Raw genomic sequence first — 568,701 nt, 5'->3', positions numbered from 1 at the left:
ATACGCCCCCTGGACATGAAAGTACTTGCCTTTTCTCTTGACACAGGACAAAAAAACAGCCCAGGCCCCTTGATCCCAGAAGCAGATGAGTGAGTGAGGACTTAGGAGAGTGACAAGTTATGGCTGGAATAGAGCACAGGCATTGGAATACCAGGCCAGAATGGGTGCACTTCTCTTGCTCCCCTCCAAATCCATCCCCACAATGGACCTGCTGCCAGAAGCAGGAACTGCAGGAAGCTTCAATACTGTCCAGGCAGGAGCCCTGGGAGGGAGGGGGAGGAGGATGCAAGAAAGAGGCTGCGTCTCTTCTCTATCTCTCCTTTTTACCAAGAATTTGCTCTGGAGTCCACTCTCAGCTTCAGAAACTCTCCCTGGGCATCCAGAGAGACCACAGAGAACCACCTAAACTCCCAGTAGTTATTATCTCTTCTGTGTCCTCCATTCGCTCCCCCATGTGAGAGTAAATGCCATCCTGTGTGAAACCCAGTTCTCATTGCCAGCTTCTGCCTCCCCATGGGGCATTTGGGCAGCTGGGAAAGGGGCCAGACTGTCCCTTATGCTGCCACCCTGTGCTGGACAGAAGCCCAGCATTCAGGTGGGGGCCTGCTCCCTTCAACCCTCCCAGTGACCAGCATCTCCACAGGGTCTCTTCCTTGGTCTTTCCCTTCCCTAGGGAGCAGGTCCTTCTCCTCAATTAGGGGGGGGGGCAACTGGACTGCAACTGGGGGCCTCTATAGCATCCCTATGGGCCAGGCCATGGTTATTTATGCTTAGGAGAGTCCTGCCCATGACCCGGCAGGGTTCTCACTTTCTCCATCCCTCAATGAAATGAACAACGTTCCTCATCTCTGTTCCCCAGGTGCCTCGCACCCCGACCAAACACACTAGCAGTCCCTCAGCACCTACCCTCTGCTCTGGGGTCTATGGACCCAGGGTCCCCGCCCCGCTTGGGAGGCCCAAGGTTCAACCCAGCTCCAACCCCTTTGGGAAATGCCCCCGCCCCACCAGGGGCTCTCACCTCCCCGGTGACTGCCACGCTCTGCCGGGCGCTGGGGCCGGGCCTTCTGGCCCCGCTTCTCTGGGCTGCCTCCGGGCCGCCTCCTCGGCTCGGCTAGGTTCGGCAGGGCAGCTCCGCGGCCCCCGCGGCCCCGCGCCCTCCGTCTCCCCGCGGGCGCCGCCGCCGATTGCTGAAATGCTGGACAGCGCACCACCATGGAGGTGGCCTCCCTTCCCACTTGCCGGCCAGAGCGGCCTGGCGCCCATAGCGCCCTCCACAGACCTGGAGGCCGTCTGCAGCTGAGGCAGGAGACTGGGTGTTGGGCGGTGGGGAGGGGGGCATGATCCTCCACAGCACCGACCAGCTCCACGCCTTGCGGGTAGGGGTAGGGGCACGTCAGCCCCGGGAGGCGCTTGGGGCAAGGGAGAGTATTAGTTTGGGAGTGAACTTGATAACGTGAGTCCTCACCAGGACACTGATACCGCAGTGTCAAAGAGGGCCCTGGGATCCCTCTGGGATGCTCCCTTTCATCGTGCATCCTGGTGGCCTGACCAAGGCCAGTCGGGGTGACAGGAGACATCCCGAAGGGGAGAGGAATTCGAGAATGGAATCGCTGGACCTTCGGCGGTGCTGGGTTGGCTGCCTGGAGTCCTGAGTTCAAGTCACCCTTTGGTTACTCTCTTCCTGACCTTGGGTAGCCTGCCTCCCTCAGCTTCCATCTTGGTTTCCTCATTTCCTCAGTGAGCCAGCTGAGTGGAGGGAACTCAGGGGTGGGGCAGGCTCTGCCAGGAGCACTGGGAGCCCAGAGACCTTTCCCTAGTGGAAAGGAGGCCAGGGTCGTGGAGGCCTTTGCTTGGAGCCACCAGTGGTGTCCCCGTGGCTTTCTCAGGAAGCAGGGCTGAAGGGCCAGAGCAGGCCTGGGCAGGGCAAGTGAAGCACCTGGGACACAGATTACAAGAACGCCTTTGCATGACACTCAGAGTCATCCTGAGTGTATGTTTGTTGTTAATCTGTGCAGGTTTGTTGTGTGTGCGCCCATCTGTATATTGTGTGTCTGTTTCTATATTCCAGTTTAAGAGTGTGTCTGTGTGTGCCCTTCTCCCCTCCCCTCTTCTTTTTCCCAAGTTTCTTCACCTACATGTATCTTTGGAGTGTATGTTGGAGTGTGTGTGTTTACGCATTGGGATCCTCGCACTGCAGGCCCAGGGGGTCTGCTGAACAAAGCTTGGGGTGGGGGAGAGGGGTGGTTACAGCTGCTGCTGCTGTTACTGCAGCCCCAAAGCCCCAGGGGTGCATCCTCTGCTGGTCTCCTGCCTTCTGGCTGCATGAATATTTCATATGCTGGGGCCTTGAGCTGGACTAGCACCAGTGTGTTTGCTCCCCCTGCCTGGGAGGGGCTGCTCCCTTTATCTGGCTAGGCCTCCCAAGGCAGAGTGGGGAGTAGGCAGATCAAGGGCTGGAGGAGGGCCCCCTCAAGGGCCTGCAGGCCTTGCCTTGCCTGGGGAGCCATGGCTGGGTGTGTGGAAGGGAGGTAATGGAGGAGGCCGGAAGAGGTGCTGGGACGCCGCATACTCCCAGAATGAAGCCCATTCCTTAAATGAAGTCAAGCTAGTTTTTTGAAATATCACCGCACTGATTTGGTTCCAGACCAGCACCAGGCTCAACTCTGTTTGGGACTGGTGCCTGGGAATGCTTTGCCCTAGCTGGGTGTACCTCCTCCTGCCCTCCCTTCATCTGCCTCTGCAAACCCCCGCCCCCACCACCGCTGCTTCACAGTGGGAGCTGCTTTAGAGGAGAAAGGGATAGGGGCCTGCAAGCTGGCTGCAGGCAGACCTCTCTAGCTGCCTTGGGCCCTCTATTTTACCAGTCATGGGAGGGGGAGCCCTGGAACATAGGCAGCCTCTCAGCCCCAGTACAAGTGGTGAGAGTGGCCCCCTCACCCTTCGTACTCCCATGCCCTGGCTCAGAGAAATAGACCTCTATCTTGGTTTCCCTACCAGGCTGCTAAGTTTCCAAAAAGACCTCCTTCCCTTGTGCTACTCATGTCAACAAACGGCATCCGCATCTGCACTGGTTTTTCTCTGCTTGCCCCTTTGGTCCATTCTCATCCTTCTCTGTGCTGCTCTGGGCCTTGGGAGGCTGACCTCGGCAGGCTGATTACCCAGGTTCCCTTGTTCTTGGCTTTTGTTCGGGTTCATCCAAAGGGAAACATCACCAGGAGAAGGAAGGGCGGGAGGAGGGAGAAGTTAGGTATTTATTCCCCTACTGAGTTCCTCTCCAGCTCTGGTCCAGCGGCCCCTTGTCCGTGGCTCCATTCTTCCGGTCAAGCCCCGGCACTAAGTTTCCTCTCTGTGACACTTCAGGCCTAGAGGTGGTAACGCCTCCCTCTGTTCTGAGTCTCTGGGTGCTTCTTATCCCTCATTGGTCCGTCTTCATATCCTCACCCCCATCTCTGTGCGTAGTTCCTTCATTAGGCACACTTCAGTTAAACCTCTGAAGGTGCCTCTACTCCATTCTGGGTCCCTGACCCATGCACCCCTGCTCTCTCAAGTCCAGTCTCTAAGTTAGAGCCCTGTGAGTCCTTGAGTTCTCCCACCCCCGTTCTCCCTGCAGACCTTCCACCTCCTGGAACTGTGTCTCTTCTTCACCCCCAGGGTGTCTGCCTGGCCTAGGCCTTTGTCCTGGACCCCTGCCTAGTGCCTGCTCCCTCCCCATTCACCCTGCCCTGGAACATCCATCTCTGTTTGAGTAGCTCTCGATCAATGAACCCTTCCAATGAACCTCATAAAATTGTGTCTCCCAGCCCAGCACTATTATTCTTTCTTATTCTCCTTTAAAAAAAATTCATTGTGGTAAAATATTAATGATACAAAATTGGCAGTTTTAACTATTTTAAGTATTTACAGTTCAATGGCATTAGGTACATTCCCATTCGTTTGGGTACAACCATCACCCAAACCCAAACTGGAATTCTGTACCCAGGAAAAGATCATTCCCCACCTGCCCCTCCCCCAGCCCCTGGCAATCACAGTTCTACTCTCTGTCTCTACGAATCTGACCAGTCTGGGGACCTCATGTAAGTGGAATCACATAGTATTTGTCTTTTTGTGCCTGGTTTATTTCACTGAGCACAATGTCCTCAAGGTTCTTCCATGTCACAGTGGATGTCAGAATTTCCTTCCTTTTTAAGGCTGAATAATATTCCATTATACGGATGGACCGTATTTTGTTTATTCATTTATCTATCACTGGGCGTTTAGGTTGTTTCTGCTTTTTGGCTATTGTAAATAATGCTGCAATGAATATGGGTGTACAAACGACTGTCTGACTCCTTGTTTTCAATTATTTTGGGTAATACCCAGATGAAGAACTCTTTTGGTTAATACCTAGATGGGGAATTACTGGGTTTTATAGTAATTCTATGTTTAATTTTTTGAGGAACTGCCGTACTATTTTCCACAGAAGCTACACCATTGTAATTCCCACCAGCAATGCACAAGAGTTCCAATTTCCTCACATCCTTGTCAATACTTGTTATTTTCTGTTGTTGTTGTTGTTGTTTATAATCCTAATAGGTGTGAAGTGGTGTCTCATTTGGTTTTGATTTGCATTTCCCTGATGACTAGTGCTGCCCAGCATCTGTTTGTGTACTTATTGGCTGTTTGTCTATCTTCTGTGGGGTACCCTCCCTTATTTTTTATCTTATCACCACATGTCATGTTACGCAAACACTTGTATTTTTTTTCTGTCTTCACACTCTAGACCTTGAGTTCCATGAGCAAGGCCTTTGCTCACTGCTGTATTCCTAGTTCCAGCACATAGTAGGTGCTCAATAAATATTTGTTGATTGAATGTCTAAATTTTTCCTGTGATGCTTTCTCCATCCATCTCTGCCCAGCCTCACCAGCCAAAATTATGTCCATCTTACATTCTGCCATTGGTGTTATGAGAACAATAGTGCCATGAATAAGCTATTCCAAAGTAGACATAGGATCCAGTGTCTGATTCAGAGCCCTGCACCTGGAGCAGATTCATGATTTCCCATTCCCTGTGTAGCCAGATTCACCTGCCTTCAATCTGTCGCTGAATTTGGCTTTGCGCGTCTCCTGGCTCCTCCCCATCAACCCCCTACATCCCCCACTTGCCTTTATATTTGCTATTCTCCCAACTGTAACACCTTTCCTGCTTCCCCTGACATCACCACTCAGCTCCAGGGGGAACTTCTCTTCCAGGCGTCCACCCTCCTAGATGCCTGATCTCCCCTCCCAGGGGCCTCATGCCCAGAGACAAGAGCAGGAAAGACCCAGTGATGAGAGGCCAGGCCAGGCCAGGCTGGGGTCCTTCCTCACCAGAGTTCCCAGGCCCAGAGTGTGGCTTATAGTGGTTTGATTTCAGAATTGGCTCTGCTCTCTCTCTCTTATTCTGCCGTCTCTGCCACCTTCTCTCTGTGCCAACCTGTGTCTAGAATGTAAATTTCATGAAGGTGGGGCTGCCTTGTGCCTATCTCCTTATCTCCCACACTAGCATCAGGAGGCGAGCATCATTGCTTGTTGAATTGAGTTGTCTTGTTTTCTGTCTCCAAGCTGTTCTCTGTCCCCCTACCCCCACCTCCCACGTTTCTTTTTTCCCCCTCCACTCCTCAAACAATTGACTCTCTTCCCTTTTCCTCTGGATCTGCCTTGTCTCTTTCCATTCATCTTTCTGCATGATGTGATGTAGACATGCACCCTGGGGACACTTGGCCTTAGGGTCAGTCTGTCTCTTCTGGCACTTCTCAAAGTGTTTCCCCCACTTTCTGCATCAGAGCCAGTTTAAGTGCTTGTTAAATGTGTTATATCTGAATCTCTCTCCAGACCTATTCTAGTGGTTATCTACTGCTGCGTAACAAACACCCCAAAACTTAATGACTCAAAACAACAACCATTTTATTATATTTCACAAGTTTGTGGCTCAGAAATTTGGGCAGGGCTGGACTATGTGATTCTTCTGTTCCACAAAGCATTAAATGGAATCACTTGGTGGTTCTCAGCTGATGGATGAGCTGTGGACTGGAAGGCCTAGGATATCTTTGTTCACTGGCTGGAGGACTGGGCTCAGTCGACTTCTCTCCTTCTCCAGGTAGTCTCGGGTGTTTCCAGCAGAGTTGTCAGACTTCTTACATGGTGGGTCAGGGCTCTGACAGCAAATGTTCCAAAAGAGAGGAAATAGAAGCTGCCAGTCTCTTAAGGCCTGGGCTCAGAAGGCATGACATCACTTCCCCCATTTTCTATTGGTCAAAGCAGTTACAGAGCCCTCTCTGTTTAAAGTAGTGCTTCCTCACTCATATCCAAAGATAGGGGACATAGATCCCACCTCTTGATGGGAGGAGGGGCAAGGAGTTGATGGCCATCGGCCATACCCACTGCCGACACTGGGGTAGAGACGTGATCATGCTCCTGAACTTGAAGAACCAAAGCTATGGCCCTCCTCTACCCTAGAGCGCATACTCCTCATCCCCTGGGCTGTTCCTTTGCCCAGCATGCCTCATGGCTACTGGAACAGTCTTGGAGGGAGAGTCTTGAGCTGGGTCCAAAGGGTAGGGGAGGGTGTGACTGACCCAGTGGGAGGAGTGGGGTCTAGACCCAGGCCCAAAGCCGAGATTGATTTCTGACTACTTATGTGGATTTGGGAAAGCGATTTAAGTCTCATTGAGCCTCAGTTTCCTCATCTGTAAAATGGGGCTAATAATACTTGTCTCTGAGGGTCGTGCTCCTTTTCTGATTATTAGATATCACCTCCTGGTCATAGCCTGCAGCAACTTGGTGATGCAGGTGACAGGCCAATGACTATCTGGTATCTTTTATCTGGAAAATGACAAAACCTGGGTGTCGGGGTTCTGATACCTTAACCGATCACTCTTTAACTCTGGCCCAACTCATCAGGGTTTCCCTGCTGTCACCCCTTCTCTCTCCTGGCTTTCTTCCCTGTCTCCCAGGTGCCCTCTCTGAGCCCAGTACTCTTCTAGATCCATGCTGCGTTCAGGGACCACTATGCCCTTTTCTCTTGGTGCCTCTCTGCCTGGCCCACCCCAGGCTGCTTCCTCTCCATTTCCCTCCCCTCCTCCCAGCACATCACTCTCTCATTCTCTTTGCAGAGCCTGGGAAATTGAGGAGTCCCTTGTGGCAGGACTGACCTTGAAGCAGATCTTTAATAAAAAATGAGCAGAGGCGGCAGCCCCGCCTTCCCCCTTCGCCTCCCCTGCGCTACTCCCCTCCTCTCTCCAGCCTGGGCGCTCCTCTCCTTCGCCTGTAAATCTATCATAAAGGGCCATTGCTCTGGGTTAAGCATTGCCCTCATTAGGGTCCTTTTGGAGGGTGCAAATCCCTGGGATGTGGGAGTGAGAAGGAAGGAAATTTTTGTTGGGAGGGGGCTATACTCTGAGGCTGTGGGTCCCGCCTGCCTCTGCCTTTGTGCTTTACAGGAGGATCCACCTCCCCCACTGAGGCCTTACAACTGTCTCTGTGGTCCAGCCCCACCCTTGGCCCAAGGCCATCTTGGGCTGGAGGTGTGGGGCTGTCATCAGCAGCCTAGGCCTCACCCACTTGGTGCCCCACAGACCAGGTCCTACTCAGCCTGGGTGTGGGAGTGAGAGGGGCCCACGCTTTGGACACTGCAGGACCCCAGCGATTGTGTTCATCCTCATTATCTCTGCTCCTCACAATGGGCCCCTGAGCTGGGGATCATTGTCCCATCTCACAGATGATGACACTGATGGTCAGAGAGGTTCAGAGCTGCCCACAGCCACCCAACCCATAGGTGACTTGAGTGATAACTTGAGCCAGCATCTGTCTGAGCCAAAGCCAAGCTTGTCCCCTGAACCACTGGCCTCAGAGTTGAGCACAGTCTTATTTCTCCTTCTTGCTCCTGACCAGGGCACACAGCTCCTCTGCTTTCCTGAGGCTGGAACTCAGCCAGACCCTCCAGTGTGGGCCCTGTGGGAGGGACAGACCTCCCAGAACCAGGTTGCCCATCCCCTGGCTCCTCAGTGTATTCCCCTTTCCCCCTGGACCTTTTGTGACTACAGAACCTAAACCCACCCTGAGCTGTCCACATGGTGGGTGTGACTCTGGCTGGCCCAGCTATTTGCCCCTTGGGGTCTTACAGGTGTATAGGAGGTGTAGAAGTGTGGGTGGATGTGTGTGCACAGATAATGGATACAGTGAGTAAAGGCCGTGGGGAATAACTGTGAGTGAATTTCACTTAATGAATGAATTTGCAAATGAATGAATGAGAAGTCATTTAAATGGATACCAAATGAGGCACTGAGTCTGTGAACTCTGCTCATCAGGCAAGGTAGAGGCAGGAGCAAAGAGACTGTGTGGGTCCTCTCTGGGCTCTCCCTCCCCATGAGGCCCACTGTGACAGAGATGCCCACCAAATGTTCACGCTCCCCTTTCAGAGTGGAGAGTTGTAAATGGGCCATGAATGCCCATCCAGGGACTACATCTTCCAGCATTCCTTGGTCCTTGGATGTAGACAGCTTATGTGTCCAATTCTCACCAATGGTGTGTAGGCAGAAATGACATTTTCTTGGAAGAGGCTCTTAAGAAGCAGGTATGCCCTGTCTTCCCTCTCTCCGCTCTCTTCCCCCACTTGTTGGCTGGATGTACAAGACTTCAAGGCCCTGCGAAGGGGAGAGGGAGCCACAAGATGGAAGGAGCCTGGGTCTCTGTATCATCACGTGGAGGAGAGCTGCCTGCTGACCAGGAACATCAGCCTAGGACTGTTACAGGATGACAAATAATAAGTAGGGATAAGCTACTGCAATTTTAGAGTTTATTTGTCATAGCAGCTAGCGTTGCCCTAACTGACACACTCACAGAAGCCAATTATTCATTGCCAAGCTGTGGAACTCAGCCCCGAAACCCTCAGGCAGGGGCTGTCGAGACCCTCAACAGGCGTCTGTGATGAGGGCCAGTCTGGTCCTTCAACCTTTGCCTGCTGGTGGTGGGGACAGACAGCATGGCCTCCCAGCTTTCTCCTCATTTCTCCTGATCAGGGAGGAGTTAATGTTGCTCCAAGGTTGGGGGAGGGACTCAGGTATTGGGGTTAAAAATGACTAATTAGACAAAACCCATCTGCAGTGTTAGAAGTCAGGATAGCAGTTTTCTTGGTGGGTGGTGACTAGAAGAGGGTACAAGGAGGGCTGGTAATGTTTCTTGATCTGGATGCTGGTACCTGGCTGGGTTTAATTTGTGAAAATTCCCTGAGCTGTATATGTATGATTTCTATACTTTATTTATGTTGTATTTTAATAAAATTTTAAGTGCCAAGGAGAAGGGAGGGTTAGGATGAGGAGACAAAAAGGAGAACGTCAGCAGAGGGACAAAGGAGGGGTGCAGGTGGGCAGAGGGCAGGGCGCAGCTCTGCCCCGTCACCCGTCACTGTGGCCTAGGATGGCCACCTCCCCTCCTTCCTCGGCAGGTCACCACAGGCCCTCACCCACCACCCATCGTCTTTCCATCCCACACTGGGCACCTATGGTATCCAGGTCCAGGAAGAACCCAGGTTGTCCCAGTGGGCAGGTGCCCTGGCCTGGGGACCCTCATCCCCAAGGAGTGTGCAGTGAGCTCTTCTGAAAGGCCCGGAGCATCATACCTGAGTCCATGTGTTCCAACGCCAGGATCGGGCAGGCGGGGAGTGAATGCAGCTGCAGAGATGGCAGCTGAGGCTGTCTTGGAGGCGGTGACCCAGTTTCATCTCCAGCATCCATCTGACAGCAGAATCGGTCCCAGTCACCTGAACCCACCACTCATGGCCACAGGGAACACACGCCTCACACTTACGTATGTGCTACATGCACTAAGCCCCGTACACACACCCTATCTGCTCACACATGCCCGCGCACGCGCCCACACACACACACACACACACTCATGAACATAGTTACACCTCCTCTCCACCTGTTTGACTCAACCTCAGACACACACATCACACACACAGTCCTGCATCAGCATGGCCCCCATATATGAACATCCATGCGTAGATACACACACCAACACATCAGACCCTGGGACAGAGATGGCCTGCCTGGAGGAGGGGCACACCCACACTGAACCAGACCCCCAGGTACCCAGAGGCAGGAGGGGATCGACTGAGGGTCCGTAACCCGGACCCCCATCTCTTTCACAGGGCCTTTCCTGACCGTTCAGGGGCCCAAGAAAAGCCCCCAGGTCCTGCCCCAGCTGGAGTGCCAGAGTGAGGGTTGGGGTGGGGGCAGTGGTGGGGGCAGGGCTGGGAGACAGAGCCCGGTGGGAGCCCCTGTGGAGCTCCAGGGTCCTGGACAGGACCAACCTCAGCCTGCCCACTCCGACCACTCTGGGGAGAGGGCAGCTGGCTTGGGACAGGCTGTCAGTGTGAGACAGGGAGAGAGCCAGCTCCTTGGGAAGGGTCTGCACGTCTGTGCGTGCACACATGCAGGGACTGGTATAAATATGATGCATTTAATTGCACACTATCAAAAAGCCCCCCTCCTTCTCCCCCAGCCCTGCTTTAATTACCCCTCCAGGGACCGAGCAGGCTGGATTTGCTTCCTGAGCTGAGGCTGGCTCAGACAAAGCCCAGGCTGGCCCAGCCCTGCAGAGGGTGCAGTGAGGCCCCAGGAAGTTGTTCTGCCTGGGGCTGCCCTGTGGACCCCAGCTTCCTTCTCTCTGGCTCCCGCTTGGCCTGGCCAGAGCCCTTCTCCGGGCTACCCTGCTCCCTCAGACCCGGAGACTCCCCATGAGTCCTTGAAGGGTCCTGGCCTCCAAGTGAGAACCATCACAAGGACAGTCACCATTTATTGAGCGTCTTTTGTACTGGGGACTTTGTATGCTCAGTCCCCTCAGCCAGCCTGGGACGTGCGTGATCATCTCCATGTTACTAGCCAGGAAACTGAGGCCCAGAGAAGTTAAGTAGGCTCCCCAACCTTGGGAAGTTGGGGGTGGGGAGGAGGTCTGGGGTCTGGAATGAGGTGACCCCTTGTTGGCCCTCAGCAGCCTCACCTCCCAGGCTGTCCCTCTGGACTACTCCAGCCCTGCTGGACTCTTTCTTCTCGAATGTTCTGTTGCACTGGGAAGCATACATTTCTAATGTAGCGCGATGCCACTGAGACTTCAGCAATTCCTGTTCTGTCTCCACGTCTCTGCTCCTCTGGGTGACTTCTGTGCTGTTAATGCTTTCTTTAAATCAGTTCCTGTTTGTACTCAGCCTCTGCTTTCTCGTTTGTAATGGAGGCCTCCTCACAGCTCTGAGATGGCAGATGTGGAAGGTTCTGGGTAGGGACAAGATGCTCTGTGATGCAAACAGGCACTTCCTGGTCTGTTCCAAGTGAGCAATGGTAGGGTCTTGAGGGTCCCTCTGCTCCCCCCTTTCCTAATCAGACCTTTCCCCTGAGCCCAGGCCAGGTACATCCAGCATCAGTCACTGCTCTCAAAGCTCACAGTGCCTGCCCCCAACATGCACACCGCCCCCCTCATACCCCACACACATATACACCACACACACACATGCTACCCCCCACCCCCCCCGCCAAAGAACCACCCCAGTCCATGAAAGAAGCATTTCCAATCTCCCCTCTACTCCAGCCCCAACCAGCCAACTTCCGTTCCCAGCAGGAGTGGAGTTAACCTAATTACTGGCCTGCAGTCTGCCTGGCACGAGCAAGGCTCCCAGCCTGGCTGGGAGAATATTAGCACCAGCAGGAGCCTGGGAGGGAGAGAGCAGGGTGGAGAGGAGTTATTTTCAGTTTATTTTTAGGCAACAGAGGTGGGGTTTGTAGTTGAGCTGGGCCGGTGGCTTTGGGAGGAGGGGGCTTCACAGAGTGGTGGAGGGCTCAGGGCAGGGGGAGAAGGCAGCCTGGCTGTGGCTTCTGCTAAGAGGGTCCAGTTCCACCCGGGGCTCCCAGGAAGGAGGGGAGAGGACTGAGAGAAGGAAAGAGGGGACTTGCCAAGACTTCCTACCGCAACTGTCCCGCTGGGCTGGGTTGCCAGCTGGGAGAATGTGAAATGGATTTAAAATGGGGAGAAGGCTCTGTGTGATCTGACAGCCCCTCCCCCCACCCACGGACAGACAGACACACAGGGTGGGAGCAGGGCCATGCTTCTGTTAGGCCTTCAGACTAGCTGGGCAGTGGCAGGGTCTGTGACTTCCCCAGGGCACACCAGCCCCTCTGTGAATGGCATGTCCCCTCCATTCAGGTCCCTGATCTGGGGTTACTGTCCCCCCATCCACCATGGAGTACCCCTGTCTCCCAGTGAAGGGCAGAGTGGGAAACTGCCTCCCTACCTCCCCAACTTTCAAAGCACATAAGGTATCAGAACATAGTGAGCCAGGAACCCAAGATATCCAAGGATCTGGTTTCAAGACACAGAACCACCCCCACATGCAGGGAGGGTCTGCCCAGTGGTGGCAGGAGCTATTGGGAGACAAAGAGAGGTCTTAAACACAGCCCTGCCCTCCTGAGGCTGCAGGCACCTTGCTGAAAGGGGAAAGCTCTACAGCTAGAAAGCCTGGGTTCAAATCTCAGTGCTCTTCACCTACTGTGTGACCTTGGACAAGTTACTCAACCTCTCTGTGTATGAATTCTCTTGCTAATTACCCACCTCAGTGGGTTGTGATGAGGATAAAACGGAGTATGGTGAAAATGCCTAGGAGGGTGTACTAGTTTTTGTGGCTACTGTAACAAATGACTTTGAGCTTAGAACATACACATGTATTATCTAATTGGAGGTCAGAAGTCCTAAAATCAAGGTATCAACAAGGCTGCATTCCTTCTGGAGGTGCTAGGGGAGAATCTGTTTCCTTGCCTGTCTTTCTAGAGGCTGCCTCCATCCCTTGACTTGTGGGCCCTCTCTCCCTCTTCAAGTGTTGAAATGGAGCATCTTCAGATCTCTCTCTCTCTGACCACCTTCTGGCATCAAATCTGCACTGCTAATTCTGACCTTCCTGCCTCCCTCTTATGAGGACCACTGTGATCATATCCAACCCACCCAGATAGTTCAGGACAATCTCCCCATTTCAAAATGTTGAACTTCATCACATCTACAAAGTCCTTTTTGCCTTGTAAGGTAAGGTATTTGCAGGTTTCAGGGATAAGGACATGGACATCTTTGGGGACCATTATCTGCCTCCACTAGGAGGCTCTGGAAGTAGTGAGTCAGTAAATGTGAGGGAGGGAAAAATGCTCACGGCCTGGACAGGATGGGGAATGATTTAGTCAATAGGGGCTTCCAGGAACTGCCAGGAAAAGGTGGCCCTGCTTTAGGCAAAAAGTGACATCAGGATAAGGTAGCAGAGACATTACAACTTCCTGGTGCACCGCTCTTTACAGTTTGTAAAGGGCTTTTTATGATCTCATAGAGGAAGAAACTGACAAGTGGACAATGCTTCACCCAAGGTCAGGTATAAATGGCAGAGCCAGGACTTGAATCCAGGAGTGTTTGGCTTCAAGCCTAGGGGTGGGTCTTCCCATCACACCCCAGGTGCCTCTGTGCCCAGCACAGCTGATACATGCACAGTGGGTTGGAGGCCAGAAAACTGGGAGTGGGCACGGCACCCTAGGAAGGACAGAGGCCACTGGGCTTGTGGTCCAACAGCCGGGGCTCCCATCCTGCACTGTCACTCAAGCTGTGTGACCTTGGGCAAGTCACCTACATCCATGAAAGGGCCAGTAAGGATGGCTGTTGCATTAAAGGACAAGACCCACACATAAACACAGGGAGTGGGGCTGGAGTGTGGGGTCAGCTCCCTAACATTCTTTGGAAAGATGGATATTTGATTTTTAGTTTCACAAGCAGTACTTCTGGCGTGTTCTGACCTCCACCAGTGGGGACTTCTCCTCGTGCAATATTTAACTACCCCAAGTGCCCCAGTTTCCTGGGACCATCCTAAGAAAGCACCAAAACTGAGTAGCTTAAACAACACACATTATTGTGTCACAGCTGTGAGGCCAGAAGTCTGAGATCAAGGCCTCGGCAGGGATGGTTCCTTCTGAGGGCTCTGAGGGAGAGTCTGTTTCACGCCCGGGGAGCCTGGCTGCTGGTGGTTGCTGGTAATCCTGGTGTTTCCTGCCTTGTAGACGCCTCACCCCATCTCTGCCTACATCTTCCCCTGGCGTTCTCTTTGTCTGCGCGTCTGTGTCCAAACTTCCCCCTTTGACAAGGACACTGGTCCTTTTGGATTAGGGGCCTACCCTCCTCTAGTGTGACTTCATCTTAACTAATTACGTCTGCCACAACCCGATTTCCAAAGATCCCACTCTGAGGCACTGGGAGTCAGGATGGCAACATACGAAATTTTAGGGACACAATTCAACCCATTACACAAAGTACATGAAGTTAAAAAGTTAAGCCACTCTACACAGCTCCAAAGATACCTCCTTTCCCGTTCTAGACGTTGACACCAGCTGATCAGTGTTATGCATGCCTTCAAGACCTTTTTCTTTGCATTTACAATCAAATACAAATATCTTTTGGGGAGATTTGTTGTTGGTGGGTTTTTTTTTTTACAGCATGTGGAATCTTATAATACCCATTTGTTTTCATTTAATAGGTTGTAGAGAGGCTTGTCAGATCAGTGCCTTGTTTATTAGCTATGGCCTTGGGGAGGGAGACGGGGTGGGTGAAACCACGGGGAAACCACCACCCCAAAGCCCAGCTTTTGGACCCTCCTTTCTGGCTGAAGTGCGGTGGGGGGCTTGGTGCTGGGGGCAGGAAGCTGTCCTCCAGGCCTGCTCTCCAGTCCTCTGCGGAAGGGGCCCCACGCCACGGTAGTATTGAATTATTTAACCATTGGCTAGTGGGTTTGGGAGCTGCTATACCACTTTATTATGGGGAGGTTGGAGGGGGGCCCCATGGGAGGGGCCTGCAGGCTGGGGCAGCACCTGTTGACTAGTTAGTCCTGGTACTTCACAACCAGGTCAGCTGCTGGTGCAGCAAGCCAAGGATCAACCCACCTGGCCCTGTTTTTCGGCACCTGGCTCTGGGTGACCCTATTCGGCTTTATGAGGGAAGTTAATTACTTGTCTAGAAGACAATGAACAGGAGGAAAATAAGACACTTTCTGGCTGGTCAGCTCACTGCCTTTGGGAGTTTGCCCCAAGCAGTAAGCCCACAGCCCACGGAGGGGGAGAATGTGGGTGGCTTCTTAAAGTGGGTTAATTGAGTAGCTCCATCTCTAGCCTCGGGGGTTACAAACTGGCGATGTCAGGAAAGCACTCTCCAGGACCTCAGAAGCAAGCGGGCACCAGGCCCAGTCCCCTTGCAGGGCCTGTTGCAGGAGCTGCTGCAGGTGGCCACAGGTCTGGGGCTTTCCCTCTCCCCCCCCCCAGGGTGTTGGACGGAGTGGCTTGTCCTTGCTGTCCACTCAGGGCCCTGGAGACAGAAGGAGCCGAAGGATACCTGGTTAATGGAAGAGGGAAGTTATCCTCTGCGCTGTTCCGCTGACTTCTCTTGTGAGGCCACGGCTTTGAGTCTCTTGGGCAATGGGGAGGGGAGTGCTTTCTTACGGGAACCCCCTACCCCACCCCTGCTTTGGTGTCTCCAGGCCGGTTTCCACAGACCTCCTTGCATTCAATTCCACCTCCATTACCACTGTCAGAAGGCGGCTGGGTGAGCAGAGACCAGACAGGGCAGGAAGGAGCTCTGGCCCTAGGAAGCTGATCCTGGGTCACCTGACCTACACCGTCCCAGGGACAGGGTCTGCAGCACCAGCCTGCAGCTCCCTCTGCAGGCAGCTTGAGAGAACTGCACAGGAGGTTTTCCCTGCAGCACACGTCCGTCCAAGAGAGGTCAGGGTCATTGTGGGTGTTGTCACTCCCTCTGTCCTACCAGGGGGGATGCAATACTCTGCTTTCCTTATAATTACCCAACTTGGCTGCGTCTTCTTGGGACTTAAATGGCAGCTTCTTTGCAGGGTTGACTTTTTTGCCATCTAATTACCGTCGTTTGGGTGCCTCACTGCTGCTGCACCAGTCTCCTCTCTGAGGTCCAAAGACCGGTTCTTGGCTTCCCTCGGTAAAGGCTCAGCCAGCTCATTATGGTCATTAACACCATCCACTCAATCCCTGGGCTTTTGTTCCTTGCTGTGGGGGACAGGAGTTGCATGTCAAGAGGTGACCAGAAGGCAGGGATGGCAGCCAGTTCATGGACTGGGAGGTATATAATTGGAGCTTGAAAGTGGGGATGTGGTTGGTTGAACCCACGCTGCTAATGGGCTGATGGACTTCTGGGGTGGTTGAGATGGGGCTGGGAGACGCTTTTTCCTCCATGTCCCCATCATCCTTCCCCTTCCACTCACTGCCATCCCATTTCGGGTCCTCAGTCCTGCTGCTGCTAAGTGTCCTGAGTGGTCCCTGCCACCATGTTTTTCCTACTTAAGTGTGGCCCGCAGCCAGGACATCCCCTGGGCTCCACCCCAGGCTCCCGAATGTGCGTGTTAACAAGTCCCCTCCTAGGATTGTGTCTCCATCCTGCTCAGCGCCTTTGACATCCTCCCTGTTCCCACCACCCAGAGGACGAGGTTTGAGCTCTGCAGCCTGGCGTTCAAACCCTGCCCCCCGCCCCGAATGGCCTCCCTCCTCGCATCCTGTGAACACTCGCCATTCCTCAAACACACCTTGAGCTCATTCTCTAAGCCCAGCCTACTCCTGGAACTACTGCCACGCCCACCCTGCCCTCCTTGCCAGCTGGAATCCTAACCCGCCTGCAGGACTGGTCAAATGCCGTCTCCTCCTCCTCCCTCCTGGATATCTCGATGGGGCAATCTTCTCTGATCCCGGCCTCTGCCGAGACATCCAGGAGTAACCTCATCCTCTTTTCAAGTCCTGCTGTACTTGACCTGCATTTTTCTCTCATTCTCACATCCCTGACTTGTTCATAAACCCTGACAGGCAAGAGGCTTACACAGTCTGAAGTGTGGTGGACCACTCCATCCCCCTCAGCATAATCTGGAAGATTCTGGAATTTTACAGGTTCTTGGCTCTCTCGCTTGGATTCTTAGGTCAGGACTTGTGAGGGATGGGCACAGGAACTTGCATTTTAAGCGAACTCCTTGGGCAGGCCTTAGTGGGTAACCACCGGTATGTGGAGACCCGCTTTGACTGTCCTAAACCAAGACAACTTGCCGAGCCACCTGCACTAGGTCCTGCCCATCAGGGTCACAGCAAGGATGCTAGGAAATAGCAAATGCACCCCAGAGCTAGCAAAGTGCTTCACATAGAGAGCCACCAGGAGGAATTAGCCCCAAAGTACCACGGTGTTCAGAGCCATGCTCTTCATAGTAGTGAAAACTGAAACCACCTAATTATCCAGTAACAGTGGAACACATCTTATAGTATGTTCACCCTAAGATCATCCAGCTATTAAACAAGTAATACGGGGAAAACACACATACACTTAGAGTAAAGAATTGTGTGTGATGGCTAATCTTCAAAGCTGGTTCCCAAAGAAACAGGCCTCCTGGTACTCCAGCCCCTGTGTGGTCAGTCCCCTCCCACTGCAGACCTGGGCTTGCCAGGGACCTTGTGACTTGCTTTAACCACGAGGATGTGGCCAGAGAGATGTTGTGCCTGTTCTGCACATTAACGCCCGGCAGCTTCTGCTTCTGCACTTTGGGGATCCCCGTGCCATCAAGTGAGAAACCTGCCCACCCTGCAGTAGCGGCCCTTGAGGAATGAGTGAGGCCCAAGATCTCCTGGAGAAGCCCAGCTGTCCCACCACCTCCCGAACAGCTGCACGTGCCTGAACCATCATCTTGAATGTGCCAGGATGGCCAGTCCCCACACCTGGACAATCTTCTGGCGGAAACTTGTCAACAGCAGAATCATGAGACATAATAAAGAAAAGACTGGCTTAATAGCAACTCAGTTGTGTCACACAGTAATAACCAGGACAGGTTACAAAATAGCAGAGATGTTACCTCAACTTTTGAAATACGCAAAATTAAAAGGGCACATACTACCATCAGTGATTATTGCCTGCTTTATTATTTGGCTACATTTTGGGTTTTAAACAATGAACATTACTATCTGTGTACGAAAACAATGTCACACTTGATAAAATCCACTTCACTTTTAGTTTAAAAAAAAAAGCTGCAGGTAAATGAGTGTTGGTCCCCAGGGTGTAGCTCCACCCCCTCCCCCCACCTGCCCTTTCACCGGAAGGTCATCTCTTGTTGCCAGAACGTTCTTTCTCAGGTATGGAGCTCTGTTTCTACTTTAGAGGTCACAGCTTCTGGGGAGCAGACTACCCAACATTAAGGGAATCAGGTCCCTTTAATTCCTCACATTTATGCTAAGCCCAGCTAATGCAACACAATCCCCTTAGGCCACCAATGAGGACTCGAATCCCCGTGTTGGTGCTGCTGGGGCTTTGCTCTGGTTGTTCCTGCCCCTGCCCAGCCTCCCTCACTTCCTGGCTTTGGGTCGTTATCACCACTGAGTATCAGGGGAGGACGAAGTCCGGAGGGGGCAGAGGTCAGCCAAGGCAGAGTTTGCTTGGCCAGGAAATACCTCACCGAGAGAACCGGGGACAGAAGGCAGTGGCCTAGTGTCGGCCACTGAGCTGCCACCCTAGCAAGTGAGGGGACCTGAGGAATCAGGCCCTGCCAGCCCTTCCTTCAGCTCACCTGCCCGAGGGATGCAACGGTGCAGAGAGCAGGACTGGGAGAAGCAGCAAGTGACACAGACTTCAGACGTGAAGCTACTGACGAGACCATCATGCTTCCGTCTAATTTTTAAATAATATCTAGTTCTGATTTTTGATGGAAGAGATGCCAGACACTCTGCAGTCAGCTCTAATGGAGAAGAAAGCACGGTACTCAAATGGAGGAGACCTTGAAAAAGAAAATCAAAGCCTGCTTTTATTGATGTTCCGACAGACTGACCGGAGATTTGGAAGGGATGGTTCGTTAATACAATACTCATCATCAAAGCAAACTGAAAAGACAAAGGCATCTGAAATGGCTTTACAGTGACATGATGCCTTAATAAGTTAAGAAAAAGGACAGCTCGCTAACTGCCTTCTCATTTCATGCTCTTTACAAACTCCTCTCCCTTCTTGATGGAGGCTTTCAGCTCAGGAATGGCCTCGGCGATCATCTTCTCTTCAAAAGGGGAGATTTTGCCGATGCCTAGATTCTTCTCGATGCCCTTTTTCTGGAGAGAGGGGAGGTGGGAATAATGAATGAGTTTATTGCAGAAAACCCAGCTTGTAGCTTCATCGCTCTGCCTGGACTGTCTACACGAGTGGCCTCTGGGAGCCCACTGAGGGGTGGCACATCCCATACGGGATGGGAATGAGCCGGGCCAGCTCTGGCCTTGGTCAGGCAGCCCTGGGCTGGGACCTGGGCTGTCAGTTACACGCCAGGTTGGCTTCCTTTTCTATAAAGGGGCCCCCAGTCTACCTCACAGGAGGCTATGAGGACACACGTGGGTGACCTGGCACGTGGCACACTCAACACTTAGCAGCACCCGAGTTACTCGCCCTGCCACAGAGTGTACCTTTGGGATCTAGTTTCTTTTCCAAATTGGTAAAGGACTGAAGAAACACTTTAATATCCACCTGAATCTAACGTAATTAAGCAGGTGAACGTCAGACATGAGGAAAACAGTAGGTGCCTGTCACAATTTCATCCTCCGTAGCTGGGCTGTTTGTTGGAGCCCCTACCCTGGCGAGGACAGTCAGCCGCGGGGTCCTGACCCACGGGCCCCACCACACTGCACACACCTGTGCTGACCTGGTTCCTGAATTCATCTCTTCAGAGTCAGTCTTAGGAATTTTGGACACAAGGGTGTCCGTGGAAGGGCTTCTGGTGGCCTAACAAGTCATGAAATGGCTTCCTTCTGGGCAGGAGATGAAGGCGGGCACATATCTGCCTGGTTCCAGCAGGTGCCCACACTTAAGAAATGGAACCCTGGTTCCACGGTTTGTGGGAATGAGACTAGGAGTCCTGCCCACTGAGGACTCAGAGTCAACCTGACCTGGCAGCTACCCTAAAATGGCCTGGCTGAAGCCAGCAAGGTAATGAGATGGACTCCATCCGAGCGCCACATTCCAAGGGGAACGCCTGCAGCAGAGACGGAAAACCAGTGTGACAAGGAGCCAGGACGCAGGGAAGCCTCAACTGGAAAGTCTAACAGCTATGCAAAGCCACACCTGGGGCTCCTTGGAAGAGGAACGAGGCTCATCAGGGCCTGAGGAACCTCTTCTGTGAGGGCTGTCCGTGGGCTGCCTTGAGATGGACCGAGGGTCTCACCAGGAACACACCCAGGCAGCCGCTGCCGACCAGTTGCTGGGGCCGTGAGATTCCCATCAGCCCTGGGGCTGAGGACTTCCCTGCTCTTAGTTCTGTGGTGCACTTCTCCCTCAAAAAGCCAAGCTCACTCTAGGCGGTGAGACGCAGTCACCACACAGGGAAATCCGAACCATGGCGCAAACGCTCGGGGCAAAGCTGTCAAGTTTTACCATGGAGACCCAGCCTCCAGGATACATACCCCCAGCAGCAATGGTGTGGAGAAATACGGACAGTCTGTTTCCTGGGACTTAACAAAGGAACATTCGACAACTCCTTCCTTTCCGTTCATAGCATCCAAGAGGGAGAAGACAAACCGGGCTCCGGCATATGCCATGGACAGGGTGGCAGAGCCTAGGAGGACACAGGCAGGTCAGCCAAGCTGGCAATGTGACCGTAAAATGCAGGTGAGCCCATCCCGCCAGCTAAACAAAGCACCCGCACAACCTCCAGCTCTCGTAGTTGAGACCTCAGGTCAGCATCCCTTGACCCGCAGACTCATGAATGGCGTGAAATTGGGGTTGCTGACCTCAAACACTACTCCACGCCACCAGGCAAGCTGAGCTGCCCTGACCTGGGGCTTGCTCGTCAAGCGGCCAGACGCAAAACCTAGAAAAGGACCAGCTCCTTGCCAGGCCCCCGTGAGTCTTCAACTCTGACTCTAACTGCCCAGGGCTGCCTCCGAGAGCCTACCTGCTCCAGCTTTAGCCTTGACCACCTCCGTGCCGGCCTCCTGGATGCGCCCCGTGAGGGTGGTCAGCTGGTCCTGGGGAAAGTCCACCTTGGGGGTGCACTGCAAGCGGAAGCCACAGGGACCACGTGAGCAGGGCCAGGCCCATCACCTCCCAGGTCCCGCATCCTCCTCCCCCACCACCAGGCAGGCCCCCAGCATCACCGCCCCATGGGAAACCAAGACCTTTTCTTTAAAGAAAAAAGCTGATTTTATTGGGAGGTGTGGTGAGTTCCCTACTCATTTTTAAAGAACTTTTTCTATTTTGGACTAATTTTAGACTTAGAGGAAAGTTGTAAAAATAGCACAAAGATTTTCCTCACCTGGCTTCCCCTGATGTTACATCTTACATAACCACAGTGCAAGTACGAAGAATAGGACATTAATAGCGCACGTTATTAACTAAGCCACAGACCTTATTCAGTGTCAAACTGTCCCACTGCTGTCCCTTCTCCGTTCAGGGTCTTGCCTAGGACCCCCGAACTCAGGGATCTTGCCTTGGCCAGTTCCCATCTTCCCTGGCCTTTCACAACATCTGTCGAGAGTGCCCACTGCTCATTTTGTAGGATGTCTACCAACTTACATCTATAAGGTGTTTCCTCAGGATTTCCCTGTGAGGTTATGAGATGGTGTCATGTATTTTATTCTCGGTGGTTTTACCTCATTGCCTACTCATTTTCAAACAAAGCAGCTATGCCTGCTCTAACCTGACCAGGAAGTCAGCAATGGTTCCTTGTATGGAGGAGCTGGCCATCTTGAACACCTTCTGACCACACTCACTCCCCCAGCTGTGGACTCTGAAAGGCTCCAGCCTGATCACAGCCCCACAGGCCCTTCGAGAGACCCAGACTGGGATGGGGCTGTACCCATAGCAGGAATCCTTTCAAAATATAATGGATAGTGAGATTTTTGTCAGCCTGTCCCAAGGGCCCCTAAGTGGAACCTCTGGACGGTGCTCATGACCTTCAGGCTTCCGGGCAAGGTGACGCACACACCTGAGAGATCACGGGGATGATGGTCTTCCCAGCATGGCCGCCAATGACAGGAACGTTGACTCGAGCTGGATCCAAACCCTGGTCACCAAAGTGTGAAGCTTAATTAATTTTTAACACACACTTTTGAGTGTAAAACATGTCATATCTACCTAAGGCACCAATACTGGAAAAATCTACAGAACTCAGAACAAAACAAAGAAGTCAGGAAAGAGGCTGTCTGACCCCAGCTATGCTTACAGCTCTTATCGGGCCCCACTAGATGGTCTAACATCTGTTTGCACATGTGCAGTGAGGAGTAACTAGGTGTCTGGTGAGGTCACTATGAGGTTTCCCTTCATGACGGACCGAAAACTGCCTCCTTGAAGGGTCTCCCCAGTTGGTCCCCATCAGTCTGATAGATTCCTGGAACCAGAGGATGACAGTCCTCTTTCCCACACCTGATGTCATACCCCAGGCAAAAGCCCAGACGCGTGTGCCCACACTCTGTCACCGAGAACAAGTCAAATTCTCTTTCCCTCATATCAGAGCAAGATTCCAGAAAACCCAGGGGTGAGAAGTCTGTCAACTCAAACTGATTGGGACAGAAAGAATGAAACCAAATTGAAAGGGGTCACAATGCCATGGCTACGCAGGGCTTGCTGGGGCGGCTGACTCATTTGTTAAACCAGAGACATGACGCCCCCAAGAATCTAGGAACCAGGTATCTCTTAAGACAGTCAAAAAAAGAAGCTGGTAGGAGTTATGGGAGGGGGTGAGCAGTCCCCAGATGCTTCCACCTTCCCTAAATGCTGCAGCTGCTAAAGAGAGATACCCTAAGTTAGGAACCAGACTCACTCAGGGAGGCCCAATCTCAAGAACAGGCAGACCCAGCAGCACCGAGTTAACGGAGCAGGGAGCTTGCACAGCAGTGCCTGTGGGCCAAGGCACCGTGCTGGTCACCAGGGACACGGGCACCAACAGACAGAGCCCCTGCTTTTGAGAAACGCATTGTCTTAAGAAAGACATTGAAACAGACACAAATGGATGCTCCAGTGTGATGGGCTAAGCCAACCACAGGATGGCTGTGGAAGACAGGGGTGCCCTTACTCAGCCTGGCAGAAGGCTTTTGGGGGCAGACCTAACTTCATCTGGCAGGGAGCAGGACTCTGCCAAGGGAAGCACATTCCAGGCAGAGGGGGCAGAAGGAGCAAAGACATGAGGTATAAAGAGCATGTTAGCACCTCAGCAGAGCATGAAATGCAAACAGCGAGCCCAGTGGAAAGGGAAGGTCGTGGTGCAGGGGGCTGGAGACAGCCAAGGTGGAGGGAGGAGCCAGAGGCTGCAAGGTTAAGGGCTGCCTTTCAGTCCTGATAGAACTCAAGAATTTTTCTGAATACAAGGCAGCCTGAGGTAAAGGGCACATCACTTAACTGACTCGTCCAGCACTAGATTCTCTGGCAAGGGCCGAGACACCCTTCCTCCACCCCACACAGCAGTGCTTCCAGGCTAAGGCTGCATGTCTGAGAACTACGCAGGCACACAGCGGCCACGGGTGGCTGTGAAGCATCTGAAGTGCGGCAAGTGCAACAGAGTACGTGAATTTCTAATTTATTTAATTGTAATGAAACAGCTGCATATATCTACTGCTGCAGCAGGACTAGGGGCCCAGGTAAATATGTGCTTTGTCCCCGAAGAGCCAGGAGCACCACGGCAGACCTAAGGGAATGAACACCACTGCTTCCAGGAACCCAGGGTGTGAGCCTCAGAAAGCTGGGACCCCCACCCTCCTGACCTGTCCGTGTTCAGACTCGGTTCCAATGAGATCTCCTCCGCAAAGCCTTTCTGACTCAAAGAGGGTCATGCTCTATACACATGTGCGCTGAACTGATGATTCAGTTCAACTGTCTCTGGAATTAGTGTCTCCTTCCACTTTGCTCCACAGCGCTCCCAAGGCCTGGGGCCAAGTCTCATGGATCTTGGACCCCACAGCTAGAACAGAGCCTGGGGAACATGCCACAGTGGGAATTACAGGGGGCACTGGACTGTCCACGTTCTAGAGAGAACTGCTGGGTGCACCAGGAGGAAAATGAAGGTCGGTGGTCCTGTGTGCACGACAATTATTCCCTACTTGGGAGACCCCCACTCCCTGACTTGCAAAGTCACAAAAAATGGCCTAAAGCTCAAGACGGCTTCTTGGGGCCAGAGGAAGTGGTTCTGCCGGGTCCACAGCCAAAAACATTGGAGAGCGGGTTGTGAAAGGCACTGAGGACACCAGACCTGGTGCTGGTGCCAAAGCCCCAAAGCTCCCTCAGGACGAGTCTAGAGCTCAGGAAGCAGCAGAGCTCTGGGGTAAGCTGCTACCAGTACCAAGAAGGGGAGTCAGAACAGCCCAGGGACAATTCTCGTATCTGAGGATTTGGGGAACCCTCCCAAGTTCCTCATGTCTGCTGATTTTATCATTTGTCTAATGATTAGCAGGTAAATGTTAGTTACTAAGTTTTCAGAGGCAGTGAACTTGGAAAGCACAACCCAGTCTAGCCAGTGAGAAACCCAGGGAAAGCCGGAACCCTTGGTGCAGGAGGGAGAAGAGCAGAGTCAAGGCAGAAGCTGGTCACGGTTTCAGCCTGCAGAGGCCCATGGCGTGTGTTCCCTGAGCAACGCGAGAGCTGCTTCCCACCAAGGGGGCAGGCCATAAAGACATTTAAAGTCCCCAGTCACATGGGACCTGTAAGGCCCCCGATCTTTCATGCCCACTAATGAGCCAACAATGGCCAGAAAAGTTCAGAAAGGTAATTTGAAAGACGCCGGATGCAGCTCTTACCTTCAGTTCTGCAACAAAAGTGTTGGCTCGGACAATGTCCAGGGTGGTCACCCCGAAGATTTTATCAGGGTTATATACTCCGTGCTTCTTGAAAACTTCTGCTGTGATTGGGATGGTGGAGTTAACCTAGTAAATCCAGGAGAGAGGCACAGTTTGCCTGCATTCTGAGAGCACAGCCAGGCAACAGAAGGAAAAGTCTTTTCGCCAGACCATTAACAAGCCCTAAGGTGCCACATTAAACCGGATGTTTGATAACCGACCCCCACAATGGCCGGAAGTCCCCCTACTCTACAAGAGTGCGTCTTTCTGTGCCACGGGAAAGAAGAAACCCTTCTCTGTGGCAGACGCTCTCCCCCTCGGTGGCCTCTGAGCCCAAAGTTCACAGACACACATGACCCTTCAACTAACAACTTAAAATGTGATGAAGGTTCCGAAACGGCACCTTCTGCTCCAACTGGGGCTTATGCCTGAAAGGCCATTCTTAAAAAAAGAAAAAGAAACAAACAAAAAAACAGTCAGCCTAGCACAGAGCTAAAAGCTCTAAGGGACCAGGGTCAAGTCCCAGCTCTGTCACTCTGCGTTGTAACCATGGGCAAGTTACTAACTCCTGAGGACTCAGTTTCTTTATCTGTAAAATGGAGGTAACTATCTCATAAGGTTGTTGTGAAGAGTAAGACACTTAATATATGGCAAGCGCTTAACATATTACCTGGTGCATAGAAAGACTAAAACCAGACCAGAACAGCAAGCTTTACACGAGGTGCTGGTTAATCAGCTCCCCAGCAACTCCTGATCGTTGCCCCTGAGGAAGGGCAGGCTGGTTGGAAAAGGCAGGATCCTCTTCCCAGAGGCCACGGGCCCCACCTCTGGGTTCATCAGCAGCCACGTCCCTCAGTCAACATCATGTCACTGCACTTTCACCCACACCAATCTTGAATTCGGAGACCAGAGTCCCAATTCAAGCGGCGGGGAGGAACGCAGAGGGCTGCTGTCAGGTGCAACCCGAGGCCCTGCTGGGGCGGCTGTGGGAGCCACCGCCATCTTCTCAGGGGACACAGCACTCGGAGTTTCTGAACTGAAGAATGAGCTTCCTGCAGAAGCCAGCGAGCGAGGCCCGGGGCAGCCGTGTACAGGATTATGTGCATCAATGTGAGGAGAAAGGGGATGTCGGGCAGGCAGGAATCACAAACCCTGAGAGACGTATGGTAAAAGGAGTTAACAGGCACCAGACTCACGGCTGCAAGCAGCCTTAGGAATGGACTTATTTTCCAGGTGGAGAAACTAAGATATCAAGAGGGGAAATGATCTGCCCAAAGGCACATGGCTGATAGAAAAATCAGGTTAAAACTCACCTGGTCATGCCAGGGGGAATCCTTAGGAAATAAATTCAAGGGCCTCTTATTAGTTCACCCAATTTACCCATTTCAGCACATTAATCTGATTATTCTCCCTATAAGCACAGTAACATAGTCGGGCTAACTGTGAACTTCCATACGGTATCAGCAGCCACCTACCTGCCCGCGGCTGACACTCACCGGGTTTGAAATGATGCAGATCATGGCCTCGGGGCAGTGCTGGGCACAGGCAGCAGTCAGGGTGGCCACGATGGTGGCATTGGTGTTGAACAGGTCATCCCGGGTCATGCCTGAGAATGATCCAATTTAAGATGTTCACAAAGTACAGCCTGAAGTTTCTAAATACGTGCCAACTGCTGTGTGTGTTGTTCCAGGAAATTCAGACTTGAGTGAAACAGGGTCCCTGTTTCAAGTAAATCTGCCTTGTAGGGAAAATAGCCCAGTGTGCCAAGTGCCAAGACTGAGGTTTGTGGGGGTGGGGTGGGGGAAGGGGATGGGGGTGTAGCTCTGAGGAGGATCATCAGGACCAGCAAGACTTCCAAGGAGGAATGGGCACCCCATGCAGGAAAAGCACACACACAACACAGACTGGGCGAGGGAACACCATGACACATGGGGGGCTTTATCTGTACCCCACAGGCACTGGGGAGCCTGTGGAATTTTTTCTGCAGCAGAGAAATCTGACCAGATCAATTTTTCATGGAAAATCATGCCCTCGTCTGACTTGCAGGGAGATGCTAGGCAAGGCTTTCAACACACACCTGGTTTTCTTGGGACTCCTGCCGGAATAACCACCACATCACAGCCCTTCAGGCAGTCTGGAAGCTGCTCAGGTCCGAGGTAGCCTGGAAAACATACCCACAAGAACAATTTCACTGCCTCTGACCCGGAGAGGCCAGTATGTCTGTGGGGACAGAGTTCGGATAGGACAGCCCGACCTGGGCCCAAGGTTGACCATAGGCCTCAAGACAGGCTGGAAGGCCCAGCCATGAAGGGGTTCCTCTCCTGGGGAACTGTCACTGTGGGTCTGATGACCCTGGCAGGCAGGAAGGGGCCCCTTTCATTATCCTTTCCTCCAGCCTCCACTGGCCCAGGCCCCAATTCAGAATGGAGCAACCCTGCAGGTTCCCACAAAACTACACCAAACTGGCTGCTTGTCTTTATCCTAATCACTAGCACCTAAGTCCTTCTTGGCTCCTGGTAAGAGCTGCTTATTCATTGCCACAATCATCCTAACAAATGTTGCATCTCGGGATCAGATCAGAAGGCACACTGGAGGCCAGGAAAGAACATCCCTGTGCTCTAAATATTAGCATTTATTTTGTTTACTTCTATCATCTGAGGGAAAAAAGGTCCAAAGATTTCAGGGAAATTGGCTCCAATGACCAAAGTCTGCTCTGATTTGCCTTTTCCCTTACTGCAGGAGCTTTTGGAAACTCAAACATAGTGTCCAGAAGAAAATGAGCAAACTAATTCAAAGGGACCATGGAAGGCACACAAACATGTGACCAGCTCAGTCTCACACACTATCAGTAGAGACAGAAAGCAGTACAAACTTTCTGCACAGCCATTTGATACTTTATAGGAAAAGCTTTAAAAGTGTCATACCCACTAATTCTACTTTCAGGACTCTTAAGAAACAAGAGGTAAAGATAAAGATGTTTTTCACAGCTTATATATTTATAGTAGAGCGAAACAGGAAACAGCCCAATGGTCAATAAACACACGATAAGTTACAGTACGTCTTTAAAAATGATTTTTACCAAGAATTTGGTGACAAGGAGAAATGTTGCTGTAATATGAAGGTAAAATAAGCAGGGTATATATAATTATATATAATTATGCATGACTTCTTGGATAACATACCTATATTACCTACTTGGAAGGGCAGACTTCCCTAAGGTGGCCGTGCTTTGGAAAAGCTGTCAAAGGTAACTCTGGGGTGGAGGGATGGCCCATGGCAGGAAGGAACTGGCGGTGCACCAGGGACAGCATTTCTTACTGTTCCACGTCCCTGTAGGAGATTCCCCCTCCCCCATCCTCATATTATCTTTTTTTTAGGGGGTGGTAGTGGTGATAATTAGGTTTGTTTACTTTTAATGGAGGTACTGGGGATTGAAACTAGGACCTTATGCATGCTAAGCGTGTGCTCTACCACTGAGCTATAACCGCCCTCCACATTACTTTTTAAACTAGAAAAAAGTTTTACACGGGAAGATTGGACCATTGTTGTTTTCCTGAAACTGCTATTTAAATTTTTCTGACACTGCTATTTAAATTTTTGGACTCAAGTCCAAAAAGGTGCAATAATTTACAAAATTTAATTCTAAAATGAACATGAAAACCCCAAGTCTCTTAACACCCAGTTTCATCTAAGACTCTCACTCTAAACCTGGACCTTGGTCTCCTGGGGAGACGAGATGTAAGTTCTCTAGGGTCGGCGTGCTCAGTACCTTTCACAGTTGCCCTGGTCTCGATGTGGCTCAGATCCGCGGCCACTCCGGGGGTATGAGCAATATCGTAGAGGGTCAGGCGGCTCACCAACGGGCTGTTCTTCAGGAGAAGTGAAAGGGGCTGCCCGATTCCTCCGGAAGCCCCTAGCACGGCTACTTTAGCATTATTCTAGAAAGAGGCACACAGAAAGGACTCTGGAGACAGAATCAGCATTGAAAAGACTCATGTGGTAACCTGCAGAATAGTGCACTGAGCCTCTTACTGCAGTGGTGCCAAATGAAGGTGCAATAGTATTTCAACCAACCCTAAGGCCCTTGTTTCCTTCTGAAGTTCAGAAGCTTGCATTAAGAAAATGGGGGAGAACTCATGTCTCTAGATGCTGTGATAGTCAGGGTCCAAACTCACAAATAAGAAGGGGAGCCTATCCTGGCAAGCATGTGGGCAGCTGCCAGGGAAGGAGAAAACAAAAGGAGAAAAGAGCAGTCTGTTACAGTTTGTTTTTAAATTTCTATTTGTGTTTTATATATTTTAATTCATACCGACAGGAATAAATACATTGAGATTGCATGGTCAACACATTCTTCCTGTTAAAGACAAAGGATCCAAAGTCTCTCTGGGCCCATGTACTATTTGGCTCAGGCTCATCTTTCTGACTTACACAACTGCATTCTCAACATCTCCACCCTTATGTCCAATAGGCATTTTAAACAACAGATTCAAATCTGAGCCCCTGACATCCCCGCCCCTGCCTGTAGCAGTCTCAAGACTGTTCAGCAAATCTCAACTCCAAAGCCCAAAGCCTTGGTGTCCTCCAAGCTCCTCTTTCTCTCACAACACCCTCTTCAAAGTAACGGTCAGCAAATCCCACTGCCTTACCTTCAGTTAGTTCCCTTCCCCTACTTCTCAGCGTCAACTTTCATCACCTCCACCTGTCCTAAGTTTATTCACTGTTGGCTTAAGTGCCATTTCTCACTCTTCTTTGTATTACCTGCAGCACCCAGCACAATCCTTGGCAAGCACGGATACTTAATGTACTTGTGTGTATATTTCATTTTTTTAATGAACTGAATGCACAGGAATCTTATCTGAAGGACAGAAGCTAAATGAGAAATGTGGAATCTCATTCAGTAACCACCTCCCCTTTGGATGTGGTACTTAAGAGGCCATGTGGGCATCTCCTGGGCTCTCAAATTTTGGTTGCAGTAGTCACTTGGAACACTTGGTAAAAAATATAGAGGCCCAGGTCCTATCCGCCTCTGATCTTTAGCAGCTTTCAGGTGATTCTGACACACACCAGAGTTTGAGAATAGCTGCCCCAGAAGAAGATGGCTAAAAATAGCTTAAGCTTAAGCAGTCCCAGGCCAAGCCACCCACTATTATAACACCTGGGGGCAGGCCCAGCCGGCCCAGAGCAGAATGGATCCTTCAAAAAAGTCCTTAAGAGGAAACAGTGTCTTCAGTTTCTTAGAAGGAAGGCTTGATGATCCAAAAAAGTCACTAACAATGGTCAGGAAAGCTGAATTTTAAACCTCTGGCAAAATGACTGTGTAACCTTGGACCACTTCTCTACCCTCGGAATCTTAGTCTACACTATGGAGTTAAAAATTACACACTGTTTGTACAGATGCTGCAAGAAGAACGAGGTTAGTGTCAAAGTACTATGGAAAAGCCTCAGGCTTTTCGACCCTGAAGGAGCACAGGTCAAGAGCAGGCCCTCTGGGAGACGAGCTGGGGGCTTGGAGAAGCGCACCGGTCCTGGAGCTGAACTACCTTCCCCTCTCTCTCCTGAGCTTTCTCCCCCGCACTTCCTGCCCAGTATCAGAGCCGGCCCGGGGGTCCGGGCTGCTCGCGAGCCAGGAACACACGTGGCTTAAGCCGGGGGACCTCGGCCTGCAGTCAGCCCCTTGCAGGGCCTACCTGGGCTGAGGTGCTGAAGCTGCGGCGGAGAGCGGCGCCGGCAGGCCGGGCGAGGGCGGAGAACATGGCTGGGGCGGGCGGGGAGCGGACCAGGCGGCGAAGGACCTGGCGGCGAGCAAGTGACTCCAACGACCTCCACACTGCGCAGGACCTCCCGGCTCTTCTCCGCCTGGTCTCGCGAGAGTGGCCCGGTTTCCGGCGCCGCTCTGCTCACATCTCGCGGTATCACGGCCACATCCGGGCTGTTGCGGAGACAGGCGAAGGGTCGCTTTCCCAAGCGTAGGCTTTGGCTGGGTCGTGTTTCCTGCGGCCTGTAGGGGAGACGCGGTCGGAGTGGGAGGGAGAGTCAGCACCGGAGAGGTGGAAGAAGACAGGCTTTAGGCCTGAAGAGCCTTAGAGGAGCCATTTTGCAGGTGGGGCCCCATACAGAGGTTCTGACAGGAAGACCAGCCGAGGTCACGCCGCGGGCCTGACGGAGTGGGTGCGGTCCGAGCCCCTGAGCCAAACCCACCCCTCCTGCCCGTGGAGGCGGGAGGGGGCTCCGAGGTCTGGAAAGAAAAGGGGGAGGGAAGGTGGAGAGTCCCGGGGTGGGAAGATGGGGGCCCCTCTAATCAGTGACTCCCGTGCACCCCTGTGCTCTCGAGCGCACACATACACACACTGTCCGCCAGCCAGTGTCGTCCTCCAGGTGCCCAGGACCTTCCATTACAGCTTACAAAGCTTTAGAGACGCCCCTACCGAGAATGGCTGACCCTAAGCATTGACTTGGGCGCGAGACACTGTTCTTAAGAGTTTACAGGAAAGCAATCAAGCGTTACAGATGAGGAAACAGGTGATAACTTGTGAAGCTACCCAGTCCCTACTCTTCAGGCCTGCCCAGCAATTCTGTGAACATGGCCACATTGTTTCTGCTTTAGGGATGAAGAAACTGGCTCAGCTCAGTTAAGTGGACTTGTTCAGGGTCTACCCAGACAGAAAGTAATGGTTCCTACTCACAGGAAGCTTATTTAAATTTCTAAGTTAACTTTATCAGCTTATCGCTTCATTTCCACTCCCCTTCTCCCTATTTTCTGGCATACAGATAATTCCTTACCCTCAAAAAGTTCAGGGTCAAGTGGGGCAGATAGGGGTACTGCAGGTTGTTGCCTTGATGGAGGAGTGTACAAACCCAGTGGAGGGGGGTGACAAATAACAGCCTGCTTGAGAACCTGGTTGGGGAAGCAGGAGTGAAAAGACCAGTTAGCAAAAGTGCTGTAGGAGGGAGTGCATGATGACTGGCTTACTCTTTCCTTTCTCCTTCCCACTTGTTTATTGAACTACTAGGATGTGCTAGTCCAGTCTTGGAGCTGGGTACCCAACTGTGAACAAGACCCACACATTTTTCTGCCTTCATGGAGCTCAGAGTCTAGTGGGAGAGACAGGTAAATTGCAAGCAGCATGATATGATCAACACTAGGAGAACTATGAGGTGCTGTGGGAACACAGAGGAGGTCCATCTAACTTAGATTTGGGGTGGGGACTATGTGAGAAAGGACTTTGGAGGGTGAAATGCCTAAGGGGAGATGTAAAGGAAGAGTAGGAGTTACTCAGTGGGACCGTTCAGCTCCACAGCCGGGAGAGGTCCTTGTCTGGGCATTGGAGCTCTCAAAGGAGGGGCACTAGGAGCTGGGCGTTTAACAGTGGGAGGTGTTCAGATGAGAAAGGAAGGGGAAAGAGCCCAGAGAAAAACCTGGAGGTGGAAAAATCCAGATCTGTATTCAGGGGACAGTGAACAGATAATTTCTGTTGGTGTGGAGACTTGAGGACAAACAGTGACCTTTATCTTATCATGGACTGTATTTTCTGGTTAATTATTTACCTCTCTATCTTAGCACTACAACTGAAAGCATTTTGCAGTCAGGTATGTCTTTCATCTCTATTGTCCAGCTGTTACGGAAATGATAGGCCAGCCAAGAAACAAGCACCACTCGGAGGGTTGGAGTACTCAGATGTATTACGCCGGCGGGCTCAGAGGGGCTTCTGCTCCGAAGCTCTGAGCACCTCCAAGACGTGTGCATGAGGTTTTATAGGGTTAATTACAAGCTTGGGGTACTCGGCCAATAGGCATGGAACAGCTTTAGCAGCATCATTATCACAAAAGTAGCGGCAGGGAGGCAGCAAACCAACATTTCAAGGCCAGATATGTCTCTTTGAAAATCCAGCTGGCTAGCAAAAAAAACATGAACAGGGAACCAGCAAACCAATACTAATTAACTTAGATTTATGAGTTAGCCCAGCAGGACTCAAATCAGTAATCTGACACTTGTTACACTTGGATTTGTGAGTTAGCTTGTTAGCCCAGCCCGGCTTTTCCTTCACACAGCATCTGACCAGGCTGAGAGTGGGCCTCTGAATTTTGAGAGAGTTGGGTGGTTCTAGATATGTCTGGAAAAACCAGGTTGTGCATGACCTATGAATGTTAGCTGAGAAGTTCGTGTTCTATTCCTTGGGAAGCAGATGTTTATCAAAGTTTTTATGATGCCACCGAAACTCTGAGGAAGATTAGACTGACCTTGACATGCTAAAGATCCCAAGGGAAAAATGCGCAGGGCAAGGAGATTGTTTAGGGGGCTGTCTTACGAGATGATAAAGATCTAAGTTATGGTGGTGGTTTTAGAAATGGAGAAAGTGGGGCCAGTGAGGGAGAGGGACGAATGGTAAGAGTTTGTGCGCATCTGGTTTTAAGAAATGAAAAGTGATGTGGGGAATCAGCCTGAGAGAAGTATCTTTGTACAGAAACAGGGAATTCAGGGGTTGTGTGGAAGGAGAGCTGGCTGGAGAAAAAGTAAAGCACTCTGTTTTAGATGGGCTAAATTGGAAGTGATGGTGAGTTGTCCACATAGAAATATCAGTGGGCACTTGGGAAATTACTCCAAGAGGAAATATGGGATTGAAACCGATGAGAGAGGCCAGGACTGAAGTCATCCCTGTAGAGGGGAGAGTTGAAGCCATAGGAGAGGAACTAGAATCAGATTCTCATGCTCACTCCCACGTGGGGCTGGAATTCCTCCCTATCCCTGCCAAGTCAGTCAGCCCCTGTCTGCATCTCCACTACAGGGAATCACTATCTCCTCTGCTCGGGCCATCCCAGCAACTTGACTGTTAGAAAAGTTTCCTCACATTCAACTGCTAGTTGCTTCCTTTTAAATCCCAGAATGTTCTATAACAGTCTTAACAGCTACTGTACTAAGCATTGACTTTGTACCAGGCACTGTGCCCTGCTTTGCAAGTGTAATTGTTACACTGAACATGCCCAGCCTCATTCAGGAAGCCTAGTGCAGTCAGAAAATAGCTTTATGTCTTCATCCCCACTCTTCCTTTAAACCTTTGCTTGTCCTTGGATTACATCTAGTCACCAGGACAGACTTGTAATAGCCTGAATGTCCAATTCACATTAGTAGTCAAAACTCTGAACTTGATTCAATGTTAAAACTTGTCTCCTTCTACCCTTGAGCTTGCTTCAGGCTCCCACCTTTGGAGAGGAGAGTGATTGACTGCTCCATTCCTCCATCTTACTTCCTCACCACCTTTCATCCCTGCAGACTGAGGCTTCAGACCCATTAGTGTTGGTGGAGGGGGGTTGTAAGAATATAGGGGCAGGAAAGGTCCCTTTGTCATTTGGCATCAGTATTATCTGAGCTTGACAGGAGTTTGTAGCTGACACTTCCATGTGGTGCTTTTGTGGGTCTCTCTTACCTGTAGTTCCCTTGACCTAGGTGTTTACACCTCAGTCTTGCTGTTTCCAGGTGCTCTTTCAGCCCTCATTTTCTGGTATCCCCCACTACCTGCATTTGGTCCAGGGTCCGTCCAAGTGGCCCTCTTGGGCAGAGTGCCTTTAAGATGGCTTCTAGCTGGCCCTCTTTACTGTGTGGCCCACATCTGGTCTACAGGAAACACATACATATCTTTTTCCCCAACAAATTCTAGGGGTGTAGGCCATTTCAAATGCAGCTGCCTCTCCTTGCTAACTGCTAGTTAGCCTCAGACTTTTCCTTAGACTTTCATTGGGGCCCACCACCAGCCTGTATGCCTGCACAAGCTTCAGAGGACACAGGCCAAGCTATTCTAGGGGTTTTCTTTCTTGTTTCATGAACTGTTCAAGAAAGCTGAGGCTTGTGAAATGTTTGAAATCATAGAGAAAGATGCTAATGGAGGTAAAGAGTTTTGAGATGCTAAAAGTAGAGAGAAGGATTAGGTGGGAGAAGATGAGGTCAGAGGATGCCTATCCCTCTGGTACGGGGAAGAAACTTGAAGGGCACCTAGGGAGTAGTTGGTAGGGCAGGGCTCTTTGCATCCAGTGGCCTTAACCTTTCTCGGCAAGAACTAGTAAATGAGAGAAGTTGCTTCAAGGTGAGGAGGTTTGGATAACAGCTGTAGCCATTGGGGAAATGCTGCGCAAATAAGGGACGATGAGAAAGGATTAGCTGGCGGCTGTCGGGGCCAAGCTAAAGTTCTGCGGAGTGTACTTTCTATGTGCCCAGGTTCATGTGTCTCAAAGCCCAAACCCCACGCCAAGTTCATGGACGTACAGGTGGGGCCATACACACAGCCTTGCATCCCCCTGCACATCTGCATGTTCACATCCTTGACCACATAAGCACATGGTTCTACACAGGGGACTTGAAAAATATTATTGCCATATAGTTTACGTACAGTAGAGTATACAGCTCTCAAACGTGCAGTTGGATGTTTTTGAGTTTATACCCTTGTAACCACCACCCAAAACAAGCTATAGAAACATTTTCATTATTCCAGAAAGTTCCCTTATGCCCCAGTCCCCCAAACAGCTACTTCTTGATTTCTATCACCATACATGAATTTTGCTATTTCTTCACTGTATGTATTTTATACGCAATATACTAATTCATTGATACCCTCTTTGCCACACTGCCACACAAGCCGCACACATGCATGTATACGGACCATTTTGTTCCTTACAATAGGCTTAAACCGCAGTCAGGGGCTATCAGATTTTTGCTCTTAGGTGCACATATTATATACTAACCTACCTTCTCTTCAACCCTAAAATCGTACCCTTTCAGATCCTTGGAGCTAAAGTGAAGAATTAGAAAGGTGGTTGTCCTCCCACCTGCATGGGAGTTTTCTGTATTTTCCTCTAGGTACATTAGAATATTGGAAAATGTACAGTGTATTTTAAAACACACCTCTGTTTACATATATAGTTTAACTTTTTGCTGCGGCCCATACCTGCTGGAAGTTGAAGGATTTGGCTTTCCAAGATACATACCAGCAGAGCAACTAGGAGGCGGTGGACAGTGACAGCAGAGGCAGCAAGAAGCTGCTGGCAAGGTGCTCTCAAGAGCTGAGAGTTCCCGACGGTGACAGATCTGTCAGGAGCAGAGCCTTCAGTCCTCCAGACCAGCCAGGGGTCAGGGAAGTGAGTGCAAAGCTGGTCAGGTGCAAGAACCCGTGTCAGGAGCAGAAGGTGGGGCATAAGCCCAGTCGAGAAGAGGAGGAGCCAGTGCCAGAGACGGAGTCAGAGGAGGTGAGACCAGACGTGGTGGCTACACAGCCTTTGTGTAGCAGTTTGCCAGCCCCTACCTCTGACAGTGAATTGCTGCCTGGGTAGGCCTGTCACCCTCCCGGGGCCACTAGGGTACTTCTCCAGGGTGTAGTGGGTGTAGGTTTGGGGACATGGGAATGAAGGCAAAATAGAAGATGAGGGACAGGGATGTGGTGGCTGGGTCTGTGCCTCTGGCCCATACCTGTTCCTTCCAAAATACAGAAATACCGGCAATCACTGGCAATAGGACCTGGTGCTCCTCTGAACTGAGAGATTTCAGGACCACTTCTGAAGCCTCTGCAACTGTGGGGTGCTGCCACCCAGGACTGTGTCCCTTAGTTTTGTCAAGATTTGGGCCACAAGGAAGGTGTCTGGCTGGGATCAAAGAAAGATTGTATCGGATCCCATAGGAGCCTGACCGTCAGGCAGCATCATAGGCTCCCCACCTCTTATAAACTTGGCCAGCTCCCACTCTGGTCTTGGCCTGAGATTCTCTGAATCTCTTGTCTACTGGACTTGTAGCTATCAGAGGTTCCTGGTTGAGGATGAAAAGAGAGAGAAGTTAGGAGTAAAGGATCTTGTGTTTCTAAGCTCTTGCTCTATACCAGGCTCAGGTCTGAGCAATTTATGTTGATTATCTCAACATTACCTTCCTATAGCCTTTCCAAAGTGTAGTATTGCCTCAGTTTACAGGTGAGGGCATTGCTGCCTATCGCTGTATTTAAGCCTTGGTCATCCTAGCACAACCTCAGTTTCCCACAGGGAACCTGGGCATAGTGGGGTTGGCTGTGGACCCCATCTCATATCTGTGTAGTCTTCTGGTCCCTGCTTAGCCTGAGCCAGGAGCACAAAGTGAAGGTTGCAGTCTGGCTTCTCCAGGAGCATTGAGTGATGCTTCCTTTCCACCAGAGGCAAATGTCCATCAGTTGTGTCCACCTGTCTGGGGCTGAACCAGACCAAACTCTCAGTATCCTAGAATGCCTGTGAGAAGGATGGGGTCGGGCCCAGTCTCTGACAGTGATGCTATCAGTCAAAATGGAAAGTCCCAGGCATTGGGCAAGCACAGGGAGGCAAGAAGGCCTGGATCTGGCCAGTTTCCCCTTAGTCTCAGGCTATGACAGCTCCTAATGAAACATCCCTTCTCAGTCAGCTGTTTTCCCAAAATGGTGGTGGGCATTTTCGCTGGAGCTGAGCTTGCCAGCACAGCTGTGTCTGGACTGAGAGGGAGAGAGAGCCCCACACAAGTCCCCTGGTTTGAAGTTCAGGCCAGGTCATCACAGGGAGGGTGAAGAAACTTCCTGCTGGTGGGCATCTAGTGTGCCGAGACAAGGCCTGGGCTGGCATCCTGCTGCTGACAGTAGGTGCCTCCTTGCCATCCAGAAAGCTGTGTGGATATCCCAGCTGCATCAGCTTATAGGAGAATTGGTCTCTTTCTCACTCCATGAAGCCAGAGCCCCAGAAGGTGCTCCCTCTGACCTCTCTTTCTACAACCTGCCTCATCACCCTTGCAAAAACGATCACACTAAATGCCCTGAAAGTCTCTTAAAAGCTGTGCTGTGCTAAAAGAGCCTAGAGGGTGATGGCTGAAACTTGGCATTTTGACTCCACTGTTTTGAATAGTTCACCAGGAAAATGAGACTTGGTAGCAATAATCAATATAATGAAACTCACAGCGGCAGAAACTATATTTGGTAAAGTCTGATGCAACAAAAATCTGATGAATGAGTCAAATCTTTATTGTACAAATTCACAGGGAAAAAAGATGATCTTGGGGAAAAATAATTTTGAAACAAAACTGAAGATGAAATTGGAATTGGTTAACTGAAATACAGAAAATCGATTAAGGAGTTAAATTGGCTTAATGGAATTCCTCTAAGGAAAATACTTTTGGCAAAACCTCATCAATATTCACTTAATGGTTCCATGTAAAAGCTCAGTATCAAAATATTTGGGGGGGCCCAAACTGTTGAGCCAAGAATATCTTACACCCTTCAGAATTTGGAGCAGCCCTGAGAGATGTTATCTGTGTCCAGCCCTCCACCCATCCGGGCTAGTGATGCCTCTTGTCTCAGCTCACAGGGATCTTCTCAGAAATGTGCTGTTAGATTCGGGACTGCCTTCACCCCCCTGCACTTTACCAGCAGGCAAGGGGCAGTTCTTGCTTGACAAGACAGAGTGCCTCCTTTGGGAAGGAGAGAAGTCTGAAGGAGTTCATCACTGGGGCTGGGCTGGGCTTTTCCTGAAGGCCCAGAGACAACCCCTCTGCTAGTGAGTGAATAGATGGAAGTTGTAATGGGGAGAAGTAGTTGGGAGTGTGAGGATGGGCTCTAAGCGATAGACCAGACAGGTTACGAGCCAGTTTTTAGGTTGGTTTAACAAAGTTATAGGGTGAGACACAGAGCCCATCCTGCCTGCCCTATGCTCACCACCTTCAAAATGGCCTGAGATCAGGACTTTCAGAGGCAGAAGACCTGGGGGTGCAAGAGGGGAGATCCTGAGGCGGAATCTACATGTGGCATCTCTATATGTAGCATCAGGTCAGGATGACCCCATTGGTGAAGGCAGGAATGGTGACTAGTCATAATTTATTCCTTCAACACGTGCTTATTGAGCACTGTTCTGCACCCTGGGCACTGGGTGAGGACACAGTGAACAAGAAGGGCAAGGTCTCCACCTTTATGAGTCATACATTCCACTGTGATGAGACTGATGATGAACCAAGCAAACAAATTAGTGTGATAATGCAGATGAAGACAAACTCATATTTTGCAAAGATCACCTTGACTGCCATGTGAAAATTAAGACTGTTAGGGAGAAAGCAAGAAGCAGGAAGCCCAGTTGGGAAGTATTGCATCCTCAGGAGAGAGATGCTAGTACCTTTGGTCTAGGATGTTAACCCTGGAGATGGAGAGAAGTGGATGGATTTGGAATGTATTTAGGTAGTAGAGCTGATAGATTGGCTGTGAGGGGCTGAGGGCAAGAGGGGTTAGGGATGTGACCCAAGTAACTAGGTGGATAACGGTGATGTTCATTGAGACTGGGAAGACTAAAAGACAAGCAGATCTTGGAGATGTGGGCATATGTAATTTAAACATTCGTTTTTGGCCATATTATATTTGGGATGCCCATCAGGCATCCAAGTGGAGGCTGGAGCTCAGTGGAGGGGTTAAGTAGGGGCTACAGTTTAGGAGTCATTAGTATACAAGGGGTATTCAAGGGACTAGATGAGTCCTCTATAAGGTAGGGCTTACAGTGGTGGTTCTCAGCTAATGGTAACTTTGCCCCTCTTCCTGGGCGACATTTGGCAAAGTCTGGGAAATTTTTGGTTATTATAATTGGAGGCGGGGCTTTGCTCCTGGCGTCTACTGGGTGGAGGCCAGGGATCCTGCTAAACATCCTATAATGCACAGGTCAGCCCCCACAACAAAGAATTATCTGGCCCCAAATGTCAGTGGTGCTGAGGTTGAGAAGCTTTGTCCTAGGGTGCGAACAGACAGTAAAATTAGATGATGGTGCCTAAGGGCATTCTCATGGGGAGAGAGAGAGCAGGAATTATCTGAATGGTAGGAGGGAACCCTGGAGAGTGGGGTGTCCTGGGAGTGGAGAGTTGTTTGGGAGGGAGGAGTGCTCCACTGGGTTAAGTGCTGCTGAGGTGCCATGTTTGAGCACAGAGAGAAATGACTACTGGGTTAGGCAAGATGGGTATTGCTGATGACCTTGATAAGAGCAGTTTCTGTGGTTTGCTGGGGTTAGAAGTTCCAGGGGAGAAGGTTGTGCCAATAGCCAACACTTAGCGAACACTTCTTCCCTGCTCAGAATGTCTTACGTGTGTAATTGCTTTAGTCCACACACAACAGGTACTATTATCCTTGTTTTACAGAGATGGCAATACTTTTTTACCCCCATTTTACAGAAGTGGAAACTGAGGCAAGGAGAGATAATTATTCCCCAAGGTAAGGCAGCCAACAGAGAGTGACACAGTAGGAATTTGGACCTAGAGAGTCTGGAGGTGAGAAAGTGGAGGCAGTGAGTCAACACTACCCTTTTGAGACATCCTGGCTGTTAAGGAGAACAGACAAGTACAGAGAATGTGTGCTGTTAGGAATGGTTTATGTGGAGACCGAAACAGATGATGCTGGAGGAAGGATCCAGGGCTCAGGTTGAGGGGTAGCCTTTCTGGGGAGTACTGGTAATTCTGAAGTGGACTCTGTTTTGAGCAAGATTATGTCTGGACCTGACTGGCCTTCAGAGGTCTGCTAGCTGCGCCTTGTGGCCCCCACCTTATCTCAAAGGTAGCCCCCTTGCAGGAAGCTGCTGCACAGACCCAGCTTTCCTCCTTCCGTGTCCACGAGGCACCAGAGACAGTTGTCCCCAGAAACCTGTGTCCCAAAGGCAGCCCTGCAATCAGGAGCCAGAGCCCAGGCTGGGCAGTTCTGTCAATACAAGTGAATGATTCTCTGCCTTCCATGAACCGTCATGATCTTTACCATAAGCTTACAAGGCCCTTCACAAGGGGTCCTGCATTGGCCTCCCTGGGGTCTTCACTCATCACTCTCTCCCCTCTGTCACCACACCAGGCTCCTTTTGAAATCTCTCAGGTACTGAGTTCCCTCCTCCTCTCAGGAATGTTCTTACTTCCTTCATCCTCGCTCTCTCCTCCACCTGCCTAAGTCTTGCCTAACCTCCTGTCTCAGCTTAGCAATCGCATCTTGTCAGCCCTTCTCTGATCCCCGCAGCTAGGTGGGACCCTCCTGTTAGCCCCTCCTATGACACGGGATGCTGACTCTTGGAATACATTTTCTACGTATTTTTATGTATGATGTATTTTTTGGTCCAACATCTGCATTCCATGCTAAACTGTAATCTTCACAAGGTTAGGTCTAGCTTACCACAGTTATTTCCAGTGCCTGGCATACAGTAGGTGGTCAGTAATTTTCTGCTGAAGGAAGAAATGAATTGGTGACTATTTTACAGCCTGCTTTGTATTTGTATGGTTCATATATGTTGTATGCAATGTTTATCTCCCCTGCACACATATCACTATACAGTTTTGAATTTCCCTGATTACTTTCATCCTTATTTGAAGGCATGTTAGGGAAGAGTTTAATTATCTTACTTTGTGGTCATTCATCTAAGATAAAAAGATGTACAAAGCTTTCACGTTATTACTGATTCTTCCCCATAGGATGACTGGTTTGGTTTTGTGTGAACCAACAGAGCTTTACAACATCCTGAATCAGGTCACAAAACTATCCAGATTAACCGAACCCAACTATCTCTGTTTATTGGGTAAGTACATAAAAAAATATTGTGAACAGTGTCCTTCAAAGATTATTTTTGATGAATCAACAAACTTTGGTGGGGGGCAATAAATTAGTTTAGAAAACTGTTAAACTCATCAGGCATAGCTTAGATGCTGCTATTAATTGTAACATGACTTGGAATATTACCAGATTAAATAAATCTAGAGGAGAAGTTCCTGGAAGACTAATGTTTGAGTCCTCTTGTTAATTGCTTTTAGTGAAATATTTTAAACATCCAACAAACATATAGTAATAGACAAAACACTGAAGTACCCACCATTTAGATTTAACATAATAAATAAAAAGTTAAATGCACAGATGTACCTCCCTTTTGTACCCCATCCTGATCCTATTCCTTTCCCTCCCCAAAGATGACTGCTTCTGTATATTTGCACTTTTACTACATCTGTAGGCGTCCCAAAATAATACATGGTTCAAACATTTACACAAATAGTACCATAATGTACAGTGATTCTGCAGCTTGCTTTTTTTGTTTGCTTAAAATTGCATTTTTGTTGTTTCCCTTATGTCTAAATATGAAGATCTAAAAAAAATATGAAGATCTAGTTTATTTTAGCTGTTCATTGCAATACATATCCATTTCTAATTGTGTTGCATTGTGTCGCTGTTATGAACAGTGCTGCAGTGAACAGTATTGTATATCTCTCCCTATTCATGTGCAAGAGTTTCTTCAGGATATACATCCAGAAATGAAATTGCCGAGCTGCAAATTCAGCCTCACTACATTATTGTCAAATTGCCCCCCAAAGACAGTGTATCAATTTATCCTCCGATCAGCAGTTTGGAAAACATACCTATGAATACCTGGTTTTGTCAGTGTTTAATTTTTTGCTGTCTGACTGATGTGAACTTGTATTACGATGTTTTTCTCCACAATTTAAAAAATTATGATAAAATACATATGAAATTTACCATCTTAACTACTTTTAAATGTGCAGTTCGGTGGTACATTGCCACCATCATCTCTACAGCTCTTTTCATCTTGTGAATCTGAAACTCTATACTCATTAAATAAATCCCCATTCCCTCCTTCTTGCAACCCTGGCACCACCATTCTACTTTCTGTCTCTATGATTTTGTCTACTCCAGGCGCCTCATATAAGTGGAATCATAGAGTATTTGTGTTTTTTGTGACTGGCATATTTCATGTAGCATGATGTCCTCCAGGTTCATCAGTGTTATAGTTTGTGTCCAGATTTCTTTCTTTTTTTTTTTAAGACTGGATAATATTCCATTGTATGTTTATACCACATTTTGCTTATCCATTCATCTGTTGATTGACACTTGGGTTTCTTCCACCTTTTAGCTGTTGTGAATAATGCTGCTATGAACAGGGATGTACAGAATATCTCTGAGGCCCCGCTTTCAATTCTTTTATGTAGGTACCCAGAAGTGAAATTGCTGGATCATGTGGCAATTTTATTTTTAATCTTTCAAGGAACCACCATTGTGTTTTCCATAGCAGCTGTACCATTTAACATTCCTACCAGTAGTGCACAAGGGTTCTAATTTCTCCACATCCTTGTCAACATCATTATTTTCTGGGTTTTTATTATTTTTTTTATAGTAACCATCCTAATGGGTTTGAGGTGGTATCTCATTATAGTTTTGACTTGCATTTCCCTAATGATTAGTGGTATTGACATCTTTTCATGTGCTTATTGGCTATTTGTGTATCTTCTTTGGAGAAATGTCTATTCAAGTTCTTTGCTCGTTTTTGAATGGCGTTGTTGTTTTATTGTTGCTGTTGAGTTTTAGGAGTTCTCTGTGTATTCTGGGTATTAATCCCTTATCAGATGTATGACTTGTAAATAATTTCTCCCCTTATTTGGTTTCCTCTTTACTCTGTTGGTATTGTCTTTTGATGTGCAACATTTACAATTTTTTCACAAAGTTCAATTTGTCCCTTCTTTTGTTGCTTATGTCTTTGGTGTTACAACCAGGAAATCTTTGCCAAATCCAGTGTCATGAAGCTTTTGCCTTATGTTATCTTCCATGATTTTTATACTTTTAGGCCTTATATTTAGGTCCTTGATCCATTCTGAGTGGATTTTTGTATGTGGTATTTAGATAAGGGCCCAACTGCATTATTTTACATGTGGATATTCAGTTTTCCCAGCACCATTGGAAAGACTGTCTTGTTCATGGTTATTTGAGAGTCCATATGAATTTTGTATAGATTTTTATATTTCTACAAAAAACGTTATTGGGATATTGATGGGATTTCATTGAATCTGTAGATTGCTTTGTGTAGTATTGACATCTTAACAATATTAAGTTTTCCAACTTGTGAACAGAATGTTTTTTTGTATATTTGCTTCTAATTCTTTCAGCAACATTTTGCAGTTTTCAGAGTACAAGTCTTTTACTTCCTTGGTTAAATTTTATTCTCACGTATTTTTATTCTTTTTGATGCTATTGAAAATGGAATTGTTAATTTCCTTTTCAGATTGTTCATCGCTAGTGTATAGAAATAACAAATGACCCTTGAGCAATGGGGGGTTCACCCATTTATGACTTAGTGTGAGCTCTGTGTATCTGTAGTTCCCCCACGTTCATGGATTCAGCCAACCATAGACCATGTAGCACTGTAGTGTTTACTATTGAAAAATGTCTGCATGTAAGTGGACCCCCACAGTTCAAATTCATGTTCAAGGGTCAATTGTACAACTGATTTTTGTGTATTGACTTTGTATCCTGCAGGTTTGCTGAATTCATTTATCAGTTCTAACAGTTTTTTTAACTGAATCTTTAGGATTTTTTATGTATAAGATCATGTTTTCTGCAAGCTTAGATGATTTTACTTCTTCCTCTCCAGTTTAGATGCCCTTTGTTTCTTTTTCTTATTTAATTGTAATGTGGGACTTCCACCACTCCACTGAATAGAGGTGGTGAAACTGGGTATCCTTGTCTTGTTTCGTAAGGAAAAGCTTTCAGTCTTTCACCATTGAGTATAATGTTTGCTGTGGGTATTTCATGCTTGGTTTTTTGTTTTGTTTTGTTTTATTTTAATTGAAGTATAGTCAAGTTTACAATGTTGTGTCAATTTCTGGTGTACAGCATAATGTTTCACATACGTGGTTTTTTTTATGTTCAGGTAATTTCTTTCTATTCCTAGTTTGTCAAGTATTTTTATCCTGAAAGGGTGTTGAATTTTTTCATACTTTTTCTGCATTGATTGAGATAATCATGTATTTTTCCCCCCTTCATTCTTGAACCATTCTTGCCTTCCAGGAATAAATCCCACTTGATCATGGTGTGTAATCCTTTTAATATGTTGCTGAATTTGGTTTGCTAGCATTTTGCTGAGAGTTTTTGCATCACTGTTTTATAAGGGATATTGATCTGTAGTTTTCTTGTATCTTTGTCTGACTTTTGGCATCATGGTTGTGCAGATCTCATAGAATGAGTAAAAAAGTGTTCCCTTCTCTTCAGATTTTTTTGGGAAATGTTTGAAAAGGATTGATACTAATTCTTCTTTAAATGTTAGGTAGAATTCACCAGTGAATCCAGGTCATGAATTTCAAGAGGTTTGTCATCATTTTTTAAGACAATAAATGATACACTGAATTCTAAAGTGTTATATTCTCAAGGAGTGATGGATGAGATCCTTTCCTGAGAGCAGCTGTTTGTTAGATAGATATGGGAAAGGCCCTTTCAGGGTAATGGGTCACAGAGGCTATAGACAAGGGAAAAGCCTCAGTGCATATATTGTATTTGGCTTCTTTTTTTAAATTGAAGTATAGCTGATTTACAATGTTGTGTTAATTTCTGGTGAACTGCACAGTGATTCATATATATATTCCTTTTCATACTCTTTCATTATAGGCCATTACAAGGTATTGAATATAGTTCCCTGGGCTATACAGTAGGACCTTGTTGTTTATGTATTGTATTTGGCTTATAATTCTGCTTTGCGTTCACTCTGCCAGTAGCAGAGTACATATGTGAATTATAGTAATATGGAATATAGTTTAAACCCTTTTCTATGAATATACACGCTGTAAAGATCCAGTTTTATAATTAGAGTGTTAGTATGGTCTGTGCAGAGATTTTCTTCATCAGGAGCTTTTTGATTACTGATTCAGTCTTCTAACTAGTTATAGGTCTACTCAGGTTTTCTATTTTTTCATGATTTAGTGTTGGTAGGTTTTGTGTTTCTAGAAATTTGTCCATATTATCTGGGTTATCCAATTTGTTGGCATATAATTGTTCATAGTACTTTCTTAAAATCCTTTTTGTTTCTGTAGTATTGGTAGTGATGTCCTCATTTTCATTTCTGATTTTAGTAATTTGAGCCTTTTTTTCCTTAGTACATCTAGCTAAAGTTGGTCATATTTATCTTTTCAAATAACCAACTTCTGGTTTGGCTTCATTGATTTTTTTTTCTCTATTGTTTTTCAGTTATCTATTACATTTATTTCTGCTCTAATACTTTATTATTTCCTTCCTTCTGCTAGCTTTTGGCTTAGCTTGTTAGCTTTTTAAAATTTTTTTTAAGTTCCTTAAGTTGTAAAGTTAGCTTGTTGATTGGAGATCTTATTTTTTAATATAAACATTTATAACTTATAATTTCCTCCTTAGCATTGTTTTCCTTGGGTTTCATAAGTTTTAGTATCTTGTTTTCATTTCCATTTGTCTCTTAAGTATTTCCTAAGCTCCTTCATGATTTCTTATTTGATCTGTTGGTTCTTTAAGAGTGTGTTGTTTAACTTCCACAAATTTCTGAATTTTCCAGTTTTACTTATGTAATTGACTTCTAAATTCATCTTGTTGTGGTCAGAGAAAGTACTTTGTATGATATCTGTCTTTTAAAATCTAGTGAGACTTAATTTCTGTCCTAGCATGTGGCCTATCCTGGAAAATGTCCCATATGCACTTGAGAAGATGTGTATTTTGTTGTTGTTGGATAGAATGTTCTGTATACATGTTGTATCTACTTTGTCTATTGTGTTGTTTAAGCCCTCTAGTTCCTTGCTTCTGTCTGGTTCTTCTAGACATTACTGTGAATGAGATATTGAAGTGGGATATTTAGCTGTGTGTTTTCTATATGCCTTATAGCTTTTTTTGTGCTTCATTTCCTGCATTACTGTCATTTTTTATGTTTAGTTGATTTTTTGATAGTGAAATGTTTAAATTCCCATTTCCTTTTGTGTATATTCTATAGCTATGTTCTTTGTGGTTACCATGGGGATTACATTTAACATCCTAAAGTTATAAAACTCTTATTTTAATTTATACCAGCTTAACTTCAATAGCAAACAAAAGCTCTTCTCCTTTATAGCTCCTTCCCCATTCCTTTCAGTTGTTCATGTCACAAAATTACTTCTTATATATTCTATGCTCAAAAACATAAACTAAAAATTCTTTTAAATGCATTGATCTCTTAAGTTATGTAGAAAACAAAATGTATGGCTACAAACCGAAGTTACAATATACTAGCTTTTAGATTTATAATTAATTAAAAATGTATCAGTCTCTTAAATCATGTAAAAAAACAAAAAGTGGAGTTACAAACTGTTGTCACAATAATGCCAGCTTTTATAGTTCCCCACGGATTTACCTTTGAGATCTTTCTTTCTTTACACAGTTTCATATTACTCTGGAGTGCTTTCACTTCACCCTGCAGGATTACCTTGAGCATTTCCTGCAGAGCAGGTCTACTTCTGACAGACTCCCTCAGCTTTTGTTGATATGGTAGTGTCTTAATTTCACCCTCACTTTTGAAGGACTGTTTTGCCAGATAAAGGATTCCTGTTGATAATGTTTTTTCTTTTAATACTTTAATATATCAGGCCTCTGCCTTCTGACCTTCAAAGTGGCTGGTGAGAAATCTGCTGATCATCTTTTTGAGGAGTGCTTGTGTGTGCGTGTGTGTCGTTGCTTCTCTTTTGCTTTCAGGATTCTCTCTTTGTCTTTGTTTTTGAAAGTTTAATTATAATGTGTCTTGGTGTGGGTCTCTTTGAATTCTCACAGGTTGCTTATGTATCGTTCATATTTCTTCAGTCTTTTTATCTTTTTATTCTTTGAGCGAAATGATTTCCATTGTCCTATCTTCAAGTTTGCTGATTCTTCTACCTCCTCAAATCTGCCTTTGAATTCCTCTAGTCAGTTATTCATCTCAGTTATTATACTTTTCAGGTCCAGAATTTCTTTTTGGTTTCTTTTTAGGTGTTATATCTTTACTGATATTTCCATTTTGTTCGTACATAATTTTCTAGACTTTCTCTATATGTTCTTTTAGTTCTTTGAGATCTTAAAGACGGTTGTTTTAAAGTCTTTGTGTAGATCTGCCATCAGATCTTTTTCAGGGAGTTTCTGTCCATTAATTTTTTGAATGGGGCATACTTTCTTGTTTCTTCATGTGCCTTGTGACTTTGTTGTGGTTGTTGTTGAGTACTGGACATTTGAATTTAACAGCGCGGTGACTCTGAAAATCAGATTACCCTCCTTCCCCTGGATTTGCTGGTTATTGTTATTGTTTACTGTTTTTTGTCTTTTTGATTGTTGTAGGCTGTCTCTGTGCCCAGATCTCTGTGCCCAGGGATGTAAACTTAAGGTCTTCTCAGGTCTTTTACAAATTTGTGCCTTTAGCACACTAGCTTTAAGTTTTTCTGAGAAGGAAATTTTCTTCCCCAGCTTTTCAGTCCAGAACTGATATTCATACTATAGGCAAGGTATTCCCTCCATAGTCAGACTTTGTGGAGGCATGTGATGAGGTTGACTTGGGTTGAAATTTGTGTCTGCACTCAAATGCAAAATAGTCCCCAAAGTTAAAGACCACATGACTTTAGAAACAACTCTGAAAAATAAGATGTCCTTCTTAGAAGACTAGAGCCAAGCATCCAGTCTTCTTTTTATTAAAAACCTTATGGAAAAATAATGTAATGCCTTGTGAATTACAACTCAATTAAAAAAAAAAAGTAGCCCTGAAAGGAAGAAGCAGCTCTGAAAAAGAAGAAAAAAATGTCCCATTCGTGCACTACTCAGAACACACACCATTATTATATAACTTGCTCCTCGTGTCTGGAGAGAATCTTTTGCTTCTTTAAATCCAAGCTCATACTGGTCGCTGTACAACAGGCCAGTAAATCAAGGAGACATGGTGTTGAGTCAAAGAATAGTGGCTTTATTTGGAAAGCCAACAGATGGCGAAGATAGTGGACTAGTGTCACAAAGAACTGTCTGAATCGAGTTAGAATTCAGGCCCCTTTTATTAATAAAAGGGGAGGGGGTTGTAGCTGGTTGTTGCAAACTTCTTGGTACAGGCCAGACCCCAGAGGGAATGTGATAATCCTTTATTCTGGCAGCTGTCCAAGTAGGTCTGGTCACAGTGTTCCTGTAAACCTCCAACAGGACAAATGTTATACCTTTAAAGTTCAAGCCTGGGAGTCAGAGCCTTGACAAAGGGCTAGTATGTATATTTCAGTCTACAGGCAACATTCCTTTACAAAGGTGCAGAGCTAGCAAGACTAAGCACAGGCAACAGAGCACAAAGGTTAGAGATAAAAGAATAGATCCAATATGGAGTCAGCTTTGTTCTCCTCTGTTATAGTGATAGTGAACATTTTGTCTTGTTTCACACTTTATCAATCAGTATGATGTTTGCTGTAGATATTTAGTAATTTACCCATCAGGTTAAGGAAGTTATCATATATACCTATCTTACTAAGGTAAGTTACTTACTTACTCTTAAAATACAGTTACCTTCAGATGTCTGGAGTTTTTGCCCCTCATTGATTTATGAGTTCTTAGTAAATTCTGGAGCCTAACTTTGTTTCAACTTGCATTTCCTTGATGATATATAATATGGAGCATCTTTTCGTACGCTTATTTGCCATCTGTTTATCTTCTTTGATATGATGTGTCTGTTCAAATCTTTTGCCCATTTTTAAATTGGGTTGGTTGTTTTCTTGTAGAATTTTAAGAATTCTTTGTATATTTTGGATAACAGTTCTTTTTAAGATTTATGCAGAACAGTCCTTTTTAGGATTTAGCTTCTGTGTTCTTCCCAGCGTTGAGGACATCAATACCACTTCCTCTGTCCTGGCAAGGGCATTAGAACCTCAACTCCTAAGTTCTAAAATTTGGGTCTAAAATTCCATGGGGCATGTAATATGAGGCCACTCTGGCTTTGATTTCTCCCCTCCCTGCTTTTTTGGACATCTGAGAGAACTCCCCCTAAATCACAGATACGAAGTCTCACTCTTCCTCAAAGGAATGTGTGGGTGTGGGTGTGATGGGGCAGAGGAGTTGTGCGGACAGCCTAGAATAGTAAAACAACATGCCTGGAATTTTAAACTGACAGCAGCTGTTGGCCAACTGCCAAACAAATGCACGTTAATGCTGGTGTAAGCACTCTGAGTAGTTCAGTCATGTGTTCTTTTGCAAATGCAGTTATTAGTTCAATACCTTTCTTTTCAGATGTGCGTTCCAAACGGGAGTATGACGAAAGCCACGTGATTACAGCCCTTCTCGTGAAGAAGGTACATCAGTAGTCAGAATCTGGGGCAGACTGGCTACCATACAGGATTGTGGGAAGAACGGGAGATGTTATCCTAGCTCCAGGAGGCAGCACCTCCTACTGGACAGTGTGGGAAGCAGAGGCAGGACCGGCCCTGTGCGTCCACCACGAGGGTCTTCTCCGTTGTCACACACTCCCTCAGGTGTCCCCCTGTCCCCCATGGTCAGCAGCTTCATTAAGCAGATATTGATTTAATTTCTTGACATGCCAGGCAGTGTTCCAGACCCTGGGACATTCTGTTGTAACAGAATACAGGATGCCCTTAATTCATTGTCCCTACTCAGGGAACAGATAAGCCATAGAGATAGCATAACCTGGAGTGGGAAGCCCCTTCTCTCCTATCCCTTTTCTTTTCCATCTTGTTTTCCTTTCCCAGTTTCAGCTTTTTAAAAAGACCGCGCCTGGCATGCAGTGACCATTCCCCTCCTCCTGCAGCTGAGGCCCTTCCGTCCAGCCCCACAGGGTGTCTTCTCTCTCAGGTCACTGTGGAGCCTGGCAGCCATCACTCAGGCTCCACCTGACCCCTGCAGTGCTGACCACCACATTCTTTGCCCTTGAATTCCAGGTTCTCTCTTGCTTCTCTGGTTTCTTTATCTCTTTGGTTCAGCTTCATTTTCTCCTACTGCCACGCCTAAAGGAAACCACTGATCTGTGTCCCTGGTCTTCTTTATCTCTGTTGGTCAGTCCGCTTTCTTGCTCCGAGATTTCACCCAAGCTTACAGCTTCAGTTATCTATACACAGTTAACTGTCCTGCCAACGTCACTTCAAAAGTTTTGTCTTGCAAAACTCCCTCTTCTCCCTCCTCCTGCCGCCACGCTCCACCTCTGGCCCTTTTCCACACAGATCACACAGGAAGCATGAGCCCTGCCTCAAGCATTTTTCTGAGATAAACTTGCTGCCTAACTCCTCCTCCCCCCCCCCCCCCCGCCCTCGTGCATCATTATCTGCTTTTTTCCTCCCTGGGTTTTCAGTTTTCTGGCTCCATATTCCAGCTCTTCTTCATCTCCCTTTCAGGCCTTTCTCATCCTTTTACAGCCTATTCAGAGCCCCTTCATCATGTATGGCCCTCAGTTTCCAACTCAGCTCTCAACTCTGTGTGTTCCTTTGATCCTGGCAGCACCCCCAGCTCTGGAAAAGAGACATTCTCTCAGCCTCAGCCCCGCAGAACCCTTCAGCCAGGTTGACACCTCATGCTTCCCCTCTTCCACTTTCTGGCCAGCAGATGACAGGCCTTTGGGGAACCCCAGCACCAGCAGAACACACAGCCCCCAAGTTGGTGTTCATGGCCTTCTCGGATCTGGTTCCATCTCTCTCTTCAGCCTCACCTCTGGGACGCTTCCACTCTCCCCTGGTGCCTCACCAGCATTGCCTTGCCGTGTTTCCTTGATTCTGAGATGCACATACATCATATTTTAACATTCCTGAAGTTGGGAATATATCCTACAGTTGCACCTTAAAGTAGCGGTGTCTTTCCCTCAAAACTGAATGTGGTCCACACTTGTTATTGTTCTGCCCCGCACCTCCACTTTTTTGAGGGGCATTCCTCCTCTCTCTGCTCAAATCACAGGGGTCTAGTTGTGCTCCCTAGAATAGGATCCAGACCCTGGCCACAGTGATTGGCCTGGGACGAAAATGGCCAATCAGAGTTGGAATTAGAGAAGGCGGCTCCTTTTACTCTGGTGGTGGAGTATGGAGGGTGGGAATCTGAGCATTGCTGATGGCCATAATTCAGGCCTCAGGACAGAGTGGTCCAGAAGGTGAAGCCAGTGTGCAGGTGACAGAGCGAGGCACAGTGCCTGGGAGCAAGGTCTGGGCTTTGGAGCACTGGTTCAGATCTTCCCAGGACCAGTTGGTCCCCACCCTGCCTGAAGTATTTATATGCCAACACATCCCTCCTTTTATGTACATTCCTGATTGCAACTGTTAAAATTGGTGGTGCATCTTACAACCCGTGATCTCTTACAATCTAGGAAATGACAGTACGTGTGATCTCCTGGACATGCTACTGTCTGTGACACAGGGATGTGTATGCTTTGCTCGTCATTGTATCGCACATGCTCAGTCTGGTCCCTGGCATCTGGGAGGTGCTCAGTACCTATTTGTTAACTAAAACATGAATGACTGGAATCTGGTCCTCCTGTGTGGAACACTCCCCCAGCCCTTGTCCATCTGGCAAGTTTCTGCTCGCCCTCACAGTCTCGTTTCAAGTGCCTCCTGCCCCATGCGGCCCTTCTGAGTCCTCCAGGCTGACGCAGGCATTTCTCTTTTCTTTCTTTCTCTCTCTCTCTCTCTCTTTTTTTTTTTAAATCTCTGTATTCCAGAACCTGGCACAGTGTGAGTACAAAATGGGTCCTCAATGAATGTTTATTGAATAAAGGATGGAGGTCCAGCCACATCTCTCCTGCTCTCCTGTCTGCTCTAGCCTCTGGGGGCTGTTCCCACCTTTGCCCTTTTTCTCATACTTTTCTCCACACACAGACCACCCCCCCCTCGTTATCACCTGTTGAAATCCTGCTCACCCCCTGAGCACCAGCTGTGTCCTGATTCCTTTAGATGAATATGATTTCTCCCCTCAGAGTCCTGGAGACAGTCCTGGTCTGTACTCCCTGGGCCTTACCTCCCTGCACTGCTGTCCAGTAAATGTGCACTCATCCCATCCCCCCCGCAGGTCCTGTCAGGGCCTCTACGACAGCCAGGCCAGATCGCAAGGGGCAGACTCAGGCTTGGGTTCCCCTGAGTAGTGCGGGCTTTCAGGAAGCATTGTGAACAAGTGGACACTAACCAGCTGGGTCTTCCTGAGCTCCGGGACACCCTTCGGTATCATGGACAGTTCTGTACTGAGAGAGGTCCTCACCTCCTTGGCAGAAGTCTCCTGTGCTTGCCCTTGTGGCCGTGATGTTGACTCAGCCACTCCTAACTGCTCCTCATGACCTCCTGGCTCCTGTTTGTCCATTCCTTCCTTTAACCATTTTTATGCCCTGCTGTGTGCCAGGCATCATTCTGGAAGCTCAGGATACATCAGTGGCTCTACATGGACACAAGTTCCTACTCTCCCAGAGCTTCCATTTCAGCTGAGTCTGCCTCGTCATACCTGCTTGCTTATGACTTCTGTCTAGTCAAGTCTCCTGCTTACTGCCCTCTTCATGGCAGATTTTGGAATTGGCCCTCACAACCAACACTCTTCCTCAGAGAGAGGATGTCATTAGTTCAGGTGGCTATGGTTGCTCTGACAGCACTCGTGCCAGGGCACCTCATAGGCTGTGGGCCAGTCACTAGCCCACTGTTCCTTGCCCAGTCACTTATCTCTGGTCCAGTCAGCTGTGGTCACTTTCCCCAGGAGGGGATATAGGTGTGGAAGATCCTTAGCATTTGGCAGACTCTCCGGTTCACTCAGGGCTTCCATGCCTGTGTGCAGTCAGGGAAATGGGCACAGTCCTTCCTCGGCTCCTCCCAGTGCTGGTGTGCAGGGAATGTCTGCTTGGCTGAACCCACCGCCAACAGGCTTCTCTTATGGTCTCTTTAGAGGGCAGATGAATATCTCATCCCAGAGTCTGTAGATCTGGAGTGTGTGAAATACTGTGTGGTGTATGATAACAACACCAGCAACCTGGAGATAATCTTAAAAGACGAAAACGATGATGACGACACCGACGATGACAAACAAGGTGGGTTTTTACCGCAGCAGCAAGAATCACACTGAACAGTTATTGGGCACTTCTTCCACCTGCCAGGAGCCCTACCTGCATCACCTCGTGCCATCTGCAGAACAACCCTGTGAGGCTGGCAGTGTCAAGAACTGGGGGGAGTCTGGGATTTTTTCCTTCCTTACAAGATGGTAAGTGAGCCTGCCATGGTTTCATGGATGCTGGCAGAAGACATGAGGCTCCTGGGTCAGAGACAAAGGGCTTTATTTCTCTGAGCAATAAAAGTGGCCAGAATGCAATGGGTAACATTGTAGGAGAATTCTTAGCTTAGAGGGCCTAAAGTCTTGTATACTAAATGGGCAGAAAGCCTGCCCACCCTTGGATCTGGAGGGAGAAACTGTCTCTATCAACCAAGGGTGTTTCTTATACAAATACCCTTGAAAAGCCAGTGCTTTGTTCACAGGACATGTAGAAACATGAGAGACCATGGAGAATTGTCTCCTAATAGGTAACATCCTCATCTTGCAGATGAGGAAGCTGGGGCCTGGGAAGGTGAAGTAACTCACCCAAAGTCCCACACCTGGGAATTTGCCGTGTAACAAATTACCCCAAAACTCAGTAGGTTAATACTGTAAATATCAGTTATCTCATAGTTTCTGTGGAATTCAGGAGCAGCTTAGCTGGAAGGTTCTGGCACAGTGTCTGTCCTGAGGTTGTAGTCACAACGTTGGCCAGAACTGCTGTCAGCTGAAGGCTTCACCGGGCTAGGATGATCTGCATCTGAGATGAGTCAGTTACACGGGAATAGCCAGGAAGCCTCAGTTCCTCACCACGTGGACCTCTGCATAAGACTGCTTCCGTGGCCTCACAACAGTGCAACTGGTTTCCCCCAGAACGAGTGATTGGAGAGGGAGAGAAAGGGAAAGACACTTGCCTTTTATGACAGTCTTGGGGCTCAAACTGTCATTCTCGCTACATTCAGTTCGTTAGAAGCCAGTCACTAAGCACAGCCTACCCTCAAGGAGAGGGGAATTAAACTTAACCTTTTAAAGGGAGGTGTTTGAAAGAATTTATGGGCATATTTTTAAACCACCATGCCTAGTAAATGGTGGGACCAGGATCCAAACCTGGGCGGTTTGGCTCTGTCGGGTCTCCTAAGGGCTGGAAAGTGATGTTGGAGGAGAGTGCAGGCGAGCAGTCCGAGCCGGGGTTGTGATCCGGTCGGTCCTGAACTGCTTCACTGAGGTTCCACTGCGTCCTCCATTCAGCCCCTGGTTGGGCCGACCACCCCTGGCTGCTGCTTGTGGCTCCGTGGCTGATAAGTGCAGGTGGAGTTCCACAGCCTGGGCATTCACATCAGCAGTCACTGGGTGGCGCTAGGCTTCCACCTTCAGTAAAACCAGTCTTTCCAGGAGGTCATTAGGCAATTGTCCCCTCTTCCCTAAGCTCATCCTGTTGGACTCCGGTCTGCAATCCTAGGCTTGCAGGCTGGACCCTGAAAGCCTAGGAAATGGTGGTTGATAAAGACACTCCCCTCTACACTCCATCCCTGACCTCACTGTAATGCTAGAGAGCCCCTCTTCTCACCCTGTAAGACATCACAACCACAGAACGACAAAAACCAAAACCCACTCACATAAAATTTGCTTACTCAAGGGAACTTTTCTCCTTTAAAATGGCATCTTTCAGGTAAATGCAGAGTCTTTTGGATAAAAGACCATTTCAACGTTTCTCTTCCCACCTTCTTTCCACGGTGAAGCACCCACTTTCCTGTTTCCCAAGGAAATCTGGGTGTGGGCAAAGCCTTCATCACAGCCTAGAAGCATGTGTTGGCCTCTGTGTAGTCTTTTCCTGCTGGTCTCTGGGTGGGATGCAGCTCAATTTGTGTGCTGCCTTTGGCATGGTCCTCTGTCTTTGCTGTCAGCGGCTGAAATGTCCAGGTCTCTTGTAAGTTGTAAGAGTGCCCTCCATCCTGGCAGTGCATGGTGATGGCCCCTGGGGATCTCAGCCCTGTGCCCTCCTACCCAAGCTCCGCTTGGCCTTCCGCAGGTGCTGCTGATCCCTGGGCTGCTGTGTCTTTCCTTCTTTTCAGTGGTAGGTTAACCCCTCCCACCTCTGCTGCAAGGGCCTCAGGATTCCTGGTGGGAAATAAGGCACAAGCTGTTTTCAGCTCCCCTCGTTCCACCCCCCACCTCCCCAGCCAGTGTGTTTCTGCCTCCTCAGCTTAGTATCTTCTTAGGAACCCAGAAAGTATCTTCCCTTGTCTTGGTCTCTGGGACTCTCTCCAAGCTCTTTTAGCATATAGAGGGCAGCCCCTTCCTGAATGAAAGACATTTCCTTATGTTAAATCACCCTTCCTTGCAACAAATGGATTACAGACCCGCAAGCTAGGCTCTTGATATGTGTGGATGGAGTTCCCTAGCCCGGACATTCACACCAACTGTGAAAGGGAAGCTTTGGGAATTTGGAGATTCCTTTTTTTCTTCTTAACAAAGCCTGACTTTCAAAACAGTTGTCTGGCTAAGGACCCAAACCCCTTGTTCCAGGTGGTGTCCCCTTCCCCCTGAAGCAGTGGGCACCCAAGTGGGAAACTTTGTGTCAGTAGAGAACTCAGAATTAATGGGAGTAAAATGTATTTAATCAGAAGTATTAACCCCATTACATCCGTGGCTGGATAGCTTGGGTCCTGGGAGGTTCTCATGGGTTTTCACTGGAGTCTTAAATTGTCCCAGTTGAAAGACAGCAGCGGTGTGTCTTGGGACTCCCTCCGCAAATCCCTGGGGCGCTCTGACTCACCCATCATTATTCAAGCTCTTGCTCAAGAGGGAGACTCAGAACTCTCTGGCTTCCAAGCCAGGTGCTCTGGGTTGGACTTTGGCTCCTGTCTTGCCAGCTACATGTTCTTTCCTCGCCTGGCTAGTGAATCCAGGCTCTGCCTCTAAATACAGTCTCTCCAAGTGGGTCTCAGGCCACTTATATTCTCAGCAGCCCCTAATGGAATTGGCCTTCTCTCCCTGGACAAAGGTTCAGTATTGAGGTCAGTGTCTATGCTCTTCCCTCTCTCCTCTTAGCTGGCTCTCCACAGTCTGCTGCATAGTATCTCTCTTCAGGGCTCACATCTTGGCCTCAGGATATTTTAGCTTAGCCTTAATTTTGCAAGCTTCCTGTCACATAGATCTAGCTTGTATATGGTCTAATGATGATTGTGCAGATTGATGAAGGCATTTAAGATTAAATTGATGTCAAAGGTAGAGTGGAGGTCCCGTCACACCCACTAGAATGGCCATGATCTAAAAGGCAGATAATAACAAATGTTGATGAGGATGTGGACACAGTGGAATCCTCATACACTTCTGGTCAAAATGTAAAATGGTGCAGTTGCTATGCGAAATGGTTTGGTGCATCCTCAAAAATTAAACACAGAGTTACCATATGGTCCAGCAATAACCCAAGAGAAATGAAAACATGTGTTCACAAAACCTTGCACATGGATGTTCACAGCACCATTATTCAAAATAGTCCCCAAATGGAAACAACCCAAATGTTCACCAACAGACAAATGGGTAAACAAAAGGTGGAGAGCCACACGGTGGAATATTATTCAGTTATGAAAAAGGATGGAGTGCTGACACCTGTTGCAACATAGATGAACTTTGAAGACATGAGGCTCAGTGAAAGAAGCCAAACACAAATGCCACATTTTGTGTGATTCCATTTCTGTGAAGTGTCCAGAATAGTTCAGTCCGTAGAGAGAAGCTAGATTAGTGGCTGCCTAGGGCTGGGTATTTGGGGGGAAATGAGGAGTGAAACCCTCTAACTGGTACATGGTTTCTTTGGCGGGGGTAATGAAAATGTTCTGAAATTGATTGTAGTGATGGTTACACAACTCTGAATGTATCAAAAACCATTAATTTATATACTCTAATTAGGTGAATTGTGTGGTATATGATTTATGGTATTGTGTATATATATACACACGCATTTCCCTTACATTGAATCAAATTTCTTTACAACAATATGAAAAAAAATGAAATCTCAGTTTACAGGAAAAAATCAGCTTACTTGGTAGTAAGTTGCTTTTGAAATTTTAATGGTAGCATTTGTCTCTATTTATAGTCGCTTCAGCTTCCCAGATAATTGCTTTTCAGAATGAAGTGCCCATCTGCTGGAGCTTTAGGCAAACAGTGAGCACACAGGGAGCATTCTTCTCTTTGGTCTACCCTCTTAGGAGTGGTGCTCGGAGCTGCCCTTGAGTGTGGTAGAGCCCTGACCCGCCTCACCCGCCAGCCCATCCATATCCTGAGAGGGGGCTACGAGCGCTTCTCAGCCATGTACCACTTCTTCCGGACGCAGAAGATCATTTGGATGCCACAGGTAAGGCAAGGTGCTGAGCGCAGGCAGGCTCGGATGGGAACATGGCCCTCCCCTGGGACCCAAGGGGTTGGGAACAGGGTTGGAGACAGAGGAGGAGACAGATGACATAGAAAAGGTGGAACAGATGTTGAAGATGGCTTGGGAAATGAACTTGGGGCAGCCAGGAGGTCGAGTCCAGTATGATGAGTTTATAGTTGCCAGATTCAGGCAGAGGCCATGGTGGTGTTTAAGAGACAAGGCAGGTTCAGAGGGCACGGGTCAGGGGCAAGGTAAGGGGGTATTCTGGATGATGTGTCGTGGTCAAAGTCAGACAGGCAGGGGCATTGTGAATTTTTAAAAGATAATTAATTTGTTAATTTTGTTTGTGGCTTTTTTGTGTTTTTCTAGGGGAGTAATTAGGTTTGTTTATTTGCTTGCTTGTTTGTTTGTTTGTTTAAATGGAGGTACTGGGGATCGAACCCAGGACTTCATGCATGCTAAGCATACACTCTACCACTGAGCTGTACCCTCCCCCTGGGGCATCATGATTTGAGGCTGCCTCGCCATCCTTAGCCATTGAGTCCCACAAACCCTGGCTGGGTCCAGAGAATACAAAAAAAAGTGAGATGGCAGTCCCTGCCTGTGAGGAGTCCTTTGTCTAGTAGGGGAGACAAGGTGGCCAAGGGGTGTCCCAGATGTCTGGAGCCCAGAAGGGCACTTATTTCCTGGAGCCAAACCAGAAGGGAACTGGGTGAGGTTGAGTAGGGCAAGTACTGAGTAACAATGATTGGCAGGCAGGGACTGGTCCCTTGGGGCCATTTTGTAGTATCTGATTTCTTGAAGAGTCTGAATGTAATGGGATGTGAACATGCAAGGGTTTTATTCTTTCCAACAATTGCTTTCAGCTACGCTCTCATTCTTGCCCTTAACATTGTCAAGGGCAGATTCTGTACTTTGTGGCGACTTTTGGTTATGAAAAATTTCAATCTAGTCATATTATAAAACAATTGGGGAAATGGGCCTATGAACTGCAATTTGATGATAGAAATTATTATTTATTTTTAGGTTGTGATGACATTACTATGGGTATGTTTTAAAAAATATGAGTCAGTATCTTTTAGAGACATAATGAAATATTTATAATTAAAGTGATATGACGCCTGGAATTTCCTTCAAAATAATCGGAGGGGTTGGTAAGTCAGGGATATAGATAAAACAAAATAGGCCATTAGTTGGTAATGTTTGCAGAGGGGTGATAGAACCAGAAGTTTGTTATACTATTCTCTCTACTTTTGTGTATTTTTGGAATAATTTTTAAAAAGAGAATGAAAACAGTCAGTCCCAGTACAAGCTAGACTAGTTTAACATTACAATCTCAAATCAGATCTCCTCTCTTCCCATCCCCCGGAGCTGGGCAGCCTTCCATTTCCTAGGGGCTGGGAGTGGGGAGGGATGTGGGATAGCTTCAGGGACATCTCCTCACTTCCTTCTTCTGGGACTGGCCCCTTTGGTGCTGGGGGTCCAGAGTGGGCCCTGTTTTCTGTGACTGGCTGTTCGTTAGTGGTGGGGGAGTGCCTTCTCACTCTGGCCCAGCCTGCTCCTGTGTGCTGCTGATGGCCTTGGTTGCTGACTTTCTTGAGGCCTTGGTCAGAGGGCCCCATTTGTTACTAAGGATCCTTCAGAGAGAGCCAGCTGAGAATTCCTACCAGGTGTACCCCCAACCCCCTTCCCTCCCCTTGGCAGCTCATGACCTCTCACCACATCCATACTCTTTCGCCTGAATCCCAGAATGAGCCACGAGGGAGTGTGATGGTGAGGAAGGGGGCCCAGGCAGACCTGGCTCCAGCGCCTCCTTGTCTTGCTGACTCAGCAAGAGAAGGAGGAGGCAGTTTCAGAGGGAAGCCAGCCTGTATGAAAAGGCAGGGACAAGGGTATTGTGGAGTCATGCCTGTTCACAAACCCAAGCTCTCCAAAGGATTTCCTCCCCTTCTTCCACTGAGCTATGGTTTTCAGCTCAACAGGTGTACCACCAGTCTCCCTGCCCTGCCAGACACTCCTCTGCACTGTCAGAGGAGCACCCTTACTGGATTTGCAGTGATGGGAGGGAGTCTTTCTCATCTGAATATCACACACTGATAACTCACCTCCTTTTTTTTCTTTTAAATTTTTAGGAAGGACATAGGATGAACTGCACATATTTACAGTGTACAATTTGGTCAGTTGTGACATGCGTGTACACCCGCGACTTGCCCTTGCCCCCAGTCTTAGGTATATTGGGAGGAGGGAGAGGGTGGTGGTGGCTGGTGGTATCTAGCAGGGCCTGGGTGGGTGAATTCTACTCTGGTTGTTTGTGGCCCTCTTCAGAATGTAGGTTCCTAGTATTTGCCTCTCCCTGCTTTGGGACCTTTGTTATTAATGCAGGGGCAAGAATGGAAGCCCCATTCCCTTCCTGTTCTGTGTTCTGTCACACTGTAAAGCAGGAGTGTTCCTAACACTCCCAAAGGAAGTCCTTCCGTGGGGAGGGTGGAGGTACAGAATTTGGGCTCTGAGACTGCCCTTCTACTTTAGACAGAGCAACTTCTGATTTCCTGTCTTATATATGGCGTCCCTTCAAAGAGCAGAGGGGTTCTCTGACTAAAGCTTGTGTGAAGACCACACTGGAAAGAGATAATGGTGAGCTACTGAATAGTTTTAAGTCAGGTGGGGGGTGGGGCGCCTGGTCAGATTGCACTTTAGGAAGATCAGCTCTGATGGCAGTATGGAGCAGAGATCAATGGGGGTGGGCAGAGTGGATCTGGGGAGGCCTGCTAGGAGGTGGGGATGGAGAGGAGGACAGGACGGATTCGAGAAATACTTAGGAAGTGGCGTTGATTAGACAAGGAGTAGGGCATGGGAGAGGGAGGAGTCTAGAATAATACCCTGGTTTAGGTGTGGGTGGTGAGTGACTTGTGGTGTGGCTTATTGAGATGGGGACACAGAAGGAGGAGGCAGTGTCAGAGGGAAGGCCGTGGGCTCAGTCTGGACATGTTAATTCGAGATACCTATTTCTTTTACATTTGCTGATGTGGTTGTCAAAATTGTGGCCGCTAGAATTAACAGGCACTCTCTCTTTTAGTACTGCATGTTTTCATCCATGCTACACCCTCTTCCCTTGCAGCCCTTACAACCACAGGAAAGGAAGCTGGTTAGAAAGCATCCGGATGAGAGTTGACAGATTTGCGATGGGTGTTGAGTGAGATTTTTTCCCAAATGAAACCAGGAAGATTTTATTTGGCTCCAGCAAGCTGAGCATCCTGTATGGGGTCAGCCCGAACTCTGGAGGGTGCTTTGGGTCACATCTGCAAGTAGCCTGCATGCTTGCATGTGGAAGGGCCCTGCCTCCCTTTCACAAACTTGAGGATTGGCTCAGTGTGATGTCTGCTCATTGATAAGGGATTTTGAGGCTGATAGTTTGGGAAGAATGTGGGCTTGCAGTAGGTTCCCTGGGAGGGGAGATGTGTGGAGGCCAGAAGGCTCTGAAAGGCTGGAGTGGATAGCAGAATAGCTTGAGGTACTTAAGATTTTATTTCTGAGTCAAACTTGGAGCCAGAGGCATTTTAGAACTGGTTTGACCTTTGAAATTACATAGGTCAGTATTTCCTATGGAAAACTGATGGAAAAAAGGGGTCTCTAAACAGATCATAATAGAAGCATGAGTTTATACAATGTTGGTGGATTTCTTTTGAGATTATGCCTAAAAACAAGTAAGTTTTTAACCCATACCAACAATAAATACGTAGCCATTGTTTTATTACAAACATCTCAGCTACAGAAGTCACTCAGCCATTAAGGAAATGTTCACTAGTTCTCAGTTCCCTGGAGGCATACCTTGAGAACAGTCTTAGACTGGCATGTTTTTCTGGCTTTGTCCAACTTTTTAAATAATAAGATTAGTTCAATTATTTGATCATAATTGTTTCTAACCACCTGATTGGTGCTCTAAAAATCTTTCCTTGGAAACAGTCAAGTTTTGTAATTCTCCCTCTAGTTTATTGATATATAATTCACATATAACATTGTGTAAATTTAAGGTGTACAATAGGATGATTTGATATACTTATGTGTTGCAAAATGATCACCATTACAAGGTTACCACATCCCTTACCTTACGTAATTACCATTTTTTGGGTGTGTGTGATAACATTTAAGATCTACTCTTTTAGCAACTTTCAAGTATATTATACTGTATTGTTAACTGTAGTCATCCTGCTGTATGTTAGATCCCCAGAATTTATGTGCCTTATATCTGGCAGTTTATAAGCTTTGACCAGCATCTCCTCATTTCACCCACTCACAGAGCCCCTGGCAACTACTACTCTACTCTCTGTTTCTGTGAGTTTGGCTTTTTTATATTCCACATATGTGTGAGATTATGTAGTATTTGTTTTTCTCTGTCTGACCTACTCACTTAACACAATGCCATTCACGTGTGTTAAGGTCCATTCACGTTACAAATGACAGGATTTCCTTCTTTTTTATGGCTGAACAACATTCCATTGTATGTATATAACTTATTTTCTTTAACCATTCATCATTGATGGACATTTAATTCATTTCTGTATCTTCTGTGAATAATACTCTGATGATCATGCGGTGCAGATACCTCTTCAAGATGACGATTTCATTTCCTTCAGATTCATACCCAGAAGTGGGATTGCTGGCTCATATGGTAGTTCTGTTTTTAATTTTTTAGGCACCCTCCGTACTCTTACCCATCGAGGCTGTGGTTAGTGGACTTCCTCAGTGCCGGCCTTCTTCAAGCCTTTCATTGCTAATGTGCGTTGTTAGTTTCTGAGAGAGGGATAGCACAGGTACCGCTTCTCATCTCTGCTTGGTTCTCTGAACTCTTTTCTCAGTGCCTTGTGAGCAACCTGTGATTCTTAGAACACGCTTTGGGAAGTGTAGAAATAATCCTTCTCTTTGTTTCTTTGTTTTTCAAAGAAACCAAAATTTTTTCTTATTATAACTTTGGACCTGGAATTCACTAAGCTTCCATTTATTTAAGTGGTGTCCTGCTCTCCCTACGTCTCTACATCAGAACTTCATTAGAATTAATTTCCTAATGGCAAATAGGCTCTTGTGATTAGTTTTATTGTTTTTCTTTTAAAGTTTTTAAATTTTGGTGGTCTTCAAGTATAATAAAAAGGCTGTCCCCTGCCATCCCCTGACCGAAAACACCCTGGGGTTACCATGTTGAATACCATGTGGTATTCAACTACAGTCTTTGTGCATCTGACCAAATGCAAACGGGGAGGTTGGGGGAGGTGAGATGTCAGTGTTCCGATTCAGCACACTCTACCATGGTGCTGTGGCTTGGTCCTTCTGTCACTACCAGCCCTCTAACTCCTGTGCAAATTATAAGCCAATCTCTTTGAATGCCCAGATCTCAGTCTTATTCACTGTCCCAGTTTGTCTTTTTGAGCTTGTTTTCTGAGCCACATTTCAAGAGACAAAAACAAAAGCAGCTTCTCTGAGAATTATTATTATAGTGGCCTTTCTCCTCCCTCCATCTCAGGAACTGGATGCATTTCAGCCATACCCTGTTGAGATAATGCCAGGAAGAATCTACCTGGGCAATTTCAAGCAAGCCTGCGACCCTAAAGTGCAGAAGGATTTGAAAATCAAAGCACATGTCAACGTCTCCATGGAGACAGGGCCATTGTAAGTAAAAATACCATTTTTTTAGATTAGTATAATTTATTTATACAAGATTCCTAGTGCCATCCAATGATAGCATTGAAAGGGCTCTTAGACATCAGCACACACTGGAGTAGGGTCTACATTTATTTTTGTCTATTCCTGGCCTGCAGTTCATTTCCTAGCTTGGCCATGGTGTCCTCTGTCCCTAATTGACACGTCATACTTGCTCCATACTTAAATCTCACCAAAAGTAATGCTTTCGTGGTGTTTAACATTCTGGGTTCAAAGAGCAGAAAAGTTCTGTACAGCCTTGCTTGTCAGCCTCTGTCTTCCCAGCTGTGTCCAGTCATGGTCACCAAGGCCCAGCACTGTACACCCCACCTCTTCCAGCTCCTGGTCAAAGCTAATAAAAATTCAGCTCAGGGAGAATTTATATAAATAACACAATAATTCAGTAAGGCATCTGGTAATGAAAATACTATATAAAATCAATAAATTCAATTTATTGATATAAAAACAATAATCAGTAAGAGAAAAGATACATTTTAAAACAGTAAGAAAAAGATAAGATTCTTGGGACTAAACTTAAAAAATACACAGTACTTATATAAAGAAAACTTCAAGATTTTAAGGTGGGAGATAAAAGATGATACAGATAATGGAAAAGACTATAAATTCAAAAGGATTTCAATAAAATTATGAATTACATGTATGTATAACTAGACAATTTGATGTTCATAGAGAAAACAAAATTTAGTGATGAGTCAGGACTAGGGGATTCAGTTCAGCCTTCCAGCAAGAGCAACTAGAAAATTGGATCAAATATAAAATTTTCTTGTACTTTATGGATAAGAGAGAAGACAAAGCAGTGACAAGTTAGTGGCCAATATCTGGGAGAAGGAAATCTAGAGAGGTGAAGGTAGCACTTGGTGCTGTTTTTCCACTGGGAGTGTCTGCTGATTCTGAAAGTGGCAGCTAAAGGCTGAGAAATTGAGCAGAACTTTTGAAAGCCTCATAGAGCTATAGGTTTAAGAATCAGGGGCCCTGGAAACTTTTTCATATTTTAGATTGGAACACTAAAGGACTACTCCCTAGAAGTAAGGCTAAATCAGAGAAAGGCCAACCCTCATGGGGACTGAAGCCCAGCCAAAAGTCATCTTAACATCAATTCAGGTGATTCTAGATTGTTAATGCCCCAAATTATTTGCCAGACACAACTGTAAATCTTCTCCCCAAAAATAACATCATCCTGGGCCTCAAATTATTTCTGTAATTTTACATGTACAATACCTATATACATTAAAAAAAAAGAAAATCTGTCATATGAGGCAATAAGGCGACATGACCAATAATCAAAAGAAACAACAAAGAATAGAAACAGACTCATAGAGGGTCATATAATAGAGATAATAGAGTTATCAGACATAGGCTTTAACTTAACTATAATGGATAGGTTTAAAAAAATGAAAGTGAAAATTGAGCATTTAAGTGGAGAACTGGAAACTAACAAAAAGGCAAATGGATATGCTAGAACTGGAAAGAAAATAACCATAATTAAGAAAACAATGATTAGGTTTAATAATAAATAATACAGTTGGAGAAAGAATTAGTAAACTGGAAGTTAGGCCAGAAGAAACTACTAAAATGAAGCACAGGGGATAAAAATTATACAGAATGATAGAGAATGCAAGAAACATAGGAGCTACAGAGAAAGGTCTATCATAAATGTAATTGGAGTTCTTGAAGACTGACAGCTCATTCATCAACAGAAATCACTGAAACTAGAAGAAAATGGAATATATCATTGTAGTTGGTAGACTTTTAGGTGATCCCCACCTCCTATCATTCAGACCATTGAGTGTGGGCTAGATTTACTCATGTGCACTAATGAATAGAAAAGCAAAAGTGATGGGCTGTCACTACAGAGATTAGGTTACAGAAAGACTAGATGTGAGCTGCCCTCTGGAAGAGGTCCACATGGCAAGGGCCTGAAGGTCTCCAGCAAACAGTTAGCAATGAACTGAGGCCTTCAGTCAAAAAGCCTATGAGAAACTGAATCCTGCTGACAGTCATGTGAATTAGTTGGAAGCAGCTACTCTTCCAATTGAGCCTTCAGATGAGATCATATGAGACCCAGACAGTAGCTTAACTGTAACTTTTATGAAAGATTTTGAGCCAGTGGTGCCCAGATAACTGCTCCCAGATTCTTGATCCATAGAAACTGATAGATGATAACTTTTGTTGTTTAAGCCACTAAGTGTTAGAACATTTTGCTTTCCAGCAGTAAATAACTAATGCAGTCTTAAAGCACTGAAAGAAAATAACTGCCAACCTACCATTTTGTACACAGAGAATATATCCTTCAAGAATGTAAGTGAGAAGAATTTCTGTTTCTGGCCTTGATAGAGTAACTAGGACCAGATTTACAACCCTACCTTAAACAACTTTTAAAAACTCAGACAAAACATCTAAAACAAGGATTTTTGGACAATGGCAAACAGACAGCATAGGACAATGATTCTTGAGAGAAAGGGTGAAAAATCAAGATGAGCCCCACAATCAATCCAGCTTGTTGCTTGGAGACTGTTTGCAGGTCACAGTACAGGGCTGAGGCCAAAAGAGATTTTATTATTCTTTCTGAGTTGAGAATTTAGAGATGTCAAGTTGGCTAGAATTTTTAGGAGAGACTTGCATGGAGAATAGAGAGCGAAGTACAAAGAAGGTCTGCAGAGAGTCCCCCTGTGTCTTCAGCTGAGTACTTATAAGTACCTGCATGTGAGGAAACTACTCAAGGCTGGAGAAAAACCAATAGAAATGAACAAGCAGTACAGTCCCCAGAGATTACAGGGAGCCAGAAGTAGTTTATGTTTCGAGCCAGAGTAAACAAAACTCATAATATGCAGGGCATCAAATAGAATACTCAGAACAGTAGTGCCTCAGTAGTGAGGAAAAACTAGCTTGATATTAGGGATGAAAAATACAATGTCTGAAATAAAAAATACACTGGATGGAATTAACAGCAGATTAGACAGTATGGATGGATGAATCTGAAGATAAAACAATAGAAAATACACAAAATGAAACATAGGGAAGAAAAAGACTCAAAAAAAGAACAGAACTTCAGTGAGACTGAGACAGCTTCAAGTGGCCTAACGTGTAATTGGAGTCTCCAAAAGAGAGGAGTGGGGAGATAGAAAACATTTGAAGAAATAATGGCCAAAATTTTTCCAATTTTGATAAAAACTATAAATGATCATTATAATGATCTCAATAAAATCAATAAAATTTTTAATTAAAAATAAGAGAAAAATTAGGAAATATTATGAGCAACTTTATGCCAATACACTTGATTATTGTATTGAAGTTAAATTAAGTGAACAGTTTCCTTGAAAGACCCAAGCTACCAATGCTTAGTAAGAAAGAGACAACCAGAATATCCCCATACTTTTTAAAGAAATTGAATTCAGAGTTTAAAATTTTTTTCACAAAGATAGCTCTAGGCCCATTTGGCTTCACTAGTGAATTCTGCCAAACATTTAAGGAAGAAATAATACCCACTCTACACAAACTCTTCCAGAAAATGAAAGAGGAGGGAACACTTTCCAGTTCACTTATGAGGCCATCATATTCTGATACCTAAACCTGACAAAGATGTTACAAGAAAGGAAAACTACAGACCAATATCCTCAGGAACATAGGCAGAACAATTCTTAAAATTTTAGCAAATGGGATCCAAAAATATATAAAAAGGATAATATCTCATGACCAAATATATTCGCTCCAGAAATGCAAGGTTGGTTTGACATTAGAAAATCAGTCAGTGTAATTCACCATTCAGTAGTCCCCACTTATCTATGGTTCTTCTTTCTGCAGTTTCAGTTATCTACGGTCAACTGCAGTCTGAAAATATTAAATGGAAAATTCCAGAAATAATTCATAATTTTTAAGTTGTGCACCATTCTGAGTAGTGCAGTGAAATCTCATGTTGTCCCACTCTATCTCACCTGGATGTGAATCATGCCTTTGTCTAGTGTATCCACACTATATAGTACCTGCCCATTAGTCACTTAATGGTCATCTTGGTTATCAGATTGACTATCACAGTATCCTCAGCGCTTGTGTTGAAGTAATACTTATTTTACTTAAAAATGGACCCAAAGAACAAGAGTAGTGATCCTGGAAAAGACATAGTATGTACAGGTTTTTGGTACTAGCTGTGGTTTCAGGCATCCAGTGGTGAGGTGGAGGTCTTAGAATGTGGATCCCCACCATGAATAAGGGGGGACTACTGTATTAAACAGACTAGAAAAGAAAAGTTATCTTCAGAGCAGATACAGAAACATGGCATCCTGCAAGTGCTGAGTCTAAATTTTTAAAAAAGTTTACAGGGGGCATTTATAAAAATTGAGACTATGATGGTCTATAAAGTGTGATTAAACCAATTTCAGGAGATTAAAATCATATACAGTTGGGTTTTCAGCCACTGTGGAGTTAATGTAAAAAGCAATAATTAAAAAATGTAACTAGAAAATTCATAGAAATTTAGAAATAATAAATTTTATTAATTATCAAATTATTAATACATAATTATTGAATTAATTAATAAATAAAATAAATTTCTAAATGGCCCCATGAATCAAAGAAAAACTCACAATGGAAATTATGACATATCTTCAACTACATGATAATAAAAATATAGCATATCAAAACTTGTGCAAGGTAGCTAAAACTGTTCTTAGATGGAAATTTATAGCCTTAAATGCATCTATTAAAAAGAAGAAGGGCCAAAAATAAAGTAGTTAAGCATTCGCTCAATAAATTATCAAAAAAGAAATTATCACACTAAACCAAATAAAAGAGAAGAAAGGAATGATAAAAGAAAATTATTGAACTAGAAACAATAGAAATGATTAAGAAAGTAAAAATAGTTTTAAAAAATCTAATAAATTTGATAAACCCTTGGCAAAAAAGAGAGAAGGCACAAATAACCATTTGTAAAGGGGACTCCACATACCCTACAGATATTAAAAAGATCTTAAGAGGATATTGTGAAACTTTATTGTAATAAATATGAAAATTTAGATGAAATGAACAAGTTAAAAAATACTATTAAAGCTGACATCAGACAAAATAGAAAATTTGATTAGTATCAATATCCAGTAAATTTCTCATAGAGAACACTAGATCTAGGTAGCTTCACTGACGAATATTACTTACTATTTAAGGACGGAATAAAGCCACTATTAAATTTTTTTAGAGAATAAAGAAGAGGAATAATTTCAACTTGTTTTCTGAGACCAGCATAACTGTGATATCACAACCTCATAAGGTATTATAATACAAGAAAATTATAGACTAATTTTCTTAATGAACATAGATGTAAAAATCCTAATAAAATATAAACACATTGAATATAGAGATATATGAAAAATGTAATACATGATGATTAAATTGGTTTTATTCCAAGGATACAATGTTGCATCTGAAAAAATCAATCTATGTAATTTATCATATTAATAACATAAAGTAAAAATCAGGATTATCTCAATAGATGCAGTGAGAGCATTTGACAATATTCACTATATATTTATGGTTAAAAAAAAACCTCTTGGCAAACTGGGAATAAAAAGGAACTTCTTTGCTCATTTAAAACCTACAAAAATCTCTATAGCAAATGTCATGATGGTGAAAATGGAAAGTTTTCCCTCTGAGTCTGGGAACAAGATAAAGATGCAGCTATCACCACTCCTATTTAACATTGTACTGGAGGTCCTAGTTGGTGAAATATGGCAAGAAGAAGAAATAAAAAAGGAGTCAAAAGGGAAATTTCACTATTCACAGACAATGTAATTGTATACAAAGAAAAGCCAAAACAACCTGCAGATAAATTATTAGACTTAAATAAGGTTGCTGGGTACAGGAGCAATATATAAATAACTTTTTGCATACAAATTAAAAAACTGAAATTTCAAAACATATAATTTACAATAGCACAAATTATTAAGTACCTAGGATTATACCTAATGAAGGATGTGCAAGATCCTTACCCAGAAAATTATAGTGTTACCGTGAGTAGTAATGTTTTGTAGTTCTCATTGCACAGATCTTGCACATCCTGTGTCAGATTTCTTCCTAAGTATTTGATATTCTTTGTGCAATTATAAATGCTGTTTTAAAAACTTCAATTTGTGATTGTTGCTACTATGTAGAAATCCAGTTGATTTTTTATATATTAATAACCTTATATCCTTCAGCCTTCTTTGTCCAGATGTCTCCTCCTTTGTGAGGCTTTCCCCAGCTCCCCTGACTTCTCCCTGCCCCTCCTCTTCAGTGTCATGTGTAGATCTTTATCCATAAACCTAACCAATTTGATTGGGGCCATTTGTTTGTGTGTCTGGCTTCCCCATCAGACTGGGAGCTCCTTGAAGCTGGGAAAGGCCCTGTCTGATCCATCTTAGGTCCACTAGGGTCCAGCCCAAGGCTCAGACTTGAGTGAGTGTCTGAGGAAAGAATGAATGGATGGGGATAGATGGATGGGTGAGTGGACAGGTGAGTAGATGGGAGGCAAGGAGGGAGAGAGGGATGAAGGGGGGAGGAAAGGATAGATGGATGAATGAATGCATGGTGAACTGTGCTTGTATTGTCACAGCAAGTGCTCATGCAGAAACTAAACCAGCCTATTTTTGTTTCTGTATCTACTGTAACTTTCTGCATGCCACAGTGAATGAATGTCACCAGTAGGCCATGGTCTTCATCAATAATATTTATCAAGTGCTTACTGCATGCTAGGCATTCTGCCAGGTTCCTTGCAGGCATCTTCTCATTAAACATGCTACATGCCTCATCTCCCCTGCCCACCCCATCCATGAAGCTCTAGCCACTTTGATCTCCTTATTGTTTCTCAAATACACTAAAGACCCTACCCTCAGGACTGTTGCACATGCGTTCTCTTCTACCTGGAACATTCTTTCCTCAGATAACTGCCTGGCTTGTTTTGTAACCTCCTTTAAGCCTCTGCTCAAATGTCATCTCTTTAGTCAAGCCTTCCCTGACCACCCTATCTAAAAAACAGCAGCCCCACCACTCTCCATCCTTCTTATCTTAACTTTCTTCATTTAACATAGCAGTCTTACTACATACTCCTTTCCATCCTCATTCTATTATCTGCATTGTATTCTAGGAAAGCACCAGGTTTGGTTAACAATAGTAATGTCATATTTATTGAGCACTACTATGTGCCAAGCAGATTGCTAACTGCTACTAGATTAATTGACTCAATCTACACAATACCCCTACAAGATAGGTGCTGTTTTTCTGAGAGGGTTTCAGTTATTTGCCCACATCTCCAAGATGCCAGCTCAGCATCCTTCCACTGCGGTCCTTCTGCTGTGGTTGAGGGACACCACAGTAGGTCTCTGTGTGAGTCTGCCCACTTGCCTGTGCTTTTCTTCTGTTTAGTTTTGTAGGCGACGCTGACAAGCTTCTGCACATCCAGATAGAAGATTCCCTAGAAGCCAACATTTCCCCCTTTTTACGCCACCTCTGCCACTTCATTGGTAAGGAGCATTCTCTAACTAGCTAGCAACTGGCCTGTGCCCAGGAAGCAGAGGGGCTGTGACACCTTGTCCACACGCCTATTGCTGATTGTGACTCTCAGGACTCAGGAGAAAAAGGTCAGGGCCCAGCCGTGCTCAGCCAGGTGCGGCCAAGCCCCAGGCCAGGCCCTTCTCCTTGGGATCCTTGGCAATATGGGCAGCCACGTATTTACCTTGGGGGCAATGGGGCCAAATAAGAGCCCCAGGCTGTGGATTGAGCGCCCTGTGTTCTGGCCCTGGCTGGATCACTGTGCCCTTTTGGGCTTGGCCAGGCCCCAGTCCTGGCATCACTGCACCTGTTGGCCTGTTGTGAAATGAGAGTGTTGCCCATCCTGGGTGCATGTGTTCATGGACGCCTGCTTTGGGCTGGGCTCTGGTGACCTGCAGGTGAATCTCACTCCGTCCTGGCCCTCTTGTCTGGTCAGTGGGGTGGGGTGGAAGGAAGACTCCAGAGCCCTTCCATTTCTGACTTCCATGATCCCCAACATGTGTGCCCAGTGCCCCTTCTGTTGTCCCACCACACAACAGTGCCCACCAGTCATTTATCTCACCAAGGGTGGAGTTTTCAATCATTCCCAGGGCTCAGGATTCCCCAAAGAGAGCAAAATCCCTGGAGAGAGTAGGTTGTGTCAGGTTAGAGGCCCACCCCAGGATGGCCTGCTTGTCACCAACACAACCCTGAGCCTGAGAAAGGCATTTTGGCCCAGAATTCCCTTATTTTCCCAGGAGATTGCCATTGTCACTTGCCTAGGAGCTGAGACTGAGACTTGCCCTGCATCCCACCATGGGATAGCAAAGCCCTGTGGCCCAAAGAGGACCCCTGTCCAGCCCCACCTCACTGGTGTGGCTCTGGGCCAATCCTTAACTGCTCTGTGCCTAAGTTTCCTTATCCATATGATGAAGCAGTTGGCCTTAATAATCTCAGTCCTCCTCCACTGATGGTCTCTGATTCTGCACTTGGTATGTTTATTTTCAGTTCTTGGGTATTACCAGCCAGCTTAGGATGCCAATTTAAATTTTCTCCCGAGCCCTCACTGGGTGAGCTTGACAGCCCCAGGGCCATCATTGAATGTGATTATAACTGATACTTGTGTGCCAGGCACTGGCCTAAACACAGTTCAAGACTGCCTTATGAGGTAGGTAGTACACTATTATCACATTTTCCAGATAAGGAAACTGTAGCTTAGAGTAACATGCCCAAGCCCCACAACCAGTACTTACTCACACCCAGGCTACACTGCCTCTGTCAGCATCCAAGTGTCGTTGGGGTACAGTCCTCTTCATCTCCGCTTGGGGAGGTCAACTGGTAGCAGGCCTTCCTGGGCTGGAAGCCTGGAGGGCCCAGAAAAGACCTTTGCATGATAATACTGAGTGCCCAGGTGTGATTCTCTCAAACTGCCAGCTAGCTCTGAGGATCTCCGCTTGTCAGGGGATGAAACAGTAAGTAGCCTAGAGATGTCATGTGACTTACCTAGGTCATGGTGTGCTGGTTATGAATTTACTGTTGGACCTACTGAGGTCAGTCATCTTATAGATCCACAGGGAAGGGGGCCACGCACAAACCCCTGTCTTTCCTTCCTTGTGTAGAAATTCACCTTGAGCTTGGCTCTGTCATCCTGGTGTTTTCCACCATGGGCATCAGTCGCAGCTGCGCAGCCATCTTGGCCTACCTTATGCACCGGAACGAGCAGACCCTGAAAGTATGTATTCCTTGGGGTCAGAGCTGCACCTGGGAGGAATGGGGCCCCAGCACTGCCTCAGGGGCCTAATTGGGGGCTGGGGGACAGGGAGGAAGAAGGGTTGGGGAAGGCTTTACCTAGCACACCATACCCAAAGGCAAGGTCTGAAGATATGGGCTAGAGACCAGAGGCTGGGAACACAGGGCAAGTCCAGGGACTCAGACTGGGCAAGGCTTCAGCCAGCCGCACCGTCTGCGTGTCCCCCATCCATCAGTCTGTCTATCAGTGTTTGTTCAGGTTCCCCAAGGGAGGTGCATTTTGGCTGCTGCCATGTACCTGTTGGCCATCTATATGTTTTCTTTGGAGAAATGTCTATTCAGATTCTTGTCCCTTTTAAAATTCAAATTGTTTCTTTGCTGTCGAGTTGTATGAGCTCTTTATATATTTTGGGATTAACCCATTATCAGTTATATTTGCAAATATTTTCTCCCATTTCTTAGGTTCCCTTTTCATTTTGTTGATGGTTTTCTTTGCTACACAGAAAGCTTTTAGTTTGATATAGTACCATTTGTTTATTTTTGCTTTTGTTGCTTTTGCTAGTTTCATACTATTGTGGTCAGAAAGATGCTTGATCTGATTTTAATCTTAAATTTGTTAACACTTGTTTTGTGGTCAAATATATGTTCTATCCTGGAGAATGTCCCATCTGCACTTGAGAAGAATGTGTATTCTGCTGTTTTTGGATGGAATGTTCTATAAATATCTATTAAGTCCACCTGTGGTCCACTGTTTCTGATTGATGTTCTGTCTGGATGATCTATTTATTTATGAAAGTGGGGTATTAAAGCCCCCTACTATTATTCTGTTGCTGTCTAATTCTCCCTTTAGGTCTATTAATATTTTGTTTATATATTTAGGTGCTCCTATATTGGGTGCATAAATACTTATAAATGTTATATTCTCTTGTTGGATTGACCCCCTTATAGTGACCTTCTTTTGTCTCTATTATAGTCTTTGTCTTAAAGTCTATTTTTGTCTGAATAAATATAGCTACCCCAGCTTTCTTTTGGTTTTCACTTGCATGAAATATCTTCTTCCATCCCTTCACTTTCAGTCTGTATGTGTCCTTACATCTGAAGTTATTAAACCACCACTTTTACATTAGATTATTTTGAATTTTCCTATGTATTTACCTCTCTTAGTGAGATTTATACTTTCATATATTTTCCAGTTACTAATTAGTACCCTTTCATTTCAGCTTAAAGAATCCCCTTTAACATTTCTTGCAAGGCCTAGTGGTGAAGAACTCCTTCAGCTTTTGATTGTCTGGAAAACTCTTTATCTCTCCTTTAATTTTGTAGGACAACTTTGCCAGGTGTAGAGTACTTTTTTGGTTGGCAATTTTTTTCTTTAAGCCCTTTGAATATATGATGCCCTCCTGGCCTGCAAAGTTTCTGCTGAGAAATCTACTGATAGTCTTATGGGAGTTCCCTTGTACATAATAAGTTGTTTTTCTCTTGCTGATTTTAGGATTCTTTTCTTGTCTTTAACTTTTAACAGTTTAATTATAATGTTTTAGTGTGGGTTTCTCTGGGTTCATCTTATTTAGATTCACTGGGTTTTCTGGATCTGGAAGTCTGTTTCCTTCCCCAGGATAAGGACGTTTTCAGTTATTATTTCTTCAAATAATTTTCCTGTCCCTTTCTCTTTTTCTTCTCTGGGACCTCTATAATGTGACTGTTGGTCCTCTTGATGTCCCATAAGTCCCTTAAGCTATCTTTCACTGTTTGTAATTATTTTTTCTTTTTTCTACTTTGAATGAATGAGTTCTACTGTCCTGTCTTTGTTTGCTGATCCTTTCTTCTGCTTCATCTAGTCTGCCATTGACTTCTTCTATTGTATTTTTCAGTTCTGTTATTGTGTTCTTCAGCTCTGTGATTTATATTTTATACTTACATTTTCTCTCTCTTAGTTGAGTTTCTCACTTTATTCAGGCATTTTTCTGACCTTGGTGAGTATCTTTATGATTGTTATTTTGAACTTTTTATCAGGTATATCACTTATTTCCATTTTATTAAGGTGTTTTTGTGAGGTTTTATCTTTTTATTTCATTTGGAGCGTATTCCTATGTTTCTTCATTTTCCTTGACTCTCTATGTTGGTTTCTGTGTATTAGATAAAACAGTCACCTCTCCCAGTCTTGAAGGAATGGCCTCATGTGAGAGATGAACCTTATGGTTCAACCCTTTCCTAGCTCTTGGCTATCTCTCAAACCTTTGTGTTTGTAACTGTCCAAGCAACTTACTTTGTTCTTAGTGGTTCTCAGTAGTTGAGGATATATTAAGACTTGTCAGCCTCCCAAAGGGAAGAATCTCAGTCTGCACCTAGATTCAGGCTGATTGGAAGCTGGAACCTCAGGCAGCAGCTTTTGAAGTACATTTTCCGTCAACAAGGCACAAAGGCTCCAGTTTCTCTACACCTTTGCTAACACTTGTTTTCTTCCTTCCTTCCTTTTCACAGTAGCTATCCTAATGGATTTGAGGAGGTATCTCACTGTAGTTTTGATTTACATTTCCCTAATGATTAGTGATGTTGAGCATCTTTTCAGGTGCTTATTGGCCATTCATATATCTTCTTTGGAGAAATGTCTATTGAAGTCCTTTGCCCATTTATTAATTGGGTTGTTTTTGTTGTTGAGTTTTAGAAGTTTCTTACATAGTTTTTATATTAACACTTGAATATATATCCAGATATAAATCAGATATATGATTTGCAAATGTTTCCTTCCATTCTGTGACTTGCCTTTTCACTCTTTGATTGTGTCTCTCTCTTTTTTTTTTTTAAATTGAAGTATAGTTGATTTACAATGTTGGGTTAATTTCAGGCATATGTCAAAGTGATTTAGTTATATATATTATATATTATAATATTATTATATATATATTTCAGATTCTTTTCCATTATAGGTTGTTACAAGATGATTGTGTCTTTTGATGCACATTTTAAATTTTGATATAATCCAGTCTATTTATTTTTTCTTTTATTGCCTGTGCTTTTGGTGTCACATCCAAGAAATAACTTCCAAATCCAATATCATGAAACTTTTCCCCTATGTTTTCTTCTGAGGGCTTTATAGTTTTAGCTCTTACGTTAGGTCTTTAATCATTTTGAATTAATTTTTGTACATAGTGTAAGGTAAGGGTCAACTTCACTCTTTTACATATGAATATCCAGTATTCCCCATACCATTTGTTGAAATGGCTGTTCTTTCTCCATTGAATGGTTTTGGCACTCTGGTTGAAATCATTTGACTATATCTGTGAGCATTTATTTCTGGGATGTCTATTTCTATTCAGTTGGTCTGAATGTCTGTCTTTATGCCAGTATCACATTTTTTTGATTATTAAAATTTTGTAATAACTTCAAAGGCTTGAAATTAGAAAATGTGAGACCTCCAACTTTCTTTTTCTTTTTTCATGATTGTTTTGGCTATTCAGGGATTCCTTGAGATTCAAAATAAATTTTAGGATGGATTTTTCTGTTTTCTGTAAAAAATGCTTTTGGGATTTTGATAGAGGTTGCATTAAATCTTTAGATCACTTTGGGTAGTATTGACATCTAAACAATATTAAATCTTCTAGTCCTTCCATGGTATGTCTTTACATTTATTTATGTCTTCTTTAATTCCTTTCAGCAACATTTTGTATTTTTCAGGGTGTAAGTCTTTCACCTCCTTGGTAAAGTTTATTACTAAGTATTTTATTCTTTCAATGAAAGTATTTTATTCTTTTTGTTTTTTCTTTTTAATTTTTAATGGTACTGGGGATTGAACCCAGGACCTTGTGCATGCTAGGCATACACTACCACTGAGCTGTTTCCCTCTCGCCTTTTGATGCTATTGTAAATGGACTTTAATTCTTAATTTCCTTTTTAGGTTGTTCATTGTTCGATACACAACTGATTTTGAATGTTGATTTTGTATCCTGCAACTTTGCTGTATTCATTTATTAGTTCTAAAGGTTTCTGTCTTTAATCTTTTAAGGTTTTCTATATATAAGATCATAAAGTTTATGTCATCTGCAAAATTTTACTTCTTCCTTTCCAGTTTGGATGCCTTGCTTTTCCTTTTCCTTTCCCTTTTTCCCTTCCCTTCCCTTCTCTCTCTCTTTCTTTTTTCCCCCCTCCTTTTCTTTCCTTTCCTTTCTCTTTCTTTCTTTCTTTCTCCCTCCCTTCCTCCCTTCCTTCCCCTTCCTTCCTTCCTTCCTTCTTCCCTCCCTTTCTTTCTTTCTTTCTTTCTTTCTTTCTTTCTTTCTTTCTTTCTTTCTTTCTTTCTTTCTTTCTTTCTTTCTCTTTCTTTCTCTCTTTCTTTCTCTCTTTCTCTTTCTCTCTTTCCTTCCTTCCTTCCTTCCTTCCTTCCTTCCTTCCTTCCCCCTTAATTTCTCTGTAGGACTTCCAGTACAATGTTGAAAAGAAGTGGTGAAAGCGGGCATCCTTGCTTTGTTTCTGATCTCAGAGGAAAAGCTTTCACTTTTTCACCATTGACTATGATGTTTCTTTTCACACATGTGGACTTTTCACATATGACCTTTATTATGTTGAGGTAGTTTCCTCCTATTCTGTGGTTTATTGAGGCATTGCTTTTTGCCTTTTCCTTTTTCCTTTGTCTTCAATCCAGATAGACCAGCTGATCACCTTCCTTCACGTAATAACCCTTTCTGCATTTTAGGGTGGATGCCTGATGGAAGGCAGCTTCAGTTTTCCTTATTCAGAGAATTTGCCCAAGTTCCCTTCCTTTTTATTAATTTCTCCACTCACAAGGCAAACGTTTGTTGAGGTAGCACTGAGTGTCAGGCATGGGCATGGTGCTTTCCTGTCCACGGGAGGTTTCACATATGTTGTCTCAGCCTTCATAGGAGCCATCTGACATAGGAATAATTTCTGTCTCTATGTTCAGAAGCAGAGATGCAGAGAGGGCAGAGCCAGCTCCTACAACTCCTTACCCTAATCTATTAACCCCAGGCGGCTGCTATTTTTATGTCCTGCCCTTAAGCCATGGTCCTGACTCCTGTGCAAGTACCTCCTGTCCCTCTTGAGCTCTAATCAAGGTAGAAAGGGCCCAGGTCCAATCCTGAAGTTTGCTTTCTCTCCATGGGTTCACAGAGGTCCTGGGCCTACGTCAAGAAGTGTAAAAACAACATGCGTCCAAATCGGGCCTTGGTGGCTCAGCTGTCAGAGTGGGAGAAGGTCATCCTTGGAGACGTCATCACAGACATCTTGGATCCACTCTACTGATCTTCTCTGTGGCCCAGCTGTGGGTCTAGAAGAACCTGGCTTGGAGGCTTCTTGTGGGTAGTGGGCCAGGGTGTGTAACCAGGTTGTGGAATGAGAAGGCCTTTGCTGCCTGGAGCCTTGTGTCAGCCTCCCTGATTCTTCCCAGGTTCCTCATTCACACCACCAGCAGGTGTGCTCTGCTGAGACTCAGTGAGAATCCCCATCCTTGGGGCATCCTGGACCACCCCACTGCACTCCTGAGGGTGCCTCTGGAGGAGCATCTGGCTGCCAGAGCAGCTGTCCCTCATGTCCCCTATGATCTGGATCCTTTGGAGGCTGCCTGGTGGGAGCTCCAAGGGTTCCCCCAGCCTTGTGTTGGGCCACAGTGGGTGTCACGATGCCTGCCCATGGGCAGAGATCCCCCAGCCCCAGAGATGCCAGGCCCAGCCTTGGCCCAGGCCCCAGGCTTCATAGCTATGAGAGGCTCCTGGCACAAGGGCACACTCTTGCCTCATCCCCAGTCTCAGTGCTCTTCTCTCTTCCCAGTGGTCCACCGCCTGTACAGATTTCCTTTCCTTGCTCCCAACTCATGTCTGCCTGGCTATATTCACCAAGAAGAGATTCCTACCCTCCCATCCATCACACCCAGGTTTTTAGAACTTCCACAGGTCTTGAAGGGTGTTTTCCGCAGAAAGCATTTCTGAATGCTGGCAGCGCACACAGAACAAGCCTGGAGTCAGGAGAGGGTACAAAAGGACTGATGGAGAATTTAGGATGTCAGTCCATGTTCATTCAGCAAATATTCCCTGCCACCTGGGTGGGGCTGAGGACCAAGAGATGAACACTATGTCGCCTCCTAGGATTCTCTGCAGAGGGTTGAAGGAGTACATCCCCGCCCCTGGTGCCCCAACAGACGCCCAAACGCTCAAGAAGTGGGGTTTTGCCAGAGGGATAAGGGCTTTTCAGGTAGTGCAGGCTTTAGTCAGGACCTGAGCTGGAGCAGAGCCTGGGAGGCTGCAGAGTGATGGCTTAGGGATCCCCTGGTAGGCAGGGCAGAGCCATTGGAAAGTTTTCAGTAGGGACAAAGTGGGGATTAGCCTTGTGTTTTACTTAGGGCAGTGTGGTGTGAAGGGACAGTAATAGTGAACTTGGAGATAGGGAGACAGTAAAGAGGCCCCTGTAAAAATCCAAGTGAGAGAAGAGGCTCAGAATCATCCTCCTCGCAGAAGTGTAGCTTCTCAAGGACGAAAGTGAGGCAGGTTGTCCCCTCCCTGGGCCTTGGTTTACTCCCAGCACGACAGGCAAGGACACTGCTGGCTGCACCACGCGGTTGGCACGACCCCTGGAGCCCAGGGTAGGGGCCACCTCCTCCCTCCGGGCCCCGTACCGCCCACGGCGAGCGGTCCTCAGCGCACGTGGCCCCGCCCAGGCCCCGCCCCTGGTCCGGACTGGCTCGGGCAGGGGGCGGGGCCAGAGCACTCACTGCTCCAGGCCTTTTCCCATTGGTAGTCGTGGCGGCGCGAGCCCGGAAGCGGACAGGGGCTGAGGCGGCGGAGGCGGAGGCGCCTCGGGCCCGCCGGGGTTGCGGCGCTGTCCTCGGCTCTGGTCGTCCGGCCCGCGGCCCGGCAGCAATGCATCCCCCTCCTCCAGGCCCGCTGGGCGACTGCCTACGGGACTGGGAGGAGCTGCAGCAGGACTTCCACGGCATCCAGGTGAGCCCTGATGCGGACTCCTATTGGTCCCGAGCCATGTCTGTCTGGCTTGGGGTCAGAGGTCGGATGGCCCCGGGTCAAGCGGCGGGGACCTCGGGGTCAGCGGTCGAGGACCTTGGCGTCGCTCCCGAGGGCAGCGAGGCCCAGGGTCCTGGTGTTCCCGGCTGGACCCTCCTCTTGGCCTCAAATGAATGTCCGGCGGCTGTACGTTTCACTAGCGCGGCCGCCGCGACCCCAGAGTGACCACACTGACTCGGGTGAACCTCGGGCCTCCCTCGGGAGCCTCGTAAAGAGGCGCGACTCCAACCCGGTCTCCTCCCAGGAGAGTCCGAGCAAACCCGGGCCAGTATTGAGTCAGTCACTGACCAGATATACCGAGGGCGCCGGCCGGGCCAGTGCTGTTAGCAGCGTCTTCCTCACCCCCGGGCTGAGCTGTCTGGGCTGAGTGCGGCTGGGGAGCCCGGCCTAGGCCAGGGGAAGTGGTGTTTAGGTGAAGCCCCTTGCCTGGTTGGGTGAGGCTCATCCAGGGTGAAGGACAACACCTACCCAGACAGGACCACGTGGCTGCTGCAGAGAATGAGGGGAGAAGTGGGTGGGCAAGACCCTGCCAAGAGACCTCATGGGCCTGGCTGGGACTGGAGTCTCTCTAAGACCAGTGGAAAGCCAGGGGAGGAACTGTCTAGATCTGACTTGAATGGGCCACTGTGCTGTTCTATGGAGATGCTGAAAGTAGAGGTTAGTGGCTGGGGGTAGGCTGAGGTGGCATATGCTGGGTTCTGAGGGGTGTGGTGGCCCCTCCTAGGCATGAGAAACAAGGCTCAGACAAGGTAGAGCCCATGCCAGCTGGACACTTGATCAGCCCTTTGCCTCCCTTGGACTGGTTCCAGTCCTTCCCTGTTCACATTGAAGCCTGGTTGCCCCCTGGCTTGGCCAAGCTGCCACCATTAGTGCCTCTCCCTAGAGTCCTGAGCAGAGGAGACCTAGTCTCTTAACCTGGGTGCCACTGTTCCGGCCTCAGTCTCTGCCTGACCTTCCTCCCACTGCCCCTTGCCCAGTCTTCAGGCTGTTCCTTCTCAATACTTACCACCGGGGCAAAGTGCTCTGGAAAGCCTTGGGCCAAAGGTGCAAGGGGAAGGGTAGAGGAATGGTCTTGTAGCAGGAGGTCCAAGGGCTGATGACCTTTTACCTGGGGGTAAGTTGCTGGGAGTGCCAGAGCAGCAGGCATCTTGGAAAACCCAGCTCCCCCTGCATTTGCAGACTGGATGGGCAGGAGGATCTGAGAGGACCAGGGATGGCTTTAAGCTGCCTGCTTGGTCCAGAAGGTGGACCTGTGGGCCTAGAATCCAGACTCAGGATAGAACAGAGAGGGGTGGGAACAACTAAGGACTGAGACTAAAAATCTTCAGAGAACTAGTCTGTTTCTGGGACAGGGGTGCTGTGGGGGCTTCTGGACTTGCAGGAAGAACCCTGTCTCCTTGCCTGCCTTGGAGAGAGTAACCTCAGGGAGTTCCCTGGGCTGGCACAGCTGGCTGCTTCCTTTCCTGCTGAGACCCTCCCAAGGAACTCTGGGGGAGTCTGCCCTGCCCCCTGCCCAGCAGGCTCTGGCTCAGGGGCCCCCTAACCAGCCTGAGCCTTCCCCCTACATGGTCCCCAGGAGACCCACCGGCTGTACCGCCTGAAGCTGGAGGAGCTGACCAAGCTGCAGAACAACTGTACCAGCTCCATCACTCGGCAGAAGAAGCAGCTCCAGGAGCTGGCCCTTGTCCTGAAGAAGTTAGGACCTAAACCCCCATACTCCCATCCCCCCATCCCTCCTCATCCCCCTATACTCCCTGGCCTCGGACTGTGGGTAGGTGTCTGACCTGGTGAGGTAGGGAGTAGCTGACTCTCGGGTGTCCCTGGGCATGGCTTCTCCCCTCTCTGGGCTGCATTTGCTCTCCTGCCCCACAGGTGTCAGGTGTGATACATGGCTCTGATTCTGGCTTCTATGGTCCCAACTGCAGATGCAAACCCTCCCTCCCGTCAGAGGCCGAGGAGGCCGCACAGGAGCTGGAGAACCAAATCAAGGAGCGACAAGGCCTCTTCTTTGATATGGAGGCCTACTTGCCCAAGAAGAATGGGTGAGACTCCTTCCCCAAGCTCTCAGTTCACAGCCACTCCTAGGAGAGAGGCCTGAAGCATGGTCTTCCTCTGCTTGGTCATTCAGTCAGAAAATGTTGCCTGGACCCTCTTTGGGCTGAGCAGTCAGGCACAGTCTTATCTTAGAGACAGCCTGAGTGACAGTAACAGCTCACTGCAATGGGTGTTTTTTGGGGCATGTACAGAGAACGGGGGGAGCACAGAGAGGGGCACCTAACCTGCTTGGGAGGTCACAAAAAGCCTGTTGGAGTAGGTGATGCCTCAGCTGAGTCATGAAGGATAAAGAGGAGTAAGCCAGGCAGACGTGGGAAGCTGGAAAGAGCAGGTGTCCCGGCCAGACCTTGGGGTGGGAGGCGAGAGGTTTCAATGATACCAGAGGGGGAGCCGACCTGCAGAGCTTCCTGGCTCAGTGGGCAGGGGAGAGTGACAGGTCAAATAACGCACTGAGGTCAGCTGCAGTCACCGAGGGGGACGGCAGGAGAGAGGGCAGAATCCTAGGCTTAGGGAAGAAAATCCAGCAGAGATGGCAGGCAGCAAGACAACTGGGAGAGAGCATGTCCCAAGAAGGAAGCAGTGGCCAGTAGCCCCAGATTAGATTGGCCTGGGGCAGGGGGTGGGTGGGCAGGCAGTCAAATGCAATATGGATGGGGAAATGTCTCCTGGAAGTCAGGGTGACCTTGGAGAGAACCACTTGACAGGAGGGTTGGGGTGGAAGTTGATATTGGGGATAATAACCAAAATGCTGAGGAGACAGCCAAGTTTAGGCCATGCCTCGAAGGCCTGGCTGTGAGTGGAAGGAGAAACTAGTAACTAGAACTCGGCATGAGGGTTGAGGGCTGGCTCTTGCTCGGATGTATGTGTAACTTTGTACATAGGGAAGATGTGAGCGTATCAAGCTGCCGAGGAGTGGGGCCAGCCGAGGGAGACCCAGAAGAGGTGCACGAAGCTGTGGAGGGAAGTCCCTGGAGATGGGAAGGAAGTCCCTGTCATTTGGGATGGGAGGATGAGGAGGCAGGCAGGGAGATGTCACCTGCCCAGAGAGGGACGGGATGGAGGATATGGGAGTCGGTTGGACAAGGCCACCGCTGGGAGTGGGAGAGGGAGCTCATGGCGATGCTGAGAGGCAGCCTGGCAGCCTGGCAGCCTGGTCTGAGTCCCCGCTGTGCCCCGTCATCTCTCTGCAGCCTCAGGCAGGCCCCGGAACCACTCTGAGCCTGTCCATGTGACTTGAATGTGAACTGGAGCCCATATGGGTGCAGCTGCTTAGTTCATGACTATGATCTTCTGTCACCTCTTGGAGTTTCTCTGGCCAAGAAAGATGCGCTTAGCTGGTGGGGGTGATGGCCATGCAAGGAGCTGGTTGGTGGTTACGGGGTTGGCCAGAAAGTGGTTGACGTGCCATTAAGTAGGGCTTCGGGACTCAGCTGGCTCAGGGAGGGAGGGAGACCAGAGTCAGGAGGGCCTTGGAGCCTAGTGAGAGAGAAGGTTCTTCTGGATGGGAGGCTGGGCACTCAGGGGTCAGAATATGACCAGGTTTCCGAGGAGGCCCTTCTGGGTTGGCAGGAGGTTGTGCTGTGGTCGTTGGGTGTGGGTTGTTGCAGTGGACTTGGGGGCCGCGGGTCATTGGAGGTGGCAGGAACTGGAGGGCAGGTGCTGGACGGTGATCGCGCACGTAGGTGTTGAGTCACTGCCCAGGCCTACAGGGGCCATCTGAGGTGTGGGCCCTGCTGCCATGTGGTGGGAGAGCCGGGCTGCCCTTGAGCCCCTGAGGTGGCGAGATCGGTTGTGGACAAGGCAGGGCTGGTCTGTTGATTTACTCGGGAGCAGGCAGGCAGGAAGTCCGGGCATCACTGTTTCCATGGAGTCAGTCTGCAGGTTCCGCGGGGTCAGACCTCTAAGCCGAGGCCTTGGGGAGGCCGGGTCGGGGTGGGGCTCTGTGCCCTCTGGCTGCCCTCTCATTCAGAGCCTCTCCTCACCTGGTGCCCCCTCCCCTAGGTTGTACCTGAGCCTGGTTCTGGGCAACGTCAACGTGACACTCCTGAGCAAGCAGGCTAAGTAATTTGTCATCAGGGGCTGGGCCTCAACCCTACTCTCCGGCCCCCCAGGTCCCTTCCCTGTGCCCCAGCTTCCCTGGCTCAGCTTGGGGTTCAGGGCTGCTCCCCCATGCGGGCCCCATGCCACCCACAGTGATGTGTCTGGGGGTGTGGGTGGCCCCCTCCAGCATCCCAGCCTGCCCCACAGTGTTTGTCCCACACCCCCAGGTTTGCCTACAAAGACGAGTACGAGAAGTTCAAGCTCTACCTCACCATCATCCTCATCCTCATCTCTTTCACCTGCCGCTTCCTCCTCAATTCCAGGTGGGTGTCTGCTGCACAGCGCTGCACGCTGTGCCCTTGCCAGGCTCAGACACCAGCCCTCTGTACCCCTCCCCAGGGTGACAGACGCTGCCTTCAACTTCCTGCTGGTCTGGTATTACTGCACCCTGACCATCCGTGAGAGCATCCTCATCAACAACGGCTCCCGGTGGGCGAGGGCCGGGCCCGGGCTCCTGGGACGGTGTGGGGACCCAGGCCCAGGCTCCTAGGGTGGTGGGGGGACCCACACTGCAGCTGCCCTAGAGTGGGGCGTTTGCCATGGCCCCTGAGAAGCGGGAATTGGCTGGGGTACCGGTTTCTTCCCACTTCAGCCTCACTTCCTGTCCCTGAGCACTGATTCTGGGGGCTGAGGGGACAGGAGTGATGGCGGCTTCCTGATGCAGGATCAAAGGCTGGTGGGTTTTCCATCATTACGTGTCCACGTTCCTGTCAGGAGTCATGCTGACATGGTGAGTAGGCTGGCTTGGTCCCAGGGCCTTCAGCGGAGCCGGAGCAGGGAGAGATGGCGTCCCCGAGCCCTCACACCTCTCTCTGCTCTCTGCCTTAGGCCAGACGGCCTCATGTACCAGAAGTTCCGGAACCAGTTCCTGTCCTTCTCCATGTACCAGAGTGAGTGTCTCAGAGGTCCCCGCCCAGCTCCGGACTGGCCCCTGGGGAGGGTGGGGAAGGGACCGGGGGCTCCAGCCCAGTCCTGATGCTCCCTCGGCCCCAGGCTTTGTGCAGTTCCTCCAGTATTACTACCAGAGCGGCTGTCTGTACCGCCTGCGGGCCTTGGGCGAGCGGCACACCATGGACCTCACTGTGGGTGAGTTGGGCGTGGCCATGCTTCTCTGGACTCTTGATGGGGGAGCTGGAAGGGGACGTCCTTTCCTCTTGACCTGGGTCTGAGTGACAGGTCCGTCTCTGTCCCTGCTGTGCCCCTGCAGAGGGCTTCCAGTCCTGGATGTGGCGGGGCCTCACCTTCCTGCTGCCCTTCCTCTTCTTCGGACACGTAAGTTGTACCTGTGTCCCTGTCCCCCTGGCTGTCCATCCCCAGCCCTGGTTACAGCTGGGACTGTTCTACTGTGTAAAAAGCCCCTCCCTCACAGTTCTGGCAGCTTTTTAACGCGCTGACACTGTTCAACCTGGCCCGGGACCCCGAGTGCAAGGAGTGGCAGGTGAGCCAGGGCGCCTGGAGAGGACGCGGGGAGGGCTGGCCCAGCTTCCGTCCTAACTCTGCTTCCTCCCCCAGGTGCTCATGTGCGGCTTCCCCTTCCTCCTCCTGTTCCTCGGTAATTTCTTTACCACCCTGCGGGTTGTACACCAGAAGCTCCACAACCAGCAGCATGGGAGCAAGAAAGAATGAGGCGGGACCTCGCCCTGCCTGCCAGCACAGCTCCCTACCACACCCCTGGCCCGGAAGGGGCTTTGGTGCCCCATGTGTTGAGTGGGTCAGGGCTCCCCTCGTCTGAGAGGGTCTCATCTGCTCTCCCCTGGGTTTTGTGGGCTCTGTGGGCCCTGAAGGTGATGCAGACCTGGGCCTGTCCCTGCCCTGCGGGGAGCTGGGGGCCAGCGGCCTCAATAAAGGACGAGAGGCTCGGAGTGGCTCAGTGTATGTTCTCCTGCAGGTACGGCAGGGGCACGGGCTCTGTGCTGCCACAGTACTGGGTCTTGGGGCTCCTGTGCTGCTGGTCTCTCCGGGGTCTGAGTTAAGGACGCTCACGTGGAGGCCCCTAGATCTGTGTAAGCAATGCCAGGCAAATACAGAAAGCAGAACTTTATTCTAAGGGCCAGAAGTTATTTAAAATTATTTACACTCATTGAAAATCATGTGGAGGGGCGAGACCCCACTCAGCTGAGAGGAGGAGCCCCTTCTTTTTGGCCCCCAGAGGTCTGAAGTGTTCCCAAAGCACCAGCCCAGGCACCCTTGGCCACGCAGCCTGGGGCTGGCGGGTCCGGAGGGCACATCTCAGGCCTGGAGCAGGGCCTGCCTCCTGGGACAGAGACTGGCAGAAGGGAATAAGGAAAGTGATTACATGGGGAAGCAAGTCTGTAGGGTGTGAGGGGCAGGGCGGAGCCAGGCAACCCCTAACTCCAAACGTCCAGGGAGTAGCGGCCCTTGGTCATCAGCTTCTTGACATAGTCCACGGCCTGGGTGTGCTCCATGGCCCCCTGCTCGGCCACAATGTCATAGAAGGTGTTTTGCACGTCCCTCGCCATGTTCCGAGCATCCCTGGGGGCAGGAAGGAGGTGGCACTGGGGGCCAAACAAGGCCCCCCCCTCCACACACACACACGCACACGCAGGCAGGCCGAACCCCAGCCTCTGCCCTCACTCACCCGCAGACGTAGATGTGGGCACCCCCGTCATGGATCAGCTTCCACAGATGCTCCTTGTCCCTCTTCAGTAAGTGCTGCACATAGACCTGGGGGACCAGGGGCGCCTGTGAGGAGGGCCAATCACACCACCCCCTGCACCCCAGGCGGCCTGCTCGCAGCCTCACCTTCTGGGGCTGCTCCCGGGAGAAGGCCACGTTGAGCTGGGTGAGGGCGCCATCCTTGTGGAACTTGGCCAGCTCCTCACGGTACAGGTAGTCCTCGTCAGAGCGGCGGCAGCCATAGTACAGCAGCGTCTCCCCCACCTCCTTGCCTGGGACATCACAGCTAGAGTGAGCCTGGAGCCCCCTGCCCCCGTCCCAGCCCGGCCCTGGCCCCACCACTCACCCTGCTGCTGCAGCCAGGCCCGCTCTTGGATGAAGCCCATGAAGGGGGCGATCCCAGTGCCGGGGCCCACCATGATGACAGGCGTGGTGGACTTGAAGGGCAGGCGGAACTGAGACTTGCGCACGAACATGGGCACCAGGGCCCGGCGGCCGTTCTCCCCGGCTGGCTCCTTGGCCCGCAACCAGCTGGTGGCCACGCCCTTGTTGATGCGGCCAGACTTGGTTTCATACTCCACGGCCACGGCACAGATGTGCACGGAGTTGGGGTGGACCTGGCGGGGACAGGAGTGAGTGCGGCCGTGTGCCCGAGGCTCCTGCCCTCCTTCCACCCACCCTGTCATGGGGTCCCTGCTCAGGGCCTCTTCAAACCCTTCAAAGCACCCAAACCTCCTCAAAGACCCCTTTCAGGCAGCTTTCCTGACCAGCTCTTGGCACTGGGGCCGGAGAGCAGTTTACAGTCTTACATTCCAGCCAACAGGATACATAGCCCAGGAGTCTTGAGCGCACTGCCCCAGACACTTGGGCAGAGCAGGGGCAGTGGTCCAGGGTCTCTTGACACCTCTGAGGAGCCAACACTCTGTCTTCTATAAGCAGGCGGGCCGAAGCCCCCACCTTGGAGGACGAGGCGATGGAGTAGTAGCGGGCCTGGAGACGAGGCAGCAGCTCACACAGGTGGTCGATGGGGGGCCGCAGGGACGGGGAGTCCTGCAGGATGGCCAGGATATGCCTCCGGGCCTCCACCACCCAGCTCAGGTACAGCTCCTGGAGAAGACAGAGATGGAGGTGGGGCACGGGTGAGGGGGCCCCGGGTCCAGGGGACAGGGCTGAGGCGGGGCCCAGGCAGCAGGGGGACGGGTGGGAACTGCAGTGTAGGGCTGAGGCGGTGGCACTCTGGGTGCCAGGTCTACCTTGCCCTCGCCCGAGGAGGAGGCCATCTTGCGCAGCTGCTCCTGCTCCGAGGGCTCCGAGGCGTACTGGGCCAGCTCATAGAGCACATTGGTGCGTGGCGGGTTGGTGATATCCAGGTAGTAGGTGAGGGCCGTGCGGTAGGAGGTGGGGCATGGGAACGGGTGCTTCTTGTTAGATTCCTCTGCAAGGAGAGGGCAGGCAGGCTTGGGGTCAGCGGCCACAGCTGAGATGGGCCGTGTATCACGGGATGGGGGTGGGTGAAACCTCAGGAAGCAGGCAGCCCAGCTGGCACTGGAAGCAAGGCCAGGCTTTTCTCGTCTTTTCTTGGGCTTGGGGCAAAGCCTAAGGCCTTCGGCCAGCCTCGAACTGTAGGCCTGACAGTCTTCCTCACAGGTGGGATGGTGGGGGGGGGGGGGAGGCCTGGCAGTCACTCTTTATCCAGGAGAATCTGAGCCCCTGCGGGGGCCCTTGCCCTGCCAAGAGCTGCTGTGAGAGGGTTTCACGGGCAGAACTTCCCAAGTGGGTCCTGCCTGCCTGTGGGCTGGGCCTGGTCCACAGTAGGGGCTCCTATAAGGTGCCAATACTGAGCCTTCAGCTGTCACAGCAGGGCCACCTCCAGGTCAGTTTTTATGCTTGGACACAAGTGGAGGTCGGTGCATGGGACACCCAAAGGCCAAAGTTTTGGGGTAGCATCCTGTACACTCAGGTCCAGCTGCCGGCACAGGAATCCCCCCACCCCTTGCGGGAGCCTTCCGCTGCCACAGTCAACAGGCCGGCTTTCCTGACCCCTCCCCACAACCAGGCTCAAGCAGGACTGGGCCCAGGAGTAAGTCCACCTCTTAGAGGCATGACTACAGGGGCATTTATTCCTGTGCACAAATGAGCCCCGCAGAACCTCAAGAGGGTGCCGAACACACGCAGAGGAGAGGGCCTGGCCCAGGACTTCAGGGGTTTGCATCTATTTTGGGGAGGAGTTTGAGCTTCTTACTGAAGTATGACCTACATACAGTGTACAAGTCACATGTGCAAACTGAACTTCCTCACATACCCAGCACCCACATCAAGGAACAGGTGTTCCTAGCACCCCAGCACCCTCTTCTGCGGGTCCAGGAACCAGGGCTCAGGCCTCGCACTACAGGGGCAGGTGTGGGTGCCTTTTCTAAAGCCCCACTTCTGCCTTGACTTCTGAGCCTCCACAGTCTTCTCTCAGAGCAGCTCTTGGCAGTGAAGGGCTCCCCATGAGGGCTCAGATTCTCATGTGGGGAGGGTGAGCACCAACTACCCCCGCTGGCCCCAGCAACATCCCACCTCTGATGGCACAAAAGGCACGCCCCCTAGAGTGAGAAAGACAGGCCCACGAGTGCACTGCTGCACATCCACTGCTTGGCACCGTGAATTCTGGTATCGATCAGCCCCCTTTTGTGTTGCTCCTCTTACGAGCTGACTCTAAAGCTGGTGAGAAGCAGCAGCCGGGCCGGGGCACCAAGGACAAGAGTGAGTGGGACAGGACCTGGCGGAGCTGGGCTGCAGCTGGACCCCAGGTTGGTGGACAGGGAGGGTGCCGAGGGGTTCAGAGCGAGAGGCTCAGGCAGCCCCTGGGAGGCCTGGGCAACCCTGCGTCATGTCAGTGCCTCTTGCACTCTAGGCACCCTGAACGGACCCAAAGGACTATTAGGATCACTGACTGATCCCCAAGTTCACAGGTGAAGAGATGGAGGCCCTGGAGCTGGGAGGCAGCCTTCAGTGGCCAGCTGTGGCCCTCTTCCCCACAGGACGTGACGCTGGGTGGGCAGCCAGTGCTGGCTCTGTCTCCAGGCACCCCCACCTCTAGGGAGTATCCCTCTCAAGGGACAGTGCCAGACCCTACAGGTGCTTTTGCCCCCTGCCCCCCGAGTTTGTTTCAGAACCTGTAACTCTGGGGTCTCGGCTGTAAGGGCCTGTAGGGCACCAGGCTTTAAGCCCAAGCAGAAGCTCTGCGAGCCTGGCCAAGGGGCCCACTCCCACCAGCCGCCTCACGCCCGGCAGGCAGGGAGGCCTTGGTCCCAAGACTCACCGTCGAGATTGTTCAGGGACATAACGACGTCCAGGTCGGCACCTAGGATCTCACCAAGCTGGCTGACCAAGGCAGAGTCGTTGGCCGGGTAAACGGCCACATGGTCCCCAGATTCATACCTGGGGGAGATGCGAGGCTTAGGAGGAGGGGAAGATGGCTCTGAACCTGAACAAGAGGCCTGAGTGCTGGGTTTGGGGAGTGGGTGGTGGAGCTGGTACCTGATTTTGGAATCTGAGATGTCTAATTCCAGGTGCATGAGGTGTCGCTCAGTTCCCTGGTTCAGCTTCCGATTGGTGGTGACGACAGCCAAGAATGGGTTCTTGGCATCAAAGGGGCTGGGTAGAGAGGGCAGCTCAGTGACTGGCCAGGTCTTCAGTCTGATCTCCCTGTCCCCAGGGACCCTTCTGGCCACATAGAACATGGGGAACCTCAAAGGCCCCAAGGAAACCTCTCCAATTAGGTAAAGGGTTCTCCAGCCCAATCCCAGGAAATGCTCCCAGCACCCATCAAGGTGGCAGAGCTACGTTATCAGTGTCCCTATTTACAGACATGGAAACTGAGGCTGGTTCCTAAACACCTGGGGGACCCTCCACACTCTGTACCCACTGTGGGGGCTGAGCACCAGGAGGACCAGGCCCTCGAAGGTGGCTCCCCAAGACGGAATGTGCCTGGGTCCTGAGTGACTGTGGGGCAAAGCTCCCTCCCACCACACGCCCTGGCCTGTACATGAACAGGAGAGAAACTTCCACCCTGTGAAGTCACTGAAATGTCCAGCTTTCCTACAACGGTTACAGCAGGGCTGCCAACAGGGGGGCCGCTGGTCTCAAATGCCGGTGTTTCAAGGCACCTGCAGGCATCTGGGTGACGCTCAGGGGCACATCAGGGGCCCAAAAGATGAACACAATGTTTTTGGACAAAAAGTTCATATATTGAGGCAGATTTTAAGGAAGTGAGCCCTTTTGCCAAAGTTCAGCCTAGACCCAGAGCTGAACTCTCTATGTTCTGGTCCGGGGACTGGTGGGCATCCCCCACCCAGGGTATTTACAGGGAAAGATGTCAGAGCAAATTAAGTACAAACTGAGCAAGTGCCAGTCTCCCCAAGGCTGCACCCTGGACTGAGAGACCACCAGGAGCAGACGGGTCCCCAGGGCCCTGGGCTTGGAGCAGCCTCCTGTCTCTCCCTGCTCTGGGCCTCATGCCCTCCTGTGAGGTGCAGATGGAGATGTGGGTGCGCCCACCCACGATCACTCCTGGATGAGGGTAGGGATAAGGAAGCCCCATGGGATGAGGTCTGAAAGGAAAGGCCCTGCGGGGACACACAGGATGGCCAGCTGTCTGCCATCCTGGGCATCTGAGACAGCCTGGCCCCCAGCCACATTCTACTCACGGTTTCTGGTTCTCGTAGCTCTTCAGACGGCCCATCTCACCCACATACACCTTGGCTGCTTCTATGTCTGGGTGGACTACAAGCTCATACTGGCGAATGCTGTAAAGGGGAGACCCAGGATAAGGCCAGGGGCTGGGAAGGGGGCCAGGAGGCTCCGGGGGTGAGGTGAGGGGGGTCCCAAGACAGGAGGGAGTGAGACTGTGAGGAGACAGGATGTGTCATGAGGGGAGGTGTGCATGGCCAGATATGACCTATAAGGAAGGACATGCGTGAGCATGGGAGGTAGGGGAGGGGCCGACACAGTGCAGAGAGGGCTGAGGAGCCTGGGGTCGCCAGGCCTGAGGCGCTGCTGTGAGAAGGTGAGGAAGACGTGGGCCTGGGCCTCTCCCATACCCTGATGGAGCCTCCTCTGGCCCCGGCCCCACTGCACCCACCAGGCCAGCCTCCACTGCGGAAAGCATCAGCTACAGCCCCGCCCACCTGTAGCACACCCTCACCTGGACTCCTCTCCAGTAGCTTCCACCCCAAAGTGCTCGCACACGGCCGGCCAGAACTGCTCTCGCCATGTGATGAAATCCTCTTCCAAGCTGGGGAAGAGAGGGGATGAGCCAGGCCCCAGGAAGCCCAATCGTGGAAGTAAGACCCCAAGTGGGGCTGGCTCCCCAACAGCCTGGGCGTCCGATGGGGCTGCGAGGCAGCTCAGACTCTGGCCCCTGTTCCCCAAGCTTGAGGGTTCATTTCACATCAGCCCACCCAGTGTTGTAACCCAGGGCATCAGGAAGCATCCAGAGGGTCTGCAGGAACCACAGGCGGCTCCTATCTGAGCTGGGGAAGCCGTGGGTGGGGGGTGTGTGACTAAGCAAAGGGGTCAACCTCCCTTGTGCTGAGGCAGGCCTTGGAGTTGCGCTGACCCTGTGTCTCTGCCCTCCTCTCCTGTACCCCAGCCAGTCTGAATCTGGCTCCTGACACATGACAGCTGGAGTGGGGGTGCCGGGGTGGGGCTCGTGGGGGGGCACTCACTTCCCATCGTCGTCACCCAGCCCCAGCTCATAGATCCGCTGCGCTCCAAGCTGCTCCAGCCGCTTGTCCACATACTTGCCCATGGCATTGAAGTGCTCGTAGGTCTTGTTCCCAAGGCCAAACACCTGTGTGGATGAGAGGTCTGTGGTCAGCGGAACCTGCTAGACACCTCGCACCCGCTGGTGGCTCTGTTTCAGTGACCAGCAGCCCAGGCCCCTCCACAGCCACCTCGGCCTCGACCCTGGAGGTAGCAGGGCGCTCACCCCACCACTCTCCTCGCCTGGCTGATCTTTGTCAGCCCACCCCTCCTTTCTTGCCTTCAGCCTCCAGCAGCAAATGCCCCCGGAGCAGACTGAGGCGGGGACACAGGAGGAGAAGTCCTTAGTGCCAGGCCCGGGCGGAAGAGAGGGCTGTCCTGTGAGCAGCCTTCCCGGGTTCCCTGCCACGAGCTGCCTGCCAAGGCCCTTAGATCGAAGGCCCCATCCCAGCACCGCGACCCACGCCGGCTGATCACAATGAAGTGGGGACTGGAGGACTCCCTCTCAGACGTGGGGTTCCAGAGGCCACCACAGGCCACCGGGCGACTCACCGCATACTTGACTCCAGAGAGGTCCACGTCCGTCTCCTGGAGCCAGTCGTAGAAGTCCTGGGCATTGTCAGTGGGGTCCCCCTCACCGTAGGTGGCCATGCAGAACACTGCCAGGGCATTCTCGATCTCCGGAAGGCTGCTGAGGTCGGCCTGGAGGGACAAGGTCAGGGCCCAGCCCAGCGATCATGACTGGGTCTGCTTTGGGTCTGTGCTCCCAATACGGGTGCAGACCGGCAAGTCCAGGGTTCGAGTGGATGGAGTGCGTTTCAAGAGCAAAGGCAACAGCAGGTCCAGAAGAGCACAGGTGAGTGTGTGGGGTACTGACAGGCAGAAGCAGGCTGGGTTCCGGGCCATGAGCTGGCCTTTGGAACACAGTTCCCTGGGCATCAGCCCTGGGCCACGGCGGGAGAACCTGACGGTCCCACAAGGAACCTGGGGCACAGGAGGACCTAGGCTCGCACGAACTCCTAAGCAACTGTCTGCCAACTCGAGACCCAGGGCCAAAGATGGATGGGTAGTGGTGCCCATCCCCAAGGCCAAAGGCAGGGGAGTAGGTGGGGGTGGTTTGGTTTGAGAGATGGAGTGGCACACGCGGGAAGAAGCTGGCACTCAGGAGAGAGTGGTTCTAAGGGAAAGTTCATTTGTCATGTTGTTGGAGTAGCAACAGCCTGTGTGATGACTGACAATGACCTCAGCAAGGGACAAGCAGGAGGGCAATTTCCTGGGGGCATCTTCCCAGAACCACATGCTCTCCACCAGCCTCGCCCCTCCTGCTTGCGTAAGGATCACTCCCCCTTCCTGTCCACTGCCTGCACTTGGGGCCGCTGGCCTGGCTGCCCCAGAAACCGGCAAGCAGACTGCTGGAAGGTTCTTGCACTTTGGAGAGCCATAACCGGCAAAGGTTAGGACGAAGGAGCCAATGCCAGGAGGAGAGTGAGCAAGGTGAGCCTACCTCCCACCCCCACGGCCCTCAGAGCCAGGCTGGGTCAGGTGGGTGGGGAACTGGGGACTGACACTGCAGACAGTCCTGTGTGGCTCAAAGGAGCCACGTGTGGAGGATGGCTGACAGGAGGAGGGAGGGCTCCTGCAGCTCCAAATGGGGGCCTTTCCCCCAATTCTCAGGCTCTCCTGGCCCCTTTCCAGGCCCGGACACATGAGTTTACAGCCTCATTTCAAAGCCCAGCTGAAGGGTTCCCAGGGATGGCCTGTTCAACTCCCTCGTCCCTCATCTGTGGACGAGGCAAGGAAGGCTCTCAGTGGGAGGCTCGCCCAGGGTCACGGGCAGTAAGGGCAGAGCGGGCTTAGAGCCCAGATTCCCCCGACTCCTCAATCCAGCTCCTGTGTCACTGCAGTTTGGGGAATGGGAACAGTTTCTCTCCTGACCTGCTGAGACCGTTTCATTTTTTAAGCCGCACCTAATCCACCAGGTGCCCCAGTCCCTTCTGCTTGCACCTGCCCAGCACTTGTAATGCCCACAGTGCGAGCAGTGCTGGGAGCACACGTGCACACCTGGGCCAGGTGTTCTTAATGTCCTTAAAACCGGGGCCACCTGGCTACTGGAACAAATGACAAGAGACACCCACTCCTGTCTGTCCCTTGGGAAAACTCAGCCCTTTAAGTGTCTCCATGATCCAGACATGACTTCCTTAATGCTCTGGAACAGCACTGTTGGGGAGGAAGGGGCTCACCAAGTCATACTCCTCAGGGTCCGCAGCCATGCCCCGCATCCCGTAGCGGTGGGCGTCCTTGGACAAGCGGTTGGCAAACTCCTCGGCGGTCCCCGTCTGGGAGCCGTAGAACACGATGATGTTCCTGCCCTAGGGACGGCCAGACACACGGGGTCAGGAAGGGGCCAAGAGCCACAGGTGTCACTGGAGACTCCAGGGGACCACAGGGGTAGGTGGGCCCCTCAAGGGCACCTTCTTTCCTTCCTGCTTTACGTCCTTTCTAAGTCACTCTGGGACTAGCATCTCACTGCCACAGCCACTGCAGCGGACGGGGTCAGAGGCCACCCAGTTGACTCCAGTCGGAGCCGTCAAGATAAATCCTACGCACACAAGCTGCTCAAAATCACGCTTTGGACAGATTTTTAAGTGACATGTGAAAAAAGCAGAAATAATGTTCAGTGAAAAAAGAAGGTGACCAAAGACTATGTATAGCATAGTTCAGTTTTGTCATATACCTCCACACATATGTATACGCGTGTATTTTGTTTGTGCATGTATTTGTATAAAGGAAAAGATGGGCAAGAAATATACCAAGAATCTCCAAATGGGGGATTATGGGTGAGTTTCTCTGGGTGTTTAGACAACGAATACATATGCTTTATACAAACCCAGAGAACAGGGAGAGGTACCGCATGGACTGGCTGGGAGGCTCTTCACCCTCCCCTCCTCCTACAGAGCCCTCTGCTGCAGCTCTGGAAAAGCCCGAGCTCTATTCCCTGGGCTCCTTGCAGCCAGGGATGCAGCAAATTAGGTCCAGGCAACTGAACGTGCTTTTGTAGATCTGAGAGGTGCAAGCGAGGCACAGGCTGCCTTCCAGTCCCTTTATAGATAGGAGGTTTCTCTGCAGCAGCCTTTCCAGTGTCCAAAATGCATAGGGGGGTCTCTGGTTTTACACCGAGCCCTAACTGATAGGTACAAATGACACATAAAATGTAGGACTTACAATTGCTGTTAAGCGTTCTCACAGCTTTTACATTTTCTGGATTTTCTACAAATCATTTTAAAATCATTTAAAAAGAATTTTATAATAATCACTATAGAAACTACTTAATAAAGAAGAAAATGCTTATGAAATCAGGTTAAGGGAGCAAAACAGGATATAAAACAGTAGCTAACTATTGATGGTCCAGAAATCATAGGAATAGTAAAATGGACTAGGGAAGTTTTACACGACAAAACCAAACACACACACACACACAAAGTAAGCTGAATTATACACAAACTAGTAACTGAGAAAAATAATTTTAACTCACATCACAGACAAGGGGTTAATCTTTGAGTAATTTTAAGGGGTCCCTAAGAGAGATCAATCCCAACAGAAAAAAACAGCAAAAGATTTGAACAACGAATTGATTTAAAAAAATGCCATTGTTACATGAAAATTTGCTTAAACTCATTCATAAGAAAAATGCAGATTAGAACTACACAGAGAGAGCATTTTTTCTAATCTAGAAAACTGGCAAAATCCCAGCCTTTGCTAAAAACTGTTGGCAAGGCTGTGGGGAACAGGTTTCCTCACACACTGCTAGTGACAGTGCCCTGGGGTGACCCCTATTGGGGTGCAATTTGGCAACTTCTATCACAAATGCATACTCCTTTTGATCCAACAATTCCACTTCTGGGATTTTACTGTATTTGCAAATGTGCAAACTGATCTGGATAGTCACAGCAGCCTCGTTCATGAGAGCTAAAGATTAGAAATACTCTAAGTGCCTGTCAACAAGACAGTGTTAAAGTCAGTACTTGTGGCCACACATGGAATCATGCAACTATAACAAAGAATGGGGAGGAATAAATGGAGAGTTCAAGATTTGCAGATACTAATTAATATACTATATAAAATAAACAACAAGTTTATACTATATTGCACAGGGAACTATATTCAATATTTCATAACTTATGGTGGAAAAAAATTTGAAAACGAATATATATGTATGTTCACATATGACTGAAGCATTATGCTGTACACCAGAAATTGACACAACATTGTAAACTGACTATACTTCAATAAAAAAAAAATATATATATATATATACAAAGAATGGGGGAGGTGTCTTTGAACTGCTGTGAAAGGGTATCCAAGACATAGTAAGTGAAAAAAAAAACTAAGGTCTATAACAGTGTATATAATAAGCCACCTTTCGTGTTTAAAAAAGTGTAAAATAAAAATCTATGTTTGTTTTTTATTACATGTGTATAAAGGAGCTCTGGAAGGATCTATAAAATACTAAGAACAGTGATGAGGAGCAGGGGAAGGAGAAGCTTTCCACTGAATAGTTTATGTTTTAAATTTTAACCACATGAATGAAGTACCTTGTCATGAAATTCAATACTTAAATAAACAAAACCAAACAGATAAAATTGTAGCTGTGCTGTGAGCGCAGATATGTGAGGTTTACACCTGCCAGGGGACAGAGCCTGAGCTGGGGTCGGGGAGGAGACGGGGCGGCGTCTGAGTTAGAGGGGAAGTCTGTTCTTACGCTTGTTCAAGAAGTAAATATTTAAAAAGCAGAGTAAACTGTCCCACTCACAGCAGAGCAGCATCGAGGCTTTGGTGGGAGGAGAATGCACCCATGAGGGGAGCGGGGCCAGGTTCCCACTGCCCCCTCCTGTCCACGGGGCTGGCCTCCTGCCAGATGCCCCCGCATGCCCACCAGGGCCAAGACTCCCTGGGAAGAGCACAGAGACAGAAAGAAACCTCACCGTCTTCTTCATCTTTTCCACGAAGCTGCTGTCTTTGACAGAGGAGGTCCTGCAAAACAAAAGTGTCTGATGGGCACGGGAGGCACGTGGGGCACCAGGGGTGTTCCTGGCCCCATTCCCCGGGGACCACGCCAGCAGCTGCCTCTGGCCCAGTGCCGGGGCTGGAAGACGCAGGACCCAGGCTCTGAGGCCTCCTGTGTCCTCAGCGGTAACTCCAAATCCAGCACCTCGCAGGGCCAGGGCCTACCCCCCCCCCCCGGATACGGAGAGCGCGAGAACAAAGAAGGGTCACGTTCACGCCCCCGTCCCCTACCGTCCACAGCCATGGTCCCCACAGCCTGTCTCTCCTCCAGTCACCACCTCACAGGAACCGAGTCTCCCAGGTAAGATCCGGACCATGCCACTGCCCTGCTCCACTCTCAACCCTTCGATAGCTTCCATGACCCACAGAACAGGGAACACAAGTCCCTTCAGAACCTGTTTCCAGCCTCCCCAGCTACGCCCATCCACACACCATCCCTCCATGACGGTTCTCAGAATTCTGTCAACCCATCACCTCTGCCCAGAGCATTCTCACCCCACAGACCCCCGCTCCCCTGCTAGGCTCCTGGGATTCCTAACACCCCCGCCCCCCGCCCCGTTCCGTCAGGCCACATTTACTCCTGCTCTCCAGAGAGCAGCACCACCGCCCGGCACGCCCGCCCCCTTTCCACCTCTCGTAGGCTGGCCAAGGTGGCCGGAGAAGGCTTTTGGAGCCTCCCTACCCACCTGAGAGGGTCTGACATCTGTGGAAAGCTCATCTTTCTCAAAGGACAGAGGTTTCCATAGACGCTACATCTGAGGAAGGTGGATTGGAGGCCTCGCGAAGGGACCAGCGGCACCCCCACCGCGAAGCGAGTGGCCAGCTGCCTTCCCTGCATCTCCAGGTGATGTGTACCAGCCTGGGTGGGGTAGGCGCCGCCAATGCCAAGGGCATGAGACTAAATGAGGCGGCCTGGACCTCCCAGGGGCCAATCACAAGTCCGGGGAAACACAGAGTCCAGGAGGAAGGGGAGGGGCCACACATCAGGGGCAGAGACTCGGATTCTGCCACCAAACAGGCTTGTGACCGGATAAGCTGGGCCTCTCAAGCCTTGGGTTCCTTCGCTGGAAACTGCATCTTGGCTCCTGCAGTCGCCCTGGTGCCATGCACAGTGCCTGGAGCCTGGATAACTCTTGGGGATAAAAGGGGTGTTCTCTGGATGAAGAAAGCTGTTTGGGTCGCTCTGTGATTTCAAAGCCACCCAGGGGCACAAGGTGGGCCGTGTGAAGACCAAACACTGGAGCAGATACTATGTCTTGGGCCTTCCGAGGGTGCAGGGACTGTGGCCAAAGAAACCAGAGAAAGCCTCTTGGAAGAGCTAGGGTCTATTTTCAGAGATGGAAAATGGCTCCCAGGAGGGAAAGCCAGAGGCAGGGGTGCTGAGGGGCTCCCGGATGAGGCCCATGCAGCTTGTGGGGGCTGAGCTCTGGGAAGGAGGGCATGGGTGCCCCCCATGCAACTGCATGGGGCAGATGCTCCAGCTGGCAGTGAGGGAGCAGAGAGGGGAGCCCTCCACACAGGTCTGGCTGGGGGAGTCAGAGGGCAGGCGAGATGTGCTAGGGCCCCTGCCGCCCAGGGAAGGATGCTCCCAAGAAGGATGAGCACTTCTGAAGGCTGGCACTGGTCTCATCACTAGCTCCAGCCGCTGGGGAAGGGGGTCACTCCTGCAGACCCACAAGGGGAAAAGGGAAACCCAAGGAGACTGGGAAGCCCTCGTCCGTGCCTCTAGCCACTGCCCGGCTCAGGGCAGGCTCTGCACATTCCCACTGGCTACACCTGGCCTGCTAGGCAGCGGCAGGATGGTCCTGCCCACCTGGGTGCCCTTGGCTGGCTTTACACGCCCCCGTCCCCCACAACTGATGCTGCATGCTCGGATTGCACTCAGAACCTGAACTTCCACAGGCGGAGGAGTGGGTGGCTGGGGCCTTCCTGGTTTCCAGTCTAAACCCTTCCTGCAAACGCAGCCTGCAAGCCAGGACTGAAGGGGCCAGGGTGCCCGTGCCCCAAAGAGTGCCCCTTCCACCCAGGGACCCGAGTCTGCCAGTCAACTCTATACAGCGCCCTCTTCGTGCCTCCTGGCGGCCCTGCCCAGGAACAAGTTCCATCCATACCCCAGCAGGGGTGCCTGCAGGCATCCACACTGTCTGCCTGGACACTGTCTAGAACTGACCTCGTCAGGGTGGGCTCGTCCTGTGGAGATGAGTACTTGCACCCCATGCTTTCTGACTCCCAACTCTGGGACGTGAGGGAAAAGGCAGGTTGCTGCTCTCCCCTGGAAGCAGGCTGGGAGCCAGCATCTCAGAGGTCGGGCCCTGTCCATCTTCTACCAGTGCTGGCGGGGCGGGCAGACTGGCCCAAGGACTCTGAACATCCTCCTGGACCACCCCCCCCCCCGTCCTCTCCGAAGCCCTGCCGAGCCCCTGCCCGCCTGTCCCCGCGAGACTGGGAACGCTGCCGCATCTGGCGGCTCCGGCAGGGAGGAACCGGGACTCAAGGCTGAAACCTCCCGTGAGCCCCTGTGTCTCGGCACACACCCCTCCTCCTTCTATATGGACCGAGGGAGGGAGAAAACCTTCCCAACCCTGCTCGGGTCTCCTTGGTAACTGTTTATATCAGAGCCCTTTCTCCCCACATCCTCCCCCTTCCCATGAAGGAAAAAGAAAAAAAGAGGAAGTCGTGTGGGCTGAACAAAGCTCTTCCAGACACTGCAAGGCAGTGGTGCAGGTTCCTAGGGCAGGGCCCCTTCTCCATAAAGGAAGCACATCCATCTCGCTGCCCGGGCACCTCAGAATCACATTAAATTAGATCTGGTCCCCATCTTCCTCCCTACAAAAGAACTGTGGGCAACAGAGCCTAAGACACTGGGCCCAGGCACCTAGGAGCAGAGTGTGCTGTGAAACCGGCACATCTCAGCCTCCCACCACGCAGTGCAGGGAACGCCCGGCAAGGTGGACACCACGCTGGCCTCTGAGACGTTTCCAGGTAGGGAGCCCCCCTTCAAAGGCACCCAACTACAAACAGCCCATCAGAAGAGGCCGTAGCCGGCCCAGGCTGAGCCCAGAGACCATGTGGCTCCGGAATACAGTACAAAATGTTCCAATTAGGGCTCTCCAGCCCCAGACTGGGAGCAGGAGTGTCTCTGGTTCTGGCTGCAAAAGTTAACTGCAGCCCGCCGGGTGGCGGAGCCAAGACGTAGGATGGACAAAAGCACTGAGTCACTTGGACAGAGATGAACCACGATATCCCAGTGTGATTCATTTTGTGTCTAGTCCCAGGCAACACTCAGAAGGGTTTCTGAAAAGTGCAACTCAAATTTAATTTTCTGCACAGCGGAACTGATTTCTTTTGGGACCTTCCCCTGCCTGTGGTGACGCACGGGGCAGCTGCTTTTGAATGGCTCCCTCCCAGAGCCTAGTGTATGGCGACAAGTTGTCCAGTCCCAGGAACAGCAGGCACCCATGACAGGAGAGGGGAGAAGAGCTGAGGCCCGGTACTCAATGGTGGCAGAGCAGGGGCAGGCTGGCTGAACCAGGGCAGACTTCACCATGGGCAGGGCTGTCCCTGAGCCGTGGCGCAAAGAGCTAATGGTCTGTAAAAAACTGTCTCTGGTGAAAGCGAAGTGGTTTGCTGGAGCTTAAACCAAAACCAGCAGCTCTCTCCACGGACAGAAGGCAGGGAGGACACGGCTTCCTGAGACAGCTGGCCTGCCAGTCCTCCCCCGGGCTTCTGCACATACAACCCTTTCCCAGCTTCCTACTCAGCTTCTCAGACTCAGCTCAGGGACCCCAATCCTGACATGCCCCCCAGTGGAGGGGTGCCCTTCCTCTGCACTCTCACTGCCCTGGGCTGTTCCAGCATCACCCACTGCACCATGCTCACATCCCCCAACTGCACATGAGCCCCCACAGATGCCGTGTGTCCCCGCGCCCTGGTGCCTGACCCAAAGAGACGCAGCCACCAGCACCAAGAGCCCCGGTGACGCCAGCAAGGTCAGGAGGCCCAATGACATTAGACTTTCATGGCCTTCCCAGACAGGTCACATCTGAGGTTTTGAGCACTGGCTGGAATGGCAAAACTACCCCAAGTCATAGACAGGAGAGGCGCCTCGGTGGCCAAGTGGCAGTGGAAAACCCAGACTTGGGCTTGGGGGAGCAACGTGGATGCCCTGAGCCCACCTCCTCGCCCTTTCTACCCATGGGGGAGGCTTTGGGTGCTGTCCACCCTCCATGTCCACAGGGGCCTTTCCTCATGCTGTTCTTTTTGTAAAAACTCATCTGTATTTCTATTTTCATGCTTGGCAGAGGCAAGGACCCTCTCTCTATAAAGAGTGGCCCTGAACTGGGTGTGGAAAGAACAGCTCACTCTCCATCTGCTGGTGCTCGGGAGATAAAGGCAGACAGAGCCGGTGTCGGCAGCCTTGACGCCTGGCTTTCCTGGCCTTTCTGTTGAGAACTAGCCGCCAGTCAAAGGTCACTTAGGAAAATAAGCTCTTTTGTGGCTTTTCAGAAGCAACCCCCAGTGGGATGCAGTCAGCAGACTCCAGACTGTGGGAAACTCCAGGAAACAAGTGATCTGGGTTCTTCAATACAAATGCCGCGAGGGAGTCGCCAGGATGGAGGGAGACCTGACGATATATTAGGGGGAAGCAGCCCGACAGTAGAGGCCGCAAAGAAACAATTCCATCTGCACGACATTCTGGAAAAGGCAAAACTACAGGGACAGAAATAAAATCAGTGGTTGCCAGAGGTGGGGGCTAGGGGTGCCAGCTGTAAGGGGACCTGGGCGGCAAGGGAGCTTGCTGGGGTGTGGAGTGCTCTGTATCTTGGCCGTAACATGGGTTACACAATTGCACATACCTGTCAGCTCTCATCAAACTGTACACACACTTTAAAAAGGTGAATTTTACCTCATGTAAATTATACCTTAATATACCTGACCCCCCCTAAAAAAGACATAAAATTTAGTAATCAACTGCAATGTAATGGGTTTTGATCTTGAATTTTTTAAAAAAACAGTTACAAAAATTCATTAGGCACTCTGGGAACTATGAACAAGGCTGCTGTACCTGAGGATGCTGAGACTTACTGCGGACTTCCGGGGGAGGGAGGATGGCGCTGGGTCGGGTTTAAACGGGGAGTCCTTGGACTGGAGAGGATGGAAATATTCTCATAGTCCCTATTTCCATATGATTTCATACGCAAATTTCCAATTTGCGTATGAAATCATATGCTTTAGGATAAGCCAGGAACAGCAGAGAGGGGGAAGGAAACAAGACTGGCCGGGAGGGGACGGCTGTTCAAACCGGGTGACAGGTGCACGAGTTCACTCTCCTGTGCTCTGCGCTTCGCTGTTTGTTTGAAATGTTCCATTATAAAAAGCTTTGTTTTTCTCTCAAGCAGCCTCAGGCGCCACAAGTGAAGCCTAGCTGCAGGGGGTGTGGGGAGAGTGAGGGGTTCCTCAGGGCCATGAGCAGGGCAGCCCAGGCTGGCTGGTGGGCAGGGGCTGTGGTGCAGGCCCCACGGAGAAGGGCGGCCGCACTTGGCCCCAGCCACTGATGGCAGGTGTCACTGTAGGCCCGAGGTAGCCAGGTCTGGTTTGTTTTTTTTTTCCCAAAAGAAGCCGTAAGTCTGAGTTTAATGTGATGCTGCCAGATTTCTCAATGTTCTAATTTAAAAAATTTTTAAATTTTAATGTAAGCCACACCCAGCCTGCGAGCCAGTTTGCCTCAGAGGCAGACACACGTGCAGCTTCAGGGTTTACTAATTTAACAGTCTTTCTCCGAGCGTCTTTGCTCTGACGGGCCCTGTGCCGAGCGAGGGACCTGATGGGACTGGGCCGCTACCTCTGCACTCTGGGAGGCAGAAGGAGAAGCAAATTCCCATCCAACACGAGGGGCGCTGTATTACATGAGGGAGTGAAGCACGAGGGGCACAGGGAGCCACCCGAGTTCAGACTCCATCCCCCGGGTCCCCTTCCATCAGGAGCTGCCCTGGTGTGGACGCTCTGCCCAGAGGTACCAGCAGAGTGAAGGCTGAGGAGTGAGTGGGAGTGGAGATGAAAGAGCAACTTTTTAAATTATTACGATTACTACTAAGAGAATGCGCTGCTTGTAACCGCTCCTCTTTAACAAGTCTTTAGCTGCTATTATAAACTCCTCAAAAGACCTCCCCAGGGGGATAAAACCATGTTCACGGATTAGAAGGCTCAATATTGTAAGATGCCAACTAATTTACAGAGTCAATCCAATCGCAGCAGGTTTTTTGGCTTGTTTGTTTTGGTGGACGTTGACAAGCTGATTCTAAAAGCTATATGGAAATGCCAAGGGCCCCAAAAGCCAAGAGAATCTCCAAAGAGAAGAACAAAGCCGGAAGACTTAGACTGCCAGATACCAAATCACAAGCTACTATAAAATCATAGAAAAGGGAACAAGGTGGTATTCGTGAAAGGACAGAAAACAGATTGACAGAACAGTACAAGGAGTCTAGAAATCGGCCCCCAACTATATGTTCCCTGATTTATACCTATAGTGAAGCTTTAGTGTAACAAGAAAAGAATGACCTTTTCCAATAAATGGTCCTGGGTCACGTGGGTGGCTATCGAGGAAAAAATGAATTTCAAAGAAACTTGATAATTTGCCAACATCAAAGTCAGTGTCAGCAGGACGGCAGATCTAAGTATCAAAGCTAGAAGAGTGAAGCTTTCAGAAGAAAACATAAAAGAACAGCTTCACAAGCTCAAGATAAGTTATGATTTCTTAAACTGGACACAAAATCATTAACGATAAAGTTGAAGGCCAACCAAAAGGTTGACAAAGTGACTAGCTTAAGGCAAGAATTTCTCATCACCAAAAGATACTATTAAGAGTAAAAAAGGCAAGTTACAGAAAAATATTGACAATACATAGACATCTAACAAAGGACTCATATCTAGAATATATAAAGAACTGTGACAAATCAGCAGGAAGGCCAATAACCCGACAGAAAAAAATATGGGCAAACTTTTGAACAGGCTTTCACAAAAGATATCTCAGCAGCCAATAATGGAAAGGTCATTGGACATTGGAGAAATGCAGTTAAAACAAGTCCCACCACATGACCATTAGAATGGCTAAAATACAAAAGCTGACAGAAATAAGTATTGATGAGAACGGGAAGCAACTGAAACCCCACCTGCCGGGGGTGGGACTGTACGCCAGGACAGGCACGCTGGAAATCTGTCTGGCCCCCAGTTCCACGTCTAACACCTGACAATACTGTGTCCACGGGGAACCACGTCCACATGTACTAGAACGTTCCCTGCAGGACTGTTGGTAACAGTGCCCCAGGCTGGAAGTCGTCTAAAGGGCCATCACTGTTAGCATGAATTAATGATGGTTCATTCCCACAACGGAACATGAGGTCACTCCTGAGCTAGAATCTGTCTGGGGGAGAATTAGGGCAAAGGCTACTCTGCCTGGTGTATTAAGCCCCACCCCTCCCGGCCCGTGAGGGCAAAGGCTGCTTCAAGTGTCCTCTGGACGGACGCTGATCCATCCTGAGAGCAGTCCAGGCTCAGCGGGTCTACAGGTGGCATCTTCGTCAGCCACGTGTGGACAGCGGCAGCAGAGACAGCTTCCAGGCTCCTGAGGTCCTGGGGCCAAACCCAGAGGGTGGTAAGGGCCCCAGAGGCCAGCACACCTGGGAGGTTCACCTGCGGACACAGGGGCTCCTCCTGGGGCCCCTGCACCTAGAAGCCCAGGGTCGGGGCAGCGTATGTGTGTCCTGTGCCTCTGTGCTATTCCAAGTGCCTGCTTGTCAGGTACAGTTGCTCCCATTGGCTTCGTTTTTAAATACCATCCATGCCCAAAGGTTTGGACTCACCATCCAGGTGGCTAAGGCCTTAAAACACCAACTAGAAGCCACCAGAGATCATGGTGAGAATTCTGGATGTAAGCCCAGGCCTATGTAGCCCCACACGAATCGCTCCAGTGACCTGGGGGTAAGGGAGGCTCTGGGCCATGGCCGAATCCACCTGCTCACTGAACACGCAAGTGGGGTTCACAGCAGGAGGCCCAGGCTTGGGGCTCAGGTGACCTCGCTGAATCTCAGTTTTCTTACCTCTGAAATAGGGATATTAACTACATCTTAAGAGACTGAAGGCGGCCTGACAGAGTGGGGAGATCATGGGGTGTGGGGTCTGCAGATCTCGTTTCAAAAGGCAGCTCTACTACCTGTACTTCAGGCGGCCTTGGGCAAACTCCTCAGTCTCTAGCACCGCAGCTTTCTCCTCTGCAAAACGAGGTTAACAATGGTGTCCCTCAAGGGCTCTTGTAAGACTGGAAATGATATTAATAATAAGGGTAAATGCATACCATTTGAGGGCTCATCCTGCACCAGGCCCTGGGCAAACAGCCCTACAATGGAACATACCATTTAATTTTTACCCATGAGGTAAGTTCTATTATTACCTCCAATTTGCAACTGAGGACATGGACTCCAAAGATTAAGTAAGGGCAAATGTCACAAGGTTAAGACGTAACACAGTCAGGATTCAAACCTTTGTTACCCAGTGTCAGGGCCTAGAACCTAACCTCTGTGCTATGAAAGTTTCCTCCGTGTAGCGAACACATAAAACCCCTGGCCCAGGGTATTCAACATGATATAATGAGGGACGAGAAAGAGATTTAAAATAGGGTTAAAATTTTAGGATCATGAAGAGGGAAACAGAGTTCCAGGATGCTGGCAAAGATGGACAATTGGAATCTACAAAATACAGGGGCTTCCAACAGAGGAATTTCCAGTCTACCCTGCAAAGCCAGAGAGCTCGGGACGGGCAGAATGGCAGCCCCACACACCCCCAGGCACAGCCGGGCCTCACCCCGGGGTTGGGGGCCACCTCCATCTTACACACAGGGCAACGTGGGGCCACTGTAACCTGGGGCCTGAGAACTGGTCACCTTATCTTGAGTGCCATCATTTCCACCAAAACTACTTTCCCACCCCAGGAAGGTACCTGCTGCACCCCAGCTGCAACAGGCTGGATTCCAGCTCACCGGCCCAGCCTCCCAGCCTCCCTCTGGCCCTCTGCTGGCAGAGCCCTCGAAGTCTCGGCGTGTGGCCCCACCTCCCGTCGCACACCTTCCTGATCTTCCCAAGGGGGATTCCTTCTTAAGAGTTCCCAGAGCCTGCCTGGCCTCCCCCTCCACAATGAACAGGGAGGCCGCTCACCCTGCTGGGCTGGCACTGCTGTTGCAGAGAGGCCCAGATTAGATAAATGCACGTGGAAATATTTCACAAATCATTTTTAAAAATTACCTTTCAACATCCTGACTTCTTAGCTTCTTTAATGTAAAGGCCAACTTTGCACACCTGCGTATTGCTGGGTACCAAATACTTTCTGACGCAAACACTGAACAGCTACCATGTGGCAAGCCTGGTGCCAGGTGACATCAGAAACATCACCCCATTTAATACCCACAAGCCCCATGAGGGCAGGGTTACTGCCTCCATTTAGGGTTAATGATCTCCGGGGAGGGGAGAGGGGCTGGAGGTCGATTTAATCCCCAACGGCCAATGATTTAATCAATCACACCCATGTTAACGACACCTCCATAAAAACCCCAAAGGATGGGGTTTGGAGAGTTTCACGGTTGCTGGACACATGGAGATGCAGGGAGGACGGCACCCCCAGTGGGCATGGAAGCTCCACATCCCTTCTCTACACCTTGTCCGATGCATCTCTTCCACTGGGCTATTCCTGAGCTGTGCCCCTTATAATAAACTGGTCATCTAGTAAGTAGCATGCTTTCCTGAGTTCTGTGAGCCACTCTGGCAAGTTAATCAAACCTGAGGAGGGGTGATGGGAACCTCTGATTTAGCTGGTCAGTGACACCTGGACTTGTGATTGTTGTCTGAAGAGGGTGGTGGGTGGTCTCGTGGGACTGAGCCCTTAACCTGGGGGATCTGATGCTAACTCCAGGGAGACAGTGTCAGACCCACTGGTGTCCGGAGATTTGGAGAACTGCTTGTGGAGTCTTCCTCACACACCTGGTCACAGAAGTGCTCGGGGTGAGGACTGAGTTTTCCTCATATGCTGTCACTCCCCAAAGCTCTAAGCTCCAGGTTGCTCTCCTCATTTAAAAAGAGAAATGAGCAAGCGTTAGGTGACAGGGACATATTAGCACCAAATGCGACTCTCTCCTTGTCAGTGATGAAAAGGACTGAAAGGACTGTGCCAAGGAGCGACCTGGCCCGGTGGACAGAGCCTCTGTGAGCCCATCTGCTCACAAAACGGAAAGATCTGGGGTCTGGAGTGAGGTATCACGTGGGTGCCGGCTCCAGCTCTGCCTGGTGCTGACGACCTTTACAGGGCCGACCCTTCCCTGCCCTGAGCCTCGGGTTACCTATCTGTACCTGGTGCCTTCTACTCCGAACGGGTGCTGTGAAGCCTCAATGAGAACCAGGTACCAAAGGACCTTGAACACAGAGAGGTGCGGTGTAAACATAAGGGACTGCCGAGGCAGATCCGCAGCAGAGTCCACCACAGGCAAACCCCCAGGCTCAGCCCAGCTGCAAGGGACCCCGCGTCGCCCAGCCGGCTCGCTCCTGCCCGAGGCCCAGGCACGGCACTGTTGGGACGGCAGAGACGGACAGGCTCAAGAGGGGCCTGGGTGGTGTCACTTACATGGGCTGAATTTTGGTGAACTCAGGGATTTCTTCCTTTTTCTTCCTGAAGAAGAACCAGTAGGTCAGGAGACCCACAATGAGAGAAAACAGGATCATGTCCATTGTGCTGAAGAGGGACACCTCTTCCGTCACCGTCTCAGCCGCGGTGGCACCGGCATCCACGCTGGAGTCCCCCATGTTGACTGCGAAACTGTTGGGGGAGAGAAATGACAGACGTCAGCAGGGAAGAGCAGGGTCCGCCTCAGGACTCTTGGGGAGTCTCCCGAAGGCTTTGGTCCTGGCCTCATGCCCCAGGGGCCGCAGCAACCGGCAGAGGACCGGGGACCAGGGCTGCTGGTTCAGCAAGGCCCCCATCAGGATGCAGCTGCAGCCTTGGCCTGGAACTAAATTAGCACGTGGCCCTCTGGCATCTGCGCAGCCCTGCTGTACCTGGGCTGGAGCTAGGACTGGGCCCCCCAAGAACACAGAGAATGGAAGCCACAGACTCCCAGTACTAGCATCCCCCAGCCCCTCTAGGGCCCAGTAGAGGGGGGGCTTCCACACGAGAGGGGCCACTTCACAGCAAATCCTTTCCCCTGCTGTGCGGCCAGCCTGTGATGCCCCAACCTCTGCACATTTCAAAGGTCTTCAGGACTGGTCCTTGGACAGGTCCCGGGAAGTAACCTGTGAGCTCTTGGAATGTGCCACCTGAAAAGAGTGTCTCCATATATCTGACACCTTGGGTCATACAGATCTATGCTAATGGTCTGATTTAGGGGAACACCCAGGGCTCTGAATCCCATCATACTGGTCTGACCTCTGGGGTGCTGGAGACTGCATCAGTGAGCTGAGACCCATGGGCGCCCCATGCCTACAATGTTGACTCCCAATAAACACCCTGGACACCAAGGCTTGAGTGGGCTTCCCTGGTGGGGAACACTTCATACACGTTGCCACAAGTGGTTACCAGGAGAATTGAGCTCTGCTGTCTCACTCTCCTGGCGGAGGACAACTGGAAGCTTGTGCCTCCTTCCTCCTGGACTCTGTCCTATGGAGTCTTTTCCTTTGCTGATTTCAGCCTGTTTCCTTCTGCCATAATAAACCGTAACTGGGAGTAAAGTAGCTTATCTGAGTCCTATGAGTCCTGCTGACTTGCTGACCCAGAGGGTGGTCCTGGGGAGCCCCCACCACACCAGCCTAGTTAGTCCCCTTGAAAGAACTGCTCACTGGTCCTCCCACCATGGGAACCTGGCAGGTATCAGATTTGGTATGAGTCAATGAAGGCTGAGCTGAGAGTCCCTGAAACCCCAGTGGTGCGCTCCTGCCTCTCATCACTGGCTCGGCCCTGGAACCTGCATCATGCCCTTTTGCAATCACTGTTCTCGCCATGTGGGCTGCTCTCATTGCAACCATGGCCCCAGACTTGGTCAGAAACATCTTAGTCAGAGCTCAGCCACTCGGGCAATGGGAGATTACCAAATATCTGACTTCCGTTAGCTGTCACTGCCTCCGGGAAACCACAGGGCGGGCCCCTGCAGCTAGGACTTTATCCCAGCATCTGAGGGCTCGGGGTATTGGCCCTGCCATCCTGTGCAACCTGCCAGGAATGGGCAGTTCAGGATGGGTCCTCAAGCCTGGCTCTCTGCTTCGTGATCAATAGGAGGTGCTCTCTGAATGGCTGAGTTCCTGACTGAGATCATCCTAACGTATCCTTTTAGACACCTGAACATTAAAGGACAAACTTAACTCTAGTGCCCAGAGAATACTGTTTATATTTAACTATTAACCTAAAGACACATTTAATATTTATTGAACTTAGTCACGTCCTTATGTCTAACTCTGACTGTGTCATCTGTCACAAGACTTCTTCCATGGAAACAGAGACAAGGGACCTTGTCCCACAGAATTAGGGGCCCAGATGGAAGCAGCTGGGGGTGCTGGTCAGGGTCGATGTTCTGACACGGGAGGGCCCGGCTGGTGCCCCTCACAACAAGGCAGTCAGTGAACACCGCTCCTGTCTGACTCGGGCCGCCCGGCACCCTTACTGTACTGACTGGGCACCAATGCCCACCAGGCTAAGTGACTGTTTCTTGACCACACAGCTCAGAAGAGAAAGCTCAGCCCTGGAGGAGGAGTCTAAGGTGCTGGTGCTGCACAGGGAAGGGCTGCACGTCGGACTTCACACGACCCCATTCTTCCCCCATTCTTTCTAACAACGTGAGGCTCAAGCCACCAGGCCCTGCAACGGACACCTAACAGGCTGTTCTCTGCACAGTAGCAGAGGGAGCCTTTCAAAAAGTAACTCAGACCACGTTACCTCCCTAATCAAAACCCTCAAAGGCTTCATGTCACACTCAGCACAGAATCTAAAGTCCTTACCTGGTTGATATGCCCCAGTCGGTCTGGCCCCTGGATACCACTCCTACCACGTTTCTCACTATCTCTCCTTTCCTCACACTCACCGGTCACACTGGCCTCCTTTACTCAAGCCTCTAGGCCTGCTTGTGCCTCACGGCCTTTGCACATGTTAACACAGCTATCTGGATGCTCTTCTAGTTATCTACAGGGTTCTCTCCCTCACTTCATTCAGGTCTCCACACAGAACTCGCCATCTCAGGGCGACTTGGCCTCAAGGCAGTTATCTGGTCACTCTCCCTGCCCTTCCCCCATCACAGCCCTGATCACTAGCTGACGTTATGTTATACGTTCCCCGCTGACTATCTCTCTGACTACATGGTTAGCCCACAAGGGCAGAGAATGAGCATCCAACAGCAACTTGTTGAATAAGTGAGCACAGGATTCTAGAGCAGTTGGGCTGGCAAAGCGCGGCACACAAATCACAGCGGTTTTCTAATCTGAAAAGCACAACATGGGCACGTGATGATGACAGTCTGAGGCTACGTCCACTAGTCCCCACTCCCCCTCTGTCTCGAACACCTGCACTTGCTGCTTCCTGCCACCTCTCAGGCCTCTCTCTTCGAGCCCAGAGTCGGAGCCCACGACTTCCTGCCCCGCCGCGGAGACAACCAGGCGCTGGCTACTGGGAGCGTGCCTGACTCCCCGCAGCAGGTCCTGAGGCCCCCAGCATTCAGACCTGGGTCTCAACAGATCCAAGAATGTCCCCAGCAGCTCTGACTCTGAGGCATGAAATGTCAGACAGAAAGAGCTGCAGAGGGGCTCTGGGGGGGACCCTGGCCATCATCTGCTCAACAATGGAGAGTGAGAAGCTCCAAGGGATAAGCAGCTCACCTGTGGTAAGACTAGAAAGGGGCGCCAGCTTCCTGGGGGGGCTGCACTCAGTACCCAGCTAAGTGGGGGGACCAAGCGGACATGTGTTTCCCCCCTGCTCTGTGTGAGCTCCTGAAGGAAGGACAGTCCCAGAGGCACCTCTGTATCTGCCACGTGGTGGGAAGGCAGGACTGGCAGGCTGGCAAGGAGGGCGTCAACCTGGGAGGGAACACCTTAACCTTACACTACCCACTGGGATTCCCAGTAGGATCCGGAGCAGCACGCCTCCGGGCTGAAGCCCTGAAAAGCTGTTAAACCATTATTTCGACATCACTTAAACCACCATCATCACACACAAACACGCCCACCAGTCTCTCCAGGCTGTGTCTCCATCCCTGCCCAGGGCACTCACATGTGCTGGGGCTGCTCTTCCCCTACTTGCTTCCTGCTCAGTCTTCAGACCTCAGCTCGACTGTCACTTCCGGGGGTCACACTTTCCTGGCACATAATCTAGTGCTTGATAACGCCCCGTGGAATGAATGAAGGGAGCCAGTGAATTCAACACGGAGCACAGGATGTGAAATATGCATGAACCAAACATGAAGCATGCACAATGAAAAGAACTTTGAGGCTGGGAGTGTGCGCACATGGTAATCCTCCAGGACACACGTTTCCAAACTTTCTCAACTCACGGAGCCCTGGCACCTCAGTAAAATTTTCATGGTATCCCTAGGCCAGGAGAAACACCTAACAGATGCAGTTAGGAAGTGACCAGATCCAACCACTGAAAATCCAGCTTTGCAAAGACACAAAGTATCAGAAGGAATGTCAAAGATCTCACGTTGATACTGAGAAGCACCCCAAGTGGCAGTAAGGTGGACAGATGTGGACTCTCCCTCAGCACCTCTGAGCGTCGGCTATGGTGCCCTGAGGGACGACTCTGCCACTAACTGGGCAAACTGCTTACTGGCAGCAGGCTTTTATGTCTTTCTCCGTAAAGTTAGGGTATGGAAAAAGGGGGTGCATTGAAAGACCAGCCAAAAAGGTCTCCCACTCTCCAAAGAGAGCAGATATGATCTGATCTTTTACTATAAATTAGGTCTGTGTGTAACTTTTCATTTTTATCATAAATGACAACGTGCATCCGGAAAAGGGCTCAGATAGACAGACAGGCGCTATTCCTCTTGAATTTCATCACTGGCCAGTTCCCATTGATGTCGAAGGCCAAGGGCATCACCTCCAGGGCCCGCACTGGATTCAGCAGGCAGCCCGATTTGTGCAGCTGAGCAGGCTGTACAAATCACTGGCCACCCAGGGCCGAGGGCATGGAGGGGATTTGGTCAGCTCTGAAAGGGCAACCAAGGCAAGGACAAAAGGGCCCTTTCTCCATCTGACTGTTTACAACACTGGAGTGTAAAGTCCTCCTCCAGGAAATGTCTGCAGCTTTGCCTTTGCTGTACGTAACTTCTGGTCAGTAAATGACTGATCATCAGAGCCGGCACTGACGTCACAGGGAGCTGGTTACAGATGCAGCAACAGAAAGGAAGGAAGCTAGCAAGAGATTCAGTTGGCCCCTTCAGCATGCACAAGGCCCAGGCAAACAGTCGCTGTCACCTCCAGGAAGCTCAGACCACCCCCCGCCCCCAGCAGCAGTGCGAGCAGAGTCTGCTCAGGGTCACAAAACTCTGCCAAGTTTCAGTGGCTTCAGGACGAGGGAAAAGCCACAGGGAAACCAAGCCTGCTCTTGTCTCGCAGTTCATCCTCCAGAGCCTAAGATGCCCAGGGAAAAAGGCCTCCCCTGGTGGCCTACTCGACAGTGCTGCTCAAAAGGGCAGCTGGAACAGATTCCCCAGTGGTGAGCGTGTCCACAGAGCTGATCATTCAAAGTGAGACAAGGCTGGTGTGGCTTTCTGTGGGTTTATTCTACTTGGGGCTCACTCAGCTTCTTGACTCTGTAGGTTTGGGAATTTTTTAGCCATTATTTCTTCAAATAGTTTCTCAGCCCAACCCTCTTTCTCCTCTCCTTTTGGGACCATGACAACATAAATGTGTTTTGTTATTAGTTCCACAAATCCCTGGGCTCTGTTCAGTTTTAGTGGTCCAGTTTCTCTCTGTGGTTTAGACTGGGTAAGTTCTACTCTTCTATCTTCAAGTTTACTGGAGATTCCCTCTGTTGTCTCCATTCTGCTGTGGTGCCTCCCATCCACTGGGTTTTGTTTTTATTTCATCTTTTTGTTACAGTATTTTTCAGTTCTAAGATGTCTGGCTCTTCTTTATATCTTGTATGACTGTCTTCTCACTCAAGTTGAGACGTTCCCAGTTCTTAGTATGGTGAGTGATTTTTTATTGTATCCTGAACATTTTGGGTATTATAACACTCTAAATCTTATTTAAATTCTCTCTTCTGTCAGACCTCCTCTGCCCATCACACTGGCGGGGGATGGAGTGTGCCAACCCATTGCTGTCATTTGCAGGCGTATCCCAACAGGCACAGCACAGTGGGGAGGCCAGGCGGAGGGGGAAATGGAGCTTTAAGGAAGAAGATAAGATGGTCCAGTCAGTCAAAGAAGGGTCACCAGGGGTCAACCTCTGAACTGAGTTGAGAAAAATGGCCAGAGTCCAACAGTCAGGTAAGGAAGGTAAGAGAAGTTCCAGATAGAGGAAGCATGTGTCAAGACATAAACCACAAAAGAGCAGTAGTTACAGGATCAGGTGTGACTCAGGAGCGCTATGACAGGATACTTTTGTGTGTGGGGGTCTAAGGGTGGCAGGGAAGAGATGAGCCTTTTCAAAGAGACCAAGATCCATGTGCGAAGGGCCCAGGAGCCCTCTATGTGTCTAAGGTCTTCGGGCCCTGGGCAGCAGTGATGACAAGGCTAGGGTGTGGCATGATTAGAACTACATCATAGGGCGGTAACCCTGAACAGTGCCTGCACCCACATTATCAGTACAGTCACGGAGCCGTGACCAAGACATCCGAGACTAGAACATACTCTGGCCAATGTGCCATAGCAGATGCCCAAATGCCCCAGCTGACAACCTTTCCCCCACTTAACAGGGCATATTATAGGTGGGATCTGGAAACACATGACTGGCACTGTGTCTGATGCAATGATGTGAAAGAGGAAGGCATCCAGCGGAGCTGGATCTGTGATAGTGTGACTTGGCGAGAAGAGCTAGCATTACTCAGCACAAATGTTGCTGACAAAGCCCCAGAGGGGCTGATCGCCCAAACTGCTGCCTGTCATGGACGGCCATGCAGGCTTGTTTCTGTCAGCCTCCCCAGGGCTTTGGCCACCTGGACTGAACAATACATACTCTGGGACATTCTGAGGGTATAACTTAGTAGCGTGACTAAAAGTTAGCACCAGGCAAGTTCCTGGCACAGAGCTCCTAAAACTCTTGTAATTTTCTATGTGATAAGAGCATCAGGAGCATCTTCTGTTCGAATGCAACTCTGGGTGGGATGGGCTGGTTACCATGATGACCAAGCCATGATGAGAAGCTTGGAGTTTTCAGTACCTGCCCCAACTCTGTTCTCGAAAGAGGGGAGAGGGGCTGGAAGTGGAGTTAATAACGGAGTTGATCATGCCTATGTGAGGAAGCCTCCATAAAATCCCGGAAGTACGGAGCTCAGAGAGCTTCCAGGTTGGGACCACATCTGTGTCCTAAGATGTGACCCTAACGCTACGGGGACAGAAGCTCCTGGGCTCAGGATCCTCCCAGACCTCACCCATGAATCTTTTCATTATATCTTTTGATGAACTGATAAACATAAGTAAATGTTTTCCCAAGTTCTGTGAGCTGCTCTAACAGATTAATCAAACCCAAGGAGGGGGTTCCCACAACCCCCCATTTACAGCCAATCGGTCAGAAGCACGGGTTGACAACCTGGTCTAGTGACTGGCATCTGCAGTGGGGGCAGGGGGAGCAGTCTTGAGGGACTGAGCCCTTAACCTGTGGGATCTGACCATATCTCCATGTAGATAGTGTCAGGACTGAGTTAAATTGTAGGATACTAGCTGGTGTCACAGAGAATTGCTTGGTGGGGAAACCCCACACACCCAGGGTCAGAAGTGTTGTCAGGGTGGTAGCAGCGTGAGAGTAAAGGAGAGACCCAGGAGGAAGGACCAGGCTTTCCTAACACGAGTTCATAGGGCTCACCCTCTGACCACATCTTTGCCTTCATTAGCCTTGGATACGAGTGTGGGAAAGAGAAGCTCCAAGATGGAGGACCCGCCTTGGTTTACTCAAGTTCTGGGCAGAGCTGTTCTGAAGTCTGCTCCTGCCTCCAGTGCATCAGTGGGAATAAGGGGTGATGGTCTGATGAGAGAGAATTCGAACCCCCCAGCTCCGGCAGGGCCTGTTACCGTTCACCTGGCTCATCCACACAGCAAGCCTGCGGCGCAGATGCTGCAGCCGCCTCCCTTTTACAGAGAAGGGGATGGGATGGGCCGGAGCCAACAGGGCCTCCCCAAAGCGAATCTGTACGAAGGACCCATTAACAGAGCTACAAATGGGCTCCGCGGTCAGCATCAAAGACGAACTGGAAGACAATCAGAAAGGGTCCCCAGGATGGTGTGGTCCCCAAAACATGTCACACGAGAAGCTTACTGTAAAGGAACAAGAGAGGTTTACTCTAAAGAGAAGGAGATTCAGAGGCAGCTGATTCCTTTATAAGGTTGTCAAAAAACAGGAGTGGGGAGGCCCCAAAGTATAAAAGTGGGGCCTGGTGACAGAGGATAGAGACTCACACGTTTCCCCAGAAGAACTTTCCGACAAAGGTGCTTAGAAGTGAAATGACCTGTTATGAGCCACAGCCCCGCATCACTGGAGATGGGTCAACAAAAGGCTAGGTACACTGGGTTTCCTGACCCTAGGGGCCTGGGGCCTAGACCTGCCAAATTAATGCTCAGTGAGCTGAACCGGCTGATTGGTGACAACACCAGGAGGAAAATCCCTGGTTTCTGACCTGAGTCAATACTTCACCACTAATTCCTGGACCTTCTTTCACCGAGCCCTTTGAAATACACACAGACACACAGACACACAGACACAGACACACACACACACACACACACACACTCCTACTTCACATTGGACAAGAGCTATGGAAAACAAAGGCAGACAGTGACACAGTGATACGAGGTCCAGGGCACATCCTAAGGACTCAGGAAAAGAGGAAGAGAAACGGGGAGGCTCAGGGCAGACTCTGAAAAAGGCAGGAAAGGGGGAAGCTCTAACTCTTTCGGTTAAGAAACTGGTTCCAAGAACAGTCCATGCTTCCAGCAGAGCTGGGCTTTCAGCCTTAACGAGGAGCATGTTCAGGGGTAAATGAGTCTACAGGCCCCCAAGCACACCATCCCCACGTCTGCGTTATGTCTTTGAGAACCCAACTCAGTCTGCGCGGATGCAAGGTACTGCTCCGACGGCACCTCACTGCTCCTTCTGGCCCCGAGAGGGAGGGCTCGGTACCTGTAAACTGAGGCCGAGGGGAGAAGGAATGCCTGCCTCAGGCCTCCCAATCGGGAACCACGACAGCACTTTGTGCCGAGCGATCCCAGCCTCTGCCGGTACAGCCTCCAGTGACAGGGGCTCACCCCCTCGCATCCCAAGCTGACTCTGCTCCAGTGTTTCTCTTAAAGGACAAAAAAGGTCAGGCCAGAGGCCATCTACCCACATTGCTATTTTCTCTCTAGAGCCTCCCATCATTTTTTCCATATCTGAATACCTTACACACACCTACATATACTCATACAAAAAGCAGAGATAATGTACTCTATTTTGTAAAACAGTTTTTCACGTTGCTAGAGGATCCTTTATAGTGATATTTTCTTTGGCTGTGGGACAGTCCACTGATCTTATTTGATTACTTTTCTGTTCTGCAGTTACTAAATTATAATTGATCATTTAAATATATATGGGCACCAGGAAGAAAAGATGAGAACACCATGGCCTGGCTGTGCACACGTGCACGATCTGGTCAAGGAAACACAGAAGACACTGAGGTCAAATGTGAGAAATGCTATGAAATCAACATTGACAAAGTGCTGTAGGAACTGAGGGGAGGAGGAGCGAGCGGGTGCCCCAGAGAAGCTCGGGAACACTCCACGCGCAGGCAATTTTGGCAGAGTTGGTTCAGATTTCTCACTGTGAGTAACAGATGCATGGGTGACCACTATAAGCAGGCACCAGGGCTGGGCCCTTCTGTGGTGCACGTCAGTGTCTCAGCCGTTCACCCTGGAGTTACTACTATCTCCTTCTAAAGATGACATCAGTGCTCAGGGGGGTTTAGGTGGTTTGCCTGAGGTCACACCGCTGGTGAGTGGTGGAGCTTAAATTAAAACATGTGTCTGTTTCTGAGGTCCATCTGATCTCCTCCTTAAATAATATTAAGAAAAGCATCTTTAAACAAAAAGCTTTCTCTTAAAAAAAATCCTCAAATTCTTGACTCCATTTGAATTTTTGTAACTCTTAATACATACATTGCCTTCAAATAGATCAGCCTCAAGCAGACTGATCAGGAAGAAAAGAAAAGACATAAATTACTGATACAGGGAAATGAAAAGGGGGCCATCATTAGAGTCTACAGACATTAAAAGGGTAACATGGGAAATTAGGAACAACGTTACATCAACATTTGATAACTTAGAGGGAAGACAAATTTCTTAACACAAATCATCAGAGCTCACCCAAGAAAAACAGATAAGCTGAAGAGTTCCCTGAAATAATTCAAATTAGTAGTTAAAACCTTCACCAAAAGTGGATTCCAGGAGCAGACAGCTTTAGTGTTAAATTCTATTAAATGCTTAAAGAAGAAATTATACCAATTCGGCACAAATTTTTTCAGAAAATAGAAGACTTCTCAACTCTTTTATCAGGCCTGTATTATCCTGATACCAAAACCAGGCAGAGACAATACAAAAAAGACCACAGACTAACACACCTCATGAACACAGATGCAAAAATCTTCTAAAATATTAGGAAATCAAATTGAACAATACGTAAAAAGGAAACTATGTCATGATCAAATGGTGTTTTCTCCAGAATTCAAGGTTAGTTCAATATTCAAACATCAATGTAATCCTCTATCTAACAGGCTTTAAAAAACTCATGTGACCATCAGTAGATGGAGAAACAGCACCTGACAAAATTCAATATCCATTCATGATGAAAAAACTCAGTAAACTAGGAATAACAGGGAACTTCTTCAACCTGACAGAGAGTCATGGACTGTCATTATAATAATAGGACCCACTTCACTGTGTTATTGTGAGGATTAAGCAAGCTGAGCTTGTAAAGGGTTTAGAACTGTGCCTAGCACAGAGTATGTACTGTAATAAATGTAGCTGTTACTACCGGGAAAAATTCTGAATGACAAGAAGTAAACAACAGCAAAAAGTATTAAGTACCCATGGCCATGCAAAAGAATGAATTACTGCACACAGTAACACGAATAGATCGCACAGACATAATGCCGAACCAGGGAGGCTGAACACAGGAGTAACTTATTGTACAATTCCACTGAAAGCTGAAGCTCAAGAACCAGCAAAAGCAATCTATGGTGACAGAGGTCAGAACAGTGGCTACCTTTGGGTCAAGGATCGTGAATGGAGGAGGAGACATAACGGAAGCTTTGACATGCTGACAAGGTACAGTATTTTATCTGGGGCGGTAGTTACAGGGAAGTTTATGTAAAAAGTCATCAAGCTGTTCATTAAAGATTGCACACTTTACTATATGTAAGTTACACTGCAAAATACGTATCCTCAATACAACAGCATGTGTCCTCTGGTCCCCGTGATGTGAAAATAACTTACATGTGTATATGTGTAAGTTGATATGTGAAAGGATCACCAAAATACTGTCTCAGAGGTGAGATTCTAATTTTTTCCACTTTACTTTTAACATATTATTTGCTTCTTTTAAAATAATTACTGTGTTAGATAAACAAGTTTAATCTGTATAGCACAGGGAATTACATTCAATATCTTATAGCAACTTATGGTGAAAAAGAACATGAAAATGAATATATGTATGTTCCTATATGACTGAAGCATTGTGCTGTACACCAGAAATAGACACAACATTGTAAACTGACTATACTTCAATAAAAATATTAAAAATAAATAAATAATAGGTGTTATTTACATAATGAGAAAATTTTTTAAAAATTGGGGGGAGGTAATTAGGTTTTTATTTATTTATTTATTTAGTGGAGGTGCTGGGGATTGAACCCAGGAGCTTGTGCATGTCAGGCACACACTCTACCCCTAGGCTTTACCCTCCCCCTAGAAAAATATTTTTAAAGCTGTTTTCTTAAGGGGAGAAAAATGCCCAGACCCTTGGGTCTGGTAACTCTCTTCTTGGACTGTGCTTCTCACTGAGCCCAGCACTGCTTGTCCCAGCCCCAAATTGTATGCTTATGTTTTCAGTTCCAATGGAATGCTATGCAACAGTTGAAAAATAATTACATGGAACTAATGGTACTCTCATAGAAAGACTGCCAAGATATATTAGAAAAGAAAGTTACATTCTCTTTATGAAATCATTAATGAAATAAAAGAAAAATTACATATTTCTCCAGAAAAATGATCCAGGAGGATGTATACACAATAGAGATTTCCTCTAGGAAATGCCTAGAATATGAAAGGGGTGGTAGGGGTCTAAAGGCACCTTGGCTTTGCCTGTCCTTTACAACAAGACAGTTGGTATTCGTGTGTTAATTCTGAAATTAAATACATGGGGGCTGGATTTCCTGCTGCTGAAGAAGGGAGGTACAAATATGGAAGAGCAATTGGGGAATGAACACTGTGGGCTGGACTGAAACTGGAGGTATCAGTATACACTACAGTTTCTTACTATATAAAGACAGACCTAGAAACGTGTATGCGCTTGTGTGTATTTCCTAATTTTGTCTGTTGAGAGGGCTTAGAAGTAATGATCCTCCAGAAGCAAGGAGTCATCCAGCACCACGTCTTGATTTCTAAACACTATTCTCCATCAAAAGGAATCAGGACTCCTTGGAGAAATGGCTGACTCAAGAAGAAGGGCAGGGAAAGTAGTGGTGAACCTGGGTCTCTTTGCTGTGCCCAAGAGTAAGGGCTTGAAGAATGACAGGGACATGTTTAAAGGACACAGGAGTCTACCACCGGGGAAATCTGGGACCATTTGAACATCAAAATAAACACCATTAGCAACAGATTATAACCCACAGGATAAAAGAATAGTGCCAGAGTCAACACTGATACAAATAAACAAAAAGGTGAGAAGGGAAAGTTCTTCCTTAGAGCAGAATGCCAGCTAATAAATGTAGAAGGAATGGAGGACTTAGAAAATCACCAATTGGCAACCCCCACAGTCATAACTGTTTCAGACAAGAATCATGAATGCTAAAACGTCGGGGGTGAAAGTGTGATGAGAAACTCATCGATTACATACGAAGAAACAGAAGTTCATGGTGGAGAACCTGGCTGATGCCACTGTAACCCAGGGATCTAAGTCCAAGACTGGAACAAAGAGACATCACCTGCCAACTAACATGGCGCTCTAAGGACAAAATACCGTTTCTGTGATATCCTGCCAAAAAACATATAATCTGAATCTCATCATGAGGAAACATCAGACAAATCCACACCGAGGGACGTTCTATAAAGAGATGGTCTGACTTTTTGAGAAATGTCAAGGTAATGAAAGATAAAGAGAGACTGGAGGATTAATCCAGATCAAAGGGAATTCAAGAGTGGTTACAGCTAAATGCAATCTTGGACCGGAGGTGGTGGGGGAGGGTTTTTCTTTTGCTATAAAATACACTAGTGGCAAATCTGAACAAATGCTGTGATTAGACAATGTAGCATATCAATGTTAATTTCCCGACTGATTATTATACTACGGCAAAGTAAGAAAACGTCCTTGAATTCCTGAAAAGAAGTACTGAAGTACTTTGGAGTAAATAAGCACCGTATGTGCAACTTATTTTCAAAGAGGTCAGGAAAAAACATGGTTAAAAAAATACAGACAAATGTTGGCGAGGATGTGGAGAAAAGAGAACTCTGGTGCACTGCTGGTGGGAATGAAAATTGGTGCAACCACTAGGGAAAACAGTAATGGAGGTTCCTTAAAAAATTAAAAACAGAAATACCGTATGACCCAACAATACCACTTTTGGGTATTTTTCCAAAGAAAATAAAAACACTAAAAAAGATATGTCCACCCCTATGTTCACTGTAGCATTATTTACAACAGCCAAGATATGAAAGCAAAATAAAACGCCCATTGATAGGTAAATGGATACAGAAGATGTGGTACATATACAATGGAATATTACTCAGCCTTGAGAAAGGATGAAGTCTTGCCATTTGTGACAACATAGATGGGCCAAGCGGGTACTATACCGAGTGAAGTTAAGTCAGATAGAGAAAAACAAACATCATATGATTTCACTTATATGTGGTATCTAAAGAACAAAACAGAAATACTCACAACCAGGTAGTTGCCAGAGGGGAGGGGCATGGGGAGATAATGAAATAATGGAGGGAAATTAAGAGGATCCAATTTCCAGTAACAAAATAAATGAGTCGTGGAGATGAAATGTACAACATGGGGAATAGAGCCAACATTACAATTGTATATGGTGACAGATGGTAACTAGGCTTACCATGGTGATCATTTTGTAATGTAATTTGAAACATCAAATCATTATGTTGTGTACCCAGAATTAATATAGAGTTGTAGGTCGGTTACACTTCAATTTTTAAAAAGAGCGAGAGGGACAGAGAAAGTGATAAAGTAAACATGGTAACATGTTAACAATTGAGGAATCTGCTTAAAGAGTATTCAAAAATTCTTTGCATTATTTTTGTAACTTTTCTGTAAATCTGAAACTATTTCAAAATAAACAGTTGAAAAATAAATACATGCTTATTAAAGAAAATATGCTAAATTTAAAAACAAAGTTGGGGGTGGGCATAGCTCCGTGGTACAGCGCATGCTTAACATGCATGAAGTCCTGAGTTCAATCCCCAGTACTTCTACCAAAACCAAACCAAACCAAACCAAAAAACCCCAAAGTTAAAGAAAATATAACCCAAACACCTATTTGTTTTTGTCCTAGCTGTTTTATGTGTATTTCATAAAACATATTTATTTTTAATATTACTTGTTTTATACTACATATAATTTTGTCCCACTTTTTTCATTTATTAAATAGTGCACATTATAAAATCTCAAATGTTCTTCCAGTCTATGACTGCAGAGTGGTTTATTCAGTATCTTCACTATTACAAACAATGCCATGATAAACATGATTGATATTGTTTCAAGATTAGCTTTTGTGCACCTCCGATTATTTTCTGAAAATAGAGTTTCTGAATATATCTCAAAAATATTTCCAAATCAAAGGGAATAAATATTTTAAGGCTTTTGACTCACTGTCAAATCATTTTCCAAAAAGCAATTTATTTTCAACATTTCTCTACAGCTTTTCCTCCACAAGACATAACTGCTAACCTGGGGTGGAAGGAGCAACTCCACAAAGCACTGTGTCCAGAGCAGCCTGGGAGGGAAACAAGGCAGGAAAAGGCCCTACATACAAGAATCAGTAAGGAGTCCAGGGACGCCACGAAGCCTGTGCCCCAGAGAGGAGGACAGTGGGAAAACTGGAGAGATGGGTGAGGTGCTCACTACCATGGAAACCACTCCTGGTAGACGAGACCCTCTGCAGCATTCGGGGGAAAGGTGTGCAGCGGGGGTGTTGGCCCAGGGTGACAACCACATACCAACCTGGGGACCACAGCCTGGGGACACACCAGTGCCATCTCTCAGCTCTCCACCTGCTGCGAGTCACTCACTATATACCCTTCTGTCCCTGGAGCCCTTGTCGGTGTGAAAGCTGCTGAGGCAGGGAGAGGGTAACTCAGACAGCAGGACCAGAGTCCTGAGAAAGTACGAATAATCATTTATACACAATCTGTCTGAAAACAGTTCATGTGTTTAAATGCCGTATGCCGTGATATTTACGCACTCACACGTGCACAAATCTTAAAATCTCTGAGCCTCAGTGTCTTCATGTGTAAAACCAGGATAATATTACTACCTCCTAGGGGCTGATGCTGAAATTCTATGAGACAATAGATGTGGCCGGAGTAACACCTGCATAAAGAGAAAAGTTGTTAACTGGTGCTCTGTCTTGCACTTTGTGTTCTGGGTCTGCTGAAACTAGGAGGGTGCAAGGAAGCCGGTCTAGGTGACTCCCCAGAGCCCCTGGATTTCCTTAAGGGTTTAGAGAAACATGATCTGGAGACACCCAAAAGCTCTGGACAAATCTAACCCTCTCGGAAGGGAAAGGGTCTGTACGAGGACTAGAACTCCCTGCGTCTGTCCCATCCCGCCTCCTTTCTGCAGGCACGTACAGTGACCAAGGGTGTTACTCTCAGCTTTTGTTACAAGACGAGGTCTGAGTATGCTCATTCCCCATCCATGTCATCACTCAGGAGAATGGTGCTCTTGTTGAAATCTGAAATTTCTTGGGCAAAAAATCCATACGCAGGGTTCAGAAGAGGTCTGTTTGTGATCTCAAGCCCAGAAGATGAGTTCACTCTTGAAAGAAATGGCAGTGAACGTGTATCAAATTCAGCTGCTTGGATTCAGCAAGCCACAGCAGCTAAATAAAAGATATCAGAAAAATTTTGGATGGTATCTATGTTTTTGAAAAAGGACAAGTTCAGCAGGCTGACGAATAAGATCTACGTTATCCAGCTACAGAAACAGCGAGATGCCAGATCATTCCTCAGACTTCTTTGTGATATTTTCACAACACAACAACAAAAGCTGTGTGTCAGTTTGGAGGGGTGGGGGCGGGGGGAGGGGAAGCCAGGGATGGGGCATGAAAAGCAATAGATGAGCCTGGAACGTCCTGTGGTGCTATAAATGAAGGAAATGCTCCGGGAAAGATGGGGCTATCAAAAGAACCAGGAGACAACGTGAAGGAGTTCCTAGTGGCTAAAGCTAGAACAATTTCAACAACCAAATAATGATATTATTGGGCTGGAGGGAGGTAGTCATTTTTTAGTTTTTTTTTTAAAAAAAAAATTGTGGTAAAGTACACATAATGTAAAATTTGCCATTTTACCATTTAAAGGTGCAGTAAGTGCATTCAAAATATTGCACAACCATCATCACAATCTAGTCCAGACGTTTTCCATCATCTGCCCCAAAAAACACTGTAGCCATTAAGCAGTCATTCCTCATGGCTCAGCCCCTGCAACCACTAATCTACTTTTGTCTCTGTGAATTTGTCTATTATGGACAATTCATATCAATGGAATCATACAGTAAGTGGTCCTTTGTGACTGGCTTCTTTCACACAGCATGAGGTGTTTAACGTTCATCCATGCTGTGGCCTGCATCAGCTTTTTTGGTGGAATAACATTCCTTTTTATGGCAGAACTAACATTCCACTGTGTGGATATAACACATTTTATTTACCCATTCATTAGATGATAGATATTTAGGTTGTTTCTACTTTTTGGCTATTATAAATAATGCATTCACATACAGGTATTTGTTTGAGTACCTGCTTTCAATTCTTCTGGGTACAGACCTAGAAATGGAATTGCTGGGTCATATGGGAATTCTATGCTTGATGTAGTGAGGAAATGCCAACCCGGCTTCCACAGTAAAAGTACCCCTTTACGTTCCCACCAGCAACATACCAGGGTTCCAATTTCTCCACATTCTCACCAATATTAATGTGCTTGTTGCCTATTTGTATCTCTTTGGAAAAATATCTATTCAGGTCCTTTATTCATTTTTTAATTGGGTTGTTTCTTGTTGAGTTATGAGTTTTGACCTTTGAGTTACGAGTTATGATATTTGACCTTTATCAAATATATAATTTGCAAATACTTTCTCCCATCACGCGAGCTGTCTTTTCACTCTCTTGGTTGTGTCCTTCGATGCATAAAAAGTTTTTAATTTTTGACAAAGTCTATGTTTTAGCTTGGGCTGTTATAACAGAGACTAGGTAGCTTAAAACAACAAGTATTTCTCCTAGTTTGGAGGCTGGGAAGTCCGAGTTCAAGGCCCCAGTAGTAGATTCAGTGTCTGGTGAGAGCCCACAACTCTGCTTCCTCGAACACGCACATGGCAGAGAGCAGAGAGGAAGCAAGCTCTTAGAGGTCTCTTCTGACAAGGGCACGAATCCCATTCACAAGGGTTCCACCCTCATGACCCAATTACCAACCAAAGTTCCCACCTAATACTATCACACTGGGGATTGGGATTTCAACACGTGAATTTTAGGGGGACACAAACATTCAGTCCATAATAGCCCAATTTATGTTTCTTTTCTTTCATTGCTTGTGATTTTTGTGTCATATCTAAGAAACCACTGCCAAATCCAAGGTCATGAAGATTAACCCCTAAGTTTTTTTTTTTTAACTTTTTATTTTTGGGAGGGAAGGTAACTAGGTTATTTTTCGAGGAGGTACTGGAGATTGAACCCAGGACCTTGTATATGCTAAGCATGCACTCTACCACTTGAGCTATACTCTCCTCCTTAACCTCCACGTTTTATTTGAAGAGTTTTATAGTTTTAGCTCTTACATTTACATCTTTGATCCATCCTGAGTTGATATTTGTATATAGCATGAGATAAGGGTCCAGCTTCACTCTTTTGCACATGGATGGATATCCAGTTGTCCCAGCATTATTTTTTCCCTATCGAATGGCCTTGGCACCCTTGTCAAGAATCAATTAGCCATATATGTATGAATTAAGTTCTGGATTCTCAATCCTATTCCATTGACCCAGTCATTGTCTATCCTTACAATGGTACCACACTGTCTTAATTACTATAGCTTAAAAGTAAGCTTTGAAATCAGTAAATATGAGTCTTCCAATTTTGTTCTTTTTCAAGACTGTTTTGGTTATTTGGGTTCCCTGCAATTCCGTAAGAATTTTAGAATAAGCTTTTCCATTTGTGCATAAAAAGTTCTTGGGATTTCTATAAAGATTGCATTATATCTGTGCATTGTTGCTTTGGGGTGGGGGGTTGTTAAGTCTCCTTTAGTTCCTTTCAGAGATGTTTTGAAGTTTTCAGTGTAAAAGTCTTACTCCTCCTTGTTTAAATGTATTCCTAAGTATTTAATTCCTTTTGATGCTACTGTCAATGAAATTGTTTTTTAATTTCCTCTTTGGATTGCTCACTGCTAGTGGAGCTATGGATTTTTAACCATAGAACAAATAACTATCCCTGAGTCCAGATATAAATAATGAAATACTAAACGGGAGAGAAAGAACAACTCCTCCTCACAGTAGAAGTCCAACTAATAAATGCAGAAGGAAAGAGGAAAATAGAGAGTTATCGTCTGACAAATATCACAGTAAGAACTGCTGCAGGTAAGATCCACCAATGAACATGCTGAAATTAGTGAGCACAAAGTCCCCTGGGGTGGGGGCTGGCGGGGGAGACTGGAGTTACACAGTCTCAAAGGATCTCCCCCAAGATACTTACTACAAAGGGAAAAGTCGAAACTTCGCAGCAGAGAAACCCTGCAGACACCACCCTCACCAAGAGGTCCAGTTAGACATCACCAGCAGTCAACCTCCGAAGACAAGGCACTGAGAAGGACACACCACCATTTATGAGGTGTTCTTGCCACAAATGCGTAACCTCGCTCCAATCACAAGGCAGCATCAGTCAAACCCAAACTGAAGGGCATTCAACAGGATGACTGACCAGCTCTCCAAAGGCATCAAGGTAACCAGAGGGGAGTGAACTGGCACGGACTGGAGGGGACTGAAGAGACAGGACAACTCAGTGCAAGGCGGGTCCTGGATGGGGCTGTGGTGCAGAGAGAAGACATGGGCGGAAAGACCTAGTAAAGCTCTAATAAGGGATGGAGTTTAGTTCAGGGGTTGGCCAACTATGGTCAGCAGGCCAAGCCCAGCCTGCTAACTATTTCTGAAAATAAATTTTTACTGGGACACAGTCACGCTTATTCATCCACAGATGACCTATGCTGCTTTCTTCCTAAAACCAGAGTCAGGTAGTTGTGACAGAGATCTTAGGGCCCACAAAGCCTAAAGTATTGACTGTCTGGCCCTTTACAGGAAAAGTCTGCCGACCCACGGTTTTTAATTAATGATATTGTGCCAGTCTTATTTGCCTGTTCTTGATCATTTTATTATAATTTTGTAAGATGTGAAGATCAGGGGAAGCTGAGTGAGCAACTTAAGGAAATTCTTCGTATCATTTTTGCAACTTTTCTGTAAGTCAAAACTTGGTTAAAAATTCAAAGTTTTTTTTTCAAAAAGCCCATAGCATCCTTATGTGAGGCCTTCCCATCAAGCTCCCCTGACACACCTTACACGCTGCTGCCTGTTCTGCGTCACTGTTTTCCCTCCTAAGGATGGTCCTTCCTTTTTGTAGCCACTGAAGCTCCATCTTCACAAATTAACTCAAGTGCCGCTTTCTCCATAAAATCTCCCCTCCCTGCCTCATATTCACGCTCGGTGGCAGCATCTGCCTTGGGTTCCAGTCTGTTACGTCCACATCTGCTTCTCTCACCTGGTTATGAACGTGTGAGGATTAAGAATCATGTCTTATTCAACTTTGCGCTTCTCTGGCCAGTGCTGAATAGAGGTCCAATGACCTCGATTCCTCAAAACCTCAAAGAAACAAGGGTGAGTGCCCTCGGGTCTCCAAAAACAGGCACAGAGAATTGCAGGAGAAACGCCTGCGAGGTCCTAATCAGTACTGTGTGTGCAGCCTGCTCACGAAGCAGGAGGCGGGTGAGGGGAACCAGCATCAACCCCACACCTGCCACGTGCAAGCATCATTTGATACAAGCTCTTCCTTTTGATTCTCACAGTAAGCCTGTTTAGATAAACATTAAGTCACCCATTTTACAGACACAGACTCAAAGACTGAAGGAACCAGAAAATTACAGAAGGTCCCACAGCCAGCAACTCAAAGAAGGAGATTTAAGGGCCATCATGCAAGACCCTCTCCGTTACATCCTGTTGCAACCCTAGCCGTCACTGGCTACCTGCCGAAGAGGACAGGGGGTCGCCCAACTCTTGGTTCACAGTGTCACAATGGTCCCAGCTGGTCCTCATGCTGCTGGTCACCCCGGATTCAGCCCACAGTAGGCTGTGCCACTCAGCAAAGATGCAGTCGCTTTGCCAGAAAGTAAGGACCAGGAAGCCACACGAGGCTCCTCTGGGCAGTAGCTCTGCACCCAGAGATGTGGGCATCCACTTCCCGAGGGGTCAGATTTTATCATGAGGTCAGGCCAGGATGTCGTCATGCTTGGGCCTCGGATGACATGGTTTTGATTCCCAGCTCTGCAGTCGCCTTGACATTAGGCCACAGCCACATATTAAAGGCCAGTGACAATCAAACATGTATCGAGCACCCGCTGAAGGTCATCTCTGTGATCTCAGCCCACAGGGTCACACCATGCTTTAAACCGTAGGATTCGGGAGTGGGGTTATTAAAAGTTCACAACAGCATGAATGAGCAGGTACGAATCAGACCCCATGGTGACACATGACTATCTTACGGTGTCTGTAAAAGCATCCACAATTATTACACTATTTACAAGACTGCATAGCGCAATAAATCATTAGCGGATGAGAGCCTTTTATTGCCCGACTACTTTCTCTCTGGGATAGGAAGACAAAACGCTGCCCTGACATCAGACCATGCCGTTACTCGAGACAGGGACCCCTGGTCCCTCGAGATGCTCTTCGAGGCTGAGTTTAATGTTCCCTCTGATGGACAGGGCTGCGCACTCGGCTGCGGCAAGCAGTGGGGACACGCTCGGGGTCCAGTGCAAAGGCTGTGGCTCCCCATTAGAAATGACGCCCACATCACCCAGCACACCAGCAGGAGGGGCCACAAGGACATTTCTCCAGGCCACAGTGCTGGGAAAAGGTGTCCTCCTCTGAGCACGGACTTCCACCCCAAGTGGCAGGGTACATAAGTGACACAACGTCCAGGGGAGGCCAGGTGCCTCTTCTAGGTTCTTGGCCTCCATAACGGGACTCAGTGGTTCACGCAGCTTTTTTCTTGGGACGCCACCGTCTCCACGCATCACCTGCAGGGTTGCTGTGATGGGGAGGAGACTGGGGAGGATCAGCCCCAGCCCCTAAATGTGTGTCAGGCCAAAAGTGACACACATCACTCCCACTCACAGGCCATTAGCTGAGGTTAACTTCAAGAGGGCGAAGGAATGGGGGGGGCGGCGGGGGGGGGGGGACACAGAAACACGCCATGAGCAGTAAAGACGCCTGCCGCAGGTATGCAGAACTCACTCGAGGTGATGGGACTCGGTAGCAGAACTAGTGGGAGTCAAGCTGCTCAGGGACTTGTGACTGATAAGTCGGAGTTTTACAAACTGAGATATAATTCACAGCCCCAGAATTTGCCATTTTAAAGTGTACGATTCAGGGGCAGGGTAATAGCTCAGTAGTAGAGCGCATGCTTAGCATGCCCTGGGTTCAAGCCCCAGTACCTCCATTAAAAAATGTTTAAAAAGTATACAACCCAGCGGTTTTCGGTAGATTCACCCATTGTGAGAGCAGCACCACCAGCTGATTCCAGAACATTTTCATCACCCCGCCCCCCACAGGAAATCTTCGTACCCACCAGCAGCCATGCGCCATTCCTGATGTGCTTTCCCGTCTTTGCTCTGGATGTCAGGAAACTCTAGAGAAGCCTTAGCAGCCACACACTACCCTTATCCTGGGGTCCCCACCTCCCCCCATCATTTTCTATTTGCCTTATTTTTTTCTTAATAAATACTAAGTGTACCAACAATTACCATGAATTAAGTATCTGCACTCTGACTTTCTACGATTCCATTTCCTCCTCACAGCAATGCCCCGAGGTGCAGGAGCCATCACTAGCAGAGGTTAGAGAGTCTTGTCCAAAGTCGGGGAACTGACAAGTGTTAGAACCCGGATTCAAACACAGACCAGCTGGTGTCAGAGACCCTCTGTCGCCCCCTTGCATGCCCACACAACATTTTTAGACCAAGGCAAAGCTGTAGATAGAAGTTGCTTCACTGCACGACCTGGGGTTCAGCTGGCAGGTAACACCCTGACTATACCATCAGGTGACAGCATTGCTCAAAATTAAAGAAGCCCTGGTGTCACAGAAGGGGCTGGTGTCTGGCTGGAGGTCCCTGGTGTTTCTGTAGCCCTGGTACTCAAGAGGCCTGGCAAGACACAGTGCTCAATATACACTTGCTGGGTGACTGAACCCACAAATGCTCCCGGCTCTCTCCCACTCCACACTTGATGGTGCAGCATGCTGGCCCTTCAGCCAGAAGCATTTAAACAGAACCAAGGCTGCCTTCTGAGAACTCTTGGCTCTGCCTATGGTCACCCACTAGGGGGCAAGAAGTCAAGCCAGGCTTTTCAACTTTCACGGCCAAATAGCAGACATTTCAGTGGAGAGGAGGTTGAGAAGCTCAGGATCTCCACTGTGGACTGCCCGCCTCCCACCTCTGGCAAAGGGTCTCCCCCACTCACTCTCCCAGAATCTCCTGCTTGACCCCTGCCTGGTAAAATACATCGCTCTGAGTCTATTCTCTTGTCCCATCCTTCAAAGATCTGCCCTTACAGCATGAGAAGGGAGCCTGCAGGTCTCTGCCTTTACCCCAGGGGGTCCCCAAAAGCACAACCTGTGGTCATATTCCTGTTCTTCAGAACATTCCCTCCACCCTGGCCTAAGCCACCCTCATCTCGCCCACACACAAGGGCAGTCCCGGTGCCTCAAAGAGGGCCTAGCACATGCAAACACCTGGTGGAAAAAGAAGCTGCTGCCATTACCTCATTCAACGACCCTCACATGAAGCCCCAGGGGAAAGCGCTTGTGATAAACCGATCTACTCCCTTTTTCCAGTCACGTTTGCTGTGCAAGCCCATTCTTTTTTCCTTACCTTCCAGGAAGCTCTGAGCTGATTCTGTCCTCCATCACGATGGCTTCCCTTGACTGTCTTTTGGTACAAATACCTGCCTCCCTGAGTTCTTCTCTCAACTGCTAGTTCTTTCGTGGTTTTTTATTTTGCTGAGGAGAGTGTGGGCCTTGAAATTCAACAAACCTAAAATAAAACCCAGTTGAGCCATGAACAAGAACACGGGCCTTGTAGGCAAAAAGACCTTGGTTCAAACCCCAGATATGCTCCTGACACCACGGGACCCAGGGCACATACATTCCTTATCACTCAGCCTCGGTCCCCTTGCCGACCAGCCTCCCAGTGTTATGCTCATCACACGAGATGCAAAACACCCGACACAACAGACACTCAAAGGTTAGACGAGATCCCTTTAATTCATTTCATTAGAATTTTTTAAATAAACAAATTTATTCATGTGTTTCTCATCCAGGTAACTGATCTAGAAATATCCAGAAAGACTTAGAATACTATGGTGGGGGTGAGGGGGAACGAGTACATAGGTTCTTCCTCTTCAATTAAAAAATAATTAATCATTGAATAAACTATTCATTTCAGGAGGAACTTGAAACATTTAAAATTTCATACCCAGATGGACAACTAAAACCCTACTAAAAGTTCATACTGCATCTTAGAATAATCTTTAAAAATACAGATCAGACCCAACACTGGCATCTCCATCAATAGGCAGGAGAAAGCTCGGCAGTCCACCTGGGAGAGAGGAGCCACGGCCATTCATCCATCCGTTTATCCCTCCGCTCACCCAGTTAGTATTTTTTGAGGGCCTACCTCATCCCTGGCCCTGTTCTGGGCACTGGCTTACACTCAGAAATGATGGGGAGGTCCCCTGTCCTCACCCAATTCACTGTCTATTCCAGCTACATTGCCATGAGGGAGGGAGGAGGAGAATCCTTTTATTATAAATCACTTCCACATACTTGATGGAAGCAGATGAAGAGGAAATATAAACAGAAAACAAGACAGTGAGAGCAACTGTAAATTCTTGACCAAAGGCAGGGCTTCGAGATCAGTCTAGCCATGGTACCATGGACAGATCACGAGCAGAGCTGGGGAAGAGCGTGGAGGAACTACAGACTCGGGGAGGCCAATTCGAGGGCTGGCATTGCGGGAAATAAAGCGGGCAAGAGACCACGGCAGTAGAAAGAGATTCAAAGACTAAAAACTGTCAGGACTGTATGGGGGTGGAAACCCAGGAAGAAGAAGGGAAAATGTCTTTCATCCTTACAGCTGCAGGGACCAGGGAATGGTGAGGTCACTATTGGGAGACAGACTGCCAGCGGGGGTTTCAGGTAGGCAGGAAGGGCTGGCTCATCTCTGCACTTGTGCTAAACGACCTTTTAGAGTTTGCGAATCATATTACATAAGGGACTGCGTCCAACATGTCCAGGTAACGCCGTGTGGTTTCTTAATCACAAAGGTTCTGTAACTCTTTGCTGAAATTGACAAATGTCCTTCTGTACAAGACCTCAAATTCCTGGCGGGCAACACTCCAGTGCCTGGAATGTGTCTCACCCTAAACCTCACTCTGGAAAGAAGCCGGGCACAATTGGCCCATCCATTCTCCTGTGTTTTCAAGAAGCGCCACCCCTGTTTACAGGGTTGGAAGCTGACCCAAGTGACCCATAGATACAGTCAACACATCTGGGCTCACAGAAGGTGAGCGCAAGTTCATGTGTTCCTACCCAGTCCTCGAACCTTTGTACAGACCCAGCCTACCCAACGCAATGACGGTGCCTGCCGTGAGGATCAAAGTATCACAGGGTCACAGTGCTCTTACCTAAGCATCACAGGAAGAGGTGACATGAAAGGCTGAACTGAGGGAAAAGGAATGGGGTGGGCAGGGCCACAGGAAAAGGCATTAAAGATAAAACTAGGGGAGTTTTTTTTTTTAAACGACTAAACATAATTCATAACTTTCACTGAGACGTAAACTCTGTAACCCCACATCAAAGGACACATCCCAGAGTCCGTCTTCCTCTGTGATTACAACCAGGGAGACAAAAGCCAGCTTTCCCCTTCTATTTTGCTACCACAGGACATCTCCCAAAGAATCCAGTCCACGGTGGAGGGCACCACAGTTTGGCCCATGGTTATATTCTAGGTTACCCATGAAACAGATTAATTTCTGGGGGTACAGTTCTCTCAGCTGTACAGATGCTGTGCAATGGAGATCAGACTGCCTCACCCCCCCCCCCAGTGCTCCAATTAAAGGATAATTCTTAGATTTCCCTCCAACACAGCCATCTCTTTATAAGTGAAATAAGTAAGCTCCCCATGTCAGCAGCTTTTTCCACTGGCCAACGAGAAGAACCAGGTCCCCCAGATGCTCTGTTCACAACATCCCTAAGCATTAACTGAGTTGCCATGACAGCCAGCATCAGGCATAACAGAGGCTGATGAATTTGGCTCTAGTGGACCCAACCAACAGGAGCCACCAGCCTGCAAAGAGCCATGGTTTGCACCATGGGACTCCTCTGCCACCTTCATTCACACGCACACACACCCCAGCAGGCACACAATCAGAGAGAAGGACATTGCACAGTAAAAAAGAGTCCAAAAACCCAAGACAAGAACACATTGTTCTGTGCTAGTCACATCACTGACCTATTTAAAAGCCTTCCCATCACTTAGCATGGTTCACAAGATGCCTTCAGATCAGCCCCAATCACTTCCAAGCCTCAGGCAACCTCCACCCTTACATGCCCCAGAGAGGGTGTGCCTTGGTGGGCTCAGTGAGCTCCTACCAACCCTGCAAGACCCAACTCAAATGGCCCCTCTTCTGTGGGGCCTCGCATGACCCCCCCCACATAAAGGCAGCTTGTCCTGAGTGCTCCTCAGCACACACAAGCAGGCTCAGCACCAAGAGTAAATGCCTCACATGCATTATCTCAAGAAGGAACTGAATACACTTGGTCATCACTATTTACTCTTACGTTTGCTCCCCTTAAGGCCAGGGTTCCTCAAGTGCTGAACCAGGCCCTAAACATGGAATTCAAGAGCCTCAAGGCCAAATATGTGTTTTCTAAGTGTCATTCCTCAGGGATGACAGGATGGAAACACTGTCAAGAATAAGGGGAATTCACTATTGAAAAGATACACCTCTTGAGCTGTTCCAGGAGGCAGGTTGAGCACGAATTCTTTCCCTCACATTGTGGATGAAGAAAGTAAGGCCTGGTGTGGGCCAATATAAGCTGGCGCCTGTATAAGCTGGGAAGCTACCTCTGACCCAGGAGCTTCTCCCCATTGGCCCAGTGAGTCTAAAGTCCTATCCAATGCCAGATAACTGCACAGGAGTTTTGCTCTGCAAAACAGTTTTGCTCTGTTTGCTCTGTTTGCCTAGATAATAATAAGAAGAACTGGCAAAGTTTATGTTGTTATAAGATACTCATTTCATGTATGTTTTTTACATTATAATGAAATGTACAGTGAAACAGAAGATAGATATAATCACTTGTGCACTGCGGTGTTGGAAGTGAGGAGGAACAATCATATTATTAAGCAATTATATGTTTTAGGAGATTTCCTTTCCACCAAAAAAAAAAGCAAAAAAACCCTGCAGTCAGAAAATGAGATAACACTGCACAGAAAGAGGAGGGAGGGCCCTGGAAGCAGATGGCCCTACGTGAGGCCTTAGCTTCACGCTCATAGCCTTGAGCAAGTGATGTCATCTCGGAGGTGGCCTCCCCAGCTGTGAAGAGGGCACACAAACACCAGCATCAGAAGAACCAAAAAATATATATGTATTTATATATATATATATAGTGTGTGTGTACTTGTACACATGTGCATACATAGTGTAAACTTAGCACAGAGTCTGGCACAAATTTCCCTGAAATAAAAGCAGCTCTGCCATTAGCAGTTAGTCTTCACAAATCATGAATTAAAAAATGATGAGTCTCTGTTGATGGGACTGTAACAAGGTATCACTTCTGGAGGGAAGTCTGGCAATACCTACTGACATTTAAAATCACACCATTTCTACAAACACACATGCTCCTCTGTACTCTTCCCTCCACAGAGAAAAAGTCTCAGTATAAGGCTATGAAGGACATTCGCCGTATGTAGCATGTTCTGCAATAGTCTTTTTATGTGAGCATTTAATATTTTTGTAAACAGAAAAAATACACTTTTATAAAAAAAGAAAGTCATTTCTCCATTTCACTTTTTTCTGATTTTGATTTTCAAATGAATCTGAAACCTGAAAGCATATCATCTGACAAACCATGTGTCAGATCCACAGAGGATCTGTCTGTTTTGTTCACTGCTATACCCCCGACACCTCACATAGTAGCTGGTACACAGGAGGTAGTCAATACCTGTTAAATGAACACATTTAACACGTTGATTGCCCACTGGGGATCGAGTGCCTCTGAGGAAACACAACTGTCACTCAGATTTGGGTGATGTGGTGATCGATGTGTTAAAAGTTCATAACTGTTCTAGTTCTGTCCCTTCTAAGAATTCATTATGCAAAAATGTTTGTCCAACTGTCCAAAGATAAAGAACAAAACTAATCATTGTAGCAGAATCCAAAATAGCAAAAGACTGTACACAGCATAAATTTTTTTCATTAATACTGGCTACTGGAATATTCTGTCATTTTTACAAAGAATGACATTTTAAAAAAAGAATGAGGTAGATCTTTACAGAGTGATAAAGAAAGACATCATGTTAAGGAATAAAAAGCAAGCCTCAGAACAGAATTAAGTTTCATCTTAATTCTGTGTTTAAAATTTAAATAGTCAAAAACTTCCTGCTGTTTTAAGTAAAAACAAACAAAAATCTAGGTAACAGATATTCTTATATGTAAAGAAAAATAACTGGAGACTATATACTACACCACCAGCAGTGATCTTTTATCTCTACGTAAGACTGTGAAGGAATGTTCATTATATTGCATATTTCTATAATAGCACTTTTTAAAATAATGAGCCCTTAATATTTTTGTAAACGGCATAAAATTATTTTTCATAAGTCATTTCTCCATTTCACTTTTTTCTGACTTTATTTATTCATTTTTAAATTTACTTTTATTTTCTAGGGGGAGGTAATTAGGCTTATTTATGTATTTATTTCTTAATGGAGGTACTGGAGATTGAACCCAGGACCTTGTGCATGCTAATGAAACCAACACTGAGCTAAACCCTTCCCCCAGACTTTAATTTTTAAATGAATCTGACATACAAGTTAAATTCCGTAGCACTGAACTGAGGCCCACGGGCCTGGGGTGGTTTGCCGAGAGGCATGCAATGCTAGTGTCAGAGCTGGAACTCAGGTTCCCTGACCCCCAATCCAGTGCCCTGCTCCTTTCTAAAGCACAAGGAGGCAGAGATGTTGCAAGGGCAGCTGGGCTCTCTGGCACTGTGAGAAGTCTTACAATTAGAGAAGCCTCCATTGCTGGTGGGGAGGTGTGCTTAAGAGCCAAATTCTCATTAACTTGAATTATTCTATGTTAAGATTCTAGATTTGCCAAGCAGTTCTGATTTCAAACAGCCTATCTCCTAAGTACACAGAACTTACCTGACCCAGATCTTGATTCTCAAGGGGTTAAGAAGGATCAATTCGAAGTCACTGGCAGCTCCTGAAATTTAAGGCTTGTCAGGCAACAAACAACTCCTGTGGCTGTTTACAAACTCAAATCACCCAGGAGGCTCATTTGCCTTATGGTGACTGCAGTCAAGGCTGCTTTTACCAGGCGCTGAAGTACATCCCTGGAGTTCCTTTCACCTCAAACCTAACCCACCTGTAATTTTCTTCAAGTACCAGACACAAAAGAATTGGGGAGAGCTAAGATCACTTTGTAGTTTTCAACACTACACCACTGGAAGCTAAAACTCTATTCTCTGAAATGCAGACCCATTTTTTCAATAATGATTAAGCTACCTGCCCAATGAAACAATTCTCTGCCTCAGGTGATATGAAAATCACGAGAAGCTCAAGGACTGACCACACTCTCAAGAGAAAAATTAGGATGTCTTGGACACAAAGAGAAGTCTTCTGGGTTGACTGCTTTACTAACTGGGACTTCTGGACTGTTTTCCTAATCAGGTTAATCCCATAACCACTCAAATGGGATCTATATAGACAGAACCTGTGAGAGATTAATGAATCAATGCCTTCTCTCACACAGGAGGGCCTGAGGAATTACAGCATTACATAGTGAGGACACTGGATCCCAGAGGGTTAGCTGACTGCTCAGCTTACACAGAACGTTACAGCTCTCAAATGTCACCCGCCAGGACCCTCCCTTTTAATCCTCAGAACCTCAGTCCTGTGGGGGCCTGCAAAGTGGGCTGTATCACTATCTGTGCTGCTGAGGAGAAAAGGAGAGGCTCCAAGAAGTGTCCTGCCAAGATGCCAAGGTTCAAATCCAGGACTACCCACTCCAGCCCGGTCTCCCGGGGCCACAGCACTATTCCCTACTTCGGTCAAGCCCAGAAGAAAGGCTACATTTTCTGGGTCTGAGAGAGGAGGCAGCCACATTCTTTGAAAAAAACCCCAAATTCCCCTGTATTGGTCACCAGCTTACACAATAGTGACTCTCCTAGAGAAATGAAAAGCAAAAACTCGAGGTCAAGCTCCCTCGCCGCCCAGGAGACCTCGACCTCTTACCCAGTTGCTCCCACAAACTTAAGAGTGTCACGCTGCCCAGTTGAGCCCGTCAAAGACTTGTGGTAGCGGCTGCCAAGACACCTGCCCGCAAGGAGCACTGCTCCCCGCCATGGATGCCAGGACTTTGCCCGCACTCAGACACTCACGGAGTTTCCCAGGAGAGGCCGGGCTGGCGGGCTTGCCTGAGCCCCAGACTGAGCCCACCTGATGCTCCGGGGTCAGATTCGGGTCCCGCCCTCACTCACCCAGAGCGTCCCACAGGAGTTAACCCGCTGACTGGCCGCCTCCTGAGGCCCACTGTGCAGACAGGGAAAGTGAGGCTCGGAGAGAAAAAGTGACCTAGTCCGAGGGTGGCAGTGTGGGCCGAGACCGAATCCTCGGTGAAGGGCCCGTCGGGACCCTCTGCCGTGGAAATGACGACCCTCAAGCCGCCTTGAGAGGTGAGCTCGAAGGGAAGGGCCGAGATGGGAGCCTCACTTTCAAAGCTAGCATCGGGCGAAACGGGTAGCACCCCGGCCAAAGTGCCCTCCCCGGCGCCGAGGGCCCAGGCTGCCGACGCGACCGGTATGCGTCGGGCCCCGCAGCGCCCGCACCCCGAGCCCTGGCACCCCGACTCGTCAACCCCACGTCGGCGGACGCACGCACTCACCACGGACAGCCGGCAGCACTCCGAGCTCCGGAGCAGGACGCAGGCCCGCACCACTGAGGCGCCACCACCTCCTGGGCCGGCCGCGGGGGTGGGGGCGTGGCTGGCGGCGGCGCCCGCTCCGCCCAACCCGGCCGCGCGCTTGCTTCCGGGACAGGCCTCCCCCTGCGAATCTGCGCTCTTGGTACGGTCCCGACGGCCACGCCCCCTCAGCGTCCCAGCTCCACACCGAGGCCCGGGAGCCCGTCACGTTGTTCCGGAGCGGGAGTACCCTGGGGCGGGCGACTGTGGCTCCTCCCGCCTTTGACCCTGCCGTTCTGAGGGGCTGTGGCTGTGTGTTGCGCTGCCTGGCCTCCTGCTGCCGGCTGCCTCTCACGTGTTTTCGCGGCTTTTTATCCTCCACGGCCCTCAGATCCCTCACCTAAAAGTGGCGAGGCTGCAGGGACTGAGTGTCCGGGGTCCCTCCAACCTGGGACTAGATTACTGGCCTGCTTGGGTCTGGGGGCCGGAAGTGAGCAGACAAGGGGCTAGGACTGAACCATAGAGACAGAGGGGGGTAGATGGCGCCAAGGATTTGGAAAGCCTGGCTGTCTTGATCCGGGGGTGAGAAGCCCACCTCTGCCTCTTAACTGTGGTTCCTGTTGGAGGGTTATGAGGATTAGATGATGTAACTCACGTTCGTAAGTAATTTAGGTCAGTACAATAGTAAGTGCTCTAGAAATGTAAGTCATTGCAATCATCCTCTTCATCTTCATTATCATCACAGGCTCTGCTGCGAATTCCTTTTGGAACATTGGGCAACTACGTTCAGAGCCTGTTTTACATCTTTGAAAATAAGACCCACCAATGACAACAAAATACTTTAAAAATAGTTAAGTCCTATATAAAGAGAGGATTATTAATGTGGCCCGAGTTTTAGGCTTCCCGTGCTCCATCTAGTCTGTCAGAAACCAGTACCTCCAACAGGTCTGATGAATGCAGTAGCTCTCAGGGTGGGGCGTGTGATGTCTTACTAAGGGACTGAATACATTAACTCCTGCCCTAGGCCCTCAAGAAAGCAGTGGGGAAATTCATCACCCAGATCTCTGATACTCTGTCTCATCTTTTCAACACCTTGTTGAACATCTCCCTGGCGTATTCCAAAGAGCCTTCAAACTTTACCTTTTAACCCTTGCATCCTGCTTCTGTGAAGCCAGAACACATAAAACTGAGTCTCTCTCTTTCTCTGCTAATAGCATCACTGAGGCAGGAAACAGGCATCTTTTGCTTTTCCCCATTGAACCAGTAACTGAGTCCTATGGGTTCTGTCTCCAGGACCACCCTTCCTGCCGCTCCCACTTCTCATCTTTCCTACTGTCCCTGCCCTAGTTCAGGCCTACCTGGCTTCACCTTTCATCTGGATGATCTCAGCAGTTCCTGACTTGCATGCCACCTCCAGTTTCTTCTACACCCACTACCAGGGAAACTTCCTCTTATCCTGCTCTGCTCACTGCCCTACTATAATAAAGAAAAACAATTTTGACTCCATATTGGATCTGTTTCTTTTACTTCAACCTTTGTATTCTATTGCTTTTGCAACAAGTTAACTACTAAAGGGATTTGCCTATAAGCTTAAATTATACATAAGGACCCATCTCTGGGAATCCTGCCTCCCAGATAATGAGCATTAAGCCAGAATACCTTTGTTTAGCTCACAGGAAACATTCTGACCCAGCCCACCTGTGAATGGTTGCAGGAAGGAAGAAATAAACATACCCCTTCCCAAGGCTGACCAGAAACAGGAAATGTTTAACTTTACTCCCTCCCCTTCTAGTATAAAAGAAGCCTGAATTCTAACTCAGGCAAGATAATTCTTTGGGACACTAGTCCCCCATCTTCTCAGTCTGCTGGCTTTCTGAATAAAGTTGCTATTCCTTGCCTCAACAACTCATCTCTCGATTTATTGGCCTGTCCTGTGGTGAGCAGTGTGAGCTTGGACTCAGTAACAGTGCCTTCCTGTCCCTTCACCCTTAAAGCACACTCTCATAAGCCAGCTGGAAGAAAAAAAAAAAGGTTGGATACACAACTCACACTAATATTAATTCCTGATAGGTAAAAGATTTAAATGATTTTTAAAAAGAGAAGAAAAAGGAAATGTCCTACAAGAAACCATGGGAGAATTAGTGTTAATCTCTAAGAGGCCTTTCTGAGTTACGACACAAACCCCAGAAGAGATAAGTGGAAAGATAAGAAATCTACCTACATAAAAATTAAAACTTGATATGTAACAAAGACCTACAGGCAGGGTTGGGGGTGGGGTGGGGAGCAATAGCTTAGTGGTAGAGCACGTGCTTAAGGTGCATGAGGTCCTGGGTTCAATCCCCAGTACCTCTATTTAAAAAGATAATAATAAAATGAATTTAAAAACAAACAAAAACAAAGTCAAAGAATACAGGCAAACTCAAAAGACAAAGGACAAACCAGGAGGAAATATTTGCAATTATTAATAGTCAAAGGACTGGTTTCCCTAAATAAACAGCCCCTACTAACAAGAAAAAGACTTATTAATATAAATGGGCAAAAGATAGGAATCACCAGCTCACTAAAAAAAGAAATACTCATGGCTCTTAACCATATGAAAAGTTTCTCAATTCCACACATCAAAGAAATGTAAATTAAAACTTGACCAAGATACCAGTTTTCACCTATAATAATAACAAAATCCAAGTTTGATGACACATCGTTGGTGGAGCTGTGTAGAAATAGACACTGTCATTTATTGTTGCTCCATCCAAACATGAATATCATCCAGCTCTAAAAAAAGACAACAAGAAAGCTCATTGCTGATTCAGAACCATGTTGCAGATAAACTGATAAAAGAAAAATGCAAGGGGCTGGACAGTAGTAGACAATGCTACCGTCTGTGTTTTTAAAAACATTCCGGTGGGGGAAGATGAAGGAAAAATGTACATACTGTGTGTATATACATAGTTATATAAGCTCGACCTCTCTGGAAAGAGAAAAAAAAAAAGTGATAGCATTGGTTGTCTCTAGAGAACTGGGAGAATTGGGACCAAGGAAGAAGGGAGCATCACTGTACATCCTTTGTATTTTTCACGTGTCCTATGAATGTTTTACTTATTCTAAGTCGAATACAGAAACACTTTTAAAAAAATACCTGAACAATCTTGTCACTGGCCAAAGAACCAACTCTTTTACTGGCTTCCAAATCTAAAGAATAATGACTGTAAAAAGGGGAAACAACTCATATGTCCATCCGCTTATGTATGGATGAGTAAAAGGGTATGTGTCCATACAATAGAATATTCCTCATCTACAAAAAAAGGAATGACTGCTAATGGGTGTGAGATTGCTTTCAGAGGTGATGAAAATGTACTAAGAGTGAGGGTGGTGATGATGATTGCACAACTCTGCGAAGATATTTTTAAAATACTGAACTGTGTGTATAGTGGAGCCAGCTGGCTCTGTCTAGAGTCATAACCCCCCCCCCCAACTCCTGGGCTCTCTGTGCACCTGGAGCCATTGACACATTAACCCCCACTTCCCACTACAGGACCCTTGTCATACCTGCATTTATGACACTTATTTCTGCAGGATAAAAACATCTCTTGTTGTGTTTTTACCCTGGCAAGACTCATCATCCCAGGAGAGAGTCCATCTCACAATATCCTAGGCGGACAGGTCTCACATCCTGCCCTTATTAAAGTTGTAAATCCTGCAGTTCAGAGAAGTCCCTGACATCTTACAACCACGCAGCCCCCTACTCCTTGTGTGCAGAGCCCCTTCCCCCCAGTAAAAGAGCCTGCATGCCCACCCTCGGGGCTCACACAGGCTGTAGCCTGCTGTTGCCTATAGCACGGTACCTGTTAAACTTCCCTAAACTTTTCTCGGTCTCTGGTAATTCTTTTACCAGCCCTCATCATTGGCCCGCCGAGTTGTACCCACAACATGTACTTTAAATGGGTGATTTGTATGGTATATAAATTCTATTTTAGTAAACAACAACAACAACAACAAAGCAAAACAAAACGATGACTATACACTTCATTTTTCATCAGTCAAAGTTATATACACATGTAGGCTTACAGTTTCCTGCCATTTCCCCTCCGTTTCTCCTCATCTTCTTCGCTGTCCAAAAAGAATCACTTCTCACCTTGTTGAGCACTTTCTTTTGGTCCTTATTTCCATGCTGTTAAATACGTGTGTTTTGTGGCTAGCTGTTGTCCTATATTTTAGGTGTTATCTCTTGAGTCCTGCTAATGATGGTTATTAAAACCACAGCCCACCTCCCCTGCCCACATGCCAATGGAATTATTTATATACCTCTTTGACTTCCTGTTAGTCATCTTTACAATTGAAGTAACAGCCTTGGACCTTTATTTATTTACTTATTTGGAGGGGAGAGGTAATTAGGTTTATTTATTTTTTATTAAATGGAGGTGCTGGGGATTGAACCCAGGACCTCGTGCATGCTAGGCACACACTCTACCATTGAGCTATAACCTCCCTGCTGGGCCTTTATTTCTTGACCCATCCACTGCAGGCAGTATCTTTTCACACTATGCGATGAAGCTGTTGGCATCCTTGCCCTTCCCTTTGCTCTGCATGCCCACCTCTGCCTCCCCACTTCGGCCATCTGAACCTCAATATTTCCATTACTGAGGTTGACGACATTTGCATTCTACATGTGCATGCTTTGCTTGGTCTGTCCCTTGAGCCTAAAAGTCATCAGGCAGCACTGACACTGTTGTAACGTCATACAGGGGATACACAGCCAAACCACCCTGATGATTACAGGGCTCTTCTGAGCAGCTATCCTCTTTCTGAAAGTTCTTTCTTTTTCTGCCTGGCACAATTTAAAAGAAACAGACCTCCACCTCTTCATGGATCTGGTGTATCAGGTTTTTTCCTGAAACTTCCTCCAAGGTTCTCAGACACTGCCTTCCCCTCCAGCCCCCATCCAAATGAGTTATTGTGAAGCATGAAGCTGTATTAGGATTCCTATCTGTGTTAGCAGGTGCACAATAGTGTATGGAATGGATGGATCGCCTTGTCTGGAATGCAAGAACATCATTCAAAATCTGACCCAACCTATCTTTTCAATTTGATCTTTATAACTTTTCTCCGCAAACTCTCCACTGTAGCAGAACTGGACGGATCCAGTTTTTACATGCTGTGCATTTTCATTCCTCTGAGCCACTAGGAATGTTGTTCTCTCCCATGTTTGTAAGTCCATATCCTACCAATGCTCCTGTCTCTGGAAAGATGCCCTGATCCCTCCAGGAGTGATGGCTCCCCTACTGCTGTCCAGCTCTCCAAGGCCCAGAGTATTTACTACTTTTTTACCCCTACATTTACGGGTCTGTGGCTTGCGGTGACTGGTCTGCATGGACCTACTTGCATTTACTTACCTGCTGGGCCCTGCGGGCCCTCTGTAAGCACCATCCCAGAAGGCTTATTATTTGTGGAGACTGCTGGCACTCTCTGGAGTCATAAAACCCCCATTCCTAGGCTATCTGTGTACCTGGAGCCATTGACACCTTAACCCCCACTCCCCAGTGCAGGACCCTTCTCATACCTGCATTCCTGCAGGATAAAAACATCTCGTGTGTTTACCCCAGCAGGACTCATCGCCCCAGAAGAGAGCCTGTCTCGCAATACCCTAGGTGGACAGGCCTCACGTCCTGCTCTTACCAGAGTCGTACATCCTATTATTCAGAAAGTCCCTGAGAGATCTTACAACCAATCAGGTACCTGTGCACGAATGGATCATGCAGCCCCTACTCCTTTTATGCACAGCCTCCTCTCCCCAATAAAAGACCCTGCATGCCCACCCTCGGTGCTCACGCAGGCACCTCTTGCCTGTGTGGCCCGCTGTTGTCTATGGAAGACTTGGTCTCCGGCAAATTCTTTTACCAGATTACAAGACTGATGTGCTGCCCACTGAGCTAAGAAGGCCACTGATTACTTTCTACTTTTAGTCATGTTTCTGGAGTATAGGTCTCTCTCATCAGTTTGGAGTCCCTCCAGGGCAGGTCTGTCTCAGAAGCCTCCTCTCTCTGCCTCCCCGCCCCCAGTTTCTGCCAAATGCAGGCAGGATGGAGACATTTGCCAGATGACCACAGGGGCTTCAGGAAAGGTGGCCTGGAGTTAAGAAGCTGGGGCTTGGGTGAAAGAGAGTTAGGGTCCAAGGGGCAGGGACCCCAGAGCCAAGGCTAGGGTGCGAGGGAGCCAGGGCACAGGACTGTGGTCATAGCAGGACAAGGACTTTGCGGCCTGTCCAGGTTGCTGCTTTGTTGATTTGGGGAGGGCTATCTCCACTGAATCGCAAGGACATTTTTTCCAGGTGAAGCTGCGGGCACCGCTGCATTAGGAAGGTGTGATCTAAGTGGGGCGGGTGTCTGAATCGTGGATCTTTCTCTGCCGAAGGCAGTGAAGTCCCACACCCAAGGTTCTCCTATATGGGAACAACCCGAAAAACCCAGGCCCCAACAACACAGAGAAAGCTCAGGGACTGAGGGGGCCAGAAGCAGGCCCCGAAAGCAAAGCTTCTTTCCCCAGAAGAAGCTTTTACACAGGGAGCATTCCACGAAGCCAAGGGATGTACTTCCCTGTACTGGTGCTTTTGATCGCCATGATCCCTTGGAGCCTTTCCTTGTTGCATAGGACCCAGCGTTTACCGAGCACTTGCAGCGGGCTCCCACGTGCTATAGGATGGAGGGCAGGAGCTAATTACCATATACCAAGCACCAACTAGATCCCGAGAGCTGTGCTAAACTTTCTACCCATGTTGCTGCAAATCTCCCAAAAGTATACACTATAACCCCCATTTGACAGATGAGTAAACAGAGGCTCAGAGAGGTGAAGGGATCTGTCCCAAGTGCCCCGAAATCCCACAACTAGTAAGTGTTTAAACTGTGACAGAGCCTGGTGCCCCCACAGTGAGCGTGCCAAGCACGTCTGAACCCTTCCCACTTCACTCCATCCCTGGGAGCCATTCTTCCCCAGTGATGGGCCTGGGTCACCCATCCAGCCCCGGGGGGCTCTGTTCTGCTCTCACTTTGGAGTGGTACCATTTCTCATGCTGGTGCACATGTGGTCCCCGCATCTACACCCAGGGCAGTTCCTTCCTTGGAGGGTTCGGCTTCTCAGGACCCTTGTTCCAGTTGGCCTGACTCTTCTCTGCTTCCTCTGACTCCAGCTTCCTCCTTCATGGGCACACAGAGTCTTATACCATCTCCAAGGTCGTGCTTTGCAACCCCCTGCCTTGAGCAGGAACTCATGCTAAGTGTGCCTGACAGGGCCAGGGATGAGGCAGTCACCAAAGTGCAGAGGCCCAGAGCTCCGTATGGATCAGGAGCCAAATTCTGCTTCGACTGCTAATCAGATGCACAGCCTCCCTAGATAAGCAGTTTCCTTATCCACAAAATGGGGAGAAAAATCCTGTCCTGTCCTCTTCTCCCAGATGTTCTGAGGTTTGTGATGATGATCAAAAAATGGCTGTGACAGCAGGGTGGCTGGCTGGTACCCAAGTGAGCCTTATTGTGAAAGAGGCGAGGAGGGAGGAGCCTGAAAACACACTTTCCTGACCTCTAAGCCCCAGGCCAAACCTTGGGCCTGACCTCACACCTAGGGTGACTCTGAACTTTCTGAAGTTCTTGGATGAGCCCTTGGCTCTGTCCCCATCTGAGGCAGGGAATGAAGGAGCCCCATCTGGCCAGTGCACACCAAAGTCTATTCTTTCTCCATAGATGGGGGGCTTCTCTGCCCAAACCTCTTTTACAAAGAGCAGACATCCTAGTTCTCTTCTAATGTTGGGGACAGCTGGCCCAGTGCCCCAAGGCTCCTAGCTCAGGCCTCCTGGTAGGTCAGGGGCCAAGTCCTTATAAAATAGGGCAGAGGTCCTGGCTGTGGGACTCACTAAGCCAGTTAAATGTGTGTGGCCCTGCTGGCTGCGGGGTGAGCTGGCGAGCTGTGGGTAGCTGTGGATATGCTGTCTGGAGACAGTGATGTGGGGACTACAGGAACCGTTCCCAGGCAACAGCCGAGAGGACGAGAAGTCACTGAAACCTGCGAGCTTCTGGAAGGGGCTGTGAGAGTACAGGAGAGAATGGAGGACCTAGCTGGATGTCTCAGAGGGCAGCACATCTGAATTGTCATGGAGCCTTTTGTTAAAACTGCCAAATCCTAGGCATCCATGCCCCCGGCCGTTGGATCAGAATCTCTGGAGGCCAGCCAGAAATTGAAATTTTAAATAAGCTTCATTCTTAGCCACACTGGAATATGAGAACCACTGCCTTACTCGGTTAACTTGGCCAGAAGTGGGATGGGGCGGGGGGTGCATGTCCACAGCATGGCTCATACAAAGGGGAGGAGGGGGCGGTTGCTTTGAAGGGTGAAACTGGGAAGATGACTGGCCTGGCTCCCTGAGATGTCATAATTTCCCCAGAGCTCCCTCACAGATCCCCTGCCATCCCCATGCCCCTAGGTCCTCTAATTGTGTCCAAAGTTCCACAATTTCAAAAAGGCAGCCCTGAAATGAAAGAACAAACATGGCCTTTGGCAACAGCAGATCGGGTTTCCAGTCTGGATGCTGCCAAGGCCCAGACAGCTGCAAGACCTTGGACGGGTTTTGTGGGTCCTTGTAACACGGCTTCTTGGGGTTCAGGTGAGGATTAAACAGGTTAATGGGCGTAAAGTAGCCAAGTGCGCACTGGTTCTCAGGGACCAGGACTCCTTCCTCTTTCCTGCTTCCTACACGTGCCCACCCCTTTGTTCCTTTCTCTGTTACATAACCAAAGTTTAAATCACTCCTGGGTTTGCAGGTGGAGCTGGGGCTGTGGCAGAGCAAATGGGAGGGTGGCAGGTTTTGAAAGCCACAGCTTCCCTCCCTCCCTTCACATTCTTGTCCACGTGCTGCTAGGCGAGAACCTTTGCCTTCTCCCCTCAGTGTAGCAAAGAGCGTGTGTTGCCTGGCTGCTGCTCTTGCTGTTGCCATGGCAACCAGAACCCAAAGCCGACCATTGAGAAAGGGCCCCTGAGGCGAAGACTGCGTGGCTTCCATTAACATTCAGTTCAAACAGCACTTACTGAGAGCATCTACCATGTGTCGGCACTGAGCAGTCACCTGGCAGAAATGGAAGTGGGTTAGAGCTGGTCCCTGGCTTTGAGGGCCCGGCAGTCTCCTGGCCAACTCAAGATGGAGAACCAACTGTTCTAGCTCAGTGATTCTCAAAGTGTGATCTCAAACCAGGACAATCAGCATCACCTTGGAATTTGTTTGAAATGCCACATTTCAGGTTTCTTCCAAAGTCTACTGAATTATGGGGGAGGGTACGAGCTTAGTGGTAGAGTGTGTGTTTAGCATGCGTGAGGTCTTGGGTTCAATCCCCAGTACCTTCATTAAAAAAAAGAAGGAAAAAGAAAAAGAAAATAACAAAGTCTACTGAATCAGAAACTCGGGGGGAGAGGGGATCCTGAAATCTGAGTTTTAACAAAAGCCCCACAGGTGATGCTGTAGTTTGAGAACCACAGATCTAATTACAACCTTACAGCATCCCAAGGCTCTGTCCTGCCCTGGTGGTGTAGCTGACAGCTTCTGAAGGGGCTGGATTCTCAGGTCCGTCCCGATATCAAATTCTACCTCGGCAGCACCTGTGAGAGGGTCACGAGCAGGTACTCCTCCTGGGTCCTGGTTGGAGACACTAGGCTCACAGAAGTATCACACACTGTGTCCAGCAGGGTCAGGGGCCGAGTTGGGACTGAGTAGAGTGACAGAGGCAAGAAGAAATGAAAACCTCACAGTGCAGCAGAGCAGAGCTAGGAGTAGGGTCAGAAAGAGCAGCAGCCCTGGTGACAACCACCTCCCCGAATGTGGGGGTGCTGAGCTGACATGATGCCCCCCAGCTGAGGCCATCCAAGCTGCTAAGCGCCCTCCTGCCCACATCCCAATTCTGAGATCTTCTCTCCTGTGTTCACTCACCTGCACACTAGGTTGGTCTCTTTCCACCCTTCTGCCCCCACGAATTCTCAGGGACCCATCTTACATAGCAATCTGCCTGAACACCCCTCTCCCCAATTTTGAAGTCACCTCTTTTGCAGCTAACGGCTTCCAGACTTTCTATGCACACATCCCGGGACTGGGTGCTCACTGCCTTTTCAGGCTGTCCATCCATCTGTGAAATCTCTGACAGGGTTAAGTTCCCCTTCAAATGAGCTGACATCCATCCCAGTGTAATTTCCACCTTTTACAATATGAGGCAGGCTAATCCCTTGTAACAGAGATTACAGGCTTATTTTTAAAGTGTGATATGAACTAAGAATATCTATGCCAATGATTTCCCAAGCATCTACCTTTGCAGATAAACAAAGCAGGTAGAACATACCAACTCATTACCTTGGAAACAGTAGGAACAACAAGACGAGGTGGGGGTGGAAAAGGAAAGGAGGAAGTGGAAGGAAAGACCACTGACTTGGAGCCTCCATCTTGCCACTTCCTTCCCACGAGACCCCAGAAGGACTGGAGCAGTTTTCACAGGAGCCCCCTTCAAGAAAAACAACACAATATGACAAATACTATCAGCCAGAACTTGTTTCATTTTGTTGAATAAAGTCATAGATGGCTGGTTTATAATGACAGAAAAGTAAAACTCACTTCTAGCGTTTTCAGTGAAAGTTTTGCACATATATTATTGTTTTCAGCCAATGGGGATCTTGGAGCTTAAAGTGACTTCAGCTTTGTGGAAATCTGCCTCTGACCTTGGGCAAGTCGTCCCTATCTCTGGGCCTCAGTTTCTCATCTGTAAAATGGGGGTGAGCCTACCACATTCTAAAGTTGGTTTGAGAATTAAACAAGCTAAAGGAAGGGGAAATTATCTGTTGAGCTGTTATGTTCTCTAATTTCTAAAGATGAACGCTTGGAGTCTGGATGTGAGGGAAACTGGTTGGTTGTTCCTAAGAAGAGGGGGAGGGGGCAGAAGGGCACCCATCCTGCTTGGGGGAGACCTCACCTGGAGTCCTGGCACAGAACCAGTAGAACCAGTGAGTTTGGAGGACTAGCTCTCTAGAGAAAGACAATGAAATGTCCCCTTGTCACCAATCACTATATTTGGTTTTCATGCTTCAGGATTATTTTTCACAGGATTCTTTGCAAAGTGGCCCTCAGTGCATTTCTGGGGGAGGGGCTTTGCCTACATTTGGGCTCAGAGAGACTTTTCAGCCCGGAGGCAGCTCTCCAGGGGTCTGTGAGCCTTTTCTTCCAGGAGAAGGGTCATGTCCCACAAGGAAGGAAACTCTCCTGCAGACCTACAGGGATGGTAACAGGATTATTTTACTCATCTTGACAACACTGGCTCTGCCAAGTCTGCCAAGAGACAAAGATGTTGTGGTAGCTCGGGAAATTCAAACCACTCTGGCCTCATTCCGCAGAACGTGTTTTTCAGGAGGGATGAGTGTTTAGCAGAAGTAAGGAGCCCTAGAAACTCATTCCTTGCTTTGGGCTGCCCAGCCTGCACGTGGCCACTCCACCCTGCCTTGAAGAGGGTGTCTGCCCTGTCAAGGTCATCCTCCTCCACTTTTTAAAAGGTCTCCGGAGAACACCCCAACTCCTGGCCTAAGCAGGTGCATGGGGTCCCCAGTGCCAAATCCTGCTGGTGCCCACCCCACGGGGAGTCCAAGGGCCTCCCAGGCTACAGGCAGCATCCTCATCCGTCTCTGTAGTGCTGCTCACAAAGGAGACAGTCTCACCACCTCCCCACGCCTTCCCAGGTCATCCAGAGCAGTGGCTTCCAAACTTTCTTAGGCGGAAGAATCCCCAGGTACCATGCCAAAGAGCCCCATTCAAGAGGCCCAGGTATCTGCACACATTTTCATCCTGCAGGTGTTCCAGGAAGCACAGAGCTAGAGAAATTAGGGGTGGTTCTCCAGGGACTCAGCTCCGTACCCTGTGCCTGGGCCAGCACCCCTGGAGGCCCACTGCCCACCTAGACACCATGGAATTGTGCAGCAGGCCCTGAGCTTCACAGGCCAGTCCTGCACCTCCCAAGCAGTGCGGCCTTGGGCGCCCCACTCACCTTCTCTCCACTGAAATGCCTGCCCAGCCTGCCTCCAGGAAGAGAGATGACCACGAAGATCTGGGCCCCCCCTAAGGCTCTGAAAAGTTACCCCAACACTCCAGTCCCAGTCCTTGTCTTGGGGGCTCAAGGCTGGAAATCAGAAATGACTGCAGGATGGGAAGCGGGTGAGAGCAAGGGGAGGTGGAAGAGAGCGGGGTGCCCACACCCAGTCCCACCACAAACTCAGAGCAGAAATAGTCAGCACAGAGGCGTCTTCAGGTTCATCACAGGCATTACCCCCACCTTTTACAGATGAGAAAACTCAGCCCAGAGAGGCCGAAGCACTGGTCTCCCACTCTGCCGCTGGGTATGGGCATGGGTGGGGGGTGGACTCCACACCAGCTCCCTCCTTTCCCGCTCTCTTCCCCCCTCCCCCGACTGGGGCAGGACAGAGGGCAGGGCAGAGCCCAGCCAGCTACTTGGCCTTCTCATCGAGGCTTGGCCTCAGCCAGCTTGCCTTCAGCTACCCTCAGTGTCAGTTCCAGTTGACCTGTGCCCTCCTTGCCCTGAACCAGGCTTCCCTCTAAGGGCCAGAGGTGGGGGTGGGGCAGCAGGACTGAAACCTCTGGGTGCTTAGCCTCTGGCTCCCTCCCCCTCTAGCCTGCCCTGCCCCATGCTGAGAAGGCACCCACCTGGGCATCTAGGGGGGTGGGCACCCCAGGCAGGGTTGACCAGCCAGGGGAGGTCCTGGGCTGAGGATCGTCCTGCCTTCCCAGGGCTTGAACCCCATGGTGGCTTTTTATGGGGCAGAGAGGTGTGGTGTGAGGGATTAGGGGTGGAGCCCAGGGTATCTGTATCTGAGAAATGTCCCCACCCTGAGTGCTCCTGCCAGGCTTGAAGGCAGCAGCTGAGGCTGGGGCTGGTTCCAGAACAGTTCTTGCCCTGGCTAAGGCCTCTCCCTTTATAAAACATCACAGAAGCCCCATCAGGCCGAGCCCAGGCTTCCTTTGGGTCTGGTCAGGGCCCAAAGGAGTGAAGCTCATTTGGGACACCTGACTTCCCCAGCTCCCTGGGGTCTCTCCTGGGGAGACTCAGACCCTTGCATCAGGAGCCCAACAGATGTGAAATTCCTACCTTCTCTGGGACCTTGAAGAGGTATGCCACTTCTATGCCTCAGGTTTTTTACTCTAAAATAGAAATAATAATACTCACTTCATAGGATGGACACGGGACTTAGCACATAGCTACTCAATCACTGAATGCATGAATGGATAGAAATTGATTAGGTTGATGAGGGGTCTGGAAACTCATCCTTAGCAACCTTATTTCCTCAACGTCTCACCTTGCTTGATTCAGACATGCCAAAATCTCTCCCTATTTCCCAGCTCCATCCATAGATGACCCCACTTCCTCTCACAGTCCGGCTGTGACTCCCTCTCAGTCCCACTAGCTGGTTGCCTCTCAATAGCCCCTGTGCCCAGATAGTCTCCCGGATGGTGACTGGCTTAGGAGTGACACATGACCCAGTTATGGCCAATGAAATAGGAGGGGAAGTCTTCCGGGAGATTACAGGGAGGGGGTTCCTGGCTCCCAAGAGAAAGATACTAAAGGAAACAGCTGCTGTCTGCCTCTAGATATTATGTCCAATGACATGGGAACTTGAGCCTTCTTGTGGCCATGAGGGGAACTGGCTCAAGGACAAAGCCAATAATGAAGACCACAGAGCAGAGGGTTCCAGAACTGCTGGTCACACCATACCAACTGCCCATCCACTTCTGGGCTTCTTTTCATGTGAGATGTAGGTCCTCATTCGTTAAGCCCATTTGAGTTGGCGTTTTGGTACTCGCACATATCCTGCCTGATCTCCTCCCCAGCCCCTACCTGCATTATTCCTCAACACTAGTCAGCAGAACCCCCACCCATGTTACCAGTCCTGGGCTTTGTTCTAAGGACCCCAAGATGAGCCAGGCTCTGTGCTGCCCTGGGGAAGCTTATAGTTGTGAAGAGAGGGCCTGGTTACAAGCTTGTGAGCAGAGGCTGAGGATGTCTGGGGAGGGACAAAGTGTCCTGGGCATCAGAGAAGGATTCTGGGAGATGGGTTTTGAAGGATGTCTAGGAGTTTTACAGACAAAAAGAATATGTTCCAGGCAGAGCTAACATAGTCAATGAAGGGGTAAAACTTGCTTAGAGAACATCTGGTGAGGCTCAAGTTAGGTCCATTGGGTAGTGGTAAGCAGGATCTGGAAAGATAGGAGGAGGCCAGGTATGGGACCGAATGTCTCACCCAGGAGTCTGTGAATGCTGGGGAGCCAACGAAAGTTTTACACAACATGTACATTTTGGATTAGATGAGCCTGGATGTTCAGGAAGTGACAAGGATCTCACCTGGGTAAGGACGGTGGGGAGGAATGAGGGAACTGGTGAAAGAGGCATTGTAGAGGCCCAGTCCTGGGCCTTGGTGACTGAGGGAGAGAGTAAGGGTGAAGGGGGAAGAGAAATGTAATGGCCAGGTTCCTGGTATGTGAGTGAGGAGTGGTGGGTGTATAAATCTTGAGCAGGAGACCATGACAGCCAGTCTCCAGCTTGGCCCCCAACAATCCTGCCTCCTGATAGTCATATCATTATATAGTTCCCTCCTACAGTGCATCAGGACTGGCCTATGTGACCAGTAGGGTATGCAGAAAGGATAACATGTAACTTCCAAAGCTGGGACATAAAAGACATCGTAACTTTTCCCTTACTGTCTCTTCCATCACCAGCTCTGGGGCAAAGTCAGCTGGTACACTGTGGGTACACTCAAGGAGCTTCGTGGAGACACTTATGTGCTACAGGATGGGGCCTTCTTCCGACAGCTAGCAAGGCACTGGGCTCTCCCACCAACAGCCGTGTGAGTGGGCAACCACGGAAACAGAACCTCTGCCCCGAGTCAAGCCTTCAGATGACACCTTGGCTCTAACCTCAAGAGAACCCTTGAGCAGAACCACCCAACTAAGCTGCTCCCAAATTTCTGACCCACAGAAACTATGAGATAATAAATATTTTAAGCTGTTACGCCTTGGAGTAACTTTTTATGCAGCAATATAATACAAGGACCTAGACCATCAGGATTGTATTTTCCTCATCCTTCCTAGAGAGAAGAAAGATTAGCATTATCACTGGGCGAGGTGCTCCCCAGCCAGCTGACCCATGCCTTCATCCACCTTTCCTTACAGCTTACAGAACATTTTCACATGAGCAAACTCTCCACTGTTGCAACCAACACCGAGAGGTGGTTATAATCCCTTTTTACTGAGGGGAAAACTGAGGCTCAGAGAGTTGGAGTGACTTGCTGAAGATTATACAACTTGTCAGTGGCAGGGCCTGGGCCAGAACCAGGTCTGCTCCCAGGCTCTGAGTGGATCCACAGTCTACTTGATGTAAAGTAAGGAATGTTGCCCACCATTCATTTCTACAAGGATTATGTCATTAGCCACTGTAGTTGCTGATCAACAGTACACCCTGAAAGGACTTCAGGACAGGAAAAAAAAACCAGATAAGGCACTCTGTGCTTTGAAAAAAAATAGGCCCATAGAATAGTTAGATGTATCTCAGGAAGAATTTTAACAGACCTAGATTCTTTCATCTTCCCATATATAGAAAAAGCACTAAAATCATTAACAGACATCTGTTCCTTGTGACTAGCATTAACCTTTAATCGAGAGGTACACTTGATTGCGTGTATTCCATAGCCAAAATCATATATACATACATACTGGCTTCTCCCCTTACCTCTTTGGAGAAGCCCCCTCAGAGATACTGGGAGGCTGTTTCCTAGGCTATAGTTCTCATTAAGGTCCCTGAATAAAAACTGAAACTTACAACTCTTAGGTTGTGCGTTTTTCTGTCAGTCATCACTCAGCACACAGTAGGCCCTCAGCACAGCCTGGAGCCCGACTGGCCAGGTGCAAAGGCTAGAAAGCTCAGCCACCGGAGCCTGCTCCAGCCTCCCAGGACCTCTCTGGGAGGGTGGCTCTGGACTGTGGTCCTCTGCAGATGGTTCCCCAGCTGGGCGGATTCAGGATTCATGGTGGCCCTGGCATTTACAATGATCTTGGAAGGCCAGCCTGGGTCAGATGTCACCCCCTGTATTATTAGGTGGCTCTTCGAAGAACCCAGCTCCTCTCCTTTCTGGGACTCATGTCCAGGCTTAGGAGCCCTTGAGACCAGGGATGGAGGGGCTGTTCCCATCCTTTGAGAAGTGCGTGCACTTCTCAAAGAGGGAGTCAGAGAGGGGGAGCCCAGGAGCATCCTTATTTGATGCTGAAAGAAGCTGGCACAGCATCCCTTGCCTTGGCCTCATGTTCCACATTCCATTATAGCCCTTTATGCTGTGCTGGGTGGGGGGCCATGAGGAAAGACCCTCAAGGGACATGTGGGTCCACAGGCAGACAAGCAGACTCCCGGCAGCCTGCTGAGTAGGACAGAAGGTGATGTGGGTTGTATAAGAGGCCCTGAGGTGGGAGAAGACACCAACTTGTTGGTTCTTCCAACCTGCAGGCCAGGCTGGGCAGGGCTCCATGCTTGCCTCTGCTGGTGGACATAAAGCGCCTGGGCTCCCCACAGGCCTTCTGATTCATCCTTTCCAACATCTCCATACACCCCACTGGCCCTCCTGGCTCTGGCTGTTATTCAGTGGGGCTTCTCACCAGCCTGACTCTTACACATTCTGCAGCCAGAAAGCAAGGCCCCCAGAGTCCTCCCATCCTGTTTTGTCCAAGCTTTAACCCCAAGAATAGTCTCTCCCTTCAGGGAGAAGGCCCCACCACCCATGCCCACTGCAGAGCCCCTAAACCACAGGTGAGGGCACTTTGTGGAAAATAACCCAAGGAGGATTTAGCAAATAAAAATACAGGAAGCTCAGTTAAAATCTGAGTTTCAGATAAGCTACAAATTTATTTTAGTATATCCCCCAAATTACATAGGACTTCCTTGTGCTAAAAAATTGTTCATTATTTATATGGAATTCAATTTAACTAGGCATCCTGTATTTTATCTGGCAACCTAGTACTAACCGTCTGAAGTCATTGCTGTTTTCACTTCCACCTGGGAGTGGTCTTGGTCCTCAGAAACTTTCTCTTCAGTTAATGTACACCACTGGACTCTAACTCACTGCCAAACACTCTGATAAATTCAAAGGCCCTGAAGATGAATAGGGCATGATCCTGGCTCTCAGGTAGGGAACCAAATAAATTATAAAGTGCTGGGAGTTAGGGAGGCACTTAGCTGCCAGCAACAGAAAACCCAGCAAACAATGGCTTAAATGAAGAAGGCATCATCACTCACATAAAACAAGAAGTCCAAAAGTATGTCAGCTGCTGCCTTTGGCTCAGCAGTTCAATAGTGTCAGAGCCCACATTTCTGTAATTTCCTTGCCTTTTCCCTCATGGTCTCAAGGTGGCTGCCACAGCTCCAGCCATCATATCTGTCTTCAAGATGGACTAAAGAGTGGAAGGCAAAGGTTTCCCAATCCTGCATTTTGAAATAGATATATGTTCATACCTTATTGGGCAGAATTGGGTCATGTGGCCACCTCTAACTGCAAGAGACCCTGGAAAAGTGGACCACAGGATTATCATGACTGGATTAGATCAATCCCAGTGTGTTGCCAGGGCTGGGAACACTGCTACTCCAAAGAAAACCAAAAAGTTCTTTCAGTAATGAAGAAGAGAAGAGTGGGCATTGGGCAGACCCAACTGGTCTGCCATGTGCTCCAACAGAGGTTTGTATGTAGTGCTGTGGGAACCCCCAAGGACACAGTGACATGTTTTACCTGTGGAGTGTTGGGCAAGGGAGGCTTCACGGAAGAGGTGGCTTTTGAGCTGAGGCTTGTGGGATGATTGGGTATTTGCCAGGAGGAGAAGGGGCAAGGGAATTCCAGGCAGGGAGGACCATGCAAACAACTGCATGGTCAGCATGGTGTTTGCTGTGGCCAGAAGGTGGATGGAGATATCAATGAGGCCATCCTGAAGGGCCTTGGAGGCCATGCTGAGAAGTTTGCGCTTTACCCCAAGAACATTTGTCTCTCATCTTACTCGATGCCTCAGCGGCATCTGCCTCCTTCGACTGCTCCTCCTCTTTCCCCTTCTGCAGCAAACGACCCTCTGGCATGCTCTTCCTCAGCTCCTGCTAAGGGTCCTTTGCAAACTCCTGCTCCTCTAAGTGGCCAGCCGGAGTCCTCTGTTTAAGTCCCCACTGAACCATGTTCCTTTCCTCCAGAGCACGTGCTACAGTTGGTAATTGGATACTCACTTGTGTGGCTATTTCATTACTGGCTTTCTCCCGGCCAGCCTGTAAGCTGATCTTTGCACCCATGCCTGGCACATAGCAGACCCTTCATAAACATCCATTGATATTTATAAGCTGGTGAACAAAGGGCAATGTGTGTGTTTTGGGGGCAGGGGAAAGGGAGAGGAGTGGCATTGAAGGGGTGTGAGCTGGGAAGAGCTGTGGCTTGTTTCCTTGTGCTCTGATTACTCCACCGGCCATTGATCAGAGGGGACAGGAATAGGGGTTGAGGTACAGGCAGGCTGGAGAGGGGAGACCAGAGAGGATACTGTTTAGGTCTTTGGTTCTGCATCTGAGGACCCTAGACAAGTACAGGTGGGCCCCCAGTGAGGCAAAAAGATGTCTGATTCCCACCTGCTATATCTCATCACTGGGCATCTGGCTTCCTCCTTGCAGGAAGAGGATAACACCCAGCCACCCCCTCCCTGGCCGTCTGTGGGCAAAGGTAGCAGAGAGGGACCGCTTAGTTTTCAAGGGGGCCGTCTTCCTGTGTACACAGCTCTCCCACTGCACTGGCTGGTCCAGGGTGGGGCCTACTCTCTAGCCATTGGCAGGAACATCCTCCGCGACCCAGTAATTCCCAGGAAAGCCTTGACAAGGGACCAGGGATGGAAGAACAATACCCCTGTAGCCGTGCTTGTTTCTGAGCAGGGGTCCAGACCCCTGAAGGGATGAGTCTGCTGACACCACTGTCCCTCGTGCCCTCAGGGAGGTGCAGCCCGCAAAGGAGACTCAGGTGCAGGGTAGGAGGGAGAAGAGGACAGACTGGCTGGCTCCGGGTGTGGTTCACACAGTAGGGAATAGATAGAAGCCAGCATTTGGGATAAATGCCTGTTATAAGGATGAGGCCCACGTAGACTGTGATCAGTCCAACTTCGCAGAGAGTGAATGGTCTTCTGGGCCCTGTAGGGTGGAGCACATCAAATTCTGCCCCCTACCTTACTCCTTATCTGCTCACCTTGGTGACGGGACCCCATGCTCTCCCAAGGCAGCTGGTTAACCCCAGATAGGCCCCACTCTGCTGCTGGACAAGCCTACGCAGTTGCTAGAAAAGGCCCTGCAGTGGGCGACATGACCTTCATTTTGCAGCTGAGGGACCTGAACAGGGAGGCCAAGGTCACACAGTAAAGCAGGCCTTCTGACACCCATGCGGGTGCCCCTCCAGCAGCATACGGGCAGCATCCCTGGGGTCCTCCCCTCTCCAATGCCCAGCCCTCTCTTCCTCCACACACACGCACACTTTCAGCATCAGCACTAAGGTTTGTCCGCGTAGGGAGCTTCAACCACCCAACACCTTGGCTCACCTTTTTCCTTCTCCCTGTCCTGTGGTGGAAGCTGATCCTTCACCTTCCACAGCCTCTTGAGGAACCTTCTGGACTTTTCCCCAGGACTTTTCCTTTTCTCTGTCTGTGTCCCCAGCTGGGTGCAATCCTGTCCACTTTAAGGGAGAGCACGGCTGGGCTCTCACTGCAGAGGGGTGAGGCCAGGAGAGGCCAGTGGACCACAAAGAAAAGCTCAGTAGGCTGGGTACCAGCCAGGCCAGGCCTGCCTGTGGGCCCAGGAATTGTGTTCCCAGCTGATGATGCTTGTGTCCCAGTTGCACCCCACGCTGCAGCCAAGCGGACCCTGACAGTACCCAGCGGGCTGGCATGGTGGTTAGAATCCAGAGTTTTGGCACCTGCCTCCTAGTTTCAATCTTTTAATTGCATGACTTTTGATGATATACTTTGTTTTTCTGCACCTCAGTTTTGCAATACGACCATGAGGATGAGAGTCATTCCTACTTCATAGGATTGTTGCAATGATCCCATGAGTTATTACATTTATCCAGCACATACTTGTTGAGTGCCTGCCTTGCACCAGGGCAGGAAGAACCAGAACGGTTCTGGGCACTGGGGATAACCTTGTGAATGAAACAAAGGGTCTGATCTCAAGGAACTCTAGCGTGGGAAGAGTTCTTGTATAAGAAGTCAGGTGCTATAAGAAATGAAGAATCTCAGGGTGATTATGGATGCGGGGGCCCAGGAAGGCATCTCTGATTAAGCTGAGACCTGAAGGTCACACGTCACGTGAGCCACAGGGACATCTAGGGGAGTAGCCACCAGGCAGAGGGAGCAACAGGGGAAAAGGCCCTGAGGAGAGAGTGTGTCCACACTTGGATGTTCATCTGGGGCCTGGACTCAAGGGTTTCTGCAGCCATCACTTGGGCCCTGCCACTGACCGGCCCCAGCAGATGAGCACTGATGGGAGGGGGCCTCAGCTGAGGCATGGAGGAAAGAGTTAGGGGTCACCTTGGCCCCACCAGGTTCGGCCCAGCAACCTTTGGGTAGCACTCTTCCTTGCCTGGGCCTTTGTAAATGGCTTGGCTGCAGGGGCCTAGTGGCAGCAGAGCAGCCAGAAGTCATAACATAATCTGGCTTCCGGCACTCAGTAGGCTGTCAGTTTACCTTGACTGATGTTCCCTGAAGATCAAGCTGGAAACCAAAGAAGCTGGAGGGGTGCTGGGGAGGGGCAAGCTCCCATGAGTGGCCAGGAGGGTTGCAGGTGCCCCCCAACCCCCCGGGGGGCAGCTACTTGCCGGCCTCATGCATCCCCTCAGATAACTACAGGGTCTTCCGCCTCCCAGGCCAGAGGCCAGCGCCCTGGACACTGTTCCCTAGCCGGGTAACTGCTGCTCCCCCATCCCGCACCCAGCATCCGGGATGGCTGTGGGTGAGCAGGTGAGGAGTTAGGAGCCAGGGGTAAGGATTTCAAAGTGACCCTCAGGAGTTAAATGGCAGCTTTATATTTGTTGGGGAGGGGGCTCGGTGAGAGAAAGGGGCTCCTGAGCGGGCAGAGGGGAGAGGAGCTCTCTGAGGAGGAGAGAGAGGAAGGTTCTGTGGGGGTAAGGGGTAGGAGGAAGAGTGAGCAGGCCTCGTGCAGGGGGAGGGGCTCGTGGAGGAGTCCAGTCCCCAACCCCATTCACACGCACACGCATACGCACATGCATGCGCGCATACGCACACACGCACGCACGTGTACGCACGCACATAGAAACACACGTGCGTACCTGCACAAACCCACACCCAGAGATCTGAGAGGACCCTGGTGGGTTCTGCCACATCCAGGGGGCATTTTGGGCATCCTTTCTGCAAGCCCCTTCCCTGGCCCTGAGCAGCCCAGGCAGCAGGAGAAGCAGGGCAGGGTCAGTGGGCTGTAGACCTGGGCACTCCTCGAGACTTTGCCTTTACTGGCCAAGTTGTTTTTTTCCTGGAGCCTCAGTGTGCACATCCACAAAATGGGAGTGAGAGTCCCTGCCTCCGAGGGTGGGGTGCCAGGCTCAGGGACCCTGCAGGGCAGCAGGAGAGAATGAAGTCAGGTCTTACCCTCCTCCACCCTCACTCAGACGCAGCTCAGCATTTCAGGACAGGTGAAGGGGGATGCGCCAGGCTCCCAAAGCCTGGAGTGGGCAGGAACTGTTACCTAATGCCACCCAGAGCCTCCCAGAGCCAGCTGCAACCGGACCCAACCAGACCTTGGTTCTCAGGAAAACTGAACCTTTCCCAGGTGCATAAGCTATAGGAGGGGCTGGCACCCTCGGGAAGGGAGAGGTCCACGGCCTGCAGAGCATCTACTATCAGGACTTGGCACTATAGCGTGAAGGCCTAAGGCTAGACTCCAGGCAGACACTTCCACTGCAAACATCCCAGAGGGATAGCTGGACACCAAGAGGGACTGAGCCGCACTGGCTGGAGAGGCCTGGATGGAGGCTGCCGCAGGTTAGAGCAGGGCCTGGGCAGTTCTTGCTCATGGGAGAAAGTCTCTGGGGGAGAATGGGATGCTGGTGTGTGGGACTGGCCTCCACTCCCTGCGCAGCCTTGGGAAAGACTTCTTTCCTCTCAGGACCAGGGGGGCCCCGAGGGCCTTTGCAGCACAGCCATTGGTGCCCCTGGGCCGCACCAGCCTGGGAAAGACCTTTTCCACTGGGGAAATTTTCAATAGGCCACGACGTCCACACCTTCAAATTTATCCACCTGCCCCAACATTGAACACACATACATAGTGATGTATTCACCATCAACCTCTCCAAGCTGCTGTCCTCACAAACACTCAGTTTCTCCCTCCTCCTTTCCTGGGTTCTTCCAGGCAAGAAAGAGTGAGGGGTGGGGTCTGCTGTTACTGGGACCTGCCATTCTCCTCACCAGGCCCCAGGGGAGGTTCGTGGTCTCTCTTTTCCCTCCTCACAGATCAGATAAGGAGAAGGGATACCAGATTAGCGGAATTTGACACCTGCATTCAGGCTAGTTGACTTCTCTTCTAGCTGGGGATGGGAGGGATGGGGCTCACGGCTGTCCCAACACCCACGGCTGAGATCGCAGAGAGCTTGCCTTCCACATCAGAGCCCTCAGGAAGGGAGCCCCGAGAAAGCCTCCTTTTCTCCCTCTGCCCACTTCCTCAGACGCCAGAGAGGGGATGAACTCGGGGCAGATGGGAGCTGGGGAGTGGAGCACCTGGGCTCCATCCTTCTTTGCTGGGAGTTTGGCCCTGCCCTACCTCACCTGTAACCTTGCTGTGCCCCTGGGTCCCTGAGAGTTAACAGAAGAGGAACCACACCTTGGAATGGAGAACAACAAAGAACAAGGAGGCCCAAGAGTCTTAGATTCCTTCTCCGCCACCCACAGGAATGCCTCCACAGGAGCCCAGAGAGCCAGCTCACCCTTCAGCAGAGCTCAGGCACGTGGAAGGGCCAGCTCTGCCTGTCCTTAAATGTCCTCCCCAGCCCCATGAGACCTGGGTTCACGAGTTGGGAGGGGGCAGCCCTTGGGGAGAAGCCCTGCATCAGTCGGGTAAATTTGCACGGGCCTCCTCCAGACCCCTGCACAGTAAAACAGGGAAACCGAACTGTGGTCTCCACCATGCACAGGATCCAGTCCAAACTCCTTAGGCCTGCCCTCAGGGCCCCTCTCACCCTGGCCCCCGTCCCTCTCCACGTCCATTTCTTGGTGCTGGCCCCTTGGGCCCTTCTACATCATGCTTTCTAGGCTGTCACACATCTTGGCACAGGCTGCTCTCTCCTCCGGGAACGCCCTTCTCCATGTTCTATTCTGGAGAGGCCCACTCAGCCCTCCAGACCGGGTTTGGGGATCACCTCGTCTGGGACACCTTCCCTGGGTCCTGCCGGGTGGGCTGCTCCCTTGTCTGTGCCCTGCAGTGGGTGAGCAGATGTCCCTCCCAGAGCCTGCGCCTCCTGAGATTACTGTTGGTTTCTGCCTCCCTCGCCAGACCGCACTGGGAGCCGGTCTAGGTCATCCCTGTGCCCCTCCACCCCAGGGTTGAGGCCCAGGATGTAGCAAGTGCTCAGTAACTATTTGATACAGGAGAATGAATGAGTGAGTGAGTGAGTGAGTGAGTGAGTGAGGGTGGGCACTGCCAGGGCTCAGCCTCCCAGTATCTAAGGCCCTTGACTGTGAGCTCCCTGTGGACCAGGTGGACAAGACATCTGGGCTCAGAGCACCAGTGCCACCTCCCAAGCCCAGACTGCCTACCTGTGGATTCCCAGAGCAACACACACTGATTGAGCATCTACTGTGTACATCACCCCAGGCCATCCTCCCCCTTCCCATCTGGCCCTCTGCTCTTGTCCCTCTGTCAGCCTGGAACGCTCTTCACCCTGGTCCTCTCATGGCTGCTACTTGGATTCCATCAGGTCTCAGCAGGAAAGCCACCTCCTCAGGGAGGCTGTCCTGATTTAAAGCAGCCCTTTACGCCTCATTGTCCCATTTTAATGCCCTGTACCACAGTTATCACCAGCTCCTATTTTTCGTTTATTTGTCTGCTGATTGTCTTTCTCTCCCTTCCTGCCCCGGACACACAGAGTAGTAAGCTCTTTGAAGGCACGCATTTGGCCGCCTTGCTCTCTGCTGCATCCTCACCCCTGGAATAGTGCCTGTTACACAGTCGGTGCTCAGCAGATGCTCAGTGAACGAGGGAACGCAGACTTTGAGGATGAGGGCCCAAGCCAAGACAGTCCCTGTCCTCAGAGTTCTCGGTGCAGTAGACAGACACCTACTTGGAGAAGGCCACCGGAACTGGTGCAATTTGCCATAGTTGACAAATGCCTTTCACCACACCTGGGAGCTGTGTTCACATCACATCAGGTGACTGTCCTTTAGTGCTGACAACCTCCCTGAAGGTGGGGATGACACAGGTGAGAGAAGGAAGTTCGGGAAGGCTATGTGCTTGCCCCTGGGTCAAACACTAGAAAGAAGAATGGTTTCAGCCCTCCCTCTTTGTTGTATATTTGATCTCCCTCTGTGGGGCAGGCACAGTTCTCCCTGAGCTCAGAGAAGTCAGGTGACTTGCCCAAGGCCTCACAGTCAGGGAGAGGCTGCTGGAGCCTGGAGGGCGCCCTCTCCACACCCCCTTGCCTTCTGATCAGAGCTCCTTCCTTGGGCCTCAATTTACTAATTCCAGCCCCACCCCCACCTGGGAGGTGGGGGTGGGGACTGAAGTCTATAGTGTCCAGAGTCTGGGTTCTGGCACCATCTCTTTGCAATGCCTCATGCCATCTCTGCCTTTGACCTCGTGAGGTGACAATGATGGCAAAATCACACCACCCTAAATAGCATATCCCCTACCTGCAGACCACCTCCCTCTTCTGGCCTTCCTATTTCCAGCAGGGACTCGGTGACCTGAGCTCAAAAGGTCACTTCTCTTCCACTCCTTCTCCCCCTTTTCCTCCCACTGAATGAGAACAGGATGCCTTGGGAGGAACCAAGTTGCCAGTGGAGAGATGGCGAGGGTGGGGGTGGGGGAGCCAGCTGTGGGGAGCTCCCAGGATTCTGAGTGGGATGGTGATGTCTGGATGTAGCCATATGGGGAGAGGCCCTTGCATTAGCTTCCTAATGCTGCTGTAACAAAGTGTCCCAAACTGGGTGGCTTCAAACAACATTTTCCCTCTCACAGTTCTGGAGGCCAGGAGTCCGAAAGCAACGTGTCAAGAGGGCCCTGCTTCCCTTGAATGCCCTTCCTTCCCTCCTTCCAGCTTCTGGTGGCTTCCAGCAATCTTTGGTGCCCCTCAGTGGATAGACTCATTGACCCTGTCTTTGCGTCTGTCTTCACACTGCCATCTTCTCCCTGTGGGTCTCACGTGGCCTTCTTATAAGGACACCAGTCGTTGGGTTTAGGGCCCATCCAAATCCAGTCTGGCCTCATCTTAACTCATTACATCCACAAAGACCCTATTTCCAAATGACATCACATTCACGGATACTGGGGTTAGAACTTCGGCGTATCTTTTGGGAGGCGGCACAATTCAACCCATGACAGTGACCAAAGGATGCTGGATGGCATGGATGGAAGACCTTGGAGATGCTACCCTGATGCATCTCCCCGGGCAGGGGCGGTCACTGTCTGAGCTGTGCTACAGGGCGCAGCGAGGGCAGTGGGGCGCCTGCTCTGTCCGCCCTGCTGCAGGCTTTCCTCCTCCCTCTGACCTGCTTCCTCCTGGGTGATGCCTGGGCTCTGCCAAGGGTACGGGGCGGGGGGTGTCCCTGCCTCGGGCAATGGGCTGGGCTGGTATTTGTTGGGGACCAGCGCACCCCTCCCCCAGTCCTTTCATTCCATGCTTGGGGGAACCTCATCCTACAGGATTATCCTGCCTCCAACCCTACTCTGGGCCCTTCTCCATCCCACCTGAATGAGTAGGCACCTTCAGGCAGCGCAGGAGCGCTGGACTTAAGGTGGGAGAGCTGTACGCACACTCTCAGCTTGGCCACAGGCTTGGTGTGACTCCAGAAAGTCACTCTGTGTTCTCGACTCCGTTTCTGCCTGTCCCACCCCACTGCCAGGGCCTAAGGCCAGCCCCCCATCACTTCCAGCCTGGGCTACTGCAACCAGCTCTTTCCTAGCTGCCCTCCCAGTCTCCGTGCTCACATCCTCTGTCCTGCCTACTGGATCCCCGCCTTCCTGTCTTTGCTCACATTGTCGCCCTTCCTCTTCCTGGCCCTGCTGTTGCCCAGTTACTCTCCTCCTCCTGGAAGTCTCTTCTCTGATGCCACCTCCCCTCCAGGTGGGCTCCCCTCACTTCCGTACCTGGCTCCCCTCTCTCACTCCATAGAGCGTGCCCCCTATAATGAACTACGGGTGCACTGAAGACAGAGCTCATACTGTTCCATCTTTGCATCCCCAGAGCCTAGCGCAGGCCTGGAACTCAGTAGTTGCTCACAAAGTGTTAGTTAAATGAAAAAAGGAGGAGCAGGTGTGTGAAGGAGGGAAGCCTCGTGGGGTGGGGTGTCTGACTCTCACCATCCTCTTGTGTTGTAAATATCTGCAAAGCTGACTCCCTCTGAGGAAGGGGGAGGGCGTTCCCCCATGGACAGGAGGGAGCCCTCTGCCTCCTGTACCCCCAGCGCTAGCCCAGGCAAGGGTTTCAGAGGTCGCCAAGGGGGTGGCTTCTTTGCTGCCCTCAGCTGATGAAGAGGGGAAACTGGACAATGTCTGGAAACTTCTTTGGCTAGTGTGTCCCACCTGGCCTGAGGACCAGAAAGAGGTTTCTGGCATGCAGGGAATAATGATCTTCTCTCCTGCCAATGATGCTAGATTCTTTGTTCTCCTAACAATAGCCAGCCTGGAGCTCTGGGAACACGCCTTCTCCCCAGGGGCCTAGTGGTTTCCTGCTGCTGCCAAAGCTTTCTGTTTACCCTTTCAGCTCTCCCAGGACCTCTGCAAATGATGCCCTGGCAGATCCCCCACAGGGAGTCGGCCTGGTTACCTGAACACGCTTTTTTCCGCCATCTCACTGAGCCTCGCCACTGCCCTCCGCGCTCCTTGGCCAGACCACAAAGAGACCACACACCAAGGGCAGGTTGGAGGCTGCTTCTTTATACAAAGGTAATCAACACCGTGGACCCAGCAGCATGCTGCTGCGGCTCACTGGCCCATCTCACCACACGAGAGAAGGCAGAAGTCTGGGAGGGTGGGGGGGGGCTGCTGCAGGGGAGAAACACTATGCAGGCCCGGGGACTGGCAAGCAGGCCAGCTGGGAGCTCCCGAAGGGCACACACAGACACACGGACACTGTATAACCAAGAGCACTACATACAAGGACAGCAAGGAAACGGAGAGCTGAATTAGCCACTGACAACCAATGCCCTCATCTCCCAGCTGTTCTCTGGGAGGCAGGTCAGTGAGTGGAAGGAGCCTGGGCCTGGAGCCAAGGACCCTAGCTGTGCCACCACTGGGCCACGCGACTTCACGTCCTCACAGAGCATCTCGCTTCCCACCTGTAAACTGGGGACGATAAACTGTACTTCACAAAGGTCTCAGCAGGATGAGTGAGACTGAAATAGGGACATATATCAAAATACTCAACACAGAGCCTGGCACAGAGAGGTGTTCAATAAATAACTTCTTGTCAAGAAAATCAGCTCTGAGAGGACCTTCAGAAGGCCGAGATGGGAGATTACTTCCCTAGAAATTCTCTCTCAGGGGATCAGGACTCTTGAGCACTCCTTGGAGCCTGCAGCCGCTGGAGTAGCCAGGGCCCCAGAATACACTGTGCCCGGGCAGTTGAGGGGGGCGGGGGGCTGGACCCCCAGGGAGGCACCTGCAGAAGCTGGGTAGACACCAGAGGAGTTAGGGGTTGTGCCAAAATGGTTCTGCACATAACACAGGCCGGAGGCAGGCTGGTATGGGGGCAGGCTGGGCATGTGCCCAGGAGCGCTGGCTGGCCAGGACGGGGCTTTCTGGCCACTGGCGTGCTGCATCTGGGCGACAGGGTGGTTTGGGGACAGGTGAGGGTGACCGCTCTGTGTGGGGTAGGAGCCGGGCACAGGGTTCAGCCTGGAAAGGAACAAGAGAGAAAATGGTCACTGAGCTCATAATGCCAGGGCAGGGTGCCTCCAGCTGTCACGCCACAGGAGAAAAGCATAGGGTCACCATACTACTTTTTATTACAACATGCTTTCACATTTCCTGTAACTAGCTGTAAAAGCACCATGTGAGGAGAAAGGTTCATCTCAACTGCACAGAAAACAGATGCCCAGAGAGGGCAGGGCCCGCTCATAGTCCTGCAGGAAGCCAGCAGGATGAAGGGGAATCAGGCCCACGCCTGAGACCCCCTGAGGGGTAACTGACTCACAGTAGCGTGCCAACCTGATGGAGACAGGGACCAGATCACAGCAGTCAGCATGTCTGTGGCCGGCTCAGCCATTCTACCCAGAGGAAGTAGACCCACATCTGTTGTTGTGGGGAGGAGAGGGGAGGGCTCTAATGGGGTAACACAGGGCTTGGGCCCAGGCCTTGTCTGCTGGGTGATTTTCCACCTCTGACTTCAGGAATAAAGACTCACAGCTCAAAGTCCTGGACAGGACAGGTGTGGGGAGCTGTCTGTGTTGAGGTTAAAGACCCCACCACAGACACGTGTGCCTGGGACCACGAAGGCAGAAGCACCCTAAGTGTTTCATCCTGTGAACTTTTGTGCAGAGTTCCAAATCTAAAGAAACAAATGTCAACACCGCTGATACTGGTGTTAGGTAAAGCACTAAAGCTGTATACATTTCAACCTAAACCTGACCTTACAAATCAGCTGCTTAAGTACAGATACAGGACACCTAGTAGTACTTCTGAGGTTTTTAAAAATATGGAGGTTTCGGCCTATAAGAAGCTTGCCAAGAGCCTCTAGGGAGGCAAAGCCAAGTCCACTGCCAAGATAAACAAGCGTGTTTTAACACTGCCTGTGTCCCGTTGCCAGGCCATCGAAAACATCATGTTCTGTTCTGGGTGCCTACTGAGGCCAAGATAACGAGGGATCGAACACCACGCCATGCAAGGGACATGGAAGGGATTGAGAGGATTACCATGTTCCCCAACCAGATCTGCAGGCCATGGAGCAGAATCAGTGTCAGAGAGGTGACTGCACTTCGGCATGGTGCGCCCCCAGCCCACAGGGGCCGTGAGTTAAGGCTGGGTAAAGTATGTTGCCAGCTGTCTTAGCAGGGATCCCTCCACAGGTGGGAGGTTTGCAAACAAGGACCCTTAAGTCCTCCCTAGATTCTGTGAGGACAGCAATTAAGAGCCAAACAGCTCCTACACCTAATTCTGTTTTGTCTGTTTGTTTTTGTTTTGTTTTGCTTTTTGGCCAGGGAGGTAATTAGGTTTTATTTATTTATTTTTAGTGGAAGTACTAGGGATTGAACCCCAGACCTTGTGCATGCTAGGCACACACTCTACCATTGAGCCATACCCTCCCTCCCCCACCACCCAATTCTAAACAGTCTCCCACCTATTTAGACTCCAGCAATTACTTGCCTGAAGCCAAACGGGTGAGTGTGCATTTCTGTTTTTTCCAGTACCTGTCCCTGCCTTTCAAAGATGTTCAGGGGGCTCTGAACCACTGAAGCCTGGGAGTGTCCCCCTCCTGAGAGAAAGTACAAGGTAAAGGACAAGGAGCAGCTTCCAACTCAACCAAGACCCTGCGTCCAGGTCATCATGGAGGCCAAATTCCCTCCACGGCTGGCTGAAGGCAGAAAAGGGCCACTGAAAAGCACCCTGACTTCGCAGTGAGTCCTTTCTTCGGGAGGGGCTGTTGAAGGAAAGAAGCCCTCCTCCGTCATGAAATCTCAGCATCTCCAAAAACCAGGGAAGGCTGGCTGCATGCAGCAGTGCAAAGGGAATAAACAGGACCCAGAGCAGGAGACCCTGGTTCCAGACTAGGCTCTTCTGACCCTGCGATACCTGGAGAAAGACTCCTGTCCTCTTCGGGCCACCTCTCTGAAAGGAGGGAGGAGGGCCCTGGCGGTGCCCAGCACTCTCCACTAAGAATCAATGTGCCTGGACTGGAACACGGTAAACCTCGCCTTCTCTTGCTGGGCGGCCAGGAAAACCCTGCCTCTCAGGTTCTGGGCTGTGCCGTGTGGACTGTGCTTCTTACAGCCTTCACGCCGGAGCCCGATCCCACTGCACAGAGCGCTTGTCGGCACTGAGGGCTGGTGACAGCCCTAGATGGGGCCACCCGGGATTATGCGCCAGAACTTCAAATGCCTCCCCTCGCCCATTCCTGCTCCGCCCCGACCTCGATGCAGCTGGGCAGATTCCAGAGCGTGCAGAAGAAATGCGTGCATAGATTTTTCTGGGCCCAGGCTGCCCACACCCTCTTCCCTTCTCCCCATGACACTGAACCAGGCGCACGTCTACAGGCCCTGGAGTTGCTTTAGGAATAAAGAACAGGGTTCTGGAACTTACTTCCGGCTGTGGGCCGCCCTTCTTTCAGCTGAAGAGCCAGAGATGTACTTGAACATCGAAATCCTCCTCATCAGGCTGAAGGGGAACTTCTGGTCGAGCTTCAGTGCGACCTGCTCGGGGAGGTCGATGGAATAGCAGTAGGTGAGGCCGTCTGAGGGTGGCGAATTAAGGAAAACCGGAAGCTGCTAAAGGGAGGGCTGAACCCTCCCCACAGCATACAGGGGAGTCAGCACTTAGTCCGCCTGGAGCTTCAAGCTCAGGGGAAACCAAGAGTTGAGCTTCCATGCCCCCAGGTACCTCTGCAGGAACGTGGTCCAGCAACAGGAGAGGGCGGAGAGGGGCTAGTGTTTCACCTCTCCCTACTCCCAGCCATCCCATCTCTCGAGCCCCTCCAGCCCCTGCGATCACAGCCGTCAGCCAGCACACACCCGTCTGTGTAGTGGGATGAGGCAGGGGGCTGTCCTGGTACCTTCTGGGGGAACGGACGTCTTCTTGTACTTCTGTCCCAAACAGAAGGACCCCTGCCTCAATGTGGCCCAGGGAGCTTCCTGTGGGCCTCCCTGGCAGCACTTCCTCCACACTGTCACCTCTCCCACGGATGTGATGGTACTCTGGTCATCCGACCCGTGTCAGCCCATCACTGCCTAGACAGCCACAAAGAGTCAGCCTTCAACCATCCATCCATCAACAAGTATTTATTGAACATCTAGTATATACCAGGTACTAAGACATAAGGAATGAGTGCCAGACAAGGAGTAAGTAATTGGGGTAGAATAGTGGTGATGAGCAAAACTTATCCACAGATGACCATGCCGGGGACCCTGACCTAGTCTAGATAGATCTGATGTGTTTTTCTCTAAGAAGTGATGTGCAGGCTGAGCCCTAAATCGTGTAGCAAGAGCGAGAAGTCAGGTGGTGGCAGAGAGAAGGCTGTAAGGAAGCAACAAAAGAATGTTTTTCCTTGAGGCAGTGTTTTCACTGGAATGCCCCGGCAAGGTAATTCTGTGCTGGGCCAGACTGTTCCACTCATTAGGACACTGAGCATCCCTCGCCACTGGCCACTAAATGGTAGTAGCACTTAGTCATTGTGATAACCAAATATGCCCTTGCATATTTCTAAATTCTTTCAGGGAGGTCAGCATATTTCTAAATACCGATTCCAGGTGGAAACCAATGCTGAAAGGATGTCAAAAGTTGTGGCTGATGACTTCAGAATGATCTGAAGAATGTGTGCTGCTTCTGACTTTGAAGAAGTAATAATACTAGACTGGTCTTCCCAAATAAATAACTATAACCAGCATACGGTATTTTCCACAACTGTTTTCAGACTTTGGACCACAAACACTACCAAACTGTGATACCCAAGATAAGGGAAACAAATTAAGTGACCCTCAAGATCAAGCTGGCTTTCCCCACACTAACAGTTTACAGAATCACAAGTTGGGAGATATTTTAGGAATGCACCTTGCCCAACTCCCAACACTACTAGTTCTGAGGTTCCACTTTGTACTTTGGAATTTTCCCCCCAGTTGCCAGAATATGCACACAAGGAGTATGAGGTTTCTCCTACGTTTTTAACCACCCATATGGTAAAAGCCTATCTTTAAAAAAAAATTTTTTTTTTTCTGAGAGAATGTCTAAGCCAATCAAAAACCAACCAACCTGTTTCCTAGTCCTTTCAACTCATGGGTATTTCAGATTCCTCCAATAGAGTCTTACCATAATTAGTCAAATGTAGGTTTACAGGTCAGTTTATAAGGAAAAATATCAAATCAGAGTATTTCACTAACTGGCAGTGCTGGGCTGTTGTGAGGACAGAGCTACGGGGATCTTTTCCTGATGAGGCAATTCTGGCCTAGAGAAGGGAAGTGACCTGCCCAAAGCCACATGGTTTTCAAAACTGAAGCCAGAATGCAGATTACCTACATCTGGGCCCCCAGCTCCACCTACTTGACCCCCTAGGCCTTCCAACTTGGTCCACGCTTTCACATGTCACTGTTCTACAGTCCCCTCCTAGGAAGGATACATGTTAGCCCAATTCCAAGCCCACAGACGTTACTGAGGAAGGAGGTCTGGGGAATGAGCCAGGAGGCACACAGCAGGAGCCATGGCACCAGCATTGAGGGCACGACCATGCCAAACACCAGGGCCCTCCTCATCCGAGAGCGGACGGAGTTGACACCCAGCATGGCAAAAGCCACTGGCGTGAACCCTCTGGCATCCTCCACCTCCCCCAGCTTTGACAGCGAGGACACAGCTTCAAATGACAGGAAGATGATGGCGGAGAAGAGGGCGAAGATCACAGTGAAGAAGCAGTGGCGGACGGTGCCCACGGTTCTCTCAAAATTGCCAGCAAAGCGCCAGATGATGATAGCACCGCAGAGCAGGGAGACGGGATTCTCATAGACAAAGATGTAGGTCACCAGCCTGTAAACTGCAGAGGGGGCTGAGTTAGAGGCGGGATGGGGGCGTAGCTCCAAGAAGGGAAAGCCAGGTTACAACCCACCTAGGAAATGGGGAGCAGCTGGCTCTTGTTGCCAGTGAAAATCAGCCAGGAGCCAGTGGGGTAAACAGTGGGAGGCAACAATGAAGGACCCAGGACTCAAAGTAGAGGCGTGGAAATCTAATCTCTGTTCTTTCCCAGACCTGGAGCAAGTCTTACCAGTGACTGGCTTCCACGTGGGGAAAAAGAAAATAACACTTTTTAGCATCTTGAATTTGTAATGTGCTTTATAATCCTTTTTTTTTTTTTTGGTTTTAATACTGACCTATCTCACCGGGCAGTTTGAGGGTTAATTAATTGTAACAGCTTCAGGTGGATTGGGTGGGTGTCACTTAACACTCTTTGTGCCCGTCTCCTCGGCTGTAATCCTGACCTCTCCTTCCATAGTGGCTGTTTAGAGGAAGAAAAAAGGGACCATGAATTATTTTGCACCTATAAAGATTAGAAAACTATCACTAATAATGTTGATACAGAACTCAGAAGTCTCCTGAAAGTGCTTATCCAAGCTTACAGGTAGAGCGATACTTTATATGCAATAAGACAGCAAAGAATCTCATTTTTATTGTTCTAAAAGCAGTCCTCTCTTATGTACTTTTACACCCCTGCAGGCCAAAACACTGAACTGAAGGAGGGGGACCAATAAAGTGGCACTGATATTGGACTTGGAAGTGGAATCAGGCTGGCTGAGCTCAGTCAAGTCACAGGCCCTGTCAGCTTCGGTTTTCTCAATGTGAAGTAACAGGATTACACTTGAGGCCTTCAAAGATCTTACGTATCTAATACTCACATGCCCATGAACCCCACACTCAGAGAAGCTGTGAAGTAAAGAAAAAAAGAAGGGAGCTCAGTTAAGCTGGCATTTTGCATCTGTCTCTGAGGACAGATGTGCTGCGTATCTAGGGTGGGGGTGGGGGAGTTTCAGATTTGAGCAGGGAGGCAGGCTATGAACCACACACCTCAATCAGGCCATCTCTATAAGGCTCCATTATCTGAAAAGTACGTCATAACTTGTTGAGTAGTTCTGACAGTGAAATTCCAAGTACAAGTATGAAGATTCTACAAGCAATTCTATATAATTTGGGGCTTATAAACCCCAAGGCTCCAGTTCCAAAACATCACACAGTAAAAATAAAAATCTGGGTTCCTGTCTCAGTTGTATGACTCAATGGTCCTGCAAGTCTCACATTAAGCCTCAGTTGCATCTAAATAATCGGCAACAATAAAACCTACATTACGTCATGGGATCATCGTGAGGATTAGATGAGATTAATGTGTGAATGTGTTTTGCAAAACAGCAAGAGTTATACAAATTCCCCATTTTCCTCCCCAGAAAAGAATGGGCAAGTTAACAGAGACTAGGAACGTCTTATATGAGCAGACGTTTATCCTTAATTGGTCTGCAAAATTTCTCACTCCCCAGAGAAAATAAACACCTCTCCCAAAGGTACAAGATGCCCCCTTCCGCTAAGAGCTGGGAATAGGCATCAGGATTAAGATAAAAACGAAGAAGCAGAGGAAATTCTAAACCCCAGGAGGCCACAGATGAAGCTCAAGTGTCTTAACGAAGGTGAAAGAAAATTTTTTTCCAACGGGGGGGGGGGTTAGGCTCTAAAGCAGACGTAGGTGTGAATGTGACAAGGGAGGGGGAGAGGAAAATGCTTCTTCTCAGTAAGCGAGCAGGGGTAAGTGAAACCAATTTGCTACGAATGGATATGGGGGCCTTGACCAGTTCGACGGCGACAGGGAAGGGAACAAATCCGAGTAGGGAAGGATTACAGTGATGACGAAGATGGGGCTCTGCACAAAGACGTGGGATATGGGGCTGATCCTCTAGGTGGGGAGAATAATGAGGCGTATGGAGACGGGTAGCACGACTGCTGAGAGGCCAGAGCCTAGGGCCTGGCGAGGCAGGAGAAAACGGCTGACATCGGTGCCCGGCCCCGCCCTGCTCACCTTGCCAGTTGCGCAGGGCCTCGGACCGCAGCGAGAGGCCCGAGGGCGCCAGGGGCGGCTGCAGCAGGAACAGGCGGGGCCCGGACACCAGCAGCGAGAGCAGCGCGGTGAAGAAGGTGGCGGATGGCACCTCGGGCCACAAGGACCAGCTCCGGGACCCGGGCTCCGAGACCGCCATGGCCGCCAAGGTTTCCGTTCTCTTCCGCGGCTCTGGCTGGTTCTCAGCTCCTTCCGCCTCCCTGCGGCTGTCTCCCCTGGCAACAGCGGAGGCGGTGGCCAGAGGCCCCGCCTCCCCGAGGCCCCGCCCCCTGCAGAGCTTCCCAATCAGGTCGCGCCAGCCAGCTGCCCCCGCGCGCAGGCAGCTAGGAGTCCAGCCAGCGCCCTCTGGCGGCAGCGTCCCCGGGGCCGACCGGAGCCTGGTGTGGGAGCCGCTTCAGGGGCTAGAGTGGTTTTGATCATCCCTGTTCTAGCTACCTAATGATTATTGTGCCTTACCGTTTAGTTTACAGACTCCTTTCTCTCCCTCCCTCTTTCTCTCTCGCCTACCCTCTCTCACACACACCCCCTCCCTTATCTGTGTTTAACCCCATTATACCAATGAGGTAAATTAAAGTCTGGAGAGGTCCCTGGGAAATGCAGCTAAACGGCAAAGACAATTAGAACTCAGGTTCCGGAATTGGCTACTGGCAAGGGCAGGTTTCAGTGCTTGGGTTAGAGAAACAGGGGTGGGAGAGAAAAGAGGGATTGTACCAAAGGCCCTGAAGGATTAGGGATATAATATAACAATAACAATAAAGGTCAGCACTTAAATTTCAGCACTTAAAGTCCGAAAAGCACCTTCACCAGAGAACAGCTGTGTAAAGTAGACAAGTGGAATTATTGTCTCCAGAAGGTGAGGTAACTTGCCCAAGGTCACAAGGGGGAAGTGGTTGGACTGGGACTGGAATCCCTATTTTCTGGGCCCTCATTTTCTTCTCTCGTCACTATTTCCCTCTAATATCCTGCCTACTGTTACATGTATGTAAATTTGACTCCTGAAAAATAAACAAATGTTTCACTCTCTGTGCTGGACATTCAGATCCATTCCCAGCCCTAGTCTGCCTCCTCTCAGTAATTCTGGCAGTGTCTGTGTTCCCAGGAACCTCAGGAAGAGAAACTGAGATTCTCTTCATCTTTTTTGTTTAGTACTAAAATATAACCGTACAATTTTCTGGATATAAATATAAAGCAATGGGACACATTTAAATGAGTGATGCGTATTTAAACTAATGCTCATGATGCAGCAGTGGGCATGGAAATTAAGGTTTTACTCAGCAGGAAGCAACATGTGACTCAGGAGTGTGCTGGAGCTGCTAAGAATAGCAAGTGGGAACCTGGGCTGCTGGAACTGAAGTCTGAGCCTCGCAAAGAGGAAGGGGATGGTGGTCCCACGTCCTCTGAGCCCATCAGGCCACTCTAGGAGTTCAAGGTCTATTTCTAGACACATGGTCTGAAAAAGGATGTAGAAAATTAGAGCTTGTCCAACAAAAAGTGACCAGGATTGGCAGGGAAAGGGGGGCTTCAAGTAATATCTGATGAGGGACAATTAAAGGGACCAGAGAAACCTTACTGGAGAGGCTTCGGGGTCCTGACCACTGGCTATAACTATGTGAAAAGCTTTCCTGGAGGAGAGGCAGTAGACTTACTGTGTGTTATTCCAGAGGGGAGAACTGAGGTCAAAAGGCAGAAATAATAGGACAGCATATTTGACTTAAGAATGAGTTTTTTGACAATTTGGCTCATCCATCCATGGCATGAGCTGCCTTCATCGGTAGTGAGCTCCCTGTGATCAGAAGTATACAAGCAGAGGCTATCTGGGGACTTGCTGAGAGTATTAAAGAGATTCAAGCATCAGGTTGGAGGTGGAGCTAGATGCTTTCAAAAATCTTTTTGGATCCTCAGATCTAAGACTCCATAAACAAACACAAATGCATATGGAGGGTTGATTTATTTACTACTTACCAGGGGCTTGGGCATTTGGTCTCCTGGCAGAATAAGAGTTGTGGTAACATCATGTATCCTACAGCCAAGGTCTGTGTAGTCTAACGCAGGGAGCAGCCAGCGGTCTCCTGTCTCTCTGGTTCTGCCTTCTTCTAATATTTTTCTGATTATGCCTCCAGAAAACCCCCAAGACCTTCTCTTAAGCTCAGGGGATGGAGGACTTGAGTAAGCAAAGCAGAGCCGTCTTCAGCAGGTGGCGTGGGGATGGGGACAACCCAGGACTGTGAATCTTTTTTGTCCTGCCTGCCTCCCCTTTGGTTTGCAGAGAGACTTCCTGGCCTCAAACGTGCTACCTGGAGGTGCCTTTGTTTACAGTTCCACCGAGCATCCTCCTACTTGGAGACTGTCTGGTGCTCCACATGCCAGACATGGAGGCTGGGGGACAGGTGACTTCTCAGGGAGCACATGTACCAGTGTGGACATTTCTAGATCAAACCCATGAACAAATTCTGTTGGCTCCACCCCCAACCCATTCTCCACCCAGCAGCCAAGTTTTTGGGGGGTCAGGGGTGAGGTTTGTTTGATTGTTTTTAAGTAAATGAGAAGGTGCTACGCTTATTACAATTTGTAAGAGCCTAGGTCCAAGATGGAATAATGGTCCATCGTGTATGTTACTTTATGTAGCAAAAGGGACCTTGCAGGTGTGGTTAAGTTAAAGATCTTGGGACAATTATCCTGGATTATCTAAGTGGGCCCAACGGAATCATGAGAGTCTTTTTAAGGAGACAGGAGGGTCAGAGAGAGAGAAGGTGACGTGATAACAGAAGCAGAAGGTGGAGCTCTGTGGTTTGAAAATGGAGGCGGGGCCAAGAACCAAGGAGTGAGGCAACTTCTAGAAGCTGGAAAAGGCAAGGAAACAGATTCTCCCCTTGAGCCTCCAAAAAGAACATAGCTCTGTGGACACCTTGATTTTAGCCCTGTAAAACCCATTTCAGACTTCCAACCTCCAGAACTGTGAGATTATTAATGTGTGGGGATATTTTTCCAAAAATTTTTTCATTATGGGAAAATACACACGTTTACCATCTTAACCATTTTAAAGTGTATAGTTTAGTGGTATTAAGTACATTCATAATGTTGGGTAACCATCACCACCATCCATCTCCATAACTCTTTTCATCTTGTAAAACTATACCTATTAAGTGGTAATTCTCCAGTTCCTGGCAGCCACTATGTGACTTTCTGTCGCTATGAATTTGACAATGCTAGGTACCCTGTATAAATGGAATCATACAGTATTTGTCCTTTTGTGACTGGCTTATATCACTGAGCATCATGTCCCCAAGTCTCATCCATGTTGTAGCCTGTGTCAGAATGTCCTTCCTTTTTAAAGGTTGTATAATATTCTATTGTATGGATGGACCACACTTTGTTTATCCATTCATCTCTTGATAGCCACTTGGGTTGCTTCTACCTTTTAGCTATTGTGAATAATGATGCCCTGTGAGACCTAACTTTCAATTCTCTTGGGCATATACCCAGAAGTAGAATTGCTGGATCATATGGTAATTCTATTTTTAATTTTTTTAAACATTTTTTATTGAGTTATAGTCAGTTTACAATGTTGTGTCAATTTCCAGTGAAGAGCACAATTTTTCAGTTATACATGAGCATATGTATATTCATTGTCACAGTCTTTTTCTCTGTGAGCTACCACAAGATCTTGTATATATTTCCCTGTGCTATACAGTATAATCTTCTTTATCTATTCTACATATGCCTGTCAGTATCTACAAATTTTGAACTCCCAGTCTGTCCCTTCCCAATCCCCTCCCCCTTGGCAACTATTTTTAATTTTTTTAGGAGCCTCCACAGTGTTTTCCACAGTGGCTGCACCATTTTACATTCCTGCCAGCAATGTACAAGGGCTTCAATTTCTCTGCATCCTTGTCAACATTTGTTATTTTCTGGATTTTGGATAGTGACCATCCTACAAGGTGTGAAGTGGAGATTTGTATTGTTTTAAGCCACTAAGTTTGTATTAATTTGTTATGGCAATGATAAGAAATGGATTAATTCCCTCAGTCACTCACTGCACTGGTCTCCTTTCTGTTTTTCAAACAAGCCAAGGTCTTTCTGACCTCTGGGCCTTTGTACATGTGTTTCCCTTGGCTTAAATGCTCTTCTCCTGGCTCTTAGTAGCCTGGCCTCCTCCTTAGCCGTCAGGTCTCCAGCTCAGATGCTGCTCCTCTGAAGAGCTTTCCAGGACCATCCCTCTCTCCTACTTCTTTCAGGGCACTTACTGCAGTCTCAGATTATCTCACCTATTCATGCCTTTACTTGTCTGATTGTCACATTACTGGACTATAAGCTCCCTCAGGGCAGGGACCTGCTGTATCCCCCAGCACCTAGAATAGAACCTGGCACACAGTCGGCGCTCAGAAATACTTGTTAGTGCCTCCTCTCCACAGTGTCTCTGGGGAAGGAAAGGCATGGAGGGTTTCAGGAGATGCTGATGGGAGATGCACAAGCACAGGATAGGGGGCAGGGTACAGCTCAGTGGTACAGTGTGTGCTTAGCATGCACAAGGTCCTGGGTTCAATCCCCAGTAACTCCATTAAATAAACAAGCAAACCTAATTACCTCTCCCACACACAAAAAGAAAATATTAAAAAACAAACAAACAAACAAACAAAAAACCAAGCACCAGGTGTCTCACTTTGCACAGCTGAGACAGCGCTGGGACCAATGCCAACCACTCATCTTGGTCGGGTCTGGGTGTTCCTGGATTACCCCCACCACCTGCATCCCCAGTGCACGTCTGCAGAAGGCACAGAATGACCGCCGGGCTCTGGAGGGCTAGGGGTAGAGTAGGGACTGACCCTCGTCCATCCCCAAGGGCGTTCCAGGGGCACAGGGGCGCAGGATATCAGGTCCTTCGGGTCCCTCTCGGGCCGGAGCCCACTGAGCAGCGTGCCTCCTTACTGGCCTGTATGTCTCTCTCTTTGCTCCTCACTCCCTGCGGGACGGCAGCGGTGCACAAGGACGTTGCTCACCAGTTCCCATCTCAAGCTTCCATAAGCCACTCTGGAGCCTCCAAGCCACGTCCTTACTGCCCCCTGGTGGACAGCCCTCTGCCGGGTTCCTCCAGTCTGTTGGAGAGGCCATGTCCCAAATCAGAATACTTCCCCCTGCTGGCTGTCCTGGGAAACGGCTCACATCTAGGCTTTAATTGGGGGATTGCTGAATAAGTAGCCCATGTAGGTCCGAAGCCCTGGATGGCAACCCTTCAAAATAATGTTACTTCCTCCTTCCGTGGCAGTCGTGTGCTGTGCCACCTCGCCCCAGCTCTCTTCCCACACTCATAGGATAGGACGCACAGCAGCAAGCTCACTGCCTAAACGTACACACCCCAGGGAAAGGAATGTCGATTCCCCTCACCCCTTCTGGCTGCCACCCCGGTGTCTACAGTGATCCTCTTGGCTTCAGTGTGGCCTGGGAAGTGAAGTTGACAGCAGCCAAACAGTGGAAGCCCTTGCAGGCTATGGTGAGAATGTGGATGTTTTCCAAGACAGTGGGAAATTTAGAGGGGTTAAGCCAGGAGTCGCATGACTCATTTATGGTTTAGCAAGTGGGGAAATAATGAGCACTCTCAAGTACTGCTGAGAGAATTGAACATTGGTTCAATTTCTGTAGAAGGAAATGTGGCCATGTCTTTCAAAATGGCGAATGCGTGTATCTTTGATCTAGCAATCCCACTTGCAGGATTTTAACCAACTGATATACTTGCATCAGTGGAAAATGTCTTATGTAAAAAGCTATTTATTGCAGTGTTGATTTCAATAGGAAATATTGAAACCCAGATGTCCATCATTGCAGGAATGATTAATTAATTATGGTACATCCCTCCAAAGGAATACTAAAACCCTTGATAGGATCGTATGCCAAAAGGAATGAACTTTCCTGTGTGTAAATTTAAAAATAAAATTTTAATATGAAGAGATTTCAAGTGTCTTGAGGGTAGATCCTATGTCTACATCAAATTTATAACTCCTGGAGAGTCTAGTACATTGCTTTAGCTTTGTGGTTGTGTATTAAAGTAAATGATAATTAAGTCAAAGTTACTGTCTCTGGGCAAGCATCAGCACTTTAGGGCAATTACTCTTTCATTTCCGTGGCTCAGTGCTGACAAGCGGTTCCTATTTCTCAGTGATTGACAAACCCTGAATCTGCACGTTGACCTGGAAAGTCACTTTCCAAGGTGCTGCCAACTGCCAACCCCGGGTCAACGTGGCCTATGCCTTCCAGATAAACAAACCCTTCACACTTATCTACTGTCTGACACAACTTCCTCCATCCCCTCCCCAGAGTTTCTACACGTGTCCTCACACAGACCCACGATGGATTGTGACATGGGCAAGGAAGGCCTGATGTTTCACTGGGTCAAGCTGCTGAGGCTTGTAGGTCTATCTTTCTTACCAAGGCCCTGGAGTAACAGCATGGCAGACACACTCAAAATGGGAAACTTGAGGGGAACTGGATAAGGTGACGATTTGTAACAGGGCAGGCGAGGCAGGCTGGTGCAGTACCCCAGGGCTGGGAGTGACCAAGAGCCACTGCACCTCCGGGGCCTGAGGGGCCAGAGCAGGGCATCATTCCTGGGCCTGATGAGGGCAGCTGTACCTGTAGAGGGATGAGCCGACTTCCTGGTGCCCCATCGGCCAACCCCTGAAACCAGAGGGCCAGGAAGTCTCCTACTGTGGTTCCTAAAGGTCAGCCTACTCCATGGAGAAGGATGGAGAAGGGTGGAGTGTGTTTCTTGGGGGTGGAAAATACCCTGCCCACCCTGCTGTAGCCTCCACTGCTAAAGTTACACACGAGTTCAGAGTCACATCTCCTTCACCAGAGCTTATTCCCTGGAGTTTGTGCTGGGGGTCGGGAGGTGGGGGGTGGGGACAGGGTGGAAAAACATGCATCAGCTTTTGAATCAGAATACCTCAACTTAAGGGGATGGTGAGATTTACTTCCCAAATCTGTGAAGAGGAACAAACAAGTCAGTATTTGTGGAAGTGTTTTATAAAGTGCTGTATGAAAATAATTTACTGTAATCACTCCCCACCCCCGTCCCTCCCTAGGGTCACCGGCCAACCCAGAATGCATTCCTGAGGACTTATATCTTGCCCTGGATACGCACAGTAAATTCCCACTGTGCTATCCTCATTTTGGCCTCTGTCACCTCCAGGAGCTTGGGACACAGGGAGGACACAGACATTGGAGCCAAATAGATGTGGGGTTGAATCCTGGTTTTGCCACTCATTAGCTGAGGGCCTGGCTTAATCCTCTTAACTTTAATGTTCTCAGCTGTAAAATAGACCCCCCAAAAAAGCTTTCCTCCAAACATTACACGTAATATATGTGAGACACCTGACAAAGCACGCGGCCAGTAAATTGTTGCTATTATTCCTGAGTTTCCACTGGTGCCAGATCAATCTCCCCCGGCAACACGGCTCAAAACGCACCTGCGACTCCTCCCCACCGCAGGTGAAGTATCAGCTCCTCACTGTTGAGAATTATGGTCCCAAAGGAGAAATACTAGCGAGAGCCTGTGGTTCAGGAGATGGCAAAGGCACCCACTGGCTGGAGGAATAAAAAGACACAAACGAGTAGGCTGGGAGAGATGACAGAGGTCCACCTGCTCTTTCCGGGAGATTCAGACCTTGGAGAAAGAAGCGAAATAATGAGAAAAGGAAGCAGAAGGATGGATGGCCTGGTTTGCATTCTTTTGGCAACAAGGGTGAGGAAGGCCAAGAACGCAGAAGGAAGTGGCGGGTGGGTGGGTGGGTGTAAGAACCCAAGGGAAAGCCCTTCCTGTCGCCCTGGCAACAGACTCCGTCCCCACTCCTAGGAATGCTTGAGGAGCGAAAATTCCTGTAGACATGGCAAGAGGAATCGGCAGGGACCAGATTCACACGTCTTGGGGCATATTTGTGATGATTTTGAGAAGGCTTTGTGCCTCTCTGACCGGCCCCTGGGCTGCCGCTGCCGCTGCCAGCGGTACGTCCTTGAATTGCACGTCGGTGATGTGTTGCCTCCGCTGTCTGTCCGCTTTGCTGCCTGGAAAGGAATCACAGCCTGGTGAAAGGCGAAGACCCCTCTTCAGGGGCCCCACGTGGGTCAGCCTGGGACTGGCTGGGATCCTATCATCAGCCAGGCAGCCATCCCCTGGGGACTGCGGAGTGAGACACGTGCTCTGAGACATTCAAGCTCCCTCATGGGTAGACAGGCAGCTGGAGGCAGGGGGAGGAAACTTGCCTGGGAATCAGAAGACCAGAGCTTCCATCCTCAGTGCTGCCTTTTATGGTCTGGCTTTCAGACACCATTTCAGCCCCTCTGGGACTGTGAAATAGGCCTAATCAGTCCCGATAAGGCTGTTTTTATTCAGAGTCAACCAATTTTTACTGATTCTATGGTTTCTTAAATGGCCGTTTCGGGGAGTGGACTGAGGGAAATGGCCACAACTATACGTGCTCATTAAACACAAAGAAAAGGTTTATATGAAATCAACAGATACCACTTTGGATACATGAAGACACACAGAAAATATTCCTCAAATCTTAACCTTTCTACCCAAATGGCAATTCCCTCTCTATGAAGCACAGCCCAGCCTCTCTTAGGTACAAATCGACCCCTCCCTCCCCTGGAGCTGGGTGACATTGAACTACCCACCTGGGACTTGAGCAAGTTACTGGTCTTCACCGACCTGTTTCCTCATCTGAAAGATGTCTATGTCTTAAGTGTTTCTTCTTGACTCCTGAGGTTTTCGTCCATGTGAAGGGAGTTTATTAGCATTATACTCTTGGCCTTCCTCTGTCCGCTTACTCTGTTCCAGGGAAGTTGGAATAACCTACCTGCCTGGAAGGTTTGGAAGGAGAAACCAGGGGTCTCCCCCTCCCCCCCTTCCCCTTTGCTTAAGAGCAGGTTCCTGCCTTTGGTGTATGCTTTCAGCTCTTCCAGAAGCAGGTTATCCCCACAGGCCTGCCTCATCCAGCAAAGCAGTGACTGGGCAGTAAGGTTTTTAATTCTGGGCTTTTATATCAGTGAACCCATTTCGGCTGTTATACCAAGCTGCCATCCTCCCATCTGGGCTATATGAGCAATAACAGAGTCATTTTGATTGTCTTATGTTGTAGTTCGGAATTCAGGTGAGAAAGAAGGTTCTGTTCATTGGCGCTGGCATGGACTGTATTACTGTTCCAGATTTTCACTGTTCTTCCCTGTGAGATTATTACCCCCACACCCCTAAAGTCAGACACGACCATTTATTGAATATGGCTGATGAACCATGTGAGTAGAAGTGTTCCACCGTTGCTCTTTGTCCCCTTCCTCTGTCATGAGCCTGGTTTGTTTAGGTATGAGCTGCTCTTCCAGCCTGGGACATGTGAGCATAGCTGGGGCTCACCACAGAATAACATGTAAAGTGAGCAAGAAATAGCTTTTTTTTTTTTGTAAGCTGAGATTTGTGAATGGTTATTGTAACATTATAGTGAATACTGACCTATAGAAAAATTGATACCTGGAAGTACGGAAGTCTAAAATAAGTGACCTTGGCTTTGGGCTCATTGGAGATTGGGAGAAAAATTGCTGCCCATGTTGCACAAGGGCAAAACTGTTGTCCAAACTATCACTTGAACTAATGGGGAAGAAAGATAATTTAGCTAATGAATTTTTGGTTTTGGGTAAAGAAATGAGAAAACAGAATTTTGGTAGCATGAGTTGGTTTCTCTTGGTTGCATTTGACAAATATTCACGAAGCCAACTAAAAATTTTTTTTGATGGAGGTACTGGGGATTGAACCCAGGACCTCATGCATGCTAAGCATGCGCTCTACTACTGAGCTGTACCCAGCCCCTGCCAACTAAATTTTTGAGAAAGTTGTAGCATCAAAAGAACCGTTAATCTGAACTGAAAGAAAGAGTGACTATTTCAATCCTTGAAATAATCCTTGGACCCTCCAACGTTCTACAGGCAGCAAGCAAGCTAAGACCACTGCTCAGTCTCCATGGAGAACTTATGGCCCAGTGTCTACTTTGGACATGGTCACTGAGTGCAATGATGTAGATAGAGACTCTCAAAGAGTGAATCCAAGAGTCACAGGGAATGACGGGCTAGGGAGATCCTTCCAGAGACGGAACCAAGACCCAATCTTGGAATTTTCTCCAATCCCAAGTAGGCAGGCTCCCATCTTTCCCCTGTCTGAGTGGGAGTGTTTATTCTGGTTAACCATTCCTGTTCCATCATTGTATGTTGGTAAATACTGAGGTGGGGGGAAGTCTGGAAGTCAGGGAATTTCTCCCCAATCCCAGGTAAGGAACTTTTGCCAGGGGGACTTTAGAACTGCTCAGTAAAATATTATTTAATTATAAAATTAAGAATCATTTCCTTTAGAGCAAATAGTCTCCCATTCGTATGGCCTGGTGGTGACAAGAAGCTCATATTCCTTAGTGATACCTTCACTGACGTGAACACATGTTGACTTGGATCCCTTGCTGAGATGCTGCCAACTGCCAGCTGAGGTCAACATGTGCTACACCTTCCAGAGAAATAATCTCTAAGTCTGAATGTATCCCAACCAAAACTTCTTCTACACATTCTGACCCATCTGCCATCTTCCCAGCTGCAGCTGAATTTCTCAACACACACACACACACACACACACACGCACGCGCCTATCTCAGTCCCTTGACAACTCCCCAGACCAAAGTGTTCCCTTCTTGCTGGAGGTCAGTTCTGCAGTAAACCTCAAATCTGCTGACAGCCTAAATTTAGATTGATCTCATTCTTGCTAAAGAGTTAGGAATTTTTCTTCACAGATAGAACCCATCTTGATTTCATAAGAAGTCCCTGCGTCCTACTCTGAGTCACAGGCAGAAGCACCAGCCTATTCAAAGGCTGCCTTCTGTGTGAAAGGATCAGGGGAAAGTATCCAATCCCTTGGCCAATGGTGAGCAGATCCTGTTCTTTGGAATCATGTGAAATTAGACTCTTCCATTCCAAATGGTGGCCATTTTGGGGCTTTACAGTTGGCAGTTCTGACCCCCTGATTTTCCTCTTCTTCAGGTTAAATATCCTCATGTTTTTCATGTATCTTCTTAAGAAAGAAAGGGACAAATGTTTTATAAAGTGTGTAGTGCCATGGGCATTTAAGTTATTATGTTGCACAGATTCAAATTAAAACTTCAATCTCCATCTTGGTCACTCTCCTCTAAACACAAACCACTTTGTTGATAACTTTCACACAGAAAATTACCCAAAATCTCAGCAAGGCTTCACATGCAAAATTATTCACCACAATGTTATTTATAATGGCAAAGAAAATCCAAAAATTAACTCCAGTGTTAGTAAGATGGTTGTGTGTCTACACAGCAGTGTTATATAACTGCATGCAATATTATGCTGCAGTTTAAGACTGTGTTTATTAACCCAAGAAAAGTGAAAATATGTCCACATAAAAACTTGTTCCAGGGTGTCGATAGCAGCATTATTCATAAGAGCCAAAAGGTGGAGACACATAAATGTCAACTGATGAACGGATAAACAAACGTAGGATATCCATGTGTAGAGCATTATTCAGCCATAAAAAGGAACAAAGTACTGATACATGCTACAACATTAATGAACCTTGAAAAGTTATGCTAAGGGAAAGAAACCAGTCACTAAAGGCCACCTATTCACCTATTATATGATTCCATTTTTATGAAATGTCCAGAATAGGTAAATTCCATGTTTGATATTTTCACCATAAGCTCTTTGCCACAAGCATTTTTTGCCACAAAACTAATTGGCCATAAGGCAATTTTGCTGTAAAAGACAAAATTACAAAAAATAAAGAGAGATTATTAAAAAGGACACACTGAAACATGAAAACTGAATAACAAAATTAAAAAGATTTTATTGCAAAATAAAAAATATGCAAATAGATTGAACATGTGTATAGATTTGTGGCGATACTGCAGAAAGAACTGATTTGATTTTGTAGGCTGTACTAAAGCACTTGTCTTCGACATCTTTCGTTCATAGGATCATACATTTTTCTGCTTGTTGATTCGTCTCCTCATCATCCTTTTTTCTTTTTTGCTAAAATTTCTTCTTTCAAGAGAGGTGTCAGTTTCCAAAAGCTAGGATGCATATTTGTAACTGAGCTCTGTATTGTGCTGGGAAAGCTTTTACACTTGATGGATTGTATCGTTGATAGATGTTCCAAACTTCTATGGGAAATGGGAGTTCAACTCTGTGGACCCTCAGCCTCTTTCTCCTTCAATGTAGTGTGTTTTGAAATAAGAAACCAGCTCTTGGGGCAAATCATCACCATCTGTCAGCTCGATAAAACCATCAGTTATGTCACTAACTGGAAGAAATACTAACGCATTTCAACCAGTTGAAACCAAACTATCTAACCAAAGTGTCCACCAGTTATTTTATCTTTCACAGCAAAAATGCCTTATGGCCAATTAGTTCTGTGGTGAAATTGTGGCAAAAACTTTTGTGGCAAAGATAGCTACGGCAAAGACACTTGGAGATGAAAGTACCCATGACTGTTTTGAAGGTTAGATAGAATTCTTACTGTCTTGCTTGTGGTGATCCTTGTCAGTGGTAGCTTCTTATTACTTGGCAGGGAGATTATCTTTCTGCTTTGAGCCCAAGCTGCAAACACCTGAATACGACTCTTTGGGCCAAAATGTGGGCACTGTGACACAAAACTGGGGGGCAAAAGGGGCAGGGAGGGCTAGCCTGGGAAAATAAAACTACTTTCTGATCAGATAAGGCTTCCCAAAGCTAAGACAACACAACTAGTGTCTGTTGAATGCCTACTTTGTTCTACAGGGTTCTTCTGTGTATTGGGTCCAGTGGTCAGCAAGAGGCCTGGAGCTGGTGAAAAACCAGACTCCACAGAGGGTTAACAGCAGAGCTGAAACTAGAATTCAATTCTCATCATCCTGATTCAGTATTAAGGAAGTGCCTTTTATCGCCGTGGATGGGAGTTGTATTTCCCCTGCAAGGAGTAGAAATTTCACTTTAAGTCATCCTGGAAAGAGGCCAGTCCTTGGACAATAAATGAGGTCTGAGGAGGCATAGCTCTAGACTGAAGGAAAGCGAAAAGAAAGTCTTATCTCTTTCCTGATTTCAGGCCCACTGAACCTGGGCTCCAAGGCACAGGCAGTGGGGTGGTTCATTTTATTGACAACTTGGCTAGGCTAAGATGCCCAGATGTTGGCTGAACACCAGTCTAGATGATGCTGTGAAGTTATTTTAGTCATGATTAACATTTAAGTCAGTAGACATTGAATAAAGCAGATCACTCATTATAATTGGTTGAGCCTTGTTCTAGCAGTTGAAGGCCTTAAGAGCAAAGCCTGATGGTTCCTATAAAAGGAATTCACCTGCAGACTGTCACAGAGAAACCCTGAGCTTCCAGTCTGCTGCCCTGTGGAATCTGGACTCAATGCTGTGACCTCAGTCAGAATTTCCAGCCTACCACCTTGCCCTATAGATTTTGGACTTGCCAGCAACCACAGTCACATGAGTTAATTCCTTAAAATAAAAAAAAAAAAAGCCTAGCTCTACTTCTGCGTCTATAACTCTAGCTAAATACCCCATTAGCTCTGTTTCTCTGAGAACCCCGACCCAAGCAGTTTCTCCAGAAACCGACTCCTACTGTGAGGGCTGAGGCTGGGTGTTGGGCAAGGACAGCGCTGGAAGGGACCCTGGGGGCAGACCGGCACCCGTGGCCGCTGGCTGCAGCTCAGCTGGGAGGTCTGGATCGGGGTCAGCAGCTGATGCCTTGTGAGCCAATTCTGCTTCAGCCCGTGGTGTGCAGCCTGTGGAGTTAAGACTGGGTTTTGTATGTTTAAAGGGCGGTCAAAACAAACAAACAAACGAAAAGAAAACACGACAAAGACTGTATGTGGCCCACAGTGCCTAAAATATTTATTATTTGGCCCTTTACAAAACCAATTTTGCTGAACCTGCTACGGATTGTTGCCCATTCACATCCAGTATACTCTCGTCTGATGTTATAGCCTGATCTCGGCTGCTCTGCAGGGAATCAAAGGATGTCTGGTGTTGAAGGAAAATTAGTGTCTTCTCTCGGAGTCAGAAAGGTTGGGGCAGAGGAGATCACCATCAGAAAAGGTGTGTGCCCAGGGCATGAGCATCTCACAAGAGACAGATGTGGTCAGAGAGCCAGAGGGGAGGAAACTGGGAAATCCACGTTGAGTCCATGAGAAGCAGCCCCTTAGGGAACACACAGAAATTACAGATGGGTAATATGAGGGAACCCAGGTCCCAGTGTCGGTAAAGCGGGCTCTAAGTACATCTCATTTTGGGGGTTTAATGAAAATGATGAGACTCTATTTAGGAAGATCTGAACTTACCATTTTTGTGGATGGACAATCAGAATTATTCAACATGGAAACCAAGTTGGTAAAGTGAGGTGGTGAAGGGCATAGTGTCTTGGCCAGTCTCTTGTCACACAGATTCTGCTGAAGCGATGGGACAATAACTCTGCTCCAGGAGTGAGGACACCTTTTTAATGGTGGGATCCTCTTGTTCATTACAGAAATATGCCTCAAAAGCCAGAATATAAAAAGACCATGAAGAAAAGCTTCTTCTGAAAAAGTCTAAAATAAAAGTTATTTTCCCCCAACTTGAATATATAAACATAGAGGGAGGCAAAAGTCTATTTATAATACTATGTTTATAATATTTATAAAATGTTATTTATTAATTTAGGTATATGCTCATTTTAAAATATATCATACAGCAATTTATTAATCTACAAATACTGGATTTTCCACTCTGATTTCATGAAACCATTTTTTTTCAAATCTTCCCCTGAATGTTTGACACCAGTGTCTTTATCATTACTGGAACCTTCCTCTTAAAAACACAGACATGCACACACACACACACACACACCCCTTTTTACTACAGAACATTTTAAGCATAGAGAATAGGATAGTGAAACCCCAAGTACCCATCACTAGTTTCAATAATTGTCAATGCCTGGCCAATCTTACTTCTTTTATGTCCACCTGGTTAATCTCTATCCCCCCAGATTGATAAAATTGCTCAATACAGAAATACAGAAAGTCATTCCCAAGGATAATGCAATGTGTATTTCATCACATGTTTTTTTTCCCTCTTTTAAAAATTGAGGTAAAAAAACACATAAGATTAACCATTTCAAAGTGTATACAATTCAGTGGCATTAAGTATATTCACAATGCCATGCAAACCACCATCTCTGTCTAGTTTCAAAACATTTTCATCAGCCCCAAAGGAAACCATACACCCATTAAACAGTCACTCCCTCCCCTCAGCTCCTGGCAACCACTAATCTGCTGTCTGTCTCTTTGGATTTACTATCCTGGATATTTCATACAACGTGTGACCTTTTGTGTCTGGCTTCTTTCACTTCGGTTTATGTCTCTAATAAAGAAGACTTTGGGGGAGGATAATGTAATTATAAGGACATCCTTCATTATAATATAATCATAATGACCATTATGACATCCTTCAAAATCAGTAATTTTTTAGTGTCACCAAATACCTAGTCTGTGTTCAGTTTCTCCAATTATCTCAAAAATATCTCTTTACCGTTGGTTTGTCCCTGGTTTCTTAAGTGAAATAGTATTTAGAGATCACAATCTGTGTCTCTTCTCGTCCTGTGAGGACCGCAGCCGTATTGGCCTAAGGGCTTGTGCTACTCCACGATGACCTCATCTTAGTTATTACATCTACACTGAGCTCTGAAAATCTCACATTCTGAGGTACTGGGGTTAGAACTCATTGCTACCAGAGTGGCTATGCTTCCAGGCCTTTTCCGTGGACAGAGCTAGGAAATATGAATTTCTTTTTCTTTTTTCTTTAACAAAGAATAACATCTTTACTGGTAGAGCAGTTTGTTCCGTGGTATCCCTTGGGCCCGATACATGTTTCAGAAAATAATACAAACAGCTATGATTATTACTGTTATCAGCTTCATAAATTACATGTTACATATTTTCTTTTGAATGCATCCAAAACTTGGGGGTTTCCTCCCTATCTCAGTAAATGGTACAACACTCTTCCATTGGCTCCAGTCAAAACTTCTTAGACTCTGTTTTTAAACATTAAAGATTTTTAAAAGGTAAAACAATTTTTAAACCATCACAAAGATTTTTTTAAATTTACATTTTGGTGCAAGGGAGAGTGTGAGGAATCAAAATTCCACAATTACAAGTTTGTGAGTCTTATCCAGATGGCCAACATACAGAAAATTGGAAAGGTGCCCAGTGAGCACCCAAAGCACCTAGATTACATATTTTTAAACATTTTACTATATTTGTCTCATCACACAATTCTCCATCTATCCATACTTCTATTTATCTGTCCATCCATCTTATTTTTTGATGGATTTCGAGTAAGTCTCAGACATCTATGCTCTTTACCACTAAACACTGCAGCATGTATTCCATGAATTTTTTAATGGTTTTTGCAGATCTTTGGTCAAATTTATCCTGACAATTTTATTTGGACACTACTGGAGCAATTGAATTGTTAATTTCAAATTAGTCTTTGCTAGTATTTCGAAAATACATTGATTTTGGTATATTGACCTCATATCCTCTGATTCTCCTAAAATCATTTATTAGTTCCAGTAGTTATTTTATAGATGCTTGGGATTCTCTATGTAATCATATCATATATGAATAGAGAAGATCTTAGTTATTTATTTCTGATCTGTTTGCTTTTTAATTTACTTCTCTTGCCCTATTGCACGGGCTCTGGCCTCTAGGACAATGTTGAGTAGAAGTGAAGAGAACGAAATCTTTGTCTCATTCCTAATTTTAGGCAGAAAAGCACTGAGTCTTTCACCATAAGATGATGTTGGCTGTAGGCTTTTTGTAAATGTCTTTTATTGGATTGAGGACGTTCTGTTCCTAATTAGCTAAGAGTTTTTATTATGTTTATTCAGTAGAATTTTGTCAACTGTGTTTTTCTATCTATGGAGCTGATCATTTTTCTTCTTGTTTTCTGTTTATGTGGTGAATTGCACTGGTTAATTTTCAAGTATTAAACCTTGAATTCCATTTGATGCATTTATATACAACCGGATTCAATTCACTAATCTTTTATTAAGCATTTTTACATCCACATTCACGAAGAATGTCAATCTAAAACTTTGTTTCTTTGTTGAATTTTATCAGAGTACCAAGGGTTATGCTGGCCTCATGAAATGAATTGGGAACTATTCTTTCCTCTTTTATTTTCTTAAAGAGTTCATGTAATTCTGGTGTTTTTTCTTCCTTATATTAGATTTTCTGGCACATGCTTGTGTCTATTTTGGCAAGTTTTGTTTCTCAAGAAATTTGTTCACTTCATCGAAGCTGTTGAATTTTTTGTCAGAATTGCTCATAATATTCCCTTATTTTTTAATAACAGCTTTATTGAGATATAGTTCCATACCATGAATTCACCTATTAAAATGTGTAATTCAATCGTTTTTAGTATATACACAAAGTTGTGTGACCATCACCACAATTTTAGAACATTTTCATCACCCCCCTAAAAAGCCTGTGCTCATTAGCAGTCACTCCCCTTTCCCCCTCACAGCCTTTCCACCTGCCCCCAAACCTTAGGCAACTACTAATATACTTTGTGTCTACAGATTTGTCTGGTTAGGACTTTTCATTTGAACAGAATCATACAATATGTGATCCGTTGTGATTGGTTCCTTTTACTTAGCATACGTAACACTGGCAAGATTCATCCATGTAGCATGTATCAGCAGTTTGTTTCTTTTTATTGCCGAATAATATTCCATTATATGGGCATATGACATTTTATTGATCCATTCATCAGTTGATAGATATTTGAGTTGTTTCCACTTTGGGGCTATTATAAATAATGCTGCTATGAACATTTCTGTACAAACTTCTGTGTGGACGTATGTCTTCATTTTTCTTGGTTATATACCTTGGAGCAGAATGCTGGGTTGTATGTTTAACCTTTTGAGGAACTGCCAGATTGTTTTCCAAAACAGCTGTACCATTTTACATTCTCACCAGCATTGCATGAGGATTCCACATTTTCCACCTCCTCACAATACATATTACTGTCTTTTTGATTATAGCCATTACAGTGGGTATAAAGTGCTATCTCACTGTGGTTTTGAATTGCATTTCCGTCATGACTAATGATGTTGAGCATCTTTTCACATGCTTATTTATCATTTGAACATCTTCTTTGGAGAAATGTATATTGAGATCCTTTGTCTATTTTTTAAATTGGGTTATTTGTCTTTTATTATTGAGTTATAAAAGCTCTTTATGTATTTAAGATACAATTCCCTTATCAGATATATGATTTACAAATATTTAATCCTTTTCTGTGAGCTGTCTCTTCACTTTCTTGATAGCATTCTTCACAGCATAAAATTTTAAATGTTAATGATATCCAATCTATCTATTTTCTCTTTGGTTGCTTGTGCTTTTGGTGTCATATTTAAGAATCCATTGCCAAATCCAAGGTCATGGAGATTTATCCTTATTTTCCTCCTTATGTTTTATAGTTGTAGCTCTTACATTTAGACCTCTGATCCATTTTGTGTTCATTTTTGTATATGGTATGAGGTAGGAGATCAATTTCTTTCTTTTGCATGTGGATATCCAGTTGTACCATCTGTTGAAAAGACAGTTCTTTCCCTTTGAATGGCCTTTGCACAAAAATCAATTGACTGTAAGCGTAAGGATTTATTTCTGGAGTATCAATTCTATTCTGTTGATCTATATGTCTGTCTTCATACCAGTACCAAACTGTCCTGATTGCTTTAGTTTGTAGTAATTCTGAAATCAGGAAGTATTAGTCCTCCAACTTTTTTCCTTCCTTTTTGGCTATTCTGGGTCCTTTGAATTTCCATATGAATTTTAGAGTCAGCTTGTCAATTTCTGCAAAAAAGCCACCTGGTATTCTGCTAGGGATTACATTGAATCTGTGGATCAGCTTGGGGGAATACTGCCATCTTAACAATATTAAATCTTCCAACCTATGTACATGGAATTTTTTCCGTTTATTTAGGTCTTCTTTAATTTCTTTCAACAATGTTTTGTAGCTTTTAGTATATAATTCTTTCACCTTCTTGGTCAAATGTATTCCTGGTTATTTTATTCTTTTTGGTGCTACTGCAAATGGAATTGTTTTCTTAATTTCATTTTCAGATTGCTCATTCCTAGTGTGTAGAAATACAATTTTTTAATATTGTTCTTGTATTCTAAACTCATTTACTAGCTCTAATTGTGTGTATGTGTGTGTTATTTAGGGTTTCCTATACATAATATCATGTAATCCACAAATAGAGATAGTTTCATTTCTTCCTTTTTAATCTGGATGCCTTTTCTTTCCTTTTCTTTTCTAATTGCACTGGCTAGAATGGCCAGTAAAATGATAAATAGAAGTGATGAGAGGAGGCACCCTTGGTTTTTCCTGATCTTAGAGGGAAAGCATTCAGTCTTTCATGATTAAATATGTTGTTAGCTGTGGGTTATTTGTGGATGCTCTTTATCAGGTTGAGGAGCTATCTGCCTAGGTTTTGAGTGTCTTTATCATGAAGGGGTATTAAGTTTTGTCAAATGCTTTTCCTGCATTTATGAGATGATCATGTATGGTTTTTCCTTTTATTCTATTGATAAATACTGTATTGTATTGATTGATTTTTTTGTTAAAACAATCTTGCATTCTTGGGATAAATCTTGCTTGGTCATAGAATTTAATAACTTTTATATGCTGCTAGATTCAGCTTGCTAGTATTTTGTTGAAAATTTTTGTGTCTATACTTATAAGAGATATTGGTATATAGTTGTTTTTTCTTGTGATATTTTTGTCTGGTTTTGGTATCAGGGTAATACTGGCTTAATAGAATGAGCTGAGAAATGTTTCCTCTTTTATTTTTTGGAAGAATTTGCAAAGGATTGGTGTGAATTCTTCTTTAAATGTTTGGCAGAATTCACTAGTGAAGCCATCTGGGTGGTTTTTGAATACTAATTCAATCTCTTTATTTCTGTAAGTCTATTCAGAGTTTCAAGTTATTCTAGGACACAAACTACCCAAATTGACCCAAACTGAGTCAGTTTGGGTAGTTTGTGTCCTAGAAATTTGTCCATTGCATCTCAGTTATCTGTTTTGTTGATGTATTATTCCTTTATGATCTTTTCCATTTCAGCAAAGTGGTTAGTAATGTCCTCTTTTTTATTCCAAATTTTGCTGATTCTTTTTTTTTTCAGTCTAGCTAAAAGTTTGTCAATTTGTTTATCTTTTTAAAGAAGCAATTTTCGGTTTCATTGTTTTTTCCTGTTGCTTTTCTATACTATTTTTCACTAACTTCTGCTCTATTCATTATTTTCTTTATCTATTTGCTCTAGGTTAAATTTGCTCTGCTTTTTCTAGTTTCTTAAGGTTGGTTTAGGTTATTGATTTGAGATCAATATCTTGTTTTAAGTGTAAGCATGTACATATATAAATTTCCCTATATGCACTGCTTTAGCTGCAACCCATGAGTTTTAGTATGTTGTATCTTCATTTTCATTCATTTCAGACTCTTTTCTAATTTCCCTTATGATTTCTTCTCTGGTTATTTCCCTTACCTTCTTAATGTGTATAGAATCTGTAGTGAGAAGCCCTCTTTTTTTCTTTATCCATCTAGTTAGGGTTTTATCAATTTTGTTACTCTTTGAAACAGCCAACTTTGGGCTTTGTTAATTTACTGGGTTTTTTTTTTTTCTATTTGACTGATTTTTGCTCTTATCGCTTATTTCCTTTCTTTTGCTTACTTTGGGTTAATTTTGGTGTTCTTTTTCTAGCTTCTAAAGATGAAAATTAGACCTTTCTTTCTCTCTGTCTCTGGTAAGCATTAAAAACTACAAATTTCCCTCTAATCATTGCTTTAACTACATCCCACAACTTTTGAAATATATTTTCATTATTATTCAGTTTGAAGTCTTTTCTAATTTCCCCTGTGATTCCTTCTTTGATCCATGGATTATTTAGAAATGTGATGTTTAATTTCCAAATATGTTTTTCTAGATAAGTTGTTACTGGTTTTAATTTAATTCCATTTTGATCAGAAGACTTTTTTTTTTAATAGTTCAGTTTTGGGAGGAGGCTATAGCTCAAGTGCCAGAGTGCACGCTCAGCATGCATGAGGTCCTAGGTTCAATCCCCAGTCCCTCCTCTAAGAATACATACATACATACATACGTAAACCTAATTACCCCTCAACACCAAAAAAAACCAAAAACAAAAATGAAAAGAACTTGTGTTCTTTAAGAAAAAATTTTTTTTTAAGTTTTACAGTTTTTTAAAATGTATTGAGGAATTGGCCAAGTATATGGGGTGTCTCAGTGGCCATATTATGCATTTTTGGGGAAAAAACGTATTCTGCACTTGTTGGATGTAGTGTTCTATAAATATCAGTAGGTCAAAGTGATTCGGATCTTCTATGTCTTTACTGATTTTTTTATCTGCTTGTTCTAGCCATTACTGAGAGAACTTTGTTATAATCTCCAGCCATGATTGTAGATTTGTCTTTTTCTCCCTTTAATTCAGGCAATTTTTGCTTCATGTATCTTTGAGCTCTATACAGGCACATACAGATTTATATTGTCATGTCTTGCTGATGGATTATTACGAAAATGTCCCTCCTTATGTTTGTATAATGTCTTTTCCCATCTACTTACTATCAGTCTACTTGTACTTTTATATTTAAAATGCATCTTTTGTAGACAGGGAGTCTTGCTCTTTTATGTGGTCTAAAAATCTCTGCCTTTTAATTGGAGTGTTCAGTCCTGTGCAGAAAAAAGTAAACACAGTAGATCTATTCTTAGACCTACCTAACCTTAGAAAGACCTGCTTGCAAGTTTGGCCTTCAGTTGGCATCTGGGAACTTGGTCCTTGGAATGTTCCCAGTCAGCAGTTAACTGATAAAGTTTATTCACTGTGTCCAGACTGTGTCCAAACAATATAGTTTATGCTGAACACCTGGTTTCCTTCTGGGATTCTGGAATTTTGGTATGTATTAGGCAGAGTGTGCCTACCTGGACAGCCCCCACTAAAAATTTGGGCACTGAGTTTCTAAAAATGGGCTCCTCTGGGCAGGAACACACATATGTTGCTGCATTTCCACAGCTGGAGGAAGAGTGTGCTCTGTGTGATCCCTCATGGGAGGGAGAGAGCCGAAGTAGCCTGTGTATGGATTCCTCTAGATCCGCCTGAATCTTTTTTCCTTATAATCCAGCTGTGTGTTCTTAATACATCAGTGCAATACATCTTAGGCATGAGTACACTATATCCAGGGTCCTGACTCCTTCTAGTAAATCTCTGAATGAAGAGATAGCCTTGGGGGCTCTAACATGAGTCCACTTACATTTAATATAATCGTAATCATCAATATAATTGGGTTTAGGGCTACTATTTTACTTGGCTTCTGTTTGTCCTATCCTTTGTTTTGTTTTTGTTTTATGTTCCTCTCTTCCTACTTTCCTGCCTTCTTTTGGGTTAACTGCATATTTATTTTATAATTTCTTTTTAAGCCATCTATTGGTTCTTTTGCTATATCTCTTTACATTAACTTTTTAGTGGTTACTGTAAGGAATACAATATATGTCATTAACTTTTCAGTCTACTTAGAGCTAATATTCTATCATATGACATACACTTTAAGAAGCTTGCAACCACATAGATTCATTTCTTCTCATTCTTCATGCTGTAGCTATCATATGTATTATGTCTACATATGTAATAAACCCCTCAATAAGATGTTTTAGCTTTTGCTATAAACAGCCATATATAAACATATACACTTTAAATAAATTAAAAGAAAAAATATTGCCTTTCATATTTACCCATATATTTACCATTTCTGATGTTCTTCATTCCTTCCTAAAGATCCAGGTCTGTGTTCCAACAAACAGCCCTCATCAGCCTTCATCTCTGAATAGGAGCTGCCATCTCACACTCACGAACTCAGCTAAGTTCTTGACAATGCTTTTGGGCTGGTGTACAGGGTGGGAATCACTATGCTCATGTGACAGGTGGGAAAACTGAGGCTCACAGAGAGTTAGTGACTTGCCTGCTCGGCTGGTAAGCAGCAGAGCTGGAATCAGAATCTAGGTCTATCAACTCTCAGTCCAGTGTCTTCCCAAGTTTCTCAGAGATTGCAAAATAGTCAGAACTCCTCATGCTGTATACACAGCTTCTCCTGTTGGAGACATCATATTCCCAGAGACCGCATCCATCAAGGGATCATTCCTTATAAGGAGCCATTCTTTAGGATTCTTGTCCTTGGTGGTAGAAACCAGGGAGCAGATGAGCAGAGAGGGCTTTCTAGTGTGCCCTGTCTTTCCTCTGAGGACAGAGAGGGTTCACATGCACAGTGGTTGGTGTTAAGACTCTTCCCACCTCCCCTCAGTGCCATTGTCCATCTTGGTGCCTCCCACCTCTCCCAGGGGCTCCTTTAGAACCCCATCTCCCCCAGACGCTCAAAACTCACTGGGTAGCTCACTACCCAGCTCACCAAGGACTTTCTTGTGGACTGAGCCATTGAGCGAATGAGTAGGAGCTCTTTCCCAGAGGTCTTGGGTGAATGGGGCATTGCTATCGCTCCAGCATTCACTTCTGCTCAATGCTTTGATGTTTGCAAAGTGCTCTCTCATTCAAGCCTCCCAATGGCTCCACGAGGTGGGGCAGGCAAGTATATCCCAGAGGCTTCAGATTCCCAATTATTCCAATCGACCCCATGAGATTTGGGGTCAAGTATACAGGAAGAGTGTGTCTGACTCCAGACCCAGACCCAGACCTTCAACATCTCTGCGCAGCCCAGTGAAGAAGCTGGGTCTCTGCAGCTCCAGCCTCAGGTTTTTCTTCTTAGGGAAGAAATCCAGCTGCACCAATCCTTCAGGGAGAACGCCCTTTCACTTCTTTTATTGAGGGCCTCAGCCACCAGATTGTGTGGATCAGCAGAATCTGATCCTTCCTTGGCTTCCAAGTAAGAGCTGTTCTCCAAGGGGAAGGATGGGACCTGGCCTCAGGCAAGACAGGAAAACTGGGTGGTTAGGGATTCCTGTTCACTTCTGCCCTGGGACTCCTTGCCTTCTTGAGGCACAGCCTCCTCAGCTGTGGCCCAGCAGAAGGACCCTTGTGCACATGCGCAAAGGCCTTCCCTCCTCCTGCACCTACCTGCTCTCAGTGAGCCTCCGGAGAGGAAATACCTTCCAACCGCCCTGTCAGCACCGCTGTTTCCCCTCCTTGCATCTCTCAGAACTTAAGGACCATGAGCCCCTTAAGTCCTCACCCCGAGTCCCACCCAGTGGTTCGCCGAAGTCAGCTCACCCCGACCTGGGGCAGCATGTCTTCCCAACTCCACTTTCAGGGACACCAGGACGAAAGCTTGGAATCAGCCATGTTAGGAATGTATTTTACATCATAGGAATCAGCAAACGCTGAAATCAGAGCTTTCCCCTCAGAGCCAGTTAAACATTTACCAGCACATCACTGGCCCCACCATACCTGTCTGTCAGCCAAAGACCTGCCAAGGTATTGCTGATAATCACTGGTGTTGGTATTAGCCACTTCTGTGTGGAGTTCCTGAGTCCCCCTCCCCAGCAGGTCAGCCTGGCCCCAGCGGCAGAACCAGCCACGTGGTGGCAGACAGAAACCGGACCGGCATGCCCTGTGACAAGGACAAAGGTATACAGGCAGAGCATGGATAGTTTTTACTACAGACTGATCACACACACACACACACACACACACACACACACACACACACACAGACACACACTCTCTCTCTCTCTCTCTCTCACTCCTGGTCTACTTTTTGTTGTTTGTTTGCTTATTGGGGGGGAGTAATTAGGTTTATTTATTCATTTTTTTTTAAGGGAAGTACTGGGGATTGAACCCAGAACTTCATGCATGCTAAGCACGCACTCTACCACCAAGCTATCCCTCCCCACTCTGTTCTACTTCAATACTTGTGGATTTGTTTCAATGTGTATTGGGAAAAAAAAAAAGCTGGTACATTAAACCTGTGACTTCATGGATATTTTTTGGATGAAGTCAAAGTTTTAAAATCCATTCAATGTATAATACATTGGGTGGAGGGCAGAAATGGTAAAAATTATGGAGATGATGGAGTGGATGAAGTTTAGTTGTTGGTGATGGGGTCTTAGTGAAGAATTTTAGGCAGGGGAGTGACCAGGGCTGGTCTGCATTCTAGGAGAAGCATTCTTGCATCTGTGTGCAGAACAGATTGGAGGGAAGCAAGTTGGGAGGCACCAGGAAGGGGCCGAGAAGGAACAGACGGGTCCAGGAGTTGTTAAACAGGCACAATCAACAAAATTAGGGACATTATTAGATATGGGGAGGAATACCATGGCGACTTCCCTGGACAGTAAGAATTATACATTAGTTGCCTTGGGGACAGGATGCATGAGGTGTGTGTGTAACCTCTGTCCCCAGCATCCCAGCCTCACCTCTTCCCATCATCTGCTGGAATTCAGCCAATTCAGTTACTCAGCAGACTTCCAGTTGGCCTGGAATGCCGTTGACCCCTTGTCTCACTAAAGCTCCTGCTGCTTCCTTGTCTGAAACTTCCCCATCTGGCATGCAGAGCTGTGTCTCCCTTTGCGTTCCCAGAACGCTTTGTACCTTTGTGCCCAGCAGGTGTTTGGCACTAGCAACGACTCCCCTTTGTTAACCTTTATTGCAGACCAGGCACCATGCCAGGGACATTATGTATGGTGAGCGGTTCACTCTCTCTCCATAACACCCCTGGGAAGCAAATTCATTCCCACTTCATAGACGATAAAACTGAGCCTGAGAGAGGCAGGATCTGAACCCAGACCTAACTGCTTCTAAAGCTCAGGCTCTTAATCTCTCTGCTCCCTATGCCTTATCGAGCTATAGTGTAATTGTTTGTTTATGTATTTGTCTTTCCATGTGGACCCTGAGTTCAAAGAGCATTGAGTCAGAAATGAGTCCTTCCACAGACCTCAGAACCCTGGAGCTGAATGGCACTTCGAAGCCTGAATTTCCTACTTGGAGCTCTGCCAAGAGGCACTTGCGTGGCCCCCTAGCTGGGGATCTCATTCTCACCCATGGTGGGCAGATCTGTTTCTGGATGGCTTTGTCCACCACCACCGTCTGTCTTCTTTGAGCTCTACATCTTGACCCCTGCTTCTGTTCCCCTTGGGCCTCCAACAACTAGAAGGTAGCAATGACACTGAGACATATGAGGGATCCCTAGATCCCTTTTCTTTACAGCTGTCTCAGTTCACCAGGCAGGCTGGGCCAGCTGGTTAGCAATGCCACAATCCCTGCTCCTGTTTCCGTTAAGTTGAGCTCTTAGAAGCCCTCCTATCAAGAGACAAAGAGCAAGGCACTTCCTAGCTGCCATCTGTCCCCTGCTTGCCCTGCCTGGGGCCACATCCTTTCCAGGACCAGGCTGAGGGTGTGCAGGTAGAAGTCCATCCTGTCAATGGCCCCCCCCACCCTGCACATTTGCACCTGTCAAGGTCTGCCTGATGTCAGGAAGCCAACATCTCAAAGGTCCTTATGAACTTTGGGCTCCTGAATTTCCAAGCCAAGCAATCGTGAAATAATGCAGGAGGCTCCCCCCACTGCCCAGGAGGCCCCTCCCCTCCTCCCTCTCTCCCAGACCTGGTAAGTGAGGGGAAACATTTCTACACTTGGTGCTGCAGCTGTCACTTTGTCACCTTCAAGTAAGTGGCTCCCCAAACCACCCTTTGGGACCGCGCGTGTGTTTGGTGGGGGTGGAGGGAGGGTACCATGAGTAGCATTGACGCCCCCCCCCAGTCTGCTCTCAGGAATCTCCTGTGCTCTCCACCCCGGTGCCCATCCATCCTCCTGGCTCCTGCCGCCATCTCTCTTGTCCCTGGACCCCAGACTCTCTATCTTCACCCACCTTTACTTTGGAAGCTGAGGCAGGAATCCAGGAGGGAGCTGATGGAAACTGAGAGAGGTGGTGTCAGTGAGGGTCAACAGGGAAGGGGTGGATTGAGAGGTACTGAAGACTCAGAGTGTCAGCATTGGCACCACGCACCAGAGTGGACCCCCTGGTGCCACAGTTCTTTACAAGGAAGATGTGGGACTGGCCCTGCTGCATCATGCCTTTGGGGCTTAAGCAAGTCATTTAACCTCCCTGAGCCACAGTTTCCTCACCTGTGAGATGGGAATAATAAGAGGATCAGGTAAAAGTTCAGAAGAGCCAAGTGGGGCTTTAAGGAAATAGCCGAAGGGATGCTGGTCTGGTCTGGTCTGGTGGTGATTTGTCAAGTCACAGTAGGCAGGTCCTGAATGGAGTCCATCACTGAGGCTCAAGAACCCCCTCCCCAATCCTGGGAAGTAAACTTTCACACCCTCTTTTTCAGCAAATTCTCTGAGCTTCAGAAAAGTTAGACACTTGGCCTGGAGCCACCAAGGGAGCCACCAGGGTCAGAGCTTGAACCTGGGATGGTCTGCCTCCAGGGCTGTGCTCTTCCCATGGCTGCACTGTGAGGGGCTGGGGTGGGGGCTGGGGGTGGGGGGCTTTTGGATCTGCACAGACTCTGTGGGCCTCCCGTTCCCATCTGCAAAATGTCAGGGTAGGTGAGACCCCTTAAGGGCCTTCTTGCTCGCGTAGTCTATTGGATGTCCAGATCTATCCCTCATGCCCTGCCTGACACATAATAGAAGGCTCTTCTCAACCCCCCAGGACTCTGAACCCAACAGCCTCACAGAGCTTTCACCCAGACCTGCTTCTGCTGGTGAGTCCTCTTCCATGAATGTCCCACTCCCCAGCACACACCCAAGTCTGAAACCTGCATGTTACCCTGGTCGCCACCTTCTCCTTCCTCAACCCACAGGACACCAAATCCTGAGGAGTCTACTTTCTGAGTAGTTCTCAAATCCTTCCCCTTCTTTCTACCCTCACTGCCACCACCTCTCCCTCCTGAGTCCCCAACCCGGCCTCACAACTGTCTTTCCACTCTGTTACTTGCAACCAGAGTGATTTCTGTAAAATTCCAGACCTGACCAGGTCACCCCCCTCCTCCTTGACCTCACACCCGTGGCCTCCAGGGCCTGGAACGCTCCTCTCTTTACCAGGTCTGCACTCCTCCCCACCCTCCTGCCCCTCAGCCCCCTGGTCAGCCTTACTCAGCTCTGGAGGCATCTCTCCTAGGACATTTTCTCTGATGTCTTCTGCTCTCCACTGTGGCCCAGGGATACCTCCTCCATCTGGGCCCCTTCCGCTTGTGTCTGAACTGCCATTGTCTCTCACGGGGCAGTGTGCATTCCCAGAGGGCAGCACCTGTGCTCAGCTCCCCGCTGGTGTGCCCGGGACGAGCAGGGCCCCTGGCAGACAGCAGTGTTCGGTGGGTGTGTGGGTGGTGGATGGATGGATGATTATTAAGATTTATGAGTGGGTTTACACAAGGAACTTGTTATTCCTATCAAGAAACACCTTTGCATTTTAACAAGGGGGGAGTATTTAAGAGGATAATTGTCAATGATCTGTATCAGGCTTGTAGGGCCAAGAGAGAATTTTTTCAACCCCTTAAAACACATCCACTTCTTCTACCCGAGGAAGGATCTTGAAACAGCCATCTGTCACCCAAACCCGAGGTCCCAAGAAAAGGACAACTCCAGTATTGTTGCTCCTATCTTCCAAGTCATTTTCCTTCTCCCTTAAAGTCCACTCAAGAGCCAGCAGGGCCAGACTGCCTTGAAGTCCAATTTTAGGAGCCCAAGAAAGACCCCAGTGACTGCATATATTTGCTCCTCTGCTGTCTAATGCCTGAAATGAGCTTCATTCCTCTAGTTTAAGGTTCTTATTGCTGTTAGATGGTGGACTTGCAGGGGCACCATGCTTTGAAGTTGACTGAAAGCTCTCATATCCATAACTTCCTTGGAGTCTCATGACCATGTCACCCCCACTTCCCACTCATTTCATAGATGAGGAAATTGAAGCTTGGGAGAAGTAAGTGACTTATTCATGTTCATACGTAGTTTTTAGCAGGTCTAGGAGTAGAACATTCCAGTGTACACAAAAGGCTTTTAAGAAATTTGTCCTCCACTCTTTTTTTTTAACATTTTTTATTGATTTCTAATCATTTTACAATGTTGTGTGTCCTCCATTCTTTATTTCTTCACTATCGAGTTACTAATTTTCTCTTTGTAATTAACCAGTGATTTGTGGGGAGATACTCTGAGACTATGTAAATATCCCACTTCTCATCACATTTTCACGCACTAATTTTAGCATCCATGTAGGATTTTCTAACTCCATCACTTCTTCTCTATTTCGTGGTTGGCATCCTACTGCAGGGAAAAGCTTTCTCTTCTCTCCCTAGTTGGCTAGGGCTGCCTCAGCAAAGTACCATGAACTGAGGAGTTTAAGCAACAGAAATTTACTTGCTTACAGTCAGTTCTGGACACTAGAAGTCTGGGATTAAAGTGTCAGCAGGGTTGGTTCCTCCTGAGGGCTCTGAGGGAAGGATCTGCTCCAGGCCTCTCCCTTTGGTTTGTAAATGACCATCTTCTCTCTGTGTCTTCACATCATCTTCCCTCTGTATGTCTGTCTCTGTGTCCAAATCTCCCCTTTTTATGAGGACCTTAGGGCCTGCCCTAATGAATTCATTTTAATCTGATTATCTCTGCAAAGACACTATCTCCAAATAAGGTCACATTCTAAGGTACTGGGGGTCAGAACTCCAATATTCATTCTGTGGGGAAGACAAAATTCAACCCAAAACTTACTTTGTTTGTTGATTGATTGATTCTTATTTCATTCAATACATCACTACCAACTGTTCCTGGTCCAACTGCCCCAGATTTGGCAAGTATGAGCTCCTGAGAGCTGGCTCCTAGGTTCTTTGACACATCCCCATGATTCCCTGAGCACCTTCCCACTCTGTGGCACCAAATGGATGTTCCTGGTTCTACTTTCTTTGCCCCAGCATTGGAATCCTTGATTTCTCCAAGGAGAAATGTCTTTGCTAGGAATGCTCACTGCTACTGGTGCATCACTGCCTCTAAAATGACAGATACACAGACACCTCTGCTTTCAATTCAGCATCCTTGGGTTGCATATTTTCAATGTCCTCCTCCAAGAGGGAGAAGCCTGGCTCCAACTGTCCTCGTGTACAGAGGCCTAGAATACAAGAAACCTCTTATTTTAAGCTGTTATCAGTCACTTATGTGTAGAGGGAAGGAGGGCCTTTTATTGTCTTTCTACTGAATAGGTTTCAATATAAGAAGGGACAGAGGGTGTAAGGAGGCACTGGGGACTGAGGAGGGTCCCGAGGAAGAAAAAGAGAGAGAGAAGGGGGCCCTCAAGCTTCTACCTTCTAAGGACGCCACCACGGGGCCCACTGAAGGAAGCTTTCTTTCCTGCCAGGAAGTGTGCCCAGGGTAGGGGAGGACGGGTGAAAGCCCTGCCCCCTGCCGGCCTGCGCCCTCTCAGTTCCCAATCTCATAAGTCAGACCGCTGGTTGAAGGCGGGCTGCGTAAGGGAGGCAGACGAGGTCTTTGAACCTGGCGAGGCCTTCATAAAGCCAACAAGGCCCCACCATTTGAGGGAACATTTTGAATGTTTCCTCAGCTTCTTCTCTTTTTTTCTTTACTTTTTCATTGAGATAAAAATCCACATACATAAAATTCATCATTTTAACCCCTTTCAAGCATACATGTGAGTGGTACACTCACAATTTGTTCAGCCCGTAGTACTATCGAATTCTAGAACATTTTCATCACCCCCAAGAGAAACCCTGCCTCTCCCCACCTTCTCCTCTGAGGTCCCTGGCAACCATTTATCTACATTAAGTCTCTATGGGTTTGTCTATTCTGAACATTTCTTATAAATGGAATCATACAATGTCTGGCCTTTTGTGTCTGACTTCTGTCATTTAGTATAATGCATATATCAGTACTTCATTGCTTTTTTGTGGCTGAATAAAATTCCATTGTATAGATATACTACCTTTGTTTATCCACTCATCAATTGATGGACATTAAGTTGTTTTCACTTTCTGGCTACTATGAATAATGCTGTCATGAACATTCATGAGCAAATTTTTGAGGGAACATATGTTTTCAGTATTCTGGGGTATATACTTTGGAGTGAAATTATTGGGTCATATAATAACTCTATGTTGAAGTTTTTGAGGAACTGCCGAACTTCTCCGTAGTGGTTACACCATCTTACATTCCCATCAAAAATAAATGAGGGTTCCCATCTCCTTGCCAACACTTCTTATTTTCTGTTGTTTTTCCTTCACAGCCTTCCTGGTGGGTGTGAAGGGATGGCTCATTGTGGCTTTGATTTGCGTTTCCCTGTTAACTAGTGATGTTGAGCATCTCTTCATGTGCTTATGGGCCATTTGTGTGTCTTCTTTGGAGAAATGTCTAGCTACATTTTTTGCTTATTTTTAAATTGGGTTATTTGTCTTTGTATTGCAGGCTTTTTCGTACATTCTGGACACTAGAATGATCAGATGATTTCTAAATATTTTCTCCTATTATGTGGGTTCGCTTTTCACTTTCTTGGTAGCGTCCTTTGATTCACAAAAGTTTTTAATTGTATTTATAAATTTATTTTAAAAACTTATTTATTTTTAATTGAAGTACAGTTACAATTTTTATTTACTTTTTTATTAAAAGTTTTTAATTTTAAAGAAGTCCAATTTATCTATTTTTCCTTTGCTCACTTGTGTTTTTGGTTTCACAGCAAAGACACTGTTACTTAATCCAAGGTCATGAAGATTTACACCTATGTTTTCTTCTAAGAGTTTTACTGTTTTAACTCTTACATTTAGATTTTTGATCAAAAATCAATTGACGGTAAGTGTAAGGGTTTCTTTCTGGACTCTCAACTCTGTTCCATTGATTTACATGCCTGTCCTCAAGCCAGCACCATACTGTCTTGATTAAGGCAGTGAGCAGTAAGTTTTGAAATCAGAAGTCTTAAATCAAGTCCTCCAACTTCGTCTTTCTTTTTCAAGACGGTTTTGGCAATTCTGCATTTCCATATGAATTTTAGGATCAGCTTGTCCATTTTCCCTCTCTTTCTTAGCCTTTCTCTCCCTCACTTCCCCCATAGTTCTAACACCTGTATGGTGGCTCAGATTTCAGCTGCAAATTGGAGATGTAGTCAGGGACCATGTGACCACGAACAAGTCACTTCACCTCTCTGTATGATGAAATGAATACTATCTACTCTACAGGTCATTATTGTAAAGATTAGAGTAAATGCCATGCTGTGTTAAAAGGCACAGAAGAGCCTATGGATTCCTTAGTCAGCTTGTAAACAAATTCTAATAAAAACAACAAAGCAAAAATGACCACCTTTTGTTTGCTGAAAACTAACAGATATACACTTTACTGAACTATCTCTTTAGTAAATAAGCCAATATTTTTGTAAAATTTTTAATGCCTCTAGGTCAGTGAAGAGTTTATAAAAGGCTACTCACAAAAGGCATCTTACGTGCCATCATCTGACACCCCCTGCCTGCTCACCGCCAGGCACAGTTCTGCCCCTCCCCCTCCTCTCCAGGGCCGGCTTCATTGGTGTACAGAACATGGAGGGAAAAGGCCCTCAGAGGGGACCTCATCCAGGCTTCCCAGACTTTAGATAATCTTGGACCAGTGTCACAGTTTGTCATGTGTGTGCACCATGTGTTTCATGATTTGCTTAATTTACTTGTTTTTTCAACTCATTTTTTTTATCACTGTCATAATTCTAAAACCCCTTATTATAGAGGGAAACCACAACAAGACAGACTTACATGACAATGACAAACACCCACTCTTGTGTCACGGGTGGTGGTGTGATTGCCACACTTGGGGAAACACAGATCTGGTCAACACCCCACTTCTCAGATGGAGAAAGCACGACCAGCTGGGCAAGGGACCGGGTCTGAGCTAGAGCCGGGGGTCGGGGGGTTCCAGATGCTTCACAGCGCCCCCCTTCTCTCCTCTCCTCTCCCCTCCCTTCCCCAAGTCTTTGCCTGTGCCTGCGGTCTTGCCCTCCTGCCCCTCGTTCTCTTTTTCTAGTTACTCCTTTCTAGCCTGCTTTCCTGGAACCCCTACTTCTCCCACTCTTACTCTGGATAATCGCTCTGGCTGTTGGATTCCCCCCTTCAAGAGGGAAGGGGCAGGTTCCCATTTGGGGAGCCAGGATAAATGTTCCATGATGGTATCTAGTCACTTACCTTCTGTAGATTTCAATTTTTCCTTTTGTAAAATGGGTTGACCATCCCTGCCTCACCTACTTTCCTGGAGAGAGCATCAAGACCCGGCCTGTTTTTAAAAAGCATCTTGGGAAAGCCCTTAAACAGTGTTACTAATCGGGGTGCGGTACCCGCCCCAAATCTCCCATCCGATGACCTTCTGCCATCCCACTCTGCTTGCATCATGTGGAAAGCGTGGGAGGTCTTCCCACCCTGCTCAGCCCTGCCCTCACCCTTCTGTGTGCTGCCTCTGCCTCTTCATCTCCACTTCCTTCTCCTGCCACTCCTCCTAGCGCCCGCTGAGTCATAAAACCCAGACAAACAACAGGCTATCCCCCTCCAAACTGTTGAGGAGCAAAGTTTAGAAGGGGATGTCATAAAATGGAATTATGGGAAGCCCTTGCATAAGTCAAGGGCTCTCATTTAATACTCCCCAAACTCTGCCAGGTGAGGGTTGTTACTGCTGGCCTCCCTAACTTCAGTCTTGTCCCCATCAGAGGACCTGCCTCCTGGTTCCCCTGTGTACATGCTGACCCCCGTCGTGCTGGACAGAGATCACATAGGAGTCTCTGATCCAGAGGAGAGTGACTCAGAGTTTGTCCATTATATATATATTCCAGAAATACTGGCCATAGGACAGGTGATCTGCTTGGGGCTTGGTGGGCGCAGAAATGAGACTAAGGTGCTCATGGTCCAGTGGGAGACACAGACACACAGCTGGTCATCATCACCCAGGTGATGTGGGCCACTGTGCTGCTACATGGGTGTGTTCCCGGAGGCCAGAGCAGAAAGGCTAGAGAGGTAGAATGGAGGGGACTGGGAGAGGGTGTGGGAATGGAAGGAGAAGGGACAAGAGTCTCTAAACAGGGGGTCTCAGGCTGGGACCCTGGAATGGGGGGCAGAGTGAGGTGGGTGTCATGTCCCACTCCGTACCAAGCCCAGCGTGGTCCCCACTGCCTTTCATCCACCAAACCTCAGCACAGCCAACCTCACACTCTCCACAAGTGCATCCCCTACTCTCCTCCCAGCAGAACTGGCCAGTCCTTCCTATGTCCCCCACCCCCAACGCACACCTCTTGTATCAGGTTGGGGTCCTCAAAGGAGACCCAGAGATGAGGATTCGTGGGCCAGTGCTCTACTGGACACTGCTTGCAGAGGAAACCAGCTTGCAGAGGAAACCAGCAGGACCCCAATTGGGAGGGGTCAGCCAAGTCTCGCCTTATGGAGGGAAAGTGGTGGGACTCTGCTGGGAAGTCAGAAGCAGTGTAAGTCACGCTGGACCCGGAGTCTGTGCCCCTCCTGTAGACACTGGTTGGCTTCCTGGAGGATGTCAGTTTCTGGGCATTTCCCACGTTCCTCAAACCTGCAGGCTAGGTGACTTCGGCAGCTTGGGGGCTGGAGTGCAAGGTCACCCAAAGCTGGTGTGCGTGATCATGGGAAAGGGATCTCGGGGGATAGGGATGGACAGTGACAGCATCTGCTGACTTTACCCATTTTCAACTGAAGAAACTGAGGCTCAGAGAGGTGAGTGACTTACCCAGGGTCTCAAAGGGAATATGCAGCCCCACCAGGATCCCCATCAGCCTTCTGATTTCACTTCACATCCAGTGCTTTTGCACTTGGCCCTGGTGGGGCAAGGCCCTCTTCCCAATTTCTTAGAGTGCCTGAGATAACCCCTGACTCAGCTGGGCAACAATTTCCTCTTTACAGAACGCAGAGGCTTCTAGGACTTTCGAGGAGGGGAGGGGAAGGCTTTCCAAAGAGGAGAGTCTATATAAGCGCACATTTCCTTCTAGCTGCCCTGATCAAGGACAGAGGGTAGTCGGAGTGCTCTGCAGGCAACCAGGCCCCTTGTCCCAGGCCCTCTCCTCCTGCATCCCAGCCTTGAGCCCTGAGCTGCCTCCTCCACCCTCCAGGACATGGCAGGCCCAGTGACCATCGCAGCCAGCCTCCTGCTCCTGGTACTGTGTGCCTACTGCATGTCCCCTGCAGGTACGACCCCCACCCCCCACCCTGGGTCTCTCGGGCAGGACAGCCGTCCCAAGGGCATGGCAGGGATGGCACAGCAGAGGGTGGAAGACCCACCAGCCTGGGTCTGGAGGGGAATGCTGAGAAGGGGGCAGCCCAGTGGCTGGACTGGAGGTGTTTGGTGGGGGAGGCAGGCTCTATGTTACAGTCCAGAGTCCAAGGCAGACTGGGAAAGGAGGCAGCTCTTCTCTCTCTGGTCTTTTAGGTTCCGTGACCATCCCTTCTTCCTGCTGCATAACCTTCATTTCTAAAAAAATTCCCGAGAGCCGAGTACAAAGCTACCAGCTGTCCAACGGGAGCGTCTGCCCCAAGGCAGGAGTGATGTGAGTAACTGCTTCTCCTTGGCCACCCGATGGGGGCGGGGCAGGAAGAGAGGAGCCTCCGGGGTCACCAAGGACCCAGCTCTGTGATCCTGGGGAAGTCACTTCACCTCTTTGAGCCTCAGCTTCTTTACCCACAAGACTAGGAACAGGATTCAAAGTCGATGATCATGTATTTATTGAGCACCAAATATATACAAGGTGCTATTGAGGGCATATAACATTCCCTGAACTAACCTTCTCAGCCATTCTCTGAGCTTGGATGGATTATCCCCACTTTATAGGGGGAAACTGAGGCTCAGAAAGGGGACCTACTCAAGGTCACTCAGGACTCCAAATAACTTCAGAGTTACCAGGCAGCAAGGGTGAGCTCACTCTGTAAACAGTGGCATACCATTAAAGTGTGATCTTAGTATTGTTAGTAATTTTCTCCACTGGCACCAGACTCAGCTCCGCAGCCTGGCACCCGTCACTTAGAGCTGGCTTGGAAAAGGGCATCCCACTGCCCCCGGCCAGCTCTGGCATCCTTATTGGTCACACTTTCTTGCAAAGTGTGTGAACTGGTGACATCTGCCTTTGTTCTTGGGGGATTTCAATGCATCTTCTTCTTTGTGGCGAGAGATAGTGTCTCTCCCCTTGGACCCAGTGTTACTGAAAGGCAGCGCTGGGCCTCCCCCATCTGATAGGCAGGTTATTGAACAGGAGCATGAGGGATGGAGATGAACAGAGAGAAGATATTGCGTCAGGACCTTGACGGGAGGCTGAGATAGCAGCTTATCCTCTGGGCTTCCATGCGACCTCCTCATAAAGTGAAGTGACCCGAATTCCCCTGCCAGGCCTCATGTGTCACTCCTCCACAGCTTCACCACCAAGAAGGGCCTGAAGTTCTGTGGTGACCCCAGGCAGTCGTGGGTCCAGAGGTACATGAAGAACTTGGACGCCAAGCGGAAGAAAGACTCCACGAGGACCAGGGTGATGGGGACCAAAGTCCCTGTCCAGAGGCGTCCTGCCAATGGCACCTCCATCTGACCACCGCCCGGCCCCCTGCCCTGCGCCTAGGCCTGGGCCTGGGCCTGGCCTCCTCCACAGGCTACCTAGGGCCCGCTGAGCCAGCAGCAGTAGGCAGCAGTTCCTGTTTCTTAGAATCATTCTCAGGGGTGTGTCTAGTCTATTAAAAACCCAAGACGGGGGAGGCCTGCTCCTGGGGGCCGAGCCGTGGCTCCAAGCACCCCATGCCTCTTGCCTTCCCTGAGCCGGGGGAGAAGGTCCCAACAGGAGGGCCATGGTGACCCTTCATCCTCCCCAAGCTGGAGCTGGCCCTTCTCCAGGTTCCATCAGAGCCCACGTGCATGAGGCCCGGCCTGCAGACACACTCTGCTTGTACCCTGGCCTGCAGCTGGTTCCTGTGGGCCCTCTGGTCTTGCAGTGGGGCCAGTGAGCCGTCTATCTGTCTGTCTGTCTGGGGGACGGGTGGCCTTAGCTCTCCATCACGGTAGGTATGCTCCTGGTCTGGCCCACGTGCAGCCTCCCATGTGAATAAAAACCCAGCAAAAGCCCTTCGCTGCTAGGTCCTGCCCTCCCCGCACACCTCTCATGGGATATGATGAATAAAGTTTTCAGGAACTCATTGGCTTTGTCATGCAATGGACCTGGAGTGCCAGGATGAGGGATCAGCCTGAGGAGCTGAGCTCCTCTGTGAAGATACCGGTTTCAGGAGATGTCCTGTTTCTTGGCATGGCTTGCACCACGCTGCTTTGGAGACAAAGACCCACTCTGCCTTTAGGGCTGGTCTCTCACCACATTTTGGTGAGGGGAAGATGGGGTCGGGGCTGAGGGAGAGGGGATCCCAGCATTTTTTTTTTTCTAGGCAGGAGATACGATATGATTTGCATGTCAAAAGTGTAGGCAAATACACCTGCTGTTATCAAATCACAATCCAAATAAAATGTGATTTCTCCTTTGAAGGTGGTCTTGCCTGTTCTCATCTCTCTTGGGCAGCAGAGTCAGGGTGTGAACAGTGGAGTGTGCGCCAGGGACATCACTCCGAGTTGCCGGTCCGAGGGTGGGAGGGGATGAGGGTCCTGGCCTGCTCCTGGGAGTCCTGTTGTGAACTTTGAAAGACATACAGGCATAGCTGGAGTCAATTAAATTTCTAAAAAATTTTGACAGAACCCATGAATCCACAAGGAGCTGTTTTGGCATCAAGAGTTTAGTAAATGATAAAAGATGGTCTCTGGCTTCAAAGAATTAGGGAGAAAAATAATACACTCATAAATTAAGAGCAGCATGGGTTTAACACCACTCCTCATGGATAAGCTGCATGGCCTTAAAATATGTCACTTAACCTCTCCAAGCCTCAGTTTCCCTTATCTATAAAATGGAGAGAATGAGACTTTTCAACTTTGGGTTTTCCCTAGAAGCTGTCCTCGAAACAAAGATTTTGGGGTCAAATATTTTATTTGAGAGGTATAGGGCATAACAGTAGGAGGATGGGGGGAAATACAAGGGAAGGAAGGCAGCCAGTAAGAGCGTGTGGTCAAGCCGAGGAGAATTAGCGCTCCATCCTCTGGGAGGTAGTGTGAGACCCACCCTCTCCAGCCTCCTGGGCGGTCTTTCTGTAGGTGGGCGCAGGGCAACCTTCCTTGGTTCAAAACAAGCCTGCAGGTACAGAGTCTGCATAGACTATTAACATTACCTGGGATCCAAAGCAGAATCTACGGCACTGCTAACAAGGCAGAGGATGGGGGGAGGAGCCTGCAGAAATTCTCAACACAGAGCTGGCGTCTGAACTGGGAGTGAGGTTTCACTCTGGAAAGAAGAGCGTTTTTCTAAGGAGGGAAGAGGTGGCGCATTTGGGACAAGAGTCTGAACTACAAACGGACATTGGTCAGACCACAGATGACAACAGAATTGGGACCCACAGCCTTTGTAGCAACCAGCCCAGCATCATCATGAGACTGGTCAGTGACTGCCAGCTTCCTAATTTCCCCCCCTTTCCAACTCGGAACCAACCAGAGAAAGTCTAATGTACTCCCGAATCAACTACACAAGATGTTTGCTTCTATTTACCCCACCTCCAGCATCCCTGGCCAACAGGCTCCAATCAAGACATACCTGGGACTTCCCTCTGGTCCTCTATGAAGCCTTCCCACTCCCCAGCCAGCCTAGGTCTCTGCCAAATGCAAGTGATGTGTCTGTCTCCTTTGTGAGAGCAGGCTCAGAATAAACTAGCTTTGCTTGTTCTCATCAGGGAAGGTGCATAATCTGGTACAGCTGCAGCCGGGGCCACGGAAGGATTGAAGCAGGTAGTGGTGAGGAGGCGAGAGCTGACCCTCTGTCCTACCACTGGCAGGTGTGTCTCCTGGGCCAACCTCTTTGGAGGACCGTCTGGGAGCATATGTTGAAATGCGAAACACAACTACCATTGACCCAGCAATTCTGCGTGCAGGAATGTGTCCGACACTCTTGCACAGAGGTGCGTGTATGAGGATGCATGCAGCTCCATCCTTAGTCATAGAAAACTGGCAACAACTGAATAGTCCAAATAGGGGATTCGGCCAAGATATACATTTAAGTGAAAAAAAGCAAGGTGCATAAGGGCATATACTGTGTGACCCTATTTGTGCACAAAGATACACATATGGTTAGCAACTTGATGGACACAAACTATCAAGGGTGGTTGGTTGCCTTTGGCAAGTCAGTCTGGCAGTCAGGGAGAGAGGAACTGCATTTTTATTCTTACCTTTCTGGGGTGTTTAAACTTTTTGCTCTGTTCATTTCTCCCTTTTGTAATAAATCTTGTGTACAGAAGCTGGCATGTGGAAACTCTAATTCGAAAAGATACATGCACCCCAATATTCACAGCAGCACTATTTACAATAGCCAAGACATGGAGACATGGAAGCAACCTAAGTGTCCATTGACAGGTGATTAGATAAAGAACTTGCACTATATATATATATATATACATACGCATATATATATACACACACACACACACGCACACACACACACAATGGAATACTACTCAGCCACGAAAAAGAATGAAATAATGCCATTTGCAGCAACGTGGATGGACCTGGGATCGTCATAGTAAGTGAAGTAAGCCAGCAAAAGAAAGAAAAATACCATATGATATCACTTATATGTGGAATCTTTAAAAAAATGGTACAAATGAACTTATTTACAAAACAGAAAGAGACTCACAGACATAGAAAACAAACTTATGGTTATGGGGATGGGGAAAGACGAGGTGGAGGGATAAATTGGGAGTTAGGGATTTGCAGATACTAACTACTATATATAAAATAGGTAGACAAGATCCTACTGTATAGCACAGGGAATTATATTCAATGTCTTGTAGTAACCTATAATGAAAAAGAATATGAAAAGGAATATATGTATGTATATGTATGACTGAGACATTATGCTGTACACCAGAAATTAACATAACATTGTAAACAGACTATAATTTAAAAAATTTTTTTAAAAAGAAGATTTTATGTATTGCCCTCGCCCTTTTCCCTTGGGCTATACTCTTCAGTGTGCTTCTAACTTCTTCCAAAAGCAAGGAGTATCTGCATCTCTTTTCTTGGGGGCTTCATCCCAAAGGTGGCTCTGCTGGGTTAGGCTAGAAGTGCCGGGGAATGAACAGTCCCCCAGGTAGCCCTCAGCCAATGGCAAATTTAAATGGATGTCTAACCACTGCCCCAGATCCCTAACCCCTTGGTCAAAATAGCTCTGGGGAGTGTGTTCTCTGCTATCTGTCAATACTTTTCCTGCTACCCAATCAGTAACTGGCTTAATAACACATCCTTCCTGGTGGCCTGCCCTCCTGACCCGTGTCTCTGCCTCTTCCAGGTAAACTACATACCCCTGAGCTCTTGTCTCAGGGTTTGTTTCTGGGAGACTATGCAAACCAAGTAATTTGTTTAAATGACCAAAAAGGAAAAATAAAGGAGAGATGACTTGGACTTGGAAGACAGCTGGATCTGGATTTGATCCTAGCCTCTTCAGTTTCTGGCTGTGTGACATTGGAGGAAGCAAAGTGAACTCTCTGACCTCAGTTTCCACATCTGTAAAATGAGCATAATAGAAGCATCTATCTCCTGCGTCCGCTGGGAGGACTACATACAGCATTTACTACATGGGAAGCACTTAGCTTAATGCTGGGTATGCAGGAAAGACTCAATAAATGTTAGCTGTGGGCAGGCCCAAGCTTAGCCGGAAGGCAGAGAAGCCAAAGCTGGTCTCACTGTGGCCAGGGCACCCAGCTGACGCTTCTGTGGCCATTCCAGGAGCTCTGTGCCCTCTGCTTCCTCCTGTCTCATTTCTCAGGTGGCCATTAATGCCTCTGGAGAAAGGAGGCTCTGATTGGAGTGCTGGCCACTGGGGCACCTGAACTAGCCCCCGGAAGTCCTGGCCCACTTTTGCCCGGCCTTTCTCTAGAAGGTGAGTACACACACACACACACTGAGTCACACAGAGACTTTCTCCAGCTGCCTTGGGAGAGAGACATCCTGGAGATGGAGAGCGTGCTGGGAGTCGCTGGGGTCAGGGAAGGACCGGGCTTCGTTTGTGCCCATGTTAAGCCAAAGTTGGCCTGTGTTTGGGAGAGCTCCCCACCTCGGACAAAACCTGTCATATGACTCGTTAAAACTGAGTTAAAACGCTCTATCACGGCCCATGGCCAGTGTATCACAAAGTACAATCCTAACCCAAGGGCAGGAAAGGAAAAGGGCACAGGCGAGCCCCTGAGCCCAAGAGGCGGGAGAAGGAATGAAGGAGCCCCACGGAACAGCAGTTCTCAATCCCGGCTGGGCTTCCGAATCAGACTCTGGCTTCACATCGCAGATTCCTGGGCCCTGCCCCATATGTCATGACTCCGGCTCTGCTGGGATGGGGCCCAGAAATCTGCATTCTTGAAGAAGTTGCCCAAATTGGTGCAGCCACTGTGGAAAATGGTATGGAGATGGCGCAAAAAATTTAAAACAGTACAACCATACGATCCAGCAATTCCATTTCTGGGTGTTTATCAGAAGGAAATGAAAACACTAACTAACTCAAAAAGATATGTGCACCCCCGTGCTCACTGCAACATTATTTACAATAGTCAAGACATGGAAGCAACCTAAGGGTCCAGTTAAGAACGAATGGATGAAGAAAGTCCGGTGTGTATGTACACAAGGGCATGTTGTTCAGCTATCAGAGGAATGAAATCTTGCCATTTATGACAACGTGGATGGAACTTGAGGGCTTTATGCTAAGTGAAGTCAGTCAGAGAAAAACAAATGCCGTCTGATCTCACTTTTATGTGGAATCTAAAACACAATAAAACAAAAACAAAAACCCAGACTCCTAGATACAGATAACTGACTGGTGGTTGCCAGAGGCAGGGGGTGGGGGTGGGCAATATGGGTGAAGGTGGTCAAAAATGACAAATATCCAATTATAAGGTGATTAAGTCCTGGGGGTCTAATGCACTGCGTGGTGGCTATAGTTAACAATACTGTATTGTGTATTTGAAAGTCGCTAAGAGAATAGATCTTAAAAGTTCTCATCACAAGAAAAATAATTATAGCTATCTGTGATGATGGGTGTTAACTTATTGTGGTGACCATTTTTGCAATGTACATATGTATCAGATCATGATGTTGTGCACCTAAAATGAATACCATTTTACATATCAATTATATCACAATGAAAAAAAAAAGTGGTCCAGGTGACTGTGATGCCCAGCCAGGTTGACAGACTTCATCTTCCACTCTGGTAAACAAGAGATTGGAGAGTAGAGAGGGGCCTTGGGTCTCATCCTGCTGGAGGGGGCCAGCTGGGAAGTGCTGAGCTAGGTTAAGTGACTTGGGACCCCTTGGCTGGGGGCAAGGGGAGCTGATGGGCAGAGTTCTGATCTTAGTCGCCTCTCCTCCCAGGTGGCAGCTGGAGCAGCAAAATAAAGGTGGAGGCATCATGAAATCTTTTTTTTTATTGACATATAGTTGATGTACAATACTATATAAGTTTCAGGTGTCCAACGTAGTGACTTACAAATTTTAAAGGTTATATTCCATTTATAGGCATTATAAAATGTTAGCTATATTCCCTGTGTTGTACAACATATATTTGTAGCTTATTTATTTTACACATAGTAGTTTGTACCTCTTAACTCCTTACTCCTGTCTAGCCCCTTCCCCTTTCCTTCTCCCCACCAGTAACCAGTTTGTTCTCTGTATCTGTGAGTCTGTTTCTTTTTTGTTATATTCACTAGTCTGTTTTATTTTTTAGAGTCTACATACAAGTGATAGCATACAGTATTTGTCTTTCTGTTTGACTTATTTGGCTGAGTATTATACCCTCCAACTCTATCCATATTGTTGCAAATGGCAAAATTTTCATTCTTTTTATGGCTGAGTAGTATTCCATTGTACATATATATATATATATATATATATATATATACATCTTCCTTATCCAGTCATCTATTGATGGGCACTTAGGTTGCTTCCATGTCTTGGTAATCGTAGATAATGCTGCTATGAATATTGGGGTGCATGTATCTTTTCAAATTAGTGTCTTAGTTTTTTTTTCAGATATATACTCAGAAGTGGAATTGCTGGGTCATGTGGTAATTCTATTTTCAGTTATTTGAGAGACCTCCATGCTGTGTTCCACGGTGGCTGCACCAATTTACACTTCCACCAACAGAGTACAAGGGTTCCATTTTCCCCACATCCTTGCCGACATTTGTTATTTGTGGTCTTTCTGATGATAGGCATTCTGACAGGTGTGAGGTGATATCTCATTGTGGTTTTAATTCTCATTTCTCTGATGATTAATAATGTTGAGCATCTCTTCATGTCCTGTTTGCCATGTGTGTGTCTTCTTTGGAAAAATGTCTGTTCAAGTCTTCTGCCCATTTTTAAAATTGGGTTGTTTTTTGATGTTGAGTTGTATGGACTGTTTATATATTTTGGATATTAACCCTTTGTCAGTCACATCGTTTGCAAATATTTTCTCTCATTCTGTGTGTTGACTTTTCATTTTGTCAGTGTCTTGCTGTGCAAAAGCTTTTAAAGTTTTTATTTTGTTCTGCTTTTTGTTTGTTTGTTTTATTTGTTGCTGTTAAGTTTAATTAGTTTGTTTTTGTTTTAATTTTCTTTTGTTTTAATTTTCTTTAATTTTAGACAGGTCCAAAAAGATATTGTTAAGATTTGTGTCAGAGGTTTCCACCTATGTTTTCTTCTGGGAGTTTTATTGTTTCTGGTCTTATATGTAGGTCCTTAATTCATTTTGAGTTTATTTTCATATGTGGTGTTAGAGAGCGTTCCAATTTCATTCTTTTACATGTAGCTGTCCAGTTTTCCCAGCATCACTTATTGAATAGACTTTCTTTTCTCCATTGTACATTCCTGCCTCCTTTGTCATAGGTTAATTGACCATCATGTGTGGGTTTATTTCTGGGCTGTCAATTCTATTCCATTGATCTATGTATCTGTTTTGTGCCAGCACCACCGTATTTTGATGACTGTAGCTTTGCAGTATAGTCTGAAGCTGGCGAGCATGATTCTTCCAGCTCAGTTCTTTCTTCTCAAGATTGTTTTGGCTATTCAAGGTCTTTGGTGTTTCCAAACAAATTTTAAAATTATTTGTTCTAGTTCTGTGGAAAATGTCCTTGGTATTTTGGTAGGGATTGCACTGAACCTGTAGACTGCCTTGGGTAGTATGGTCATTTTAACAATATTACTTTTTCCAATCCACATCATAAAGTCTTACATTGCTCAAAATTTTTGAACTTCTCAGAGCTTCAGCTTCTCCCTTCTCCTCCCTTCTTACTTCTTCTCTTTCCTTGCCTCCTTTCTGGGTTTTTCTCCTCTGTCCCACCAGCCAGCCTTCCTACTGAGTTCAACAAGGCTCCATCCCTCTGTTGAGAGAACAGCCACATGACAAAGGGAGTCCCTGCACAGCTGTCCTCCAGCAATCCATATCTTCCTAGACAAAGCCTCTTTCTTCTTCCCCATTCCTGTTTCCTTCTTGGGAACAGACATGCTGGGAGAGTTTATTGGAAAGAGGCTTGTTTGGCAAAGGGAAATGCTTTGCTGTCAGGAATTCTGCTTCAGATCTAGGTCTCCACCCCTGCAAAGCTATTTGTTCTGAAGAATTCTATGTCCTTCTCTTTGGTAGAATCTCTTTGTTAAAAGGCAGTTATCTAATTTCCCAGAATTACAGGCCTGTCCATTTCCAGGAAACCCCTTCAGGACACACAAAGCTTTCGCCCTCCTAATGCTACATGCCTGGGTCTTTCCACCCAACATTCCTCCTGAGACATGGGCAAGCCTCAGGGGAAATTATTCTGTTGCTGACCATGCGGGGGTTGGGCAGACTCACACCCTTCCAAAGCTCAGCCGGAACAAGGCAGTGAGAGGACTCCAGGCACCCTCCCTGCCTCGACTCCTACCCAGTCCCATCTCTGGCTTTGCCTCTTCTTCTTGGCCATGAATAATAACCACTTTCATATAAGTCTCTTTTGGCGTCTACATCTCTTGATTCCAGGGGAAAAAAATATCTGTGACTGGCTTTTCCTGGAAATCTCTGCATTCTTCTCCTGGCTTCCTAACTGTGAATAAGGACCAGCCCTACGGAACTTGCATGTCTTGTCAGGATGCTGCGGTCTGGCCCCATCGCGATGTTGCTGGATGACCATTTTCTGAGAGTCATCTGGGAAACTTCTCTCAGGACTCAGAATTGGGAAGAGCTGCATGAATCCCAGGAAACCAGCGGGTTGTTTTATGTCGTGGATGTTGTGAATGGTGAGACTGAGACTTTCTAAATTGGCTCCTTGAAAGCCGGCCAGCTCTCACCGCCTGACAGGTGCACCCTCTTAACTACCCAGGCCCTATTCGCTCTTTGCTTTTATTTCCTTGCTTAATTGCAGAGTAGTTTGGCTCCAGGACAGAGCCTGAAGCAAGTTAACCTTGAGGCTCTTTCTCAGGGTAGGGTCCAGGGGACAGGACCCTAAGATACTCCAAGGTAGGACAAAGCACAGGCATGAGATAGATTTGGCTTTGAACTTTGGACCTGCTGTGTGACTTTGAGCCAATAACCTCCCCTCTCTGAGCCTCAGTCAGTTTCCTTGGATGAAAAGGGAGGGAAAGAAAACCTCCCTCATAGAACTGCCATGAGGATAGACAGAATAACTAGTAACAAGCAAACAAACAAACAAAAAGTTTGTCTTTTTCTGATTGCTGGAAATATGTTTTCTTTTCTTGATTCCACACTGCTTCTATTAGACCCAAACTAGGACACTGCCTGCCTTCAGTGTGGAGCTGCTCAGCCCTGGGAAAACCCTCCTAACACCCTGTGCCTCCTTCTGACCTCTCCTTTCTCCCTGATTGAGGTCCCACTGAGACAGCAGACAGGGCGTTTTCATCCATTTACTCAGCTTTGGTAAGGATGGGGCTAGGTCTTGTCCACCTTGCACCTCCAGAGCCTTGGACAGGGCCGGGCACCTGGTAAGAACTCAACAAACATTCATGAAATAAACGGGTTCCAGACTCTGTGCTGAAGCCTTATTAAGACAAACAAGGAAGCTTCTTACTTCTTTCAGGTCGTCCCTTGTCCCCATCTAGTTCATCCTTCTTACAACAGCCAGGGAGTCTTTATAAGCCTCTCCTCTAATCTTATCCCCTGCTTAAAATTCCTTAATGTCTCCCCATCGTGTTTAGGACAAAGAAGAAAACGCCTGATACGCACTCTCTATAGGAGGCTGTAGAGCGGGGTCAGAGGGGATTTGCCACGAAGCGCTGGAGCTTTGATCTCGGGGACTCTCATTTGCAGGGTCCCTTCCAAAGCCCTGAACCTCATTTGGTAGCTGTGCCTTTTTTTTAAAGAGGGGCCACAAACTGTGTAAGCATTAGCCTCCACCAAACCCAGATCTGTGCCTTGAGCCTGGAGATGAGAGGGTGAGATTTAGAGCCAGTTTCCCTGCATTTGCCATTTACAGATGTGCCTCAGTTTCCTCATCTGCAGAGAGGGAATATGTAGTAATAGATCTGCCGTGTAGGGCTGTGTTGGGAGTGCACACAAGTGAGGCACTGCAGGACGGTGCCTGGCAGTCAGGCAGCCCCGAGGGTTGGTTGCTGATGTACAGGGTCCTGCATGATTTATCAGTCCATAGAGAGACACAGGTCACTGCCAGAGCTATGTGATTCAATGCTGGACAGTGTTCTCTGGGAACTGGGGGAGGGCTGCCTGGTCCCGCTTGGAAGGGAGGATGGAGGAGGGCTTCCATGTGCTGGTGACATGGTCACAGGCACAGAGGGAGATGTCTTTGCAGACACTGAATGGGACTTTCTGCCCCCAGCGGAAGGATATTTGGTGGCAGACACTCAGAGTGCAGAGCCCACATTCTTCAGCACCCACCCTCCCATTCTCACCATTTCTTCCATCCACCACCCACATGCACTTGAGACCTCCACCCCAGGGCTCCATCTTGGCCCAAGTGCAAGGCCTGCCTAAGCACACACAGCCACAGCCATGGGAGGTGGAGGCTGAACGATGCAGCTTCCTTGCTGTCAGTTGCAGTGACTCTGGTTCTTGTCCAGAGCTTTCCATGGGACCCCGGGTGCCCACCGTGGGAACATGCTTGATAAAGCATCCTTCCCTTATCAGCTGCCCTCCCGGCCCTGTCTCATCCCCCGACACCCCTGCTGGTATTTCCTGCAATCTCCACCCAAATATGCTGTGTTTACACTCAGCTCCTTATCTCAGGATCTGCTTCTGGGAGAACCCAACACTAGATCCAAGGTGGAAGGGAGAAGCCCACTCACTGGCACTTGAGGCTGTTACTCAGCTTGGGCTGCTGGAACAAAATACTGCAGACTGGGTGTCTTAAACAGACATTCCTTTTCTCATGGTTCTGGAGGCTGGAAACCCAAGATGTTGGTAGGGCTGGTTTCTCCCAAGGCCTCTCTCCTTGGCTTGCGAATGGCTGTCTTCTGCCCTCATGTGGTCTCATTCCTGTGCACACAACTTCCCTGGTGTCGCTTCCTCTTCTTATAGAGACACTAGTCCTGCTGGGTCAGGGCCTCACCTGTATGGCCTTGTTTGACCATAATTACCTCTTTAAAGACCCTATCTCCAAATATAGTCACGTTGAGGGCTAGGGCTTCACCATATGAATTTGGGAGGAACCAAATTTTGTCCCTAAAGCGGGGAGCAAGGGAGAAGCAACTCAGCTACGGAAGGTGGGCCTAGAAAGGCAAGGTAGGCTGTCAAAGCCCGGTGCCCGTGACAACAGAAGAACAGTAGGCCTGATCCTAAAAGTGTCCACAGCAGCGGAAATGCAATGACAGTCCAGACCTTAGAAACCACACAGGTTGGGGGCTTTGAGAAATCTCTACGTATATGTGGGGAGTCCAGCCACCAAGTGGGAGGGTAGGGGGTGGGGGCTTTAGCCATAGGGAAGGGCTGGGAGGAAAAGAGCGGGATCCAGGGCCACCAGTCATGGGCTGGCATCAAGGACACACTCAAGGCCCTGGCCAGAGGGGCTGGTGTACAAATACCAAAGAGAAGGGGTTTCAGGAGAGGTCTATCTATAGCCATGCTTCTTAACTGAAGGGACCCCCAATGTCTCATGAATAAAACAATTACTAACCATAAAGGGGGAAAATTGATAAATCGGACTACAGTAAAATTTGAACCTGGTATTCATTAGAGGACACCAGTAAGAGAGTGGAAGAGCAATCTGCAGACCCAGAGAAGATTTTTGCAATATATCTGTACTAGGTTGAGTCATACATCTGCCCCCAAATGCACAGTCTCAGAATGTGACCTGATCGGGAAATTGGGTCTTTGCAGATATAATTATTTAAGCTAAGAAGAGGTCTGAACTTGGAATTTCCGGGGCGCCGCAGATTGCAGAGACCATGACAGCAAAGACAAATTCTGGAGTGCAAGCAGGCAACCTGAGACCCTTGGGATGGACTCTGCTAGGTCGGGGAGAGGCAGGGTTTGGAAGGAAGAAGCAGAAACAGTGCAAACAAGACATGGGCCAACCCAAACAACTCTTTACTTCAGAATGAGAAACATTCTGAATACAAAAGAGGGAGTCACAGAAAGGAGAGAAATGAGAAGGTGATGACTCAAATAAAATATTTTCTTAATTGCAGAGTGATTTGTTTTATTCACCAATTCATTTCTTTCCCCTTCACTAATTTATTGAAATATGATACACATATCCTTAGGGGACAGCTTAATGTATTTCCCTGAGGATAAAAATTTCCATTAGCCCCTAAGTCAAGAAACCAGCTATACCAGCCCCCAGAGCTCCCTTCCTTCTAGTCACTATGCCCAAGGGGCAGCCCTATTTTGACTTTCATCATTATAGGTTAATTTTGCTTGTTTGGTATTTTATACCCGTGGAATCCTACAATATTTCTCTTTCACACATGGCTTCTTTTCCATAGTGTTAAGTCATAAGACATACGCACATGGTTACATGGAATTATGATTCATTTTCATTGTTGTATGGTATTGTATTATGTTAATAAACCACAGTTTATTTTCCATTGTATGTTGATGGCTATTTGCATAGTTTCCAGCTTGAAGCTATTACAAAAAATGTCTTTTGGTGCATGTAGGTATGCATTTCTGACAGGTATATATCTAGGAGTGAAATTTCTGGATTGTAGAGTCTGCATGTGTTCAGTTTTAGTAAAACCTGCCAAGAGTTTTCCACTCCTGTCAGCAGTATGTGAGTTTCCAGTGCACCATATTCTCATTAACGTTTAGTATTTGCCAGCTCTTTCATGTTAGTCATTCTGGTGGGTGTCAGTAATATCACATAATCATATAAGTTTGCAATTCTCTGATGACTAATACAATCAAATCCCATTTCATTCATCATTGGGGTTTCCTCTTTTGTGAAGTGTTTAAGTCTCGGCCACTTTTTTTCTATTGGGTTGTCCGTCTTTTTTTGTTGACGTATCGTGTTCTTTATATATTCTGATAACAGATCATATATCCTTATATGCCTTTGACAGATACATGTTGCGTTCATCTCTTAGGGCTTCTGTGACAAATAACGACAAACCAGATGGCTTAAAACAACAGAAATTTATTCTCTCATGGTTCTGGAGGCTTAGAGGTCTGAAATCAATGTGTCAGGAGGGCCGCACTCCCTCTGCCGGTTCTAGGGAGAATCCTTCCTCGGCCCCTCTTATTTTTAGGGGGATCCTGGCAACCGTAGGTATTCCTGGGCTGTAGCTGCATCATTCCAACCTCTGCCTCCATCTTCATGTGGCTTCTTCCCTGTGTGTCTCTCTGTCACTTCACATGGACTGCTTTTTAAAAAAATATTTTTATTTGGGAGGGGTAGGTAATTAGGTTTATTTCTTTATTTTTAAAGGGAGGCCTGGGGATTGAACCCAGGACCTCATGCATGTTAAGCATGTGCTCTGCCACTGGAATTATACCCTCCCCCCTCACATAGCCTTCTTATAAGGACACTAGTCATTGGATTTAGAGGTGAAAGGAAAAAACAAAACAAAACAAACCCTCTGTTTCCTGTCTACTCACTACAACACTCGACTCTCAGTGCTTCACTTCTTACTCCAGGTGTGGCAGGGTTTTCCTCATAGCCAGCAGTTCTCAGACACCAGCCGAGTGTCCTACGGTTTAACTCAATTCTGACACTACCTACCTGGAGATACTGTCAGATCCCACTGGCAAAGGGTTCAGTCCCCCAAGACTGCCCCCACTTCAGAGGCCAATCGCGGGTCCAGGCTGTCACCTTACAACTGAGCAAGACCCTATGGGACCTTCCCAGGAGAGATAGCCCACCCCACCCCACCCCACCCCCACCTGCCTCCACCTGCCCCTGTTTGTAGAAGAACTTTAGCCTCCAAGGCCTCCCCTGAGTTCTGAAGAATAAATTTAATCAGAGAAATGAGAAAATGCAGAAAGAAAGGAAAACAGTCAAGCAAAACAAATATTAGTTTAGCCATTAAACAAAGTCAAGGACCTTTAGTTCCTCTTCAAAGGCTACAGCTAATATTCTGAGCCATCTCCTTCAAGCTGTTTCTGGTGGCTTGAAGATACTGAAACCCCCACTGGGTGGAAGGTGTTAACTGTATGCTGAATGCAAGCACATAGACCCTAGACCTGCTAGAACCAGCAGGACCAGCTGACCAGAGATTTATGGCTCAGATAATGTTCCCATCACAAGTGAGATATGACAGCTACTTGGAACATGTGATGGAGACAACCATCTCTGAAGACACATTACTCCCTCCCCAACACCCAGCGCTATCCTCTTTTTCCTTTATAATCACCAAGCAAAACCTGGGGAGTGGGGAGTTGGTTCTTTGGGACACGAGTCCACATTCTCCCCAGGATTGCAGCTTTCCTCAATAAAACTATTTTTCCTTTTACCCAACACTTGTCTCTCAGTATTGGATTCTTGAGCCACGAGAAGCCGAACCTGAGTTCAATAACACCTGTGCTTCTGACTGACCAGCTAGAGATCAGTGAGGGTCCCATGACCCCCACCTTGATAATTTACTAGAGCGGTTCATAGAACTCAGGAAAACTACATTTACTTACTAGATTACCTATGTGTTATCAAGGATACAGCTCAGGAACAGCCCAATGGAAGAGGCATAGGGTAAGACACGGGAAGGGGCCAGAGCTTCCATGCCCTCTCCAGGCATGCCATCTTGGGGAGTGGGGCTGAAAGTTCCAGCCCTCTAATCAATCCCATGGTTGGCTCCCTTGGCAACCAGCCCCATTCTGTGGTCATCCAGGAGTTTTTCAAAAAATCACATCGTTAATATAAACTCAGGTGTGGTTGAAAGGGGCTTGTTATGAATAACAACACTCCTTTCACCTTTTTGCTCCGGAGCTATTTCAAGAACTGAGGACAAAAGACCAAATATCAAATCAAAAGATGCTCTCATTGCTCTTATTGCTTAGAGAATGACACAGAGTTTTAGAAGCTGTGTGCCAGGGGATGTAGACCCCATATATATTTATTAATATAAATCACAATATCACAAGAGCCCACTCTAATCCAACATGATCTCCTCTGAACTAATTACAACTGCAAAGATCCTATTTTCCAAATAAGGTCACATTCTGAAGCTCTGCATTTTGAATTTGGGGTGGGGGGTGGAACACTATTCAACTTCGTACAAATCCAGCAAAAATCTTCCCCTTTGCAGATCGCTTTCATTCTCTTATTGGTATCTTTGAATGAATAAAAGTTCCAAGTTTTAATATAATCCAATTTACCAACTATTCATCAGCCCCTTACGGTTAGTGCTTACTGTGTCCCATTTATGAAACATTTGGGTTCCCAGCACCCAGTAGCTGTTCATTACAGTAGAAACTGATGTGTAAAGGTGGCCTTCACATAGGATGGTGTGGGGGCAAATTGAAGGCACAGGGGAGTTTAGCCTAGAGAAGAGGAAACGTAGTTGATAATGGTTGTAACAGGTGCTGTTGGGGCCCCGTGCATATGCCCTCATCACTCACTTCTTTGAGCCAAAGGCTGCTTACAGGCGACACCCGTGACTCTACCCTAGGGCCTTTTCTCTGAACACAGAGCACACTCATCCTGCTCATTGGACAAGCCAGGCATGTGGGGTGCAGCCTCAACAAATGACACGTAGAGAGCTGGGGAGTTGACATCCCTGCTCCCTCACCCTGTAGCTGGGCGAACTCAGGCTTATTCCGCTCCAACTCCCAGAATCCCCCAGTGGAACTGAGCTGCAGCTGCCCGTGGTTGTAATCTGCCCATCACCTGCCCCACAGCGGCGCCCTCCTCTCCCCATCTCAACTCCCACCTCCTGGTGTCTTCTGGAATCAGCTCCTCATGATTTCTTGCACTGGAATCCTCCTTTATCTGTTTTAGGGGAACCTGAACAAAATCATGGTCTTCAAATCTGCTGAAACCTCAACTTGTTCATCTTCCAAAAGAAGAGAAGAGAAATTGGGCATTTTTGTAAAGGTAGAAAAAAATGGGAATATAGATTTCAGGGAAACTGTAAAAAGAGCTTAAAAGAACTTTGTCACAGAGCTGTGTTAGGTTGAGATGAGTTCAGTAGTGAGTTCCCCATCACTCGGAGAAGTCAAAACATTCTGGACGACTCTGAGAGGGTGTTTCAAAGGGCTGGACTAGATGAGATTTAAGGTCCCAGCTAGCCCTGAAATATTCTATAATGGCCTTTTTTTAAAGCTTAAATTCAAAATTTTAAAGCTCTGGTGGGGCATATCAAGGGGGTGGGAATGACCAAGCAAGGGGTCATGAAACACGGGTCTGAAAGTTCCAGCCTACTCTCCCCTGAGACTCTCCTGGCAGAAGTCACTACCCCTTTCTAAAATTTGCTTTCCCCATTTTAGCCAAATCTGGCTAAAATACAGATTCCTGGGTCCCCCTGTCAAAGAGCCTGATCCAGGAGGAGCAAAACAGGGACAGCCAATATATTTTTTTTCCCAGGCTCCAGGTGACTGTGATGTTCTATCAGGTTTGACTCTCTAAACTGGATAAGATACATCTAAGTATCTCCAGGCAGCCCTGGCACCCTGTGTCAGTTGATGTGAGACCATAGGAAGGGCATATACCTGGAGCATCACTTGCGAGCATCCATTGTGTGGTCAGGCTGCCATATGCTCCTGTCCTGAGACTGTCCAGACCTCAGCAAGAAATACACAATATTTAGAAAACCAAGAAAGCTTTGGCCGAGAGCCAGAAATCTTACCTAGGACGACCGATTGTGTCACAAAGTAATTGAAGTCAATTCACGAGAATTCTTATTTCATTTCCTCTGCCTTACTTTTCAAACAGCTGTTGACTCAGGTCATGGCACTGGCTGGGAATCTCCCGTGGGTACATTGGCCTCTCCCCTTTCCCCAGATAACATTTCCTCACTTCCCAGCCTTCTTTTCATGGATATCAGGTTGCTCCCCCACTGTAGGGTCAAAAGGTTTGCTTTTGTGTTTAATTACAAAATTCTCCAGAATTGTCTTCAGAGATTGCTCATACCCATAAAAGATGATCAGGTTGAAACAGGAGTTAGGGAGAAGGCTGTGAAGGACCCAGCTTGCAGCATCATGAAGAGCTTCCTTGCAGCTGCTCCTCTTTTCCTGATTTTTATCCTGAGCGTCCATCTCGGAGCTGCCATACGTACGGAGATGCCCCGCTTCCTTCCCGGGCTGACTAGGGATGGAAGCAAAGGGACATCTCTAAGTTCCTTCCTCTCCCTGGTTTTTCAGGTGCTGGTGATGTGGCCAAGTTCTGCTGCTTCCAGTACGGCCAAAAGATCCTTCCCTGGAGGTGGGTGAGTACCTACGAATTCACCCAGAATAGCTGCTCCCAGCAGGCTGTGATGTGAGTATTTCTTCTTTGGGTTTTTAGGGTCCCTACCAGTCACATGATTGGGTGGGTGCGAGGCAGACCCCCATAGTGCCAGGATGAGCCTCAGGATGGTAACCTGGTGACTTAGGTGGTCACCCTGCCCCGGCCACTAACAAGTGTGACCCTGAACTTGGTTTCCTCACTTCCACACCATGTGCCAGACACTGTGTTAAATGCTGCGTATAAAAGAGAGAATAAACAGCCCTTCTAGACCTTACATCTAGCATAAGAAAGGGGGCATTAAAAAACATTTGCACAAAACAGATGATCACAATTGCCATGAGTGCTTAAAAAGACAGCAGGAGAGAACAGGAGGGCATTGTAAGGAAGGCAAAACTTTCTACGCTCTTAGGGGCTCTGGCAGGGCCTGAGAATTAAATGGACATAAGACAAATGAACAGGAGAAAAGCATTCAGATTTTTATACGAACACAGAAGCCCCTGTAGCAAGACGAAGACCCACACAGTGGCAAAGCCTACGTGCTTTTTATACAAAACCATGCTTTTGAACAAAGAGGGAACTGTGGGAAAGTAATTAAAACACACAGGGGTGGGGAAAGCCAAAGGATGGTAAGAGTTATCGTAACAGGGTCTGTTTGTACTGAATTCTCCTGGTCTCGATTCTCTGTCTCAGACGTGAAGACTATTTCTTTCCCTGGGTGCAAGGACATTTTTCACATAGGAGTTCTAGCTCCCGCTTTCAGGAAGACAAGGGGAGGTCAGAACGCCCTTCTTGCTCCTGCTGGGGATTTGTTTGTTTTTAGTGTCTTTAGCGCAAAAGAATCTTTATGCCAAAGTAGTATATTTGGGGGCAGCATATTCTGCCACCCTAATCAGGTCACAGGAGGGCCTAACTTAGTGTCAGGAGGGCCTCCTGGAGGTGGTGACATTTACACTGAGCCCGGCCCCAGGATAAATGGGTGTGGCCCAGTGAAGGAGGCAGGCAGGAGAAGGGATGTGCCAGGCAGAGGGAGCAGCAGGTAGATGAGAAGAGGATGAACATGTTACTGGCAAGGCAGGCAGGTGGAAGGAAGCCAGGTCATGGCAGCCTCGTCAGGAGCAGGAGAGAGGATACACAGCCGGAAGTGTCCCTGCAGGACTAAATGAGGTCAGGATACGCAAAGCGTTTCATGCTATGCCCGCACCCAGTAAACGTTCATCAAATGGATGTATTTTTAAGTGCAAATACACAGTCAGGGGCTGTCCCTGCTCCCGAGGACACGGGGCTCCTGAGCGTGAGAGAATGGTGCAGAAAGAGAGAGAAGGGGCTTCAGGGACAGCCCTGAATGTTGCATTTTGAGACAGTTGAGGCGGGAAAGAGGCACTCAAGTGCCTAGATACAGAGGGGGTGCTCCGGGGCTCAGGAGGCCCTGGGTCTTCTCCTTTGCGTCTTGATTGGCTTTCTGGAGTTTTCAAGACATCAACCCTTAGCCAACAGCCTGCAAAGGGCCCCGAGCTGGGCTCAAAGCAGTGGCTTCATCACTTATAAGATGTGTGACCTTAGGCAAGTCAAGTTTCCTCATTTATAAGAGGAAGGTGAAAGGCTTGTATCAATTATCTGTCGCTGCATAACGAACCACCCAAAGCTTAGCCGCTTAATCCAACAAAAATCACTTTGTTACCTCTCCTGGTTTGTAGGGGTCTGGGATTCCAGCAGGGCTTGGCTGGAAGGTTCTGGCTTGGCGTCTTTTGTGTGGTTGTAGACAGATGGTGCTGGAGCCAGAACGGCTGGGGCCTGGAGGCCTCTCTCTCCCCCGCCCAGGGCCTCTCTGTGTGGCGTCTCTGTCGGGCTAGTTTGGGCTTCCTCACAGCAAGATGGCCTGGGGGGTGGTAGGACTCCTTACAAGGAGGTCCAGAGCTCCTGGCTAGGTACTCAGTGAGCCAGGCAGAAGTTCTTCAATCTTCCATGACTCAGCTACAAAGTCACATGACATCCCTTCTGCCACACTCTATTGGTCGACTGGTCCCTAAGACTAGCCCAAGTCTGTGGGGAGGGGACACAAACCCCACCTCTCAATGAGAGCAACATCAAGTGAATGTTTGAACATCCTCGAAGCCCTTCCTCCCTCTTGTTCTCCCATTCTTTCGGCGCTTCTCTCCTGTGTGTCCCGGACCTGCCTGAGGGCCCCAGGAGGTACTGCTGGCCACTGTCAGCACCCCCGACCTAGGCTCTCGCCACTTCCAAGTGCCGTCAGCAGGCACAAGGCTAGAAAGGATTCAGAGGTGTCAACAATAACCCCCAGTCTCACTGAGCTCACGGCGTGGTAGGCAATGCAGGAACCGTAACCACAGGAGCAGCCGTAGCAAAGCACCCATGATAATGTGATGAACATGAAGTGGTGCAGTGCCTCTGAGGTTCCTTTGTCTAAAACTGATAGTGGTGCTGATGGCATCAACTACGGGAGACACTGAAACCACTGAATTATAATTACACACTCTGAGTGGGCGAATTACACGGTGTGTGGATGATATCTCAGTAAAGCTGTTGTATTCAAACGAATGGTACAGGTTACCCGCTTCAGGCTAGAGCTGGGGGAACATGTTTCCAGGGAAGGTGGGCCTGGCCGTGCGGTTTCCAGTGGAAAGCAGTGGGGGGGGGGGCGGGGCCAGGGTCCGAGGAGGGAACAGGGGTGCAGCAAAGCGAGAAGATGAACTCAGGGGCTGCCCCTCCCTTTCCATCCCTTCCCGGAGGCACAAGTTCTCATTGTTGACCACCAGCATCTCTTTTCCACAGATTCACCACCAAAAGAGGCCAGAAAGTCTGTGCAAAACCGAACAAAACATGGGTGCAAAGATATGTTTCCTTACTGAGGGCCCAGCAACAGGAGCGGCTGCTGAATTTTCAGCCCCAAATGCCCGGATCCTGATCTGCTCTTGGCTCTGCCTCCCTTGGTGGAGTCTGAACAATTTATCCAACAGAATGCTCCATGGGTCTGCTGGGGAGGAGAGGCTGTTTCCCACCAGAGCCTTTTTTTTTTCAATTAAGTTTTGATTTGCTCATAAACCTTTGATAACACCCGAGTTTTCTTCCAAGAAAATAAGAGTCAATATTTGCAGCTGACTGATTCTGCTATTGATTTCTGCCTTTTGTTTTTCTTTTTGTGGAAAAACACAAGGACAATGTTAATATATTTAGGCAAAATGCCCATGAAATGTTTTAACGTTATTTAGAGAGAGAAGTTTTATGTTATATAGAAAATTAAATTCTGTACAGCCACTCATAGCCTGTTGGTGCTGGGTAAGTGAAATGCATCTCTATTTGGCAATGTCTTCTCATAAGGTATTAATTAATAAACATGAATATCTACCTACTGACGCTAGGATGCCTACGTATATAACCTAAAGAACTTTTAAAAATAATTAGACATTCACAGGAAAATAATATAGAGAGGCCAGGTGTACCTTTTACCCAGTTTCCCCAATAGTCCCATCTTACATACTTACAATACAACATCAAAACCAGGAAACTGACATCGGTATAAAGTGTCTGTATCGTTCTGTCATTTTCCCACATGTGTAGATTTGTGGACTCACCATTACAACCAAGATACAGAACTACTCTGTCACCACAAAGATGTGATCAGTGTTATCTCTACAATCTTGTCTTCCCTCCCTAGCAACCTTCCATCCTCAACCCCTAGCAACCAGTAATCTGCTCTCCTTCTCTATAATTTTGTCTTTTAGAGAATGTTCTATCAAAGGAATCACATAGTATGTGACCTTTTGAGACTGGCTTTTTTTTTACCTTCACATAATGCCCTTGAGATACCCCCACGTTGTTGCATGTTTCAATAGTTCATTCTTTTTCACTGATGAATAATATTCCATGGTTCTGATGTTAATAAAACTGTAGTTTATTTAACCATTACCCTCTTGTAGGTTTTCAGCTTGGGGCTATTACAAATAAAACTGCTAAGAACGATCATGTACATATAGGTTTTTGTGTGGATATAGGTTTTCATTTCTCTGAAATAAACATCCAGGAATGCAACTGCATAGAATAAATGTATGTTTAGTTTTTGAAAGAAACTGCTAAGCTTTTTTCTAGAGGGACTGTGTCATTTTACATTCCCACCAATAAACGTATGAAGGATCCAGTTTTCTGTGCATCTTTGCTCACATTTGGTATCACCACTAGTTTTTATTTTAGCTGTTCTCATGGGTGTGTAGTGACATTTCATTATGATCTTAATTTTCATTTCCTTAATGGCTATTAATCGGCAATGTCTTTTCTTGTGTTTATCTGTCACTCATACATCCCCTTTGGTGAAATGTCTCTTACATTTTTGGTCCATTTCCTAGTTAGATCATTTGTTTCCACTGCCGAGTTTTGATATGAGTCCTTTATCAGATAAATTCTGGATATGAGGCCTTTGTCAGATATGTGGTTTGCAAATATTTTTTCTGTCTGTAGTTTGCCTTTTCATCTCCTTAACAGGGTTTTTCACAGAGAAAAAGATTTAACCTTGATGAAGTCTAAGTTATTGATTTTCTTCTTTCATGGTGCATGATTTTGGTGTTATCCCTAAGAACTCAGCACCAAGCCCTAAGTCGCAAACATTTTTTTCTATGTTTTCTCCTTAAAGTTTTCTAGTTTTCCATTTCCATTTAAATTTAGGCTGAATTTTGGGTTAATTTTTTTTTTTACATTTTTTATTGATTCATAATCATTTTACAGTGTTGTGTCAAATTCCAGTGTTCAGCACAATTTTTCAGTCATTCATGGACATATACACACTCATTGTCACATTTTTTTCTCTGTGATTTATCATAACATTTTGTGTATATTTCCCTGTGCTATACAGTGTAATCTTGTTTATCTATTCTACAATTTTGAAATCCCAGTCTATCCCTTCCCACCCTCTACCCCCCCCCCCCCGGGTAACCACAAGTCTGTATTCTCTGTCCATGAGTCTATTTCTGTCCTGTATTTATGCTTTGTTTTTGTTTGTTTTTGTTTTTTAGATTCCACATGTGAGCGATCTCATATGGTATTTTTCTTTCTCTTTCTGGCTTACTTCACTTAGAATGACATTCTCCAGGAGCATCCATGTTGCTGCAAATGGCATTATGTTGTCGGTTTTTATGGCTGAGTAGTATTCCATTGTATAAATATACCACATCTTCTTTATCCAGTCTGGGTTAATTTTTGTATAAGGTGTGAGCTTTAGGTCAAGGTTTGTTGGTTGATCGATTTACCTACCTACCTACCTGCACTCATTGTGGTTTTGATTTATGTGTCCCTTATGACTAATGATGTTGAGCATCTTTTTCATGCACTTTTTGGCCATTTGTATGTCTTCTTTGGTGAAATGTCTATTCAAATCCTTCAACTTGGCCTTTTCATGGTTGAATTGTAAGGGCTCTTTATATATTCTACATACTAGACCCTTATTAGTTGTATGATCTGCAAATATTTTTCTCCTACTCCGTGGGTTGTCTTTTGACTTTCTTGTGAGTGCCCATTGGATGCACAAAAGTTTTTATTTTTATAAAGTCCAATTTATCTCTTTTTTCTTTGATTGCTTGTGCTTTTAGTATCAAGAAACTATTGCCTAGTACAAGGACATACTCTGTATGATGTCAGCTCTTTTCAATTTGAGGTTTGTTTTATGGCTCAGAATAAGTAGTCTACCTTGGTATGTGTTTCTCAGGCACTTGAGAGAAATGTGTATTCCACTGTCGATGGGTGGGTGGAGCCTTTTATAAATGTCAGTCAGATCCTACTGGTTGATGCTGCTGCTGGATTCTTCTGTATCTTTGCCACGTTTCTGTAGAGTTGTTCTATCAGTTGTTGATAGAGGGATGTTGAGATCCCCAAGTATAATTCTGGATTTGACTGTTTCTCTTTTCATTTCTATCTATCAGTTTTTACTTCACATATTTTGCAGCTCTGCTGTTTGGTGCATACATTCTGCAGTTCTGCTGTTTAAGAGGCTATGCCTTCTTGATGGATTGACCTCTTTTGTTTATTAAGTAACGTCTCTCTTTGTCCCTGGTAAATTTTTTGCTCTGAAGTCTACTTTATCTGATATTAATATAGCCTGGCCTGCTTCCTTTTGATTAATAGTTGTTTTCTGTATCTTTTTTCCATCCTTTTGCTTTTAACCTACCTATATCATATTTCAAGTGAGTTTCTTATAGACAGACAGCATATAGTTTGATCATTAAAAAAATCTATTCTGTCAACCTTTGCCTTTTAACTGGTACATGTAATCCATTTATACGAGGAAGAGATACCTTATTACTGCTGGTGGGGGTGAAAGTCCTGGCTCCCTGCCTCCAAAGGATGGCCAAAGGAAGTTCTTTAGACAGAAAGGAGATGATAAAAGAAGAAATCTTGGAAATTTGTGACCAATACTAGGTGCAGAAATTTGGCATTACACTAGGCTGGGTTAGATCTTCAAAGTGAGGGCAGAGATTGGGATGTGTGCATTCTTGGACTACTGTGTAGCAATATGTACCCAGCTAGGTGCAGGCTGGCTGGGAGATCCCCCACAGTCACAGGAGAGAATGCGGAGAGGATGGCAGTTTATAAGACACTATCTGCGAATAATGTTCAAGGTCTAATGGGAGAACCAGCATGCCAACAAGTAATCACAGTGCAATTCGTACAGTGCAATGAGATAAGGATTGTCAAAATAACTAACATTCATATTATGATTTGGCATTCAAGAAGCATTTATTGCTCCAGGTCCAATCTTCTTAATTCAGGATCCCAGGTCTTCCATGATGTTTTAGATTGAGTTTCCCCAGAAACAGCTCTTGAGATAAAAAAATTTGAGTGTCTATAATATATTTTGGAAGTGATACCAGGAGACATCAGTAGGAAGCGGGGAAGTGAGACAGGAAAGGGAAGACAGTGAATAAGGATGTGTTATTAGACAAGTTACAATTGTGGGCAACTGAACTTAATCCTGTTGGGGACTTCTGGGAAATGATGGTGAAACATATGTCTCAGAGTTAACCTGACCCGAGGGGCAAGGGAGCAGGGATATTTATATACCAATTCTAGTTAGTCATGGGCTAACAGATCCTGGGGAAAGGGAGGAATGCACTTCCTACCTGCATGAGGGCAGACTGGGCCACCTGCATCAAAGAGATGCAGATACTGGCAGGCTGGCATACAATGGTAAGGCCAGAGGGCTTATGAGAGGGGCACTGACAACATCAGCTTCGCTGGACCAGGCTCCAGCCTGCTTTTCCAGCCCACTCACCCGACTGAACACACTAGGCCATTCTGTGCTTTCCTAAATATAATAATGTGAGGCAATTATTTTACTGAAAGCTCACTTCAGGCCTTCAAGTGGTCATTTCCTTCCGTCTCCTGCATGAGGTTTCCTCTACCAGAACAGCCCCTCTCCATTCACAGTCTCTCCCTGCCAAAATTCTTTTTGCCAAACTAGATCCCAAATGACAAAATGCTTCTTCCATTTGATGAGAATGTCGAGGTCATGTTTTCCATGACGTCTATCATTTCCTCCACACTCCCAAACAGCAGCGTCCATCTACTGCCTCTGAAGGACTCTGGCAGACTTCATTCCCCATCTAAGGTACACATTTACAATTGTAATATATTTCTTGATGCTCTTAGCTCTCTACCAGACTGCAGGCTCCTTGAGGTCAGAGATTAAGTCTAAATATCTTTGCATAAATGAAGGACTCAGCAAATATTTACGGACTATGCTGCGGATGTTGCCAGACACCCTTTGCCCAGGCTCAGGTCAGAGTGATATGTGTATAGGAAGAGGGCAAAGCACAAAAGCCTGCAAGATGAAACGCATGTTGATGGATCTACCAGCAAGACGAATTTTTGTCTGTAGTTCCACAGTCATACCAGCAGGTGGCAACTGTTTCCTACCATCTTTTGAGAATTCTTGTTCCCTCTCCACTTACAAGAAACTGATTTGCAGAGAAATTCCTTCTCTGAGTCTTTACTGAGGATCTATCTGAGGTCCAGGGTCACACACAGGCACTGTGGGAGAAGGGCAGAGGAGAGATATGAGAAAAGGAAGACTGAACTCAATTTTCAGAGGGTACAGTTCAGGGGTTGGGGATCCGGGGCAGGGAAGGGAGCAATGAAATGCACACAAAGCAATTAAGACCCCACACAAGATCATGGACCTGTGTGAGTTTGGAGACACAATCTCCTTGGGCTTCAGTTTCTTCATTTATAAAAATAGGAAGGTTGGAATAGATGCTAAAAGAGAAATCAACATGTGCAGACCTAGCTGTGCAAGGCTTCATGAAGGAGGCTGGGGCTGGGTCCAGAAAGATGGGCAGGGTTTGGTAAAGGTGAGGCAACTGCAGTAACAAACATCCTTGTCCATGCTGCACCTGGTTCTTCCCATTCATTAAAAAAGACACACACTGATACACACAGCGACCTGGTTGAACCTTAAGAACATACACCAAGTGAAAGAAGACAGGCGCAAAAGGACACTTAGATAAGGTCCCTGAAAGAGACAAACTCATAGAGACAGAAAGTAGAAGAGAGGTCACTGTGGGCCAGGAGGGAGGGAGGAGGGGAGAGCTATTATTTAATGGGTACAGTGTTTCTGTTTTGCTTGATGGAGGAGTTCTGGAAATGGATGGTGGTGGTGTTTGCCTGACACTGAATGTACTTAGTACCACTGAAGTGTACACTTAAAAATGGTTAAAGTGATAAATTTCATGTTAATATTCTACCACAATGAAAAATAGTTTTTTTTTTTAAGGTAGAGAGAATGCTGTAGAGGAGAAATGCTGAGGACCCCAAGCAGGCAGGCAAGAGGGATGGGGACAGAGGAACTCCAGAGTCACCCACGGCTCAAACCCAGAGACTGCTATTCCCATTTGGGTCCTCTCCAGGGCTCACCGGCTTTGATTCTATTCTAAAATTCTAATATGCTGCTCCTATGAATTATTTAATACATCTCTGATGTAGTGCCTGGGCTAACGTCTGACACATAGTAAATTCTGAATACCAACCTACTGGATAAAGGAAGGGGGAAAAATAAAAGGCCAGAACTCCACCGCAGTGGCTCTCACTGGAAACTGGAAAGCTTTTTCTAAATAAACTTGCTCCTGCCCTTCAGGGACTCCTTGCTGAGCCCCACGCCCAAATTCCAGTGTGCTCTCAGGTGGGATGAAAGCTGGGGGATATGGAACCCAGGTGAAGTGGATTCTTGGCAGATGAGAAACCCAGACATATTGATCGATTAAGGGCTGGGTAGACACTGGGGCCCTGAATCAGAATAAAAAAGAAGCTGCAGATGGAGAGACAGGAGCCAAGGATTGGCTGGAACGGGATTGAATCCTTAGGAGCCAATCACAATTTTTCTTTCCTCTATTTCCCTGCTCTGGTTGTTAATGACCTTGCCTCCTCCATTATTAATCCAGTGTTTTCAGCTGAAGCTGTGGCTCTGCGGGTCCATTAAGGCTCTCCTGGGGCCGTTGGGCTTCCATCGAGTGCATTAGAGTGGAGAGGGCGCAGGCTGGGAGGCACCACTCACCCGCCTGCCCGTCCACTCCCTCCTCCTCACCGTATCCAGCGACCCCAGCAAATTCAAGGTGCTTGATTAAGGGATTCTCTGCACCAAGCAGGTTGCTGGGCCCCAGCGTCCCACGCAATAATCTCTCCCATGTGTGAAACCGGTTTCTCAGTCCTGGACGTTCCACACGTGATCTGCACGTTGTAGGTTGCAGAGCAGGTGGCTTGACTCGGGTTGCCTGGGCTCAGGTCCCAGCGCCACCACTTATCAATTGGGGGATCTGAGATAAGTTCGGGAACCTGAACCCTCCATTAACCCCGGTTTCCTTACCAGTAAAGTGGAGATTGTGGTGATACTAAGCTCACAGCGTTGCCCTGAGGTCTAAATGAGGTTAACGTATTAAAAGCTGCAAGCATAGGGCCTAATCTAGGGTAAGTGGTTAACTGCGGCAGCTGCTGCTCTGGCGTCTGCTGGCTTTATTATTGCTACAATGAGAAAGTTGGAGAAGATGATCTCACAGTCCCCTCAGGGGCTAAGTCATTAAATAAATATTCATTAAATAAATATTTATTGAGCATGTATGATTTTCAAAGCGCTCTTCTGGAAGCCAAGGATACAGCCGTGAATGAGAAAAATCTCTGGCCACACATATGGATGAGGAGAGCAGCTAGGCAATCAGCAATACACATAATAAATCAGTAAACGAGACAGTGTGTTAGAAGGCAAAGAGTTTTGAAAGAAATAGAAGGAGTGGGAGATGGTCAGGGAAAGCCTCATTGCGAAGGTGACCTCTGAGCAAAGACTTATAGGAGGTGGGGACATGAGCCCTGCAGGTATCTGAAGGAAGAATGTTCCAGGGAATGGTAGTAGCCAGTGCAAAGGGCCTGAGGTAGAAGTGTGCTTGGCTTTGTTAGAGGAGACAGTGTAATGAATGAGAAGTGAATGAAGTGAAGAAGACTAGCAGGTGACATAAGAGAGATAATGGCGACAAAGCATGTAGGATCTTGTGGCTTATTGTCAAGACCTTGGCTCTTACTAAGAAATGGGGGGTTGGGTGTGGGGGGATGGGGGTAGAGATAAAAAGGTGGTAGACTCTAAGGACTGCCGGCCCCAGTGAACTGGAGTTGCATTCTAGACGAGGAAGGTGGAAAGATAAGTGATGGCCAGTGAGAGGACAGCACAGAATTGAGTGGCTGACAGCTATAAGGTCAAGGCTATGAACTTGAGAATGGGGGGCTGGGATTGGGTGAACACAGAATTGAAAGTGGCTGCCTCTGAGAAGTGAGAGAGAGGACAGAGGAGGAGGGAAGGTAGGAGAGGGATGGGAGGAGGGGAGGTAGAGGAGAGGAGGAAAAGCGTGATAGTGGAGGAGGCTGGGTGTTTCGGTTTATTAACCTTACAGAAACTACAATTAGATATTTTAAAGCTCTATACAACTTTCATAACGATTAAAATTTTTGAAGGAAAAATAAGGAAGGTAATTAAGATAAGTACAGCATTATTTCCTTGGATCTAACAGTTCACTGAGGTAGGAATTAGTTAAATTCTGATTTTACAGATGGGGAAGTGGAGAGTCAAAGAGGTTAAGTGATTAGCACATTAGTACATAAGTGAATCTGGCTCTTGTCCCCAGGTCGGCTGATCCCAAAGTCTGTGCTTTCCCCAGCTGCACGAGCTCACTATTGAGGAAGAAATGACCAGCTCCCTGATGCACTGATGCTGGGAAGGTTCCCAGACCCAACATCTCCTTCCTTGTCTGCTACGGAGGCTTGAAATTCCTTTAAAGAAGACAGAACCTCCCACCCCACAGCCATCATGAAAGGAAGGAGCTCTCCCTTGCTGCTCACTGGCCACTTTTATTGTGAGTTCCTCTTTCAGGTGTCATGAATCTGGGTTCCCTAAGTAGAAGTAGCAGACACCTGTTGCACCTCGGCCCTTTTCTCTTCCCAACAGCACTCCTCTCCCAATGCAGACAGCCTCGGAGGGAAAGTAAACCCAAGTCCCTGCCCATTAAGGCAGGAAGTTGCCGAAGAGATACCGTCCTTCCTCTCACTGTCCTGCTCAGCCAGACCTAAGCTCAGATACTCTCACCCAAGATTTTGAATCTTGAGCAAGTGCTTGAAGGAGGAATGGATGGATCCATTGGACAATTTCTGCTATAAGACTTCTCATGTGGCTCCAGCTTCTGCACTGTATTGCTTATCTACTACTGTGTAACAAACTGCCCCAAAATGTAGGGACTGAAACAGTAAACATTTGCTATCTCACAGTCAGGGGTTCAAGCATAGCTTAGCTCGGTGTTTCCTGCTTAGGGTTTCTCATGGTTTCATTTAACATGCCCCCAGGGGCTGCAATCATCTGAAAGTTTGAACGTGGCTGCAGGATGGGCTCCCAAGATGACTGTTGGCAGGATTCCTTAGTTTCTTGCTTTGTGGGCCTCTCTCTGGGCTGCCAGAGCATCCCCATGACATGGAAGCTAGCATCCCCTGCAGTGAGCTGCGGTGCCTTTCCCACCTACTCTGCAAAGTCACACACTGTCACTTCTGCTTTATTTTATTCGTTAGAAGCTAGTCACTATGTCCAGCCCACATTCAAATGAAAGAGATTTAGACTCCACCCCAAAGAGGGTGGATTAAAGATTTTGTGAACATATTTTGAAACTCACTGTTGAGCCCTCTGGAGCTGCCACGGCTCTTCCATTTACAAGCCTCATTCTCCTGCCTGCCCCGCCCCCACAGCTGGGTTTGCTCCGTGGGCGAATGACCTGTGTGTGCAGTTACACAAGGTCTTGCACTTGGAAGGGTCCCATGCTTGGTTTAATGCTCTGCTGTTGTTGTCTTGAAATTCTTGACACTGTTTTAACAAGGGACCCTACGTTTCCATTTTGCACTGGCCTCTCCAAATTATGTAACTAGTCCTGCCAGATAGCCTTCCTGTAAATTCCCTTGTGTTTGAATCCCAGAATTATTAACTCTTTCCTTCTTTCTTCTTCTTTCCACTGTCCCTCTCTCTTTCTGTCTTTCTCTATTTCTTCCTCTTCCTTCCTTCCTTCCATTTGTTCATTCGTTCTTTCCACCAAAGCTCTAAGGTAGAGTAGCCTTTTCCCATGTGTAAATGTATGCACTGTAGACTAGCATATAGCAGGCACTCAGCCAACATTTCTTGACTTATGGAAACTGACGCAATTGTAAATTATACATCAGATCCTGAAAATAGCTTCTGATTATGTGCTTCATAAGGACAAGGATGGTATCTTCTGTGGTCATTGCTACATCTCCGGACATAGATAGTAATTACTCATTAAATGCTTAACTGGGAAAAAAAACAGGCAAGGAAGGAAGATTAAAACCCAGACGTGTCTAATCTCAAAGCTCATGCTCTTTTCCCTATATCTGTTTCACGTGATCCATATTGTTTTTGAATCCGTGCCATTTGAACCTCAGTGTGCACACAAGTGGACTCATTATCTTTCCCTGAAAGTATTCCTTCTCTTGGTCAATGGCATTATTTTCCTGGTGCAGGAGGAGATCAACTTGCCCTGCAGATACCTGACCACGGTCCATCACTGGGGTCAATTCAGTGCTGTCTCCCCGCTCCTGGCTTACAGACTGCTTGTCTGGCTTTGGCTTGGGTTCCCGGTTTGGCTTAGTTCCTCCTTCCCTGTTTCCTGACTTGATACAGCTCCCAGCTCCAGTTTCAGGTTCTGCCTTAGCTCCTGATTCAACCAGGATAGGTGCCCCATTCCAGCTTACCTGGTTTGGTCACATGTGGGGCACCCCAGGCCATTCCTGGCTGGCTGGCAGGTCTCTGCCACCCTCTTACTGGTCACCACCATTCTCTCCATGTCCCCTGACTGCCTACCCCCACTCCACACATACACACACACACACACACACACACACCACTCTGAGTACTGGCATGAGCATTTCAAGATCTGGCAAAGCCTTTAGCTAACAAAGTGTAAGTCATTCCCATGTAACTAAGGGAGGATTTCAGTCTCGGAGCTCCCACGGTGCACCAGCTAGTAATAAGTTGAGAGTCTGGTTTTGTTTTGTTTTGTTTTGTTTTGTTTTAATATAAAAAGCACTTCTTGGAATGTGTTTCGCTATTTCTGTGTTTATCAACTATTACTTTCAAATTTTCTTAATTTTATTTTTTTAATTAAAAGATCCATATAAAGCAATAATCTCTATTTCTATAAAACCCTATCTCCATCTTGTGACAAGTATTAGCAGCCTGGAGTATATCTTTTTACACCCTTTTCTGTGTTCATTCACATTCAAAAACATATACAGCTCTATGCAAATTTTGTTTGCTTATTTCTACCAAAGTAAAATCATTCTCTATACACTGCTTTGCAGCTTGTTCCTCTTCCATGTGACAATTTAATCACAGACATTCTTTTTTTTTTTTTCCATTTAAGACAGGGAATACTTTATTCAAATCCATCAGAGAAATGGATAGCTTGGGCCTGTAACAAAGCGTTGTGTTTTAAAGCATCTGTCAGTAATTGTATATGAGAGTATACACTGCTACATACAAATTAACTGATCAGACCACAACTTTTCAATGTTCAGAACAGAATAAGCTTCCCTGTGAAAGCAGCACTTTTGTGACATTTTAACTTGAGTGTTCCTCTCCTCCTTCCTCTTCTTCTCCTTCAATAGAATCTACACCAACCTCCTCATAATTCTTCTCAAGGGCAGCCATGTCCTCATGGGCCTCAGAAAACTCTCCTTCCTCCATGCCCTCACCCACGTACCCGTGAACCAAGGCACGCTTGGCACACATCAGGTCAGACTTGTGGTTCAGGCGAGCCCAGGCCTCAGCACTGGCGGTGGTGTTGCTCAGCATGCACACAGCTCGCTGTACTTTGGCCAGGTCTCCACCAGGTACCACGGTGGGAGGCTGGTAATTAACACTAACTTTGAAGCCAGTGGGGCACCAGTCCACAAACTGGATAGTACGCTTGTCTTGATGGTGGCAATGGCAGCACTGACATCTTTGGGGACCACGTCACCATGGTACAACAGGCAGCAAGCCATGTAGTTATCATGGCGAGGGTCGCATTTCACCATCTGGTTGGCTGGCTCAAAGCAAGCGTTGGTGACCTCTGCTACAGAAAGCTGTTCATGGTAGGCTTTCTCAGCAGAGATGACAGGGGCATATGTGGCCAGAGGGAAGTGGATGCGAGGATAGGGTACCAGATTGGTTTGGAATTCTGTCAAGTTGACATTCAGGGCTCCATCAAACCTCAGGGAAGTGGTGACGGAGGACACAATTTGACCTATCAGCCTATTCAGGTTTGTGCAGGTTGGGTGCTCAATATCGAGGTTTCTGCGACATATGTCATAGATGGCCTCATTGTCTACCATGAAAGCACAGTCAGAGTGCTCCAGGGTGGTGTGGGTGGTGAGGATGGAGTTGTAGGGTTCAACTATAGCTGTGGAAACCTGAGGGGCTGGGTAAATGGAGAACTCCAGCTTGGACTTCCTGCCATAATGGACAGAGAGACATTCCACCAGCAGGGAGGTAAACCCAGAACCAGTTCCCCCACCGAAGCTGTGGAAAACCAAGAAGCCCTGAAGACCTGTGCACTGGTCAGCCAGTTTCCAAATTCGGTCCAAGACGAGGTCAATGATCTCCTTGCCAGTGGTGTAGTGACTGCGGGCGTAGTTACTGGCAGCATCTTCTTTGCCTGTGACGAGCTGCTCAGGGTGGAAGAGCTGGTGGTAGGTGCCAGTGCGAACTTCATCAATGACTGTGGGTTCCAGGTCTACGAACACTGCCCTGGGCACATGCTTGCCAGCGCCTGTCTCACTGAAGAAAGTGTTGAAGGAGTTGTCTCCTCCCCCAGTGGTCTTGTCACTTGGCATCTGGCCATCGGGCTGGTTGCCGTGTTCCAGGCAGTAGAGCTCCCAGCAGGCATTGCCGACCTGAACACCAGCCTGGCCAGCATGGATGGAGATGCACTCACACATAGTTGCTGTTTTGCGGTTGCCGAGGAGATGGCGGAGAGGAGGAGAGAGGTTGTTGCTTCTTACAGTGTGACTCTTAAGCAGTCGATATAAGAGAACCTGCCTAGCACAGACATTTTTAAAATTCATTAAATACAAATCTATCTATATGCTTTTTTCTTATGTATACATACATACACATTAAGACATAAATTTATATAAATGTTTTGTTTAATCCCCCAAATGTCTGGAGAAACATGGCACCCTACCTCTATTCTAGAACTTGCCTCCCTGTGTTAGATGTGATTTTTTTTTAACATGTGTACCCATGACCAAAGAGTAAATTTATAAACTTATTAGTCCTGTGCCTCACCTAGACTAGAAACTCAACCAATGTCCACTGAATGAACGAAAGCCATATTATTACACCTCCTGGTTTACAGCTGGTTAAAAAATACAGAGCATTAAGTAACTTGTCTAAAATGCCGTGGAGCATCAGCTCAGACTCAGATCCCTGTCTTTGTAAATTCTGTATGTGGGCCCCTACACTGTCCTCTTGTGCCTGAGTCATCCTGATCTGTGTGAACAATTTAAAATCCAAGCCAGGTAAACTTTGAAAATGTATACGTGGCATATTCTAGATTCAAATTCCTTGTTGGATGGATGTTTTACAAATATCTTTACCCAGTATGTGCCTTCCTTTTCATTTTCATAGCAGTCTATCAAAGAGCAAATGGTTTTAATATTGATGAAGTCCTTTTTATTGATTTTTTTCCCTTTTATTCTTCATGCTTTTCGTGTTGTAGTTAAGAAACATTTGCCAAACCTAAGGTCACTAAGATTTTCTCCTATTTTCTTTTTACACTTAGGTCTATGATCCATCTTGAGTTAATTTTTGTATATGGTGTGAGGAAAGGATTAAGGTATTTGGGGGTTTTTTCCATATGATTATCTAATTGTTCTAGCAACATTTGTTGAAAAGATTGTCTTTCTTCCATTGAATTGCCTTGTACCTTTTTGGAAAATTGATTGACCATGTATGTGTGGACCTATTTCTGGACTCTAATCTGTTCTGTTGACTAATATATCTACCAGATGGATAAAATCACATCGTTTTGACTGCTATTCATACAAAGACTTGGATACAACTGTTCATAGCATTTTTTTTTTGGTAATAGTCAAAAACTGGAAAGAATGCAAATGTCCATCAGCAGGTTAAAGGGTAAGCAGGTTGTGGACTATTCATATACTGGAATAGTACTCAGCAATTAAGAAGAGCAAACTATTGATACATGTAACAATATATATAAATTTCAAAAATAACTATTCTTAGTGAAAAAAAGCCAGACCAAAAAGAATACATCCTGTATGGTTCCGTTTATATAAAATTCTAGAAAATGCAATTAATCTATAGTGGCAGAAAGCAGATTAGTAATTGAGCACAGGGGTTTGGGAGGAAGTAAGAATGAATTAGGAAGGGGCACGAAGAAAACTTTGGAGGTGAGGAATATGTTCATTATCTTGATTGTGGTGATATTTTCATGAGTGTACATACATGTATGTCAAAACTCATCAAATTGTATACTTTAAATATGTACAATTTAATGTAAATTAATTATATCTCATTAAACTACTAAAACATGCGGACCGAGAGCTTATAGGAAAAGTGTGGTCAGTTTACCTATCCTTACACCAGATATTAAATCAGATGCAGACTAGGTGTGGGGTGGGACAGATTTCAGCAGACATGGAGAGGCAGGTAACACACAGTTTTGATCTTCCTATAGGTTTCCCAGAGATGGGATTCCATGTCTAGAAACCTGGCATCTCCAGAAGGTAAAGAAACAAGTGGTTCCAACATTGCTGGGAGAGACAGTAAGAGCTGAAGGAAGCTAGCGGAGTCCTGTAGTTTATATCCCGGGGGGAGGGTTTCCCTCAATTCTTGGCAAAGGGTTTTGCTGCTGCGGCAAGTGAGAAATCTTATTTTTAACTCACTCTGAGTTTCACAGAGGAAGGTAACTCGCTTGAGTCTTTCTCCACAGGGTGCCTCCAAACCACAAATTCCTGATTCCTACTCTGGTTTATTCTAATAAGAAGTAGGCTGATCCTTTAATCCCTGTTTAAAGGGCCCATGTTTATTGAAGCCATAAACTCTGGGCAAAGGATCATAAATCACTCTTTGGCTGGGTCCAGAGCGAGGCGGGTGCAGGACTAAGAATGGGCACGCAGAGGTAATATTGTTATGAAGCTGGTCTGTTTTCCTCGCAGGTAGACTCCTCTGAGCCTGCTGTGCTGGACACCTCCAGATCCAGCCTCCACTCTTCTCCACTCTGCTCTGTGCCTGGAAGGAGGGGCAGGGCAGTGCTGATGCATCATCCTAGACCTCCAGCTTCCAGCTGAGTTTGGCAGTGGGAGGCACTAGTAGGAAATCAGAGGATGAGAGAGATAGAGATTGGGGTCTCCTGTTGACTGGTTTTCTACTTAAGGCCACAGTGCTTGGCAGGTGCCTGCTCCCTCTCCCATGACTAGAACAAAGCCTCCAAAACTAGGTGACAGCTAACCTCGTTCCAGAGAAACACAAGGGGAGCCAGTCCCCAGGCCTCCATACAAACACAGCCTAAGGGAAGGTGAAACCTGTGTGCTTGCTATGCAAATATAGCCTCAAGGCAATTCCCCCTCCACCACAAGGCCATCCTTCAATCCTTCTTCCACAGAAATTCAGGCCTCATCACTGTCCCCCCCAACCCCCGGCATTCCCTTTGTCCAAATCTATTCACAGAACCTCCCACAGGACCGAACTTTCTCCTCTCCTTGCTAGTGTAGGCCCTCATTGTCTCTCACCTGCTACTGGAGTCTCTCCATTTGTTCCCTCCCTTCCCTCTCGCCCCCATAATCCCGTCCACACAGTGCCAGCTCGGCAAAGCGCAGGTCTGAGCAAATGCCTTCAGTGGCTCCCTAGTGCCTCCAAAGGCTCACCCCCTCTTCCACTTCTCTATTGAATGTGTGAATTTTTTTTTAATCAAAAGCTCTTACTTTAAAAAAATGTAATGCTTTCCTTTGAGTTTCAAAGCATTTATTTTTAAAACACCAAAATTGGCATTTAACGGAAAACTTTTAAGTTTCTTCATCTCCGCTAAGGATCATACTTCCCTCCGCCTGTCGGTACCTTGGCTGACGTCTGAGCAGGACAGGAGGGGTGGCGCAGAGCCGGAGATAAACATCAAGCGTCCACAGGGGTTTCTACCAACGAATACGTTCCGGGTAGATTCAGATGATAAGCTTGGAAAGAAGGTGTCGAGAGGTTTCCACTGACCCAGCCCAGCGCTCCCGGGTCTGCGATCATTAGAAAAGGGATGGGCAGGAATTCAGGGTAGGGGCAGGATGAGGGAAGAAGCAGAGGGAACTTGCTGGGGGCCGCCACCCACGGCGACCACGTCTACCAGACGCTGACCCATCCTGCGGGAGCCGGGCCTCCAGGACCGCGCTTCCCGGGACTCCAGCAGCCGAGCCGGTCCATCCCGCACTCTGTCGTCCCCGGCCCGAAAGGAGTAAACAGGCTATTCCCAGGCGGGCCCGGATTCCCTGCGGGAGGCCCGATTCCCCTCCAGCTTGACCCCCGCCCACCACTCCGGGACCTCGCAGAGCCCCCAGCAGAGGGAGAGCGCGGCTCGCGGGGTAGGGGTGGGTGCTGGCAGGGCCGGGAGAGCTGAGCGCCGGGCAACGGGGGAGGGGCTGGAGAGGGCAAGTCAGGGCCGCCCCAGGCCCCGCCTCCTGCCCGCCCCCCAGGTGACGGACAGGCCTCCGGGCCGGTTAGGACGCGCCTCGCGGTCCCTGCGGCCCGGCCAGGCAGGGCGCTCCGAGGGGCTCCGGCGGGGGCGGGGGCGGGCGGGGAAGCCTCTGAGTAGGGGCGGGGCCTCGGGAGAGTAGCAGTGCTTTCAGCCAATGGGAGCGGAGAGCCGTCCCGTTAGCGCCGGATCCCAGCGGGTAGGGCGGGGCGGGCGGCGCCGTGGGGATCCCGGGGCGGCTGAGGGCCCCTGAGTCGGCTCGGCGCGGCAACATGGACCGAATGGCCAGCTCCATGAAGCAGGTGCCCAACCCCTTGCCAAAGGTGCTGAGCCGGCGTGGGGTCGGCGGGGGGATGGAGGCGGCAGAGCGGGAAAGCTTCGAGCGGACTCAGGTGAGGATCGGGGACCCCGGGGCATGCATGGCTGTGGCATCCCGAGAGACGCAGTGTCCAGGAGGGGACTTGAAGGGAGTAGGGGTCTTGCAGGCCCAGGGAGGTACTGGGCAAGGGGGCCGCGAGAGAGGGCATCTGGTGCGCAGGTTGAGGCTATCCGGGAAGGTCGGGGACCCCGGGGGCATCCTGGCTGGCCTGGGGAAGAGAGCAGGGCAGCTTCGAGGAGCTGGCATGATTCGTGCGGTGCGGCCGAGGGGAGCCGGACCTGGCGGGGCAGGGCAGGGGTCACAGGGGCGGTGAGTGGGAAAGGAACCGGGCCAAATGGAAGGGGTACCCCTAGGCTGTGGAAGCGCGTTGTGGGGACATAAGTGTGGCGGCGGAGAGTGGGGCTCTGGGTCGGGGATGTGAAGGGTGCGGAGCCCTTTCCGCCCCTCTCGATCGCTTCAGGGTTGCACTGACATTCCCCCCACCCCTAGCACCCCCTTCCTCGAGCCTCTTGCTTGGCTCACGCCACCCCCAGCTGTCGGCCTCCGAGGGCCGGGCTGAAGGGGTCTGAGCGGTGAGAAGGAATGTAGGAAATGCAATGTGTGGCCGAGTTTGGAAGATGACTAGGGGCTGGAGGAGGGGGCCGGCCAGGGAGCAGGATCTGAGGGTCTTGGACCGACGTCCCGGTACTGGTCAAGATGTGCTGTCCTAGGTTGCCCAGAACCCTGAATTGGAATTTTGGTTTCACCCCTCAAGATGTGCCTGACAGCTAATAGGCAGACTGCCCTATTTGTCCAGCCTGACCAGGGCTGGGGGCCAAAATTCCTCCCTGTCATCAACAAAAAGCCACAATCCATTTTTACCTCAGAGTTTTAATGCCTGGTGTATTGATTTGAGTGCATAAAGCTGACATGTTGATGGTGTTCATCCGCTTGTTTGTATGCAAAATCCATTTCAAAGGGCACTGCACTTCTTTTCATCCCAGTGCCAAAGTTCTATGGGCACATTTGTTCTTCAGTCTTTCTTGCAGTGTGAAACCTTTGAATATCCACCTGGGCCTGCGCTGCCAGAGGCTGGTTCTCCTGCTGTGTTCTGCCTACCCCCCACACCAACCACAGCACAGTACTGTGTGAGGGGAGGGCTTTGGGATTTTAGATAGGGAAGATTGATGAGGTCCTGAGTGAGTGTTCTATATATGGAATCTTGCAAAGAAGAAAGCTTTTCATCCCAGGGGACTTTATCCTCTTCTTTTTTCCCAGGAGCCTCTGGCCCTTGGTAGGTATGTCTGGGTGATTTAAAGTAGTGAGTGTCCCCTGTCTAGATCATCATCCTACCCCAGGTGGGATAGGGGAGATGGCTCTTCACTTCTGCCTCCCAGGGTCCCGCTGGGTTTGAAGTTTGTTCTCTGATTTTATGGACAGAACCACCAAAAAGAGGGGAGCTACCTGTCTACTGTGGGTGTTACTGCCTTGACTAGCTGCCTGACCACCTGAGGCTTCTTGCTCCAGGAAACAGTGTGAATCTTTTCTTTTTTTTTTTTTAATGGAAAAGGAAAAGAAATGGTAATTCATTCCTTCTAGAGTCTCAACTGTGTAAAAACTGGAGCAACAGAGAAATACATGTAAGACTTTGACCCATTAGTGGTGGAAATTAGGTTTGTGAAAGTTTCTCTAGCTATCCAGGGACAACCCAACAAGGAGAGTCTAGGTCAGTGTCTTCCAGTATTTTACATTCTGTGGAACACCTATAATTGGCCAAATTTGACCTAGTGGCGTGTGTGTGTGTGGGGGTGTGTGGGTGTGTGTGTGTTAAGAAGGGAGGTAGAATGGATCAGGAAAAGAGAGTTAGGGGACAATTAGGGGAGGAGGAGGGTGAAGAAAAGAAGAGGACAATCCTAAAACTTAACCTTAGTCAATCTGCAAAAAAGTATTTTGTTTAATAACTACCTACCAAATATGACAGTAAACATGAGTTAGAAAAAAAAAAGTTTAATGAGTTAAGAGACCATGAGAATTAGTGAAGGGAGAATGATAATTATAATTCATTATTGTGTTTGGCACTGTTCTAACTGCTTTTTTGTGTTACCTTATTTAATCTCGATAAGGACCTATGAGGTGGTATCGATAAGGACCTATGAGATCCTTATGGGATCAGCCACATTTTACCTGGAGAAAATCAGGGCACAGAGAGGTTAAGTAACTTGCCCAAGTCACACAGCTGGAAGTCTCAACCTTTAACACCTGCCTTGTGTGGCCTCCAAGTACTGGGCAGAGCCCTGGCACCGGAGCTAGAAGAGGTTGAAGTTTTGTGGCTGGGCACACGGATGAGCTATGTGGCCTCAGGCAAATTGTCTGAGCTTTCTAATCCTCAGTTTCCTTATTGTAAATAAGGATACCACTTAACTCACAGGTTGACTGTGGGGATTAAATTAAATAATATGCAGGAACGCAGTTTGTAAACTGGGGAGCACTGTTGCAATGACTCTTGCTGTAATCTGAGTGGGGAGAGGGGACGTGAGAAAGCACAAGTGTAAGCGACGGGGCTGTGATGAGTCTTTAGCAGAAGGAAGGACAGCAGTGTTCCTAGTTAACACAGTGACTGTAAGGTACATGTTGTGGGGATGGGAAGCACGACCTGCTGGGTCGAGAGCAGGGAATGGCATGAGGAACCATCTGGAGGTGAGTGTGCAGAAGAGACTCACTGGCTGAGGTGGAGACAGGAACAGTGACCTCCTAGCACCTGCTACCTGTCCGGTCACCATTTCTCTGTGGCCGTCAGAAACTGATGAGCTTCCTGAGGGCAGGAACGTGTCTGGCTCCTGCCTCTGTCCTCAGATGCTTGAGGCTCCAGTTAGTGGTGCAGTGGCTGTACTTGGAGGTGGACAGTGACAGGGTGGCTCCAGCAGAGAAACGAGTGACTCAGCTCTGGGCGACAGGGAACATCTGTAGTTACTTGACGTTCTTTCCTAATGGCCCCGAGTTCCCCCTGGTCCAGCCTGGTCTCCTACACTCTCAGCCGGGAGCCCTGCCCCAGGCCTGTCGGAGGACTCTGGTTTCTCTGCCTGCCTTCCGGCCAGGCTGGTGCCTTCAGACCAGCCTTGCTTTCTCAACTGCTGCCAGCCTCTTCCAGGAAGCCTTCCCTCCTCAACTTTCCTGGCCTCATCCTCACACTTCCTGTGGCCACTGTCCCTGCCAGAGTGGGGACACGTGACCTGTCTGCCTCAGCCCCCATCTCCAACCAGACCCCTGGTGTGTCCCCCACCCCGCCCATCACAAGCAATCTTCAGGCTCTAGGGAGATAAAAAGTAGTTCTGGCCCTTAAAAAAGCTGCTGTCTTAATGATACTTTATCTGGAGCACTTTACAGTTTATAAAGCATGTTTTAGCCATCTCTGGGGCTGCACTGTGGTTGGGTGTGATCACCCTCACTTTATGGAAGAGAGCTTCGTAATTTGCCCAGGGCTGCCAGTTAGTGAGTGAGAGGGTCAGGATTCAAACCCAGGACTCCAGGTTCTGGATCTCAGGCCCCTCCCTCCTCACGGCCCTTACGTCAGCCAAGAGGGTGATGCTGGAGTGAATCAGGAGGGTTGCTGCTCACACAAAACACCCTGTCTGTATTTACTTAGCTGGAAAATAGTTTTCTCTATGGTTTGCTTATTTTTTCAACATCCATTTAGTGAGTACATACCGTAGAGGGGACACAGATGAGTAAGATAAAGAGACTGGCCCCAGAGGAGCTCATGAGTCAGCAGGGAGGTGGACCGGCCACCGCAGGCCTCCTCTACAAGGAGGATAGAGGACCCACAGTGCCAGCATCCCTGGGGCCATAAGTAATGCAGGACCCACTGAATCAGAATCAGAACTTCACTTGGAGCACCAGGTAGTCCTGTGCACACTCTGGCTCTGCTCTGTGGCAGGTGAATGCTGGGGTCAGAGGAGAGGATGGGGCTCTGAAAACACAGAAGAAGGAACAAACCCTTAGTCATAGTCTCTTGGATGGAGCCCACGACAAAGTAAAGGATCCTAACAAATCATATGCTGGGAAGAGCTGGAAGACCTGGGTTCTAGAGAGAAAGAGACAGAAACAAATATTTATGGAGGGCCTGCTGGGTCCTGGGAACATGATAGGTGATTTGTAGCTATTATCCTATTTAATAACTCAGGCTCAGAGAGGCCAAGTGACTTTTCCAAGGTCACACAGCAAGTAAACAGAGAAGCCAGACTTCAAAGTCAGATGACCAAGTCCTCTTCTCCATGTTTAAGTCGGCGGGGTAAGTGTTTCTACCACCTTGCTCATGATCTTCAGCAGATGTGCAGCCTTCAATTCACCAGCAGAATAATTTTAGGGTTGGACTAGAGGGATCAGTAGTTCTCAGCCTTGGTGGCACAGGGCTGGCTACCAACATAAAAGTTGCTGTGCCTCTCCTATCCCGGGCTTGCTGCCTTAGTTGGCACTGAAAACTAGAAAGGATGCTGAGCTTTCTTTGGGTCCATGGTTTTGTCCTCTTCTGATTCCCTCCCACTGATACTAGTGATAAAAGCCAACATTTACTGCATTTAGTATGTGCAAGTGTAAAGACTTTGCACAAACTCCCCCTTTCAGTTCTTACCACAAACTTGCGGATTATAATCCCCACTTTACAGATGAGGAAATTGAGGCTGAGTGGGGTTAATAACCATCTCAAGGTTCTGCAGTGAGTAAGTGACAGAGCTGGAACTCAAGCCCAGGAGAACTGGCCCCAGAGCCTGGCTTTACCCGATTACCATCCCCGGGTCACTCCCTGGCCCCCTCTAGCTCGCTTCCTCCTTCCTCCCCCAACTCGTGGAGTCCCCAAGGCTCTGTCCTCCCCACACTTCTCTTTTACCTCCTGTCCACTTCCTCTGTCTTCACTTCCATCTGGTGGTTTCTGTTCTCACCTCCATGACGCCAACTCCCTGACTGCATGGCCTGTGTGACCACTTCCCATTGGACATCACCCCCTGATAAACCACACATGTCCCACACTCTCCTTGGGCCTCCCCAGCCTCTGATCCCTCGGTCCCATCATCTCCCTGTGACCAGGGCTGAGTCCTCCCCGTCTTTTGCCCTCACAGCCACACTCTGTTCTGTGATGTTTCTCTTGTCCTTCCCTCCTTTGCTTCTCGCTGCCCCTGCCCTTTTCCCCTCATGCTCGCCTCATTGTAATCCCGTCGTCCCTGCCCCCTCAAATAGCCTGATGCCAGATGGATTGTCTCTAAAGCCCAGCACCGCCTGTATCACTCTCTTTTTTCAAGAACCTTTGCTGGCTGCCCAGGGAGCCTGCGTGCTGTGGCACCATCAGGGTTCCTGCTCCCTGCCCTTGGCAGGCCTTAACTTCCGTGGCATCCCTCCCCCTGACAGCCCCTGCAGTCTGGTTCAGATGAGCAGGAGCCCTTAGCTACCACAGGTCTCTCCGATTCATCCTAGCCCACATCGTGGCTTCCCTTCCAGACTGGCCGCTCGTAGGGGCAGGGTCTGGGCCTCAGTGCCCACTGGGTCCTTGCACGAGGCAGGCGCTGGGGCCTGTTTGCCAAACATGTAAACGTACAATGGTCGGAGGATCTCCAGGAGTCTGGGTGCTGCAGGCAGGCCCCCGCTTGCAGTGTGTTTTGAGATTCTCCCTCTGTCTCCTTTGATTTCTCTGATGATTAATTCTCACTAAGAGCCTGCCCTGTGTGCCAGGCTTGGGCACCCAGGGTACCGTGGAAGTACATCACCCAGCTCCAGAGAGCGGGGTTGGAGAATTCACATAGGAAGGAGTCTGCAGGGGCTGGAACCAGAATTAAGGCTCAAGGCCGATAATGTGAATTTCTGTAAAGTTCAGAACACTCTGAACACTTTATAAACATTCCCAAACCGTGGTCTTGGACTTCCCAGGGCTTCATACTGCTTCAGGTCACACCTTTCTGAGCTAGAAGAGATTACCAGGAAGGGAGAGAAATTGGCCTAGTGTCGCAGGCACCTGGAGGGGGCTGCTGGCCGTGGCCTGGGTGCAGGTGATGGAGTTTGCAGCAGGGCATAAGGGATGTTAGGATGAGAGCTGAGGCAGAAAATCTGGCTCTGCCACTGCCCCTCTTATTTCAAAGTGAGGAGCCTGGAAAAGATTTCTGAGGGTCCTTCCAGCTCTCAAATATTTCAGCTTATAAAACTCCTCTAAGCAACCTTGCACATTAGAATAAGGTCACGAATTTCTTCTGAGCTCTCAATTGCTCTCTTAAAAGGAGTTTCCAGATGCCTCCTGTATGTGGAATGGGGCCCGGGTACCAGTGATGTGGGGCTCACGAAAGGATGGTGCTGTACCTTGGGAAGGGATGGGGCATGTCCACGTGGCCCAGGAAGGCAGAGTCCCAGCCCCACTTGGGCACTGAAAGAGTTCTTTGCTCACAAGGCACTGATGAGGCCCGTTTTATGCTCCCCATCCATTCATCCACTTACTCCACTACCTCAGGACAAAGTATGAGGGAGACCTGGGCGCGGCACAGGGCGTAGCCTGGTGCAGCGGTGCCCTGGGCCAGCGGCATGTGCGTCTGCATCCAGAAGGGTTGATGGCCTGATGCCCACCTAGGAAAGGGAACTTGTCAGCCCCACCTCCTGGCAGGGTGGGGACGGCTTCCTGTTTTCCTGCCTGGGCAGGCAGGGAGGAGCCCTGTTCCCAGCCATGGGCAGCACAGTCTCACACTGGGTGGGGAGAGGGCTGAGGAGGGAAGGTGTCCTCTGGCTCAGCCAGCGGGAGAGAGAACAGGGATTTTCTTGGCCCCAAAACCTGCCACCTCTTCTCTTAGTGCTGGGAGACAGTGCAGGAAGCTGGTCGGGCTGCTCAGGAAGCCAACGTGGCTGATTCCTTCTGCTTTAACAACAGCTAACACCGTGTGCAGTTTTTAAAGTATGTTTACACATCACCTCTTCTCAACCACAGAACAACTGTGCAGCAGGTAATTTTGGTCAGTTCTCAAGTGCAGATAGACACTGAGGCCCAGAGAGCTTCTGTGACTTGCCCAAGAGCATTCAGGAAGCGGCCAAGGAGCTGAGGCTTGAACCTGGTGGGTCCGATCTCAGGCTTTTCTTTCCATCCATACCCCCTTTATTTTTTAAAATTTTGGGGGGGAGCAGGAGAGGTAATTAGGTTTATTTATTTAGTTAGTTATTTTAATGTAGGTACTGGGGATTGAACCCAAGACCTGGTGCATGCTAGGCATGTATTCTAAGCACAGCTATACCCTCCCGCCTCCCCATATCCCCTTTTAAAACTGAAGCCTGGTCTGGGGCTGGTAACTTAGAAGAGGTAGAGAGATATTTTTCCCCCTAAGTCTTTTCCAGTTGATTTATTTGGACATTTGAAATTCCTCCCAGAAGATTTTTTGCAACATACATTAACTATCAAAGGGCCCATATTCAGAATATGTGAAAAAAAGAAACCCTTAAAAGAAAAAAGGACAATGTAATAGAAAAATAGGCTGGAGGAGCTTCACCAAAGAGGATAAGCAAATGGCCAATAACTATACAAAAAGCTGTGCAACTTCGTTAGTAATCAGGGAAGTGCAAATTAAAATTCCAGTGAGACACTGCTGTATGCCCATCAAGATGTCTGAAATAAAAATGAAAAAAAAATGGACATTGCCAAGGGTTGGCAAGCATATGAAGCAATGAATGCACTCATGCATGGCTGGTGGGGCTATAAACTGGTGCAGCTGCATTGGAAAACAGCTGATGTCCAAAAATTGAAGATAAGCACACTTACTTACCCAGCAATCCCAGGATGAGCTCTGTACCCAGCAGAAATGCGTAGACACGCACCAAAAGATATTTAGAAGAATATTCACAATCATGTTTTGTAACAACCCCAAGCTGGACACAATCCAAAATCCCATCAACAGTAGATGGATTCAAATGATAAATGCTGGAGAGGGTGTGGAGAAAAAGGAGCCCTCCTACACTGTTGGTGGGAATGTAGTTTGGTATAGCACTATGGAAAACAGTATGGAGGTTCCTTAAAGAACTAAAAATAGACTTATGATCCAGCAGTCCCACTCCTGGGCATATATCTGGAGGGAACGCTAATTTGAAAAGATACATGCACCCCCATGTTTATAGCAACATTATTTACAATAGCTAAGACACAGAACCAACCTAAATGTCCATTGACAGATGACTGGATAAAGAAGTTGTGGTATATTTATACAATGGAATACTACTCAGCCATAAAATAAATAAACAGTGCCATTTGCAGCAACATGGATGCACCTGGAGATTGTCATTCTAAGTGAAGTAAGCCAGAAAGAGAAAGAGAAAATACCATATGATATTGCTTATACATGGAATCTAAAAAAAAACAAAAAACAAAAAGACACAAATGAACTTATTTACAAAACAGAAACAGACTCACAGACATAGAAAACAAAATTATGGTTACCAGGAGGGAAAGAGGGTGGGAAGGGAAAAATTGGGGGTTAGGGATTTGCAGATACTAACTACTATGTATAAAATAGATAAACAGCAAGTTTCTACTATATAGCACAGGGAACTATATTCAATATCTTATAGTAACCTATAATGAAGAAGAGTATGAAAAGGAATGTATGTATGTATATGTATGATTGAGATGTGCTGTACACGAGAAATTGACACAACAGTATAAACTGACTATACATCAATTTAAAAAATGGAAAAAAAATGATATAGAAACTTTATCAGTAAATATTATACCTTGATTTGTAACTAAAATTACCATGTCTGTCATGACATGCTTTCTCCTTCCTGAAAAATAAAGTATGAAAAGAGACACACAAAAAAATTAGATGGATAAACAAACTGTGCTCGTTGGAATATTATACAACAGCAAAGATGAACAAACTATAGTTACCCTGAACCACACGGGTGAATCTTACAAACAACATTGAGGGAAAAGAAGTTAGACACCAAAGGGCACCTTCTGTAGGCTTCCATTTATATGAAGCTCAAAAAACAGGCAAAGCAAAACTGGGATTTAGGGGTACTTGCTTAGATGGTAAAACTAAAGAAAAAAGGGAGTGGTTATTATTAAAGTCCAGATAAAGGTCATCCTTGGGTGCAGGAGAGGTTAGTGATAACAGGGGAGCTTCTGTGTGGTCCTACCACCTGTCCGTTTACTGGCCTGGGTGGTGGTTTATGATAACTCATTAAGCAGTACCTTTTTGCTTTGCATGGTTTTCTCTATCTGTATGATATTTCAAAATACAAAAGGTTAAAAAGCCTCCTCCCACAGAGTAGGAGACAGCGTCTTGTGGAGGCTAAGTAAGAACCTGCCAGTTAGATATCCACCCACCCTTTGAGGGCTCCCTCAAACACAGCCTCCCCCGTGAACGCATTTCTGATGCTGCCCGAGACCTGGGAAGCGTTTGATTTATGAATCACGCGTATCCCAGCAGCAGACTCTGAGTGCTGCTGTGACACGTAGCCGTGAAGTTGACACCTATCATTAGCCCACACTTAGCACAGTGCCCTTGGCTTCTGTTCCTGTATGTCCTGTGTCCACCTTCCTTGGCGGCAGAGGGGACCTCCGTTCCTCACTCATCTTTTGGGGAGTTGCCCCAGTGTCATAGAGGGTTTTACACCAGCTCAAGCTCAGGATGTCTGTTACACACAAGATAAATTAGCTGGTGAGGGTTCTCAAAGGAGAGAATGAGAGAAGAAAGCATATCTCTAGGCTCAAAAGAAGCACATTTGAATAAACCAAAGACCTAGGTGGTAGGTTTCTGGAACACATAACCTCAGGCTTGGCTGCTGTTCCAAAGATTTAGCTCAAGCCAGGCATGATGAACCTGAGAATCTGGGAGCTTGGAGAAGATTACCTGGGAACAGAAATACTGACCTCCTTTTTTTAATTGACGTATAGTCAGTTTACGGTGCTGTGTTAGTTTCCAGTATACAGCCTGGTGATTCAGTTATACATATATACATATATTCCTGTTCATATTCTTTTTCATTATAGGCCATTACAAAGTATTGAATATAGTTCCCTGTGCTAAACAGTAGGACCTTGTTGTTTATCTATTTTATAAATAGTAGTTAGTATCTGCAAGTCCTGAACTCCTCATTTATCCCTCCCCACTCCTTTCTCCCCTGATAACCATAAGTTTGTTTTCTATGTCTGCGCATCTGTCTCTGTTTTGTAAATAAGTTCATTTGTGTCCTTTTTAAGATTCTATATGTAAGTGAAATATGGTATTTTTCAGAAAGACTGGCTTACTTCACTTAGTGTGATGATCTCCAAGTCTATCTGTTGACCTTCTAACAGTGGTTATTTGAGATCTCTGGCTGCGTGGTCCCTGGGGCCAGCCCACGATGACAGTTCTTAGACTGGCAGTTGCCGTGTGTGTTACCATATCTTACTAGGCTGTCAGGTGTCCCGTCTCCCAGACTGGCCTGGAAACAAATACCTTCTCTGTTTGATCTTCCTTGGACGTGTCTTGACTGATGCTACATCTTCCCTCCCATTTTCCACAATCCTTCAGAAAGAGATACACAGGCATGAGCTCTGTGGTTTCCTCTCTGAGCAAGATCCAGGTCAACTTCCCTTGGAGTCACAGGTCAGCCAGGGCTCCACACCTCCGGACTTGACACACGGTAGGCATTCAAAAAAATACATCCACGTTGAGTGCCTTGTCTCTATAAGCTCCAGTTCCTGGCACAGTGTCCGGCCCAGAGCAACTCTTGATGAGGGTACGGGGAATGAAGGATAAAATATTTTGGAGGAAGGACTGAGTGAGCATCAGCCACTTTTGGTCCGAGTTCTGAACTCTGAACCCTGAGTTGCGAACCCTGAATGTAGGTTCATGTGAACACAATTGGAGACGCTAAGAAGGTCCCTCTGATGTAACCGTGGGTGGTTCTCGGGGAGTTCCTATTGAATGCCAGCTCCCTGACTCATGCTCAGAAGTGACTTGAGATCTCCTGCTTTTCTTGAGACCCTTACTGCAGGATGGGACCTCCCAGTACAGCCAAGGCCGTGTTCTGCTAATGAGGAAAATCCGACCCACCTAAACCTGAATTCCATCTCCTGCCACAGACTGGCTCATTCTCCTTTGTTCTCAGTTTTAGAGAATGGCAGTTTCTAAACCGTCCCGGGCCGTCCCACTGGAAATTCTCCCGAGCATCTCTGCTACCCCTCTGTTCTGCACCCCTGCAGCTGTTCACGGAGTCCTGTTGTTCCTGTGTCCTTGACTGCACCCCACATCACTCCCACTTCTCCACCACTGCCTCCGCTTTAGTTCAGGCCTTCGTCTCAAGCCTGAGTGGTTTATTGTCTGGCCTACTCAGCCTTTCTGCCCTCCAGTCTCTATCATTGTGAGATCTACCCTCTCCTTGGCTGTCAGAGTTGGGTTTTTAAAGGTCCAACAGTTTGTGTCACCCCACGTTTTAAAAACCTCCGTTGGTTCCGCGTTACTCCTAGCTGAAACCCAAGCTCCTCGGCTCGGCCCAGAGCCAAGCTTCGCCAGCAGTGAGGTCCTGCCGCCCCCTCCCTGCGCCCCGCAGCCCAGCCCCCCAAGCCCCTTAGCGCTCTGCCAGCTCAGCCCATTGCTCCTCTGCTCCTGTGTTTTTCCAGGTGCAGCATTCTTTTCTGCCGAGAACATCTCTTCCACTTTATCCACCTGCCAAACTCTTCATTCTTTACATCCCACCTGGGATGGGCCCTCCTCTGGGATGTTCCCCACCAACTCCTCCAGGCAGATTTACTTAACGGTGTTTCTGTGTGTTCTGTGTTAATGTGTTTACCTGGGTATCTGCCCCACCCTGGACCATGGACTTCCCTACAGCTTAGCTTGCTCTGTAGGCCTCCCCATCCCAAGCACAGGGCTCAGTACCTAGTAGGACCTCTGGAAATGTTTGTCGAGTGAACCAATGATGCCTCTTAGATGAAATTTGACTATTGGTGTAACAGAAAAGGGAATAGGACCTGTTCCTGCCCCAAAGCAGGTGCCCAGCACCGAGGTGAACACATCTGATCTGTGTCACGTTGGACTGAATAGAAGTTTTGGTAGCATGAGTAGGATAAAGGTGAGTGTGTTTTAGAAGTAGAGAATTTGATGGGTGGGACATATTTACAGAGGTGGGCTTCCGTGTCCGGTCATGGTACACCTAGAGCCAGTGGACTAGGAGTCAGCATTCCTGATTTATGTTCCACAGGTAGGCTGATAGGAGTTCCTTCCACAGCTAAGGAGCGCAAAATGAGTTGTTAGGTAGAATTATTCCCCCACCATGAACATGTCCACCTGTGAATATATTTTGTTACGTGGCGAAAGGGACTTTACAGATCTAATTAAGGACCTCAAGATGGGAGAGTAGCCTGGACTGTCCAGGTGGGCCCAAACTAATCATACAAGCCCGTAAAAGCAGAGAACCTCCTCTGACTGCAAAGCAGAAGAGACGTGGCAGAAGGGGAAGTCGGAGTGATTCCAAGTGGGAGGAGGATTCGGCATGTCGTTGCTCTGGCAGGAGGGACCCATGGGCAAGGACCCACGGGAGGCCTCTAGAGCTAAGAGTGGCCCCTGGCCGACAGCCAGCAAGGACGTGGGGACCTTGGGTCTTGAACTGCAAGGAATTGGATTCTACCAACAACAGGAGTGAGCTTGGAAGCAAATTTTCCCCAGAGCTTCCAGCCAGGAATGCAGCCCTTTAGCCCAGGGAGACCTTGTTGGCCTTCTGACCTACAGAACTGTGAGATGATAAAGGGGTTGTTTTAAGCTGCTAAGTTTGCGATAATTTGTCACATCAGTGATAAAGGCTAATCCAGGATAACAGGTAGCTCACGCTGCAGGGCAAGAGGCCCAGTGGAGGGAGCCCAGGCCTTGCTGCACACGCAGGCCACCCTTTCAAACCTAGGGGGACACTTGTTACTTCATCCGTGCTTGTTGTGGCCAGAGGTAAAACACTGGATTTCCATCCTTGGCACTTATTCACAGACCTTTCATGCTGGGAAAACAATTCAGCAGCCCATTCAAAACACCCTTTCCTGCTGGGCCACAAAGTCCTCTGGTGCAGTTCCAAGTTTGGGGATCACAGATGTAATTTACTTAACCTTAAAATAATTTTTTTCTTTTTTTTTCTGATCAAGTGCTGTGCTGTCTGTTTAAAAAGGTGGGTGGGAAATCCCAGTGTTCCTATAAGATTGTGGCGGCATCTCTGCTACAGAGAACTAGCGTCAAGGCAGGAAGCAGAGGAAGGAGTAAATGAAGGGTTTTCCTCGGGGTGGGCCTGCCATGTCCTGACGCTTCCTCAGCCTCACTAGTGGTCTGGAGGGTCCCAGTATTCCTGGGATTAGATGCAAAGCAGCCAGGAGCTCCCAGAGCACTGGATTAAGAATTGGGAAGCCTAGCCTCTCCTGGCTGTTGTTCTGTCTGTTCCGCCATGTTCCCTACTGTCTGTGAGTCAATGAAATGAGGGGAGTTGGGTGAGATTGTCCCAAAGGCTCAGAGGGTTGGTGATTCCTTACATGTGTGGCTCCTGGAGTAGGAGCCCCGTCAGAGTTGACTGCCTTTTAACAGCACCAGCCCTGGTTACCCCAGCTTTGCTGTCCTGGTCCTTAGCTTTGGACACTGAATTCTGTTCGGCTTTCCTCTCTGTGAGATCTTTCCTCCTGGATGACTCTGACTGCACTTAGCTTCTATGAGTAACTTCTTCTGCGCTGGTCAGATGGACCCATGTGCCCCAAAAGAACTGGCCTCCCAAAGTCACTCACTCAGAAAACACCCAGTGAGAAGCCCTTTGCAATCAATTGGTCACTTCTGCCCAGGCACCATCTTCTGTCTTCTGCTTAGCACTGCCAGGTACAGCTGCACAGGCCAAGCACTGCACAATTTTGGGAGTGTCTTTGGATCCTGGCCTTCTCAGTGGTAGTCCATCAGGCCTAATTTTACAGCAGAAAAAATTTTTTTTTTCTCCAGAAAGACTCTTTGATACTAAATCAGAGTCAACACGGAGTGTCCGTCATGATGCCATTGCGGTGAACTTGTGGTGCAACCTACCAAATCTGTTCGACTTAGAGAATGGTAAAGCTGGTAGGGACATGACAGATTCAAGCTGGCGGCCACAGATGTGTTTCTTTAATTTTTAAAAATAAACCTGAAACCCGTAGTCAGGGCATAAACAGTTTGGTTTTCCACAGTCTCCACCACTCCCTGTTGTCTTCCACCAGCCTGCTTCATACTTTGACCTTACCTCCCTGGTGCCTGTTATTATCCAGGTGTGGCCTCTGAGTCAATTCAGTTTCCTAAAGGAAAAGGAGGATTAAAAAAGAAAAATAGCCCAGGGTCCTCACTGCAAATCAGTGCCCAAATTTGAGGCAGACCCAGCCTTGTGTCTGGGTCCAGGTCACGCCCCCAAGACTCTGTGGAGGTGATGAGCACGGGCGTTAGAGCCAGACCGTTCCACCTGCCGCAGGGCCCGGGCAGACTGCTCTACAGAGATGCTGGTGGGTATAGTTTAATCCAGATCAACGAGGTAGAGATTTGTTGAAAGAGCTTCTACAGTAATAAAAATACCTACCTTGTAGGGTTGTTGAAAAGGTCAAACACCATAATGCATGAAAAATGCTCAGCACATTGCCTTCCCCGGCAAGAGCACCGAGAAATATCAGCTCTCAGTTTTCCTCTTACTCAGACTCAGTAACATCTAAGTTTGCGGGCAGGCCGTGCACGGCTGTCGGATAAGTAAATGAATGGGTCTTGGTCTCCTGGTTTGTCTGCTCCGTGATGAAGCCTGGGTTGAGGATCATGTAAAGGAGGACTCGCCTAGGGAGGTCCCTGGGTTTCCAGGGGTGCTGTCTCTGAGGGTGATGTGCAGAGCCACAGGAGGAATTACCCGCATAGCTCAGGTAGTGCTCTCTTGGACCGTGACCCGAACACCCTGGCCTGCCTTGGCACAGGGCCTCGGGTGAACTGCACTCGGAGGAGTCTGCATTTCTGGTTCTGAGGCCTCAAGAAAGACATCGAGGCACAGGGCTGGCTCAGAGATGACAGCTAGGATGACACAGGGCACGCAGTGAGAACTGTCCGGGCTGGAAGGAAAAAAGCTGAAGCAAGGATGCAGACGGGAGAGAAGAACGCGCCCCGGGTCAGAGCGCTGGGGTTTGGGATGTGGCTCTGCCATGGCTAGTCAGGTGGTTTTATTTGCATTAAAGTTATACGTGGACGTGAGTTAACAGTCAGATAGTTACAGGCTTGTTACCAAAACCCAGCATCTCCCTGCCCAGCTGTTTCCTGCCTCCCAGAAGAAACCAGTTTCAGTTCTTCAAACTGCTTTCATTATAGCCATTACTATGGACCTGCCATTCCGGAAGAGAAAGATCTAGCTTTCATTTACACGGATGCCTCCCATCCGCATGACAAACACTTTCCCTTCTCTGTCCCCCAAGATTTTCAACTCTGTGTTCAGTGTCAACTTTATCATGACCCTGTACACTCAAGGGGCACCTGAGCCCCTCCTGGACTTTGGTATCTTTCCCTTTCCTGCATACAGTTTTGTTATTCCTGGAGTAATGGATTGTCTTTGTTTGCCTGGGTTTCTGTCTACCTCTCACCGATTTATCTTGGACTCTCCCTCCAGTGCACAAATCACCACCTACTTAATACAGTAGGTATTATCAGCTCCGTCATCCTAGGGTCAAGTGAGCATCCAGTGGTAAGGAGCCAGGAGTTGTGAAGATGCCGTGAACTGACGATGATGGCTGCTGTCCGGAACTTTCTTCCCAGACCTCCAAACTGGAAAGTAATTAGAGAACAAATGAAAGGACGTCTCCCTGGGCACATCCCACCTGAAAGTGAGGCGTGCCCAACCCAAGAGGTGAAATTAGCTAACCGTGTTTCTAGAGCCGTGAGGCGTTTGGATCAGCTCATAGATGATTTGGCTGTGACTGTGAAGGGAAGTCTGAGCAGTTAAGGGTGTCCGCATGTCGTAGGGAACAACCTGACCCCTGCTCCAGGAACAGCTGAGCTCAAGAATTTTGAAATTTTATTTTCATTTATTCTGAGTGCCAATTGAATATACTTAGAATGCCTTTTGTCATGGAAAATGGGCAATAAAAACCAAGTGACAGGAGAGAACTTGAAATGTTGGGGGATGAGGCTCAGAGTGAGGGGCGGGCCTGGGTAATGACCGGCTGTGAGACCCTCGAAGCCTCTTTTTCCTCACTTGCAAATTGCTTCACATAACAGTATAGGCCCACAGTCCCTGATCCGCAACTCTGAAATCCCAGAAGCTCTGGAAGCCTAAAGTTCTTTTCAGAATTTGGTACCCGACCTGCACTTGTCTGGGCTTATTTATAGTCTGTGTGGTATGTGCATCTTAGAACAGACGGTCATACGATATGCTGCAGCGATATTACTGTGTTTGATTAGAGGGCGTTACCCAGACCCCCGCATTCTAACTTCCCAAACACCTGACCCCGAGAGTCTGGGATAAGGGACTGTGCTCCGGAGTACCCACTCCATTGTGTTATTGGAAGGATGTGAATGAGATACCTTAGGTTTAAAAGCTGAAGCGCTATGCCAGGCGGATAGTAGGTGCTCAATAAATACATGTTAGCTGTTATCCTTATTACTCACTGATTTGAGAATCACACTTGTAGAATTAGGAATAATTAGATTAACCATCCAAGTCCAAATTCCTATGTTCAGTCAAGGAAGGCCATGACGAATTATCTTAAACTGGAAAGAATTGAAGTCGCAGCTTGGTGGGTAATGGAAAGTTCCAAAGACAGAACTGGGTTCACATCCTCTCTCTGCTGCTTACCACCTCTGTGTCCTTGGGCAACTGCCTTAACTTCTTTGCCTCAGTTTTCCCATCTGTACAGGGGGGATGACCATACCTGTCTCACATGTTTGCCCTGAGGATCCAGAGACGCTCAAGAAGGCAGAGTATTGAAATGAATGACGTATTAGACTGAACTGGGTGCATCACCTATGTGGTTTTCTTGCCAGTAAGTGCCTCACCTCAATCTAATCACGAGAAAACCTCCCACAAACCCAAACTGAGGGATGTTCTACAAAATAACTGACCAGTAACTCTTCAAAAATGTCAAGGTCAGGAAAGACCAGGAAAGACTCAGGAGATGCGAAAATTAAGTCAAGGTGGGATCCTGGATTGGATCTTGGAACAGAAAGAGGACAGTAATGGAAAAACTAGAGAAATCCAAATTAATTGTGTCATAGAGTTAATAGTATTGTACCAAAGTTAATTTCTTCGTTTTGATGAGTTTTCCTAAGGTTAGCTAAGATATTAGTTAATACAAGAGGAGCCCAGCAAAAAAGTGTACGGGAACTCTGTTCTATTTTTGCAATTCTTCTGAAAGTCTAACATTATCTCAAACTAAAATATTAAAGAACAGGAATGGCATGTTGCTTGGCAGACGTGAGTCAGTAAATGTGCGTTCCATTGCTCCCTCGGGTCATCGTGGGGTCACCGGAGACCCCCACAGGCACTGGCTTCTGAGGAGGGAAAGTGTGGCTCATCCAGGCTGCATCAGAGGAGGGAGCAGGTCTGGTGCCTTCTCCGAAGGGGAGCTGCTCTGAGTGCCCCGGGTCTCAGAGGGAGAGATGGGGTGGGACCTTTGCAGTCTGGCAGACGCACTTCCGCTGGCCTCTGTTGCGATGGGCCTGGCACTAGTAGTTAAGCACTTAGTGGTCAGACAAGCTTAGTTCCAGCTCCACTTTGGTTACTTATCTTGTGGGGGACTTGGGAAAGCTACTCATCTGTAATAGAGGCTGAGGTACTGCTGGCGAGGCTCAGGGAGTGGGTTGAATGAGAGGGTCCAGAGCAGTAGCCAGTGCTGGGGGCCATCTTTTCTCCCCATGAAGCCTTCCCCAGATGGCCCCACGGAAATGCCCACCGCTCTCAGGTCCCCCCAGCACTCACTTTGTGTCCCTCCAAGGTCCCTTTCTAGGGGCAACCTTTTAAGCCCCATGATTTGTGTGTCTTGTTTGCCCCATGACTTAGAGCTTTTGTAGACCACAGGACTTTGCATGTAGGAAAATGTGCAAGTATGGTGAGTGAGTGAGTGAGTGAAGGAAGGAAGGAAGGAAGGAGTAAATAAGTGAGTGAGTGAGTGAATGAATAAGTTAACAGATCTCCCTCCTGCTTCCCTGAAAGAGAACTATGTACCACATACAGTTATCGGCCCAAACAGTTGCCCGGTGTCAGGCTGTTCTCTGGGATGACTTTGGAAGTGTTCAGACCAAACACACCCTTTTATGACAATTTGTTTCTCCCTCTACCTTGGGTGCCATTCTTCTCTCCAAAAAAAAAAAAAAAAAAGCAATCAGCTCCTCTTCGTCCACTATTTAAACGTCGCAAGCTTTAAAGCTGTTAGGGCTTCGGGATTCTCCGAGCCTCTCTCCTTGTTGCTGAGAACTTTTTGCCACAGGAAATTGGACTCATTTTAAGGGCCAAACAGTCACTAAATATAGCCTCCTGGCACAGATATTTAAAGAGCTGTGTTGATGATGTTATGTCTGAACAGTGAAGAAGAGGGGAAGAAAATAACTTTTTTTTTCTGGAAAGAAGAGTGAAATTATACCAGATTTTCTGTGGGTCCGCAGGGAGCAGAGCGATGGTGTGATGTCAATGTCTTAATTATGGAATCACCAGATGGTCTTCACCAGCTTAGGGCTGGGGGTTTAGATTTCTGCCGCCAGGCAGTCATTTCTTGATAATTCCTTCTCTCTATTTAAAAACACCTCCTGCCCTGGGAGTTACTTCGGTGAGTGTGCCCTCCCTGCTAAGCCTGGGGGAGGGGGGGATGCTCAGGGAGGTGTCAGTCAGCTGCTCTGCTCACCCCCAGGACCGTCAGGGGACCCCTTGTCATTCTCTCCCACGTGCTGATTGATGAGCAGCAGATGACAGAGGTGGAAGAAATGGGATGGGGCTCTGGGACCTAAACTGGTGAAAAGCAGAGTCCAGGAAACAGTTCATGCCTCAGAATCTGGACTGAAATACCACTCACGCTGGTCTGGTCCCAGTGGCATGGGGTGGGGTGGGGCTTCCGTAGGGGCTGACAGCATCCTACCTACTCTCTTCTGGCTTCCACCTTGGGCTCATTGGGTGCTCAGGAGAATGTTGAGAGAGTATAAAAGATTAGGAATGATGCTGGATTTTTCTGTGTCTCACATGTTCCTTCTAGAATATAAACAGGTCTATTCTGGGAAGTTTTTCTGAACTTTCTTTGGGGCTGAACTTACATCTCTTTGGAGGGGAAACTTAGTAGCTCTTTCTGTAAGCAGCTCTGTGCAGTAAACTCCCATAGTCTTTATTTTGTGTGTGGGGTTGGGGGTGGTCCTTGATTTTTTTAAAATTATTTTTATTTTTATTTTTTTTAATGAAAGTACTGGAAATTGAACCCAGCACCTTGTGCATGCTAAACCTGCACTCTACCACTGAACTATACCCTCCCCCCACCATGAACTTCTATAGTCTTTAGATGTGTGAAGATGTCTGCATTTCACCATCTTTTCCCCCTCGTTATAACCAAGATTTTATAGGTAAGTACCTGTTTGGGGATCAGTACACAAACACGAATTAGTGCTAGTATTAAAAAGCCTACGCGATGTAGAGACAAAACTTTGCCAAAGAATTACTCAGCTGCTGTTCCAGCTTAAAATTTAGAAACAATTTATCCACAAGTAGAGGACATCAGAGCTCAGAGTATTCAAATATTGCTAACTCTTAAGCCTTTTGTGAGGAATGTCCGGATAACGCAGAATGTGATGTCTTACACATGATATCCACGACGCATGAACAGGTTTGAGGAAATTCCTGACCTTCCCTTGCAGGATATTGCCACAGAGGATGTGCAATTCTGATAAGGAGACAAAAGACCATGTAGAAGACACAGAGGTGATAATAGTAGGAAAAAAACACAAGTATAAAAGATGTACCATTTAAATGACTCTGCTATGTGTATTTCAGAGGGTTTTTTAAATAATGCCCTTCACAGTCAATGGAATGTTAAGTTTACATCTAAGAAAACCTCCCAACATTCCACTAGTTTCTGGTCTTGCTGAAATTAACCAGCACATGATTTTACCTCTTTTTAAAAAGGCTTTTGTACTTTTGCATTTTATTTATTTATATACTTAGTAAGGCTTTTCTATCAAAGGCTTTTCTCAAACATGTTTTCATTTTTCAGTTTTATTTTATTTACTTTTTTTTCTGATGGAGGGACTGGGGATTGAACCCAGGACTTTGTGCATGCTGAGTATGCAGCTAGCTGTACCACTGAGCTATACCCCGACCCCCTGTACTTTTATATTTAAAGATGTATTAAAACATGGGATAAGGTGGGATTCCACGCTTCTTGAAAGCATGTCTCTGGAACTCCAGAAAATTCGCATCTCACAAACGATGAAATTGCTTCCTGGAGTTGTAGAAGAAATGCTTGTGAGAACCACTGCTAAGACTGGGCTCAGATTTGCTTTGTTTCCCACTGCGGTGGGGCCTGAAATAGCCTCATTTTTAGACTCTGGTTCTGCTGTTAAGTATTCTGTAGTCTCTGCTTGATGATCCTCCTCTGCCCATTTTCTTCTGCTTCCTTTCCTCCTTTTGTTAAAACTTTTTCGGTCCGAAGATTTACCCTTTCCTATTACCTTTTTTGACTGAAATTCCTTTTTTTTTTTTTTTTTTCCTCAAGGCCAGTAGACGACTATTTGCTGATCTTTTAGGGGGTTCTCCTTAGTGCCCATTCAGCAGAACTGATTTTCCCTCTTGTCATCTTGACTGCAGCAGTACCTGTGGACACAGTGGAGCAGGGGTGTAGTGCCAGGTGTGTGGGTACCATGGTGAGAACCCTCCAAAGCCAGCAGCCCGGACACTACCCCTGCTGCTACCTGAGCTGCAGGGATACAAGGTAGAGGTGGAAGAGCAGCTGGAACAGGATTAGGATCTCACTGCCTTCTCACTGGGTTATTTTTCTTCAGCACTTTGAAGCTGCTATTCTGTTGTCTTCAGGCAGAATTAGTCTAATTGTCAATCCCTCATGGAAAATCTACCTTTTCTCTTTGACAGTTTTCAAGATTCTTTCTTTTCCTTGAATGCGGTACACTGTGTGCACTGGTGTTTTATACTATGTGCACTTGGGACTCGTTTTAGCTTTTACTCTAATTACGGAGAAGTCTTAGCCATTATCTCTTTGACTTTTGTCTCTGATTTGTTTCTTTATTCTCTCTTTTGCATCTCCTACTAGGTGCACTAAGTGCATCATGGAACTTCTCGTTCTGCTCTCCATTGTATTTCACTTCTCCTTTATATTTCCTGTTTATTTTTCTTTCTGTATTTTCATTCCAGGTGATTTCCTCAGATTTGTCCTCCCATTCACTAATTATCTCTTTAGTTGTGTCTAAACATACTCTGATTTCTACAATTTTTATTTGATTCTTTCTGAAACTCACTTGCTCCCTTTCTACAGTGTCTTATTTTTGCTTTGTGGCTTCTGTTCCTTTCTTTATCTTGTTGAAGATTTTAAACATTCTTATTTAAACATTCCCCTTTCTCAGGGGACTATTATTTCTAGTTCCTAGAGTATTTCACATTGTTGAATCTGCTCTTTGCATAGCATTTGATTTTGTCTGTGTCTTCTGTTATTTTCATCTGTGAGGTCATCTTTGCTGGTGATTATATTCTGTGGTTCCAGCACATGCCTTGTATTATGGAGGTTATCCTTTGGGACAGCGTTATGGTTGTCTCTGCTGGGCCCTCATTGGTTCTAGGTCAAGCTTTACTTGGTTTTCCAGGACAGGGCTTCCACGTTGCACAAGTAGTAGGGGACCTTGGCACGCCCATGCAGCTCAGGCCAGACACTCTGGCTTCTCTTTAGTCTCTCCACCAATGGTTTGGAGTTGTGGCTTTGGCTCAGAGTTCAGTTCCAGATCCCTGATGCACACACAGTCAGTGGCCTCAGCTTTGGTCCCTTATAATGCACATCTGGTTAGTTCGTCCCATAGCATGTGGCTTCAGACCTCATTTGCTGTAGTAGCTTCCTGGTACCTGGAGATGCTTTCAAGTTCAGCTGATGTGAATGATATTTTTTCATTGTGTTTTTTTCTAGCATGTCCACATATCATGTGGGAGAGGTCTTATGTATGACAGCTCAGTCTGCTCTCTTTACCTGGGTCTTTGTCCCCTACTATTCATCTTCTGCAGCATAGTCAGGGAGTTTAAACAAAACAAAACAAAACAAAACAAAACAGAAATCACCTTATTTCACTGTCCTGCTTAAAACCTGCCAGCAGCTTCCTAATTGCTTAGAATAAAACCCACCTTCATCAAGTGAAACACTAGGTCCTCTTTAGCTGCCCCTGACACCCTCACTGGTGGCAGCTTGCTTACCCTGTGTCAGCCTCTTGCTCCCATCTTAGAAATTTTGCATCTGCTCTCTGCTTCCCATCCAAATAGCTACCTCTTTAAAGGGCCTTCTGACTCCCCAGAAAATCTGTACCCAATTCTCTGTCTCATCAGCTCATTGTATTTCCTTCACGACACCTTTCCCTGGCTGGGCTCATCTGGTATATTTGTTTTCGGGTTTCATCACTTGTCTCCCTCCCCAACCCAGTGCCAGAACAGGGGCTCCATGAGTGACCGAGGGACCTGTGTTACTCACGGTTCCGTCCTTGGCCTCCGCCACAGTCCAGTGGGACAGCAGTTAACCCTTGGCTTCTCCTTTGTAGGTCAGATCATTCAAACCCCTGCCACCTCTCTTTAGAATTCCTACCTGCAATCTCCCAGGAAGGAACGCTGGAGGTGAAGTCAGAGACCAGCGCCCCAGTTCTGGCTGTTAGGCACACTCCCTGCGTCATCCTGGGCAAGTTACTTCCTTCTCCCAGCCTCCATTTCCTCATCTTTACAGTGAGGACGACCATAGGAGGCAGAGTTTCTGTGAAAATGAAATGTGAACCTTCTCACAGCCTTGGGAGGATAGATGGCAGTCATTCTCACTTAGGGGCAAAAGCATTCTGTCTCAGGAGCTCCATGGGTGCTCCAGAGTCACGAAGCCCCATGAGACTCTTCTTACCCCCTTCTTGTTGCTGTCCCTCATATGTCGTTTTTTTGTCTCTGCTATAGCTGTATTTTTGGTGGATGGTGGGGGGTGGATGGTAAGCATCATGTTGGTCAACCAATAAATACATTTTTGAGGGCTTGACTTGACAGGTGTAAAAACCAGGTCCTGCCCTGTGGGAGGCTCTTCCTGGTCCCTGGAGGGCAGGGGTCCCGCTGTCCTCCGAAGTTCCCTCAGGGTTTGGATTCGTGGGTTAGTTGGAATGCCTGCCCAGAGGAAGAAGACCTGCCCGACAGCCTTCTTCATTCAGCAGATAAGGTTTCCCAAGCAGCGGCAGAGCCAGGCGCCGGGAATCGGGGATGAATCAGACTTGATTACTGAGTTCAAGTTGCTCCTAGACCCGAGGAGGAACGGGTGGGCTGAACGGTCACTGCGATCCGCTAACCACGGAAGCAGAGGATGCCAGGAAGGGTGGGAGGAGCCCAGCAAGGCAGGATTAACTGTCTCAAGTTGCTTATTGAAGAACTCGGAGCCACTCTGACCCTGGCCGTGGTTCTCAACGTGGCTCTAAATCCCACCACCTTGGAGAAGAGCAGCGCAGCTCTGGAGGACTGGAGGAGGCAGGGAGGCCTGGGGTGGCGGGGAGCACGTGGGCCTGGAGGAAGGCTTTGGAGGGCCGCGGGGCGTGGCTGAGGGGAGAGGGGCGGGGAAAGCCCGAGTGAAAGAGAACTGCAAGCAGAGGCCGCAGTTTGGCGTCCCAAGGGCTGGGTTCTCTTGTGGGCTTGTTTTGTTTGGCCCACAGGGTGTGTTGTTTTTTTTTTAAATTAGAACTCAGTGTCTTTATATGAAGAACGCTCTCCTTTTCCACCATCCTTACTGTTCCTCATTTTTATCCCTGACCTGTCTGAACGCATTAATGGAACCAGCCTAGACCCCTGCCGTGTTCACTGAAAACTCAGAAGAATCAGAGGAAGAGAGTCTTAGAATTATAAGCAAGTTCAGTATAAGGAATAAAAGTATTGGCCGTGAGATTATAAAAATCAATAATATATTTTCCTATACATCAGCAACCAGCTTCAAGATATAATATAAAACAGATCCTATTCAGCAAAGCAGCAAGGCCATAAAATACCTTTGTAAGAATCTGCGAAATCGTCAGTCCTTCACTCAGCATGTATTTACTGAATGTCCACTGTGTATTTTATTTTCAATTAAAAAATTTTAAATGTATTTAGTTTTTGAAAAGTTAATACACTTACTTGGTTAAAAAAAAAAAAAGACCAGCAAAAAGTCTCCCTCCCACTCCTGTCCCCCTACTGCCCAGTTCGGTTTCTTTTTGTGTCCATCCAAATATTTCACTTTCATATATAAGCAAATATACATACACCAGAATACTGTTACCCTCTTCCCCACTTTTTATACAAATGACAGTTCAGAATCTTGCTTTTTCACTTAACCAACCTTCTTGGCAATCTTTAATAATCAGCATATAAAAAGTTTCCTCATTCTTTTTTACAGCCGAATAGCAAGAATACTGATTTTAGATAAAACCACGGGCTCCAGAGCAAAATTGCATGGACTTGAACCTGGTTCTCTCTCTATGACTTTGAACGAATGATCTCTCTATTCCTCAGTTTCTTCACGCATGGGTGGAAATAGCAGGTACCAGCTCACATTGGTGCAAGAATTTAGTGAGAGGTTGCTTATAAAAGGGCTTAGAACAATGCCTGGTGTCTAGTGAGCCTCCTAAATATTAGCTGCTTTTCTTATTCTTCTTATAATGCTGAATACTATGCATGCAGAGGAGGGTAAAGGAAGAGGGAGTGACTCGGGTGGAGGGTATTTGAGATACAGGGGTCTTGAGGAAAATTATAACACTTTACTGAGAGGGCGGAGGGTATAGTTCAGTGGTAGAGTGCATGCTTAGTATGCACAAGGTCCTGGGTTCAATCCCCAGTACCTGCATTAAAAAGTATGTAAATAAACCTAATTACCTCCCCACCGCAAAATGTAATAAAGTTAAAAAAAAAGTGAAAGTTATTAAAAAAAAAAAAGACTTTACTGAGAAATATAAAGCCGATGGATTATTGGAGAGATGTAGTTTGTTTCTGAATAGAAACAGTGGAATTTGTAGAGATGCCAGCTCTTTCTGGTGTAATTTATACTTGTCCTTTTGGTAACCAAAACCCTAGTAAAATTCATTTTGGAGCTTAAGTTTTCTAAAGTTTATCAGGAAGAATAAATGAGAAAAATGTGAAAACTTTGAAAAAGATTTCAGTGAGGAGAAACTTTCCCTACTAAATATCAAAACACATTGTAATGATTAAAATGATGTTTTAATTAATGGTTTAAGAATAAACAGATGGGTAGTATGGAATAAATAGCCCAGAAACATACCTTATACACATGGAAATTAATTTTATGTCAAAGGTGACCTCACAAGTCAATAGGAATGGAAAGATTATTTGAAGTTAGGTGGGGCTCATTTGGTTAACATTTTGCAAGAAGAAGAGAAAGTTTTAGGGTCTCCCCTCAAGCTGCATGCCTGTGTAAATTCCAAACAGACAACAAAGTTAAATTTGAGGGGAAAAAAAATCAAACCATTAGGAAAAACCCTGGGGAGCAGTCACTCAGAGTGATCCGGGAGACTGTCATCCTGGGCTCAAAGAGGTTTGAGTCCTCAGAAATATCCACCAAATAAAACATAACTCAAAAAAAAAAAAAAAACCAGAAAAACCAAAAACCAAAAACCCCTGGAAGAAGGCAGGAGGAAGTTTGGGGTAGAGGAGGACCTTTGGGTTTTAAAGAAGTTAGAAATATCACAGTGAAAACAATGTTGATTTATGTGATCACAAAATGTTAAGGGTTCTGTATGCGTTTTCTAGGGTTGTTGTCATAAACTGCCCTACACTAGTGGCTTAAAACAACAGGAATTTATTGTCTCACTGTTCTGGAGGCTGGAAGTCCAAAATCAAATTGTCAGCAGGGCCATGCTCCGTCTGACACCCACAGGAAAGAGCCCTTCCTTGCCTCCTAGTTTCTGGTGGTTCTGGGAGTCCTTGGGATTCTGTGGCTTATGGGTGCATCACTCCCACCTCTGTCTCTATTGTCATGCGGGGTCTCCCCATGGGTCTGTGTGTCCCTCTCTTCTTATAAGGATGCCAGTCCTATTGGGTTAAGGGCCCACCCTACCCCAGTGCGACCTCAACTTAACTAATTACATTTGCAACAACCCTATTTACAAACCAGGTCACATTCTGAGGCACTAGGGTTTAGGACTTCAACATATCTTTTTGGGGGGATGTAATTTAACTCAACACTGGATTTCTATGTCAAAGCACCACAAAGGACTTCAGCTAAAGTAGCAGATTGGTGGTGCACCTTCACCTCCCAAGATTTGCTATAATAATCATGGAAATAAAAATGATAAAGACCCACCAAGACGAAGAATGAGAGAAGAATCATTATCAAATGAGGTATTTCAGCACATGTTGGAAAGAATTGAAGAGATGATACCAGGAAGGGTGCAGATGTGTTCTGCTGCGTTCAGGCTCAAGTGAGCTTGGATGCTCCTGGTGGGCATTGGGGTGAGGGTGAGGGTCAGAGGTGGGCGAGGAGGCAGGACTGAAGTCAGGTGGAGAGGATGTCAGTCTGTAACCCATCCCCCCCCTCCCCTGGTGCATCCCAGCAGGCAGGCATTTATCCTGCTGCTGTGGACCAGGCTGGAGAAACTGACCTGGAGGAGAGCCTCACTTAGAAACTCCATGTGGCAGAGGGTGGGGTACCAAAGATGCTGACAACAAGGGATTGGCCCAGAACTTCCAATCCATCCAGATGAGTCAAATACACCCAGCTCCCAGAAGATGCTTCTCTGGAGAAATCCAAGTCTTCAGAGCAAAACCCCCCACAACCTGATCTCTGGGAAGCCCCAGTGAGAGGGCTGGCTCCCTGGCCACCCTCCCTAAAACGAAATTTGCCAGTTGATGCGTTTCACCACTGGCACTTCCACACGGAACTTTCAGTTAACTTTTTAGAGCCTCACCGCTAATATAAACAGCCAATCAAGGATTAGCCTATGCATAAAAAAAGGCAAGCCCTGCAGAAGCAAAAGAACTTAAATAAACCACCAGAGAAAGCAGTCTATAAGAAACAAAGAGAATGCAAATTCAGAAGAAAACTTTAGAAACTTCCAAGTAGTATCTTCATAGAGTTCAAGAGGGCAGTGAGCTCAGAATGTCATTGGAAGGTAGAGGAGATAAAGCCAAGGAAACCTCGCACAAAGTAGCAAAAACAGACAAGGAGTTGAAAAGTGTAGAGAACAGATAAAAAGCATAGAGAATCAACCCAGAAAGTTTCATATAAACCTATTTAAAGTTCCAGAAAGAGAAACAGAGGCAACAGAGGTGAGGAAATCAAAGAAGTTGTACTAGGAACACTTCTGCAGACCATAACAAATGACAAAAGACACAGCAAGGCACACTGTTGTGCAACGTTAGACCACCAGGATTAACACAGGGCTTCTAAGAACTTCCAGAAGAGAAAAAGAGGCATCTGGCAAAGGAATGAGAATTGGATGGTACTAAACGTTTCAAGAGCAATGCTGAATGCTAGGTGTCACGTGCCTCCAGCGTTCTGGGGGGAAAGGATTTTCAATCTATTATTTTGTATCCAGCCAAGTGCTAATAGTAAAGTGTGAAAGCAGAACAGAGATATTCCCAGATAATCTAGGATGCAAAAAAAAAAAAATGTATCTCTGAGAATCCTTCTGTTGGAGGATGCACTTCAGCAAGACAAGAGGTAGAGGGGAGCCCTGGATTCAGGAAGAATGGATCCAGGACAGGCAAGTGGCAAAGGATGCTGAGGGGTGCCTCCTGGACACACTTCACAGAATATCTGACACAATAGAGTAGTGGGGAAAGGTTCAGAACATGTGTCTAGAAAATGATGCAACTAAAATAAATCCAAGAAAAATTAAAAACTGAGCAAGGATAGAAATGCAGTTGTCTTTTTCCACTTGGATCTGTGCTGAATGACATTTATATAGTTATAATGCAAACACCAATTATTTAACTAAAATATGTGTATAACTATGTTGAGAAGATGAGGAGGGGGAGGTGGTGGGAGAGCAAAGGGGATTATATCTTCTCTGTCATGATAGGAAGTCATTAGGTAGCATTTAACATTAGTAAATGAAGAAATAACAGGATTCATTATATGAGTTGGAAATACTGAATTCATCATCAGAAGGGATAAGAGACCCAAAGCAAGACTGCCTTTGGGAAGTGGAATTGGGAGGGTGGAAAAAAAGGACTGCCAGTTCATTTTTAGAAGCTGTCCTTACCACTTCATTTTGTTGTTGTTGTAAAATTCATGTAACATACAATTAACCATTAGCCATTTCAAAGCGTGCAGTTCAGTGGCATTTAGTACATTCACAGTGTTGTGCAACCACGACCTCTATCTTGTTCCAAGACATTTTCATGCCTCCTGCAAAGGAAACCACATGCCCATCAAGCAGCCACTCCCCATTCCTCTGTCTCCTTCCCTCCACTCCCCACCCCCAGGTCCTGGCAACCACTAATCTGCCATCTGTCTCTACTGATTTACCTTTTCTGAAAGTTTTATTCCAGTGGAATCACACAATATGTAACCTTTTGTGTCGGTTTCTTTCACTTAGCATGATGTTTTTGAGGTTCATCCCTGTTGTAACGTGTCCCAGTATCTCATTCCTTTTTATGGCTGAATAATATTCTGTTGTGTGAATAATACCAGCTTTGTTTAATCGATTGTTCAATAACTGAAGGACATTTGGGTTATTTCCACTTTGGACCTCTTGTGAAAAGTGGTGCTATGAACATTCATTGTCCAAGTATGTGTTTGAATACCTGTTTTCAGCTCTTTGGGATAAATACCCAGGAGTGGAATTGCTGGGTCATGTGGTAATTTCTATATTTAACTTGTTGAGGAATTCATAGACTGTTTTCCACCGTTTTGCATTCCCACCAGCAATGTCTGAGGGTTCCAATTTCTCTACATCCCTGCCAACACCTGTTATTTTCTGGGGGTTTTTTCTTTTTAATTATAGCCATCCTAGTGGGTGTGAAGTGGTATCTCATTGGGATTCGGATTTGCATTTCCCTAACGACTAATGATGTTGAGTATCTTCTCAGGTGCTTTTTAGCCACTTGTATGCTTTCTTTAGATAAATGTTTATTCAGGTTCTTTGCCTATTTTTTTAACTGGATTGTTTTTCTTCTTATGGCTGAGTTTTAAGTGTTCTTTATATATTCTGGATACTAGATTCTGATCAGATACATGATTTGCAGATATTTTCTCCCATCCTTTCTCCCATTCTTTTTACTTTCTTGGTAGTGTTACTACTTGATTTTAAAAACTATATTCATGTTGATTTTGATGATCTTTATTAAAAGATTGAAATTAGTAAAAGAATAAAACCATAGATATTATTTTTTAAAAGGTAATATATTTTTAAAAGTGATAGAATAAATATCTTGGTATGTAAAAAACTTATACGAACCTATAAGAAAGACACAGACTCCAGTAGATAACTGGACGTGAATAGATGACTCACAAAGGAAGAAAAAATTCAAAAGCACAAGGAAAATTAGTAAAAGATACAAATTAATCTAATAAGATATTTACACATTTTTTTCTAGTGACAAAATTGAACAATGTCTGGATAGACAAAATAGATACTCTTCTGATAAAGAAAGTACAAACTGGTATGCCTTTTTGGAAAGCAATTTGGCACAATGTGTCAAGAATCTTAAAAATATTGTTATTTTTGACCCAGTAATTCAACTTCTAAGAGTCTACCCTAAGCAAATATCTTAAAATGTAAAAATTCTCTTACATACAAAGATGTTTCTCACAGTGTTAGTTTAATAGTAAAAAAGTGTAAAAAGCTAAGCATTCAGCAGATGATAGATGAGTAATTTCTGATACACCCAGTGCTTAAAAAATGCCTAGCACATAGCAGGCATAAAAATGAGTAGTTGTTGAATGAACCAGTGCACCCATAGGATGAAGTATTATGCAATCTTGTGAAATTATATTATTTTAATAATCTGAAGTTCTTAAACTTCAAGGGAAAAAATGACATTAAAAAGCTTATCTGGAATATGGTCTAGCCATCTTCTTTAAAAAGATTTTATTTATTGGTAACAAAGAAAGATAAGAAAGCATAGGAAAAAGAAGGAAATAAATAAAAATTTTATCTTTGGGTGGTGGAATATTAAATAATCAAAAATATACATCTCCTTTAACAGACACACATTACTATATTTAAAATAGATAAAGCACAAGGTTTCTTGTAATAACATATAATGGAAAAGAATCTGAAAAGAGAAAATATATATGTATGTATATGTATAATTGACTCACTGCTGTGCGCTTGAAACCAACATTGTAAATCAACTATACTTCAATAAAAAAAAATTAAAAAAAAATACATCTCCTTAGCTGCTGCGCAGTCATACCTGTCTCAGCTAGGACAGTTTTCCCAGGATTTCATCACCTGGGTCGGAAGAATGATCAGAAAGTGGACGCTACAGCTTGGGCTGGGCCCTCGCTTTCCCTATGTGATTATTTAATTAAAGGTTTCTGTCTTCATTAGGGCTGGGACATCTGACTCTGAGGATGCTAGGAAATGCAAAATGTATGAAATTTATTCTCACGCGTTTTGCACCAGGGACCAAGGCCACAAAATTCAAGAAGCCTCTCGTGCCAGGGAGTTCACATTCATGATCAAGTCAAATCCATCAGGGCTCCAGACCATCTTTTGTGCACACACCTGTCACGACCCGCTCAGGTGACATCTCTCTACCTGTAGCCATTTCTAGGATACCTGAGTGTTCATTTTGTTGACAGTCCTCACCCTCCATTTATTCTCATGGTTTGTGGTGTGAACACAGTCCACGTTCTACCCTCGTGGAAACGCAGACGCAGTCACTGACTGTACCCCAGTCCCCCTGGCTCTGCCAGGGCACAGCCAACATTTGTATTTATATATATGCACACATAAATTTATACATGCATGCGTATATAAATTTGTATTATATATAAATTTATATATACATGTCTAAATAATTTTCTATAGGAAGTTGGGTGTTGCCTTTATAAAAAATTAGAAAAGAGTCTTCTTTGCATTTCTCTTTAGGATTTCATTCTGTTTGTTTGCTTTGTTGTCTTGCTGTCTGGGTCTGCTGCAGCTGTCCAGAAGGCTCTGCGGAGGGAGGGCAAGGGTCCTGGGCAGAGCCGCAGTGTGGAGCTGAGCCAGAGGACCTCAGAGAGGATGAAAGGGGCCTTGAAGAGAGCTTCTGGTCCGCTGGTGAGCTGGAAGCACTGGTCCTTTGCTTGTCACTCAAGTCGAGGACACTCAGGTGCCATGGGGCACTTTGCCTCTGGCTACTGGTGAAGCTCCAGCGATTTGAAGGTTGCGGTTAGGAGCCCCTCCTACCGCTGGCGTGGTGCAGCTGTCCCTGGGAAGAGGACCAAAGGCCTCGGGAGGGGGTTGGGGGTGCGGCAGCTGCTGGTGGAGGCACAGGGCCAGGCCTGGGAGGACGGGGGGTGGGGGTGGGTTGGGGGGGCAGAGGGTTTGCGTGGAGCCTGACAGGTGGAGCTTTGTGCCTGGGGTGCCCTCATCTGGAGGGGCGGCCAAGCAGATCTCCCCTTAACCCTGCTCCCTCTTACTCGGGCTGCATTTGGCCACCTTCCAGTCATTCACTCCTTGGGGGTCTCTGCCAGGAGCCCCACCCACCCAGTCCTGCAGACACAAGCAAGGTGGGCTCCCCTCTGGAGCCTGGGCTCCACATTGCCCGGGGCCACTCAGCCTTGGCCACTTACTTTGGGGCTGAGGGCCTTCTGTTTATGTGGTGGCAGAGGGTCTCACTTTCCACTCGCAGACAGCACCTCCAGGACTGTGGCACATGGTGCGGGGGTCAGGGGAGGGACCAGCAGCCTGGGCTGGCTCTCTGTTGGGTCCAGGATGCAAGAAAGACCCCAGCTTTGCCCCTAGCTTCACGGAGGAAAGAGACCCCTCGACTAGACGAGCGCACCTGCGGATGGGCTGGGGGCTGCTCTGGGGAGCTAGGGAGGCAGGAAGGACTCTTGATAGGTGGGGAGGTAAGCTTACAGGGCAGGTCAGTGTGACCCGTTCCTTGAAGAAGCCTTACAGCCGAGGGCACCAAAGAAAAAATTCAAGGAAAAACAAACACGTTGTATGGAAAGGCCTGGAGGTAGGAAAGAGATCAAGGTTCTGGGAACAGAAAGAGTTTGGGGATACGGTTGGAAAGGGAGTCAGGCCCAGAGAAAATGAAGCTGGGAGGGAAGGTTGGGCCCAGATTGTGTGTGTTGGTCACCCTAGATCTGCAGGGCGCAGTGTGAGGGGGAGCAGGTGTGAGGCACCAGCTGGGCTCCTGGGGGGGAGGTCGTGGGCTAGAGACTTTGAATTACCACCTCATCGCAGACCAGACAACCTGAACACCCTGTTGCCACAGACACAGAAACGCGAGATAAAGAGAACAAATATCCTCGCAGATGCACAGAAAGGCTCATCAGATAGTAAGAGAAATTCCTCCTCTCCCCTTCCTGACCCCTTCCCCAGGGTGGCCTGGGGCTCCTCCCCAGTCAGCTATTTGCTCTAGAATCCTTGGCTCTTTGGAGTCTGCTTCTGTGGGAACTGACACTAAGACAGATTTGTCAATAAACGATGCTGGAGTAGCTGGTTTTCTATAGAGAAAAATAAAATTAGACTCTTACTTTATACCTTCACTAAAAATAAATTCCAAGTGTATTAAAGACCTAACTGTGAAAACCAAGACTTGGAAACTTTTAGAGGAAAATAGGAGAGAGCATCGTTATGATCTTAGAGCAGGGAAAAAATTCTTAAATATGACACCCAAAGTGCCAACATAAAGGAAAATATTTTAAACATTTGTCAACTTTGTCCACAAAAGATGGCATTATAAATAAAAAGACAGCCCTTTTTCTCTGCTTTTCTGTATTGAAATCAAAGGAAAAGAGAGAGAAAAGTAAGCTTGGAGGAGAGAGGGGAGGTGACGGTAGGAATGAGGAATAGGGGGGTGACAGGCAGGCAGGACCGAGGGTGGGTGTCCAGGGAGTGCCCACAGAGCCGAGGAGGGGCCCGTGAGGAGGCTGGGGGCACAGAAGGAAGTTGAGACAGACGGTGTGGAAGGACAGCGCTTCGGGGAGGAGTGTCTAACCCTGAGGGGAGGTCTTTGAACTTGACAGTGAGTTATGAGGACCAAGAAAGCAACTTGAGCAGGCGGAGAAGGCTACAAGCAGATGCAGAGGGTTCAGAGCCAATGGTGATGGCAACTTCTCACAGAAACCAGGCTTGAAGAAAGGGGAGCACAGCTGCAGCCCGGGGAGGGGCGGGGCCCAGGGAGGCTGGAGGCTGCAACTCCCGTGATGTAGACCAGAAAGCGCAGGTTGCCTTCCAAGCCCAGTTCAGAGCCCTTGTCTGGGCATTCTGTTCTGTCCACGCTGGGGGGCGGTGCTGGAGGGTCAGTTCTGCCATCTCCCTGTGTGGGGAGAGATCAGGGGACCCCTAAGCAGCAGCCCTGTTGGGAGGGAGAGCACAGCCAGGATTAGGAAGCCACCTTGGGGCTTTGTCTTCGGGCTCCAGCCTGGTGGCCCCTGGAGACGTGTAGCCCATGGTCTTCCACTCTTAATTCTGCCCTGCACTCATGTACTAGTGTTTGTCGCTTGGAGTTCATTGAAATCCTCCAGCCTCATTCCCAAAGTCCTTGAATAGCATGCCCCATCCCATATACCTTGGCCTCGCCTGACCAGCAGAGCAGGGTTGGATTAGCAGCAGATCCCTCCAGGGCAGCAGTCTGGGGACACATTAGCAAAGAGGATGTGGATGCATGGTCAGAATAATTTGCTTCTGTTTATGAGTTTTGTAGCAGGTGTATTTGGAATGTTCGCATGTGTGTATGTATCTATCTGTCAATGCCTCTTTTTTTTTATCTGAATTGTCAAATTTATTGGTATAAAGTTGTATCCTCATGTTTTTTTTAATATATTTTTATTGAAATATAGTCAGTTTGCAATGTTGTGTCAATTTCTGGTGCACAGCACAATACTTCAGTCATATAGGAACATACATATATTCGTTTTAATATTCTTTTTAACCATAAGTTACTACAAGATATTGAATATAGTTCCCTGTCTATGTCAATGCCTCTTCAAGCATTCCAAGGTCAAGGGCCTGCAGAAACAACTAACACCCTTGTTTCCTGGAAAATAAGAATATTAATTCCCTCTGGGCTACAGGATTTTTCTGTTTGTTTGTATTGGATTTTTTTGTGTGTAAAATGGGGATATTGACCTAGATAAGTAGCTTTCAAACCTTCTAAATTTATTGATCTAACAGGCAGTTATTGATTGCTTGCCATGAGTAGGCATTGGGCCAGCCCTGCTGGCATATACGGTGGGTGGACAAGCCAGGACCAAGTGCCACCTTCACGGGTCTGGTGGGTAGACAGATGCCCAACATGCAATGACAAACGTGGTTCAGACATGATTCGGCCATAACATAGAATAGGTGCTGGGGGTGGGTTGGGGGCAGGTGGTGGAATAATAGGAAAACTGGCCTGGTCTGGGGATGGCAGGAAGGGAGGTTCAGGCCGAGAGCTGAAGGAAGAGCAGGAATTAGCTGGAAGAGAAGGTCAAGAACACTCCTGGGTGCAAAGGAGGGTGGAGAAGATGCTGCCATTCCAGGAATGGTGTGGCGTGCCTACAGGGTGGACAAGGGGGTTCAGGGGCTCAGGGTGGGGATGAAGAGACAGGACAGATGTACCTTGAAGCCGTGTTGAGAGTGTTATATTTTATCCTAAGGACTGTGGAAAACCTTCAAAGGCAGAAGAATGCCATGACTGCCCCTGCACTTTTTAAAGGTCCTTTTGGCATATGGTTGTGACCCCATAAATTTTTGAATGAGGTGGTAGGACAGGCTGTAAGGGAGGCCTCATTATGAAGAATGGGATGTGGGGGCAAGGGTCAGAGGATGAGGGTGGTGACCATGGAGACAGAAATGGATGGGGTGGGGGGACATTACAAGACTGAGTTACGGGGACTTAGTCATTGGTGAGATATGACAAGGACCATTGTCAAGGATGAGCCTCAGGATTCTGGTTTTGGCCACAGCCAAAAGCAAAATGGTATCATCAGGTTGCAGGGACATCGGGGAGGATTTGTGACATGTTCAGTCTGAGGTCACTGTGGGTATTGCTAAGAAGATCTGGAGATCAGCGAGATGAAAGTTATGTTGGCATATGGCTGGTAATTGGAAGCATGGGGGTGGAGGAGGTCCCTAAAGTAGAGAGTGCAGGAGGCTAAGGGGGTCTGTGTATGCCCTGAGGTTACAGATCAAGAAAAAGCCAGCCAAGGAAACAAAAATGAAGAGAGAAAGGAGGGAAACCAGGAAGCTTGGTGCTGTTGGGGCCAAGGGAAGAGAGTTTCATGGAGGTCAGAGTGGCAAGCTCTAGTCAGATGGAACGTAAAAAAAAAAAAGTGTTCTTTGGATTTTACAAACGGAGATTATTGTTGACCCAGCAAAAGCAAGAGGAGTTGGTGAAATGAACACAGTAAATGAATATAGGTCTTTCAAGAAATTTGACTGGGAAATGGAGGAGGGGGCTGTAGTTGAAAGAGTGTGAGGCTGAGGAGGGGATTTATTGTTTAAATTGGGGAACTTTTTCAAAAAGCAGATAGGGATAAACTAACAGAGAATGCTTGGAGTTATAGGACAGAGGGGCTGTATTAGTTAGGTTCAATGAGAGAAGCAGAACCACTGGAGAAACATGAAACGAGATGGTGATAAAGATTTGACCTTGTGTATTTGTGGGAGCCCATTAGCCTGTCTATGTGAAGTTGTTGTCTCTGTGTCTGGTGTGGGACCTTGAAGGCCATAGGCCCATTGGGAAAGGAAGGGGGATGTGAAGTGTGGGAAGCCAGAAAAAGCTGGAACCTTGTAGGCTGAGCTGGAACCCACGAGGATAGACTTGAATCCATGTCAATTTATCACTGACTCCATTCCTCCAACTTGGATACTGAGGGTGTCATGTTGGGGACTGGTGTTCTTTGTCACAGAGCTAAATATGCATCTGGCCTGGGAGTTAGAGAAGCTAGAACTGGAGGAGCTGCAGGCCCGGCTGCTGCTCCAGGGCAGCCAGGTGACCCAGCAGACAAGTGACCGCAACCAGGCATGGTTGCCCTGCAACAACTTCTGAGCATAAAAGAACCTGGCTGCTCCTTCATGACTGCCTCCCAAATCTTGGGAAAGTATCTCATGCTAATTTGGAACTACAGAAGGAAGGGAATTCTGGGAAGTACAGTCCAGTTTTATTAATCTGATAGAATACAAATCCATCATAGGAAGCGACTTTATTTTTAGGCAAGTATTTGTTAGTGGATCTGGGCAGTGATCCAGGATCTGGGGATACAGTGTAGTTAGACAGAGTTCATCCCCATAGAATTTAGGTTCCAACGGGGAAATCAGACAATAGCAAGTGCATATATGATATGATGCCTGGGTGTGAAAAGTACTATTGGAAAAAAAGGAGAAAGAGATTAGTGAGTATTAGAAATGCGAACTAGGTGAGAAGGAGGTTATATTAGAGAGGGTAGTTAGAAAACCTCCTTGATGAAATACCATTTAACCATAGACCATAATGAAATGATGGAACCAGCCAAGCAGAGATCACTGGGAGGAGTTTTACAAGCAGCGTGAACAGTATGTGCAAAGGCCCTGAGACAGGAACAAGCTTGTTCAAGAAACTACAAGAATGCCTGAGTATTTGCCACAGAGTGAGTGAGGCAGAGAAGGATAGGAGATGAAGTTGAAAGTTTTCTGGCAGCAGCCAGATCGTGCAGAATAGTCATTATTTGACCAGTCCAGTGCATCCCGTAAAGGCCTCACTTGGAAGGCTTGTCCTTTTTTGACCTTACTTGAACTGTCCCAATGCTAAAAGCCTTCTCTGGGAACATTTGTCGAATACTTTGACATCACAGCTGCCTGAAGCAAGGGATAACAGTTGGAGTAAACAACAGGCCAACCTAAAACTAAAAAGGAGAGGTTGAGGAATGAGGTGTCCATAGAGGGCTTTAAAAAGCTCTGACAGGAGGGTTGGGGTATAGCTTAGTGGTAGAGTACATGCTTAGCATGCACAAGGTCCTGGGTTCAATCCCCAGTATCTCCATTAACAAAAACAAAACAAAACAAAAATTTCTGACATGTGCATGGAATCCATGTCCATGTGATGGCTGTGTGCTTGAGAAGGCAATAATCTCTCACCTCTGATTGACGCTAAAGCTCTGTGCAAGCATGAAAGTGGAGGCATAGTTATAAACTGCCTGGCTGAGTGTTAAAGATGTGCCCTAACATGCATACAGAGCCCCTCAGCAAAGAGTAGGAGATTTATTGTTTCCAGGGGGTTAAGGAAATATCTGTCTAGTCATTAGCTGACCACTAAAGTTCACTGAACAAAGACTTCAATGGGCACACATAACACAGAATGGAGACTGCAGAATTACTTAAGAAAAGTCACTTAACGAACAACTACAATAAGCAGCAACAACAAACCCTACGAAAGGGGCAGAATCTGACTTCCAGAGTTGCCACATTATCTTATTTGAAATGTCCCGTTTTCAACAAAAATGATGAAGCATGCAAAGAGACAATAAGGAAATATAATCCATACACGGGGAAAAAAGCAATTAATAGAAACAAATCCTGAGGAAGCCTAGGAGCTGGAATTGCTGGACAAATACTTTAAATTTGTCCAAAGAACTAAAGAAAACCATATCTAAAGAATGAAAGGAAAGTCTGAAAATGGAGTTTCACATAGAAACAATCAATAGACAGAAATTACTTAAAGGAACCCAAAAGAAAATTATGGAATTGAGAAGTGTAATAGTTCAAACAAATGTATTCATTGGAGGGGCTCAACAGCAGATCTGAGGAGGCAGAAGAAAGAATCTGCGAACATGAAGATAGGTCAGTTGAGATTATCCAGTCTGAGGAGCAGAAAGAAAAAGAATGAAGATAAACGAACTTTTGGGACAGAAGCCTGTGGTTCACCATCAAGTAACCTGACATACGCATAATGGAAGTCCCATAAGGAGAAGGAGGAGGCTGCAGAAAGAATATTTGAAAATACATAATAGCTGAAAACATGCCAGATTTGATGATAAAACATTCATCTACACATCCAAAACACTCAGCGAACTCCAAGTAGGATAAAGTTAAAGAGACCCCACCTACACACATCACAGTCACACCATCAGAAGCCCAAGACAAAGAGAAAACAGCAAAAGAAGAGTGACTCATTAGGTACAGGGACCCTCAGTAAGATTCACAGCTGATTCCTCATAGAAACAAAACAAAACAAAAACACGGAGGCCAGAAGGCAGTGGGATGCCACAGTGAAAGTGACGAAAGGAGAAAAAGGACTGCCGATCAAAAATTCTGTATTTGGTAAAACTGTCCTTCAAAAATGAAGGGAAAATTAAGATATTCTTCAGCCTGGTAAAGAGCATCTACAAAAAACCCACAACTCACATCATCCTTAATTGTGAAAGACTGAAGGTTTCCCCCCTAAGACCAGGAATAAAACAAAGATGTCTATTCTTACCATTTCTATTCAGGATTGTACTGGAGGTTAGAATGAAAGCAGTTAGGCAAGAAAAAGAAATAAAAGGCATCCAAGTTGGCAAAGAAGAAGTGAAACTATCTTTTGGTTGATAATGTAATCTTATATATATAGAAAACTCTAAAGAGTCCAACAATGACAACCAAAAAGAAAAAATAAAAAAAAAAACTATTAGACTAATAAATAAGCAGGGTTTCAGGATAACAAGATCAGTATTTTAAAAATCAGTTATATTTCTATACACAAGTTATGAAAAATCCAAAAATGAAATAAAGGATATGATTCCATTTATAATAGCATCAAAAAGAATAAAATAGTTAGGAATACATTTAACCAAGTATGTGCAAGACTTGTACACTGGAAACTATAAAACATTATTGAAAGAAATGAAAGAAGATCTAAAGAAAGGAAAGACATCCTGTATTCATGGGTCAGAAGACTTAATGTTGTTAACCTGGCAATACTCTCTTAATTGATCTACAGTTTCAGTGCAATCCTTATCAAAATTTCAGCTGCCTTTTTGCAGAAATAGATAAGGTGATACTAAAATTCATATGGAAATTCAAAGGACCCCAAATAGCCAAAACAATCTTGAAGCAGAAAAACAAAGTTGATGGACTTATACTTGCCAATTTCAGAACTTACTACAAAGCTACAGTCATCAAGATAGTGTGGTACTGGCATAAGAACAGAAACATAGATCAGTGGAGTAGAATTGAGTGTCCAGAAAGAAACCCGTATGGCTATGGTCGGTTCATTTTTGACAAGGGTACCAAGACCATTCAATGGGGGACAGAATAGTCTTTTCAATATATGGTGCTGGGACAACTGAGGATCAATTTGCAAAAGATGAAGTTGGACCCTTACCTCACGCTTTATACAAAAATGAACTCTAAATGGATCAAAGACCTACATGTCAAATCTAAACCGATAAGACTCTTAGAAGGAAACGTAGATGTTTCAAAGCCATCATCCTCTTGGGCCTAACGTTTCCATCAAGGAAATTGGAACCCTCGTACTTTGCTGATGGGAGTGTAAAATGGTGAATTCCGTCGTATCTGAATTATATCTCAACTTAAAAAAAAAAAAGATTTTTCTGGCTGAATATAGGGATAGACTATAGGTGACTGAGAGTGGGAACTGGGAGTTTGTTTTAGTCTGGTCTAGTGGGGATCTGATGGTGCTCTATGTCCCAGGTAGATGATGGCTTTAAAAGACAGGAAAGCTCAGGACAGGAATCCTTTGGAGAGTCTGGCCTCAACGGGAAGAGGGACGCTTCCCAACCCTGCAGTAAGAGGGAAGGAGGGATGTAGACACAGGGGTAGGCATTCTGAAAAACGGAATGTCTTTGGGTTTGGTACAGAAAAGGTTACACGCCATTGTGGGTGGAGGATGCCTGGAAGCTTCAAATAACTGTGGGCAAGCAGAGAGCATGGCCTTGGCTTCCAGAAAGATCGTGGAACCCTGAGGCTGGGTGTCCGGGACTGCTTGTCAGGGAAGCAGTCCTCTTGGCCCTACCAATGCTTTTTGGGTTAGAATATGGGGAAACTGGAGACGGTCATCCTGTTATGATACAGGCTCAATAATAAAGCCAAAGCCTGACTTTAATACCTGTTTTATGAAATCAAAGTGGCTGATTAGTCAAGAATTGGCCTTGGGTTTTTACAATCGTAGTTTCACTTTGAATTGGGTATAGACGTCGATGCATTAGTAGAAGAGTAAAAGGTAGCATGACTAGTAGCATTAAAGGAGCAGGGTTTAATTGATTGACAGAACTTTTTTCTCATTTGTGATGTCTCACTTGGTCTCTACAACAACCACATGAAGCAAGGTTTATTATTTTCACATTTATTTTATATAAGGAAACTGAGGGAGTTAACACTTTTCTAAGTAGCCTGAATCCGGGTCCTGTAAATTTCATGTTCTTTCCACAATTACCCCATGAATCAAGCAGAGTATTTTTTTTTAATTCAAATTCTCAGGGTATGTTGCCAAGGTATCTTTTTCCAGAAAGTCTATTTTTGTAAAATGCCTTTGATGCGTGCTCATTCCAGTGATTATTTTCAGTGACATTTTTTCTGTCAGTAATATTAATGCCAATTGTAGAAAATCTAGAAAAACAGATTTAAAATCCCACTCAGATAACTACTAAAAATACCTTTTAGTGTATTTCTTTCCAGTATATGCCTATGAATAAATACTTTGCCTACAAATATATATACACATATATAGACACATACATATATATTAATAATTTTTTAAAATTATGCTCACAGTATAACAATTTTATGTCTCGCTTTTCCACTTAGTATGATGTTGTGAGATGCTGCGTAGCCTTATGGTGAGGGTTAATTAGACCCTGAAAGCAGAAAGCCAGGGTCCTGTTAGCAGAGTACCCTTGTCAGTGCCTTGTACCTTAGAATGATGTAAGTTTGTTACAAACCTTAGTACAAAATATAGTGTATCCGTGTACCCTCCTCTGATCCCAGGTGATCTCTGTTCCTGGGGTCAGGACCTGCTCTGTATCTCTCTTCCCGTGGCCAGTGGGGTCCTTGCCATCAGCTCATCCTGCTCATACCCTCCTATCCATTGCCCCGGGAACTTCCTAACGTCCACTCCAACCAATCAGCTTCCCAGTGTCCTAAGACCGTACATCTGCAGGCATATCGCCAACGTGGAGGTGCTGTGCTATTTCACTTAACAATATGCATCTTGGGTGTTGTTTATATCAGCCCATATGGCCCTGCCTTGTTTTTGTTTTGTTTATTTTGTTTTGTTTGTTTTAAACTGTCATATAGAGGAGAAGCTTTTTAAAGCATGCTATGCAACGTAGAAGCTATAAAGGAAAAGTCGATTGATTTGGCTACGTAAAAATTAAAAGTTTTAGTACGAGAAAAGATAGCCTAAACAAAATCAAAAGACAAAACAGCCTCCACTGGGCCTCCAGCCCTGCTCAGTGACTCTCTTGCTTGCTGGGCTTGTACTTTAAACAGAAAACCAAAGTCGGCAGGTGCAAATGTTCTGTTTCCGCCCCTGGACTTCCAAATGTATTGGAACTCAAACCCATTCATTCTACCTCCTGCCTGTTAAAATGGAGGGTGTCTCCCCTCCTGTCTGAAGCTAACACTGCCTCTGCTGGGATTCCATCCCATCTTGCCCTAGTAGGACTCTGTCAATTGCCCAAGTCAACCTGCTCTTGCTGCTCCCACCCTGTCCTGTTACCACGACTTGCTGGGTTTTACCTCCTAGGTGCATCCTGTCCCTGCTCTCCCCCTCTTTACTTCTTTCATTGCTTGCGGGCAGGCCTCATCATTTCACACCTGTACCACTGCAGCAGCCTCCTCACTGATCTTATTCAACCTGGCCATCCTCGATGCTGTCCTCCACACATGTGCCAGTGGAGCATCTAAAACTCGGGCCTGGGCCTGCGCCTGCCCCCTATCGTCAGTCGGTTTCATCTACTGTAGCTTGGGGGTAAGAGTGGTGTGTAAGGAACCCCCTCATTGGTGAGGGAGCGCCTATAGTTTGGAACAGCTTCCCATCCCATTCGAGTCCCAGATCTTGAGAGTCTGGTCATTGCAAAGCCCTCTTCTCCATGACCTCTGATTGGCCAGTTCCCCTGCCAGCGTTCCTTGTCTTGGACTTTATGTCTTATTGACACCAACCCTCCACACACCTACCCCCCTCCTTCCAAGAACACGTTTACTACCCTACTTCACTGGGGTGGTTATTGCTCATCTTCCAAAAGTCAGCTCAGCCATCATCACCCCTGAGCCCCAGGCTGGCTAAGTGCCGCCCCCTCCTCTGGGCGTCCTGCACATTGCTGAGTGGTTTGTTGAGCAGTCTGGTGGTCCGGCTGCCTCTTTGGAGGCTGGTTGGGAGCTGACTCTAGAATATGGAGTCATGTCACCAGTTGAGCCTCAGCTTGGGGTCCCAGCTGCTAATTCTGGGGCAATGGGAAATGTCCACTTCCTTTAGAGCATCTGCCACGATAGTGAAACTGTATTAAAATGGTCTGTGTCGGTGTTTGCCCCCGCACTACCCTATAAGCATCTTGAGTGCAAAGATAGTGTCTTGTTTTTCACATGCCCTGGCACGTACCTGGCACATACCCAGCACACAACTGAACCGAAAAGGGACCTGGCAAACTCTAGATGGGGTTTAGTGTTTTCTTGGTCCTTGTACCGGAACAGATGGTCATAAAGACAATTTATGAAATGTCATTAGGATAAGTGGAAATTCCTGTAGTTATATCCCAAAGTAACAGGCATGCAAATTTCAGGTGGGTTACCATGTGATAGGAGGTAGGGGTTTCGTGGGGACAGCAGCCTCAACATGGGTTGCCCGTGTGGTGAGGCCACAGGACACTGCTGGGATGCTGGCCCGCCCAATGGTGTCCCTGAGATGTTGCTCTGTTTTTGTCCCCATGCTGTCTTGTGTCTTCAGTAATTTTCCCTCCCCTCTGTCTTCTTAGCCTATCAACATGCCCGTGTGTCCCCCAACCTTTAAAACCCTCTTTCCCACCCTGCCTCTTCCTCGGGATGTCTGGCTCTGCCCTTTCCATTCACACTGTTGAAAGAAGAGTCCATACTCACAGCCTCCCCCTCCTCATGGCCGCGCCCCCCACTGCTTCCACTATCTGGAAACCCTTTTCCCAGCTTCACTTCCAGGACACGACTTTCTCTAGGTTCTTCCTTCCTTCCTCCCAGGAGATAACTTAACCTTTTGGGAAAGATGGAGACCCTCCAATGCAAGCCTGTTTCCCATTTCTGATTTTATCCACCGTGATGTCGTTGGATACACCCCGCCCTCCCCCACTCTCCCCTGACCATTGTTCGCCAACTCCCTTATTCCCCTGAGCCCGTCTGCTCCTCAGAGACCTCGCTCAATCATCCATCTCTCTCTTCTGCAGTTCCTACCCATTCCTTCCCTTCTACCTGTGCGAATGTGGAACTCTTCCCCATCCTTAAACACCCTCCTGCCTTCTCCAGAACCTTCCATCCCCTTAGGAACTTCCCATGAGTCTCTGCGCATCACCACTAGCTTTTCCCAAAGAGGAGGTCATTTTCCTGCCTCCCTGTCTCCCCCACTCACCAGTTGTTCACTGTCTCACAGTCGACTTAAGCCTGAGTAACTCCACTGTGGCTGCTGCTTGAATGGCATCAGAGACCTCGTGAGCACCTTTAGTGCCTTACCTCCCCCTCCCCGCTGGTTCCTATCCTCAGGGATCTCCCTGCAGGAGATCCTCCTTCTAGGGCAACCCCCGGTCCTCATCTTCTCCAACCACATTGTCTACACTTTCTTGGGCTCCTGGAGTGGCCGCTCGTCCCATCCTAGATGGAGATGTTCCCCAATGCTCTGTCCTTGGTCTTTTCTTGACACTTTCCCCATTAGCTATAATAATAAACAAGGAGGTGGAGAGAGGTGCTGAGAAAGCTTTGACAATACGGGGAGTTCTTTGTAGTGGTTTGGTGGTATGGTTGGGTTTTTGGGTTTTTTTTTTCTTTTTGGTCATGGCATGAAGGAGAGCAGAAACGGTTGGAAGGAGACCAGCAAACCACATGTTGGTTTTGCTATTTTCTGGACGCACCCAAACATTCTTTGCCTTCACGGTCTTTCTTGACCTGTTGTGTTCTCTCCCTGTCCTTGACCTCTGTAACATTCTGGTGATGCTTTGCTTACTGGTCAAACATGGCATTGTTGTTGTTTTACCACGTCTTGTGGCTTATACTCTTCACCAGTGTTCTTAGGCTGCCTTGAGATGAGGACTTGACTTATTCTGCATCCCCTGGAGCATGTAACAGAGATGCTTGCATGTAAGGGTTACTCAAGTGTTCCTCGGCAGCATCAGCTGATGGGAAGAGCATGAGTTTCAGATGGAAACAGACCCAGATTCTGATGCGCATCCTCGCCTTGATCCTCATCAGTTGCGTGACCTTGGGTGCGTTGCTCTCCTTGCTAATCACAGTCATTGTGCAGATGAAATCACAGTCATTGTTCTGAGTAAAGGATGCTCAGAAAATTCCTGAGATGGAAGGAGCTTGAAAAAGTGGAGTGGGGTGGGCACCAGCACTGGGAACACCAGGATACCCAGGGAGACCAAAGCCAAGCCTTTTTATAGGCTTCAGAATTTGGGGTGAAAACCATTTTCAAGACTGCCCTCGTTTGCCAGAACACAGGATGCTCTGTAAATGATCTATGGTTTCAACCCTGGGACTGGCCAGAGTAGGAGGAGACAAGATGACCTCAAGCAGCCTCTAAGGACACACTGATATCACTTGATGTGTCTCCACCCGTAAATGACAGGCTAGTGGTTGGAATTTTACCGCACTTGGTATGGCCCCTTTGGCCTTCACACCGGCCTGCCTTAGTTTGCTTCCTGCTGTTTTTATAGTTTTTTCCCTGCCTTCCTCCCTCCCTCGGCCCCCATTGCACGCATGAATACCAGTACCCAACCCAGCTGCCCCCTTTCTGACTTTCCTACCCTTGGAGTTCAGCTGCTGGAGTAGGACCTTCCAAGGTCTAATCACAAGTCTGGTGTCTCTTTAAAGAGCATCACATAGTGTCATTGTGGAGCTGTAGTCCACCTGCAAAATCCTTTGAAAATGAGGAAGAAGCTGGTAAGCTAGGAAGCAGATTCCATTTGTAGTGATCAGAGTATCTTTTTTTTTCTCCCTGAGATTTTTTTTCCTGTTAGCATTTTTAGATCAACCTCATTCTTTTTAGCTACTGCGTAGTATTCCTTAGAATCAAAGTGCCCTAGTTTTTTTCTACTTTCTGCTATCGTGGGAACATTTCCATTTTCCCTTTTTCCTTAGGAACGATACTTCAGGGAATGCCCTGGAACATGGCTCCTGGGAGCGTTTCTCTAGGACAGATGCCAAGGAGTTAGAAGCTATGTGTATTTGAAATTTTATTAGATCCCACCAGATTTCCCAGTTCCTCAGAAAAAATATTTTCTTGTATGAGGCCATCATTTCAGGTCTTACATAAGAAGGTCTTCTCTTTCCGAAAGGTATACACACATTTTTCTGTATTTTATTCTAAGTTTGTAGTTTTGCTCTTTACATTTGCCTCCCTCCTCCGTGGTGGGGAACTTTTCCCCTTGTATTGGTACCACCTGAAAAGTCTGCTTAGTTTTAACACTTGCTGTTCTATTTCACTGACCCATATGTTTACTCCTATAGTCCTGCAATCATGTTTTTTTGTGTGTTTTCCCCTTTTTTAAAAAAAAATTGTAGTGCTATATATAACATAAAATTTTCCATTTGAACCATTTTAAGCATTCAGTTCAGTGGCATTAGTCATATTCATCACAGTGTGCAGTGATCATCACAACATCCAAAATTTTTCATCAGTCCAAATAGAAAGTCTACCCATTACTCAGTAGCTCCCTTTTCCCCACTGACTCTATAACAGCTACTCTATTTTCTGTCTCTGTGAATTTGCATAATCCAGATATTTCATATAAGTGGAATCCTAAAATATTGGTCCTTTTTTGTCTGGCTTATTTTACGTAGCCTAAGTTTGTAAGATTCATCCACGTTGTAACATAAATCAGAACTTCACTTCCTCTTATAGCTGAAGAATATTCCATTGTATGGATATACTATATTTTATTTATCCATTCATCTGCTGATGGGCACTTGTGTTGTTTCCATCTTTTGGCTATTGTGCATGATTTTGTTGTGAGTATTGGTGTACACCTATCTGAGTCTCTGTTTTTAATCCTGTTGGGTATATACCCAGGAGTGGAACTGCTGGATCCTATGGCGAGTCTGTGTTTAACTCTTTGAGGAGCCACCAAACTTTTCGATGGTGGCCGTGGAGATGTCTTATTTCCTTCATTGTTAAAAAGAACAGTCCTTAAGTCCCGATCTTGCTCCATTTTTACATTGACCTGCCCCTGGAGCCAAGCACAGACCTAGTACCTGACGGTACCAAGTGAAGGTTGGCACAGTTGGGTGGGTGAATGGACAGATGAACTCCAGACCATTGGAAGATCAAGATTTTCCTTGACTCTATAACAGGATGGCAAGAAGCAATGGAAAGAATCTGCAGCCATGATGTTGGTGCATGAATCCAACAAGACACATGAGCTCTGTTTCTCAGACGAGCCCTTAGTTTCTCTGTGTCTTGTTTAGCTCATCTGTAAAAGGCAGCTACACTGCTGCTTCCCAGGGTGTTGAGACATGAGATCTGGGTATGAAGTCCTTTGCTAAAGTCAAAGGCACTGATCGGTGGGAGGGACTGCAGAGTCCCGTGTGTGCCCGGCACACAGAACAGAGCCTGGCACATCGGTTAACTGATTTCTTGCGTGCCTTCATGCCTCCATCCAACTAGTATTTACTGAGAGTCCGCTCTGGGTCAAGTACCATTCTGGAGGCTGGGATTCAACTGTGAACGAGAGAGAGAGAAAGGGCCTGGCCTCATCAATCTGCTCAGTGTTCCAAGAACAAGTCCCAAGAGTCCTACCTCCCTTCCCACGCTTTTGGTACCAACTCTAGGCTTTTTAAAAACACCGCAAGAAATACCAGTGGAGAGCTTGTCTTTTAAGGAGGTGTCTCCAGCTTTAAGGATAAAAATGGATTTGAAAACGTAGAACAAAGAATTGACCTGGTACATAGTAAGTCAAGCAGCTTGAAGCACCATGAGGGGAAACTTCTGGGGTTTCATGTGTGAAGGGAGAAGAGAGAAAAGATTCTAGATACTCCCCTCCACTGCCTCTCCTGGGGAAAATGAGAGAGTGGTGGCCTGCACACCTCTTCCTGCAGGAGTTTGGGGGTGGGGTACGGAGACTGTCTGTAACACCAGATCTGACTGGGAATGGTGTTGGTGTCACCTTGGTCCCATTTTGGCCCCACTGGGAGACAGAGGTCTGCTCGTCTGGTTTGGTCCCTGAGCCCTGGCCGTCAGGAACCCTCAGAAGTGGCCCAAGGGCTCATGAACACTGAGCACACATCCCATGCACTGGATATCAATCATCTCATCGAATGACGTCTACCACCCCATCTCATCTCCGGAAAACAGGCTCAGAGGAAGTAAGGGCCCTGGTCAAGGTCATGCAATTCTGCATGATAGAGTCAGAATCCTCGCTCTTACCAGCACACTAGTTGAGTCAGATCCTAGGAGTCAGGCAAAGGGAGGAGCAGCGAGGTTGATGGGGCGAGAACTGGCAAGAGACTCTAGGTAATAAAATCTGTTATCCCCACAAGGACAGATTTTATGATTTATTCATAAACTTAGCAAGAAAGGGATTTTTTTTGGAGCTCGGAAAATTTTATGGGCATGCATAGTTTCCCAAGTACTTTCACATGTGTTATTTTTCACTTGGTCCTCATAGCAACCTCTTTTAAGAGCAATGATTTTTATACCCATTTTGTAGACAGAGAAACTGTGGCTCACAGAGAGTATGCGCCTTAGATTGCACTGCTAGCGTTTGGAAGGCTTGATGTGTGTGTGTGTGTAGGGGGTCTGACAGTTGTGGGCAACAGCCTTACCGAGTATTTGGTTGCCCGTGGGATTCTCAGAGCAGAGGTGACCCCAACCCATAGGAGGAGCAGGAGGTCCTCAGCCTAATGAGGTCACATTTTGTTTCTTCCCAGATCTTTATTACTCATGTATTCCAGTGAATGCAATTGACATATATATATATACACACACATATATACATATACGTATATATATATATATATATATATACACACACACACATATGTTATTTACCAGTCTTTTCTCTAGAACACGAATCAAGCTTTGTCTTCATATTATCATCATTTATAAAAGAGAGTCACCCCCAGTGATGTCAGTATATTTAGTAATGGCAGAATCTTTCCTGCACATATGCTTCAAGGTCTCGCCTGAAGTTTGGAAGAGCCACTTGCCCTGAGCTAGACTTGGAATGAGGCTGGGTTCCTGTCCTCAAAAGGCCAGCCAGCCCAAGTAATCCCACAGAGCTAGAGATGGACAAAAAGTGCTGTGTGGTGACTATCTCTGCCTGGGAAGACTTCACAGAATAGGCGAAACAAAGACAGGAACGGAGGTGACCTTGTAGGGAGGGGGCTGGCTCATGCAAAGGCCCTGTGGCAGGAGTGAGTAGAATGAGGTTGGTGGAGATGGTGAGCCAGAGGAAGGCCTTTGGGATTCCCCCTTGAAAGCCAAGGGTGGGGAGCTCTTGGGATTTTTAAGGAGGGGGTGACCTGCCTGTTTCTGAATGATCCCTGAGGTGGTAGCTGGGGAATCCAGAGGTGAGGAGACCACTCCCCCATCGGCTTAGGAGGACTCCAGGGAGGAAAGAGCAGCCCTGAGGGAGGTGAACAGGCATGGAAAGAGAGAGCTACAGGACACTGTGACCAGGGGCCAAAGTGAGGGTGGCAGGAATTCGGCTCCTCTCCTGGCGCCTCCCCTGCAGCGTCCCTGCTGAATCTCCCACCCCTGCGCATGCACACTCCTGCTTGGAACACCTTTGTCTGTCACTTCCTGCAGGGAGATGTCCCTGGCCTCCTGCTCCTTCCCCCACCTGCCTCCAGCCCCTGCTTGGTGCTCCCTGGGCACCTGCCCTTCTTCTTATGCAGGTAACCCCCACATTGGCTTGAAACCATCTGCAGGCTGAGACCCTGGCTTTGTCTCAGTAGTCAAGGCATTAAAGCCCAGTGCTTTGTAGACAGTAGACACTCAATAAAGGTTTACTGGACAGAACTAGAAGGGAGTCATCAGTAAGGGCAGGGTTAATGTGTAGGGGGTGTCGAGGGCAGAAGGAACAGCCAGGGAGGCAAGCGGGTGTGGGGGATGGGGTGGGTGAATGGTGGCTGGTGTAAATAAGAGTGACGGCTGTCAGAGAGAGGCCAGATGGGGGTCTGATTGAGTGGGCAGCCAGAGAAACAGAACAGACACACATACATACACACATACACTGATTGATTGATTGATTGATTGATTAGGGTATTGGCTCACACTGCCACCTGCAAGCTAAAGACCCCAGGAAAGCCACAGGTGTAATTCAGTTCAAGTCCAAAGGTCTGAGAACCAGGGGAGCCAGTGGTATAAGTACCAGGCCGATGGCCCAGCTAATCAGGCAGAAAAGGAACAGAAATCTCCCTTCCTCTGCCTTTTTGTTCCATGCAAGCCCTCAGCCTTGGATGGTGCCCACCCACATGGGGGAGGGCCACCTGCTGTACTCAGTCCACTGATTCAATTGTTAATCTCTTCCAGAAGCACCTTCACCAGCACACCCAGAAGCAGTAGTTAGCCAGATACCTGGGCAGCCTGTGACACACAGGGTCAAGTTGACACACAGAATTAGCTATCACAGCAGGATAGGTGATATTGGAGTCAACTAGCATTACCGAGCATCCCCTGGGAGCTGTGCTGTGGGTGTCCATTTGCATGAACCCCTCCAGCCCCTCAAGAGTGGGTATCACCCTACCTACAGGAGGAGAAACTCAGTATTGCCAATGATGCCTTAAAGGAGGCGAAGCCTCTTCCACACCCATCCTTGGCAGGCGTTGGGTCGTGACTACAACTTTCTGTAACTTTACCTCTTTTTCACTTTAGTCCTTCTGTGGCTACATACTCCATCCCACTCCCCACTCCAATGTACTATTTTAATGATTATTATTACTGACAGCGATAATGAACAGATGTATGGTGCTATGATAGAAATGATGGCTAACTCCTACATAACACTAGGCATACCAGGCAGTTTTCTGTGTTTTACCTACATTAACTAGCCTTGTTTCATAGTTGGGGAAATTGAGGCACAGAGATGTTGAGTGACTTGCCTAAGACCACGTGACAAGAGAAAGCTGGAGGTCAGACTTGAACCTGGGAATTCGGATTTAAAAGCTTCTCTTCATCCAGCCTCCCTACTCTGCCTTAAGAATCCTGGGGCATTTTAACTGTGTAGGGGGTCCTTGAAGACCCTCTTACCGTCCCTTCTTGTCACACAGGCCCTGATCTCACAGGTGTCCCCACCCCCTCGCCTGTGCCAGCCGCCTTCTGCTAAATGGCTTTTGTACAGAGCCCATGTCCTGGCTTTTAAAAAGGAATGTGTGGGATGAATAAGTACCTAAAAATAGCTCCGGATCAATTTTTTTTAGGGGGAGAGGGCTGTGTTTTCCTTTCTCTCCTCTCCTCTCCCTCCCCATGCCCCCAAGGCCCATAAACTGCTGCTGGCTGACAGCTGGGCCAGGCTGGCTTCCTGTAAGGCTGTAATAACATGGAATTAGCCCGGCGGCCGCCTTCTCCAGCGTGGAAATGCCAGCACTTGGTCACTACGTACGTCTCTGAGCTGATACCTCCTGCCTTGGTCCATGCTTCCAGGACAGGTCTTTGCTTATTAGATAACTGGGCAGAGACAGATTCCTGGACTGGTCCTCCCAGGGTGGGGCAGTGGAAAAACCCCTCTGGGTGAGAGGCTGCCAGCTTCTTGGCTGGGCCATTTGAGGGAGCCCCAAATTCCTGCCTCCAGGGAGGAGCCAGGCAGGCAGGAGCAGAGCAACGAGGTTTCCAGGCCGTCTGCTGACTCAGGGACTTGGCTGAGGGGCTCCCATCTGTCTCTGTGCCTCTCACAGGCCCCTTACCCCTGCCAGCCACCCACAGCCATCAGAGAGGATTTAGAAATCCAGCAGATCTTTGCTGCCCAGAACCCGCCAGCTAAAAGCAGCATCCTGAGAGCAGGCCACTCTTCTTCCTCGGCGGGGTCTTTCTTGCAGAATAGATACAGGTTCTGGGGGTGTGCTGGGCATTTTCATATCGCTCAGCCATGCTTGGGGTGCCTTTCCCCTGTGATTTCAAATATGTGGAAAGGGACGCCCATGTTGAATATGGCAGGGGTTGGGGGACGGAATGGCAATGTAAAGAGGGAAAAGAAATCTACCAAGGGCAAAGGATTCAGAGGTCCTGGCTTACACTGAGCCTTGGTAAAGGGGTGGAAAATTCCAGGTGGAAGCTGGGAAATTCCCAGTGTAGAGGAAGTGCTAAGGGAAGTGCCCCACCTCCTAGTCTCCCACACCCCTTGGCTTCAGCCAGGACAGGGTTGGGGCTTCCTGAGCCCCAGCTATGGTGGTTGGTTGGTTCAGTTGTGCCCAGTCGTGGCAGCACATCAGCACATCCTGTGGGAGCTTTAAAACGCTGCTGCCCAGGCTCTGTCCCCAGGCCAGTTATATCAGCATCCCTGGGGGGAGCCCCAGCTTCCCAGGTGATTTAATTGTGCATTGTGCAGCTGGGGTGCAGAGCCACGCTGGCAATAACAGCCTCTGTTTTCCTCCACCCTCTGCCTTGCTTCTCAACTTCTGATTTCTCAGATTCAGAGGTGGGCATTGCCACACCAGGTGTCATGTCTTACATAACAGGGGCTTGGTCAGTAACGTTGGCTACTGTGCTGCTGTTGGTGGTGATGATGATGATGATGATGATGATGATGTAGGCCATACTCCAAGGGCTAGAAGCATTTGAAAAGTGCTTTTCTGTGACCTTATTAAAAAGAATGCATTATAGTCTCTACATTCATCCACATTGTTGAAAATGGCAGTATTTCATTCTTCTTTATGGCTGAGTAGTATTCCATTGTATATATACACCATATCTTCTTTATCCAACCATCTGTTGATGGACATTTAGGTTGCTTCTATGTCTTGGCTATTGTAAATAGAGCTGCCATGCACATCAGGGTGCATATATCTTTTCGAATTAGAGTTTTCTTCAGATATATATACCCAGGAGTGGGATTGCTGGATCATAGAGTTTATCATGCTCAGTGAAGTAAGTTAGACAGAGAAAGACAAATATCATATGATATTTGTGTGTGTGTGGAATCTTAAAAAATGATACAAATGAACTTATTTACAAAACAGAGACTCACAGACATAGAAAACCAACTATGGTTACCAAAGGGGAAAGGGGAGGCAGACAAATTAGGAATTTGGGATTAGCAGATACGAACTACTATAAATAAAATAGATAAACAACAAGGCCCTACTGTTTTGCACAAGGGACTGCATTCAACATCTTGTAATAACCTATAATGAAAAAGAATATATAACTGAATTACTATGCTGTACACCAGAAACTAACACAGCACTGTAAATCAACTGTACTTCAATTAAAAAAAAAAGAGTCCCTTATAAATGTTGAAGGGAAAGAATCAGTTTGAAAGTTGTACTTACCGTCCCACAGGGGTTAAAAACAGAAAGTTCCCCTTAGCCCATAGCCAGCAGATGGCCCAACCTCTGAGAGCTTTACCGCCTTCACCTGGCCTGAGTTGGGTTCTCATCCCGAGGACCAAGCAAGCCTCCCAGATGGCCCTCCTGGCTCCCTTGACTCCCAGGGGACTCCTGAATCTGTATCTCGGTGCCCCACCTGCCCAAGCTGCAGTGGCCCACCCTCAGAACATGGCCAACCAGCAGGGCGGACTTAACGGCGTGAGGTCCACGCTCCTCCCCGCGAAGCCCAGAAAAGCAGGGCGCTTGTCCTAATTCCTCCTGATTCCTCTTAACAGCACCACGTGCTCCCAGTCCCCTGGGTCAGCTCTTCCTCTGCCCCGCCTTCATCCCTGCAGCCTGTCTCTCATTGCTTCCTTCTTGAACCCAGGCCCCAGTTCAGGCTCCTGGCTCCCCACTGCAGCCCCTGACCGCCCACTGCTTCCAACCTGGCTCCTCCCTGGAGACTCCCGAGCTGCTGGCCTCAAACTCACAGTAGGGGCATGAGAGAATCTACCGGCTGGAGGGGCGATGGGAGCCATCACTCGGCCCGCCCTCCCTGGCTTGACTCCCCACGACCCTTACCAGGTGCTCCAGCCGGCCTTGGCCCAAGGTCTGAAAGCCAGGAGGCACTCAGCACCACCTTACCTCGTGAGTCTGTGTTTGGCTGTTCCCCCACAGCGGGCTGTCTGGCTTTCTGTTGCCTACACGTGAGCCTGTAGACAACAGAACCCCCTCTGTCTCCCCATGTACCTGCTTGGTGAGGTGACTTCGCTTCTGGCGCAGATGCACTTGGCCTGTTCCACTCGCCACACTTGATACAAGTGTGAATTGCCTGAGAACTTCTGGTTTTGTCGATTTGAAACAGTTGTCTGCCCACTCATCCCCTTTATGTGTCTCCCTTCCTGTGAAGGGAAGCACATTTCCAGGATGCTTTAGCAACTGAAGCCCCAAAGGGAGCCACTGGTAGGCAGGGCTGGAAAGAGAATTCTAGATCTGGAGGTCTGCAGATGATAAAACCAGGGCTCAGGTACACAGGCTCGTGCACACTTAGTGCCAGAGTGAGGGGTCACCCCAGACTGCTAGCCCTTCCTTCTCCGAAGTCCTTTCCCCAACTGGGAGGGTGCGTTGCCAGGGGCTGCACTCCTGGGCTCCTATGACCCTGGAATGCCCTTGGTCCCAGAGGGGCCTGATGATAGCAGAGCCCTTGACCTTTCCTGACTCTAAGTGGCACTTCAGGCTTCTCCTCATTACTCATTTATGCTGCAGCTCCTGAGGGCCCCCAGAGGGCGGCTCTGACATCTCCAGCCGTCCCAGCAGGGGCAGACACATCCCAGCTGATGGAGGGGCTCCCATGGCCTCGCTCCTGGAAGGCTGACAGACTGGCAATGGACAGTGATCTGAGCCCTGGCTGTGCCCTAGTTACCCTGGGAAGGTGGGGTGTGGAAAGCAGGGAATTTGCAGGCGGACAGCCAGTCGTAGTCACATCTGTGGGACCTTGGGAAGGCAAGAACCTCTCCATAGCTCAGCATCCATGTCTGTAGAGCTGTGAGCTGGGGGGATTAGACAGGACAACGTAAGCAGAGCATCTGGTCTGGTGCCTGGCACTTTGCAGGTGAGTTCCTTGCTCCTATGGACCCTGTAACAGGCAGACCACTCACAGATGTCTGTTAGGTTTAATGCAGGCTCGACAATGTGGCCCTTCAGTAGCTAAGTCTTTATCAAGCGGGTGTTCAGAGGCCAGACCAAAGCCTTTGTGCAGATTTGGTGGCATTGCCTGCTTGGTGCCCAAAAGGGAGATTTATGGAGATTACCACCCAGGCTCCTGTTTGGGCCTCTTGTGAGTATCAAGACACCCGCGGCTGGTCTAGGTGATGAGAGCTGGGAATTTTGATCCCTACTTAGCAGTTCAGTCTCTTTTCTAGCACTTTCTTAACTCTGGGGTCTCCCTTCTGCAGTCTCTGCTTATCTTTTACTTCCTGTCATTCCCCAGTGGCTGAGGGATTTTCTCGGTTATGCTCGCACATCTCATTCATTGATTACAGCTTCCCACCTAAGCTACAATCATTTTCTCTCTATCTGGTGTGTTATAGTCAATATTTATTTTAACATCCGTTTCAGAATTTGGGACAATGCCAGGTACCTCAAAGATAAAGGCCTGTTGAGTGTGTTAATGATGAAAACTGTATTCAGGAGAAATGTTTCAACTGTTTAAGGGGTCATTTCTTAGGGCCCATCCTTGCACAGCAGATAAGCCTATCATACAGCAGTACACAGGGAGAGGGAATGAGGATTGAAGTCCAAGAGCAGCTAACAGGCCCTGCATTTGAATCACAGGTGCTTGGTACCCAGCACTGGGGATTTATACAAATCACTCAGCGGAAGGAGAGGAAGGCAGCCGAATGCAGGGGGGCCCTGGAAGGCACTTAGCCTCTCTGGGCCTCCTTCCTTATCTGTAAAATAAGGATAATAATAGTAACACTTAGTATACAGGGTTGTTGGGGGAACTAAAAGAAATAACACTTGTACTCATACAACAAATTACAAAAAAAAAAAACCCAACCTAATCCAAAAGTGGGCAGAAGACCTAAACTAGCAATTCTCCAGCGAAGACATACAGATGGCCAATAGGCACAAAAGAAAATGCTCGTGGCCAATTATCAGAGAAATACAAATTAGAACTACAACGAGGTATCACTTCATACCAGTCAGAATGGCCATCATTCAAAAATCCACAAATGATAAATGCTGGAGAGGGTGTGGAGAAAAGGGAACTCTCCTACACTGCTGGTGGGAATGCAGCCGTTATGGGAAACAGTATGGAGATTCCTCCAAAAACTAAAAATAGACTTACCGTATGATCCAGCAATCCCACTCCTGGGCACATATCCAGAAGGAATGCTAATTTGAAAAGATACATGCACCCCAGTGTTCACAGCAGCACTATTTACAATAGCCAAGACATGGAAACAACCTAAATGTCCCTCAACAGATCACTGGATAAAAAAGTTGTAGTATATTTATACAATGGAATACTACTCAGCCATAAAAAAGAATAAAATAATGCCATTTGCAGCAACATGGATGGACCTGGAGATCATTCTAAGTGAAGTAAGCCAGAAAGAGAAAGAAAAATACCATATGACATCACTCATATGTGGAATCTAAAAATAAAAAGACACAAATGAACTTATTTACAAAACAGAAACTGACTCACAGACATAGAAAACAAACTTATGGTTACCAGAGGGGAAAGAGGGTGGGAGGGGATAAATTGGGAGTTCAAGAATGGCAGATACTAACTATTATATATAAAATAAACAAGTTTCTACTGTATGGCACAGGGAACTATATTCAATATCTTGTAGTAACTTATGGTAAAAAAGAATATGAAAAGGAATTTATGTATGTATATGTATGACTGGAACATGCCGTACACCAGAAATTGACACAACAGTGTAAACTGACTATACATCAATTTTTAAAAAAAGAAAAGAAATAATGCTTGTAAGGTGCTTGTCATAGTGCCTGGCACATGGAAAGACCTCAAAAAAACATTATCAGTGGCTATTATTATTCACAGCATGACACAGTGTCCCCTCCCCCGCCAGCAGCACCCACCTTCCCACTTGCCTCATGATGCTGTGCCCTCTGGGTATCCTGAGGTCCACTCTACGTCTTGGAACTCTTGTGTTCCTCGAGGGTTTTTTCCTTTTTCAACTTTTAAGTGTCATCATGCCCCCTGCAGAGAGCGGCAGTGGAAGGCTTTTCCCACTGAAGTCAAAGTGAGTTCTTAAAAAACGCCACTTTCTGTCCAAAGAAAGCTGGGTAGAAATACTCCAGGATGGAGCCACCAGGAGCACAGGCCATGCCAGGATCTCGGTCACCTTGGCTAAGACTCTGTTTGCAGATGCATCCCCACAGGAAGATTAGGAACTACTCAGCTGGTGGCTGTTGGTTTGTGTCTTCTGCTGCTCAGCTGATTATGGTCAGTGGCTGTAGTTCGGTATTTTTCCTCCCTAAAAACCTATTTATTGTCATTTAAATCAGAATGACTGTCATTTTCCTTGGCTGTTTATCCTTTTTTCTTGTGAATTAAGCTTTTTAAGAAAAAATTACCTAGAACTTTTCAGGAACTAGCCATCAAGTTAGATGGCTAGATAGAAAGATGGGGGTGTTAAGCCAAGCCTGGGGCCAGTCTCCCTCTGCGCTGTGACTTATATGCGTTGGTTTGTTTAACTCTCACCTCAACCCTGGGAGGTATATATTTATTAGCCCTCCTTTTCAGATAAGAAAACAAATTCAGAGAGGTTAAGGAATTTCCCCAGATCTAGAAAGTAATGGAGCGAGGTTTCAACGTGAGCTCTGTCTCACTCCAGAGCCTACACTTTCTTCTTTCATAGCCACCATTATTATGCAAGTAAAAACATGTCATGATGTTCTTCTTAGGAAATATTAAAACACTTTAGGCAAAGCTAAAGAACTTTAGACCTCCCCTCCCCATCTCAGTGCCTTTTCCAGGTTTCTTTCTTCTATGACATCTTACCAGCAAAATAAGCGTTGTAATAATACCCATTCTATCTGCCTTACCAGAGTTGAACGAGATATGGACAAAAAGGCATTTTATAAACAGAGTCCGGGAGGGTATAGCTCAGTGGTGATGTTGGTTAGTATGCACGAGATCCTGGGTTCAATCCTCAGTACCTCCATTAAAAATAAAAATAAATAAAACTAATTACTCCCCCCCCATTAAATGTTTAAAAATAACTTTACAGCCTTCTGCATATGCCTATTGTTAGTGGCACCAGGTATCATAGTAACACATACATAAGGCCCTTTCGTGGGAAGTGTTGTTTACTTTAAACCTCATTACTGGTTAATTAATGGAACCTGCTGCCTGTCAGCCTGGATATTCAGTGTGGTATTTGTAGGGCTAGGCTGCAGAACCATGGTTCTCCAGTAGGTGTCACCCTCCACCAGGACACATCCTCTTCACCTTCTGTACAGGCCTTCTGGGTCCCTTCCTTAGTTTCTTAGTTGAAGTTAAATGTGGAGCAGTGATGTAGGTGTGCGATTTGGGTTGAAGAGAACTCTGGGGCAGGTAAGAAAGTATGGGGCAGGGCACACAGAATGCAAAGCCAGTAAGGCCCAGCCTCTGCCTGAGGGAACTCACCTGTGAGAAGGGAGAGCCCAGGGCAAGGACCATCCCATCCTAGGTTGATGCCGGCTATACCCAGAGGCTGTCTCCTGCAGGAAGGGACTTTGAGTGGCTCTCTCTGTCTGGATGGGTCAAGGATGACTTCACAGAGAAAGTGACAATTGAGATGGATCCTGAAAGGTGGGAAAGAATCTTCCAAGTTGAGGAGGTAGGAAGGGCATTCCAGGAGCATCCTGAGATGAGCCAGGACCTCGTTGATGGGGTGGACAGGAGAGGATGGGACAAGGTGGCTAGAATGGTGGGAGATGAGGCCAGATTTGTGAGGACCTTAAATGCCAGGTGAACTGTGGAAGGGTTTTTTGTTTTGCTTTGTTTTTGTTTTTGTTTTTGCTTTTTTTTTTTTTCCATTTGGGATCAGCCAATAGTGAATCACAATTAGAAGTGTGGAAGATGAACTGGACAGGTAGAGACTGGAGGCAGGGAGGCCAGTTAGGAGGCTGTGGTTGAATGTCTTCACCCAGTACAGGAGCAATTGGTAGTGGGAGGGAAGACACAGGTTGGAATCTGTTTGCAAAAAAGAATTTCATAGGCACAGGAACTGATTGATTAGATAAGGTGAGATTGGGGATTGTCAATGGAAGAATGAAGGCTGACTTTGACATTTCCAGCCTGATGAACTAAGTGGATGTAGAACCATGAGTTGAGACAGAAAACAGGAGGAGCCGATTGTGAAAGCAGAGGGAAAAGAAAATTTCATCTTTGGACTCCTTAAGTATGAGATGCTTGTGACACTGAAGCCCTCCAGGTGGTGACATCCAGTAGACAGCTGAATGTAATGGCCTGGAGCTGGTGAAGAAAGGACAGAGTAGCAGCCTGGGGGCAAGAGCATCTTATTTCTGGACCCACTTTTTCTCTTTTTGTCCAATTTATTCAAAAGAGACTCCCCCAGCCCAAGCTGGTGGCTCCCAGCCACACAGCAATCATGTGTGTTTCCAATTGCTTCTCTCTGCAGCAGGCGGCTAGAAATGTCTTTCATTAAAGACCTGGGACCATGAGATGCCTCATGGCACAACTACTGTAGAAGAGGGAATGTGAAGGCCTCTTCTTCTTGAAGTCTGATCCTGTCTCCCCAAGAGGAATGGCAGGAAAGGCAGGGACCCAAAGATACTGATGTGCTGGGTAGGCCTAGCAGGTGATGGCTTAGCCAAAGCAGAAATGCCCAAGCAATTTCAAGAAGCTGTTTACTCCTTCCCTGTGTTTTTGTGTTGTGTGCACATGTGTGTCCATGCGTACACATGCTTACCCGTAGGTACTTGCTCACTTCCCAGGGCGTCCCCCTTAAATGGAGCAGGAAAGGGACAAACCTACTCCTGGCTCCTGTTGGCCTCTCCTTCCCCCATCACTCAAGCAGCTCCCTGGCAAGGAAGTCCAAACGGAGAGGGCAGCCCTGATGCAGGCACCTGTCTGGAGCTGTGACACCGGCCCTCACTGACTTTTGTGCACTATGTTAGTTTCCCGGTGTCTGCTGTAACAAATTATCATAACCTCGGTAGTGCAAACAAGAGAAATTTATTCTCTCAACAATTCTGGAGGCAGGAAGTCTGAAATCAGTATCACTGGGCTGAAAACACGGTGTTGACAGGGCCACACTCCTTCCACAGGCTCTGGGAGAAAATCGGCTCCTTGCCCGCATGTTGGAGCTTCTAGTGGCTGACAGCATTTCTGAGCTTGTGGCTGCATCCCTCTAATCCCTGCCTCTTCTGTGTGTTGAATCTCCTTATAAGGATGCGCGGGACTGCAGCAAAGTTTCATCCAGATAGTCCAGGATTCTCTTCCCATCTCAGAATCCTTGGCTTAATCAGATTTGCAAAGTCTTTGGCATGTGGTAATATTTACAGGTTGCAGAGACTAGGACCTGATATCTGGGCAGGGGTAGGGGGTGCTCATTCAGCCTACTACAGATAAGGTTTGGGAAAGTTCTTTAATTTGACCCTTATCCACTGACCCTTTAGCAATGAGAAAACAGGCTTGGTCAGCTAAGATGTCAAGATCTTCTGGGAGAACCTAATCAACCCCAGATCTAAGGGTTCATCATATTTTTTAAACATAAAATCTTCTTTTTTTCTTAAAGATGGTTATCCATTTAATCAAGCAGCAGATATTCCAAAACTCATTTCTGCATTGGGTGACTCCGACTGGTGCACCTGGCCCTGATTTCCCTTCGGTTTCCGTGCTGGAGAATGAGGAAGCCGTGGCGTGCTTCCCTCCTGCTTTGCCTCAAATTTGGGTTCACTCTCGTGGACATGAGTCAGTAGAAGGATCTGTGGGAGCCCAGAATGCCAGAACCCACCAGAGCAGCCCTCCTGACTTCCTGGCTGGGGCACAGCGCCGGAAGAGGTGGGCAGCCCTGGGATGGGGCGGGAGAGTCAGTGTGCAGTCCAGACTCAGGGTTAGACAGAGACATGGGCCTAGAGAGCCCTTTCCTGAAGCTGAGGGACCTTGGACTGGGCTCCAGAACAGGGAAATAAAAATAACCACCATGACCCCTTCCCCTCCTGTACTTCTGCTTTTACACCTTATTGATACCATTTTTTATGTCATGGTGTTTTCACATCTCCCTAGAAAGCAGGCATTGAAACAGCCCCTGTTTCCAGTCAGCCCAGCAGGCCCCGGGGCCAGGATGGGGAGCTTACCAGTGTTGCCTCCTCCGGCTGCTCGGTGTGGGTCGGGGGGCCAGGGTTGTGGAGGGGTCCCCTCACCTGTTCATTAGAAAGGATTTCTGGATACTCCGGGTGGTATGGGAAGCTCTTTTGAGCTTGGGCTGCACTGTCCTTAGTGAGGTTTCTTCTGCCTCCATTCCCTGCCTGGTGTGTGCCCTGGGGCAAATCACCCCCCTTCAGGGTTGGTGTAAATGGGCTTAAGTCCCTGCTGACTCCGCCCTGCCGGAGATCTCTCTGCTCATCGGAGAATGTGAGGCAGCCTGCGTAGAAACCACAGGCTTGGGCCTCTAGCCTTTTTCTGAAGACTGTGCCCTAAAAGAGCATTTGCCAGGAGCCCTTCGCCGTGGCCAGCCGCATCTCCTGCAGCGAGGAGGCAGTTTCCCGTTTCTCTTAGGCAGACGAGAAAGGGATTCTGGCTTGAGAGAAAGGAGCTCTGAGCTCAGGGCAGACATCATTTAGAGGCCAGTTTCTCTCCCTGCAGGCGGGGCTGGCTCTGGGTCACTTGCGGGGGGCCTCGGAGCCTTACAGGGATACCTGTACCACTTCCTCCTATTCGCCTGTTTGCAGACCCCAGACTCATCTAGGCGTCCCCTCCGGATTAGCCGCAGGAGGCTAACAACCGGGTCTGAATTCCGCCTTTGTCCAGTGGAGCCAAGTGGGGAGGGGCGAGCGGACCCCCTGCCCCCACTGGAATGTCGGCTCGGTGCGCCCCCAGCTCTCCCCTCCTTTTCAGCCGCCTCCCCCGCTCACTTCCTGAGCCCCACGGATCCCACCACCAAAACGCGCACACGCGCGCACACACTGGCACACATTCACTCACACTCACACTTCCTGGCGGCCCGGCGGCCTCGCTGCGGGCTCAGCGATCCCGGCCGCCGGGCCTCGGGGAGAAGCGACCTTTTGTTATTCAAATCACACCCTCGCCGCGCGCCCGGGCCGCAGGCTCCGGCCCCGGGAATCCGTCCATTGATCCCACCCCGCCCGGCGCCCCCGCACCGCCACCACCGCCACCGCCACCGCCACCGCCGCGGCAGCCCCGGCGCCTCCAGCTGATTTCGGGATTCCCCGGCCCTGGGGGGCTCCGCCGCGCCGGCCGGTCCGCGGGGCCGCGCCTCCCCCGCCCGCGGTGCGCGCTGCGGCTCGGCGCTCGGCCCCCTCCCCCTCCCCGCTTCCCCTCCCCCTCCCTTTCCTTTCTCCGGACCAGCCTCGGTCCTGCCGCCGCCGCCGCCGCCTTCCCCGGCCCGCGGGGGCCCTGCCGGCCGCCCTCCCCGCAGCATGGCACCATCGGGGCTGAATTAGCCGGGAGCAGCATTTGGGGGACGCGGGATCTCCAGGGGTGGGGGGTGCCCTGCAGCCTCGGTCATGGATGTGAGCAAGATGGTAAGTGAAGAGCAAGGGCTCAGCCCTGGAGCCTCCCCGGTCCGCGTCCCCGTCCCCGTCCCTCCCCCTTACCCCCGTCCCTCTCTCCCTCCCAGTCGGCTTGATCCATTGAAAGTTTCTGGATTGTTGATCCTGCCTGTTGGCCCCAACTCCAGGCGTGCTGGAGGAGGGAACGGGGCCAGAATTCTGGAGGCGGCTGGCGGACAAGGATGGGGCTCCCGGTTTCCCGCCGCGCTGCCGCCAGGGCTGCCCCGGAGAGCTCGTTAGACTCCAGGGAGAGAGGGCTGTTGAGGTCGCCTCCCACGCTGGGAAACCCGCCGGGTGGAGGGAGGGCAGGGCTGCGGGAGGGGGGCTCGTCCTATCTCCTCCAGAGCCCCCTGCTCATACACATATTTGAGATTTATGGCAAGGTTTTTGGACTGAGCCAACGGGCAGGGGGCACAGGTGGGTGGCCTGGAAGGGCAGTGAGGAGAAGCCAGGGCTTTAACTATCCTAGAAAGGCGGTGGGGAAAGGGTAGGCATGGAATCCTTGGCATAGAATCCTTGGAGGGGTGTTCTAGATTTACCACTTGTAGACCTCAACTGACTTGGCCTGGGGAACACTTCTCCGGGGGCACAGTAGGAAAGGAATACATTGTTGTTCATTAATTGATTTAGGAGCAGCCTTGGGGGTAGGATGGGGGTAGTGGGATGTGATTTGGGGGTGCTCTGAAGGGGGGAGGGGTTCTCTGGGAGCAGTGAGAAACCTGGGGCAGGTCTGCCTAAGGGTCCCGATTGGCTCCCACTCTGAATGAAGATTTAAGGGTGCCCCTAAGATTACTACCACCCTAACCCTGGCTTTAGACCCACACCCCAGCCTTACCACCTTTGAGGACCAGTGTGTGAGGCTGGAGAGGTACCCCATGATGGCCTGTGCTTCGTGCCCCCCCCCCCCCCCCCCCGGCTTCAGAGGAAAAGAGCTGGGTTGGGGTGTGTCTGTGTGTCAGGGGAAAGGGGAGTCTAGGTCTGCCTGTATGTTAGAGCAGAGAAGGTACTAGAATTTCAGTTCATCTGGTACAGAATTGGGTGAATTTTCCCCAGAGTTCTGTTCTGAAGTAACCATCTCTTTGGAGAAGGCAGGTAGGCCCCTGGCCCTGCCAGGCCTTTGGTATTCTGTGGGGACAGTGGGATGGGAGCAGACGGTAGGTGAGAGTCATTCCTTCCCATGGCAGGAGACTGTTCTCAAACTGAGTGCTGTTCCTGTGTCTGGGGCCTGGGGAGAGGGGCCTCACTGGCTCCCACCTTCATCTGAGGACACACACCTGCCCCTGGGTGTGCAGTGCTGAGGCTGAACCACCATTTCCTATGTGGATCCTAGGAGTGCTTATTTTCTCTGGGCAGCTATTCAAAATAGCCCTTCCAAATAGTCCCCCGTGCATCTGTGGGGGTGGGGAGGGGGAAAACTGAGCAGCAGCCAGGCCCTTTCCTCGAGGTGTCTTAGCAAGACTAGAGTCACCTGTCCAGGCTGTGGGGGTGGGGGGTGGGGTGGGAGGGACAGGGAACCTGAGGTTCTAGTCCAATGGCTGCCCAACCAGATCACCTCTGGGCTTCCTTCTGTCCCTGATCTGAGATTCTTTCCAAAGCCTGGTCTATGAGGACCAGCTTCTGGGATCTAGGGACCTCTGTCTCTAGAGACCTGGTCCACTTCTGACACTGCCACCTCCTTCCATCCATCCCCTCTTTAATTCAACAGCATTTATTTAATTCCTGTCATTTCTGTAGCAAGTATGTGTAAAGGACACAGAAACATAACATGTGGTCTCCCTGCTCTTTGGGCCCTTAGCATGTAGGTGAGGGGTCCAGAGACATACAGGCCACCTAACAGCTATCAATGCGGGCTCCATTCAGAAGGCCACAGCTCCAGGGCTGCAGGGGTCTGCGAAGAAATGGGCTGCAGGGCCCAGAAGAAGAATGAGGCCCCAGGCCAGGTCCTCAAGGCTGGGTGGAGTTAGCTCTGCTGAGAGCAATGAGGGGCATTGCCTGTTGGGAGAGTTGCTGGAAGAGAAATACGCACTGCCCATTGGGTGAGGCTGAGAATGCCTGGCTAGGACAGAGGTTTGATATCAGAAAATGTTGAAATCATTGCTTGGGACCTGACCAGAAATGTCTTGAACACCAGCCAAGGCATTCCGACCTTGGCCTGTAGGCAGTAGGTAACCTCTGGAGAATTTGGGGCACAGGAGAGGCACAGGTATTGCCTCTTTCCTCTTTTAGCTTGGGGTCCAAACAAAAGTGATATTAGATTCTCATTAATCATTGAGCAGCCAAGCTCCCAGCCCAGAAACAATTGTTCTCAGCTCTTTGTAAAGAGTACAGACCCTGGACTGTGTAGCAAGAAGAACCTTCGCCACCCCCAGGGAATTGGCCTCTGCTTCCCATTCCCACAAAAAGCCCAAGTTACTTTCGGTTCTGACCATGAAAGCCCCACCTCTGGTATAAAGTCCCCATTCTGGGGGCCCTTGGCTCCAGGGTCGACCTCAAACGCAGCATTTCAGCCACATCCTTGGCAGAGTGCAACACTGGCCTTGAGGTTTCACTTGCTTATCGCTGAAGGAGAAAAAGCAGATTATCAGTTCCCCATGCATATTTTTGAGCATGTTTCTTAACCTTTCAGCCTTATCTGTAAAATGAGAACAATAATACCTGCCTTGAGCATTCTCATTAAGGTTGGAAATAATTCTTTAAGGCACAGGACCTAGCTTAGTAAATTCTCTGTCCGTGGTGGCTATTATAATGATGGTCTCTAAAGTCTCATCTAAGATGACTCTGATCCCCCCTCTCCCTCCCCCGTCCTTTATTTTCTTGATTGGTTCAAACAGCTGGACGTCGTCGGTTGTATTTCACTTGACCGCCCTTGGGACCAGTTCTCCCAGGTTTAGTTATCTTTCTGAATGAAGGTACAAATGACAGGGGACCGTGGATTCACCAGCTGCTGTGACCAATGAATTTTTGATGACGTCAAATACCTGCCCAAGGGAGAGCTGTTTTAACCTGGCTCTTGGTGGTAAAGTGCAGATGCCTTTTAGGGGTTCATGATGGTGTCTGTGCCTTTACTGAATACAGAGAATGAAGGAGCAATGCTGTAAATTGAGGGGCAGAGTCAACGCTGTCAACTCTTAGCAAAATGATGTGTAGTTTCTTTAACAATTTATAGTTGCATAGTGCTTCACAGTTTGCAAAGCATTTTCACGCCTGTTCCTGTTCACCACAACCTGGTGAGGAAGGCAGAGCTGAAAGGATCAGCCACATTTTACAGATAAGAAAACCGGAGTTCAGAAAAGTGAAGTCCTAGGTCCAGTACAGGTGGTGGAACCAGATCTGGTACCCCCAGTTCTTCTCATCACCATCGTGACAAAGTCAGTAAAGGATAAGGAAAAAGATCTAGTGACCAGATTCTAGAATGGACAGAAGCTCATCTAAAGTGATGAGCTAGAGGTGGCCTTTGGCCTCTGGTCCCCAGGGGAGAAGGTCCAGGGAGAGGGAATTAGCCCCTGTCTATGTGGACTACACACCTTGTCAGTCATCTACAGCTGTTTTTAAACTCGAGGTTTCTCCATGAATCTCAGCTGCCTGCCTCAAATGTGAGACCCCTGACCCCTGGGATCCTCCAGCTTTCTCAGCAGGAAGATGGGAGGAGATCAGGAGAAAAGCATTTTGGGTGTTCTGAGCAAATGATATTGATGGTGGGGCAGGAAGCAGCTTCTGGTCAACCTGTTGTCTCTGCTGATGTGCGTGTGTATTTGCTGTGTGGGGAGAGGTGTGGTGGAGGGAAATGCCGAGCCAGGGAGATCCCGGTGTAGAATGATGCCCAGGATTCTACTCACTGCCTGCATCAGCTAATAACTGCAATGGAAAGGAAAGCTTAGTGTCTGAGCTAAATAGTCAGGCAAAGCTGGACATGGATGACCGGCTCGGTGAAACTAGAGCAGTGTTTTCATTTCTGGGTCACAAAATATTGGTTTAGTGGATTGCAGCCAGCATTCGAAAGAGTGAAACAGACTAGAAAACATCCAAGTGTATTCCACTTAGGAAGGTTCATGAATCTGGTTAGGTTGTATACACACACACGCAAGTACAGACTGGCCTTGAAAGATGTGCTGTGGTCAGAGTCAGAAAAGATTTGAAACCTCTGACCTAGAGACTGTCCAGAGGGAGTGAGGATGATGTCAGCCTCGTGAAATAAGTAGTTCAGCCCGTAGAAGTGAAGACTGCAGAGGGGCTGACTTGCTGAGGACTGTCAGGAGGAAGAGGTGGTTTATATGGACCCATCGAGGCTCTGGGAGATGGGGTTTTGGCTGGCCCAGACCACCCCATAGCAGAGCCACCCCACAGCAGAATCAGCTCCCTGAAGAGGGAGAGCGCCTCCCTGGCCGTTGGAGCTGCCCAGGGGCCGTGGAGGAGCATGGCCTCCGAGGCCTGGCCAGCTGGGAGACTGGCTCAGCGCTCAGGTTTTGGGAACATTCCTGGGAGACCTGTGATTCCACAGCTAAGGTCTGGTGTGGCTGGCGCCATGTCAAAGGCAGATCCTTTCCAATGGGGAGCAGTTCCAGAGAAGTGAACTTTCTGCATCACCAAGCACGGTTTCTAAAACTGAGCAGAGCATCAGAGATCAGCCACCTTCTCCAAACAGCCTGTGGAATAAGGTCAGGGATCATAGATGACATTGGCCTCAGCCAAGTGCCAGCGGGGAAGGAAATCTGTTATTTGCCTCTTTTTAAAAATGCTTAGGAAAAAAAAGAGTTTTTGATTTACCATCTGACTGCTCGCTCTTATTGTCCCTGAACACTAGGACTTTATCCTACCAGGATGAGGTTCCGTTCAATTCAGACACATGTTGAATCCTCACTTTGTGTGCCGGCCCCTGGGGGTGGATGTCAAGATGTTGGATCCAGAGCTGAGGATGGCCAAGCTGTCTGTTGAAAGGCTCCGAGTCAAGAGAGGGAGACAGATTTCTTGAAATGCTTTGAGTGGGAGGATACAGAGACATGTGTAGTTGACAGAACACTCTCACCTGGATTATTTTCTCCCTCAAAATAGCCTCGAGAAAGAAGCAGGATTTAGTGTCCTCAGTGGCCCCTCTGTGTCACCCTGCCAGTCATGGGCTAAATTCAGATGCAAACGGAGGGTTTAAGACAACCCAGCCCCCAGATGACCCACCCTCCCTGCCGTCTCCCCCGCCCCCCCAGACTCCACTCCCCTGACTCCCCCCCCAGCACGCACACACAGCTGGGTGATTTTCTTGAAGAGCACATCCGGGGGCTGTTTCCGCTCCACCTTTGTCTCCTTTCTCGCCCGAGAGGTCCCAGTCCAAAACTGGACAGGCACGTGGTCTGACAGCTGCCCCTGAACTGGAGGATTTTTGCAGCCAGACAGAATTTGTGTTCCCCAGGCCCCCAAAGAAATTAAGCCATTTTAAGGAAAAAAATCTCCATGTCTCCTCTAGATTCCCTGAATCCTAGTGAGTCTTTGATCTGGAGGGGACTGCTGTGGGCGAACAGGACGGGGATTACAGGGTGGGAACCAGCTGGAGTCCCTAGCACCATCCCCTGCACACGGAGCATCAGGGAGTGACTTCTGTGCCCTGAGAATGCCCTAGGCAGGAGGGTATAGCTCACTGGTAGAGTGCGTCTTTAGCATGCGCAAGGTCCAGGGTTCAAAAGACTGCCTTAAACACTGACCGAGGGCTTTGGAGTCACCTTGGCCAGAGGCTACATCCCGATGCCACCACTTGCCACTCTAGGACCATGGACACATTAGTTGACCTCACTGTACATCAGCTGACTGTCTCAGATGGATTGGTGCCTGCAGACTTGTGAGGGTTTGAGATGGCCTGTTTATAGTTCTTTGCACATGGGAAGGGCTTCATAAGCCATGACTATAATTATTAGTGGTTTTGATCCTTCCTTGAGGCAACAAATAAAATCTTGAAACCTTAGGTGAAGGAGTAGAACAATCCTTCTTTCCAGGATGACCCTTCTGCCAGGTGAGCTCAGTCTAGGAGGGTGATCAGACATGTTATAAGTAATGAGTACATGTGATAAAACACACAGTGTACATTTGAGGGATGTGCTAGTGTGGGAGAGGGTGGGATTAACTGCCTGGCGTTGGAGGGAGGGGCTCACTGAGCAAACTGGAGAAGGAGAAGAAGGCATTTTCCCAGAGGGTAAGGAAAATAAGGCATTCCAGGCAAAGAAATCCACCCATGCAAAAGCACGAGGTCACAAGACCGCAGAATGCGTGATGTGTTTGGGAGCTACCTGTGCTCTATACCAGAAGATTAGGTGCAGTCCCTATGTCCGTGGGACTAGCAGAGTTCCCAGGACATGGGGTCCAAATCTTCATACCTCAGTGCTTTCTGGAAAAGGTGGTGTTTAAGCTGTGTGTTGAGTTCGGGGAGCGGGAATTTCATTGGTGGAAACATAGGACGCCCAGGTGGTGCTGATGGAACAGGTGATGGAGTGATAAGAAGAGAGGACATTTCAGTTGGGGAAATGGCTCTGTGTGTAGGCGAAAGGATGTCAAGTGGTTTTGTCAGGACCAAGGTCAGAGGCTGGAGAGGTGAGGTGAGTGAGTGCAGGGTGTGAGGGCCCAAGTTAGAAATAATCAAGAAGCGCCCAGTAAGTGAGGAGCTCTCCACTTGACAGCCAGACTTGAATGTGCTTTTCTGGCCAACAGCCTTACACCTTCTGGTCCCAGTGCCGGGAGATGGTCCTCACTGGTGCTGGGATAAGCACAGCGTCGGGGAGCTGCAAACCATGGGTAGGGGGAGTTCTTTTGAAATGAGCATTTCGTTCGGTTTCTATCATGACCTCTCTTTGGAGCACGAGTTCAGTCTCATTTTCAGGGACCTAAAATCGCTTTCTTTTGCTGGATTTCTCCCAGGTTGGATTCTTTGGAAAGCAGCCTTACCAAACCACTGCCTCCTTAGCCCTGCTAGCTCAAAGACCCGCGTCAGCAGTTTTGGTGCCGGACAGCTATTTTCCCCAGGGGAGTGTCAACCAGGGCCCTGGCTGTCGTCCTTTTTGTCCTGTGCATATGTCAGCATTGTCCCCTGAGTCAGCAAACGCTGGGTTCTTCCTGTGACAGCTCTTTTCCCATGCTTTGACTTCACAGCTCCTGAGGGGAGACGCCAAGAGTGCACTGGCCTTGGACGATGTAGTTTAGGAGAGTGGGGGCTCCTGCCCTTTCGGTTTATTTTATTTTATTTGAGGTATAGTCAGTTTACAATGTTGTGTCAATTTCTGGTGTATAGCATAACGTCTCAATCATACATGTACATACATATATCTGTTTTCATATTCTTTTTCAATATAGGTTACTACAAGACATTGAATATAATTCCCTGTGCTATACAGATCAGTATATTTTAATATCTCATAGCTTTAGCCATCGGCACCTGTGCTGGGGAAACAGGTAATCCACAGGAATACATTTAACTTATGCTGTTTTTTGGAAAATATGAAGAAGTGTGAAAAGAAAACAAAGATCAGGCATAATTCCATCATCCACAACTGCTGCTGACAATCTGGTGTAGATCCTTACAGATGTTTTTATTCACACGTGCCTGTACATATGCATGCACACGCACACACACGCGTGTGCTAGGTCGAACCACATGAGAGTGCCATTTCTGTAAGTCAAAAATGGCCAAATTTTCATTTGATGCAACTAAAGGCAGGCATAGGCACATAGACAAATATACACATATTTGAACAAAGTGGAGCCATAATTCAGTTTTCTAAACTGGTATTTTAGCTTTCACTACACCTTGGATCTAGAAGCAATATATTGGAGTAGTCACGGGCACGGGGTCCTGGGGTTCAAGTTCTGTATCCAGCACTGACTCACCTGGACAGGTTACCGAGGCTCCCTGAGCCAGGGATTCCCCCCTTGTGTAGTGGGGATCATCACAGGGCCCTCCATGTGAGGGTGTGGTGAGGGCTGAGGTGTTAGCATGTATGTAAAAGGCTCAGTCCAATGTCTGGCACATGACAAGCATTCAGCAGCTGTTAGCAATTCATATTTCCAGGTGAGTAGAGCCGATGTATCGACGTATGGTTTCATCATGATCATTCCCCGGCTAAGAGACATTTGGCGGGGTCCGTTTTCACCGCTGAGGTGAGATCCTTGCACACACGTCTAAGAAAGAGTGTCTATCTAGTGACCGCTTTACACTTGAATAACTTGGGCTTTAAGATTTGGGCTTTTAAGAACTTTTCTTTGTTGTGTTTTGAGCTGAGTGGTGCCTGTGGGGAAGGCTTCTTAGATGGTCCTCTTTTCCGTTGCCCTGTAACTATGAACCGGGCTCTCTGGTCCTGGCCTCCTTTTTGCTTTTTCACGCTCCAGTCACACTGCCATTGGGCTCTGGGCCCCAGTTCTGTGCCTGGTGCTGGCCTCTCAGCTGAATGACCCTGCAGACCCCTTCTCCAGGCCGGCTCATCGGGTCCAGGGAAGGGCCGCCATACCTGATCATTCAGCCTGGTTGGGTTCTCACCCCCAGGCCGCCCTGCACTCACCAGCCTCTCTTCTCACTGGCTGTGTACACAATGCCGCCATCTTTCTCCCCACTGAGGTCACTCTCTTTGAAGCCAGGACTTATGTCTTTACTCATCTGAGTTAACTTAGTATACAGCACTTGACACATAGGTGTTCAATATTTGGTGGGTGAATTTACTGAATGAGTAAACTCATGACTGACTAATGGCAGGACTTAAATAAACAGAGATGGTTTGGGGAGGTTAGGTTAACCTCGGTTATAGGGGTGGCTTGAAGCCAAGGTTTGGGGTGCAGCAGTGAGCCTCTGGACCTGACATGGTTGGAGCTCTGCTTCAGAAAGAGAGATTTGGTGTTGTTATGACCACCTGGTGCTGGCAGCCCAGAAATCAGCAGGATTTCAGGCCTGGGTGCCTGGTGGGGATTCACCCTGCCTGGGGCCCTTTGGGTCTTCCTCCACACCCTTCCCCTTCTCCTGAACTTTGTGGCTCTCCCCCCAAGGAAGGGCTCTCCTTCACCCCTCGAGAAACAGAAGTGAGAGTTCCTGGCTGCTCTGCTCTCTGAGGAAGTCGCATCACAGCTCTGCAGGCGATGATGAAATCCACCTCCAAAATTAGCAACCACCCCTTTCTCCACTTTAGAAAGCTGCTTAGCAAATCCACCCCAGCTTGTTATGACTCCCTGGGCCTGGGGCTAGAAATATCCATCAGGGCTCCTGCCTGCCAGCTGGGACAAGGGTAACTCAGTCCTGCCCTGCCCACTCCACTCTACTCTGTTTGGCTCTGACCTGAGGTCAGTGAGGCCCATGCTTCAGTTGTACGCTAATAAAGACGTCATTTCCTAGAACCTTGGGCTTGACATTGACCTGCGTGTTCTCTCGGTGGAAATGAGTGTGAATGATCCTTCCCAGGCCTGGGACTATGGAGCTGGGATGCATGGGCCTGAACTTGGAGTGAGATCTTGGTTCAGATCCTGGTTCTGCTACTTAGCAGCCAGGTCGTCTAGCTAGTCAAGCATCCCAACTTGCTGGACAAGTCACTTAACCATTCTTAAGTCTCTGTTCCCCCATCTAGTCCGTGGAGTTAGCAGAACAAGTGTTACTTTGAGGAGTCCACGCAGTAAGGCGTGCAGATGAATCTGGGCTCTGTTACAGGCCAGGGGAGGTTAATTGAAAGAGAGAGTGAGCGCCTGGGCGACAGCGAGGTAAGTGACTCCTTGGTCTGTGCTTTAGCTCCTCAGGGAGGGAGGGGTGGCGAGAGAGAAGGAAGGAAGGGGAGAGAAGAGAGGAGGGAGCCGGGATGTTTTGCCCTTGTATTTCCTCTGCTTCCCTCGGACTCTTGTCCCCACCCCATCCCCCCAGCACAAAAGTGCTGACTGCCAAGTCCCTGGTGCCCGTCTTCCCAAAGCAGGCACTCTTTCCTGAAAGGCCTCACTGCAAAAGAAGAAGGACTCCAAAGTGACCACGTATGTCCGAGCATTGATTCCACCCAGATCCGAACTTTTCTAAAGCTGGAATGGTGGTGAGAAGGAGGAACAGGGAAGCAATAGGGGAGAATTGGCCGGGAGAAGGGGAGGCAGAGGGCCGGCTGAATTTCTCTCCTCCACAGGTGGCCCACAGGCCTGTGCGTCCCCCTCCACTTTCCTCGATGGTCCTTCCTGCCTTCTCCTCCCCCACCTTCACGCAGATTCCGTGACCCTGCTTCCTCATTCACCATGGAAGGAGACACAGTCCTGAGGAAGCACACACAAGCTCTCCAGCACATCTGCCTGCGCCCCTGCCCTGGCCTGGCCTGTTACTCTAGGAGGGTGGCCACCTCCTGTTGTGCTCTGGACCCCTTCCCCAGCCCATGAGTCTGTCCCTTCTCTCTCCCGATGTGTACATGAACACGTTGTAACAAACAAGGTGGCCTAGACCCCACCTTCTTCTCTGCCCCCTTGTCAGCACCTGTCCACCCTTTCCTCCTAAATCCCCCATCGGGCTCTCCCATCTTCATGCTATCAAAAAGCCCTCATAAAGGTCACCATGGTGTTCAATCCAGTGGTCAGTTTTCAGCTCTCATCCTGTTTGATCTCTCAGGAGTGGCCAACACCACTGAAGTTCAAGTGCATTTCTTCGTGAGGATGCCACATCCTCTCTTGGTTTCCCTCCTACCTCACGGGCTGTTTCTGTTCTGTTTCCGTTGCCCATTCCCTCTTGTGTCTCTGTTTTGAACGTGGGGTATACTCAGGCTGCCCTCAGACTTCTCATCCACACTCACTCCTTGGTGGCCTTCTCCATTTTTAAATCCCATCAATGTATGTGCTGATGACTATCAGACTGGTACGTCTAGCTTGAGCCTTTTCTGAATTCCAGGCTTGGGCTCATTTACAGCTCCACCTGGATATCTGATGGGCATCTCTTATTTAATGTGTCCAAAAACAAGGTCCGATTTGCCCACCCCACACCTGTCCTCCTGTGAGTCTCTCCCTCTTGTTACTCTGGCAAATCATCATGGTGCCCTCCTTGACTCCTTCCTTCCTCAGACCCCACGTCCAAACATCAGCAAATCCTGTCGGCTCTACCTTCGAAATGTATCTGAATCCCACTGCATCTCAGCGCCTCCGCAGCTACCAGCCGGGTCTCGGCCACTGTCATCTCCGGCCTGAATTAATGTAGCAGCGCCTTAATGGTCCTCGCTGCCTCCACACCTGTCCCTGCAGCCTCTTCTCAGCACAGCAGCCAGTGGGATCCTCTAAAAAAGGAAGTCAGAGCGTGTCATTCTTTTGCTCAAAACCTCCTAGTGCCTCCTGTCTCTCAGAACAAAGGCGGGTCCTTGCAGTGGCCCCTTGTGTGGCCTCTCCCACCTCTGACCTCTCAGCACCAGCTACTCTTAACCGCTAGCTGTTCCTTGACCTACCAGGTGGGCTCTGCCGGAAACTGTCCCCCCAGGTGTCTGCCAGGTTTGCTTCCTCATCACTTTCCAACGTGCCCCTCTGTCACCTTCTAGTACAACCTTCCCTGGTGACCCTGCGTAAGGTTACAACACCAGCCCTGTTGTCACCCTTGTTTTCCATATATCACCATCTCACATGCCCTATATTTTACTTACTTACTCTCTCTCTCCTACTCTAATATAAGATCCACAGGACCAGAGACATTGATTTTGGTTCACGGCTGTATCCCTAGTGTACTGCCCAGAAAATATGTGTTGAATAAATGAGAGACTATGAAGAGAATTCAGAGCAGTTGTTCCCTGAGTTTAGGAAAGACCAGAAGATATTCCAGTGAACCTTAAGAGTCAATTCAGGTGAGATAGAGCAATAGGTGACAGAGAGCAGGGCTGGGTATCTTTTAAAAAATTTTTTTAACATCTTTATTGTGGTATGGTTCCTGACAATAAACTACACATATTTCAGATGTACAGGTTGATGAGTTTTGATAGATGTATACACCCATGAAACCACCACCACAATCAAGGTAGCAAACATTCCCATCCCTCCCCAAGAGATGCAATTTTTGAATTCCCAATTTATCCCTTCCCACTCCCTTTACCCACTGGTAACCATAAGTTTGTTCTCTATGTCTGTGAGTCTGTTTCTGTTTTGTAGATAAGTTCATTTATGGCCCTTTTTTTAGATTCCACATATAAGTGATATCATACAGCATTTTTCTTTCTGTTTCTGGCTTACTTCACTTAGAATGACAATCTCCAGGTCCATCCATGTTGCTGCAAATGGCATTATTTTATTCTTTTTTATAGCTGAGTAGTAGTCCAGTGTGTGTGTGTGTGTGTGTGTGTGTGTGTGTATACCACATCTTTATCCAGTCATCTGTCGATGGACGCTTGGGTTGTTTACATGTCTTGGCTATTGTAAATAGTGCTGCTGTGAACATTAGGGTGCATGTGTCTTTTCGAGTTATATTTTTCTCTGGATATATGCCCAGGAGTGGGATTGCTGGATCATATGGTAAGTCTATTTTTAGTTTTCTAAGGAACCTCTCTACTGTCCTCCATCCTGGCTGCATGAATTTACTTTCCCACCAGCAGTGTAGGAGGGTTCCTTTTTCTCCACACCCTCTCTAGCATTTATCGTTTGTAGACTTTTTAATTATGGCCATTCTGACTGGTGTGAGGTGATATCTCATTGTGGTTTTTTGATTTATGTTTCTCTAACAATTAGTGATGTTGGGGGCTGGGTACCATTTGGAGGAAAGTAGGTGACCATCTATCCTGGGCCAGTTCTATAGTTAACCAGACTTTGTGGGAGGAGAGCTATTTTTCTGAGCTTTATGTAACAGATGTAGTTTTGTATAAATCACACTTCTGTAAAAGGAATCCTATTTTAAATGCACTAGCAGAGATTGCTATTTAAAGGAATCTGATGTCAAATTCTTCTGTAAAATGATTACTCTCCTAATTTGTCCTCCCCGTCAATTCATATTTTCTCCCCCTCCAGATTATATTTACTTAAATAAAGTATGCCTGTTTGAGCTGAGGAGATCTCATTTTCCATTTTTCCTCTGTCTTTATTATTCCCTTTTTCTTTGTCCCCCTTTTTCCCTTTCCTCATTCCTGCTTTTCCGTTAGCTGGATTTTTTTTCCCTCTCTTAGACCCTGACATGGAATGTTCTGTAACATGACCGGATGTAGAGTGCAATGAACAGCAGCTCCGTCTCAGACCAGATGAATCCAGTCTGGGTGGAGGAAAGGAATCTGTTAAGGACGCGTGAATGCGTCCTGGGGGTCCAGGGGTCAGTTCTTAGGTGATGTCCAGGTACAGCCAGGTTGGTGAAGCACTGACCAAAAAACACCATCTGCGGTTTGCCCCTCGCACATCTAAGCTTATACTCTGCAGAGCTGATGAGGCTGGAGGGGCATCTTCTGGGGCTTTGCACAAGGTGCCTGATGTGAATTTGGCCGTAGACTGTTACAGGACTGGCTGATTTGTCTGGGGGCTGGAGGTCAGGGCTCGGGAATAACCCCTCTCAGTCTGTCACCCACCTGCCAGTATCTCAGATGAGAGTGCACACCTGTGACAGCTGCCTGATGGAGTTCAGTCCAGGTGCTCTGAACGGTGTCTGCCTGCAGTTACCTTGGACTTCACTGGCCCAGCACCCAATCTGTTTACCTTCAAGACTAGAGTGGGTTCCTCCCAAGAGAAGATACAACTGTGTGTTATGGGGGTTTGGTGGCAGGTGTGCAAGCAACTAAGTCCAGAACCCACTTCCGTGACAGTAGTACAAGTTGACTTGTTTAGACCTTACGGAAAGTCTTCCTTCAGGTACCTACTCTAAGTTTTTTGAAAACTCTCTCTGATTCTCAATAGACCAAAGACCTTAACAATTGTGTTGAACTCAGAGCAGGGGTTTAGTAAAGAAGTTGGCTTTGGCTAAGAGTTCAGGTGTAACCATCTACGTTGTAGAATGTAGACCATGTGTCCAACTGGTGTGCCTGACTGGTGTGACTTGACCTCTCCGAGCCCACTTGTTTATCTACAAAGTGTGCCCAGCCTCCCTTGCCAGGGTTTCTTGGCATCAGTAAGACAGCAGATGAAAGCTTTGTGAAGGGCTGGACAATAATGGAGAAATGCTATTGTCACTAGTATCCAAGCGCACCTGGTCTTCACACATTTGAAGGAGCCAAACAGGTGAATTGGGACGGTTGAATGTGACCGAATTCATTACAGGAGTCAAGTAAGATTTTTTCACGCGGTTGTCCCCTTGTGTAAAATGGGATTCGATTTCTTTATCAACTGCCTTTTGGGAAAATCAGATCACAGCTGTGTGGCGACCCCCCACTATCTGAAGAAGAAGAAGAAGCTGAAGAAGGAGGCGTGAGGGGGTGTCGCTGAAATCACATGGGAGGGTTCGGATTTCATGAGATCAGGGACCCCTCTGGCTTTCTCAGCTGGGAGAACCCACGAAGAAAGTTACTCTTGCTGCTTTACTTGGGTGCGTTGTGGTGGAGGGTAGAGGTCAAGGTCCACTTAGATAGTAATATGGGGGTGAGATAGGGGTGTGCTGTAGAAATAGAACAAAAACCAGAGATTTGGGGAGTGGAGGAAGCGGCAGGCCCTGGCATTGTCTCCGTGTGGCAAGTTCCTCCTGGCTCATTCATTCGGCAGATGGAGACACTGTTAGGAGCAGGGATCTGGGAGAGGCACGGAGCCGGGGAGGGGGCATCCTGTGCTCAGGCACCTCCTTCCCCTTGTGTCTTAAGAGAATCAGGGCAAAGTTGCTTTATGTTGCTGAAAGAGAAGAGACAAAACTAACCTCCCTGTTAGAAATCTGTGAGGTGGAGAGTGATGGGGGCAGAGGAAGTTGAGCAATGCTGGTGGTTTGGGGAGAGACACAGCTCAGGGTTTCGACTCTTGCAGACCAGCTGTCCATCTGGAAGGCAAGTGTTGCGAAAGGCTGCTGAAGCCTGGCTCGGAGCTTCCTGAGTGACAGGGATGTGTCGGACAAGCCTGCCCAGGGCATCATTCTTTAGGCAGAGTCCTTGCCCAAAGGGGGACTCTCCTGAGTTCTCGGGGCAGCCCCTGTGAATGTGGCGTTGCAATTCAGGGCACTTGGAAAACAGAACCAAGGCTTCCTCTGTGACAAGAGAAACAGAACTGGGTGGGGGTAGGGAGGCAGGGGATGCCTTTCTGAAGCCACAGCTGCTGGCAGGCGGGGGAGAGGGAAAATGGGCCAGCATCTCCTTTTCCCTGAGACCTGGTGTGTCAGTATCTAACCCTTGTGCCCTACATTTTGGGGCCTTCTGAAAGCCATGGTGATCTTCGCCTGAGGATGTGCAGGATGACCTGGCTGAAGAGGACTCTTCAGTCATCACGATAAATGAGGGCGGGAAGACGGAGCTCACTGGCTGCTTCTCCGGGTCAGGAGGACACGATGGGGGTCCCTCTTTCTGCCATCGGTCGCCCTTGTGCTGGATGGTCTGATTCAGAGCCTGTAAGAAATTTCTGGGGACCTTGGGGGATACAGAGATGGGGGTCTCTCCTGGCAGAGTGGCGGAGAAAACGAGTAGAAGGGCTGTGCGACCCTCCTCCAGTGTAAACACTTCTCTGGTGACTGAACGTATTAGTGCCCGCTTTCCCAAGTCCCCTTGTCCACTTCTCATGAAACCTGACTTCTTTATATTTAAAGCCAGGTATACTGAGCTATAATTTCTATACGGTAAAGTTCACCATTGTTAGGGCACCGTTCCCTGAGTTTTGACAGTCACATGCAGTCGGGCAACCTCTTCACAGTCAAGATTTGGAACAGTTCTATCACCCCCCAGAATTCCTTCGTGCCCCTTTGTAGTCATCCCTTCTACACCCCTAGCCCTTGGCAATGACTGATCTTGTTTTTAATTCCTGTAGTTCTAACTTCTCCAGGATGTCCTATAAATGGATTCACGGAGTGTGCGGCCCTTTGAGTCTGGCTTCTTTCACTTGACGTAATACTTTCAAGATTCACCTACTGTTGTCATGAACCAGTAGTTTATTCCTTTGATTGAGTCGCTTTCTGTGGTGTGACTGTACTGCCGTTTGTGGACCTGTCCCCAGGTGGAAGGACATTGGGATTGTGTCCAGTTTGGGGAGGTGATGAAGACAGAACCTGACTGCTTTTCATCCTCACTCAGGGTCCCCGTTGGACCCAGTGACCATCTATTTCACAGGCGTTGGGAACTAACACATTTGAAGACATCTGTGCCCTCTCTTCCCCATCGTGCCTCCCCACTGCCACTTTCCCTGATTTCTGTTCTCTCATCTCACCTCCTGTGGTTCACTGTCCTAGCTGGTTTCCTTTGCACACGCCCGCTTGATCCACATTCGTTGTAGAATGGGGTGCCTAGAGCCGAACGCGTTATTTGGTGCCCAGCAGACTCTCCGGCACGTGGTAGGATGAATCGGTACTCCAAGTGTGGTTGACAGCTGTAAAACCAAGGATTGGCTGTTGTTCTAGATCTTATCATTCTGTTGATGTGGCTTAAAATGAAATTAGCTTCTTAAATTTTATTTTATTATGGTGGCCACATCATACTGTCCATGAACTTATGGGGAACCACTGGGCGTAAGCTCAGCCCTCTTCACTTAGTCTGCTGTTCGGCCACAGGCACTTGGATTCTGGGCCAGGAATCTTCCATCCTGTTGGTTTTTCCCCACGTTCATACTCTACCAATATCATCCAGATGCACTGGCTGTTACTCTCAACATGAATCAGATCAGTCACTGCGCCTCTTTATCCCCTCACTGGTAGAAACAGGGAGCAGAACCAGGCCTGGGGCACTAGCGCACCTCACCCCGAGATGATAATAGCCAATATCCAGACCTGTAAGAGTGGACCTCTACCCTCAGGGACCTCCCTGTCTAGCCCAGGGGACACCAAATTTTTTCTGCAGAAGTCCAGATGGTGAATATTTTTGGCTTGTGGCCAGCTGCTGCTGCTGCTGTTGCTTCTCCCTCCTCCTTCTCCCCTTCTTCCCCTCCTGCTCATCCCAGTCCTCTTCCCTTTAAAAATATAAAAACCAGTGGGGAAGGTTTAGCTCAAGTGGTAGAGTGCATGCTTAGCATGCACAAGGTCCTGGGTTCAATCCCTAGTACCTCCTCTAAAAATAAACCTAATGACCTCCCCACTCCCCTCCCCCCAGAAAAAGCAAAAAACAAATTTTTTTATAAACATTTTTTATTGATTTATAATCATTTTACAATGTTGTGTCAAATTCCAGTGTTCAGCACAATTTTTCAGTCATTCATGGACATATACACACTCATTGTCACATTTTTTTCTCTGTGATTTATCATAACATTTTGTGTATATTTCCCTGTGCTATACAGTGTAATCTTGTTTATCTATTCTACAATTTTGAAATCCCAGTCTATCCCTTCCCACCCTCTACCCCCCCCATAACCACAAGTCTGTATTCTCTGTCCATGAGTCTTTAGATTCCACATATGAGCGATCTCATATGGTATTTTTCTTTCTCTTTCTGGCTTACTTCACTTAGAATGACATTCTCTAGGAGCATCCATGTTGCTGCAAATGGCGTTATGTTGTTGGTTAAAAAACAAATTTTAAAAGAAGTAATGATATAAAAACCAATCTCAGCTCATAGGCCATGCACAGATAGGCTGTGGGCCAGGTTTGGCTGCAGTCAGTAGTTTCCACTCCTGTTAGCCCCCTTATCACACATCCTTGTCTACGAGATGTTTTAAGAGACTATATTAAGTGCCTAGAAGATGGAAATTCAGACACACACTATGTCTACTTGGTTTTCCTGAAACGCTGGCCTAGAGTCTAAGGAGGGAAACGCGGTCAGTCTCATGTGACTTGCTTCCATGAATGCGTGTTGGCGCCTGGTGAGCAATGCCGCCTTTTCTCTCAGGAACCTCTTGTGAGTCACACGTGGCATTTTACCTTCTTCTCTGCCAGTAAATCATGGTTATCCTCACCCATGTCTGGCCTTTGGGCCCCACTCTGTTTCCCCAGCAGCCTGCCGCGATGCCCAGAGTGTGTATGCACCACCTGGACTTGCTGTCTTCATCCCATTCATGTCCTCATCCGAGTCAGACACCTGCACTCACTCAGGGAGTCTTCCTAACTCCCCTAACTCCTAAATTGTTGAAGGAGGGTTTTCTCTTTCAACGCGCTTTCTGACTTTTTCAGTTCAAAAATCACTCTGGACAGAAAAAAAAACAAGCCACATAGGAGTTTAGCGTCAACCTCCCACCACGGCTGAAAGCAACATACCTCCCCCTTCTTGATCTTTTTGCTTTTCGTGAAATAAGGTGTCCAGCCCTTTTGGGGGGGGCCCACACGTACTCTGGAAGCCTCATCTCATTCTGGCTTCGGCTTTCTGATCCTGCTCGTGCAGCCGGCATAGGTAACGTGTGCACCTGTGCTGCTTGCTTTTTTCGCAAAGTACTGAAATCTCGCAGAGGAGAAGGAAGGAAATGGGAGGAGGACGGTCTTTCTCTCCCTGTAAAGGGTTGACTCTTGGGCTTCACCCGTGCTCTCCAGCAGCACCGGGTAGCGGGTCCCGCACCCCCGGTAGCAGGTCCAGTTACACGGATTGTCCTTTATAACCTGTGGGAAAGGCTCACCTGGAGTGTGTGTAGCCCAGTCTTACAGCCCAGATGGCGGCCCTGCCCTGCATATAGTAGACATTCAGTCAAAATCATAATTCCTCAGTGTTTTCCACTTTTAAAAAAGTTGTTTTACACATAATATGAAGAAAGAAACAGAGGGATTTGGGAAGTGGACAGGAAAGCTTTACTGATGGGTGGGATGGGCGCACTGAGGCAAAGGCGACAGTGCAGGATGACTTCTAGGGAGGCTGGGAGAGGAATAGTTGGGCGGTTGGCCATGCTGGCAGAAACTGAGTTCAGAGCCTTGGGCCTGGTTGAGATCACCCAGGAGCTAATAGGAGTCAATAGAGATCTGGGGCGCAGCTGTCATGGGCTGGAAAGTGAGGCAGGCAGGTGGGCGACGCTGAGGCTGCTGAGTGTTGCTGAAGGCAGCGCAGTGTGGGCAGAGGGACCTGGGTTTGAATTCGGGCTCTACCTGCTGCTGCCTGTGTTACTTCAGACAACTTGACTCGGGAAATCGGGGGTCGGATTCCCTGCCCTCCAGGGGAGGGAGGATCAGAAGCAAATCCCCAAGTGCAGCACCTGGTAGAGGCCCTGCTGCTACCACTAATTGGGGGACAATGACAGTGACTATCCTATTATAATTTCTGATCAAGAGAAGAATTAAAAAGACTTGATGGCTGACATCAACTTCCAAGTATCACAGGCAGGACCAGAGCGGTCTCACTCAGTGCTGAGGGCTGCCTTTGGTCTTCTGTGCCCTGCTTGTCTCTTCCCCGAGGCTCATGTGACCTCAACTTGGTTCTGAATCTGTCGTCCTCACTCTGGCTGTCCCCACCTTTACCGTGGTACACCTCAGCAGTCTTCTGAGTCTGCCTCTTGCCAGCGTCACTGCCCACCCTACCCCCTCACCAGCCTCGTTCGTGCCTGGGTGGAGCTGGTGACCCAGAGGATCCCTTTCTGTCCTGTGTCTCAGGATCAGGCCCTTGGAAGGAAGATCCTTTCAGTCTTGTGTGGGCTGAGCTTGGCTCCTGGATTCTGCAGGCCTTTGCAGGAGTCCAGGCTGGGATGGGGGAAGGATGAGAGACTACACCAAGTTGCAGGCGTTAGCAGGACCACCTGCCTCATCTGTTTTCTCCAAGCTTCCACACCTGACTCCATGAGGGACGCAGGCCTCAGCCCCCAAGGCGGGCAGCATCGCCGAGGCTGTTGGTGGTGGCCACCTCTGGCTGTGCTCAACAAATGCCTCCCATCCGACTGCCTGCCCTTTCCATTCTGTTTCTCTGTCTCCCTTCTATCCTGTTTCCTCCTTTCTCCTCCCACCCATCCTGGTCTCAGGTTTTCCTGCACTTGGCCCGGATGGTGGGCCTTCCAGTCCTTGGCCACCCGCACCAGGCACATCCTCCATGCCTATGCCTGCCATGGAACCTTAGCAAGCCAGCCCAGCCTTGGCAGCCCAAATGCCAGGCCTCTGCCAGGAGCTGTGTGTGTGATGGACAGAGGCCGGCTAGCCCCCACAGCCCAGGCCTAGCCCCTGCTCCCCGCAGAAGCAAGGCCTGAAGGTTTCCCGTTGGCTGCAGCCTGGCTGAGGCTGTCCTGTGGGAGCCGAGGGTGGGGCGGAGGGGACAGAGGCTGGGGGAAAGCCGCCCTTCCTGCGGTGCCTGCTGATAATTGGCTCTCCGGAACCAGCTTGTGACACAAGAGCCAGCTGGGTCAGGAAGTGGCACAATGCTGCTCTTTCAGGGGGACACTGCCTGGTCTTAGGTCCTGTGTGACTCGGGGGAATCTGGAGAACAGCCTGTTCTCAGAGGACATTCTCCAAGCCAGGCCAGAGGTGAGACACTGAACCCCAAACTTCCCACCATCTGCCCTGGGAGGGTCCCCCCAGGCATGGCCCAGCTCCTTCAGAGAGAGTCTGGGGCGAGGAGGAAAGAGAGCAGGTTTTCTCAAGAGAGCAGGACTCACATACCCAGTACTTTGCAGATGGGGATGCGCTAGGAAGCAGTCCTTATGTCCTTAATGATTTACTGATTTATGAAGACTCTGCCCTGCCTTGGCAGCTGTGGGGCCACCGGGGAAGAAGGCAGGATTTTCATCCTGGCGGGGACGGAAGACGATAGACTAGCTGTCAAACACGTGATGAGACATAGGAGCTGAAAAAGAAAGAAGGAACACATTTCTAATTCTAGGTTCTAATCCCCATCTAAGAGGGGCCTGGCAAGTCTAAAGGAAGGTAAAATTTGGTCTGTGCTCTGAAGACGGGGCAGGATGTGGGATGCAGAAGGCGGAAGGGCAAGTGTGGGGCACAGAATGGCATCCCAGGCCCAAAGCATCACAGAAGTACAGGACACTCGTAGCGAGGAACGTCTGCCCTGGAAGCGTCCTGGTGTCTGAGATTGGAGGACCCACAGCCTCCATTTACTGGCCCACAGGCTCAGCCCCGCCTCTGAGCGCCAAAAGTCTTGCCATAGGACCCTGCCCCTCAGGCACTTATAGGTGGGGAAGTGTTGCTTGGAGAGCTTTGGGCGTATTGGCCGCAGTAGGTGGGCACTCTGAGAGCCTGCCAGAGCTGCAGAAGAAGGGCCTGGGGCCATCCAGACCTGGGCAGGTGGGGCTTGCGGGTGTCTTGGAGCTGTTGGTTTGGGAAGAAACTTCGTTCCATAGCCCATTGCTAGGCTGGGTCCTGTGTCAGGGTCCTGGGCTCGTCCTGGGGCTGGGACTCTGAACATCCACACAGAAGTTGGTCCACACTTTCCTTCATCAGAAAGCTGAAGAAGTAACTCATCAAACTCAGGAGGATGGAAGGGCATTTGTATCAGTTCCCTCCCCTGCTCAAGAGCCTTCTGTGGCTCTCAGTGTCTGTCTTTCAGGTCACAATTTCTTGCCCTGATATCCAAAGCTTCCCTCCCCATCCCCAATCACCTGAAGGGCCTTAACAGAGTCTAACAGTGAGAAGGAACTTAAAAATCATCTAATCCAGCCTAAGCCTGTAAGTCTTTTTCACAATAACCCCGAGGAGAGGTTGCCACACCTCGGCCTGTGTACTTCTAATAATAGGGAATTCTCTCCTTCATGAGACAGCTTTAAGTTTATCCAGAAATGGACTTGCTGTACTTCTACCCATTGGTCTAGTTTTGATCCCTGGAGTTATTCCTCCTTCCTCATGACCACCTTTCAGAATATTGATATTCCTCTGAGTTTTCTTCAGGTCTCCAGTGCATCCAAGTCCAGGTGACTCCTTTTTAGAAGTAGTCTAGTTTGTTGGTCTCCTTCATAATGTACAAAGTCTAAAACTGAATAGCATTTTACCTGTGGATTTATCTTCATAGAGAATTAGAGCCATCCCCTCCCTCATTCTGAACACTATGCTCCTTTTAATACATCCAGAGCTGAGACCTACATTTTGATCACCCACATCACGATGTTGCTTATATTAAGTTCACAGCCAAATAAAACACCGAAATCGTTTTCTCAAGTGTTGCTTTGAGTCATATCCTCTGCTATGCCAGCAAGTTGAGACTTCAGTACAATAAACTTCCTTTATGCCTGCTGGATTGCATCTTGTGACGTTTAACCCAGTTTTGCAGTCTGCGGAAATGGTTTGGGTTCTGATTCTGAGTCTCTGTGATGTGGAGGACCGTGTCTGGTGTGGGGGTTGTGATGGAGCCTGAGCTGTGGACGCACACAGCTGAGTCTGAGTTCCAGCTCTGCGCTGGCTGGTGGAGCGACCTTGGGCAATTTACTTAGCCTTGCTAAGCCTTGGTTTCCTTATCTGTAAAATGAAGATGAGTAATACTAATGCCCACCTACTCATCAGATGTAGTTATAAGACTTGAATGAGATAATTCATTTAAAATGTTTATTAGCACCAGACCTGGTAATCACTCATTAGCTGCCATTATCTTGATGATTATAACCACTGCTACTGCTAGTTCACCTCCCCATTCTTTTAAAAATGGCTGTTTCTCACCCCAAGGGCCTCCCCTCATCAGCCTCACTGTCCTTTGCTTAGTGTCCCCTCAGCCTGAGATGCCGGCCTCTGTCCTGCCCTCTGTCCGGCTTCATAACCGCTGTGGCATCTCTGATACTTCCCTCTGCTTTGTCCCCGGGGACTGAGAGATCCTGCTGGCCTGTCCTACTGAAATTGTTTATAGCCCACCTTATATCAGGTTCGTTCCATTTTCACTTCCATCGTTTGGGTTGAGGCCTTTATTCCTTTACCTCTCTGCTACTAATAGCTGCCTCTTCAACCCTCTTCCTCAAGCTGCTTCCATCCCCTCCTGCCCGCGCCAAAGCCCGCTGGCCACCTGCACCTGGCGCCCCCTCCCTTTCTGGCCTCATCCCTCACCACTACTCCCACCACCACCCCTGCCCTTGCCTACAAGCGACCCTGCAGCCCACCCAGCCGGCGTGCTCCAGGCCTTTCCAGAGCTGGACTCGAGGATCTAGCCACCAGAATAGTATTATGACCTTGGCCAAGGGGCTTAGCCTTTCTGTGCAGCCACTGCAGCTGCCTCTCAAGTTGGTGGGCGGCGTAAATGAGAGAAGTAGGTAAATGGTGGGAGAGGCACCTGGACAGATAGATAACCCCTTTCTTCCTTTGACAGATCTTCCTGGAGCAGTTTCAAGGGATTTCTCCCGCCTTTCAACATGTAGAGCACAGAACGTTTTCAGTTCACAGACACACACATGCAGTCTGTGGTTATATACTCATGGTGTATTATTTTGTGTGGCTTAAGGGAATTTTAAGGATTTTTTTTTTCGAGCAAGGCTCACAGTGACCACAAGCTTGGGAATTGGTCAGTCAGTATGAACAGATATTTGTGGAATAAACCCAAGCCCCACCCATCATGGTCCTCCCTTGAGGCCCTGATGCAGTTTCTAGCATTTCCGGCCAGTGTGGATTTTCCTTCATCCATCATGGCTCATGCTACTGACTGTGTCCACCAACCCCCTGGAGCTTGACCACCTGCAGTTCACACCTTATTGGACTTGGGTCTCTGGCTGTCCTCTTACATTTTTTAGGTCTCTTATAATTTCTTACGAATGCAGGCAACCTTGAAGGGCTTGGCAAATGTGGTCACTTTGCCCAGAGGTCTCTCTGCAGCCAGGATCCCATCTGGAGCTGGGAGAAACATAGGCGGAACTACTGTCAGTCATCAGAGGAAATCTGAAGGAAAGAGGATGGCCTGGGATGAGTCTGGAAGAGATGCTGAGAAATGAGGTCCCAGGAGGGACTTGTTAAGAGGAAGGTGGAAGCACTGGGCCTCCATGGGACATGAGTACTGCCTCACTGGGAGATGTGGGGGAATAAACTTTTTACTTCTTTCTCGCAGCGTCTCTTATATGAGATTCCTTCTTGACTGGTCTTACTCTTGCGCTGACAGCCAATAATGGTGCTCAGGGGAGCGCGCTGCCTGTGCTAGAGGGAACAGGGAAGGCAGTATCTGCCCTCGCCTTGTCCTCCGGGAGGGCTGATTCTGATGGGGTTAACTGCACACTGGGTGGCTTAAAACAACAGAAATTCATTCTCCCACAGTTCTGGTGGCTGGAAGGTGTTGGCAGGGCCATGTCCCTTTTGAGAGTCTAGGGAAGAATCCATCCTTGCCTCTTCCTAGCTTCTAGTGGTTGCTGGCCACCCCGGGCATCCCTTGACTTGTAGACACATTACTCTAATGTCTGCCTCCATCTTCACATGGCTGTCTTCCTCCTGCGTGTCTGGGCCTCTGTGTTTTTCCAAGACCTTCTCATAAGAACCCCAGTCATACTGGATTTAGGACCCACCCTAATCCAGTATGACCTCATCTTAAGTAATTGCATCTGCCAAGAGCCTGTTTCCAAATGAGATCACATTCACATGTGCTCGGGGATTTGGACTTGCGCATATCTTTTTGTGGGGAGACACAATTCAACTCACAACAAAGCTTATGGTGTTAAAGAGTTGAGTCTGGTAGGGAAGAAAAAAAATATGTGCAAAAGTGAACTTAAAGGACACACCCAAAAGTTATGTAAACCAGATGTAAAAGGACACATCTTGGTAAAGCCTAGAAATAACCTATTCTATCCCATCTGTACATGCACACACACATATATGACATACATACATGTAAGTGTGTAGTTTTTCCAGGTAAAGACTCAAGTGTAAAATACAAACAGTAAAACACTTAGAAGAAAATGTAAGCATCTACCAGTATAAACAACAGGAGCAGGAGAAAAATGTAGAAGCTATAAAAGATAAGATGAACGTATATAAAACAGATAAACAAGTTCCTACTGTATAGCGCACAGAACTATATTCGATATCTTGTAGTAATTATAATGAAAAAGAATATATATGTATATAACTGAATCACTATGCTGTACACCAGAAAAAAATTAACACAACATTGTAAATCAACTAATTTTTTTTAAAAGGTAAGATGAACATACATAACTATGTAAGGCAATCAACGATCATGAGAACATGTAAGAAAATACTCAAAACTCACTAGCAGTCATGGACATACGAATTAGAGTAATGATGAGATGTCACTACACCTGTAAGATCAGCAAAAATGAAAAGAAGCGGTAAGCCCTGTTGTCGGTGGGGATGCTTTTGTACGTTGTCAGTGGAAGTGTGAATTGTTAGAGCCTGTTGAGGGAACCTGGCAACCTTCTTTAGATCCTGATGAGAATAGCCACGAGGAAGGTTTTTGTTGTGACACAAGAGAGGAATGTGAGCCCAAACCCTTTGATGGTATTAAGAAATTATCCTTAAAATTTTAGATGTGATCATAGTATTATGGTTAATTTTTAAAAAGTCTTTTTTTTCCCCTTAGATGTTTGTACTAAAATATTTACTGGTAAAATGGCATAACACCTAGAATTTACTTCAGAGCAAGGGAATCCGTGACTGATGGTACAAAGCAAGGGTGAGCATGCTAGAGGCACAGGCCAAGTTCAGACCACCTCCCGGTTTTGTTAATAAAGTTTTATTGGAATTCAGCTACAGTCACTGGGTTACGTATTCATTTCATTTAGTATCGCTGAGGCCGCTTTTTCGCTCCAGCGGCAGAATTGAATACAGTGGAGACCATGTGGCTTGCAAAGCCTAAAATATTTACTAACTGGCTCTTTACAGAAAATGTTGGTGAGCCTTCATCCATAAGGAAGCATGTTTGGCTGCAGATTCATAGTGGTTGGTGCTGGGGAACTGACGACCTGGGGTTTATTGGACTAATCATCCTGTTTGTGTCTGCTTGGACTTTTCCCACAATGGAAAGTTTAAAAGAGAAACAACAACTTTGACCCAGTAATCTCACTCCTAGTACTCTATCCGTTGGAAATGAAAGCATCAATTAATAAGGATATATGGAATATAGTAACCATTTACTGGAAATAAATTGTGTCGCAATACCGGATGTTATAAATCCCATTCACCCACGCCATGGAGTATTATGTTGCCTTTTTAAAGGATGAACTAGTGTGTTACCAGTTCACTTGGAGAATTTTTCACCGGATATTTTCAAGCAAGAAAAGCAAGATGTAAAAAAGTCTGTGCATGACGGTCTCAGTTTTATAAAACCGTGACAAAATTAACCACTTTGGAATGTAGAGGGGTGTGTGTGTGTGTATGATGCATAACAGGTTGTTAACATGTTGGGGTAGAATGACGTCTGTGGAAAGAAAACAAAGCAAAACAGAAAAGAAAAACCTGTCCTTCAAAAACCAGCCTACGTGATACAATTCCATGTATGTGTTTGTGTCAGTTGTATTTATCTGTATAACCTACTTTGCTAACTTCGAAAGAGTTATGATTTTAAAAACTACTGGAAAGGAGAGAATATTTGTCATGCCTTATGATATGAGTAAGAAAATAAAAGGGAATTTGGTTAGGAGGTGGAAAGTGTCCAAGAGTGGGGATAGAAGAGCAGAGAGTGACCACTGCCGACCTTGGCCACCTAGGGAAGACTCCATGGAAGGTTCTAGCTGGAGAGAGGGGTGGCTGGATGGTCTTTGAGTCACAGTCCCTCCCTGATCTCAGCGCCTCTTCCTCCTGCTCCCGGAGAAATAATGTTTCCCTGGGGGATGAAAGGCATCCCTTTGTGCAGGCTTTAATTGCCATGTTGTTGTGCCAAGTGGATGAGTGGCAGGCGGGCGCAGCAGCTGGGCACAGCCAATGCCAGGCAGCAAAGCCCGCTGCCTGAGGACAGCCCGGGCCAGCTGGCCAGGGAGCACTGCCCACTTCTGCCCCCGGCTGGGGGCCCTGCACGGGGACAGTGGGGCAGAGGGGTCTTTGGGGAGAGAGGAGTCATTGGAGGGAGGGGAAGGGGCGGGGCGTCTGGGAGGGTCTCAGCCACTCTCAGAAGCTTATTCATCTCATCCTCCTTGCCCCTCCCCCTTCTTGTTTTTCAGACTGTCAGCATCAATAAGGCCATTAATACGCAGGAAGTGGCCGTAAAGGAAAAACACGCCAGAAATATCCTTTTGGATGTTGCTTGGAAGACCGACCCTGAATGGGGTCAAATCGTGGGGACTGAGGTCAGGGCGAGGCGTCCTTGCTCAGCTGCAGGAAGGGGAACCCCCACACCAGCCAGGCCCCCACCGGGTCTGAACAGTGTGGGTTGGCTGCTGCTGGCCTCAGAGCCCACAGCCGGCCAGGCTGGAAGGGACCAAAACTGCCATCTAGCTCAGTGCGGCTCCTCTCCTGGGACTTAGCTTCTCAGAACTGCCCAGTCATTTGAAGTCACTTTCCTTTGAGATACTTTCTCAGGGCACAGGAAGGGTTTTCACCTGTATCATCAAAGCGCTCTGAGCCCTGCACTTGGTCACATGACCACCCCCTTGGGAACATGATCAAATCCCCTTCTCTGAACATGAAAGCAAAACAGAGGTCTGAGCAGCAGCGGTTGACCTTAAACTGACACAGGGGCTCAGCCATGTAAGCAAGGCCACCTGTGTGGGCTCGTTCCCCCCACACCACCCCCAAGCCACGAGGAAGAAGACAAGAAGGTCAGGATGGATTTAGGGAGCTGATGATTTGAAGGTTTTCACCAAGCCCTGAGTTGGCAGAGGCCCTGGGCGACCACCACCATGGGTCTGTGGCCTTGGAGAAGAGTGCAGGCAGTGCTCTGGCTGGTGGATCCCTTGTGATCTGGCCTTGTGATGTAGAGCCAGGTGCTGGAAGGCTAATCCTCAAAGGCCAAAGGAGAGGCTGCCAGTGATGCAGCCTTAACTCTGCGTGTGGCCAGGCGGAGCACAGGGCCAGTGGAGGCTGAGCTTCTGCCTGGGGTGGGCAGCTCCTTACCGGGGCTGGTCTTGGTGGCTGCACCACAGCCAGTCAGGTTGGAATAGCTTGTCTTGAAGCCCCTGCAGGAGACCCTCCAGGCTAGCCCTGCCAGCAGGATTTCCAGAACCCGTCATGCCCTTGGGAATTGTTGCTAATAGCATGTACTATGCTTCACCAGAGGGAAAGCAGTTCATCTTTAGTGGGAAGATGCTCTGGTTGGAATTAGGACTTTGCTGCGGGATGGGGCTATAGAACCTCTCCCGGGTACCCCAGAAACCTGGGAGCCCAACAGTAAGCCTAGCCAGACCTTGCCCTTTATTCCTTTGACTCTTTAGTGAATCAAGAAAACCAAACCAAGAAAAGCCTTAATTATTAGTGGACTGACTGATTATCTCGGAAGGAGTTACCCAGTCCTGACCCCTGCCTGCTAAGACTACTGATCAGTCGGATGTGAGGCAGGAAGTAAGAGAGGACTGTTGTCACGGGCCAGTGTGCTGCTCTGGATGGCATATGGGCACACAGAGGCCCATGCCTATAGTGGCCAGGCCATGTCACATCTGGCCAAGGAGGCTACCTGGGGTGGCAGAAGGGACACTGGAGGGAGATTCCAGAATCCCATCTCTGGAGCTCTGGCTTGTTCTGGGACCTTGAGTGGGCCCAGTGGGGCCTCTGTGAGCTTTAACTCTGTTGTCTTAGCCAAGTGTCGGCCAAAGAAGATTTCAAAGTCCTAACATTCTAGCTCTGACATTCTAGGAGTCTCTCTGCCTTACAATTTCTAAGGAGTGGATAAATGTTGAAAAGATCAACTCCATACAGTAGGGTTTAAAGCTTATGAGGAAACATTTCTTCTCTGTCGATACTTTTAAGGAGCGTCAGCTACCCTCACTCCTAACTGAATAAGCATTTGGGAAGTCTGACTTCAGAAATGCTGTTCAGAAGAGCATTTATCCCGGCTGCCTGCCTGGTCAGCAGGTTGGTATCCTGACCACGGTACCCACTTCTGGAGGACTGTGTCTTATTTTTCTTTATCTCCTTTTACAGCATCTGACGGGTATTGGATACATTACAATGCTTATGAAATCAAGACAGACAGAAAGGTCTCCTTGCCTCTTTCAAAGCCAGGGTACCCAGCCCACTCCACTCCTGCCCTGACTTCTGTTTAGGTGTCTGGTTAAAGGAGCCGCAATCTGCCATGAGAAATCATCGCGAGAGGATACAAGAAGCTGTCCGTCTCACCTCAGCTTTCTTCTAGACCAAGGGGGCTGTGCTTTAGTTGATACCCTAAGTTATTTGAGAAATCCCTCTAAGACTAAACGCCGATTTCAGCTTCCAGACCCCAAACTCCATGTTCAAGGCGGCCCCTCTCAAAATGCAAATTTCAGTTCCTGGAAGGAACTTTATGATACCATCCAGCTCAGAAGCAAAACACCATGTCTCTTTGGATGAGTCACATCATTTCTAACCTAGGCAATTTTTCCTACATGACATGGTGCTTCTTACCTGAGCCTGGAAATAAAGAAGCCAAAAGTTCCAAGGAAGTTGCTGTACTTGGGATGGATGGTGCCCACTTACTGGGTGTAAGCAACAATTACAAAAGAAATGTGGAAATCCTCTCCTCTCCTCAAAAAAGAGCTCCCAAATTATAGAGGCCTGGTGATCCATTAAAATCACATAGGCCAGAAGGACATTTATTACACATAAATTGTGGCAGGCGGTCCATGGGTGTCAGGTAGGTTTGGAATTGGATCTCAGGGGTAGGTGGCCCCAGAATCCTGCATGCAAGGAATTCAAGGGTTTGGGTGATGAAGGCACCCCTGGATGAGGCCAGGAAAGTTTATAGAAGAGGTAGGGTTTATAAGTTTATTGTAAGTTTAGGGAAAAGACGTTTTAAACACAAGATTGATGCTTTCAGGGCAAGAGCAGAATGCTTAACAGGAGAGGAGTCAGGTGCCACCTGGAAGAGGAGCCAAGGGTGTTGGTTAGCCAGGGTGTGGGTCCCCAGTAGGGGCCAGGGCCCTTGAAGCACGCCCTTGTTTTTCACTATTAATCACTATAGAACACAGAATTTTGAGAAGCTGTATTGTATGGTTAAAATGTTAACTGTAATTATCCCGCTGCAAAGGCCCCAATCACAGACTCAACAAACTTAGAGGAAAGGCAGTCTGTCTTCCCAAAGCAAAGTAAGCTCCAACCAAAGCATCTTCTCGCTAAAGGCAAACCGGGGCCATGGCTGGCCCGGAGTGCACTAGTGCAAACTAGGAAAATACACCCCTCCCAAAAGACATTGCATCTCTGGGGAAATTGTCTAACAATGGATTTTATTAGGATGAGGCCCCTTTTTGCCATCTGCCCAAAAATTGCCAGGATACGTGTGCAGATCTGTGGTGTCATCGTTATAAATGGCGCCCCCTGCTGGGTAGTGCTGTGGCACCATGCGCAACGCACAACCCCCAACAGTGGGCTGTTGCAGGCTCCCTCCCAGGGCTGGCTGCTGGGGCAGGGCTGGTGCCTTTGTTTTCCATGACCCTCCCTCACCGTGCATACTGGGCACCCACCATGAGAAGGGGGCACAGACCTTCTGGTCTGTTGTCAACCGGCTGCCCCTCTCCAGCAATGCTGTTCTCTGCTGGAAGTTCTGCCACGTGTTCCACAAACTCCTCCGGGATGGACACCCAAATGTGAGTTCCTGGGGCTGCAGGGGATGGGCAGGGAGCCAGGGGCCCACGTGGGGAAAGTGCAGTTGCCTAGGTCACAGGGGCCGCTGTCCGCCCCTACACTGAAGGCGGCAACTGCTCCTTCTCCTGGCCTTTTGGGTATCAATTAGAGAGGCAGGTTCATCTCCCTCCCATCACCCTCTCTGCCCCACCCTGAGCCCATCTTTCACCATCCTCTGTCTCCTCTCCTCTTTCTCCAGGTCCTGAAAGATTCTCTGAGATACAAAAATGAATTGAGTGACATGAGCAGGATGTGGGTGAGTTTGGACATGTGTCCAGGGGCCACCTATGGTTTCTTGTCCTTCCTTGGAGGCCACAGAACAAGGAATATGGAATGGAACAAATTCATTTCTTTCAGGTTGTTTAGGACTTCTCTCACGAGCATCAGGGAGGGGTCAAGGATGCCTCCAGATGGAACCATGATAGCCACAGTCTTATCGGGGTCCCTGGAGGCTGCAGGGAAGTTCTAGGGCCTGGTGCTGGTGATGGAACCTCATGTCACAATGCTCTCTAGGCATTGAGATCCCTCAGCAGTGACACTGCCACAGTTCTTTCTTTTCACTTGGTCCCGCTGGGATTGTTGAGAACAGTACGTTGAGAACTGGGATTCCCAATCTTTAATGCTAGAGCCTTTTCTTTCCTATCTAGGGATTCTCAGGGCCTTAGCAAGAGGGAGGAGGTAGGCGACAATAATAGAATCAGCTGAAAGAAGTGTTCTTATACACACACCAGAAGCCCTCCAGATTCTGATACCCAAGGAGTATGTGTTTGGACAGGAAGTAACTTGCCTTCTGAAGAATCTCCTTGGTTGATTCTCATGTGTCTTTCTGCCTCACTGCTTAAGAACTACCATGTTAGCCCTTTCTTTTAGATTCTTACCTGTGTCTGTCTGCACTCACGAATGTTAGCAATTATGTCATCCAGTCTACCCATTACAGATGAGAAACACAGGCCCAGAGAGGGAAGCAGCTTTTCCTAAGTCACAAGGCGAGTTAGTCTGAACAAAGCTGAGGTTTGTCCCCAAATCTCCCAACTGCTTGCTAGAGAGCTTTCTATTATATTTCTGTAACATGGAAAGCTTAGGTCTTTTTTCTTTTTGCTAGAATTTACCTGGTGTATCTTTTTTACCTTTTTACTTTTGACTTTTCTATATTCTTTCTAATATTTTTTGCATACATATTTATTGTAGTGTGGCCAGAGAATCAATATGATATTGACTTTTCAAAGTTTTTTGAGACTTGCTATATGAGCTAGTTTATGGTCATTTTTTTTTAATTGAAGGATAGTTGGATTATAATATATTAGTTTCAGATGTACATCATAGTGGTTGATTTTCCTATATTCTTATGTCTTAGAAATATCACTTGTCAATAGGATTTAGTTGCATTTTTTAAAAAATTCAAGGTGGAAGTCCTCTTTTAACTGAACATTTAATCCATTTACAGTTATTATGATACCTAATATGTTTAGATTTCTAGCTCCCATTTTATATCATACTGTTTGTCCCTTCTGTTCTGTTTCTATTTCTCTCATCATTTGCCTTCTTTTGGATTGATTAGGTATTTTTTCTCATTCCATTTTCTCCTCATTACTAGTTGGGAGATTAAAAAAAAAATAACAGCAGAGGTTTTTTAAAAAAATTCTTGGTAATGTTATCTAATAATTACAAAACACATGCTTAGGTTATCAGTGCCTAAAATTCATATCTTTATTTGTTTCCTATATACCACAAAGACTTTAGACTATTTTAACTCCATTCACTACCTTGTGTATTGTTGTCATGTATTTTAATTTTGGTTATGTTTTTCTTTTTAGACCTTATAAGATATTTTAATTATTTTATTCTGTGCTGTTCATTTCTTCTTACATCTCATGCCTTCCATCTGGGATCCCTTTCTTTCTGCTTATTTCCTTTAGAATTTCCTTTAGTAAAGAGTTTGCTGGTGGCAAACAACCATTTTTACCTGACAGAGAATGTCTTCCTCTCACCCTCATTCTTGAAAGATACTTCCTCTGGGATGGCAGTTATTTTCTCTCAGTAAATGGAAGATATTAGTCAGGATATCCTTCCACTGACTTCTGGCTTTCATCATTTTTATGAAGTCTGTTGTTGGACTCACCATCAGTCCTTTGAAGCTAATCTGTGCTTTTTTCTCTGACTTTTTAAAGTCTTAGTATGTATCTAGTTATGAATTTATTTTAGGTACTTTGGACTTCCTAAATCTGTGGGTTAATATCTTTTAACAACTATGAAAATCTCTCATTGTCTCTTTAAATATTGCCTTTGCTCCATTTTTTCTTTTCCTCTGAGAATTTGGTTAGCTGTATTTTAGACTTTCTCACTCTATTCCCCATGTTTTTAAACCACTTTCATTTTTTTCTGTTTGTCTCTATATGCATTCTGGATAATTTCAGTAGATCTAGATTTCAGTTCACTTATTCCCTCTTCAGCTGGGTCTAATCTGTTGCTAAGCTTCTCCATAAGGTTTTTGATTTTAGTATAGTTCTCATTTCTTGGAGTTTAGTTTTTTTTTTTTTCCAAATCTGCTTGGCATTCTTTATAATTTATTGTGCCCTGCATATATTTTGAAACAGCCTCTAATTTATTTAGACTTATTAAATATAGTGATTTCATGTATCACTTTTTATACCTCCAGTCTCTAAAGTTCTCAAGATTGTTTCCTGCCATTTATTGTTTTGGTGAATTTTGTGCATGCTATGTGTGCTTAGTCATTTTTCTACTATGAGCTGCTCATTTTCCTTGAGATTTTTTGGGGTGGAAATTCTTTGAAGTCTAACAAAGGCAGATTCCTCCAGAGTGAATTGGCATTTGCTTCCGTTGAGATCACTCTAAATTAAATTCTCAGCTTAAAAATTTTGTGAATCCTAGGCAGATCCCCTTGAGGACGGCTCATAGGTCCAATTCTCAGCAGCAATTATTTCCTGCCTCTCATCACAACAGTGGTTTAAGGCAGTAGATTTTCTTTGCAGTCCTCAGGGGGTAATCCATCAGTGCAGGAATACATGAGTGTTATTTCCAATTTACCCTTAATTCCCCTGCACCAAGAAGGCAGTCTTTTGTCTCTTCCATCAGACTCTTCAACTTGGACAAGTCAGTCCTGCCTTCTGTTCACCACCTGGCCCTTGAGGCCCAGGAAACCAAAGCTCAGATTAACCTGGTGTGGTAAAGTGCCCCCTCTCCACCATTTCCTGACCCCATCAAACCATCTACTCTCTGAATATCTGAATTACTCAGTTCCTGGCCTGAGGATTCTTTGTTCTCTTGTTAGTTCATTAATGTATTCAAAGCATTTTTAATCTTTTACTCAATATTGTTAGTAGTTTTCAGTGGGAAGGTCAACCCAGGTACCTAGCCTGCCTTTTTATGCAAAATAGAATTCATTTAGGTCTCTCTCCCTACATAGTCTGTCTCTTCCATTTGACTAAGAGTTTCTGAAGTTAGAAACCTGTTTTACTTTTTTTTTAATGAAGACTTTTTTTTCTTAAAGTAGTTTTTAGGTTCACAGTGAAATTGAGTGTAAAGTACAAAGATTTTTCCATATACTCACCCTGCTGTGCACAGCCTCTCCTATTATCAACATCCCCCACCAGAGTGGTGCATTTGTTATGACTGATGAACTTACTGACACATCCCTCATAATCACCAAAGTCCATAGTTTACATTACAGTCCACTCATGGTGGTATACATTCTGTGGGTTTGAACAAATGTATAGTAACATTTGTCTATCATACAGAATATTTCCACTGACTTCAAAATCCTCTGTACTCTGCCTGTTCATCCTGCCCCATCCCTACCTGCCACCTGCCACCTCCTTAGCAACCACTGACCTTTTTAGTTTTTACCTTTTCCAGATGTCATCCTGTTGGAATCAGATAGTATGCAATCTTTTCAGACTGGCTCCTTTCACTTAGCAATATGCATTTAAGGTCCCTCCATGCCTTTTCATGGTTAGCTAGCTCATTTCTTTTTCATCTTCAATAATATTCCATTGTCTGGATGGACCACAGTTTGTTTATCCATTCACCTACTGAAGGACATCTTGGTTGCTTCCAAGTTTTGGCAAATATGAATAAAACTGCTGTAAACATCCATGGGCAGGTTTTTGTGTGAACATTAATTTTCAGCTCCTTAGGGTGAAAACCAAGGAGCTCCATTAGCTGAATCATATGGTAACAGTATGTTTAGTTTTATAAGAAACTAATAAACTGTTTTCCAAAATGACTGTACCATTTTGCATTCCCACCAGCAACAAATGAGAGTTCCTACTGCTCTGCATCCTCACCAGCATTTAGAGTTGTTAGTGTTCTGGATTTTGGCCATTCTCTTAGGTATGTAGTGGTATTTCATTGTTTTAATTTGCATTTCCTTGTTGACATAGGATATGGACCATCTTTTTATACGCTTATTGGCCATCTCTACATCTTCTTTGATAAGGTGTCTGTTAGAGTGTTTGGCCCAGTTTTTAGTTGGATTGTTTGTTTTCTTATTGTTGAGTTCTGAGATCATATTTATATACTTTAGATAACAGTCCTTTATCAGACGTGCCTTTTGCAAATATTTCCTCCCAGTGCGTGGCTTATCTTCTCATTCTCTTGACAGTGTCTTTTGCAGAACAGAAGTTTTTCATTTTAATGAAACCCAGCTTATCACTTCTTTCACGGATTGTACCTTTGGTGTGATATCTAAAGCGTGATCCCCATCCTCAAGGTCATCTAGGTTTTCTCCTTTGTGATCTTCTAGGGGTTTTATAGTTTCGCATTTTGCATTTAAGGCTGGTCCACTCATCCTTGACTTTCTGACCCTGGTGCATCTTCACGCGAAGCATAGTTGTGTTTCATGATGAGCGTATTTTTACTTTTCCTACTTCTAACTGCTTTCTGATTTTTCTGTAATGAACAAGTATAACATAAAAATTAATAATTACGAGTTTTCATAGAAAATTAAAACATTATGAAATACTGTCATCTCTGGCACTGACATCTTTAAATTCAATTGATTATTTGACTCTCTTTCATGCTCCTTGGAGCATCTTTCAGTGGGGGTCCTCTACTCTAGAGGATATAGATAGAAGAAAATGGAGAAGTCAAGACTCCCGTGGGAGCCACAGCTATTCAGTTTAAGGTTCTTTGTGCCCCATTTGCCTCTTCTTTGGTATGTAATGGGAAGTTGCCGCATCACTCAGCTAAGCCTCGCTTCTTCCCAGGCACCTGGGACATGACTGCATGGTCAGACTCCATGGGAAGGCTTCTTTACCAGCTAGGTTTGGTCCCATTTCAAGTCCCCATCCCAGGTGTAATCCACCTGGAGGAGTTGTTTCCTCTCCTGTGCTTGGAGAGAGACAGAAGAAAGGAGATAGCCCATGGCCAGATTGTGATAGATGAGGGGGCAGACTTAAAATTCTTAAATGGGAAGCCGTGTCCCGAATTTATCCAAAGGACGTTTGTACACCAGATTATACTGTAAGAATGTTCCTTGAAACATAGTTTTTGTAGGACAGTAGTTTGTAGTTTGTAGGACAAACATAAAACAGTAGTGTGTTGGTTTGATAAATTATGGTAGAAACTTACAATGCACTGGGCAGTCAGCAAAAATAATGTACAGAAGAAAATTTATGAAGATGGAAAACAATGCAGTGTATTCAGTGAAAAGAAGCCAAATTGATTCCATTTTATATTTTAAAATAAAGGCGGAACACAGGATTTTCAGTAGGATACTGTCATGGTAAATACATGTTGTTGTACATTTGTCAAAACCCATAGGTTGTACAACACTAAGAGTGAACCCTAATGTAAACTTTACTTTGGACAATAATGATGTTTCAGCTGTAATAAGTATCCCACTCTGCTGTGGGATGTTGACAGCGAAGGAGGCTGTGCGTGTGTGGGGCAGGAGGTATATGGGAAATCTCTGGACTTTCTGCTCAGTTTTGCTGTGAACCTAAAATAGCTCTAAAAAATAAAGTGTGTTTCACTTGAGAAAATAAAATAACATTGAGTACCCCAAAATGTCAGAAATGTTTATATCTGATGGTTGGGTTAAAGGTGATTGGTTTGCATATGTACTTTTTTATATTTTCCAAATTTTCAATAGTGGACATATGTTATTTACATACTCAGAAAAAATTTTTTTCAAATTTTACTTTTTATTGAAATGTGGTTGATTTACAATGTTAGTTGCAGGTATACAGCAAAGCGATTCAGTTATACATAGACGTACATCTATTTTCAGATTCCTTTCCATTATAGTTTATGACAAGAAATTGAATATGGTTTTCTGTGCTATACAGTAGGTCTGTGTTGTCTGTTTTATATACAGTAGTGTGTATCTGTTAATTCCAAACTCCTGATTTATCCCTGCCCCCACTCCTTTCCCATTTAGTAACCATAGAAAAATATATTCTTTTAAAAAGACGTCCTAGTTGTCTTTCAATCCAATGTTCTTAGTGGTGACACCTGCTCTCTGTCCTCTTCCTGAAGGGCCACCTGAGTGAGGGGTACGGGCAGCTTTGCAGCATCTACCTCAAACTGCTGAGAACGAAGATGGAGTACCACACGAAAGTGAGTCTCTGGGGCAGTCCTGTCACCGGCCCCGCCCCTCTTCCCCCCGCCCCTCCCCGCTGGCCCCTCACATCCGGGTGGGCTTGATGGTCAGGTCTCTCAGTTAAGAAGACAAGCTGGCTTCCCAGATCCCACAGTCCAGCCATAGGAGAGGAAACCCCTTATAGGGCCACGGTAGTCAGCCTCTGAGGTGTGCAGGGGAACTTGGGATTTTGGTCCAGGTCTTCTGCATCTTTTGCTCCCCGTTTTGCAAATAGAAAAAGAAACCTGATCTACCAGGGGGCCTTATGAAAATATTTCAGAAGACTTGACTGTTAATAAAAACAATTCCTTCCATTTATGGAGCAAGTTCCACACCGGACCTTCTTCTGATCAAGATATGACTTGAGTCAGTATTTCTTATGCACCGAATGCGTGTAAAACTGTGTGCTCCGTACCAAGTGGCAGAGAAGAATAAAAGGAAAGGGTCTGCTGTCTAGGAATTGACATCCGTTTGGGAGAGAAGGCTTACACACTTGCAGTAGCCGTGTAATAGTGCCAAGCAGGCGTGCGTGCGGGCAGAGACGTGGAGTGACCTGCCGGGTGGGAGGAAAGACGGCCTGAATTAGGGAGCTGGTGGTGGAAACGGACAAGGGAGGAGACTTAAGAAGAAATACCATAAATTAGAGTCTTTTGTCTTCCTTATCTTTTATGTCCTCGGGGTAGCTTTGATTCCTTGAAACCATCCGAGTCGGTAGGACCTTTTCTGAACATCATTTAATCCTCACAACAGCCCTATAAAGGAGGTATGATGACACCTCAGGAAAGTGAAACTTGGATGGTGGTTCAGTCCCTTGTCTGAGTCACAAAGCCCCTCGACGGTGAGGTGGGATTTGAACCCAGGCCCATGTGACACTGAAGGTCTCACAGTGCTCAGTGGTCACCCTCACTCCCCCATGTACTGTTGAGTGCCTGCCCTGGGCCAGGGCTGGACAGGGTTTGGGAGAGAGAGGGGGCAATAGACTTGGCCACTGTCTTCGGGAGTCATCGTCCAGCGGGGAGAGGAGCAAGGGGGCTCACAGAGCATGTCATGGGGCTTCTTGCCCAGACTTGGGCGACCAGGTGGGCTTCTTAGAGGCAGTGACCCCTGAGCTCAGCCTCAGAGTGTTACAGTCATCCGTCCTGCATGACACATCAGCCCAGTACTTAGCAGCTGAAAACAACAGTCCTTTGTTATCTCTCTTTGTTACGCTCTGTTGGCCCAGAGTTCCAGAAGGGCTTGGCTGAAGGTCTCCCGTGGGGTCACAGTCAGATGCTGGCTGGGGCTGAAACAGTGTGGGGCTGGCCTGGCATCTCTCTCTTCCAGGGCTTCCTTGCAACCTGGAGAGTTTGCCAAGAGAGCAAGCAGGATGCATGGCATTTAGCTGACACAGCCTCAGGAGTCACAGGGCATCCCTTCAACCATCGTATATTGGCTGAGGCTGTCACAGAGGTCCGTAGATTCACAGGGAGGGGACGGATACCCCTCGACGTGGAATGTCAGGGTCACATCGTAAAGAGAGCATGTTGAATGGGATGCGTTGCAGCAGCCATGGTTGAAAAATATGTTCAGCTGCCGTCCGGCCCCACAGTTCACATCCCTCCTTCCCTCTCTCCTGCGGGGTGCACTTTCTCCCCTGCAGACCCCAGTCTGCCACTTTGCGGGCCGATGAGGAAGGACAGGGTGGGCGTACCAGGCTGAAGGTCAGCTGGGGACATAGGGCAGGAGGCTCGCAACAGTTTGGTATCCACATGGACCTATCAGGAGCTCCACATCAGTGCGAGGAGCTGGCGGGGTGGAGAGTGTCAGGCGACTGGGCAGGAGTGTGAGGCCATCCCAGTCAGGGTGCAGGGTGACCTGGGGAGACCTGGGCCGTCGGTCTCTAAGAGAGTGAGAGCCAGAATTAGGACAGTTATCTCTGGGACAGCCAAGGGTTGGGGACTGCCTGAAGATTGGCAGGAAAAGGAGGAGAGGGAAGGGGGCAGTAACTGGGGGGAGGGGGCGTGGGGAAGAGCTGGGTGACAGGAAGCCGGCAGGAGCTTAGGGAGGCAGAGTGGGGCCGTGGGCGCTCTGCACCGGGGGCTCCGAGAGCACAGAGAACAGATGTGCATGTGTCCCTGGGTCCTGTGTGTGGCCCAGCATCTAGCCCAGAAGTGCTCAGTCAGGATTTGTTGGATGAGTGAGAGAAAGAGCCAGAAACTAGACTGGATCAAATACACACAAGGGGAGGGGCTGATCCTGAGTTGGGAAGGAGGCGGCCCTCTTTTGAAGCTGGAGGGAGGGAGGGAAGGACCACTGGGTACCTTGGAAGTGGGGGAAGGGAGTGGGAAGCAGGGTGCTGAGCTACCAGCGATGTAAGAGGCAGGCACGTGCCAGGAGCGTGGCCCCAGGTTGAGAGTGGGAGCACGGGCGGGGCAGGAGCGAGGACTGTTGTGGGGTGCTGAAGCTAGAGGGTGCAGTTTCACAGAGACCCCGGCTGTGAGTCCTTCTCCAGGGAGACTGGCAGCTGGCCTGAGGCACAGAGCATGTGACAAAGACCCAGGCTCACTGAACTGACCTGGGTGTGGTAGAAGGACAGGCAGCAAGAAGGGAGAGGGCATGAGGGGTCAGGTCGCCATCACATCCAGACTGAGCTGAGCAGGAAGGAAAGGCAGCCAGCAGGGGGCAATTCAGGAACTGGCCTGAGTCTCCAAGCCAGAGGAGCAGAAGTAGGGGGCCTGAAGGCAGGAGGGGCTGCTAGGACAGAGGGCAGCAGTGTTATAGCTGGAGAAGGAGGTGCCAGCGGGGAGGATTTCTGTCTTCAGAGCCTGAAGAATTCACACGGAGGCCTCTGGATGGACTGGCCGTTCATCTGTCTGTGCTTCACTCCTCCTGCCCCTCTGCCCTGTGTTCCATCCACTTCGAACAGACCATGCCAAGGAGGAGAGAAGGACACAGATACTTGATGATGACTGATGATACCAAATCATTTCCCCTGATTTTGGGGGTGATATTTTCCAACCTTCAAGTTTATGTTACTAATGATATTTTGCACCAGTTAATATGAGAATGGGTTTGCCTGCCCTGAACTCACAACAGCAGCTTCGAGAAATGGTCCAAGGACAGCGGGAAGCATGGATAGGATTCAGGATGTACTGGGGTTAGGTGAAGGCTGCCCTGCCTGCGTGTTGTGGGCATCAGGTTGAGGGCCGACTGCTGTCACACGCTGGGTGTCTCTGCACCACGGAGATGTCCGTGGCGTGGGTTGTGAGGGAGCGGCCCTTCCCTGGGTCCCAGGGATGGTATGGAACTTCCCCTGTGATGGTAGGTGGGATGTTCTTTGCTGTGAGCCAGTCAAGGGGTCTGTGCACGTGTGAGGTCGTGAGTGCTGCGCCCCTTCCCCGAGGACTGTGCCGGAGCCTGCAGGAGCAGAGTCCAGCCTGCTGCTGCCCGAGCTCCATGGGATGGCTTGCTTGATGTCGGCTTCGTTGGTGTGTGTAGGGAGCTCTGGAGGGTCCCTGTTCTCACTGTCCTCCTCTGCCTCCCAGAATCCCAGGTTCCCAGGCAACCTTCAGATGAGCGACCGGCAGCTGGATGAGGCTGGAGAGAGTGATGTTAACAACTTGTAAGTGGCTGTCCTGATGCTCTGTCCAACGGGGAAGAGAGCTTGTGTAGGGGCTGTCACCTCTAGCTGGGGTCACAGAGGACCCAATGGCCGGGATAGCGGCTGGGGTGGGGACCAAAGCCCTTGAGTGATTGGGCTTGGGGCCACTTACTGCGGGTGCCTCATCCAGAACCTTCCAGGCCTCCCTTCTCTGTGCCCCTCTGCTCCCCCAGCATGGGACCTGCCCTCTCCCTTTGTGGCTGCCACTGTCTAATTTGCCCTCCTTGATCTTCAAATGGCCTTAGTACCCACTTAGGTGGGGGCTAAGAATTGGAGCTGGTGTGTGTGTGTGTGTGTATATGCATGCACCTTTGCCCGTGTACATCGGGGGCGGAGGCAGCAGCACAGGGCGTCGGGGAGGGGACAGGTGAAGCGCTAGCCTCGGGCTGTGGAGTATAAGCTCTCTCTCCCCTCGGGCCCAGTTTTCAGCTGACAGTGGAGATGTTTGACTACCTGGAGTGTGAACTTAACCTCTTCCAAACTGGTAAGTCTCCCCCTCGCATCTGGCCCAGGCTCTCCTGGGAATCACTGAACTCCCAGCCTTGTTCCCTGCTTCGACCACCTGGCCTGGCCCCCGTCTCTGCATGAGGTGGGCAGCACAGGGCCGGGAAGATAGAGCACCCCACACCTTTCTCTTGGCTCTCGTGCAGGGTGGGCCTGAAGCCCGGGAGTATTTTTAAAGTGATTTCACATCTGAGCAGAAAGACCACGCTCCCTACGCTGCTGGTCTCCCAGCTAAGCCCAAAGACAGGGCCGGCCTCTCCGACAACCTCCGGACTGTGGCCCTGGCACACAAGAGGAGCCCACGAAGCCCTGCTTCCCTTAGGGGAGTTGGCCACACTTCCGGGCGCCCTCCTCCTGAGAGTTCTGGTGTGTCCAGGCCGTCAGCCCCTGGCACTCCCCTCACGGGACTCGGGAGGGAAGTGGCTGGTTCCCTCCTCTCTAGTGTCCTCTCTTCCCCACCCATCCCAGCACAGCTCCCCATCCTCCCTAGGGAACGGGAGAGCCAGTTTTCAAAGATTCAGGACGCTTACTGACAAGCATCCAACCCCATGAAAGAGTGTGTCCAAGCTGCAAGGACTTGTGTGCAAGCTTGGCCACCTTCTGGGCCCTGGGACGTGGATGGCCCACTCTTGGGGCTTTGATTCTCTCAGGAAATACAGAAATTCTCTCCCCCTCAATTGTAGCTTCCTTCGGCGTGTTCATCTATGCAGCACATTCTCCCAGCTGGCTTGCTAGGTTCCACACCCTAAAACTTCTGAATTAGAATCTCTGGGGGTGGGGCCCAGTCATCTGTTTTAACTAACTCCCCAAGTCGACACTGTCCAATATGGCAGCCACCAGCTGCATATGACTATTTAAATCCATCTCAGTTAAATAGCATTCAAAAGTCAGGCCCTCAGTGGTTCTAGCCGTGTTTCAAGCACTCAGCAGCCACACGTGGGCTAGCACAGTGCACATACATAAGACTTCCAGCACCGCAGTTCTATTGGAGCAGTTCTACCAGGGGATTCTGATGCATGCAACAGTTTGAGATCCACTGAGCTAGAAAATACATTTTCAAACCTGGCTGCATATTAGAATCACCTAGGGGACTTTTGAAAACTACTGATGCCCTAACCCTACCCCAGACCAATTAAAAGAGAATGGTAGGGGGGTAGTTGTAGGCAGACATGAGTGGTTTTTAAATTTCCACAGGTGATTCAAAGCCAAAGCTGAAAAGTGCTACACGATGCCATGCACTTTACCCAACATTCTCATTTGTCAATCCTTATGAGTCCTCCTTACGAGACCCTTATGAGGTATGTGTTGTTAAAACCATCTGCATCTTACAGAAAAGCATCGGGAGGCACAGAGAGGTTGAGTAACTTGCCCATGGTCACACCGCTCTAGATGTTACCAGATGCCAAGGGGCATTCCTGGAAAGCAGCAGGCAGGCTGGGAGATGGAGCCACCTGGGTTTCCTTGGCAGAGTGGAGCCTAAGGAAACCAGTAGACTTGGGATGGATGCCTTGCAGTGACAGCTGCTTTTAATTTGTGTCAAAAAGAAAAGCTACCTTTTAATTAGGACCGTTTGGGATTTTTTTTTTTTCCAGCTGCCAGACTAAGCCAGTTAACAGGGATTAGTGCCATCAGGGAAGGCCGAACACAGTGGCTGTGGGCTTTCCTCCGGGGCAGTCCCGCTCACTGGGGGACTGCAGGGGAAGCCTTTCGCTGCCAGTCATGTGTGTGGAGTCTCCGGAGGTGGTGGGCAGCCGCTGCAGGAAGTCAGCCCTGGCCAGTGTCCACGGCCAGGCAGCTAGTTGCTTGGTTTAGGAGCAAGGGACAAGGGGCAGGCAGGGTTAGGTGGAGTGGTCTCTGGCATAAGACACAGGGAGCATCTTGCTCTCTGGAGCCAGGGAGAGTAGAGGGCAGTATTTCTTTTGACCGACTCCCCCAAGGACTTCCATCAGCCTTGATCCTGATGGTTCATCCTCCTCCCAGCTCCTTGTCCTGGGTCCTCACAGGCTCTCTGATTGTCCACCCAGGGCTCCTGCACATCCCCCACTCTGGTATCCTGAGAACCCTGTAACAACCATTCGGAAGCCAAGGTGGCATTATTCCCTTCTTCCTGCTCTGACTGATGTTTTCTATTGCACCGGCAGGTTGGGTGCTTCTCAGGGTCAAGATCACTATTAGACTAACTTCACGCGAGGGAGGAAGGGCTGGATTGGCTATTTCGGCAGCCCCTTTAGATTCTGAACTTCTGATTCCTCATAAAACTGAGGGCTTCTCTTGAACAAGAACCCATTTCCCCCCTGAGTCAGAAACCTGAAAGAGGATGTGCTCTTTCTGCTCGGACATGGGGCAGGGACCCTGAGGCTCCTCAGACAGAAGAAGGCATTCTGGGTGCTCCCCCAGGCTCAAGCAGATCTCTTCCTTCCTGGGCTCCCACCGGGCCGTGCACAGAGTAGAGTGAGTTCGCCTGCTCACAACACACAGAGCATCTCAGCTGTCAGGGACACGGGCTCCTGGTCTAGCCATTACCGGCCATGCAGGCTCTGGCTTTTAACTCACTACTTTTCAGCAAAACCACTTGGCTTTGTGATGACCTTCAGGCTACGTACCTTCAGTTTCCTGTACGGTGGGGATACTTTTAGCTACCCCAGAGGAGTGTTGTAAGGGTTAAATGCATGACATAGTTGGTGTATGCCCAGAAGCGGTCCTTGGTGTGTTGGACTCGTGCCTTTTGCCCCTCTGATTTCCTCGCTCTGTGGCCTCTCCCCGACTTTTGTTCCCTAGTGTTCAACTCCCTGGACATGTCCCGCTCCGTGTCCGTGACGACAGCTGGGCAGTGCCGCCTTGCCCCGCTGATCCAGGTCATCTTGGACTGCAGCCACCTCTATGATTACACTGTCAAGCTTCTCTTCAAACTCCACTCCTGTGAGTACACCGGGCCTGATCTCTGTGAACTTCTGACCAGAAGAAGGATCACAGCCTGGGCTGACCCTGGAGAGATGCAGCTCCCCCTCCCAGTGCCCTTGGCTTTCGGCTTCTGTTCCAAAGGGCCCCAGAGCTCCCAGCCGTCTTGAGACTGGAGGAGCAGGGCCAAGCTCTGGTGTGCTCGGGGAAGCACCTGGCTTGCCGTAGCCGTGTCCCAGGATGGTCCTCGTCCTCCGCCTCTAACTTTGTGACATCTCCATCCATGTCTCACTGTACAAACCACACAAATGAGAACAGACCCGACCCCAGGAGCAAAGAGAATGGTTTCTAAAGAGTTCATCAACATGAGCTCTTTGTACAGATGAGATTTTTGGAGAGAAATATAAAATGTAAAACAGCCACTCAAGTAAATGGAGGGCCATCCCTTCCGTAGCCACAGATCCCTGGGATGCTTTCACGGAATGTATTATGGAAACTACTCGTCTTGCAGAAGTTCTTCTCCATTCATGTGCTTCTTGTTTCAAGTGATGTGTGGGGTCCTGCTCCCATGGGGTCTGCACAGTGAAGCCATATCCCAGATGAATCTGGTGGGCACGGTCCCTGGGCCACACTCTGAGGTGGCCACCATGAAGGGTATACAGGTGCAGAGTGTGTGGCTGATGGAAAACCAAGACAAATCAAGACACAGATGGATAGAAGCAAAGTTTTATTTTAGAAGTCTAGGACAGGGGATACTTCGGAAGTGGTCAACAGCAAGGAGTAGATCTGGTTATTTAGACAGAACAACGGATGCAACATCAGTGTCATTAATCTGGGAGGGTTTTGTGGGAGGAAGGGTACAAGGGTTAGAAGGGCTTCAGAGCAGATGCCTGAGGGAAGCAGAGAGGGGGACCAAGTCCCAAGAAAAGAAAGCAGGCAGTTGCATAGAAGCTCCAAATGCCGATCAACTTATTGTTTCTAAGATGCTGCAGAACCCAGTTGCCCACTAGAACATCCCCACTTCCTTCTAGAAAGTGATGAGTTGTGATAAGAGACAGGCAATTAAAGTATTCGAGTTGAAAGGCCTTCTTTAAAGGCAGAGCAGTGCACAGGACGCTCACTGATTGCCTCTGGGCAGGGGAACTGTGGCCAGGGATAACGGGACACTCCGTACAGTATGTACTTTTCCAAAAATAAACCCATTTTCTTTTAGAATAGTTTGAGGTCTAGAAAAGTTGCAAAGATAGTTCAGACGGTTCCCATATCCCCCTGAACCCACTTTCCCCATCGTTTACATCTTATGTTAACACATTTGTCACATGATGTCATAATGTTGATACATTATTATTAATGAACCAATTGTGATACAGTATTATTACCTGAAGTCCATACTCTTATTCAGATTTCCAGTTTTTACCTAATGGTCTTTTTCTGTCCCGGGATCCCATCAAGGTCTCCACATTGCAGTCAATTGTCATGTCGCTTTAGGCTCCTCTTGGCTGTGAGAGTTTCTTGGACTTGCCTTGTCTTTGATGACCTTGATGTTTTTTTTTAATTGAAGTGCTAGTTGTTTTACAGTGTTTCATGTGTACAGCAAAGTGATTCAGTTATATATACATACGTATATATTCTTTTTCAGACTCTTTTCCATTATAGGTTATTACAAGTGACCTTGACAGTGTTAAGGAGTCTTGGTCAAGGTATCTTGTAGAATGTCCCTCATTTGGGTTTGTCCAGTTTTTTTCTGACGCCAGGACTGGGGTTAAGGATTCTTGGGAGAAAGATCACGGAGGGAAAGTGCCATTGTCATCACCGTACACTTTCACTATTGTTAATGATCGTACCTTATATGTGTACTCCCTGTTTATACTAAATGACTGTATCATGTATTCAAAAATTACTAAAATTAAAATTTAAAAATTAAAGGATCGCTGAGCTGTGATCTGTAGCTGAAATACACAGAATCACACAATCCCGGAAGTGAATGGTCCCCACTCTGTAGCGGAGGAGGCTGGCCCTAGAGGCTGCTGCTTGTCCAGCATCACAGAGTCAGCAATGACCAAGCAGGCGCTGGGCTAGATCCCCCGGGTCTCAGTCTTGCGGTCTCTGCCTTCTGACAGGCATCTGCTCTTCCAGACTCATGTCTGGGCTGGGCCTCAACCAGCACTCCCAATGCACACAACCCCTGGGAGAGAGCCCCCCGCCCCACCCCCCGGGCCTTCCATGGTTCATCCTGCTGCTTGGTCAGGTCACTCCTGCTGCTTCTGCTTCTGGGATCAGGGACATGACTTCCAGCCTGCTGTGCCCAGAGTGGCTCATGCTCCAGGACAAACAGAAGGGAAGTTTTGGCTGACAAGCACACCCAGACTCCCTTCTGGTCCCACTGGGCCCTCTTGGTTACCAGCCCCAGGGCAACTCTAGGCCAGGAATGCCTTCCCGCAGGGCTGGCCACCGGCCCCAGGATGGGTGGTCCCCTCCCCCCCCCCGACCCCTGCTGTGGCTTGCTTGCCTGCTGGTCCTCCTTTTCCCTCACTCCTTTCCAATTTCTTCCAGGTCTCCCAGCTGACACCCTGCAAGGCCACCGGGACCGCTTCATGGAGCAGTTCACAAAGTAAGTGGCTTGAGTTATAAGAAGGTGAATCTAAAAGTGCTGTGAAATCAATTAATCCATGCAAGAGCACTTGCTTTAAAATCGTCGCTGAGAGGATCTGCATTTTAAAACATTCAAGCGAAAGAAAAAAACTAGGACGGTGGCTAACATGCCCACGGCTGGGACGCTGGCGAACCTCACAGAAGAAGGCGATTTCATTCACTCACTGGTCACCTGCTTCACGCCCAGGGCTTCCCCCTCTTCTCTTTTTCTTCTCCCTGAGTTCTCATGGTCTTACACCATCGACACACTGACGGCTCCCAAATCTGTATCTCCTGACGAGCCTTACCTCTGAGCTCCAGGCCGACATACCCAGTTGTCTACTGGGCATCTCTACAGCAGACTTACATCTCAAACTGAACTCTAGGTTTCCCTCCAAAAGCCTTTTCTCCCCTTTTTTCCCCTAAACACCTTTACTGTGGTATGATTCCTGTACAGTAAACTACACGTACTTCAGATGTACAGTTTGATGAATTCTGATAGATGTACACACCTAAGGAACCACCACCGCAGTCAAGATAGCCAGCATTTCCATCACTCCCCCAGGGGGTGCAAATTTCGAACTTCCAATATATCCCTTCCCACCCCCTTCCCCCCCAGGATCTGTAAGTTTGTTCTTTATGTCTGTGAGTCTGTTTCTGTTTTGTAGATAAGTTCATTTGTGTCCTTTTATTTAGATTCCACATATAAGCGATATCATATGGCATTTTTCTTTCTCTTTCTGGCTCACTTCACTTAGCATGGCAATCTCCAGGTCCATCCAAGTTGCTGTAAATGGCATTATTTTATTTCCCCTGTGTTTTCTATCTCAATAAATATTGCCCACCATCCACTTAGGACAAAGATCTGGAGCTCGCCATTTCCCTCATTCCCCGTGTCCAATTCGTTAGCAGGTTCAGGTGATGCTTGACAATGTATCTTGGCTCCAGTCATATCTCCCATCTCTTCAGCTTCCATTGCTGTCACCAGGACCCTCCTATAGGGATGAGATGCTCTGGATTTCCACTCCTGCCCCCTGCAATCCCATCTTCACCCAGCAGTTAGAACGACCTTGTGAAAACATAAATCCCTTGCTCAAAACCTTTCAATGGCCTTTGATTACACTGAGAATAAAATCCAAGCTCATCTCCACGGTCTCCAAGGCCCCTGCGTGATCCGGCCCCTGCCTGCCATCTCTGACCTTATCTCCAGTGTTTCAACCACATGGGGTCCTCTTCCAGATCCTGGAACGTATCCAGTGCTCAGAGGCTTAGCGCTTGCTGTTCCTTCTCCTTTGGATGCTCCTCTCCCAGCCTGGCCAGCTCCAGGTCATCTTCAGTCACCTCCACACAAAGACAGTCTCTGGTGACCTGATTTCAGTGGGCTCTTGTTTTCCCTGTCTCCTGTTCCTCCACCTCCACCCCATCCATGTCTGTATCCTCTACCACAGCACCCTGTTTATTTCCTTCCTAGTTCTTAGCATGGCTTTATTTCTTTTTGACTGTCTTGCCTGTTATATCCCCAGTACCTGATAGATAGCGTTGGTTAAGACTATAGTGTTCATTCAGTATTTGAATGCATTCATGAGCCAATCGGCCAGCTTTCTGGTCCAAAAGAGGAAGAGCTTGTCTGACGGTGGGGTAAATCATTCTGATGTATTTGGGAAAGAAAACCAGTGACTCAGTGAGACATACAGCTCATCTTTCAGTGAAGTGTGCCCAAGAAGGGGGGACGGAAGAGAGGGAGAGGCAGGAGGCCTGAGGGAGCCGGGAAGGGCACTAGCATGATGTGGTTGTTTTTCCTGTTAATTGCTTCATCCTTGACTGCAGGAAAAGCATGGCTCCCAGACCCCAAGCTGAGGCTTTTCTTGCTGGTTCCCAAGCACAAGTTCAGGGTTGTGCTAACCTCCCAGTTTCCTTGTTCCATTTGAAAAGCCTCTTATGTTTATTCTGTAATAAATGACTTATTAAATCCTAGGAGACAGGCCCTGGGGCTGATTTCCTGGAATGTTAAATTCCAGTAGCTTAGGAAAGCAGTGGGGCCTATTACCATTGGCTTCAGCCCAGAAAACAGGGGACGTGTGGTCAGGTGATTCCATTTCCCTTCGGTTTTTTTCAAGCTTAGGAAAGCATCTCCCGTGAGTGGCCGCCTCACTTTCTCTTCCACAGACATGGCAGCTGAGGCCTCAGTGCCCCTGAATTCAGGGAAAGCAGCAGTGATGTCACAGGGATGGTCCTAACCCTGGAGTCTGAAGGGCTGTCATGAGACCCCAGGGCTTTCGTGTATTGGGCTGAGCTGGAGAAAATTCTGTGCTGCAGAGAGAGGGTGCTGAGATCCCTGCCCCTTTCTCATCTCAGGAAATATGTCTGATGCTCTCAGCTGTCTTGACTTTCCAGTCAGATTCAAAATGGAAACTTGAGGGTGAGAAAAAAAATTGGGTTTCTTCAATCCTACATGCATCCAAGTTGAAGACACAATATAAATCATTCTTCTCCAACCAAGACTTGCTAAGTAACTCCCGTGCCTGCTCCTGTGGTAAACCCAGCTTCTGCCTTCTAGAAGCTTATAGTCTAGTTGGGGAAATAACAAATAGCTCTAAAACAAGGGGAATTCATTAAAAAGAGATCTACCTTAGTAATTATTTTCCCTTCCCTCTTCATATGGTTAGTTGGTTTATCCTCAGGGAAATATTTTAAAAAAATTTTTGTGGGGGGAGGTAATTAGATGTATTTATTTTTAATGGTGGTACCAGGGATTGAGCCCAGGACCTCATGCATGCTAAGTATGTGCTCTACCACTGAGCTATACCCCCCCTCCCCCCGTATCCTCAGAGAAATTTATTTTAATGTTACTCTCAGCCAAACCTTCTTAGGAAGCCACATCTATTAAACAACAGTATATATTCTACAGTGATGCAGACAGTAGTTGTTGGATCATCTACTCTTCCAGAGGATTTTGTAGTTTGAGTTACTCTTTCCTCACCACCAGCTCAGGGGGGACTGGCTAGAAATACTCTAGCCCTGCAGCATCATAATTGCTCCCTAGCACCATGGAGACCATCTCCTTGGCAGCCAGTGCCCTGGGGCTGGGCAGGCAGTAGGAAAGCGGGGTGTCACCTCCCCGGGGCTGGTGAAGGCCCCCAGCACCCCTCAGGCCTTTCTCCACCCGTAGGTTGAAAGATCTGTTCTACCGCTCCAGTAACCTTCAGTATTTCAAGAGGCTGATCCAGATCCCTCAGCTGCCAGAGGTAAGCGGGCCCGGCCACACCCGGGGAGCTGCCGAGTCCAGGGGGCTGTCTGAGAGGCTGGCAGGCCAGCAGGCTTTGAGGATGCGTCTTCCCTCTCCAGAACCCGCCCAATTTCCTACGAGCCTCCGCCCTGTCAGAGCACATCAGCCCCGTGGTAGTCATCCCAGCCGAGGCCTCGTCCCCCGACAGCGAGCCAGTCTTGGAGAAGGATGACCTCATGGACATGGATGCCTCCCAGCAGGTGAGGACACTTGGGAAGATGCTCAGCGCTTCCCATTGCCCCACGATGTAGCGGCGGGGAGGGTGGGGAGGGCTCTGGCCAAATTCAGCTCCCTTCTAACTCAAGCGCTGACCTAGCCCCGCGGTCCCTAGTGGGGACCATAAATGGATTTGAATCAGACCAAGAAAGCATCTGTTCCCATGTGTTGCTGGTGTGACCCACACACACCTCTCTGGGTCTCTAACCTTGTCCTCACTCCTTTCTGGTCGCTGCAGAATTCATTCGACAGCAAGTTTGATGACATCTTTGGCAGCTCCTCCAGCAGCGACCCCTTCAATTTCAACAGTCAGAACGGCGTGAACAAGGACGAGAAGTGAGTCCAGGCTGCACAGTGAGAGCAGATGGTGCAGCAGCTAAGCCATGATCTCACTTGCCACACCCGACCAAAGAGGAATCCTTGACGATACTTAGGCTTCTTAGATAAATGTCTTGACCCTCAAATACTGGCCCCTTCAAAATCCCAGAGGATAATCAAATGAGGTTGAAATACCTGTGGACCTGTGGGTGTTAGATTAGCATTTGGAAACACAGATGGTATTCTTAGAGTATAACAATTTCAAAGAATTGTTCCCAAATTAACACCAGCTTTTAACCTCCACCCCAGCCTCCCAGCTCACATTTGAAAGGAAAGGGTAGGAACACGGTAGAAGCAAACTTGCTCCCCTTCTGTTCCCAGGGATCACTTAATTGATCAACTGTACAGAGAGATCAACGGGCTGAAAGCACAGCTGGAAAACATGAAGACTGAGGTATGGGCTGGGCTCTGATTTGCCTCTGGGCTTCACCATAACATGACAGCTTTTAGTATGAAATTTGCTTCACGCTGATCCTGGTTGGGCCACATCTTAAGGGGGGTTCATTAGTAGAAATGCCAAAGCTGGAAGGAATAGGTCATCCCATGGTCTCAATTGCACTGAAGCCAAGCTCCAGGTCCCTGTCATACTTGGAGATAACCGTGGTCCGTGGTCACCAGCTGGGCATGAAGTTGTTGGGGGAGAAACCTGTTCTCACTTGGCGATGAGAAGGTTTGATGTATAGCTGTGACGGCTGTCTGCAGGGTCTGGTGCCGACCTGCAGCTGGTCTGCGGCTTTATCCTGGGTCAGGCAAACGGCCTCTCCTTCCTCATTCCAGCACTCCATCACTGCTCCCAGGACCAGAGTTCCCCTGCTGTCAGCCCCTGTTGTTGTTGGTTGAGTAGCTTGTAGTTGTTACTGAAAGGCAGGTCTAGCTACTGGCCGCTTGATAGCCAAAACCAAGAGAGGCACTTGTTGGTAGAAAGGAAAGTTTGCTTTATTCCAGAGGCTGGCATCAGGACAGGGGGAGGGGCAGACTCCTGTCCAAAGGCCAATCCTCCCGACACCCTCTCCGCCGATCAGCGGGCAAGAGCTTTTAAAGTGGAGTTTCAGGGGTGTATAGGTGGGGAGGAGGGGGCTACATGCAGAACAGCCAGTCAGCTCTGACAGTCATCTTGAAGTTAGTCATTTGGTGGTCAGATCAGTATCACCTTGATTATTTTAAGTACAGTTTATCTTGGGTTTCAGGGTCGGTGTGTTCCCATTTCTTTGGGGCCAGTTCTCGGAATGGTGGCAGCTTATGTCATGGCTACAGTCTGGGCATGACAGTAGTTAACTTCTTCCACGTGGTGGGGGCTGCAGCATCCACCAGACATCCCAAAGGACATGGCTCAGAATATTATCTATAGCCCTTGAGGAGGAGCTAAGGGTCCTTGACTTTGTTTAATGACTAAACTTATTATTTTATTTTGCTTGACTATTTCCTTTGTGTGTTTTCTTATTTCTCTGATTAAACTTATTCTTTGACTAAAGTTTTTCTACAGACAAGAGGCAGGCAGAGAACATGGTGGGGGTGGGGAATCTGTCCTGGGAAGTGCCCCTAGGGTCCTGCTCCTGTTTTCATAGTGACCGGAAGGCTCCACTCTCACGAGGCCTTGGGCGTGGGCTCATTAGGAAAACCTAGGTGTTGGCTTGGTGCTGGTAACGTGGACGGCAGGACCGGCCTCCCGCCCAGCGCGCATCACCGGGCCCCTCCCGCAGAGCCAGCGCGCGGTGCTGCAGCTGAAGGGCCGCATCAGCGAGCTGGAGGCCGAGCTGGCGGAGCAGCAGCACCTGCGGCAGCAGGCGGCCGACGAGAGCGAGTTCCTCCGGACCGAGCTGGACGAGCTCAAGAAGAAGCGAGAGGACACGGAGAAGGCGCAGCGGAGTCTGACGGAGATAGAGCGTGAGAGGCTGTCGGGGTGGGCGTGAGGGTGGGGCCGGGAGCGCAGGGCCGGCGGGGACCCGGGATGAAGGCTGACGATGTGTGGGAGGGATGCCAGCTCCGGTCGCCCGTCGGAAGGGTGGAGTGCAGGTCGTCAGGGAGAGAGCCCCGTGTGCGGCCCTGCCAAGTGTGCAGAGGACACCGAGGATGACACAAGAGAGAGCTTCAGAAAAATCGTGGCATAAAAGCTGCAAACACCAGTAGAATAAATGCTGAGTGTGTGAATGCTCGCGAGGCGTGAATCGGTGGAGGAATGTGAATCAGGTGAACTCATGAAAGACGTCCCAGAGGAGTTTAAGTAGGATTTTTGAGGCAGAAAGAGGTGTATATGTTTGTGAAAAGGAAGGAAGATGTGGCTTATTGGAGGGAGGACAGAGGGACCCAGCCCGTGTAGACCCCTCACCTTGGTCCTTGACGACACAGGGAAAGCCCAAGCCAACGAACAGCGCTACAGCAAGCTCAAGGAGAAGTACAGCGAGCTGGTGCAGAGCCACGCCGACCTGCTGCGGAAGGTGGGGCCCTCCCCGACCCCGTCCCCGGCCTGCACAGGCCCCTCTCCGCCAGGGAGACTCGGGCCGCTTGGCTCCTCCAGGGCCAGTGCCCCTACCATTTCTTGGAAACCACAGCTCCCTAGCCCCTCGAATCCCTTGAACCTGTGGGGCCGGCCTCACTTGTGTTATCCCCCATCTTCATCATCTTTGCAAATGCTTGAGTGTTGAGCACGGTGACAGCTTCATTCTGGCGTCCCTCTGGTGGGGAAGGTGACGTCTGTGTCTGACAGCACTCCTGGTCTGAATGCCATCATTTGTTCTGGAAGGAAGATGGCCTTCAAGCTGAAGATAAGCCAGTTCAAGACCCTGTTATTCTCTTACAGAATGCAGAGGTGACCAAACAGGTGTCTGTGGCCAGACAAGCCCAGGCGGATTTGGAACGAGAGAAAAAAGAGCTAGAGGATTCTTTCCAGCGGATAAGCGACCAGGCGCAGCGGAAGGTGAGCGGAAGGAGATGTAGGTGGGAAACAAGGCGGGGGTCTGTCTGCGACGGACTGTCTGCGACGGAGGCGGGCCTTGAGCGCTGCACAGATTGTGAGACCTTGTCTTCTGCTCCACGCACAGGTGTGTGGGATATGGGACAGGACATGGTTACCAACGCATGATGGGTTAGAGGCATGAAGGAATGAAGGGACCCGGGTTGAGTGGGGCTCATCAGCAAAGGCTTCCCAAGCGCGAGTCTGGAAGCGAGACTGAGGTGGAAGCACATGGATGTCAGAGCGAGAGGAACGGCATTTACAGAGACTTGCCATGGGGAGAACTCCCCTGAGTTGGGGCAGGTCCGGTTGGAGTAAGAGGTGTCAGGTGGATTAAACAGAATGCTTTACACTTCCGGCAGTGGTTCTCGTGCTTTTCTGTGACCCAGAGTAACAAATCCATCTATCATCTGATGAAAATCAGAGTTCCACAGAACAATACTTATCCTTATTACGTGATTGCATGCAGATTTTTTTGTTCTGTTTATTGCAGTTTTTAAAATGTTAGCTGTGAATTCTTACTCATGGTTCACAACCCACTCTTTGAAAAACACAACTTAGAAACCAAAGAAAGGGAATCATTTGAAGACAGTGAGATGGGCTGATCCAGCAATATACCTACCAGGTGCTGGGACACCTGAATTAAAGACCCATTTCTACTCTTATTAGTATTACCATCTCAAGCATGACATTTGGGAAATGGCCCTAAAACTGCCCCCTTGACATTTCCCGTCGCTGGAAGAAAAATTTTTATTACATTCCACACTCTCATCTTCCCTCTGCTTTTTTGGTCAAGGTAAAACCGGCTTCTATATAAAAGAGCATACAAATCTCACATTTATAGCTTGGGGATTTTTACACCTGTTTATCCCATATAACCACCACCCAGATCAGAATGCTCCTGTCTTTTTTCTCTTTCAGACTCAGGAACAGACGGAAGTACTAGAGAGCTTGAAGCAAGAACTTGCCACCAGCAAACAGGAACTCCAGATTGTCCAAGGCAGCCTGGAAAGTTCTGCTCAGGTGAGCATCCCCTTTCTTTCCCTTGCTTATTCTTTTCTCCTCTAGCTTAAAGATTGCTGCCAACTGTCATCCATCACCACCAGCACGTGGCCAAGCTGGTCCCACTGGGGACCAGAGCGTACTCGGAAGTGAAAGCGGCAGATCCTGTGTGGCCTGGTGGGGGATTTGGACTTTCGAGAAGGGGACAGTTTAATTCTCCCAGTGACTCCCTCTTCCCACTTGGTCACCATCGCAGTCAGAAGCGAAGTGGACAGCGCAGATAGCCGAACTGGAGAAGGAGCGGGGCAGCCTGGTGAACGCCGTGGCTCGTCGAGAGGAGGAACTGTCTGCTCTCCGGGAGCAGCTGGAATACACGCAGCGCCAACTGTCCAGCGCACAGGCATGTAGCGCACCCACCCCGGGGGCTGACCAAGCCCATCTCACACCCACGGGCCTTGGAGATATATTCTTGGAGGCAGGGGGGCTGGGAAAGGGGTTGGGGGCCTTCGGCTGAACTGTGAAGGCAGATATTCTGCGGGCACAGCTCCTAACGCCAGCATGGCCTGCCCACCCGCAGGGCAGATGAAGGAAGGCAGAACCCTCTCTTTCCCACATGCTAAGGGATGCCGCTGGCACTCTCCCCCAAGGGTGGATGATGATGCAGTGGTCCCTCCCCATGGCCTCTTGGGCTCGGTGAGACACACCTAGGGACGGAGATAAGGGGCTTGGGCCTCATCAGCAATAGCCTGAGCTAAGGTGCCGCGAATCCCACTGCGTCACAGGTGGGTGCTGCCCGGAGGCTCGCTCCAGGGTCTGTGGCAGACTCTCACCTCCCTGGACCATCTCTAGGAATCTATATGCCAGCTGGCCAAGGACCAACGAAAAATGCTTCTGACGGAGTCCAGGAGGGCTGCGGAGCAGGTGGTACAAGAGGCCCTGCGGCAGTTCGATGAGCCCTCTCTCTTCAGCTGCGCCGGATCTGCAGGTGCCCTTCCCCTTGCCCGGCTTGCAGGCGCTGAATCCTTGCAGCCTGATGCTGTCCAGCTGGCGTTGAGTCCGGGAGACCCCGAGCTCAGGGGTTCCGCACCCAGCTGCATGTCAGGGTCTCCTGCGGCTGCCCAGGCCCCACCCTGAGACCAGTTCAGTTGGCAGCTCTGTGCCACGGGGCCTGGGCTGTGGGATTTTCTAAGCGCCCCTGTGCCCCCCGCCCCCACCAGGTGTGATTACTGCTTTAGTCTTGGGTCACACAGGTGAAACACATGCTGGGAGCTGAGCTCTGATAACAGTTCTAAATGCCAGGGGGAGGAGGAACAGACAGTCCTGTGTGTCTCTAAGGAGAACAGTATGGTCTGAGTCAAGACATGGCTGCCAGGAGCTTCAAGTCTGAATAGGGAGGCATCTTCATTAAGCCTGGTGGGGCAGAGGCAGTAAAGCCCGCACAGAGTCACGGGCACGAGCAGGGGGCCATTCTCCAGACCAGACTCCTCTGGGCTTGTGGTAGAGTCAGAGGAGCCCTCTGGGTGAGGGGAGGGCCTTGGCACCCAGGAGATGTGAGAGCACCCAGGCCAGGGGGACTTGTGAAGTCGTGGGCACAGCCACAAACAGATCCCATTATAGCTCATTTTCAAGCAGAAAGGGGTGTGTTGGCAAAGTCCCTTGTCCTATGGAGGACAAGGCGGACGGGAGGAAACAGCCCCAGCTGATTTTTATTATCAACTAGAAAGGCCTCAGTTTGGTGAAGTATTCAGGAAGGACGATGGTATTTTATTCAGCAGGGAACCCATCTCTAAGGAAACCAAACCGTTACGAATGGTGGAGCACACTGGGTACCTTGTCTACTGAGGGAATGCCAGGACATGGGCCAGCTGTGGGCGGATGCTGCAAGAGATGGTGTGAGCTGTGATTTTGTAGGAAGAGGAGAGACATGAAGCCAGGAAGAGGGAGAAAGGTGGAGAATAAGAATGAAAAAAACAACTGAGGTTTACCGAGTGCTTGCTTTGTGCCGGGGGCTAGTCTAAGCGCTTTCTGAGCCTTTGCCCAGCAAATGCTCACTGTGATGCCGGGAGGTGCTACTATTATTCCTCCTTTTTTGGCTGAGGAAGCAAGCACAGATGGCCTGAGAACACAGCCAGCAGTGATGGAGCCAGGATCTACAGCACCTGTGCAGTGGGACCTGCGAGCCCATCCTTTGCGATGCAGTCTCCATGGACCTGTGCACAGAGGCAGGGCAGAGGGGACGACTGTGTTGTGGGCAGAGCATGCCTGTAGATTAGCCACATGGAGCCAGGGGTCTGAGCTCAAGAGTGATGAGAATCCAAGGCCTTGAAAGACAGGAAGGCTGGGTTTGATTCAGTGGACAGTGATGGGATATTCTTGGCAGAAGCTAGGCACTGATGCAGTTGCCATGGTTCTTTGCTGAAGGACCAGATAAGCTCAGAAGCAGAGCTTTTGAAGCTACAGTAAGAGAATCATGTACCATCGAAGCCAACGATCTCTTCTCCCTCCCTCCGAGGGCAGCTCCTGCAGGGCTGGGCCCCTCACTGGAAAGGTCATCCATCAAGCAGCTTAATTAATGGGGATGAATTGAGTTGTGACAACTGACCTGGCCCTGTCTTCCCTCTCACAGATCACCTACTCTCCAAGGTCAGGTCCGTTTCCAGCTGCATTGAGCAACTGGAAAAAAGCTGGAGCCAGTATCTGGCCTGCCCGGAAGGTAAGAGATGCAAAGGGTAGGGTCTGTCACTAGCGACAGCTGGGCAGGGTTCAGAAACGCTGGAGCATGGCAGTGGCAGTGGGTCCCTGTGTACCAAGAATTGTGTGTGTGTGTGTGTGTGTGTGTGTGTGTATAGTTTGCAAAGTGGGGAGGGAGGAATATGAAAGTGACACCCCTCCAGCAGGACTGAGAAACTTTCCTTTAAACTCCTGGCAGATATCAGTGGGCTCCTCCACTCGGTCACCCTCCTGGCCCACTTGACCAGTGACACCATTGTTCACGGCAGCACCACCTGCCTGAGAGCCCCGCCAGAGCCTGCTGACTGTGAGTGCCAGGGAGAGGGGCCGCTGGGAAGGCACAGGGAGTCGGGGGTCTTTCAAATTCTCTGTCGCCTTGCCTCTGCAGCACTGACCGAGGCCTGTAAGCAGTATGGCAGGGAGACCCTCCTCTATCTGGCTTTCCTGGAGGAAGAAGGAACCCTCGAGAATGCCGACAGCACGGCCATGAGGAGCTGCCTCACCAGGATCACAGCCATTGGCGAGGTATTATCCGGATGACTCCTGGGGAAAGTTGTTCTTATTCCTGGGGTGTGAGTGCTGGGGATTTGCCCGGAAATCGGTGACGTTCTCAGTCAGTTCTTCCTGTCCTTTAACCTTGATTCTGGAAAGTGAGGGTGAGAATGGTAAAACCTGACCCCCGGGGGACTTTCCAGTTCTATTTAATGCATTGGCCACGAATTGAGAATCTGCTGTGTGGTTGTCACTGTGCTAGGCGACATCAAAGAAGGATGAGCACGATGTTCTTGTTTTCAAGGATTTTTATCTGGTTGAGTGGGTAACACCTAAAATGAAGATAATATACTTGTTCACTCAATGCAGATGTAGTGACTATGTCCTAGGTACTGGGAATTATGCTCAGTGTGGTTATGTAGGGACCGATAGGGTGTGGTCTCTGTGGGGAAGAAAAATAAGGAAATCAACCATTTCTAGACAGTGTGAGGGGAACTGTAACAGAGATCTATTTAAGGGGTACAGTATAAGGCAGCTTCTCATTCCTAAAACGCCTGGTAATAATAAGTTCAGGGAAGGAAGAGACCCGGGCCAGAGTTCAGATCCTCAGCTGAACTCTTAAACAAATTAAATTTTCCTGCCTCTGGCCTCATTTTCCTGTGCTCTTTTTCAAAAACAGATATCTGATTATGATTCTTCTGATTCAATAACGTAAACCAAATTATGTGACATGACATACCTGGACCTTCACAATCTGGCCCTTTGTTCCCCTTTCTGACCCCCTCCCACCCACCCCCTCCACCTTACAGAGCTGGTGGTTAGCACTGTGATGGACCTGCTCACCTGTCTGTCTCCCCTCGATGAGTCCTCAGATGTGGAGCCCACACCTTCTTCATATTGTGTCCCTGGTCCCTGGCGTAATACTGGCAGGTGGTTAACACCCAGAAAATGTTTAATTAATTGAATATGCACATGGGAGAGAGCAAAACAGATAAAAAAGATAGAGCAGATGGGCAAGGAAGGTTCAGACTGGGGAGAAGTGGGCAGTGAGGTGGAGAACCTGGAATGTCTGGATGAAGGAAGACTGTGGATAATGGGGAACTGCTAACCTTTCCTTCCATACGATGAGATGGCCGTGGTGGTACGTTAATGATATTGTTAATGTTATTGGTAGTGGCGGCCCCGGCAGCCTTACGGCCTGCCTTTCATTGGAGATGGAGCATCTTCCCCAGTGACGTGGGAAATAGGGCTGACCAGCTATTTGGAGAGTCTTCCCAGCACAGGACATGGAAAATGCTAAATACAATTTGAAAAAATAATTTTAATTGTATCTGAACTGGCTAAAAACTAAGGAAATTCTCAGAGTCAAAAACCAAAGGATGCTGGAGCCAGTGTTTGTCCATCCCTGGTAACCTAGAGCTTGGGTCTGAAGGGACCACACATACAGAGGAGAACAAAGAAACAAAACCTGAGCCCAAGTAGGATAAAAGAGTGGAATGGAGAGCCTTCATCCCAAAGAGGAACTCCGAAGGGCCACACCTTGCGTGAATGGGGAAAAGGGAAGATCTTGGTTCTGAGAGAAAGAAACACAGCTGCCTAGAGTATTCCTAACCCTAAACCACCTTTCCATGGGTTTGGGGCCCAAATCTCATACTACTTCTGTGGCCTAAACCCCAAATGGAAAATTAAGTTTAAAGTAGTCAGATTGTTAGGGGTCTAGGTACCAGGGAGAAGTCACTCCAAATTGTCTCTGAAGGAATATACTTTGAACCTAAATCTCAAAGAAGTTTCATAGATGGAGTCCAAAGGAATGTAAGTTCATAATAAATATGTTTGACATGTTAAAGAACTTCTTCAAAGGTATTAAAAATGTGGCCGAGGAATTAGATGTTTTCAAAAGTTACCTGATATATTTGAAAAAGAACCACAGAACTTCTAGAAATGAAAAACATAAGCCTTGAAAGTAATGACTTAGTATAAAGATTCAATAGTAGGTTAAAACAAAGCTGAAGAAAGAATTAGTGAACTGGATGATAGAATGGAAGGAATTACACAGAATGTGGTGTAGATTTTATATGTTGGAATATGGAGGTGATATATAGACTGTTTAATCAGAGTTTCAGAAAAAGATAATAGAAAAACTATGTTCCCCCACCCTAAGTAACATGTTGTTAGTTCTGTGTGTCATAAACTTCTACAACTTGCTTTTTCCAGCATTTTATGTATAAGATTCATCCACGTGATACATTCATTTTCACTGCTCTACAGTATTACGTTGTGTGACTGTAGTTAAGTTTATGTATCTCTTCTCTTGTTGATGGACATTTGGGTTATTTCCAGTTTGGGGCTGTTATGAATGTACAGCTCTGATTATTCTTTACATATCTCTGGATGCACACATGTAAGACTTTCTCCAGGATATAAAGCAAAGGATGAATCTCACACAGAATGCTAACTGAAAAAAATGAGTCGTAGAAAAATATGTACAGTATGATCCCTTTTAAATAAAGGCCAAAATATACAAAGTTAACATATTCTTTAAAGATGCATTCATAGAGAGTTTATAAACATAGACGAGGTAAGCATTCTTCTGAATTCTGTGTTTATCCTGAGGTGGGGAGTAGGGAGGACGGGAGATAGAGTCAGAACAGGCTACAAAGGAGATTTCAAAGGTATTGATGTTTCTTCAGCTATTCCTTCAGTCTGGGTGGTAGATAATACGGGTCATTGTTCACATAAACTCTTGTATGTGTGACACATAATATTTCTAAAGATTACCGGTTTTGCCATCTGACCTGAGTTCACACACCTTTCTCTCTATTTATTAGCAGTAACTGTGGTCAGGACATTTGATCAGGGTGAGGGTATAGCTCAGTGGTAGAGCACGTGCTTAGCATGTACGAGGTCCTGAGTTCAATCCCCAGTACCTTTATTAAGAAAGAAAGAAAGAAACCTAATCCACCTTCCCCCATTAATAAATAAATAAATGATTTTTTTTTAATGAGGCAATTAACTTAAAAAAATTTTTGTCCTCTCTGTGTCTTGGCTTCCCATCTGTGGGACAGGAGTAGTAACTGTCTGCCTGGAGGCAAAGTTAAATAAGGGGCAGACTCTCTGATTGGAAGACATCATTCACGTTTGAAGATGTTTTTAAAATCCCCCCCAAGCAGCAAATACAATGAACCCTGTACAAGTGTGGGGTCAGGGTCAGCGCGTCTGGAACTGAAGGGCCTTGTAGGGTTTGGCAGCGATGTAAGGAGGTGGGTTCTGGGTGAGAGCAGAGGTGGGAGGAGCGTGAAGTTGCCAGGCTTGTGTTGTGGAGAGTTCCAGACATGGCCTATGAGGGACGCCCTCCATGGCATGTAGAAGTGTGTTACGAGGTGGGGCCCTCCTGCCTTCTGCTATCAAGTGAGGATTACCAGTCTGCACGGGTGGGTAGAGAGGAGGTCAAAGGGTCGTTTCAGCCTTTGTGATGCTATTCACAGGAGCTCCTGCCCAGAGGCCTGGACATCAAACAGGAGGAACTGGGGGACCTGGTGGACAAGGAAATGGCTGCCACTTCAGCTGCCATTGAAACTGCAACGGCCAGAATAGAGGTGTGGAAGTCCCTGCAGGGTCTCCTAAAGTGATGCTTTTGCAGCTACCCTTTGGCACCATTGCCTGCTGGGTAGATCTCAGTCATTCTTCAAGTTTGCAGAGCCCCCTATAAAACAAACCAAAATCTGAATTCACTGGCATCTCTGAGGTATAGAAAATAGAACGTTCTCGCCACGGGAGGGTGAGCAGTTTCCTCAAGGATCCCATACTTTGGCAACAGCCCATCCCGCATTCAAGCTCCAGACTGACCACTTGCTAGCTGTAGGACTTCCATTAAGTTACGTTAACCTCGCTAAGATTCAGATTGCGTTTCTAGGTGATGATAACTGTACCTCCCTCAGAGGGGTGTTGTAAGAGTTTTCAGTGGAATAATGCATGTTTCTCTCAGTGCCAGGCACTCAATAAATCAATGGTAACTGTAGCCTCAGGGAAAAGCTGAGTAGGCACCCTTGGAAAAGTCACTTTTCCTTTGCTGGTAGACTTGGGCCGCCTGCCTTGGTCTAAGTACCTGCCTCGAGGACCTGGTAGCAGCTGCCCCTGTTGGCATGACACCATGGCCCTCAGAGTCCTGTGCACGTCAGCCCAGGTGCTGCAATGTCAAGATGCTCATTAACTGTAGCACCAGCTACTCCCCACTGAATAGATCGGAGGTCTGAGTTCTTTCCCTGACATTCACTAGGACACGGATGGGCACTTCTAAGTTTCTTAGCTACTGCAGGATATTGGACCCAAAGTGTGGTAGGCTGCCAGTGCGTTCTCAGTTCCCATGACATCTTGAGAAACCCTGCTTCTTTTTACAGGAGATGCTCAGCAAATCCCGAGCTGGAGACACTGGAGTCAAATTGGAGGTGAATGAAAGGTCAGTCTGAGCAGCATGTGGTGACCCGTAGGTGGTCAGGGTCCATCTTTGCTGCGTTGGATGATACTGGTTAGAGTATTAGCCGCCACAGGGAAGGGCTGAGTCTATGGAATTGTCAAGAGCAGTGTTAAGATGACCATAATATCGCTGTCGGGTTATTGGGGAAAGAAACCCCAAGAATCACCACCATGTAACTATTCCTTAGGAAGGTCCACAGTCAGTTCTCCTCACTCACCCACCTTTCCTTCAGGGCGTCACCTCCAGAATATTCCCTGCCTTCCTTCCCATCCGAAGTTTGCCTGTGTTTAGGAGGGAAAGAGAAAACAGTCTTCCGCATTGGTTTTGGTCTCAGTCCTTTGTCCCTGACTTTGTTTTTGTTTTTTTGCAGGATTCTTGGGTCCTGTACCAGCCTGATGCAAGCTATTCAGGTCCTGATCGTGGCCTCAAAGGAACTCCAGAGAGAGATAGTGGAGAGTGGCCGGGTAAGCGTGGGTGAGGGCCCTGGCAGAGCAGATGTCGGTTACTGATTCCCAGTTCCTGGAGAGGCTGAGTCTGTTCAGTACACACCCAGTGAGATCTCGGTGTGCTGCCATCCAATCGTGTGTGTCCACCTGAAGGCACAGCTGCTGCTCCCGTGGATATCAGAGATGCCTCAGAGAGAAGCTGGGGCACTGCCAGGTCCCCAGAGAATAGTCAGCCAGAGAATCCAGCCGCAGGCAGACGTCGTCAGAACCCGCTGTGGAAACCCAGTGTGCATTGCAAGTCCAGGCCCTTGGAGGAGGAAGTCAGGACTCTTGAAACCAGGCAGATCAGAAGTGCCAGCCCAGGGCAGAGTCTGCACTGGGGGCTCTGCCGTCTCTTTCTGACAGCGGTCGACCCTCGGTGATTCGGTCTCTGCCCCCGTCTCTTGTTGACACTATCACTTTAGTTTTGTCACTTCTTTGCTGGCATCATCATCCTCTCTTTTCCTTTCTCACACCCCTGTGTGCAGCTGCAGCTCAGGAGACAAGGTCCAGGGAGGGGCTTAGGAGCCTGGAGACGGTCCTGTAAAGAACGAAGCCGTGTCTGCTTTGGGGGTGCTTTTTATCAGTCTGAGAGGTGATGTTTTCCGCCCCCAAAATAGAAAGAGGGACTGAGCAAGGAGTGTCTGTAGATTCTCCGACTGTCAAGGCACTTCCAAAGCAGAAAAGCATTTTTAAATTCCAAGTAGAAATTTTTTTTCTTTCAGTTTTATTGACATCCAGTGCTGTATAAGTTTGAAGTATACAGCATAATGATTGACTTATACATATGGAATGATTATGACAATAAGTTTAGTGAACCTCCATCACTTTTATAGATACAAAATTAAAGAAATAGAAAAAAGATGGTTTCCTTGTGATAAGAACTACAATTTTCATATGTAACATCCAGCCAGGTTAATTATATTTATCATGTGGTACATTACATCCCTAGCACTTATTTGTTTTATAACTGGAAGTTGGTACCTTTTGACTACCTTCCTCCAGTTCCCCCTCCTCGCACCCCTCAGAAATTATTGTTTAATTACTCATTATACTCACTCTCCTCTTTTGGCAAATCATGGAATACGGCTAGACTCCCGTCAGATCAGAATTTATTTGTATATATGTATGAATAACATATACTTTGATAGACAATGTAGAGATATTGGGATATAAAAGAAATGCTATGAGCTTTGGAGTCAGAAGAGCCTAGGATTTACTTCCATTTGTTTCCTGCATGACCTCAGGAAACATATTTTTGCCTCTCTGAATCTTAGTTTTCTCTTCTGTAAAATGGGAATAATAATGCTTGCCTCTCGGGGTTACTGTGAAGACCATATGGGCTAATAGATATAAAAGCACCTGGCACATAGTAGACACAAAATTAAAGGTAGCCATCATTATTTTTCGCTTCCCTAGGGTACAGCATCCCCTAAAGAATTTTATGCCAAGAATTCTCGATGGACGGAAGGACTCATTTCAGCCTCCAAAGCTGTGGGCTGGGGAGCCACTGTCATGGTGTAAGGATCTGTCCGTCCCGAGACTTCTCACCTCCGCCCCTCTTCCACGGACCCACCAAAGAGAGTAACTTGGAGGGGGAAATCTGCCCTCTAGAAACAAACTGTTGATAAGTCAGTAGGACTGAAAGTTTAAAAGGGAGCCTGGGTCTCCTGGGGCAGCCCAGAGGTGGGGCGGGCAGGCTGAGCTCCCTGTCTGCCGGGGTTACGGGCGTTGTCTACAGGGAGATCAGCAGGGGTTGCAGCTGTCAGTTTCAGAACCCATCTGGTCCTTTCCTGACCATCAGGGATGCAGCTGACCTGGTGGTACAAGGCAGAGGGAAATTTGAGGAGCTAATGGTGTGTTCGCGTGAAATTGCTGCTAGCACAGCCCAGCTTGTGGCTGCATCCAAGGTAGGACCCGTGTTGGACTCCCCGGGGCCCTCTAAGCTCTGGCTAGGTTAGAGAATATTCCTGGACCATGGTGCTGGCCCCAAGAACAGATGATTTATCCAGCGTCCAGGTAGGTTGAGTCTCAAATTAAAATTCTGCCTCTAAGGGGTCCCATACTACCACCCTCTAACAGCCTTTCAGCAGGGAGCCCCTCTGCCCAGTCCTTGTGGCTCTCCTCCCTTGTATTGCAGGGAGCTTTTAAGGGCCCCAGGCATGCCGACCTCTGATTAGCAGTCATACATTCAAGGGGTTCTCAAAGAAGGAAAATGTCCGTCTGCTAAGCTGGTTACCTGGCTTCGCTCTGAGGTTCCACAACCAATGTCTGCCTCTCCTCAAGAGGCTCCAGATTTGAACCATTCCCCCCAACTAATCCTAATGCAGAGCTCACCACCAGAATCCTCCTTCCAGGAGTGGTCATGTACCGCGGGCATGTTCCCTGTTCCTCCTTACTTATTCTTGTCCCAAACTGGTTTCCACAACTGGGACACTTTAGCAAAGTAACATAAAGCGAGAGTTTGGGGCCACCAAGCAGATAAGCCAGGAATGATTTTTGGTGTCAGAGAGAGATGTCAGGGGTTGACCCCGAGGGCAGAAGCCTTTGAGAAGTTGATTGCTGACCACAGCAACACCCACACTTGTCAGGAACCATCAGAGTGACTGTTTGTGTCAGTCCTTGCTGCTCTATGTAGTGCGCCCCTAAACCTGCTTGTTGGTCCTGGCAGGTGAAAGCTGACAAGGACAGCCCGAACCTGGCCCAGCTGCAGCAGGCCTCTCGCGGCGTGAACCAGGCCACCGCCGCGGTTGTGGCTTCGACCATCTCTGGCAAATCACAGATCGAGGACACAGGTAGCCTTTCAGAAGCCATGCTCTTCTTCTCCATCCTGTGTGACTGTGCTTGACATTCTTCACAATCCCAATTTCCCACAGTCCTATTTCCAAATTCTCTTTACATCTTTGTACGTTCAGACTTCTTTTCTCTAAAGTTGAGGCACCGCATAATCCTGCCATTTCTGTCACCGTAGGGACAGGCCTGAGCTTGATTTTCCACTTAGCTACCTCTCTGAATTCAGAGAAATGACTCTACAGGCCTGATTGTCCGCCGAGCGGCAGGGGCGCTGACCCTGGTTGTTCTGTCACTGTCTACCTTCCTCTCCATCCCTCACTTACATTCACGCATGAGTTCACAAATCACAAACCAAGCATTTGAGTAGAACGTTGGCACCAGCCGCCTCTCGGGGGAGAATCAGCCTGGGCTATTACTCAACAAGACCCTCCTGTTTCCATCCTTGCAGACAACATGGACTTCTCAAGCATGACACTGACCCAGATCAAACGCCAGGAGATGGATTCCCAGGTAGGAACTCCAGCTCTAAGTCTAGTTAGTCCCTATTGCTTTTGTGACATTGACCCTCAATATTATTCCCATAGAGAGAAGTCAGTGAGAGAGAGACTTAGAGGGACGTGAACACAGACATATTAGCCCAAGAATGAACGTAAGTGATGCTGGAGGAAGCAGTGGAGGTGGAGAGAGGTGATCAGTAAAGATCAGAACCATAACTCTTACCCACCAGTCCTGGACTGGTGTCCCTCTAAATGTTACCAGGCATCTCCTAGCAGATTATAAACTGGTATTTAATAGTCCTGCTAGCGAAAGTTTTTTTTAAACCTCCAATATGAATTATTTGTATATGACTTTAGTTTGGTTTTTTTTTTAATCAGTTTACTGTTAACCCATCAAAGGCAATGCCATTTCTCTCAGTTTTAGTAACATTATGCCATGCAAAATAAGAATCAGTGAGATCCTGGAAAATACCAGACATCCTTGTTCTAGAACAACTGGTCTCACAGTCCCAGCGTAAAGTCCAGATTGAGACTGTTAAAGTCCATAGATGGGTCCCTCAGCATTTCTAGGAGAAGTCGGGTGGCCAGATTTCTGTGTCAGCACTGAAGGAACTGGGCTCAAGCCCATCTCCTCTCCCTACACTCTACACGCTCCTGCCTACTGGTCTATCCTGTCCCTCTTAACTTCACATACCATCGATATGCTGATAAATACCCAATTCTCCCCAGCTGGATCCCCGGGTTCCCCTCCTTGAGCTCTGTACTTGTCCAGATGTCTCCACTTGCTGCCCCGTAAATGTGGGCATCCAGACTTACTGTGTCTAAAACAGGTCTCTTGGCTTTCCTGTCACCCAAATCTGTCCCTCCCCTGGTTTTCTCTATCTCAGTAAATGGCACCACTGCCACCCAGCTGGGAGTCATCGTGGGTTCCTCTCTTTCCCTCACCCTGCACATCAGCCCCACCAGCAAGTCTTAGCAACTCTAAGTCTATCAAACGTACCCTTAACCTTTCCACTTTTTTCTGTCTCCCTAACCTCATCTAAGCTGCCCTTATCTCTCTCCTGAGCTCTTGCAAAAGCAACTTAACTATAATGTGTACAAGTAAGTGATTCAAAATAGTCCCGTGGTGGGGCTGGAGTAACGGCGGGGAGAACAGAAAAGAATGTTGCTAGCTGGAAGAACAACATGCAAGGCAGAGGATGGAGGTCACTGTACCATCCTTCTCTATCATTTTCCATAATAAAAAGTTTAAAAACAGACAAAAAGCAATCCCCTTACGGGGTCTATTGCTGCCACTCTGCCCCTGTGCAGTGCTTTCAGCCTCTATTTTTAAAACGTACACGACAGCATGTCACTTCCCTGCTTAAAATCTTCCAATGTGGGAAAAAATCTCCCAGTGGCTTCCCTTTGCACTTAGAGTGATACCCAAAGTCCTCCCGCAGACCATGGGCCACAAGTGGAATGATCCTTGCCTGTTTCTCCAACCTCATCCCGTGACCCTCTCCCACGTCCACCACACAGGACTTCTTTTTGTCCTCCCAGCACCTCGAGCTCATTCCTGCTGTAGAGTCTGCTTCCTCTGCCTGGAATATTCTTCTCCACTTTTCTGAACAGCTGATCTCTTTGGATTTCAGCTCAAAAATTACTTCCGAAGAGTAGCCTTGGCTGACTGCCCTTGTTCTTAGTCACATCACCCTGTGTCATTTTCTTCACCATCTGATCTTTTCTTGTTCCTTACTTTGTCTCTTCCCCCCTCCAAGGTAAGCAGGGACCTTGTCTGTCTGGGTGCTGCTCTGTCTCCAGCAACTATAACAGAGCCGGGAGTACCTGATGAGCACTGAGCTAATATTTATTGTGATAGTAAATAACTAAAATTAATGAGTAGGAATAATCAATAACCAACCCTTCCTTTAGTGAGATGGTCTGCACCTTTTCCTGTACAATAATAACCCTAGGTTGTATCAGTTCCTCAGAGATGCCAGAACCATTGCATTTGGTTCGTGCCTGGACTTGCAGGGAACTAGGATGGAAGGAGATGGGTTACGACTGGATTAGACTGTGTCCTACAGAGAGGCTAAACGATCGAGTAGTTCTTTTCTCCCCCATTTTTTCTCTTTTTATTTATTGAACTAGTGGATGTATAATACTACGTTAGATACAGGTGTACTGCATAGCGATTTGGTATTTGCTTACATGATGAAATGATCACCATGTATCCATCCCCATACAAAGTTATGACAGTATTATTGACCATATTCTGCATGCCGTATATTACATCCTCATGACTTATTTATAACTGGAGGTCTGTACCTCTTAATCCCCTTCACCTATTTCACCCACCCTCTTCAACCTCTCCTCCACTGGCAACTGCCTGTTTAATCTCTGCATCTGTGAATCTCTTTTCATTTTATTTTGCTTTGTTTTTTCAGATTCCACATAGAAGTGAGACCATACGGTATCTGTCTTTCCCTGTCTGACATATCACTTATCATGATACCCCCTAGAGCCATCCCTGTTGTGGCAAATGGCAAGATTCCACTTGTTTATAGCTGAGTAGTATGTTTTTAGTTAGTGATTTATCAGAGGGACATAAGATAAGCCCTACTCCCATCCAGGCCTTTGGACCGCAAAGCATCATTCATTTCCGGTAGGGGGTCCCAGTGAGAAAACGTAAGAGCCACTGGAATAGATGGATGACCGAGAGGATGGAGAAATTAGAGCAGAGACAAGGTTGAAATTGAGAACTGGGTGAACTCCAGAAACAACGGGCATAACGTGGAAGAAGAGAACGGGAACCCGGAGGAGAAAGGGATTCAGTAGAAACAAGACCATTCTCAGATCCCTGCTCAAAGAAAAGGCCACTTTCCCTGCAGGTTAGGGTGCTGGAGCTGGAAAATGAACTGCAGAAGGAGCGTCAAAAACTGGGAGAGCTTCGGAAAAAGCACTACGAGCTGGCTGGTGTCGCTGAGGGCTGGGAGGAAGGTGAGCAGGGCGGGGACCGGGGACTGAGGACGGCTCCAGCCTGCAGGGAGGGGATGCTGAGTGATGTGGGCCTCCCCCTCGAATCGAACAGGATGATGGGGAACTTCCTCCTCCTCTTTCCTACTCACAGCGTGTTTGTCTTCAGTTGTAAATAACCTGTAAGCCCCACACTGGGGTAGACTGCTGAATAGAAAGCTTTTGCAGTCCCCTTTCAAGACCTAAACGTTGACTGGTGGACTGGCTGGTCATTCACTCACCACCATTGCCTTCCAGGCACAGTTAGCCTGGTTCTCCCTGGGAGTTTTGTTTCTAGCCAGTTGAGTAGTGAATGATGGAATAGTGGATGGTGAAGATGCAGCGGACAGGGCAGGTGAGTTACAAGGTCCCGGCTGCCTAGAGCAGCGATGAGCATCTGTGGTGAGAGCAAGAAAGGTCAGGAGCTAGAAATGGCGTGGAGTGAAGCAAGGTCACCCACCAGCCCGGGGACTCATGGTCACCCGGAATCTGGGAGGGCTGCTTTCCTGCATATCCAAAGTGGCCAACTTGATCACAACCAGGATTTAGATTCTGACTGGCCTCAGCTGAGTCTGGGAGCACCACCTAGTCATTCCTGGACACCTGACTCAGGGAATAGATGGGTATGATTACAGCGTGTATTAGAGCCCAGTATGGCGGCCGTTGTTGGGAAGTGAAACCTTGCAGGCATGAAGCGCTGTGAAACATAAGTGATTATTGTCTTTTAGGAACAGAAGCATCACCACCTACACTGCAAGAAGCAGTCATCGAGAAAGAATAGAGCCACACCGATGCCCCACACATCAGAGTGTAAATCCTTGTTGTTCATCTGTGTGTGTGTGATTCCCCTACCAGGGACCAGACCCCTGGAGTCTGGTGCTGAGGACCTGCCTGGCCTTCCAAAGACTCCCTCCACGGGGATTCCCTCTGTGTTCGAACCCATGATTCACTGCCCCCCAGCCGAGAGGAGGGGAACTGGGGCCACCCCAACAGAAGGGACCTTCCTCCCAGACTGCCTGCTGTTTTACCCCCACACGATTGGTACCCTTGTTGGTGGGAATTGCTGCTGTTGAACCTGGCCAGGGAAGATCTCATGCGTTTTCTTCTCTGTTTTCTTCTCAGTCTTTTCAGTTTCATCATTTGCACAAACCTTGTGAGCATCAGAGGGCTGGTGGGTTCCAAACCAGGACCCGACCCTGAGTCTGCGCAGCGTCGGAAGGACAGCAGGGGTGTCCTGACTAAGGATGCCAAGGCAATGTTCCCCATCTTTTGGCAATTCTATGGATTCCCACTGCTTCTTACGGTGATTGGTTGGGGTTTTTTTGGTGGTTTTTTTTGTCCCCCCAAGTTTCACTCATATAGCTGACCCTCCCAGGGGCTCACCCCTGAAGCCCTGCGCAATCAGGGGCCCCACCCACAGGAGTTCACAGCGATGGTGCTGCCCAGGCTTCGCCATGGTGCTCCCCGTCAGCCCCCCTGCTCCCCGCCATGCCGAGAGTCCTGCCAAGCGAGTGTGGGTCTGCCCAGGCCACTCCCCAGGGTCGGGCAGGCCATGGGTCTCCTCCAAAGGCAGAAGCAGAGCGAGCGAGTGCCTTTCCTTCTCAAAGCTGGAACCCAGCCAAAAGCCTCTGCCCACCTTCACGAGTGAGGGGGCCACAGGGAGAGGGCAAGGAAGGGTGCACACGGCCCAGGTCATCAGGAAACCACCTTTCTTGGGAACTCCTTGTGACCAGGCTGAAATACCTTAGCACGGGCTGGAACGAAGCTGGTGGGAGTAGCCACACTTCTTCCCCCAGAAGGAATTTTCTGTGCCGCCTCCAGCTGGCACCTCCCTTCAGACCCAGGCAGGGCTCTAAGAGGGAGCAGGTGAGGGGTTTCCAATTCCTTTCTCCAAATGTCTGCCTTGGCAAACTCTTGAATCTTGAATCTGAAGAAGAGAGTTCCGTGTTCCACCTAATCAACAGACCCAGAAGATCAGGCAAACTTGCTCCAAGCAGGGAAGAACCCTGGGCTTGGTTTGGTACCTTGAATATTTATTACTAACCTCCATGCAGCAGCAGCAGCAATAGATGCTTGAGCAATCAGGATGTCAGGTGTGACTGTGGCAAGGCTCGCATTGCTGCCCGAGTACATCTGTCTTCAAGAATCAGAAACAAGGCCAGGATGCCGTCCCGATCTGTTACCGGCTTGGATCTCAAAGCAGGAAAGTTCCTCAGAGCGTCTGGGTCAGGGATAACAAGAGAGGGGGACCACCGGCTTTGACCCTTTCCAGCCACACGTCCCAGGCCCTTGCTGCCTTGCGGACAGGATGAGGACAGCGGGTGTGTCCACAGTGTCCTAGAGATGGGCAGCCTGCCAGCACTTCATCACCCCCAGATGGACCCCAGCGTTTAAGTGACCTTCTGATCTTGAACAAGTCCTCCTTCCTTCCTTATCTGTAGCAACTCATAGGTAGTAGCCAACATGCACTTCCCAGGACCTGTCCCCAAGGAACACTGCTGAGTGTTCTACGGGACAGGTTGCGAGTCTCCTGTTTGATCACTGTGAACAGCTCCCCCTTCTTCCAAAATCCCCCCAACCCCCTCTCTGTGCATTTTCTAAGTAGGGCACTCAAGAAACTGTCCCATTAGCTCAGATGACGAGTCTCAGATGTGTGATCTCCATTCTGGGCTAAAGAGAGATCAGCGGTAGAAACTGACTGGTCTTCTGCTTAATGCTTCTTTGTGCTCAGTGTTTTTCCACCCAAGGTGCAGAAGTGGTTTGTAGCCTCCCTGGCCCAGTGGTGCCAGTTGAGCTAACTGGTATGTTCCCAGCGTGGGTCAACATTTCCAAAGGGGGCTGGTCCCCACTTTCAGAATCTCAGCCATTCAGATTCCTGTGTTCCAAATTACCAGTGGGGGAAAATCTAGTATAATGGACCAGATTAGGATTCTCTGAATAACACTCCTGCTAAAAAAGCCATGGTAATTTTTAAAACCTTCATGGGCTTATCCGGAGTAATAAAACACTCAGGAAAGCACTTAAACAGGAGCACACACTGATTCGGTCTCACATGAGGAACTGTAAGTCAGAGTTAGCATCATTACTTTCATAGTTGACTTAGAAACTAGTCCATTCTCCAGCCAAAATCAAAATGTCCTACCTTGGCCGTTCTAAAAATGAGTATGTTATCCTAGGTGTGAAATACCTTGATTAAAACAGGAATCACATCCTAAGGCTTAAAATGACCCTCACAGCCTTTGAAATGAGTTACTGAGCATCATTAGTGAGCGAAGTCCCATGGGCCAATATAAATGGGTCAGAGCAAGGCAGGACACCAACAAGATGATGGCTTGGGGTTGAGAGGTCGAAATACAGCTGAATCTGTTACTTTAATTGTGTGATAACGGTGCTCTAATATCTCTGAGTCTATGAGTGACCATAATAAGGAAAAAATGGAAGGAAAGACCTACCTTTGTGGGGTTACTTATTTCTCAACAAGGTGTTTAAATGAGACTCTAACTGAGGTTGCTGGCTGATTCTGCTGCCCAAAGCAGGACCCCTAGGATCCCACTTGAATTTCAGTCCCTAACCCAGTGGCTGGAAAAACCAGACTCTGTCCAGAGCATCCTTTCTTGGAAGTGTCTGAGCTGCCAAGTCAGACTGCAGGGTTTACACAAGGTACCAGGGGGTCACGCACACATGTTGTTCAGTCCAGTTGCTTTGCTTCAGCCTCACTGAGGAGTTGGCTGTGAGTTTGCCCCTGGGGAGTGCTTGCTTCTTGGTCAGAAACTAGTCTGGAGGGGTCTCCGGGCTCCAGTTACCCTGGTCGTTAATAAGTGGTGAAGTTCGTGCTACCTTCTCCCACCTTTCCAAGTCTCTGGAAATCCTTCCTGCCAATAAGAGCCTTCAGTCCTGGCACTGGCCTTCCAACCAGACCGGCTTTGCCCTCTCCACCATCCTCGGTCCTCCAGAGACCGCAATGCCTGTCGCATAGAAAAGCACCACCACGGGCCTGCCAGCCGTCACCACAGCAAAGCGGGCCAGCTGTCTGCTGCTCAGCCTCCCAGGTCCGGACCCAATCCAGGATCAGCCCCCCACAGTGGTGACTCAGCCTGTCACCCCGGGAGCCAAAGCAACGTGAAACAATTGGTCAAACGTTGGGTCCGATTCTGAGAGTAGGTGATTTCCAGACATGTCTTTCAGGTGACCCTCAACTACCTCAGGTTTGAAGGCCCGAAATTAAGCTGATTACTACTCACAGGGACAAACCGAGGGGGTTCAGATAAATCTGGGTGATAACGCAATTGTCTCAAACTTCTAACAAACTCTTTCACATCGAGGTTTGCAGGGATGGGGTTGGGTTTGTTTTTCTTCTGTTTTTAACCTCCCCCACCACAATTTTCCATTAGAATAGTTCCTCTAAATGAATTTCATTTTTCACTGAGTGCCTACCTTCCCAGGGCAGGTAGCCACTGGCTTTGCTTTCTTCCAACAGTACTTTTATTATGGTATTAAGACTTTTCTTTGTATAATATGTTGCATCTGTGTTTTCAATTTTTCAATAAATATTTCAACCTGGCAACAGAGAGTAGTGGTGATAACTGACCAACCAAAGTGGTTTTGAGGTTTGAGGTTCCAGTGAAAAGCCAAATTTGTATCCTGAGGTTCACTGAATCCACTTAAGCTCTGCACCTCTGGGAATGTGTCTTTAAAATGGGACATTCTCTGAAGCATTCAGCTACCATATTCCCTTTGCTACTTTAGAGAAAAATATTAGTTCGCACTCCTTAGGTGTTTTCTATCTTCTGTATACTCTCTTGTCCTTGAGAATGGTCAAGCAGCGTCTGAGTGTTCAATATAGTCCTGTAATCTGAAAGGCCAGGTGTCTGCATAAAATCTGGGTTCCTGAGCAAGGGCTACTCCCTTCTCCACCCTAAAGGTGTAAAAATAATCTGCCACCTTAAAATGGCATGGGATGAATTCCACTCAGGGCCAGAAGCTGCCAATCACAGGGGATTCGGAGCAAGCCTGTCCCAGCTACCAGAGGATTTGCAGATGGAACTGACAGAATGGGGCTGGCTGCATGGCGACTCTCCCTGGCAGGATCGTCTGTAACCTAATGCTGCCAGTGTGTTAAGCCAAGGGGACCTATGAGAGAGGGAGGGAGATGGGGAAGACCTACAGTTGGTAAGCAGAATTGCCCGAATGACTCATCGCGCATGGAGAGAATGAAGCAGGTAATCGCTAGAGTCTGTAACTAAGGAGGTCAAAGAATTAGGAAAAGAGAAGGCAAATAGTGGAGAGAATGCCCAGTGTGCCCTGAGGGGAGGGGGGTCTGGATGAATACAGAAAGTGGGGAACACTTGCCTACAGCCAGGTTTTTCTGCTCCCAGAAGCAATAGGCAAAGGTGAGCCTTCTCCATTTGAAGCGCCACTGATAAAATAGATGGGTTTTGGTCACAGCTCTCTTTCAGATCATTCCTGAAACTTGAGTGTGAAGCTGAGGGGTCCAGAAAGCCAAGCAGAGGACTACCTGGAACAAACAGGAGTCCCATGCTTTGAAGTGCCTTCTCCTCCCACCCTGTACATGAACTTAACCAGATGGTTGTCTTCTCGGGGTTCTGTAGCCAGGCCCCAGTTCAAGAGGGCAGCCTGGTAGCTGGTCACTCTGGCCAGCAGAGTATTTTTTTTTTATGGGGACTCATGAGATCCGGTCACCAGAATGTTTTATAGCTAACATGCAATCAAAAAGGAAGGGGTGTATAGCTCAGTGGTAGAGCGCATGCTTGGTGTGCACAAGGTCCTGGGCTCATTCCAGTGCCTCCATTAAGGGGAAAGAAAAAAATCAAAAAAGGTGAGAGGAAGAGTTAGTTTATACAAAGAAGAACCAAATGTATTTGGGCCCTAGGGGTGGCCCTGCCAAAGTAAAAAGGAACAAAGGGCTGAAATGGGCAAGTGGGGAGGGTAGCCTAGACGACATGGAAGCCAAAGGCGTATAGCTGAAGCATACTGTATGCTACACTGTCGTCATTTAATCTTGCTCACCATGGCTGTCCTCAGCCTCTAATACGTTACCTCCACATATGTTTCAACATTTTGGAGTGAATGAATGAACTCTTTTTACACCACATTCTGAGTTATACACATATTTTATGCATCCATTCATTGCACAGGCACTGACATTTTCAAAGATGAAGGCTTCCCATTACCTGTCCTCAGAAGTGGCATTCACATATTCATTATTTGTTATCAAGTGTCTACTAAGCACTGGGAACACAGCAGAGAGCAAACATAGATGTGGGCCCGCCCTTCTGTAGCTTACAGGCTGTTGAGGGAGACAAACAGGATAATCAAATAATCGCAGTAACAGGTGTGTAACTACAAATGGAGTAAAAGCAATAAAGGAACGGGACAGAACACTGTGAGAGTGTGTAAGGAGGGGTTACAGAAAAGCTTCCTTGACAAAGTGATAGCCGAACTAAAATACAGACTGAGGGGAGGCGTTACCTAAGCAACAAAGGAGGGATGGCTCATTCCCAATAGAAGGAGCTGCATGTGCAAAGGACCTGTGATGGGCACTAAAGAGACTGAAAGACCAGTGTAGCTGGAGCCCAGACAGAGTGGTACAAGATGAGTCTGGACAAAGAGGCAGGAGCAGATCATGCAGACAGTGGAAAGTGGTTGGTGGGCTTTAGGCAAAGGGATGACAAGATCAGATTTACATTTTGAAAAGACCATTCTAGTTGCATGCAGTGTGAAGAACAGAGTGGGGCAAGAGTTGACGGGGAAATCCAGTGAGGAAGTGGCTGTAGCAGTCCAGACAGTGGATGGTGGAAGATGAGACAAGGGTAGTGGTAGTAGAGATGGGGAGAAATAGCAGGCCAGAGAGGCATGTAAAAGGCAAAAATCTTCCAGCCTTGGTTTAGAAGGAGGGGTCCAGGAGAGGAGCTTCCAGGTTGCTGGCTTGTGGAACTGGTAGCGCCACCCCCTCAAGAGAGGGAACAGGCTCAGCATGGAGATTGTGTTCTCAGTCGAGTTGCCTCTGAGCATCCAGGTGGTGATGTCAGGGGGGGCCCTGGAGCTCAGAGAAGTCATTGGTGATGGGAGTTTGATAGTAACTGAAACCAGAACTGAGGTGGCCAAGGAAAAAGCATGAGAAAAGAAGAGGATCCAGAATGAAACTTTGCTAATTTTTCTACAGAAATGTGGCAGGCCAGAAGGGAGGGGCAAGATGTATTCAAAGTCCTGAAAGAGAAAAACTGCAAGCTAGAATAAACTACCCAGCAAGATTATCATTTAAAATAGAAGAGATAAGGAATTTCTCAGGCAAACAAAAACTAAAAGAATACACCAATACTAAACCTACCCTAAAAGAAACATTGAAAGTTCTTCCCTAAATAGAAAAGAACCAAGAATCCACAGAAAAGAAAAATCACAACTGGAAATGTAACTACAATGAACAGGAGAAGAATAAACACTGTCAAAGAGGACATCAAAATCATAAAGTGTGAGGGAGGGTAGTAAGAAAATGTAGATTTTTTTCTTTCTTTTTAGAATGTGTTTCAGCCTATATGATTACCAGTCTAAAGCAAGTAGATACTAATGGATTAACATGTGAAAAACAGGATAACCATAGATCAAAAGCACACAAGAGAGACAAAAACCAACAAGAAAAGAACTCAAGCACAATACAGAATGGAACCTTGAGGCACTTCAGCCTTTAAAACAGCCAAGTACAGGAGGCTAAATTTGCCAAGGACCTTGGAAAGAGCAGGTTGAGAGGCAGAAGGATAGTCAGGTGGATGTGGCATTTGAAAACCAAGGGAAGATAGCACAACAGGAGATGGTGTCAAGCACTGCGTGTTACCGGTGAGTGCTACAGGAGCTGTTGAGATCATTCCCAAATGGAAAGGTCAGGAAAGGCTGCACTTAAACCGTAACTGATCCCTAAAGGATGGGTCTGATTTCAACAGGTGGAAATTAGGGAAGAGGGTAAACCAGGTGGGGGGAAATGCTACCAGAGATAAATAGGAGGCAGCAGGTTATGGAAAGTACTCTGGTTGGGTTAAAGCATAAACTATGTGAGCAGAGAAATGGGAGAGAAAGACGGAAAGGGGGGCTGTGGCCAAGCTAAAGAAAATGTTGACTCCCAGGCTAAGAAGTTTTCCTTTCGTTCCACAGAGAGTAGCAAAGCCATTGATGGGTCTTGGGTGGGACACGCCACTTCCCATCCTCACCTCCTGGGCTCACTAGTCCAATTGGCCAAATGGAAACACTTTCTGCAGGACAGCACTTTCTTGTCACCCCACAAGATCTTCCACACTCCCTCATAAGTTCCTCCTCTCACTTTGTCATCTCTCACACTTCAGTGCTTCTGCATCAGGCCATCTCAGGGGGCACACAGACTCCCCAACCCTTCTCCTCATTCATGTGCTCTGAGTTCCCTCTCTGAACCAAAGCTGAGAGCACAGCAGCACTGTTTCTAGGGAAAGCGTACATTTCTAAGTTAAATGCCGATGTCCTTGGAAGCATCCTCGAATGTCCTTCAAAATTTCCTCTGAAATCTCCATGTCTCCTCTAATTGAACACATTTTTTTTTCCTTTAGGGCCAACATTCAACATCAATTTTGAAAAAGAAACAATTCAATTCCTATATTGTTTAAAAGGATGAATATCATAACAGGTACAACCTTTAGAATCATGTCAAGTTAGCAAACGTTGCTGAGTTCCTATTATACACAAGAGGCTGCAGGAGAGAGAAAAATAAACAAGAGGTGGTGCCCTCTTTAAGGCTCTTCCAAACATGGGAGGAAGACAGACACATACATTGGAAACTGAAGTGTACATGTGAAAGAGTTGAAACAGCATTCCAAGAAATCTAGCAGTGTCCAAAGGAAAGAGAGAAAGAAGGCAGTAACTTTAGGAAATAATGGCATCCAGGAGAAGTTTAAAGAGGTAAGCATGCTTCAAGGCTACAGAGAAGTCAGAGGAGGGAGAAATGTAAGAAGTATGGCAGAAATAAGAGGGTGCTGAAGCAACTTCCTTGAGGTGCGGATTCCTCCCACAAATTCTGATTCAATGTGGACTGTGTTGATGGCACAAGGGCTACAGTGCCAGGGACACAGCCACCTTCCTGACACTGAACAAGCGTGATGTGTGACCTGAAGGTTTTGTGTAAAGGAGGACACTGCAAGGGAACTAATGCATTCAAGGAGATCAGGGGAAGCTTCCGTGAGGAAATGACATTTCGGCTGAAACCTGAAGAATAAGGAAATGTTGGCAGAAGAAGAGGGAGCAGAAGAATACTCCAGGCAAAGCTAACAGTGGTGAAAGAGCGTTTGGCTCATGGAAGAACACAAGCCCTTAGCGGCTGAGAATGACCAAATTAAGAGCCAAACTGTACAATGTCATTTGAAGGAGTTGGGGCTTTATGCTGGGAGCTTAAACAGGGTGTGATGTGACACATGCTGTCACCCCTTATCCAGGTACCCTCCATAGCCTCCTAAATCTTCCACCACCCAAGCTCCGGCCCACCATGCCATTCTCATTCTGCCACTGGGGTAATCGTCATCCCCAAAGTAACATCTGATCTTGTCACCCTCCTTCCCTTCCTGTAAAACCTTTCAATGGCTTCCCATTGCTTTTTTAAAAACTGAGGTGACATTCACAGAGCACAAAATTAACCATTTAGTTCATTTATTTCATTTACATTGTTAGACAACCAGCACGTTTATCTCATTCCCAAACATGCTCATCACCCCAAAAGAAAACCTGGTACCTAGTAAGCAGTCATTCCCTATTCATCCCTCTCCCCAGGCTCGGGCAACCACCTATCTGCTTTCCGTCTCCATGCAATACTGTTTGACAGATGGTGTTATAAACTAGTGAGGAAATTATGGAATAGCCAAACACTCAAAACATTGCTTATTTATGGATACCTATGTATTTAGATGTGCCCAATAACAGAAAATTTATGATAGTTGCTTCTAGGGAAAGCAGGAGAAAGGATGATTTGTTGAATCAAAGTTGAATCTGAAATTCTGTATGAAAAGAACCTATATGGTCAGTCACTATTATTGCTGCGTGTGTGTAAATAGTCAGGCCAAGATTAATGAGACTGGACTTATTTTGAAAGCAAATTAGTCTTACGTTGATTATCTTTGATAGAAATAGGGATGGCTAGGGAGAAGGATAATGTATCAGTGGAAAACAGTGGCACTTCCCTGTGGGTATCAAATCCTAGTCCTGATCAGTGTCTTTAAGGTTTTTGTTACCTACCTGTAAACTGGACTGGATCCCGAATTCTTCAAATATCACAAAAAAGGAAAACTGCCCGTTTCCCAAAGTGCTTCAAACAGAATCTGTACAACTTGCTATAAACTGTAAAAAGGTCACCACAACAAAGTTCACCAGAACATCTGATGACATCATCAGAGACCTTCAAACTGAAAACCAGGAGAATCTGTCAGAGGACCACTGCCTGTCCTCACTTCATCTGTAAGGCTGCAGGTCTAACATCTAGAAATCTCAACTGACTGCCCTGTGGACTCAAAGACTGAATTTATAGTTTGTTCTAACCATTCACCCTTATTTGGTTTGTTCCCATAGAAATGCTTCTTATTCCATGGCTGCTTGCTTACACCATATGGAAGCCTAACTTTGGTGGGAGCCCACATGCAACACTGCCTCCTGAAAGGATGTTAAACAAGTGTTTCATAGGACTGATCTCTTCCCAGGCCTGAGAGACCGGCACAGTGGGTTATGGGACAATCTACCACACAGTTTCTAGACTGTGAAACTTCTTGGAGGATGACAAAATCAGAACACGCTACCCCAAAATAGGGTACTCTGGCATACTGCACATTTTAAGCTGGAGGAATTTGAGAAGCAACACGTACAAGAAGGCCTTTCTGACCTTCCCCTGAAACAGGTCATAAAACCCTCACGTGAGAAGTACCCTCCCTACACATGGAGGAAACACACATCTTTATCTCCAAGATGGAGGGACGCTGAGAGGAATCTGAACAAACAGGTCTTCCTTGCTATTTCCCCCATTCCCTACACTCCACTCACACCCTTTTTTGTCCTACAGCATTTTTCCATGACTCTCCACTTTTCAAGAAAACTAGCACAAAAATACTCAGGGATAACTGTTTCTTTGGGGCTTCATTTCCTTATGAAGTCCCCCGTGTCACATAAAACTTGAATAAATTTGTATGCTTTTCTCTTGTTAATCTGTTATTATTACTTTTGTTGCTGTTACAGGGGCTCCAGCTGAGAACTCAGAAGGGTAGAGGAAAAAGATATTTTTTTCCTCCTCTGCATTTTTTTTTCATTCAAAAATACTTGGGAGAAAAAAGGTTTGAAAGAGATATTATGACCAAATGATCATACTTGTTTATTCTGGGTGGTGGGTTATTTTATACATGTTATTTTTAATACTTTCATAAATTTCACATTTTTCTTTAAAAAGATGTATATAAAAATGCAAAGCAGATGTAGGTGAGGTCCTTTACTAAAAGTAGAGTGGGACTGAGGAGAAAGTTTGTGGCAGATTATAGGAAGTTTAGGGGAACTATAGTTAATATGACTGCAAGGTCACAAGGTCACATCAATGGATAAAAGACCTTCCAGTCTACAACAGGAAGGAGCACAAAGCTGTTAGAAAGCACGCATTCGTGGAGGAGTGAGAGCACGGTTCTTTGCTTTTCACCAGCAATGCTTGGAATCTCTGCAGCCAGACTGGAGAAAACACACAGCCTGTTTTAGCGAGGAATGGAGACAGGCAAAAAGGGCAAAGTGAAAAATCATTGAGGTGAGAGTTGAAATGATTGGTCATAACATCCAAGCTACTTGTGGACAGAAGAGAAGCCCAGAGAGCTGCTGCTTAGAGCAGAAGGGCCCTACAGGCTGGATTAAGGATGAAAAGTGTACCTGAAGTAGAACTGGAAGAATGTGAACTATTATCAGTAGAATGAACGCAAAACAGAGGGGACAGAATCAATAGTTCGTGGTTGGAGAGAGAAATTTCAGAGTTTGAAAGCCCCGAAAGGACTTTTCTTTAACGCACAGACTAGTAGAACAGGTGTTAGCTGTTCAGTTTGGGCCAGACCTTATGGCAGAATGATTGTGATGGGGGAAACCCTCTTAGCAAGTGTTTTAAGTAGTGCCTGTTCTAAGTGAGCCGTTTTCCAGGCAGTCTTTACAACGATCCGAGTAACTCACAAAGAACAAAAAAAAAGTCCAACCAACCAACCGTGGGGGAATCTCCAGCTGTGTGCGGGAGCTCTGCCCCTGGGGAGTCGCAGAAAAACCCCGCACCTGCAAGAGACAGAGCTGGGTGGGGGGTGAGGGCTTTCAAAGAGCCACAGCCTTGGAGGACTCACTATCTTAGGGGTCGTGGGTTATTGGGACTGAGTAGATGCTCCCTCCTGTAGAAAAGAGTCATTGAATTGGATTCCCCGGGTCTTCGAGGTAATGACAGATGCGGAGAGCCTCGCCGCAGGCTCTTCCCGCCTCCACCAGGGTGGGCAGGGAGCGGTCTGGCCCCGTTGCCTGGCAACCGGCTTCTTCCTGCCTCTCTCGCGTGAGTCGCCCGCAGTGACGTGAGACACGCGCGGTGCACGTCGGGACCACGCGGTTTCAGCCAGCTCCGAGCGGGCAGGCCAGCGAGGCCCCGGATGGGTCCTTGGCCTGGACTGGCGCATGTCGGGGTTTCGCGGCGGGCCGCAGCCGCCTGGGCTGGGTGGTTGTGGCGGCCGTGGCCCGGCCACCGCCTCGAAGTGCACAGTCGGGTAAGCCCCTTCCACGCCCCCGGCCGCCGAGGCCCCAGGTGTCTCCCATGTTTCCCTCGGGGCTGGTCACCAGCGGCTTTCGGCTCCGCTGAGATGGTGGACGGAGAGTGGTGTGTCTGGGTTGGTCAAACATGTCATAATTACACGGCGGTTCAGCTCGTAGTAGGTGCGCAGCCCGTGTTGCTTAGCGACCGCCCTAGCGTTTCATTCTGTCTTTGTCACTGGTTCCTGTGCTGCCGCCTTCGTGGGTCCCTCGATGACGTTCAGCCTTCACTGCCTGCTGCTCTTTACGTGGTTTTGCTCGTTCCTTGGTTTACACTCCTCAATTCAGCGACATGTCTCTGTTCAGGGTTCTTCTGTTCTTAGCCCTCTTTTAACAGATGTTGGTCTGCTACACCATCTCAATTATTAGGATAGTTTATTTAGATGGTTCTTTAAACGCTCTCAAGTAAGAGGACTTGTAAGCGGTAGAGCTGCATTTTATCTGTTTGTAGGGCAGCTTTATGTGCCTTTTTCCATACCTCACACTCTTTTTAAATCTGAGGTCATAATGTTCGCTTTCTCTCCCAATCTCCCACCTCCCGTGTGTTCACTAACTAAATTTATCACAGTCACTAAGGCGTGAAACTCTCAAGTTTGACTCTCAACCACCCTGTTAGCTTCATCATTGTATGAGGTGCCAGGTTCTATACAGCTGTCTCCGTCATTCTGTTCTTTGCATTCTTACTGCTCTCTCACAGGTCCCTCAGGCTCTGGTATGTTCGTTTACTTTTCTTTCTGCTCCCCAGGCCAGATAATTTCAAAGGACCGGTCTTCAGGTTCGCCGATCTTTTCTTTTCCATCTCAAATCTGCTGTTGAACCCCTCTAGTGAATTTTTCATTTCAGTTAATGTACTTTACAGTCCAGAATTTCTGGTTGCTTCCTTTCTATAATTCATTTTACTGATACTCTCTTTTTTTTGTTCATCCATTGTTTCCCTGATTTCCTTTAGTTCTTTGTTCATGGTTTCGATTTAAAGTTTTTGTTTGGAGTCCGATGTCTGGGCTTCCTCAGGGATGATTTCTGTCAAATTATTTTTTTCTTGTGAATGGCCCATACTTTCCTATTTCTTTGTTTTAAAATTTTTTTGTTGAGAACTGTACACCCTAAGCATTATAACGTGGTAACTGTCAAAATGCGATTATCTGAGTCTTCAGTGATTGCTAGTTTTTGCTTGTTGAGGTCTGGAGCTGTCTATTAGTTTTACAAACTATTTTTGCAAAATGTGTATTCCTTGTTCTCTTGTGGTCACTGAAGTTTCTGTTCCATTTTCTCTGCAGTCAGTGACCTGACATAGATTTCCTTAAATGTTTGACTCTAAATAGGGAGGTGGGGGATTCTGTCTCTTTTAATCTGATAGATGCCCTTGGGGAAAGCCAAAACAGCCAACAAAGTCAAATTCAAGGCAAGCATCTGTGCTAGTCCTCAGGGATCCATCAGACTGATCGAATTGTGTATCCTCAAACTTGTGGAGAACAATGTTTCCACTACTCTGGCACCAGCCAGCTTCTTCAGGAACTATCCATACAGTTGCAGCATGTCTGAAGAATGAGTGATGTTGACAGGTTTGCACATGCTGCTCACTTGTGAAAGATCAGCAGCCTTTCCCTTCATTGTTACGAAGACTTCTCTGGTTGGTAGAAGTTTTGTCACGTTCCAAGTTCCAAAATAGTTTATACCAATCACTTTCTGTAGTTCAATGGTTGGTTTGGTGAAGGGACAAACCCCTAGTTCCTACTCTGCCATTTTGTGTGACATCACTCTGAGTCATATATTTTTTTTAAAATATATTGATAATCTCTGTTTTCCTAATTGATCTGTTTAAATGATTTACCTTTAATATAATTTTTGATTGGTTAGGATTTAAGTCTACCATTTTACTTTCTATTTGTTCCACTTTTTTTATACCTCCTTTTCCCTTCTTTTGCTTCCTTATGGGATACTTGAACATTTTTTAGTATATTGTTTTAATATAGGTAAAGATTTTTAAATATAGCTCCCTTTGTATAGGTTTTCAGTGGTTGCTGTTGAGATTATATTATACATACTTAATGATAGGTTGCTAGTGTTAACCTTTTACCAGTTCATGTGGAATGTAGAAACTTTACCACCTTTTGGTCTCTTTTCTTAACTTTATGACATTGTTGTCTTAAATTTTACCTCTACATACATCGAGAACCACATGAAACAATGTTATAATTTTGCTTTCATCCATCAAACATAACTTTAGAAATTCAAGTAATTGTATTCACACAAATACTTACCCAAAAATTGCTTTTTCTTCATTCCTGATGTTTCAAGCTTCTGTTATTTTCTTTTCATTTGACGAACTTTTCCTTTATCACTTCTTTTAGAACCGGTCTGATACTGGCAAATCCTTTCATTTCCTTCATCTCTTAAATTTTTATTTCACCTTCACTCTTGAAATGTATTTTCACTGAATATAGAATTATGGGGTGTCATTCTTTTCTTTCAGCACTTTAAAAATGTTTTGCCACTTCCTTCTCTCCTCCATAGTTTCTGATGAGAAATATGTAGTTTATTGAATTGTCCTTTCTCTGTAGATAATCTTTTTTTCTCTCCAGCTGCTTTCAAGATTTTTTCTTTATTTTTAATTTTCAGACATTTGATTATGATGTATCTGGGTGTTGATTTATTTGAGTTTATTATTTTAGGGTTTGCCCAGATTTTTGAATTGGCAGGTTTATGTCTTTTGCCAAATTTGGAAGTTCTCAGCCATTATTTCTGCAAATATTTTTTGTGTACTGCACTCTTTCCTTCTGAGACTCCAGGAACATGAGCGTTAGATATTTTGTTGTTGTCCCATTGGTACTTGTTCATTTTTTTTCTTTGTCTATTTTGTTCAGATTGGATCATCATCTTTAGGTTTACTGATCTTTCCTCTATTAAATCTCCATTTGCTATTGAGCCCATCCAGTGAATTTTTTACTTATTGTAATTTTTAGTTCTGAAATTTCCATTTGGGTCTCTATATATTTTTCCTTGATAAGTTCTATTTTTCAGTATGTTTCAAGAGTACTTATAGTTATTTCTTTGTACATTTTTATGACAGCTGCTCTAAAATCCTTGTTCAGTAATTCCAGTATCTTTGTCACCTTGCAGTTGGCGTCTGTTGATTATCTTTTCTATTTGAGTTGTTTTTCCCGGTTCTTAGTATGAGGAGAAATTTTTTACTTTATCATGGACATTTTGAATATTATGTTAAGAGGCTCTTCTTTTTATGTAAATCTACTTTGGCAAGAAGTCAATATCAATATGTTTATATTTAGAATGCATATTCTGATCCAGTTTTGTGGGCTCTTGTTTGAAGATCAATTTCATTTTCACAGCCTTTGCAGAGCTGTTCTGATCTGCCCCACCTGTGTGCTACCCAGAGGCCAGTTTTAAATCTCAGAGTATTCCACATTGTAGTTCAGTTCTCAGAGCTTTTGCTATGTCGATACTGGTTAGTTACATATCTGCGCCACTTGGAAAGCCGTGACCAGTACTTCTTATACATATTTAAAGAATCCCTTTTTCTAGTTCCCCACTGTCTGTTAGTGCAGGTTGTGGATAGTCAACAGGGATCCTCCCCACAGTCTCCAGTACCCGGTGGGAGAGGGGAAAGTTCACTTCTGCTTTGTTGGTACAAGGAGGAGATGGTCAACAGGGCTTTGTGCCACCATCTGTGGCACAAAGTGGGGAGGGGGAAAGGTATGGGTTCTTTCGTGGTGTTTGCCTAGAGTAGGGTGACTGTAGTCAAAAGGATGCCATCCTGCAGAGCTGCCTTCTTCCTGGTCATTAGCTAGAGAGAATGGGCTTTTCTTGGGGCTTGGTTTTTATGGGGTTTTTGGTTTTGTTTTGGGAGGGGTTCATTTGGCGTTTTATAGTTGTAGACTGCTCTAACACCCAAGCCAAAATATATAGGAGGCAAAACAAACAAATACACCACCCAGGGAACTCACCACTGAGTGGTATCTTGAGTCCCCAACCCATTTGCTTTTTTTTTTTTTTTTTTTGATGGATATACTGGAACCCAGGACCTCGTGCATGCCAAGCATACACTCTACTACTGAGCTATAAACCCCCTACCCCCAGTTTGCCTTCTTTTCTCCACCTTCCAAGAGGGTTTTTTTTGATAGTTGTATCATGTATTTTGAACAGGAGTGTTGGTTATAATTAACAAAAAGATGATGAAATGTGCTTACTCCATCTTCTGTGGAACTGGAAACAACACAAGGCATTTTAAATTGTTTCCTTGTTAAGTTTTAGAGTGTAATTTCTCATTTTAGCAACAATACATTTGTTCCTGTGTGATGAAAAATCCTACCCATTTTGTGTATTGCTTATATCTCATGGTTTCATACTGCAGCAACCAGTAAAAAGCTAACCCCAAACCATCTTCCTACAGAACTCTACTTTCCAGCCCCTCTGCCTTTGTACTCCAGCTCATGAGACCTCTCCACATCTTCTTCCCTATTTCATCTGTCCATTTGGGCCCTCTTCTGCAGGTGGCCAGCCTTAGCCTTTTCAACATTTGCTGAACTTGCAGTAGGACTGTTGAGAGAAATAAATAGACTAATACACGTCAAGCACTTAGAGCAGTAGCTGGCACAGAATAAGCAGTCCTTACATCATAGTAGTGGTTGGTATACCCTTCAATTTTGACATAGCCTCAGCTTCAAGAAAAAATCCAAACTGTCTATGGTCTCCTGCCAAAGCAGAGAAGTCAGATTCTTGTTAGCTTCAGTTTGAAGATAAAATTCACTCGTGCAGTGAGGAGGGTACAGCTCAGTGGTAGAGAGCTTACTTAGCATACACGAGGTCCTGGGTTCAATCCCCAGTACCTCCATTAAATAAATAAGTAAAAACCTAATTATCTCCCTTCCAAAAAAATTTACTCGTGCAAACATTTATTGAGTGTTCACCGTGTTCAGTATCAAAATATGAACAAATAAACACAACCCTTTTCTTCAAAGAGCCCAAAGACTAGAGTGGGGAGTAATATATTTATGAATGAGTACAATTAAGTAAATAAACGCAATGAAAATAGTCTGTACAAGATAGTGAGGACACCAAGGTGGGAGTGGCTAAATGTTTGGGGTTGAGGAAGGGTTCACAGAGGTGGTAACACTTAGGCTGAATCTTAGAAGATAAGTAGCTTTTCTCCAAGTGAGTAAAGGCATTTCATGCAGAAGCAGGACAAGCAAAATTTCAGAAGCTTATTATCAGGGTGGCAGGTAGTTTATTTAGTATCCACATAATCTCTGTCATATGTCTGCAGTTGGATTGAAATTATACGTTTAGGGGAGGGCAGGAGGCTGACTCTAACCTCATTTTCAAGGTCCTTCATGATCTAGTCCCTGCTTAACTCTCCCATTTTTTCTCTTGCATTTGCATACAGATATTTATAATTTTATCTGATGTAATGTGTTAATACCTGCACAGTAATCAATCAACCCTAGCCTTTGGGTCTTCCTAGCTGAGCTCTCAGACATTGTGGAGCAGAAATAAGTCCACCAGAATCACAGAATCCTTGAAGATAATGCAATGATTGTTCTATGCCACCACATTCTTTATTAGTTTCTTATGCTGTTAGTAACTGAAACAGTTTTTGGTACTATTTTTGTACTTTCAGTGCATTTCTATTTGTTTAATATCTGACTTCCCTTTTAAACTGTACATTCCTTAAGGGCTATTACGGTGTCAGTAATCCTCACAGCTGTGTCCTGTGTGGTATGTAGTAGGTAGTGGGTGTGCAGTAAATAGCGAATTAATGAACAGAAGGTATGTGTTTCTTCTTTTAGTGTGGTGGACACCCAGGTTGGTGTCTGTGTGTAAACAGGCACACACGTGTTTCTGCTTTGAGTTACTTCTGGCCTGCAGTTCTATGCTTACCAGGTTGATCCACCCCTCCCCAGGAACCTTCTCTTTCTCCTCACCCTGACTAATCTGTTGGTGAGAGATGTACCTGATTGTTTCGGCCACATTTTTAACTTACAAGTGGTGCTTGTGATGGTTCACTCCACCTCTGCATGGAAGAGTGTGGAAAGCGTGAAGGAATAGGAGGCTAGGAGTTCCAAAGATAAGCCTGACCCACTTTTAAATTTTGTTAACAACAATCTTGAAAGAATAAATACAAATCTTAGGTAGTTTGGTATTTTTGTCTTTTTGACAGTTCCTCTCTGATAGTGTTAGATTTTGGAGTTAACACTATTGCTGCACCATTAAATACAAGCTTCAGGCTGCCCTCTAGTGGGAGGTAGCACAATAAAGTCCTGCTATTTGTGTTACACCCCAAGGCAACCTGGACCTCTGGGACAAAGAAAATTAATGTGGGAACCAGCTCTATCTTGACTATACATAATCAGCACTTACGATATTACATGGCATTTAGTAGGAGCTCAACTAATAGTTCTTGGACAAGCTAGCCAACATGTACTGTTCATGAGTACAAGCTACATTTCTTGAGAGCATAAGACATTAAGCCAAGCACTGTAGCTGATACAGATCAGGGCCAGGTAGTAAATATTTCAAGTGTAGAGGCCATATGACCTCTGTCACAACCTCTCAGCTCTGCTCTTGTGGTGGAAAAGCAGCCACAGACAATATAAAAATCTAATGTGTGTCTTGCTTCCAATGAAACAATTTTTAATGAGTAGAATGTAGTAGAAATGATGGTGTGGACACAGGATTAAGGTCTAAAAGGCATGGTGGCTCCCCACTTACTTGCTCTCCCTTGGTTTACTTGCTCTGTGGGAAGCCAGCTGCCCTGTGTTGAGGACACTCAAACAGCCCTGTGGACAGGGCCATATAGTGAGGAACTGAGGCCTTCTGCCAACAGCTGCCAAGGGGCCTCTTCCAAATAACTAGGCGAGTGAGCTGTCTTGCAAGCAGATTCTACATATTACTACAGCCCTCACTGATGTCTTGACTGCCACCTTATGAAAGATCCTGAGCTAGAACCACCCACCCAGGACACTCCCAGATCCCTGACTCAGTAAGAGAAGTCTTTGTTGATTTAAGCCATTAAGGTTTGGAGTAATTTGTTATGCAGTAATAAATAAATACACCTAGTGTTCCAGCATCTTCCCCACTGATAACAGTGGTGCCAATATAGAACATCCATTGACCACATACATGTTAGTCGTTTTCTAGATTCTCCTGTTCCATTGAGCTATATGTCTGTGTTTATTGCCAACATACTGTCTTGATTACAACGTTTGCTGTAGTCTTAAAGTCAGGTAATGTAAGCCCTCCAATTTTGGTGTTATTATTTCTTTTGTCAAAATTGACTTGGCTATTCTGAGTTCTTTGCATATCCATATAAATTTTAAATTAGCTTGTCAGTTTTTAGTTTAAAAAATCCCTACTGGGATTTTTCACTGGGATTGCACTGAATCTATAGTTCAATATGAGGATAATGGCCATCTTAACAATATTGAATATTATAATCCATGAACATATATCTCTCCACTTATTTAGATATTCTTTAATGTCTGTAAAAATTATTTTCAGATGTAGTCAATGTTTTAGTGAAGTCTTGCACATATTTTGTTAAGTTTATCTCTAAATATTTCATGTTTTGTGCTATTATAATTAGTATTGCATTTTAAATATAAAATTTCAAATGTTTGTTGCTAGCATATAGAAATACAATTGATTTTTGTATACTGACTATGTTTTGTTTCCTGTAATTTTGCTAAACTCACTCATTAGTTCTAGCAGTTTGTTTGTAGATTGTTTAGGATTTTCTGTGAGCATAATCATGTTGCCTGCAAATAGAGCACATTTTTACTTCTTCCTTTCCAAGCTATATGTCATTTCATTCTTTTTCTTGACTTCATTGCCCTGGTACTGTTGAATAAAACTGGTCAGAGTGAACACATTACCTTGTCCTCATTAAGTGTGATGTTAGCTGTAGGCTTTCTAACATGTCCTTTATTAGGCTAAGGAAGTTCCTTTCTTTTCCTAGCTTACTGATTATTTTTTTATTTAATAATGAGTGTGTATTGAATTTTGTCAGATTCTTTTCAAATACTTTTTACTGTGTCCTCTGCCTTTTAATTTCAGTGTTTAGACCATTAACTTTTACTGTGATTATTGACATTTTAAGTTTGCTTTTATCATCTTGCTATTTGTTTTGTATTTGTTCTGTTTCCCTCTTGTTCTGCATTCTTTTGTACTCCAGTACTTTTTGTTATTCCATTGTCTTCTTTGTTGACTTATTAGCTATACTTCTTTGTTATTCTAGTGATTACTTTAAAGTTTTAGTATACGTCTTTAAACATCTTTAGTATACATTTTTAAACATCACACCAGCCTTCAGCCACAGGTTTGTGGGTACTCACACACAGACTTCTAGAACTCCGTCTGCATGGCACCCTTCTTTTTCTTGCTCTTCCCAGTGGTTTCCAGCTATTTTGGTTGTCTCAGAGTCTGGCCTCTACCTCCTGAGCCCAGTGGGCTCTCCCTACTCTGCTTAGACTCTAGCTCTGTGCGCTAGTTGGGGAAATTGTCCCCAAGTAGAGGAGCTAGATGATTTGGGGGTACTCACCTTATGATTTTCCTCTCAGGGGTCAGTCTTGTGCTTCTGGGTGTCCAATGTCCAAAGATAGTTTCCTCATAAATTTTGTCCATTTTTATGGTGGTTTATGGTAGGAGGACTAGTCTGGTATCAATCATGGCTGGATAGGTTGTTAACTTTCAGCTGCTTTTTTTGCATTTTATGAATACCACTATTCATCCATTGTTGTGTTGGTAGACATTAGACATTTAGATGTAGTCGAATTGTAATACAGAATGCTGCAATGACTATCTTTGTACCCAGAAATGGAATTGCAGGGTTATGAGATACATTATTTCTTCCACTTTGTGAGATACTGCCTAACTGCTCTCCAAATTATATTGTTTTACATATCCACAAATAGCTTATGAGTTCCATTTGTTCCACATCCTTGCCAAAACTTAGTCTTGATGAACTATTACATTTTTCTCCTTTTGTAAATGAATGTAAAATGTTAACTTTGCTACCTCGATAAACCTTTCTGGGATTACTAGTGAGGTTAAAAAAATATGTATGTGTATATACATATGTACACACATGCATACATACATAAACATGTACACATGTATATATTTATTGTTGGCTATATGGATTTCCTAGTCAATAAATTGCACTTGATATCACTGTCCTCCTTAATGGTTGGGTCATCTTTTTCTTACTGATCCTTAGGAGTTGCTAATAAACTCTAGTTACTAATCCTTTTTTGGTTATTTGAGTTAGAATCATGTTTTCCCTTGTCTTTTAGCAGCCTTTGTTGTCTTTTCCCATACAGAAGTAATGTAGTCATATTTATCTATATTTTACTAAATGATTTGTGCTTTTTGTGTGTCCATTTCTTTGACCTCTAAACACTGGGGTGCCCCAAGGCTCAGGCCTTAGACATCTTTATCTACATTAATTCCCAAGAAATCTTACTTAGTCTTGTGGCTTTTATGTCTAGCTCCTCCCCTGAACTCCAGTAATAAATGATAATTTAAAAGACCCTTGCTAGGCTAGATACCATCTTTCTTCTTCCCTTATTATTGCAGTTTCTCTAATGGGAAGTCTGCAGCCACTGCCTCCATTTCCTCATCTTCTAGTCACTGTTTAACCCACTGCAGCTTGGTTTTTGTCCCACTCTTCCACTGATACCAATACTGTTAGATTTTTTCTTAAGTAACACAGCCTTTTCTTTTGAAATGAAGTTTTGTATGAAATCACAGTATGTAAACAGATAGACACAGAATTGCCCTGGCAATAGGCTGGGGAAGAGAAAAACTGCTTGCTTTTCTCATCTCTCCAGGTTGCTCCAGAGGCATCTTTACTTCCTATCTTTCCAACCTCTCTATACCCACAAACATCCTAATCTCCAGCCATTCTGAACTATTTGCCGACTCCTGTATCATACTCCTTTTCATCTCAGTGCTTCTGCAAAATGCTACTTCATCTGCCTTGAACCTGTGTTAAGCCAGTTCTCTCAGCTCAAGTAGAACCTCCCAGCCCTTCTTCCTCTTCATCATTCCTTCCCTTTTTAAAAGTGCCTCTATTGTCACACTTACAACAATAACAAAAATTATAACTTTCTGTTTACACATCTTTCTTCCCTTCTAAACTGAGGGCTTCTAAAGATCAGAGACCCTGTGTTTTCCTCCGTTAATCTCTTTAATGTATCTCAGTAATGAACGAATAAATCAATGAATGAATGGCCAAGGAAGCTGAGCTAGCCAAAGCCTGAATTGGCAGTCAACCAAGTTTTTTGTTTGTTTGTTTTATTAAGATATAATTCACATTCCTTACAATTCACAGGGTTGTGCAACAATCATCATAATCTAATTTTAAAACATTTTTGTCCCCCCAAAAAGGAAACCACCCTTCAGCAGTCACTCTCCATCCCGCAACCCACAATACACTCCCCAGCCCTAGACAACCACTAATCTACTTTCTCAGGCTACCAAATTTAACACAGGTAAATGATCACAAATCCTACAAATCTACACGATTCTGGACCATGATGTGAAATTTGGTAGATAACTGTCTCCTTTTATCAGTTTGTACCGCAGAAAGGCAAACTTATATTGCAGCTTCAGGTCTGATCTGCAATTTATTAATTAGACTGATCGGAAATTTATTAGTACTAGATCCACATTTAACAAGGGTGGTTGGTTTGGGTTGGTCTTGCTTTGTATTGTTGCTGTTGAAGTCAACCCCCTTTAGCAGTATATACTTTGGCAGAAAACAGAGTAATTGAAAAAACTTGCAACCTCAGGTGGCGATTGTGAAAAGTGCCTCATAATCTCTTCTAGGATGTTTAGCCCCCTAGAAAATGAGCGTTAAGTGAGTAGTCACTTTCCGGGGCTTTTATTTTTAACGCGATTTCTTCCAACAGGCTCACCTCTGGATGGATGTTGTGCGGGTGGACACGCGGGAAGCTTCAAAAATCTGAGCTCGGTGTTTCAACGAGGGCACATTTTCCGACATGGTTCGGGTCTAGCGCGTTACCAGGCGGTAGCATTTCCCCTTGCAGTCGCTCGTCAAGTCGCGTGCGCTGTGACGTAGCCGGCGCACGGTGACGCGGAGCGCGGCGCGGTGCACGCTGGGATATTTAAGTCTTCTCCGCGGCGCGGAGCCGCGATGTCTCCGGCGGCTGCTGCGGCTGGAGGAGGCGAGCGGCGGCGGCCCATAGCGAGTGTCAGGGACGGCCGGGGCTGGGGCTGTGGCGGGCCGGCTGGGGCGGCGCTCCTCGGCCTGTCGCTGCTCGGCCTCGTGCTGTACCTGGTGCCGGCGGCGGCTGCGTTGGCCTGGCTGGCTGTGGGGGCTACAGCGGCCTGGTGGGGACTGAGCCGCGAGCCCCGAGGTTCGCGCGCCTTCTCGCTCGTTCGGAACGCGCGGCGTCAGCGTACGCTGCTCGCCTCTCCTCCGGCCAAGTCGGCAGTAAACGGAAGTCTCCTAGAGCCGCGGAGCCTACTCGAAGGACCTGACCCCGCTGAACTGCTCCTCATGGGCAGTTACCTGGGCAAGCCCGGCCCCCCGCAGCCTGCCCCCACTCCGGAGGCCAGGGTCCTGCGGGAGAGGCCTGGCCGCCGCCCACCTGCCCGTACCGCGCCGCCTGCTCAGTCGGCCCATCCCAATCGCGTTCAGGTTCACCCCTCCCTCCCTACTCCTCTTCTTCGACCCTCTCGGAGGCCTGCCCACAGGTAAGATAACCCTGATCTTCCCCACACCTCCTCTCTGTCGACCGGCTTTGAATTGAGGCCATGACTTTTAAATCCGATTTCCTTTTTTCATTAAGTCCAAACTGGATTCTGTGTCGTTTTGTCCTCTCAAACACCTTGGTGCATGTCACCTGTCTCCTGACCCCCTTTACCCTTTGGAATGAGATGTGATGCCACAGCTGCTCCCTTCCAATTCTTAAAACTGTGTGAATTTTGAAAAACGGCTAAACTGTCCTTCTGGTGAAAATGTCTTTCTCTTTCCTGTGTCGTTATATAGTATCTTTTGTCAGATTTTTTTCTTTGGACCACGAATAGAAATTCTGAGGTTAGCCAAGCTCAGGTGTTCCAGGAAACACCTTTTTGATAAAACTTGGTGCATAAAGATGATAAAACCAAAGAGACAGTTTCATCTAGTCCCAACAGCTGAGTGATACAAGAGTATACAGAAATTTGGTGAAAGCATTAGATTCTTGAAAAGTACACTTAATTGAGAAGATGAACATTTAGGTGTTAAAAATGTTTGACTTTGGCTGTATTTTAGTGACGACTTAGCATAAAAGATTGAAAAGATTGAAGCGTTCTTGAGAAGTTGCCCCCTGCGCATCCTAACACACACTTTTCTTCCATTGTAGTTTTACTTGCGTTAGCGAGGTTTTCAATTTTCCTCTCATTGTTGAAGTCCATTGTAGGGACAGCTGTTAAGCAGCTGCCACATTCTGCCCTTAGATGGAGTGGGGGAAAGTTGCCATAAAAATACTGTGTGGTCTGTGTTGCTTAGAAAAAGGTTTAAGCTCTTTGGAAAATATCTGAACCCACATGGTTCTTTAGTCATTTAAATTTTCTGACATTCCTTTAAGCTTCTTTGGTATCTCCCATTCTCCACAGGGATTGTGGGACTTTATCACATCGGTTTGTAATAACACCTCGAAGAAGATATCCAATCCAGCAGGCCCAATATTCCTTGCTAGGGGTGCTTCCCACAGTATGCTGGAATGGTTATCACAAGAAGACTGTGCTATCTGCTCGAAACTCCAAAATGGTGTGCAGCCCAGTGACAGTGAGAATTGCTCCTCCAGATAGCAAATTGACTCGTTCTCCAATGTGAGTATTGTCTTGAAAGAATAGACTCCTATTTATGTCCACTTTATTCTTCTGCAGTTATTCCTCTGACAAAGCAAAAAAGGAAGTAGCTGCTTATTTGAATGAGAAATCCCAAATTCTAGTAATTGAATCATCTTTTGTTTTGTTTTGTTTTCCTTAGTCTGTAGCTAATTGCTGATTGCTAAGAGCAGTTTCTGTGAGGGTATAAATTATACTTTTGCTTGTTGGTTAATTTCTAATTTCTAGTGACTGAAGTCTGTGTTGTATGGCATGGTGATTAAAATATATTAATGCTAGAATCTTGTCTTTCATTGCAGACCAGAGCAGATTATCAGCTCAACCCTGTCCTCACCATCAACTAGTGCCCCAGACCCATGTGCAAAGGAGACTGTACTGAGTGCCCTCAAAGAGAGGAAGAAAAGAATAGTAGAGGAGGAAGACCAAATATTTGCTGATAGCCAGGAAAATAAAAGAAGGTAACAGACCCAGCAGAGTAAATAAACAGGCTTCTCACATGGGCTCCTGGGATTTGTTGAAATACAGAGGCCAGCTCCAGTTTGTGACTTTATTAGGTCCCCTTCTTTGGCTCGGTAACAAGTATAAGTATACAAAGAGGGGAGGTTGAAGTCACTAATTAGGTTGCAGAATTGCTTGTGGCTTTCCAAGGAGTCAGCTAAGGATTCTTCTCATTTTTTAATTCAGCAAATTGGACACCCACTATGTGCTGGAGCCTATTCCAGGTATAGTGCAGAGAGCTTTAAACAAGACAAAAGTCCTCATGGGACTTACTTGAGGGAGAGAGACCAAAAAAAAAAAAAAAGCTAATAAAATAAACAAGGTAATTATAGACTAAAAGTGTATAGACATTAAAAAAAAAAACAGGGTAATATAACAGAGGGTAATGAGAAGAGGAATGGCTCTCTGACGAGTTGGTGGACTCCACACTAAAAATCATTGGCCCCATTACCAAGACCAGATTGTTCATATCCTGCAGCTTTAAAAGTTGGCCATTTTTTTCTTTTCTTTCTTTCTTTTTTTTTTTTTAATGGAGGTACTGGGGATTAAACCCAGTACCTCATGCATGCTAAGTATATGCTCTACCACTGATCTGTTGCCTACCAAAGTTGGCCATTTTTGATACTGTAGGTGACAAAATTAAGTAGGGAAATATTAATGCAAGTATATTTGTGTAACAGGGAAAGCTCAGGTAATGATGACTAGAGATATGACTGACAAGTGAGCAGTTTGAGCTAATGTTAACTGGCTAAGCAGAAGAGGGAAAGAGGAAATAACTATTTTTATGGTCCAGATAGATTTTTCATGTTCTTTAGGGTGGTAGTTTTTCTTGACCCTTATTAGCCTGTAACTGGGGATTCTGTGTTAATCTTTTCTGTAATTGGAATAAGCAATGATCATGTGCACCATGGATAGACCCTTCTTATATATGATACTGCAAACTTCACATATTAATCTCTAGAGCTCTATAGGATATGTGGGTTGGCCCCTAAAGTGTTGCTTTGTTTTTAATTTGTGGATGATAGGGTGTTACATTTGTGATTGTGATACTTTGGTGAGAAGTTAGCAAATATTTGATAAACCTAAATAGTTCAAAAGGTCTTGAAATAGTCTCATACTTTCCTTATTGCCAGGACAGTCTTAGCATAAATTTACCTTTTGGAATCTTTGGAATTTGAAGCAGCCTTTTTCTTACCTAGCATGGAACCTGTGCTCCATAGAAATAGTATAAAATCCCAAGAATATGGGGATATGCTTTAAGGGGAAAAAGTAATTTCATTTAATTGAGAGTTTTTGTATTTGTCACAGGCGCCATGATAGCAGTGGGAGCGGACATTCAGCATTTGAGCCCCTGGTGGCCAATGGAGTCCCTGCTTCTTTCGTGCCTAAGTAAGTGAGACTCCACGGATGAGATAGACTATTTGGAAAAAGGACATTGTCAGAGTTACTGTCCTATAGATTTTTCTCTTTGCTTTTTGCATTGCTTTATTAGAGAGAACATTTTGAGTAACTTGTCACAGCAACTCTCTTCTAACTCCTTTTAATATTTTTTCGTTAGTATGGATAAAATATGCTAAGGCTAAGTGGGCTTATAGATATGTTTAATAACCGAGTATATAGACAGAAAGATCGCAAGATTTGTGCAATGGATAAAATGCAACAATATGGAATTTAAGATAAATGTTAAGTCTCTACATTTGAGTTTAAATACATTTGAAAAGGAATTAGATGGTGGGGAAAGTGGTTCAGGAATATGTGTAAAAAGCCTTGAGGTAAGTTATATGCTTAAGCCAGCAGTATGATGTGGCTGCCAAAAAAGCTAACATGCCCCTAGTCTGTACTGATAGAAGAACAAAGGCTAGGATGAGGCTGGTGGCAGTCCTGCTTTCCTTAGTTCTGTTCAGATTGTCCGTGAGCGTTGTGTTTGGTTCGGGGTACTACACTGTAAGAGAGGATGTACGCAAACTGAAATTCATTCCTGGTGGAGCAGCTAAGATTTTATGGGGTGGTGCTGGTGGTGGGTAAGGCAGTTTTTAAGGTGTATAAATACTAGTCCAGAGGAGAAAAATCTCAAAGGAAGTAAGGAAAGTTGGATAATGGCCTCCAAAAAAAGTGAAGGACTGTCACATGAAAGAAGAAAAACAACTTGTTGGTTCGGCTCCAAATAATATCCATGGGTGAAAATTAGAGGAAGTACTTTTTGATCCACTATAAGAATAAACTGGTCCATGTAACAGAGGTTGGATGACTGTTCCACAGGAAAGATGTGTAGGAAATTTCTGTTTCACTTGGAAGCTTGGGAAAAATGGTTGGTTCATCTTAACTCTGATTTTTTTTAAAAAACAATTTTATTTAGGTATAATTAGCATACAATAATCTGCCTGTTTAAACTGCACACTTTGATAAGTTTTGACATGTATACACTTGTGAAACCATAGCTACAGTCAAGATAAGGAACATAACCTTCACCTCCAAAAGTTTCCTGTGCTCCTTAGTAATACCTCCCTCCATCCTGCCCCCATCCCCAGGCATCCACTGATCTGTTTTCTAGAGTATTATATCAGTGGACTCATACATTTGGTTTTTAAAATATTTAGCTTTCCCCTCCTGACTGTCAGATGTAAGTTTATTTAAGATAGATTTTGTGTCCATGGACAAAGCCTTAAAAAAATGCTATCTTCTGTAGTACATCTAATGATCTTTTCCCCTTTTTATTAGGCCTGGGTCTCTGAAGAGAGGTCTTAATTCCCAGAGCTCAGATGACCACCTGAATAAGAGATCCCGCACCTCTTCTATGAGTTCCTTGACAAGCACGTGTGCAGGTGGCATCCCTAGCTCCAGCCGCAATGCCATCGCCAGTTCCTACAGTTCTACTCGAGGTCTCTCTCAGGTACACTTGTCTGTGGTGTGGGAGAAATGGGGTCCTAGCATTAATTAATTGATCAGCTGGTGTTTACTAATCACCTTCTATCTGTCAGATTTGGGGATTACCACTAAGCTAACAGAAGATACAGACCCTTGAGTGATAACTATAGACCAATGGAACAGAATAGAAAGCCCTGAAAGTAAAACAATCATACATGGTAGTCGATAGACAGAGCCATTATTGCAGATAAATCGGCAAAGGATGAATAATTCAGTGAATGGTATTGATTTAATCAAAAGGCAGATTGAGTCCAGATTGCATTGGATCATAAAAGAAATTTATCCTATAGGCATTGAGAATTTAGTGAGAGTTTAAATATGAAGTGGTCGTGGCAGGGAAGGTATTGCTCAGTGGTAGAGTGTGTGCTTAGCATGCATGAAGTCCCAGGTTCAATCCCCAGTACCTCCATAAGTAAATAAACAGACCTAATTACCTTCCTCCCCACAAAAACAAACAAAAAATAAATTTAAAAAAAAATAAGAAATGGTTATAATTCTTTAGAAAGAAGATGTCATATAGCTGAGGAAACAGAGCAAGCTTTGCTACCAGACTGACTTGGTTTCAAGTCTTGGTTCTTGACACTTGGGCAGGTGAATCACTTAAACTGTTTTTTTATAAATATCTATTTGACTCAGCAACATTTATTGAGGCCTAAGCATTTGTTGTTTTTTTCAGGTGACTATCCTTTCTTGTTCTTTACCTGAGCATAACATAGAAACTTAACTGATTCCAGCTTTTTTCTCAAGCTCATTCTAAACCTTGGGTTTCTTGACGTTAGTCTGATGGAACTCGTCTGCTATTTTACCACCTGACTTTGATTTAAATCCCTCTTTTCTTTTTTTAAACTTATATTAAGCATTGTTGCCTCCCTGTTTGTGTTTGTATGATGCAACTTTACTGAGTGAAAAATCACTAGAAGCTTCTCAGTAAGAAAAATGTCTGTGGTAATATTTAGTATCTTTGTAAATACGCCAAAGACAGTGAAACTGTTTGCAGAGTTCTTATCCTTTATCAGTTACTTTGCCACTAGGCCCCTTCAAAGGAGGCAGAGATGAAAACTGATCGTCTTTGCTACCAGGGAACTCCACCTGGTAGAAGAGACAGGTGTATGGATAATTATCATATAACAGTAATACCACTGGTGTTGCAAAAGTCATCAATGTCGTCGATAAGTATATTTTTTTAAATAAAGTTAAACAAAATTTAATGAGAGCAAGACTAATTTACTGGCTTGTCTATATTAGAGCAGTTTTTTTTTAATTGTAGTATAGCTGTACAATATAAGTTACAAGTGTACAATATAGTGATTCATAGTTTTAACGTTCATACTCCATTTATAGTTATTATAAGTATTGACTACATTCCCTGTGTTGTCCAGTATATCTTACAGCTTATTTTATACCTAATAGTTTGTACCTCTTAATCTCCTGCCCTTATTTTGCCCCTCCCCTCTTTCATCTCCCTACTTGTAGCCTCTAGTTTGTTCTGTATATCTGTGAGCCTGCTTATTTTTTGTTATATTCAGTAGTTTATTTTTTAGTTTCCACATGTATGTTATACTATACAGTAGTTGTCTTTGTCTGACCTACTTCACTTAGTATAATGCCTTCCAAGTTTATCTATGTTGTTGCAAATGGCAAAATTCCATTCTTTTTTATAGTTGAGTAGTATTCCATCATACATTTATATACACACACACACACACACACACATATACAAATATCTCACATCTTTATCCATTCATGTGTTGATGGACACTTAGGTTACTTTCATATCTTGGCAATTGTAAATAATGTTGCCATGAACATTGGGGTGCGTGTAACATCTTTTCAGATTAGTGTTTTGGGTTTGTTTTTTTTTTAACATATACCCAGGAGTGGAATTGCTGGGTCATATGGTAGGGAACAGTTTCTTAATTTACTTACATCATTTTGATAGACAATATAGAATACGCTTGTATGCACATCATAGCTCTAACCCTTTACTGAATGTGACAGTCTCCTTTTTATGCCAAAAGTACATTCTTTCTACATTTATTAGTTAGCATTCCATTACTTTTTCAGATTTTTTTTTCTTGTTAATACTGGCGATTGACTTTCCAGGAGCCTTTCTTCACAAAGAAATTTTTTTAGTTACTTAAAAGGAGATTCTATATGCAGTGATGAATAGAACCACAAAATTACATTAAAAGTTGAATGCTAGACTCATCAGCTAGGGTCAGTCATGTTCCTTCTTTTTGACTTTTAGCTGTGGAAGAGGAGTGGACCCAGTTCATCTCCGTTCTCTAGCCTCCCCTCATCCCGCTCCCAGACACCAGAGAGGCCAGCAAAGAAAATAAGGTAATCCGTTATAATTTGCTGTGTGGATTGTGACAGGTCAGGAAAGGAGGGACATTTACTTGGTTCTTAGGCTTTCTGCAACTCTGATCTGGAGGCTCCAAGAAATTAACATCTAGAGGACAGTGAGGCACCCGCCTGAATCACTCTCATCTCTCCCAGTTCTCACGTATGGACTGGAGTGGCCTCTGGGTCCCCTCACACTGCAGCATGAGGGACTGAGGTGCAAGACAGGGAATGGGGTGAAGTCAGCAGGCAGCAGACTTCATGTTCTTGACTCCAGCTGACCCTCTAGGTACCTATTAGTCAAGTTGAATGTCACTGTGTTAGGGATCAGACCTGTGACTAGAACATTCAGGAACTTGGTGGGTTGTAAGTAAGGTTTTGAAGATTATTGATTTGTGCTTAATTTAGGACAAAAGTTTCTCTGTGGCCCCTGTGAACTGCCTCTCTTCATTTTTGTAGGAATTGTCTTTTGACTTCTTTTATTTTTTTCCCTGGCACACTGAGGTCTTAAATCATGGTTGTTCTAGACCTTGTCTGGTTAGTAGGTAAGCAGGTACAAGAAGTTATCCAGTACTTTTGTCAGGTACTCACAGATAAACTTAATTTTCTGCCTTTTCCCCCTACAGAGAAGAGGAGCTTTCTCATGATTCTAGCTCTTCAACTCCATTGGTAACAGACAAGGAGTCCCAGGGAGAAAAGGGTAAGTTGAAGAGCACATAAGAGCGGCTTGCGATGGTAGCAGTGTTGAGCATTGTTGTGTAAAGGGCCTGACCGATACCGAGATAGGAGTTCCTGTCCTTTAGAGGTTTGTAGTCTGGTAAGGGAGAAGGTGACACAGAAAAATGGAGTATAACACAGGGTGACAGTGGGATATAGATAACCTTAGGTTGAGGTATCTGTGAGCAATCCAGGTAATTATTGTCCAGTAAGCAATTGTATGCATGCATTTGGGCCAATTCTCTATATCCTCTTGACTTTAGAAATAATCTTGCAGACACCATCCAAGAGCCCAACTCATGGAAGATAGAATTTTTTAGATACCCAGTGAAAATTCAATGTTAAAAACAGGTGGACAGACAAACCTATCCATTTCTGGCAGAGAGGAAGAAGAAAACAAGTCTATATTTCTTTCCTTAGTTGCAGATACAACCACATGGAAGAAACAGAACTCGTGGAATTCCCCATCAACACCTGGCAGCTCTGGGCAGCGTAAACGGAAGGTTCAGCTGCTGCCCTCCAGGCGAGGGGACCAGCTGACCTTGGTATGGTCTTGTCCGTCTACCTCGGCCCCCCGAGCTTAGCTCTGTCTTGGAAAAGCCAAATACAGGATTCTTCCAGTTTCTTCTGATTGATTTGACTTCTTTTTCTCTTTGGTAGCCTCCACCTCCCCAGCTTGGTTATTCAATCACTGCTGAAGACTTAGACTTGGAAAAGAAAGCTTCACTACAGTGGTTTAACAAGGTCTTGGAGGATAAGACTGGTAAGGAATATAGATCCGTTTCACACTCCAGAGAGGGTTTGTTGGTTTTATTTTGGTCTTTCTCCTCTGGGAAATCTATTTGGGTCCTCAGTGGAATCTGGAAGACAGCATTGAGATTGGGGGGGGGGGGGAGCATTTCTAAATTAGTTACATAGAGACCCTACATTGCCACTGAGAAGAATTCCCACACAAGGGAGGACAGTGTCATCATTTCTTTCTTCCTTAGATACTGCCTCGAACTCTGTCACTGAGAACCCGTCTACCAGTCAGCCACCTTTCACTTTTATCCTGCCTGCTGCTGGGACTGCCACCTCCCCAGCCTCCCTCTCAGCCCCAAGCACTAACCCACTGCTGGAGAGCTTGAAGAAGATGCAGAATTCCCCAGGCCTGCCATCCCCCCCTGGTGAGTGGGAGAGCTTGCTTTGGAGCATGTAATAACATCAGCCTTTGTTTAGGTGGAAATAAAAGCACCATGCCGATCGTTGCTGAAAATTGTTGTAAAGGTTGAACCTATTTTGGCTTCCCGGACCCAAGCTGGTGCAAGCCTAAAAAGGTTCAGAAGTCTGTCATCAGGACGTGTTGGGGTGGGGGGCATTGGGGGTACTGCAACACGTGAAGCTGGGGGAGACAGCGTAGTTTTGGTAGTCCAGTGGCTCTTGACTTGAAACTCAGTTCCTTAGCTGCTCTGAGCCTTGTGGTCGTTGTCTGTAAAATGCAAATGATGCTTACCTCATGAGGTGTCCCTGAAGTGTAAATAATCACCTGGGTAAGATGTCTTGTCACATGCTTACCAGACCACAGGCACAAGACCATATTAATTACTTTTCCTCTAGGTTTGTAAGGGTCCAGCTGACTGTTCCAGTCCCGTGCCTTCTCAGTGCTATACATGTGCACGCTCCTATTAGCACGCTTTATCGTATAGTAGAGTGTGTTAGCTGTTCAGCCCCTGCCAGGGCTCATGGGCAGAGACTCTCTCATTCCTGTTACACGTTCTGAACGGAGCGCCTGGGCGAATGTAGCACATCTTTGATGAATAAGGTATATTGTAGGTAATTGACTGGACTTGAGTTCAGGTGATTGGATGTTCCTTGGTTTCTACACATTTAACCTCCAACTAGGCTAAGTTTTATCCCCTTCTATCTTTCTTCTGACCTGTGAAGGGTAGAGATTGTGAACACTTCCTCATTTTTAGGAATGAACATTTTAAGGGTCTGTGATAGATTTAGTTGTAATTATTGACTGTTGAATCCCTAGCTCTGTGCCAGGCCTTGAGCACCATCAGGTTTGAGGGGATTCTGAATTCATTTTCTCTGCTCTTCTTCCCAGAATCTGCTGGAGTGGCAACCACTGTGGCCCATTCACCTCTGAAGACACCCAGCCCTCTGGCCCTTCTTGGCTCTTCACAGTCAGGGCCCCTTCCAGGCACCTCCTCAGACTCCACGTCCACAGCCACTTTCTCGGGGCTGACCCCTGCTTCTTCCACAGGGCCAGTCACTGACACCGCCAAGTCACCACCAGCCCCTCAGGCCGAGACATCTGCCAAGTCCCCAGCCCCATCTGCCCCATCTCCCACCCCCAAGCAGAGCATTCTGTTTGGAATGCTGAACACCCCACCTGCTAACCCTCCTGTCTCTGCAGCTCCTGCTGTGTCTTCAGCATCTCCCATGTTCAAGCCCATTTTTGCAGCTCCACCTAAAAGTGAGAATGAAGGCCCCTTGCCTTCTAGCCCTTCTAAGGTCACAACCACGGCCTCTTCCAGCTCAGCCCTCCCCACGATGACCAGCACCCCACTTCTCACTTTCAAACCTGTCTTCAACACCATGGGGCCACCTACATCTGTGCCCCTGTTAACTCCCTTCTTCAAGCAAACAGCTCCTCCAGCCACTACCACGAGCGCCCCTCTCTTCACGAGCCAGGCCAGTGCCACCCCGACGGTGGCTTCCATGACCACAGCCAGCACCTCCACAGACTCTGCTCCGAAGCCTGCGTTCGGCTTCGGTGTGAGCAACGTGACCAGTACCCTGAGCAGCGTGACCAGCACCACGGCCTCCACCTCCCAGCCCTTCCTCTTTGGGACTCCGCCTGCTTCTGGTGCCAGCTTCACCCCGGCCGTGGGCTCCATATTCCAATTTGGCAAGTCTCCTTCCGTGCCTGCTTCAACAACAGTCACCACCTTTGGCCAGTCCCTTCCCAGTGCCGCTCAGACCGCCGCCAGCGGCAGCAGCACTGCCAGCTTTGGTGGTTTTGGCGGCACCCTCAGCACCTCCGCCCCGGTCACCAGCAGCCAGCCCACACTGACATTCAGTAGCACAAGCACCCTGGCGTTCAACATCCCCTTCAGCTCAAGCGCGAAGCCCTCTCTGCCGTCCTACCCGGGAGCCAACCCCCAGCCCACCTTCGGGGCCACTGACGGGCAGCAGCAGGGGGCGACCAAGCCAGGCCTTGCCCCTGGCTTTGGCAGCTCCTTTGCTTTTGGAAACTCTGCAGCCCCAGCCCCAGCCCCAGCCCCAACTGCAACTCCAGCGCCAGCCCCAGCCCAGCCGGCCTTTGGCAGCGCCACGCAGTCAGCATTTGGTGGTCTGAAACCCACAGCCTCTGCCTTCGGCACCCCTGCCAGCACCCAGCCAGCCTTCGGCAGCACCACAGCTGTTTTCTCCTTTGGTGCAGCCACCACGTCTGGCTTTGGAGCTACAACCCAGACCACCAGCAGCGGGACCAGTAGCTCGATGTTTGGCAGCGCAACGCCATCGCCCTTCACATTTGGGGGATCTGCGGCACCAGCCAGCAGCGGGGGCTTTGGGATCGGCGTGGCCACCGCAGGCACCAGTGCCACCTCTGGAGCGTTTGGCTTCGGAGCAGGACAGAGTGGGACCACTGGCAGCACCACCCCTTTCGGGGGAGGCTTGAGTCAGAACAGCTTGGGCATGCCCAGCCAGAACACAGCCTTTCCCTTCAGTGTGGCCAGCACGCCAGACAGCAAACCTGTGTTTGGAGGTAAGGTCAGGAGCTGACCTGGTTGGCTGTGCTGGGCGCTCCTGTGTTAGCACAGTTCCGCTCTTGGGGAGCGTTACGTTGTGGTAGCGGAGAGACAGGTATGAAACACACAAACACAGTGTCAGATTGCAGTAAGTGTCTTGATAAAGCATGTACTTAATAACGACTGGGGGCGAATGCCTTTCTGAGGAAGTAACACATTTAATCTCTGAGACTGTCTTTGTGATAAGAAGGATGTGGAGGTGTGAGGGGCCCAGAGGCAGAAACAAGTTGGGTAGGTTCATGAACAGAGGAAGTCAGGTGTGGCTGTATGTTTAAAAGTGGGGAAAGTGGTATCAGATGAGGTCGCGAGGTAGGCAGAGTTGAAGGTCAGTCATGCCAGGGTTGAGTGCCTGGATTGTCAGTACTAAGGGAAATCAGTGTAGAATTTCAAGCAGAAAAAATGAAATGATTTTTGCCTTGTGGAAGATGAATTATAAGGACTTTTGACCCTGGTAGCTTCTGTTTTCTTCACGGAGTGTGAGAGAAGTTCTCAAGGAGTGGGTTAGGCTGAAATGCCTACACAGGAGGGCCCATCGAAGCAGTCGTTCTGGAGCAGGGGAAGGGGAGGAGTGTCACAAGATGTCACAGGACCACAGGCCACCTGGAGGGTGGAAAACAGTAGTGAATTTAAAGTGAGGCAAGTCAGCATTGGTGCTTTTCCAGCAACATCCAGCCTAAAATCAGCGGTAGCAGGCAAAGCCAGCCTGTTGAAGCTCAAGCAAGTGAAGCCGGCAGGGCTGTGGACTGGGGTTCCTGAGGAGGCTGAGGAATCGCGGGAGCCAGGGTGCTCGGAACAGGGAGCTGGGAGCGAGGGCGGGGAAGTGGGGACTGGAGCAGCTGTGGCGGGGACGGGGAGACAGAAGGACTCCTGTGCAAGGTCAGCCCTCAGGGAGCAAGAAAGATGCCTGCCCCACTCCAGTCCCCAGACAAGGAAGAGCTCAGAGGACGCAGCCCTCCGCGAGGGGTAGGAGGGAAAGCAGCATCAGTGCTGGATGGCAGGATGGCGAGGGCGGCCACATTCGTTGATGACTGAGTCCCAGTGCGTCCGGTGGGGAGATTAGGGGACCCCCAGTGGGAAGGAGAGGGGCAAACAAGAGACTTAACGCATCTAGTACTGATAGAAGGGAGGTAACCTCAGGGTAGAAGGTGGGGGTCCACTGAGTGTCCCCTCTTCTGTGGTTTGGTGGTCAAGGGAACACAGGCCTGCTCCTTAGGTGGCCAGAAGGCAACCTTGAGGGGCTGTCTCTGCGGCAGCACAGCTGTGAGCAGGCTGGAGGCACACCTGGAGTGGCAGGTATTCGGGCTTAATTATCCCAAGCAGTTCCTCTGGTGGCGTGAACCGGAGCTGAGGGGTCCTCCGGGGGAGGCCCTACTGGGAGCAGAGACCCTCACTCGGATAATTACCATCTGCTTTGAGGCCCTCCGCTCACCAGCCTGGTCTCAAGAGTTCTCTGCTGTCTCTTCATCCTAGGCACCTCCACACCCACCTTTGGTCAGAACACCCCTGCCCCTGGGGTGGGCACATCAGGCAGCAGCCTCTCCTTTGGGGCATCCTCAACACCCACCCAAGGCTTTGTTGGAGTCGGACCTTTCGGTAAGCGGCCAGTCTCTTTGTTGCCAGCGTGACCTGCTTATCTCCTCTCTGAAGAGGGAGGGGGTGGGGTGGGCTGGTCCACCTGGGAGTCCAGCACAACCCAGGTTTGGAGTTGGACAGAGAGATCAGGGAGGAGCCAACTCAGGAAGAATTTCCCAGATCTCTGGGAAGCCAGGTAAAAACGCCTTCCTGGGCCTCACTCCCAGACTGTCTGTGGTTCTGGAATTTTGCATTTTTAATCAGCCCCTCCCCCAAAATGATTGCTAGAATTCGGGAAGCCCTTTCCTAGCATCCAGTGTTCTTCAGAGAAGTGTTGTCAGGTCGCAGCTGCCCTGATGAGATCTTGTTGAATCTTTCCAGGACCAGCGGCCCCTTCCTTTTCCATCGGTGCGGGATCCAAGACCTCAGGGGCTCGGCAGCGACTGCAGGCCCGAAGGCAGCACACCCGCAAGAAATAGCCTTTGTCCCTGCCCATTCCCCCGCCCCTTGCCCAAATCTGCTAGGAAGAGCCTCTGACCCCTCTAGTTCCATAAAGCAGACCTACCCCAGGCCTCTGGCTTCAGGCACCAGAGAGGTAGCGGCAGCCCCGGCGGCTGTTTCCCTCTCCTCCAGGAAGCAGAAGCCTCGGGCCATCGAGGGAGGTAGGGCGGGGCAGGAGCCTGCTACCTTACTTGAACAGTTCCGCTGGTGAGGCTGGAGAGAACTAAAGAAACACCTGTACATACGGTCCACTTCCTTCCCTGACTCTTGTGTGGTGTTTAAGCTTAGGCGGCCTCCCTTCCCGCCTTTTCCCTGAGAGCCATCTTTGCTGGAGGGTAATGGAGGGTCACCACTTGCATCTCTGACATGCACTTGATGGGACTGGGGGAAATGGATTATCCCTAAAGCTTTACCTTGCTTGGCTTGGCTATAAAAAGTGGTTCTCCCCTTCTTGTCCCTTTAGGGGGCTGTTTCCCCATTTCTTGCTGCTTTATCCCTCACTGGTTCCTTACAGGATCGATTCCTTTTAAAATGATCCTGAATCTAGCTTTGCCTTGGAGACCCCAGTGGGTGCTGCTCCTGCTGTTCCACTTCCTCCTGCCAAGTCTGAGCCGATGTTTCATCCCCAACCCTCTCTGCCAGTTTGGCCCCTAAAAGCTTGGTGGCTCAAGACTGTTAGCCTGGCAGACCCAGGGGTGGTACCTCACTCCAGGAGACGGAAGCTCTTGGAGCAGGCAGGATGCCCACCGCTGCTTTCAGCTGCCTCCTCACCCACCTTCCCTGTTGGCCTCACTGGGCTCGTCTGCCTCTCCGGGATTGTACGTTTAAAGCCTTGTTCTGTGTTATTTTGTCTGATGCTCATGTCTATTGCTCTTTGAATCGAGTTTGGAGGAAGCATTGAATTGTATGAGTGGCGGCATGTTGGTAGTGCCGGACTTAACTGTTTCTCAAGTTTCTGGGGCCTAGCTAATTGAATGTGCAAAGTAGCACCACTTTACGGCTGTTCAGTGCCGAGTCCTGGATTTTCAAATGGTGTTTTGACTTTTAAGGGCTGGCAGCCCAGGAGGATGGGGCCAAGGGGAAGCAAAGGCCTCTTCCCTCTGCTGTTTCTTTCCCACCTCCCTCACCTCACTGTAGGCAAGATCACCCGTAGGGTATGTTAGAAAACCTAAATTAATGAATCCCATTTTAAAATTACATTACTCCCCACCCCTTCCCTTCTTTTTCCTTTGTTCCAAAACCATATACCCTAGGCCCAAGAGCCTTGCTGCCAGGCCCATCCTCTTTGGGAGAAGTATGAATGCGTGTGTCTAAATTAAAAGAAAAAATATTTAAACATTTTTTAACAAAATAAAAATTTATTTTTGTATTTAAGCTAAATTGCCTTTTAAATTCCTTCAAGCTTGGTTCATTGAGGTGGTTAAGTATAAATGCTATTGACTAGAAATTAGCTGTACTGTTAAGTTATACCTGTGTGAAGAAGAGGCTCAAATGCTGTCCCAGGCAGCTTTCCTAAGGGACTAGAGCTCCTTCTGGAAACATATAAAAATGTAATTCTTATTTTATAAATAATGTGATGTAGATGTAACTAGTCCCCCCACCTTTGTGACTGAGGGTGAATGTTCTGTGGCAAGGGACTGCTCCTCCCCGCCCCCAAGAAGAGCTCTGTTGTGTGTGGAGCTGGGGGGGGCCCTGAACCTCAAATACCTACTAGATTGGAGGGGGGGTGGGGCACGGGTCTAGAAATCAAGCTTCTACCTATACCTTATGTAAGGTAGACCCTCTTAGTTTAGTGCTCTAAGCTAGTTTACCTCAGTTCCACCCACAGGCAGGACCGTTGGTCCAGGAGCCCCTGAAGCGGGCGTCCTGGTGCCTGAGTGTGAGCGCGAGTGTGTACACGTACGTGCACTGGGCAGGAGCGGGAGGCTGGGACTTTCCACGACAAAGACTGAATTCCTGTGAGTCTAGTTGGAATTTTTAGTATGAATGTGAGATTTTTCTCTTTGCTTATGTCATTAAGAATAAAAAAACTGTGATCTATCGTAGACCATGTCCTGCCTTTTATTTTTATGGGCGGCAGCAGCGTGTTTCACCAGCCAGAACACAGCCCGGGGAAGGGACCCTAGGTCTGGGGACATGCACTCTCTCTCCAGCTGGAGAAACAGGGTTCCTAGTTTTCTTCCTACAGCCATAAAAAGAACCTTTCCAAATAGACCTGCTGCTTGGGGCTGAGGGCCTGAGACCAAGCTGAGGGGGGCCCGAGGTCAAAGCTTCAAGCCCCTGCTATGTGTCAGGCCCTGTACTGGGAGCAGCTGCTGCTTTTTGCCGCCTCTTCTTTCTCTTTGGGGCTTGGCTGGGTCTAAGGTCTGGTGCTGGCGCCTCAGCCCGTGGGACGGAGCTGAAAGAAAAGTACGTTAAGTTAGTCATGCCCCATCTTCCAGCATCTTTGTAGCAGGCCCCCTACTCACTCACCTTGGCACCTCTACCCGTTCAAATACAGCAATGAAGAAGCCGCCCGTGAGCGTGGTCTCAGGGGAGGCCCGGAGGCAGTGCCCAGCATCTGGGAAAGTGCTGAGGCCTCGGTGTGGCCAGGAGGGGAGGGCAGGAGCGAGCCTGCAGAGAGGAAACGGCAGAAGCTTGAGGGAAGAGGGCAGCCCCCTCCCCCAGACCCTGGTGGACACCCACTACCTGAAGGCTCCTGAGCTCTGCTGCAGGGCGGCTAGTACCACATCTTCATTCTCCTCCTGGCAGAGGGAGCATGTGGAGTAGACAAGGCGCTGCAGGGCCGGGAAGGTGAGCGCGTGACTCAGCGCCCGCTGCTGGAACGCCGCCAGTGCTCGCAGGCGCTCCTTGCTCGGCGCCCCTGCGCCGGGCTCCTCCAGCTGCCTGGTCAGCATCCCTAAGGAAGAGGGCTTTCACCACACACTGCGTGACTTCGAATGAAATCCCCGCTTACAGACGAGAACGTCTGCCCAGGGTCACACGATGATTAAGAGTCAGAACTAAACCCAAGGCCAAAGCAAACTTCCACCCCTTCTGCTCTAAGGCTGCTCTGGATCTGTGGGGCCCTTGGGCACACTTTCCCCCATCTCACCGGAGCCGCTGCAAGAAGGATCCAGCAAGATATACTGGACCTGACGATAACGCTCGTCTGAGGGTGAGACAGCCAGGAAGTCCTGCTCAGCCAGCTCACAGCAAGAGACCCCGGCCCGGGTCAGCAGGGTAGCCATAGATGCCAGGCGCTTGGCATCCAGGTCAAAGGCAAAGATCTTCCTAGGGAAGAGGGCAGAGGTGAGGTGAACTGAGAATTTATGGAGCATGTAAGAGTCTATACCTCTGACATATGACAACACATACTTTTAAGTCAGGACAAACAGAAAATAGTATTTAAGTGTTTTAAAATTGTAAGTATTTTAAAAGGGTCAGTGGTTAGAAACAACCGGCCTGAGCACGCTGCCCCAAGGGCTAAGGGATACACATCTCACACCTGCAACCCACCGGGAAGCTCAGCTTGGGGCTAAACCACGAACTGCCCTTGGTCCAGAAGGAAGTATTGAAAGGAAAGGCCTCCTTTCAGTCTCATATCCTACTGGAGTAAGAGTTCCTTATTTCTTCTTAGAAAGTACAGGAGCAGACCTCACCCTACTCCTCTGACCATGGTGCTCACCCTTGGTTCTTGAGAAGAGCAGCCAAGTGACTGGTCTTGTTGCCCGGGGCAGCGCATGCATCGATGACGTGGGAACCTGGTGGTGGAGCCAGCAGCATGGCTGGGAGGCAGCTCGCCTGGTGGCGTGCACGCAGAACACAGCGGCTGGGTGAACAGAGGCCCTGGGCTGGGCACTCCCCACCTGCTCCTCCCTCTTCCACCCATTTTCCCTACCTTGTCTTGTAGGATAAGGTGACCGGCTTGGTACAGTGGGTGTTCATGCAGATCTGTCTGGGCAGGAAACACGAGCAGCTCTGGCAACAAGGAATCCAGAAGAAAACACTTTCCTTTGAGGGCCCCTAAGTCCTCGAGGCTGCCAGGGAATAAGAGCCATTCATTCCACGTTTTCTGAATCATTCCATGCCAGGCACCAGGCCAGACTTTTCACAGATCACCTAACTGCTTATTTATGCAACAAATGCTTAAAACTGCTATGAATAAATTAACAGGGTGACAAGATAGAGGCAGCAGTTAAGAGAATGGGGTTTTCAGGCCAGACTCTGGGTTCAGGATCCCACCTCCACAACTGACCAGCAGCGGGAACATGGGCAAGTGCCCTCATCTCAGCCTCTGTCTGCACTTCGGGAAAATGGTAGGTGTGAGGATTAAATGACATGCAAAATACTTAGGAAAATACTTTGCACAAGTCAGGCATTCAATAAATGTTAGCTGGTACTGTTACAACATAACCCCGGGGGCTCTCCCCTTGAAAGTGTACTTTCTATCCCTTAATAAATCCTCACTTGACTTTCATTCATAGATAGATAGATAGATAGACAGACAGACAGACAGACAGACAACCCTGGGGAAGGGCATGGTGCAGGGAGGTAAGTGCTGAGCCGATTTCTGATGGATGAGTTAGTAACATGAGGAGCTGAGGTGATAACTATATTCACTAAACTGCAAAGAAGCATTGTCCACTCCACCTGACTCACACAGAAACAGGCCTAGAGAGTAACAAGACAGATCAGAAAGCTATCAAGTGGCAGAACTAGAGTTCAAATCCAAACACAGCCATTCTCTCCACCCTGGTCTCTAAGCAGCATGCTAGAGGCAGACGGGGGAACATCTGTAACAGGTGGAGGGGAAGGGAGGGAGCAGAGGCGGCTTCCCAGAGCTGTAAAAGGACAGACCAGGAGGTAGGCGAGTGAGGGGAGGAGAGCCACGGCAGATGAGCCTGGAAAGGAAGCAGGAGGCACAGCACAACAGAGAGCCAAGAAAGGGTTTCCAGCAGGGCAGTAATACTTTGGATCCGGTTTCAGATCTGTCTCCAGCCCACACATGTGGGCAAACATGGCGATAAAGTCTGGAAGTGGGGAGACCAGTTTAGGAGATTCTTCTGTCAATCATGGCAGGAAATGATGCTTAAACCTAGGCACTGTCCAAGAGAATGAAAAGATCACTTTGTCAATGGACTAAATGCCTCAATCCAAAGATATAAAGTAGCTGACTGGGTTAAAAACAAAACAAGACCCATCTATATGCTGCTTACAAGAGACTCACTTCAGAGCTAAAGACACACACAGACTGAAAGTGAGGGAATTTTAAAAAGATAGTTCATGCAAATGGAAATAACAAGAAAGCTGGCATAGCAATATACGTATCAGACAAAGTAGACTTTAAAACAGTCTATAACAGACAAATAAGGGCATTATATATGATAAAGGATTCCATATGAGAAGAGAATATTACACTTATTCACATTATATGCACCTAATATAGGAGCATCTAAATATGTAAAGCAATTACGAACAGACGTAATGGGAGAAACGGCCAATAATACAATAGCAGGATATTACCACCATACTTACATCAATGGACATATTATCTGGACAGAAAATCAGTAAGGGAACAGTGGTCTTCAGTGACATATTAGTTGGACTTAATTGGTATCTACAGGACATTTCATCCAAAAACAGAATACACTTTCTTTCCAAGTGCACATGGAATATTCTCCAGGATAGATCACATGCTAGGCCACAAAACAAGTCTCAACAAATTTAAGAGGACAAATTATATCAAGCATTATTTTTCCAACCATAAAGGTATGAAACTGGAAATCAAGTATAGGAAGAAAAATGGGAAAAACACAAATACATGAAAACTAAACAATATGCTAAAAAAAAAACCCAAAATGAAACAAAACAAAAAACAAACAAACAAAACCCCAATAGGTCAATGAAGAAATCAAAAAGGAAATCAGAAAATACCTTGAGACAAAGATAAAAACACAACCTTCCAAAATCTATAGGATACAGCAAAAGCAGCTCTAAGACATTTAAAACAATGCAGGCTTACCTCAAGAAACAAGAAAAATTTCAAATGAACAACCTAACCTACCATCTAAAGGAATCAGAAAAAGGATAGTCTAAAGTCAGCAAAACAAAAGAAATAATAAAAAGAGGAAATAAAAGAGACAAAAAAAAAAACCCCCAAAGAAATAGAAAAGATCAAAAAATCAAGAGCTGATTTTTTTAAAAAGACCAACAAAATTGATAAGCCTTTAACCAGGCTCATCAAGAAAAAAGAGAATTCAAATAAAATAAGATTTGAAAGAAATGTTACAACTAATACCACAGATTAAAAAATCATATGATCTTCAACATTTTTAGAATAAGAAAGAATGTCAAATCATGTCTCTGGGAAATTACGGATTTTGACATTTCTGTTAATAGAATTTCTCAGGCTTTCCCTTTTTAAAAGTACTGGACTCTGTAAGACGGCTCTGTGTTTGGGATCTCACTCCAGGGAGAAACCCACAGCTGGATTCCTCTATAGACCTCTGTCAACACTCTTGCCCTCCCTATCTTGTCTTGTTGATATTGTACTGTTGTTGAGGTTTTTATGTTTATGTACTTCATATATAGAATTCTGAGCTAGGGTTGCTTTTGTGGCCTTTCTGAGAAGCTCTAACCTGAAATAAGATTAGATAATGGTGTGGAGTGTGTTACTAAATTAAATATATAGATAAAGATACAGATATATAGATATATATACACACGTACAAATGATGCAGACATAGAAAAGTTATGAATGATACTACCTGATTCAACTGTGTAAAATAAACACTTAAGACAGTATTTCTTGCCTTGCTGAGATCTGATATAATGGAAATATTAAAATACTCTTCAGAATAATTTCTTCAGCTACAGTAAGCTTGGTGTCATAATTTTAAGAACTTGGTAGTAGAGCTCCAAGTGCTTCACATTTCTTCATTTGGCTTTTGGTTACTGAAGCATTATTTGAACTAGAGATTCCTGAGGGAAATGTTCAGAGGAAGTTTTATCAGGATTTTAATTTAAGGTTTCAAATGGAGGAAGGCAGGAAATTCAAAGTGTGACTGGAGAGAACCCCTGCCTCCCTTTGTCAGGGCTTCTCAGAAATAATCTGTTCTGGATAGCATGAATGAATCAATGTGCAGTTTTATTAGATGGCATTACAGATAAAGATAATGCTGCCTTTTCTGTCTCTCAGGGCTGTTTCCATGGAAACTTCCATAACCAAACAAAAGCAACCAATCATTTAGTCAAAGCTTGTCTTGGCGCATAGACCTGTATTTCTTTAAAGAAAACTGTTTTCATACATTTGGTTGTGAGAGCAGGGGCCCTTGAACATGCCCTAGATTACAGAATACTTCTTCTCTTCCAGAATGTTTCTCTTGAAAATACAAAAAAAATTTAAAATCTCTTGTCTGAGATCTGTACCCTGAACTTCCCTCAGCTCTTTAGATAACACCTCCAAACCTGTCCCAATATCACAGGTTTGGGATCATTTTTAGAATGTCCCTTGTCACATTAAACAGAATGAATTTACCCTACATGTCCTCGTAACAGATATGAGTGTTTGGAACCTTAAAGTAAACATATTTAGTGATCAAAGTCCTGGGAAATAAGACTTTAGAAAAGTATAGGAAATACTGAAAAAAAATCTGTAAGTTTGTGCAACACTGTATAACAAGTATAGGCTACTCCAGTGAATCCTAGATAAATTACTTTAGAAACATAAGGGTGACTTAACTTATTGGCCAAAATAACTGGATTACTTTGAGTATTCCAGGGTATGGTGCCATGGATAAGGAATTAAAGTAGGTCAAAATTTAAGTGAAGTTGGTATCACTTTCTAAAGCTAGCTGTTCAGAGGAAGAAAACCACACTTTTTTCTATAGCCAATCAAATACTCTCTATATATAATTAATACTCGTATCTTTTTGTAAAATTCTTAACCTTTTGAATTTAAACCACAGTCTAACAGTCTTTTGACAATAATGGTGGTGTGATCATCCTTTTGTCTCACTGGATTTTATAGTTAGTGAAACTATCTTTTCTCAACAAAATGTATTTGAAATAGTTCTGTCATTTCATTTATAAATTCTGTCTTGCATTGTGATTTAATTAACCTTACTGTCCTTATGAAATGAAATGGTGGCTTTTTGAAATAAATTTACCAAAAACAGACATGTAAACATTTTTATAGATTCCTTATTAACTGAAACCAGACAGGTATCTTTGGAGCTGATATGCCACTTGTTTATAGGCAGTTTGGATAAGCCTATCTTCCAAGGTATACATTTGAATTCAACTTGGATTCTTTCAAAAAAAAAAAATCATAAGAGATACCACAAACAGTAATATACCAATAAAGGACAACAGAGAAGAAATAGATGTTTTCTAAAAACATAAAATCTTCCAAGACTGAATCAGGAAGAAACAGACAAGCTGAAAAGACTGATCACTAGCAGTGAAACTGAATCAGCAATCAAAAAATTCCCAGCAAACAAAAGTCCAGGACCAGAGAGCTTCACAAAGGAATTCTATGAAACATGTAAGGAAGAGCTAATACATATCCTTCTCAAACTATTCCAAAAAACTAAAGAGGAAGGAACACTCCTAAATTCATTCAATAAGGCCACCATTACCCTGATACCAAAACCAAAGACACTACAAAAAAAGAAAATTACAGGCCAATATCTGTGATGAATACAGATGCAAAAATCCTCAACAAAATATTAGCAAACTGAATTCAACAATAAAGATCAGACACCATAATCAAGTGGGATTTATTCCAGGGATGCAAGGATGGTTCAATATCCCTAACTCAATCAATGTGATACACCACATCCATAAAAGTATAAAAATCACATGACCATCTCAATAAATGCAGAAATAGCATCTGATTAAATTCAACATCCATTCATGATGAAAACTCTCATCAAAATTAGTACCAAAGGAACATATCTCAACATAATAAAGGCTATATATGATAAACCCACAGTTCACATCATACTCAGTAGGCAAAAGTTAAAATCTTTTCCTCTAAAAATCAGGAACAAGACAAGGATGCCTACTCTAGCCACTTACATTGAAGACAGTATTGAAAGTCCTACCCACAGCAATCAGACAAGAAAAACAACTAAAAGGCATCCAAATTTGAAGGGAAGAAGTAAAATTGTCACTATTTGCGTATGACAAGACATAGATTTATTACAACTAATAAATGAATCCAGTAAAGTTGTAGGATACAAGATTAATATACAGAAAGCTGTTGCTTTTCTATACACTAATAATGAACCATCAGAAAGAGCAACAGCAGAGCAGGATATAGCTCAAGCAGTTGAGTGCATGCTTAACATGCAGGTCTCAGGTTCAATCCCACTACCTGCTTTACAAGTAAATAAGTAAATAACCTAATTACACCCCCCAATTTCAAAAAAAACTTAAAAAAATAGACTCTTAAAAAAAAGAGAGAGAGAGAAAGCAAGAAAACAATCCTGCTCAAGACTGCATCAAAAAGAACACCTAGGAATAAACTTGACCATGGCGGTGAAAGACCTATACTCTGAAAACACATATAAGACACTGATGAAGGAAACTGAGATGATATAAAGAAACAGAAAGATATCCCGTGTTCATGGACTGGAAGAATTAAAATTGTTAAAATGTTCATATTACACGGATCCCTGTTTCCCAGGCACCTCCTTAGATGATGACAGCCAGGCAAGGTTCTAAACTCACCTGGAAGCCCGACCCTGGTAGGAGAAACCTTGTCTCTTGAAATAATCAATTGTATCCTCAGAGCAGGTCTTCAGAGTGTTCACCCGCACAAATCGAGGCACCTGGGAGGCTAGGAAGCAATGAGCAGTGAGTGGGCAGGAAGACGGCCCTCTCCTCTCAGGGCCTGTTGGTGATCCCCCACGCCCACAACTCCTTCCAGCTCACCTGGACCAGGCTTGGATCCCACTGCCAGCAGGTCCTCATTGCGGCTCACACCTCGGTGAACCTTGAGCCGGGCCAACTCTGCCTTCAGCCTTGCCTGGTGCCGGTCCAACAGAGCCTTCCATCGACCCCCACGCCCTCTAAAGCCTCTTCCCAGCAACAGCTCATATACTAACACCTGGGGATGAGGACAGGAGGAGCTAAAACCTTGAGCATTATTAATTCCTTAGAACTCCACAGTGTTGGAACTGGAAGGACTAAACAGATCACCTGTCAAGACAGTAATGTGTGACCTTGTTCAAGATCACACAAGAAATTAATGGCAGATATGTGATTTGAACCTGGTGCCTTTCTTCCCAGTCCGGAACCCTTTCCCCATGGCTTCTCATCAGGAGAGCTCTGGATCCCAGCCCTCCTCTTTGTCAACATCACCCTTTTGTTCTACCCAGTCTCTACCGCCGCTACTCTGCACTTCTGTTCTTAATCTTTCACACAACGCTCGAGGTTAAAGCATCTTCATCTCACCTCAATTCATAACCCAGCGAAGGGCTGCGCCTCCTCATTTCAGAGGAGCAACTAGCTAAACTCACATGGTGGCTGGCAGTGGAGCTGGGACTGGGCTATAAGAGATCAACCTGCCCCAACCCTCCCCGCTAGCTACCTTGGCCAGGTGCGGCCGCAGCTTCTTCTCGGCGCGGAGGAGGCCGGCGCTGGTGATCACGGCGTCCAGCACCGCAGAGTAGCGCTGTGTCTCGCACACCAGTGCATACAGCTGCTTCACGTTCTGCGCGCGGCCGAAAGGACCCAGGTAAGGCGGGGGCCAGGCGGGGAGCCCCAGGCCGGGGCTCCCCTCCTGCCCCCGCCCAGGCCCGAATCCCTCTACCTGGAAGCTGCTGGCATACACCAGCCCTTTGAGGGAACCCTGGCGGCTCTCCACGCCCGCCAGCACTGCCGCCGCCGCCGCGTACAGCGCCATGCTCCGCTTCCGCGCGCCTTTACGGCTCTGTCGCGAAGTGCGCCGGCTCTGTGCCGCCCCGCTCCCTGGGACTTCCGGGGTCAGAGGGCACGGAGGTTCCGAACCCGGAAGTGCCCTGCCGGGTTCCCACTACTCATCCCAACCACCAGCAAGGCGTTTGTCGGTTCACTCTTCTGTCAGGGTATGGAGGCCGACGCTGGTAGCCCGGTTCACCACTTCGTAGCTCTTCATTTTTGTCTTTCAATTTTTGCTGCTCTCATAGGCAATGAGATTTTACTAACGTTTTAATTTCTGTGATTGAGGTTGAGTATTTTCATGTTGTTGGTCATATATATTTCTCTGTTGTAACACGTAAATGTCTTTTGCTCACTCTTCTACCGTCTTTCTCTTAGTGTCTTTTATGTATTAATATATATCCCTTGTCTTGTATTGCCATTTTTTTTCTAGTTTATTGCTTTGTAATGTGGTTTATAATTTTGGACAACATGGAGTTCTCATTTTTTAAATCTTTACCTTTGTTCTTTCTGCCTTTGCTGTCATGCTTGAAAGCCGCTTTGGACCTCTACAGTGGAGAAGTTATTTACAGCTTCATCATTTCAGTTAACTGCATTTAGAATTGGGTCTGGCACATACTGTGATGAATGGCTCTAACTTTGTTTCCAAATGGTAGCCTTTCATGCATTCCTTGGGATGATTCATCTATAGTAACTTTTCCCCAGCCTGACCCTTGAGAGGACAGGGATTGGGTGGTGTTTGTGTCCCCAGAACCCATGTGGTTACTGATGCATGATGGGTTGATTGGAGGAAAAGAGAAAGAAAAAAGAAAAAACCCACTACATGTGTATCTCAACTATTCAAGCAGACAGACCCCCATGGACTAGAATATTCCAACCTGTATATTTTCTGTACTGCTAACAGCACTGCCTTGAGGGCAGAGCAGCTACATAAGTTATTTGGAATTCCTTTGCACAGATTTATTTCAGTAGGGACTCATGGATGTTTATTTTATACTTTGGGTTGTAATCCAAAATATTTTGTTGCTCAAACTTTTCCTGTTTTGGCCACTGGAAGTGCTTTCAGTTGGCTCCTATATCCCTTTCACAGGCCTCCTTTACTCCAGGGTTTTGGGTTTTTGTTTGTTTTTGAGCATTTCTTTGCTTTCTGACACTAGAAGATACTCAAAGCCCATCTTGTGTATTTCCTGCTTGAGCCCTAGAACCAGCCATTTCCCCAAGAAGCTTTCATTCCTTTTATTGTAGAATGGTACAAAGAAACCAAGATGTTAATGCTAGGTGACCTGTATCTTTTTATTTCTAAAATGTGACCCTTAGAAAACTTAAACCTATGTTATGCTCAAATACTTCTACTGGACAGCACTGCCTCTGTCCTAAAATGACTTCTCTTAATCCCATTTTCAAACTCATGACCCAGTTCTCTTTTTCCCTTCACTATCAAACTTTTTAAAGGGAGAACCAGCAATTCTTGCCTTTACTTCTTCCATCACATGCTGTTATTTAACTGCCTTCACTCTGTCTTCACCCCACTGCACTGAGATGGCTCCCTCTAAAACTATGAAGAATCTCCAAATACTCCTCAGTCCTTTCCTGCTGAATCTGGGGTTCATGGCACTGCTGAACTTGCCTTCTTGAAAAACTCTGGCTTCAATGACCTCCTCTGCTAGCATGCCCTCCCATCTCTCTGATCATTTCTAAGTTTCCTTGGCAACCGTATCTAAGCTGTTCCCTTAGGTTCTGGTGTTCCATCTTCTCAACTCCTTTCCATTAGTCTGGTATTTTCGCCCCAGACAGACTCACCCACTCCCACAATGTCATTAACAGAACAAAGTTAACATACACTAAAGTAGCATCGATGACCCCTCACCCCAGACCAGCCCTGCCCCCGCCTCATCTCTGAGACCAGCTCCAGCTGCCCCATTCCTTTGTGGACCTAGATTCCTGAAGGCTCTTCTCCTCTGCCTGTCCTCCACTTCTTTCAGCTCAAATGCCAACTCCACATGAAGAATTAACTGCCCTTTCCTCTGCCTTCTGCATATTGGATGTGTATCAGTTAAGATCTTTTGGATGAAAGCATAAACACTAACTCTGGTTAGCCTACAAAAGAGGGCACTTATTAAATGGGTGCACAAGTATGCCATTGATTCTGTCAGGATCTGGCTGGAGACAGAAAGGTGCACACAAGAGAGGAGTTGAGAGTTTAAAGAAGGGACTACTTGTAAAAGAATGGTGGTGGAGAGGGGAAATAGCTCAGTGGTAGAGCGCATGCTTAGCATGCATGAGGTCCTGGTTTCAGTCCCCAGTACTTCCATTAAAAAAAAAAAAAAAGAAAGATCAGAGTTAAGGGAATCTATGGGAAATGGTGCAACAGTCAGGGCTGGCAACAGTGCTGTTTACCACTAGGCCTAAAGGAACAAGGGAAGAGTAACAGAAGGAGAGGGCCACCTGCCAGGAGTCTTTTGCAGAGGGAAGCTGCCAACCCATTGCCCAGCAGGCAGAAAACCAGGAAAATCAGTATCTCGAACTCCCTCTCCTGCCTTGGGATCTCCTGCCAGTCCCTCCCCTCCACTGAATCCAACAGTAATCCAAAGGAGTTTGTATTTCAATGGGGCCAGCCTCCCCGGACACAGCAAGGAGGAGAAGGTGGAGAGTGGGCATGGAGTCATGGAACTGAAGGAAGAGCTGCATAACCAAAAACTGGATCTGGAAGTTGTCAAGCACACAGCAACCAAGGCCAATGCCCAACAGATTCAGCTGGTCAAGAGATAACAAGCAGCTTTTGATTCAGTTTGTTACCTACATAGATGGCAGAAGGCAGATTAGCCAAAGGTGGCAGCTCCACGTGGTCCTCGTTTCACACGCCAAAAACGTTGGTGTGGAAATCAAAGGGCTCTTGGCTGAAACTTGAATTGTGGGATATCCCATTGCTGAGAAGCCAGTTCCAGACACAGCTAAGTTGTTTTACAGGCTGCAGCCCTACTGGGAGGAAGGTGGGGCAGAAAGCCTCAGGGTTCATCAGAGCCCAGAAGTCTCCCATGGGGAGTCCTATGAGTCTCCCATGGGGATGAGGAGGTCGGTAAAGATGGCCCCGAGATGGCGCCGCACAACCCTCCCTCCTCTCCTGTTCCTGGAGGATGGCTCAGATAGGCCATGGGGCAAGCCTTTGTCCATCTGGCCGATGTGGATTCATGCACGGAATCTCTCAGGCAGCTCCACAGACCTCAGGGCACCAAGCCTCAGATGACTCAGCCCCAACCACTTTCTCTCCTCTGACTTTCAGATTCTTGGGAGAGAATTCAGCTGTCCCAGCCTTGGTCTAGGGAGGCCACCGTCAGACGTGGCCAAGGGCAGGCTCACCATGAACAGACATGGCTCTGGGCCCACTCCTATGTGCCCAGCAGCTTTCAGGGATCAACCACACACCCGTCTGGCCCCGACTCGTCTCTGCTCTGAAGGAGTGTCATTTCCACCTCCTCTAACAGAAAGGGAAGTCGACAGCAGTCTCTGACAGAGTGGTTGACATGACTGACCACAGACTGATGGGCAGGGGGTGGAAGCGAGATGTGGCCCCCACCAGAGGCTGGAGCTGCTTTTAAAGACCCAAGCATCAAGCAGTGTATATATACAGCAGTTCATAACTGCAAATCACTTGAAAAGGGAGAAACAGTATCAAATTTATTATCCTTGAAGTTATTTAAAGGTCACAGTGATGGGGAAAATTATGTGAGGGAGTGTTGCCACCCTCAGGGGAAAGAGGAAGCAGAGATCATGGTTAGGAGGGGCCAAGGGAAGCCCAGGTTGACCAATGGACACCAAGGCCTGGCTCTGCTGGTTAATAAGCAGGTTAATAGCCTGGAAAAAGATTGATACACACGCCCCTGGCCAATGCAGATAGGACCGTGGTCCTTTTCTCCCTATCATTTAAGTGTTTCTAGGGACCCCCAGGCATGAAGACCACCCCAAACAATGAACACATCACCTCTGCTCCCTAGGGCCAGCAAGACCCCTTGTGTCACCGCGCCCGCTGGGAAAGCAGCCCCGCTGGCATGCCTACAGCTTGGTGGGCTGCGGGGGGCTGAGGTGACCAGGCCCGCTAGGCGGGGGCAGCACCATGGGCAGGGAGTTGCTGCCCCTTTCGTGCCAACACGTGTCCAGGATGGGGTAGAGCTTGCCCTGGAAGTCGGCCTGGAATGTGTAGAGAGGCCGCAGGTCATCAGGGCGGTCGGCATCAAAGAAGGTGAGCTCCCCCTGCTCATAGTGCAAGTAGACGCCGATGCGATGGGGGTGGCCGGCCACGGGCAGGGGCACCCGTGGACAGCCAAAGGCTTCATACCCCCGGCCCTCCTTCAAGCCGATGAGCCACACGCCATGCTCCGGGGACTTGTTCACCTTGCCCTTGCGACTGGCCGTGCCCTTGATGACCCCCAGGCGCCAGTCGCTCTTGCTGCCCACCACCACCTCCCAGTAGTGGCGGCCGCAGGAGAAGCCCCTGCTGGCCAAGACGCACGTACTATAGTCGAAGCGCTCAGGCTGGCTGGCGCGCCGCTGGGCCAGGAGCCCGCACTGCACCACTGTGTTGCCCTTGGAGAGCTCCAGGAGCGGGTGGGCCGTGGCAGGGTCCAGCTTGAGGGACTCCGGGGCTGGGAAAGATCAGAGAAGATGTAGTTTCAAGCCACACAGGAGGCAGCAGACTCTGCCCCAAGGGAGGCCGACTGGAGGCCCTGAGCTCCTGCGGGGAGGACCTGCCTCAGCCTCATCCCACATGGACTAGAAGGGGCTGGGCCCGGAGCAGGTAACCCTAAGGGTGTTTGCTGATGAGTGAATGATACCCGAAGAATGGAAAAAATGGGCAGCTGTGAGCTGAGGCATTCTGGTAAGGGAAACAGTGCGGGCAGCCTGCCTAAGGCCAAGGTGCTGATGGAAGGACCTGGAAGACCGCCTGCCACTGTGCTCCTCAGCGTCACGCCCCAGGTTTTCTGGAGAATCTGTAACAACTGTAGCTGCTTTCTTGGATCCCCTAGCAGCCTGCTCAAGGACAAACTATCCCAACTGACCTCTCTGCTCGCTGCCAGCTAATCAGTTACGCCCCAAATGTGCAAACAACTCAGAGATTATCTGTAGTTTTTTCCCTCCCGTTTCTCCTTTTCTCCTTTATAAACCCTGTTTTTGCCTTTGTTGGATGAAATCAGTCTATTGATGGATCGCCCTTCTGTGCTCGTAATGCAGGAGTTAATTAAATGTCTGAGTTATTTTTTGGCAGAGCCACAACTACCATTATTGGGCACTGAACTACACACGGATGTCTGTTTAGAAGCTATACAGCCCAGCAGGGTGGGCTCAGAAATTACACAACTCATTTGGTCATTGGTTAGTAAGAGAGGGAGCTGAGCTGGAGCCCACACTGCTGGGGGAAGCCTATCCCTCGCCCTCAGCTCTAGCCAGGCCGGTCTGCCTTTTGTTACCCTGCACCTCACACAGCGTAGCGCCCAGGAAGGATGATGGGTTGAGTTGGGGGTGGGGGCAGGGGCCTCACCTGGCAGAACCTTTCGGAAGAGCCTTTTCCACACGGTCAGCTTGATGTCAGCCTGGTGCAGGCCTGGTTTGAAGGAGATGGGGCTGAATGCACCTTCCAAGGGCCGGGCCTGCTGGAGCTCTGCTCTGCGGGCAGTGGTGCACAGGGATGGCAGACCTGCTCACCGTGCACCCCAGCCCTTCACCTGGACGCCAGTCCACAGCTCAGAAGCCCGTGCACTCAAGATGCCCGCCACGTCCTCCCCGCCACCCTCCTCTCAGAGGCCCGGCCTCCTCCTGGATGGCAAACCCTCCACATCAGTAGCTCTCAAAGTGCAGGTCTGGGGCCAGCAGCATCACCTGGGGACTTGTTAGAAATACAAATTCTCTTGGGTCCCACCCAAGACCTACTGAATCAGAGCTGATTACTGGGGCCCGGTGAGCTGTGTTTTAGTGAGCCCTCCAGGTGGTTCTGATTCACATTGCTTGAGGACCACTTCTCTGTATCCAGGGACCCAGGCCCCCAGCTCCAGCTGGAGTGGAAACCAAACTCAGCCAGTCAGATCCTCTGCCCACTCAGTTAAGCCAATGCTCCTGACCAAACAGTCCTTAGGACAAAGGGAAATTTGAGAAAACAAGCAGATGCTCATAAACAGGGCTGAGGAAGGCTCAGTACGAGTGGTTCATTTGTTGGGACTAGAGAGTGGATCCAACCCCCTTCTATAAGCCGTGATGCCTGTTCCGTTACCCACCATCACCCTCTCCTCTCCACTTCTGCCCTGTTACACCTGCAACACTGAACTTCTCGTAACGCTGCAAGCTCGACGCACTTCACTCTTTCACATGACTCTGCCTGCCCGCCACCTCCTGTCCTTTGCCCTCTCAGCCACCCGACCTGAGCACTCTTTGCCCATCTCCCCTCATCACCTCCTCCTCCTTGTTAGTTCTGTAGCTTGTGTAAACTTCTACTGTTCTAGGTACGCAGGATGAGGTAACCACCACCACCTCCCGTGAGGCTTGGCGACCCCTGAAGGCAGGGATGTGACTTTCCCTGTGCTCAGTACAGAGCCGGAGGTGGGCGGCTGCCCCCAAGGCCCCATGAAAACTGAAGGGAGGATCTAGTGGACGTGAGATGCCCAGGCCCGCAGCCACCAGACCCTCGCTGAGGACTCCCTCTGAGGTGATTACCTGGAGGCCATGGAGTGGTACTTCTGGAAGACAAGAAGGAGGTGGGTTAGGGCATGGAGGAGGCTACACGGAAGCCATTAGGAAGGGGGAGGCCCTCGGGGCATGGGGGACACTCCCTCGTCCTCTCACCCGGATGAACTCATGGTGACTCTCGTTACCGAGCTGCTCCAGCACACCCTCAGCCTGGACCAGCCGCTCCCGAGCGCCCCGGGCCTGCTCCAGCTGCATGTCCAGGGAGGCCACGAGGCCGCGTGTGTGGCCCTCCACCCCCTCCAGGCAGCGGGCCTTCTCCTCATCCACCAGGTGGTGCAGCTCCTGGAACTCACGGCGGATCACCCAGCTGAAGACGTCAGACTCATTCTGGGACAGGAGGGGGCTGGTCAAAGCGGGAGCTGTGTCCCCAGAGCCTGGCCGCTTAGGCCTTGCTGAGCCTTCCCGATGGTGCTGGTCCTGGTACCCGACTCCCAGGCTGACTCCTGCCAGGGTGCTCACATGCTGCCTGGGGGTCCCAGGTGTAGCTGTGGGGGAGGTCAGCAGTGGCGGCCAAGAGGCGGGGCACAGCTTAAACGCAACGGCCCTGCTTTTGCCTGTTTTGACCACTAAATGCGAACACGAGATTTTGCGCTATCACAGGGTTCCGCAACTGAGAAACAGGCTGAAAGATCCCGGAGAGCAGGCTTTGCAGTGAGATAACCAGGATTCCCTGTGTGACCCTGAGTTCTGCCTTCCTTAGAAAGGGTACTGCTGTCCCCATCTCCAGGGCAAGGAAGATAAACTGAGTTGACTTTCAAGGGACATGGGTCTTACTGGTCTCCTGCTCCTGTTTCACGACCGCCTGCAGCGCCCAGACTCCACACCCTCCCAGCCCCAATGCGCCTCTCAGTTAGGAAAAGGAGACAGCCACCGAGGGCTCAGGCCTTTCCATGCCTGTGCTCCAAGGTCCCGGCAGGGCACCGCACAAGCTGTCAAGGGCAAGCAGATACAGGTGGCAGGAGTGGGCGGTCATGCCCACTGCTGAGCTGTTTGCCTCCAGGACTGGTTCTGGGTTATCTCACTCCCAAGGACATGGAGGACATAAGCCAACTTGGAGACAGTCCTGACAACTGTGCAGAATTCCCCTAAGAGCCTTTGCACTTTCCCCACCCTGCCCTGGAATGCTCTGAATTCTGGCTTTATATGGAAGACATGGATTCCTGTAAGGGACAAATTAGAAGTGGGATCTGCAGGAATGGGTCCCGGGGAGGGCACAGGGACGGAAGGGGAGGGCACTCACAACAATCCGGGTCCTGTTGTTCACCAGTTTGGCAATCTGCTCATCCACCTTCTTCTGCTCCTGCTTCAGGTCGGAGATGAGGGCTGCCAGCTCCTCCTGCAAGCAACGCACCATGACCCCACAAGCCGCCAACCCCTCTCCCTCTCAGCTTCTGGGGGGCAGCCCTGGGCCTTGCCCTTCCTGGGAGCATTCCCTGTGGAACCAGGGAGAGCCCCAGATACCCCTGACCCTCAAATAGGTAGGACTATTCAAGAATATTCCACACTGATGGCAGGAACTGCCCAGACAGAAGAGAACCTCTACGTTATCCTTCTATGACGTGGACAGAGCTGCTGAAAGTTGTTACAGCCACCCCGAAGTCACGACACACCATCCAACAGGGGCAGCTACCAATCTGAAGTCAACACTCCCTGCATGGAATGCTGCCTGGAGGGTAGCCACCAGGTGAACTTTCTGGTCACCAGCAGGTCCAGAATTAGTGGGCATCTGACCAATAGTCATCACGAAAAAGGCTGGCCCCAACTGAGGCCAATGGGACATGCAGCGGCCCAGGTTACACCTGGTGACCCCCTACTCCTTATAAAGACCTCAATCCATCCCCAGAAGCCTTGGGTGACTTAGGGCCTCCCAGGCTGAAGCAAACTCACTTCTCCTGGGCTGCCCTGGCTCCCATGTGACCTAGCCTTAGGGGTCCAACCAGAACCACCAAGATCATCATCTGGCTGCACCACGATGGGAGCCCTGCAGGCTTGTGCCCATGGAGAGTACAGAATCTTGGCGTAGGTAGTGCCCAAGCAGAAGTCAGATGCAAGAGCCTTTCAGAGAGGGAGCTGAGATAAAAACAAAGCAACGGGGGAATCATGGACACAGAGTCCTTGCTCTCTGGCATCTCATAGCAGCCTGGGAAGGGCATCCCAGTGGTAAATGCTCCTGAGGCAAAGAAAGAGGGGACTGGTTCTTTCTCATCAACTTGGCCAAAGTGAGTGGGAACAGAACTATGCAAATAAATAAACCATCTCAAGATCTCAATCGATAAAACAGGACTGCATGAAAGAGATCTGATAAAGAAAATTAATTTGGTTGCACCACAGAGAGGAATCTGGAGATCACAAAAACCCACATCCAAAACCGGGACCCAAGACCTCCCCAGCCTATAGCCAGAAATGACAAGCTCCCACATGGCTCCTTCTCTGCTAATAAAACTTGGACTCCACTTCATTGCAGTGCAATTTGCCTTCCTCCACTGTAATCCCTGCACCTGGGCAGCTGCTCGAAAAGTGTGCTAACAGTGTGAGTTCTGCTCCAGGGCAGAGGTGCTGGGAATGCAGGACCGGGCTCGGAGTCCCCAGGGGGGACCTGGCTCTCCACTCCCCAGCAGCCTCGCTGCCCACCTTCATGCGGCTATAAACAGTGGACACAGGTGTGACCCGATGATGCTGGTGGGAGCCCAGCAGGCCACACAGGCCGCAGATGAGCTCCTGGTCCTTCTCACAGAAGAGGCTGAGCGGGTTCCGGTGGTGTGCGCAGACCTGGGGCTCCGGGTCTCCAGGCAGCTGCAGGGCTTCGATCACCCGCGCCAGGGAGACGTTGGGTGGGGAGCTGCTGCTGTCCACTTCCTGCCGGCACACAGGGCAGCGCAGCTCTGAGTCCAGGTGGCGGGACAGGGACAGCAGGCAGCGCTTGCAGTAGGAGTGGCCGCACTGCAGCATCAGGGGCTCCTTGAAGACCTCCAGGCAGATGGGGCACTGCAGGCGGTCTTCCAGCTCCAGCACGCTCACCTGCCACGCCATTCACAGCACCCGCTGGAACCCAGGGCAGCCTCCCTGGAGCCTGCTCCCTGCACTCCTTCCACCTCCAGCCCCCAGCGCCCCTGAAAAATGAGAGGCTCTTAAGAATGCCAGTCCTGACCCGCGATGACCTTGGGCCTCTTCTCCCATCTTTAAAACAAAGGGCTTATATGAAAAGGATGGTCACTTGGAGGTACAGGACTCTACACTTTTAACTTGAATTTGGAGGTAAACATGAAAGGGGCCATCTGAGGGGTCATTTGGAGCAACACAAATAGTGCAAACTCCAGCCCAGCTCCTGACCTAGAACTAGACAGCAAAAACAAGCCAAGGTCCTTCCCACCTTCTGGATCAGTTCTCAAACAGGAGAGCAGCTGTTGGAAGCATAGTTACAATCGAATTCCTGAGTCACCCTTTCACACATCTCCAGTGAGCCCCGGAAATCCGCATTTACAACAGACGCCCCCCCAGGTCATTCTAAAGCAGAGAGTTTGGTGTTAGAACACACTGTTCCAGAGAGTCTGGCCCTTGGAGGGCTATCTCCGAAGCTCCCACCCAGCTCCCCTGTGAAAACTGGAGCTGAGGGAAGAGAAGCATCTCACCGGAAGTCGGCAGTGGGCCCAGGGGGAACCCCCACAATGGACTACCTGGTTTCTCAGGATTCGCTGGGGCCTCACACCCGCATCACTGACCCACTCTGCTCAGCGTTCTCTTCTCCCCAGGATGGGACGGCAGACCTGGGGACTGCAGCTGGGCACCTGCTGTACCAACTAATCTCTGCCCCTTTCCTCCTCCCTTTTCCCAGAAACACCCAGGTGACCTCAAGGTCGCTCAGAATCAGGTGGAAGCTGGGCCACATCACGGGACTGGGGAGGCAGCCTCTACTTGGCCAGCTCCGATAACTGCAATGCTCAGGTGCGCGCCTGGGCCAGGCACGGGGTAGGGGTGGAGACAGGGGACCGGCACCTGCTCCTACCTCACAGGCCCCAGACAGGAACGGACTTGTGCTTTAACACAATTCTTTCTGAACCTCAATCTCTCTCTCTCTTCAGAATTTTGAAGGTATTTTTATTTACCTAGATTTTTAAGTTGACGTATAACTGCTTTAAAGTGCACAAATCTTAACCATACACTTGAGATACAACATATATGTATATATACACACTCACTCTCCAGGTCAAGATGCAGAGGAGCTTCTGGGTTGGTGAATGCATCCCTGTGCTGGGACAGTAGTGCACCCCAGTTCCCCGGGGAAAGAAGCCTCTGAACTCCGGACCCTTCCAGACTTCACCCTGTATACCTCTTCACCTGACTGCTCATCTGTATCCTTTATCAGGAGGGCTTTTTTTTTTTTAATGGAAGTCCTGAGGATTGAACCCAGGACCTCTTGCACTCTAAGCATGGACTACCACTGAGCTATACCCTCCTCTCTTGCATTCTTTATAATAAAGTGGTAAGCATTAAAAAAAAAAAGATACAGAATGTTTCCAGCACCCAGAAGGCTTCCTCATGTGCCCCCCAGCTAGAACCCCTAATAAGGGCAGCTACTATCTTGACTCCTAGCATTGTAGATTAATGTGGCCTGGTTTTGAATTTTAAATAAAAATAATTCAATAGTATGTATTATTTTGCATCCAACTTCTTTTATTCAATATTAATGAATTATGAACATTCTTATTAAAAGAACTTCAAAGGTTTACAAGTTCAATGACGTTTTGCTTTACAGTTAATAAATACTGTAGTCATACCACACTACGCACATCACGAGGTGTGGTGGGAAGTCACTGAATGGAAAAGATAAGAGATGGGAGAGGGTCTCCAGAGTGTTAAGAAATAGGAGCTCTGGACCTGCAGGCCACGACCCCCACAGCCTAAGCACCCATGTCTCTACCCCCCCATCACGTGCCCCACTGCCCGTCCTCACCACCTGCGTGACCGGGTCCTTACGCCTTCGTCACGTGCACCATACACCCCTGCTCCAGCACCCGTCGTGCTCTGCGCGGCCTCACCAGATGCTGGATCAAACTCCATGAGCCCGCGACACCTGCCGGGTTGAGCTCCGAAGCGCCCCGTCGCGCGCCTCGTACTGTTCTGCGCAGACGCGTGCGGGATCCAGCTCGGAGCGCCCCCGCCACGTGCCGCGTCACGTGCCCTGCCGCGCGTCTGCGCATGCGGCCCAGAGCGCCCTGCGCCGGCCTGAGGGCGGTTGGCTGCGGTTGGAGCGCAGTGATGAGCACCTTCTCGCGGCCCCTGAACGGAATGCCACCTTCGGGCACGGACAGCCAGGTACAAAGGGGCCCCCGTGTCGCCACCAGTGGGAGGGTGGTGGGGCCGCGGGGCAGGCGGCACACAGGAACCCGGGAGCCCAGCAAAGGGAGGACGCCTCCACCCAGGTGAGGGCCTGGGCGCTCAGGAGTCAGGAGCCGGGGCCGCCAGAGGCGGGGTGCCGGCCGGGGGCTCTGAGATCTTGTGTTTCATTCCCCACAAGTCTCCGTACCAGCGGTTAAGTCAGAGGATGCTGGACATTTCCGGGGACCGGGGCGTGCTGAAGGACGTCATCCGAGAGGGCGCTGGAGAGCTGGTGACACCCGACGCTTCGGTGCTCGGTAAGGCCTGAGGCCTCAGGCGCCATTTGCCCTCGGGAAGCTGGCGATGCCGAAGTGCTGGTGGTTCCTCGGGCAGCAGGCTTTGCACTGCACTTTACTTTGGGGGGCCACGTTAAAAAAATGAATTTTGTTAGAATTCAGGTTTTTAAGAGAAAGCGAGGGAACCCATTTCCCCTTTGCCTGAGGCCTGTGTGAACAAGGGGCTCTCCGGGGGCCACCAGCCCAGCTCTTGAACCTCAGAGCCAAAGGGCAGGTATCCAAATGTTACATAAATAATTATCCTATCTCTTGGGGTGTGGGGCAGTTTAAGGGCAGCTGGTACTTCCATTATTTTTCTGTGACAGTTAAAGAGATTTGACATGGAGGCATGGGTGTCTTTGGTCCATTTTCCTCACACTGTCTCTTTTGTCCTAGTGAAATATTCTGGATATCTGGAGCACATGGACAAGCCTTTTGATTCTAATTGCTTTAGGAAAACTCTTCGGCTCATGAAACTTGGAGAGGGTGAGTTCAGATAAGGGGCTGGAAAAGAAGCGATTGTTCTCAGGAACTGGTGAGGGCAACGCCTTGGCACTGGAAAACTGCCCAGAGCCCAGATTCTCTGAGTTGGTTTTTCTGAGGTTGGGTTTGGCTAAACCAGCCATATTTTCTCCCACATTCCTCCATGAGACCTAGCTCTTTGGGAAATGGCCTACCTGGCAAGATTATCTTTGCATCCTGACTTTATCGTTGGGTACTGCATTTTTCTTGGTTTGCTTATTGAGTAAACACCTATTGAATGTTTACTGCCCACAATGCATGGTGAAAAGAGAGGTACTCAGTTGATTAGAAGGTCTGGGGTCAGCAGGTGGAGAGTGTAGCTCAGTGGGAGTGCATGCTTAGCCTGCACGAGGCCCTGGATTTAATCCCCAGTACCTTTGTTAAAGAATAAATAAAAGTGAATAAACCTGATTATCTCCCCCCCAAAATTAAAAATAAATGAATAAAAATTAAAAAGATAAGTAAAACTTGAAAAAAGAAAGGTCTAAGGCCAATGTGGTAGAGATTGACACACTTCAGACAGTTAACCTGATGGAATCCCTGGGAGGTATAAGCAGTGTTTTGTGGGAGTATTTAATGAAGGCACGATTAATTCAAACTCGGAAGATCAGGGAAGACTTCATGGAAGAGAGGGCATTTGAAGTGAGCCTTGAAGTTGACTAAGAGTTCACTCAGAGTAGAAGCCAAGCTCCCCTGGGGAAGGAGAACAACGTTGTAGGAAGGAGCTGCATGAACCGAGAGGTAGAGGCCAGAATGCTGCAGAGCCTGGGAAAGTTAGGGTCTGGGAAAGGTGGTGGCAATGAGAAACAAGGCTGAAAAGTGAGTTGGGCCCACAATGCAGAAGGCTTGGGATACCATGCAGAAAGATTTGATTTGAAAGGGGAAGAAATTGATAGCATTGAAAGAGGATATGGGGTAAGCTTCCACCACTTTTTTCTTTCTTTTTTCTTTTTCTTTTTTCTTTCTTTTTTTTTTTTCTTTGGTCCCTTCCAGATATCACACTTTGGGGCATGGAACTGGGCCTTCTGAGCATGCGGAAAGGAGAGCTGGCCAGGTTTCTGTTCACACCGACCTATGCCTATGGGACGCTGGGCTGTCCTCCCCTCATCCCCCCAAACACCACCGTCTTGTTTGAGATCGAGCTCCTTGACTTCCTGGACTCTGCTGAGTCAGACAAGTTTTGTGCCCTTTCAGCCGTAAGTTCTGGGGCACAGGTGTCGGCACTCAGTAGGGAGGAGTTTGTGGTTTTGGTAATTATCTTACCCTCCGCCTGCTGATCCTCCCCCCCGGGTTCCACTGGAGGCTCCTGTGGGGGGAGGGGGTCCCGCCACTTCCTAGCGTGTCTGTCTCAGTAGTGGCTCTTGTGTGTGGGTGCATGTGTAGGCCAAGGGTTTGTTATGGACCAGCAGGTGAACTTGTGTTCTCCCTGAAAGATGGTGAATGTTTGCTTCTCAACACGGTTGGGTTTCCATCAAGTCAAGCATTGAGAGCTCATAATTAGGGCGACCGTGTGATTTATTGTTCAACCCAGGACCCTTGAGTGCGAAGGGAGCTATTAACAGAGTGGGCTACCAGGACATCAGGTGTAAATGGGGACAATCCCAGGCAAACTGGAACAAATGGCCTCTGTCCTCATAACTTAAAAACTGCCTTTTCTCAGCCCACGAAGAGAGGGCTTCTCGCCAGCAGTCATGTGTACTCTTTGTCACACTGTCTCACATTGAGTGTGTGCCTTAGATGTCCCCCCAGTTTTACATCTGTGTATGATGTTCCCCCCAGCTAAAGTGTCATCCCCTCCAGTGAGGGGTCTTTTTCTCATCTTTCCACAAAAGAGGTTCTTGCAGACAACCTGAGTCCCACCTCTTGTGTCCTGATTTAGAATCTTTGGGGGTGGGGCCAGGACACCTGTTAAAAAGGAGGCTCTACTGGTGACTCTAATATGTACCCAGGGTAGCACATCAGGGCCACAAAGGGCAGCAGGGCCCCGGGCAGACCAAGACCTCTCAAATACATGCTGGATAAGTGGGTGTCGTGAGACCTGACTTGTGCTTGTCAAGTTCCATCAGTTTCTAATTCCATGAGAAATTGCTCTTTTAGGGAGCATCTCTAGGACTGAAGGCGTAGGCTTCCTTTCAGCTCTATTGTGTAAAGCAGGGGCGGGAAGGACACCCACCTGCTGTTGGAATCCACACGGGTGACTTCTGCAGAGGCACTTAGCCCACACGCAGCAGTGAACAGAAGTTCCTGATCTGGAGAACTGCTGGCTGTAATGACACTGGCGTTGTGGCCCTGGGGCTTTGTTTCCTTGCTGGGTGTCCTTGTCTTTGATCCTCAGGAGCAACAAGATGAGTTTCCACTTCAGAAGGTCCTAAAAGTGGCAGCTACTGAACGGGAGTTCGGCAACTACCTTTTCCGCCAAAATCGTTTCTATGATGCCAGAGTGAGATACAAACGGGTAAGAATGCTTTTGAAGGATAAGTTTAGACCCCAAAAATTTCCTTATTTAAGAGATCCAGACTTTGTCTCTTTCGCTACTTTTCGTGTGCAACTGTTAAGAAAAATCTCATTTAAAAATCCTGCCAGAGGGCTAGGGACTGGGAGAGGGGCCACAGGGTCTGGGGGAGCCTGGGAATGTTCCATGTTTGGATCTGGATGTGGTCACATGGGTGTGTTCAGGTTGTGAAAATTCATTGAGCTGGACACTTGTTTTTGTACTTACCTGTATGTGTGTATTTCAATGAAAAGATTTTTAAGATTCTCATTCTGGCTTTGGGTCCCCTGCCAACTGAATTCTCCACCCCATTTGTCTTCTTCATACAGTGAAAATTTATCTAACTCTCTCACTGCATTCTCACCAAGCTTCTGATTGTGATTTGGGTTCTTGTGGAGGTCTTACTGGCAGAAATTTGCCATTTGCTTTGTAACGCATTCAGCAACTGTCATGAGCGCATTGTGCCCTTGGTTCTAGAGTTTAGAGTATAGGGACATTCTGATTTGTCTCACTTGCATATTGAGCCTAAACGTTCAGGGTTTGCATTCAGCTGTAAGCCACAGAATCCTGAAAAACAGTACCGCAAATAAACTAGAGGCTTAGTTTTCACTCACACAGAAAGGCAGGCAGTCAAAAGCTGGCATGGCAGTTCCACAAAGCCATCAGATCCAGATTCCAGATGCCCAGATGCCCAGATACCCAGGGTCAGCTGCCCTTAAATGTCTTTGTCTTTTTACTCTCAAGTTGATCAGTCAGCCTGCAGCATCACACAGTCACCTGAGCAGGAAGAAGGGAGGGGAGAAGAGTCCAGCATGTTTGTTAATGTTAAGAGCTTTCCAGAAGTCCCCCCACCCTTCATCTCTTCTTGGGCAGAGCCGTGGTAAATGCACACCCTTAGCTGTACTTGTATAGGGCGCTGGGGGACGTTGTTTCATTAGTACGTTGCTGCATTGACTGAGATGGAGGCTCTGTTAGGAGAGGAGGGAAATAGATGCTGGGTGGGCGGCTGACAGCATCCGCCATGCGGACAAGGCCAGGGTCCTAAGCTTGGAAGGTCCAGGTTTGGGCTTACGATTAGGTTGAATCACGGCCTCTTGAGAACAAGCCTGCTCACTTGGGGGAAAAAAAAACTTTCCCATAAAAAGCCTTACACATCTAAAGGTAGACCTCCCACTAAACAGGTAGCATAACTGAGTGAGGAATTATAGGATACAGTCGCCGTCCCTCAGATTTTGAGGAACAGTATTGTTCTATTCTTGCATTTATAATTGCAACCAAGTCTTTTCATTTGCCTGAAATATCTTTTTCCATTCCCTCACTTTCAGTCTGTGTGCTTCCTTTGCCCTAATGTGGTCTCTGGGAGGCAGCACCTTGCAGGCTCTTGTTTTATTTTCTGATTTGCCACTCTTGTCTTTTTATTGGCACATTTGGTTCATTGACATTTAAAGTAATTATTGATAGATAATGTATTTATTACCATTTTCAACCTTGTTTTCCAGTTGGTTGATTTTGTATTTCTTCTTTGTTCCTTTCTTTTTGTTTTTCCTTTTGTGGTTTGATGGTTTTCTTTTGTATTATGCTTGATTTCTCTTCTTTTTGGTTTTTGTGACTCTATTGTGTTTTTGATTTATGATTATAATTGCTATTAATTCTAATACCATTTACCTTTCTCTTCCTTTATATGTGACCTAATTTTTTTCTCTGTAGAGATTTTAAGGATCTTTTTTCCTCTGGTATTCTTAAATTTTACAGTGCTATTTGTGTGTAATTTTTTTCTAGTTTTATAGAGATATAATTGACATACAGCACTGTGTAAGTTTAAGGTGTACTGCATAGTGATTGACTTAACATATATCATGAAATAATTAGCACAGTAAGTTCAGGGGCACCCATCATCATATAGATACAAAGTTAAAGAAGTAGAAAAGAAATGTATTTTTCCTTGTGATGAGAATTCTTAGGATTTACTCTCTTAACTTTCGTATATAACATAAGCTGTAGTAATTATATTCATCATGCTGTGCATTACATCCTAACACTTATATTATAACTGGAAGTTTGTATGTTTTGACTACCTTCCTCCAACTCCCCCTACCTTGCCTCTGGTAACCACGAATTTGACCTTTTCCTATGAATTTGTTTCTGAAGTATAGTTGACCTACAGCACTATGTTACTTTCTATTACATAACATAGTGATTTGTTATTTCTGTACATTTCAAAATGATCTTGGTAAGCTTAGTTACCGTCAGAATACAAAGATATTATATAGTTATTGACTGTGTTCCCCACACTGCACATTCCGTACCCATGATTCATTTATTTTGCAACTAGAAGTTTGTACCTCTTCGTCTCCCTCATCTTTTTCTCTCCTTCTCCTACCCCTCCCCTCTGGCAACCACATGTTTGCTCTCTGTATCTGTGACTCTGTTTCTGTTGGGTTGTGTTTGTCCATTTGCTTTTCAGATTCTGCATATGTGTGAAGTCATACAGTACCTTTCTTTGTCTTATTTCACTTCACATAATAACTCCCTCGGTCCATCCATGTTGTCACAAATGGCAAGAGTTCGTTTTTTATGGCTGAATAATATTCCATTGTGTGTATATACCCATTTTCTCTATCCATTCAACTATTTTTGGGCACTTAGGTTGCTTCCATATCTTGACTATTGTAAATAATGCTGTTATGAACATTGGGATGCATATATCTTTTCAAATTGGTGTTTTCGTTTTCTTCAGGTCAACACCTAGGAGTGGAATTGCTGGATCATATAGTGGTTCTATTTTTAATTTCATGAGTAACCTCCTTACTGTTTTCCGTAGTGGCTGCACCAATTTACATTCCCACCAACAGTATAGGAGGGTTCCCTTTCTCCAGCTCCTCGGCAACCCTTGTTGTTTGTTGTCTTTTTGATAACAGCCATTCTGACAGGTGTGAGGTGGTATCTCATTGTGGTTTTGATTTGCATTTCCCTGACGATTAGTGATGTTGAGCATCCTTTCATGTGCCTGTTGGCCATCTTCATGTCTTCTTTGGAAAAATGTCTGTTTGGATCTTCTGCCCATTTTTTAATCAGATTATTTGGGTTTTTTGCTGTTGAGTTGTAGTTCTTTATGTATTTTCTATATTGGATGTATTGTTTGCAGATACCTTCTCCTGTTCATTGGCAGCTTTTTCTTTTTGTTGGTAGTTTCCTTTGCTGAGCCAGAGCTTTTTAATTTGATGTAGTCCCATTTGTTTATTTGTGCTCTTGTTTCCCTTGCCTGAAGAGGCATATCCAAAAAGAAGTTACTTAGAGCGATGTGAAAGAATATATTGCCAAGTTTTCTTCTAGAAATTTTATGGTTTCAGGTCATTTTAAATCTTGAATCCATTTTGAATGTTTGTGTATGGTGTGAGAAAGTAGTCCAGTTTGAGTATTTTGCATGTAGCTGTCCAGTTTTCCCAGAACCATGTATTTATTATTGGTGAGATATAACTCACATCCCATAAAGTTCCCACTTAAGTGTACAGGTTAGTGGTGCTAGTATATTCCCAGGGTCGTGTGGCTGTTACCACTGTCTCCTTCCTGAACATCTCATCCAGAAAGAAACCCCATACCCACTAGCAGTTACTCACCGTTCCCTCCCGCGCCCTGGTAATCCCTGTTTTGCTTCCCCTCTTTATGGACTTGCCTGTCTGGGACTTGTCACATAGAGACAATTGTCAGATATGCTGTCCTTTGTGTCTGGCTGCTTTCACTGAGCCAAATGTTTTCAGGGTTCATCCATGTGGTAGCTTGTATTAGCACTTTATTCCTTTTAAAATGTATATATATATTTTTAAATTGTGGTTAAGATACGCATAACATAAAATTTACCATTTTAAGCATTTTTAGGCGTACAATGCTGTGGCATCAAGAACATTCACAACATTGCACAACCATCACCACTACCTATTTCCAGAACTTTTTCATGACTTCAAACTCAAGTTCTTTACCTGTTAAACAGTAGCTCCCCGTTTCCCCTTCCCCCAGCTCCTGGTAGCCTCTGTTCTACTTTCTGTCTCTGTGAACTTGCCTACTGTGGACACTTCAATCGGTGAAATCATGTAGTTTATCCTTTTGTGACTGGCTTCTTTCACTGAGCATAATGTTTTCAAGGTTCATCCATGTTGTAGCAGCTGTCAGCACTTCATTCCTTTTTATGGCTGAATAACACACTGTGTTGTGTGAATCTTGCTGCCGTTTATTTGTTCATCAGTTGGTGGACATTTGGGCTGTTTCCACTTTGGGGCTGTTGTGAGTTAGCATAATGTTGCTATGAACATTTGTGTACAAGTTTTTCTGTGTAGACTTAGTTTTCTGTTTTCTTAGGGATGTACCTAGAAGTGCGATTTCTGGGTCATATTTCCATGATGACTGCAACTTCTCACATTCCTACCAGCAGTACGCGGATTCCAGTTCCTCCACATCCTCACCAACGCTTATTTTCCATTTTTAAAAAATTATCCTAGCGGGTGTGAAGTGATATCTCATTGTGATTTTGATTTTGCATTTTTCTGATGACTGATGATGTTGAATGTCTTTTCATGTGTTTATTTGCCATTTGTATACCTTCTTTGCAGAAATGTTTATTCAAACCCTTTGCCCACTTTTAATTTGGTTCTTTATTGTTGAATTGTAAAAATTCCTTATGGATTCTAGACCTTATCAAATATGATCTGCAAACATTTGTGCTTTGGGTGTCATAATTAATCTGAGGCCACAGAGATTTACACCTGTGTTTTCTTCTAAGCATCTTACAGGTGAGCTCTTATGTTTAAATCTGTGGTCCATTTTGAGTTAATTTTTGTAAGTTGTATGAGGTAGGAATCCAACATCATTCTTTCTCATGTTGACATCCATTTATTGAGGTACCATTGGTTGAAAAGGCTACTCCTCCATCAAGCGGTGTCGGCACCCTGTTGAAAATGAGTTGGCTCTAGATGTGTGGGCTTGTTTCTGGACCCTCAGCCTGCGTTGTAGGGTCTGTCCCACTCATCCACGTATGTGACCTTATGGGAACCACACTGGCTTGGTAGTAAGTTTTGAAATTAGAAAATGTGAGTCTTCCAACCTTGTTCTCTCCCTCTCTCTTTTTTTAAAAATGTTGTTTTGGCTGTTTGGGGTCCCTCGAATTTCCATATGAATTTTCAAATCAGCCTGACCATTTTTGTAAAAAATGGCTGTTGAAGTTTTGGTAGTGGTTGCACTGAAAGTATAGATCAGTTTGGGGTATCTTAACAATATTAATCTTCTGATCCATGAACATGAGCTATCTTTCCATTTATTTAGGTCTTCTTTAATTTCTTTCAACAAAGTTTTTTAGTTTTCAGCCTATTAGTCTTGCACTTTGGATTTATTGCCCTTTTATTCTTTTGATGCTGTTATAAAGGGAGTTACTTTCTTTATTTCGTTTTTGGATTGTTTAGTGCCAGAGTAAAGAAATACAACTAACTCTAATATATTGATCGTGTGCCCTGCAACTTTGCTGAACTCATTTCAGCTCTAATAGTCTTTGGCATGTGTGTGGATTCTTAGCATTTTCTCTACATAAGACCACCTCCTCCTGACCCCCTGTCTTCCCCTCCATAGGCCTTGGTGCTTCTCCGCCGGCGGTCAGCCTCCTCTGAGGAGCAGCACCTGGTGGAGACCGCCACGCTCCTTGTTCTCCTTAACCTGTCCTTTACATACCTGAAGCTGGAGCGACCCACCACGGCCCTGCGCTATGGAGAGCAAGCTCTGGTCATTGACCAGAAGAATGCCAAGGCCCTCTTCCGGTGTGGACAGGTGAGTGGGAGGGCAGGGACTTGGGAGTGAATGCCCAAGGAAAGGCAGCAGTGGTGTCCACCTTGGGCACTGTGAAAGTGCTGTCTTCCCTAAAGGGTGCTTTTAAAATTCTGTCCTTTGACAGGCCTGTCTCCTCATGACTGAGTATCAGAAGGCCCGGGATTTTCTAGTCCGAGCCCAGAAGGAACAGCCCTTCAATCATGACATCAACAACGAGCTGAAGAAACTGGCCAGGTACGACCTCTATTTGCCGGAGCGCACACAGACAAGGCACTGTATGATGTGGCTGTCGTTCTGGCCTGGCCAGTCGGGTAGATGACGGGGCGATGTTGCCCTCACGTGTTAGGAGGCAGCGCCCCCTAGTGCCAACTTTATGAAGTGCTCACTGCTCGAAACCTGCAGCTCCCCAAGGAGGCAGGACCACACCTGTCTGGACCATTGCCCACCTCCTTGTCCTCCGCACTGGTCAGCACCCTGAAGAGGTGGTCAGTGTGGCTTTTTAGAAAGGACGATGTTCTTCAGATACTCTTCCCTACTTGCCACCAACCGGGAACTGCTGCTGTCACTGGACCTCAGGAAGCAGTCTTACAGATGCTGATTTGATCTGAACTGGGCCTTTCAGGTCTGAGTCAGACCCTTAGGGTGACTCTCTTGTTACCCAAGTGATTGTTATACCAATTTTTCAGTAATGTAACTTTTTCTGATTATAGAAATTATATGTTCATTGTAGAAAACTTTGAAAATATTGACATATAATAATTATCATCCATAACTCCATCACCTCATATTATAGCCACTGTTGGTTTTCTTAGGTGTTCTTTTGTCCCTCTGTATTGGTGAGATTCTCTACTCCTGTTAACGTTTTTAAACGTTTAATCCAAATTGCTAGTCAAAGCTTTTTTGACATTAAAAAAAAAGTCTGAGATGTATGTACCTCTTATATTTGGATCTGATTGTTGCATTTCAGGTCTTTAAGGCTTTCTGGCCATTTCCTTTCTGGTATTTGTAAATATCCTGTCAAGTTAGATGTAGAAATTTTGGAATCTGACCATTCTTTAGCAAGAAAAATCTCAAGATAAGTTAGAGGCTGCTGAGTGTGAGGAGTCACTCGGTGAGACTCGGCCTGCAGCCTCGCCGACGGTGGCTCCAGGCATTCCAGGCCGCCGTCTTTTCAGACCGTGGGCTTTTTGTCCGAGGGTTTCTCCACTCCAGCCCCATCTCCAGCATTGCTTCCATCCCCTCCCAGTTCGGTTCCAGCGTTCCTGGACCTAAGCAGAGAGTCCAGCCACCAGATGTCACCTCCTACAAAGACAGACCTTCTCTCACTGCTGTCTGTTTCTCCCTGCAGCTACTACAGGGACTACACAGACAAAGAGAAAGAAATGTGTCACCGAATGTTTGCTCCTTGTGCTAATGGCTCTGCAGTAGGAGAAAATTAAAGGTAAGCAAAGGACTAAAGCATAAAATCTTCAGGATTTTGTCTAGTACAGATCTTCCTGTGACGGTGGGGTTAAGTCCCACTAAACCCATCATAAGTTGACAATATTGTCTGTCAGAAATACATTTAATACATCTGACCTCCTAGAACATGGTAACATAGCCTCGCCCACATCAGACGTGCTCAGAACGCTCTCATGAGTCTACAGTTGGGCCACATTGTCTCACAGAAAGGCTGTTTTATCATGAAGCATTGACTGTCTCATGTAATTTACTGAATACTGTCCTGGAGGTGAAACAGAGGCTGTGCAGGTTGAAAAGGGATGTAGGTGTATTCGTGGTTCACCTTGCAGTGGGGTTCTCCTGGGAGCTCCCGCTCGCTGCCCAGTGTCATGAGAGCATACGGGACCATGGATTGTTCGGCCAGGCAAAGACCAAATTCGAAATTTGAAGTAGAGTTTCTATTGAATGCATGCCACTTTCGCACCATCAAGTGGAGAAGTCGTAAGTCGAGTCATCATGAGCCGGGGCCATCTGTGGGAGGGATGTGCCAGTGAGGACTGGCTGTCTGCAATGGGAGAGAAGTTCCTTTTTGAAGGTGATGAGATGGCTGTGGGGCAGGAGGAAGGCACTCACTGGGGGTCTTGGCACAGAGGAGACCCCAGAGAGGATCGGTAAGTCCATCCAGCGCTGGGTGATAAATTCACAGGTTTGGGAAGCCTTAAGCTTTAAGATGAAAACAAAGGTGTGTTCATGTTGTATGCATCCTCCCACCCCCGCCACAGTAGCTTGAAACGTGAAACTGAGTGTTGTCATTAATGTGATGATTTATTTGGATGTCGAAGATAATGCTTTTCTTAGTCTGGTTTTTCCTGAAAGCCTCCAACCTCACTTTCCTCTGGTAAAGAGGACATGATGTTGGGGGCGGGGGATGGGCAGAGACTCTTAAACTGCTTACTCTTGGAATTAGAGATGTGGGGGTGAGACCAGCAGGGAGCAGAAGCCTCCGTCCCCCCTGCCGCACACGCCCACCCCGTGATCCAGCGGCACAGGGTTCTGGTTTCCCCACATGACGTAACCCCCTAGTCTGGTTTACCATGACTTCAGAAAACTGATGGAAACAAAATCACCTGCCTTAAACACCTGCTTAGCCGGGGAGATAACTCTGCTCTCTTGAGAGAAGTTAAACAAGGGACAATAAGAAAACAGCTGCTGAGCGGGCTCGTGGTGATAAATCTCTCCTTTGTTGCTTCCCACGTCTCCCTGCAAAAGGCTGGAGAGCAGACGGCAGTGAAAAGGCCCATTCATCCCCGCCGCCTTCACAGTGATCTGTAAACCCCTGTCCCTGCCCCGTCGGAAACAGCCAGTTGGTATCAGAAGTAAACGTTGCCATCATCGCTGGCCGTGACCCTGCGACCCTGGCCTTCAGGTCTTGCGGGGATGTCGGCGCGTTTGCAAGTCTCCTGAGCTGAGACGTGACCCAGAGGACTTTCCTCTTTTGGTGGCTGTCAGAGTCCAGGAGAAAGGGAGGCCTGGCGGCTCCTGGGCAGACGTTGTGGACTGTGACCCGGCAGGGCCTGCTGCTTAGTGAAGAGCCAGTTCTTCACGGGTCCGTCCTAGAAGCGGATCTTGGAAATCCCAGCAGGGCGACAAGTTTCCTTTCCGTTGTCCTCACCGCCCAGCCTTCTGAGTCCGCTGGGTCTGGCAGGCGTTCTGGAGCCCCAGATTTTTAGATGGTTTCCCGGGTATTCCTAAGTCTCGAGTTTGTCCCGTCACCAGCAGTGATTGTGTTGGGGTCTGAAGTGGCCACGACGTCAGACTCCCGCTGCTGCTGAGGTGGTGACGCGTTCTGGCTTTTGCGTCGTTGGTGGTCTCTCTGCACCCCTTTTCTTCTGTTGTTCCTGAGCCTGGTTAGTCATTCAAAATGTCTAGGCTTTTAGATTATGTTGCCAACCTAGTTTTGACTAAGATTATTTAAAATGTGTTCTTGTCTTCTGAGATGTTAGGTGTTACTGGCTTATCTCAGCCTTCTGAGATGTTAGGTAGTTCTGGTGGGATGGAGTTGTCTGAGTTATACTCTCTAAGCCTCTGGTTACAGTAGACTGACTGCCTTGAGCTCAGAGACTATGTCTTTCTCATCCTTGTACTTCCTAGCATCTGGAACCATGCCTGGCCTGTGACTGCCTCTCAGTAAGTGTGGGTTGGACCAAGTATGAAATCACTGCAGGACTCGTGTTATTGTCAGGAACAGAACTGCATCTTTAGCTCACGTCTGCTAGAAAAGAGGCTTACAGAGGGGGTCCTGGGGGAGCTCACAGAATCAGGGGAGGAGCTGAATGGCCAGTACCTCAGGGAGTGGGTCTCCTCTCTGCTTCCTTCTGTCCCGTCATAAGGAGTGCCAGGCCATCCGTGTACGCACAGCCCCTCTGAGGGAGGGCTCTTCCTTACCCGACGCCTCCCTCCTCTTCCTGAACCAACGATAGCTCCGGTTTGAAAAATCCCGAAGCAAGGCTCTGGCCTGGTTTAGGGTGTGTGGAGTGCCTGTAATCACATCACTTCATCCACAAATATTTGGCCTGTGGATCTCTGAATGATAAGGACCGTTCTTGCACATTTTCTTTTATTCTCTGAAATGTTTATTTTTCTGTTCATTTGCTTTGACGTTTTTCTTTTCCATGTTGCAGACTTCCCACAAATGGTTGGTGTTTCTTGGTTGTCCTGTCACATTTAAGAATGAAGCAGTAAAAGAAATTAACCAGGAGCTCTGTCTGCCTGGGCAGAGCTTCTTTTTTTTTAACTTTTTTTTTTAATTTATAATCATTTTACAATGTTGTGTCCTGGACAGAGCTTCTTGACTCATTCTTCTAAAGGTTGAACAGGTGGGGGCAACCAAAATGCTTTGGAACCCTTAAATGCCAGAGGTGGGGGCTCTGTGTTGAGTACCAACTCCTATGCTAGTGTCCCAGATTTTCCTCAGGTGGATTTTTTTCCCCTAAGATAGTGGGTAAAGGTGCTGTATTATTTTACTCTGTGTATCCCCAATTTCTTAGTGAAGTTGAGCATCTTCTTGTGTATTTATTGGCCCTCTGTTCTTTATGCAAATTGCTGTCGATATCTTTTGCTCACTCTTCTTTTGGGTCTTTGTTGTTTTGTAAGAACACTTTTTCTTTTTTTTGGAGAGGGGAGTAATTAGGTTTATTTCATTTATTTTTAACAGAGGTACTGGGGATTGAACCCAGGACTTCATGCATGCTAAGCATGCACTCTACCACTGAGCTATACCTTCCCCTCAAGAACCCTTTTTCATGTGAAGGATGTTAATGTCTGTTAGGAAAGTTCAAGTATGTTCTTCTAGTTGTTTAGGGTATTTATACAGTTGCATGTATCGCTGTGTCCTGTAAGGTCTCTGGAATTCAGGTTGGTCTGGCGTTTGACCTGTGGGAGTAAGCAGAGGTCTGTAATGAGTAAGCGGGAGCGCTTGGGATGTAAAAGGTTTCTGAAGAGTTCTTCCTAGAGTCTGAGCATCATTCCATGTCTCTAGTGCTTCATAATGACCGTAAACCTATTTAATTGTCACAACATTTTTCTGAGGGAGAAATTATCCCCATTTTACAGGTTGGGAAAGGAAGAAAGCTCAGAGAATTAGACCCTTTCCCTGTGGAGGTCTTTGTGCATTTGTGTAAATGACTGACCGTTTTCATTTGATTTGAATTGTTGGGGGGTGGTAAGAACACCTGCTTGGTGTGCTCAGTGCCTCCATTAAGAGGTGAAAAACACACCAGAAGTTGACGCACTGTAACTGACTGTACTTAAATTTTTTAAAAAGTGAAAAAAGAAAAGTAAACCCCAGACGGTATCTGAGGCTTTAACCATATTCAGCTCCTTTCTTTAGTTGGAGCGTTAGCCCTGGTTGCCTGTGGATTTTTTATTCCTTTCTTAGGTGTTTAGGAATTTCCTCTCTCTTCCCTGCTTCCCACGCTTAGGAGAAGCTGAAACCTTTGAGCTACAGAATTAAGAGGATCAAGCCATGTTGCTTGGCTAGCCTCAGGGAAAGAGGATCTTAACACTTTTTAAAAAATGTTTTCTGGGGGGTCAGAGCAGCTCCCAGGAAACTCAGGTGGAGGTAGAGGCCAGGCTGTGGCGGTCCCACTCCTGTTGAGGTCCTGTGATTCATTCAGTCCTGGACCAGAGAGTTGCCCAGAGTGAGTGCCGGTGCTGCGGGTCCCGCAGGGCTCAGTGCTGATGCGAGACTAGAGGGGTCGCCTGGGGTCAGGGGCTCCCTGTTTGCAAAATAGCCTTCCTGTGTCCAGCCTGGGCTGGTCGGTTGCCAGGAAACCCTAGGAGCAGATCATCGTCTCTCGCAGTATGTGACCAGATCTAGCAGAGAATCTGTTTGATCCCCTTCTTCCCAAAGGGATTAAGGAGAAGCTCTCAATCTGCTGTTGAGTCTGTAAAGGTATTTCATGCCTCCGGCTAGACTCATCTGAGTCCTGAATAAATAATCCGTTGTTTAAACGTAGTTTTGTAATTTCACTTTACTAATTCTGACTTTCTTTCCCTGCATCTCCCCTTTTTTCCCCTCCAAATGGAGGTGTGTTTCCTCAAGGGTAACGGGGCCAGGAGGGCGTCCTCTTGTCAGCTGAGGGCCGTGTTGTTTCCCAGGCAAATCATTAGACACAGTCTCTTGATCTTCAGGAAATCTGTGAAATGCCTTTTCTCCCAGATAGGAGGTGTCAGTGAAGTCATTCCTTTGTTGTGTGACTATAAATAACCCCACTTTTCATGGCACCTTTTCACCATACCCCTTCCTGGGAAACGTTTCCGCTGGTAGAGTTTCTTTGGCCCCTTCATCTCCGCATCCTGTCTTGGCAGCGGTAATGGGCCCCACGCCTGCTTCCTACTAGGATTTACTTTAGTGGATTCTGTGCTCTAGTGGCTGAGGTATCACTGAGGGTCACTAAAGTAAATTTCAGGAGCTAACTAGGTTCCTTTTTCTAATTTTCAAAATCCATGATTATTGAAATGCCCTTTACCTTTCATTATGGGGTGGAAAAATAGGAAATCTGGATTCTCAGTCTTCACTTGCTTTCTGTGGCATCAGCAAAGTCATTTAACCCCTTGGGCTTCAGTCTCATCGTCTGTAGGATGAAGTGATCAGATTTTTGAGGTCACTGTGCACCTCCTTAGGTCCCGTCAGATGTTGGTAAATGTTTTAAATTTCGTGGATTCATACTTGGATGCCTAAGCCCTGTCTCCAGGCATCTGTAATCTCAGGCACCAACTTAGATAAATAAGGATACAGGCAAATTGTGAAAGAAGGGAGCTTGGGCAGTAAGGAATTAACAACGAGTGAGTGTCTAAGTGCCTTGAGACCCTTGAGGGAGAAGAAGATGAGGCTGGGCCTGGTTCTCCTGACTGCCCTCTGAGGGCTTTGCTGGAGCTGTCACAGGCCCAGGGTGAAGCCAGGTGAACGCAGATGAGTCTAAGGGTTTCAAGAACCCAGAGAAGGGTTTTCAGATCTGATAGACAAAGGAGGTGACTAGCCATGAGCACAGATCATCTCTGGCACAGAGGACAAGTGTGTCCACAAGGATGTGGTCTGTCTGGCTGCTGTGACAGCATCCCCACCACCATTGTCACAGTCCGAACAGGAAAGGCTGTGACAGACAGATGCAGACGTTTGCTCTGTAATTCCCTGGGGCAGCCTGATATGTCACAGGGCTTGGTGGTGGTGACGACTTGTGAGCTGAATGTGACAGTCGCGAGTGTAAGAAAATCGCTCTGTGCTGGATTCCTGTTGCTGCTGTAACAAATGGCCCGTAGAGGCTGCTTGCATTCCTTGGCTAGTGGCTCCTTCCTTCAACTTCAAAGCCAGTAGCATAGCATCTTCAGACTACCACCCCCTTCCCACCCTGGTCAGTATCTCTCTCTCAGCCCCTCCCTCCCCTCTGCTTCACTGTAGTCACATTTCTTCTCTGACTCTGACCTTCTGTCTCCCTCAGCAGCCTTCTGAATGTACTGGGCCCACCCAGATAATCCAGGATAATCTCCCATCTCAGTACTCTTAATCTAATCACAAACTCCCTTTTGCCCCGTTTGGTAACATAGTGGCTAGTTCTGTGAATTAAGGGGTGGACATCTTTGGGGGCCATTATTCTGTGTGTCACACCCTCTTATATGGCAGCATCTACTAGGAACTACAGATTTCCTTTTAAAGGTAACCTAGAACCATACATCCTACGTTTTCTCTACCTAATCCCTTCTATCCCAAATGAGATCATCATAACAGCCTTCGCTGGAGCGTTTCCTCTTGTAGCAATCCCTGTGGTGGCTGGGGGAATAATGGTGTAAGGGGAGAGGACTATAACCAAGAGACAGTCCCAGCCGACCTCTCAGCCAGCAGATGAGAGCCTGAGCGCAGACGTGGGGACAAGGAGGAGGAGGGAGAACATCAGGGACTGTTTCAGGTGGCACAGTCACACGATTTGCTGTTGGGATGGGGGAAAGAATCAAGAATGAACTTCAGATTTCCAGCTGTGATTGCTGGGTCCCTGGAGGTATTTCCGACTGAAGGAAGCTTGGGGCAGGTGTTATTAGCTTGGGCCTAAGGAGCTTGAGGTGCGGGTAGGACATCCGGGTGGAGGTGACTAGCAGACAGTTGATTGTGAGTCTGGGGGTCAGAGAAGAAGCCTGGCTGGAGAGTGTGTGGTGGCCACAAGTATACGCAGGGCAGTGAAATCCAGGCATGTGATGAGGTCATCCAGGAGGGTGTATAGAAAGAGGAAGGTGGGGGGCCAAGGATGGACCCTGGGAACACCAACATGGAACCAGGAGAAGGAATGGGAGGTTTAATTGGGGGTCTCCGGTGGGCTTGAGGGATGCATGAACCCCTGAACAGTTGTGCACACACCCATTCCATGGCTGCCACCACTTCTCAGTAGGGTCTCTGACACCAGAAAAGGTTAAAACATTTTTTTAATGAACACCCTCTAGAGGGTTGAATTTCATAGAGTAACTAGGAGTGTCAAACCCAGCAGCACAGAGGACTCAAAAGACAAGGACTGAGGGACATTCGGTGGACTTGCCAGCGTGCTGCGGCCGCGGTGGAGCCATGGGAACCCGGGTGCTGCCACCCGCCCATGTGTGGCATGAGCAGGAGGTGGGAGAGGAGGGAGCGTGAGCCAGTGCTGCAGGGTCAGCGCCTTGACAGCCCGCAGGGCTGTTACAGCCTAGCTTCCCGGGCTCCCTCCCCGGAGGTTCCGATTCAGCTGAGAATTTGTACTTCTGAGCAGCTCCCAGGTGACATGGTCCAGCTGGTCTGTGGACCGCAGTGGGGTGGACGGCTTTCTCAAGGTGTTCTCGTCAGAGGAGGCGGCGAGTGGCTGAGTGGTCATTAGAACAATAACGTGTTGAGTGACATAAACCTTTTTTTGAAGCGAGGGTGGCGGTCGGGTGGCACTCTTGCCCCCTCTTCAATCAGGTATCCTGCTGCCTTCCCTGCGGCACAGTGGCAGCTGACAACCGTGAGCTCTGACAGTTGTCCTCGGAGGAAGTGTGGGAGGGCTGTGCTGTGAGTCCTGACCCACCCCCAAGTCGGGGAAGGGGCCTAGCGTGCTCTCTGGTTCAATTTAAACCCAGAAAGTGTACGTTTCAGGGGACCACTTAGAAAGCTTGATGTGTGTTCGCATTAGGTAGGGATGGATGCCTGACTCATGCCAGCAGCAAGAAGAAATAGAGGGATGTAGCCAAGGGAGGGAGCCGCTTGCTGGCCCGGAGGACCAGCAGGGAAGCCCAGGGGACTGCAGCAGGAAGAGTCAGTGTGGAACAGGCCACCAGAGAACCCAGGGCCAAGGTGGGGCCAGGCGGGTGAAGGTGGGTGCAGCAGTGAGAGCTGGCTTTGCACGGCTGCCAGGCAGGGTGGCAGGAGCAGGAGGGGCAGGATGGAGGACACAGCCAGCAGGGGGTGGTGGGGGCCAGAACATCACATCGTGTAGTGTGGGGGAGCTCAGGCTGCTTGTAAGATTCTTCTCACTCAGTTGGATATTTGAGATACCTAGACTAGGTTCTTCTGATTGACTGAGTAACATTTTGAGAAAAAGAACCAGTTAAATGGCTTCAAGGAGGGTCTCTGAATCTGCACCTTTATGTGTAACTTTTGTGCATCTTCTGAAGAGGGACCTACAGCTTTCATCAGTTTTTTCAAATGGCTCTGTGACCATAAAAGGTGAAGGCTCGCTGTTCTTGAGCCTTCTCACAGATGCTGTTCACGTCTGTCCCCTTACTCTGGTTCACTGTTGTGGGATGAGAGGGCATAGGACAGGGCTGCGGGACAGGCAGGGCTGGTACCCGATGCCGTGGGAACTCCAGTTTCCCTGCCCTGATTCTCAGCTCTTTGTCCTCAGATTTCCAACACAAACGTCCCGGGCTCTGCAGCCTCTGGCTCCTGGCTCCAGGATTACATCACTTCTCTGCCTTCTCAGTTACATTTTCACACTCCTCTTTGATTACTGCACATTATTTTGTGCAGCTATAGTGGACCCTGATCGTATCATTGCTTGAGTTTCTGTTTCACAGCGACTGTGCCCTTTCCCCAGGCCGGGAGTTTACTCTCCTCAGAAGCAGCTTGTTTCATATTAATATATTCAGCAGGAGTCCACCCTGCTGGACCTTTGTCTGTGCTCCTTGCCTGAGTCTGACTTCTTGTGTCTTTGTCAGTCCCCGGGCTGGTCTTTCCGTGGGCCCTGGTGACATGGTGTCTTTTCTCTCTGTCTTTGCCCTCTGGTATGCTCTGAGTATTGGCTTTTTAAAATGAAATGGGAACTTTGCTACTTTGATACATTTTTATTTATGCTAAAGTGTTCCTTTTTATTGGTTTCAATTTGAAAATTCAGCTAATGAGCCTCATAAAATCCCAGTGTCTGATCCAGAGGTTTTCTCCACCAGTCTGCATTTTCGGGAACATGTCTGTGCTGAGTGAATACTGATTACAGTGTTTATTTCTACAGTCTTTCATGGGGCACAGACTAGATTGAAACAGTTTTTTTTTTCACTTGATGATTGAATTTTTATTATGGACATTTTCAAACCTATTCAAAAGTAGAAAGAATAGCATGACAGTCTGCTAATCATCATGTTCTTAGCAGGGATGGATGGATGGACAATGGATGGATGGATGGGAGCTGACATAGTTGTCCCCATACCTGAGTTTTCCATGCTGTTTATTTAACTGTTGTGTCACTGGGTGGTAGTATGTGTATCTTCAACAGAACCGGGAATCACTACATTGACCTCTCAGGTGCCTGTACCACTTGCCATCCCCTTTGATAGTGTCTGAGATTCCATTCCATAGCTTTGCCATCACTTGTATGGTTAGAGGTCTTCATATTTGCCAGTTTGGTGCATCTGAAGTGGGATCTGCCCCCTGATCAGGTATCTTTTCACATGTTTGCAAGTCATATGTTCTTTCTATAAATTGTCTGTTTTGTTTCTCTCTAACCAAAAGCTTTCTGAATTTTTCAGTTTTTTGATAGCTTTTAGTTATGTCATTTCCTTCCCTGGATATTCTAGGCATGTGCTCATTATGTACAAGTAATGGTAAACTTGTCCTTCTGCCATCTACGGCTCTTCTTTTTTTTTTTTTCTTTTTTTTTTTTTTTGGTGGAGGGAGATAATTAGATTGATTTACTTATTTTAATGGAGGTACTGGGGATTGAACCCAGGACCTCGTGCATGCTAAGCACGCGCTCTACCACTGAGCTATACGGCCCCCTTACTGTCTTCCGAGCCCACCTAACTACGGGGGCTGAGTACTTCTAGAACAGTGTTAAATGGTGGTGAGGACTCTGAGTACCCGTGTCTTTCACAACTAGCAGTTGGAACTGTTGCTTCTACACTGTTAAGCATGAGGTTGAAAGAGATTCTTCTTTTTGTAACATTAGGGAAATGTTTTTAAACTAAAGGCTTTTATCAGGAATGATTGTTATCAAATGCCTTCCTGTCAAAAAGATAGGCTTTTTTTTTTCACTTTTTGACCTATTGTTACAGTTTATAACGTTGAATCTTTGTGGCAGGATAGAAATATTGTGCATTTTTAATTGGTTGCTTTGGGAGAGTGGCGGAGTTCCTCTTACACAAAAGAACGTTTCCTTCCCTAAGAAAATAATGGGGCATTTTTGTAATGGAAGACCTTCAAATGGAGTAGGGAAATTTGAGGCAGAAGGAAACTAAATTTGTTCTTCATCATAGGTTAGCAGGAATTTTTTTGTTTTCCTTAGGTTACCTGATGCTTGAGAGGGAAGAGTTTGTGGGGGGACCTTTGGACTTGGGAGAAAGCAAAAGGAGAGCCCCAGAGCCCCAGGAGGAGAGCAGGGGGCTCCCAGCTGGCAGGCAGAGGCGGTACCTACCAAGTTCAAGTCCTTAGGGTACTCAGGGTACTTCTGTTTCTGTTGAAGGGATTTCAGGAGGTGAGGTTACCAGTGGAAGGGGCCTCAGTGCACCTTTCTGATGTTTTAATTTGCTTTTCCTTGGTTACTAATGACTGGTCAGCATCTTCTCATTTGTTTCTTTGCCTTTCCCTTTCTCAATTGAGAAGAACTGTCTTGTTTCCTTCTAGTGCTTTTACCATTTATAATTGGCTGGACAAAGAGTTGAATTCTGTGTAAAGCAGAGCCACTCCTCACTTCAACAGTATGGCGAGTCTTGCACGTGTGTGTAGGAGAGGTGGCACTAGCGATGGAATAATTGAATCCGGCCTCATCAGTGCCCCCCCAGGCCTCCCTCTCTCCTCACTGACTCAGGCCTGGTTCGCTGTCAGTCCTGGGCCTGAGCACTTTGGGCGCTGTTGGTACTCAAGCTGGATGGCAGTTACAGGTGACCAGAGGGCACGTCCGGTTGGTTTTGGCCCCAGGGCTGGACATTTCTCAGTGTGGTTGCATCACAGAGTATCACAAGATCCCATTGTTTCTCCATGACTTTGCTTGGGCTTGGATACACGCAAGCATGGCCCAGACAGCTGCTCACACCGTGACAGGAGGCTGGGATGGCGCATCCAGCCAGCACCCACCCGTGTGTGGCATTTTACGTGGCCCTGGGGCCAGCGTTCCGCTCTGGGGAGCTGGGGAGGAGGGGTGGTGGGCCAGGCAGGGACTGCAGAACCATCGACCATTGTACTGGCTTTCCTTGTGTCCCCTCCTCCAGACAGTGTCACATTGGTCCTGTAACAGCTCAGTGAAGTACATAGAATCAGGCATGTGTTACAGGTGAGGAAACAGGAGGTGTGACTTACCCAGGATCACAGAGCCGGAAATAGTGGAACCCAGGAGTCAAGTCCAGTCTCCTGGCTGCAGATAAACTGCCACCCTGCGTTTCTGCCATCAGCGCGCAGAGGTGCGTGGTGTGAAGCTGGCAGTCCTGTGGCGCTGCCCAGGCGAGGCCTGTCCAGCCTTCCTGTCTGGTCGCATCCTGTGTGGCTCGTGCTGCTCAGTGTGGCACAGATCTTTCGTGTGCTCCATTGAGAAGCAGCTGCCTGTGTGTTTGGCTCTTCGGGGCATTTTCCACGTCTCTAAACAGCTGAGAAAGTGTAAGTCCTGGTAGAGCAGTTGAGCAAGACTAATGAGTAAAGCTCTGCCAGCATTCGGGAGTTGGTTATTTATTTGGGATCTCATCTGAAAAGTGAAGTCAAACTGGATGTTCCTAGGGTCCCTTCTGTTCTGATTTTCTGAGACTGCATCCCACGTTCTTGACTTGAAGTTTCAAAGCCACCATATTAATTGGTCACCATTTCTCAGAACCCACCCCGTGCAGCGATGGCATCTGTCCCTGACTCCCCTTGGACCCGTCACCACAGACCTGGGATGGGCTTTGACTCCCTCTGGGATGTCCGAGTCCTGTTGTATTTCTAACTGCTGTGTTTGATTCCTAGATCCTCCGCTAACTACAAGCAAGAGAATCGAGGCTGCCAGGAGTTCTCCATCGTTATAGGGGTGTGGAGGGGGCTTTTTGGAAAGAACTCCCCAGGGCAGACTGTGTGGCGGCGACCTGCTTGGAAGAGGGGCTGGGATTCCACAGCCTGAGGCTGCTGTCTCACCTCTGAGTGACACCAGAGTGTCTTCACAGGCGATGTTTTCTGTTTTTAAGTTTTCAGACAGAGGAGGGGAAAGGGTAGCTACTGACGAGTAGAAAAATGCGTTTTTTGAGATAGTTTCTTGTTTTTTTCCACTTTTAAAATAGCCTTGGCTTTTCTCCCAATCCCAACCCCCTTCCCACTGCTAATGTCCTGGGTAAATACAAAGAGAGATCTCTGTGTATTTTATAGGGTTCCCTGCTTTGAAGGGAGAGAATTATGTTACAGATGTTTTTGTTGTAAGTAAGTAAAACACTTCCTTGTCCTTGCAAGATCCAGTGTAAGTTAATTGTGCAAATTCCCCTAAATTTGTAAAGTCAGTAGGTAGAGTAGAGGGACCAGTCGGATCAGCGCGAGTGGGAGTTGGGTTCGTCTTCTGGAGCCAGAGCAGCTCTTGTTGACTGACCTCACAGTAAAACGCTTGTGCATTTGGACTGGGGTTCCCCTGAAACCTCCCTTCTGTGGGGAGCTGTTTTGAGACAGTTAATTGGAAACCTTGGAGCCAGTCAGTGCTCCTGTACTCTGTACTCCTCGGGTCTTGCAAAATGTGTGTCGTGAGTGTCGTGGAGCCAGCCTCCCCGTGGCGTCTTGGACAGTGTGGTGCTGGGTGATGACAGCCACCACCTGAGGGGCCCCTGGGGCCTCACAGCATCCCTGCAGCTCATTCCTGGCACAACTCTGGTAGGTGAGGGAGGGAGGGGGGCTCCCTCACTTACCCGGGAAGGAAGAGGCTGGCTTAGATTAAGACACTGACCCAGGGCCTCTCCGCCTCCCGGCTGCAGGGGGCTGGCTGGGATGGCCTAACTTGGAGGGCAGCCCTTTCAGAGAGGTGGTCAGGGACCCTCCCCTTTCCAGACTGAGCTGGCTGCTGACCTCTGCAATAGGGTTTGGGCTGTTTCCCTCTCAAAAGCCGGAGGCCCTCCTGGCTTTTGCTGAGCTGACCGGGCAATAGGTGGCGACATAGCCCACTCTGCGCTTGCAGGCCAACCTGGCAGCCCAGAGAAACCAAGGACTGCCTGGGCCGCAGCAAGTGGCCGGGGCGGCTGCCCTGGGTGGGGCCAGTGACCGGCTGGGAGCAGCTCTCAGCCTCTCTATTGCCTCAGCTGCTTAACACAATTGCTCCGTAAAGACTGGTCTGTGCTGGGTGTTGGGACCGGCTCCTGCGGCCAAGAAGAAACAGCAGCGAGTATAGTCAATCCTCAGCACAGTGGGCGGGGCAGAGGGGCTCTGCAGGCAGGCAACTTGCGACAGAAGAGCCTGGAGGACCTGCTCCAGGCAGGAAGCGTGGCAGGACCAGAGGCCCCGAGAGGACCCACGTGCTCGTTTGAGAAAATGTCTTCACGTGGATGTCATGTGGGCAGATGGTACCAGATCCAGGAGAGGTGTGTGTGTGTGTGTGAGAGAGAGACAGAGAAATCAGACCCTCCTGTGGGCACTTGGGAGCCCTGCAGGCTCCTCCCCAGGTGGACACTGGTCCTGGAGATGCCTGTTCTCTCCAGGGCTTGAGAGCCAGACGGGCTCTTTCCTTGGCTCCTTCTCTCTTCTGACCTCGTTAAGAAGCTTACCTTGACCTCTGATCGCTTTGATCCACTCAGTCATGATAATGACATAATAATAGTGAGGAGTCAGACTTAATCCAGAGCATCAGTTAAGCAAAGACGTGTGTGTGTGTGTGTCTGTGTGTCTGTGTTTGGACACATGCACTTGTGTTTCTGCATAGGAGGCAAACATTCTAGAAAGAGACAGAGATGTCAGCAGATAGAGAACAGCGCACTATGATGTAAATATTTAATAAACCAAGAAATGTTTTATCTTTCTTACAAATGTGATTTTCTTAATTCACAACCCTTCAAACTAAAAGTGCAGCTGCAGATTGGGGAAGGCCTTGAGTCAAATCTCCGTCTTCCCAATCCCGCTCATTTTTCCAGCCCCCTCCTGCTGAGCTCCCCCTCACTGACTGCTCGCATCGTTCACCATCCAAAATGGGAAATGACTTACAGGAGTGGGGGTTGGCTCTGCGGCTATCTTTGAAAAATCCCAGGAAACAAGAACGGCACCAGGAAACAGACTCTGGACAGCCACTTTGGAAAAGGTGGATTCTGGAACAAGGGTCACATTGCCCCAGAAAGAGCCCCACACATACTTGGTGTCTCCGCGGTGACCTTGTGTTTCACTCAGTGATGGGTGCTCACCGGATGCCAGTGGAATCTGAATCTAAATTCCTGATGCCAAACCTCATGCTGGTTTCTACAAGCCTCTTGAGGTAAAGTGTGAGGTGGATGAGGAAGTGGAGATACGCCAGAGTGATTACCTGGTCCTCAAGAATAGGTAAGCCAAACTCATGTGGTTTGTATTGGAAGGACCCCTGCGTGGCTCAGGAGACCTCTGCACAGAGCGTACCTCGCACGAGGAGGTGAAAGTCATTTCCCTCGAGTTGCTGCCACTGCCCCGGCCCCTGCGCCAGACCCTTCCCCACCCCCACCCCCACCCCCACCCCACTCGGCCTCATCCCGAAGCTGAGGCTTTTGCTTCCTCCATGCCCTTGTATCAGCCCCTAACTGTCCATTTCTCTGCCCTGCCTGGATCAGCTCTATGACTTCTCACCTTGATCCCTGAACAGGCTCCCAGCCAGCCTCCCCAGTCCCAGTCGTTCCTCCTCCACCTGATGGCCCATCCTGCTCCGGCTTCAGTGCTTCAGTAGCTCTCAATAGCCTTTGAGATAAAGTTCGAACTCCCTAATTTAGCACAGGAGGCCTGGCATGCCTCCAGCCAACTCCCTGCCAGGCTCCCTGCCTTCCAGCCACACTGAGCCACTTGGGGTTCCTAAATGTTCACACCATTCCATACCCTGTGCCTCCACGAGTGCTGCTCTCAGACAAGACTGCGTTTCCACTCCTCTTCCAAAGCTTAGCTTAAGGCAGGATCCCGAGCAGAAGCCCCTGAGGCTCACAAAGAGGCAGGACACGTGTCCCCAGCAAACCACCTGTCGTCCCAACAATCATGGAAAAGAGGATATTCAGCACAAGAGTGAGTTTCTCACTCCCCAATCCAACAAATTAAATCAGAAGCTTCCCTCTTTGCTTGGTATTAAAATATTTCTCATGTTTTAAAAAAGCATTTTAATTTTTTTATACAAAAAACACATGTATAAGGTAGTTATAAATACATGCATAAACCTGGAGAGAGGGAAAAAAAAGCTTCACCTCCTCCAGGCAGCCTTCCCTGACCACCCTGACAGCTGCCTCTGTGATGCTAAGGCCCCTGGTTTCAATCACCTTGTGGTAATCAGATGATCTGGCCTGACTTCTTCAAGGCTGTGAGCTTCTCCAGGGCAGGGACAGGATGTCACCTGGCTATGGTCTTCCACTCTCCGGCACAGTCAGAGAGACAGGAGCACCAGTTTGTTGAAGGAATAAATAGATCATGGTTATGAGCTATGTCCACGTACCTCATGAAATCCTTATGGACAAGTCAGATAAAGCAGAATAGGTGGCTTGGAACGAGGTCTACCTTGGTTGGCTGTGTTGAAGGAACTTGGCTCAAGGTCTCTTGATTGAAAAAAAAGACAAACCCAAGTCAATCAGACAAAAAGACTGAGCTTAGTATGAGCCTCGGGGTGCGGTGACTGCTTAAAAGGGCGGGGCAAGCGCTGGTCAGGCAGGCTGGGGCTGGGTTTCTGCAGGCTGCAGATCTGGGAGTCATCCACCCAGAGAAGGGTGGAGGGCACGTGGACGCCTTAACCACGGGGCTCCCTCCCTCTGTGCTGGGGGTGAAAGCCAATCCAATGGCATCTTTGGTGTCGGGAGAGCCCCGGGCACCACGGCGGACGGCAGCTAGTTGCCTGGAAATGCAGCACAGGTTTCCAACTTTGCTGCGAATAGTTGTTGGAAAATCTGCAGTTGACTTGGAGGACCGAAGGCCACAACGATGTTGGCCACCTCTTCCCCTGGCCTTACCCGATTCTGTCCCCGCCCCAGAGATGGTGTGACTCCACAGCCTTAGGGTCACTCCCAGGGCACCATGGACACTGTGCCCTTCTGCTCAGGACGTGCACCTCCACCCCTACTTCTCCCAAACGCTTGCAAGGGGTTCAGCCCCATGGGGACCTCCCTCCAACAGGCACTGGAAGGCCCACTCCTCCATCTCAGCGTTGGGAGTGAAAAGCAGACGCCTTGGTGGGCTGCCCCCTGTCTGGCCACAGCCATCAGTAGCACAGAGTCCCCCAGCACACAAAAAGCCTCACTCAGGCTCGGGAATGGATGTGAAAATCACCGAGGTGCCTTTCCAACCTCAGGATTACTCAGCAGCCCTTCCTGCGTCACTGGTTCCTTTGTGAATCCCATGAGGAGGCCCTTGCTAACCGTGCCCTTGATTCTCAGGCCCCCTTCCCTTCCAGGCACCCCCTCCTCTCTCCAGGCCCAGTGACCTGGTCTCCTCTGCAGAGCCAATAAATGCCATTGGGCATGAAATAAGGCCCCCCCCTTCCCCCCACCCCTACTTCTGTATCTTTGCCTTCTCATTCCTCCCCTGGGTCCTCAGGGAAGCGGGTGGGGGGAAGTGCCCACCCCTTGCCCCTTTCTGGGCCAGTGATCCGGGACTCAGTGGTTCATGAGCCTCTGTGTGTGCCCCATGGGGCCCGCCCTCTGATGGGCATTGGAACACTTTTCCCTTCTGCCTCCAAACATGGCCCAGTCTCTCCTTTCCAGTAAAAGACTCCTTCAGTCCTGCCTGCTCCTTTCATCTGTAGCCAGACCCCTTTTATTTTTTTCTATTTATTTACTTCTTGCAAAACATTACTCCATTCACATGACTCAAAAGTGACGTACAAGCGCTCTCCTTCCCATCCTTGCCCCCACCCCACTACTGGTCCCTCCTCATTGCTGGCAGTTTCCTTGTTTGCCTTCCAGGAGAGTTAACAATGTTTATAAGAGGATATCTTATATATTCTTCCTCCTTTTTAAAAAAATTGAGACATAATTTACATACCACGAATATCACATTTTAAAGGTATATAATTGAATGGTTTTTTTTTTAGCATGTTCACAAGTTGTATAACCATCACCCTATCTAATTCAAGAATACTTTGATCACCCCAAAAGGAAATGCCAGAACCATTAGCAGTCACTCCCACTGTCCTCTTAGGCCCTGACAACCACCAGTCTCCTTTCCACCTCTACAGATTTGCCTATTCTGGACTTGTCATATAAATGGAATCATACAATATGTGGCCTTGTGTGTCTGGCTTTTTTCACGAGCATAATATTTGCAGAGTTCATCCATGTTGTGGCAGGTATCTGTACTTTATTCCTTTCTAGGGCTGAATGATACAGTTGTATGTATATACCATCTTTTGTTCGTCCATTCATCTGTTGATAGACATTTGCTTTGTTTCGACTTTCTGGCTATTGTGGATAATGGTACTATGAACATTTGAGTCATTTGAGTATATTTCTGTTTGAACACCCGTTTTCAGTTCTTTTGGGTCTATGCCTAGGAATGGAATTTCTGGGTCAAGTGGTGATTCCACATGTCATTTTTTGAGGAACACCCAGACTGGTTTCCACAGCAACTGCACCATTTTGCATTCCCACCAGCCACGCAGGAGTGTTCTCATTTCTCCACATGCATACCAGCACTTGTTACTTTCTGGTTGTTGTGTTAGTAGCAGTTTTATAGCCATCTTAGTGGGTGTGAACTGATGTCTCATTGTGGTTTTAATTTGCATTTCCCTAAGGACAGTTGAAGTGAAGCATCTTTTCATGTGCTTCCTGGCCATTTGTATGCCTTCTTGGGAGAAATGTCTGTTTAGATCCTTGGACCATTTTTTAATTGGGCCATTTGTCTTTTTATTGTTGAAAGCATCCTTTGTATATTCTGGAACTAGGCCCATATCAAATTTACAGTTTACAAAATTTTTCTCCCATTCTGTCGATTGCCTTTTCACTTTCTTGATGGTGTCCTTTGAAGCACAGAAATGTGGATGAAGTCCATATTTACCTATCTCTTGTTTTGTTGCTTATTGCTACTGGTATCACGTAAAAGAAACCAAATCCAATGAAGAAGATTCACCCCTAGGTTTAATTTTAAGAGTTTTATAGCTTTAGCTCTTATACTTGGATTGTTGATCCAATTTGAGTTAATTTTTGCTTATGGTATGAAGTAAGGGAACAACTTTATTCTTTTGTATGTAGATATCCAGCTTCTCAGCATCATTTTGAAGAGGCTCTTCAAGACCAGACCCATAAAATGGTCTTGGTACCCTTGTCAAAATTCAATCAACCGTAGATGGATGGGTTTATTTCTAGACTCCCAATTCTGTTTCCCCAGTCTGTGTCTGCCCCTGGACCACAACCACACAGTCTTGGTTATTCTAGCCTTGTAGTAAGTTTTGTAATCCAGAATTGTGAGTCCACCAACCTTGTTCTTTTTCAATTTTGTTTTAGCTATTCTGGATTCCGTACATTTTTCTATGTGAGTTTTTGGATCAGCTTGTCAATTTCTGCAAAAAAAAAAAAAATGCAGCTTTGGGGGGGCGGTTTTGGTAGGAACTGCCAAAATCTGTAGATTAATTTAAGGAATAATGCTGTTTTCGCACTATAAAGTCTTCTAATCCACAAACATGAGTGTCTTTCCATTTACTTAGGTCTGTGATTTCTTTCAGCACTCTCTCGTGGTTTTCAGTGTATCTTCCTCCTCTTTGTTAAGGCTTTGGGCGGAGCTGTCTGCATTTGCTTTCTCAGCGTCCCCTCCATCGCCTGCCCCTTGGCCCACTGCTGTCAGACATCTGCACCACCTCTGCATGGACGTTATTCTGACCCAGGTCCTCTGTGACCCCTGAGCTGAGGGGTCTAGCGGGCACCTTCTTTCTGAAAAGAAGCCTTCTTCCCACGGACCTCTGAGATCACTTGCCACTTTGGAACAATCCTTTATTAAAACACCTTCTCGTGTGGCTGTCACAGACCAATCCCAGTGTTCTGTGTCTCCTTCACTGATCCTCCTTCTTTTCCTCCCCCCTTCTCTGCCGGCCCCATTGGTGTTGGGGTTCTGTCCTTGATCACCTTCTCGTCACCCCTCTTGGGTAAAAGCCTCCACCTTTACCTCAGAGCCTCCCAGAACTCCTCCTCCATCCAGCCCCCTCCTCCCTGGACCTTCTGTGCAGCACCCCTGGGGGTCTTGAGACCACTTCTCCCTGGTCTCTTCTGGGTGACCTGGGCCTCCTCTCATGCTCCTGAGCTTGGTTAGTGATCACACCCAAGCCAGAAGCAAACCTAGGGATCCCTGTGTTTGACCCTCCTCTTTTGCCCTCCCTTCCCAAGTCTCATCCATTATCACATCCTGTGGTGTCTGCCCCCTAAATATTCTAAAGGCACACAGAGCCAAATAGGGCAGGCTCCCGCCCCTAGCCCTGACTCTGCATTGGGGACCAAAGTGGGAACGCAGCAGCCCAACCTACAGCATCAGAAGCACAAATGCCAAAACACTGAGGCAGGCTGCAGGCTCAGAGGAGGGGAGGGGAGGCGGGCACACGCTGAGCTGTGAGCTGTGAAGGACAGGGGTCAGCAGAGGAGGAGGGGGACCACAACCACACTGCATGGTGGAGACGCCCGAGTGTGGGAGTCAGGAGCAGTCAGTCCGAGGCGAGGCGGAGGGAGGATGGCTGGTGAGGCTGGAAGACTGGCTGTGGTCGGAGCTGCTGGGCTGTGATTCATCCACGTTACGCCTGTGTGACTCTGGATACGGCACTTAGTACTGAAGCTTCCTTATCTGACGCCTGGGTTGTGGTGCTTGGGAAAATCCTTTGTAAATGGTGAAGTGCTGGGCAGGCGTAAGGCAGCCCAAGGCCAGAAGGGGAAGCAGGTCGCACATTGTGAAGGTCACAGGTACCAAGTGTAAGGCTCGAGGCTTTCCTCCTCAGGTGTGGTGAGATACCAGGTGGGACTCTCAATCCTAACTGACCGAAACCCAGCTTACTCCAGCCCAAACCAAAATAGAATGGATTGGCTGTGGTCATAGGTGGCCCAGGGGGTGCTCTGTCTGCCACACAGCTGGATCCTGGTGACCCGGGGTGATGTCTCTGTGTCCGCCTGTGTCTCTCCAGGTTTTCCTCTTTCTCACTTGCCCCCTCACCTGCTGCGTCTCTCACCTCTGCTTCCCTTTTGGCATTGGGGAACCCCTGGCAGCCTCACTGTAGGCTTTCACAGGGAAGCTTTGATTGCCTTAGGGTAGTCACTGCCCATCCCTGAACCAGGCAGGCAGGTGGTGGTGGTCTTTGGCCAGCAGAATCCGTGCCCTCCTCTGGCTTTGGGGTGGAGCCAAGTGATGAGGTGGAATTGCGAAGGAAGTTTCCCAGGGGCTAGGCTGTGGGCTGACATAACCTCTCCCACTACTTGGGGCCTCTGAACAGAGTTCCTGTGGGGAGGTGGGAGGCAATGCCTGTAGGGGTGGGGTACGAGGAGGGCAGATCTGGGCAGTGGCCAGGAGTGCTTGTCTCATGGAGAAAGGCCCCAGCACCCAGCACTTCCCAAGCTGTCCTCGCCTCTCCACAGCCTCTTTCCCCAGCCCCGCACTGAGGAGTCCTGAGAAACAGGAAAGGATGGTGTGGCTGTGCCCATTTTACAGGTCAGGTTGAATGGCTTTCCCAACATTAATGGGAGGTAGAGTACCGCAAAAATTAGGCAGCCCACCCTCCATGGAGAATTTCTATAGGGAGCACTAGGTGTTCAGGGCAGGTGGCAGGCATGGACCCTTTCTTCTCCCCAACACGTTTTGGGGTGGGAAGGGCTCAGACTGGATGTGGGGCTATAGGAGGGCCACGGACTCTGCTTGGGCCTAACAGGGGCCTCGAGGAAGGTCCAGGTATGGCCTGTGGAAATCTAGCGCAGGGATGATCCAGGAGGGCTTCGCGGAGGAGGCTGCCTTGAGGCCACTGAGCACCCACGATGAGCCAGGGGCTGGGATGAGGACGCGCAGCCCAGGAGCAGAGGGACAGTTCCAGCGCGGGGGAGGCAGGCCATGGTGTGGACCGACGGGCGCAGACGGGAAACTCCAAGCCCCACCTGGGGGCTCCGGGCGCGCGGGTAAAGCTGCGGCCTGGAAACCGCGCCCCCAGCCGAGCCCAGCCTCGGGCGCTCTCCCCGCGGCTCCCGGGGTCCCCGCCGCCCGGCGATTTCGGCGCGTCAGCAGAGCGGAAACGGGAGCGGCGCCAGCCCGGGATCGGCGGGGACGCGGCCTGGCAGCGCGGCCGGCGGCTCCGCAGGTTCTGTTCCGCCCGCGTTTGTGTTGGCAGCTGCCCGCGGCGCGCGGCCGGGCGCGATGAAAGGGCCCTCTGTCTGCGCCCCAGCGGCCCCGCTCGCCTTTCATTCTTAATATAATCTTCACTTCATTTTTAACCGAGCAGAGGTTCTCTTGGAATTTTTCCCCTTCTTCCAAAAATACATGTGCGTGTGTGTGTGTGTGTGTGTGTGTGTGTGTGTGTACGTGTGTGTGTGTGTGCGCGCGTATTTACAAAAGTTCCTTCACGGTGAAGGTCAGGATTGTCCCCGGGAAGGGAAGTGCGAAACCCGAGGCGGATTCAGAGCGAGACAGAAATGCCCTTCTTCCTGTGCAGGGGCCTCCCCGGGGTCACCGCCTCCGCTGGGGTGTCCCCCATTCCAGCTCCCGGGTCTGGGGCAAGAGGATGGAGAGCCTTCTCCCACCACCGCCCATACCCCAACCCCAGAATGAATGGGCTGTCTGGAAGTGGAGGTCGGTGGGGAGGGGGTGGGGTGCCTTCTCACGGGGTCTCTGCCCAGAACTGGTCGGAAAGGACGTCGTCAGGTGTGGCCAGCGTGGGCTGTCCTCCCAGAAATGGATAGCAGAGGAGACAGGACTCCTGGGCCCTTGGGGAGCCTTTCCTCTGTACTAATGTCTGTAGGGAAGCTCAAAACAGCTTGCAACAATGGAAACCTGTCTCCACCCAGCCTTCCATTCACCTGGCTGGGCAGAGGGGTGCTACACCTAAGGGAATGTTCCAGATTATACCAAAGACTTCCATTTGGAGAGACTTGCAGCTCAAGCATCACAGGGCCGGGGTGTTCCAATGCATGTTCCCAGGTTCTGGGAGTTAGGTATGGTTATCCATAGAAAAGAGAAACAGAAGGCTCAGAGTAGCTAAGTAACTTACCCCAAGGCCCAAAGCATGAGTGCACAGTAGCTAGAATTGTGGAAGCAAGTAGCAGGAAGCCTGGATTCACCCTTCTGTGTCAGTGGTTTTCAAACTGTGTTCTGCAGATTTTCTACCTGCTATGAGGGTCAGGAAATTTTATGATTTTGATTCTTTAAAAAAATTAATTTGTGTTTATACTTGAACTTCTATTCTGAACCGTATAGTAGATTATATAACCTGAAAGCCGTCCTGTTCTAAACATCTAGGAAAGCTAGGCTAAAACGAAAACAAACAAAAACCAACCACCAACAGCATCCTTTTAAATCCAAGAAATTAAGAAACAAAAGGAAATATCCAAGAGCCAAAAATGGAGAGGGTGATGAGGGAGTTGACCACAGCTCCCTAATTGGGGTAAGAGGGAGTGGTCAGGGCACAGGCAGAAAATGGGGGCAGGATGTCATCCAGAGAAAGTGAAGCCTTGGACCCACCCAAAGTGGGGTTTAAAACAGAGACCCCCAACCAAAGCTGGAACTGTTGGGGGCTATATTCTCAGTGAAATAATGTGCTAATCAAAAAAAAGAAAGAAAGAAAAATAGACCTTTAGGCACAGAAGGATAAGAAGGAGATTTGTCTGTCTCAACCTGGCTGGTAGAATTAATGAGAGTTTACCATGAGCCAGTGCTCACACAAGTTTTAGATTCAAATTGACTCCAACTGTAAACCTAAAGCTGAGAGATTAACATAAATATTGGTTCCTGGCTTAGTAATTTCTGTGGGGTACCTGAGAGAAACAAACAAAAAACTTGCTCTAAAGGAACAGGTCCTTAACTGAAGTCACACAGGACTCCCACAGATAAAGCCCTGCAGAAAAAGAAGTGAACCCTGATCAAATGTCTGGAGATACACAAACAGCAAAATTAAACACCCAAAAACAATCTGGTAGAGACTATAAAATAAGTATGTTTAAAATGATAAAGGAAGGAGTTTTTTAAAAAGCACAAGAGAAAAAAATGACTATGAAAAAAGAATTGGCAGATGTGAGAAAAATCCAATAGAACCTCTAGAAATGAAAAATACAGTTATTTAAATGAAAAATTCAGTGGATGGTCTAACAGCAAATTAGCCATAACTGAGGAAAGATTTAGTTAACTAGGTAAGTTCTCTGCAGAGAAGGACAGAGTTAAAAAAAAAAAAAAGTAACCATGACAAGGAATATTTTATAGATTTCTTGCAAAAATGATCAAAACTATTCCACTCTGATCCCAGCTTATTCCCTGAGATAGTGGTTTATTAACTAAACTACTATCATGTATAGGTTACAAATACAGAGGTGTAAGTGTCATTTTCTTAATTTTGTAAAATTCCATTTTCCTCCATGTGATTTTGCAATTGCAGCTTCTACCATCAAGAAGCAGAGTCTTTTCCTCCACCCCTTTAATCTTTGCATCTTCATTTGACCAATAAAATGTGGCAGAAGAATGTTCGTTCTGAGCTTTGGCCTCAAGAGGCCTTGGGCACTTCCATTCACTTTCTTGAAACTCTTAGTGAATAAGCCCAGACTAGTCTGCAGAATGAGGGACTACATGGAGCAAAGAAGTGCCACCCTAGCTGAGGCCATCCTAGACCAGCCAGTTCCTTCCTGACCACATATGCATGAGTGAGCTCGGTCAGGACCAGAAGATCCACCCAACTAAGCCTAGCCCAAATTGGCAATGCACAGAATCATAAGCTAAACAAATGGTTATTTGAAGCTAGTGCCTTTGGGGATGACTTGTTATGCAGCAAAAGCTTACTGATACAGAGAGAGAAAGAGACAAAAATAGAATGAGGAGGTCTGACACACATCTAAGAGGAGTTCCATGGGAAAGAGAGTAGGCAGATAGTGAGGAGGACATATTCAAAGAGACAATGTCTACAAAATTCCAGTTTTTGTGAAAAATATAAAGCCTCAGTTTCAAAAAGCACTGGTTCCAGTAAGATGAATGACTTCACAACTATATACATCACTGTGAAACTGCCAAACACCATAAAAAAGATCTTAAAGGCAATCAGACAGAAAAGACAGATTGCCTTCAAAGACATGACACTTAGACTGCCAAGAGATTTGTTAATGGGAACATTAGTGGTCAGAAGAACATTTTGAAGAATATCTTCAAACTGCTAGGAGAAAATAAGAGTGTATCTAGAAATTCTTTAGCTAAATTATTGAAGAGCAAGGATAAAAAGGTTTTTTTATATGTAAAGATTAATAGATTTTACTACTAACAGAATTTTATGGACTGACTATATGTCTATATAAAGATATGTACCCTGTATATCCATGTATAAATATGATATTTATCTTCTATATATGGTGTATATTATAACCCAGGAGGAAGTAATGATAAGGAAGAAGGAATGATAAACAAAAAATACAAATAAAAATGAGTAAATCAAATGGTAACAGTAACCATTTGTGGGGTATAAAAATATTTAAAGTATTGAACACCAATAGGTGACTACGTTTCTTGTATTGGTTAAAAGGGTAGACATACACTGTAGACATTTTAAGTTCACGTATATAAGTTAAAAATTTAAGAGTATATGATAAATCACAGAGAAAAAAATGTGACAATGAGTGTGTATATGTCCACGAATGACTGAAAAATTGTGCTGAACACTGGAATTTGACACAACATGGTAAAATGATTATAAATCAATAAAAAATGTTAAAAAAAATTTAAGAGTAACTCACAAAGGGAATGAAATAAGATGTATATATGGAGCAGGGGCTGGGGAGAAAGGAATACAGAAAATTTAATGAATCTAATGGAAAACAATAAAGAAGAAAAGGGAATAAAGGAAAAGGAAGATAAATGGCACAGTCCAAAATTTATAACTGATCACAATTCATGTAAATGGATAAAATTTGTAGATTAAAGGAGAGTGTCAAATTAAATAACTAAACAAAGCCAAAGACACATAAATATTAGAATATGCAACTATTGCAAGTAATAGAATGGGAAATTTTTATTAGGCAAATTCTAATCCAAAAAAATTGTGTAGCTGTATTATTATTAAGCAGAAAGTTTCTGTTTCCAGATAAGATGGCCTGTAAGGTGGAGTGGCATACTCCACCCCATCTCTCCCATGAAATAAAGCTATAAAATGTGAACAGATCACATTTGAAGAAATAATGGCTAGAAACTTTCCAAATTTGGCAAACAATATAAGCCTATAAATTCAGTAAGCTCAGTAAACCACAAACAGAATAAACCCAAAGAAGTTCACAACCAGACACATTCTAATTAAACTGTTGAAAACAAAAGACAAGGGGAAAAAATCACGAAAGAAGGTAGGGAAAAAAAACATACGTTTTTAGAGAATAACAATTCAGTGACTGTGGATTTCTCATTAGAAACCATAGTGGACAGAAAGATGTGGAACAACATTTTTTAAGTGCGGAGAGAAAAGAACTGTCAACCTATGTTCTATATCCAGTTAGAGTATCCTTCAGGAGTTAAGGTAAAATGAAGACATTTTCAAATGAAAGAAAACTAAAAGAATTCGTTCCCAGCATACCTACTTGAAAAGAATTACTAAAGGAAGTTTTTCAGACAGAAGGGAAATACTGCCAGAAGGAAACTTGGAATTGGGGTTGACAGGATTGACAGAAAAGCAACAGAAATGGTAAACATCTGGGGAAATACAATAGACTATTCTTCTCAAGTTTTTAAAGCTACGTTTAACAGTTGAAAACAAAAATTATGACATTGTTTGGTGGGATTTTCAATGTATGTCCATGTGATATATGATGACCACAACATAAACAAGAAGAGTAAAAGGACACATTGTGGAAAGGTTTCCACATTCCACTTGAAGTGGTAAAATATTGATGCCAAGTGACTTGAAAAGTTGAGTATGTATATTGTGTTCCCTAGAGCAACCAACTTAAAAGCTACACACAAAGATACAGTCAAAAACACAGTAGAAAAATTGAAATGAAATACTAAAAAGCATTCAAGTAACCCAAAAGAAGACAGGAAAGGGGAAAGCAAGAAACAAACAAGAAAAAAACCAGAAAATTAATAAAATAGTAGACCTAAATCCAAACAGATCAATAATGGCATCAAAAACAAAATAAAACCTGACTATATGCCATCTATAAGAATCTGACTTCAAATATGATGATACAAATAGTTTAAAAGCAGAAGAATGGGAAAAGATTTACCATGAAGAAAACATTCAAAAGAAAGCCAGAGTGGCTATATTAATATCAGACAAAGTATTCAGAGCAAAGAACTACACAGGTCAACTTACCAAGAAGACAGAGCAATCCCAAAAGTGTGTGCACCTACAAACAGTTTCAAAATACATGGAGCAAAAGCTGTCAGAAATGAAAGGAGAAATAAACAAATTCACCATTATCATTAAAGACTAGAATACTTTTCTTTCAGGAAGTACTAGTACTCATAGACAGGAAATCAGAAAGGCTACGAGGAACTGAACTGTACCATCAACCAACTGGATCTAAATGACATTTATAAAACATTCTACCCAACAATAGCAGAATACATGTTCTTTTCAGGTGCCCATGGAGTATTTACCAGGATAGACTAAACCTAGGCTTGTAAAACTAACCTTTAGAGATCTAAAAGAAGTGAAATCATACAAAGTATGATCATAGTGGAATTAAATTAGATATCATTTACAAAAATGATGACAGGAAAATAGTCAAATACTTGGAAATAAACCAGAATACTTCTAAATAATCAATGGGTCTGAACATGCCCAATTCATTCTATGAGGCCAGAATTACCCTGATATGAAACTCAAAGGAAGGCATGCAAGACAAGAAAGTGGAAAACTAGTATCCTTTATGAATATAAATTTAAAAAATTCTCAGTAAAATACTAGCAAACTGAATCTAGCAGCAAATAAAAAAGATTATACACCATGACCAAGTAGGATTTATCCTAGAAACAACACGAGTGGTTCAACAAACAAAAATCAGTCAAAATAACTCAAAATGTATAAAATTTAAGAGCTAAAATGATAAAACCCTTATAAGAAAACATAGGGGTGAACCTTTATGGCCTTGGATTTGGCAGTGGTTTCTAAGAATGACACTGAAAGCATGATCAACAGAAGAAAAAAAATAGATAAATTGGACTCTATCAAAATTAAAAACATGTGCTTCAAATACCACCAAGCAAATGAAAAGATAACCAACAGAATGGGAGAAAGTATTTGCAAATCATATCTCTGATAAAGAATTAGTGTCCAGAAATATAAAGAATTCTAAAAACTTAACAGTAAAAAGACCAATAACCCAATTAAAAACAGGCAAAGAATCTAAGTAGATATTTCTCCAAAGAAGGCATACAAATGACTGATAAACACATGAAAAGATGCTCAACATCATTAGTCATTAGGGAAATGTAACTCAAAACCACAAAACTACTTCACACCTACTAGGATGGCTATAATTTTTAAAAAAGAAAGAAAGAACATAACAAATGTTTGCATCCATGTGGAGAAATTGGATCCTTGTACATGACTTGTATGGGAATGTAAAATGGTGCAGCTTCTGTGGTAACAGTTAAACACAGTTACCCTACAACGCAGCAATTCCACTCTTAGATGTATCACCAACCAAGAGAACTGAAACTGTTCACACAAAAATATGTACATGAGTATTCATAGCAGTATCATTCATAATGGCCAAAAATTGGAGGTAAAACTGATTCCCAAAGAAATAGAAAGGTTCAATAGACCTATAATCATGAAGTACGTTGAACTGGTAGTTTCACATCTTCAAAAATGAAACAAAGGTTTAGGTGACTTTTTACGTGAGTTCTTAACAGACATTCAAGGAACATAAAATACAAATCATGAACAAAATATTTGAAGAAGAGAAAAAGAGGAGATATTTAATGACTGTTTTTATAAGGCTGATATGGTACTGACCCCAACATCAAACAAAAACAGTGGGAAAAAAGGAAATCATAAATCTCTTAGCATAGAATATGTCGCAAATGCATAAATCCTAAGCAAACTGAGCAAATTAAATCCAGCAATTTAAAAAAATAAGAATATGACTAAGTTGTAAATTATACCATGTATATGAAGGTCACTCATTATTAGAAAGACTTATTAATGTAAATCACCATCCAACCAGATTAAAGGAGAAAAATCATATGATCTCAATAAATGCAGAAAAAGTAATTGATAAAATTACATTCATTTATGTTAAAAAAAAAATTTCTCAGTAAACAACAAACACAAGGGCATTTCCTTAATCTGAATTATTATTTTTGGTGAAAATGTGGAATCAACCTAAGCATTCATCAATAAGCCAATGGTTAAAGAAATCAAAGTATTTTCCTCATGTAATCAAATTTTACATTACAGTTAAAATGGCAGAGTAGAGCTACATGTACTAACATGAATAGATCTAAAAGTATACTGTGATTTTTTAAGAAGTGTCTTTATCTTTTAAAGCTACATGTTGTATAAATACAAAACAGAAACAGACTCATAAACATAGAATAAAAACTGGTTGCCAAGGAGGGTGGGTGGGAAAGGATAGACTGGGAGTTTAAAATTTGTAGATACTGACAGGCATATGCAGAATAGATAAACAAGATTATACTGTATAACACAGGGAAATGTATACAAGATCTTGTGGTAGCTCACAGCGAAAAAAAAAAATGTGACAATGAATATGTGTATGTTCATGTATAACTGAAAAATTGTGCTCTACACTGGAATTTGACACAACATTGTAAAATGACTATAACTCAATAAAAAAAATGTTTAAAGCTACATGTTGTAATTTTTACCACTGAAATTGCATGATTTCTGTTTTGTTTTAAAATAATTCAGAGGAGTGAAAGGAAGTGGTTAGGGGTTTTAATGACGTACATGTAGCCATAACTGATCATTGTTGAATCCAGGATATGGGGGGTTCATTACATTATTCTCTTCTTTTGCATATATTTGGAAAAAAAACATAATGTGAAAAGAAAGCAGTTAAAGAATGATATATTCAAAATTATGATATTTACATAATTTAAAAGCATGCAAAACCATGCTTTATATTGTATAGTGATACATATATATGTGGTTAAAAAGAAATTCGTGGGAGTAATAAACACCAGATTCAGGGAGAGAGAGAGAAATGGGATGGGGAGATTCATGCAGAGAACTTCAACTAGTTTTGTTATATTTTATTTCTTAAAAGAAAAATCTGAAGCAAATAATGCAAAATGTGCAGGTTTAACAAAACTGGATTGTATTAGCTGTTGGTTATATAATTTCTTTTCTGAGTCCTTTTCTGAATACTTGACACGTTTGTTTAAAAAAAGATTTTTGACTATTTACAAAAGGAGTACATGAAAACTCAAATGTATTTTATACCAAACATTTACACAAAGCAAAACTTATGACTAAGGTTAAGTCAGTACATGATTGCTATTATTGTAAGTAAATAAATTTGACACTATAAAAAAGTATACTAGTAAAACGCCACTTCCATCTGTTCTGCATATTAGGAGTCTCATACAAAAAAAAAAAAACTTAAAAAATCTTACTAGGAATTGCATCATAAAACAGCTCATTGAGATATAATTGGCAAAATACACAATTTAAAGTATTCAATTTGGTAGTTTTTAGTACATGCACTGTACATGTATATATCAGATACGTACAGTCATCACCACAGTCAGTTTTAGAATATTTTCAACACCTCAAAAAAAATCACAACTTTATAATCTTTGGCTAACTCTCCCTCATCCCCCTTCTCTCCTAAACTTAAGCAAAAATTAACCTACTTTGTGTTTTCTATAGACTTGTCTGAACTAGACATTTCATATAACGCAATCATATGCTATGTGTCTTTGTGACTGGCTTCTTTCATTGAGCATAATGTTTCCAAGGTTCATCCGTGTTGTAGCGTATATCAGCACTTCTTTCCTTTTTATAGCCGACTAATCTGCTGTATGGATCTATCAAATTTTGTTTATCCATTCATCAGCTGATGGACATTTGGTTTGTTTCCATCTTTGGCTATTATGATTAAGGCTCCTGTAAGTATTCATATACAAATATTTCTGTGGATATATGTTCATTTGTCTTGGGTCTATACCTAGGAGTGGAATTGCTGGGTCATATGGTAACTGAATGTTTAAAGGACTGCCAGGTTGCCTTCCAAAGTGACTGTACCATTTTATACTCCCACAAACAGTACATGAGGGTTCTGATTTCTCCACATCCTCATCAAGACTTATTATTGTCTGATTTTTTTTTATTATAGCCATCCTGGTGGTGTGAAGTAGTATCTAGTTGTGGTTTTGATTTGCATTTCCCACATGACTAATGATGTTGACCACCTTTTCATGTGCTTATTGTCCATTTGTATATCTTTTGAGAAGTGTCTATTGAGATCTGTTGCCCATTTTTTAATTGGATTGTCTTTTTATTGTTGAATTGTAAGAGATATATATTGTAAATACATCTCCCTTTTCAGATATATGATTTGCAGAAATTTTCTCCCACTCTGTGAATTGTTGTTTCACTTATTTGATAGTGACCTCTGAAGCACAAATTTTTCAGTTTTGATGAAGTACAATTTTCTTTTTTGTTGTTGTTGCTCATGCTTTGGATGTCATATCTGAGAAACTATTGCCTAATCAAAGTCATGAAGATGTAGCCCTGTGTTTTCTTCTAAGAGGTTTATAGTTGCAGCTCTCAGATCTTTGATCCATTTTGAGTTAATTTATGTGTATAGTGTGAGGTAAGGATCCCACTTCAGTTTTTGGCATGTGGCTGTCCAGTTGTCCCAACACCATTTGTTGAAAACGATGCTCTTTCCCTATTGAATGGTCTTGGAATCCTTGTCAAAAACAAGTTGACAGTAGACACATGAATTCATTTCCGGACTCTCAGTTCTACTATACTAATCTATATGTCTATCCTTGATTACTTTACTTTGTAGTAAATTTCATAATCAGGAAGGAAGTGTGAGTTCTCCAGTTTTGTTCTCTTTGAAGACTGTTTTGGCTACACTGGATCCCTTGAATTTCCATAAACTTTAGAAACAGCTTGTTCATTTCTGAAAAAGAAGGCAGTTGAAACTTTCATAAGGATTGCATTGAATCTCTAGATTAATTTAATAGTATTAAGTAAGTCTTCCAATATGCCTTAACATTTGTTCTGTGGATTTGAATTTCGATCTTGGGTCATTTTCTTCGCCCAGTACAGTTTTGCTCCCACCCATCTCCTTGGTGCTGTTATTGGCAAAAATACTGCATTTCTCTATTTTATAGGCCAAATAATGTTATATCATGTACATATTGTTTTATAGTATTTCTTTTAAAATAAGCTAAGAGAATATTCATTTATAATGTCTTTTATAGTTACACAATTACCTTTACTGGTCTTTATTTTCATGTGAATTTCAGTCACTTACTTTCAGCCTGAAGTACTTTAGTACTTCTTATAAGGCAAGTCTGCTAGCAACAGATTATCTCAATTTTTTGTTTATTTTTGAATGTTTTTATTTTGCCTTGATTTTGGGAGGAAGTTTTGCTGAATATAAACTTCTTGACTGACAGCTTTTTGAATATTTTGAATATGTTATTTCAGCACCTCATGACCCCCATTATTTCTAATGAGATGCCAGTTAATCTTGTTGAGCTCCCCTTGTTAGTACTTCCCAAGTTAGTACTTGTTTGTACTGTTTCCCTCTTGCTGTTTTGAAGAGTTTTCCCTTGTATTTGGCTTTTAGCATTTAGACTATCATGTGGCTGTTTGTGGATCTCCTTATGTTTACCCGACTTGGAGTTTGTTGAGCTTCCTGGATCTGTAGATTAATGTTTTTCAATAAATTTGTGAACATTTCAGCCATTATTTCTTCGAATATTTATTTCTGCCCCTTTCTCTCTCTCCTTTCCTTCTGGTATTCCCACTACACACATGTTGGTGTGTTTAATGACACACATTTCTCTGACTCTGTTCATTTTTCTTCATTCTTTTTTATCTCTTTTCTTCTGACTGTGTAATCTCTATCGGTCTGTCTTTCATTCTTCTTACAGTTCAAATCTACTACTGTGCCTGTATGGTGAATTTTTCATTTTAGTTATTATACATTTCAACTCCAGAATTTCCATTTGGCTCCTTTTATAATTTCTGTCTCTTTACTGGTGCTCTCTATTTGTTGCAACTTTGTCTTCATATCTTCCTTTACTTCTTTTATCATGGTTTCCTTTAGTTCTTTGAACACATTTATAATGGCTACTTTAAAAGCTTTGCCTGTTAAGTCCAACATCTGGTCATTCTCATCAGCAGTTTCTGTTACTTGCCTTTTTCCTGGTGTATGAGTTATACATTCCCATTTCTTTGCATGTCTCAAGTTTTTGGTTGGAAACTGGACATTCCAGACAATATATTGTAGCAACGCAGTGTGGTCCCCCTGCCCTAGGGGTTGTTAATGTTATTTGCTTATTTGTTTGTTTAGTGACTGGATGGATTATTTAGTAAAATCTATTCTACTCTCTCCCTTTAGTGTGTATCCTCTGATGTTGCTCCTCAGGGGGTGCAGCCTTGGGTGTGCCCACAGTCACCCTGGAATGACAGGTTTCGGCAGGGCTCTCTTTGTCTCTTTTCCTGACCCTATCCAACTATTAGCTCCACTAATTGCTGGTTAGTTGCACTACTGTTTTCAACGGTGCCCTGTGGCATAAGTGGTTCCCAGACTAATCCAGTCAAATTCAGACTCCTTTGCAGGGATAGCTCCTGGGGTCAGTGTTTGAGATTTGGTTTGGCCCACAGCAGGGCTCCTTATGGTTGTCTCTTTCCCTGGTTCTCTGACAAACTAGCTCGCCTACATTTTAGCCCATATCTTCAGTGAATCTACCAGTCTCCTCCCAATTGCCTTTCACCGCAACCTCCACTGTTTTTGAAAGCACCTCTAGGCTTGAACTTCTCCACACTTTGTTGCAAATGAAGTGGATTCCTTTGGGAGGAGGAAGTCAAAACTATTTGGGAGGAGAGTGGGAGCCTTCTGTTCTGCAGCCTGCTTCTTCCTCTGGGCAAAATCTCTGTGCCGTGACTCTGGAGCTGGAACTAGGGACAAGGGTATGCTTCTCTCTGAATGACACCCCTGTTTAGGAGCTGAGTGCTCAGTGAAGGAGAAGCACAGTAGCCTCAGGTCACCTTGGCTTGCCTCTCCCAGGATGGAGCCTCTGCCTTGCAACGCCAGGACAAGGGGACTGGGGCTCAACGTTCTTGGGTGTCATGCCCATGGTTGAGTGGGGGACGGGCAGAGGAAAGGAGTCCCCACCTCTCAGCCACACGTGACCAAAGAAGTGCCTCAGCAACAGGTAGCTGGGGACAGAGAAATGGTAATGTCCTGTCCCTTCTGGGAAGATAGCCCCCTGACTGGGAGCTAAAGAGAAGGGACTTTTCTGTCCTGGGCTACACCAGTGGGGAGTGGGATTTCCATTCCACTGAGCTGGGGCTGGGGCCGGGGCCGGGGAGGGTCTTGTTCAAATACCACAGACTCTGTTCTTACCAAGTTTTCATAGAGTTTCTTGAATAAATGTTTCTTCATTTGTTACAAGCCTTTCGGACCATTTCCGAAGGGTGCGTGAGTGCAGTGATGAGCAGGGCCTCCCCACCCCACCCCCACCCCCAGTGGGCAGCAACCAGAGGGAGAAATGTTCCTTTACTGTTTTAAGCCACTGAGAGTAGGGAGTTTTTGTTACCACAGCAAATCTAGCTTAGTGGTTCTCCAGTTTGGAGGTGTGTTAGAATCACCCAGAGAGCTTGTTAAAGCTTGGGGTGCTGGGCCTCACGCCCTGAGTTTCTAATTCAGCAGAGCTGGGTGGGTGCCAGAGAATTCACAAGTCTAAGTTCCCCGGTAAAGGTGGTGCTCCTCATCTGGGAAACGTGCTTTGAGAACCACTGCTCAGCCATCCTTTCTGACACCCGGGGATAAATAATAGTACTGTAGAGGTTACCCTGTTAGAGAGCAGCAAGGATTATTGCATTAATATCCTTAAAGGATCCAAACAGCCTTAGTATTATTATTAATATGTCCCAAGTTTTTTCTCAATATAAGGATATCCTCAGGTGTTTAAATTTTAATATTATTTGGCCTTTTACTGAAATAACACAGATGACTAGACTTTCCAGCATCTTCAGCTGTCTCTTTTTATTGCTTATTGATCCACTTAGAGCTCAGGCCACTTGCTGAGGAAAGATAGTCCTCCAGGCAGGATGGTTAACTCAGCGCCATCACCTTGCCTGCTTTTCTGACTCGGCCTGCTGGCCCCTACAGCTCTGAGGGCAGCTCAGAGCCTCTCCCCCGCACAAAGGTGCTGGGCTTGGGGGCTACAGTTCCCCTCTGTTCTCATCCGGGCTGGACTCGGGGGTGGGCCGGTAGCGCCCAGGACCAAGTCAAGGGGAAGGACGGTCCATGTTTCTTTTGCTTTTTCCATGCCCTTTTCCGGGTGCAAAGGGCCTCAGGGGGTTATCCATTGTTTAGGAGGCTGTGGTCCAAGACAGGGAGCCAAGGGCCGGCCCGTGGAGCTCACGAGAGGGAGAGTGCTGGGACTGCCGTAGGATAAATTATGGTACTTCATGCTTTGATGCCTAATGTCTTGTTATAATCCTCCCAATGCGCCCTGTGAGGACCTCGGGTCAGGCACTACCAGTGACAGCAGCCAGCACTCAGTGCCGTGTGCCATTGACTCACTTAATCCTCCCAAGAACAAAGCAGGTACCATAATTACCCTCACTTTACCGATGAGGGAACCACAGCACAGAGCGGTTAAGCATTTTGTCCAAGGTCACATGGCCTGTTGAGAGTCAGAGCCAAGATTTGAACCCAGATAGCTCTAGAGTTTCCGCTCTTAACCCTGGCACTGTGGCACTGTGATGCTCCCTGAGGTCTTGGCCTGTCTTGTCCCCTGCTATAGCCCCAGCCCTGGAGGAGTGCCTTTCTTGTAAGTGGTTCTCCGTAAACACTTGTCTAATGAATGAGAGAATTCCCAGTTTGGAGCCAGTAAGTGGAGACTGTCTGGTGGATATGTGCGCATCAAGTATTCTTTGCACAAAGGAGGCTCAGAGAGGAGTGACTCCTCTGAGGTCTCCTAGGGCGTGGTGTGGCCGGAACCACTGCCCCAGTCTAATTAGATGAATTAAGTGCCTGCCATCTCTGCCAGAGTGACAGCCTCTCCCCTCAGCACCCAGGGCACAGCCAGGACCTGCCGGGCAGGGGCGGAGCTCCAGAGGGGCAGTGCGCAGGGAGGGTGGGGGAGGGCCCCTGGCCACCCCGACTTGCCTCCTCCTGGCCTGGTCAAGATGCCGAATGCCTGCATCTTGAACATCACAGGAGAAAGACACTGAAGGCAGCTCTGTGACAATACTGAGCTTGGACACGGGAAAGAATCTGCAGAGTCCCACTGTGACCTGGACCATGGATTGTGGTAAGAGAGACCCTAGTTCAAATCCCAGCTTCTGCTCCCTAATAACCTGCTGGGAGAGTTCGTGTGCAAAGGGTGAATAGGGTTACAAATAGCACACGGCCAGCTGGCCTTCCCGCATTTGGACCTTCCCAGACCTGAGCCCAGGCCGCATCCCCAGGAAGGCAGCCTCAACCTACCCCCAGCCCAGGGGGAGTGTATTTCCCAGAGAAAGGCTGAGATAAATACTGGTAAGGTGTGTTCATGCCTCAAATAGGTCACTTTGGCTAACCCAGAGACAGCCGGAAAAGTGGCTCACCTCCACCGTGTCCTGCCTCCTCCCACCCAGGGCTTCATTCTTGGGGGAGGATGGGCATCAGAGTGGGAAGGCCTGGGCTTAAGGCAGGGACAGTGGGCCTTAGAACCACGCGGTCTGGTTTAAAATGCAGGTGGCCCCACCCCGAGAGCCCACCCACTGGAATCTCTATTGTAAGGAGCTCCACCAATTGGTCTGATGCAGACCTCAGACTGCCCTTTGGAGAACACTGGCTGAGGGTCTCTCCCCAACTCTATCCCTGGTTTTGGTTGTAGTGGAAGGCCTCATGGTGATCTAGGATGCTTGTTCAGGTCCTCAGCCTAAGTCCTCCAGCCCCCTGTCCCCAGTCCTTGTTCCTTATCCACTGCCCGGCTCTGCCCCTTTCCCCGCTTTGACTCGGCCCAGGATGTGTGTTGTTTCCTCCATGGCTGCTCTGAGCCAGCCAGAGAGTCAGCAGTCTTGGCCTAGTAAACGGAGCTTCGGGGGCCAGCTGAGCAGCCCCTCCATCTAGGGGGGCACCCCCTCTGTGGAGATGAGGGGCGGGCAGCAGGCCTGGTGCCCAGGTTGGGGGAGGAGGAGGTGGAAACGGTCCCGATGACCAGAGGGTGGGGCTTGGGGCAGAGAGCTTGGCGGGGCCAGCTCTGTTCCATGCACAAGCGTGTGCAGGATGCCATAGGGCTATTTTTACTCCTGTCAAGGAAACAGTGTGATTTATGGGAGGCCTGGTCCCCTTCAGGGCTGTGTTATAAATACACCTGGCCCCATACTCTCGCTCACTTGGAGTGGACGCGCAGGCCCTGTCCTGCGTGGCCTCTCTCCCGCCTCCCTCCCTACCTCACTGGGCTGTGTCCACATGTGGCCTGCTTGAGGGCATCCTTCCCTTAAGGCAGCTGTCCCCTTGTGGTGGCCCAACTCTCCTCAGTCATCAGGGCCTCGGTGTGAGTGAGTGTTTCAGATGCTTTCAGGAGTGACGATTGTCCAGGAGCTGGCTTTGATGAGGGGAAGAGAAGGAGGCAGGCTTCAAATTTGGGGTTCATTCTTCCCTCAAGGGCTGGGCTGGATCATAGGAAGGGGAAAGGGGAGCGAGCAGGAGGGAGGTGGGCCTAAGAAAGTCTCTGCCTCCCTCATAAGACACTCTCATCTGCCCAGAGTCCCCTCCCGGAAGGTAGCAGGCTAGATGGAGGGGGCACCCGCAGACTGTCCCCAGAGGTCTAGCTGGGCCCAGGACTGGTCCCTGCCCCACTCCCTTCAGCTGCAGAGAGGCCAGAGCACCCTGTCATGGGAAGATCCCAGCTTCAGGAGTGTGGCCTGAGCCGGTCTGCTTACCAGGTGCGTGGTCTTGGCCAAGTCCCTCAACTTCTCTGACTCTCAAGTTTTTTTCTGGAAATGGATGCACAGATGCCTGCGCTCTGGATTGATGTGTGTGAAATGCAGGCCAGGCTGCACCAACAAGGGAGATATTCAGAGCAGACAGCCCCTGTGTGACATCATCCTCTTCCTCTGAGGAACCCTGGTCCCTCATCTGCAGGGGCACAAGGGCAGCACAGATCAGAGGACCCCCACTCTGCTTTTCCTGGGAGGAGGGCAGGGCTGCTTCTCCATGAGCTCCTGGGGCTCAGCTTCCTTGCTTATGAGAGGCAGGGACCATTCAGTGCAGCATCAAATCCAGACAAGTGGATGTTCATACCTGGCCAGGATTGGTCCTCTCTTAGAGGCCAAGAGCTACATGGGGACTCAGAGTTCATCTAACAGTACCAGTCAGCTATTGCCATGATAATACTGTGTAACAAACCACTCAAAAACCCAGAAGCTTAAAATGACAAATGTGTATTTCTTGTTTATGCTCCTGCTGGGCAGTTGGGCTTGGCTGTAAGCCCAGTTGGGTCTAGGACTCTTCATGTGTCTCAGCTTCCCAGGACTGGTCGTCTGGCCAGAGCAGACCAGGGCTAAGGCAGGAGCCCAGGAAGAAATCACTTTTCAAACTTCTGTTCATCTCACATCTGCTTACATCTTGACCAAAGCAAGTCGCATGGCCAAGCCCAAGCTAAATGGGGTTGGGGCACATTCCTCCCATGGAGGGGAGTTGGAGGGAAGGGAATGGCTACTGCTGACTCCCTATAATCTCATGAACTGATTTTCCAGCTCTGCCCTGCATGATCATCAGGGGCTTCTGGACGTCCTTTGGGGCAAGGAGAGGGAGAAGGAGCAGAGCGGGCGTAGCATCTCCCACCCAGCTCCCTCCAGAGCTGCGAGGAGTCTTGCAGGTGGGGTGTCAGGGAGATGCTTCGTCATTCATGTGCTTTACCCTTGTGCATTTCTGAGTCATGTCCTTTGGTCAGCCTGGGGGGGACCAGGAGGCAAAGAGAAAGAGGCACAGGGCCCCTCTGATGTTGAAATGTATGATTTTTGCCATTTTGAGAAAAACTAAGCTTGACACCAGTAACTTACAGAGATCCAGGCCTGGCAAACTCACTTTCCATAGAGTTTATCGTGAGGAAAATGATCCTGTCAAGAAGAGGCGGGGATCTTCCGCTTCCTGGACCCTGAGGATCCTCGGAGACGAAGTGACTGGATTGGCTCTCCCAGTTTGGTCATCCCCACTGGGCTTCTGCCTGGAGGGGTAGTTGTGAGAGATGAATGGAGGGGGCACCCGGGCAGGGCTCTCTCGTCCTGCCACCCCAAGACTCGGCCACGTCAAAGCAGACACGGTGGCCAGTGTGGTCAGGTCAGGGAAGCCCTGGATGGGGAACCCTCTGGGGCCCTCATGGTGGGGCCTGTGGGAGGAGCCCCTGGGTTAAAAGCTGCAGGGACAGCTCACAGACACCAGCGGGCGCCAGTGCAGGCCCTGGGCAAGCAGGAAGCCGGACCCTTCGCCCGTGCTCCTTCCCTGTATCTAGGCCACCCTCTTTGACAGGGAAGAGGCATGTGGCAAAGGTGGTTCTCCAAGACACAGGCTGTGTTTTAATCTGAGAAACTAAGAGCCATTTAAAGGGACTTCACAAAATATCAGAGCAGACATACAGGACTCCCCCCAACACCCGCCTGCAGCCCCCTGCCCATCACCCTATGCAGCCCCACAGAGGAGGACCCCCCCGCATCATCCTCCCCCAAATAACTCTGAGTACTCACTCTCTTGCTTGACATGTGTGCCCACCCCCCACCCGTGGGACTGAGGCCCACTCCAGGCAGCCCTCCAAGCAGGCAGCCCCTCCTGGGCCCTTTCTGCAGCTGGTGGCACATTTCCTTCCCCCAGGCCACAGCCCTACGAGGTGGCACAGCTGGGACTGGAGCCTGAGGAACTGCCCTCCACCCCAGAGCCCCTTCCACCGTCAGCTGCTGTCTCCCCAGCCCAGGAGTCCCTGCCGGGGGGCCCTGGCTCCTGGGCTTCCTCCCTGGGGCAGCCCTGGCTGAGGGCAAGGACTAGGGCACAGGAGTCAGCAGACGAAGCCTCCCCATCCAGCACCTGTGGCCACACGCTGACTGTGGCCCTGGGGTTGGGATGGGGGAAAAGAAACCCCAACACCCCGCTATCCACCCCAAGCCCCGACTTCTCTGTATTTGTTTATTTACATTGGAAAAGGCCCCGCAGCCCAGGCAGGAAATGGGCCAATTTCAGGAGGCTCGGCTGGGCTGGGAAACAAGGAGCCACATTGTGCTCCGTGCCCGGCCACTCCCCACCCTGGGCTTGTGCGGGAGCCCGGAGAGGGGGACCCGCGTGGGGGCCCGGCAGGAAGGAGGCGTGGGGCTGAGGGGCTGCCAGCGCTCTGAGCCAGCCTGCCCATGAAAGGGCTTCTGTGCAGGGGTGGGACGAGGGGCTGCCGAGTCCCCACCCCACCAGTGAGTGGGTGAGGCGGGGATGCTGGGCAGGGGGTGGCCCCTCGTCACAGCCTCAGGCCCGCCTGGCACGACCTGCCAGCCCAGGGTGGAGGGAAGAGATCTGGAAGGCACCTGGCCCTGGTGCCCCCTTCTTTTCGTGGGCAGATGCCACCCCTCAGTGGAGGGAACGTCCTGCCCTCAGCTCCTCAGCTCCTCAGCTCCTCAGCTCCTCCTCCCCTGTCCCAGCTCCTGCCAGGAAGCTTGCCTGACCTCAGACCTCCCTTCCCGGCCGGAGCTGGAAGGCTGGAGGGTCCTGCAGTCAGAGCCCGGCCCTGGCTGGGGAGGCTCAGGCTGGCGTGTGACCTGATGCTGTCATGGGGGCACTTGGGGAGGGCCGACCCCTCCCCAACCCCAGACTCTTCCTTCCCGACAGGCTGGTATCCATACGGGCTGATCTTTCATTCCTTCAGGAACGCGGCTGGTGGATGCTCACTCCCTTCTTCTTTATTCCTGCCGCCCTGACAGCCTCCTCCAACCCCCGCTCCCGCTCCCGGAGAGCTGTTTGAGAAATGCAGATCTAATTACATCATTCCTGTCTCTAAAGGTCTTCAGAGACTTCCTACTACTTTCAGAGTAAAGAGGCTCACAGGCTCTTTGACCTTGGCTCCACCTGTCCTTCAGGCCCCTGAACACCAATGACTAGGTCGGGGCTCGGGGAGGGACGCGAGGTGCTCAGAGGTGAAATGGAGCGCCCCCCCCCAGCACTCAGGGCGGCCTCGGGGTGGGCATGTCCTTCCAGCTGGAAGAGAGGCTGGTGGACCTCACAATTGGGTTGAAGACCTGGGACAAGGATTCACCTCTACAAGCAGGCACCTGGCCAGAGCTTCTGTGTCCTTCCAGGACAGCCCGCCCACCCCCACTCAGGACATCATTCTCCGTCCCAGCCCTGCTGTCCTCACAGCCAGCATCACTCTGTGTGTGTGTGTATATGTGTCTCCAGATGGGTAGGCTTGATATTGTAAAGATGTCAATTCCCCCCAGATTAATCTGTAACTTCAGTAAATCAGTCTCTAAATCCAGTAAGATTATTTCTGAAACTAGATAACAGAGTTCATCCAGAAGAGAAAATGAGGAAGAAGAGCCAAGAAAATCATCAAAATAAAGAAGAAGACAGGAGCCTGCCCTTCTGGGTAGTGAAGCAAAGTGCACACTTAACAGTGATGAACACGAGTGGCTCCTGCATATTTACTGCTGTTACAGCCACTGTCGTGCCCTGCCCTGGATCAGGCGCGGGCTGGAGCCGCTTTCCTTGCTGACCATTAACCCCGTGGTACGTCAGGGGAGCCGCTCTCGGCCAGCCTGGTCCACCCCACGCCCTGGTCTAAGCACTTTGCACCCAGTGTCTCATTTACTCCTACGACACCCCCTGCAGGAAGTACTATTACTAATTCAGTCCAGCTCTGAGCTATCAATAGCGTGGGAAATGCTGTGCCACCGCTATAGAGAAGAAGGCCCGTTGAGCTTCAAATGGGCCCAAGACCCACCTAGTAAAAGAAAGTTACAGGACGATACATGTACCATCTGAGGGAAACACAAGAAAACTGCTCACCCGTGTACGTGTGTACATAAGGACGTGAGTGCATAAACCGGTGTCCGGAAGCAAACGAGGTGCGACCCACACTGTTACGGGGGAAGAGGGGTGGGGACAGTCCCTCTTCGCCTCGTATATTTCATGTGCCTTTTCCTTTTTAAATACTAAACTACAACACACAGAAAAGTGCACAAAACATGAGTGTTCGCATTAAAACTTGTTATCAAATGGACACCTGGGTGACCCCACCTAGTCAAAAAGTTGAACACCGCCAGCCCCCAGAAGCCACCACCTTCCCCTCCCAAGCTTACCCCACCCCCACCCCCGCCCTGACTGCCACATCCCACCCCAAGATTGCCATGCTCACCTCTTTGCATTTCCTTAACTCCTACCATAAGTATCAGTCTAGTTTAATTTTGCCCATTTCCAAACTTTATATAAATGAACTGTATGTATGCTGTTGGACCTGGCTTCTTTCTTTCTTCTTTTTTTGGTTGACTTAACAGTCAATTTACAATGTTGTTAGTTTCTGGTGTACAGCAAAGTGATTCAGTTATACATAGATTCTTTTTCATATTCTTCTTCATAATAGGTTATTACAAACTATTGAATATGGTTCCCTGTGCTATACAGTAGGACCTTGTTGTTTATCTGTTTTATATGTAGTAATTTGTATCTACTAATCCCAAACTCTGAATTTATCCCTCTTCACCCTTCCCTTTTTCGTAACCATAAGTTTGTTTCCTATGTCTGTGAGTCTATTTCTGGCTTGTAAATAAGTTCATTTGTGTCTTTTATTTTTTAGATTCCACATATAAGTGATATCATTCGATACTGTCTTTCTCTGTCTGATTTACTTCACTTAGTATAATAATCTCTAAGTCCATCCATGTTCCTGCAAATGGTATTATTTTATTCTTTTTATGGCTGAGTAGTATTCCATTGTATATATAAACCACAACTTCTTTATCCAATCGTCTATCAATGGACATTTTGGTTGCTTCCACGTTGGCTATTGTAAATGGTGCTGCTGTGAATATTGGGATGCATGTATCTTTTTGAATTAGAGTCTCCTCCAGATATATATACATTCCCACCAACAATGTAGGAGGGTTCCCTTTCCTCCACACACTCTCCAGCATTTGTCATTTGTGGACTTTTTAATGATGGCCATTCTGACTGGTGTGAGGTGACACCTCATAGTAGTTTTGCTTTGCAGTTCTCTGATAATCAGCGATGTTGAGCATCTTTTCATGTACCTCTTGGCCATTTGTGTGTCTTCATTGGAGAAATGTCTATTTAGGTCTTCTTGGGCCTGGTTTCTTTATTTCTTTTTTTTTTAGTGGGTGCAGGTAATTAGGTTTATTTTTAGAGGAGGTACTGGGGATTGAACCCAGGACCTCACGCATGCTAAGCGTGAGCCCTACCACTTGAGCTACACCCTCCCTCCCGGCCTGGTTTCTTGTACTCCAACTTCTGACTGAAAGACTCACCATGGTAGTGCCTGTAGCTGTTGTTCATGTGTTTTGTGGCTCTACAGATTCTTTTTTGATACACTTTTTAAAAATTTTATGATGAAACGAGAACAGGATGATGTAAAACAGAAGAAAATAGAGAACAAAAGGCTTTTGCAATTTAAAAAGTGTTAAAAGTAAAAAGAAGAAGGAGAAATAACAATAGTACAAAGTTGGAAGGTAAAGATGAGGAAATTCCCCAGAAAGTAACTAAAAAGATAAAGGGGTAGACATTAGACAGAAGAGAGTATCAGAGATCAGCCTAGGAGCTACGTCCACCAGCCGCCTAACAGGCCTCACGCTTCAGGCCCCAAGTCCCCGCACCAGGGCCCACGGCACTTCTAAGGGTCCTACCGAAAGGCTATCTCTTAAAATCAGGAAAAAATAAATTTTAGGTCAAAGGATTTTTAGAGATAAGATTAATACACTCGTCTTTATACTAGTGTAGTTATAAAATAGAATTTTTTAAGTTCTGTTTTAATGGAGGAAAGGACCCAGGAAAGCAAAAGTCCCTGAAGACAAGGTGAAAAGCAAAATGCCCTGATGACAACCAGGCTTCAGGTGACAGCCTGAGACAATGGTGCACCCCAGAGTCCTGAGAGCCGAGTGAAGGATGTGTGAGTGGGATGAGAGGAGGTTCGGGTGTGGACAGCGGTAGCTGTGACTCGGGCTCATGTGCGGAGCCCCTACCCCTCACCGTGCAGGTCACCCTGCCCAGGAATGTGGCACCACCAGAGCTTTCCTTTAACTGCCGGGAAGACTGCGGCCCAGAGAGGCTGGGCAGATTAGCGAAGATGACAGCTGCAGGGTATGATTTGAATCCAGGTAGCCGTGTCATTGCCTCCCAGGGCCTGAATGCCACAAAGATACACTTGAGGTTTTTCTCTGTGTGGGCACCTGTGGAAATGGTAACACCAGCAACAGAGAAAGACCTGTTGGCAGGGGCTGGTGAAGGGGAGCTTCTGTCCTTCGTATAGAATAACTCCCCTTGCCTCTCCCCTCCGCACACAAAAGCCAGGATCGGGGCAAAGACCAGGAGAGGCCACGACTGAGAGGGACACGCCCCCTGCCCACGGGAGCTCCTGATGCGGCCCTTTGTGGAGAAGGACCACTGACCCGGCCAGGGGAGCAGGTGGGCCTGTCTGCTGGTATGACCAGAAAGAAGTGAGACAGGCTGCAGGCCCAGCATCAGGAGGCCTGGGGTCCAGCTCCACCACCCAGGCTCCCAAGGCTCAGTTTCCTCATCTGTAAAATGGGGGCAAACAAGGTCATGGGTGTGAAAGGGCCTTGCAGGGCACAGGAACTGTTGGACCAAGGGAAAGGGAGGCAGGCTGCACCCAGGAGAGCTGGGAGGCCCTCCCTGGACTGGGGTGGAACCTGGGGGCAGTGTCCACACCTTTTCCTCCACATATCCACCCCTGGCTGCGGAACGACAGGGTCTGGAGTGGCTAAAGGTCGTGCCTCCACATCTGACAGGCCCATTTGGGCTCTGCTTTCACGTCTTGAGAGGTGGTGTGGCCTGAAGCCAGGGCCAGGGTTGGCTGTGGGGAGGTGGAGGCAGGGTGGGGAGGTGGAGGCAGGGTGGGGGGGGCCAGGAGAAGGGTTCCAGAACATACTAGGGACGGCTACCCTGGAGCTTCCCCAGTGGGGGAGGGGGCACTTGAGCTGGGGCCGTGTTGAGGACCCGCATGTCCTGAGGCAGGTGACTCCCTGGGAGAAGCCACAGGGCCTCCCCCCTGGCCAGCAGCCTCGGAGAGGGTGGGGGTCCCAGGCCCCCCTCTCAGGGGCGGAGTGAGGCTCACAGCTGCTGGGAGAGCCCAGGCTCCATCCGAGGCCCCTGGCTGGGCTGGGCAGGGTGGCGGGGGCCAGGCGGGGGCCAGGCGGAGGCCAGGCTGGGGCCTCTTTCCTCCTAGCTCGGCAGCTGAGGTTATTTTTTTCCCCTCGGCCGCTGCTGAATTTCCCTTCGTGTTGGATAAATAAGCAGCAGGTTCCAACGTCAACGAAACAGGAGCTGGAGCGGCCGCACAAAAGCAGCTTTCAGCAGCAGCCGGCGCCTCTGGCCCGTCCTGGCCACAGGGTGGCCGCAGCGCCCCGGCAGCGCCCGGGGGGTACACAGGACAGGGGCCCCCCAGAGGTGGGATGCCCTGGGCCCTCGTGCATGCAGACGCCATGCCCCTTCCCAGCAGCCCCCCAGAGCCCTAAAACGCCCCCCCAACCCATCTCCAGGCCTCACACACTTGTCACCTCTTCTGGTCCCCACCCGCCCCCAGCAGAGCCCTTGCTTGTCCTTTGTCCTCGACAGCGCTTTGCACAGACCATGTAAAGCCCTCCCTCCCTTAAACCTTCCCACGCACGGCTCCCCTAGGCCAGAGGGTCCATCCCGGCTTTCCAGCCTCCCCTGTGGGCCGTGGGAGGCGCCTTCTGTCCTCTCTCCAAAGCTTTTGCCAAGGCTGTTCCCTCTGTGTAGAACTCCCTTCCCTCTCCTCTTACCTGACTCCCACTGGGCTGTGCCACCCTGGTCATGTGTCACCTTCTCTGACACCCACCCTAGTTTCTCACTCTAGTCACAGACATCAGCTGACCCCAGAGTGGTCACTGTTCTATCTGTGAATCCAGCTGACCACGAGCAGACAGGCGCCCCAGCTTGTCCCCTCGTGTCCCAGTGCCCAGCCCAGGCCATGCCGTGTGCTGCAGGGGCTCAGAGGCGGCACTCAGCCTGCTGCCCCAAGTCCCACAGCATCACATTCACCTGCCACTTATGTAGACTAAGTGCAGACAAATGTATAGTGACAGAACTTCAATAGTCACTTGGAAAGGGAGGGAGGGGACAAAAAACCTTTGAGGGGAGCAGTGAAGAATATATTATCTTAAAAAAATATCCTGACGCTCGGCTTGCCTGAGGCAAGTTTCCTCCACTCGCTCCAAGCCTGTTTCCGCGTCTAAAAATTAAATAAGTAATAGACGCCTCATAAGGTGTTATGAGGATTATGCGAGGTGTGAATCCCCCAAAAATGGTTGTTATTAGTAAACTCATTTCACACGATACTGACCAGTTAATATCTATGCCAGTTACTGACATTTTAATGTGCTGCTTCATAGTAAGAGAGTCGCATTTTAACCAGAAGATATTCATTATCTGGATCAATTGTGGTGTTGATTTCACAGGTGTATCCTTATGTCAAAACTCTTCAAATGGTACACTTTGAACATGTGCAAGTTCATGGCACATCAATTGTGTACCCCCATCAATCACATACCCACTGACCCAGCAAGTTCTCAGACTCTATGCCATGGAAATAAAAGCACAAGTACACTTGAGGTCAGAAATTTTTTTCTATAAAGGGCCAAATAGTAAATGTTTTCAGCTTTTGTGGGTCATATGGTCTCTATCATAACTACTTAATTCTACCAGTGTAGCTGGAAAGCAACCATAGATTCTACTAAACCAATGAGTATATCTGTGTTTCAATAAAACTTTATTTACAAAAACAGGCAGTGGGCCAGTTTGGACTGTGGGCTACCGTTTGCAGACCCTGAACATAGATACATGTACCCATATAGAGATTGTAACAGAAACAACCTAAATGTCTATTCGTAGGGGATTGGCAGAATCCTTTATAATACACCTACACTGCGGAAATCAGAATGAGTGTTAAAAATGATGAGTTGGATCCTCTGTGTTGACCTGGAAAGACATTCATGATAGATTTTTTTGCAAATATTTTATTGTGAAAATGTAAAAATATCCAGAAAATTTAAACACAATTTATAGTGAGCACCTGAATGCCCACCATGAGGTGCTAACATTAATATTTTCCTACACTTATTTTTTTATGATATACCCACCCATTTATCCAGGATAGATTCTTAGATGAGAAAAATGAAGTGTAAAATGTACAATATTAATTCCGTTTTAGTAAAAGAAAAGATCAGAAAAAACTGCACTACATGTATTTATGTTTGTAAAGTCTAAAAAAAGGGTCAAAAGAGATGTCTGAACTCGCTTTTTTTTTTTTTGAAGTATAGTTGATTTACAATGTTGTGTTAGTTTCAGGTGTAAAGTAAAGTAATTCAATTATACATATATGTATATATTCTTTTGCAGCTTCTTTTCCATTATAGGTCATTACAAGCTATTTGAATATAGTTCCCTGTGCTATACAGTAGGTCCCTGTTACCTGTTTTATATATAGTAGTTGGTATCTGCTAATCCCAAACTCCTGTAATATATCCCTCCCCCTCCCTTTCTCCTTTGGTAACCAAAAGTCTGTTTTGTACCTCTGTGAATATATTTGTGGTTTGTAAATAAGTTCATTTATATCGTTTTTGTTTGGATTCCACATGAAAGTGATATCATGTATTTGTTTTTATCTGACTTACTTCACTTCATATGATAATCTCTAGGTTCACCCATGTTGCTGCAAATGGTATTATTTTATTCTTTTTCATGTCTAAGTAATATTCCATTTTATGTATATACTACAACTTCTTTATCCAATCATCCGTCGATGGACATTTAGGTTGTTTCCATGTCTTGGCTATTGTATATAGTGCTACTATGAACATTGCAGTGCGTGTACCTTTTCAAATTAGAGTTTTCTCCAGATACATGCCCAGGAGTAGGATTGCTCGATGATATGGTAACTCTATTTTTAGTTTTTTAAGGAACCTCTATACTGTTCTCCATAGTGGCTGCACCAATTTACATTCCCACCAACAGTGTAGGAGGGTTCCCTTTTCTCCACACCCTCTCAAGCATTTATCGTTTGTGGACTTTTTAATGATGGCCATTCTGATTGGTGTGAGGTGATAACTCATTGTAGTTTTGATTTGCATTTCTCTAATAATTAGTGATGTTGAGCATCTTTTCATGTACCTGTCGGACATCTGGATGTCTTCTTTGGGGAAATGTCTATTTACGTCTTCTGCCCATTTTTTTATTGGGTTGTTTGATATTGAGCTGTATGGGCTGTTTGGGTATTCTGAAAATTAAGCCCTTGTTGGTCACAAGAGATGCCCGAAATCTTGATACTGATTACCTGAGGGCCAGGGTTGCAAGGGAAGAGAGAAACAATTATTTTATTTCTCTGCTCATCTCTAATGTTGAATTAGTTATTAAAATTCTAAAAGCCCTAATAAGAAAGTTTTAAAATGCTTCTTTAGTAAGAATGGAACAATCTAGTCCAGCCCTTGACATCCCCATAAAAGGACACTGAATCAGAACCAGGACTTGAGCTGTGGGGAAGTGGGCCCATTCCCTGAGCCCTGCCCAACCCAGCCCTGCCCCGTGTGTGGGCGAATGTGTACACACACGGCCCCTGGATGTCCTCATGTGTACAGACATACTTAACTCATCCCCAGACCCACACACACAGCACATACATGTGCTGGTGCCCACCACCCCTGTCAGTGTTGTACCTGTTGGGTCCTCCATCATCACCGATAGCCCTCTGGAGGGGTGTCCCGGGCACCTGGAGGAGGTGAAGAACAGTCTTGGTTCCTGCTTACTCACACAGACACCTCTGTCCCCTAGGGTCCAATCAATATACCTCCCCCAACCTCAGGCCCCACTTGCATTCAGCCTCTTCCAGAAGGTTCTGCGGACAGCTCCTCATTATGACATTCTTTTCATTCAACAAATATTTATGGGACCTTACTGCAAGCCAGGCACCAAGACACCCAGGAGCATGGCCCAGCCACTGACTTCTGGAAACTCCCAGATTTGTGAGGAGACGGGCACAGGTAGGGTGGCTGCAGGGCACAGAGGCGGGCACCAGGGCCATCGGGTGGGGGCAGAGGCGGGGTCTTCCTGGAGACAATATCAGGGCCAAGTTGGGGAAGGGGCAATATGCGTCTGGTGGGGGTGAGTGGTGGCTGTGGTCAGGGACCATGTGGTAAGAAGGGCCTCTGGGAGTGTGGGAAGGCTAGGATGAGGGGGCATAGATCAGGAGGGTGTCCCTTCCCACGTGTGCAGGGCAACTCACTGGCCCACAGTCAAGGGCCCCCAGAAGGGAGGCATCTCCGTGGTTGGAGCTGGGAGGGATTCTGTTCCCACTTCATCCCATCTCTGGCCCCCTCTGCCCAGTGGAGCAAGAATGGGGGTGGGCATTGATGGTAATCTCCCTCCTCCCGGTTCCCGCTTCAGGGTCCTCCTCATAGTCTCCTTTTCAGTGAGCGCCTGGGGTATTGTTCCGCCTTTGTAAAGACGGATCAAGTGACAAAGCAGGGTGGGTGGGCAGGCGGCCCAAGAGGCCTCTTCTCTCCCAGGCAGCATCTGCATGGGGGAGGGGCTGTTCCACACACCCCCACCTCTGGCTTCCCAGGAGCAGCTGTTGCCATGGTGACAGGCCTGGCATCTCAGGGCTCCTGGGGCGTCCTCCCCAGTACGGCTGCCAGAGGAAGGGCCCCTGGACTCTGCTCCATCCTGGTAAGGAGCTGGGGCACAAAAATCCTTGCTCCCAGGACAGTCCCAGCAGTGGGAAGTCTCCACCATTCTCATCCAGGGAGTGAGAGGGGGCAGCTCCAGAGCCCCCACCTCATACAGACTCTGTGATGTCAGGGCTCCGGCTGTGTTCCACTGTCATCCATGCACCTATGCCTTCTTGGGGCAAGATGCAGAGAGAAATAAAATATCCTCATGGTCCTTGAGCAGCTGCTGGCATTGGGGCAGAGGGAGGGGATGGATGGATATGCTAACACTATGCGAGTGCGCAAGTGGGAGACAGTGGGTGGGAAGGACTCTGGGCTCACAAAACAGAGCCTCCAGCCCCATCCAGGAGAGCTGGGGGCTGCCCCTAGGAGGGAGGCTAGAGGCTGTTGCCCCCAACAGAGCAGAAGGGAAGGGCCTTCTGGATTGGAAACCCATCAGAGGCATGGGTTTCTGAGGAGTTGGGCGTGGTAGGGAAGGAAGAGGGGGTGCTATGCCTGGAAGGGCTTCTGCTGCCATTCCCAAGAGCATGACCTTCACCCTGGGCAATGGGGAGCTGCCGCTGGCCTTTCATCAGGTCCTTTTTTCAAAGTTACCCTATTTCTGCGCTGCCTCCATGGGAAGTTCTGGAGCCTGCAGCTGCACCTCTCATGGCAGGCCAAGTATGTACTTTGTGCTGAACACAGGGCTGGCTGCACCTCCACAGAGACCCAACCTCCCGGGTCCTCTTGGAGAGCGAGAGGAAGTGTGCGCGCCTGCAACAGAGCATCTCCTTTTCCTTCTCCCATCCTGCTCCAGTGCAGCTCTAAGAGGAGGTGAGCATTAATTACAGCTGCTGTTGTGACTTCTTGGTGAGCCCCCACCACATGCGGCTCTACAACAGGGTGGTGTTGGCCGAGCAGGGTCAGCTGGCAGGTGCCCTTGCTCTGGTGGTGACAGGCAGCCTTGTGCAGTAGAAGAGCCCTGAATGCCAACCCTGTCCTTTGTGAGCTGTGTAATCTTAGACAAAAAGCTTGTTTTCTGAGCCTCAATTTCTCATCTGTAAAATGGGCACAGAATTCCTTGCAGGGCTGTTTGAGAGTTAAAAAGTCACTGTGTAAAATGCCTGGTCCAGGGTCCGCTTGGCTCACCATAGGTCCTCCACCAGTTTCCTAGCCCCCTGCAGTGCAGGCCACTCCCTCAGTCCTTCATCCAAGAAGCATCCCTGATCAGCTGCTAGGGCTGGACCTATGCTGAGCACTCACTTGAAATCTAAGTCTCCAGGTACATCTAGGCCAAGGGGTGAGGACAGACAGGGGTGGGCTGGGAGGAGGGAGGCAGTCTCTAAGGGAGTCCCAGACCAGAACAGGGCCCCTTGGGTGGCCTGCTGGGTGGCACTTAGGTTTCACCCACAGAGCTACCTGGGAACCACATGGGAACCTGGCTGGACGAAGGCAGGAGGGCTAAGGGGATTTGGGACTCCAGGCAGCCCCCAGCAACCCCAGCCCCTCAGAAATACCTTCCCAACCTGGAAGTGGATGGGAGGGGTGGAATGGTGTGGGCAGCTGAGGGATTGCAGTCAGACCTCACTCACTTGTCAGCTGTCACCCGCAGGCTGAGCCACATCCCTAGGACTGCCTTGGTGTTTCCATCTGTACAACGGAAAGGACAGAACTCCCTCCTCCCCACGGTTAGGTGCTGAGCATGGAAGCAGGGGGAGTAATGATCTGGTATCATCCTGGTAACTATCAGGTTTAGGTGAGGAGGGTGCGAGATGAGCTAAAATATTCCATGGGTCTCTTAGTGGGGCGTGGGTGGTGGTGGTTCAGGCAGTTCAGATTCTGGCGATTGGGGCAGCACCAGAGAGCAGCAGGCGTCTTGTGCGGAGAGGAGTTAACCGGGAATACCCTGTACTAAGGATGCTCAGAGGACAGGGAGGGAGAGGGCAATAGGAGATTGAGGGTGTTAAAACCGAGCCCTCTAGCTCTGTGGGAAGCAGTCTTACGAGGTCCCAGAGGTGTCAAGGGGGCACCCTAGACAGCAGAGCCTCCCGCTGATCGAGTGACAGCTCTCCCGAAGCCCACCTGGGAAAGAGCATAACGTTCTTGGATTGCGGAGGAAGAGACAGTGAGGTCAAGTGTTAGGTGTGACGGGTAAGCAGCACGTGAGCAACAAATAAGTTGTTCATTTTTACAGGATTATCTGCCAGTTTTACAGAAAAGGAAACTGATGCTCAGAGCGTAGAGGCAGAGGCTGCACTTGTACTATCACCGAGTAAAAAGCCGAGGCGTCCGACGCCGGGAAGCCTTAGAAATGTTCTCGTCTGGGTAAAAGAGGTGACCCGGTATAGGGGCAGGGAAATCTGGCTGACTGTACGGTTTCAGGGAGAAGTTGGGCAGCAACAAAAGGGGAAGAACCGACTGTGAGGGGGCAGGCGAGGTCGAACCTACACCCAGCCCCGCGGTAGTGCGCCCGCGTGGATGACCTGGCGAGGCAGCGAGACGCGGCGCCTTTAAAACCTGGCCCGGGGTGTGTTCGGAGCGTGGAGGTCCCGCCCCTGGGCGTGCCGCCTGGAGCCCCGCCCCCAGGCTTGTAGCGGCGGCCCCGGGAGGCGGCGCCCGCTCTGGCTCCGCCGGCGCTCCAGTGGCGGCGGCGGTGGCTTCTCCGCCGGCTTGGCGCCTCCTCTCCCTCGGGCGGCTTCCCCGCGCGCTGCCCAGGGCGTCTGGCCGCGCCGGGACACTCGCGGCCCGCTCGGCTATGGCCCGCGCCCCGCGACGTGGCGGGCGGGTGCGAGGGCGCCGGACGGCGCGGCCCGAGTGAGGCGGGGCCGCCCTCCCGCTCTCGGCCGGGGCCGCCCGGGATGGCCGTGCTGCCGCTCCGCCGGGCGCTGCTGCTGTGGCAGCTGCTGGCGGCGGGCGGCGCGGCGCTGGAAATCGGCCGTTTCGACCCGGAGCGCGGGCGCGGGCCGGCGCCTTGCCAGATGATGGAGATCCCCATGTGCCGCGGCATCGGCTACAACCTGACTCGCATGCCCAACCTTCTGGGCCACACGTCTCAGGGCGAGGCAGCCGCCGAGCTGGCTGAGTTCGCGCCGCTCGTGCAGTACGGCTGCCACAGCCACCTGCGCTTCTTCCTATGCTCGCTCTACGCGCCCATGTGCACGGACCAGGTCTCGACGCCCATCCCCGCCTGCCGGCCCATGTGCGAGCAGGCGCGGCTGCGCTGCGCGCCCATCATGGAACAGTTCAACTTCGGCTGGCCGGACTCGCTGGACTGCGCTCGGCTGCCCACGCGCAACGACCCACACGCGCTCTGCATGGAGGCGCCCGAGAATGCCACGGTGGGCCCTGCGGAGCCCCACAAGGGCCTGGGCATGTTGCCCGTGGCGCCGCGGCCCGCGCGGCCCCCCGGCGACGCCGCCCCGGGCTTGGGCGGTGGCGGCACCTGCGAGAACCCGGAGAAGTTCCAGTACGTGGAGAAGAGCCGTTCGTGCGCGCCGCGCTGCGGGTCCGGCGTCGAGGTGTTCTGGTCGCGGCGCGACAAGGACTTCGCGCTCGTCTGGATGGCCGTGTGGTCGGCGCTGTGCTTCTTCTCCACCGCCTTCACCGTGCTCACCTTCCTGCTGGAGCCTCACCGCTTCCAGTACCCCGAGCGCCCCATCATTTTCCTCTCCATGTGCTACAACGTCTACTCGCTAGCGTTCCTCATCCGCGCGGTGGCTGGGGCCCAGAGCGTGGCCTGCGACCAGGAGGCGGGTGCGCTGTACGTGATACAGGAGGGACTGGAGAATACGGGCTGCACCCTCGTCTTCCTGCTGCTCTACTACTTCGGCATGGCCAGCTCGCTGTGGTGGGTGGTGCTGACCCTCACCTGGTTCCTGGCCGCCGGCAAGAAATGGGGCCATGAGGCCATCGAGGCCCATGGCAGCTACTTCCACATGGCGGCCTGGGGCTTGCCAGCCCTCAAGACCATCGTTATCCTTACACTGCGCAAGGTGGCGGGGGATGAGCTCACCGGGCTTTGCTACGTGGCCAGCATGGATGCGGCTGCGCTTACCGGCTTTGTGCTGGTGCCCCTCTCCTGCTACCTGGTGCTGGGCACCAGTTTCCTCCTGACCGGCTTCGTGGCTCTCTTCCACATCCGCAAGATCATGAAGACAGGCGGCACCAACACGGAGAAGCTGGAGAAGCTCATGGTCAAGATTGGAGTCTTCTCCATTCTCTACACGGTTCCCGCCACCTGCGTCATTGTGTGCTACGTCTATGAACGCCTCAACATGGACTTCTGGCGCCTGAGGGCCACAGAGCAGCCGTGCTTGGCGGCCACCACTCCCGGTGGCCGGAGGGACTGCTCACTGCAAGGGGGCTCCGTGCCCACGGTGGCTGTCTTTATGCTCAAAATCTTCATGTCGCTGGTGGTGGGCATCACCAGCGGCGTCTGGGTATGGAGCTCCAAGACTTTCCAGACTTGGCAGAGCCTATGCCACCGCAAGATGGCAGCTGGCCGGGCCCGGGCAAAGGCCTGCCGGGCCTCGGGGGGCTATGGCCGTGGCACCCACTGCCACTATAAGGCCCCCACCGTCGTCTTGCACATGACTAAGACGGACCCTACTCTGGAGAACCCCACACACCTCTAGGGACACAGGCCTGCCTGGGGCGGCTGTTGCCCCCTCCTAGCCCCCCTCCGGAGGAGACAGCTGACTAGCAGCTGCCCAGCTGTCAAGGTCAGGCAAGTGAGTGCAGGGGGGCCCAGGTCCAGGGCGGGTAGACTCTTCAACCCTCACTTGTCAGGACCCAGTGAGGCTCACTCCCCTGTAACCTAGTGCAGGGGTTGGGCCTGGCTGGGTCCCCACAGGGTACTGGGGCAGAGGTAATGTGGAGAGGAGAGGTACAAGGGGGCGTGGTGCAGCAGGGAGTTTATTTAATGATGTAATTTATTGTTGAGTTTCTCTGGAAGCTGTGACTGGAATAAACCCCCGTGTGGCACCGCTGAGTCCTCTCTGGGCTGAGACGGGAAAGGTAGGAGGGGAAGGGCCCTGCAGGAGTCTCCCATGTGAGCAGAGCTGGGGGTGGGTGCTCGGTTCATCCCCTTCCAGCAATCAGGAGGACATCCTGCTGTGAAACAGCTGTGTTTTGCAGGAGTCCCAGATTCTCCTGGAGTGAGTTTTCCCCTCTGGCCTATCTGCTCCGTTTGGCAACCTGCTTGCCTGTCTGAGCCCTGAGTTTCCACTGCCCAAGGTGAGACTGGGCTGCCTGCTGGGATACTCAGGGAATCCCCTGGGATGACACTCCCACCTTTGACCCTGGGGAAACTAGCCTGTATGGGAGCTGTAAGACCTCGCTTTCCTCATGTATGTAAAAAATGAGGGCATCAGCCTGTCTCAAAGGTCCTCCAGATGGACCTGCTCCCACTGTCTCGCTGTGGATCTATTTTGCCGTCCCCTCCCTGGGGCCTGAGGGCTGAGGCTGGACTCTGACTGTCCTCATTGCTTTTGAAGATTACTGATGTAGCCCCTTCACTCCTTGGTCAGAGCACCCACTCACCCCCTCATCCTCTGGGTGAAGGGGCTGGACTATTAGCCAGCATCTTGGTAGTATACTCAGGCATAGAGATATGGAGGATAGTGGGAATCGGGCCCCCAGCCCCTAAAGGGCTGTGGAAAGGTTTGAGGTGCTGAGTGCAGCTGTGAGAAATGGGGCAGGGGCAGGGCTCACCTGAGGCAGCTTGCATATTCGTGTACCGGATTAGGAAAAGGTACTGTGTGTATCTGGTGCCAGGGAAGTGCAGGGCTGCTGGGACCTGTGCCACCTCTGTCCATTGTGAGCTGTGTGTGGCCATCCTGAAGACCCTGTCTCCATCAGCATGGGGGTCAGACCTTGGGGGTCCCATCTTGGCCTCTACTTTGGCCACTGTGAGCATCTTGGTGACTGTCCGTGGGTGCATGTTACATTGTCACTGCCAGGAAGACCCAAGGGTCCAGCCCCACTGCCAGCCAAGGGGAGGTCCAAGGTCAACTACTTCAGTATCAAGAGTAGGGCTGAGCCCCGCCCCACAAACCCAGAGCCCTTAACCCTGCACCAACCACCAATCTCACAGGGACAAGAAACCAAATGGAGATCAAACAGGTGGTGTCAGCTCCCTCAGTGGTTGAGGGGAAGGGGCTGTCCCTCACCACAATTAACAGTACTGATTCCCAGGGGAATTTTGTGATCTTCACACCTTTACTTATGTTTTTCTTGCACATAGAATGTCACCCCCCATCTAAATCCTGCCCTTCTCATAGAGAACACAGGAAGTCCCCACACCACCTTTGACCAGCAAAGCCAAGTGACCGTAACACCTTGAAACCCCCGTGAGGGTCCCTGACTGAGGAACAGAAGGAGTATACAGAAGGTGACAGGGGCTCAAGTTGGGAGTGGGAGGGGCAGTGGCTGCAGATTTGTAGGAGTCAAGCTGAAGCTGCTCAGGGCCTGCTGCTCAAGGGAGGGGCAGCCAGAGTCATGAGAGGATTCCAGAGAAGGGGAAGAGAAAGACAAGTGATGTGCATGGGCCAAGGGTGGAGGGGAGGGCGAATATCAGGAGCAGCACTGGTTCACCCTATTCCTTGCCAGTCAGTGGAGGGGGCAGAGGGTGGCACTTGGCTATGTCCCGATGTCCCACTCAGCGGAGACAAGACTGGCTTCTAGGACAACTGGGATGGGGGCAGGGATGGTTCACACAGGCTGGAAATTAGGAGAGAGGGAGGGATCTCAGTGCTGGAAGATACTACGGAAAAGTCCCCCTCTGGAGGAAAAGGAAGACGGAAACAGTACTGAAGATGTTTCACAGTGGCCCTCCATATGATCCTCCTCTCCCCACTTCACGGACAAGGGAAGCGTTTGAAGGGCTTGACTGGCTCAGGATCACACAGCTAGGGAGACTGTGGCCTCCAGAGCTCCTGTGACCCCCACACCGTGGATTCTGGCAGGGCGTGGGGTGAGTTGGAAGGGTGGTTTTGTCCACAGAAACCTCTCCCCCAACCCTCAAAAAGGAAATTCCACAGCCCAACAGAAATGCCTCAGAAACCAACACCTGCTGGCCTGTGCAGGGTGTACCCCCCGCGCCTTCCCTCGGTGGCCGTGGCAGCCCAGCACATGGCTCCTCAGAGCAGCACATGTGCATGTCCACGCCCACTGAGCCTGTCTGTGAGGGCCAAGCATGAGCTTGTTCTTAAGGGAACTTCTGAGCCCTGAGCTCAGTCAGATCAGTTCCAGGGTAACAATTCAAAGTTCACTGGAGTCAGACTGAGGAGAGGCCCCAGGTGGTCAGTAGCTGCCCTCACCCCCTGCTTAGTTCCACCCCAAAGGAGGATGCTCCAGGGCAGTGAAAAGGCCTGGAGGCCCTGGGCAGGGTTACAGCAGAAGTGGTAACGGAACAGCAACCTTTTCTTCCTACCTGGTTTGAGTATCTCACTCAGCATCCTGCTGAGGGGACCCTGGCTCTCAGGCAAGTTGGAGACATGGTTCCCTAGTGGAAGCAACACCGCCCATGAGTAGCTGCCTTGGAATCCAACCACCACCTCACTGCCACCCCGGACTGTGCCCCCTCCCCAGGAACGGGGTTTGAGGAAAAAGAGGAGTAGGTAGGATGAGGGAGATTGTACCAGAGTAATGATTCAGACCCTTGTCCTCAGAAAAAAAGTTCTCGGCTCCATCTGCAGCAGTCAACCCAGATCAGGTGCTTCCCCCAAGGTCACACCCTGCTAGGGAGGCACGGGCTGGGACAATCAAAAAAGACCAGGATACAGACCCTAGATGAGGTGACAATGCCCCACAGGTACTATCTTAGTGTCATGTAAGAAACCCACCCCAGGACAGGGCTTCACAGATGTGGGCTGGCAGCCCCTAGTCCAGCTGTGCTTGTGGGGAAAATGCTCAGGGGTAACCCAACTCCCTTTCCAGAGCTGGAAGGCTGGTCAAATTCAATCTGACCTTGGGGCAAACCGCTTCCTCCCCAGCAGGGCTGAAAATCCCCAGGGCTCGGTGCAGGCCTGGCTGGAAGCCCATGCTCTCCAAGGCCACAAAGCCAGTCAGTGGCAGAACCCGCACCCAGGGCTTAGGTTTCTCCTCAAATTTCCTCCCATTTTACCTTGTGCTGTCCCCGGTGCAGCTGGTCAGAAGCAGGCGGTTTCACTTCTCAGTAAATGGGATCATGCGGCGGCTCGGCAGAATCCTGGGATTCCACAGGCGGGCTGTCGCCCTGCGGTGACCTACTCCAATCAACCACTCTGACTTTATAAAATAAACTCCCAGCATAAAAAATAAATGAAGGCATGAATAAACAAGACTGGCTATGCGGTAGGATTGTTGAAGCTCAGTACATGGGAATTTGTTTTGTATGTTTGAAATTTTCCTTGAAAAGAAAAGTGTTTTAAAATGTCAGGAGTTACCCCAAAGTTAAGTCCTAAAGGACTACACAAATTCCCATGTGAAGCCTTAAAAAATACTTCCTCCTAATTCCTAGAAGTTTCTAATGAAATCTGGGGAGGGGGGCTGAGACAGAGACAAGGCCAGGAGAAGCTTGGAGGTCTTGGCTTCAGTTACCCAGGGCACCAGAAATTTCTCCTGGAAGCAAAGAAATGCAGTAGATGGATCTGACCTGTGCTTAAAAAGACTAAGCCAGAGGTCCTCTTGAGCCTGAAGAACTGGTTCCAAGAGGCCATGGGAAAACAGTGCTTGGGGCTGCACTGTCTGCTACCACCTCCAACAGCACAAAGAAAAATTCACCAGAATTGTTTCTTCTTTATAAACACAAGTACATAATGTTTATTTGAAATTCCAATTTATTACAAGTTTACCCTTTAATGGGGCCCTTCCTCCGTAAAGACAGTTTAAAAAAACAACAAACAACTCAGGTATCACTGAAGTGGGAACACGGAATTCTCACTGTTAACAAGAACAGACTGGCTCTAGGGTAAAAGGCAGGGAAGGTGCTGGCAGATGGGACTGTGAAATGGTAACGTCAGTGCTAACCCCAAGCCTGCGGGAGCCAGGACGGTAAACCTATCCAGCAGTCCCTGGAGCAAATCCCAAGGAGGCAAGGAGGATGGGGAGACAGGGACCACAGCTTGGAAGTTTCACTTTAAGAGGCTTTATTCTCAGGTTCTGTGAGCTGCAATCCCCTTGGTGGATTTCTTTTCCCTTAAGTAAGGTACAGAAGAGCTTAGGTGCTCCAAATTTCCAAATTCAAAGTTTATAGAAAAGAAAATTAAACCCTGTTTTGCTTTTTTTATCAAAATCTGCCATAAACAGGAAAGAAGACTACAAAGTTTTCCCTAAACATAACTACTAACTAGACTCGCTGTGGGATGGGGCCGCTGCGCCCCTCCTCCTGCCCTCCATTCCCCATCCCTCCCCCCAACACAGAGCACTGAGATTCTGGAACTCTGAGGCCAGAACAGCATGGCAGGGGCAGCTGCAGGTCGGGGCGGCGGAAACGGCCACCAGGGCAGGCAGAGGGACCATCCTGACCAGGTTCCACTGCCTGCCCTGATGAGCTCCAACCCAACTTCTCTGAAGGAGAGAGGATGGGCTGAGATGCGGTAAAGTAAAGCAAACACGTTATCATATAAATTGTACTGTACATGTGCCAAAGCAAGATGACAAATATTTTTACAAGATGTTCTTTATACAATATCACTGCTGAAACAAGCAACCATTAATAACTAGAAAAGTCAATTTAAAAAAAAAAAAGTTAAACATTTAAATTCTTCCTGCTTTTCTTCTGCTCCCGTAAGAGCTTGTCTGGTATGTGGGTGGGCTAGGCTCCAACACCCCTCTGGCCAGACCCATCAAAGTAAAGGTTATATGCACGGTTACAAGCAGGGCTCCAGTCTCTGAGTGAAGTGCCTTAGGTTTTTTTGAGGGGGTGAGGTGGGGGCGGGAGCAGGGAGGGAGCTGTCAGAAAGAAGGGTAAGGGTATTCAGGAATGGCTGCAGAACATGTCCCTTTACTCTGCCAAGATCAACTCAACAGACCACAACTGTTTCATGATGCTGGTGAATACAGAATTCTGTATGGCACTCACTGATACCGTCACCTAAGAGGGAGGGAGAGACAGAGCACGGGCTTAAAGAAACAAGACTGTGTATAAATATAGGTTAAAAAAATCGACACCACCTTCCCAGTTGGCCTGATTACCATTCATCCTTCTACGTAATACAGTAATCCCTCCCCTGGAGACCAGAGGGCTTGGCACTGTTGTGGTGGCCAAAGTGGGAGGGACCTTAGGAAAAAAGAAAGAAAAGGAACTGGGTTTACAAGAAAAGCCATACCCTTGGACTCTTCCAGAAAACTCTCAGAAAGGGGGTTTAAGGCCATCTACCCCCACAGTATTTCTGGGCAAAGACCACCAACCCAGTATGAGGCTCTCCAAAGTGCTCTGCTCGATTGAGGCCCATGGAGAGTTTGGGAAACAGGGCCCGAGCCTGGGATGAAGGCATTCCTGGGCTCCCAGGGACCTCCTCCCTTCCGCATTCTCCAGCTTCCTCTCTCATCTCCCTCCCACCCTCCCTGCTCTCTCCCTCGATTCCCCCAGCCTCAGCTCCCTTACCAGCCCTGCCTCTCTACTTCTTCTGTCTTCGTCCCCTGGACTGTCCAATGGGCTCTGGCTCACTGTCCCCTTCATCTTCAGCAAGCCGATCAGGAAACTTCTTGCGTTTCCTACGGACATATGGGTGGCCAGGAAGGTGTTTATGCAACAGAGCCACCAGACACTGTTCTGTCTTCACCATGCAGTTTAGCACATGGCTGCCTCGGCAGTTGTAAAGCTCAGCGTTGGTAAACACTTGCTTCATGTCAATAAGAAACTCCTGCACAGAGCGGTAGCTCCCACAGGAACACTTGTTCTGCATTGTCTGGAAGTCCATGGGATGGGAGATCACATCATAGTAGTCCTCAGCTTCGTCTCTGGTCACAGGCTCCCTTAGAGAAGAACCAAATGGAGAGATTAGCACAGCCCTGAATCCAATGGACAGACACTGTTACCAAACCACCAGCCCCAGAATGCCCATCCTGCTGAGATCAGCCAACCAGCAGGCAGAGTAGATGTGTTCACCTTGTACTCAGAGCTGTCTCTGACAGTTTGGGAAGCTAATTTCCCTGCCACTGAGATGTGTCCTGAGGGAAGGGATCAGGGTAGTTCCTAGGGGTTCAGCTTGGTATGCCCTCCACCAGCTGCAAGGTTAGCCCTACTCCTCTGTGCCTGCGGCCACGAAGCCCACCTGAAGGGCCAGCTGAAGCGGTACTTCACTATCTTGTGGAGGATCTCTTCACACTTCTGCAACTCCAGGCTCTGCCTCCGGGAGCTCCGCTTGGTCTGAAGCACCTGGCCCCAAAGAAAGAAGACATGTTATTGCAGGTCCAAGAGAAAAAGAATGGACAGGGCAGAAAACATGTATATCTGCTTTAAAAAAAAAGAAAAAGTTCAACCATTTTCTTGGATGAGAGACGGTCAAAATCATCTGACTTCCAGTCAGGAAGTGTTCTCAGCCAGGGGGCATCAGCCCACCTGCCTCCTCCCTGGTGGACAGTGATCAAAGCAGCAGAGGCAGGCTGCAGCTGCTGAACTACAGTGGTCCTGCTAGAGGTCAGCTAGACAGGGCCACTGTCAATAGCACGCTAGCTCTCTGAGAGCAGATGGACCTGGGATTATGGTAACACCATGGATGAGTATAAACAAGCAACTGCAGAAAGCCAGGCGGGTTATGGGGACCACCAGCAGCCAATTTTGTGGGGCTGGGATGTCTGAGGGAAAAAAAAGCAAGAGGTACAATTCCCTTCTTGGGGTCCTGCCCGCAGGCCTGTGGGAGCTAAGTGGCTAAAGAGAAAGGAGCAGGGCCTTCCTTCCAGGGGCAGTAACAGGCTGTAACTCACAGCAGGAGGAGCAGAGTTGAGGGGTCAGGGCCAGGCAAGCAGGAGATGCTCTGAATGCCCTCCGGGCTCTCTAATGGCTTACTTTATGACCCCAGCCCACTCCTGCTCCAACTTGATCTGTCAAAACAACCAAGTTTTCAAGAGCCTCTTTTCGTTCTTCAAAGCTCAAGTGAAATCTAAATCAAAACCACTAAAATTACATTGGCTGAGGAGCAGAGGGGAGGGTAATGTCCCTCCCGTGACAACTGTCGGCGAAAGACCCAAGAGTAAGTGAGGCTCCAACATTGCTGACATTCCCACAACAGAGACCCAGCCCCTCTGAGCCACGGGAGACACATGGAGACTATTTTAAAATCCTTAACAAGTCGTAGGCTGCCTGTTAACGAGAGGAGACGCTTGCAGGCTGCAGCAGGGATGCCGGACATAGCCGTTCCTGGAGGGCCTGCCGCCTCGTTTGCCTCCAGGCCCACCCATCTGCCCCATCAGCCTCCAAAGTCAGGGAGGAGGGAGCAGGGGGAGGCTCCACCTGTCGCCTGATGAGTTCCCAGGACTGGAGTTGGGGGTACGGAACAAATGCTGGAGGGCGGATGGGAAGTAATTCTCACCAGCTCATCAACCTCGGCATCTTCCACAGGTGGTGCCTTGGGCCGGGACCTCCTGGCAGGATGCGGCTTCTTACCTGGTCGTCGGGCTGGCCTTGCTGCAGGGGGGATGACACCCTGCTTACTCCGGATAGTTTTTCGAGGTCTCACTGAAACAAAAAATATGCGTTCAGAGCAGAACTGAGGCTGAAGGCAGCATGCCCACGAAAAGGGCGATACTCTGGACGAGCAAAGCGATGACTTCCTTTGGTCAGGGGTGCACTTGCCTAGCTCACAGGAACACTAGGCTGCAGTAGCAGAGGAAGAATGGCTACCTTTCATCATCTCCCAGAGACCTTTTAAGAGTCTCTTCAGAAGGCCAGTTCCTTCAGTACGCCCACCCTCTGTCCCCACCCTGTTCAGTTACTCCCAGGAATGAGGAGTCAACTGTAAACTGACTCACTTGGGAGGAAAGGCCATCTGCTGATGCGTCTGCTGGGATTCCCACAGCCCAAGCTCAGCCTGAGAATGTATGTACTTACATGTGAGATGGAATTTGAGTGTGGAATAGATCCTGTTTCATAATCCCCAGTTATCCTACACTCACCACCACAATCTTTTCAGAGAAAAGCTGATACTTATGTGTACTCTTCCTCACTGAATCTAATTTAAGGCTAGCCCCAGTCCTGCTTTCTTGTATTTCTGAAAACCACAGACAGTAGGCCAGGCCACTTCCACAGGAGCCCAGAATCCCCCAAGAGAGAATAAAGACTACAAGGCACCCAAGACTGTCTGTATCTCAGGTTTACTACAGGTGCTCAGCGTCAGACAAACCAGTATTTCTCAATACGTCCTCAATGCTCCACAAGGATTAGCTCAAAGCTTCTCCCCGAAGCAAATTTTCCCCCAGAAAGGGGGGATGGGCATTTGGACAGAGATGGGGGTATGCAGAAGCAATGATACAGAGAATCAATACCCAATGTTGTTATAGTCTACTTCTGGACCATGAATGCCCCTTCACTGACTATTTTAGGTTCTTTAAGTTCAAGACCAGGCTAGGAAGAGAGTAAGAAGATGGGATGCCAAGGATGAAAGGCAGGCTGCTAGGGGCAGCCAGCAGTCCAGGGCCTTGAGTTGTACTAGGGAACCACGTCACTGGTGGACTAAAAGGCAGAGTAGACAAAAGGCTCTGAAGTACCAGATACTTCCTAGATCCTTTTGGTAGACAAGGCCCCAGAAACCTGGAGAGGAAAACAATTCCTTGGAAAGAGAGCAGTAACTTGAAAGTGGAAAGCAACCACTACTTGGGAAATAAACAAAATCAGTACGCCACTATATACAGAATCTGTTCCTAGACAACCATGCATCCAAATCACAACTCTCTGGCAGTACTCAGTGGTCCTGCAGGGTTAACAGGTTACTTGTCTCCTTACCCTGGATACCTATAAAAAAAATTCATGGCATGTGAACAAAGGGAGCCCTGTGGGAATGAGAGAAATGTAGGTGCCCCAAATTAAAATCTGTGGGATCAGGGAAGACAGGAGCAGGAGTACAAGCCCAAAGCCCTCTGGTCTGGGGAGCGCCAGTGCAGTGGGCCTGGGCACGCCAAACACCCTCTCTCTCCTTATACCAAACACAACTGGTCAGAGTTATGATCTTGGGAACTGTACTTCTCTTCAAAAGCTCATCAAAATCTTCAACTGTGGTTTCTTTTCTATTAACCTACAAAGAAGGGTATATTTTGCAAAAAGGGAGGCTGTTAAAAGGCTAGACTGCAGGACTTAACATTTAACCATTAAAATGACACGACTCTCAAAGCTTCAGGAAAAATGAACATGAGAGATTATGTCTACAAGGCGAGCATAAATGAGGAGGCCTTTTTTCCCTGCTGCTGTCTAGTGAGAAACATAGCTGAACTTTCCCGACACCACCACCTAAACCGTGGGAAAAAGTCTCTTTTCAAACTAGCAAATCTACAGCCCTGCACACTACAGGGAAGAGAAAATCACTGTAACCAGAGAAAAAATAACTTCTGTAAAAGCAACACTGCACCAGAAGCCACAAGAACTGTTAGAGATGGCAATGGGCCTAGATCTTTGTTACCCCACACTGAGGGCTTCAAAACCAGCAGACTTGCCATTAACATACCTGAGGCCTCGAATTCCACTAGACCTTAGACCAAGTGGATCTGCCATAGTTTGATGTTGAAACCAAGCCACCCAACCTCCTACTAGGAAGGTAGTTAACTGGCATCTTGAAAACGCATTTAAAACATGGCAGCAGAGTCACCCCACAGCCACAGCATGGGAAAAGGAAGACGGCAGGATGGCAACAGCAGGTGTCTGCTGCTGACCCAGTCTTTCCAAGTCAGCTCAGAAGACTGTGATGCCAACTGTGAAAGTCAAGGGAATACTTACATCGCAAACCAGCCACCTCATAGTCCTCCTCCTCCTCCTCCTCCTCTTCTTCTTCCTCTTCATCGCTCTCATCACCTTCGCTGTCCTCAGAGGCAGACTCTTCAGTGTAATTCCTGTATGGGGGGGAGGGGAATACTTGTAGAGAACATGGATCTAGGCCGAAGCAGCCCTAAGAAAGGTGAAGTTCCACCTAAATCTTGGCAACTTTTTCCTTTCCACAGACTTCACCGATCTGATGATTCAGGGAGGGAACCTGAATCTAGGCCAGGACACAGGAAGCAGAATGAAAACCTGAGTGTCAACAGCATGCCTCCTCCAATAGCCCCAAACGCTTTGGATAAGATACCAATGGCAACAAAAACCAAAACCAAAATGCAACCTCACCCCTCAACCCACAAAATAATACAGAACTCTATTCCTTTTGTCTCACAAAAACCAGCCAGATAATGTAACATTTCAGGTATTAAAGGCTGTCCCCAACTCTGGGGTGGACTGAAAGGATAAACAGCCCAGACAGGTGTTACTCCACCTTCATGGCCCCCTTCCAGGAGCTGAAACAGCTTGCAAATGACCATAACATCAAAGCACTGGTAATCCCAGCTCAGAACAGCTGGTCCAAAGCCCCACCATTTCAGAGCAGCATGCTTCATCTCTCTAAGTGTAGCTGGAGTGGAGTGAGAAATAACCGAGTAATGCTGTTAGGTAGGCTCAGGATCAAACAGCTCTGCCCTTTCAGAGACAGACCAAGCCAGAGTGCCCATAAGTTGCTCTTTTATAACCTCATATTTCAATGTGGAAAACAATGGTATTAGCTTGGCAAATAGTAGGTGTCTCCTCTTTACAAGGCCCTGTGTTTCACCTTACTGGGATTAGGGTGAAAAACAAAGCACCACCTCTACTCTCTGGGCACTAACAATCTTATGGGAAGACAGTGTGCATAAAACTAACTACAAAGGCAAGATGTATCAAAATAATGTTTTAGAGAAATCTGAGTTGGAACATAGAGAAGAAACAATTAACCCTAAGGATGTAAGGACGTTTTTAAAAAGCAGTGAAATTTTAGGTAGGCGGTGGACAGTTTCCTCAGGTGGGAGTTCTAGGGACAGGGAACATTCCCAGCCGGGAGAAAGCACAAGAGGCAAGGATGCACAATGAACAGTCTATAACAAACACAAACATGGGAATGAGGGCTCATAAATACTCACGCTAGTATTGTATATGAGTCTTAAAAGTTAGGCTTAGGGAGTTTGGACTTTATTCTAGAGACAATGGGAAGACCGAAGTTTTTTTAACAGAACAGTGACAAAAGCAGATCTTTGTCTTAAATAAACCATTCTGGTATCACCACAAAAGCTAGATGGATAGGAGAGGGGGATGGTCTGAGATAAGGAGTTGACAAGCCACTGAAGGAGCCTAGAAGAGAGAAGTAAGAGGGCTGAATGACAGCAGGAGACTGATTCATAAGACATCTAGACATGGAATTGATAACATCTGGCAAATGAACGAATATGGAGATGAGGGAGAGGAAGATGTCCAAGCTGACATCAAAGTTCTAATCATGATAAGGAAGGAAAACAGTAGGTATGGGTAAGGAAGGTAGTGAGTTTTCAGGATTTTTAGCAGTAGTTAGTTGCAGAAGTCATCACAAATTAAGAAGTGGGCAAGGTGGAAGCAGATGACAGAGAGATATTTGTTGTTATTTGATAAGAAGGTATGGTCAAGAAGATACAAAACACTGCTGGTAACAAAAACTAGAAATGTCGACATTAAGCTAAAATAAAATCAGAGCCCTCTGAGCTCCCACTGTAATACCTTAAACAACTGGGTTCTATACTCAAAAGATGAACTTTATAGCTCCTCAGCATTATTCAGTTTGAGTAGCTGAAGCTTAAGTATAACGGCTATTTAATTAATGTATTTGCTTTTAAAAGAAGAAACTCTCACCTGCCACGGGAGTTGCGCCTGGCAGTAGCAGGCTGGCAGGCTGGGCACTGCCACTCACCATCTGGTACTTCATAGAGGGCGGGCCTCAGACAAAACAGGTGGAAGGCTTTATTACACTCGTCACACAAGATCAGCTTGTCATCCTCACCTGCAAGAAGAGAAACTTACACAGCACTGTCAGGAGCACGGCCACAGCCCTGAAAGAGCTGCATAGCCTGAACACTGTGGAGGAACAACAGTGCAGCGCCACCTCATTTTTTAAAATGCAGTCATCTTCTGAAAAGAGATGTAGCACAAACTAGACTATAGGTAATTTAGGGTTCAGGTCTTCTAACTTATATACCAAAAATCTACCCAGGGCTAGAAGACAGTTAACATTTACTAGGAGGTAGCAAAAATCAAGTGCTAGCAGGAAATTCTGCTGCTCCTCTCCCACTAAGAAATGAATCCCCCATGAAGTGTTACATTTTCTGCCCTTCCTCTTCCTTCCTGACCCTTCAAATGCTTCCAAACTCATATCTGATATGGTTCTCTTAAACCATTCGGTTTCCCCACCTTTGAAAATAAACCAAATCAATTTAAATGATTACCCCCAATCCAACCTTTATTCTACATCAGTTTTTAGAGCAACTCAATGATTTTATGTAGGTCTTTTCATCCGTGGAAATCAAATCCTAACCTAAGTCACAAGATAGCTTTAGCCACTGAGAAGTCAATCACTGAGGGGCTTTTAGCCATCAAGTTCCTTTTATATATAATGGGGCTTTGAAAACTCTCAGTATTAAACAGTTCCAAATGCTTTGCTCTGTAGGAGTCAATGCTAGAAGGTCCAAACCCAAGTATTCTTCACAATGTACAAATACTGCCCTCTACCGGTAGCACCCATCTTACTTCATGGTGACTAAAATTCAGAGATAATGAAATAGATGTAAAAGTTTAGGTTAACTAATTTTGTCCCCTGTAGAAAATTTAAGGATTGGACAGATCAACTGCTCACGTTCTACTCAAAATTGAGAAACAAAGGGCACACTTTGATTTGCTGGCATGTGATTTAAAACACTAGCATTTTATAGACCTTTAAGAGCAGGTAAAATCTGTTCCATCACATTTAAAAGCTGTGTACACAGAGTTCTTCAGGAGACAGAAGATCTTGGAAATGGTAGTCCTAGGGCCTGATACACTCAGATAAGCAACTCTGATTTAAATATACCTTTCTTTCGACAAACTTTGCATCTAGCATTTTCTGCTGACATGTCCCATTTGATACAGGCATCAAGCATCCCAAGCAGAACATGCATTCTGGAAAAAGTCTGAGCTTCACGGATTGCTGTCTTCCATTTTTCCAGAGCAGATGCGACCTAGAGAGACCAAACAAGGCCAGCATTACTATCATGACCTCAAGTCATGAAATGTGGGTTATTCATATAATACTGACAGAAAGTATACACTGAGAGAGGACAAGGAATAGGTAAAGGTAAGAAGGAATCCTTAGTACATTTACCCCTTAGAACTCCTCCAGTCTAACCTATTTATCTTACGGAAGAAATCAAGGCTCTGAAGGGTGGAAAAAACTCGCCAAAGGTCACACAAAGAATTCAAGGGCAGGGTGGGGGTGGAGAATGACTGGAGACAGATCTCTTCTACTAAAGATTCAGTATCATTTAAAAGCAGGACCACTTGAACTGTGTAAATGCTAGCATGCAACAATGTCATGTAGCTAATAAAATTTTGGTCAACAAGATTATCAGTTACTGCACAAATATATACCATGATCCCAGACTATAGGGCCTAGAAATGGTAAACAGTACCTATAAAGTATTCTACAATTCTTAAAAGTATTAAGTACTGACACAAAATACTCCTCTTGACTTTATCACCAGCTTTTAACTTAAGTGACAAATGTAAAGTTCCAGGGGGGTTGGCCTCATTTCATTCTGGGCAGTTACTCTCAGCATAACTTGCACTGCCTCCTCCCATAATCAGAAAATGCAAATTAATTTAGAATTAGTAAAGCAAAACAGGATGGAGGAAAAATACAACTGGGAATTTCCAACCCTCTCTCTATAAAATATGCATTCTGAGGAGGAAGAAAAATGCCATTTTAAGACAATTCATTTATTTGTTTCGCTGTTTTATTAGTCAAAAGGCAGATTGGGGGGGGGATGTTTTCAAAGCACTTTTTGCCCCAACAATTAGGTAAGCATCCATGTCGACAACTGAGTTGGACAAGGTAAAGCCTAGGCAACCCACCGGAAGCTGAGACTGGGTTGTCTTACTATCATCCATCTTGTGCAGGTCACATGCTTAACTCGGTCATGACGGAACTCAAGTTAAGTCAGCAATGCCGGCTACTTTTACAACTTGGCTAGCTCTAGCTAACTGACAACACCCCTGCTGGATTTCACTGCCCTGTCTTAGGCAAAAAGGTCTATTTTAAGTAACTGACTTCCTCCCATAGGAAAGGCCTGTTATCCTGGAAGGCCACAGGCTTTAGAAGAGAGCTGCCAAGGGACAAAGACAGTTGAACTACTGAAGCTAGGGTGTGAGGGTTGAGGGAAGGGAACAAAGGCTGTCCTTTCTCTTTCCTAAAGAAACAGAGAATCTTTGAGAGCCTTGTGTGTATAAATTTACGAATAATACGGTAAGTAATATAAACACCCCCAAAAATCGATTTAAAAAGCCACTTAAGTTCTAGTGGAAACTGACTCATTCCTTACTCCAACCTCTAGTGCAGATATTTCAACATCTGCCTTCAAAATATAACACAATTTTCTCTCATAGAGCTCCTCAGTAGGATGTGAGGTCCGCATCACAGCTGCCTCACTGGTCTTCTCCCCCTGATGTAATGGAGAGCTGACACTTGGTAACACAGATTGTCTTACTGTAATAACAACCAAAATCTCTTCAATGGAATATAAATTTGAGAATTTTAGGTTCAGTTCCTAGAAGAGTGTTACTGAGAACAGGCGAGGAATGGCTAAAACAGGCTCTGCTGTCCTCTAGTGGACAATCAGATGCATACACGTATTCAAAAAAGCCATCAGTATACAGCACTGCTTTCTACTTAATTTTCTATGAATTATAAAATTTGAGCACTCAGCACACGTAGCCTCATTAAAATAAAAAAGCGAAGAGATCTTGAAAATAAACTCACTTGACTTCATTTTTAAAAGATTTATTGAGAAATAATTTACATATAACAAATTTCCCTTGTAAAGTGTTCAGTCAATGGTTTTTCATCTATTTGCAGAGTTGTGCGACTACCAATATAATCCTAATTTTAGAAACTTTCATTACCCAAAAAAGAAACCTTGTACCTATTAGAAGTCATTCCTCACATTCCCTACCCTAACTCACCACTTCCCCAGCCTTAGGCAACCACAATCTACCTCTGGTTTATAGATCTTCCTATTCTGATATTTCATGTAACATACGGCCTTTTGTGACTGGCTGCTTCTACTGAGCACAGTTGCTTCCTAGATTCATCCACAATGTAGCACGGAACAGTACTTCATTTCACTTTAACTGCTGAGTAATATCCATTTTTTTAATCCATGCACTGGATTGTTTCCATTTTTTGGCTATTCTGTAATAGTGTTATGAATGTTTGTGCACATTTGTATAACGTTCATTTATTATTTTTCGTGAAAGGTTTCCCCAAGGTCTCAAAAAGCAATTTAGGGCCAGGCTTCCCTTCAAGTCTCCAGATCCCCAATCGAATGCTCTTAGCATTAAACATACTGGATAATCATTAGCATCCTGTTTTACCTACTGAGTTACCCATCAAGACCAGCCTAGTCACCAATCAGCCTCTAATTTTGAGGGCAAAAACAGTATGCCGTCAAGATTTAAAAGAACACCTTAGTCTCCTGCCATTGCACAAAATTCCAAACAGTCCAGCACGTTAAAAACAACAACCACCCCACCATATTCAAGACTGTTTTAAAAATGGATAAAGTAGCAACAAGATAAAATTCTGACATTCAACACTGGCAGCCTCAAGTAAATGTCTTACAGTACTGCTGGGAAGCTAGACACACTATTTTGATGAAAAATTCAAATTCTTTGGCACATTTAAAGGAAGTTGGGCCCTACAAGTGGTAGAAGTGGATATAACAAAATTAAGGAGAAGCTGGCTTAGGTGCAAGTCACCATGAATCAATCCCTTTACCTAATAGTAAAAAGGCAATGTATCTTGGTAAGGATATAATGAGACTTCAGACCATATTCTTTCATAAAAGAACATTTAAAATGGAAAAATAGATAATAGGGTTGTTAGGACAAATGCATTCAAAGTAAACACAGAGCCTAACAGAACCTAGGATTTTGCCAAATTATACAACGTCTTTCTCATTTAATGCAACATTAAATATAAGAAATAACTGACTTACAAAAAGGGATTTGACAGATAATCTATGTTTATAAATAAGGAAACCAAAGCACAGATTAGAGACTGATATTAGCTCATGCAACAACCTACTGCCAGCTGAAAAAACCCTGGCCCATGCTAAGTGGAAACCTTCAAAGCAAAGGACAGTGGAAAATTTCAGAGCTGTGGCAAAGTTGACCTTTGATGGGGAACTGCAGGGCATAATGCCATTTTAATGGAGAACATTGCTGAACTACTTAGTACGCAACCTAATTGATTTTCCAAGAAACTCTTCCATGTTTTCCGTTTGTGTACTATGTGTCTGGGCCCCAAGGTTAAACCTGCAAAGTGCTCATATTTTCCTCCCCAGTCAAGCTAAGGATCGTCTCATATGACAAGCTAACAAGAGGTTACTTCACTGTGGGGTTGAGTACTAAAAAAGAACTTAATGAGAATTCTATAGCTACTAGTTGTCAATGAGAAGAAAATGTTACTGGTAAAGAAATGGCAAGGAACAGTCACATCAATGAGACGCTTCAGTATAGCACGAGGTTAAAAACAAAACCCATGAAGTACTGTGCAAGGCTGAAAATTATGCCTAATGAAAAGAGATTTAGCAAAGGGGACTATTTACTATCTAACATCTTAGATTTCATCTAAAAAGTTACCTGGATGCTTTATTCCAGTAAGGTAATGACACGTGTGTGAAGTCTCTGAATCTATGCCATGAATTAATAGTTAAACCATTATTGAACTGAGTTTTAGTTTAGTTTTCTGCTCTGCTTACCTCTTACCCAAAATGATCTTTCTTGTATCACATATCACCCTTGGCCTCAGGAAGAAACTTAGGGGGAACGTGGCAACTGTGCACAAATATCTAAGGAGCTTTACTCATTCTGTATAAACTCAAAAGGCAAAACAAGGACCAGCCGTCAATGATGAGAAGGCCAATTTCAGCTCAGTCTAACAAACCCTATGCCTCCCATCCACAATGTGATTAATTCCTACTTGCTCTTCAAAATTCAGCTGATGTGTTCTCTCCTCTGGGAAGGTCTAAGCTGCCCCAGGCATCCCTCACTCACCATACGTGTCACAGTACTATAACCATCTCTCACACTCAGACTGAGTTCCTTGAGGGCAAGGACATCTGCCTTCTACTTATCACCAAAACCTACAGACTCTGCACAATGACTGGCACAGGCAAGCCTTTACCGGATGTTTGTGAAAGAAAGGAATGAAGGGAGGGAAGGAGGGGAGGAGAGAGAAGTCAAAAACAAGGGAAAGTATTCCACTGGGTAATTGCTGGAACCGCTCCCTTAGTGCAGTGTTTTCAAATTCTTTTCTTCAAAAGTAATCTTAAGCAGAAATCTAATCCTCAAAACAGGAAAAAAAAATGGAGCTGCTAATTATTCTAATAAAGAAAAAAAAAGAGAGAGACAATATAATGTTCATCAGTAAGGAAGCAAGATGTTAAAAAAAATTAATCGTATCAGGCAGATCTACATGGACTGACAGGGAGAGGGGACAGATGCCCAGTATACGCTGATAAGTGAAACACTGTAGAATATTATGCAGAAGGTTCCATTCAAAATCCAACAAAATTATTTTTGTATGTATATAGAAAACACATCAAACTATTAAAGAGTGATATCCTTGGGGAGTGAAACTAAGAATTGTTTCATATTCTCCCCACTACCTCTCACATCTGCTTTACTTAAAATGAGCTACTTTTAATTAAAAAAAGAGAAAATTGGAATTTGACACAACATTGTAAAATGATTATAAATCAATAAAAAATGTTAAAAAAAAGAAAATTGGACATACACATACAAAAAATTTGGGCCCTTACCTTATCCTATACACAAAAATTAACTCAAAATAGATCAAAGATCTAAACGTAAAAGCTAAAACTATAAAGTTTATAGAAGATACTACAGGGGGAAAGCTTCATAACATTGGTTTTGTCAATTATTTCTTGGATGTGACACCAAAGGCAGAGGCAACAACAGAAAAAATAGATAAACTGAACTTCATCAAAATTTAAAACTTTTGTGCATCAAAAGACACTATTAACAGAATGAAAAAGCAGCTCACAGAATGGGAAGCTGCATTTGAGAAACATACATCTGATAAAGGATTAATATCCAGAACACGTAAGGAACTCACACATCTCCCTACCCCCCCCCACAAAAAACCAAAAAGCAAACAACAAAAAAAAGAGTAGCCAAAGGACTCAAAAAGACATCTTCCCAAAGAAGATAGACAAGTAGCCAATAAACATATGAAAAGATGTTCAACATCACTAATCTTAGGGAAATGTAAATCTAAAACATGAGATATCACTTCATACTCACTAGGATGGCTACTATAAAAGAAGAGAACATTACAAGGATGTGGAGAAGGTGGAACCCGTGTGCACTGCTGACGGAAATGTAAAATGATGCAGCTGCTATGCATTATGGCAGTTCCTCAAAAAATTAAACAGAATTACTATGTGACCCAGCAGTTTTACTCCTGGGTATACACCCAAAAAAATTCAAAGTAGGGACCAGAACAGATATTTGTGACCCATGTTCACAGCAGCATTACTGGATGTAAGGCTAATCTGACTATGATATCTGTCATCTTGCTGACAGCCAGAACTGATCGCTGATCTGACTAAGTGGATCTCCTCTTCCACCCTCACCACTCCCATGTGCATCCCATCCCTCCCGAAGCTTCAAGCTCAGTCACAGTGGACAACATTCTCTGATAGAGGAAGACCACTCTTCAGTCAGGGAACACAAGTAGTTGCATTCCTCTGTTAGAACCTCCAAACAAGCACTCAATATCCAGGGCAGCATTATTTACAATAGCCAAAATGTGGAAGTGACCCAAGTGTCCATCAATGGACCAACAAACAAATTGTGGTATATACACACAATGGGTATTATTCAGTCTTAAAAAGGAAGGAAATTCTAGCACATGCTACAACATAGATGATTTTGAAGACATTATGCTAAGTTAAGTCAACAAAGGAACAAATACTCTATGATTCTATTTATATGAGGTACCCATAGTCAAATGCACAGAGATAGAAAGAAAACAATGGTTGCCAGGGATTGAAGGGAGGATGAAATGAGTAGTTTAGTGTTTAACGGGCATAGCTTCAGTTTGGGGAGATGAAAAAATTCTGGAGATTGATGGTGGTAACAGCTGCAGAACAATGTACATACACTTAGTGACATAGACTCATACATGTGAAAATGGCTATATTGTTTACTATATATATTTTACAATTTTTAAAAATTTAAAAACATCACCATCGTTTAAAGAAAGGAATCAGCTCGGGGAGGAGATAGGGGTGGCGGGAGGGGACACTCTGACCCATTATCCAGCTCTGCAGACAGGGCTATGCTTCACAGATGAGTTTGAAAAGTACAACATTTACAGAAAGTGATAAGGATGGAATCCTGGCTGAGGAACAGTGCTTACAGTAGCTAAAAAGGATAGTCAGACTATTTTAAAACCAGATCACACACTTCCACACAGTCACAAAACTACATCTTCATTTGTTCTCCGTACCTTTGCTTCCTCTGCCATTTTTTTCTCTTCATCCACCTCTTCAGTCTTTGCTGAATCTTCGCTCTGGAGTTTTCTTCTCTTTTGCTTGGGAGCCATGAAGCCTTGGAGAAATTTCTTTATGACACTGGCCTGAAGGGCAATCACACACTCCCCAAAATCCTTCAGTTTCTCTAATGAGATGACCTACAGAAAATGATTTAAAAATCAGATTGAGTGAAAGGCCAAGAGAAAGATGAAACCAGATTAACCTCGATTAAATTCAAATCAACCTAGACCCAAAAGGGTCACATAATATTAACCTGACTGGGTTCTTCAGTTCAATGGATGGCTTACACACTTAACAGTAGCCAGCTACTTGGATTTCCCTGATGAAGGGATCCATGGGATGCTGAAACTTGTTCTGCTTAAGGAAGTTGCAGACCCATCATTCACTCAGTGACTGAGTGCCTACTATGTGCAAATGGCTATCTCAAGGCAAAGAAAAACTGAGAAGGAAAATTAAAATTAGCAGCCCACTGACTTACAAACTATAAACCAGGTAATAACATTTTACATACTTGATCTCATCTAAGCCTCACTTTATTTTATGGATGAGGAAACAGAAGCTTAATCACTTTGATCCAAATCATGCTCCTGAAGATTGAAACTACCTTCTTGGTCACACAACACATGCTAATTTGAAAATACCATATTGTAACTACAAAAAGAAACAAAGAATGAGAATAACCCAGTGTTAATAAGCAAGGTGTGGGCCTGGATTTTGTACAAAGCAAATAACTGATAAATATTTGCTAAATTAAAAAGAAAAAGTAAATGTAATATTTGAAACTGCAAAATCCTTTGGGATGAATAATTCCAAAAAAAAATCATTACGCACAATAAAGATGTTCAGATCCTTTTTCTCAGGAAATGTACCAACAATTCATAACCAAACTAATTAAAAAGAAAAAAGTTGCATATGTAAGATGCATACATAATTTGCTAATTCTAACAGCAAAGAAACAAATACAAAAGTCTGATTGATAGTACAAAATTTATCATATCAACTCCATGGATTATTATGTAACCTAAAGTGATACAAAGACTAAAAGAAATGGAAAGTATTTGTAAGTGAGGGGGGGTGCAACTGCTCATAAAAATCACACAACTATTAACACACTGCTATAATACATGAATAATTTGAGAAGACCCACAAATATTAATCTGTTTAGAGTTATGTGGACTTTATTATTTAAAACCAATAAAAAATATTTTACAGTAATAATTGATGGTTAGTATTCTCCAATCTTTTCTCCAGCTTTGATATCCAAACTTATCTAATGTGGGACATGAGAGCTCTTGAACTATTTCACCTAAACTACTTAAAGGTCCTTCTGAGCAGTTAAATGACAGGACTATAAATGGGTCTTGAAATGTACTCATTTAACAGCATGAGTGTTACCCAACACAAGCATAACTCTTACTGAACTAATCAGGTGTAGAGAATGAACAAAAGCAGGCTCCACAAACGTTTCATACCTTAAAGCACAGGCATCGTCGGGATATGTTAAACATTACATGACATAAGACTCCAAAACTAGTTTTCATTCAACTTAATAGAAAATCTCTTTTTGAACAAAGGTTCTAAACCAATGATTAGCTCTTTCTAGATGGCAGCAGATGATGACTAAGGAAAAGGATCATACGGACAAAAAGAGTTTTGGGTTTCACATGTCTTTCAAGAAACAAATGATTTCCAGGCTCATCTAGGGACATCAAGAACACTATCAGGGAACAATTCAAATTGAGTTTCCATAAGTAACAGAATTCAAACAGTGTTTTCTTTATGTTCTCACCCGAGCTTCAAATTCTGATGTTTCTTCCACATAACCAAGTCCTCCCTTTTGTAACCTTGTTGCAACTTCAATGAGATCACTACGAAGAAAGTTTAGAAGCTCCTGGTTGCCATCACAAGACTTTAGACCCAAATTTGGCTTCCGGGCCAGATGAATAGAATGAATAATGTCCTGGTACCTAGAAAAGTTGGGATGAAGGGGAGGGGGAATAAAGGAACTTTAAAAAATGGTCTATAAATTTCAACTTACTTGAATGACATGTTTTATTTCCAGAAGATTTATTTAGATCCTTTCGTCTTTCCTTGTTTTTTCAATAGTCTCATGTTTCTTGCACAAAATTTCAAATTTCTTATTCTTGATTCATAAACATACTTACTTTGTTCGTATATGATAATTCTAGTATCTGAAGTGTATTGTTTTACCTAACTCTCATTCATGGTACTTGGTTTGTGTTTTGCGTTGTTTTTCTTTTTTTTTTACTTTTTTAACTGTGAATTTCTTGGAATTTAATCTGTGGACATTCTGAGGTCTAGTTTGAAGTTATGCCGCTCTAGAGAGAATGTGCATTTGCTTATGTTAGCTGCCAGGAATTGCTACCAACCCAAGACAATTTTAAATCATCTGCCTGGAATTCTTCACAACACAGAAAAAACATGAATCTGACCTGAAACCTACACAAGGACCCTCACTCTCACAATGAAGATTAACCCTTTGTGGTTACAGTCACAGAAACGCTAATAAGATTCTCTACCCTGGAGGGGCCATAAGCTTCACTATTGGCTTTTTTTTTTTTTTTGGATACATTCATTTTTATTATTGAAGTACACTCTTGGCTTCTTAAGTCAACATAAAAACTAAAGCTCAAGATCATCAAAGTTGAATACTAAGTTCCCTTTTCATTCTTAATAACAAGGAGTTTTAATATTATTTTCCTCTGAATACAACTTCACTGTGTCCTCCTGGTTTTCTTATCAAGGATCCTGCTTTCATTGCCTTCTAAATACCACATAATTTCCCTTTTATTTTCTTCTTTGATCTAAGTGTTACCTAGAAATATATTTAACTTCCTATCAATTAAGAGCTGTTTGGTCATTGTTGAAGAATTTAGTTCTAATTTTATTGCAATCTGATCAGAGAATATATTCTGAAACTCTAGTACTTTTTTAACTTGTTGAGCTAAGTGTATGATCAATTTTTATTGGATATAACAAAAAGCATTTCTTTGTTTCTCACTGGCCTGATACACTCTGTAAAAATTATTTTAACTGAGCTATGACTGGGTATACACCCTTTAATTTATATCCCTCATCATTTTACATCTTTTCTTAAAAAGAGTATACATATTTTTGTTTAATAAAATTAAACCTCAAATGGTTCATGACACATTATCCTATTCCCTTGGCCACCCTCAGAGGAACTCAAATAATCACCAACCAGAAAACACAAAAATAAATTGGGGTGGATTCACAAATATCACACAGATTCATGGAACAGTAATATAGAAAGGAATATGACAAAGTTCAGTCATAAAAAAACATAGATGGCTTTTCAGTAAAATAATGCTGAGTAAAGAGCAGTAAGCCTCAAAGACTACAAACTGCCTGATAGTCTTTAAAAAGATCAAAACCAAGCAAAACAAGATTTTTTTCCCCCTAATGTCCAACAAAACCAAAGAAAAATGTGTAAATTTTGTTTTTAATTGTGAAAATCTCTAACTTTTCAATGAAAGGATTTGATCTGTTCACACTGAGTGAAGGAACAAGTCCTTTCAATCCAACACATGTGCCTATCAAATACTTTAACCAAACAGAAGGAATATCCCAGAACTGTATTCCTTTGTGGTTCTGTGTACTGACATTTTCTCTTGCCTTTCTTAATCTGCCTCGTCGTATCTATATTAAGATACCACAATTCTGAATACAATTTTAATTCATTTACACGTTAGGCAGTGGACTAAAACCAATGAAGTACCCATCATCACACACAAAAGTCTGGCAAAATTGCAAAGTATGTACTGAACAGTATTTTCTTTCTCTCTTCAATTAAACTTGAATTCAAGCATGTAGTCAGATATTTAAGGTGGCCTTAAGCCAAAATCTGTCCTGGCTTTGATAGAAACAATGGCTAGAACAGGAAGGACACTAGCAAATCTGTACAGCATTGATACTGATGCCAATTTTGTAGACACTTTCGTTTTGTTTTGTTTTTTTGAGTTCTAATCCACATAACATTAAACTCACCATTTTAAAGCATATACTTTCAGTGGTTTTCATGTTGTAGAATCATCAAAACTACCTAATTCCAAAACATTTTCACCGCATCGTTAAAAAAAAAACCCATACCTATTAGCAGTCACTCCCAGTTCTCCCCATCCCCAATCCCCTGGTAACTACTAATCTATTTTCTAACTATAAACTTGCCTACCAGAGATGTCTCATATAAACGAAATTATACACGTGGCCTTTTATGTCTGACTTGACTCAGCATAATGTTTTCTAAGTTCACCCATGCTGTAATATACATTAGTACTTTTGAATTACGAATATACTCCATTTTGTTTATCTATCCATCAGTTAATGAGTATTTAGGTTGTTTTCATTTTGAATACTGACAGAATACTTTCTGAATACCAGTCGACATTGAACTGCATTTGCAGGGCTGCCTAACTGCACTGAGGCTCTCAGCCCTATACATGGTGTGTCAGTCAATGAATAATCCTGCTAATCTGTACGTACGTGGTTTAAAGCACACTCTTCCAAATAAGCATGAGATGTCAAGAAAATATCAAACAACAAGAACGTAAGAGGGTTACAGGCTTTTTAAATTCTCACTTTAATAACTTTTACAGATAAACAAACAAACAAAAGCTCTTAAGATATGTATAATATCTAATGCTGAAGAGAAGGTGTGAGCAGTTAGATGAAAATCCTTACCTCTTCTCCAGTCTCTCTTTAAGCTGACTTTCTCTTATTCCCTGAGGGTGAAGGCAATTTAGCAACTCATCCAGTTCCTTCTGACTATCACATAAAAACCTGTAGGGGTAAAAAAAAAAAACCTGTTAACTCTGGGAGTAAAAAATGAAACACCAAGAAACTGGTCTAATATATGTATGTGTATGACTGAACTATTATGCTGTACACCAGAAATTGACACAACATTGTAAACTGACAATACATTAATTAGAAAGAAAAGAGGGGAGGGGAGGGGAGGGGAGGGGAGGGGAGGGGAGGGGAGGGGAGGGAAGGATCTAGGGTTGATGGTGGTAGTTGGGAAATCAGAATTCCAACCTTGCTCATAAGTAGAACAATTTACTGTTTCTATGAGGCCTAATGCTAACTCTTTCCTAGGACACTGGAGCCAATGTTTCCTACTAAAATGTAATATGAGACAAGTTTTATAAAGTTAATAGGCACACTTGTCCATACCTTCAAAGAGTAAAATTATATCTAAAAATAAAAGATAAAAGGTCATTAAACCAAAGGTGATCACAGCTAAAGCAGTTAATGCGATCACAAAGTGGAAAAACCTAGCTCTCTGCCTAAAAGCAGAATAGACACAAAGGAAGATTTAATAGCTATGTTTACAAATTTTTAGTCTTTAATAAAAATGAAAATCCTAAATATTTCTATTCCCAAGCAGACTAAAAGGCATTTCCAATGCTATCATATAATATAGGAAGTTACAAGGAAAAAATAAAACTCTAAACCTTAAAGTAAACAAATACATTCTTAGCAAATAATCAAGTCTGCTTTTAAAGCAATGAGCTTATACATCAAGAAATCAAAGTCATATAAAATAATCTTAATAGATAATCACTAACCTACAGGTGTCACTATTATCAAATATTTTCTTAACATTGAAAAAGAAAAAGAGCAGCCAGACGAATGCTCACATTACCATAGGTTCTGTCCTTGTTTGGGTATGGTGGTCTCTACAGCAATTTCTGTTGCTGGTCCATGTTGTGCATTCATGCTTACATTTTTGCCTAGGTTTGCTTTCTTACCTAAGAAAAATTTATACATAAGGTTGAATATAGTAAAGACTCAATTCCTAGTTTCAAACTTAGGCAGTACACACTGCCAAATTCAACAACTAATAACATAGATGCTGCCTATTAAATATATCCACGTGTATAATAGATGCTCATTTCTCTTAAACATCTGACATCTTACAGCACATTATCTGAGATAGTTGCTCACTATACAGCTGAACAGTTGTACAGGTCAAAGTTTAAGAGTATCACAAGTTAAAATGGAGAGAGATGACTAAATAACTTAGAGCAAATAAATAATCTGCTCCTGGTACATGTTTCAGCACAAAGGCAACTGTGGTGAGGTACACACAACTGAAATATATAAACTACTACAAACTTACCCCTGGAAGCTTCAAATACCAAATATGATTAACTTTTTTGTAAACCAGCTCCGGTATACTAGTATACATGACATTACTATAGGTAGACCTTAAGCCAATATTTGAGGCCTTACCTAATTCTACAACTGGTTCTCTCCCCTACTCCCATTCTCTCCCCTCTAATCTGCAGCATCTTCACTGCAATACTAACACATAACCTTGTTTAGTCTTTACAGTAGGGTAATTCTGAAGAGATGCTGCCAGGCTGGAACTAGAAAACATGAAGCTATAACACCTACCAAGATGCTCTAGAAGTGAACAGATGGGGATGCCAATCTTCTCTCGGGAGCCCAGTTTCTAAAGATAGCCATTAAGCTTTTGCAACACATTGTAAAACCATAGTCCCTCATCTGATTGGCATCTTTCAAGTCTGAAGATCATGACTTCACATTTACTGCCCTCAAACCTTACTACCCTCACCTGGGTACTTACAAAGTCTATCAGAACGAGGCCTTTCTACTAAGTGCTACAATCTAACACACAGTATAATTCAACATGAAAATACCTTAACTTTGAAATTTTGGTCTATATATTAACTTCCTTTGTGAGTTTGAAGTTTGGGTTATGAGTTTGTCTAAAATGAAAGAAATCTACTCTCTGAGAAGCCATTTTCATTAGGTTATAGAAAGTAGAGATGGAAGGAAGCTTATGGATCATCTAACCCAGTGGTTCTCAAAAGAAAGCCATTTTGCCTCCAAGGGGACATCTGTCAATCGGTGGAGACATTTGGTTGTCACTAATGGCATCTAGTGGGTACAGGTCAGGGTAGCTGCTAAATAACCTACAAAGCACAGGACAACCCTATACATACATACATACATATATACATATATATATATATACACGCATACACACATATACATTTTTTCTAAATATATATTTATATATATGTATATATATTTAGAAATGTACATTTTTCATTAATTTTACACACTGAACATACTCATGTTCTAGAACCCAAATCAAGAAAAAGAACATTATCAGTGCCCCTTATGACTCTTCTCAATGACTCAATGAATTTTAGTGAGCTGACATTCAGGATCCAAAACAAGACTTTATATGTCTTGTTTGCTATCTTGTATCATAGCACTTGAAAAACTGGCTGGCACATAAGAGATGCTCCATAAATATTCAATAAATCAATTTTTTAAATGGAGGAAAAAGACCTTCGTGTCCATCTTACCATGTTCCAGCCCTTGAAGTAACTACAAAGAGATTTCCAAGAAACAAAGTTTGAAAACTACTTGTATAAAATCGAATACCCAAATATCTTAATATTCAAATTCTTTATTTTTTCACACTATGCCTGGAACAAAGTTGGTAATCAAATGTTAGTTTCTTTCCTTTTTCTATGCCTTTTACATCCTCCCACCCCACTCAAATAAATCTACCTAAGAAGGTGAAAGAAACTGAGCAAATGAAAAAAGTGACAGAGGAAAGACAGTCTTAATACAGACCCTACTTGAGCAGGGTAAAATAACAAAGGTATACATACTACGAGGACAGTAATCCTCATCAGGAGAGTCTGCGTGGTCTTTTCGGTGATGGTTAAATCGATAGTCAATGCTGTCATGTACCCAGCCTTTTTCAATGAACAAACCTGGAACTTCATCTGAGAAGAGCCAGTATCTACAAATCACAACCACACGTTAGTTAATAAGACGATAACGAACACAGAATGACTTCACTGTTGAGGAAGATGATTAGAGAGTATCACTGAACATCCAGCAGATACAAATTCTAAAGTAAAGCACAGAACACTAAAATTTTTGGAATTTGAGATTCATTTAATGATATCTGTAATTTCTATAACTTCCAATATTTCTCTATTTTAGGTTCTACACAAAGCATGCATTTAAAATATCTTACCATTTTTAAAGACCTCTATTTGGATTACATTTCTCCTTTCACCGTAATTTAAGCTTCATATCTTTGGTATTTTCAAGAACAGGGTCATGTCTTACCTAACTTCGTACTCTAGCATGTGGCACAGTAAGTATTTAAGTTAAGTGTGTGATGAGCACTTCTGTTTCCAACATCCACAAACAGGGAAGCTTGTCTAGTCTTAGTACTAACTAGTAACCACCATATAACAGCCCTAAAAGATGGCAAAAATTAAATTTAATAACTTACCTATTATGGTTTCTATCTGTACCGATTGGAGTCCTACGCATGACTAGCTTTGCCTTGGCAATCCCTTCCTGGAAAGCCTTCTCAGCAGCTGCCTTGTGCTTTCGTATTCGTTCTTCTTCAGCTTCGCGTTCTAGTTTCACTGTTAAAGACAGAAAGAAGCAACTAAATTTTTTTCTAGTAAATCTCATTCTTACAAATTTAAATAACATATAGAGTGAAAAGTGCCTGGTACAAAGTAAATTTTCATCAAATCTAAGTTTCCTTCTAATTCTAATCTGTTACAAGAAATGATGTGTAAGGCAGCAATTCCTATCTGGTCCTCCTGTTCTTTGAATTTTGGTGATGTCTCAGCCAGCAACTCAGTGCAAAATCTTTTCTCTCCAAAATTTAACTGATTAATTTTAATAATTAAGTTAATTTTATTTTTACTGAAAATTTCAACTGTAACCTTGAAATAGTCCTTAAATGGAATTAACTGAAACATTTTCTGACTGCACCAGTCACAAGATCCTCAAAATGATCAGCATGAATAAAACGAGAACAGCTATTTCAAAATAAAACATATTTCAGTCCTAAGAAATTTACAAAAAAGAATTGTGAAAGCAAGGGCAGGGAAGCATCTGCAGATGATAACAGTAACTGCCTACTGAATATTATTTTTTGAGTTCTTCAGTAACTTACTACTATTAATGATGGAGGAAAAAGTTTTAACCAGTTTATCTCTTATCATTCGTTATATAGGTTTATTCTATCCAGATAGAAATTTCCCTCAACGGAAAGAGCCCAGGAACCTTGCCTTTTAAGTTTTTCCACAACTGTCACAAATTTTGATATTGTAAGTCCAAGCTATTCACTATGCCAGAATTTTTACCACTGATTCTCTACTGATGACAAACACCTACAATGTAGCAAGAACACCTACAATGTAGCAAGAATCTGGAAAATGCATCAGTCTAAAGATGTTACTGAAAAAATAAGACAAATCTCGTTTTTAAAAATTTTGTGTCTGTTATCTTAATAAATAGTTCTCTAGCCTGAATGGAGCTGTATGTTTGCAATGGTGATTACAGTAGAAATTAGTAGAAAGGTAAATGATAAAAATAATAATGGCCAAGTCACAATAAAGGAAAAGCTCCTTCTGCAGCCACAAACAAACAACCAAAAGACCTGAGCTGAGGGAAGATATAGCTCAGTGGCAGAGTGCAATCTTAGCATGCATTAGGTCCAGAGTTCAATCCCCAGTACCTCCATTAAGTAAACAAATAAATAAATCTAATTATCCCTCCACCCCGCCAAAAATAAAGGAAAAAAAAAAAGACCTGAGCTCTCTAATTCAAATACTGATCTCAGCAAAAATGAATATTCTTTGTCATTTGTTTCTCCATATTAATAACTGACTTATTTCTGGATTCTCAATTCCATTCAAGACACTGTAGTACTGGTATAAAGACAGACATATCCAGAAATAAGTCAATGAGTCAAATTAACTCAAAATGAATCAAAGACCTAAATGTAAGAGCTAAAACCCGAAGACTTTTGGAGGAATACACAGGAGTAAATCTTCATGACCTTGGATCTGGCAAGAGATTCTGTGTTGTTTGTTTCAGGGAAGTAATTAGGTTTATTTATTTATTTTTAATGGAGGTACTGAGGATTGAACCCTGGACCTAGCACACGCAAAGCATGCACTATACACTTGAGTTATACCCTCCCTCCCCTCTCCTACCCCGGCAACAGATTCTTAGATATGACTTCCTTCACTCACTAGAATGGCTATAATCAAAGCGTCATATGATAACAAGTGTTTGCGAAGATGAAGACAAGTGGAGAAATCAGAACTCTCATACACTACTGGCAGGAATTTAAAACTGTGTAGTCACTGTGAAAAACAGTTTATTACTTTCCTCAGTTAAACAGTTACCACATGACCCAGATATTCCATTCTTATGTATATATACCAAAAAGAAGTGAAAATATACGTGCACACAAAAACTTGTACACCAACACCAATGCTTAAAGCAGCACCATTCTTAATATCCAAAAAAGATGAAACAAACCAAACGTCCATCAGCCAATAATGGATAAACAATGTTGTATGTCCAAACAATGGAGTATTAGTCAGCCATAAAAAGGAAGTGCTGCAATATGCTACAACATGAACCTTGAAAACATGGTAAGTGAAAGAAGCCAGTCACCAAAGACTACATACTTATTATATGACTCCACTGATGTGATATATCGGAACAGGCAAATATATAGACAGAAGTGAACTGGTGACAGCTTAGGGCTGGGGAGGATGGGTGGGTGGATGGGGTGATAACAGCTAAAGGGCCTGGGGTTTCTTTCTTTCCTTTTTTTGGGGGGGGGGATCACTAGGTTGGTTTGTTTGTTTATTTTTAACGGAGGTACTGAGGGTTGAAATCAGGACTTCATACATGCTAGGTATGAACTCTATCACTGAGTTATACCCTCTGCTGCTCTGGGGTTTCTTTTTGAGGTGATGGAAATGTTCTAAAATAGGCTGCACATATCTGTGAATACATTTTTTAAAAAACACTGAAGTGTACATTATACACAGGTGAATTGTACAGTATGTGGATTATTTCTTGATAAAGCTTTTTTTTTAAGTTCAGACAACGGTGTTATCAAAGCCCAATATTTATATGTTCTTGTATCTTAATAAGGCAAAGATTAATATCTGAGTTGGCATCTATACTGAGGGCTTCAAATACCTTGTTATTCAACTGTTGTAATCTTAAGCATATGAGGAAACTGAGGGAGGCTTGGATAAGCAATTTACTCAAAGAACTATGGCTAAGTTAGAGGTAGGGTATGAACCCAGGTCAGCCCATTCCCAAGTCATATGGTAATTCCACTATGTCTATTTGTGGATTTGGTCCTTTATTAGAGCCAGGAAAGATGACAACATCACATTAATCCAAGTCAAACTATCATTAACTATAGAATGCCAGGCTGAAAACTCCTACTAGAATGTTACATACCTAGAAGAGTCTGGATTATTACATACGGAAATAACTAAGCAGTTCTGACAAATGAAGACACTATCATTACTTTAGTAATCTCCTTCCTTCTAACAGTCTTCCCCTTTTCTCTCAATGCAAGATTTTACCTTTCATTTCTCTCTCCTGAATTTCCCGCTCCTTCTTAGCCTGAATGGCAAGCAGCCGTCTGCTCTTCACAGCACTAATCATGTCTTCAGCTTCCATATCGACTTGGGGCTCAAACTTCGCAACTTCTTTCTTCCTATCAACTTTGCCTAACCCATTCTCCGGATCTTTTCCATTTTCTTTATTTCTGGCTTCCATTTCTTTCCGTTTCTGTTTCTCTGCTCTCTTCTTATCATTTTCCTCCTTCAATACAGCAAGCCGTTCCTTCCATAACTCTGCAGACATCTGCTGCCTGGTTTCCATGTGGTCTTGCACTGAGTAAGTCATGAGAATCCGGTGGCAGAGTGCTGTCAGGATCTGTAGTTTCTCTTCTGATGTTAGTTCAAAAAATTCAGAGGTCTCTAGCTTTTCTAGGAACTCATCTTGTACCTCATTGTCCTCAAATGATGCTGAATCTTTATTGTCATCTGTGTCCGAGCCCTCACTCTCTTCCTGAACGTCAGATTTGCGCAAGCAGAGCCGCACCAGCTCTGAAACAGAATGTAGAGTCAGAGGGATTTCCGACAGCTTCATTCCCAATTCACCATAGTCTTCTGCTATTTCATCTTGTAGTAAGGTCTGTAAGAGGATGACCAACACTCTATTCAGGTATAAAAAGCCACCCTTTTCTGCACTCAAGGCTTCCATAAGGGACACAGCAGTAATAGGATACTGAGCATCTGGCAAGAGTAGCCCAGAATAACAGCTCAAGAACTCCACCACCATGGCCACATCCCCAAAGAGTGTGTTGGGCAGTCCTTCAGGGGTATCCACCAATCTAAATGCTGGAAGGTTTTTGCCAGTTAACTCTTGGTCCTCGTACCGCTTCTGTTTTTCTAGTTTCTCAAGCATTTCTTTCTCTCGCCGCTCCTTGGCTTTCTCCTTCAACTTTTCTTTAAGCTCCTCTCGTTTCTTTTTCAAATACTCCTTGCGCTGCTCTTCAGACATAGAAGCCCACCTCTTTTTGTGCTCTAGAAGCTCAAAGCGTTTTTGAACAATACTTCGTAATTCTTCTGGGAGACGAGCTCTGTCTTCGCTAGAGAGGAGGCGAGCTGTTTTGGAGATCACACAGGACAGGGCGCTCTTCTTGTCCTCCCTGTCTTTGTTTTCTTTGTAGTAGGCAATAAGGTGGAGGGCAGCAGGGGGCAGATGTTTATGAGGTTTACTAGACGATCTAGGTGTCCCCCCAGAATTCCGTGGGGCTCGGGTCATCTTCTGAGTGCCTTTGGCCATGTCCAACAAAGTCATTTGCTTCATTTTGGTTTTAGGAGTCTTCAAGCCCTTTTTGGGAGATTTGGAATTCCCTGTGGATTTCTGTCCATTCAGGATACCTTTGCTTCTGCCCTTTGCTTTCAAAGGTTTGTCAGTATGCTTTCCTGATTTCTTGCCAGGTGGGCCTTTCTTAGGAATGTGGAAGTTAGCATGTAGCTTGTTGGGTGACATCATCTTCATCACTTCTTCCAGATGCTCTTCTGGAGATCTGGAATTCTTTGAGTTCTTCACTTTCAGTGGCGAGCCATTCAAAGATTTCTTCAAGTGTACATGACACCATAACTTAGGATTTAGCGGAGAACTGAGAGAAGAGTTGTCTGTCTTGGATTTCTTTGAGGGCTTCCTATCTGGAGATCCAGTATTCTTCCTCTTAGTAGAAGGGTTGAGAGTCATGTACTAGAATTTAATAACAGGAGCAAAATTAATTTAAAAAACTAATTTAAAGAAGTAATATTAAGCATCTTAAAAGTCTTCTTCCCCATCTATTCAGGAAAAGCTAAATATTCATTTCTCTTCACAGACATGTCCCAGAAAAAACAAAGACACGAATGTTAGCTAATGTTTTAGCCATATAAACACAAAATTCTCTTGATACTTAGAATTAAAAACTATACTCCAATATTAGGCATTTTTGCTATGCAACTAGTTTCCTGTTTGTATACATATTAATAGTTCGTAAATACTTTAAAGAAATCTGTGAACTCCTTCCCCAGAAACATATAAAAATTATGCACACAACTTTAGAGTTCATCCCTGGGTCTGGAGATTAATGATTCCCAATCTACATAATGGCAACATCTGAGGAATTTTGAAAGCATTGCTCTTGAGACAGGATTGGATTTTTATCCTTTAAACCTTTGCTACAACTGGGGCTATTCTATGCTTAAGTATAAAGTACATCATTTAAGTATTTTTGTCTAAATTCAGAAGCATATTTTCTTATTAAGAGTATCAGTAAGTATACTAACAACAACAAGAACACTGCTCGCAAGTTCTTGTTGCGAGCTGATCGTGGCTTCCTGATCGTGGCTTCCAGTTTCCTCAACCTCCTCTACGTCTTTCCCCCATACCTAGAGAATGCACCCCCATGAGTCCATTATTAACTATAAGCCCTGTAAATTCTCAATTTTATGCAATTCTCTCTTTGATCATCTCCTCACATCTTTCAAATCCACTCCCTCTAGTACCCCAACTCTGTAATCCTTCAATCTCAGCAGGACCTAAATCAATTAATTCTATCACATTTCCACCAATCTCACTTCCCTGTCCTTCTTTACCCAGATTAAATTCCATAGTCAACCATTATAATCAATCTTGCACAAATCTATGGTCCCCTTGTCTCTCTTGCTCTGTTATCTAGTCACTCCTGGCCTGCATGTTCAGCTTAAACATGACTAAAATAAAGGATACAATGAAAGTATGTGGTCTTACTTTAAATTCATCATCAGGTACCTCAAATGGATCCTGAATGCCACTTAGTAATCACAACATATTCCCTTAGTCCATTTACCATCTCACTCTTAGATACACATCTTCTCCTGTCTCTTAAAACTTTCACCTTATCTCCATCACACAGAATTAGTTAATAACTAGTTAATAGGTTAGAACCCAGTCAACCTGTCATGATACCATAGTTTCTGTTTAAATGAGTATTAAAACAAAAATGCTATTGATTTTGATGCTTTAAAAGAATATAATTACAAAGAAAAAAGTCTGGCAGCTAAAACACCAACTAAATGAAATAATAACCAAGCAATGAAAAAGTACAGTTAAATAAAAATTATTGTTTCAAGTGATTAGGAGAAAGACTAGATAACCTCTATAATATTTGACTTCTGACCAAAAGCAGCTAAGCACACAGAAGGCACTCAGAGATTGCTGAGTTTAACTTCAGATTTCTGAGTAGAAAGGACTAACTAGACCAAAAAAAAAAAAAAAAAAAAAAAAAAAAGCAGTCTGGAGGCAGTGAATAAGGCAGGCCAGTGTGAGATGAGACTACAGGCAAGGAAACAGCCAAGGACCATCAAACATGAAATTAGGAGCCCCTTTAAAAAGGCAATAGGGAAACTGGTTATGGTGAAATAAATCCCAGAGATGATACAGAAGAACACCTATGCTCTTGTTATGAGTAAACGAACAGGTGTAATAAAATTTAATAAGTTGTACTACAAAGCCAAGTAAGATTTAAACATTAAGGATACAATCATCAGAGAAACAAACTCACAGAACCTAAGCAGCATAGCACAAGAGGCAGAAACATGGTCTGCAATTAATGAGTGGGCTATGCTAAACAAACCCTTCTTCTGGCTAAGTTCTCTCTCTAACTTTAAAGGCCAATCTGCCTTTCAAGAATTATCGGCAATTGCAGGTTACTGTTCCTCTAGCTGGTTGTTTTTGTTGCCTGACCACAACTGGATGTTTTGTTCCCCGATTATCATCCTCAGTATGGGCTGACAAAGAGGTTTCATAGTTCACAGAATATAAATGTTATCTGTGACTCAGAGGATACTTTCCCCAGAGCCAGAATTTCCCAGTTCTAGTTCCCAGAAATGTATTTCAAAATGTTAAAGAGAATAAGCAAAAATAACTTATGTAAGAGTCTATTCTTCTCATGTACAGTAACAGTACCAATACTCCAAAGAGAACAATATTTCAGAGACCACCCCCCCAACAAATCATATAGTTAAGACCCAAAACTACCCTGGCAGGAATTAAAGACAAATACATGTCTTCCAAAAGTTAATCATCCATTTCAGCTGGTCTTGGAAATCTTCAGAGTATAAAGACATAATAGACTGTTACTTTTTCTAATGCTCAGGATAACAGATTATTTTTAAAGTCACTCTAAAATAAAATTTAGGGGGTAGGGTATAGCTCAAATGGTAAAGGGCATGCTTAGCATGCATGAGGTCCTATGTTCAACTCCCAGGAGGTCCTAGGTTCAATCCCCAGTACCTCCTCTAAAAAGTAAATCAATAAATAAACCTAATTATCTCCCCCTCAAGCCAAAAAACCCCCAAAAAGTAAAATAAAATTAATCATTAAAAAGGAGATGTGTTGAGACTGTTTCATTTTTATAATTTTAAATAGATCTTGTAATAAGGTCTATTATAATTGGGCTACTTCTTAATTTACTGATTTTATTTCTTTCAATTGGAAAAGTCACTCAAATTTAACATACATTTAGCATAAATTTCTTCCACTTAGAAGCACTGTATTATGCAGAAATGATGCAAGCTGGGATGGCTTAGCCATGAGACAGTCCAGCAGCCCATTTTTACTTATGAGGTGTGTTTTCTGCCAAACCACACCATATAATTTTTCTTCTTAAAAATGAAAGAAATTAACTCACCCTACCCCCTCCCAACAGGCCAGCTCCCCGCGTAAGCAGTCCTTCAGTAACTGGATCATCTCAGCATAGGGCATACTGGGCAGTCACAGCCAAACGGGAGCCGGCATGGCTGGACTCAGGGGGAATCTGAAAAAGTATAAAACCACTTATGTGCTAAGGGTCTCCCCTGCCCCTCATTCAGCATAAGTAATCTACTAGAGTAGTGCATAGGGAGGGAGAAAAGAATGGGCATCTGAATTAGCAGTATTACAATTTTTTGGCAAAGGCCTTTCCTAACTGCTAAATAGGAAAAAAAAATGTTTATGTATGTCTCAGCAACATGAGAGGTTATAAGAAAAGTAATGTTTATAATCCCATCCTCGCTCCCTGTCACCTGGAACCACCATCAGAAAAAAGTAAATCTAATAAATAGGATTAAGATGAAGAAACTTTATTTATAGCAGCTCATTCAGATGTTAAATTTAACAGTAAGCAGCAAGAACCCTAAATCAGAAATCTTTGGCAATCTATTCTGATTCATATTTCACTCTTCTCATTCAATGTTTCAAGGCAACATTCACATACTAGGCTTGTCTCGATCACTAGATGCCTCTATCAGCAAATCTGTGAAATGTGTTATTATAAAATATTTTAAGTGCTTTGAAAATTAATATAATTTATTTTTTAAAGTACTTCTGCTCTAGTCCCTGACTCATAAACTTCAAGCACCAAAATTTATTCAAAGAAAAATCTTAGGACTATAAATGCTTACTTGAAATATGAGTTATTAGGAGACAAAAATATCCTTAAAAATATATAGTAATTAATATCACTTATGAGACAATATCAATATGAGACAAAATTACACCACGTGCCTTCTGATACGATTCACTGAGAAGAATACAACATCAAATCTGTGGTATTCTTAACCATGAGGAAATAAACCCAAATTGAGGAGCATTATACAAAACAGCTGACTTGTAGTCTTAAAAATGTCAAGGTTTTTGAAAAACAAAGAAAACTGAGGAATCATTCCAGTTTAGAGGAAACTAAAGTGCCATTAACAAGTAAATGTAATACATGGATACTGCATTGGATCCTATTAAAACCAAAACAAAATTTGCTCAGCTAATGTTATTGGGACAACTGGCAAAACTGGAGTAAAAAGTGTGTATCACTTCTTTCCATGGTGACAATGCTCTCATAAACATGGTTAAAGTTCCTAAAACCTGCCAAAAACCCCACAAAGTGACACAATACAAGATGGGCAAGCACTCTCTGTACACCGAGGAAAAGCAACGTTATGATAGGGAGCAGAATGGTTATAATGGATAGACTAAGCCGGCTATGGAAAAAGAGTAAAATTACAAATATTGTGCTGAGGTTTGAATGCATTGAGCCCACCTGCAGATCTAAGAGAATGCTGGCTATTAAAAGATGCAAGCGTTTTGAGCTGGGAAGACATAAGAGTAAGAGCCAAGTGATCCAGTTCTAAGCTTCGTATTTTATTATGAAGATAAAACCTTGAGATTATGTTTACTTTAAAAACAAAAAAAACCTATAAATCAGGTAACAGTATTGTTTTGATGTTGATTTCTTGATTTTGATAACTGTACCACAGTTATGATAGACAATATCTCTGTCCTTTAGGAAATACATATTCAAGTATTTCTTGAGAGCATCCTGTCTTACAACCTACTCCCAATGGCTCAAAAAAAATAATGTGTGTGTCTAGAGACAAAACACTAAAACAAATGTGGTAAATGTTAACATTCAAGGAATCTCCTTGAAGAGCACAGAAATTCTTTACAAATACATCAGCTTTTTATATGAAATTATTTCAAAATGTTTTTTAAATGTATTAAGAACCGTATTAAATCAATCAAAATTACTTTAGGATTCCAAATGTATAATTTCCTTGTTATATCTCCATCCAAAAGCGTCCCTACTAGGATACACAAGTCCAAAATAAGAATTCAAAACATTATGGACAGACTAACAAAACATAAGAGCTGCAATGTATTACAAGAGGGAGCTAAGATGGCTGATTTCATCTTAGATGACAGTTATTTTATCATCCAAGTTCCTTGTAAATCATTCCTCCAAGCCATTAGGCCTAAAAAGTTTTTACCCCTAAACCCAACAGTCAGTTACATTTTTCTCCTCAATGAACAGAACTCCTTTAAGAAAGGAACTCACTAGCCACGTACATATTATATACATGCTAAACATCACAGGAATAAAATAAGTAGAACAGTTCTAATCTCAAGCAATTTATACTCTAGAGTTTATAAGACCACAAATTCACCGCCATCATCATACTATGCCCTACTCAGATAATACTCCAAAATTCTGCATTTCTAAACAATTTTCCTCTCTCCCACCTAAGTTCTCCCTGTTGGTCCTTGCCTAAAACTATTATTCACAACTGCTTCCTCTCTCCAGGCTTCATCTCTCTCTACTACAGTTGTACTCAGAAGCCTAGCAGAACATTAAATTCTACAAAAATCAAAGAATAAAAAATTTAACCTATTGCCTTCGGTTCCAATTTTAGTGTGTGTGCTGCCAAAGCAAGCATAAACCCGCTGCCTTTGGGACAGGCAGATCACAAGAGATCAACTTTAATTTTAAATTTCCTTTAGATCAGGTAAGAATTCAAAGCACTATTTTATGATGTATTTATCTATGCCTTTACTATATTATGTCCTGGCTGCGATGCCAAAAGTTCTTTAAGAAAACTATATTATAAAAAGGAAAAATAAACATCACTTATATGCAAAACTTAAAAGACAAACTCAGTGAAATGTCAAATAGTACTGGGGAGTAAGAAATTATTGTTTAAGGTATGCAAAGTAAATAAAAAGATAAGTGAATGCCCTAAATTTGTAGAATCACTGCCTTCTTACAGCAGTTGAATCTAAACAAGCTTGCTCTTCCTAGTCTCAATCTCAATTATAGCCAAATTTCATTAAGTTAATATTTTAAGTCCTCATTAGAAAATTTCAGAATAGCCAATTTCTTCAGAAATTGCTTTTCAAGATATAAAGTCCTGGAATTCCAGTCTCTGGCTCCTACAAAAAAATGAGGATCAGCTTTTTTGTTCTAATAAAACCCAAAGACCTTTTACCCATGAATAATACTCACTCTTTCATATTATTTACATATTTGAGTTACTAAACTAAAATAAAAACAGCTGTAAGATTTAAAAAAAGGAAAATATATAAGGACTCAAATGATCCAAGACTCTTAAAATCCATTTAGAGGTGATTTTATGTAAGACTTATGTACAGTGAGGATAGTAAGTTCCTGTTCTAACCCCAAAAAGCTGTATCACAGTCCCAAAACTCTACTGCAGTGAGACAACAATGAATTAAAATGTCCCCTCAGTAAATAAAAATATTTAAGAAAAAGTTTAGGTTTATAGTGTTCCACGGAAAATTTAGTCCTGATCTAGAAAAAGACAAGTAATTCCTAAATTTTCCTTTTTATACAAATGATAAAAATTTAAAAAGCATAATGGAAGATAATGCTTGATCATGCTGCTGTAGAATAAGAAAACACACTAATGCTGAACTATAGCTGGAGGTCTTTTCCAATGTTTGAAGAAATGTAAGTATTTCTCAATATAATTCTGTTAGTGATATCAACACCAGTTCTACAGGGGGAAATGCTAGATTTCCTATTTATTTGTCATACAAAGTAATACTTATTTCAAGTCCTTTTCAAGGCTGCCAGTATATTTGATCTTATCTGACATACAAGATCAGTTTTCATTTTTAAGAATCAATTTGCAAAAGATTTTTTGTATTTACACCATACCTCATTCCAAGAAAGATCTGAAGCAAAAAAGCTCATGCATGTAGTTTGTTTCTTTGTTTTAATTATGCAACCACAGTAAAAATAAATCAAATTAGTAGAGGAGATATTCAATGTGGCCTCTCCCTTACCAACCCCATATCACAACCTATATGAAACAGCTATACATGAAAACTTTTGAATTCTTACCTGAAGTTAAAGAGTTCAAAATCTACTGTAAGTCTAATCCTATTGGAGCCATCAGAGAAAATAAACTCATTTAATGGTGTTCTAACCTGCTCTGTAAAAATTAATAGTGACCTTACCTTGTATGGATCAAGTAAAAAGTCATTGAACTTGCTAGGCAGAGAATATTTCTTCACTAATTCATCTTCTACCACCCAAGGTGCATTTTCACCAGTACCAGCCCGTAATGCGTTATGTCGTATAAAGTATCGAAGTATCTCCTTATTTGGTGGGCGTTCTGTACGAATCAAGCTGTCTGCTGGCACATTACTGATGATCTAGGTTAACAAATAAAAATAACTCACAACTGTGGTAAAAAAAAACAAGTAACTAATGAGAACAAAAATTTATATTCTCTCTAGAAAAAGCAAAATTCCACCTACAAAATAGAGCTATAAACTAAATAGAAGAAAAAGTAGAATAATTTTCAGGGATAGAATGTTAATTTAAAGATATCGCTAGGCAATCTGTCAATATGTATCAAAGTCCTAAAAATGTATATATCCATTGAACCAACAGTTTCTCTTGTTAAGAATTTAGAAATAAACAGCCATCAACTGCTTATAAAAGGGGAGGAAACAGAAGGGAAAACTACATAAAAGTACATCAATAAGGGATTCATTTCTCAAATTAAAATATATTTATATAGTGGACACTATGTAGACGTAGGGGGAAAATTGCTCAATCAGGACAGATTCATCAGAATCATCTAGGTGTTATTAAAATGCAGATGCTTGGGCCTCATCCCAAAGTTACTGAATCAGAAGAATCTGCTGGTAAAGCCTAGGAATCCAAATTTTTAAAAAACCCCTCTGGTGACTATCATATATACTACAACCTAAGAATACCGTTTCAAAAGAAAATTTAATGACATTACAGATACTTACCATACAGTAAATGAAAACAGCAAGTTGTAAAACAGTAAGTATAGAATATTCCTATTTTAAAAAGTCACTTAAAATCTAACCATCATTAACCACATCTATATTTACCAATTACCACCTCTAAGTATGGGATTAGAGATATCTTTTCTCTTACTTGTATTTTCTACTTTCTTATTCTCATTTATTCTTTTTGATGCTTTTCCTATTTCCTATTTGTTCACTACATATGAACAAAACAATTTTACATTCATCAACAAGAATACAAACAATAATCAGGGAAGTGGTTGAGACTCGTTAGCAATAAAGTTTTAACTAGCTACCTCGCTGAATGGGAGGTAAGAAACTTGGTGAAAAATTATAATATCCAATTGTCAAATACAGAGAAATCCTAACAATCCAGTCACGTCTTCAGATCACTAACTATAAAACAAATGAGTCAAAATGAAATAAGACTTGTCAACATTCTGACATGAGGGGAAAACAATACTCTAAAGAGGCAAAAGAGCTGTGTTATAATCCTTTCCAATTTCATTTACTAAATTAGGAACTTTGATAAAATTATTTCTCAGGCCTTAGCTGTTTCTTCTAAAAAACAGTTAAGCATGGAGTGCATGCTTAGCATGCATGAGGTCCTGGGTTCAAATCCCCAGTACCTCCTCTAAAAATAAATAAATAAAATCTAATTACCCCCACCCCCCAAAAAAATTTAAAAAAAAAACCAAACAAACAAAAAAGTTACAAACATGAAGACAAATGTGTAGCTGCCTTCCACACCCAGCTGCCCTCCCACTTCTTTCTCATGAAAAGACTTTTCACATACAGGAATATGAGCACCTGCTAGAAAAGAAAATACAATTTAACTTAAAGTCTTAATTATTCAGACCAGAAAATCACTCAGAATTTACAGGAACATATTCATGTTTTTCTTTAATTTAGCACATTTTCTATGAGAAAACTAGCCCTTTGATACTTTCTTAAACAACATCCACTACGTGTAAAAAGTTTAATATAAAGTGCCTACTAACCTTATCTTCATTTTGTAGTTTCACATCGTATTTGTGAGGCAGAAATTTTGGAGGAGCCCATTTCCTTTCTCCTTTCTTTAGTGAAGTAGGAAGTTTTCGTGGAGATCTACGTGCTCTGTCATCTAGTCAAATCAATAAAAAATAAATTTAAAAAGTTCTTTTAATTCTATCCATTTATTCATTAACAATAATCTTACTAAACACCTACTCTACAACCAGGCACCGAGTGGTAGGGCACAAAGATAAATCATACGTCCTTACCTCAAGTAGCTAAATCTATGGGAGGAGTCAACAATAATTACAATATAATGTGGTAAATACTATAATAGAGGTTGACATAGAAAAATACTAGAGAAGAGAGAAAAATATTCAAAAAGAGAGAAGCACTGTCTAATTTAGTCTAGAAGATAGCTGGGGAAGGCCCAGAAAAAATATGACTTGTTCAGAGACTGCAAATAATGAGACACAGGTGAATATGATCTATAGCACAAAAATAAAAAAAAAATCAGACCAAAGGTAAGGGCCAAATTATAAAGAACCTTGTTTACCATTTAAATAGACTGGAATTTGTCTTATGGGCCCTAGGAAAACAAAGGATTTTTGGTCTAACTAGATGGACATTTTGGAAAGAGCACTACTGTGAGTAATTAATAAAAAGAAAAAACACTTTCAGCAGCTAGAAAATGAATAAAATTAAAAGGTGAGACTGAAAATAAGGTACAAAGATACAATCCTAAACATCTGAATTAATGTAACAGGAATGGTGAAGGAAGAGTCAAGAAGATAAACTTGGTAACCAATTAAATGTGGGAATGTTAAAGGTTTCCAACTTTTCTACGTTAGAAACCAAGCAGATGATGTGTTGAAAAATGAAAAGAAAGCAGAACAAATAAAAAAAAAAAACTGAAGGAATAGTGGGGTGGGGGGAGTGGGAAAAAAAAACACAGAAAAGTAGTTGGAGAAACAGGAGACTTTGGTATCAAATAAATTAAAAGATATGAGAGCGACCAATAGCGTTAAATGTAGAACAATGTAAAAGTAAAACAGACGAAGAAATCAGTGGGTCTGACAATTAGGGGTCACGTATAACCTTATTAGAACAGTTTCAGGAGTCTAATTCCACCACCCTCAACAACAACAACAAATTTTTTAAAAAAGGAATAAACTGATGGTCAGAAAGTGGAGACAACAATCTCAAGAATCTTGGTTTGAATAAGACAGAAAGAGAACAACAGGCTCAAGGGAGGGTATGTTCTCGTTTTTTAGAAAATGGGACTTTGTTTATAAGTTGAGAAGAATCATAAGAGAAGAGGGTTAGAAACATTGTAGAGCAGAATAATAAAAGTTAACCCAACCCTTGAGAAAGTAGGAGGCAACAGAATTCGAAGTACAAGTATCCTGACCAAGAAGGAGGACAGCTACCTTCTAAGACGGAGAAAGAATACAGAAATTTCTAACAGGGAGGTTAAGAACACACAGCTGAGAAGTTCCTGCCTAATACATTCCCCTCCTCCACCATGAAAAGGAGGGTCACCTTGTGAGAAAACATTTTGTATACTGGAATTTGTCTGTCATATTGCTATGAAATTCTGGTCAGTTGTCCCCCTGGAAACAATGAGTACATCATAACATTAGTTCTTTAGCCCACCTAGCATTCTTTCCACATACTAGCAATATTATATTCCAACATTAAAACCTAAGCTAAGGCATATAACGCCGTAAAAATGAAGCCAAAGCCTAAAACTAGGGACTCCCAGTACACAATGCTTAAGGCATAAAACTAATACCTGCAACACCTCATTGGTATTCCAATGGTCTGATTCTAGAAAAAGTGTTAGAAGACATATCATCAGCCAACAACTAATCAAAACACTTATCAACCTCAAGTCATGGGAATTGTAAGTAACCACATGCTAGAAAACTTCGATTTCAAAAGAAGGAAAAGAGAAACTGAAAAACATAGACATCAGCATGCACAATATGCAGAGTGGGAAACAAAACTGAAACATCAACAACTGGGGTCGACCAGTTACAACAGTCTCAGAAGTTTCCCTGGGACTAGAAAAGGACATCCCTTAAAAACCATCTGTACATAATCCAAAACATCTGGAGAGATACAAAATAGAATGGAAGACACACAGCGTAACATTCTAATGAAATGTTCTCATTCAAACTTTGTTAACAATTAAATAATAAGGTAAAATTATCTGATCCTCTAACAGTCGTGGGGCAGGGGATCAATACACACAAATCCTTTGAAAACTCGTATTTGTGGAGACAGAAGAAATCTATCCCAATCAAATTCCTTATTCACACAGATTTAAAAAAAAAAAAAAAGGCCTCAGAGGATGAATAATTTTCCCAATGGGCAATGTCTCAGTTCTTCAAATTTCAAAAACACTACGTTAGGTCTCCAGGTCCCTAGAAATCACTTCACGATATCACAGTCTTTCAGAGTTCTGGCAGCTTCCGTCTGAGAGGTCCTTGAGTTACAGAATATAGATAAAAGGAAGTATCTCAAAACCATCACGCTGGTTTGCCATGTATGAGAAATAGAGGTAAGAATTTACGCCCCCGTCCCCGACCTGGATCATCCCCCTTCCACACATATATACATATTTCCAACATAAAGAGAAAAAGAAGACAAACTTTCTTTCCCATCTTGAGTAGCTAGGTATGTGCACAGAGATTTCTAAGCAACTAGAGGAAATGACTTCCCAATGTGTAGGGAGACTTACATCTTGATTCACTTTGTATTTTAGTTGTTTTCTGAATCATAAATGAACAAAAGCATGTCTATTAACAAACCTCAATTACAAATTTAGTTGCTAGAGAAAGCAAAAAGATTTGTGCATAATAAAATAAGCAGAGGTGCAAACTCACTAAAGAAAGCTAGTATCATACATACTAATACTCTCTCTCCTTCCTTCATCCTCTTTTACAATTGCCTCCTTCTTCTGATGGTCCTGAGCGATTTGGCTAGAATTCTCTTTATCACTTGAGGGAGAATCACAGGCGCCATCAGATTTCTTCTCAGTGGCCTCTTCATCCACTTTCTCCAAAGGATGAATCTTCACAATCCTCACCTTGAGCATTTTTTCCTTCCCAACCTATAAGGGAGACAGGAGAGAGAATCAAAGAGAATAATAAGAACTAGAAACCTAAGATAATGTTTAGAATATATAATCCAATCTACACTCCACTTCACTGTCAAATCACTGAACTCTAAAGTAGCCAAGTATGGTGATTTTTCCAATCTAATTTCTCAGACTTCTAGGATGAAATATGGTATCTTAAAAAAATAAAATGATCACAGCAGGTGGTATAACTCATTGGTAGAGCTTCATGCTTAGCATGCACAAGGTCCTGGGTTTAATCCCCAGTACCTCCATTAAAAATAAATAAAATGACCACAATCTAGTTCATAATTCATGTACCAATGTACTAAAGCAAAAGGGCAACCACTGCACAAAACTGAGATACATAAATAAATGAGATATATAAAGGGTAAAGTTACAAGAATTTCCATTTTTTAAAAAAATCAACTATATATATGGATATTTAATTATTCCAGAACCATTTGTTGAAAAGACTCTCTATTCTTCACTTAATTTATCCTTCCACCTCTATCAAAAATCAGTGGGTTGTGTGTGTTTGTATTTAATTCTGGATGCCATTCTGTTTCACCAGTCTACCTTTATACCAATTTCACATCATCTTAATACTTTAAGGCTCAAAATCAGATAGTATTAGGACTAACTTTGTTTTTTTTCCAAAGTTGTTATGGCTAAGTTCTTTGCCTTACAATCAGCTTGGCAATCCCTATCAAAAAAGGGATTTTATTGCAATTGTGTTGAATCTATACATCAATTTGGGAAGAATTGACATCTTAACAGTACTGAGTCTTCCAACCAATGAACAGAGTCTACCTCTCTATCATTTAAAGTCTTCTTTAATTTCTTTCAGTAACGTTTCATAATTTGTATATAGATCTTGTATATCTTTTGTCAGATCTACTCCCAGAGTATTTCATACTTTATGATGTTACTGTTAATGGTATTGGTTTTTTATATTTCAATTTCCAATTGTTTGTTGCTAACACATATAAATACAAATCGGTTTTTGTATACAGTCAGCCCTTCATTCCCATGGGTTCCACGTCCATGGAATCAACCAACCACAGATCAAAAATATTAAAAAAAAAAAAAAGAAAATTCCTAAAAGCAAAATTCGAATTTGTCACACAACAGCAACTATTTACATAGCATTTACATTGGGTATTATGTACTATAAGTAATCTATAGATGGTTTAACGTATATCAGAGGATGTGTATAGGTTAAATACAAATACTACATCCTTTTATGTAAGGGACTTGAGTATTTGTGAACTCTGGTATCCACAGGGTCCTGGAACCAATTCCCCCACGGATACCAAGGGATGCTGCTACCTTGCTAAACTCACTTATTAATTTTAGCAGCTTTTATAGTAGGTTCCATGAGATTTTCTACACAGACAGTTGTGTTGTCTGCAATTTTACTTCTTTCTTCCCAATTTGAATGCCTTTTATTCCTTTTTCTGGCTAGAACCTCCCATTCAATGTTAAATATGAGTAGGAGAGTAGACAGTCTTACCATTAGGTATGATGTTAGCTGTAGGTTATTCTGTAAATACTGTTTATCAGGTTGAAGAAATTTCTATTTGCAGTTTCCTGAGGGTTTTTATTAAGAATTGTTGGATTTCGTGGGGGAGGGTATAGCTCAAGTTGTAGAGTGCATGCTTAGCATGCATGAGGCCCTGGGTTCAATCCCCAGTACCTCCTCTAAAAATAAATAAACCTAGTTAACTATCCACCCTAAAAATAGAATGGTTGGTTTTTGTCGAACGCTTTTTGTGTATAAATTGAGACACTCATGGTTTTTCTTCTTGTTTATCAATAAAGAGAATTACAAATTTAAAACCTTGAATTCTTAGTATAAACCCTACTTGGCTACAATGTCTTATCCTTTTAACGTAATGCTGAATTTCATTAGAATTTGTACATCTATGTTTACAAGAGAGTTTTGTGAACAGTTTTATTTTTTCTTAGTCTCTGATTTTTTCCTTATAATATGCTTATATGGCTTTGGTATCAGGGTAATGCTAACCTTATAAAATGATTCGTGAAGAATTCCCTCCTCTTATATTTTCTGAAATCATTTATATAGAATTGGTATTATTTCTTCCTTAAATGTTTGGTAGAATTGACCATTGATGACATCTGGGCATGAAGTTTTCTTTAAGTACAAATTCAATTTATTTAATAGATACAGGGCTATTAAAGATTTCTATTTCTTCTGCAGTGGGTTTTGATAGTTCGTGTCTTTCAAGGAATTTGTTCATTTCATTTAAGTTGTCAGATTTATTGGCATAAAGATGTTTATTATACTCACTTATTATCCTGCCATTATCTGCAGGCTGTTGGGATACCACTTAATTTCTTCGTATCTGTTAATTTATCATCTTTTTTACCGAGTTTGACTAGAGGTTTATCAATTTTATTGATCTTTTCAAATTACCAGCTTTTGATTTCACTGATTTTCTCTACAGTTTTCCTGTTTTGTATTTCACTGATTTCTGTTCCAATCTTTACTAATTTCCTTCTTCTGTTTCCTTTGGACTCTTTTTCTTATTTCTCAAGGTAGAAGCCAAGGTCAATGATTTGAGACTTTTTTTTCCCCTAACATAGACATATAGCGCTATCTATTTCTCCTAAACACTATTATAAAGCAGTATCTTGCAAATTCTAACATACTTGTTTTCTTTTGGGGGGGGTCATTAGGTTTACTTATTTATTTTTTTGATGGAAGTACTGGGGATTGAACCCAGGACCTTGTGCATGCTAGGTATGTGCTCTACCACTGACCTTCAGCCCCTGCCCCCTTAACATACTGTGTTTTCATTTTGATTAAGTTCAAAATATTTTCTAATTTCCCTTTTGATTTCTTCTTCAATCCATGAGTAAGTCAAAGGTGTGTTATTTAGTTTCCAATTATTTGCAGAGTTTCCAGGTATCTGTTACTGATTTCTAATTTAATTCCATTTTGGTCAGAGTACATACTTTGAGTGATTTGAGCCCCTTTAAATTTACTGACTTTTTTGGCCCAGAGTACAGTCTTACCTTTGTAAATTATGCACTTGAAAGGAAAGTATTCTGAAGTTATTAGGTGGAATGTTTTACAAGTGACAATTAGATCAAGTTGGTTGATAATGTTATTTAGGTTTTCTATATTATTGCTAATTTTCTATTTTTTCTACCAGTTACTGAGAAGGGGTGGGGGTGTTGAAATCTCCAACTATAATTTTGATTTGTCTATTTCTTTTTATAGTTTTATTTTTGTTTCCTGTATTTTGAACTGCTCATTAGTAAACACATAAACATTAAGGCCTGCTATAGCCTCTTAATAAACTGACTCTTTTGTCCTTATGAAATGCTTCTTTATTCATGGTAATATTCATGTCCTAAAAAACAAAAAACAAAAACCCCTACTTTGTCAGATACTTACATAGCCATTTCAGATTTCTTTTCACTAATGTTAGGACGGTATCTTTTCTTTCATTGTTTTCTAGTACTCTTATTTGTCCCCTTATTATAGGCATATATATATAGTTGGGTCTTGCTTTTTTATCCAATCTGACAATCTCTATATTTCAGCTGAAGTTTTTAGACCATTTATATTAGATATAATTATAGATATGGTTAGGTATTTGCCTTCTATTTGGCATCATCAAAACTAAAAACTTCTGCTCTTCAAAAGACACTATTAAGAAAATAAAAACACAAGCCCTTTAGTGGAAGAAAAAGCAAAAGTGTGTATCTAATAAAAGATTAGTATCCAGAATATATAAATAAGTCTCACAGCTCAAAAACAAGAAAATAAACAATTTAAATCAAAATTATAACCTATAATGAAAAAGAATATGAAAACAAATATATGTATGTATATATATGAATGAGCTATGCTGTGCACCAGAAACTGACACATTGTAAACTGACTGTATACTTCAATGAAAAAATTAAAAATTAAATTTTAAAACAGACAAAGATTTGAACAGACACTTCACCAAAAAAAAAAAAAAAAAAGAATAGGGCATTTTCAACTGTATTCAGTAATGCCAAAGCGTTTACCAAAACAGTTAGCAGTGAATGAGCAGCTTCACATTCTTCTAAAAACTTGGCATTATTTTTACTTTTTCTTATTTGCTAATGTGATATGTATAAAATGATCTCACTATGGTTTCAATTTGATTTCCTGGATTACTGATGAATATAAACATCTTTTCATGTTTATGGATATACATATCTCCCTAATCTCTCTCTCCCCTTTCCTCAAACTTTTTTTCTTCCACCTTGCAGATGTGTACAGAGTATTTTCCTTCTGCCACTCCAAATCCATCTCCAGTCTTCTCTACCTGGCTCTGTGCTGAAACAGGCTGACCTTTATGAACTACATCAAAGGGCTCCTTTGCCCTCTAGATTTTGGTGAGCTCAGGAAAGGAAGCATCTGCAGAAAATCGTACAATGGAAGAAAAGCGATATTGGGGTATTCATTCCTCTGACTGTCTCCCTAGCAGGTTGGTTTTATCTTACTACCAAAGTACTTCTCCATAACTATATTACTCTTTTCTAGTTCCAGTATCTACTCTCTCTCCTTGTTTACTTAGGTTTTAGAAGTAGAAAGGCCTCTCCACTATTGATAGCCATGAGGTACTTAACCTTTCCTTGTCAGTTTTCTTTGACCTAGATCAGACTGTTGTCTGTTGTCTACAGTTCTTTTACTAAACTCAATTCAATTACACCATTTGAATATGCCATCTGTTCCTGCCAGGACACTGAATGATATAAAGTGTGTGATTAACACCCAATGATGATCTCCCAAACATTACAAATAAAAAAAGCAGCTAGGAGACACAGGGAGTCAAAGAACTAAATTAAGGAAAGAACAAGGACTTTGGAACCAGACAGACACAGACTTACTAGCTACTGTTGGGTTACCTAAGCTGTTTCCCTCCTCCTTTTCTCTTGCGAGCCTGTCTCTTTTGAGGCCTTAAAAAAAGGCAGTATTCACTTTCTCAGGCCCCTTGCAGCTAAGGGTGGTTATATAAGCCATGGTAAGGACAAAATCCAACACACCAAGAAGAGCCGAGTAGAAAGGCAGAACGATAAGAGTCTAGGTCCTTGACAGTATTAAGCCTCTATACCAAAGTTGGAATTGCCTGCCTCTGAGACTTACTACATGAAATAATCAAATGTTTTCAATGCTTAACCCAATGCTACTCAAAATGTCCCCAGAGTGTTCGTATCATCACACTCTGGAGCTTGTTAGAACTACAAACTTTTAGGCCCTACCCTAGACCTTCTCAACCAAGCTCTCAGTGGATGGGGCCCAAGAATGTATATTCAGAAATCTTCTAAGTGTTTTTATTTAGGGTAAAGTTCTGAGAAGTTCTGGTACTGTTAGTCAGCTATTTCGTGACATTCACCTAAAATCACTAGTACTAACTAGTATATCAACCTGAACAAACTTTTAAACATCTGAGCCTGTTTACCACCTCAGCCTTTCTGTGCAGATTCTTTAAGACATTACGTAAAGCAACTAGCTCGGTATCTAGTACATACAGAAATTCAACAAACGTTAGTTCCCTTCCTCCTGAGTCTTACTTTACGCTTTTAAAGGATTATATAGGGATTCCTTTAGTGTGAGGTAAATACTTCACCCATTGAGTTTAGTAATAGTTGTCCTTGAGCTATTTGGGCTGGAAAATTAAACAAATTTAAATAGGAAAAGAAAAGTCAACTCGATCACTACTGTAGTGAAATGAAATCTTCTGCCTGTGGATTCCATGGATTTAGACTAAACACATTTCAAAGTCTTTTAAAGGTATGAAAAAAATGACAAAAGAAAAAAAAACAATATAGCATAGAGTTATCAAAAAAGGATAAAACAGGGAAAACAAGAGTGCACTGGTACACAGTGTAACAATTATCATACTATTCAACATTCCCAATAATCAATATGGTTCTAAAATTAGGTCCTTAAAATATCTGATATTAAGTAAAGTGGACTTCAAATGTAACACAATTTTACACATGAAGAAATACATTCTGTAATCTATGTTAGAAGCTCTAATCCTGACATACAGTGAGTCAAATCACATTAAAAAATAAAGAAATAAAAATAGGAGCTCACCTCAAAGTCACACTCTTCTCCCACAGCATATTTGGTCATGATCTCCAACCAAGCACTATCTACTAACTTCTCTAAGGAGGCTGTGTTATGGTGAACCATTTCCAGAACAAGCTTCTCATACCAGGCAGGGAACTCCTCCTTCAAACTAAACAAACATGTCATTGTTACCAAGAAAACGCAGAAAAGCCTACCAGAGTTATTCAGGTCAATTCAAAAAGTTCCTTAGCAAATAATATGCAAGGCACTGGGGAATACAAAGACTAAAAACCATGTGGTACACAGGAAACAGAGAGAGCTCTTAAATAGCTTTGTCAGATTGACCTATCCGTGTTAATTTTCTCATTTATAAAATAAAAATAATAAGCACATCATTTGTAAGGTTGAACATTTTCCCATTAACTTGTTTTTTGCAGCTGACTTCCCTTTTCAGGTATAAATTATTTATTCAAATCCTTTGCCTATTTTTTGCTTAGGAGATCATAACTTGATTATTATGTCTCAATCAATAAAATGCTTTCATATGCATTCATTTAGTTCTTACAATATATCTTGTGAGAGGTCTAGAATTTTCACTTTATGGATTTGAAAAATCATGAATGGTTAACATGTTGGAACCATGACTTGAACTCCAAACCCAGTGCAAAGTCAAACAATAATGTACTACTTTTCATTTATTAAACTAGCAAAGAAGAACTTTAATTATTATACCCAACATGAGCAAGTGAATAGTGCAAAACAGCACACACATACTGCCAAAGGTCTATGTTTCAACTCTTTTGGAAAGCAGTTTGACAACAGTTATGAAAACTGTCGTATGTACACAAAGATATTCACTGCGGGATACTTGATGGTAGCAGAAAATGGGAAGCAACCTAAATGGATAGTTGTTAGATATCCAATCCTGACCAGACGTTTAATATTTGTGTTACGGGGCGAAAGGGAGGCTCAGGCATGAGAACATTCATACAAATGCAAGCATTAGGTTTATTATCATATTACAATATTCTCAATCACTCTCAGTGCTGTTCATGACAACAAACGTTCCTCTAACTGCTAGGCTTAAAAATCTCTTATCATACTCCCTTCACAATTTATTAACCTACCAAGTTATTTGCTATTCCCACCTTCTAAGTCTTCCTGTCTTTGTTAAAGCTGTTACCTTTGTCCTCTCCACTGTCCTCCCTCCCAGCTTAATCATCCTTCTGAGATTCCCTCAGACTTCCTTAATTCCATAAGGCCTTTCCTGGTCCCTATAAATTCACTCTCTCTTTCCATTAAGCCTCCCAGTCTCTCAGGCTTAAAGCTTCATTGTCTGTAGTTATTTCTGGGGAGTGAGACTGGACAATGATACTCAGATTCTTTTACTAACTCCATATTATTTACATTCTTATAACATGTATGCATTTCTTTTGTAATCAGAAAAATGTACTTCTACTTTGAACACAAATTATAAAACCTCAGTCTTTTTCAATAATTCCTCCCATCACCCCGTTAGCTATCAAATACACATAAAACATTCTCCAAGTGTGTTTTTCAGAACTTCTCTCCGATGTGATGGGTTCTAAGGTCAAATAAGTTTAAAACTCGTAAGATTAAACCAAGTTGCAGTTTCTTTACTATTGTCTTCTGAGAATCTTTACTATGCTAATATGTATGATGACTTTTCAAGAACAAAATCTGCAGTGGTACTCCAAAATTATGGCTCAAAATCCTTTTTCAGAATGAGACTCAAAAAAAAAAATGAATATGAGATTCCATCTCATTCTTTCTATCTCCAATAATGCCCCGATTCCCCACCTGAACACTCTCCTAGCCTACAGACTTCCCACCTGCCTCTTCCCTCTCTAACTCATCCTGAACACTGCTCCCTAATTAATCTTCTCAAAGCACAACTCCAATCATCAAAATACCATATGCACCTCTGCACTTCTAGAAGTATTGCTATTCTCCCACCTTTCGCTGAATTAAATACATATCATCTTCTACAACTGGGCACAAAGTATCCTTCAAGTGTAACTTTCTTCACCAAGTCTCATGGAGTTTTCCCTAGTAACTCTAAGCTAGTCTCTCTAACCTCTGAATTTCCCACTGTACTTAACCTCTCTGTGTAGGTAAGCAATTTATTTCCATTTTGAAACTGAATTCTCTGATTTGTTTCTAACAGTTTGTCACCTGATTCTTGCTGGGTTTTCCAGGTACATAGTCATATTATAAGCAACTGTAACTGACCTCCTCCTTACTACTCTTTATTTGTTATAGGTTAATGGTTATTATCTTTTATTCACAGAGAATTTTCACACAACACAAAAAGAAATCCACAGAAGGTAGCATTATCTCTATTTGGCAAAGAGCAAACAGTAAGTACTTACACAGTACAGAGGATTGTGCCTAGCCCTGTGACCAATTAAAGATTAAGTCAAATATGAGATCTGCCCTTAAGAAGTTTACAGGACACTGCATGGATCAGCAATAGCCCATGAGCCAAATCCAGCCTGTTACCAGTTTTTGTAAATAAAATTTTATTGGAACCTAGCCACTCCCATTTGTTTATGCATTATCAATGGCTGTTTTCACTGTACAACCTCAAAGTTGAACAGTTGAGACAGAGACCACATGACCCACAAACCCTAAAATATTTACTAACTGGCACTTCACAGAAAAGGTTAATCCACCAAGTATAGTACACTAAACAAGGGATAGACATAAACAACATTAATCCAAAACGGAACCATGTCAGTGACCCAAGCGAAGAAGAAATAGTCAACAGGTTAACAGACTTGACTAATTATTAGTTAGCAAGTCATTACTAGACTCCAGGTCTCAACTGAAGTTAGTGCTCTGTTACGCTAACAAAAGAGCAGAATGGTATTAAGATTACTAAACTGTATGCTCTCCGCTTACCTACTATCAAAAGAAGTCAATGAGAAGTCCACAGAAAAAGTTTTTATTCCAAATTTCCAAAAGAGTACTAATTTTTACAATGAATATAAATGAAGTATTAACCTTAAAAACTCTGAATCACTGTAATTTATGTAATATTGTACATCAACTATATTTCAATTTTAAGAAACCTGCTAAAAAAAAAGAGTACTGTTTAATCATTCCTAGTTTCCACTTATATTTTGCACGCTTCTACTGCCTAAATTCTAAGTGTTTTCTCTGAGAGAATACTCAAAGAGGCTCTTTGAACAGACAGGATTTTTAAGACATCTCATGCAACCATCCCACTTAGTTAAACTGTCTTCAAACTGTGTATTTATTTTTGATAGCTGTTGTAAATACTGTCTTAAACTTCAAATAACCACAAAATAAAGAAAACTTCCTGCTAATTTGCTGCCTCTGTATTACTTCTAGATTATTTCAGCTTCCTTTATTTAGAGCCACATTTCCAGAGTATCTACATGGTAAAAGTAAAAACACTCGAAAGACTAATCAATACCTAAATAAGCGTACATACAACTATATAACCCATACACTTTGTTACTTGCAAAATGACAATAGACAAGACACCAATACATTATACAAATGTAATATATTCTAATTTATGCCCCATAAATTTAAATACAAATATTGTTTTATGGTTAATATTCCCCTTTTTCTAATAGTGTGAAGATAGGCAGTGCTTCTGCTACTTACAGTTCAGCAACTTCCTGTTCCTCCTCCCAGGCCTCTTTGTGTGTTAGTTGACTGCTTCCAGTACTCTTACAAGTCCAAATGCGCTCACTGTATCTTTCCAAGCGGGCTTCATACTCTCTATTAGCAGTGGCTCAGGAAAATAATATTTAAGCAACAAATACAAGTAATCAATATCCATAAAATACTTATCATATATAGGAAAAATTTATAGTATCCTTTCTATAATGTAAAGCATAAATAAAATTGAAATCAGAGTTTTCAACTGGCAAATCCAAACAAGATGATTAAGACTAAAGTATAATTAAAATTGTCCTGTTTAATAAATATTAATATTTTAGTACAAGTGCGCTTTCTTTAATTCACCTAAGTTTCATTTCACAAGATTCACACAGTACTAAAACTTAGTAAGAAATAAAAAAAGGCAAAATAAAACACAAATCATAAGGAATAAGAGAGGTATGTGGAACTGTTACAAAACTCAGATGGTCAGCAAGTTTAAGAATCAGTTCCACAGTAAGATGCGATGACTACACCAGTCTCACAAGCAGTATGGAATAACCTTGTACATGTGCTAATGACCCATTTACTAACAGCCTTCCAGTCTACCTTGGAAACACTTGATTTAGATGTCTACGGTTTAAAAAGTAAATTCCGTAAAGTCCTAAAAATAATTGATATAGTATTATTTATCCAGAATTTATGTTGTATGCAATAATACTACATTCACAAGTCATCTACCTACCAGTCACTGTTTCATCTTTGTGAGGGAGATGGAGGAAGAGATCATATAAATCATGTATATGGTTTCCACACCATCCCAATTGGAATTCATTATCAGACAGCCACATTGAAATTCAAATGACAAGCAACTAACTTACTTTAATGCACAGCACAAGATGCAGTGTAAGAAAATAAACTGACACCACAACTAGAAAATTAGCTGCCAATCTCTGTACTTTTCAAGTGACACTTTTTATAGTGGCTGAAATAAAAGTATTTAAACAGCTCCCTTTGTAATATCACCTCACAACTAAACAAATAATGTATTCTTAATATATGGTGATTCTTGGTTTTCTGGGATTATGATCAGTTAAAAGACAAATGACAGAGATAAATCCGTAAGTAATCCTAAATCATAGTTTTTGCAAACAGTATAAGCACATTCTCTTGCTGTATCATTCTGTGGATCTGCCAAAAACAAAGCAGTAAGTCTGTTCTCCTCCAGGATGTTGCTAATATTTAATTGATTTAACAAAATAGAGTACCGGTAAAAACCAGGAATCAGACTTCCACAGAAAGCTATGTAAATCCAATCAGTGAAAATTTATAAAATCCTACGGAAAAAAGAAAACAGCAAGGCTTCCATAGGGACATTATGATAACTAACTAACCAACAAAATGGGTTTGTCTTCCAATTTTGTCTGTTTGCACTGAGAGGAGGTAAAATAAAGAGAAAGAATCAGTGTAAGTGGATTTATTTAAACAGTCAAAAAGCTTGATAACAGCCTAATACATTATTTAGCTATAGTGAAGAAATCACTGTGCAATCAGAGAGAATGTGAGATTAACAAATATGTCCTAAGAGAAAACATTAAGCTTTTATTATTAGTTGTTATTTTAAAAAGTAGGAATAATGTGCCCAGTCCATTCTCCTTAGATCAAGATCTATATGGCCAATAACATACAAGACTATCACCTGGATGCCTCTGTGATACCTCAAATTCAACTTTTTTTAAACTAAACCCTTACTACCCCTCCACTCCCTCCTAAACTTGCTCCTTAACAGATATTCCCAATCTCCAAGTCAGACACCAGAGGTAAGGGGAATCATCCTCACCTCTCCAGTCCCCAACTATAACCACTTATATATTTTTCAATTCAGTCCTTTCTCTCCAGTAACAGAGCCATTATCTAAACCCAGTTTCTGATCCTCATTTCTCACCCAGTCATAACATTTTGAAACATTCTAATTGGTCTCACTGGTAATCCTCTTCTTCTCTGGTCCTTTATGCTTCTCACCCTAACATCTTTTTTTTCTCAGTCTTGTTTTTAAACCCATTTCTTCTGATTACTTAAAAATCTCATTTGCCCTCAGGCTCCTTGAAATGCAAATATGTTGCACAGGGAAAAAAGTCCTCTGGCCACAAAAGTACTGAAAATGACTCCAATCAAGATTTTTGTTGGGTTTATTTTCTATAATTTATATTATTTTAAAAAGGGAAAAAGGAGGAAGCTTTTTTCAAATAATATATATTTAAATAACATACATTTATTGACTGATTATGGTTTTCAAACAACAGAAGTCCCCTCTACCCTGATACGTATCTTTCCCACCCTCCTTTGAAAATCATTATCAGTATAGCATTTTCTTTTTGGGTAACCTCATCCATTCCCATTACTTCAATTACTACCAATATGCTAATAACTTCAATCACCAGTTCAGTCTCCTCTCTCTGAACCAGGCCCATATATATACTAGCAACATATACATCTATCTCTATTCGGATATTCTTAGCAACTCATTTTAAGAATATCCAAACAAAACAAAAGAAACTGATCCTCTTCCAGAATCCTCTAAATCAGAGAATGGCACGACTAACCAAATGATAACTAAAACATTACCTTTGACTCCTCCCCAATCAATCACCAAATCCTGTCAAATCTACTTATTTCAGAACTCCATTTACAGTACTCTCCACCTCAAAGGCTAGTAAATTTACTCAGATCACCATTATCTATTGTCTAGATTATTTAATCACCACCTTGCTGGTCTACGCTACAGATCCATTCTCAACACTACAGCCGCAGCGATCTTCCTAACCTAAAAGCCTGCTTCTTTAGTGTTCAAATTTTCCAACAGCCTCCACTAAATTTAATTCGAAGTCCAAACTCCTGAGCCTATCTCATAAGGACCTGTGATGCAGTCCTTTTCTGTATCTCTCATCATTCCATCTCCATTCCCGCTTCTTCATTCCAACCATATGAAACTTCTTTCAATTTTTCAAAATCAAGAAACTTCAAACTCAAACTCAAAGGAACACAGTCCTCTATTTTTCATTTAGCTAAATTCTAACCATCCTTTAGATCTCAACTTATAAGTAACTTTCCCCAGGGAACATTTCCTTAACTCTAAAACATGGTAGATTATTCTGATCTTTCCAAATATCCACTTTCTTTCCATAAGAGGATTCTATATCTTCACCCATTGCCTTGTGACTTACAATGCCTCCTGGGAAGAGGAATGTACATCCCATTCCCATGGATGCTGGGCTTGGCCACATGACTTGCTTTGACCAGTAGATGTGATAGATGCCATCTCCAGGAAGAAGCTTAAAAAACCATCACGGTTTTCTCAAGCTCCTTCTGCCACTAGAAGAGGACACCTAAGACAGGAATTGCTCCTTCAGACTGAGTCTTGGAATAAGAAAAACGTGCCTTTCCTTTTTTTCACCCATTTTCCTTTTTTTCGAATGTGACCACTAGAAAAATTTTAATTACATGTGGCTCACATATTTCTATTGGCCAGCACTATAAACCTAATGTTTACATCTAGGAATGAATGGCCTCTGGCAACACAAAAATTTTAATTGGTTAGTCATTCAAATTAGATTAATTTCAAAAGTCTAAAACTGAAATTCCTAAAACAACCCCTAACATTAGGTATTTTTAAGTTAATTTAACTCTGTTCTGGTTATTACTTTGATTTATGTTAAGAGAAAAGCTAAAAATGAAAATGAAAGGAGAAAAAAAAAGCCCATTAGAAAGCTATTGAGTCAGCTGCCTCTAAATCCTATTTCAGATTTTAGGTTACCAAAATTAAGTCACTCACTCTCAAATAAACACTCAGAGCAAATGCCAATTGAGGTTTTTATGTTCCAGTGACTAGCTGCACTTATAATTGCAGACAAAATGTCAAAGCAATTCTCCAAAGGTTGTGTAAGCTATAAATGATAAGATATTTTCAAATCCTAGACTATCTTATCATGCATCTACTTTTTCAAGAGTTCAAGAGCCTTACCACAAATGCTGCCTTTGTTCTCTTTAGCCTTGTAAGGACTGTTTCTTTCAATAAAGTACTTGATAGCCTGAAAAGAAGTGGCTCAGAAAAGTATGGAGGTTAAATAAGCATAACTATAACCCTAAAAGTTCTAAGTGAGATGACAAAGCACCAACTCAAGGTCTGCTTTCTAGCCTATTTTCTCTCTTTGGACCAGTCTGTGATTAAGTTAAAAATAACTCTAACTTGATATAACTTTTTACTTTAAAGACATTAAATTATAAAAATCAATATAAGAGTTCAGTATTTCAACTGTCCAATAAAGTCCTGTCTTGCAACTACAACTTAACTCTAGCTCTTAAAACGCTCTTGTCGTTATTTTTCTAGGTAAATCGAGTTTCTCTGGCCTAAGGCCAGAATAACTCTATATTCTAACAGCCCCTCCTTATCCACCATCTAAAAGTTCTCATATATTAATGCCACAAAGGTTATGAACTAGTTTCTAGGCTTTAGAAACTAGGAAAGTTGAAGCAATACAACAACAAAAAATCAATCTACAGTAGGCTGCTTGCTTGTAGGTTCAGTTCGTCCTTAAAAATCCATCTTGAGTTAAATACAGTCAATGTAGAATTCTATTGTCAAATAATCACATCAAGAAGTGATTTTGAGGGTATAGCTCAGTGGTAGAGTACATGTTTAGTATGCAGGAGGTCTTGGGTTCAATTCCCAGTACCTCCATAAAAAAAATTTTTTTTAAAGAAGTGATTCTGATAGAGAATTTTTCCAACAAAGATTTAATGTCTTGCCTGTAGCACCAGACTAGGAAGCAATGTACCACAGAACCAATGCTATAGTAAAATAAACATAATCATCAATATACAACCCACTCATTAAATGTGTGCATCATTCACAACTACCAACGTAAGTTTAATGAAGATGTACAATAATACCTTCAGTGCTCTCAGCTTTAAGTCAATAAAATACCATACAAATTTTCTTTAGAATATACACGCAATCAAAAGGTAGGTATTAGGAGAAAATTAAAGTATGAAATCCTATTAAAAACATAACTGTAACTAAATTAAGAACTAGAAATAATACTTCAAATGCAACAGCTACCTAACCACATACTTGCTCTCCTCTATGAAATCACTAATAGCCTAATAAAGAAATAAGCCAATCTGCCAATCACACAGTACAATTGTTTAAAAATCATCTTCAAAGTGCTTCCACTTGTAGAAACTCCCAAGGGAGAAATCCCCCAATATGTAACACAATTTAAAAACTCCTTTGTTAAAGGTGTTCTAAACACTGGTAATGGAAAATTTTTTAAATGAATTTTTATTAAATATATACTACTCAAAAAGTTATACATTTGTTTTCAACTGTCATCATTAAAAGAAACTCCTCATACATATCACTATACTTCAATGATTCCAGTAAATAATATGAAAAATCCTATGCTGCCAGTTGTAAATTAGCTCTCTATAGCCATTTTTTTACATAGCTCAGTACCAATTACAGACTTAGAATTTATCTCTTCCCTATAGCAGTTCCTTTTACGCCACTAGAACCAGAAGGATATGGCAGATTCCCACAATTAATTTTTTACTCCACTGATGTGTTGTAATGTTATTTAAAACAAACAAACAAACAAAAAAGGTAGGGCACTTTCAGAATGCTGTATTTAGTAGAACCAGAGTATGTCTCCAAAACAATCCCCAAGTCCTAACAGGACAAGAAAAAGAACCAGATTATCACTCCTATCTCTCCATTAAATGCACCTTATCTTATACCACAACTGACACAAACAGTGGACTAACATTAATAAAAGCGAAGGAATAGTATTCCACGTTCCTTCTTGATTTACTCACAGGGATGACATACGAAGAGCAATGGATTCTACTCCTGACTCTCACCATTTACACAGTGTGGGATGTTTAACAAAGTCAGCCTCAACTGCCTGCACCTACCTAGCATACCTGACAGGAGAACACGACCTTCTCCAAGATCCATTTCAGCCCTGAGATGCTATAGTTCTATTTCTTCAAGAGCCTTCCTACAGCATGGACTAACTTTCCAAGTCTCTGCGTGTAAACACCTAACATCCACAAACTACTCTCAAATAATGAGGTTATCCCATAAAGCATTACATTAAAGGAAGTATCAAACAGAAATGAAATCAAATGATATGGTTCACAGGGACACTTCCTCCTATAACAGAAACAAGCAAACTGAAACTAAGAAATCCACAGGGAAAGGGCTGATAAAACTAAATAATACATCAGCCTTCACTCTTAAAGCTTCCGGTATACTAAAGAAAGCTTGATTCAGAAACCTGTACATTTAAGCTTCAAAAAAGGATTCATTCGGCATCCATAAAAAGAGTCATACAACTCTCAACTAAAGACGAACAATCTTGCGCAAGAAAACTTAAACAATGATTAAAAGAGAGGATGCTTCTTATTTAAAACATCTGCCTCGTGTTCCTAAAACAAAAACTTTAAGCATGTCTTTGGTATTTTTTAAATGTTTGTTAAAAGACAAATATCGATCTCCTTGTACATCGTCAAAATTCCAAACCTGTGCATGCCCAGGGAAGGAAGGCATCCGCTCCTCCAAGGTAACTTTTTTCTTGCCTCTCCTCTAAGTCTGGTAATTCATTCTTGGTTTTGTGCCTCACGATCCTGTCAGTTCATCACCAGCCTCAAGTCCACTTGGAAGAAGCAAAACACCAATCTCCCGCAAAGATCGGGGAAAAACGCAGTCGCGACTTGTACGACCCGGATCACGAGGCCGCGCAAGTACAATTTCCAAAACTTAAATGGAAGGTTTAATTTGAAAAGAAAAAAGCAGAAGCAAAGGAAACCTCACTCCTCCAGGTACTTAGGGCCTAAAGCCAACCCTCGGGGGGTGAGATGGAGGGTCGCTCATCCACAGCGAGGCCCAGGGACAAAGTGCGGAGCCGAGGGAAGGATGCGGAGCGTAGGGCTGCCGGGCGGCCGAAGCCTGGCCGGCCTGCCTGCCCATCCCCCGGAACGGCGGGCTCAGGGTGCAGGCCCGCCGGCGCCGGGCGCACTGACAGCTGCCACAGGCGCAGGGCTGCGCGGCCCACCCCGCCCCACCCCACCGGCGGCCTGGCCGGCGCGGCTGGAAAAGGATACTCCCGGGTGCGGAAGGCCTCCTGAGTGTGAGCGATGGTGAAGAGCGGCTCCTCGCCGGGAAGCGGCTTGACCAGCGGGAAGGGCTTGCGGCCCAGGAGCGGCGCCATCGCGGCGGCGGCGGGGAAGGCGGCGGCTCCTCGGGAAGCCCGCAGCGCAACACTAGGCCCCGCGGCCCGGAGCAAGCGCCTAGCTCCCGGGGGTGGGGTGGGGGAGGGGAGGGGTGAGAGGGCGGCGCGAACTCGGCTCCCTCACTGCTGGCGCCGCCGCGCGAGAGCCATGGAACGGGACGCCAGGGCACAGAACTCCCACGCACACCGCCACAACGTCCCGAAGCCTCCGGCCAACCTTCGGTACAGATCCCTGCGTTCGGCAGTCACGACTCGTCTTCAGCTGCACCGGAGGAAATTATTGAAAAATGGCGGGAGATTCCCCTCCTCCCCCCGGCCCGGCCAGCGCACACACTAACTTGCTCCCCTGTGGCGCCGGTGGCGAATGCTCCAATAGGCGGAGAGCTGGTCAGCTCCCACAGCCCATTGGCTCAGAGAAGCTGCCGCTCTGCGCTTGGGTCCCGCCCCCTTCCTGGGCCGCCTAGTTGGGTTGCAGCGCACTAGAGGGCAGTATGAAGAGGTGAAAGGTCACGTTATGTAAGAGCCGGTGACAGACGTGCGGGCCTCCAGCGGTGGAGTTGAAAATGGGGGACAGCGGGAGACCGAAAGGCCAGGAATTCAAAGAGGTCAGGCCAGAGAATCCCTCTAACATATACAGACACTACGCCATCTGTCACCGAAGGAGACACTGACATCCGGGCACCACTGTCCGTGTGGTGCGCCGGATGGGGGAGGGGGAGCGCACGGCCAGGGGCTTTGTCTTTCCACTCGTGCTCCGCCCCCTTCTTAAAGGAGCCGCTCTCGGCCACGCCCGGGGATGCGCGGTTGGGCGGATGGGAGGAGGGGTTGGCGGGAAGTAACCTCAAGACCTTGCCCCCAGCAAAGGTTTTACTAAGGGATGACTTGAGCCCCGGCCTTGCTTACCCCAAAGTCAACTTCTTCTGGACGAGAGTGTGGTTGAGATCTGGATATTAATATGACGCTTGTTTCTCGGGGCTTGTTGCAAAGGGTAATATATAAGCTATATCTTATTGGAAAAATATATTAAATATATTAAGGGACATGTCTATTAAAGATACATCCATTCATTCAGATAGTCTTTACTAGCACTTACAAAATAGCTCTCACCCTGCGTTGGGTGCTATAGGGGGAAAACATAAGACAGACAGCCCCTAAAAAATAAGAGGCAAATAATTACAGTTCTGTGTGATGAATGCTGTTCAAAGTGCGCATTAAGGAAACGGCAGTAACAGTGCCTGGAGAGTGAGAACATTCGAGCTGCTTCTCCAAGCAGAGTACATCCACATAGTCCAAAATCTTTTTGGCTATCCAGTACAACCAGAAACATACTCATTAATCATCCATCCCTATTAAATTGTTTCCCTTGATTCAGAAATCTTCATCATCCACAGAATATATCTTCCCACCCCTTGGTCTTCCAACACAGCGACAGGGCTAGACTGCTAGGTGTCCCTGAATGGCAGCATGCCAATGCTGGACCCTTTTCTCCTTTTCTTACCTTGAAGTGAGATACACCCCAGTTAAAGGTAAGTTCTAGGTCAGACCCCACCTCTATGCAACTTCATCTGATCACCTAGCAGAGAAGGGAGCTCATCTTTTTTCAGCAGCTATTTCTTCTAAGAGGATTAGGAGAAATCTTCTCAGAGGATGTGGCATTTGAGTTGATAGTGAAGAGATAAGTAGCACTTCATTAGGCAAAGAAATGGACAAATGTTCTAGGCAGAGGGAGCAGCAAGCAGACTTGGTAAATTCAGGACAGTGTGCCTAAAACGTAGGAATTTTGATGCAGAAGTTATCAAGAGATGAAAGTGATAAAGAGGTCATCCCTGCCACAGCATAAGGGTGGAATTAGAGTGAACACTTAGAAGGAAATTGCAAAAAAAAAAAAAAGAAAGAAAAGGGAATTGAGGTGTTGGGGGGTGCAGGTGGTAAGAGTGCATGCCTAGTATTCACAGGGCCCTGGGTTCAAT

At 46.7% G+C, this 568,701-nt stretch overlaps 15 protein-coding genes, 5 long non-coding RNA genes and 1 pseudogene across 38 annotated transcripts; 8 read left to right on the top strand and 13 right to left on the bottom strand.

The window, feature by feature from the left end:
• Positions 1 to 18,856: 18,856 nt before the first annotated feature.
• MDH2 (malate dehydrogenase 2) lies at positions 18,857 to 30,754 on the bottom strand. Of its 2 annotated transcripts, XM_006201392.4 has the most exons (9): positions 30,557 to 30,748; positions 28,639 to 28,807; positions 26,947 to 27,030; positions 26,366 to 26,475; positions 24,831 to 24,956; positions 22,031 to 22,108; positions 20,999 to 21,098; positions 20,508 to 20,659; positions 18,857 to 19,169 (listed from the first exon to the last, which is right to left on the bottom strand). In XM_006201392.4, exons 1-9 carry the CDS (start codon positions 30,620 to 30,622, stop codon positions 19,038 to 19,040), a joined length of 1,017 nt encoding a protein of 338 aa, XP_006201454.1. In that variant the 5' UTR covers positions 30,623 to 30,748; the 3' UTR covers positions 18,857 to 19,037. The 2 variants fall into 2 exon arrangements, with proteins under 2 accessions (XP_006201454.1, XP_072799231.1); XM_072943130.1 differs by lacking the exon at positions 28,639 to 28,807 and having other exon boundaries at positions 30,557 to 30,754.
• A 39-nt stretch (positions 30,755 to 30,793) lies between these two features.
• STYXL1 (serine/threonine/tyrosine interacting like 1) lies at positions 30,794 to 78,323 on the top strand. Of its 5 annotated transcripts, XM_072943131.1 has the most exons (11): positions 30,794 to 30,969; positions 31,880 to 31,977; positions 40,000 to 40,072; positions 41,305 to 41,408; positions 49,868 to 49,929; positions 53,492 to 53,633; positions 57,841 to 57,986; positions 63,520 to 63,665; positions 71,103 to 71,200; positions 72,827 to 72,939; positions 78,078 to 78,323. In XM_072943131.1, exons 3-11 carry the CDS (start codon positions 40,002 to 40,004, stop codon positions 78,207 to 78,209), a joined length of 1,014 nt encoding a protein of 337 aa, XP_072799232.1. In that variant the 5' UTR covers positions 30,794 to 30,969; positions 31,880 to 31,977; positions 40,000 to 40,001; the 3' UTR covers positions 78,210 to 78,323. The 5 variants fall into 5 exon arrangements, with proteins under 5 accessions (XP_072799232.1, XP_015092462.1, XP_006201453.1 ...); XM_015236976.3 differs by lacking the exon at positions 40,000 to 40,072; XM_006201391.4 differs by lacking the exons at positions 31,880 to 31,977; positions 40,000 to 40,072.
• Positions 78,324 to 79,686: 1,363 nt separating this feature from the next.
• TMEM120A (transmembrane protein 120A) lies at positions 79,687 to 85,995 on the top strand. Of its 3 annotated transcripts, none has more exons than XM_072943129.1 (12): positions 79,687 to 79,900; positions 81,555 to 81,749; positions 81,851 to 82,020; positions 84,035 to 84,094; positions 84,301 to 84,396; positions 84,473 to 84,562; positions 84,798 to 84,863; positions 84,962 to 85,023; positions 85,127 to 85,219; positions 85,341 to 85,405; positions 85,503 to 85,571; positions 85,646 to 85,995. In XM_072943129.1, exons 1-12 carry the CDS (start codon positions 79,820 to 79,822, stop codon positions 85,757 to 85,759), a joined length of 1,161 nt encoding a protein of 386 aa, XP_072799230.1. In that variant the 5' UTR covers positions 79,687 to 79,819; the 3' UTR covers positions 85,760 to 85,995. The 3 variants fall into 3 exon arrangements, with proteins under 3 accessions (XP_072799230.1, XP_006201452.1, XP_072799229.1); XM_006201390.3 differs by having other exon boundaries at positions 79,688 to 79,900; positions 81,555 to 81,673; positions 81,904 to 82,020; XM_072943128.1 differs by lacking the exon at positions 79,687 to 79,900 and adding an exon at positions 80,126 to 80,635.
• Positions 85,996 to 86,155: 160 nt separating this feature from the next.
• On the bottom strand, positions 86,156 to 138,831 carry POR (cytochrome p450 oxidoreductase). Of its 4 annotated transcripts, XM_072943126.1 has the most exons (18): positions 138,302 to 138,395; positions 136,965 to 137,025; positions 131,409 to 131,570; positions 108,248 to 108,439; positions 97,504 to 97,552; positions 94,762 to 94,890; positions 93,074 to 93,223; positions 92,485 to 92,609; positions 91,962 to 92,051; positions 91,465 to 91,563; positions 90,296 to 90,412; positions 90,078 to 90,196; positions 88,024 to 88,205; positions 87,728 to 87,877; positions 87,117 to 87,387; positions 86,897 to 87,042; positions 86,733 to 86,818; positions 86,156 to 86,626 (listed from the first exon to the last, which is right to left on the bottom strand). In XM_072943126.1, the coding sequence occupies exons 3-18, from the start codon at positions 131,441 to 131,443 to the stop codon at positions 86,482 to 86,484; spliced, it is 2,085 nt and encodes a 694-aa protein (XP_072799227.1). In that variant the 5' UTR covers positions 131,444 to 131,570; positions 136,965 to 137,025; positions 138,302 to 138,395; the 3' UTR covers positions 86,156 to 86,481. The 4 variants fall into 4 exon arrangements, with proteins under 4 accessions (XP_072799227.1, XP_072799228.1, XP_015092461.1 ...); XM_072943127.1 differs by lacking the exon at positions 131,409 to 131,570; XM_015236975.3 differs by lacking the exons at positions 131,409 to 131,570; positions 136,965 to 137,025; positions 138,302 to 138,395 and adding an exon at positions 138,706 to 138,831.
• Positions 138,832 to 165,921: 27,090 nt separating this feature from the next.
• RHBDD2 (rhomboid domain containing 2) lies at positions 165,922 to 174,019 on the bottom strand. Of its 3 annotated transcripts, none has more exons than XM_006201388.4 (4): positions 173,758 to 174,019; positions 171,328 to 171,735; positions 169,302 to 169,452; positions 165,922 to 166,901 (listed from the first exon to the last, which is right to left on the bottom strand). In XM_006201388.4, exons 1-4 carry the CDS (start codon positions 173,933 to 173,935, stop codon positions 166,544 to 166,546), a joined length of 1,095 nt encoding a protein of 364 aa, XP_006201450.2. In that variant the 5' UTR covers positions 173,936 to 174,019; the 3' UTR covers positions 165,922 to 166,543. The 3 variants fall into 3 exon arrangements, with proteins under 3 accessions (XP_006201450.2, XP_015092458.1, XP_031543188.1); XM_015236972.3 differs by lacking the exon at positions 173,758 to 174,019 and adding an exon at positions 171,808 to 171,969; XM_031687328.2 differs by lacking the exon at positions 171,328 to 171,735 and having other exon boundaries at positions 173,758 to 174,010.
• Positions 174,020 to 181,123: 7,104 nt separating this feature from the next.
• Positions 181,124 to 182,861, bottom strand: LOC140686971 (uncharacterized). Its single transcript, XR_012060981.1, has 3 exons — positions 182,724 to 182,861; positions 182,464 to 182,617; positions 181,124 to 181,851 (listed from the first exon to the last, which is right to left on the bottom strand). It is a non-coding gene; the product is annotated as an uncharacterized lncRNA (long non-coding RNA).
• A 203-nt stretch (positions 182,862 to 183,064) lies between these two features.
• Positions 183,065 to 211,279, top strand: CCL24 (C-C motif chemokine ligand 24). Its single transcript, XM_072942107.1, has 4 exons — positions 183,065 to 183,081; positions 208,853 to 209,048; positions 209,290 to 209,407; positions 210,265 to 211,279. The coding sequence occupies exons 2-4, from the start codon at positions 208,976 to 208,978 to the stop codon at positions 210,431 to 210,433; spliced, it is 360 nt and encodes a 119-aa protein (XP_072798208.1). The 5' UTR covers positions 183,065 to 183,081; positions 208,853 to 208,975; the 3' UTR covers positions 210,434 to 211,279.
• Positions 187,699 to 188,394, bottom strand: LOC140686970 (uncharacterized). Its single transcript, XR_012060980.1, has 2 exons — positions 188,169 to 188,394; positions 187,699 to 188,028 (listed from the first exon to the last, which is right to left on the bottom strand). It is a non-coding gene; the product is annotated as an uncharacterized lncRNA (long non-coding RNA).
• Positions 211,280 to 227,509: 16,230 nt separating the features above from the next.
• Positions 227,510 to 230,679, top strand: CCL26 (C-C motif chemokine ligand 26). The gene is made up of 3 exons (XM_006201460.3): positions 227,510 to 227,582; positions 227,672 to 227,786; positions 230,547 to 230,679. The coding sequence occupies exons 1-3, from the start codon at positions 227,510 to 227,512 to the stop codon at positions 230,677 to 230,679; spliced, it is 321 nt and encodes a 106-aa protein (XP_006201522.1).
• Positions 230,680 to 241,905: 11,226 nt separating this feature from the next.
• On the bottom strand, positions 241,906 to 242,330 carry LOC140687008 (tubulin alpha chain-like). Its single transcript, XM_072942151.1, has 2 exons — positions 242,253 to 242,330; positions 241,906 to 242,193 (listed from the first exon to the last, which is right to left on the bottom strand). Exons 1-2 carry the CDS (start codon positions 242,328 to 242,330, stop codon positions 241,906 to 241,908), a joined length of 366 nt encoding a protein of 121 aa, XP_072798252.1.
• Positions 242,331 to 242,356: 26 nt separating this feature from the next.
• On the bottom strand, positions 242,357 to 243,266 carry LOC116284207 (tubulin alpha-1A chain-like; annotated as a pseudogene).
• Positions 243,267 to 247,260: 3,994 nt separating this feature from the next.
• HIP1 (huntingtin interacting protein 1) lies at positions 247,261 to 380,044 on the top strand. 3 transcript variants are annotated; one of them, XM_006201385.4, is made up of 32 exons: positions 247,262 to 247,419; positions 336,575 to 336,638; positions 339,984 to 340,126; positions 340,363 to 340,419; positions 346,662 to 346,742; positions 350,289 to 350,365; positions 350,827 to 350,888; positions 353,687 to 353,827; positions 356,360 to 356,417; positions 359,607 to 359,682; positions 359,783 to 359,923; positions 360,178 to 360,275; positions 360,639 to 360,711; positions 362,018 to 362,201; positions 362,664 to 362,752; positions 363,115 to 363,231; positions 364,189 to 364,290; positions 364,526 to 364,669; positions 365,119 to 365,254; positions 366,896 to 366,982; positions 367,199 to 367,306; positions 367,388 to 367,524; positions 370,977 to 371,087; positions 371,889 to 371,947; positions 372,336 to 372,429; positions 373,870 to 373,970; positions 374,255 to 374,360; positions 375,122 to 375,245; positions 375,692 to 375,753; positions 378,614 to 378,722; positions 379,466 to 379,547; positions 379,860 to 380,044. In XM_006201385.4, the coding sequence occupies exons 1-31, from the start codon at positions 247,300 to 247,302 to the stop codon at positions 379,516 to 379,518; spliced, it is 3,114 nt and encodes a 1,037-aa protein (XP_006201447.2). In that variant the 5' UTR covers positions 247,262 to 247,299; the 3' UTR covers positions 379,519 to 379,547; positions 379,860 to 380,044. The 3 variants fall into 3 exon arrangements, with proteins under 3 accessions (XP_072799226.1, XP_006201447.2, XP_015092456.2); XM_015236970.3 differs by lacking the exon at positions 247,262 to 247,419 and adding an exon at positions 309,563 to 309,595; XM_072943125.1 differs by lacking the exons at positions 379,466 to 379,547; positions 379,860 to 380,044 and adding an exon at positions 375,828 to 375,892 and having other exon boundaries at positions 247,261 to 247,419; positions 378,614 to 378,723.
• A 190-nt stretch (positions 380,045 to 380,234) lies between these two features.
• Positions 380,235 to 391,193, bottom strand: LOC140687134 (uncharacterized). The gene is made up of 3 exons (XR_012061266.1): positions 391,106 to 391,193; positions 380,782 to 380,958; positions 380,235 to 380,690 (listed from the first exon to the last, which is right to left on the bottom strand). It is a non-coding gene; the product is annotated as an uncharacterized lncRNA (long non-coding RNA).
• Positions 391,194 to 391,406: 213 nt separating this feature from the next.
• POM121C (POM121 transmembrane nucleoporin C) lies at positions 391,407 to 418,830 on the top strand. Of its 2 annotated transcripts, none has more exons than XM_072943123.1 (13): positions 391,407 to 391,513; positions 404,196 to 404,411; positions 404,729 to 404,887; positions 406,236 to 406,316; positions 407,646 to 407,817; positions 410,101 to 410,192; positions 410,822 to 410,895; positions 411,333 to 411,457; positions 411,573 to 411,675; positions 411,902 to 412,078; positions 413,002 to 414,669; positions 416,183 to 416,305; positions 416,666 to 418,830. In XM_072943123.1, exons 1-13 carry the CDS (start codon positions 391,425 to 391,427, stop codon positions 416,761 to 416,763), a joined length of 3,177 nt encoding a protein of 1,058 aa, XP_072799224.1. In that variant the 5' UTR covers positions 391,407 to 391,424; the 3' UTR covers positions 416,764 to 418,830. The 2 variants fall into 2 exon arrangements, with proteins under 2 accessions (XP_072799224.1, XP_015092455.2); XM_015236969.3 differs by lacking the exon at positions 391,407 to 391,513 and adding an exon at positions 402,619 to 403,292.
• LOC140687135 (uncharacterized) lies at positions 402,181 to 402,577 on the bottom strand. The gene is made up of 2 exons (XR_012061267.1): positions 402,491 to 402,577; positions 402,181 to 402,414 (listed from the first exon to the last, which is right to left on the bottom strand). It is a non-coding gene; the product is annotated as an uncharacterized lncRNA (long non-coding RNA).
• NSUN5 (NOP2/Sun RNA methyltransferase 5) lies at positions 418,824 to 427,709 on the bottom strand. The gene is made up of 10 exons (XM_006201383.4): positions 427,587 to 427,709; positions 427,365 to 427,487; positions 426,707 to 426,881; positions 426,503 to 426,611; positions 420,666 to 420,804; positions 420,453 to 420,568; positions 419,880 to 420,058; positions 419,474 to 419,684; positions 419,258 to 419,398; positions 418,824 to 419,183 (listed from the first exon to the last, which is right to left on the bottom strand). Exons 1-10 carry the CDS (start codon positions 427,677 to 427,679, stop codon positions 419,069 to 419,071), a joined length of 1,401 nt encoding a protein of 466 aa, XP_006201445.1. The 5' UTR covers positions 427,680 to 427,709; the 3' UTR covers positions 418,824 to 419,068.
• A 3,644-nt stretch (positions 427,710 to 431,353) lies between these two features.
• Positions 431,354 to 437,488, bottom strand: TRIM50 (tripartite motif containing 50). The gene is made up of 6 exons (XM_031687333.2): positions 437,057 to 437,488; positions 435,666 to 435,761; positions 434,522 to 434,752; positions 434,393 to 434,415; positions 433,227 to 433,351; positions 431,354 to 432,333 (listed from the first exon to the last, which is right to left on the bottom strand). The coding sequence occupies exons 1-6, from the start codon at positions 437,453 to 437,455 to the stop codon at positions 431,744 to 431,746; spliced, it is 1,464 nt and encodes a 487-aa protein (XP_031543193.1). The 5' UTR covers positions 437,456 to 437,488; the 3' UTR covers positions 431,354 to 431,743.
• Positions 437,489 to 439,073: 1,585 nt separating this feature from the next.
• On the bottom strand, positions 439,074 to 443,021 carry LOC140687133 (uncharacterized). Its single transcript, XR_012061265.1, has 2 exons — positions 442,772 to 443,021; positions 439,074 to 440,155 (listed from the first exon to the last, which is right to left on the bottom strand). It is a non-coding gene; the product is annotated as an uncharacterized lncRNA (long non-coding RNA).
• Positions 439,629 to 462,727, top strand: FKBP6 (FKBP prolyl isomerase family member 6 (inactive)). The gene is made up of 9 exons (XM_006201380.4): positions 439,629 to 439,738; positions 439,941 to 440,058; positions 440,473 to 440,562; positions 441,592 to 441,794; positions 442,934 to 443,053; positions 448,703 to 448,897; positions 449,022 to 449,131; positions 450,246 to 450,338; positions 462,255 to 462,727. The coding sequence occupies exons 1-8, from the start codon at positions 439,682 to 439,684 to the stop codon at positions 450,334 to 450,336; spliced, it is 984 nt and encodes a 327-aa protein (XP_006201442.1). The 5' UTR covers positions 439,629 to 439,681; the 3' UTR covers positions 450,337 to 450,338; positions 462,255 to 462,727.
• Positions 462,728 to 502,310: 39,583 nt separating this feature from the next.
• On the top strand, positions 502,311 to 504,675 carry FZD9 (frizzled class receptor 9). The gene has a single exon (XM_072942106.1). It carries the CDS (start codon positions 502,551 to 502,553, stop codon positions 504,324 to 504,326), a length of 1,776 nt encoding a protein of 591 aa, XP_072798207.1. The 5' UTR covers positions 502,311 to 502,550; the 3' UTR covers positions 504,327 to 504,675.
• Positions 504,676 to 508,476: 3,801 nt separating this feature from the next.
• BAZ1B (bromodomain adjacent to zinc finger domain 1B) lies at positions 508,477 to 566,891 on the bottom strand. Of its 4 annotated transcripts, XR_012061264.1 has the most exons (21): positions 566,604 to 566,833; positions 559,443 to 559,559; positions 555,807 to 555,951; positions 549,487 to 549,688; positions 546,579 to 546,700; positions 544,750 to 544,947; positions 535,989 to 537,693; positions 532,859 to 532,997; positions 532,221 to 532,354; positions 530,210 to 530,315; positions 529,246 to 529,344; positions 526,313 to 526,490; positions 524,478 to 524,660; positions 517,755 to 517,902; positions 516,545 to 516,692; positions 514,601 to 514,713; positions 512,208 to 512,353; positions 510,951 to 511,054; positions 510,281 to 510,651; positions 509,869 to 509,953; positions 509,630 to 509,767 (listed from the first exon to the last, which is right to left on the bottom strand). XR_012061264.1 is itself a non-coding variant. In XM_072943122.1 (20 exons), exons 1-19 carry the CDS (start codon positions 566,708 to 566,710, stop codon positions 510,294 to 510,296), a joined length of 4,452 nt encoding a protein of 1,483 aa, XP_072799223.1. In that variant the 5' UTR covers positions 566,711 to 566,891; the 3' UTR covers positions 509,226 to 509,767; positions 510,281 to 510,293. The 4 variants fall into 4 exon arrangements, 3 of the variants coding, with proteins under 3 accessions (XP_072799221.1, XP_072799223.1, XP_072799222.1); XM_072943122.1 differs by lacking the exon at positions 509,869 to 509,953 and having other exon boundaries at positions 509,226 to 509,767; positions 566,604 to 566,891; XM_072943121.1 differs by lacking the exon at positions 509,630 to 509,767 and having other exon boundaries at positions 509,816 to 509,953.
• Between the last annotated feature and the right edge of the window lie 1,810 nt (positions 566,892 to 568,701).

The sequence above is a fragment of the Vicugna pacos genome, chromosome 18, assembly GCF_048564905.1.
Source record: "Vicugna pacos chromosome 18, VicPac4, whole genome shotgun sequence".
Classification (NCBI taxonomy): Eukaryota; Metazoa; Chordata; class Mammalia; order Artiodactyla; family Camelidae; genus Vicugna; species Vicugna pacos.
This window is presented reverse-complemented; position numbering and strand designations above follow the sequence as displayed.

Coding starts and splice junctions, on each gene's coding strand:
- BAZ1B (XM_072943122.1), bottom strand. CDS start 566,710: ATGGCGCCGCTCCTGGGCCGCAAGCCCTTCCCGCTGGTCAAGCCGCTT. Junction 537,694..544,749: donor TTTTACTTGATCCATACAAG/GTAAGGTCACTA, acceptor ATTAAATTCTAG/TACATGACTCTCAACCCTTC. Junction 529,345..530,209: donor AAACAAGGACAGAACCTATG/GTAATGTGAGCA, acceptor TTACCCCTACAG/GTTTTTATGTGATAGTCAGA.
- STYXL1 (XM_072943131.1), top strand. CDS start 40,002: ATGGCAATACTTTTTTACCCCCATTTTACAGAAGTGGAAACTGAGGCA. Junction 63,666..71,102: donor TCCATGGAGACAGGGCCATT/GTAAGTAAAAAT, acceptor TCTTCTGTTTAG/TTTTGTAGGCGACGCTGACA. Junction 71,201..72,826: donor CCACCTCTGCCACTTCATTG/GTAAGGAGCATT, acceptor TTCCTTGTGTAG/AAATTCACCTTGAGCTTGGC.
- RHBDD2 (XM_006201388.4), bottom strand. CDS start 173,935: ATGGCGGTCTCGGAGCCCGGGTCCCGGAGCTGGTCCTTGTGGCCCGAG. Junction 171,736..173,757: donor GGCCCTGCGCAACTGGCAAG/GTGAGCAGGGCG, acceptor CCCCCTCTGCAG/TTTACAGGCTGGTGACCTAC. Junction 169,453..171,327: donor GCTTGGAATTGGGCTAACAT/GTATCCTTCCTA, acceptor CGCCACCCTCAG/ACGGCCTCACCTACTGCTAT.
- HIP1 (XM_006201385.4), top strand. CDS start 247,300: ATGGACCGAATGGCCAGCTCCATGAAGCAGGTGCCCAACCCCTTGCCA. Junction 353,828..356,359: donor TCTCTTCAAACTCCACTCCT/GTGAGTACACCG, acceptor AATTTCTTCCAG/GTCTCCCAGCTGACACCCTG. Junction 362,753..363,114: donor ACGCCGACCTGCTGCGGAAG/GTGGGGCCCTCC, acceptor ATTCTCTTACAG/AATGCAGAGGTGACCAAACA.
- MDH2 (XM_006201392.4), bottom strand. CDS start 30,622: ATGTTCTCCGCCCTCGCCCGGCCTGCCGGCGCCGCTCTCCGCCGCAGC. Junction 22,109..24,830: donor CTTTTGTTGCAGAACTGAAG/GTAAGAGCTGCA, acceptor TTTGGTGACCAG/GGTTTGGATCCAGCTCGAGT. Junction 20,660..20,998: donor CAAGGCTAAAGCTGGAGCAG/GTAGGCTCTCGG, acceptor GTGTCCTCCTAG/GCTCTGCCACCCTGTCCATG.
- NSUN5 (XM_006201383.4), bottom strand. CDS start 427,679: ATGGCGCTGTACGCGGCGGCGGCGGCAGTGCTGGCGGGCGTGGAGAGC. Junction 426,612..426,706: donor GGGATCCAAGCCTGGTCCAG/GTGAGCTGGAAG, acceptor ATTGCTTCCTAG/CCTCCCAGGTGCCTCGATTT. Junction 420,805..426,502: donor TACCAGGGTCGGGCTTCCAG/GTGAGTTTAGAA, acceptor ATTCCCTGGCAG/CCTCGAGGACTTAGGGGCCC.
- CCL26 (XM_006201460.3), top strand. CDS start 227,510: ATGAAGAGCTTCCTTGCAGCTGCTCCTCTTTTCCTGATTTTTATCCTG. Junction 227,583..227,671: donor CCATCTCGGAGCTGCCATAC/GTACGGAGATGC, acceptor CTGGTTTTTCAG/GTGCTGGTGATGTGGCCAAG. Junction 227,787..230,546: donor TGCTCCCAGCAGGCTGTGAT/GTGAGTATTTCT, acceptor TCTTTTCCACAG/ATTCACCACCAAAAGAGGCC.
- POM121C (XM_015236969.3), top strand. CDS start 402,730: ATGTCTCCGGCGGCTGCTGCGGCTGGAGGAGGCGAGCGGCGGCGGCCC. Junction 407,818..410,100: donor CTACTCGAGGTCTCTCTCAG/GTACACTTGTCT, acceptor TTTGACTTTTAG/CTGTGGAAGAGGAGTGGACC. Junction 411,676..411,901: donor GGTCTTGGAGGATAAGACTG/GTAAGGAATATA, acceptor TTTCTTCCTTAG/ATACTGCCTCGAACTCTGTC.
- TRIM50 (XM_031687333.2), bottom strand. CDS start 437,455: ATGGCGTGGCAGGTGAGCGTGCTGGAGCTGGAAGACCGCCTGCAGTGC. Junction 434,416..434,521: donor GTCACCATGAGTTCATCCGG/GTGAGAGGACGA, acceptor CTTGTCTTCCAG/AAGTACCACTCCATGGCCTC. Junction 433,352..434,392: donor TACCACTCCATGGCCTCCAG/GTAATCACCTCA, acceptor CACTGCCCGCAG/AGCAGAGCTCCAGCAGGCCC.
- LOC140687008 (XM_072942151.1), bottom strand. CDS start 242,330: ATGGCTTGCTGCCTGTTGTACCATGGTGACGTGGTCCCCAAAGATGTC. Junction 242,194..242,252: donor TTGCCACCATCAAGACAAGC/GTACTATCCAGT, acceptor GTTAATTACCAG/CCTCCCACCGTGGTACCTGG.
- POR (XM_072943126.1), bottom strand. CDS start 131,443: ATGGAGGACAGAATCAGCTCAGAGCTTCCTGGAAG. Junction 93,224..94,761: donor ACCCTGAGGAGTATGACTTG/GTGAGCCCCTTC, acceptor TTGTCCCTCCAG/GCCGACCTCAGCAGCCTTCC. Junction 86,627..86,732: donor GCCCACATCTACGTCTGCGG/GTGAGTGAGGGC, acceptor TCCTGCCCCCAG/GGATGCTCGGAACATGGCGA.
- TMEM120A (XM_072943128.1), top strand. CDS start 80,477: ATGAGGGGAGAAGTGGGTGGGCAAGACCCTGCCAAGAGACCTCATGGG. Junction 80,636..81,554: donor TGGAGATGCTGAAAGTAGAG/GTTAGTGGCTGG, acceptor CATGGTCCCCAG/GAGACCCACCGGCTGTACCG. Junction 81,750..81,850: donor TCCCTGGCCTCGGACTGTGG/GTAGGTGTCTGA, acceptor CCTGCCCCACAG/GTGTCAGGTGTGATACATGG.
- FKBP6 (XM_006201380.4), top strand. CDS start 439,682: ATGAGCACCTTCTCGCGGCCCCTGAACGGAATGCCACCTTCGGGCACG. Junction 440,059..440,472: donor ACCCGACGCTTCGGTGCTCG/GTAAGGCCTGAG, acceptor CTTTTGTCCTAG/TGAAATATTCTGGATATCTG. Junction 441,795..442,933: donor AGTTTTGTGCCCTTTCAGCC/GTAAGTTCTGGG, acceptor TTTGATCCTCAG/GAGCAACAAGATGAGTTTCC.
- FZD9 (XM_072942106.1), top strand. CDS start 502,551: ATGGCCGTGCTGCCGCTCCGCCGGGCGCTGCTGCTGTGGCAGCTGCTG.
- CCL24 (XM_072942107.1), top strand. CDS start 208,976: ATGGCAGGCCCAGTGACCATCGCAGCCAGCCTCCTGCTCCTGGTACTG. Junction 209,049..209,289: donor CTACTGCATGTCCCCTGCAG/GTACGACCCCCA, acceptor CTGGTCTTTTAG/GTTCCGTGACCATCCCTTCT. Junction 209,408..210,264: donor TGCCCCAAGGCAGGAGTGAT/GTGAGTAACTGC, acceptor ACTCCTCCACAG/CTTCACCACCAAGAAGGGCC.